The sequence below is a fragment of the Oncorhynchus kisutch genome, linkage group LG7 (assembly GCF_002021735.2).
Source record: "Oncorhynchus kisutch isolate 150728-3 linkage group LG7, Okis_V2, whole genome shotgun sequence".
NCBI lineage: Eukaryota > Metazoa > Chordata > Actinopteri > Salmoniformes > Salmonidae > Oncorhynchus > Oncorhynchus kisutch.
Genome location: NC_034180.2, coordinates 20050546 through 20627261, shown reverse-complemented (window position 1 = coordinate 20627261; position 576716 = coordinate 20050546). Strand labels below are relative to the sequence as shown.

General features: G+C 42.9%; 10 protein-coding genes and 1 long non-coding RNA gene across 43 annotated transcripts; 2 read left to right on the top strand and 9 right to left on the bottom strand.

The window, feature by feature from the left end:
• Positions 1–3301: 3301 nt before the first annotated feature.
• Positions 3302–49701, bottom strand: LOC109894808 (endoribonuclease Dicer-like). Its single transcript, XM_031828240.1, is given in 37 exon segments — positions 3302–6566; positions 6804–6879; positions 7091–7253; positions 8383–8651; positions 8929–9181; positions 12322–12580; positions 12843–13144; positions 13452–13685; positions 14735–14887; positions 15197–15349; positions 15684–16091; positions 16134–16482; positions 16594–16769; positions 21777–21882; positions 22123–22305; positions 22692–22793; positions 22795–22843; positions 26905–27118; positions 27349–27528; positions 29959–30098; positions 30523–30598; positions 30906–31038; positions 31282–31436; positions 35125–35245; positions 35436–35460; positions 35463–35556; positions 35709–35750; positions 35753–35831; positions 36019–36326; positions 38194–38297; positions 38300–38348; positions 38598–38766; positions 43923–44083; positions 44573–44707; positions 45018–45148; positions 45273–45435; positions 49484–49701. Coding segments are annotated over 37 exon segments (5994 nt in total). The 5' UTR covers positions 49598–49701; the 3' UTR covers positions 3302–6400.
• A 28095-nt stretch (positions 49702–77796) lies between these two features.
• Positions 77797–124904, bottom strand: LOC109894300 (calmin). 2 transcript variants are annotated; one of them, XR_004210590.1, is made up of 14 exons: positions 124124–124904; positions 97896–97957; positions 95052–95147; positions 94693–94776; positions 94380–94472; positions 94065–94258; positions 93692–93885; positions 93305–93387; positions 90377–92857; positions 85647–85846; positions 83434–83524; positions 83225–83283; positions 80390–81033; positions 79787–80214 (listed from the first exon to the last, which is right to left on the bottom strand). XR_004210590.1 is itself a non-coding variant. In XM_031828669.1 (13 exons), exons 1-13 carry the CDS (start codon positions 124212–124214, stop codon positions 80892–80894), a joined length of 3870 nt encoding a protein of 1289 aa, XP_031684529.1. In that variant the 5' UTR covers positions 124215–124904; the 3' UTR covers positions 77797–80891. The 2 variants fall into 2 exon arrangements, 1 of the variants encoding a protein (XP_031684529.1); XM_031828669.1 differs by having other exon boundaries at positions 77797–81033.
• A 24806-nt stretch (positions 124905–149710) lies between these two features.
• On the bottom strand, positions 149711–195004 carry syne3 (spectrin repeat containing, nuclear envelope family member 3). 2 transcript variants are annotated; one of them, XM_031828667.1, is made up of 19 exons: positions 194854–195004; positions 193128–193283; positions 186514–186686; positions 186047–186185; positions 185540–185710; positions 181507–181662; positions 180947–181294; positions 175316–175452; positions 172406–172580; positions 171487–171669; positions 170962–171105; positions 170568–170702; positions 169380–169541; positions 168965–169137; positions 167476–168544; positions 164501–164659; positions 158763–158960; positions 157627–157671; positions 149711–152847 (listed from the first exon to the last, which is right to left on the bottom strand). In XM_031828667.1, the coding sequence occupies exons 2-19, from the start codon at positions 193269–193271 to the stop codon at positions 152659–152661; spliced, it is 3900 nt and encodes a 1299-aa protein (XP_031684527.1). In that variant the 5' UTR covers positions 193272–193283; positions 194854–195004; the 3' UTR covers positions 149711–152658. The 2 variants fall into 2 exon arrangements, with proteins under 2 accessions (XP_031684527.1, XP_031684528.1); XM_031828668.1 differs by lacking the exon at positions 193128–193283.
• Positions 195005–196152: 1148 nt separating this feature from the next.
• Positions 196153–224208, bottom strand: LOC109893881 (gamma-aminobutyric acid receptor subunit rho-2). Of its 4 annotated transcripts, XR_004210588.1 has the most exons (10): positions 223179–223662; positions 221595–221701; positions 204393–204460; positions 203420–203643; positions 200952–201034; positions 200538–200678; positions 200093–200245; positions 197975–198195; positions 196659–197682; positions 196153–196581 (listed from the first exon to the last, which is right to left on the bottom strand). XR_004210588.1 is itself a non-coding variant. In XM_020487084.2 (9 exons), exons 1-9 carry the CDS (start codon positions 223319–223321, stop codon positions 197332–197334), a joined length of 1491 nt encoding a protein of 496 aa, XP_020342673.1. In that variant the 5' UTR covers positions 223322–224208; the 3' UTR covers positions 196153–197331. The 4 variants fall into 4 exon arrangements, 2 of the variants coding, with proteins under 2 accessions (XP_020342673.1, XP_020342672.2); XR_004210589.1 differs by lacking the exons at positions 221595–221701; positions 223179–223662 and adding an exon at positions 208192–208251; XM_020487084.2 differs by having other exon boundaries at positions 196153–197682; positions 223179–224208.
• A 26907-nt stretch (positions 224209–251115) lies between these two features.
• rragd (ras-related GTP binding D) lies at positions 251116–289653 on the bottom strand. The gene is made up of 8 exons (XM_020487697.2): positions 289340–289653; positions 287118–287263; positions 286539–286685; positions 285670–285869; positions 284812–284926; positions 264374–264516; positions 257519–257667; positions 251116–255353 (listed from the first exon to the last, which is right to left on the bottom strand). The coding sequence occupies exons 1-8, from the start codon at positions 289479–289481 to the stop codon at positions 255151–255153; spliced, it is 1245 nt and encodes a 414-aa protein (XP_020343286.1). The 5' UTR covers positions 289482–289653; the 3' UTR covers positions 251116–255150.
• Positions 289654–303947: 14294 nt separating this feature from the next.
• On the top strand, positions 303948–327041 carry LOC109894806 (ankyrin repeat domain-containing protein 6). The gene is made up of 14 exons (XM_031828237.1): positions 303948–304021; positions 311182–311249; positions 311752–311910; positions 317589–317687; positions 318155–318352; positions 318647–318745; positions 318903–318980; positions 319268–319372; positions 319607–320020; positions 320310–320614; positions 320853–320997; positions 325172–325499; positions 325722–326074; positions 326240–327041. The coding sequence occupies exons 3-14, from the start codon at positions 311764–311766 to the stop codon at positions 326426–326428; spliced, it is 2460 nt and encodes an 819-aa protein (XP_031684097.1). The 5' UTR covers positions 303948–304021; positions 311182–311249; positions 311752–311763; the 3' UTR covers positions 326429–327041.
• Positions 327042–328702: 1661 nt separating this feature from the next.
• Positions 328703–371240, bottom strand: LOC109894297 (cation channel sperm-associated protein subunit beta). Of its 3 annotated transcripts, none has more exons than XM_020487692.2 (28): positions 370490–371240; positions 369213–369279; positions 364699–364856; positions 364305–364454; positions 364115–364169; positions 358800–358919; positions 357237–357389; positions 356122–356211; positions 355568–355698; positions 353353–353385; positions 353185–353251; positions 353035–353081; positions 352797–352949; positions 345889–346032; positions 345561–345705; positions 340526–340677; positions 339230–339420; positions 338602–338798; positions 334493–334675; positions 334094–334234; positions 332471–332613; positions 332010–332207; positions 331807–331917; positions 331516–331626; positions 330605–330746; positions 329556–329656; positions 329253–329327; positions 328703–329130 (listed from the first exon to the last, which is right to left on the bottom strand). In XM_020487692.2, exons 1-28 carry the CDS (start codon positions 370514–370516, stop codon positions 328909–328911), a joined length of 3507 nt encoding a protein of 1168 aa, XP_020343281.1. In that variant the 5' UTR covers positions 370517–371240; the 3' UTR covers positions 328703–328908. The 3 variants fall into 3 exon arrangements, with proteins under 3 accessions (XP_020343281.1, XP_020343282.1, XP_020343283.1); XM_020487693.2 differs by having other exon boundaries at positions 345889–346029; XM_020487694.2 differs by lacking the exon at positions 369213–369279.
• A 109-nt stretch (positions 371241–371349) lies between these two features.
• LOC109894298 (eukaryotic translation initiation factor 2 subunit 1-like) lies at positions 371350–381483 on the bottom strand. The gene is made up of 8 exons (XM_020487695.2): positions 381319–381483; positions 380589–380830; positions 380303–380382; positions 379148–379299; positions 378763–378869; positions 377832–377929; positions 372684–372827; positions 371350–372422 (listed from the first exon to the last, which is right to left on the bottom strand). The coding sequence occupies exons 2-8, from the start codon at positions 380827–380829 to the stop codon at positions 372297–372299; spliced, it is 948 nt and encodes a 315-aa protein (XP_020343284.1). The 5' UTR covers position 380830; positions 381319–381483; the 3' UTR covers positions 371350–372296.
• A 2385-nt stretch (positions 381484–383868) lies between these two features.
• Positions 383869–438800, bottom strand: LOC109894296 (MAGUK p55 subfamily member 5-A-like). Of its 5 annotated transcripts, XM_020487688.2 has the most exons (14): positions 438617–438799; positions 413995–414116; positions 409724–409835; positions 402437–402996; positions 401050–401258; positions 398942–399019; positions 394087–394233; positions 393504–393743; positions 391482–391665; positions 391219–391362; positions 388266–388433; positions 387823–388025; positions 387066–387176; positions 383869–386909 (listed from the first exon to the last, which is right to left on the bottom strand). In XM_020487688.2, the coding sequence occupies exons 4-14, from the start codon at positions 402816–402818 to the stop codon at positions 386733–386735; spliced, it is 2043 nt and encodes a 680-aa protein (XP_020343277.1). In that variant the 5' UTR covers positions 402819–402996; positions 409724–409835; positions 413995–414116; positions 438617–438799; the 3' UTR covers positions 383869–386732. The 5 variants fall into 5 exon arrangements, 4 of the variants coding, with proteins under 4 accessions (XP_020343277.1, XP_020343276.1, XP_020343280.1 ...); XM_020487687.2 differs by lacking the exon at positions 409724–409835; XM_020487691.2 differs by lacking the exon at positions 413995–414116.
• A 325-nt stretch (positions 438801–439125) lies between these two features.
• On the bottom strand, positions 439126–561347 carry LOC109894295 (gephyrin). 22 transcript variants are annotated; one of them, XM_031828643.1, is made up of 28 exons: positions 561235–561347; positions 497382–497460; positions 492167–492224; positions 491587–491679; positions 490175–490336; positions 487745–487918; positions 487116–487265; positions 486432–486569; positions 485452–485586; positions 460569–460610; positions 459233–459307; positions 457600–457665; positions 454985–455027; positions 454567–454704; positions 452933–452977; positions 448160–448252; positions 447659–447714; positions 447036–447155; positions 446734–446792; positions 446397–446550; positions 446068–446189; positions 445795–445882; positions 445163–445236; positions 444941–445005; positions 444020–444115; positions 442899–443002; positions 441417–441513; positions 439126–441044 (listed from the first exon to the last, which is right to left on the bottom strand). In XM_031828643.1, exons 1-28 carry the CDS (start codon positions 561296–561298, stop codon positions 440911–440913), a joined length of 2724 nt encoding a protein of 907 aa, XP_031684503.1. In that variant the 5' UTR covers positions 561299–561347; the 3' UTR covers positions 439126–440910. The 22 variants fall into 22 exon arrangements, with proteins under 22 accessions (XP_031684503.1, XP_031684507.1, XP_031684505.1 ...); XM_031828647.1 differs by lacking the exon at positions 444020–444115; XM_031828645.1 differs by lacking the exon at positions 452933–452977.
• A 3501-nt stretch (positions 561348–564848) lies between these two features.
• LOC116374633 (uncharacterized) lies at positions 564849–565949 on the top strand. The gene is made up of 2 exons (XR_004210526.1): positions 564849–565182; positions 565702–565949. It is a non-coding gene; the product is annotated as an uncharacterized LOC116374633 (long non-coding RNA).
• The last annotated feature ends 10767 nt before the right edge of the window (positions 565950–576716 follow it).

Sequence of the window (576716 nt, the reverse complement as noted above, 5' to 3'; positions counted from 1 at the left end):
GAGATAATATACCTGTGATAAGCCTCAGGCCGGTTGAGGGTGACATCAGCACATCAAGCAGGCCGTGTATCATACAGACAGTCGGAAAGAGATGGAAAGATAGAGGGCCGGCGGGTTAGAGGGCGGACAGGATAAAGAGCCTATTAAAGGGCCAATCAGAGATTTTGGTAAATGCATTTTTTGCAGGTTGAACGCTTAGTTATTTGAAATCCCGTTTTTTTCTCTTTAATCTGCTGTAAACACAGATCATCATGGTTAGGTGAATGAGGTCTGGATTCTGTCCGACATTATTGCATCTTGCCTCAAATAAAGGACCCTCAATGGGATAGACACAGGAAATGGTAGCTTAGAAAAGTACGTACATTATTATGCCTCAGAAATGGGAGATCTGTCTCGTCAATGACCATATTCTTAGCGCAACCCTTAAACTCTTGATTTGATCTGATGTTAAGCAAAATTATTAATTGTGGAGAAAGAGTAACTCCAAAGCTTTAACCACACAGTTAAAAATAATAGAGACAATTCTGAGAGTAAACGTATGATGTGTATCTTGGACTATGCTGTGGTGGTGCAATAAAACATTTATCAAAATGCCTGGTGAGATGCTTGTACAGCTGAGAGTACATGAGGTCATTTCTCTCCCCAACAAGCAGGATAAACCACTATTTCTTCCTTCAGCTTGGCAATCAGGGCCATGTGTAAGCACAAAAACTGAACACAACCCCGTAAAGAGCCCGGAGAGAGTGTAAAAGTACACTCAGACAAACATATACTTAATACCATCTATTCCATAGGCCTTGATGTGATAAAATGGGAGAGGGGGGTAGGGTGGGTGATTTGAGAGAAGGGCTCGACTGAAGCCTCTCAGTGGCCATAAAGGGTGGGTAGAGCGGTTCACAAAGCTGGGCCGGAGTACTGAGGTCACCACCAGCGCCCACTAACACACACGCACAGCGAAACCCACTTACACACACAGCAACACGGTAAACCCCACTTAGACACACAGTAAGCCTTACTATTAAATACTGGACTGACCGCTGGACTGGAAGGTAAACATAGATTTCATAGAGTGTAGTTTGTAATCTTAATCGTGAAACTGACCCAAGCCCGTGGCTCCTATAAGGAGCATAGGCCGTTGACAAATGTCCTGCATATCACTCAGTTCGGGGAATGTTGAGGCCACTCTTGGTCATCTCTGCCTGGACGTGTCTCCTTCCAAGTGTTTATGGGTTAAACTAGATGATCATTTGATTTCAATTCTTCTCTTTGGAAATCTGGCACATGAAATCACAGAAGAATACTAAACTCAAGTATATGAAATTGCACACCAAACACTGAAAGCAGCACAATAAAAGCGGGGGAAACTCATAATAACATACCCAGAGTGATATACCAGAATGAACGACCATCTTTATTGTAGATATGAGTGAGAAGTTGATATTATTTTCAATGTCCCTTAAAATTCCGCTGCAAGTTGTGATGGCCCATATGTCCCCATACTGAAATCAATACATCATCAAATCTGTTCCATTCCATTCTGTTCTATTCTGCTGGTGTTCCGCTGTTTGGTGACAATTACATTCTCACAAGTTCATTCCCAAAAGTCACTGTCTGTCAAGACTCCCCATCCGCTAGAGCAACTTGCTGCTGTAAAGAGCGCATCTGATTATTCAATTATTTTACTCCATGTCCAATGTAGAAGAGCTTGTTTACACATGTATAGGGGCTGGGAAAAGCTTGTTGTTGATTGAAATCATAATAGTACAATACACAAAATAAAGGGGGGGGGGGGCATCTTTCTACTGGACTTGCACTACTCGTGAGGAACTAGTTAAATGTAATCTAACTCAAAGGGGGGAAATAGTTGACTAAACATAATTCAAGTCATGCCTATTGGGAGGACATGGCGGTTTGTGGGTTGCATTCAAATTCAATAATCAAAGAATAACATTGAAGGCAGGACATCGATGCATACATTTTAGCCCCCGTCCTATCGCAGAGATCTTTTAATTCTTTACTAGTGTATTCATCAGATGGTATCCTGCTGTAGGCACATCGTATCTTTCCCCTCCATCGCTTCTTATGGTACAGACACACAGAGAAATCTGATTGCTGATAGGCACTAGTGCCGTAGGAGGCCGTTCCCGCTCTTGCTAGAACAAAAGACGCCCCTGTTGTGTCCCGACCTGGTACAGACGAACCTGTCGTTTTTACTTGTAGAACCACAATGCTCGTCAGTGGCCGACAACTTGACTTTGAGCCAAACAGAGAGTACGACCCCCACGTGGAGGAACTGACAGAAGTGAGTTATTTGTACAGAAAAAAAATACGGGATTTTTCTGATGTAAACCACCTCTGTCGTCACAGTTGTTGAAACTAATAAATACATACAAATATTTTTTTTCTAGAGCAAGTCTTTACATCTTCTACATCTAGCTAAGGAGTTTTGTGCTTGATTTTTTGTTGTTGTTAGGTTCAGTTTGATAATGTGCAACTGATCATTAGTTAGCTAATGTTAGCTTGCTAACTGAGCTTGGCAGTCACACACATTTCATATGAAACGAATGGGGTGGTAAGTGCAGCACAATGCACTAAATGCTTAACCAAGCTAACGATCTAGTAAGATGCTTCAAATACGTATCCAGTGTGATTCAAATATAATGTTGCTAGTTATCTAGTTGTGGCCATCTGGTTGGTATGAACAAGGGCTTACTAATAATTCTAGCGAGCTAGCAACATTAGCGCAGTTTGCGCGTTAGCTTACATTAGCTACAGCAGGCACAAGCCAAACTAGCTACTGTCACCTTGTGGCCTGGAGTATTTAAACAAAGCAAATCAGAGAGAAAACAGTTATAGGTGAACAACAAAAGCTTAACTGCTGACACTCTGGGCAGAGGTGCCATGTACACATCGGCAGTCAGATATCTCTGTTTGACCCTTTAAATACAATTGCAAAATACCAGCAATCAAAACGACAGCAAAGTCTAAACCACAAGTAGTTCCTCCTCTTCACATAACAGCAGCATCATAAAAACACTCTTTCTCTGACACGAGGTAAAGTATGGCGCCCAAGTGCAATGCTAAATTGTGCTACATGTACAAAAAGCAAACAAAAAACAATTATCAGTTGCCAGTCCGCAAACGATTGAGGACTACCTTATAACTACACTCCCATCAAACATCTTTACCAATACAACACTCAGGTTGGAAATTGATCATGCTGCAACATCTGGCTTGAATGATAATTTCTTAATTGTGTATATTCATCAGTGAAAAAAAAGACAATGGGTGTGGCACCATGTGAGTGATGTCATATTATTTTAAAGTCATGGCCCCCAAATAAAACATTTGTGTGTGTGCACGCACGCATTGAAATTCCGGAACACAGAACCAAAACATATATAGATGAATGTTACATTAGCTGCAGTTCTTTAGACTGACTGAGTGTTGGAGAGACAGTGTGCCTGGTAGTGCCTGAAGCTCCAATCTCCAGTCCGATACTTGATGCTTATTATGATGAAGTCCCCCTCCTTGGAACCAATGTACACCTTAGACCAAATTTCACTACTTAACGAATGCTTAACGGGGTCACACTACTGCTGCTTGAGAGCGTAAATCCAGATTGCACTCTAAACGATGGCATCTGATGTCAAATGATATGTTATAAAACAAACTGTCAGAATATGAATATATATAATAACGTTATAATATAATATACACCACTGTAGTTTAGTTAAGCCTTCCTTCTAGTCACATACACATGCAACTTTTGAATGCTGTTATCAATAATGTATAAATGTAGCATATTTACATGGGTATTCCAAAGTTCAGAAACCAAATTCCATTGTATGGCACCAGGTTAAGTAATAGTATTGCATGCATACACACATACCCACTATGAACAAACAGTACTAGGCTTGTTGCAGCTACTGTAGGCAAGGTTGCCTTCGAGAGGCAACGTACGGATATCACAGTAAAAAGACTACAGTATATATGTCCCTGCAATAGATATTTGTCAAATTGCAGTTGTGTCCAGAAAAAAACAGTTCATTTGTATTGATATATATATTTAAACAAGACATTGTGACTGGCAATGATCAGAGTGCAGTGTCTTCTGAGGTAGTATACCTACGGTAGGATTTTATGACTTAGCCATACATTTGCCATACTGACAGAAATCGTCGAAAGCATACATGATATATATATATGAAATATAACACCATAAAATGCACCACAAACCTCCTAATTCATTCATTCACTTTGGGCACTACTAAGTTAATAATTTGAAAGAGCTTAATTACGTTTGTTGCACACCCACTGTTTTAGGACAACACGGGTGTAACAGTTTAAGGAATGAAACAGCTGTGAGGAATGCCATTTTCAAGTGAGTTGAGAGTAGAGTGAGAAATTATCTTAGAATCTAGAATCTTAAGAGTCTTCAACCTACAGTAAGACTGGGCTGGCCACACAAGGTGAGAGAGAGAGTGCAATCGGCTTACCTCAACAAGCTACAGTACAGATGGAACCCTCGTCAGATCATTGCTAATTAATTTATTTGTCATTTGAAGAGGATTGATGCTCAACAGAGACTAAACACATTACTTTAGGCCTATGCATGTGCAGAATGAGAATACCCTCTGGTTTAACCCCACCAAATCTTCAAGCATTAAATCAAAAGAGGGGAGAGGGAAAAAACTATGACAACAACGAAGCAAAACCTCCACAGCTTGATGGCTGCTAAAACAGGTCAATCAACCCAACTGAGAGATTTCAAAGGTCAAATAAAGAGGTATTGTAGGTACAGTGCAAAAAGGATGAAAAATTCAAGCTTAAAATGAAGAGAAAGAAAATCATGGCAGCAATTTTTTGTTGTTGCATGCAATCAACTGAGGTATTCAAGTGAAGAGATTACATTTTTGAGAGAAAATAGAAACATTTAGTCTACGAAGCTATGTAGTCACAATGTGTTTGAACTAAATTATAAAACAAAAAGGCTGGTATCCATATCCCTAGGAACTCACATGTGCCACATCTGCATAAGCTTTGGTACGTGAAGGGATGTGTGAACCGCAATTCTGTTGAAGAACAACGTTGTCTATGTGTCCTAAAGACTACTTAAAAGGTGCTCTGTGCCTTACAGAAGTATCCTATTCATACAAAATCTGCAGAATATTACCTGGGTGATATGTTTTCTTTTTCATAATATTTTCAAAAGCTAAACAACTCAGCCAATAGAGAGACAGAACTAAATGCTAAAAAAATGACCATCAAAAGGAACATTATCAATCTTAGTATCAAAAGACATACTTGAAACTAAAGTTCCAACTTATGTCATTCTTTCACTTTAGATATATTGATGGATTTATAATGTTTATATAAGCCATCCACTTGCCATGGTTATTAATACATAAGCTACACTAACATGCATCCTCAAATGCTGTTTAAAATCTATTATTAAATTACAGTAACTGGGTATGTTGACTTTCTATCATTTTTTTTTCAGGATACGAGGAAGGGTCTTAGTATGTAAGGCAAATAATATTTATATTTCATCGTAAATTTATAGATATTGTTACGTATAGTATTTATGTCCATCCAACCACACAATTCTAAACACAACAGAGAGTAATGGAATAAGTGCAATAATGACTGATATTGCATTCCTAATGGTACCCTATTCCCTATATAGTGCACTACTTTTGACCAGGGCCCATAGGGTCGTATATAGGGGAAAGGGTGCCATTTGAGACGCATTCTAAGAATACCATTTCAAGAGAGTTCAGACAGAGGTGGGCCCCAATGGTCTATTTCGTCGGTGGTCTGGCCTCTGCTTGCCATGTTCTTAGCCATAGCGTTTTAAAAAAACACTTTAAAACTGGCACTAGTGCACAGACTGAGGAGTTGAGTGTTTTTTTAATTTACACATTTGATTTGAACCATCTAAAACTACTCATAATAAGCATAAGCCTCATATCTCACTGACACAAAGCAAACATTTAAAAAAACTGAAATAAACAGCGACACCTGACCTTTTTTTCTTCTTTTTAACACTTTGCTATATGTTAATAAAACACTCTTGTGATTTACACAAAGCAGAGAAGGAAAGTAAAGATTGTGTTTGCGCAAAAAAACATCCAACGTAAAATCCGTTACGACCAGATCAGCTCTCTTGTTGTGTTGGGACTTCCCCAGGTCTCTACAGAACGTTCCCTGGCTTCGCCGTTGTGTGCTGGAGATACAGGGCTAATGTTGCACTGTATTGGTACCTAGCATCAATCGCTAGCACCGGTAACTACTGTTTAGCGTCAGTAGCTAGCATCAGTGGCTACCGGCTAGTAACATTTGTAGGTAGCTAGTGTCAGTTGCTAGCGTCAGTAGCTAGCTAGTTAGCGTGTGACACTCAGTTGTTCGGGACCTGAGGTTGGTTGGCTTTGAGGCTGCGCAGAGCCCGGCGCGCGGTGGCAGACTTGGCGATCCGGTAGCTGCGGCCCACGCCTTTAAACTTGCCCTTGCCTACGACCTCCACCGTCACACGGACCTTCCCGTCGTACGTCCTCTCTGCAGGGCTGAAGGGGAGGGCAAAGAATTACATAAAGGACACTAGAGGGACAATGGCATCCTAGCAACACAACCAGAAAAACGTTCATTCTAGAAACTGATATTAAATATTAAACATTTGTAATTTTAGGATCTATATGGGGTAGAGGGTGAGGGGATAGAAAATAATCGGAAAGATTACATTAATTGCAATCAAGTATGTAAGCTAAAACCATCAAATAAATAGTGTAAAAAAAACTTCTTACCTGAACTTGGCCTTCTCTGGCTCCATCTCCAACAGCTCCCGCACCGGAGAGCGAGGGACATTAGCTGAGAATTTCTCTGCCAGGGAAAAGAAAAGTGTTATAACACGAACCCTCATCTTTTTACCTCCTCAATATGATGTATCGCTGGGACAGACAAATATGAGAACTTTTACATTTTGCAAATCAGTGGAACTAAAAGCCTCCCTGCATGAACTATCAAACAATCAGAAACGAGGAAATCTAAAACGTGGTCGAAGTTTCCCTCTCTCCGTTTCTCTCCTCCTTACCTATAAGTGGCCTCATCATTGGATAATACACTTGCCACACAGTCTCCAGTGACATCCTGCTATCCATGTAAATTGCTCCGGCTAGCGACTCAAAGATGTCTCCCATTGCCTTGGGGACCTCAATGTCCTCCTCTTTCGCCTCGTCTTCCTCTGACCGCCGCAGCTGAAAGGGTGGAATAACAGAGATGAAGTACAAGTTGTTTTTATTAGGGTGAAAAAAAGAAAGATTTTGTCTCGAGTGGATTAAAGGAAGAAAATGATTGTCTGTGCTGTAGTGTGGCCTCTTTCTAATAACTGACTGAGCACTGTCCCCTATTTCATATCCTATCCATCCAGTAACAAATGCGCTTAGAAAAAAGTAAACGTTAGCTATAGAGTGAATTTAGCATTTCCCTTTGAAAATGTAATCTGAGAAAAATATCTATTACACATCTCATTTTACGTATAGGCCTACATCGATAGAAGTTTGCAAATGTATAATCGGCAAGCGTCAATAGTTTATTAGAAGTATTGAACTGTATTCAAGTTGTTACTGTATTATTAAATCCCCAAAACTTAGTCAGCTGTACCCTTGCACACTCTGGAGACCCCGTCGTCCAGTTGTGCTTATTAAGGAGAAATATTTACCAATGTTCCTGAATTTGTTTTTCCCCTTACTGTATCCAATGTTGTCCCTTAGGCATAAAACCAGCACTGCTCAAACGAGACCAGATTCACTGCCAAGATAGGCATTTCAAAATAAATTAAATCCAACTGCTCTCACTCCAATCCAACTCTCTTTCCAATACTCAAAACTCAACAAAATATAAAACAGATTCATAAAGAACTGACAGCCCATGTTTTGGGCTGTTAATAATTAGCATTAGGGGCAGAAAAAACATGATTATGTCCCACAAAAAAACATTTAAATGTTAGTAATTATCAACAAGGCCAAAAGCTATCATTTTGTCCCTGCAAAAAGTTCTCGGTCAACATATACACTGGGGTGTGCTGGGAAAATTGGGAATGGGCGGACATTCCGAACAGTAGAACAAGAGAAATACAACAGATGTACATTGCACTATGACAAACAAACACATGCAACTTTTGTTTCTCATCCAGAAAGCACCAATAAATACACCACAACAAACAACTTCTTCACCAAAGCTGCATCTGAAATGGCACCCTATTCCCTATATAGTGCACCACTTTTGACCAGAGCCCTAATGGGCTCTATATAGGGAATAGGGTGCCATTTGAGATATAATCCAACTTCAAAATCCCGGAGATGGACCACCTCACCGTAAACACACCTCAGAGTCCATGCCTTGCATCTCCTTCTTCTCCAGCTGGAATTGCACAAAGTCGTCGATGACGTGGAACAGCTCGGGCGACACAGCCTTGAAGTACTTGTGGTAGTCATACTGGACGGCCAGGGAGGCGAAGATGGTGTTGTTGACGAGTGCCGAGCGCAGGTCTGTGAGCACGCCGGGAGAGTGTTGGCGAGGGTCTTCATAAAGGTGCTTCGTTATGAGGTAGTCTAAAATTGCATCGCCAAGAAACTCCAGCCGCTGGTAACAATCTGGGACAGAGAGAGAGAGCGGGGACGAGAAAGAGAGCAGGAAGGAGTGATACTAAGCCGACACAAAATAAGCTTATCACTGAGCAGACATACTAAAGGCAAGCAGGAATCGACTATTTAAAGGGGTTTTCCTGCTTCTTTACAATGGTTCAGCTAATGGTATTGTAATATCACAGCCCCTCAGGTACGATCGTATTGCAATTGAGTTGCTGTGCTACTACAGGCCCTCACCTTGTGTTATTATTAGGTCCTCACCTAATATTGTGATATTTCTAACCTGTAATGATATTATAATGGTAGGAGGCATGTGTGAACGCCTGCAGCAGGTAGGCCTTGTTCTGGAAGGTGTAGCTGATTTTCCTCTCAAAGTTCTCAAAGCCGGAGATGAGGTGGTTGAGGGTGTGCTCTGCGTCCGGGTGGTCGAACATGCAGCGGGGCGGGATCTTCAGCCAGCCATATTGGACGTCAAGGTTCGCTACCTCTGTGACTCCGCCCTCCTCCCTCAGAGTCTGACTCTCCACCGGTAACACCTGTTTGATATATTGATAGAGAAAGATTTTATTATTGAACTACAAAGGGTAATTTTCCAGAAGAAAAATGGTGTGCTTGCATCAGCTGCCCAAAAGTATTTGTATTGCAGTGGAAGAACTTCCTCTCCACCGGTAATAGCTGTTTTGATCCGTTGACATTGTTATTGAAATATAAAATCACAATCATTGAAAAATTATCACAGTTTTCGATTTCAATATATATATTTTTTTACATTAAACGCGTTATGAAATAATGACGTTACAATGTTTTGTAGATTTTTAAATGGAAATTCCAAAGCAAAAAACTGAAAAAATATTCCATTAACTCTTTCAGGTCCACATTGGGTAGCAATCAACACAAAAATAGGAAATTACTATGAAATAATAAGTAAATATATATATATATATATATATATATATATATATATATACTCACATAGTACCAGTCAAAAGTTTGGACACACCTACTCATTCAAGGGTTTTTCTTTATTTGACTATTTTCTACATTGTAGAATAACAGTGAAGACATCAAAACTATGAAATAACACATAGAATTATAAAAAAATATTTTATATTTCAGATTCCTCAAAATAGCCATCCTTTGCCTTGATGACAAGCACACTCTTGGCGTTCTCTCAACCAGCCTTATGAGGAACGCTTTTCCAACAGTCTTGAATGAGTTCCCACATATGCTGAGCACTTGTTGGCTGCTTTTCCTTCACTCTGCGGCCCAACTCATCCCAAACCATCTCAATTGGGTTGAGGTCAGGTGATTGTGGAGGCCAGGTCATCTGATGCAGCACTCCATCACTCTCCTTCTTGGTCAAAAAGCCATTACACACCCTGGTGGTGTGTTTTGGGTCATAGACCCACTAAGCGCACACCAGATGGGATGGCGTATCGCTGCAGAATGCTGTGGTAGCCATGCTTGTTAAGTGTGCCTTGAATTCTAAATAAATCACTGACAGTGTCACCAGCAACGCACCCCCACACCATCTCACCTCTTCCTCCATGCTTCATGGTGGGAACCACACATGCAGAGATCATCCGGTCACCTACTCTGCATCTCACAAAGACACGGTGGTTGGAACAAAAATCTCAAATTTGGACTCATCAGACCAAGGACAGATTTCCACCGGTCTAATGTTCATTGCTTGTCTAAAGCATTTATTTGGGCTGCCATTTCCGAGGCACACCTGTTAATTGAAATGCATTCCAGCTGACTACGTCATGAAGCTGGTTGAGAGAATGCCAATTGTATGCAAAGATGTCATCAAGGCAAAGGGTGGCTAATTTGAAGAATCTCAAATATAAAATACATTTAGATTTGTTTAACACTTCTTTGGTTACTACATGATTCCATATGTGCTATTTCATAGTTTTGATGTCTTCACTATTATTCTATAATGTAGAAAATGGTCAAAGTAAAGAAAAACCCTGGAATGAGTAGGGGTGTCCAAACGTTTGATTGGTACTGTATATATATATATATATATATATATATATAATTTTATGGATTTATATAGCACTTATCCACCTAGCCCTGCGATACACTAGCATCGTGTCCAGGGGGTTTACTTGTACATCAAAGCTGCCTCAAGCTACAGAAACAGGAAATCGGCTCCTGCCCTATGGGCCATTCTGGTTCAGATATATATATATACACACATGTATGTATAGAGGTGTGATGTTGTGGGGGTGCTTTGCTGGTGACACTGTCAGTGATTTATTTAGAATTCAAGGCACACTTAACAAGCATGGTTAAAAATATATATATATATACACACATAAGTCCACTACATAAACAAAAGTATGTGGACACCCCTTCAAATGAGTGGATTCGGCTATTTTAGCCACACCCTTTGCTGACAGGTGTACAAAATCAAGCATCTCCAGACAAACATTAGCAGTAGAATGGCTTTACTGAAGAGCTCAGTGACTTTCAACATGGCACCGTCATAGGATGCCATCTTTCCAACAAGTCAGTTTGACAAATTTCTGCCCTGCTAGAGCTGCTCCGATCAACTGTAAGTGCTGTTATTGTGAAGTGGAAATGTCTAGGAGCAACAACGGCTCAGCCATGAAGTAGTAGGCCACACAAGCTCACAGAACTGAAACGTTGCGTGCTGAAGTGTGTAAAAAATAGTTTGTCTTCGGTGGCAACACTCACTACCAAGTTCCAAACTGCCTCTGGAAGCAACGTCAGCACAATAACTGTTCGTCGGGAGCTTCATGAAATTGGTTTCCATGGCCGAGCAGCCGCACACAAGCCTAAGATCACCATGTGCAATACCAAGCATCGGCTGGAGTGGTGTAAATCTCGCCGCCATTGGACTCTGGAGCAGTGGATACACATTCTCTGGAGTGATGAATCACGCTTCACTATCTGGCAGAATCTGGGTTTGGCAGATGCCAGGAGAACGCTACCTGCCCGAATGCATCGTCTGGGGATGTTTTTAATTGTTCAGGCTAGGCCCCTTAGTTCCGCTGAAGGGGACATTTTAACGCTACAGCATACAATGACATTCTAGACAATTCTGTGCTTCCAACTTTGTTGCAACAGTTTGGGGAAGGCCCTTTCTTGTTTCAGTATGACAATGCCCCCGTGTACATTGCGAGGTCCATACAGAAATGGTTTGTCGTTAGCGGGTGTGGAAGAACTTGACTGGCCTGCACATAGCCCTGACCTTAACCCCACCGAACACCTTTAGGATGAATTGGAATGCAGACTGCGAGCCAGGCCTAATCGCCCAACATCAGTGCCCGACCTCACTAATGCTCTTGTGGCTGAATGGAAGCAAGTCCCCGCAGCAATGTTCCAACACCTAGTGGAAAGCCTTCCCAGAAGAGTGGAGGCTGTTATAGCAGCAAAGGGGGGACCAACTCCATATTAATGCCCATGATTTTGGAATGAGATGTTCGTCGAGCAGGTGTCCACATACTTTTGTTAATGTAGTGTATGTATGTATTTATGTGGCAATATAAGAATGTGTATGACAAGGGTAACATGGAATGCTTGTATTATGTAGTGTGTAATGTAGTGTATATTTTGTATCCAGCAGTACTGTGTGTATAAGACAATTTACTCCTTGGGGACATGAAAGTTAATTCTAGATAGAGGTGGTGTAATGTGGTGTATATATCTTGAGTCCCAGGGAGCAGAGGAACATCTGAGCAGCCCTCACCCCACAGCTGGTGAGGTAGCAGCCCAGCAGTGCCTCTACACAGTCAGCGATGCTCTTGTCAGCGATGCACTGCTCCGTGTGCAGGTCGTAGGAGATGGACTGTTTTGCCAGCTCCACCCCACAGTTCTCCTCAGACGGATTCCAGAAACCCACCACGAAATCATCCTCCTCCCCCGCCTTCCTGGGGTCCAAGTAACACATGGCGTCCCACGAGCTAATAATAATGCATAATAATTTGAATGGATTTATATAGCACTTATCCACCTAGCCCTGCGATAGACTAGCATCGTGTCCAGGGGGTTTACTTGTACATCAAAGCTGCCTCAAGCTACAGAAACAGGAAATCGGCTCCTGCCCTATGGGCCATTCTGGTTCAGACAAGGCTTAATTACTTCATAATAGATTGTATTAATATAGCGCTTTTCCAACTAGGTTCTCAGGTTCCACTTTACATAGTATGGGGGTGGGGGACTCACCTGTAGTCAAACTCATCTGCTGAGCCACCACCGCCAGGCTCCGAGGGGTAGTTGGGGGTGGGGACCGGGCCAGGTTTCTTGGGGGGTTTCCACACCCCGAAGCTGGGCTCGGCTGCAGGGGAGGAGGAGTGGGCGGAGGGGCTGGGGCCAGGGGCCGGGGTGGCGAGGGCAGCGGGTAAGGTCCTGAGGGAGATCTTCTTGCCCAAGGCACCGGAGCTCATGAGCATGTTGTCGATGAACTTAATGTGCTCCGGGTAGTAGGGATGAGTTAGAGCAATGAATACATTCGTGATGGGGGGCATCTATATACATTTTTTAAAACATTTTTTATTATTATTGTTTTTATTAAAATAAATGTAAGTGGTGTTTTCCATAGCTGGACAGACAAATTATTTAAAATAAACTAGATTGTGTTTTGATTCAGCTTTTTTCCCCTGTAATAGATAAGTAAGCATGTGTCTAGTATGCATTCATACCTCTTACTATATTTGGCCAAGATAACCTTTTTTTAAATAAACTTTGATTAATCACCACTAACCATCACCTTGCCTAATCAATTCTGAAAAATGTAACTATGTCCCAAATGGAACCCTATTCCCTATAGTAGTGCACTTCTTTGACCAGAGCCATATGGGCCCTGGTCAAAAGTAGTGCACTATATAAGACCCCTTTTGCTGAACTCCTCCCTACCTGGAAGTACTCCAGGTTGTCCTCGATGCTGACTTCTTTAGACTCCTTCCACATCAGATCTTCATCCTCCTCCAGCAACTCCTCCTCGAGCTGCACCTCATCCTCACAGAACTCCTTTCCAGCACTACCGTTGTCCAGGGGGTCCTCTTTGGTCTGAAAGAAGGAGTGAGGAAGGAAGGCGGGAGAGAGGAGTGAAAGATAAGGGAGTAAGTGCGAGGATGGCGAGAGGGAAACAACGAAAGGAAGAGGGTAGAAGAATAGCGAGAATGGGAGACAGAAAAAGTGGATGATTTACTATGTGGATTGTATTAATGTCTTATTACCCAACGTCTCTTTAATCCAGTGGTGCCTCCAGGCCTGTAGTTGACTCCTGAAGCCGTGGTCAAGCCCCACAGTGGGATTTACACAGATTATAGTGTCAGAGTTTCACTCTCACCACAGCATTAGGTCAGCTAAGAGGGCTTTGAATGTGAGAGGGGAGGCAGGCCTATCCAACTCAATGACTCATAGGCCTAATGCAATTCGATATCTGACAAGCTGCGTCCTGAATGTTACATTAATAATAATTAATAACCCATAAAGTTGACCGTGTGGGAAATTCTCTAATGCATATTAATTAAATGCTAATGGCACTGACATCTAATTTTGTCAGAATACAGCCAGGCCTTGACAATGAAAATTACATTGCCCCGAGCACATTATGCACACACACCACACAGTGTTATGCATACACTCTCCACTTTCTCTCTCGCACACACACACGATGAGCACACACACGGTAAGTAAATGCAGACTTGCCAGCCTAACAAAATTCAACACTGTGGTTGACCTCATTATACCTCAGACACACACACCTCCCAAACAGCCCAGGAAGAGTCTCCAGCTATACCCAAGTTTCCCTAACAACCCCTTATCACCCTGTACCGTTTACTACCCTGCTGTCATACTAATTCATGCTACATTTATTTCATTTTATATTTAGCATTCATTTGGATAATGTATAAGAATGTCTACATGTTCACTACGAGAGAGAAAGCTACTATAACAAGAGATCATTCATGTACTCTTTATAAAGCTTACCCATGTGCATTTATTGACAATCTCCTTCGGTATCATATGGAGGAAACACTATCAGTTGAAGTATACCAGTAAGGTGAAAGCCTGCCCTCTGGTGGTCTCATGAATAACAGAGCATCACGTACCTCATCCTTATCCCATTCGTCTTCGCTGCTCTCGTCCTGGTTGACCACGTAGCCAGGGGGCAGCCAGTTGACCGGCGGATCAAATATGGACACTACCATCCTGCTTGGAAGACCTTTCTTCTTCCCCAGACGAGACAAGTTACAGTTGTTCACCTGTTAAGACAGAAAATAATTCACTTCACACCATTTCACACATGGATCATATCCATACTTTCTTGAAATACATGAAACATGACAAAATTATGGGCATATGTGTCAATAACTAAAAAACAAACTCTCTTACAGCAAATAGGCAAACACAAAGCATTCCATTGACAAACATTCCATTCAGACATTCAACCCTATTCGTGCTAGCACTACTTTTGACGATATGCGGGCCATGGTCAAAAGTAGTGCACTGTAAAGGGTGCCATTTGGGATCCAGGGCAAACTCCATTCCCCCCAACCCGCTGCCAGTCTCACCTTCTTGCTCCTCATGTAGGAGAGTCGTCCCTCGTGTGCGTCGGGGTAAGTACAGAACAGGTAGGTGGTGATGGCGTGCTTCAAGAACGAGTCTCCCAGCATCTCCAGACGCTCCAGGGTGAAGCCATCACTGGCGTTGGATAGGGTCAGGGCCTGCAGAAATGTTAAAAAAAAAAAAAAAAAAAAAAAAAAAAAAAAAGGATTCAATAGAAACTTATAAGTGAGTGCTTGCCTTTTTCATTTTTCGAAGTAATACATTTTTTGTTCAGGGCCTGAAGGTAGGGGATCAGTTACATTAATCAGTTAGTCTATTCAGAGCATCCGAATTGATTCAAAAATGTGGGAATCGATCATCGAAAACACATTTAACTGATATTTTTAATTGCTGGACATATTCATTAGTTAAAACAATCAAAACTTCAATTAGGTAATCAATTAATTGACCAAAGAACAGACTCTGAAAAACTTGTGTTGAACCCATCCCTACCTGAAGGATAAGCCCCGGGTTGGGCCCCAGGGTCTTGGGGCAGGGGCCAGGTGTGTGTCCCCCTGTGGAACTGGTCTCCTGGGTCTTTGAGTAGTCAGGTAAAAGTGCTGTGGTTGTGATGGGAGCGGTGCCTTTGGGCCACGTCACTGTTGCTGGGCTGGAGGAGTCTGAGGTAGCTTGATTCACGTGGTGTCCATTGCCCTCACGGAGCTCTGTGGTCCCCACTGGTTTACATTCATCGCTAGGCTGTGGGGGTCGAGGCTGGGTCCAGGGCTGAGGCTGGATTCGGGGTTGAGGGTGCTGAAGCTGAGACTGGGTCCAGGGCCGTGTTGGGGTTAGATTCTGGTTCTCTGTGCTTGGAAAGAGCTGCACAGGAAGAACTGAGGCAGTGGTTTGTGTTGTCATTGTTATTTATACTTCTTCACTCTCCAGTGGTGAACCAGGGCCAACCGGGAGGAAATGGGAGTTATCACGTCCGTCATGAAGGTGTGTGTGGTCGCCGTAGTCACTGTCGTCTTTGGCGACGGCAGCAGTGCCATTAGTGAGGTTATTGGTGCAGGAGGCAGAGTCTGGCTGCTGGGGCTCCTCCTCCTCTGGCCTGTCAGCTTCTGGGTGTTTGCTGACATCACCCCTCTCAGGCTGGGAGGAGACATGACATTCACTACAGGGTTGCTGAGCAACAGCAGGGTCAGGGGCTGCAGTCTGGTCGTGATGTTTACAGTTCTCATCACCGCTATCCTCTTCCTCCTCCTCCTCATCATCATACTCTTCCTCATCACGCAGACAGATGAAAGACTTGCTGTCGATGGACTTCTTCCATCCAGCTGTCATTAGACAGCCAGTCATTAAATCAATTATTAAAAGGGATAGTTTTTCAAAATGTCATCAAAGCAAAATGTATCAGATGTACCTGAAGTCAAGGGGCAGGGTCTGGGCTCCAACTCCAGCGTCGCTGGCTGTCTGGGCCCTCAGCTCCTCAGCTGTGAGGAGGCAGTGGAGGCGGTACAGTATGCTGGGGAGACACACAGCCTTCCGCCACAGAGAGGCTGGGATGGGGTGGATGACACACAGCTCTGGGACCAGGATCTGGAAGGGCAGAGGTAAGGGGAGGAAAAAGAGAAAGAAAATTCGACATCCTTCCAGATGTTTGTAGGCTAGGTTCAGAAATAAAGTAGATACTGGGATGAGGTGGATGGCACACAGCTCTGGGACCAAGTTGTGGAGGGGAGGAAACATCTTTCTAGAAGTAGGAGAAGATGGTTCTCCAAAATACTCTAATCTAGATTCTAGACCAGGGATCAAATCAAATATTATTTGTCACATACGCCGAATACAACAGTGAAATGCTTACTTACAAGCACTTAACCAACAATGCTGTTTAAAGAAAAATTTAATACAATAAAAAATAAACGAAAAGAGAAAAAATAAATAATTAAAGATCAACAATACAATAACAGTGGTGAAGCTATATAAAGGGGGTACCGGTACATAGTCAATGTGCGGGGTATTTAAGGTATTATGTACATGTACGTAGAGGTAAAGTGACTATGCATAGATAATAAACAGAGTAGCAGCAGTGTAAAAATGGGGGTAGGGGTATGGGTGGGGTCAATGCAAATAGTCCAGGTAGCCATTTGATTAGCTGTTCAGGAGAATTATGGCTTGGGGGTAGAAGCTGTTAAGAAGCCTTTTGGACCTGGACTTGGCGCTCCGGTACTGCTTGCCGTGCGGTAGGAGAGAGAACAGTTTATGACTAGGATGGCTGGAGTCTTTGGCAATTTTTAGGGCCTTCCTCGACACCGCCTGGTATAGAGGTCCTGGATGGCAGGAAGCTTGACCCCAGTGATGTACTGGGCCATACATACTACCTTCTGTCTGGATGCTCTCGATGGTGCAGCTGTAGAACTTTGAAGATCTGAGGACACATGCCAAATCTGTTCAGGCTCTTGAGGGGGAATTGGGCACGTGTTGTTGTGACCTCTCACAACTGTCTTGGTGTGTTTGGATCATGATAGTTGGTTGGTGATATGGACACCAAGGAACTTGAAGCTCTCAACCTGCTCCACTACAGCCCCGTCGATGAGAATGGGTTCATGCACGGCCCTCCTTTTCCTGTAGTCCACGATCATCTCCTTTGTCTTGATCGCGTTGAGGGAGAGGTTGTTATCCTGGCACCACACTGCCAGCTCTCTGACCTCCGCACTGTAAACTGTCTCATCGTTGTCTGTGATAAGGCCTACCACTGCTGTGTTGTAGGAAAACTTAATGACGGTGTTGGAGTCGTGCTTGGCCATGCAGTCGTTGGTGAACACGGAGTACAGGAGGGGACTGAGCACGCACCCCTGAGGGGACCCCGTGTTGGGGATCAGCATGGCAGATGTGTTGTTACCTACCCTTACTTCCTGGGGGCTGCCTGTCAAGAAGTCCAGGATCCAGTTGCAGAGGGAAGTGTTTAGTCACAAGGTCCGTACCTTAGTGATAAGCTTTGAGGGCACTATGGTTTTGAATGTTGAGCTGTAGTCAATGAATAGCATTCTCACATAGGTGTTCCTTTTGTCCAGGTGGGAAAGGGCAGTGTGGAGTACAATAGAGATTGTGTCATCTGTGGATCTGTCGGGGCGGTATGCAAATTGGAGTAGGTCCAGGGTTTCTGGGATAATGGTGTTGGTGTGAGCCATGACCAGCCTTTCAAAGCACTTCATGGCTATACCAAAGTGAGTGCTATGGGTTGGTACTCATTTAGGCAGGTTACCTTGGTGTTCTTGGGCACAGGGACTATGCTGGTCTGCTTGAAAAATGTTGGTACTACAGACTGAGTCAGGGAAAGGTTGAAAATATTAGTGAAAACACTTGCAAGTTGGTCAGCGCATACTCAGAATACACGTCCTGGCAATCATTTAGCCCTGCGGCCTTGTGAATGTAAACTTGTTTAAAAGGTCTTGTTCACATCGGCTACGGAGAGCGTGAACACACAGTCGTCCAAAACAGCTGGTGCTCTCATGCATGCTTCAGTGTTGCTTGCCTTGAAGTGAGCATAGAAGTAATTTAGCTTGTCTGGTAGGCTTGTGTCACTGTGCAGCTTGCTTCCCTTTGTAGTCCGTAATAGCTTACAAAATCCGACGAGCGTCGGAGTCGGTGTAGTACGATTCAATCTTAGTCCTGTATTGACGCTTCGCCAGTTTGATGGTTCGTCGAAGGGCATGGCGGAATTTCTTAGAAGCGTTTGGGTTAGAATCCCGCTCCTTGAAAGCGGCAGCACTACCCTTTAGCTCAGTGCGGATGTTGCCTGTAATCCATGGCTTCTGATTGGGATATGAACGTATGGTTACTGTGGGGATGTCGTCATCGATGCACTTATTGATGGAGCCAGTGACTGATGTGGTGTACTCCTCAATGCCATTGGATGAATCCCGGAACATATTTCAGTCTGTGCTAGCAAAATAGTCTTGCAGCTTAGCATCTGCGTCATCTGACCACTTCCGTATTGCGCGAGTCACTGGTGCTTCCATCTTTAGAGTTCTCTTGTAAGCAAGAACCAGGAGGATATAGTTATGGTCAAATTTGCCAAATGGAGGGCGAGGGAGAGCTTTCTAGGCATCTCTGCGTGTGGAGTAAAGGTGGTCTAGAGTTTTGCACATATGACATGCTTGTAGAAATTAGGTAAACAGATTTAAGTTTCCCTGCATTAAAGTCCCCGGCCACTAGGAGCGCCGCCTCTGGATGAGCATTTTCTTGTTTCCTTATGGCCTTATACAGCTCGTTGAGTGCGGTCTTAGCAAAGGTTTGTGGTGGTAAATAGCTACAAAGAATATAGATGAAAACTCTCTTGGTAAATAGTGTGGTATGCAGCTTTTGAGATATTTTACCTGAGGCGATTCAAAACCTTGAGACTTCCTTAATTTTAGATTTCCTGCACCAGCTGTTATTTACAAATAGACACAACCCGCAACCCCTTGTCTTACCGGAGGCAGCTGTTCTATCTTGCCGATGCACAGAAAACCAAACCAGCTTGAAGTTATCCATGTCGTCATTCAGCCACAACTCGGTGAAACAAAGATATTACAGTTTTTGAACGTCCCGTTCGTAGGATAGTCTTGATTGGAGCTAATTCATTTTATTATCCAATGATTGCACATTGACTAATAGGACTGATGGAAGAGGCGGATTACCCACTCGCCTAGAGTACCAGTCAAAAGTTTGGACACACCTACTCATTCAAGGGTTTTTCTTTATTTGGACTATTTTCTACATTGTAGAATAATAGTGAAGACATCAAAACTATGAAATAACACATGGAATCATGTAATAACCAAAAACGTGTTAAACAAATAAAAATATATTTTATATTTGAGTTTCTTCAAAGTAGCCACCCATTGCCTTGATGATAGCTTTCCACACTCTTGGCATTCTCTCAACCACCTTCATGAGGTAGTCACCTGGAATGCATTTCAATTAACAGGTGTGCCTTGTTAAAAGGTCATTTGTGGAATTGATTTCCTTTTTAATGAATTTGAGCCAATCAGTTGTGTTGTGACAAGGTAGGAGTGGTATACAGAAGATAGCCCTATTTGGTAAAAGACCAAGTCCATATAATGGCAAAAACCCAGGAAAGAAGACACAGAGTTACCTCTGCTGCAGAAGATACATTCATTAGAGTTAGCCTCAGAAATTGCAGCTCAAATAAATACTTCAGAGTTCAAGTAACAGACACATCTCAACATCAATTGTTCAGAGGAGCCTGTGCGAATCAGGCCTTCATGGTCGAACTGCTGCAAAGAAACCACTACTAAAGGACACCAATAAGAAGAAGAGAATTGCTTGGGGCAAAAAACCCAAGCAATGGACATTAGACCAGTGGAAATCGGTCCTTTGGTCTGATGAGTCCAAGTTTGCCTTTGTAAGACGCAGAGTAGGTGAACGGAAGATCTACGCATGTGTGGTTCCCACCGTGAAGCATGGAGGAGGAGGTGTGATGGTGCTTTGCTGGTAACACTGTCTGGGATTTATTTAGAATTCAATGCACACTTAACCAGCATGGCTACCACAGTATGCTGCAGCGATACGCTATCCCATCTGGTGTGCGCTTAGTAGACTATAATTTGTTTTTCAACAGGACAATGACCCAACACATCTCCAGGCTGTGTAAGGGCTATAGAACCAAGAAGGAATGTGATGGAGTGCTGAATCAGATGATGTGGCCTCCACAATCACCCGACCTCAACCCAATTGAGATGGATTGGGATGAGTTGGACCGCAGAGTGAAGGAAAAGCAGCCAACAAGTGCTCAGCATATGTGGGAACTCATTCAAGACTGTTGGAAAAGCATTCCAGGTGAAGCTGGTTGAGAGAATGCCAAGAGTGTGCAAAGATGTCATCAAGGCAAAGGGTGGCTACTTTGAATAAAAATATAAAATGTATTTGGATTTGTTTAACAAACTTTTTTGGTTACAACATGATTCCATATGTGTTATTCCATATGTGTTGTTCTTCACTATTATTCTACAATGTAGAACATAGCAAAAATAAAGCAAAACCCTTGAATGAGTAGATGTGTCCAAACTTTTGACTGGTACTGTAAGTCCCCGATATCTCTGTCTCTTCTTCATGCGAATGGGATTTGGGCATTGTCCGGTGTCTGAAGTAAATTCCTTTGCGTCGTTAAAGAAAAACCTTTGTCCAATACGAGGTGAATAATCACTGTCCTGATATCCAGAAGCTATTTTCGGTCATAAAAGACAGTGGTTTTAGGGCAAAAACATAATAATTTTAAACCTTGCATACATTTGTATACAATCATATATTATGCGTGGGAATACTTAGAACAGATTTCCAAAATGTGACTCACTTGCAGCTGATTTGCTGATGTTTGTGCAGTCTTTTACTTGTAACAATTAAAAAACGAGAAAAGAAAATGTTTATTTGCTCAGAAAACATGGGGGGCCAAACACAATCACCAGCGGGCCAAATTCGGCCCACGGACCGCCAGTTGGGGAACCCTGTTTTAGACCATCTTCAGAGTTAGTCTTCAGCCATTGGTTCATCTCTAAATATGGTGGAAGGTGGATCCATGGCTTTGTATGTAGACTTGATTACCTGTTTGTTCTGTAGACTCTCCCACTTGGCCTTCCTCTTCTCTGCACTGCTGAGGGGCAGTGCTTTCCCCTTCTGGTTCAGGTGGCGAGGGGTTAACAGGATCAGTCTGCAGGCAGAGGTCAGAACTGGATGAGTTACACAGTAGTTAAGATACAGTAACCTTCATGGGTGTAAAGGTACAGATAAAGTGTTCTTCCCATATCTTTTTATTTTGATGGTGCTCCCCCCCGCCATCCATGGTCTGAGAGACCTCATAAGGGCATCCTTATGATGATGGAGTTGAATAGGATACATTTTCCTCTCTCTCCGTCCTTCCTCCTCCTTCCACCTCTCCTCTCTCTCTCACCGTGAGGAGGTGTGGTCGACATCCAATAGTGGCTGGTTTACATTGGATAGGTCCAGGTTGTACTTGGTTTTGTAGTACTCAGCAAAAGTCTCATACTCCGGTGACGGGAACTTGCTAAGTGGTGTGAGGTCTGTGTAAACGTCAGCCACGTAGAAACGGTGAGGCTGGTCAAAGTTACGATACCTGAGAGAGAGAGAGAGAGAGAGAGCGAGAGTCAGGGATTAGAGGTCAAGGGTTGGCATAAAATGGAACAGTGAAGATATACACTGAGTGTAAAAAAACCATGAAGGACACATTCCTAATATCCGGTTGAACGAGAAAAGTTTTTTGTGCGTATGGAACATTTCTGGGATCTTTTATTTCAGCTCATGAAACATGGGACCAACACTTTACATGTTGCGTTGATATTTTTGTTCAGTGTATAATCTTATGGCTCATATCAAATGAATTGTATGCTGTTTAAATCAAGTCTCTTCCCTATGGACCCTGGTCAAAAGGAGTGCACAATATATAGGGAGCTATTTGGCTCCTCAGTCAGGGAGGGGTATGTAGCGAAGCAAGCAGCTTACCGTGGAATGATGACAGCGTCTTGGTAGTCTTCCAGTTTGAAGGTGAAGGGGTTCTGCTTGGTGTACAGGGTGGTAGGAATGCCAGTACGAGCCTCAGACTTCTATGTCCTCCATGAATTTAAAGTCCAAATCTAGAGTGATGGAATCCTCAACTGGAAGAAGAGAAAATGTAAACAATGGAAGTTTACATGGTGAATGAATACTTTCAGACATTGGAAATTCACTGATTTGACACTAGGGTTGGGTGGTATACCGTATTTACAGCATATCCCAGGGTATTTCGAAACACCCTCAGTATGATTTTACAATACCGCTTTTTTATAAAAGTCAGAAGTTTACATACACTTATGTTGGAGTCATTTAAACTCATTTTTCAACCACTACACAAGTTTCTTGTTAACAAACTATAGTTTTGGCAAGTCGGTTAGGACATCTACTTTGTGCATGACACAAGTACTTTTTCCAACAATTGTTTACAGACAGATTATTTCACTTATAATTCACTGTATCACAATTCGAGTGGGTCAGAAAATTTCATAAAATTACGCCATGGCTTTAGAAGCTTCTGATAGGCTAATTGACATCATTTGAGTCAATTTGAGGTGTACCTGTGGATGTATTTCAAGGCCTACCTTCAAACTCCGTGCCTCTTTGCTTGACATCATGGGAAAATCAAAAGAAATCAGCCAAGACCTCAGATTTTTTTGTTGTAGACATCCATAAGTCTGGTTCATCCTTGGGAGCCATTTCCAAATGCTTGAAGGTACCACGTTCATCTGTACAAACAATAGTACTATCATGATGTTGCCCTCTTTGGGTATAGCAAGCCCCATCCCCCTCTCCCTACCTCCCCCTTCCCTCCTTCAACTAAGCTGCTGTGGTCAGAGAGAGGTCGTAAATTCCTGAGGAGAAGACCCTGCCACATGGCCACACAGTATAAGAGGCAGAGTAAATTTTCATAGAGAACAAAGGAATTTCTTCCACCTCACAGAACTTGAGGTACGAACACATTTCATGTTCCGGAGAAAGTATAAAACATCGGTGAAGAATCCAGCTACGAACTGGTCCGTTTGTTACAACTTGGGGAAGCTCATGGGAGACGGTGAGGCCACATTACCATAACGCTGTTTATATAACAGCCTCAGATATGAGGTTTACATCTACTTGTTGTATAAGATGAATGAGTGAGTATCATACTGTTTATACAATTTTACAATGTGATTTTGGACTGTTTAATGAAGGAAAACTCAAAAAGGGAATTGGAGTTAACTAAATCAGAGGACCGCCCCTGAGCCCAGTTAGGGTCAGGCATCCTGGGACAGCCCTTCTCTGCAATTCCGAATAAAACCCAAATTTGAGAAATTATCACCAGACCATGTTTTTCTCCATTAGGAGAGGACGAAGGTTGTAGACCATTGCTGAATCTTTTAACCATACCACGTGGTTAAACTCTTAGACTATCGATACCGACAGAATAAGAACAAGTCTTTGATATTAAATACTAATCTGCAGCTAGGAATTCGGTATCATTGAACGCGAAGAACAACAACCGCCGAAACATCCATTCCATGACAAACGAATGAATGTCCCTCTGAACTATCCCCTCTAACACACACAGAGAGAGAGACAGAGAGACAGAGAGACAGAGAGACAGAGAGAGAGAGAGAGAGAGGACAAAACTCTCCAACAGAAACAAACTTTTCAACAAAGATCCCGACGACAAACTGAGCGTAAATATATATATTGATGACAATTGTTCCTGAATGAGTGAGCATTCATGTGCAAAGGATTAGCATTTCAAATGTTATAATTATCAACTTTGTAGTGTCTCATCTCAGTTGACCCCCACTTCCCCTTTTGTCTAACAAGCCGCAATGCCGGTTTAGCCCACTAGGGCACATTCCCCATATAATTTCTTGTAACCACATTTACCTTGTTTGTTTGTGCATTTCTGTGAATTACTTAGTTAGTAATACATAAATGATTTAAGACAATTGATGTACGGATGATTCATAGTGAAGACTGGGTTCATGCAGATAACCAACAATTTACGACGTTTGGAATGACACTAACGTGAGGTAAAATAGATAAATAATTAATCAGAACACTATGGATCCGATATGAAAATATCTGAAAGGTTATATTAGGAAATTATAACCTTGTAATCTGAATATTTTTCCTTGGTGCCCGACTTCCTAGTTAATTACAGTTAGATGATTAATCAGTTGATTGCGTAATACTAATTACAGAGAATATTTGATAAAAAGTCTTCAATTTAATGATAGTAAAGACACGACAGTACGCAAGTATAAACACCATGGGACCATGGAGCCGTCATACCGCTCAGGAAGGAGACGCGTTCTGTCTCCTAGAGGTGAACTTACTTTGGTGCAAAAAGTGCAAATCAATCCCAAAATAACAGCAAAGGACCTTGTGAAGACGCTGGAGGAAACAGTTACAAAGTATCTATATCCACAGTAAACTGAGTCCTATATCAACATAACCTGAAAGGCCACTCAGCAAGGAAGAATCCACTGCTCCAAAACCGGCATCAAAAAAACAGACTACGGTTTGCAACTGCACATGGGGACAAAGATCATACTTTTTGGAGAAATGTCCTCTGGTCTGATGAAACCAAAATAGAACTGTTTGGCCATAATGACCATCATTACGTTTGGAGGAAAAAGGGGCCGAAGAACATCTTACAAGCCAAAGAACACCATCCCAACTGTGAAGCACGGGGGTGCCAGCATCATGTTGTGGGGGTGCTTTGCTGCAGGAGGAACTGGTGCACTTCACAAAATAGATGGCATCATGAGGAAAGAAAATTATGTGGATATATTGAAGCAACATCTCAAGACATCCGTCAGGAAGTTAAAGCTTGGTTGTGAATGGGTCTTCTAAATGGAAAATGACCCCAAGCATACTTCCAAAGTTGTGGCAAAATGGCTAAAAAGGACAACAAAGTCAAGGTGTTGGAGTGGCCATCACACAGCCCTGACCTCAATCCCATAGAACATTTGTGGGCAGAACTGAAAAAGCATGTGCGAGCAAGGAGGCTACAAACCTGACTCAGTTACACCAGCTCTGTCAGGAGGAATGGGCCAAAATTGTGGAAGGCTACCCAAAATGTTTGTCCCAAGTTAAACAATTTCAAGGCAATGCTACCAAATACTAATTGAGTGTATGTAAACTTGACCCAATGGAAATGTGATGAAAAAAACTGAGTTTAAATGTATTTTTCTAAGGTATATGTAAACTTCCGACTTCAACTGTAAATGCCTGCAGTCAACTTGTGCACTAGGTAATATATAAAGCTGATCGCATTAATAATTTTGCCTGTTAGATTATCTTTCATTATGAACCTTACCAGTAATAATTTCCCAAAACAGCTGCTTGAGACAGTCACCTTTGTTTGTTTAGGATCACAATGAGCAAAATGGGAGCATCGAGAGATGAATCACTCCTGTGGCGTAACTTAAGTGAGGTGATCAAGTTGCACTTCTATGAATTTCAATAATAATGTTTGCCAGCTATAGATCTTATAATTATTAAGGTAGCTATCTAAGATGTGGCAAATAAATTCTCTCCAGATGTGTTTTGCTAACTTGCTAACATTAGCCAAGTGGTTAACGTTAGCTTGTGTGATCAAGCTTCTTGCAGCAGCAGAGACAATTCCCTCCTGGATTAAGATCCCTCCTGTCTAAGATTTATTTTGTGTGTGCTGCAAACTGCATTTTGAGATACTTGTGTAACTTTATGAGCTGAGCTGTCTGTCTCCGAAGTATTTGCATTCGCTAGAGAGCACTTACCTAGCATCTGCTATGGGGATTCCTTAGTACTTGCTAGAATTTTGTTAGCATTCTGGCAAATTACGTTTTATGGGCTTTTTCACATTTTAAAATACATTTCGCCCCTTGTGTGCACTACTGGTAATACCGTTAAACAGAGTATGAAAATGTGTATACTGCCCAACTCTATTTGACACAGTACGCATCCCTATGTGGCCTGCTCAAAATGAGTGCACTATAAAAGGGAATAGAGTGCCATTTGGTACCCACCCATAGGCTTACTAATGGAGTAAGGCCAACAGTACGTGCGCAACGTTGGGCTCTCACTCAACAACACTGAGAGACAGACTGTGTGTATCTAACAGTAGGCTGAGTGTACATGTCACCAACATTGAGCGGTAGCACACAGCAGACTAACTCACCAACATTGAGCGGTAGAACGCAGTAGGCTGAGTCGGCCTGCGTGGGTTTGAACTCCAAAACAGGTTTCTCCAGGCGGAGGATGTGAGAGAAGATGTACTGGTGTAATCTGGTGATCAGGTTCAGCTGGATAGCACTCAGGGTGAACCCTGCCTTCTGGAGCTCGATGGAGATGGTCACCTCACCAGACCGTGTGTAAACAGGAAAATGGGGAATCTGTGGAGAGGGATGAGGGGGTTAGGTGAGTTACAATGTACACTTAATAAAGGCCATACTAACTTTGGAAAATCAAGTGGGCCCTGCTGTCTAGCTGTTGCTTCCTAGAAAAATATGTTCTCGATCAGTTTCAATAGAAATTGTTAATGTTTGCATCCCTAAATATTTCGTAGAGGACCTGCCCGAAAACAATGAAATGGGAAACTGAGATAGGTGTGTGTGTTCCTTACCCGAGGTATAGGTTTGGCGGTCAGGATGCTGAAGCACCTGCTAGTGTCTTCTGGAGGGTAGAGCTTCCTGCGGCGGAAGTTGAGCTCATCAGGCAGAGGGGTGGTGAGGACCATGCCGACCACATACAGGTAGTAAGACTGCTGCGGTACATGGTAACTGTGCCGAAGACACTCCGGTATCTGGGGTGAAAACAGCATTGGATTGGTGAAAACGAGTTTCCACCCTCATTTTTCCACCAGTGAATTATGTTTACATCCATGGGGGAGGAAATGAACGAGAAAACACTTCTGGGTGAAGAGAATCAGACAGTAGCCAAAGAGAGGAAGCAGTTCCACACCATTTAGATGAGAGGCACCATACAGTGGCTTGCGAAAGTATTCCCCCCCTTGGCATTTTTCCTATTTTGTTGCCTTACAACCTGGAATTAAAATATTTTTTTTGGGGGGGGGGGGGGTTGTATCATTTGATTTACACAACATGCCTTCCACTGTGAAGATACAAAATATGTTTTATTGTGAAACAAACAAGAAATAAGACCCCAAAAAATGAAAACTTGAGCGTGCATAACTATTCATCCCCCCCAAAGTCAATACTTTGTCGAGCCACCTTTTGCAGCAATTACAGCTGCAAGTCTCTTGGGGTATGTCTCTATAAGATTGGCACATCGAGCCACTGGGATTTTTGCCCATCCTTCAAGGCAAAACTGCTCCAGCTGCTTCAATTTGGATGGGTTCCGCTGGTGTACAGCAATCTTTAAGTCATACCACAGATTCTCAATTGGATTGTGGTATGGGCTTCAATTAGGCCATTCCAAGATATTTAACCACTCGAGTGTTGCTTTAGCAGTATGCTTAGGGTCATTGTCCTGCTGGAAGGTGAACCGCCGCCCCAGTCTCAAATCTCTGGAAGACTGAAACAGGTTTCCCTCAAGAATTTCCTTGTATTTAGCGCCATCCATCATTCCTTCAATTCTGACCAGTTTCCCAGTCCTTGCTGATGAAAAACATCCCCACAGCATGATGCTGCCACCACCATGGGATGTTGTTCTCGAGGTGAGGAGAGGTGCTGGGTTTGCACCAAACAGCGTTTTCCTTTATGGCCAAAAAGCTAAATTTTAATCTCATCTGACCAGTGTACCTTCTTACATATGTTTGGTGAGTCTCCCACTTGCCTTTTGGCAAACACTAAACGTGTTTGCTTATTTCTTTCTGGACACTCTTCCGTAAAGCCCAGCTCCGTGGAGTGTACAGCTTAAAGAGGTCATATGGACAGATACTCCAATCTCCGTTGTGGAGCTTTGCAGCTCCTTCAGGGTTATCTTTGGTCTCTTTGTTGCCTCTCTGATTAATCCCCTCCTTGCCTGGTCCGTGAGTTTTGGTGGGCGGCCCTCTCTTGGCAGGTTTGTTGTGGTGCCATATTCTTTCCATTTTTAAATAATGGATTTAATGGTGCTCCGTGGGATGTTCAAAGCTTCTGATATTTTTTTATAACCCAACCCTGATCTGTACTTCTCCACAACTTTGTCCCTGACTTGTTTGGAGAGCTCCTTGGTCTTGATGGTGGCGCTTGCTTGGTGGTGCCCCTTGCCTAATGGTGTTGCAGACTCTGGGGCCTTTCAGAACTGAGATCTTGTGACACATAGATAGCACACAGGTGGACTTTATTTAACTAAATATGTGACTTCTGAAGGTAATTGGTTGCACCAGATCTTATTTAGGGGCTTCATAGCAAAGGGGGTGAATAGATCTGCACGCACCACTTTTCAGTTTTTTTAAATTGTTTTAAATGTGTATTTTTTTCATTTCACTTCACCAAGTTGGACTATTTTATGTATGTCCATTACATGAAATCCAAATAAAAATCTATTTAAATTACAGGTTGTAATGCAACAAAATAGGAAAATGCCAAGGGGGATGAATACTTTTTCAAGGCACTGTATCAGCAATGAAAACAGCCCCAGTAAAAAGTACTGCACTACAGTATAAACAGAGTATACAAAACATTAAGGACACTTGCTCTTTCCATGACATAGACTGACCAAGTGAATGCTATGATCCCTTATTGATGTCACCTGTTAAATCCAATTCAATCAGTGTAGATGAAGGGGAGGAGACAGGTTAAAGAAGGATTTTTAACCCTTGAGACATGGATTGTGTATGTGTGCCATTGAGGGTGCCAAGCCCTGCTGGGTTTTTCAGGCTCAACAGTTTCCCATGTGTATCAAGATTTTCTCTTTTATTTAACCTTTATTTAACTACGCAAGTCAGCTAAGAACAAATTGTTATTTACAATGACAGCCTACACCGGCCAAACCCGGACGACGTTCGGCCAATTGTGCACCGTCCTATGGGGCTCCCAATCACGGCCGGTTGTGATACAGAATGGTCCACCACCCAAAGGACATCCAGCCAACTTGACACAACTGTGGGAAGCACTGGAGTCAACATGGGCCAGCATCCCTGTGGAACGCATTTGACACCTTGTAGAGTCCATGCCTGATGAATTGAGGCTGTTCTGAGGGCAAAAAGGGGTACAACTCAATATTAGGAAGGTGTTCAGTGTATTGAGAATAGGGTTCCATTTGCGATGCATCAGTGATGAGTACTCACAGCTTTAGGGTAGCACTGCCTCCTCTTGGTGGATCCTGGCCTGCCTGGAACACTGGTCTTCTCCTCGTCATGGAGATCCAGCTCCTCCTCATACTTCACTGTCTCCTTCCCCACAGGCATCAAGTGGTCATCTAACTCACCTGGGAGAGGGAGGGAGAGAGAGATTTATCTACTACTTCCCTTTGGCAAAATAAAGTTAAATATGTCACAGCAGTTAATACCAGGTTCCCCTCTTCTCCCACCACACAGAGAACCCCCCACCCCATCAAATTCAATTACATTCCCCACAAGCTTGAAGGGAGAGGGAGATTTGATGGAGGAAGACAGAAAGAGAGATGGGGAGGGAGGGAGAGATACAATCTGGGACTAGCTGCAGTGAGCTAGTCTGGGTACCAGTCTGTTTAGCTATCATTCCACTCCGGTCATCCTAAACATGGCATAATCTTTGGCATAATGACACAGAGTACAAGTAGTAGAATGTTAGCTAAACAGACTGGTACCCAGGCTAGCAGTGAGCACTACAAGAATAATATTCTACCAATCAAATAGCTGCATTTTATTTACCTTTTTTGTGAAGCTTTTCACAACAAAGCAGTGCTACTGCTTTCTCTACCAGTCTTGCACAGTTCATTGTCAGCCCCTGCAGTGACAAAACAAAGTGTACATTTGTCTCAAAGACATCCATTATACACACCATTAGGTGAATCTTGATGTCCCGAATAGAAACAGTGGGTGCTAAACAATGCTGGTGGATGAGGTGAATTTCCTGCTTACTATGTAGCCTACTACAGCCCTTTGAGCACCTGGAAGCACTGTATAATTATGTGTCTCAAAAGGCACCTTTTTCCCTGTATAATAAACTACATTTGATCAGAGATGGAATATATAGGGAATAGGGTGCCATTTGGGATGCAAATCCAATCAATGACGGAAGCCTGCAGACTCACAGCGACGGGCACCCGTAGAGGGGAGTTGATGGGCAGGTAGAGGGTTGACTTGTAGCGCCCATCCTGAAGCTCCTTGGTCTTACACTTGGGTGCCAGGTGGGTAAACGGGTCACTGGGCAGACGGGCACAGTATCTGGGGCAGCCATGGGGGAGAGGGACATTAGCACGCCAGACCACCAACAGCAAAATGAAAACAAGAACCAACAAAAATGTAATCTTCAAATCCAATTTAGCAACAACGCCTGCTTATAATTTTAGCATATTGAGACAACTTACTTTGTTCTCATTGTATTTTGTCTTGTTGCCACAAAGCGCCCTTTTTTAGAACCCTTTTTAGATTTGTCAAGGAAGCAAAGCAGTCCCCATTTCCTCTTACCCGTTGATGTGTCCGATGACCGTGTTGATGGTGACGCGGGGCCCTCCGTCCTCAGAGCGGAGCACGTAGGGAGGCAGGATGTTGTCCTCATCCAGCTCCTGTTCCACCTCAAACTCACCGACCCCTGCTGCCTTGGAACACTTATTCCTCAGAATCTGGAGAGATCAAGAGAAGATCTACATTCGTCAGTATTAGGGTTGTCACAATAATAGTAGAGAAACACAGAAACATTTTTCATCAGGGTTCCCATTTTCCTTTTCTCAAACGTACACGTCAAAATCCCCTTGACATCAAAACTTGATTTACGTGAAGGATTACTTCCACAATTAAGCAGCATTCACCAATGACCTCACATATCACTCATGGATGGCCCTTGTGGACAGGCTCTGAAAACCAGTGTTCCCCAAACAGACACACCAATCAATTGAACATAATTGAGTGGATTATGGTGAAACCAGAATCAGCAAACACAGGAAGATAACTTAGGCTGAGTCCCAAATGGCTCCCTATTCCCTATATACAGTTGAAGTCAGAAGTTTACATATACCTTAGACAAAAACATTTAAACTCCGTTTTTCACAATTCCTGACATTTAATCCAAGTATAAATTCCCTGTTTTAGGTCAGTCAGGATCACCACCTTATTTTAAGAATGTGAAATGTCAGAATAATAGTAGAGAATGATTTATTTCAGCTTGTATTTATTTCATCACATTCCCAGTGGGTCAGACGTTTACATACACCCAATTAGGATTTGGTAGCATTGCTTTTAAATTGTTTAACTTGAGTCAAACATTTCAGGTAGCCTTCCACAAGCTTCCCACAATAAGTTGGGTGAATATTGGCCCATTCCTCCTGACAGAGCTGGTGTAACTGAGCCAGGTTTGTAGGCCTCCTTGCTCGCACACGCTTTTTCAGTTCTGCCCAAATATGTTCTATGGGATTGAGGTCAGGGCTTTGTGATGGCCACTTCAATATCTTGACTTTGTTGTCCTTAAGCCATTTTGACAGTATTTTGTACTTTGGAAGTATGCCTGGGGTCATTGTCCATTTGGAAGACACATTTGCGTCAAAGCTTTAACTTCCTGACTGAAGTCTTGAGATGTTGCTTCAATGCATCCTCATAATTTTTATTCTTCATGATGCCATCTATTTTGTGAAGTGCACCAGTCCCTCCTGCAGCAAAGCACCCCCACAACATGATTCTGCCACCCCCGTGCTTCACGTTTGGGATAAGTGTTCTTCGGCTTACAAGCCTCCCCCTTTTTCCTCCAAACATAACATAACAAACAGTTCTATTTTTGTTTCATCAGACCAGAGGACATTTCTCCAAAAAGTACAATCTTTGTCCCCATGTGCAGTTGCAAACCGTAGTCTGGCTTTTTGATGGCTGTTTTGGAGCAGTGGCTTCTCCCTTGCTGAGCGGCCTTTCAGGTTATGTCGATATACAGTGCCTTGCGAAAGTATTCGGCCCCCTTGAACTTTGCGACCTTTTGCCACATTTCAGGCTTCAAACATAAAGATATAAAACTGTATTTTTTTGTGAAGAATCAACAACAAGTGGGACATAATCATGAAGTGGAACGACATTTATTGGATATTTCAAACTTTTTTAACAAATCAAAAACTGAAAAATTGGGCGTGCAAAATTATTCAGCCCCCTTAAGTTAATACTTTGTAGCGCCACCTTTTGCTGCGATTACAGCTGTAAGTCGCTTGGGGTATGTCTCTATCAGTTTTGCACATCGAGAGACTGACATTTTTTCCCATTCCTCCTTGCAAAACAGCTCGAGCTCAGTGAGGTTGGATGGAGAGCATTTGTGAACAGCAGTTTTCAGTTCTTTCCACAGATTCTCGATTGGATTCAGGTCTGGACTTTGACTTGGCCATTCTAACACCTGGATATGTTTATTTTTGAACCATTCCATTGTAGATTTTGCTTTATATTTTGGATCATTGTCTTGTTGGAAGACAAATCTCCGTCCCAGTCTCAGTTCTTTTGCAGACTCCATCAGGTTTTCTTCCAGAATGGTCCTGTATTTGGCTCCATCCATCTTCCCATCAATTTTAACCATCTTCCCTGTCCCTGCTGAAGAAAAGCAGGCCCAAACCATGATGCTGCCACCACCATGTTTGACAGTGGGGATGGTGTGTTCAGGGTGATGAGCTGTGTTGCTTTTACGCCAAACATAACGTTTTGCATTGTTGCCATAAAGTTCCATTTTGGTTTCATCTGACCAGAGCACCTTCTTCCACATGTTTGGTGTGTCTCCCAGGTGGCTTGTGGCAAACTTTAAACAACACTTTTTATGGATATCTTTAAGAAATGGCTTTCTTCTTGCCACTCTTCCATAAAGGCCAGATTTGTGCAATATACGACTGATTGTTGTCCTATGGACAGAGTCTCCCACCTCAGCTGTAGATCTCTGCAGTTCATCCAGAGTGATCATGGGCCTCTTGGCTGCATCTCTGATCAGTCTTCTCCTTGTATGAGCTGAAAGTTTAGAGGGACGGCCAGGTCTTGGTAGATTTGCAGTGGTCTGATACTCCTTCCATTTCAATAGTATCGCTTGCACAGTGCTCCTTGGGATGTTTAAAGCTTGGGAAATCTTTTTGTATCCAAATCCGGCTTTAAACTTCTTCACAACAGTATCTCGGACCTGCCTGGTGTGTTCCTTGTTCTTCATGATGCTCTCTGCGCTTTTAACGGACCTCTGAGACTATCACAGTGCAGGTGCATTTATACGGAGACTTGATTACACACAGGTGGATTGTATTTATCATCATTAGTCATTTAGGTCAACATTGGATCATTCAGAGATCCTCACTGAACTTCTGGAGAGAGTTTGCTGCACTGAAAGTAAAGGGGCTGAATAATTTTGCACGCCCAATTTTTCAGTTTTTGATTTGTTAAAAAAGTTTGAAATATCCAATAAATGTCGTTCCACTTCATGATTGTGTCCCACTTGTTGTTGATTCTTCACAAAAAAATACAGTTTTATATCTTTATGTTTGAAGCCTGAAATGTGGCAAAAGGTCGCAATGTTCAAGGGGGCCGAATACTTTCGCAAGGCACTGTAGGACTCATTTTACTGTGGATATAGATACTTTTGTACCTGTTTCCTCCGGCATCTTCACAAGGTCCTTTGCTGTTGTTCTGGAATTGATTTGCACTTTTCGCACCAAAGTACATTCCTCTCTAGGAGACAGAACGCGTCTCCTTCCTGAGCGGTATGACGGCTGCATGGTCCCATGGTGTTTATACTTAAGTACTATTGTTTGTACAGATGAACGTGGTACCTTGAGGCATTTGGAAATTGCTCCCAAGGATGAACCAGACTTGGCTGAGGTCTTTCTTTTGATTTTCACATGTCAAGCAAAGAGGCACCGAGTTTGAAAGTAGGGCCTTGATATACCTGCACATGTACACCTCCAATTTACTCAAATGACGTCAATTAGCCTATCAGAACATTCTAAAGCCATGACATCATTGTCTGGAATTTTCCAAAATGTTTAAAGGCACAGTCAACTTAGTGTATGTAAACTTCTGACCTACTGGAATTGTGATACAGTGAATTATAAGTAAAATAATTAAATTGTTGGAAAAATTACTTGTGTCATGCACAAAGTAAGATGTCCTAACCGACTTGCCAAAACTATAGTTTGTTAACAAGAAATTTGTGGAGTGGTTGAAAAGCAAGTTTTAATGACTCCAACCTAAGTGTATGTAAACTTCCGACTTCAACTGTAGATGCATACTTAGAGAATCTCTGAGAATCACTGTGTGATCATACCTCACAGACACACACATTGAGGTCTTGAGGACAGGCTCTGAAAACCACACCTTCTCTATGGCCTTGTAGGTCTTCAGGCCATCCTCTAAGGTCTTGGCCCTCTCACTGTCAGCCAGCATGATGTAGTTGGATACAGGAGCTCTGGCTCGGCCTTTAGACTGAACGTAGGACCTGTAGTCGAGTCAAATGAACATTTATTTAAAGTGAATTTAACAGGGGTCACAACACACTTTACATTATTAAAAAAGAAGAACAAAACAGTATAGAAAAGGGAGGGGAAGTGTAATAATATCAACAACAATATCAAATAGCCCAATGGGCAGGAAGCAACAAGGAAGTGGATAGACAAGCAGTGCTGTACCTGTACTCAGTGGGCAGTTCGAACGCACCACCAGGTTACATTTGGGAATATCCACTCCTTCCTCCACGATGCTGGTCGCTATGAGCAGGTTGGTCTCGTGGGCTCGGAACTTATGCAGAACCTGAGGGATAATGATGTAAGGTAGTTAGGCGTGGATGGATGTAAGAATGGGTGGATGGATGGATGGACATACATCAAATTTGACCTACCCCTACAGTTGTATCTACAGAGGATGATGTCCGAAAATACAAAATGGAGCCAATGCGTTCTTACCTCTTCCTGCTTCCTGAATTCCACCTCCAACTGTTTTTTTTGCATGGCTGGTTCTGGCCTGTGATGAAGTTACTGCTGATGTAGGCCAGCTCGGTGTCCTGCTTCCTGGCCTCTTTTATCAGTCTGACACAAAGAGGGACAATAATCATGGAAATGGTATTAAGACAACCTAAATCCTCCCAAAATAAGATATTTTTTTATTATTTTCTTCCTATATGTTGACAAGTCATAAAATTAACAATCTAAGTAGACAAGGTAGCAGAGGCATCACACATTTTAACCAAAATGGCATTGAACCCCAGAATTGTACCGGTTGAGGACGACGGCTGTGTAGCGCCTATCCACGAAGATGATCCCACACAGAATGTTGGTGAATGGCGAGGGGAAGATCGCCTCGGGCATCTCCTTCACCTCCTCATCCTCGTCTTCATCCTCTGAGTCACTACACGATACGTAGTTGTCCTCATTGCGGTTGTTGTACCACTCCACGCTCTCAAACTGCTGCCTCTCGAAAGGCTTGTACTCACGGAGGATCACTAAGAGATGGATGACCTTGGGGGTCACGAACTTTAGGTCCAAAGAACCCGGTGAGAAGTGCTCTTCGCACAGAGCGTGGACCTAGGATACCAGTAATAAATAACTTCACTAGCCCATACCCAGAGGGGAAATTCAGCTGCCTATGTACACACACAGTAGATTGCACAGGAACACAAATGACAATTTATTTATATAGCCCTTACGACAGGAACAGTTGTCACCAAGTGCTTTACGGAACTCAACTAAATACAAATCACAACATGCACACATGGGAGAGTTAGTACAGTTGAAGTCGGAAGTTTACATACACTTAGGTTGGAGTCATTAAAACTCGCTTTTCAACCACTCCACAAATTTCTTGTTAACAAACTATAGTTTTGGAAAGTCGGTTAGGACATCTACTTTGTGCATGAAACAAGTAATTTTTCCAACAATTGTTAACAGAGAGATTATTTCACTTATAATTCACCGTATCACAATTCCAGTGGGTCAGAAGTTTACATACACTAAGTTGACTGTGCCTTTACACAGCTTGGAAAATTCCAGAAAATTATGTCATGGCTTTAGAAGCTTCTGATAGGTTAATTGACATCATTTGAGTCAATTGGAGGTGTACCTGTGGATGTATTTCAAGGTATACCTTCAAACTCAGTGCCTCTTTGCTTGACATCATGGGAAAATCCAAAGAAGTCAGTCAAGACCTCAGAAAAGCAATTGTAGACCTCCACAAGTCTGGTTCATCCTTGGGAGCAATTTCAACCTGTACAAACAATAGTACACAAGTATAAACACCATGGGACCACGCAGCCATCATACCGCTCAGGAAGGAGACGCGTTCTGTCTCCTAGAGATGAACGCACTTTGGTGTGAAAAGTGCAAATCAATCCCAAAAGAACAGCAAAGGACCTTGTGAAGATGCCGGAGGAAACAGGTACAAAAGTATCTATATCCACAGTAAAACGAGTCCTATATCGACATAACCTGAAAGGCCACTCAGCAAAGAAATAGCCACTGCTCCAAAACAGCCATCAAAAAGCCAGACTACGGTTTGCAACTGCACATGGGGACAAAGATCGTACTTTTTGGAAAAATGTACTCTGGTCTGATGAAACAAAAATAGAACTGCTTGGCCATAATGACCATCGTTACGTTTGGAAGAAAAAGGGGAGGCTTGCAAGCAGAAGAACACCATCCCAACCGTGAAGCACGGGGGTGGCAGCATCATGTTGTGAAGGTGCTATGCTGCAAGGGGACTGGTGCACTTCCCAAAATGGATGGCATCATGAGGAAAGAAAATTATGTCGATATATTGAAGCAACATCTCAAGACATCAGTCAGGAAGTTAAAGCTTGGTCGAAAATGGGTCTTCCAAATGGATAATGACCCCAAGCACACTTCCAAAGTTGTTGCAAAATGGCTTAAGGACAACAAAGTCAAGGTATTGAAGTGGCCATCACAAAGCCCTGACCTTAATCCCATAGAACATTTGTGGGCAGAACTGAAAAAGCATGTGCGAGCAAGGAGGCCTACAAACCTGACTCAGTTACCCAGCTCTGTCAGGAGGAATGGGCCAATATTCACCCAACTTATTGTGGGAAGCTTGTGGAAGGCTCCCCGAAACGTTTGACCCAAGTTAAATCATTTAAAGGCAATGCTACCAAATACTAATTGAGTGTATATAAACTTCTGACCCACTGGGAATGTGAAGGAAGAAATACAAGCTGAAATAAATCATTTTCTCTGCTATTATTGTTTCAACTTCTTAAAATAAAGTGGTGATCATAACTGACCTAAGACAGGAAATCTTTACTAGGATTAAATGTCAGGAATTGTGAAAAACTGAGTTTAAATGTATTTGGCTAAGGTGTATGTAAACCTCTGACTTCAACTGTATACACATACCTTACATCAAACACACAGGAGTATATAGACAGCTTACTGGACATACCCTCCTCAGGATGTTGTCAGTGAAGAGCAGGAACTTCCTGTTGATCACTTCCTGTTCGTTTTTGATGTACTTCTGTAGCTCCCTCACCATGATACCAGCCACCACGCACACCACGGCCCCAGCACCAGCAGCACTGTCCGACAGTCCCTCAGCACCTGGGGAAGAGCAGGGAGACATTTCTTTGTTTAGCCTTTATTTAACCAGGTAAGTAGTTGAGAACACATTCTCTTTAACAACAACAACTTGTGCAGCAAAGCAGACAAGTGACATTAAAGACAAAGCAGACAATTACAATTCTCAGATGTATAGGCTAGGCTGTAGGGCTCTGAATAAAAGTAGTGCACAAATATAGGGAATATGGTGCCATTTGGGATACAAACTTGGATATGTATATAAGGTCAGACCTGTTTGGTTATGAAGGTGGGGTCTCTGTCCTCTCGAGGCACAGATAGGTTGCAGTCGTTGAGGAAGTGGAGAGCCTCATCCAGCTCGCTCAGCAGACACTCAGAGAGACCACTCTTGTCCAGGTAGGGTCCACAGTCCAGCACCACTTCTCTGGGCTGGGAAGCATATCTGAAACACACACAGTTCAGTTTTCCCTTTTCGATCCTAAATAATACGATTGTGGACAGTTGGGGACCTGCTCCTAGATAAGCACTCCTACTAGGAGTTGCTTAACCTGTTGAAATAGGGTGCAGGCCAGGCAGCAGGCTGTTAGCCAGCCTGCCAGCATAGTGGAGTCTGCCATTAGCACAGTCAGTGTAGTTAGCTCAGCTATCACCATTGAGACCGTGTCTGTGCCTCGACCTAGGTTGGGCAAAACTAAACATGGCGGTGTTCGCCTTAGCAATCTCACTAGGATAAAGACCACCTCCATTCCTGTCATTACTGAAAGAGATCATGATACCTCACATCTCAAAATAGGGCTACTTAATGTTAGATCCCTTACTTCAAAGGCAATTATAGTCAATGAACTAATCACTGATCATAATCTTGATGTGATTGGCCTGACTGAAACATGGCTTAAGCCTGATGAATTTACTGTTTTAAATGAGGCCTCACCTCCTGGCTACACTAGTGACCATATCCCCCGTGCATCCCGCAAAGGCGGAGGTGTTGCTAACATTTACGATAGCAAATTTCAATTTACAAAAAAAAAAAAGACATTTTCGTCTTTTGAGCTTCTAGTCATGAAATCTATGCAGCCTACTCAATCACTTTTTATAGCTACTGTTTACAGGCCTCCTGGGCCATATACAGCGTTTCTCACTGAGTTCCCTGAATTCCTATCGGACCTTGTAGTCATAGCAGATAATATTCTAATCTTTGGTGACTTTAATATTCACATGGAAAAGTCCACAGACCCACTCCAAAAGGCTTTCAGAGCCATCATCGACTCAGTGGGTTTTGTCCAACATGTCTCTGGACCCACTCACTGTCACAGTCATACGCTGGACCTAGTTTTGTCCCATGGAATAAATGTGGTGGATCTTAATGTTTTTCCTCATAATCCTGGACTATCGGACCACCATTTTATTACGTTTGCAATTGCAACAAATAATCTGCTTAGACCCCAACCAAGGAACATCAAAAGTCGTGCTATAAATTCACAGACAACACAAAGATTCCTTGATGCCCTTCCAGACTCCCTCTGCCTACCCAAGGACGCCAGAGGACAAAAATCAGTTAACCACCTAACTGAGGATCTCAATCTAACCTTGCGCAATACCCTAGATGCAGTTGCACCCCTAAAAACAAAAAAAATGTCTCATAAGAAACTAGCTCCCTGGTACACAGAAAATAGCCGAGCTCTGAAGCAAGCTTCCAGAAAATTGGAACGGAAATGGCGCCACACCAAACTGGAAGTCTTCCGACTAGCTTGGAAGGACGGTACCGTGCAGTACCGTAGAGCCCTTACTGCTGCTCGATCATCCTATTTTTCTAACTTAATTGAGGAAAATAAGAACAATCCGAAATTCCTTTTTAATACTGTCGCAAAGCTAACTAAAAAGCAGCATTCCCCAAGAGAGGATGACTTTCACTTTAGCAGTGATAAATTCATGAACTTCTTTGAGGAAAAGATTATGATTATTAGAAAGCAAATTACGGACTCCTCTTTAAACCTGCGTATTCCTCCAAACCTCAGTTGTCCTGAGTCTGCACAACTCTGCCAGGACCTAGGATCAAGAGAGACGCTCAAGTGTTTTAGTACTATATCTCTTGACACAATGATGAAAATAATCATGGCCTCTAAACCTTCAAGCTGCATACTGGACCCTATTCCAACTAAACTACTGAAAGAGCTGCTTCCTGTGCTTGGCCCTCCTATATTGAACATAATAAACGGCTCTCTATCCACTGGATGTGTACCAAACTCACTAAAAGTGGCAGTAATAAAGCCTCTCTTGAAAAAGCCAAACCTTGACCCAGAAAATATAAAAAACTATCGGCCTATATCGAATCTTCCATTCCTCTCAAAAATTTTAGAGAAGGCTGTTGCGCAGCAACTCACTGCCTTCCTGAAGACAAACAATGTATACGAAATGCTTCAGTCTGGTTTTAGACCCCATCATAGCACTGAGACGGCACTTGTGAAGGTGGTAAATGACATTTTAATGGCATCGGACCGAGGCTCTGCATCTGTCCTCGTGCTCCTAGACCTTAGTGCTGCTTTTGATACCATCGATCACCACATTCTTTTGGAGAGATTGGAAACCCAAATTGGTCTACACGGACATGTTCTGGCCTGGTTTAGATCTTATCTGTCGGAAAGATATCAGTTTGTCTCTGTGAATGGTTTGTCCTCTGACAAATCAACTGTAAATTTCGGTGTTCCTCAAGGTTCCGTTTTAGGACCACTATTGTTTTCACTATATATTTTACCTCTTGGGGATGTTATTCGAAAACATAATGTAAACTTTCACTGCTATGCGGATGACACACAGCTGTACATTTCAATGAAACATGGTGAAGCCCCAAAATTGCCCTCGCTAGAAGCATGTGTTTCAGACATAAGGAAGTGGATGGCTGCAAACTTTCTACTATTAAACTCGGACAAAACAGAGATGCTTGTTCTAGGTCCCAAGAAACAAAGAGATCTTCTGTTGAATCTGACAATTAATCTTAATGGTTGTACAGTCGTCTCAAATAAAACTGTGAAGGACCTCGGCGTTACTCTGGACCCTGATCTCTCTTTTGAAGAACATATCAAGACCATTTCGAGGACAGCTTTTTTCCATCTACGTAACATTGCAAAAATCAGAAACTTTCTGTCCAAAAATGATGCAGAAAAATTAATCCATGCTTTTGTCACTTCTAGGTTAGACTACTGCAATGCTCTATTTTCCGGCTACCCGGATAAAGCACTAAATAAACTTCAGTTAGTGCTAAATACGGCTGCTAGAATCCTGACTAGAACCAAAAAATTTGATCATATTACTCCAGTGCTAGCCTCTCTACACTGGCTTCCTGTCAAAGCAAGGGCTGATTTCAAGGTTTTACTGCTAACCTACAAAGCATTACATGGGCTTGCTCCTACCTATCTCTCTGATTTGGTCCTGCCGTACATACCTATACGTACGCTACGGTCACAAGACGCAGGCCTCCTAATTGTCCCTAGAATTTCTAAGCAAACAGCTGGAGGCAGGGCTTTCTCCTATAGAGCTCCATTTTTATGGAACGGTCTGCCTACCCATGTCAGAGACGCAAACTCGGTCTCAACCTTTAAGTCTTTACTGAAGACTCATCTCTTCAGTGGGTCATATGATTGAGTGTAGTCTGGCCCAGGAGTGGGAAGGTGAACGGAAAGGCTCTGGAGCAACGAACCGCCCTTGCTGTCTCTGCCTGGCCGGTTCCCCTCTTTCCACTGGGATTCTCTGCCTCTAACCCTATTACAGGGGCTGAGTCACTGGCTTGCTGGGGCTCTCTCATGCCGTCCCTGGAGGGGGTGCGTCACCTGAGTGGGTTGATTCACTGTTGTGGTCATCCTGTCTGGGTTGGCGCCCCCCCCCCCTTGGGTTGTGCCGTGGCGGAGATCTTTGTGGGCTATACTCAGCCTTGTCTCAGGATGGTAAGTTGGTGGTTGAAGATATCCCTCTAGTGGTGTGGGGGCTGTGCTTTGGCAAAGTGGGTGGGGTTATATCCTTCCTGTTTGGCCCTGTCCGGGGGTGTCCTCGGATGGGGCCACAGTGTCTCCTGACCCCTCCTGTCTCAGCCTCCAGTATTTATGCTGCAGTAGTTTATGTGTCGGGGGGCTGGGGTCAGTTTGTTATATCTGGAGTACTTCTCCTGTCCTATTCGGTGTCCTGTGTGAATCTAAGTGTGCGTTCTCTAATTCTCTCCTTCTCTCTTTCTTTCTCTCTCTCGGAGGACCTGAGCCCTAGGACCATGCCCCAGGACTACCTGACATGATGACTCCTTGCTGTCCCCAGTCCACCTGGCCATGCTGCTGTTCCAGTTTCAACTGACCTGAGCCCTAGGACCATGCCCCAGGACTACCTGACATGATGACTCCTTGCTGTCCCCAGTCTACCTGGCCATGCTGCTGCTCCAGTTTCAACTTCCACCTGACTGTGCTGCTGCTCTAGTTTCAACTGTTCTGCCTTATTATTATTCGACCATGCTGGTCATTTATGAACATTGAACATCTTGACCATGTTCTGTTATAATCTCCACCCGGCACAGCCAGAAGAGGACTGGCCACCCCACATAGCCTGGTTCCTCTCTAGGTTTCTTCCTAGGTATTGGCCTTTCTAGGGAGTTTTTCCTAGCCACCGTGCTTCTACACCTGCATTGCTTGCTGTTTGGGGTTTTAGGCTGGGTTTCTGTACAGCACTTTGAGATATCAGCTGATGTACGAAGGGCTATATAAATAAATTTGATTTGATTTGATTTGAGTGTAGGGGGCAGTACTTTGATGTTTGGATGAAAAACATACCCTAATGAAACTGCCTATTTCTCAGGCCCAGAATCTAGAATATGCATATAATTGTCAGATTAGGAGAGAAAACACTCTAAAGTTTCCAAAATGGTCAAAATATTGTCAGAGTACAACAGAACTGATATTGCAGGCGAAAACCTGAGGAAAATCCAACACGGAATTGCTGTTTTTCCTGAAAGCTCTCTGTTCCATTGCCCGCCTTCGCTCCATTTAAAGGGATATCAACCAGATTCCTTTTCCTATGGCTTCCACATGTTGTGAACAGTCTTTAGACATAGTTTCAGGCTTTTATTCTGAAAAATGAGCGAGAAATATCACATCGCGTCATTGTATGGCCGGCCGGGTGCCAGCAGAGTTTTGCATGCGCAACAGCTTGGAGCAGACATTTTCTCTCTCTCTCCTGTTGAAGAAGGTACAGTCCGTTTGAAATATTATTGATTATATATTTTAAAAACAACCTGAGGATTGATTATAAAAAACGTTTGACATGTTTCTACGAACTTTACGGATACTATTTGGAATTTTCGTCTGCCTGGTTGTGACCGCTCGAGCCTGTGGATTTCTGAACATAACGCGCCAACCAAATGGAGGTATTTTGGATATAAAAATAATCTTTATGGAACAAAAGGAACATTTATTGCGTATTTCATGAAAATTAAATATTTGTAGTAATTTAATTTGAATTTGGCGCTCTGCAATTCAGCGGATGTTGACGAAAATGATCCCACTAACGGGATGGGTGCATCAAGAAGTTAATGAATATGGGCCATGGTGTGTATTATTACAATACCTGTCAAGGACTACAAGGTCAGTAGCGGTCTCTGCATTGCTCCTTAAGATCCGCTCCAGGTTCTGGATCTTCTGCTCCAGTTCAGATGGGTCACATTTACCATTCAGAATGGATGCTGTGAGTCCCAGGATGCGAGGGCTGCACAGAGAGCCTTCACATAGCTGAAACATAGATTGCGAGAGACAGATCACACATTACTGAAACAGAGGAGAGAACCCTCACATTAATGAAACAGAGATTGAGAGCCTTCACATAAATGAAAACAAAGATACAGTAGAGACAGCTCTCACATAGCTGAAACAGATAGACAGACCTCACATATCTGAAACAGAGATAGAGATAGCCTTTGCATAGCTGAAACAGAAATAGAGACAGCCCTCACATAGCTGAAACAGAGATAGAGACAGACCTAACATAACTGAAACTGTGTGAAACTCACAGAGCAGAAACAGATACAAGGACAGAAAATGCTAAAACATTGAACAGCCTGCAACGGGGCTCAATCAGGAAGGCTGACTGACATCACTTTTCCTCAATTCCAATGGTGAATAATATAATGACTAAACTCCAATCTCCATAATGCTTTGGCTCCCGCCATACAGGGAAGGAAGCTTGAATGCATAACTACGTAGAGTAGACTGTAATTGTACCTTCATTATCTCCCGGTAGGGATGGTCTGTGATTGCCAGGTGACACTCATCAAACACCACCAGGTTGAGTTTCGATAGTGGCAACACTCCATTCTTCAGCACATGCAGGAAGATATGGCAAGTCATAACGAGCACCTAGAAGAACAGAAATGATGGAGAGAATGAGTGGAGGGTAGGATGGAAGGATGGCATATTGCCTTGAATAATAGATTACAGTGTCGTGACATTGATTGGGTCTATCCACAGAATGATAACTTTCCAGTCCTCATGGAAATTACACAGTGGTTGTTGAAATTGAGAGGGGAAAACTTTAGTAATGCTATTACCAATGGTATTTATCATGAAAGTAATTGGTAACAATTGGTACATTATTCTGGCAATTGTAATTATATGACAAAATTCCTAGCAATTGGTATTTTCCAGATCTGTGTTCAATGAACCCCACCTGATTTTCGATCATTTCTTGGCTCCACTTTTCCCCAGACAATGAGGAGGTCTTCTCCACACTGGTGTATTCTCCAACCTGGAGATCAGAGTGGGTCCTAACACTAGCTGCTTGCTGAATCACAGACAATGCTTTATTTATCATTCAAGAAAAGAGGGGAAAACAGAGGAATCTCATGGTCATACCTTTGGGAGAAGTGTGAAACTTTTGGATGTACCGAATAGTGGATTTCGTTGTGACTCCAAATGTAGCTACCTGTGTTCACCAGGAAAACTGTCCTATTCCCATGTTTGGCGAAGTCTCCCCGGATTTGGTGGGAAAGCTCTTTAGTTAAGAGTACTGCAATAAAGGTCTTCCCTGAGCCAGTATTTGAACAGACGATAGTATTGTGGTCAAGAGCTGCTTCAAGAAGTTCAACCTGGCAGGGAAGTGAAGGTTACAGTCATTAGATTCAACTGTTGTGCAAAGCACACTCAATAACTGGTTACAAAAAAAATACAAACAAATAAAGATAGATAATCACACACTGACAAATGTTCCCACAGTTTATTTAACAACATTTAGACCCGAAGGTCTTCCTGCTAAGTTACGGTTGTTTCTGTTATTACAGTGCTATCACTCTGTTATTAGTGTGCCTGCACAGTAATGTCACTGGAGATGGACCAGACCTGAGTGTGATGGCGACTATGTACTGTTGTAATACGGTGGACATTGTTAAACCGGAACCTAGTTGTTGTGCCATTTCGAGTTAACATTGATAGCAGAGGATGGCTAATAACTACATTCTGCCACTGACGAGAAGAGTTCATATAAAAAATGAACTTGGAATCTGGACACAGGTTACTAATCTGGACAAGAAAAAGCAAACACTTGCGGTATTCGAGGGAAGAGCGAGAGATACAGCACTGGAAATATCCCTGGAGGATTTGAACAAGGATGACGGCATGAGAACTTTGATCAGAGTACTGGAGTACTGGATTCTTAAAGAAGAGAAAGACTGTGCCTACGAGGCATATTCAAACCTTGACAGTGTTACCAGAGACATTCGGTTGCAATGACAAACTACATAATTGATTTAAACAGAGGTACAATAGGATGCGCAAGGACGAATTGGTTCTCTCAGATGCCGTGTTAGCTTTCAAGTTGCTAGATACTGTCTGTCTGGATGGTAGGGAGAAACAGTTGGATTTGACTGCTTGTACTGAGCTGACTTTAGCGTCAATGAAGTCACAAATATTTTTGGTGAAAAGACGTCTGTCGCGCCAATAACAGATGGAATGCAAGTGAGTGACGCAGCATATTACACTGAGCAGCAGAGAAAAGGCGCCAACAAGTCACGTTCTCAAGACAACCAGACGAGGGCACCTTTGCCCAGCACAAATCCACTGGACAGGAATGGAAGGAGATCAAAACGTGCTATTTGGCAAAGCACTTAGCATGGGATTAAAGATTGTCCTCATAAAAATGAACAGGTTAAGCTAACAGAGGAAAACGTAAACACAGAGATGGAGCAGTGTAACATTGCACTGCTTCTGAGATCTGTGTAGTTGAATCCTTAGGATCTGCTGTGATTGTTACTGCATGAACACGCACAGTATGTCAGTGAACTAAATATGATTGACACACCAAGCAACAGAACTTTCAAATTTGGAGATGGGAGAGTCGTCCATTCTACTGAGAGGGTCAAGGTGCCAGCAAAAATAGGTCAGACTAAGTATCACATTGAAAAAGAGGTGGTCCCTACAGATATCCCCTTACTATTAAGCAAAGCTTCCCTCAAGAAGACAGGGGCTGTACAAGACATAAAAAATGACAAGGCAGTGATGTTTAAACAACCAGTGACCCTTGAACCTACTACCTTAGGCCACTATTGTGTAAACATTTTAGACAAAAACATCACACAGAGTCCATGTAAATATTTGATTCTGACGGACACAGAGCGCATGGAGATTCTGACAGTCAAGAGAGTATGACCACAGAGGACAAACACAAAGTATTGCTACAACTTCACAAACAGTTTGGACATGCAACAGTTGACAGACTTCAGAAATTACTCAGCAGTTCTGGGAATAATGATGATGAGAGCATTTCCTTTCTACCGCAGATAGTTAACAGTTGTGAGACATGCCAGAAATACAGGAAACCTAAGCCCCAGACCAACTATTGGTTTGCCACTGGCTTCCAAGTACTGGCTTCCAAGTAATGAAACAGTGGCTGTTGTTCTACACGAGTTAGGACCAAGTGTGTGGTACCTTCACATATCGACCACTTCACACGCTTCAGTGCTGGAAACATTGAAACCCAGTGAAATTGTCAAGCACTTCATTAATTCCTGGATAAGTATGCATGGCCCGCCTAAGAAATTGTACAGTGACAATGGAGGAGAATTCAATAATAATGAAATAAGAGAACTGGCTGAGAAATTAAAATGGAAGTAAAGTGAACTGCTGCATGCAGTCCATGAAGCAATGGACTTCTGGAGAGACATAATCAAACACAGAGATCATGCTGAAATTGAAGCATGATAATAGATCTGATTAGAAAACAGCCCTAGATTGGGCTTTGATGGCAAAAAACTCAATGCACAATGTTTATAATTACAGCCCATAGCAACTAGTGTTGGGTCAGAACCCTAATCTTCCCTCTATACTGGTTGACAAGTCACCAGCACTAGAAGGGACCAGTGTGAGGGCATCTGTGGGACAGCACCTTTCAGCACTACATGCAGCGAGAAAAGCGTTCACTGAAGCTGAGTGTTCAGAGAGAATTCGCAGGGTTCTGCGTAAACAGCTTCGACCCACAAATGACAAGTACGAGACTGGAAACAAAGTGTACTACAAACGAGTTGACTGTCAAGGATGGAAAGGACCGGGAGTAGTCTTTGGCCAAGATGGTGTAGTGATATTTGTGAGGCACTGAGGCACCATTGCCAGGGCACTGAAACTGACACATAAAATGGAGCAATAGACCTTCAACCATGACACAGGTAATACTGTTGAGGGTTCAAATGAGGAAAACGTTCAACAACAGCCACGTGTTAAGACAACATGGTTGTTCCAATCTGAAATCTGGACATTTACATGGACAGAGAAAGTAGTATTAGACACACAGCAACAGTCATTGGACGAACAGGAAAAGCCAAAGGAAAACACCAGAACTGGTACAACTTGCAGTACCAGCTACACTTCCTGGTACAACAGGGTCAGCTGACCTGTCACTTGTAGATAATCTCAGAATTGAACCAATAGAAAATCAAGAAAAACTGAATGACGTACTTGAAACAAAGGACATGTCATTTTGACTAAGCTAGATGAGCTCAGTAATTGGAGGAAAAAATGAGTGTTTGAGGAAGTCATAGACATTGAACAAAAATGTGTCTCAATAAGGTGGGTGTGTACCCTTTTGAGGAGCTGGCTGCCAAAGAACTCTCAAAAGACTCACAGACATGTGCCTCAGAGTCACTCAGATCTGCCAGAGAAAAATGGAAACTTCATTCCATAGACATCAAATCTGCATTTTTGCAGGAAACAGAGCTGTCAAGGGACATTCACATCCGACCTCTGCCTGAAGCTAAGAGCAAAGGAACACTGTGGAAACTAAAAAAGTCTGTGTATGGCCTGGCAGGTGCATCACTCTACTGGTACAACAAAGTCAAGGCAACAATGCTGAGTACAGGTAGAAAAATGTCACAAGTAAATCATGCAGTCTTCTATTGGCTTGATCAAGACTGCAATGTGACTGGAGTACTTGCCTGTCATGTTAACGACTTCATCTGGGGTGGCTCACAGACTTCTGCTACAACTGTGATTCCCCACCTCAAAGCTGTTTTCCTGGTCGGCCACAAAGGATAAGCTTGCTGACTATACTGAAAAGGTAGCATCCGGTCTTGTGCTCCTAAAGGCACTCAGTAATGGAAAGTGGCAGCTTGAGTAACACAAATAAAAAAGTTGTCACCCAACCCATTTGTGATGAGGAACTTAAATAATACTTAATAATTTAATTATTTTGTTGATGTTTTATTTGTCTTTAAAGAAAAGTGGGAGATTGTTAAATACATGTTTTAAGTATCCCTATATTTCTGTTATTACAGTGCTATCACTCTGTTATTAGTGCACCTGCGCAGGAGTCTCACTGGAGATGGACCTGGCCTGAGTGTGATGGCGACTATGTACTGTGGTCATACGGTGAGCGGTGTTAAACTGGAACCTAGTCGTTGTGTCACTTTGAGTTAACCCTTCTGTCAGGCCAGTCGAAGTGTTGCACAACAAACGGCGGGAGCATTCATTTGCGTGCGGGTATCCATCTTTATTCCATAGGTTAGGCTACAGTCATTATCAGATATTAGATCAATGGGGAAAGTGATACCAATGTCTACGTACAACGCACTGCAATCTTTTTCCTAGTGCATAGTCAGTTTAAACACGTCAGTTGAGCTCCATTGTCAATTGGAATTCCTCCTTCCTCACCTGATATTTCCTAGGCGTGTAGATGTTGTCGTGGATGGCCTCCTGTTGCCACGGGAGACCAAAGAAAGGCCCCATGGGATTGGAGGCGGGGGTGACCAGCTGGAGTCCTGACATGTTGCTTCAGGACTGGGGGATGCTGGAGGTGCAGTCCTCCACTCGTCCACTTTATCTTTATCTCATTTCCTCATTCTCTTCCTCTACAACTTACTGGTTCACAAAAAAACAGGCATCATGGAGGCTGGATGTTACTAATAATACAATCACTACTAATATTATTGACAAGATCAATAAAAAACATGATATTATTATTCACACAAGTATATACTTACAGGTAGGGTCATAGACTCTGTGATGGACCAGGCTGCACTTACTCTGGGCTTCATGATCAACGCTCATCAATCAGCTCATCATACTCCCCCACTAGAGGAGCAGTACAGAGCAATACAGAGCAATACACAACCCCCCGACATCAAATCCATGAATAGACCTATTACACCGAAGCAAATAAAACTGGTGTCCTAGATTCTGGCCAACCATGCTAGCTATAACACGTTAGGCTTATGGTAAAAACCCATTTTACCTCTACACAGTTGAAAGGATTTAATGACAGTGCTTGAGGAGCTGAAGATTCTTCCTTCCTAAACCGCAATCACAGACAGAGGGAAAATAAATGAGAACACAGACATCTTGCTTGGAGGGAATGAGAGAGGGCTGGTGTGGAGTGTAGTGGAGTGGAGAAGGGAGCGCACCTGGTTAGGGGGGGGGGGGGTCTAATTTCTGGATGACAACTGGCTTTTCAACACATTTTTGCCACCCTAAAATCAAGAACACACGCCTGCCCTGACCACTGCTGTAGAACACAGCTGCAACCAATCCCAGAAGTCATTTCAGCTTAGCCAGCACAAGCCCTCGTTTTTATAGAGCGCTCACATTTGCTGCTGGTTAAAAGCTGTTGGCTCTCTCGTTCTCTCTGTCTACGTCCCGAATGACACACTATTCCCTATATAGTGCACTACTTTTGATCAAAGCCCCTATAGATGGGTTGGCTGACAACGTCACGAAAACAATGTGCACGCTTCCATGGGACAGAAGTCAGCCTGTTGTTGTGATTCTGCAATGCTAGGAAGAATGACAAGAAACTACCATGTGGGGAATCGTAAGTGGCTTGTATCAGCTTGTTTTATCCTGTTTTGACTGATTTCATGTCAATGCTAATATGGCTAAGATTCGCTAGCTAACCAACAACTGTAATGATGTATTTGAGATACAAGTGGTCATTGTGCAAATGTATGTGTTCAATAAACATTGGAGACAATATATAGTTTACATGTTGTCAACCTCATCTGTTTTGTCCCATGTTTGCACGTGCGTTGTTTTTGTTGCTAAACAACCAACCCATAGATGGGCCAAGGTCAAAAGTAGTACACTATATAAGGACCATATGGGATGGGATGCCGTCTCTGACTCCATGAAGAGAAAGAGCACATACACGCATACATAAATAAAACACATCAAACAGATTATGTACATCTAGGCCGTGCCTCAAATGAAATGCATGCTGCTGACATGCCTCAACTTTCCCCTGTTCTCATTGCTCTTTCCAAGTCAAAGATCTGTCTGGGGAAGAGCGCAACAGTCTGACTGGTCTGGTAGGCAGTAATGATATAGCAATCACTGAAAAAATGCATTCCCTATACTGCAGTTCCTCACAACAAGCAGAATGCATGTCTACAGCCCAGAAAGGCTGTGCCCAAGGCTCTGGTCAAAAGTAGTGCACTATATATAGTGAATAGGGTGCAATTTAGGATGCGAGCGCTGTGTTCCGTAGACCAACAACCTGAGGAGTGGGGATGCAATCATGCGAGCGCTGTGTTCCGTAGACCAACAACCTGAGGAGTGGGGATGCAATCAACTAACAGGTTAAAATGGGGCTTCATTCATCTAATCTAGAACAAGCCCTTAGGGACCCTCTGCTTTCTTTCCACCTCGGCTGACTACTGTGACCCAGAAAGAAAGGGGGTGTGGGGGTTGGACAGTGTGTGAGTGTGTCTGAAATGGCACCCTATTCCCTACATAGTGCACTACATAGAAAATAGGGGGCCATTTGGAACGGATCATTAAAAGTAGGCTACATCAATAATTTATTCCTGTTTACTCTGCTGCCACTCACATTTGGGGGAAGTGACAGAACAATTTTGTGTGAAGAAACATTTGCTAAACACATGTAGGCCAAATGGTTACAACCCTCTCCACCTCAAAACCCATGCACACGCTTGCACATACAATACACACTCAGAAAAATTGGCTAATAATGAAACTGAGCAGGGCTGGGTTTATGGTGTGTGTGTGTAAAACAGATGGAATAAACTAGTTAAATTGAGATGGGCAAATTAACTTTACCACATAACCCAGTGTTTCCCATATATTAATTTAGCAGAGGCGGGCTACTGCTGCTCTAAAAATATGAGTAAAAAATATACAGTACCAGTCAAAATTTTGGACACAAGCTTCACAGAGTTCAAGTAACAGACACATCTCAACATCAACTGTTCAGAGGAGACTGCGTGAATCAGGCCTTCATAGTCTAATTGCTGCAAAGAAACCACTGCTATAGAAGATGGCGCCGAAGAACATGGCTGACGTTTTACATTCTCCCAACCAATTGTTCTATTTTGTTCGTTTTCTTGCATTTGGTGTAACTTTTTTTTTTTTACATAATGTTGCTGCAACCATTTTTTATAACCGAAAACAACTTCTGGGCATCAGAACAGCGATTACTCACCGCAGACTGGAAGAAACTTTTTCATTTAACGAGTCCGACGAGAAGGATATACTGCTTTCACTGGAACATGCCCATATCCTCGTAATTTGCTTGAAGAACAAGACGCAGGAAAAGGGCCCGCAGATCGCGCTGCCTTCTGAGAATCCATAGGCGAGCAAGTGAACTCCCACTACCATCCGTTCTTCTTGCTAATGTGCTATTATTGGAAAATAAAATTGATGACCTACGATTACTTAAAATAAATCTATTAACCACCACAGAACAACAAATCAGAGACCACCTTTACTCCACACACAGACATGCATACAAAGCTCTCCCCCACCCTCCATTTGGCAAATCTGACCATAATTCTATCCTCCCGATTCCTGCTTAAAAGCAAAAACTAAAGAAGGAAGCACCAGTGACTCGCTCAGATGATGCGGATGCTACACTACAGGACTGTTGTGCTAGCACAGACTGGAAAATGTTCCGGGATTCATCCAATGGCATTGAGGAGTACACCACCTCAGTCATCGGCTTCATCAGTAAGTGCATCGACAATGTCATCCCCACAGTGACCGCACGTACATATCCCAACCAGAATCCATGGATTACAGGCAACATCCGCATGGAGCTAAAGCCTAGAGCTGCCACTTTCAAGGAGTGGGAGACTAATCCAGACGCTTATAAGAAATCCCGCTATCCCCTCAGACGAACCATCAAACAAGCAAAGCGTCAATAAAGGATTAAGCGTGAATCTTACTACACCGACTCTGACACTCGTCGGATGTGGAAGGGCTTGAAAACTATTACGGACTACAAAGGGAAACCCAGACGCGAGCTGCCCAGTGACGCGAGCCGACTAGACGAGCTAAATGCCTTTTATGCTTGCTTTGAGGAAAGCAACACTGAAGCATGCACGAGAGCACCAGCTGTTCTGGATGACTGTGTGATAACGCTCTCCGTAGCCGATGTGAACAAAACCTTTAAACAGGTCAACATTCACAAAGCCGCTGGGCCAGACGGATTACCTGGACGTGTAGTCAAAGCATGTGCGGACCAACTGTCAAGTGTCTTCACTGACATTTTCAACCTCTCCCTGACCGAGTTTTTAATACCTACATGTTTCAAGCAGACCACCATAGTCCTTGTGCCCAAGGAAGCAAAGGTAACCTGCCTACATGATTACCGCCCAGTAGCACTCATGTCAGTAGCCATGAAGTGCTTTGAAAGGCTGGTCATGGCTCACATCAACAGCATCCTCCCGGACACCCTAGAGCCACTCCAATTCACAGACCTCCCCAACAGATACACAGATGAAGCAATCTCAATCGCAATCCACACTGTCCTTTCCCAACTGGACAAAAGGAACACCTACGTGAGAATGCTATTGACTGATTACAGCTCAGCGTTCAACACCATAGTGCCCACAAAGCTCATCACTAAACTAAGGACTCTGGGACTAAACACCTCCCTCTGCAACTGGATCCTGAACTTCCTGACGGGCCACCCCCAAGGTCTACACCTGGGGTTCCAGCGCATGTGACAAATAAAGTTTGATTTGATTAAAGGACACCAATAAGAAGAGGAGACTTGCTTGGGCCAAGAAACATATTTTTGGTTCCAACCACCTTGTCTTTGTGAGGCGCAGAGTAGGTGAACGGATGATCTCCGCTTGTGTGGTTCCCACTGTGAAGCATGGACGAGGAAATGTGATGGTACTTTACTGGTGATTTGCAGTAGTTTGCGAAATTATTTACCCCCTTACAACCTTGAATTAAAATACAAATTTTGGGGGGGGGGTTGTATCATTTGATTTACACAATATGCCTACCACTGTGAAGATACAAAATATTTTTGTATTGTGAAACAAACAAGAAATAAGACAAAAAACAGAAAACTTGAGCGTGCGTAACTATTCACCCCCTCAAAGTCAATACTTTGTCAAGCCACCTTTTGGGGTATGTCTCTATAAGCTTGGCACATCGAGACACTTGGATTTTTGCCCATTCTTCAAGGCAAAACTGCTCCAGCTGCCTCAAGTTGGATGGGTTCAGCTGGTGTACAGCAATCATTAAGTCATACCACAGATTCTCAATTGGATTGTGGTATGGGCTTCAATTAGGCCATTCCAAGATATTTAAATGTTTTCCCTTAAACCACTCAAGTGTTGCTTTAGCAGTATGCTTAGGGTTGTCCATTGTCCTGCTGGAAGGTGAACCGCCGTTCCAGTCTATAATCTCTGGAAGACTGAAACAGGTTTCCCTCAAGGATTTACTTGTATTTAGTGCCATCCATCATTCCTTCAATTCTGACCAGTTTCCCAGTCCTTGCTGATGAAAAACATCCCCACAGCATGATGCTGCCATCACCATGCTTCACTGTGGGGATGGTGTTCTCGTTTGTGGAGCCTCCCACATGCCTTTCGGCGAACACCAAACGTGTTTGCTTATATTTTTCTTTAAGCAATGGCTTTTTTCTGGCCACTCTTCCGTAAAGCCCAGCTCTGTGGAGTGTACAGCTTAAAGTGGTCCTATAAACAGATACTCCAATCTCCGCTGTGGAGCTTTGCAGATCCTTCAGGGTTATCTTTGGTCTCTTTGTTGCCTCTCTGATTAATGCCCTCCTTGCCTGGCCCGTGAGTTTTGGTGGGCAGCCCTGTCTTGGCAGGTTTGTTGTGGTGCCATATATTTTGATTTGTTTAACACTTTTTTGGTTACTACATGATTCCATATGTGTTATTTCATAGGTTTGATGTCTTCACTATTATTCTACAATGTAGAAAATAGTACAAATAAAATAAAACCCATGAATGAGTAGGTGTGTCCAAACTTTTGACTGGTACTGTATACTTTACAGAAAATAAAATGGGGATGGTAAAACGTTTTCAGTGTAAACGTAAATGACTAAAACCAGATATAAATCATGTAGAAAAGATAATGGACTTGTGTTTTATTAAATCATCTTTGAGCACTAACAATTACCAAAATCAAAACTAGATCATGAAGGAGAATCTAAAATTCCCCAGAATTTGAAGGCATAGGGCCCCAATTGATTTGGTTATGTTTGAGTCACTCAGATAGAATAAGAACATGGCATAAGCCATGGCAAAATGTGTAGAATTGCAGGAAACTAGCTTTAAAACTGTAAAATGTTGTCCCCTGCCCCACCAGGGGAAATACTGTAACATATCACAGATTATGAAATGTGGGTGTTATGCCACAACCCCAGTTAGCCATATTGTGGCAGTCTGACTGGGGGACATTTGTATCAATGAATAGGCTATCATTACCAGTCCACATAAAAGTCAATATAAATGTATACATAGCACATCATTCATTGTGCAGAAATATAGCTGAGAACTGAGAACATAATTTCTCACCACCAGCAACTTCATCAACCAACACATTCCAAACTACGACGAGATCAGGTCAGGGAAATAATGACTAACCAACTAGCTAGTTATATGTCTTAATATTTGAATAGTTAGGCCCCAAGGAGACCTTTGCCTTTCAGTGAAACGAGTTAGCTAGTTAACGTTAGCTGGCGAGCGCATGATAAAAACTGGCTGTTGCGTTAGCTAGCTTTCTAAATGCTAAATAAGCACAGGTGGCTAGGTACATTAACCTGATGGCAAACAAACACATCCACGAGGACAAGTTTATACATTGGAAAAATATCTAAATAGATGAACAAATATTTCACGTGGTTCTTCTTTTATATCTAGTAAACTGAGTGAGAGATGCAATGGCTTGCTATCCCACGCGTGCAACTAGCGTAGCTACCGAACTTGACAGTGACAGCTTAGCAAAGTAGCTGGCGAACTAGCTGGCTGGTTGACTAATTCTAATTAAATACACCGAGAGCATTGATGCATACAATTATTTTGTCTAAGACAGCTGATGGACATTGTAGCTTTGCATGCAACTACGTGTAAATTGTCTATTCGTATAATGATTCATGTGCAACAAAAGTGAGGCTCGCTAACGTTAGCTTGTTAACATTATTGACTGACTTAGTATTTTAGCTAATATACTTATATTGTGGATGCGACAAGGCATATTTCACACTGTCGACAAAGTCAGCGCATAGCCACGAGTAAGGAATAGCATGCATTCCTAGTGCTTCCGTTAAACGTCCTCACCTAATAAATATTTTTATTGGGCCGTCTTGAATGAAAATTGTCCTGATATTTCGTCTGATACACTCCCCTCCATTCCCTCCTGCTGCTGTCAGGAACTTCCCCACCACGATACTTCCTCCCACCTGGGCCCTCGAAACGCAACATTTTGCGTAAAATATGTAAGATTGTTGTTTTTCATGGCATGGATGACATGCATGAGTGGTGGTCGAGAATACAAATCCCCTCAATACCCAAGAGTATGTGTGTGAAACTATTGCCCCCAGCATTAGCTCCTGAAAAAAAAATCATCTGGACCCAAACTATGAGCTGTTTAACTTTGTTTTGACTTGGTTGTGATTTTATTTTGGTTTATTTGTAAGGGGGGGAGGGGCTTCCGCTACTTTGAAGCCTGATTGAATTTCAAACAAGGCAACAGTCAACATGTCGTCCCTCACGAATGATTCAGCACCCCCCTTGGGACAATTCGTGGCAACATGTCAAACTCGGACAGGATATCCAGATCAAGTGGTTTGACAAGATGAGATGTGTGTGACCATCAATACCTAAAGAGGAACTAGCTTAAACAATTTCAAAAAAATATATCTATCAACTATGGGTATCACATAAATCCTAACTTATAGCAATAGCATCGAATAGTCCCCGCGATATGCAACTGTTCAGGGAAGTCAGGAACCAATACACGCAGTCAGTCAGGAAAGCTAAGGCCAGCTTCTTCAGGCAGAAATTTGCATCCTGTAGCTCCAACTCCAAAAGGTTATGGGACACTGTGAAGTCCATGGAGAACAAGAGCACCTCCTCCCAGCTGCCCACTGCACTGAGGCTACCGATAAATCCATGATTATCGAAAACTTCAACAAGCATTTCTCAACGGCTGGCCATGCCTTCCGCCTGGCTACTCCAACCTTGGCCAACAGCCCCCCCCCCCGCAGCTACTCGCCCAACCCTATCCAGGTTCTCCTTTACCCAAATTCAGATAGCAGATGTTCTGAAAGAGCTGCAAAACCTGGACCGGTACATATCAGCTGGGCTTGACAATCTGGACCCTCTATTTCTGAAACTATCCGCTGCCATTGTCGCAACCCCTATTACCAGCCTGTTCAACCTCTCTTTCATATCATCTGAGATCCCCAAGGATTGGAAAGCTGCCGCAGTCATCCCCCTCTTCAAAGGGGGAGACACCCTGGACCCAAACTGTTACAGACCTATATCCATCCTGCCCTGCCTATCTAAGGTCTTCGAAAGCCAAGTCAACAAACAGGTCACTGACCATCTCGAATCCCACCGTACCTTCTCCGCTGTGCAATCTGGTTTCCGAGCCGGTCACGGGTGCACCTCAGCCACGCTCAAGGTACTAAACGATATCATTAACCGCCATCCATCGATAAAAGACAGTACTGTGCAGCCGTCTTCATCGACCTTGCCAAGGCTTTCGACTGTCAATCACCATATTCTTATCGGCAGACTCAGGAGCCTCGGTTTTTCTGATGACTGCCGTGCCTGGTTCACCAACTACTTTGCAGACAGAGTTCAGTGTGTCAAATCGGAGGGCATGCTGTCCGGTCCTCTGGCAGTCTCTATGGGGGTGCCATAGGGTTCAATTCTTGGGCCGACTCTTTTCTCTGTATATATTAATGATGTTGCTCTTGCTGCGGGCGATTCCCTGACCCACCTCTTTGCAGACGACACCATTCTATATACTTCCGGCCCGTCCTTGGACACTGTGCTATCTAACCTCCAAACGAGCTTCAATGCCATACAACACTCCTTCCGTGGCCTCCAACTGCTCTTAAACGCTAGTAAAACCAAATGCATGCTTTTCAACCGTTCGCTGCCTGCACCCGCACGCCTGACTAGCACCACCCTGGATGGTTCCGACCTTGAATATGTGGACATCTATAAGTACCTAGGTGTCTGGCTAGACTGTAAACTCTCCTTCCAGACTCATATCAAACATCTCCAATCGAAAATCAAATCTAGAGTCGGCTTTCAATTCCGCAACAAAGCCTCCTTCACTCACGCCGCCAAACTTACCCTAGTAAAACGGACTATCCTACCGATCCTCGACTTCGGCGATGTCATCTACAAAATAGCTTCCAACACTCTACTCAGCAAACTGGATGCAGTTTATCACAGTGCCATCCATTTGTCACTAAAGCACCTTATACCACCCACCACTGCGACCTGTATGCTCTAGTCGGCTGGCCCTCGCTACATATTCGTCGCCAGACCCACTGGCTCCAGGTCATCTACAAGTCCATGCTAGGTAAAGCTCCGCCTTATCTCAGTTCACTGGTCACGATGGCAACACCCACCCGTAGCACGCGCTCCAGCAGGTGTATCTCACTGATCATCTCTAAAGCCAACACCTCATTTGGCCGCCTTTCGTTCCAGTTCTCTGCTGCCTGTGACTGGAACGAATTGAAAAATCGCTGAAATTAGAGACTTTTATCTCCCTCACCAACTTCAAACATCTGCTATCTGAGCAGCTAACCGATCGCTGCAGCTGTACATAGTCTATCGGTAAATAGCCCACCCATTTTTACTTACCTCATCCCCATACTGTTTTTATTTATTTACTTTTCTGCTCTTTTGCACACCAATATCTCTCCCTGTACATGACCATCTGATCATTTATCACTCCAGTGTTAATCTGCAAAATTGTAATTATTCGCCTACCTCCTCATGCCTTTTGCACACAATATATATAGACTCTCTTTTTTTCTACTGTGTTATTGACTTGTTCATTGTTTACTCCATGTGTAACTCTGTATTGTCTGTTCACACTGCTATGCTTTATCTTGGCCAGGTCGCAGTTGCAAATGAGAACTTGTTCTCAACTAGCCTACCTGGTTAAATAAAGGTGAAATAAATACAAATAAATAAAAAACTTATTTTTGCATGTTTTTTACACATACAGTATACACACCCTTCATAATATATTTTGTTAAACCTTTATTTAACTAGGCAAGGCAGTTTAGAACAAATTCTTATTTACACTGACAGCCTACACCAGCCAAACGAGCACCACCCTATGGAACTCCCAATCACAGCCATTTGTGATACAGCCTGGATTCAAACCAGGGTGTCTGTAGTGACACCTCTAGCACTGAGATGCAGTGGTCTAAGGCACTGCATCTCAGTGCTAGAGGTGTCATTACAAACACCCTGAGATGCAGTGCCTTAGACCACTGCACCAGTCGGGAGTCCAAGTTCATGAAGTAGAGTCAAACTCATTCCACCAAATGAATGACTTTCATACCCATTACTTCAATACCAGTAACTATGTAGTCAAAATATATTATAATATAATCATTATTAAATAAAATACATTAAATGTGTATCTATGTCAACAACACATTTCTGTATAAAATACTCTTCATACAGTGACTGGAGCATTGAAACGTAGCCAGGAGCTTGATTATAACATTTTTTGATGATTTATTTAAACACTTGATTTTTGTGTGATGTTAAGTAAGTATTCACCAGGTCATAATTTTTTCCACTTATGGAAATGCACAATAATTAGAGTGAAATGTAGTTCTTACCTGATTAATTTGCCTGGGGCCTGGTCCCCAGACAACTGAATCATATGCTAATTGTTATTTGACCATTTACTGTTTCTGTATCTGTAAACCAGGATGAAGGTGACTCTCTTGCTGATGCTGATGGCCCTAGGTGCCATGGCAACAGCGTCCTCTCAGATCCAACCTCTGAGCTCTGAGAGGGATGGTGTCTGGGAGGGCAGAAAAACTCAACCCAGCAAACAGTGTGCCCAGGTTAAACAGACCCTTACATGTCCTGATAATGATCAACTCAACACGTGAAAACAGTGAACTGAGGATAGTAAGATTTAGGTGTTTTTCCTGATAAATATGTCTTAGGACTCAAAGATGTTTTGTTCCTATCTCAGATTTCTTTACTGCTTCTACAGTGCCTTCGGAAAGTATTCAAAGCCCTTGACGTTTTCCACATTTTGTTACGTTACAATCTTATTATAAAATGGATAAAATACAAATAATTCATCAGTAATCTACACATTGCCCCATAATGACAAAGAAAAAACAGGTTTTTGAAATGTTAGCAAATGTATTAAAACCTTATTTACATAAGTATGCAGACCCTTTGCTATGAGACTCGAAATTGAGCTCAGGTGCATCCTGTTTCTATTGATCATCCTTGATTGGAGTCCACCTGTGGAAAATTCAATTGACTGAACATGATTTGGAAAGGCACAGATGAAAGGGAAAGGAAAAGTGGGATACCTAATCAGTTGACAGTGCATGTCAGAGAAAAAATCAAGCCATGAGGTCGAAGGAATTGTCCGAAGAGCTCAGAGACAGGATTTTGCCGAGGAACAGATCTGGGGAAGGGTAGCAAAAAATGTCTGCAGCATTGAAGGTCCCCAAGAACAAACCTTCTCCAGAGCGATCAGGACCTCAGACTGGGGTGAAGGGTCACCTTCCAACAGGACAACGACCCTAAGCACACAGCCAAGACAATGCAGGAGTGGCTTCGGGACAAGTCTCTGAATGTCCTTGAGTGGCCCAGCCAGAGCCCGGATTTGAACTAGAGGTCGACCGATTCATCAGAATGGCCGATTAATTAGGGCCGATTTCAAGTTTTCATAACAATCGGAAATCTGTATTTTTGGACACAGATTTGGCCAATTATTATTATTTTTTTATACCTTTATTTAAACTTTATTTAACTAGGCAAGTCAGTTAAGAACACATTCTTATTTTCAATGACAGCCTAGGAACGGTGGGTTAACTCCCTCGTTCAGGGGCAGAATGACAGATTTTGACCTTATCAGCTCGGGGGATTCAATCTTGCAACCTTACAGTTAACTAGTCCATCGCTCTAACCACCTGATTACATTGCACTCCACGAGGAGACTGCCTATCTTATAAAAAACAATCAATCAATCAATCATAATCACAAGTTAACTACACATGGTTGATGATATTACTAGTTTATTACTAGTTTATCTAGCGTGTCCTGCGTTGCATATAATCGATGCGGTGCGTATAGTTGCTCCAATGTGTACCTAACCATAAACATCAATGCCTTTCTTAAAATCAATACACAGAAGTATATCTTTTTAAAACTGCATATTTAGCTAAAAGAAATCCAGGTTAGCAGGCAATATTAACCAGGTGAAATTGTGTCACTTCTCTTGCGTTAATTGCACGCAGAGTCAGTGTATTTGCAACAGTTTGGGCCGCCTATTTTGCCAGAATTTTACGGAATTATGACATAACATTGAAGGTTGTGCAATGTAACAGGAATATTTAGACTTGTGAATGCCACCCGTTAGATAAAATACGTAACGGTTCGTATTTCACTGAAAGAATAAATGTCTTGTTTTTGAGATGATAGTTTCCAGAAGGCTCGTATTTCTGTGTGTTATCATGTTATAACTAAGTCTATGATTTGATAGAGCAGTCTGACTGAGCGGTGGTAGGCAGCAACAGGCTCGTAAGCATTCATTTAAACAGCACTTTTGTGCGTTTGCCAGCAGCTGTTTATGACTTTGAGCCTATCAACTCCTAAGATTAGGCTGGTGTAACCGATGTGAAATGGCTAGCTAGTTAGCGGGGTGCGCACTAATAGGGTTTCAAACATCACTCGCTCTGAGACTTGGAGTGGTTGTTCCCCTTGCTCTGCATGGGTAACGCTGTTTCGAGGGTGGCTGTTGTCGATGTGTTCCTGGTTCGAGCCCAGGTAGGAGCGAGGAGAGGGACGGAAGCTATACTGTTACACTGGCAATACTAAAGTGCCTATAAGAACATCCAATAGTCAAAGGTATATGAAATACAAATGGTATAGAGAAAAATAGTCCTATAATTCCTATAATAACTACAACCTAAAACTTCTTACCTGGGAATATTGAAGACTGAAGACTGTTAAAAGGAACCACTAGCTTTCATATGTTCTCATGTTCTGAGCAAGGAACTTAAACGTTAGCTCTCTTACATGGCACATATTTCACTTTTACTTTCTTCTCCAACACTTTGTTTTTGCACTATTTAAACCAAATTGAACATGTTTCATTATTTATTTGAGGCTAAATTGATTTTATTGATGTATTATATTAAGTTAAAATAAGTGTTCATTCAGTTTTGGAACAGGATGTGAGGACGACAGTCCGATGTCAGAATGGTTCAGATAATAACTACAGAACGAAGCCAACATCAGCGTGAGCTTTGGTTGTGAATGGTATGAACTTTGAACTCTTATTCACTACAGAAATGATACCTCCTAGCCGTTGAGTTAGCAACAGCAGCTGCAAACGAGGGTTAGGAAGGAACAGACAGAGTATACCGTCTATCACACAACAACGTTACTACAATGTATTCAATTGACCTTCAAGTAACCTTCCGGTTACTAGTCCAACGCTCTAACCACTAGGCTACCCTGCCGCCCCAGTATTCGCAATTTCCGCTGTTTTTTCGCTAATGGTATAATTAGGATTGGTATCGCTGCTGAGGTCAGAGATTAATCCTTTTATGGGTGGAGGTTCACTAATTAGCGGAGGAGTGGTGACCACCTCCTTTGATAGCTTGCACATTATTAGACAGATTTACAGGAAAATGTTCCTATTCTAAAAAAAAAAAATCAAAAGTTTGGGTTTGGAATTCATTTGAAGCTGCAAAGACAAGTTTAATCTATTTATAGATGTTGACGAACCATCAGTACCATACCAGTAATGTGGAAGTTGGACGTGAATGAATTTGCAAAAGCAAATTGAATTAATTGATCAATGCCAATGATTAATCCTACCTGGGTAGGCTATCTGGGTATTAAACTTTAATTAACCTGAGATGTTGCTTCATCCAGGTTAATATGAGAAGTTTAAAAGTGTCTAATTTGATTTGAAGAACATTAATTAACTTCTTGACGCTACCCATCCCTTAAGCGGGATAATTGTCATCAGCAACCGCTGAATAGCATAGCGCCACAGTCAAATAATATTACTAAAAAATATTAATATTCATGAAATCACAAGTGCAAAACACAGTTTAGCCTTTTGTTAATCCACCTGTCACCTCAGATTTTGAAATGATGCTTTACAGCAAAAGCAATCCAAGCGTTTGTGTAAGTTTATCGATAGCATAAGAAAACATTATGTACACTAAGCATTAAGTAGCTAGGTCACGAAAATCAGAAAAGCAATCAAATTAATCGTTTATCTTTGATGATCTTCGGATTTTTTCACTCACAAGACTCCCAGTTACACAACAAAGTATCCTTTTGTTCCATAAAGATTATTTTTATATCCAAATACCTCCGTTTGTTTGTCGCGTTATGTTCAGAAATCCACAGGAAAGAGTGGTCACGACAACGCAGACGAAAATTTCAAATAATATCCATAATGTCCACAGAAACATGTCAAACGTTTTTTTTTATAATCAATCCTCAGGTTGTTTTTAAAATATATAATCGATAATATATCAACCGCAAATGTCTTTCACAGTAGGAGAGGGAAGAACAATAGCTGTCCAAATTCTATTGCGCGAGCAAAACTCATGTGACCACTTGACACGATGTTATCGTTCTGGCTCATTTTTCAAAATAAAAGCATGAAACTATGTCTGAAGACTGTTGGCACCTTGAGGAAGCGATAGGAATCTGGTTGATATCCCTTTAAATGGAGCAATGGGAGGCTATGGAACATGGAGTTTTCAAAATAGAGGCCACTTCATGGTTTGATTTTTCTCAGGGTTTCGCCTGCAATATCAGTTCTGTTATACTCACAGACAATATTGTGACCGTTTTGGAAACTTTAGAGTGTTTTCTATCCTAATCTGTCAATTCTATGCATATTCTAGCATCTGGTCCTGAGAAATAGGGAGACAAAGAGAGAGAGGGAGATGGAGTTAAAACGTGTGATTCCTAGATGTATGATCAGGGGCAACTCTATTCAAGGTAAAGGGGTTCAGAGGCGATGAAACACGCAACGGGACAGTTTTGGCAGGAGAGCATCCAGGAGAGAGAAGTCAGCATCAGGTGTCCCTTATGGGGCTCGGTAACAATCATCATCAGTTCTTATTTGTCAGATCTTCTCACTTCTAGGACAAGCATAGAAAAATAAAGAGTAGAATGAGAGACAGAGAGCACCAGGGCTGTTACTCTGTGGGTAAAAAGACAGGGGAGAAGGGACATATCAAGCTGGTGTCGTGTATGTGTGTACTTACCTCACACGAGGTCTTCATTCAAACTCAGTGAGCTCTTGGAATAATGGGACAATGTAGGGGTTAAGAACAAACAGTTGTCATACTAAACTCAGCAAAAAAATAAACGTCCTCTCACTGTCAACTGCGTTTATTTTCAGCAAACTTAACATGTGTAAGTACTTGTATGAACATATCAAGATTCAACAACTGAGACATAAACTGAACAAGTTCCACAGACATGTGACTAACAGAAAGGGAATAATGTGTCCCTGAACAAACAGTCAGTATCTGGTGTGGCCACCAACTGCATTAAGTACTGCAGTGCATCTCCTCCTCATGCTTGTTCTTGCTGTGAGATGTTACCCCACTCTTCCAACAAGGCACCTACAAGTTCCCAGACATTTCTGGGGGGAATGGCCCTAGCCCTCACCCTCTGATCCAACAGGTCCCAGACGTGCTCAATGGGATTGAGATCCGGGCTCTTCGCTGGCCATGGCAGAACACTGGCATTCCTGCCTTGCAGGAAATCATGCACAGAACGAGCAGTATGGCTGGTGGCATTGTTATGCTGGAGGGTCATGCAGGAAGGGTACCACATGAGGGAGGAGGATGTCTTCCCTGTAACACACAGTGTTGAGATTGCCTGCAATGACAACAAGCTCAGTCCGATGATGCTGTGACACACCACCCCAGACCATGATGGACTCTCCACCTCCAAATCGATCCCGCTCCAGAGTACAGGCCTCGGTGTAACGCGCATTCCTTCGATGATAAACACAAATCTGATCATCACCCCTGGTTAGACAAAACCGCGACTAGTCAGTGAAGAGCACTTTTTGCCAGTCCTGTCTGGCTCAGCAACGGTGGGTTTGTGCCCATTGGCGACGTTGTTGCCGGTGATGTTTGATGAGGACTTGCCTTACAACAGGCCTACAAGCCCTCAGTCCAGCCTCTCTCAGCCTATTGCGGACAGTCTGAGCACTGATGGAGGGATTGTGCATTGCTGGTATAACTCGGGCAGTTGTTTCCATCCTGTACCTGTCCCGCAGGTGTGATGTTCAGATGTACCGAACCTGTGCAGGTGTTGTTACACATGGTCTTCCACTGCGAGGATGATCAGCTGTCCGTCCTGTCTCCCTGTAGCGCTGTCTTAGGCGTCTCACAGACATTTATTGCCCTGGCCACATCTGCAGTCCTCATGCCTCCTTGCAGCATGCCTAAGGCACGTTCACGCAAATTAGCAGGGATCCTGGGCATCTTTCTTTTGGTCTTTTTCAGAGTCAGTAGAAAAGCCTCTTTAGTGTCCTAAGTTTTCATAACGGTGACCTTAATTGCCTTCCGCCTATAAGCTGTTAGTGTCTTAATGACCGTTCCACAGGTGCATATTCATTTAATTGTTTATGGTTCATTGAACAAGCACGTGAAACAGATTTTTTTCTAATTATCTTTGAAAGACAGGGTCCTGAAAAAGGGACTTTTAATTCTGCTGAGTTTATATGCACGAACTCAGCCAAACTGTTTGGGCAGGGAAGCATGCAGACACCTTTAAGGAGGACACTGTGTCCCAGTGTTTTGCCGTTCATGCTCTCGCCGTTGAGTAGACTATATCACAGTGACATCTAGAGAGCTACCAATATTAGTTATTTCTTGTGTAGGATGCTATTCTACTTAATAACTGGCCACATTACTAGCTATGCCGGCGATACTGAGTGTGAATAGGCTACAGCTGCCCAGTGGCACTGTACCTTCTTAAATCGGTAGGCATCTCAATAAAAATCAGTGTTCTTGTCATTCGCATTATCGGATTTAGCAGCTCGCAGCGACGTGGTTTATGTTTAATATGCGGCCCGTTAAGCCCCCCAAAAAACATTGCGCCGGTAATATATTTTGAACTGCTATAAACATCTAATTTTCAAGTATTGGTAGCTAAAACCATAATGGTCACGAATCTGCGCTTAGCTTATTCTCTATGGCACTCAGGGGCTGCGATACAGGCTATCGTTTCCAGCACACTCTCAAACACTTAGATCACCTGAATACAATTCCCTCTCCAGAGCCCAATCACGTGAATTCTGATCACCTGTTCACACACCTACATGTCATTATCACACACTATTTAGTTCAGTTCTTTGCACCCCATCATTGTAAGGTATTGTTTGTTTTGCGACACACTTTGGAGCGCTGCGTTTACCGTAATTTGATCCTCAGTGTATGATAGTTTTTGTCTGTCCCACTCATGACGCCTTTTGCCTATTCCCTGCCTGTACCTTAGCCAATCGGATTTCCTGTTATTAACCTATTGCCTGATCTCCCGGACGACGTTACTAGCCTTTTCCCTGCCTGTACTTTTGCCTTTTTGGACCCCCTGTGTATGACATTCTGCCTGCCTCTGGACCCAGCTACCTGCCTCCTCCTGTGGTCCTTTACAAATAAACACCTGCTGCGCCCTGCGTTTGAAAACAGCTCTGTCTCCCATCGTGTTCATTACACCTATCATCACAATAATTCATCTCTGGGTAATGTTTGAAAGCTAGCTAGCTAGCTAGCTTCCAAACGTTAGCCAGATACCTAGCTAAGAAAACATGCTACTAGCAATAAACATTCTACTTTGCTAGAAATGAAGTAACTTATAAACATGCCGAGGTACCTAGCCAGCAGCTGCTGAAAATATTATTACAGTTCACAGCCACTTTAATATATTTTACAAAAATTCTATATAAATTCTGCTGGACATTAAGGAATGTTCTAACTTTAACACCAAAACATTCTAAAAAGGTTCTCAGAAGGTTTTTGCTAACATAGGTGGAATATTCCCATAACTAACGTAAAACTGGACACTCAAACATTACGGGGAGCATTATAAAAACGTTCTCTTTCCCTAGAATTGTTAGCTGGGTACATAGTGCACTACTTTTGACCAGAACCCCACAGTATGAGTCTCGGTCAAAATAAATGTACTAAATAGAATCCCATTTGGGATACAAACAGTAGTAAAGTTCTTACTGTATGGCCCAGGTGGAGAGCCACAGGAAGATGGTCTGGTAGGGCAACATGCGATTCATCGACCAACACAACCTGGAGGCAGCAGAGGGCAAGCACACCTACACCCTGAGAATGAAGCACCTTGGAGACATGGTAAGTCCTGTATCTATGCTTATGTCCCAAATGGCACCCTATTCAATGTGTTGCACTAGTGTTGCAGTGTTGCACTAGTAACTAGCATTACCAAAAGTAGGCTCTGGTCAATACGATCTGTTGTTTATTGATGTGTTGGATAGGTCGTCATTGTAAATACGAATTTGGTCTTAATTGGCATACCTGTATAAATAAAGGTGAAATAAAATTAAACAACCTAGACAACATGGTGCTATTGGGGATGCATATCTACTTACATTATTTACCATGTAAATAAATACACAGATATTGTGCCACAATTTATAGTTGGACTTACAGTGCCAATAATAAGTATTCACCCCCTTGGATTTCTTCACTTTTTATGCTGTTATAAAGGGGGATTAAAATGTATTTAATTGTACTTTTTTGTCAACAATCTACCGAGCCTTTGCCGATATAACTGACGGTGGCTACCGATACTGGCTCATATTTAACATGTTACAAATTGTTAAAAAAAATACAGTGAAAAGTACGGGCAAATAATTAAAACATTTTAGAAATCCAACTTGGTAGGTTTGGCACTAATCTGTCATTTGTGCATGGCTACAGAAGCCTATAACTCCTAAGGCCAGCATATCATAAACTTCACTGTAGAAAAGGTGATATGTCGATATGCTGCAGTATGCTGCCATATTTGTCTCCAGCAGTCCTAAGGCTAAAATACATTTAAAACAATTGTATATTTATGTTTACAATCGCCTTATCCAAATGGCTCACTCATTTACCTAGCTCTTATCAATAGCTCTTCTCAATTTGTAAATTACAGTGCATGGAGAATGGTGTTATTTCTATTGGAAAAAATCATGTAGATGTTGTTCCACTTGGTACCGACAGGTAGCTCAACCTTATTCATTGTTTCATTGCACTTAAAGGTGGTGGAATTATGAGGGAATTAATTCAGAATACGATGTATCTGGATGTATTAACATGGCTCTCTTTCATTGATCTCTAATATACTGAACCGTATTGTATTCTAGTGAGTCTGTCGAGAAAATACACTTTCAATTACACCAAATTTAAAGGGATGACTTTAGATAAATGTACTGTAAACCCCGTTCAATGAAAACTCTATGAGAAAATCTGTTGGCCAGCAAGTGGGAGGGTTTTTACAGTGTTGAATTGTATGTATTCAGCTTGCGCAAGGGAACCAAGCCTGCAAAGCCCATTACACACCTGCGTAAGGTAAGTCTGAATATCAACTACTGAGAAGTGTACAGGAAAGGCGTGCGTAAGAAAGGCATACATTTCCTATGTCTGAATCGGGCCCCAAGATCGATTCACACCTAGACTGTGCAATATTTTCCCCATTATTCTTTTCAAAATTCTTCAAGCTCTGTCAAGGTGTTGGGGATCATGTTTAGACAGCAATTTTCAAGTCTTTTCAAGCAAATGTAAGTCAAAACGGTAAATTGGCCACTCAGGAACATTCACTGTCTTCTTGGTAAGCAACTCCAGTGTAGATGTGTCTCAGTGTCTTGTGTAAAGCAGACTGAAGCAGGTTTTCCTCTAGGATTTTGCCTGTGCTTAGCTCCATCCCATTTCGTTTTATTCTGAAAAACCCATATCATGATGCAGCCACCACCAAAAAAAGTCTATTCCTTTGCTGTGTTTTTTTGCAGTATTACTTTAATGCCTTGTAGCAAACAGGATGCATGTTTTGGAATATTTTGTATTATTCTATTCACTCATTTAGGTCATTATTATGGGGTCACTACAATGCTGTTGATCCATCCTCAGTTTTCTCCCATCATAGCCATTGAACTCTGTAGCTGATTTAAAATCCCCAATGGCTTAATTGGGACATCCCTCAGCAGTTTCCTTCCAGTACTGCAGCTCAGTTCAGAAGGACTGTATCTTTGATGTGTTGGTGTGGTTTAATAGATAAATCCACAACATAATTATTAACTTGACCATGCTAAAAGAGATATTCAATGTCTGATGTGTTATTGTTACCCATCTACCAATCACTGCGCTTTTTTTTTACAAGGCTTTTGAAAAGTTCTGTGGTCTTTGTAGTTTAATCTGTGCTTGAAATTCAAAACTTGACTGAGGGACCTTTACAGATGTTATATGTACAGGGGACAGAGGAAGGGGTAGTCATTCAAAAAAATCACGTGAACCCCTATTATGTAACTTATTTGATTTATTAAGGTACGGGGAGTCAACATTTAATCAGGAACAAACAGGTAACAAGACAGGCACAGCATCGGCACACGGGTAAACAAGGACATACGGCAATCAATGCTGAAGCAGGGAACAGAGCGGGGAACCAGACATACTGTATATAGGGAAGGTAATGACAGATGTGATTGAGTCCAGGTGAGTCCAATAATCGTTGATGCGCGTGACGGGGGAAAGGCAAGTGTACGTAATGGTGGTGGCAGGAGTGCGCAATGCTGGGGAGCCTGGCGCACCCTCGATCACCAGGGGGGAAGAGCGGAAGCAGGCGTGACGATTTTGTATAGATCAATGACAAGACATCGAAATTAAATATATTTCAATCTCACTTTGTAACACAAAGTGTGACAAAAAAAATATGAAAAAAATCCAAAAGGAGTGAATACTTATGATACCCACTGTATTGTCAAAGTCGTGTCATCATGGGACTGGCATAATTACGAATATGTGACCTTAGAAGAACACAACAAATATTTCCTTAATTTCACACACAATACTTCCTTTACGTATCTCACATGTAATAGACACTGATGATGTAGCTGGAGAAAAGTGCAGCAAGGTAACCTTCCAAAACTTCATCCCCCGTATTTGCTCTTGCTTTATAGAGATGAGAGGGAATCGGACAATTGACACATGCTGTACAAAGCCTGCTCCCCCCCAAGGTAAAGTGTCAGAAAAGCTACACAATGGTGTCATGGTGTAGTAGTACATTATTATTTTTGCATGACCAATATTCATAGGAACTTCCTTTATTTTCATTTTTTTGTGTCAAGGGATACTAGAGATTTCCTGTTGACAACGAAAGAGCACATGTGTGACGGTCTGAACAATGGTGGCCCTCTTGAAGCATGTGGGAACAGTGGACTGGAATAAGGATTAATTGAATATGTCCGTAAACACACCAGCCAGCTGGTCAGCGCATGCTCTGAGGACGCGGCTAGGGATGCTGTCTGGGCCGGCAGCCTTGCGAGGGTTAACACGTTTAAATGTTTTACTCACATTGGCTGCAGTGAAGGAGAGCCCGCAGGTTTTGGTAGCGGGCTGTGTCGGTGGCACTGTATTGTCCTCAAAGCGGGCAAAGAAGTTGTTTAGATTGTCTGGGAGCAAGACATCGTGGTCCACAACAGGGCTGATTTTCTTTTCGTAGTCCGTGATTGACTGTAGACCCTGCCACATACCTCTCGTGTCTGAGCTGTTGAATTGTGACTCTACTTTGTCCCTATACTGACGCTTTGCTTATTTGATTTTTTGATCATCGCTAGAGAATACAACCAGTGTGGAATCGCAGGCCGTTCCATCTACCCTCTTGTGTGAGACTTTCCTCTGCAGAGTTGGTGTCAATCTCATTTCTATTCTAGGCAGTTAAATAAGGCAAGGTTTTTCATCATAAGAATACAATTACATGGTTGAAGTATCTGGAAGTGGGTGGTGGCCATCGGTAAATACTATTCAAATGGTTACGTATTAACATATTTCAAAGACAACCTACCATTTTTATTTGCTCAAAGTGGTGTTACTGACAATGGAAGGTTGTCAACAATACCACTTAGGAGACAACACAAATAGACACAATAATGATTGATACTTTGATTACTATAATATACAGTACTTCATCATTGAGAAAATATTTCCTTCCTTCAGTAAGGTTGTGTCCAGTGGACTACCCTAATTTTTTCTCTTGTAACAATGTGGATGGACAATTTGTATGTTTAGCTTGTTAGCATGATGTTCTCTTTAGAAAGTGACAACACCGTCATCCATTGGACACAATGTGTGAAGTGTTAATCTGTCATTAGTGACATTGAATTCCTTGCTTTCTGGATTCTTCTTATATTCCAATAAAGCAGTATTCAAAGACATCTGTGACTCATATCCTATCTACCTCCCTTATGGTTTCAAAAGGGACACTGATGCCTCTATATCAATACAATAAATTATGTAACCATAGACAAATCTAGGCTTTTCTCAAGCCTTATGATGGTTCATGACTGATGTTGTCCTTTAGATGGCAGTATGCACAAGGTAACTGAGGCAGAGTGGCCATACAGATCAACTTTGGTGGCCATATGTATCAAGCTTCTCAGAGTAGGAGTGCTGATCTAGGAACAGATCCCCACTGTCCATATATTCTTATTAATAGTGACCAAACGGCTAAATTGATCCCAAATCAGCACTTCTAATCTAAGACGCTTGACACTCGCTCTCCGTAGCCGATGTAAGACCTTTAAACAGGTTAACATTCATCAGGCCGCTGGGCCAGACAGATTACCATTACGTGTACTCAGAGCATGCGCTGAAAAGCTGGTATCTTCACTGACATGTTCAACCTCTCCCTGACCCATGCTGCAATTACCTACATGTTTCAAGCAGAATACCATAGTCCTTGTGCCCAAGAACCAGTGGCAACCCGTCATTCAGGGCAGGTGGGGCAGAGCTCGTTTTCCATGTTATTTTGACCTTAATGCATGTCACGTATCAGTTTGCAAACAATGTAAAAAAAAAAGTAATATTGAGTTAATAAAGTCGCATACAAACAGGGTCTCTTTTTTACTTCTTGAGTAAGGCAGCTCCAAAATGCAGGTGTTTCAGCCTAGCTCAGTGCTTTCTGTGGTGGTGGGGCAGCCAGCGGGAAAATACGAGGTATAAGGGTTGGTAATGTTCTCTAGTTGCGCCGTCATTGGCTCAGTGTTCTGTCAGTCATGGGGAAACTACGTCACCGCAAAATTTACAGGGGAGAGCTCAAATATTCAAGGCCCTTGGGTGCTGTCAAAGATTTACTCTAGAACTGCCCATACAAGAAGGCTCAAGGTCATTGGACAGGGATAAAATTACATTAAATCCCGATATATCTAGCGTATTTTTGATTGCACTGATCATGTCAACCTCATACCTTCAAAATCTTAGCTAGCAAGCTAGACAAGCAGTCATCCTCATGAATCAAGTCAAAAATCTACTGGCAAATCCTTTTCAATCCCTGTCATATGAAGAGAAATTATAGATAAAACGTATTGGCGCTCATTGGACATAAACATTACGCAACAAGTTGGAAATGGCAAATTCAACAATGAGTGGTTTGGAACAAATCAGTGGCCAACTGCAAGCGTTGCAAGGCAATCATTAGCCTGCTATTCATTGGAGAGCGTATGCAGTCCAAGTGTGGGTTTAAGGGTCTCTTATCCAAGCTTAATAGGATACACATTCACATGCAACACCATGGGCCAGAAAAGGGTGAAAACATTAGCCATGCAGTCAGTCCATCATGACTTCTGACGAATTCAAGGCAACTAGGAACTTGGGGGAAAAAACGAGCAACGACTGGGAAAATAAATTTTGAACGGTCATCAAACTCGGAATTCCAAGTCTGGAATTCGGGCTTCTTTCTAGAGTGCAGACCTTGAAGATTACTGATGTTTTTCCCCCAAGTTCCCAGTTGTCTTGACAGAGCCATAAATCCAGAGAAAACCAGACATTGATGACAAAGTTTGATTAAAAAATTTGCCCACAAGAAGGAGCACTGCGCCACCTTCCTGTTCAAGTGAGCACAACAAGATGAGTCCAAAACTGTATTGTGGGCTGCTGTATAAATGATGTAATATGCCAGGGAGATACTGTATGTATACTGTAGCTAAGAAGTAATATCTTGTGTAGTAAGCTGTAGCCATGTGCCTCACCCTAATACTTTGGTCCCTTTTACTCCTCTTAACTTAACCTACCTTTCTGACTTGGTGGTGCACATGTAGCCTAATGCCTGTTTTAGTGAAATGTCATCATCAAATATTGTAAGAGCTTTTGTTGCCTGCTTATATGCAGCCTTTATTTTCCTACAGTCCTGACTTGGTGTACGTGGATAATACTGTAAGAACAGCCCATGTTCTGAATTCTGTCGCTGTACATTTCAAAAGTGCTTAACAAATAGTTATACTGACTACATTCTTAGTTCGCTCATTGATATCTTAATGGAAATTACGGATTGATGCTTATCCGCTCATCGGTTCCTTATGCCATAGTGTCACACCCTGATCTGTTTCACCTGTCTTTGTGCTTGTCTCCACCCCCCTCCAAGTGTCGCCAATCTTCCCCATTATCCGCAGTGTATTTATACCTGTGTTCTCTGTTTGTCTGTTGCCAATTCATTTTGTTTCGTGAAACCTACCAGCATTTTTTCCCTTGCTCCTGTTTGTTTTAGTTCCTGTTTTCTAGTTTTTCCCGGTTTTGACCATTCTGCCTATCCTGACCCTGAGCCTACCTGCCGTTCTGTACCTTGCCACACCACACTGGATTATTGACCCCTGCCTGCTCTGACCCTGAGACTGCCTGCCGTTCTGGACTTTTTGCACCCTATCTGGATTACTGACCTCTGCCTACCCTTGACCTGTCGTTTTGCCTGCCCTTGTACTAGTAATAAACTTTTGTTACTTCGACACTGTGTGCATCTGGGTCTTACCTGCAACATGATACAAAGTTTGTACATCTCAATTGCCAGTAGAAACCAGATTTGTTCAAGCATGTCAGCCATATCAGCTATCTTATAAAAAAGACAGTAAATGACACTGAATGAACTGTTTCCCTGCCAGACAAGGCTCCGCTGATAGCCAGATGTAGCAGTGGTAAGGATTCACTCCATGGTGTGGAGAAAAAAAGCTCTGGTGTTGGGACAGCTTAATGTACTCCTGAACAGTTTGTGGGAACCGTTTGTCGCCGTTATAGTACAATTAATGTATTGTTTACTGTTGTGTAGTGGCTTTGCTGGCATGCATCCCATATTTTCTTTTATTGTTTGCCCCACCAAGGTTTACATGCTAAAATTGCCACGGCCAAGAACGCCAAGGTAACCTGTCTAAATGACTACCTCCCTGTAGCTCTCACATAGCCTTTGTCGTGCCTCAAGAAGGCACGACAAAGGCTATTCCCCCTCGGAGACTAAAAGATTTGGCATGGGTCCTCAGATCATCAAAAAGTTATACAGTTGCACCATCGAGAGACTGGTTGCATCACTGCCTGGTATGGCAACTGCTCAGCCTCTGACCGCAAAGCACTACAGAGGGTACGGAGTACAACCTAGTACATCACTGGGGCCGAGCTCCCTGCCACTCAGGACCTCTATACCTGGCAGTGTCAGAGGAAGGCCCTAAAAATTGTCAAAGACTCCAGCCACCCAAGTCATAGACTGTTCTCTCTGCTACCGCACGGTAAGCAGGACTGATGCACCAAGTCTGGAACCAACAGGATCTTGAACAGCTCCCAGGGTCCTTGATCACGTTGAGGGAGAGGATGTTGTCCTGGCACCACACGGCCAGGTCTCTGACCTCCTCCCTATAAGCTGTCTCATCATTGTCGGGGATTAGGCCTACCTCCAAGCTATAAAACTGCTAAATAGTTAACTAAATACAGTTGAAGTCAGAAGTTTACATACACTTAGGTTGGAGTCAATAAAACTTGGAGTGGTTTTTCAAACTATCATGGGTCCTCAGATCACTCCACACATTTCTTGATAACAAACTATAGTTTTGGCAAGTCGGTTAGGACATCTACTTTGTGCATGACACAAGTAATTTTTCCAACAATTGTTTACAGACAGATTATTTCACTTATAATTCACTGTATCACAATTCTAGTGGGTCAGAAGTTTACATACACTAAGTTGACTGTGCCTTTAAACAGCTTGGAAAATTCCATAAAATTATGTCATGGCTTTAGAAGCTTCTGATAGGCTAATTGACATAATTTAAGTCAATTGGAGTTGTACTTGTTGATGTATTTCAAGGCCTACCTTCAAACTCAGTGCTTCTTTGCTGGACATCATGGGAAATTGCAAAGACGTCAGCCAAATCTCAGAAAAAAAATTGTAGACCTCCAGAAGTCTGGTTCATCCTTGGGAGCAATTTCCAAACACCTGATGGCACGACGTTCATCTGTACAAACAATAGTACGCAAGTATAAACACCATGGGACCACGTAGCCGTCATACCGCTCAGGAAGAAGACGCACTCTGTCTCCTAGAGATGACCGTACTTTGGTGCGAAAAGTGCAAATCAACCCCAGAACAACAGCAAAGGACCTTGTGAAGATGCTGGGGGAAACAGGTACACAAGTATCTATAACCACAGTAAAAGGAGTCCTATATCGACATAACCTGAAAGACCGCTCAGCAAGGAAGAAGCCACTGCTCCAAAACCGCAATCAAAAAGCCAGATTACGGTATGAAACCGCACATGGGGACAAAGATCGTACTTTTTGGAGAAATGTCCTCTGGTCTGATGAAACAAAAATAGAACTGTTTGACCATAATGACCATTGTTATGTTTGGAGGAAAAAGGGGGAGGCAAAGTTGTGGCAAAAGGTATTGGAGTGGCCATCACAAAGCCCTAACCTCAATCTCATATGACATTTCTGGGCAGAACGGAAAAAGCGTGTGCGAGCAAGGAGGCCACTAAACCTGACTCAGTTACACTCAGTTCACCCAACTTATTGTAGAAAGCTTGTGGAAGGCTACCCGAAACGTTTGACCCAAGTTAAACAATTTAAAGGCAATGCTACCAAATACAAATTGAGTGTATGTAAACTTCTGATCCACTGGGAATGTGATGAAAGAAATCAAATCTGAAATAAGTCATTCTCTCAACTATTATTCTGACATTTCACATTCTTAAAATAAAGTGGTGATCCTAACTGACGTAAAACAGGGAATTCTTACTAGGATTAAATGTCAGGAATTGTGAAAAACTGAGTTTAAATGTACTTGGCTAAGCTGTATGTAAACTTCCGACTACAAGTGTTGCTACCTGGAATATCCACATTGACCCCCTTTTACACTAACTAATTCACATACACTGCCACTACTGTTTATTATCAATTCTGTTGCCTAATCACTTTACCTATATATTCATACAGTATCTACCTCCATTACCTCATATTCCCGCACATCAAGTCAGTAATGGCACCCTGTGTACAGTATACAGCCAAGTTATCATTACTCATTGTGTATTTATTCCTCATGTTATTTTTCTATATTTCACTCTGCATTGTTGAGAAGGGCCCGTAAGTAAGCATTTCACTGTTAGTCTACACCCATTGTTAATGAAGCATGTGACAAATAGAATTGGATTAGATTATTATGGCCCTGGGTCATTTCCTGCAACCGTGGCATACAGTAGACTATGGCAATTTATCTTACAACATTAGTATGAACCGAAAATGATTGATAAATCATCCCAGATTAACTCTGACTATAGTTAGTTACTAACAAAAATGACTCAGGAAATGTGCTATTTGCTTCCAAGGGAAGGATTTCACCTCATTTGAACATTCTGTCATAAAGAGCTTCATAAGAAAAGTTTTCCTATCTCAAGAGGTTGAATAAAAAAACGACTATATTAAGTGCCTATTAAGTGCCAAATAAAGTAACAGGGTTGACTAACAGAGTTGACGATACATCCCCTTGTGACAGGGAGAATGCAAGCATCACAAAAACATGCTTAATTGTTAAAACATTTTTAGCCTGTCTATCTATGGGTAACAGGGTTGACGTTTCATGCTCAACCCGCTCAGTTTTCCACCACAAAACAACAGAAACTGTCCAGAAAGAGTAGAACTAGCTCATCTGCTTTTACACTATGATTTCACTATTAGGTGTTTAATGTTTCTTTAGATTTTTATTTTATTTTTATGAATAGTTTCACCATATTAAAATGAGAGTTCAGTTCACGTAACAGGGTTGACCTTCAAATAAGGGACAGACGTAAATGAATTACTAATCACATGAAATAAATAATCATCTTCAGAAAGGACTTTGTCAAAGAAACTAAATAACTATGGCTTCACAATGATGCTGAAAACTTGGAGAAATGTTGGGGTTAAGTGGGTTAAAATCTTCCCTAGAAGTTACAGAGGGCACATGGAATGACATGCCAAAATGCTGCACCAAAATGCAATATTGGTGCACAATTTCTACTTAAAATATCAAAAGGGAAGCAAAAGGCACTCTTTTCGTTGCACTTGACTGGTGCTTTTGAACAGAATCCAATACAAAAGCAAGGTGACCTCTCTGAGGCCATACTAGGTCACTTCATTCACAATTAGATAGGCAGTATGTTTTGTGTCCCTTGTGCATAATCATGCAGACCTCCACACAGCCCATATAGATCTCATTAACATATGCAGTGTCTGTATAGGCAATCTATTTAAACAGAATTCATATGGACAGCTGCTGGACATGAAGTCATGTAAAAGTATGGCTTTTGCACATAACTACACACACTTTATACAGTGGGGCAAAACAAGTATTTAGTCAGCCACCAATTGTGCAAGTTGTCCCACTTAAAAATTTGAGAGAGGCCTGTAATTTTCATCATAGGTACACTTCAACTATGACAGACAAAATGAGAAAAAAAATCCAGAAAATCACATTGTAGGATTTTTAATGAATTTATTTGCAAATTATGAAAAATAAGTATTTGGTCACCTACAAACAAGCAAGATTTCTGGCTCTCACAGACCTGACTTCTTCTTGAAGAGGCTCCTCTGTCCTCCACTCGTTACCTGTATTAATGGCACCTGTTTGAACTTGTTATCAGTATAAAAGACACCTGTTCACAACCACAAACAGTCACACTCCGAACTCCACTATGGCCAAGACCAAAGAGCTGTCAAAGGACACCAGAAACAAAATTGTAGACCTGAACCAGGCTGGGAAGACTGAAGCTGCAATAGGTAAGCAGCTTGGTTTGAAGAAATCAACTGTGAGAGCAATTATTAGGAAATGGAAGACATACAAGACCACTGATAATCTCGCTCGATCTGGGGCTCCACGCAAGATCTCACCCCGTGTCCAGGCCCGTCTGAAGTTTGCTAGAGAGCATTTGGATGATCCAGAAGAAGATTGGGAGAATGTCATATGGTCAGATTAAACCAAAATAGCACTTTTTGGTAAAAACTCAACTCGTCGTGTTTGGAGGACAAAGAATGCTGAGTTGCTTCCAAAGAACACCATACCTACTGTGAAGCATGGGGGTGGAAACATCATGCTTTGGGGCTGTTTTTCTGCAAAGGGACCAGGACGACTGATCCGTGTAAAGGAAAGAATGAATGGGGCCATGTATTGTGAGATTTTGAGTGAAAACCTCCTTCCATCAGCAAGGGCATTGAAGATGAAACATGGCTGGGTCTTTCAGCATGATGATCCCAAATACACCGCCCGGGCAATGAAGGAGTGGCTTCGTAAGAAGCATTTCAAGGTCCTGGAGTGGCCTAGCCAGTCTCCAGATCTCAACCCCATAGAAAATCTTTGGAGGGAGTTGAAAGTGCGTGTTGCCCAGCAACAGCCCCAAAACATCACTGCTCTAGAGGAGATCTGCATGGAGGAATGGGCCAAAATACCAGCAACAGTGTGTGAAAACCTTGTGAAGACTTACAGAAAACATTTGACCTCTGTCATTGCCAACAAAGGGTATATAACAAAGTATTGAGATAAACTTTTGTTATTGACCAAATACTTATTTTCCACCACAATTTGCAAATAAATTTGTGAAAAATCCTACAATGTGATTTTCTGGATTTTTTTTCTTATTTTGTCTGTCATAGTTGAAGTGTACCTATGATGACAATTATAGGCCTCTCTCATCTTTTTAAGTGGGAGAACTTGCACAATTGATGGCTGACTAAATACTTTTTTGCCCCACTGTAAATCCAGTTTGGTTTATCCATGTGTAGGAATTATGTGCTTGTTGTTAGGGGAATTATATCGAAGATTTAGGTGGCTGTAAACTAAGCTGATTAAAATGATTAAAAACGCAACAGCAAAAAACGATAGTACTGTACTTAATTACAGATGTTGTTTAAAAATAAAAGGTATTTTATAAATAAACATTTAATCATAAAGCATTCTCTTTTTATTGAAAGGCTCTAACAAGTTCAAGCACGGCTGAATCAATAACAGCAGTTTAAAAAAAAACAACCCACAGGCATACAAACATAGCATCTAATAAAGGAATTAATAATCACACTGTAAAAATCCATTCATATACTGTATTTTCAACTGATCCATAGACATTTACTCCAGCATTCTTTAAATATTATTAAAATAAAACCAACATTATTAGTAAATCAGTATTGTCACTTCAAAACTATTTCAACTGTGTTACACTTATATTTCATACTTTGCTAATGGTGAATTTGTTTTGTATTTTCTATCCAGCATTCCAAACACTGTATCTTTGGCAGTTCACATACTCTGGTTCAAAAGTGCAACTGACACACTCCCAAGCCTGTACAGAATCCACTGAGCTTGTAAGACAAGTACCTTCAAGAGAATGCAGGACCTTAATAAGTTAATCGCTCAATGGAGGTTGTGCATTATCTTAAATGTGTAAATATTTCTGCATAACTCATTGGCCACACTTTTTCTTATCAAATTCCATGTAAATTCAAAAAGGACATTGGGGACGTTTCTGAAACATACATGTTATTCCACTCACCAAATTGCCATTTATGTAAATGGTCCACTGCAACGCTTCATGGACTGTATACCTACAAAAACATGTTTTATAATTGTGCACCGTGCAATCCTACATTCTTAGGGCTGGATTCAATCCGTATTGCCAAAGTATCGCTGACGATCCGCGTACATATGCAGCATTTACCGTGAATGTAGTCTCCGCGACCGCGGGAACATTGACTTTAATTGTCAATCGCACTATATAGAGGATCTTCAGCGCTACGGATTAAATAGCCCTCAGTGTGCTTCTTTCTTTGTACATCAATAAACTCAGAAAAACATACACAGTTATAGGCTTGTCTTTACAATTTAAGCATATCAATGCAAGCCACATTAAAAGCCAAAGAGCAGAATCTCTAAACAGCTTTATAAATTATTCTGGAATAAAAAAAAACGTGTTGTGTGTACATGCGTGTGTATGTGTGTGACATGTTTGTTATGTGTGTATCAGTATGTACATGTGTCGCAGTATGTGTGTGTATTCATTTTTCCAGGTTGAGCAGAAGGCTTGGCAGGTTCCTGTAGTCGATCTGTGGCAACACCAACAGGCAGTAGAGGAGCAGCCACAGCAGTAGGAGAATGTAGTACTCTGTCAATGAAGTAGGAGTCCTCATCTCCCTCCAGCTACACACACACACACGCACACGCACACACACACACACACAAAGGGAGAGAAAACCGGGTTCAGCAGAAGGTCGACAGAACCAAACAGACTTTAAACCCAGCTAACACATTTGATTCCTTGGAAATTGTGTGAATGTACATTTTTGGTTTCCACTTAGCCTGTTCTGAGAATTTGAATTTTTAGGTTGCAGGGAGGTTCTGAAAACATTCTACTATGGTTCTCTGAAAGTTTTCCTATGAGGTTTACTAACCTTCTGAGAACGGAAATAATAGGTTATTTGAAGGCAATTAAATAATGTTCTGAGAACATGTTTCAATAACACTTTTAATAATACTGACAGCTTAGGTTAACTGTTTGGTTAACTCCAACACAGATATGACACCTGGAAATTCATTTGCTTACACATGTATTTGTTTTATTGTGCCATGGCATCAGTGAGATTCTGAACCTATGATCTTCTGTTCTATATCAATGGAATTAGTTCACTGCGCCACCAGGATGGAGCTAGCGTGCCATGTTTTTTTTAAACTCATACAAAGCTGTTCATTGTAGTCTATTCAAGCAGACCCCATTTCCATCCAAGGAAATAAACACAGTCATTAAGATTATGTGTGGCCAATTAGTGGGCACGGCCAACACACCTGAACACACTTAATTAACAAGATAGGCTAAAGAGAGTATTGTTGATGCTGCGAACGGAATCTATATGTTTTTAAATAACATTCTTAGAACGTTCTTTGAATGTTACTACTGTTTTGGAAAGTTTTCTTAACGTTCTGAGAGCATGACTTTAAATAGAACCATGAGGAAAGGTGCAGAATACGCTATGCTGAAGTACTGAAATCCCCACAGAAGAACATTGTTTCTTAACATTCTCTGAACGTTCTGAGAACATGACTTTAAATAGAAACATGAGGAAATCTTCAGAAAATGTAATTGTGAAGCACTGAAATTCCCACAGAAGAAAGTTGTTTCTTAACATTCTCTGAACGTTCTGAGAACATTATATAGAACCATGATTAAACCTGTGGGAAACGTTAGGCTTAGGCACTGAAATTCCCACCTAAGAAACATATGGTTCTCAGAATGTTACGCGCCAGCTGGCTATCCTGCAACATTCCCAGAATGTTGTGAGAAGGTTAGATGCAAAATAATCATAGGACAACCATGCTCTCACCAAGCTCTATGAAACACATGGTTCTGAGAACATTATGTGCTAGCTGGGAAGAGATAATGTCAACATAAACTGCAGAGCTACAATTCAGGGTAAAATTGGTCAAAGGTTGAATAAAAATGTAGAATACAAAAAACTGTTATATGTTAGGCTTCTCTAATGACACCAAAACAAAAGCCCAGGATGGATTTCATTTATCCAGACTGAAGAGTTATTTTCATGTTGAATAGCTTTCTGATACTAATAATTGAACTATGTCTGGGATAGGCTGAATGCCAGTCTGCTTGTGCTATAATGCCAACTCCTTGTCATTCATTGTCATGAGCAATGGAGTTTGCAAGAGCAAAAAGAGATATGGGACAAGGTTAGTCTCATACTAATACTGTAACTAGGTACGGGAGTTTTGACACGACCAGGAAAAACTATGGGCCCTAGTTATACCCTTCATACAACTAGCACCTGATGTTTTTCTTGGTCAGATTTCCTCCTGGTCCTCCTAATAACTACTAAGACAACATCTTTGTTCCTGAGCTACAGACAGCTGTGTTCCTTTATCTCTATGGCTGTGACCTAAATGGCACCCTATTATGGGTCCTGGTCAAAAGTAGTGTACTATAAAGGGAGATAGGGTGTCATTTAGGACACAGCCTATCTGTATGGCATCTCCCTCCCCAGAGGGCTGTAGATGATGTAATGACGTAAATGTTTCACACAATTACAACACCAGCCAAGCTGTGCCCCATAGGAGTGATGGTATCAGTCGAATATTGTGTGTCTCTGATTCCCACGATGCCTCACCTCAACACTCATACAGGAGGGTTGTCATGGCAACTGCACAATAGCCCCACCCAGTGACTTACGCTCAGACAAGTGAGCAAGAGCGCTCAGACAAGTGAGTAAGAGAGAAACAGTTCGTGCAACAAACCTCTGTTTTGAACATAATAAGCTACAAATGTATAACAGTTATGCTGCACCCTGCCCTTTGGGGCTAGAGGCCAACTGACTCATATTCTTACCTGGTGTCAGACTTGGTACTGTGAGTTCGGCTGGATGCTCCATTCTTCTGATTGTCCTTCTACGGGACAGAGGGATAGGTATTACAATCCCAAAAACATGAGTGATGATGATAAAAGCACAGGTATTGTTTGTAGGCTCATCTTATGGTAAAATACTTACATAGGAAATAATTATAGTTCCTAAATATCTGAAATGTTTTGCAGCAAACCTCATTAGAGCCAGCCACCTTCCTCTGGTGGAGTGGTGTAGAACACATAGAACACTGTTCATCTGTGGTTCCATCACTGTCAGCTTCCCTCCTGTTCAAAGAGAGAGAAAGAAAGAAAGAGAGACAGACAGACAGAGAGACAGAGAGAGAGAGCGCTATATTTATGTTTCTACTAGATATAAAATGTACGAACACTATCATTCAGAACAAAGAAAACATCTTGTTAGCTATTATTTACACAGTGACTAACATACTGTTCATCTTACTCATTAAAGCAGAGAGAAAAAAGCCACTATTATTGCAATAAAACATTTCAGAATCAGTCATCATCAGCGTAGATTATATAATTGAATTACAGTGCATTCAGAAAGTATTCAGACCCCTTGACTTTTTCCACAGTTGTTACGTTACAGTCTTATTCTAAAATGTATTAAATTATATTTTTTCCTCTGCAATCTACACCCAATACCCCATAATGACAAAACAAAAACTGGTTTTTAGACATTTTTGAAGAAAAAAAACAGAAATACCTTACATAAGTATTCAGACCCTTTGCTATGAGACTTGAAATTGAGCACAGGTGCGTCCTGTTTCCATTGATCATCCTTGAGATGTTTGTACAACTTGATTGGGGTCCATCTGTGGTAAATTCAATTGACTGGACATGATTTGGAAAGGCACACACCAGTTTATATAAGGTCCCACAGTTGACAGTGTATGTCAGCAAAAACCAAAAGCCATGATGTCAAAGGAATTGTGTGTTGAGCTCCATGACAGGATTGTGTCGAGGCACAGATCTGGGGAAGGGTACCAAAACATGTCTGCAGCATTGAAGGTCCCCAAGAACACAGTGGCATCCATCATTCTAAAATGGTGAGCTATAGAGCTGGCCGTCCGGCCAAACTGAGCAATCAGGGGAGAAGGGCCTTGGTCAGGGAGGTGACCAAGAACCTGATGGTCACTCTGACAGAGCTCCAGAGTGGAGCATCTGTGGAGATGGCGGAACCTTCCAGAAGGACAACCATCTCTGCAGCAATCAGGCCTTTATGGTAGAGTGGCCATACGGAGGACACTCTTCAGAAAAAGGCACATGACAGCCCGCTTGGAGTTTTCCAAAAGGCACCTAAAGACTCTCAGACCATGAAAAACAAGATTCTCTGGTCTGATGAAACCAAAATTGAACACTTTGGCCTGAATGCCAAGTGTCACGTCTGGAGAAAACCTGGCACCATCCCTACGGTGAAGCATCGTGGTGGCATCATCATGCTGGTTGGATGTTTTTAAGCAGCAGAGACTGGGAGACTAGTAAGGATCGAGGGAAAAATTAACGGAGCAAAGTACAGAGAGATCCTTGATGAAAACCTGCTGCAGAGCCCTCAGGACCTCAGACTGGGGTGAAGGTTCACCTTCCAACAGGACAATGACCCTAAGCACACAGCCAAGACAATGCAAGAGTGGTTTCTGGAAAAGTCTCTCAATGTCCTTGAGTGGCCCAGCCAGAGCCCGGACTCTGGAGAGACCTGAAAATAGCTGTGCAGGGACGCTCCCCATCCAACTTGACAGAGCTTGAGAGAATCTGCAGAGAAGAATGGGAGAAACTCCCAAAATAAAGGTGTGTCAAGTTCGTAGCGTCATACCCAAGAAGACTTGAGGCTGTAATCGCTGCCAAAGGCGCAATACTTATGTACATTTGATATTTCCATTTTTATTTTTTATACATTTGCTAAAATGTCCCAAAAACTGTTTTTGCCTTGTCATTATGGGTTATTGTGTGTAGATGGATGAGGGGAAAAAATTATTTTATTCATTTTAGAATAAGGCTGTAAAGTAACAAAACGTGGAAAAAGTTTCCATATGCACTGTATGTCATTATGTAATTTGAATTGCTTAGAGCTTCTTAATGTTAGTGGAGAGGAAATTAGCTTCCAACTTCAATGACTAGCCAGATCTAAACACATTTCATTGAGTAAATTTAAGGCATTTTGCTCTATCAAACTGGGAGGCCCAGTTCTGAAGTCATGTTTTTCGCTGCTTAACATTGCCCCAAAAATAATGTTCTGTGCTGTGTTTCTCAAGCGGCGTCCCAAATGGTACCCTTTTCCCTATACAGTGCACTACTTTTGACCGAGCCCATAGTAGTGCACTATAAAGGGAATAGGGTGCCATTTTGGACACAGGCCAGCTGTACCAGGGACCTAAGAATAGTATCCTACCTCATGGTCTCATTGTTTTCTCTGGCAGCAGAGGCAGACTTCTCATCATCAGTCCTGGTGAGATCACTGCTCTCAGCAGCTCCACGGTGGGTCTCCATCTCTGTCTCCACCACACCCCCATCTCCCTCCGTCTGCTCACCCAGCACGGAGCACCATTCCTGTGGGCCCGATAGCCTGGAGCCCCCTCTCACTTCAACCTCCTGGGCACACATGGGGGGGGGGGGGGGAAGACTACTTTAGAGTGTAAGGGGAAGGTGGAGGTTGTTGGATAAGATAATAGGGTATGGATGTAGTGGGTGTGGGGGTAAAGGTTTACTGGCTAGTCATCAGTGATGGGGGAAAATCGCTACAGTTACATATCACAATATTATTTTGGACAATATTATATAGATACTTTGACTCAAAGTATTGATTTGTAAAAAATGTGTATATATATATATATATATATCTACAGTGGGGCAAAAAAAGTATTTAGTCAGCCACCAATTGTGCAAGTTCTCCCACTTAAAAATATGAGAGAGGCCTGTAGTTTTCATCATAGGTACACTTCAACTATGACAGACAAAATGAGAGAAAAAAAATCCTGAAAATCACATTGTAGGATTTTTCATGAATTTATTTGCAAATTATGGTGGAAAATAAGTATTTGGTCACCTACAAACAAGCAAGATTTCTGGCTCTCACAGACCTGTAACTTCTTCTTTAAGAGGCTCCTCTGTCCTCCACTCGTTATCAGTATAAAAGACACCTGTCCACAACCTCAAACAGTCATACTCCAAACTCCACTATGGCCAAGACCAAAGAGCTGTCAAAGGACACCAGAAACAAAATTGTAGACCTGCACCAGGCTGGGAAGACTGAATCTGCAATAGGTAAGCAGCTTGGTTTGAAGAAATCAACTGTGGGAGCAATTATTAGGAAATGGAAGACATACAAGACCACTGATAATCTCGCTCGATCTGGGGCTCCGCGCAAGATCTCACCCCGTGGGGTCAAAATGATCACAAGAACGGTGAGCAAAAATCACAGAACCACACGGGGGGACCTAGTGAATGACCTGCAGACAGCTGGGACCAAAGTAACAAAGCCTACCATCAGTAACACACTACGCCGCCAGGGACTCAAATCCTGCAGTGCCAGACGTGTCCCCCTGCTTAAGCCAGTACATGTCCAGGCCCATCTGAAGTTTGCTAGAGAGCATTTGGATGATCCAGAAGAAGATTGTGAGACTGTCATATGGTCAGATGAAACCAAAATAGCAAGTTTTGGTAAAAACTCAACTCGTCGTGTTTGGAGGACAAAGAATGCTGAGTTGCATCCAAAGAACACCATACCTACTGTGAAGCATGGGGGTGGAAACATCATGCTTTGGGGCTGTTTTTCTGCAAAGGGACCAGGACGACTGATCCGTGTAAAGGAAAGAATGAATGGGGCCATATATCGTGAGATTTTGAGTGAAAACCTCCTTCCATCAGCAAGGGCATTGAAGATGAAACGTGGCTGGGTCTTTCAGCATGACAATGATCCCAAACACACTGCCCGGGCAACGAAGGAGTGGCTTCGTAAGAAGCATTTCAAGGTCCTGGAGTGGCCTAGCCAGTCTCCAGATCTCAACCCCATAGAAAATCTTTGGAGGGAGTTGAAAGTGCGTGTTGCCCAGCAACAGCCCCAAAACATCACTGCTCTAGAGGAGATCTGCATGGAGGAATGGGCCAAAATACCAGCAACAGTGTGTGAAGAATCAACAACAAGTGGGACACAATCATGAACTGGAACGACATTTATTGGATATTTCAAACTTTTTTAACAAATCAAAAACTGAAAAATTGGGCGTGCAAAATTATTCAGCCCCCTTAAGTTAATACTTTGTAGCACCACCTTTTGCTGCGATAACAGCTGTAAGTCGCTTGGGGTATGTCTCTATCAGTTTTGCACATCGAGAGACTGAAATGTTTTCCCATTCCTCCTTGCAAAACAGCTCGAGCTCAGTGAGGTTGGATGGAGAGCATTTGTGAACAGCAGTTTTCAGTTCTTTCCACAGATTCTCGATTGGATTCAGGTCTGGACTTTGACTTGGCCATTCTAACACCTGGATATGTTTATTTTTGAACCATTCCATTGTAGATTTTGCTTTATGTTTTGGATCATTGTCTTGTTGGAAGACAAATCCCCGTCCCAGTCTCAGGTCTTTTGCAGACTCCATCAGGTTTTCTTCCAGAATGGTCCTGTATTTGGCTCCATCCATCTTCCCATCAATTTGAACCATCTTCCCTGTCCCTGCTGAAGAAAAGCAGGCCCAAACCATGATGCTGCCACCACCATGTTTGACAGTGGGGATGGTGTGTTCAGGGTGATGAGCTGTGTTGCTTTTACGCCAAACATAACATTTTGCATTGTTGCCAAAAAGTTCAATTTTGGTTTCATCTGACCAGAGCACCTTCTTCCACATGTTTGGTGTGTCTCCCAGGTGGCTTGTGGCAAACTTTAAACAACACTTTTTATGGATATCTTTAAGAAATGGCTTTCTTCTTGCCACTCTTCCATAAAGGCCAGATTTGTGCAATATACAACTGATTGTTGTCCTATGGACAGAGTCTCCCACCTCAGCTGTAGATCTCTGCAGTTCATCCAGAGTGATCATGGGCCTCTTGGCTGCATCTCTGATCAGTCTTCTCCTTGTATGAGCTGAAAGTTTAGAGGGACGGCCAGGTCTTGGTAGATTTGCAGTGGTCTGATACTCCTTCCATTTCAATATTATTGCTTGCACAGTGCTCCTTGGGATGTTTAAAGCTTGGGAAATCTTTTTGTATCCAAATCCGGCTTTAAACTTCTTCACAACAGTATCTCGGACCTGCCTGGTGTGTTCCTTGTTCTTCATGATGCTCTCTGCACTTTTAACGGACCTCTGAGACTATCACAGTGCAGGTGCATTTATACGGAGACTTGATTACACACAGGTGGATTGTATTAATCATCATTAGTCATTTAGGTCAACATTGGATCATTCAGAGATCCTCACTGAACTTCTGGAAAGAGTTTGCTGCACTGAAAGTAAAGGGGCTGAATAATTTTGCACGCCCAATTTTTCAGTTTTTGATTTGTTAAAAAAGTTTGAAATATCCAATAAATGTCGTTCCACTTCATGATTGTGTCCCACTTGTTGTTGATTCTTCACAAAAAAAGACAGTTTTATATCTTTATGTTTGAAGCCTGAAATGTGGCAAAAGGTCGCAAAGTTCAAGGGGGCCGAATACTTTCGCAAGGCACTGTATATACACACACACACACACACACTACCGGTCCAACATTTTAGAACACCTACTCAATTCAAGGGTTTTTCTTTATTTGTACAATTTTTTACATTATAGAATAATAATTTAAGACATCAATACTATGAAATAACATATGGAATCATGTTGTAACAGAAAAAGTGTTAAACAAATCAAAATATATTTTATATTTGAGATTCTTCAAATATGACAGCTTTGCACACTCTTGGCATTCTCTCAATCAGCTTGCTGTGGTAGTCACCTGGCATGCATTTGAATTAACAGGTGTGCCTTCTTAAAAGTGAATTTGTGGAATTTGAATGGTTTGGGAATTGAAATGGTTTGGGATGAGTTGGACCGCAGAGTGAAGGAAAAGCAGCCAACAAGTGCTCAGCATATGTGGGAACTCCTTCAAGTCTGTTGGAAAAGCATTCCAGGTGAAGCTGGCTAAGAGAATACCAAGAGTGTGCAAAGCTGTCATCAAGGCAATGAAGAATCTCAATTATAAAAAATATATAGATTTATTTGACACTTTTTGGTTGCTACAAGATCCCATATGTGTTATTTCATAGTTTTGATGTCTTCACTGTTATAGAAAATAGTAAAAATAAAGAAAAACCCTTGAATGAGTAGGTGTTCTAAAACTTTTGACCGTTAGTATATAAATATGTATATGTATGTTTTAGTTTGTTTTTGCTAGGTAGCATTAGCTAACGCTGGTCGGGTGTGCCTGTGCCAAAACTCAAATATTTTTCATCCTATAGCTTGTTCTTCATCTTCTTTTTAAATAGTGAGCCAACATGTTTTCATGACTTTTATTTCCATAACTGATCAAAACTAATTTATCATGCTCCCTCCAGTCTCTGCAGAAGACATATAGTGAGAAATACCTATAGAATCGTGAGAATCGCAAAATATATCACAACGGCACCTAAGTTTTGCGATAATATCGAATCATGACATCCCTTTCAATTCCCAGCCTTAGTAGTCATATAGAGTAGAATAAAGCACTTGCTAAAAAATATCACTCTTTCTTTTTAACTGTCTTGAACATTAGCTCCAATGTCCCTCCTTTAATTCATGGGGTAACATTCTCATGATTGATTCATGATTCATGGTTGGTCAACACAGCTTATGAAATGACTTCCAAATCAGACTTGGTATGCAGAACATCTAGCACACCAAAACAATGCATATATTATCAGACGCCCAGACAGACACGTCAGATAGAACCAGAGAAAAGGATGACAGATAATAACACATGCAGACAGATTATTGCACGTAATGAGACAGTGATATTGTCCTATGTGTATGTGTGAAATGTCACGTCCCTCTGATGTGGTCTGGTGTTGTTTGGATCACCTTGTACACACACACACACACACATACGCATGCAGGAGGTGCGCATACATGCACACACATACGCAGATCTGTCCTTGTTGTCCATACATACTGGCTTACCTTATCATACTTCTGCATTGTTGACTCCTCTCTGAGAGCTTCTTGATCCAGTTGGCTTTTTATGTGTGAGTCTGGACTGCTGTGTGCGTGTGTCTCTGTATGAGTCTCTCCCTGGCTATGTGCGTGCGAGTCTGTGTGTGTCTCTGGTTCTGAGGACGGTGCTGGTTGTAGCGCTGCAACACTAAATGTTGAGGGCCAGGTCTCTACTGACTTGCTGAAGGAAGAGGACCACGGCGAGGTCTCCACGTCGTTCTCTGGTTCCTCTCCAGGACCACAGTCATCTGTATCCGGGTAGAACAGGTCCATGGGTTCCAGAGTCTCACTCAATGTCATTGTCTGATCAAGGGCCCCACTCATGTCCGCTTGGAACATGTCCATTGGTTCACTTTCAGGCTTCTCCATTGCACTGCTCCTCTCACTGTCTGTATAGGCCACATTGACACTCTTGGTTTCACTCTTTTCTGTGTCTGACATTTTGTCCCCTGTCTCTTCAACAGTAGAGGCCTCTGTCTCGCTATGACTGCCCTCAGTATGATCCTCTGCATCCTTTTCTATGTCTCTCTCTTGACCAGGCGGTAGGGATAAAGACTGGTTCTTGGTGTGTGTGTCTGAGGGAGGAGAGAGAGGAACCGGCTCAGTGAGGACCAGTCCAGGGTTAGGCTCCACGAAGGCCTCAATGACATGGGAGATGGGGACATCATAGTGGGGGTAGTACACCATGTCCAAGGGGATAATGGACACTGGTGTGCCCTGATGGGGGACCTCCATTACTGTTTCTCTGTTGTCTGTTGCTCCAGACCCAGTAGCATCCACCCTGTCATGGCCATTTTCTGCCCCTCTCTTCTTCTCAGGAACTACAACATTCACATTAGCATCTCCACCACAAGGGGCTGTCTCGCTCTTTTCAACCAAGCCACCTCCAGGGGGCTCACACAGGACTGGGTCTTCATCCCCAACCTCTGCCTCTCTCTCTGGGCTCTGGGTCCTATCCTCTCTGTCCTCTGCTGGGAGTGTGGAGCTCTGCCGATTGTCTGTGCAAGACAGAGATTCCGGGTCCTTTTGCCCAGTATGGCTCTCCTCTTCTGGTTCTGAGGATCCCCCCTGGATAGTCCGAGTCTGGTCCATCTCCATATACGGTTGTGACTGCTCTGTGACCTCCTGAGTCGTAGTGTTCTCCTGTGACTCTATGTGGCCGTTCAGAATGTCCTTTATCTTCTTTTGTGTTTCTGACTCTTCTGTGACCTGCTTGTGCCTTTCCTCTGCTTGACCCTCTGCTATATCAGAAGGTTCCATAGCTAACCCCTCCTCTGGGTTTCCAGCCTTTCTGGAATCGGTAGATGGTTCCACTGTTTCCTTCTTGGCACATTCTGATGCGCTGTCTGTCTTCTCCAGAACACCGTCCTGCTGATTTGGCTTTTCATGCAGGTCAGGGGTCTCCTGCTGTGAATGGCTGGTATCCTTGTGTTGAGGAGAACACACAGCTCCACCTATCTCACCCTCACACACACTCTCACCCACACACACACTCTCACCCTCACACACACTCTCCCTTTTCTGGTCAGAGTCAGTCTGCTGAGGCTTGTCAGAGAACTCTAAAGATGGCCGCCCCTGCCCCTTGTTGACACCATTACTCTGACGTGTATTTGTGTCTATTCCTTCTGAGTCACTTTCTGTTCTCTCTGTTATGTTCTTTCCTTCTCTTTGATCAGGCTTCTGCTTGGCTGCCTTGTCCTCACTCAGTTCCAGAATGTAGCTATACGCCTCCTCCTCGTCTTCCTTCTCTTTCTTCTCCCTTCCCTCCCCATCCTCTTCTAGTTGTGTATTGGCCCTGTACTGTGTGCTCTCCACTGAGCTAAAAGAGTAGTTCCCCTCGTCGATAAACAGCTCTGGCATCACTTCCTGTTCCTCATCCTGAGGCTTTCCTGCCTTTGGCCCCATAACCGACGGCAACGGATCCTCCAGATCAGGTGTGACCCCATGGGGTGTGGAGGGAGGGATGTCCCAAGATACCCCGCTGTCACATAGCGACCCATCGCTACGGCTCTCCACAGACCTGTCTGGCGTCACTGCCTCGCTCGGCAGGCGCTCCCAACAGGAGTCTGGCGAACTGATCACAGAGTCACTGATTGGGGAGTCATAGGACACAGAGCCGATGACGGAGTTGACAAATGAGGGCTGCGGAGAGCTGGAAGTGGAGACGGTGAAGACAGGGCTGTGTGTGGTCCCTACAGTCGAGCCTTCGTTGACCGGGGAGCGCTCCACCACGGGCGGTGATATGGGGGACTTGAGCTCCTCGGAGATAGAGGAGATTAAGATTTTGGGCGGGTGCTGGACTAAGTCTCTCCGGACCACAAAGGGCCTCTCTCGGTCCCGACTCCGGTGAACGCCATTCCTCAGGTCGTGGGAGGAGTCGTTGACACGACAGCTGAGTCTACCTGACGACACACTCCTCTGTATCACATCAGATACATTCTCCTGGGGCTGAGAGAGAGAAAGAGTGGTTTGTGTATCTAGTGCAGGGGTGTCAAATAACTAGCCCACGAGCCTAATAAAAAAAAAATTACGATCTTAATCAATATTGAAATGACTAAAACCAAATCAAAGCTGTGTAGAAATCATAATAGACCGACATTTATAGTCTCTTCACTCTGTCCAGCCTGCTAATAGCCATTGAAACGAAAGCGAAGGATAAAGGAACATTTTGGGGAAATATAATACATTTTAAGGGCGTCCCTCCAGACCTCGGTGAAGACCGAATGCGGCCCGCGGGGTAACATTTGTTTGACACCCCTGATCTAGTGGTTTGTATAAACTACTGTATATATCATATATTGATCATGAGATAAATATTATGCAGCCAAATGGCACCACATTCCCTATATAATGCACTAGTTTTGACCTGAGCCCTTGGGATGCAGTCTCTCTCACCTCTTCCATCCCGGGGAAGTGCTCCAGGAACTGGGACACGTAGGTCATGATGGACTGCTCATCTGGAGGGTTAATGGTCACGTCTGTGGAGATGGAAATGCGGGAATGATAACAGAGGGACTTAAGATCGACTAGTGGTAAATCGTCTAATACACTCTGATTGTACAGCCTAATTGTAGCCCATTCCCAGATCTCTTTATGCTGTCTTGTCAACTGCTATGGCCGTTGTCATGTCAACTATTTTGGCAAGACAACGTCCATAGCAGTTGGCTATACAGCCCTAACAGATCTGGGATCAGGCTGGCATAATTGCCCCTTGTGGCAATGAATAAAGTCTCAATTCATTGAATTGGTTTGAATTTAACTGAATTGAATTGAATAATTTACCCTCTGGTTCCAGTAGTCTGGGTATGCCCAGGCTATAGTGGGCTGTCCTGAAGGCATCCTCTAGGTTCTCCCTGGCTGTCCTCAGCAGAGCTCTCCTCATGTCCACCAGGCTGGGGTCAATAGACTTAATGACGGCCAGGAAGGCCAGCCCACTGGTCCAGCTCTTCCCAAAGTCCTGCACTGCCACACCATACCTGACAAGACAAGACTCGGCAAGTCAGCAACATCTAACACTTGAACATGATTGCAGTCAAACTTTCAAACGTGTGTGTATGTATTACAGAATTTTCACAGGTTCATCAAATCCCATATCCTATTTGTGAGTTTGTCTCTTATGAATTTGATATATGATTGCTGTCCAATCACAACTCACTTCCTGGTGCGTCTCTGGACCCACTGCAGGAGCGTCTTGATGGCTTTCCCATGATCCCTCATGGCGATGGAGCGTGGCCTCTCATCGGAGGGCGTGCTGGAGTGGGAGGTGTCGGAGTCGGAGCTGGTGGGGAGCGAAGAGAGGCTGGAGGACGAGGGGAACTGGCTCTTAATGTTCCCTGTCAGCTCCTTGATCTGAGAGAAGGAGGAAGACTCGGCACTTATTTCATTACTTAATATCTGAGAGAGAGAGGGCGGGGGGGGGGGGAGAAAGGGAGGAGAGAGAAGAAAGAGACAGTATAGAGAGAGATTTTACCTGGAAAAACAGGATAATATTCCAGATGAGTCCGAGAACGATGGAAGAGTTGCCATCGGCGACATCTGCAGCGTCAATACTGACCAGCTTCACCTGTGCAGGTAATCACACCCAGGTAAACAATCCAACCAATCAACAGGATATTTAGACAGTGGTGTGCTGGTGCTCCTCCCAATATGAAAAAAATTGCTTCTGCTATAAATATCATTGAAGGGAATAAAGCTGAACCTTCTTCTATAATTTCAGGATGTTTATTAGACACTTCCCTAAATAGGTGATTGGTGATTCATTGGTGATTGGCTGTGATACTCACATTTCTTTCCTCTAGGAAGGTGAGGACCTTTGCGATGTTGTTCAGTCTGAAGATACGATGTGAGGACTGTTTCCATCCATGAAGCTGGAGGACACCGATACAATAAACAGCTGGGTGAATTGTTAGCCACCAAAATCGAACTCAAACACAATCTTTAACACATAACTTCTCCATATCTAGCATAGCCATGGGCTGCCTCCCAAATGGCACCCTATCCCTTACATTGTGCACTACTTTTGGCCAGGGCCTTTTGACTAGGGAATAGGGTGTCATTTGTGACGTAAGCGAATGAATCAACAAAGCCTCACTAACATCTGAATACTGTGTGGATGGTGTAATATTGTTGGTGGAAATCTCACCAGCTTGCATCCAGACAGTTCCTCCAGCAAGGCCATGAGTATTCTTCCATCCTGGATATCTCTGAACAGGTCGTTTACCTCCATCGGAGGAGTGCACTGAAGACAGGAGGAGAGGAGAGTTAATCTTTCAACAGACCTGATGATGTTAAAAACACATTTCAGTCTTCCTTTGATGCGCTATTGCGCTGCAACCGCTAAAAGTGGGTGTGTCTGATGTCTGATGTCTGACTTAAGTGCACATGTAGCATAAGCAGTGGAGTAAAACGACCATTGACATTTCTCTGGTGTTGGTTTTATGCTGGCTGATAGGACTGCCAATAACTGTCAAAATATGGATCTTATCAGTATAATGAGCAGTCCGTCAAAACAGCTATTAAGTAATAGCTATGACATCGAACCGAACCATGCATGAACCAATCTCTCTACATCTGAACGCTTACTTGAGAGAGGGAGTGAGCAAAACTTTCCATCGAAACCCAGCGGACAAATGTATGATTGTCGATTAGTGGGTCAGAGATTTGATGTAACGCCAGACAGTGTGTCAGAGAAGAGAGGTTCATTGTGTGAGAGAAACAAAGACTTAATCACTATTTGGACCCTCTTTCTCTCAGTCAGCCTCATGGCTCTGCTCTGTTATCATCTCATCTCTCTGTCGCCTGAAACCTTAGAAGCACAAAACAGCCTTGCCAATGCAAACAATGGTGTAAGGGTAGAGTAGTGAAACTCACTGAATGACTAATGGCAGAGAGGTGTGTGTGTGTGTGTGTGTGTGTGTGTGTGTGTGTGTGTGTGTGTGTGTGTGTGTGTGTGTGTGTGTGTGTGTGTGTGTGTGTGTGTGTGTGTGTGTGTGTGTGTGTGAGACTTTGTGAGCGAGAGAGAGCAGAGGAGGTGGGGGTGAAGGGAGGGAAAGATAAAAAAAATATGTAAACAATTTGTAAGCACAAGTGTATGTGTGCTTGAGAGTGGCGGGAACACAGAACGGCTGAGGGTACGTGTGGGTTAGCAGACAAAGAGAACGTATGTGGGGGCCTTTTCACCATAGTTCCTTGGTCATTTGTTCAGGAATGCTATTCATGTAAAGAAAGCAGTACTTCAAATTACACAATGCAATCTGAGAAGAAAGGAGGGGGGGGGGGGGGGGGGGGAGTACAAAAAAGGCCTATGGCGATTATTCCATGCCAGCATGTCCCAAAAATATTTTTGCATCTCAGATTGTTCTGGCAATTCTCACATAAAAACTTAATTGGGAGAAAGGATGTTTGATATGCTAATTACTTTTGTAACAAACCATTTTTTATCCCGATAAAAGGAGCCATGTTAGGCACTCTTCAGACCTATACATGCCCCCTATAAGACCCAATAATCAGGGAACCGTACATGATACAGACAACACCTTAGGGTCATTATACTCCTAATACTGTGCTATAAAATATGGAGTATCGCTACATTCTGAAATACAATTTAACACGTTCATTTATTCAACATTAAAACTATTAATATTATTATCTCAAAAGTACCCTTTTTGATTTTGTTCATTTTTAAACATTATATTTTAAACAATATACTCTACACGTACGTCAAATTTACAGAGTGGGCTCTCTCCTACTTTTAAAGTCATGAGCAATTTTATGAGCGCCACCAAAACAGTGAATGGGAAAATGGATTTAAAGGGAACTCCCTCTGCTGGTGATTTGCTGAATGTGCAGGAGGGTTGTGATTGGTTAATGACCTATAATGTCAATTTGTACGTATAAAATGTATAATTTCTTCAAAGTACCAGAGAACCCACTCTGGAAATCTGATGCCTTTAAAGAGTATATTGTTCCAAATAAAATAAAAAATATAAAATAATATGGTTCAATCAAGCCAAATGTCAACAAACCTTTTCCCTCGTCAGTGCAGTTTCACGACAAATTCGACAAAATCATAGCATGTTGCCATGCAAAATGTCAGAATTGCCTCCCAAAATCCTGGAGGGACTGATAATGACACCAAGATGTTGTCTGTGCCATGTACGGTTCACGGGTCATAGGGTCTTACAGGAGGCATGTATAGGTCTAAAAAGGGCCTATAGAAATTGCCACTTTCATCACAATTTTCCCAAAAATACAAAATGTAATAAAAATGTTCAACGTCCTTCCTCCCAATGAAGATTTTAATGTGAATTGCCAGAAAAATCTGTGATACCAGAACTATTTTTGGGCCATGCTGGCATGGAATCGCCCTATTACATCTAATCTGGCACTATTTGCATATACAGTCTGCTCCACTATTCCCTATATAGTGCACTACTTTTGACCAAAGCCCTATGGGCACTATATAACAAAAAGGGTGCAATTTGAGATGCAGTCCCACAGTACCACCTGTACATCATTAAGTAGAAGTAAATCTACTCTAGGGCAGACAGATAGCATCTACACATTCTATCAGATTAGCATTTACCGACATTTTTTTTTTTACACGGTCTCTCTCTGCATTAGCAGTTCCTCTGCCTCCATTTATCATTTATAGGGTAGAGGGAGAGGCTACAACTCAGTTTGTGTGAGGGACAGACTCAAAGTGTAACTTGAAATGAGATGCTTCGGAAACGTAAAATAACCCAGGTTTAGGAATAAGTCTATACATACTCCAGTTTGTGGTGTTGGGTAAGATACGCTTATTTTGAGGGATGGATTTTTGGGGGGGAACTGTAGCATGGTTGGGGTCAATTCCATTTCAATTCAGTCAATTCAGGAAGTAAACAACAACAACAACAAAAAAGCTCATAGAGCTCTGAGGAAAATAGGAATTTCATTTTCAATTCAAATGGAATTGACACAAACCCTGATCTGTAGACTGACTTACCTTCTCTAAATGCAGATTCATCCATCGTGTGAACGTCCTCTTCTGAACGACCTCTCTTTCAACTGCAAGAGAAAAGCAACAGAAACACAGAGGAGGATGTGAATATGGTGGCTGTGAATAAAAGATGGGAATACAGAGAAGAGACCAGCAGCATCAATACTGACTCATGTAAGACAACAGCCTCATCTACTACCAGGTAGCATCCCAAATAGCCCCGTTCCCTATATAGTGCGCTACTTTTGACTAGGGTCCATAGGGCTTTGGTCAAAAGTAGTGTACTACATAGGGAATAGGTTGCCATTTGTGACACACCCCAGTCGTTAATCAGCGAGACCTCTACCCTGCAGTCATGACCTGTCAACACACCATAGCAACCAGGGGGTGCACTTAGCGTGCAAACACACACATGCAACCCTCGCATGTGAACCTTTGCATGAACATACATCACACATCTACATGCTCACATGCATACACCACACACACACACACCAATTTATATCCAATCATATTTTATTTCACCTTTATTTAACCAGGTAGGCAAGTTGAGAACAAGTTCTCATTTACAATTGCGACCTGGCCAAGATAAAGCAAAGCAGTTCGACACGTACAACAACACAGAGTTACACATTGAGTAAAACAAACACACAGTCAATAATACAGTATAAACAAGTCTATATACGATGTGATATATTGTATTGATTTCCATACACAATACGGTGAAGCTAGTTGGTGAATCATGGTCATATCTTGCATGCTCACTCCTTGGCTATTTTTAAAAACCTCTTAACCTGTGTGTCGTTGTGCATTAAATGTCTCACTGGAGTACCATCCAACAACCTCATGAATTCCTCGGCTATCTCTCTTAGTGGATTGAAACTTTGGTACTAGGATGTAAATACGCAGACTTAACACCCAGAGTTGTCTGTATTGCGAAACTGCCGATCATTATGTATCTACCTGTCCATTAAAAGGACTAGGCTCATCAGTAGGTACGAGTACTCTGGTGTAACATACAGAGAATCTTTCTTCTCCCCTTACTCGCACCCCTCTCCATGCCATCCTTCTGTGGGGCGACCAATCAAAATCTCTCTGGGTTTTTGCCTCTGGGGCCGACGAAAGTTTCATGGATGCCACCCTGGTGTCTGAGCTGGGCATCCCCACTCAGCCCCTCTCCATTCTCATGGACGTTAGAGCACCGAATGGGCGCTCTATAGGCAGGGTCACCCACAATACCACTCCTATCCACCCGTGTGTGTCTGGGAACCACAGTGAGTCTATACAGTTTCTTGGCTCCAGTGCCACAACTCCTTATCAACTGGACTGCTGGTACTATCATGGGCTGGAGCCCGTTCTGCTATGCCCATTGCCTGAAGTCTGCGGAGTACCAGGACCTACGGGAGGTTTTCAGCAAGGCCCGGGCCACTTCGCTTCCTCTGCATCGACCCTATGACTGCGGGATCGACCTTCTCCTGGACACTACACCACCCTGGGGACGCCTGTATTCACTGTCAGGTCTGGAGACCAAGGTTATGGAGACGTACATCGAGGACTCCCTGGCTGCATGGGTTATCCGTCCTTCTGCCTCCCCGCCGGCGAAGGGTTCTTCTTTGTGGAGAAGAAGGACAAAACCATGCGCCCGTGCATCGACTACAGGGGCCTCAATGACATCACGGTTAAGAACCCCTACCCGCTACCACTCATAGCCTCAGCTTTCGAGCCGCTCCAGGGGGCCACTACCTCTCTAAGTTGGACCTCTGGAACGTCCACCACCTGGTACGGATACGGGAAGGTGACGAGAGGAAGACAGCCTTCAACACTGCTAGAGGACACTATGAATACCTGGTGATGCCATTCGGTCTGATCAATGCTCCTGCTGTGGTCCAGGTCCTGGTTAATGACATTATCCGCGACATGTTGAACCAGTTCATGTTCGTCTACCTTGACGACATCCTCGTCTTTTCCCGCTTGGCTCAAGAACACGTTCTCCACGTCCAACAGGTCCTCCAGCTTTATGTCAAACCCGAAAAATGTGAATTCCATCACTCCACAATCTCCTTCCTTGGTTATATCATAGCTGCTGGGAATGTGCAGATGGATCCCGGAAAAGGTAAGAGCGGTGGTGGATTGGCCTCAACCCACATCCAGAGTGCAGCTGCAACGCTTCTTAGGGTTTGCCCATTTCTATCGCCGTTTTATCTGGGGGTTACAGCACCCTGGCTTTCCCCCTGTCATTACTCACCTCACCAGCTGCTGACCGGGTGTTCCTGGACCTTAAGCACCGCTTCACCACGGCTCCCATATTGATCTATCCGGACCTATCCAGTCAGTTTGTGGGGGAGGTAGACGCGTCGGATGTCGGAATGGGAGCCATCCTGTCCCAGGGCTCTGCCCTGGACCTTAAGCTGCATCCCTGCGCCTTCTCTTCCCATCGTCTTAACGGAGCGGAATCATGATGTGGGGAATCGAGAACTACTTGCAGTGAAGATGGCATTGGAGGAGTGGAGCTTCCATATATAATGTGGACGGATCACAGGAACCTGTAATATCTCCGCACCGCCAAGCGTCTCAACTCCAGCCAAGCTCAATGGGCCCTGTTGTTCACCTGATTCAACTTCACCATCTCCTACCGCCCAGGGTCTAAGAATGTTAAGCCAGACATGCTTTCACGCTGCTATAGCCCTGCATCTATACCCTCGGACCCCGAAACCATCCTTCCGACGTCGTGCCTGGTGGCTACCCTCGTCTGGGGTATAGAACCAGGTCCGTGAGGTGCAGCATTCCCAGCTGGACCCTGGAGGGGCTCTGGCTAACCAGATGTTTGTCCCAGACACTGCCTATACTGTCTGTAGTCAGAACAAGACTCCTCGGCAAGCTCCGGCTTGCCTCCTTCAACCTCTTCCTGTCCCTCACCTGCCCTGAACACATATATCCCACCACTATCCTCACAGTGGTGGACAGGTTTTCCAAAGCCGCCCATTTCATTACCCTCCCCAAGCTACCTTCTGCCAAGGAGACGGCCCAGCTCTTAGTGCAGCACGTCTTCCGGATCCATGGACTTCCGGTGGAAATGGTCTTTGACCAGGGTCCTCAGTTTTCGTCCCGGTTCTGGAAGGCATTCTACACACTCATTGGGTCGTTGGCCAGTCTGTCCTCCAGGTTTCCTCACCCACACAGCAATTTGTGTGGGTGGAGTATGCCCGGAACACCCTTCCCTGCTCGACCACTGGGCTCTCAACCCACAGAGCACTCGAAGGGCATCAGCCCCCACTCTACCCAGAGATAGAGGAAAAGGTCAACATACCCTCGACCCAGATGTTCGTCTGCCACTGTCGGCGTACCTGGAAGAGAGCTTGGTCCGCTCTTCTCAAGACCACCTCCAGGTATCGTTGACAGGCGGACCGCCATCGGACGCCGGCTCCCTGCTATTGTCTTGGGCAGAGGGTATGGCTGTCCACTCGGGATCTGCCCCTCTGGGTACAGTCCCACAAACTTTCCCCTCGTTTTATCGGACCTTTCCCCATCGCCAAGATCCTTAGCCCCTCTGCTGTTTGCCCCGCACCCTCTGTATACATCCCACGTTTTATGTATCAAGGATTAAACCTCTGTCTCACAGCCTTCTGTCTCCACTTTCCAGGCCCACCCCCCCCCCACCCCCATCGATGGCCATCCGGCATACACGGTGAGGTGTCTCCTGAGTGTCCGACCTCGGGGCAGGGGATCCCATGTTTGATTGGGAGGGTTATGGTCCAGAGGAGAGGTGCTCGATCCCCGCTAGGAACATCCTGGACCTAGCCCTCATCGCTGAATTCCACCGCCGGCACCCCGGTTAACCAGGTACATGCCCTGGTAGGACGCCAGGTAGCATCCCCAGAGGGTAATGTCACACCCTGATCTGTTTCACCTGTCTTGTGCTTGTCTCCACCCCTCTCCATTTTCCCAATTATCCCCTGTGTACTTATACCTGTGTTTTCTGTTTGTCTGTTGCCAGTTTGTCTTGTCTCGTCAAGCCTACCAGTGCGTTTTTTTTCCCATACTCATGTTTCTCGTTAGTTCCTGTTTTCTAGTTCCCCCATTTTTTGACCATTCTGCCTGCCCTGACCCAGAGCCTGCCTGCAGTTCTGTACCTCTTGACACTCCCCTGATTACTGACCCCTGCCTGCCTGCCCTGACCCTGAGCCTGCCCGCCATTCTGTACTTTACGGACTCTGCCCTGGATTACTGACTTCTGCCCGCCCTTGACCTGTCTTTTGCCTGCCCCCTGTTTGTAAATAAACATTTGTTATTTCGAACTGTCTGCATCTGGGTCTTATCCTGAGGTCTGATAGACATAGGGAAAAGACAGACAGTCATAATGTGAGTAGTAATTAGACAAAAGGAGAGACAATTAATAATGTCCCAACTTGGTCCCAGATCTGTTTGTGCTCTTGCCTACTCTATTTTCAAACCAAACATGATAATTTCATAAGGAGTTGGCAAGAGAGCAGAAACAGACTGGCAACCAGGCTAATAACGTGCCATATTAAGAAAAAAATTGCCAGCAGCAATGAAATCGTCATCCTTATTCATTCTCGAAATACCATTCGTGTTCATGACAACCTCATTTGCCATGACCAGCCACCAGGCAATTCTCAGTATGGGGTCATATGTTTATTCCTCTGGTGTGTGTTTGTTCTAAAATGAGGCATTTACTCACAGATGTCGGAGTTCCTTCACCCCATTCAGCAAAACACAAACAGCTGACTCCAGCTGAGACACAGAAGTACTGCTAGTCCTCATATCCAAACAAAGTTTCATCTGGAGTTTGGACACTGTTCTTTGCTGCTCTCACTGGGCCCTGAGTAGGCCTCACTCTCAGCCTTGGCAATGTGCGCGCTCTCTCTCTTTCTCCCTTGCTCGCTCCCTCTCTTTCTCTCTCTCCCTCTTTTTCACAGCTGAGTGCTCAAAGCCGTCACCCAGCCCCAGCCCCTGGCCCAGACCAGAGCAGCTAGGCTCTTTGTGTCTTTATGGTTGCTGGCTGGTTTGCTGGCGCTGGAGCGCTGGGAAATGGCCCCCTTATTATAGCGACATGCCCTATACACACACAGACGGACACAATAACAGACACACAGCCACACCTACACGTAAACTTAGACACACACAGAGACACTCCACACACACTATCAGGCAGAGACATGCAGACACAGAAAAAAAGTGACACACACACACACACACAAGTAAAAGCAGGCTCCTGCTTTTCTTTCAAAAACAAGGACATTTCTAAGTGACCCCAAACTTTTGAACGGTAGTGTACATGACATGTACACCTCCCCTGTGATGAGAAGAGTCATTTCTGTAGTCAATTAGCCAACGTGAGAAAATGCCCACGTCATGAAAGGCTAGTTAAATAAAACACACCAAAAACGTCTGAAAACCCAACTACCCACTGGAAATATTAATAACCGTGGCCATCCATAACTGTTGATCTAATTTTCCAGGTACATTATCCAAAACGCTGCACTGGTTTCTCTTAGGAATAACAGAGCCTGGGCCAAATAGAAAGGTGCACGTATCGTCAGATCTGAGGGCTCTACAGAGAGACTTACTATGGCACGCTGCATCCGGACCCACTCGGATACCTCAGTCTGTTGGAGTGTGTGTGCTGCTGTGAATGTCTACCATTGTGCGCTGGTGGTGATTTATAGCATGTGTGTGGCTGTGCGCCTAGAATTCCTAACCAGACCGTTCGTTTGTTTTTCCGTCCCCACAAATGTGTGGACAGCACAGTGCTGAATGACGGGAATGACACCTAACGTCTAGGCAATGAGAGACAGGCCTACATGGAAAAGAATGAACCCTATTTTCTCTCTCTCGCTCTCTCGCTCTCTGTCACAGCGCTGTGTCTGATTCAGATTCCTACGACACAAAAGGTGACACTTCTTGAATACTAACAAGTGCCGCGCCGGAGAAGAGTCCGGGGGAGTGTGGACTCGGCTGGTTGAAACATTGCCTGTTAGGGACAGTCTGGGGACAATCTGTCAAAAGGCTTGTATAATCAGGCCCTATTCTCCAGGGAATCTGTCTGTTAGCCCATCAACATGTGTCAACTCCAGATGTCTTCCATTCAATGAAAGCCTCCACCAGTCCACAGGCAAATATGGACACGGCCTTCCAAGAGCCATGTGTTCAGGAGCCACTGACATTTGAACTCAGGGGTGGAAATAGAGGAATTTACGATTATGTTGTTTCTTCTCCCACGACACCGTACTGTGAAATAACGCTGTAAAGCCAGAGCATGGGTTTAGTAAGTCAGTTAAGTGTTGAGGTCAGGTTCTGTACTGGGAAAAATGCAGGATGCTGAGCCGAAGCTTCCCCCCCCCCCCTGAAAGAGCAGCGTTAACAGTCAGCTCTGATGAGGTGTTTTCTATTATACACACAGTACAACACAGAAGTTTACATTTCTTGGAAGGCCTTGATGGGGTCTGTCCTTAGAACAGCAGTCACCTGGAAGGTCCCCATTCTAGTATGGTAAGGGGTGGGGGGAGTGTTATTAAAATATTACCTTTATTTGACTGAGAACACATTATTTTTTACAGCAGCAACCTGGGGAATATTTACAGGGGAGAAGAGAGGGGATGAATGAGCCAATTTGAAGCTGGGGATGATTAGGTGGCCATGATGGTATGGGCCAGATTGGGAATGTATCCGGGACATCGGGGTTAACACCCACAGAGAGTCCAACTCTAACCTTAATCCATAGACTAGCACTAGTTTACGTGAACACAATGTTCTCAGTGGTTTTGTTATGGTTTTCCCTCTCTGTCTCAGAAGGTAAGAGCACAATGAATAGGATACATACTGTATACATGGATGATGTCACATCCTGAGTAACACAGGTGAATGCAGAGCGGTGTCATTATTTCAGCTCTCTAGCTGCACTGCCATTAAAGATGAGGTCATTCTCTGTGTGGAAATAAGGCCAGACTGACTGACATGAGGGATACATCCAAAATGGCACCCTATTCCCTATATAGTGCACTATTTTTCCTCTGTAGAAAGTAGTGCACTATGTAGGGAATAATGTGTCATTTGGGACACTGCCAAGGACCGGTACCTCTTGTCTGACTGGCATGTTGAACACAAGCTTACTGTGAATGTTGACGTGTCAATGTGTACAGTGTGACAAGCAATTCTCTATGCACTCTATCTTCCCTAATCTTATCTAGGCTACTGTTAGTTTCGAAGGTGGAACGAACATTACTACATATTGCTGCTGTTGCCGTTGATACTCATTTCTATTGTTAGGATTGATCGGATTTAACTCAGTATCGAGGGGAAACTGAAGCAACACTGTCTGGAGAAGCAGAGAAAATCATATGATTGCAATCTAATAATCCTAAATTATCATATAACGAAATGGGATATAGTAAGTTGTCAACCAGACGTACATATTCTATTCTATAACCCCTTTCCCTCTCTTTTGTCTCAGTGTGGTGGGACTGGCTCTAGACAAGATCCCAGACTTGGTGGGAGCAATGTGGCAGCTTTGCTTGCCATGCAGAGTGGGGGGAGCAAGTCTGAGACTCCTCAATCATATGGTAGAGAAAGCCTTTAACTGGGATGTGAATGATCTGATTAACATTGCAACAGCATCCCAAACGGCACACTCTTCCATACATAACGCACTACTTTTCACAGGGGCCCGTAGGTCTCTAGTCAAAAGTAGTGCACTATGCAGGAAATAGGGTGCCATTTGGTACGTGGCCATAATGTTACTCTTTCATGCTATCGCAGAGAGTTGAACAGAGAAGGGACAACCCTGTAGGACTGAACAAATATCATTAGGAGGCAATTAACTCAGTGCTTTTGTTGAACACAGATCTGTACATGCTAGATGTGTATAATGACACTGACACAGATCTGTATATACTAGCTGTGTGCTGATAAAGGCACTTCTTCTAGGCCTTTTAGTTAGTGTCTCTTTGGAGTGTAAATTCACCTACTGTTCATGTGATTATCCACTCATTTAAAGGAACAAACAGTAGATGTGAGAGCTGAGAGTCGACCAAACTCTGCATCGGCATTCTGGATGTAAACATATCAAAATAATCTGCAGATATTCCGTAGGGAAGTGTGCAAAAACAAGTGTAAGAGACGAAGGCTGGGAGTCAATCCGATCACGCTTTGTCGGCGATGCAGCTTTGTTCCCTCATTCATGGTAAATGCTGCATATGATTGCTAAACTGGGAATTAACTCTAAATGGTGAATTGTCGACAAAATTGCGATCGGATTGAATCCCGGCCTAAGAGAAAAGTATCTGATCCAATACTGACATCCTTTTTCAGCAACATAACTCCCTTCACTGACCATTGGAGTGTGTAAAATAGATACACCACCACCAACAAAGTACACAATATGACAAACAGTCCCATTCCTCCATCTGAGAGTAATTAACACTAATAAACAAAACAAGTCTGATTGGGGGCAATTCTGTGGGCAGCTAGCGCTTCTCCAGAGTTCTGCCTCACTGCCAGCCAATTAGAGGCTGTGAAGACAAGGAGGAAAAACACAGGGAGGAGGGGGTACAGGAATCTTCCTCCCTGGGTAACAGAATGTCTCCAGATGTCCTGGGGCGTGTCTCAAACCAAAATGGCACCCTATTCCCTATATAGTGCACTGCATATGGACAGAGCCCTATGGGGGCATAGGGTGAATAGGGTGCCATGTCGGAAGAAGCCATGGTTGACTGCCTGCCTGGCACCACCTCCTACGCACCTCAGAACACTCGGAAGGAACAGAAAGTTGCAGAATCCTTTTGAAAGTAGGCGAGAAAGATGAAATAAATGTGCTGGATAAATCTACAGAAGGAAGGATGAAATGAAATACGTTGAACGGATGGGTGCTGGGTTCACCCTCCCTCAATATATCCCTGCTGTTGATTCATGTTGCTTTGCATTAAGATGAGGTCCCCTCTGGGCAAAAACGGCTTGAATCAACCTTGTTTCCACATCATTTCAACAACAAAAATTCAATGTGATGACGTTGAAACATGGAAAACTGATTGGATTTGAAAAAAGTCATCAACATAAAAGGGGATTCCGTATTTGCTTTTCACCCAACTTTCACCCTAAATCCAATGAGACTGTGAAATATTTTGCCGATTTCAAATGTAAAACCAAAACGATGAACTGACGTCAGTGCCCAGTGGGTTGGCTTGGATTCATCACATTACTGCTGTTGCGTTCTGCACTGTGTAGAGTAACAATACAACTGTGCTACACAAAGTGGAGCTCATCTTATATTAAAATATGAAAACAAAACCTGCCATGATAGGGGATTCCCTAAAGACACTGCTGCTGGTGTCTTACTCTTAACCAAAGGGGTTGTATAACTAGAAGAGTTGCTGGGGTGTATAATATCAATTCTCTTTAGTTCATATTTTAGAGTGCCTTTCCTGGTTCTATATAGGCCTCACCATCCACGTCGAATTGAAAAATGACTTTGTCTTATTCTACATGTTTGGGATTAGCCAATATAAATGCAGCGTGTGTATTTTTCTGTAAGAAGATAATGGGATACAAATAACTATTCCCAACAGCGTATGATTACAATAGAAACAGTCCAGTGTCATAATAATTACCTCAGCTCACGCCTTAAAAGGGGGGGGGATCTCGGATTCGAAAAGCAACAAAGCGGTCACTCAAGTCAATGGCTATACAGCATTAATTTAAAAGTCAAAAAATTGATGAACTGTACCAATCCCGGATGGCCCCTTTAGAAGAAAGGAACATGACTCAAAAAGGAAGTGTTCATTTGTTGTCTGCACGCCTCCACTGGGGAAAATTAGCGAACAGAAAAGATGAAGAATATTTTGATTCTTTCCCAGCGTGACTCAACATGATTTGACAGGTAACCAATAGTTCAGACAGAGGTTTGTGAAATCAATATCCTTATATAGTTTCTGCATATATTGTGTGAATTAATGCTGCCTTTGCTTGCATAACTGACAGCCAGGAAATCAACATTTTGCCTACTTCATCTGAAGAATAACTACATCTTCTGAACTACAATCACTAATACAGAAAACTAATGAGCAGTAAGTGTGGGATACATTCATTGTGATTCTTGGTGCAGATTCATTGTCACAGAGCCAAGATCAATCAGGTTATTTTTGGCCCTATAAACTCAGCCATTGGCTATACAGCATTATAAAAGGAGAGAGGGGTGTAGTGATTCGATCACCAATTATTAGCTGGGTGAGACAGAGACCTGTGAACCTGAACTATACCTGAACTAAAAAAATGTGTTCACTCCTTCCTTCACCTTATCTAGTATTTGCTTATGTTTCACAATCACTCTTCATACCAGAAAGGCATGCATTCTTCCTTGAGGTAGCTGGTCCAACATGGTTGACTAGCTGAAAGCATGGGTCCCACTACTTTTGAAGTACAGACATGTAGCTTCTTAAACTCCATAGCCCAATAATTAATTCTAAGACCCCTCCCATCCAACAGAACTACAGGTTTGCATGGCATTGTAAGGGAATTGCATTTACATTACTAAACATATTCTGTAGTTGAAGGTCATTCCTGACAGGAAAGGAAGGGCCATTTATAATGTGGGTTAAGTGAGTTTGTCGGTGTCTCAAAAGGCACCGTATTCCCCTATGTAGTACACATCTAGTAGGGTGCCATTTTGGACACAACCTCTGTTCAAACCTTACCTAAATGCGAGTGCCGGGAATCCAACATGGACAATACCGGGAAACCAAAACACTCTCACGGAAGCATTTCCATATGCAAACAATTCCAGGATTTTGTATTCAATCTAAATGTGACTCCCATTTGGGTCTCAGCCAGTGTGTTTGTGAGGTCAAAGCTACACACCCCCAAAGAATGGTTCTAAATATTGTAGTACCAGGTAAGGGGTCTTTGGCTTGTTGTTACCATGGCGAAACCTTTTTTGGTGCTATATTGAACCCTTTTTTTGAAGGATCTGTAAAGAACCATGCTCATAAGGTTCTAAATTGTATCTGTATGGCACTATAAAGAACCCTTCCCTAAGGGTCTATAAAGAAACACCAAAAAAGGGTTCCACTATGGATACAACCCTTTTTGGAGCTATGTAGAACCCTTTATGTTTTTTTATAGAACCTATTCTGGTCAGCCATATTATATTGTAAAATTCCGTAGCTGTTATTATTGTGTTAATTGACTAGTTGAATCAGGTGTGGCAGCTCTGGAACAGCTGGGGGGTCCCTGAGGAGAGAGCCACTGACTGATTTAGTCAACCGTTCTCAATTGACACAAGCCCATACATGAGTCTTGCACAAGACTTACTACGTAATGGCATACCACAACACAGACAAACTGGAATAACACTCTCACTCACAGTTTCACAATAAGAGCTGTGCGCAAACCATTTGAATTATCACAAATAGAGCAAAAAATGATTTTGTGAACTGTAAAGGACCATTGAAGAGCTCAAAGGGTACTTTGAGTCATTATGGTCCCACATAGAACCATCGCCCTTCACAAAGAACCCTTGAGGAACCCACATTTTTGTTGTGTAATTTGTTTGAAGTGCAGGTAGGTTCCTTTCACAGAGATCAGGGTTCAAAGTGTGGGCTCTACCTGTCCGTGCTTTGGGCGACGACAGAAAGACTTCCAAGGAGAACAGAGGCAGAAAGATACGTAAAATGGCAACAATGCACTGGTTGATTCTTCAAATCACAGAGGTCTTTTTTTGACAGTGGCATTATCTTGAAGAACAAGATGATTGTTCCCAAAGACGATTGAGTTAAAGAAAATGTTAGCCACACCGGCAATTGAATAGCTTGAGAAGATAAAGAAAATATGTGCTGATGTCATAGACCGCATCTTCCTCATTCCAAACAGACTAAATATCTAAACAAGATAAGTACAGTCACAAAGATACAAAAGACAAGCTTCCACTAAACTAGACCAAAAAGATACAAATCTAATCCACATTTTGAACAAAAACCAACGTGGCCTATACTTATTGTATGCACTGTGCTGTTTGCTCATATACAGATCAGTTAGTTAGGGTGAATTTGGGTACAAATGTTAAATATATACAGTAACAGTCAAAAGTTTGGACACACTTACTCATTCAAGGGTCTTTCTTTATTTAGACTATTTTCTACATTGTAGAATAACTATGAAATAACACATATGGAATCATGTATTAACCAAAAAATTGTCAAACAAATCCAAATGTATTTTATATTTGAGATTCTTCAAAGTAGCCACCCTTTGCCATGATGACAGCTTTGCACATTCTTGGCATTATCTCAACCAGCTTCATGAGGTAGTCACCTGGAATGTATTTCAATTAACGGGTGTGCCTTCTTAAAAGTTCATTTGTGGAAATGCTTTCCTTCTTAATGCGCTTGAGCCAATCAGTTGTGTTGTGACAAGGTAGGGGTGCTATACAGAAGATAGCCCTATTTGGTAAAATAATCCATATTATGTCAAGAACAGCTCAAATGAGTAGAGAAACAGCAGTCCATCATTACTTTAACACATGAAGGTCGTTCAGTGACGTACTGGGCCGTACACACTATCCTCTGTAGCGCCTTGCGGTCGGATGCCAAGCAGTTGCCATACCAGGCGGTGATGCAGCCAGTCAAGATGCTCTCACTGGTGCAGCTGTATAACTTTTTGAGGATCTGAGGACCCATGCTAAATCTTTGCCTCATCAGTAATTATGTAGTAATGACATTCATGTAACCTACATGAAAAGTGAAGTTCAAATCATGAATAACTTCGAGGGATCAGGTGGAAGGAGTCATCTTTGGTCAAATATATTTGAAGGGGAATTTTTTTTTGTTTTGTCTTCCCAAATATAGTGCACTATAGATCAGTAATGCTTTAAAAGTGAAGTTCAAATCAGATCCTATGCAAGGAGAGCATAACTTGGTGAAAAGAAGAAGGAAGGAAAAAGAGCCTACTCACTCACTCACTAGCTAGGTTTCCATGCAATTAGCGACAGACTTTCATGCAAATATTTTTTTTAAAATCAGCATAAAAACAATATGCTCAATTTCCCATCAGAGATGTGTTTCCATCCAATTGAATAGTTTGGGATAAAATACTGTGTGATGATGTAGTGTACATAAAAAATAAAATGGAATGGTTAACCCCCCCCCCCCAAAAAAGGGGATAAGATTATTTTTTTACAAATAAAAGTGAAATGGGTTTCCATCGCATTTTCAACTCTACTGATGGTTTTCTTACAAAAAAAGGTTGCGTTATATAGCGATACCACTCTGGTATTGACATGTGTGCTGTAGCCAACAGCTCACAGATACAGTGCGGGTATAGCCTACATGATGAGATTCTTTGTCGCGTCTACTCCCGCTTGTCCCCTCCGGCGTTCGAAGTAGCCGGTTTACTAACCACCGATCCTGGGAACCATCATTACTTGCACCTGGCATTTATCATTACACGCACCTGCGCTTCATCATTAGGCACACCCGGACTCTATTACCTCACTCATTACCACCCCTTTATCTGGCACTCCCTTAGGTTCTTTCCCCGGGCAGTATTGTTTCTGTTGTTCATGTCTAGACGCTACTCCTACATTGTATCGTTCCATGTTACTACTGCTTCTCGACTCCCAGCATATATGTTACATTATTATAGATAAAAGAGCAATATTTTTTTTATTTGTCAAACTGCAGACAAGCATCAATGATCATGCCACCAGAATAAGACCCTCGATATTTATTGCAAAGGGAGCATGGAGCTCATCACCTGGCACTTTCACCACCCTGCGAAGTTCATCATAAATGATTGAATCTGCACCCTAATAAATTGCAAGCGTTCCTCACGAGTCGTAGTGGGAGGACCACACAACATGCGTAAAAGCATTTCCATGGACATTTCTTGAATAATACATTTTACTGACACAAAAAGATCCCATCTTGTCTAGCGTATTTAGTTCCGTCGACATTTGAACGTTTACCGACAAATGCTCTGTTTCCATCCATCCTGTCATCACATTTTCTTCCCCACATGTACGTTAATCGCATAAAAAGGTTGGATAGGAACCTGGTTACTCATTACCTTCCCCTGACAGCTACAGGTCAACCTGAGAACAACAATCATTGCTTTTTTATAAAAACAGAGCTGTAGGCAGAGAGAGCACGGCCCTGATTTGTCATCATCACTGCAATCCATGAGAGTTACTTATTCAAAGTTCTGTTGGACCGTTTATTTCTTCAGCCCATTGGTAGAAACACCTGCATCTAATAAAACAGGCACTTATACAGACCTCAGACAAAGAGTAAACCCACCCCGTGTACGTCACTCTCTCTCTCCGCAGGTTTATTTGACAATATAACCGTTGACCTTTTAAAATGCGCCATGGTATTTTTAGAGTGGAAAATGGGCCTCCTACAAAAGGAGTGCTTTTTGAAGCATAAACCGTAACTTTAGACTTATCATCACTCAAGATAAAATAAGAACAGTTGACTTGGACCGACCATCATCCTGGAACTGTTGGTCTGGCCCTAGCAATATCTCTGCCCATTAGAAAACCACCGCTATGAGGACAGTGTTGTCAAATCAAATCAAATCAAATTTATTTATATAGCCCTTCGTACATCAGCTGATATCTCAAAGTGCTGTTCCAGAAACCCAGCCTAAAACCCCAAACAGCAAGCAATGCAGGTGTAGAAGCCGAATCCGATGTCCACATTATACTTGCTTCTTCAACGATACGGACACCATTCAGTTGAGTTTATTCACTATTCAGTTCACAATAACATTGTTCCCCTTCTTGCATGTCAACTGAGACTTTGCAATAGTGATGCAATCGTCCATATTTGATACACTCCACATTCACTGTCTGGCTGCTACAGTGACAGTATGCTACTGAACCTCTGTACTACACACATGCGCTAGGACCGGGACGATAACAGTATTGCAATATCTTTTCCATGGCATAAATGAAAACACGAAGCAGATCTAACTCTTTGGCCCTTTAAAACGCCTTCTGTATGTAAAATATTGTGTGCTATAGTTGGAAAATGAATCCATGTGAATTCGCTTCGCGTTTTGTTTCCTTGCCACGATACTAACGAGTATCGCGATACTGGTATCAACCCAGCCCTAGATGCGCAGACACACACACACACATTACACACACACGCTTAGTACATGTCAGCAACAGCATGCTTCTGTATCCAGATATGACAGGGTTAAACATGGCTTACATAATAGCTCTGCTGCGCAGGCTTCTAGCTCTCAGCTGCATATTTTTCAACACACTACACACACTTGGTATGTGTCAGGGAAGTCAGCCCCTCATGCATGCTACTCAGAGAAAGTGGTAAATTGACTAAATATAGACGTCAGAACTCAGAAGTCCACTGCTGTACATCTACGGCCTCCCGGAACCTCGCTACATCAGTGATGCTCTGGAGAACCGTGCAGCGAGGCAATCCTCGAATAACGAGCAGGTGGAGGAGGAGCAGGGGAGGATGAAAGTGGTTCTTTCTCCTGTGCTTACAAGAACTGCATTGTAAGAGAGAGAGAGAGAGAGAGAGAGAGAGAGAGAGAGAGAGTGCACATGACCTTAATTCTGATTTTCTTTTACCCACCGCGGATCCCACGGTTTTACATAGAGGCTCAGAGTGGATGGGAGCGAGAGACAGAGAAAAGGAGAGAAAGAGATGATGAGGAGGCGAAGGCAGCAGCAGAACTGTCTAAGCAAATGAATACTGCATGATAATGTCTGAATACTGTATGAACTTCACTCTGTACAGGCAGACAGGATAGGCTGCAATAATACAGAGCAATATCAAAATCCTCTGCACTAGAGGTCGACCGATTAATCGGAATGGCCGATTAATTAGGGCCGATTTCAAGTTTTCATAACAATCGGAAATCGATATTTTTGGACACCGATTTGGCTGATAAAAAAAAAACGCGTTTTTTACACCTTTATTTAACTAGGCAAGTCAGTTAAGAACACATTCTTATTGTCAATGACGGCCTAGGAACGGTGGGTTAACTGCCTGTTCAGGGGCAAAACGACAGATTTTTACCTTATCAGCTCGAGGATTCAATCTTGCAACCTTACGGTTAACTAGTCCAACGCCCTAACCACCTGCCTCTCATTGCACTCCACGAGGAGCCTGCCTGTTACGCGAATGCAGTAAGAAGCCAAGGTAAGTTGCTAGCTAGCATTAAACTTATCTTATAAAAAACAATCAATCATAATCACTAGTTAACTACACATGGTTGGTGATATTACTAGTTTATCTAGCGTGTCCTGCGTTGCATATATTCGATGCGGTGCACATTCGCAACTATCGTTGCTCCAACGTGTACCTAACCATAAACATCAATGCCTTTCTTAAAATCAATACACAAGTATATACTTTTAAACCTGCATATTTAGTTAATATTGCCTGCTAACATGAATTTCTTTGTGTCACTTCTCTTGCAACAGAGTCAGGGTATATGCAGCAGTTTGGGCCGCCTGGCTCGTGGCGAACTGTGTGAAGACTATTTCTTCCTCTCAAAGACAGCAAACTTCGACAAACGGGGGATGATTTAACAAAAGCGCATTTGCGAAAAAAGCACAATCGTTGCATGACTGTACCTAACCATAAACATCAATGCCATTCTTAAAATCAATACACAGAAGTATATATTTTTAAACCTGCATATTTAGCTAAAAGAAATCCAGGTTAGCAGGCAATATTAACCAGGTGAAATTGTGTCACTTCTCTTGCGTTCATTGCACGCAGAGTCAGGGTATATGCAACAGTTTGGGCAGCCTGGCTCGTTGTGAACTAATTTGCCTGAATTTTACGTAATTATGGCATAACATTGAAGGTTGTGCAATGTAACAGGAATATTTAGACCTATGGATGCCACCCGTTAGATAAAATACGGAACGGTTCCGTATTTCACTGAAAGAATAAACGTCTTGTTTTCGAGATGATAGTTTCTGGATTCGGCCATATTAATGACCTAAGGCTCGTATTTCTGTGTGTTATCATGTTATAACTAAGTCTATGATTTGATAGAGCAGTCTGGCTGAGTGGTGGTAGGCAGCAGCAGGCTCGTAAGCATTCATTCAAACAGCAATTTTGTGCGTTTTGACAGAAGCTCTTCGCAATGCTTCAAGCATTGAGCTGTTTATGACTTCAAGCCTATCAACTCCCGAGATTAGGCTGGTGTAACCGATGTGAAATGGCTAGCAAAGTTAGCGGGGTGCGCGCTAATAGCGTTTCAAACGTCACTCGCTCTGAGACTTGGAGTAGTTGTTCCCCTTGCTCTGCATGGGTAACGCTGCTTCGAGGGTGGCTGTTGTCGATGTGTTCCTGGTTCGAGCCCAGGTAGGAGCAAGGAGAGGGACAGAAGCTATATTGTTACACTGGCAATACTAAAGTGCCTATAAGAACATCCAATAGTCAAAGGTATATGAAATACAAATCGTACAGAGAGAAACAGTCCTATAATTCAAAATAATAACTATAACCTAAAACTTCTTACCTGGGAATATTGAAGACTCATGTTAAAAGGAACCACCAGCTTTCATATGTTCTCATGTTCTGAGCAAGGAACTTAAACGTTAGCTTTCTTACATGGCACATATTGCACTTTTACTTTCTTCTCCAACACTTTGTTTTTGCATTATTTAAACCAAATTGAACCGGTTTCATTATTTATTTGAGGCTAAATTGATTTTATTGATGTATTATATTAAGTTAAAGTAAGTGTTCATTCAGTATTGTTGTAATTGTAATTATTACAAATAAATTAAATAAAAAATTGGCCGATTAATCGCAATCTGCCTTTTTTGGTGCTCCAATAATCGGTATCGGCGTTGAAAAATCATAATCGGTCGACCTCTACTATGCACTGATTTAATCTGAGTTGGTTCCCTTTTTACACTGCAATATAATGGCTCTGTCCAAGAGAAAACCAAGCTGAAGGTCAGTGATGGTCATGCACACAACGTAAGGAAACCAAATGGTACCCTATTCCATAGATAGTGCTCTACTTTCGACCAGAGCCGTATGGGCCCCGGTCAAAAGTAGTGCATTATATAGGGAATAGGGTTCCATTTGGAACACAACAAATAATGTAAGGTTGTACTGCTGTTAGGTTATCCAAACACTGCGATGGATGGCGTGCATTGATAGTGAATACTCGTTTCGTGTGTCTCACCAACGATTTCAGTATAGTTGAATAAACATGGGGGGCTTCAGGGGGAGAATCAAAGGGACACTGAATTTGTTCTGAATCAAGAGGACATCTGAGCTCGTTTACTTGCCTTGCCTGAGTACCAACACAGAATTTAGGAGGAACAAAAATGATAATAAGCCAGGGGGTGAGTGAAAGAGAAGAGACCATTGTCCTTTAGCCTCCACCCCCATCTCTCTCTCTATACCCTACCCTCCTCAATCTCATACCAGAATGTGAGGGAAGCAGCACTGTGTGTGCTCAGCCTTTCCCCCTTAGTCACTCTGTGTTGAAAAAGTGTTGAGATGTGGGGGACTCGACTGGCCTGGTGAGCGTTCAAGAACATCACATTCAAACAAGTGTGAGTGTTTGAGGCAGTTCCTCGCCCCACACATCATATGAAAATGTGTTCTGTCACTGGGCTTTAGAAGAAAAGCCTTCTCGCTCTCTCTCTCTCTCTCCGAGTAGAAAGTCAAGTCCACCGCAGCAGTGACTGCAGACTTTCACTCTGGCTCAGCGGCTCTAGCTTGTTTGAGCATTTTGTGAGGTACTGTATGGCATCAGCAGAAGGCTCCGTTCAGTGGAGGACTGTCAAACTATTTCAACAGATGTCCAGTCCCTAAAGGTAGAGTGTACACACTGCTGTTGCCGGCTGGTCTCTCTACTTAGCAGCAGGTGTGTCCACGTACACAAAACAGACACACACATGCCCTCCTGAGCCGTGCTAGTGACCTAAAGCTCAGCTACTACGATCTTTGTCCAGCACAACATGTCCGATATTGATTAACTCTTTTATGCATCATTTATTCATGCTGAGCTCAGAGACACATCCCCCCCTCCATCCACTGTCTGCATCCCAAATGGCACCCTATTCCCGATATTTCTAATCGACCTGGCCCGGGTATCCTGGAAGGACATCGACCTCATCCCGTCAGTTGAGGATGCCTGGTCATTCTTTAAAAGTAACTTCCTCACCATTTTAGATAAGCATGCTCCGTTCAAAAAATGCAGAACTAAGAACAGATACAGCCCTTGGTTCACCCCAGACCTGACTGCCCTCGACCAGCACAAAAACATCCTGTGGCGGACTGCAATAGCATCGAATAGTCCCCGTGATATGCAACTGTTCAGGGAAGTCCGGAACCAATACACGCAGTCAGTCAGGAAAGCTAAGGCCAGCTTCTTCAGGCAGAAGTTTGCATCCTGTAGCTCCAACTCCAAAAAGTTCTGGGACACCGTGAAGTCCATGGAGAACAAGAGCACCTCCTCCCAGCTGCCCACTGCACTGAGGCTAGGTAACACGGTCACCACTGATAAATCCATGATTATCGAAAACTTCAATAAGCATTTCTCAACGGCTGGCCATGCCTTCCGCCTGGCTACTTCAACCTCGGCCAACAGCTCCGCCCCCCCCGCAGCTCCTCGCCCAAGCCTCTCCAGGTTCTCCTTTAACCAAATCCAGATAGCAGATGTTCTGAAAGAGCTGCAAAACCTGGACCCGTACAAATCAGCTGGGCTTGACAATCTGGACCCTCTATTTCTGAAACTATCTGCCACCATTGTCGCAACCCCTATTACCAGCCTGTTCAACCTCTCTTTCATATCGTCTGAGATCCCCAAGGATTGGAAAGCTGCCGCAGTCATCCCCCTCTTCAAAGGGGGAGACACCCTGGACCCAAACTGTTACAGACCTATATCCATCCTGCCCTGCCTATCTAAGGTCTTCGAAAGCCAAGTCAACAAACAGGTCACTGACCATCTCGAATCCCACCGCACCTTCTCCGCTGTGCAATCTGGTTTCCGAGCCGGTCATGGGTGCACCTCAGCCACACTCAAGGTACTCAACGATATCATAACCGCCATCGATAAAAGACAGTACTGTGCAGCCGTCTTCATCGACCTTGCCAAGGCTTTCGACTCTGTCAATCACCATATTCTTATCGGCAGACTCAGGAGCCTCGGTTTTTCGGATGACTGCCTTGCCTGGTTCACCAATTACTTTGCAGACAGAGTTCAGTGCGTCAAATCGGAGGGCATGCTGTCTGGTCCTCTGGCAGTCTCTATGGGGGTGCCACAGGGTTCAATTCTCGGGCCGACTCTTTTCTCTGTGTATATCAATGATGTTGCTCTTGCTGCGGGCGATTCCCTGATCCACCTCTACGCAGACGACACCATTCTATATACCTTTGGCCCGTCTTTGGACACTGTGCTATCTAACCTCCAAACAAGCTTCAATGCCATACAACACTCCTTCCGTGGCCTCCAACTGCTCTTAAACGCTAGTAAAACCAAATGCATGCTTTTCAACCGGTCGCTGCCTGCACCCGCATGCCCGACTAGCATCACCACCCTGGATGGTTCCGACCTAGAATATGTGGACGTCTATAAGTACCTAGGTGTCTGGCTAGACTGCAAACTCTCCTTCCAGACTCATATCAAACATCTCCAATCGAAAATCAAATCAAGAGTCGGCTTTCTATTCCGCAACAAAGCCTCCTTCACTCACGCCGCCAAGCTTACCCTAGTAAAACTGACTATCCTACCGATCCTCGACTTCGGCGATGTCATCTACAAAATGGCTTCCAACACTCTACTCAGCAAACTGGATGCAGTCTATCACAGTGCCATCCGTTTCGTCACTAAAGCACCTTATACCACCCACCACTGCGACTTGTATGCTCTAGTCGGCTGGCCCTCGCTACATATTCGTCACCAGACCCACTGGCTCCAGGTCATCTACAAGTCCATGCTAGGTAAAGCTCCGCCTTATCTCAGCTCACTGGTCACGATGGCAACACCCATCCGTAGCACGCGCTCCAGCAGGTGTATCTCACTGATCATCCCTAAAGCCAACACCTCATTTGGCCGCCTTTCGTTCCAGTACTCTGCTGCCTGTGACTGGAACGAATTGCAAAAATCGCTGAAGTTGGAGACTTTTATCTCCCTCACCAACTTCAAACATCAGCTATCTGAGCGGCTAACCGATCGCTGCAGCTGTACATAGTCTATTGGTAAATAGCCCACCCTTTTTCACCTACCTCATCCCCATACTGTTTTTATTTATTTACTTTTCTGCTCTTTTGCACACCAATATCTCTACCTGTACATGACCATCTGATCATTCATCACTCCAGTGTTAATCTGCAAAATTGTAATTATTTGCCTACCTCCTCATGCCTTTTGCACACATTGTATATAGACTCCCCATTTGTTTTCTACTGTGTTATTGACTTGTTAATTGTTTACTCCATGTGTAACTCTTTGTTGTCTGCTCACACTGCTATGCTTTATCTTGGCCAGGTCGCAGTTGCAAATGAGAACTTGTTCTCAACTAGCCTACCTGGTTAAATAAAGGTGAAATAAAAAATAAATAAAAAAATATATATACTGTAGGCAGTTGAGATGTTTCAATAGTCATTCTTCTCTGTAAACTAGTGATGAGTGGAGTGTTTCAAATTAAAGATGCTTCAGGTCAGTACAGAGAACTACCCACCAGCTCAGAAAGAGGTCCATGGGCATTTCAATGAGCTGGAAGCCTCTCAGGGTCAAATCAAATCAAATTGTTTTGTCACATGCTTCGTAAACAGGTGTAGAATAACAGTGAAATGCTTACTAATGGGCCCTTCCCAACAATGCAGAGAGAAAGAAAACAAGAAATACCAGAAAAGTAAAATAATAATAAATAATGAATCTAAAAACATAATAATAAAAGTAATAATAAATACACAATGAGTAATGATAACTTGGCTATATACACGGGGTACCTGTACCTAGTCGATGTACAGGAGTATGAGGTAATTGAGGTAGATACAGTTGACGTCGGAAGTTTACATACACCTTGGCCAAATACATATCAACTCAGCTTTTCACAATTCCTGACATTTAATCATAGTTAAAATTCCCTGTCTTAGATCAGTTAGGATCACCACTTTATTTTAAGAATGCGAAATTGCAGAATAATAGTAGAGAGAGTGATTTATTTCAGCTCTTATTTCTTTCATCACATTCCCAGTGGGTCAGAAGTTTACATACACTTAATTAGTATTTGGTAGCATTGCCTTGAAATTGTTTAACTTGGGACAAACGTTTTGGGTAGCCTTCCACAAGCTTCCCACAATAAGTTGGGTGAATTTTGGCCCATTCCTCCTGACAGTGCTGGTGTAACTGAGTCAGGTTTGTAGGCCTCCTTGCTCGCACACACGTTTTCAGTTGTGCCCACAAATGTTCTATAGGACTGAGGTTAGGGCTTGTGATGGCCACTCCAATACCTTGGCTTTGTTGTCCTTAAGCCATTTTGCCACAACTTTGGAAGTATGCTTGGGGTCATTGTCCATTTGGTAGACCCATTTGCAACCAAGCTTTAACTTCCTGAATGATGTCTTGACATGTTGCTTCAATATATCCACATAATTTCCCTTTCTCATGATGCCATCTACGTTGTAAAGTGCACCAGTCCCTCCTGCAGCAAAGCACCCCCACGACATGAGACTGACACCACTGTGCTTCACGGTTGAGATGGTGTTCTTCGGCTTGAAAGCCTCCCCAAACATAACGATGGTTATTATGGCCAAACAGTTTGTCGCCATGTGCAGTTGCAAATCGTAGTCTGGTTTTTTGATGCCGGTTTTGGAGCAGTGGCTTCTTCCTTGCTGAGTGGCCTTTCAGGTTATGTTGATATAGTACTTGTTTTACTGTGGATATAGATACTGTTGTACCTGTTTCTTCCAGCATCTTCACAAGATCCTTTGCTGTTGTTCTGGGATTGATTTGCACTTTTCGCACCAAAGTACGTTCATCTCTAGGAGACAGAACGCGTCTCCTTCCTGAGCGGTCTGATGGCTGCGTGGTCCCATGGTGTTTATACTTGCGTACTATTGTTTGTACAGATGAACGTGGTACCCTCAGGTGTTTGGAAATTGCTCCCAAGGATGAACCAGACTTGGGGAGGTCTACAATTCTTTTTCTGAGGTCTTTTTCCAATTGACTCAAATGATGTCAATTAGCCTATCAGAAGCTTCTAAAGCCATGACATCATTTTCTCGAATTTTCCAAGCTGTTTAAAGGCACATACAACTTAGTGTGTGTAAACTTCTGACCCACTGGAATTGTGATACAGTGAGTTATAAGTGAAATAATCTGTCTGTAAACAATTGTTTGAAAAATTACCTGTGGTAAGTGGATGTCCTAACCAACTTGCCAAAACATAGTTTGTTAACAAGAAATGTCTGTAGTGGTTGAAAAACGAGTTTTAATGACACCAACCTAAGTGTATGTAAACTTCTGACTTTAAATGTATGTACATATAACTAGGAATTAAGTGACAGATAATGAACAGTAGGAGCAGCGTATGTGATGAATCAATAAAGTGACTTGGCTGGCCGGAGTCTTTGACAATTGTTAGTCTTTGACAACACTGCCTGGTATAGAGGTTCTGGATGGCAGGGACCTTGGCCCCAGTGATGTACTGGGCCATATGCACCACCCTCTGTAGCGCCTTGCGGTCGTATGCCAAGCAGTGTCCATACCAAGCAGTGTCCATACCAAGCTGTGAAGCAGACAGTTAAGATGTTCTCAATGGTGCAGCTGTAGAACTTTTTGAGCCCATGCCAAATCTTTTCAGTCTCCTGAGGGGGAAGAGGCGTGTTGTGCCCTCTTCATGACTGTGTTGGTGTGTGCGGACCATGGTAGATCCTTAGCGAATGAGTGAGTGAGTGAGTGAGTGAGTGAGTGAGTGAGTGAGTGAGTGAGTGAGTGAGTGAGTGAGTGAGTGAGTGAGTGTGTGCTGTGTGGGAATGTACAGTTCTGAGATTTCAGCGCTCTAATGCAGAGACAGAAAGAGAGGGGGGACATTGCTCTTTTCTCTGATGGGTGAGAGAGTATTAGTTATATAAGGCCCTTCAGAGCATTGTTTTAATGCACTGGGTTCTCCTCAGTGTGTTTTCTTCCAACCACAAAGCCTCCAGGGCCAGCTAGTCATCAGATGGAAGTGTCAAACCAGTTGGTGTTATGAGAGGGAAGGAGAGAGGGAGGGAGAGAGAAAGTGGGGAAGATAAAACGACAGAGAGCTGGGGGGAGCAACCCCAGATGCTTGACAGAGCAGAACAGGAACAGGTACCTCTCCTCGTGTACCATTTCACACTTCAAATGTCAGAGCATGTCTTAGGTTCTTCTTCATGGATATGCATAGGCCTATAACGTGTGCATTACACACACACACACAAACAATCCAACACGTCTTACATATCTTATGCATTATCAGACCGTTTTACATTTATTTAATTGCACTACTAGGTGAACCACAGAGACAGACATAATGTTTGTTGTAGTGGATGGCTCAATCTGGCTACAGTGAAAAGCATTTGGCAGGCTATAGCAGCCACAAAGTGTGTTTGAAGGCTCATATGTCCGTCTGGAGAAATGTGCGTGTGTGTGTGTGTGTGTGTGTGTGTGTATCCATTGCGGAGGCCTCAGTTAATGTGTGATCCGTCCTCTTGAGACTGAGACAAAGCTCTCATTCTCAACACTCATTAAATACATTTTTTCCACTTTGCTGCCCAATTCTTGTTTATTCACTGCACATAGCCTAGTCATTACAGACTATGCTACCGTAGGGCAGGCTATAGGCTACCGACTCAGACTGACACCACAGGGAAACTGTCAGAAACAACAGGGCGAAGAGAAGTAACAATGTCACATGCAACAATGTGAGCAAGACAAAGGAGCTGATCATGGACGACAGGAAAAGGAGGGCTGAACACACCCCCATTCACATCGACGGGGCTGTAGTTCCTTGGTGTCCACATCACCAACAAACTATCATGGTCCAAACACAGTCCTGAAGAGGGCACAACAACACCTTTTCCCCCTCAGCAGACGGAAAAGATTTGGCATGGGTCCCCAGATCCTCAAAAAGTTCTACAGCTGCACCATCGAGAGCATCCTGACCGGTTGCATCACCGCCTGGTATGACAACTGCTCGGCATCAGACCGTAAGGCGCTACAGAGGGTAGTGCGTATGGCCCAGTTCATCACTGGGGCCAAGCTTCCTGCCATCCAGGACCTATATACCAGGCGGTGTCAGAGGAAGGACTAAAAATGTGTCAAAGACTCCAGTCACCCAAGTCATAGACTGTTCTCTCTGTTACCGCAAGATAAGCGGTACCGGAGCACCAAGTCTAGGTCCAAAAGACTCCTTAACATCTTCTACCCCGAAGCCATAACACTGCTGAACAAAGAATCAAATGGCCACCCGGACTACTTACATTGACCAACCCCCCCCGTTTGCTTTTACACTTTACCGCTACCTACATGTACAAATTACCTCGACTAAACTGCACATAGCCTCGGTATTGTTATTTTTTGTGTTACTTTTTATTTCATTTTTTACTTTATTTTATTTAGTAAATATTTTCTTAACTATTTCTTGAACTACATAGTGGTTAATTAAGGTCTTGTAAGTAAGCATTTCAAGGTAATGTCTACACCTGTTGTATTCGGCGCATGTGACAAAAACAATTTGATTTGACGTGCAACTTTGTAGCTCTAGAAGTTTTACAGACACGCAGCTGTGAATTAGCAATCAAATATTGTCTGCACCCTCATTGAAAGTGTATTGTCTGCTATAAAAGAAAACATGGTCTCCCTGTCTTTGAGGTTTCTAGTGGTGCATAGCAGTCTTCAGTTTATCACCATTGTCACCATTGTCTCCCTTTCATTTTCAGATTCCTACACGTCGCGAACTGATTTGATGAAATTAGATGAGAGATATGAGATCAACCATAGCCGCGGACGGAGTGAGGTAAAATACAAACCCCCAAAAAGTTCAAACTTCAGCCGTCTGTGCATGGCACCGGTAGAATGTTTACAAACCATTTTTTACAACCATGAAAGGTATTCGGATGAGGTTGACTTACTATGGGTCCCCCGATTCAATCTAATCAACCAATGCAAAGCTTTAACATAAAGCCTAATGAACGCAGTGGTTCTATTCTATTTCACATGGTAGCCACCGTTGCCCCACATACCTTGAAGATTCTGCACTCGGATGTCGCTGATCTGTCCGATAAATTCCTCCCGTTCGAACCAGTCCTTATACTCCCACTCGTGTCCAGCCATCAGGACGGTACCCTGGGGAAAGTTGCAGACTGGACTTCGATATATATATATTTTTTAAACAGACTAAGCTACATCCAGTCCCGTGTGATCTGGAGGCGATTGAGATGGCAACCCTATTTATCCCCCTTCGTTCTACCCTTGTCTAGCTGGCTATTGTGGCGGTCGCCGGACGCTGAGCCACGAGTGGGGTAGGCTATAGCATAGAGAAGGTCTAATCTACTCTAATGCTATTCCGTAGATACGGTTTCTGGCGAAGGATCATTGTTTTCGTTGAGTTTCCCCCTGGTGACGTAGAAAGCACCCACATAGCACTACGGCGCAATGCGAGGACGCGGAAAATGGCACAGATGACCAAACTACAAGGAAAGAGGAAGGGAATTATTAACAGCACCTGGATAATATTTTCGAGGTGGCCTGTTGTATCTTACAGTATATACCCACCATCCCGCCACTGTATAGTCGAGGAAAGGAGAGCCAGTCTCAGCTCAGAAAGAGAGCGAGAAAATGACTGATATGGTTCTCAGAATGGCTATGAATAGGACCATAGATAGACCGTTTCCGCTATAAACATAATTGCATTATGTTAGAATTGCACGGCGCGTTAGTATGATTCCCTGCCCGAGATAATAATAAACATTTTCTTCTGCCGGTAGACTACGTTTATGTTACAAAAAAACTGATGGACCACAACGCTACAGTTATATAGCGCATCAGCACTAAACGAGCATGGGCGCCACCCGTACTGCATTATATCCTGTACTCAATACCTCTCTCATTCAAACAACTACTTCTCATTTTCATTTCACTCGCCATCAAGGAAAATGTAAAGTAGAACCTGCTATTCACACATCAACATTTGTCAAGAGGAGAGAGAGAGAGTTCCAGGGGGCACTATAAAGGAGATGTCCAACAGGTGTAAGGAATGTTGGCCAATTAAGTAGCCCTTGAGCCTACTACTGTAGCCCATACAAACTAGTACAGGAACACATGTAGGCCTACTGTAGCCTATGTCGGTGGCTTGCAAGTGCAATACATTACAGGACTACTGACTGTACCACTGTTGGTTTAATCTGCATGCCCCCTTTGATCAAGCTATGAGGAAAATAGAAATATGAAGCCATATGAGGAGCTTATGAACATTCTGAAATGTAAAAAAAGAACCTTTATCCCACCTTGAGGGGAGGATAGAGTCCACTACATTCAGTGGTCATTTGGACCAAAGACTCACCCTATTTCTTACACAGTGCACTACTTTTGACAAGAACCCAGAAGGCTTTGGTACAAAAAAAGTATAGCACTTTGTAGGAAATCGGGTGCCATTTGGGACGTCCCCAGGTCTCTGTGGGTAGCTGGCCCATATAACCTGGCTCCTGTGTAGGGCCACGTCATTAGAATGGCCTTATGATGTGTGCTCTGTATGCTAGCAGGCGTTATTAAAGTTACAAACAGTGATTAAAGCCCTGGTAATTATAAGGTTCAACCAGGATTATGCACTGTAAGATATTCTAAAATTGCAGGTCTCGTCTCTATGTCCAGTCCATAGGAACTTCAAGCACAGAGGAAACCGTAGGCCTACTTTGTAATAAAATGTAGATGGAAGTCAACTTGTGACAATGGTTAATGACAAAAAGAGCAAAATATTTAAAGAAACCCATGAAAGCCCTTCTTGTATGACTGATATGAACTTGCATGCCATTTCCAGCTCTTTCTAAACCCTCTGTCAAAACGTTACACATGCCTTCAGTTGAGACGTACCACTAACACTTGCATTGACACCTGCCTTCACCTGAATTATGTACACCCATCACCTGTTAGTATAATGTTTTACGGTATTTGAGATCTGTATCTAACAACCCTCTAAATGGCTAGTGTGCAGTGTTCATAGTGGGTGTTTTCTTACAGTGAGGATGATTGACCTCTATAGTGTAAAATACAAAAAGTAAACCCATTAGAAAATATGAAACTGCTGGAGCAAATATACAACGTTGCTACTAGGGTTGCAAGCATATTTAGTATTTTTTACATTTTATAACCAGGATACATACAGGTCAAGATGTATGCTTAGATATCCAGAAAAAAAGCCATCCTCACATATTTGGTGCCCCCTCAGAGTTTTGGGATGCATGACGCCCCTGCGCACGTATGCACGCACACACACACATGCACGCGCGTACACACGCGCACGCACGTACACACACGGACACACAGTTTACACACACTGAACAATCCTATACCTTGCAGGTGGTTCATCTATTTTAGATTAAAAGCCCTTACATGGAGATGAGCTCTCCCACAGGGAGCATGGACATATTCTATTATACATTTTTATAGTAGCACTTGGTTACTTAATTAAACAAGCACTCACAGAATGTATTTGAATCTCTTCTCTGTTCACATGTTTTGTAATGGTACTGTATAAATAAGCAACATTTTGTCAGCTATGGATATTCAATTCGGTTGGTCTCTCCTTCCAGGACTGAAGTCATATGAAGCCTTAACGGTGGTGTCTGTCTGGCTTGTACAGTACTGTGCTGTGCTTTGCCTCTCAGGAAATGTGAATCAATAATTAGTGAAGCGAGTGTTTATGCAGCACGATGCAGGGCAGGGTAGTTCCGAGGACAGATATTTCGATGTCTACAGTACTATACAGCCTATTCCATTTCTGACACATAGTCGGAGGAGGAGGAGACAGAAGTTCAAGTACTGCAGTTGATAAGAAACAGGCGTCCGAGTGTTTTTGGTAAGAAACGGTACATTTGATTGCTTTCAAGACACACTACAGCTCATACTGTGCTCCAGTGTAGCACTCATGCCATGTGTGTGTGAAATGTTAGGATTGCTTTTATGAAGCAATTGTTTGTCAGCAAGAGAGGAATAACACGTCTTTTTTCAACATCCGTGAAAGAAAGTTCAGGAGAACTCAGGAGAGCATGTCAAAGGGGTGCAGTAGAAATGGATTTACAGTATGACTCTATAGCATTGTTTGTTTGTTTGTTGACAAACTCGTTGCCAGCTAGGTCCCATCTGGGCAGTAGAAGGCACAGCTTAAGGCGGGGCACCAGCTGCTGCTGGTTCGAACAAGGCACACAGAGAGGACAGACAGGCAGTTAGACAGATGCGGAGAGAGGAGTGTTGAGCAGACAAATAGGGCAGCAAAGTCAGAAGCACAGAAACATAGCGACTCAGCTCTCAACAGCAGTATAGAATGCCCTGCGGAATGAATCATTTGTCACCTCCTCAGAGTAGCCGATAGGCTTAGTGCACACACACACACATACACACACACACACACACACACACACACAGTACTATATTGAGGTTAGGTTGGGTATGAGGAATCCTTCTTAATGACCTTTCTCCTCTTCAACCTGACATCTTTTGCAGAATTTGTTGTTGTCATGAGGGATGAGGGCAGGTGAGAAAACTACCCTCCTCCTGTCCTGTCCCCCAAGTGTGTAGGAGGGAGATTCCTAGTTGTGAGAAGTGTACTGGAGGGCATGAGACAAAGGAATGTGTAGTATCGGTGTGTGTTAACTGTAGGGGTACCCATGGTGCTGGAGATCAGAGGTGTCCGGGGAGAGAAAGGCATGTTGAGGATGCCAGGGGTCAGAGTAGTACAGAAGTTGTCGTATGCTGAGGATGTGAATAGAGAATTAGAGGAAGACGGGTCCAGGGCAAAGGATCCTAAGAGGCTCCCTGTGAGCAGGCCGAGGGTCAATAAAGAGTGATGGGAATGATATGTACTTCAGTAAGGTTGGTTTCTTAGAGTTCATAGCCATGATTATCAACTGTATGGCAGAAATGGAATGTAAATCACAGAAAAGAGTGGCAGCTGCAGGGAATTACTTGGGTGTACGAGATTTTACTGCAGAAGAGTTACAAGGTGCGTTGAACGATAGCGTCATGTCCTCCAAGTCTGCTGGCATGGTGTAGGATCAGATAGAGCCAAGTAGTGGAATAGTGGGGAGTTTTTAATAGGTTTTTCTTCCCTCTTCCCTTTTCCCCATCCTTTGTCCCTTCCCTTTTTGTGTCACAAAGTGTAATGAATTCACACTCCAGAACAGTAGGCAGAAACACAGGGCTAGGTAAGAGAAATAGATAAATAGGGAGGCCATGGCCAGCCTCACACTCCAGTACAGTACTGTAGGTGGCCGGTATATGTACCTTTCAGTTGATTGCGATCCGCCAATACAAATTTAAAGAAGAAGCGTAAGAGAGCTAGAGAGAGAGAGAGATAGGGGAGATAGAGGAAGAGATAAACAGGTGGGCAAGACAGAGAGGGAGAGAAAGAGAGAGACAGGTGGGCAAGACAGAGAGGGAGAGAAAGAGAGAGACAGGTGGGGAAGACAGAGAAACAAAGAAAATGAGAGAGTGCAGTGCTGAAAAACAGCCCAGTCCCAAAAGCGAGAATAGAAGTACATGTTTGTTTTGTTTTTCTCAGAGCTGTAGTTAAAATAAGAGAGCCTCTCTCTCTCTATCTCAGGGTCTGCTTTGCTCAGAACCGATCAGTACAGTCATATGTATGAAGCGTTGGGTCAATGCTCCCCAGCCCACTCTGAGTACCATGCGGAGGCAGCTGTTGTATAACACAGCACAGAGCTGAAAGTGATTTTACTCCCACAGAAAGTGGTTGAATTTCAGAGAAATAAAACCAAATCAACTCCATCACTTAGCTATATCTAAATAGTACTCTACAGTGGTTCATAATACATAATCCCTTTAAAGGCCCGGTGCAGTCAAAAACATGTCCTTGTTTTTAAAAAATAAAATCAAACGTCTCAATGTCAACAGTGAAGAGGCGACTTTGGGATGCTGGCCTTCTAGGCAGAGCTGCAAAGAAAAAGCCATATCTCAGACTGGCCAATAAAAATAAAAGATTAAGATGGGCAAAACATCACAGTTGAGACTGGTGTTTTGCGGGTACTATTTAATGAAGCTGCCAGTTGAGGATTTGTGAGGCGTCTGTTTCTCAAACTAGACACTCTAATGTACTTGTCCTCTTGCTCAGTTGTTCACCGGTGCCTCCCACTCCTCTTTCTATTCTGGTTAGAGACAGTTTGCGCTGTTCTGTGAAGGGAGTAGGACACAGCATTGTACCAGATCTTCAGTTCCTTGGCAATTTCTCACATGGAATAGCCTTAATTTCTTAGAACAAGAATAGACAGACAAGTTTCAGATGAAAGCTATTTGTTTCTGGTCATTTTGAGCCTGTAATCGAACCCAGAAAATGCTGATGCTCCAGATACTCAGAAAGTCTAAAGAAGGCCAGTTTTATTGCTTCTTTAATCAGAACAACAGTTTTCAGCTGTGCTAACATAATTGCAAAAGGGTTTTCTAATGATCAATTAGTCTTTTAAAATTATAAACTTGGATTAGCTAATACAACGTGCCATTGGAACACAGGAGTGATGGTTGCTGATAATGGGCCTCTTTATGTAGATATTCCATAAAAAATCAGCCGTTTCCAGCTAGAATAGTCATTTACAACATTAACAATGTCTACACTGTATGTATGATCAATTTGATGTTGTTTTAATGGACAAAAAATGTACTTTTCTTTCAAAAACAAGGACATTTCTAAGTGACCCCAAACTTTTGAACGGTAGTGTATATTTCCACGCTATGTGGTTGGAATAATACTGTGCAATTGTGAAAATTATGACAATGCCCTTCTAGCATAAGAGCTGTTTGAAAAGACCGCCTGAAATTTCTGAGTTTTGGCCTTCCATTGCAACAATTAGTTACATAGACCAAAAAGAAATGGGCGTTACAAACCTTGAATAAAAGGTAACATATTTGGGGAATCAGTGCTAGCTCTTAAAGGCGCATCATTTTCAAATACAGCATTATTTCATCTGCAGTTATTCTTCTGCTATTTATTCTGTTACCAATAACATCTTCTAATTATAAATATTATATCTGATCTTGATCTTGATTTATTAATTAGTCTTATGATACTCAAATATAAATAATATATATTTATTTTTTCTTTCTAATCTGTTACGTGGACTTATTGCACCAGTTACTGAAATGGTTGTTCCAGTTTAGATGGTTTAGGTAGTCTCATATCATTCTGAATGGTTATGGGTGAATAATAATTCCAAATGCTGGATATCCCCACTTTGGCTGGATTCCAATAGGAATTACACATCACTTTGCAAGCCATCATAATGTGACTTGCAGGCCTGTAAAACCTTGAGTTTGCCACTGTACTATGGTAAAACTAGGCCCTCAAAATAAGGCCTTTTTGAATGAACAAATACAGTCATGGGTGGTAACTCTACAATTCAGTTGAAAGGCATGTGCAAAATGTGCAGTTTTGTCACAACACAGATGTCTCAAGTTTTGAGGGAGCGTGCAATTGGCATGCTGACTGTAGGAATGTCTACCAGAGCTGTTGCCAGAGAGTTGAATGTTAATTTCTCTTCCATTGACCTGACTGCAGTTCGACATCGTAACCAACTTCAGTGGGGAAATGCTCACCTTTGATGGCCACTGGCATGCTGGAGACGTGTGCTCTTCACAGATTAATGCTGGTTTCAACTTTACCGGGCAGATTTTTTTATTTATTTTTATTTCACCTTTATTTAACCAGGTAGGCTAGTTGAGAACAAGTTCTCATTTGCAACTGCGACCTGGCCAAGATAAAGCATAGCAGTGTGAGCATACAACAAAGAGTTACACATGGAGTAAACAATTAACAAGTCAATAACACAGTAGAAAACAAAGGGGGGGTCTATATACAATGTGTGCAAAAGGCATGAGGAGGTAGGCAAATAATTACAATTTTGCAGATTAACACTGGAGTGATAAATGATCAGATGGTCATGTACAGGTAGAGATATTGGTGTGCAGAAGAGCAGAAAAGTAAATAAATAAAAACAGTATGGGGATGAGGTAGGTGAAAAGGGTGGGCTATTTACCAATAGACTATGTACAGCTGCAGCGATCGGTTAGCTGCTCAGATAGCTGATGTTTGAAGTTGGTGAGGGAGATAAAAGTCTCCAACTTCAGCGATTTTTGCAATTCGTTCCAGATGGCAGACAACGTGTATGGCATCGTGTGGGCGAGCGGTTTGCTGATGTCAACATCGTGAACATAGTGCCCCATGGTGGCGGTGGGGTTATGGTATGGGCAGGCATAAGCTACAGACAACGAACACAATTGCATTTTATCGATGGCAATTTGAATGCAGAGAGATACCATGACGAGATCCTGAGGTCCATTGTCGTACCATTAATGCGCCGCCATCACCTCATGTTTCAGAATGATAATGCACGGGCCCATGTTGCAAGAATCTGTACACAATTCCTGGAAGCTGGAAATGTCCCAGTTCTTACATGGCCTGCATACTCACCAGACATGTCACCCATTGAACATGTTTGGGATGCTCTGGATTGAAGTGTACGACAGCGCGTTCCAGTTCCAGCTAATATCCAGTAACTTCACACAGTAACTTCCAGTAACTTCACACATTGAAAAGGAGAAGGACAACATTCAACAAGCCACAGCCTGAACAACTCTATGAGAAGGAGATGTGACGCATTGCATGAGGCAAATGGTAGTCACACGTGATTAAAAATAAATATATATTTCACCTTTATTTAACTAGGCAAGTCAGTTTAGAACAAATTCTCATTTACAATGACGGCCTACGCCGAACAAACCCGGACGACGCTGGACCAATTTTGTGCCACCCTATAGGACTCCCAAATCAGCCTGGATTCAAACCAGGGTGTCTGTAGTAAAACCTCAAGCACTAAGATGAGGTGCCTTAGACCGCTGCGCCACTCGGGAGCCTCAATACTGACTGGTTTTCTGATCCACACCCCTACTTTTTTAAAAGGTATCTGTGACCAACATATGCATATCTGTATTCCCAGTTATGTGAAATCCAAAGATTAGGCCCGGTTAATTTATCTTATCAATCTGCAGGGGTTTGATGTTTCTGGACACAGATGACAAGTGGCGGCAGATGACAACTGTCTTTGTGTCTGTGTCCCAAATGGCACCCTATTCCCTAAAATGGTGCTTCTTCTGAGCAGGGACCACATAGGGTGCTATTTGGGACAGTCCTGTGACTTCATAAGGCAGGGACACTTCCTTATTTCTGGGAGATGTGACACCTCTATTTCCTGTCTTGTTGTTATAAGAGAAAGCTGGGAATGTTTATGAATCCCCAGTGGGGTTGCTAATGTGGTGGAGGGACTAGCGTGGGACGAGTGTGACTCATTAGTCACTCTGTGCTTGGCAATAATGGATACTGGCTTGTAATGAAGCTGTAAGTAAACTTGGAGTGTGTCCTTTGAGGGGAAAAAATAAGGAATGCAGAGAAAAGCTTTGGAGGAGATAGAGGCTCTGAGGTTTTAACAATAGAAATAGGATGACTCTATTTCTGTGGATGTAACGAACATGGACCACTGTACTCCATCTAGAAAAGCAGGTGTAACAGTGGACATACAGTTGAAGTCGGGAGTTTACATACACTTAGGTTGGAGTCATTAAAACTCCTTTTCAACCACTCCACAAACTATAGTTTTGGCTAATCAATTAGGACATCTACTTTGTGCATGACACAAGTAATTTTTCCAACAATTGTTTACAGACAGATTATTTCACGTATAATTCACTGTATCACAATTCCAGTGGGTCAGGAGTTTACATACACTAAGTTGCCTGTGCCTTTAAACAGCTTGGAAAATTCCAGAAAATGATGTCATGGCTTTAGAAGCTTCTGAAAGACTAATTGACATAATTTGAGTCAATTGGAGGTGTACCTGTGGATGTATTTCAAGACCTACCTTCAAACTCAGTGTCTCTTTGCTTGACATCATGGGAAAATCAAAAGAAATCAGCCAAGATTTCAGAAAAAAAATTGTAGACCTCCACAAGTCTAGTTCATCCTTGGGAGCAATTTCCAAATGCCTGAAGGTACCACATTCATCTGTACAAACAATAGTATGCAAGTATAAACACCATGGGACCATGGAGCCGTCATACCGCTGAGGAAGGAGACACGTTCTGTCTCCTAGAGATGAATGTACTTTGGTGCGAAAAGTGCAAATCGATCCCAGAACAACAGCAAAGGACCTTGTGAAGATGCTGGAGGAAACAGGTACAAAAGTATCTATATCCACAGTAAAATGAGTCCTATATCGACATAACCTGAAAGGCCGCTCAGCAAGGAAGAAGCCACTGCTTCAAAACCGCCGTCAAAATGCCAGACTACGGTTTGCAACTGCACATGGGGACAAGGATCGTACTTTTTTGGTGAAATGTCCTCTGGTCTGATGAAACAAAAATTTAACTGTTTGGCCATAATGACTTAAGGACAACAAAGTCAGGGTATTGGAGTGGCCATCACAAAGCCCTGACCTCATCCTATTGAAAATTTGTGGGCAGAACTGAAAAAGCGTGTGCGAGCAAGGAGGCCTACAAACCTGACCCAGTTACACCAGCTCTGTCATGAGGAATGGGCCAAAATTCACCAAAATTGTAGTGTGAAGCTTCTGGAAGGCTACCTGAAATGTTTGACCCAAGTTAAACCATTTAATGGCAATGCTACCAAATACTAATGTAGTGTATGCAAACTTCTGACCCACTGGGAATGTGATGAAAGAAATAAAAGCTGAAATAAATAATTCTCTCTACTATTATTCTGACATTTCACATTCTTAAAATAAAGTGGTGATCCTAACTGACCTAAGACAGGGAATTTTAACTAGGATTAAATTGTGAATTGTGAAAAACTGAGTTTAAATGTATTTTGCTATGGTATATGTAAGCTTCCTACTTCAACTGTACATGCAGTAGTACTACTGTGAATAGCAAACAGCCACACATGCAAAACCATAGAGCCTAGCTCACATGCTCACAAACATAATCAAATAAACAGCTCCTCTCACCCCCACCCCTCCAGTGGCTCAGCATCCATCTCTCTGTCTCTATGTCCTCCTGATTGGCTGGATATGGAGCTTAGATGGTCAGAGGGAGAACAAGCTTTTAACCACAGACACACTGAGCATGTGTCAACCACACTGTGTCAGTACACAGACACTACTCTAGTCTACACACAATCTTATGCATCAGTCTAGACTCTAATGTATTACAGCAGCTGGGCCAAATACATGACACATACAATATGTGTCAGGTGTGAAAACATCCTCTCCCACTCTCACCCTGTTGTGTCATCGTGACATAGTTTCACCACACGGAGACTTAATTTTCTAGACCTAGATTCCCTGTGTATAGTTCTACAGTCAGCAAGTGTGTAGAAGTTTCATTTGACAGAACTGGTAGGTCCTGATGAGCAGATAGAAACACGATTTGTGTGACACTTACCGATGATCTGTCTGGATTAGTCATCACAAAATGTGTGCGGATTAGGAATATACAGATGTGCCATAAAATTGTTATATATATTTTTTTTTTAACCAGGAAGGGCTCATTGAGATTTAAAATGTATTTTTCAAGAGTGTTCTGGCCAAGATAGGCAGCACCAAGTCATTACAAAAATTACAGAAAAACAACATGAAAAACTACAAGTAATCTAGTAAAAACCATAGAATTCACAAGAGTATAACAAAATCAAAAATATCAAATTAAAAACATTGACAGATCAGGGAATCAGTCTCAAGATCATTCATCAGTGATTTAAAAATACCAATCGGGACAAGTTCTTCCAGTTTAAAAGTATTTTGTACGGTGTTCCAAGACGATGGCACAGAGTACATAAAAGCCCTTTTACCAAATTCAGTTCGGACATTTGGAACAGTTAGCAGGATAAAGTCCAGCGAACGAAGAGAGTACCCACCGCATTTCTGACCAATAAAAATGCCCAAATAAAAGGGTAGTAAACCCAAATTGGCTTTGTAAATAAAAGTATACCCGTGCCTGAGCCTACGAGTGACTATTGAAGGCCAGCCAACCCTGGTATACAAAGTGCAGTGGTGCGTAAGGGTTTTGCAGTTTAAAATACATCTCAAAGTGCCATGGTAAAGGGTGTCAATTGATCTCAAACACTGAGCGGAAGCATTCAAATATAAAATATCCCCATAGTCTAGTAAAGGTATAAATGTAGCTGATACTAGCCTCCTTCTGGCTTCAAAAGAAAAACAGGCCTTATTCCTAAAATAAAAATAAAAAACCCAATTTCATGTTACATTTTTTTGTAAGTTGTTGAATGTGCAATTGAAAAGAGAGGCCATCATCAATTAAAATTCCAAGATATTTATATGAGGTTACAACCTCCATCTCCTTGCCGTGACGGGTAGTAATAATGGGTGAAAGGTTCAGAGGTCTATGTCTTGCTTTAGAAAACACTATTAGTTTAGTTTTGTCAGTATTGAGGATAAGCTTCAATTGACACAAGGTATGTTGAATAGTATAAAAATCAGTTTGCAAGTTCTGGAAAGCTTATGTAAGAGACGAGGCACAACAGTAAATAACAGTATCATCAGCATAAAAATGAAGTTGCGCAGTTTTTACATTTTTGTCTAAATAATTTATATAAATAGTGAATAAGAGAGGACCAAGTACAGAGCCTTGGGGCACACCATTAAAGACAGACAATTTAACAGACATAAGCCCATCAAATTGAGTGCACTGAGATCTTTCAGACAGATAGTTAGCAAACCATGCAACTGCATGCTCTGAAAGACCTACACTCAACAATCTCTGCCTTAGTATAGCATGATCAACTGTATCAAAAGCCTTAGAGAGATCAATAAAAAGTGAGACACAGTGCTGTTTTTTGTCAAGGGCTTCAGTGATATCATTTAAAACCTTCGTGGCTGCTGTAATTGTGCTATGCTTCTTCCTGAAGCCTGATTGATACATTGATAAAATAGAGTTAGTAAATAAAAACTATTTTAGCTGTTCACACACACTGTACCTCCTCCTCCTCACACTGGTTCATCCACACAGGGTTGTACAGAGACAGAGGACACTGAATCAAACAGCCTACCAGATGATACAAAGTGCTCATTGAAACAATTCAGCATTTCAGTGCTAAAAAAGGGTGTTGGTGAATCATGGACTAAACAAGCACTAAAGGGGACAGTGAACAAGAAAAAAAAGACCAAGATTCTGAGTGGATAAACTGTAACGATATACTATAACCTTATAGGCCTACAGTGTAATAGTCTGGGACATCTTTGGTGACAGCAATTTACCGGCTGTATTATCGAGCTCTCCTGAAAGCTTTCTTACCAATCAATTGTCTCAATTGTCCAATATCTAACTGACAGGAAACAGTCCACCTATATCAATGGTTCATTTTCTTCCCCTAATGTGTTAAACTGTGGAATACCGCAGGGCAGCTGCCTTGGGCCACTTCTCTACTTAATATACACCAACGACCTTCCCTATGCCTTGGTTGAAACTCAAGCTACTATATTTGCAGATGATACTACAATTTATGCAGCAAGACAATCGGTTCAACAGGTACAGCAAGCTTTGCAAGGAGATTTGGAGATTATCAGGAAATGGGTTTACCAAAACAAACTTGCTTTAAACACCAGGAAAACCTGGTCTGTTCAACTAGGAAAAGGCCAAAACAGCATGGGATACAATTAAGTATGGGAGGAGTACAAATTGAAGAAGTGGCAGAAACCAAACTACTGGGAGTGCAGCTAGACAAAATATTAAAACAGCATGCATACTCAGAAGGATAGCTAAATATTTACCAGGGAAAATCCTTCAGCAAATAACACAGGCATTGGTTGAGAGTCAAGTGAACTATTGTTCGGTGGTCTGGGGAAATGCATCATCTAGTGAAGTTAGGAGGCTGCAGAATGCACAGAATAAAGCAGCAAGGATTGTTTTAAGGCGGAGATATGGTTCTTCTGTTGCAGTCATGCGCAGTGTTCTTGGTTGGTCATCAAACGACAAGATAATTGAAAAAAACATGCTTATCTTATTTTATAATATACATCATTTAAAACGGCCAAGTTCTATTCACAATGGTATTCAGTTGGTAAGAGACAGACATTCCGTAAATACTAGGAATAGATTGTCCACCATCTATGCGTTATCCAGACAGAAAAAAAGAAATGGGCAAAAGAACATTTAGATTTAGAGCAATAAAGAAATGGAATAAATTAACTGAGCAAACTAGAAACCTTTCAATATATAAGTTGAAACATTATTTAAAAACAATTTAAATATAGTATATAGAAATGTTGTGGGACTATAGTAGATGAAGAATCAATATTTTTTTAGATTGAGTATTTATTGGGTCATTATGCTAGTGTATTATGTATGTTTGTAATAGTGTGTTATATGTGAAAGTGTGTTTGTATTATACATTGTATTTTAATGTTAAGGACTCTTGGAAGATTAGTCCAAATGGGGACTAAAAGAGATCCTAATAAAATAAAATAAAATAAAATTGTCACTGCCCAATCCAAATCACCCAAACCACACTGGTTCGTCACAGCTCCTCACAACACAATTTTTTTTGGTTTGTTTTTGTAATGGATAGGGTTGAAAAGATACCAGTAATTTTCCAAAGTTACCGGAATCTTCAGTAATTTTAGTAATTAACAGAAAATCTATGGAAACCTATTGTAACTTTTGTAATTTATACTTGAATAACTTTTAAAAAAATACACATACGGGAGCAGTCAAAAGTTTGGACATATCTACTGAAGTTTTTATTTTTTATTATTTTTATTTTACAATTTTCCACATTGTAGAATAATAGTGAAGACATCAAAACTATGAAATAACACATATGGAATCATGTAGTAACCAAAAAAGTGTTAAACAAATCAAAATACATTTCATTTTTTAGATTCTTCAAAGCAGCCACCCTTCGCCTTGATGACAGCTTTGCACACTCTTGGCATTCTCTCAACCAGCTTCATGAGGAAGTCACCTGGAATGCATTTCTATTAACAGGTGTGCCTTGTTAAAAGTTAATTTGTGAAATGTCTTTCCTTCTTAATGCGTTTGAGCCAATCAGTTGTGTTGTGACAAGGTAGGGGTGGTATACAGAAGATAGCCCTATTTGGTAAAAGACCAAGTCCATATTATGGCAAGAACAGCTCAAATGAGCAAAGAGAAATGACAGTCCATCACTACTTTAAGACATGAAGGTAAGTCTGGAACATTTCAAGAACTTTTAACGTTTCTTCAAGTGCAGTCGCAAAAACCATCAAGCGCTATGATGAAACTGGCTCTTGTGAGGACCTCCACAGGAAAGGAAGACCCTGAGTTACCTCTGATGCAGAAGATAAGTTCATTAGAGTTAACTGGACCTCAGATTGCAGCCAAAATAAATGCTTTACAGAATTCAAGTAACAGACACATCTTTCAGGGGTGGCAGGTAGCTTAGTGGATAGAGCCCTGGGCCAGTAAACAAAAGGTTGCTAGATTAAATCCCTGAGCTGACAAGGTAAAACTCAGTTAAGGCAGTTAACCCACTGTTCCTAGGGTGTCATTGTAACTAAGAATTTGTTCTTAACTGACTGGCCTAGTTAAATAAAGGTTAAATAAAAATAAAACCATAAACTGTTCAGAGGAGACTGTGTGAATCAGGCCTTCATGGTCAACTTGTTGCAAAGGAACTACTACTAAAGGACACCAATAAGAAGAAGAGACTTGCATGGGCCAAGAGACATGAGTAATGGACATAAGACCGGTGGAAAGCTGTCCTTTGGTCTGATGAGTCCAAATTTGCGATTTCTGGTTCAAACACCCTGTTTTTGTGAGATGCAGAGTAGGTGAACGGATGATCTCCGTATGTGTGGTTCCCACTGTGCAGCATGTAGGAGGAAGTGCCATGGTGTGGGGATGCTTTGCTGGTGACACGGTCAGTGATTTATTTAGAATTCAAGTCACACTGCATTCTGCAGCAATACGCCATCCCATCTGGTTTGTACTTAGTGGGACTATCAAACACACATCCAGGGTGTGTAAGGGCTACTTGACCAAGAAGGAGAGTGATGGAGTGCTGCATCAGATGACCTTGTCTCCACAATCACCCAACCTCAACCCAATTGAGATGGTTTGGGATGAGTTGGACCGCAGAGTGAAGGAAAAGCAGCCAACAAGTGCTCAGCATATGTGGGAACTCCTTCAAGACAGTTGGAAAAGCATTCCTCATGAAGCTGGTTGAGAGATTGCCAAGAGTGTGCAAAGCTGTCATCAAGGCAAAGGGTGGCTAACTTTGAAGAATCAAAAATATTACATGTATTTTGATTTGTTTAACACTTTTTTGGTTTCTACATATAAGTTATTTCATAGTTTTGATGTCTCAACTATTACTCTACAATGTAGAAAATAGTAAAAATAAAGAAAAACCCTTGAATGAGTAGGTGTGTCCAGACTTTGACTGGTACTGTATGTTCGTAGACAGTGTTGGGCCAGTAACCAGAAAGGTTACTGAGCTGACAATGTAAAAATCTGTCATTCTGCAAGGCAGTTAACCTACTGTTCCCCAGGCGCCGAATACGTGAATGTCGATTAAGGCAGCCCCTCGCACCTCTCTGATTCAGAGGTTGGATTAAATGCGGAAGACACATTTCAGTTGAAGGCATTCAGTTGTGCAACTGACTAGGTATCCCCCTTTCCCTTTCATAGACAGTGCCTTCAGAAAGTTTTTATTTTTTATTTAACTAGGCAAGTCAGTTAAGAACAAATTCTTATTTTCAATGACGGCCTAGGAACAGTGAGTTAACTGCCTGTTCAGGGGCAGAACGACAGATTTGTACCTTGTCAGCTCGGGGATATGAACTTGCAACCTTCTAGTCCAACGCTCTAACCACTAGGCTACCCTGCTGCCCCGGTATTCACACCCCTTTGACTTTTTCCACATTGTGTTGTATTATAGCCTGGATTTAAAATGGATTAATTTGAGATTTTTGTCATTGAGATTTTTGTCATTGGCTTAAACACAATAATGTTAAAGTGGAATTATGCTTTTTTTTATATATATATTTTTTTACAAGTTAATTAAAAGCTGAAATGTCTTCAGTCAATAAGTATTCAACCCCTTTGTTATGGCAAGCCTAAATCAAATAAGTTCAGTCGTGAAAATTTGCTTAACAAGTCACATGGACTCACTCTGTGTGCAATAATAGTGTTTACCATACTTTTTGAATGACTACCTCATCTCTGTACCCCACACATACAATTATCTGTAAGGTCCCTCAGTCGAGCAGTGAATTTCAAACACAGATTCAACCACAAAGACCAGGGAGGTTTTCCAATGCATCGTAAAGAAGGGTTGGTATTGGTAGATTGGTATAAAAAAGCAGACATTCAATATCCCTTTGAGCATGGTGAAGATATTAATTACACGTTGGATGGTGTATCAATACACCCAGTCACTACAAAGATACAAGCATCCTTCTTAACTCAGTTGCCGGAGAAGAATTAACCGCTTAGGGATTTCACCATGAGGCCAATGGTGTCTTTAAAACAGTGACAGAGTGTAATGGCTGTGATAGGATGGACAACAACATTGTAGTTACTCCACAATACTAACATACTTAACAGAATGAAAAGAAGGAAGCTTGTAAAAAATACAAAAACATATTCCAAAACATGCATTAGGTTTGTGGCAAGGCAATTAACTCTTTGTCCTGAATACAAAGTGTTATGTTCGGTGCAGATCCAATACAACACATTACTGAGTACCACTCTCCATATTTTCAAGCATAATGGGGGCTGCATCATGTTATGGGTATGCTTGTAATCATTAAGGACTAGCGAGTTTTTCAGGATAAAAAATAAACAGAATGGAGCTAAGCACAGGCAAATTCCTAGAGAAACAATTAGTTCAGTCTGCTTTCAACCTGACACTGGGAGATGAATTCACCTTTTATCAGGACAATAATCTAAAACACAAGGCCAAATCTACACTGGAGTTGCTTACAAGGAAGATATTCCATTTTCAAAACCTAGATTAGTGTAACTTTACAGTGTCACAAGGTCATCCCCGAAGTCAAGACCCTGTGACAGCAACACGGTTGTCACTACTTACCACAGACACAAAGTCTCTCCCAATTTCTACAATTTATCTTCTTACAATGTGATTAGATAACGATCAGTTATCATCATGGCTGAACTGAGATGAATGTATAGGAGTTAAAAAATAAGAAAAAACAAGGATGGCCCGAGGGCGGTGACAGTAAGGTGAAAGCAACCTATCAGAGAGGGAGCTGTAAATCTACTCGGACAGATTGATGGCAGGTCACATTCCATGACAGGACTCTGTCTACACACACACACACATTCCATGGGGGGCAGAGACAGAACACAGCACATCCACTGGACCAGCACCTCACCTTTAAATGAATGTTTTGTTTTCCAAAGATCACACAGTTAAAACAAAAACATACTCAGACCGACTTAGACTATAAAGAGGCCTCAGCATTAGTGCTTAACCTGGTGAGAAGAGAAGAAAGAGGAGAGAAAGATATTCCATTTTCCAAACCTAGACTAGTGTAGCTTTACAGGGTCATCATATCAAGATTTATGAGGTCATCCGAGGTCAACACCTTGTGACAGCAATGTGTTTTTTACTAGCTACCAGTCACAAAGTCATAAACCCCGCCTATTTCTAAAATGTATCTTATTCAAATGTGAATGCCTAAGCCTAACCATAGATGAATATAAAAAAGCTAATTGTTGATATCATACATTTGTACGATATAGCCAATGTTTACTTTGTGGCTGTGGTAACTAGTGGGAACCCAGCAAGCAGCGGCTGCTATGGCAACGTAGTGAAAGGATTAAATATTTACCCATGTGGGTGGTGAAGTGTCGGTCAGTCAATCAAACTACAAAATGGAGGTGATCAGCAGACAGCAGTAGCAGGACAAAGGGGCCAGGTGCAGTAAGAGGGAAATTGGAGTTCCTAAGAGTTGTTTACAGGTTAAGTGATCATGGGACTATACTGCTGTGGAGCACCTTTGAGCTGAGAGAGAGCCCTGACTGTGCAAGGACTACTGCACTATGTTATTCAATGTGTTTGTATGGGCTAATAGCAGTAAGGCCAAATTAACATTTTGATCAAACTATTTTTGCATATATTTTATTTCATAGGTCAATGTGTCTTAAAATTACAAATCAAACAGCAAAATGGTCCTTGGTATGACCTTAAAATAATTCCATATATCTTAGAAGAACATGTATTTAAGGGGTTAAATACATGTTTAAAAAATATGCTTTCTTGTCTCGCACATATAGGAAAGACACTTCGGAACAAACTTCCGTTAGATTATTTCGAGGTACTATCTTGTCCCATGTAGTGAATCTGTTATTCAATGATTTTGTATGGGCTAATAGCAGTATGTGTCCCCCCTCCCACCTGCAACCTATAAATACGTTCCCAGAACAGGCAAAATGTTAATTTAAAAAGAAAAAAGTTCAGTTTTACTGGTCAGAAAACGTATGGCTTCGTTCCCACAACCAATGTGGAACCCGGCACAGCCAGAAGAGGACTGGCCACCCCACATAGCCTGGTTCCTCTCTAGGTTTCTTCCTAGGTTTTGGCCTTTCTAGGGAGTTTTTCCTAGCCACCGTGCTTCTACACCTGCATTGCTTGCTGTTTGGGGTTTTAGGCTGGGTTTCTGTACAGCACTTTGAGATATCAGCTGATGTACGAAGGGCTATATAAATAAATTTGATTTGATTTGAACCCAAAACATACGTTCCCACAACTCCCAATGAACCAAATGTGCTAGCTGGGTGTTTACCTTGATTCTGTGTCTACCCTCCGCCCCCTGAATACAGCTCTCTCCTCTGTTTACTCTGCAGTCTAATGAGAATTGTCTGAATCCGGTTACCATAATAAAATCAGCAACCTACTGTTCCGGAAGGCAGGCAGCTAGCTCACTAGTCATTTGTCCAGCCACAGGTCATACATCCGAAACACTAATTCCCTAACTAGTGCACTACTTTTGACCAGAGATATGGGTCCTGGTCAAAAGTAGTGCACAAAATAGGGAATAGCGTTCCATTTGGAATGCAAACAGTGGTAGCCTTTCAACCTTCCGCTAGCATTTCCTCCTTTCATCTAGGTCATTATAAAAACGCATAGCAGAAATATACATAAACCACTGACGAAGGTCACAAAAAAAGATGAAATGAAATACACTACATGACCAAAAGTATGTGGACACGCGCTCATCGAACTTCTCATTCCCAAATCATGGGCAGATGGTCCCCCCATTTGCTGCTATAACAGCCTCCACTCTGCTTTCCACTAGATTTAGGAACATTGCTGCGGGGACTTGCTTCCATTCATCCACAAGAGCATTAGTAAGGTTGGGCACTGAGCCATTGTTGCTCCTAGATGTTTCCACTTCACAATAACAGCACTTGCAGTTGACTGGGGCAGCTCTAGCAGGTCTGAAATTTGACAAACTGACTTGTTGGAAAGGTGGCGTCCTATTACGGTGCCACGTTGAAAGTCACTGAGCTCTTTAGTAAGGCCATTCTACTGACAATGTTTGTCACACCTGACACCTGTCAGCAACAGGTGTGGCTGAAATAGCTGAATCCACTCATTTGAAGGGGTGTCCACATACTTTTGCATATATTGTATAATATGATTATTATTGGGTAGTGATAGGATTGGGGGGAAACATTTTCAGATGGAACACAACCAGTCATGCCTTTAACAGTAATTGTGTTAGTAGTCTTATCTCTAAAGTGAATGGATGTGACCAAAGTGAATGAGGGAGCAACATTTGGAGTGTGTAAACAGCAGTCAGCATGCTGCTGTGCTCTCTCAGCCGACAGGGGAACATACTGATACATGGTGGTTACGTGGAATCATGATTGATCATCTGGAGAATGGAAAGGACAAATGTGTGTGTGTGTGGGTGTTCATGCACTATCTACAGAACATGTGCCCTTCAGGCATCATGCAGTGCATTCTGAAACTATTTAGACCCTTTGACGTTTTGTTACGTTACAAGCTGTATTGCATTTTTTCCTCATCAATCTGCACACAATACCCCATAATGACAAGGCAAAAACAGATTTGTATAAATTTTTACAAATAAAGAATTAAAAAACGACTGAAATATCACATTTACATAAGTATTCAGACCCTTTACTCAGTACTTTGTTGAAGCACCTTTGGCAGCGATTACAGCCTTGAGTCTTCTTGGGTATGACGCTACAAGCTCGGCGCACCTGTATTTGGGGAGTTTCTCCCATTCTTCTCTGCAGATCCTCTCAAGCTCTGTCAGGTTGGATGGGGAGCGCTGCTGCACAGCTATTTTCAGGTCTCTCCAGAGATGGTCGATCGGGTTCAAGTCCGGGCTCTGGCTGGGCCCCTCAAGGACATTCAGAGACTTGTCCCGAAGCCAATCCTGCATTGTCTTAGCTGTGTGCTAAGGGTCGTTGTCCTGTTGGAAGGTGAACCTTCGCCCCAGTCTGAGGATCTCTCTCTACTTCTCTCCGTTTTTCTTTCCCTTGATCCTGACTAGTCTCCCAGTCCCTGCCGCTGAAAAACATCCCCACAGTATGATGCTGCCACCACCATGCTTCAATGTAGGGATGGTGTCTGCTTTCCTCCAGACATGACGCTTGGCATTCAGGCCAAAGAGTTCAATATTGGTTTCATCAGACCAGAGAATCTTGTTTCTCATAGACTGAGAGTCCTTTAGGTGCCTTTTGGCAAACTCCAAGTGGGCTTTCATCTGCCTTATTCTGAAGAGTGCCTTCCGTCTGGCCACTCTACCATAAAGGCCTGTTGGTGGAGTGCTGCAGAGATGGTTGTCATTCTGGAAGGTTTCCCCATCTTCACAGAAGAACTCTGGAGCTCTGTCAGAGTGACCATCAGGTGCTTCCCTGACCAAGGCCCTTTTCCCCCGATTGCTCAGTTTGGCCAGGCGACCAGCTCTAGGGAGAGTCTTGGTGGTTCGAGGCTTTTTCCATTTAAGAATGATGGAGGCCACTGTGTTTTTGGGGACCTTCAATGCTGCAGAAAATGTTTTGGTACCCTTCCCCAGACCTGTGCCTTGACACATTCCTGTCTCTGAGCTTTACGGACAATTCCTTCGACCTCACGGCTTGGTTTTTGCTCTGACATGCACTGTCAACTGTGGGACCTTATATAGACAGGTGTGTGCCTTTCCAAATCATGTCCAATCAATGGAATTTACCACAGGTGGACTCCAATGAAGTTGTAGAAACATCTCAAGGATGATCAATGGAAACAGAATGCACCTGAGCTCAATTTCGAATCTCATAGCAAAGGGTCTGAATACTTATGTGAATATATTTCTGTTCCTTTTTTATAAATTTGCAAACACTTCTAAAAACCAGTTTTTGCTTTGTCATTATGGTGTGTAGATTGATTAAGGAATACTTTTTAAAATCAATTTTAGAAGAATGCTCTGATGTAACAAAATGTGTAAAAAGGTAAGGGGTCTGAATAATTTTCTGAATGCACTGTAAATGACAGACCATTCATTGCTTTGGCTTTACTCTCTCCCATCTCACTATATAAAGAATGGTCTATCATGTATGATGACAAATCACCCCTTATAGAGAAAGAGGATAATTCATTGTATAATATCATTTAGCCAGGCTTTGAAGATGCTGTGTGTGTATGTGTGTGTAGGCTCCTCAGATGAGGAAGGGGAGGACCATCCTCCTCAGTGAATTTCATAAAAATAAAAGTGAAACATTAAAAAAGGGATCCTTTTTAGATAAAAATATACTAAATTCATTCACATTTCACTAAATAACTGATTAAAACGCACTGTTTTGCAATGAAGGTCTACAGTAGCTTCAACAGTACTCTATAGGGTAGCACCACGATGTAGCCGGAGGACAGCTAGCTTCCATCCTCCTCTGGGTACATTCACTTCAATACAAAACCTAGGAGGCTCATGGTTCTCACTCCCTTCCATAGACTTACACAGTAATTATGACAACTACCGGAGGTTGTCCTCCAACCTATCAGAGCTCTTGCAGCATGGACTGACATGTTGTCCACCCAATCAAAGCATCAGAGAATACATATAGTACTGAAAGCACAAGCTACAGCTACCTAGCACTGCAGTGCATAAAATGTGGTGAGTAGTTGACTCAAAGAGAGAGAAAGACAATTTCTTCAAAATGAAGGAGAAGCAAGAGAGAGATCTAGCTATATTTCATATTTTTTTCACTTACTTAGCTAGCCAATGCAGCTATCTAGCTTAGCCTACTCAAACACATGGCTGAAACAGAGAGAGGGATGCTATGTTAGCTAGCTGGCTATGGCTATCCAACACGGGAACTCTTCCTAGTCAAGGTTTGGTTTAATTAAATTTTTGCCACTGGGGCCCGCCGGTTTAACTGCTAATCTGCCTGCTGACTGTACACTGTACTGCACAATTGTAGCGGGTTTGCTAACATGTTAGTTCTAGTAGCTATGTTGACTTGACATTAGCTAATATGGTGTCAACGAAGTAGGCTGTGCCTTAGGTTTTTTGGCCTGGTCACACAGCTGATATGTTGTGCACTGAAGTCCACAAGCGAAGGGAAATGGTAAGAGGAGGTAAGTGTGTAGATGCGAGATGGAATTATTGAACGATGAAAGGGACCACGCTGTTTGTGTGTGGCTGATATGAAAGTTAACTGTGTTTGCGTGTGATGAGGGGTGTATTCATTCTGCCAATTCTGTTGAAAAATGTTTCTTAAACGGAAGCAAACGTACGGGGAAAAACATACTTGAACTCTTGTTTGCAACTGTTGGACTAATGATGACATCCTACAGTATATCAGCTAGGTGCAGGCAAGATTGACACATTCAATACTGCCTTACACAATGTCTCCTTGATTACAAAAATGTATCTCGACATGTGCATCTGTTGTAAACTTTCCTTCATAGGCTAGGTTGCAGCAACCTCATGATGGGTGTAGGGAAAATTTGAGTAACATGTAGTAGCCTAAACCTATCGAAGTTACATTGAGCTGGGTGTATGGAATATGAATGAGAGTCATCCAATTTGCTGTAATAGAAATAAAAGGCCATGCTCATGAAAAAATGGCACAGACCGCCACTGTTGTGTAATACTGTGTCTCTCTATATATATTCTCTGGGAAGTGCTAAATATCATATAGGAAGGCTTTGTGAGTAGGAAGGAGTAGAGTATTTCTATTACAGATTATTTAACATGCCAGATTGAGTCTCAGTGGTGTAGCTGAGAAAAGCAGTGTTGTGTGTGAGTGAGGATGCAGTTTGCAGAGAGTGGGTGGATGGGTAGAGGCAGTGGAATGTACATGCACACTGATCGAGAGTGTGGTGAGGTACTGTGTACGTGGGTTTGAGGAAACAATCAGTGCAACACGCACACAAGAGATGTATTAGGTAAGAGTTTGTGATCTGTAGTGTACGTGGGTAGTGGGAAAACACATTAAAAATCACAGGAGTACACATACAGCCACCCACATTCACAGGGACAGTGATTTCAGCTCTACTCAGTGAGTGGGATTGTGGTATTCCGCACACATAGAACAGAGAGAGAAGAGAAAACAGTCCCACTACACCAAGAGGGAATTCCGCTTGAAGTAATTAGGCCAAACAAGGGCTTGTGCACATAGCAAAGTGTGCCACTGTCGCTTTCAGCCTCTGCCAGGTAGGGCAGAGTCCATACAGACCAACAAGACTGACCAATTTGACTACAGATTCGGACATTTATCCACGTTTATCCAAACGGCAAGTTTCGAAGTTGCTCCAAAGTTCCATTTCTAATTATTTTTGACACCCAGCGCAGCGTCGTTCCATTTCTCCAAACGAAATGTCGACGTGTTTTTAAGTTAAGGGTTAAGGTGTGGGATAGGGTTAAAACAGTATGTTACGAAATTCATTCTGAATGGTCAAGGGTTAAGGTTTGGGTTAAAACCGAAAAATGTGTGGGATTGAACACGAGACCATCAGATCCAGTCATGACCTTTGAATCCATTCGTAATGAATTCGGATCCAGTCATTACCTTTGGATCCATTCGTAATGAATTCGTATCCAGTCATGACCTTTGGATCCATTCGTAATGAATTCGGATCCAGTCATGGGATTACGGCCATCTGCCACCGCCATCCACAACGCCCAAGCAAACCCAGGCCTACTTGATGGTAATAGTACTCACTGTTGCCCCTAGTGGCTGGCACACACACACCTGGAAGGCAAACGGTCACCTGAGTGTTGCAACAGAGTGCTTGTCATGCACAAGCACCAGACATAAATATTGCTTGTCTACCAAGAGGTTGTGTGTGTGTGCGTGGGTGTGTGTGTGTAGAATTGGGAGCTCATCTGTAACTAACAAATCAGATGTTTTGGCAGGGCAGCTACTGTGTCTTCCTCGGATGAGATGCTCTTGCTTCACTGGTGGCCTAAATCACAGCCAAATTAATTTACTGAGAATGTCATACTGCGATACAACTGCACATCTCGTGAGCTGTTTTGCAGAAAGAGAGAGAAATGGCAAGGCAAGCAGTAGAAAAGCTAGTAAATGCTTCATATTTGACTGTGAGGCTGTGGCTGTGTGTCAGGTTTTGGGTGTCAGTGTGTCTGGTTTGTTCAGTGGTGTCCACCTTGTTAGACCCGTTCAGTCCTAACCCTCTATTCAACACAGGTTAAGGAAAACCTATCTGCACCTATCAGATATTACTAGCTGGGCTGTACTTCATTCCAAAATGTTGTCCCCTCCCTTCTGCCCTTTGCTCACCCCACCTTCCCCCGTGCTGATACAACTGGAAAGGTGAAAGCAAGATGGTGGAAAGTAGGTGTAGAAGCGAATGCGTACAGATGTTCAGTCATCTCACATCCAAAAAGGGCAGAAAGGAGGAAAGATATTTTTTGGAATTAAATAATGACTTTTAGAGGTGCAACCTATGTGTATTAGTATGCAACCTGTTGTAATATAATATGCTGATCTCCTATGTTTATTTGTGTTCATATTTTTGTGAATAATTCGCAATTTTTGCTATATCATACTGGCCGCCATTAAGTCTTTTTTTGACATGTATAGGAACAAGTTCACAACCTCACCTAACATCCTGGTATGTGATAAGGAAATGTGTGCTTACACCAAGATATGCTCATAGCCTTTCAAATCATTGACTAACCAGAGGCTTGTTAAACTAAACAGCCTGCTCACTCTAAACCTGTGTGCATCCCAAATGGCACCATATAAAACAGCCAAGTTCTATTCACAACGGTATTCAGTTGGTAAGAGACAGACATTCCGTAAATACTAGGAATAGATTGTCCACCATCTATGCGTTATCCAGACAGAAAAGAGAAATAGGCAAAAGAGATCCAAATAAAATAAAATCGAATTCCCTACATAAAATCAAATCAAATGTATTTGTCACATACACATGGCTAGCTAGGTTTCACCAGAGCCCTGCTATGGTCAAAAATTGCGCACTATGTAGGGAATCGGGTGCCTTTTGAGATGAAGACCTGGTAACTCAGGCATTTTACTCATGCTGATCCAGTAATTCCCAACAACAGTAGCTCAACACCATACAGACTCAGATATCAATTATACACACTGCATATTTTATTGCCAGTTTTGAGTACAATACAAAAATATTGGTTAGGCCCTGTTGATACATTTTAAGCATTTCATTCATTTCAAAATATAGTAATAAAATAGAGCATAATATTGTACCGTTTTACAAAAGCTTTGAATCTTCATTCCTGCATGCATGTGCATTTAAAAAAATTGCAAAGCAGATACTCATTTGCAGGACAAGCTATTCCAATCTAATCGAATGTCCATTTGTATTACATTTGTCTACTAAGTGCTCTGCTAAATGTATCAAACTCCTTGTAAAACACCCAGAGGAATCTGATTAGGGTTGGAAAGTGTTGATAACCTGGGAATTTTGGAAAAGTTTTCCATAAATCCTGGTTGGAATATTTCCAGAATCAGGAGGTATCTGAAATATTCCAACCTGGAGATCTATAAGTAAAAAAAAATTGTTTTTTATTATAAAAAGCTGAATTCTTCAACCCTACTTCCTTTGCACACTGCAGAGTAATCTGATACAGTATTCCATGAGATTCCCTTCATTCTCCACCACTATCTCTCACCTATCCTCTCACCTATCCTGTAGCTAATTGCTACTCAAATGAATGCCACATATTATGGTGATGTTTAGTACTCTGTATTTAGTTTAGCATTTACGTTTAATATTCTCACATTTAAAAGAGCTAGATATGTTTCATTAATATGTATGAAGACTGAATAAGAGCATTGCATAACTTGTGTATAGATAACAGTAGAATGGTATAAATATTTCAGTTCAAGTCTGCTTTGTACAGGTAGGGCAGGCATGCGGGTTTCCTTCAATTTTTTCATTAAAATTCAGTTTGTCAACATTCATGATGACAGACTAAGACAGCCCTCTGAAACCTTCCCTGATGGAGAAAACAGATACAGATTGTGCAACATTCTGAGACAAGACAGTCAAACTAAAACATTAAAACACACGCTCTCCCTCATTCTGAACAAAGGCTAACAGTTCAACTTTAATCAAATGTAAAAAAAACATCAAACTATTTGTGGGTTATAACCTAATTTTGCTGTCGTAACAAAAAATATCTGTGCTGTGTGATAGGACACTAATAGATATAATGCGATTTGGTTTCCGTTGCCCTAGCAACCCTCGGGTCTGTAAAACAAACATGTGCAGGAGGGAAAAGTACAAAAGTGAATGAGAGAAGAGAGGGGGATGCAAGAGAGAGGAAAGAGAGAAAAGGTTGACTGGGTCATTGCGTCGTTTTAAGAGTCTGCTCAAAAAAGGATATTCTCCCATAACAGGAGCTATTTCGATGATATAATCTGGGCCCTGCTGAACATGATGTATTATAAGAAAGTAAACTTAGCATCTAAAGTACTTTGTGGTCCAAGAAAACGTCAGGGGCCAAGATAGAAGTTAAACTGTGCGAAGGGATCATTATGACAGTGTTCAAATATAGCATAGCACCTTTAGGAAAGAAAAGCATATTGTTCAAACATACCTACAGTTCAGTACAATACAATATACTTAAACAGTCAAAAGTAGGTACATCATGTATACCAGCACTGACTGATTTTCCGTATGGTCAGTATCACAAATTGACTGTTCTGTATTAACACTGGAACAAAACATGTCAAATTAATTCATTTGAATTGACACATGATAGAACAGGGGTGTAGTCATTACGCTGATTCTGTTGCAAAACATTACGTCCGTTTACGCCAAATAACGAAAACGAGAGTTCCTACTTGACAATTTCAGGTAGGTTTGCTTGCTTTTGGTTGTTGAACACGGTAAAGGGTTTCCGTTGCAAGATGTAATGAATACACCCCAGACGTTGTGTTTTGGGATGTGAGCACATCCTGCATCTAAAATTGAAGCCAGCCTAGGCTTATGAACACAGTGCTAAAATTGATAAGGGTACTGTATGCAAAAGGCATTATGTACAGGTAAAAAATAAAGCTTACAATTACACAAAAATAGAAAAAAGCATAACGCTATTTGTGCAGTTTAAAAGCAGTTTAAAAGTATTCACATGATATTTTTGGGGGAGTGTATGATCATACGCAGTAATTTTCTAAGACTTCAAATCCCTCCAAATAGAGGAAATAAAAATCCACATCCTCATCCTCTCCTAAAGTGCTTGGTGGCCATTGTTGTAGCTACTGTAGTACTGTGAAAAGGAGAGGGAGTGGAGTAAGCTACTCTGTGGATGGATGGAAGTGTTGCCAGCCTGTGTGAATTGGCTTGATCGTGTGGGTTGCAGAGTGGAGAACAGCTTGAGTCAAGAGGAACAGGTGGAAAGAGCCGAGGCTACCCGCCCACACAGTGACACATCCAGCACAGACACACATTCACACACTAAAGGCGTCAGCATGCTTCGGTTCGACTGGAGCCTAGCCGAACGAGTGTTCTCGCATACTCGCTTAAAAAGACATTCGCTTGAAAAATGAGAAGAAAAAAAAACAGCAACATTACTGTGTGTCAATTTGAAACGCCATAGCCAGTATACGCTTCCGCAAAATAGTAAGAACTAATTCAAGATAACCCAAGAAATCTGTCATTCATTTTGACGTTTTTTTTGCAGAGATCGTAGTCGCACAATTTTACATCTAACTAAGATGCTTGGTGCAGTATTTCTCAATGAAAGAATTTGCATGAAAACGAGTCGCCTCGTTGAATGACAACAAAGACTTTATTGAAGAATCCCTATTGTTGACCAATCACCGACGAAGGGGCGTAGACTTTGGCTCCGAACTTCAGCCTGCATCCAGAAAAGAAATGCGTGTGCCCGAACAGCCGAAAAAGCCCAAAACTAACAAAAATGTCACAAAATGTCGTCATAATATATGCACAAACTTCTCCGAACTGTTTCGGCTGGGAAGCATGCGGATACCTTAACACACACACACAGACACACAATGGATTGAGGATGAAGAGGAATCAACTTATATGATTCTTCTATGTGGGTGGAGGTCCGTCGTAGCGTAGCATGATGTTGAAGGAGCGGGCAAAGTTGTTGGACAGAGAGCAGCTGGAGCCTTCGTCCATCCAGGGCAGGAAGAAGGCGAAGAGGAGTAAGGCCAACAGCAGGAGCCAGAGGGGCAGGGCCACCCGACACACACGGTACAGCAGGCCTGGAGTCTTCCCCTACAGGGAGACAATATAGAGATGTTAACACATACACTGTGTGTATATACATTTACACAAACACTCACAGACATCAATAGCTGTGAGTATGGTAATTGAACCCATCAAATCCCATTCTCATACTTTCTCTCAAATGCACATACTGTTGTACATTCCTTGTCTATACCATTAAGTGCAAGTAAATAAGTAAATAACCAGTGATTGAGGATAAACCGTAAACCCTTTTAGAGGGGCCATGTAATTATATGGGAAACAGAAATGCCTCAAATTCAACCCCAAATGACATCAAAACTAATACAAAAGTAGGTGTTTCACTCTCAGAGTATTTCTGTCTCCCATCCAACTGAATGTTAATCCAATGCACCAGACTCCCTGTACATCTGCCTCTCAATGTGGAGGAACATTCTGTGATGCTGAAATTTAAATAAATGCTTCTCATACTTGCTAGGTAATGATGCCACATTTGACTGGTTCATAATGAAACAACGTGCCAATGTCTAAAAAGGGGTAAATCTGACTGCTCAGCTACATTTTGTTGGTAGTCGGCTAGGCTTGAGAAATGTCACCACTCAAATTCATAGACAGAGTTATGGACTGACAATCCATTATAGTACAATTCTAGTTTTATGTACCAGTTTGATGTACATTTCCCAGATATCCCAGGGAGTGTTAAACTAAGTCACTTTTAAGATGACTCATACAGTAGGGTCAGTGTTCGCTCCCTAAGTAAACAAACAGTAAAGGCTCACAGCCCTTTCAATATAATCAGGGTTGTGATGGCACACACAGAGCATTAACACACACCACAGAGCAGAGTGCTCTTCCAAGTGAAGAGAGTAAATCCTCGCCCACTCTGTCCTCTCTGCACTCCACCTTTATGCTCACTCACTCAGTTCCATCAACCACCTCTCCCTCCTTCTCTCAAACTACTTTCCAGAGCACCTAGGATCGAGAGAGGAGGAAGACGAGGAAGGGCAAGAGAAAGCCTCTCAACAGGCCTGCACCTTTCCTCGTTCTACATCTACATCCAAACTCCCATCACCTCTTTAAGAATATTAGAAGATAAATACACAACGCAGAGGTCAAGAGGGAATTAACTATCAATGGAAATAGTTGTTTTTCTGTAACGGGGAACTGAAGATTAACGGGTCAGGGACACAGGAGGGGTTTCAGTCCAGGACTCATAGCTAAATGTGGCAAGTTCTCATTGGTCCAAATTATCTATACATTGTGCCTGAAACGGGATACTTGGCATTTGGCTATTGGCCCAATTATATTGGTCAACCACAGGCTAGGCTTGGGTATAAACTGCATCATGGCTCTTTATTCAGTGAAGAAAACACTGCAGACAGGGAAGAATCTACCATCTACTTCCCAGCATAAAAACTATGATTTGTTCTCTTTGAATAAATATATTTTCTCCCCCCGATTTCCTTTGGGGTCTGTGTTTTTGAAGAACAACAACTGCTAACACCTCAGTCCCAGATACTCAAACTAAACAGTCCCAATAGCAATCCATTTGACAGACAGGTGTTAAGCGCCCTTAAAGAGATCAATCAATCAATCATTGTATACAAGAGCTAAGCTAGTCAAGCACTGTTAAGCTCAACCCCCTGCCTGACAGACCTATAGATAGCTATGTTCAGAGTGAAAATTGCTCAGAGCTGTTCTAATGGGAATAGGGGTGATGAAGAGGATTATTTTATCATTTTTATGCACTTCAATTATAAATGAGACTGGTGATACATTTTTGGGTAATTCATTATCTGGTGTAAGTGAGGATTGTGTGTAGCCAGTGAAGGAGATTGCTGTTGGCCAGGGGGTTTGAGTTTGTTGGGCAGTGGAGAGGTAGAATGTAGGCCAGGTGGTGTGTGTAAATTGGAGGTGTCCTCTGCAATCTCTCATGCCATCATCTGCATGTTTGTGTTAAAGTTGACCAGGAAGTTGTTGTTGGGTTTGCCTTTTTCAGTAGATAGGAAGGTTGTAGGCCAGGGGGCACGATTATGTAAACAACCCTATGTTTATACTCCAAAGTAATGACAGGTCAGAAAGGAACTGAAACTAGCGAATGAGACCTGAAGAGTTATCTCCCTTGTTATCTCCATAGGTGTGTGTACGTGGGACAAAGGCATGTGTGAGGTACAGGAGCCATATCTACAATCATAGGATAGTGTGTACTAAGAATGCTAACAAGCACCTTTGAAACATGACTAAAATAACTAAGGGAAGTAATAACAGTCGTCTATACAGCGTGAAAATCCAAGTTATGACAGATGTAGAGACTCATAGCCCGCAAAACTAGCAACCACAATTCCTATACAGTGATTTGTGGATGGATGAGTTTCCGTGTCTTAGCGCAGATGCTGCAGTGCACTGACGTTTGTCATTGGGGTACTTTAGGCATGTACTTTTTGTCTTTGCTGTGACACTACCATATTTGTCTTTCATCTGTGTCTGCTGTTTTACTCATATCAACAACCTGGGGGTAAACTCGGTGAGCTACTCTGCTTATTTTTTTAGCATCCATGCACCTGCTGCGTTCACAGCTATATGATAGCGACAGAGAGAGAGAGCGCGAGAGAGTGAGAGCGCGAAAGAGAGCGAGAGAAAGAGAGAGAGAGCAAGAGAGAGAGAGAGCAAGAGAGAGCAAGAGAGAGAGCGAGAGAGAGAGAGCAAGAGAGAGAGCGAGAGAGAGAGAGCAAGAGAGAGAGAGCAAAGAGAGAGAGAGAGAGCAAAGAGAGAGAGAGAGCAAAGAGAGAGAGAGCAAAGAGAGAGAGAGCGCGAGTGACAAGAGACCAGATGAAGACAGAGTAGAATGAGGTTGCTCCTAGACAAGGATTTGTTATCCCTTCCCCCCTTTCTCCAAATGGTTAAGGTGATGATTGTAGAAGGGTATGCTGATCCTAGATCTGTGCCAAAAGGAAACTTATACCTAGAGCAGAGAGGACTGGGATGAGGCTGTCCACTAACTTAGCCATCAACAGATGGAGAGGAGGACAAGGTTTGAAACCAAGGCTCCAGGTACAAGTTGCCCTTAAACTGACCTCAGAACTACATCTACCTATGCGAAACATGGTGCAAATCCTCTGGAATTTTGTGTAATATCGAGGGCTCCCACGCTCCACCAAAGGTGGGGGGGAGAGAGAGAGAGAAAAAAAGAGAGAAAGAGAGAGAAAGAGAGACCTGATGGGGGGCGAGGGAGGGAGTGACGGAGCATGGCATTGCTTAATCTCTTCTCCACCCAGTCTGGTCTCAAAGACTAGATGTAACTAAGTAAATGTAAATCCGGGACACTCAAATTAGTAAAATATGTTACGTTTGATATGGTTACATAACACAGAAGGTTACTTAAGGTAAAAACGAAAGGAGGGTGGTTGATCGGTGTGGGCGTACAACGCAAACATCTAGCAACCCAAAGGTTGCGTGTTCGTGTACCATCAGTACTTCATTACCCTTTTAGCTAATTTGCAACTACTTAGCATGTTAGCTAACCCTTCCACGAACCCTAATCATTTTAGCTAACCCTTCCCCTAACCCTTTAACCTAACTCCTTACATTTACCCTATCTAACTTTTGCCACCTAGCTAATGTTAGCCACAACAAATTGGAATTCGTAAAATATTTTACGTTTGGGAATTCAAAATAATGGTACATTTTGCAAATTCGTAACGTATCATAAGAATTGTAATTCATAACATATCATACGAAATGGATGATGGACATCCAAAAATTAAGATATACCATACGAAACAATTCATATAGTAAATGTAGTGTCCTGAATTTACATACAGAATAACACAGAATGCTCTGAGACCAGGTTGCTCCACCCCACTGGGCTGCCAAATTAACTGGGGTTTGTTGGAGACAGCAGGCTTGACTTGGTGCCAGTCTTGGGTGGTCAGACAAGTGGCCCTAGAGCTGTGTTTTCTAAGCCCAGAGGAGTGGGGAGGCTCAAAGACTCCCCTGAAGAGGGACTTTTACTGTTTTTAAACTCTCTGGAGCAGTCCCACTCCTGGCATGTTTTCTTTCTAAATAGGACAAAGACAGACAAACCCATGCAGACAAACCCATGCAGACAAACCCATGCAGACAAACCCATGCAGACAAACCCATGCAGACAAACCCATGCAGACAAACCAATGCAGACAAACCCATGCAGACAAACCCATGCAGACAAACCCATGCAGACAAACCAATGCAGACAAACCAATGCAGACAAACCAATGCAGACAAACCCATGCAGACAAACCCATGCAGACAAACCAATGCAGACAAACCAATGCAGACAAACCAATGCAGACAAACCAATGCAGACAAACCCATGCAGACAAACCCATGCAGACAAACCAATGCAGACAAACCCATGCAGACAAACCCATGCAGACAAACCAATGCAGACAAACCAATGCAGACAAACCCATGCAGACAAACCCATGCAGACAAACCAATGCAGACAAACCAATGCAGACAAACCAATGCAGACAAACCAATGCAGACAAACCCATGCAGACAAACCCATGCAGACAAACCAATGCAGACAAACCAATGCAGACAAACCCATGCAGACAAACCAATGCAGACAAACCAATGCAGACAAACCCATGCAGACAAACCCATGCAGACAAACCCATGCTGTAGCAATATATGTGTTCCAAAGCCCGCAGCTTGGACCACCAGATCACACGTTTTTCCAGTTTGAACTATACTGAATATTAAAAGGAATGCTTTTTTTTGTGTTTTTTTTTTGACACAAGCTCTGAGCTGGATTGATAACTGTACCTTAGCTGTCCTGGTGTGTTCCTCCTGTCCAGCAGCACTTGCACCCTAATGGAAATAAACCCAGAAAACTATACTGTGAAAAAAAATACTGTAAAACTATGCTTTATACAGTACAGTTCAGTCAGACCATGACCTAACAATGATGATACACTGCACCCTTGTGGTAGACCAATGTATCATCTCTTTATTATGGGATACTCTTCAATGCGCTCTGCTGCATGGACATTTTACACAGCATCAGAGGTCACCAACCTTTCCTTAAGTCAAGATCACTTTCGAGTCAAAATGCAAACCGTGACCTACCACTCAGATTGTTTAAAAACATGACTTGAAAAATGTAAGACTATGCAACATTAACCAATTAAAAAGAGCTCTGTCGCAACAAGGTTTGTGCAGTAGGTTATAGGTCCAATACATGGCTATGCTTGAATTGCCCTGCCAGTGTTGTTCTTCTCAGACCATTTTGAAATTATATATTTTTAAAATGTTGGTATATGATCAAACTGGTAATAGATCATTTGTTGTATTAATTGTGATGCACAGCTGAGTGCGCATAAAATATACATACTTTATTTTTACTGGACTGATGGCCTGCATCTGATGGTCTATCATTCTAAGGGTTTCCATTACTGGTACTATGTTCTACATTGTACACACACACCAATTGTTTTAGGGTAGTTTTACCCCTTTTTGTGTTATGGGAGTAGTAATCAGGAGTCGAAGGTCGAGAGCCATGCGTCCTCCGAAACACGACACCACCAAGCCGCACTGCTTCTTCACACACTGCCCGGTTAACCCGAAAGCCAGCCGACACAGGAAACACCATGCAGCTGCCGACCGAAGTCAGCGTGCATGTGCCCACCACAAGGAGCCACTAGAGCTCATGGGGCTCCCAAACCCAGATCTGTAGTGACGCAGTGCCTTATACCGCTGTGCCACTCGGGAGGCCCTATCGTTGTTTTATTAACAGAAATGTTTGGTGATCGACTAGGAATTCCTTGGAGTTGGTGACCACTGCCCTATATAGTGCACTACTTTTGACGAGAACCATATAGATCCTGGTCAAAAATAGTGCACTATAAAGGGAATAGGGTGCCATTTGGGAGGCACAATACAATGTATACAGCATCTCTTACCTTGACATTCAACAGAGCCTTGAGGTCTCCTACATCCTTCAGTTTGGACTTGTAGAGCATCCAGCGATAACGTATCTCCTCCATACCCACATCCTCAGCCCAGTGGTCAGCCCCGTCCCCGGCTCCGGATGCAGCCGCCCCAGACATCAGCAGTAGCTGGAACTGCTCCTGACCCCAGCCCACACTGGACCTCAAAGTCTGTGGGAAAGAGAGCGGGAGAGAGAGAGAGGAGGAGGAGAGAAGAGGCAAGTGAACAACAGGGGGATGGAGAATGAAGAAGACTAAACAGTTGCATATGGCTGAGGGGTAAGCAGAGGAATTGTTGCATAAAGTAATAACAATAAGCAGTGTGTGTGTGTAATGTCTACACGGGATCTTTGCACAGAAGAATAGCTACAGCAGTAAATACTGAAGGAATACTTAACCCTTTTTCTCTACTGAAACCACAGCAGCACATACATACTGTATATCCCCAAACAAAGAAGCAAACATCTTCAAACCCCTTTCTGCATTGATTCAATGTCTGCTGACATTAAGGCATGCTTTGTGCTCTGTTATCCTATCCTGACAAAAACATTCCAACCACTAACATGGCCTGCTAGCATCCCAAATGGCACCCTATTTACTATATAGTGCACTATTTGGGGCCAGTGCCCTATATCAAAAGTATATATAGAGAATACACCCAGATGTCAATTCAATGTCTATTTCACGTTGGAAATTTCATTGAAATGACGTAGAAACGCTGATTCAACCAGTGTGTGTCAAGTGGGTAGGGTGGCATTTAGGACACAACCTGTCTGACTGTCAGGCAGCTTCTGGTTGGGATGTAAGTGTACTGGCCGTCAGTACAGCTGCCAAAAGTTATTTTAGCCGTCTAGAGGAACGCTGGAAGGGTTGCGGTGTGTATCTGGGGTGTGTATTTGTTAGGGCCTTGCTGTAAGGTATGTTTCTACCTAGCCCAGTAATAAACTAATGGAGCCTAACACAACTCCTTATAGTCCAAGGACCTTACATGCTCTGTTTGGCAAATTGGCTCTGGCAGCCAAAACAGCCAAATCCTCTGAAACGTAAATTGATTCTCAACTGCGGTACGGTTCTAGAAATAAAGCCTTCTACTTTCTTATCACATCAGAATAATTTCACAAATAGACACTTACTGTACACTGTTTCAACCAGTTTTAACACAGTTGCAGCCAACAGTATTTTTCAGTGACAACACGTTTGCCGCATCCGCCTTCTGTTTACACACAGGTGTTCGGAGACGTATATAGCTACGTCAGTAAACATGCGCTGTAACATGGAAATATGGATGCGGGAACCCCAATCAGCCCTATAAGGGTGTAGTAATTTAACCTTTTGTTTTTTGAAAATTATTTCTCGCTAATATGAAAGATGCTATGTTTCCAAAACCGTACAGCAAGTGATCGGGGCTCTTAAAGAAACTCCGCCGGCCAGAAGATTATTTTCGACCATCCTAGAGCTTTGTTTGGTGCACTCTGAACATAACATCCTCCAGAAGTTCTCACAAAGCATGTATATTACTGACAAAGTAACTTGTTTTAAGCCAACCCTGATGTCCTAGCCGTGTCTGAATCCTGGCATAGGAAGGCCACCAAAAATTCTGAAATTTCCAACCCCAATTACAACATTTTCCGAACTGCTAAAAGGGGGCGGAATTGCAATCTACTGCAGAGATAGCCTGCAGAGTTCTGTCATACCATCCAGGTCTATGCCCCTTTTAAAGATCCATTTCTCCAGAAATACAGTGCCTTGCGAAAGTATTCGGCCCCCTTGAACTTTGCGACCTTTTGGCACATTTCAGGCTTCAAACATAAAGATATAAAACTGTATTTTTTGTGAAGAATCAACAACAAGGGGGACACAATCATGAAGTGGAACGACATTTATTGGATATTTCAAACCTTTTTAACAAATCAAAAACGGAAAAATTGGGCGTGCAAAATTATTCAGCCCCTTTACTTTCAGTGCAGCAAACTCTCTCCAGAAGTTCAGTGAGGATCTCTGAATGATCCAATGTTGACCTAAATGACTAATGATGATAAATACAATCCACCTGTGTGTAATCAAGTCTCCGTATAAATGCACCTGCACTGTGATAGTCTCAGAGGTCCGTTAAAAGCGCAGAGAGCATCATGAAGAACAAGGAACACACCAGGCAGGTCCGAGATACTGTTGTGAAGAAGTTAAAAGCCGGATTTGGATACAAAAAGATTTCCCAAGCTTTAAACATCCCAAGGAGCACTGTGCAAGCGATAATATTGAAATAGAAGGAGTATCAGACCACTGCAAATCTACCAAGACCTGGCCGTCCCTCTAAACTTTCAGCTCATACAAGGAGAAGACTGATCAGAGATGCAGCCAAGAGGCCCATGATCACTCTGGATGAACTGCAGAGATCTACAGCTGAGGTGGGAGACTCTGTCCATAGGACAACAATCAGTCGTATATTGCACAAATCTGGCCTTTATGGAAGAGTGGCAAGAAGAAAGCCATTTCTTAAAGATATCCATATGTTGTTTAAAGTTTGCCACAAGCCACCTGGGAGACACACCAAACATGTGGAAGAAGGTGCTCTGGTCAGATGAAACCAAAATTGAACTTTTTGGCAACAATGCAAAATGTTATGTTTGGCGTAAAAGCAACACAGCTCATCACCCTGAACACACCATCCCCACTGTCAAACATGGTGGTGGCAGCATCATGGTTTGGGCCTGCTTTTCTTCAGCAGGGACAGGGAAGATGGTTCAAATTGATGGGAAGATGGATGGAGCCAAATACAGGACCATTCTGGAAGAAAACCTGATGGAGTCTGCAAAAGACCTGAGACTGGGACGGAGATTTGTCTTCCAACAAGACAATGATCCAAAACATAAAGCAAAATCTACAATGGAATGGTTCAAAAATAAACATATCCAGGTGTTAGAATGGCCAAGTCAAAGTCCAGACCTGAATCCAATCGAGAATCTGTGGAAAGAACTGAAAACTGCTGTTCACAAATGCTCTCCATCCAACCTCACTGAGCTCGAGCTGTTTTGCAAGGAGGAATGGGAAAAAATGTCAGTCTCTCGATGTGCGATCTTAACGATCACTGCCTCATTGCCTGCGTCCGTTCGTTATGGGTCTGCAGTCAAATGACCACCTCATTACTGTCAAACGCTCCCTAAAACACTTCTGCAAGCAGGCCTTTCTAATTGACCTGGCCCAGGTATCCTGGAAAGATATTGACCTCATCCCGTCAGTAGAGGATGCCTGGTTGCTATTTAAAAGTTTTTTCCTCACAATCTTCAAATAAGCATGCCCCTTACAAAGTAGAACTAAGAACAGATATAGCCCTTGGTTCACTCCAGACTTGACTGACCTTGACTCGCACAAAAACACCCTCTGGCGTATTGCACTAGCTTCGAATAGCTCCCGCGATATGTAACCTTTCAGGGAAGTCAGGAACCAATACACACAGTCAGTTAGGAAAGCAATGGCTAGCTTTTTCAAACAGAAATTTGTATCCTGCAGCACTAATTCCAAATAGTTTTGGGACACTGTAAAGTCCATGGAAAATAAGAGTACCTCCTCCCAGATGCCATCTGCACTGAGACTAGGAAACACTGTCACCACTGATGAATCCACGATATTTTCAATAAACATTTCTCTACGGCTGGCCATGCCTTCCACCTTTCCATCCCGGCCAACAGCTCTGCAACCCCCGCTGCAACTGGCCCAAACCCCCCCGCTTCTCCTTCACCCAAATCCAGATAGCTGATGTTCTGAAAGAGCTGCAAAATCTGGATCCCTAGAAATCAGCTGGGCTAGGCAATCTGGACCCTCTCCCTAAAATTATCTGCCGCCATTGTTGCAACCCCTATTACTAGTCTGTTCAACCTCTCTTTTGCATCGTCTGAGATTCCTAAAGATTCCTCTCCAAAGGGGGAGACACTCTAGACCCAAACTGTTACAGACCTACATCAATCCTGCCCTGCCTTTCTAAAGTCTTCGAAAGCCAAGTGAACAAACAGATCACTGAGCATTTCGAATCCCACCGTACCTTCTCCTCTATGCAATCTGGTTTCCGAGCTGGTCACGGGTGCACCTCAGCCACGCTCAAGGTCCTAAACGATATCATAACCTCCACTGATAAAAGACAGTACTGTGCAGCCGTCTTCATCGACCTGGTCAAGGCCTTCGACTCTGTCAATCACTGCATTCTTATCAGCAGACTCAACAGCCTTGGTTTCTCTAATGACTGCCTCACCTGGTTCACCAACTACTTCTCAGATAGAGTTCAGTGTGTCAAATTGGAGGGCCTGTTGTCCAGACTTCTGGCAGTCTCTATGGGGGTGCCACAGGGTTCAATTCCCAGGCCGACTCTTTCCTCTGTATTTATCAATGATGACACTCTTTCTGCGGGTGATTCTTTGATCCACCTCTACACAGATGACACCATTGTGTATACATCTTGGCCCTTCTTTAGACATTGTGTTAACAAACCTCCAAACGAGCTTCAACGCCATACAAGACTCTTTCCTTGGCCTCCAACTGCTCTTAAATGCTAGTAAAACTAAATGTATGCGCTTCAACCGATCGCTGCCCACACCCACCCACCCGACTAGCATCACTACTGAGGACAGTTCTGACTTAGAATATGTGGACAACTATAAATACCTAGGTGTCTGGCTAGACTGTAAACTCTCCTACCAGACTCACATTAAGCATCTCTAATCCAAAGTTAAATCTAGAATTGGCTTCCTATTTCGCAACAAAGCCTCCTTCACTCATGCTGCCAAACATACCCTCGTAAAACTGACTATCCTGCAGATCCTAGACTCCGGGCAATGATATTTACAAAATAGCCTCAAACACTCTCCTCAGCAACCTGGATGTAGTCTATCACAGTGCCATCCATTTTGTCACCAAAATGACAAATACTACCTACCACTGCGACCTGTATGCTCTCGTTGGCTGGTCCTCGCTACATATTCGTCGCCAAACCCACTGGCTCCAGGTCATCTATAAGTCTTTGCTACGTAAAGCTCCGCCTACACCAGCTCACTGGTCACCATAGCAACACCCACCCATAGTACGTGCTCCAGCAGGTATATTTCATTGGTCATCCCCAAAGCCAACACCTACTTTCCTTCCAGTTCTCTGCTGCCAATGACTGGAACGACTTGCAAACCCCCCCCCCCTCACTAACCTTAAGCGTTAGCTGTCAGAGCAGCTTACTGATCGCTGCAGCTGTACACAGCCCATCTGTAAATAGCCCATCCAACCAACTACTTACCTCATCCCCATATTTGTTTTTCTGCTCTTTTGCACACCAGTATTTCTACTTGCACATCCTCATCTGCACATATATCACTCCAGTGTAAATAGATAAATTGTAATTACTTTGCCACTATTGGCCTGTTTATTGCCTTGCTTCATTTGCACACACTGAATACAGATTTTCTATTGTGTTACTGACTGTACATTTGTTTATCCCAGGTGTAACTCTGTTGTTTTTGTTGCACTGCTTTGCTTTATCTTGGCCAGGTCGCAGTTGTAAATGATAACTTGTTCTCAACTGGCCTACCTGGTTAAATAAAGTTGAAATCAATGTTTAAATTTTTTAAAAGTCTAACCATAAGATGGCCACAGCACTTGAGTACCTCATTATTTCTGTGTGAATATAAACAGGAGTGGAATACTGTATATTTCTGAGAGAATTCATTAGCACCAACCTTGAGTGTGTTCTGCCTGATCTTGAGTTCTCTGGTGCTCAGCGGTCCCTTGGTGTTGAGAATCCCTGAAAGAGTATCGTTTTCCTTCTGTAGCCAGGCCTCAAAAATCCTCCTCCTGTCCTCGTACTCCGCTGCACTCAGAGCTGACCCTGGATCTGCCTGAAGGACCACAACAACAACTTACTTGAGGTGATATTTCACAAAAGAGAATCAGTTACCTAATTTTCTAAATATTCTGGTTTATAACGGAAGTGTAATATCAGTTAATGAGAATATTGAGTGATGAGTCAATTACTTTTAAGAAAAGGTTGACGACATCCGCTCCTCATTCACTCAGCCTATTGAGTCCACTGGTCCCACTTAGACAGAACTAACATCTTTTTCCATCCTGCGACTAGTGATGTCCAGCCACCCGACAACATCCCCTCCTCCAGACCATCTCTGGAGACCTTCTCCCATTCCTCACTTCCCTCATCAACTCATCCCTGAACACTGGCTGCGTCCCCTGCAACTTCAAGATGGCCAGAGCCGCTCCTCTGCCCAAGAAACGAACACTCGACCCTTCCGATGTCAAAAACTACAGACAGATATCCCTTCTTTATTTTCTTCCCAAAACACTTGAGCATGCTGTCACTCACCAACTTGTTATCTCTCTCAGAACGATCTTCATCCTAACCAGTCTGGCTTCAAATTGGGTCACTCAACTGAAACTGCTCTCCTCTGTGTCACAGAGGCTCTCTGCTCTGCCAAAGCTGACTCTTTCTCCTCTGTTCTCATCCTCCTAGATCTATCCTCTGCCTTCGACACCGTGAAACATCAAATCCTCCCCTCCACCTTCTCAGGGCTGTGCGTACATCTCAGGCTCTGCACACTCCTGGATTGCATTCAACCTGGCAGGTCGCGCCTGTCAGGTGGCATGGAGAGGACCATGGTGCGTGCCTACAGAGCAGCAAGGGGAACTGCCCCTCCCTACCTTCAGGCTATGCTCAAACCTCACATCTCAACCCGAGCACTCCAGTCTGCCACCTCCGGTCTGTTGGCCGTCCCACCCCTACAGGAGGTCAGCTCCTGCCTAGCCCAGTCAAAGCTCTTCTCTGTCCTGGTCCCCCAATAGTGGAACCAGCTTCTCTCTGATGCTAGGACAGAAGAGTCCCTTCCCATATTCCCGAAAACGTCTGAAACGTACATCTTCAAAGAGTATCTTAAATAAGAAATCCCCCCCCCCCGTCCAAAAAACAAAACTTAAATTTGTCTTTTCCTACTAGCACTGACTTTGCTGATAACTTCTGTATTGAGGAAAAATTTGCTAATACGACTGTGATATGTGGTTGTCTCACCTAGCTATCTTAAGATGAATGCACTAACTAAGTCACTCTGGATAGCAGCGTCTGCTAAATGACTAAAATGTCAAATGTTGTTATAAACCGGGGTGTTCAAGCCCTGAATGCTGATTGGCTTAAAGCTGTGTTATGTCAGACCGTATACATGGGTATGACAACCCCAAAAATATTTTTACTGTTCTAATTATGTTTGTATCCAGTTTATAATAGCAATAAGGAACCTTGGGGATTTGTGGTATATGGCCAATATACCCCGACTAACGGCTGCATCCTGTATCCGCATTGCGTCATCCATAAGAACAGCCCTTAGGGGTGGTACATTGGCCATATACCACACCCCCTCATGCCTTAATGCTTACAGTGGAGCAAAAAAGTATTTAGTCAGCCACCAATTGTGCAAGTTCTCCCACTTAAAAAGATGAGAGAGGCCTGTAATTTTCATCATAGGTACACTTCAAGAAAAAAAAAAAAAATCCAGAAAATCACATTGTAGGATTTTTTATGAATTCATTTGCAAATTATGGTGGAAAATAAGTATTTGGTCACCTACAAACAAGCAACATTTCTGGCTCTCACAGACCTGTAACTACTTCTTTAAGATGCTCCTCTGTCCTCCACTCATTACCTATATTAATGGCACCTGTTTGAACTTGTTATCAGTATAAAAGAAACCTGTCCACAACCTCAAACCGTCACACTCCAAACTCCACTATGGCCAAGACCAAAGAGCTGTCAAAGGACAAAACAAAATTGTAGACGTGCACCAGGCTGGGAAGACTGAATCTGTAATAGGTAAGCAGCTTGGTTTGAAGAAATCAACTGTGAGAGCAATTATTAGGAAATGGAAGACATACAAGACCACTGATAATCTCCCTCGATCTGGGGCTCCACGCAAGATCTCACCCTGTGGGGTCAAAATGATCACAAGAACGGTGAGCAAAAATCCCAGAACCACACGGGGGGACCTAGTGAATGACCTGCAGAGAGCTGGGACCAAAGTAACAAAGCCTACCATCAGCAAGGGCATTGAAGATGAAACGTGGCTGGGTCTTTCAGCATGACAATGATCCCAAACACACCGCCCGGGCAATGAAGGAGTGGCTTCGTAAGAAGCATTTCAAGGTCCTGGAGTGGCCTAGCCAGTCTCCAGATCTCAACCCCATAGAAAATCTTTGGAGGGAGTTGAAAGTCCGTGTTGTCCAGCAACAGCCCCAAAACATCACTGCCCTAGAGGAGATCTGCATGGAGGAATGGGCCAAAATACCAGCAACAGTGTGTGAAAACCTTGTGAAGACTTACAGAAAACGTTTGACCTCTGTCATTGTCAACAAAGGGTATATAACAAAGTATTGAGATAACTTTTGTTATTGACCAAATACTTATTTTCCACCATCATTTGCAAATAAACTAATTAAAAATCCTAATGTGATTTTCTTGATTTTTTTCTCATTTTGTCTGTCATAGTTGAAGTGTACCTATGATGAAAATTACAGGCCACTCATCTTTTTAAGTGGGAGAACTTGCACAATTGGTAATTATACCATGCCCATTTGAAGTTGAAATTATTTTATTAACTAGAAAATAATGAGTATGTGATTGTGAGTTAATAGAATCATTGTAGATAGTAAACCGTACCCTGGTGTGTTGACTTGAGCTCTGTAGCCCTCCAAAAGTTTTTCTAGCAAAGCCTTGGTCCATGACTGGATCCTCCATCTTTGTCTTGATCAGGGTGAAGGACCCTCTGTGTCGCGGGTGTCCCCCTCCACTTCCACTCTGGTCTCCCATTTCACTTGTTCCCTCTCTATAGCTGCTTCTGCTGCCCTGACTATGACCTTGCCCTAACCCCACATCTACCTCCATGGCCACAGGTTCAGCCACACCTCTGGACCTCTGCTCATCCACCCACTCCTCTGTCCGCCCGCTACTGCTGGACCCAGACGCCCCGACTACCACCACTCCGCTACTCCTAGAGCCTGATCCCTCCATCACACCGCTACCTGTAAAATCAGAACCCCCCACCACTCCGCTACTCCTGGACCCAGAGCCCCCCACCACTCCGCTACTCCTGGACCCAGAGCCCCCCACCACTCCACACTGGGGGCTTCTGCCTCCTGTGTGGCCTGATGAGTTTATCCCTGTGGTTTCCCCTCTGGTCTTCCCCTCTCCTCCCTGACTATACCCCCCTCTCCAGGCAATGGAGTCCACCTCCTCAACGCCAAAGCTGTGCTCACCGCCACCCTTCTCCCTGCAATTGCCACTGTTTTCAATCCCACTGCCCTGTCCCGGTCTCTGACTGCTTCCTTGGCTTAACGCCCTTGGACCCTGTTGACCACTGCCCTCTCTCTCCCCATGTTCAGAGAGATCCATATCCTCCACACTGCCCTCGAACCCTCCCTTGACCCACACACCCTCTTCTGCTCTAAAACTTGCCCCTTCGCTTTGCTCCATCCTTGCCCCTGACCCTGTTCTTCCCCCTCTCCCAGACCCTGATCCATAGCTCTGAGAGACCCAGACACCATGGTCCTCTCCTGGGGATCCCTCTGGAGCACCCTCCCTCCTGCTGCTGGAGCCTCTTCCTTTGATCAGGTCTCCTCCCTCCCCAGGAAAGAGCTCCCTAGCTGGGCCTGTCAACTCCCCAGCCTGACCTCTCACCCTCTGGATGTCTAAGTCATGGTCCTCAGAGGAGCTGTGCCCATTCAGCAGCCTGGGAATGGAACAGCAGACAGTCAGTAACTGAAGGAATCTCTTAGGATTGGTGTGTAATTGGCCGCATTAAAAACTTTTCACCCAGATGCAGGGACAGCATGTGCAACATATGGACTTCTTTGTAGAAGGCTATGGTTGGTAAAGTTTCGGAGATAGATGTGCACAAGCCATATAAGGTTGTTGAGAACCTTCACTGAAACACACTAAACTAGAGATGAAGTAGCATTAGTGGTAATGGTACTAGAGTAGTCCTCCCATAGAGACACTATCATTCACAAGGGTGGATGATTCGATACATGTGCAAAGCTCTAGAATGTGATGATAATAGCAGCCATCTTTGTCAAGCATAGTTGTTGATTCCAAAGTTCTATATCTAATTCTAAGAGTTTTCCGTCAAGCCCGCTATAGCGTAATGTACCTGAAGAGGTTGAGGCTGAGGTCATGCAGGGCCATCCAGGACTCTCTCAGGCGCTTCATGTCCCTGAGGATGTGTACTCGTCCCTCCTCGGAGGTCCTCTTCAGCACCCCCTGGCCCTCCACCTCTGTCTGGTGCAGCTGCAGCTCCTTCTCTGGGAACTCACCTAGTGCCCTCTACAGGACCGGAGGAGGAATAACACAGGATGGGACGTGACATATTAACTACATGCAAGTTCAGCACTGGACAGAGTAACAGTTTATTTCCCATAACTCTTTGTCAGTAGAGAACATTTTATTAAAAAAATTTTAACACAGGATATCCTCTCCATAGTAGTCCAGTGCCTAGTCATGTTTGTCTATCTTCATCAAAACAGCCATAATCAGTGCCACATAACAGATGTGTGGTATGTCAGTACCTCAGCTTCATGCTGTCTGTTGTCCACGCTCCACTCCCCAGCAGAACTGCGGTAGGACTCCAGCTTCTGCCTCATAATCATCAGCCACTTCTCTACATTCAGCAGGCTCTCATGGAAACTCTCGTGCTCCCTGATGCTCTCCTCACTCTCGTTCCCCTTCACCTGCCACACACAAACGTTAATATCAAAAGATATACACTCAGTGCCGGTTTATTAGGTACACCCATCTAGTACCGGGGTGGACCCCGCCCCTTGCCTCCAGAACAGCCTGAATTATTTGGGGCATTCTACAAGGTGTCATAAATATTCTACAGGGATGTTGGTCCATGCTGACGCAACAGAATCACATAGTTGCTGCAGATTGGACGGCGGTACATTCATGCTGCTAACAGCCCGTTCCATCTCAACCCAAAGATGCTCTGTTCAGTTGAGGTCTGGGGACTGCGAAGGCCACTCAAGTAAACTGAAGTCGCTGTTAATGTTCCAGGTAATGTTTTTCCACTGCTCATTTGTCCAGTGTTGGTGATTGCGTTGGTTTTGGTGATCGTGTGCCCACTGGAGCCGCTTCTTCTTGTTTTTAGCTGACAAGAGTGGAACACAATGTGGTCGTCTGCTGCAATAGCCCATCCATGACAAGGATTGACGAGTTGTGCCTTCCGAGATGCTGTTCTGCGCTGTTATTTGTCTGTTGTGGCCTGCCTGTTAGCTTGCACGATTCTTGCCATTCTCCTTCGACCTCTCTCATTAACGAGCTGTTTGCGCCCATTTTGTTTTTCACACCCTTCTCAGTAAACCCTAAACACTGTCATGCGTGAAAAGCCCAGGAGGTCGGCCGTTTCTGAGATAATGGATGCGGCGTGCCTGACATTGACGATCGTACCACGCCCAAAGTCGCTTAGGTCACTCGTTTTGCCCATTCTAACATTCAATCGAACAGTAACTGAATGCCTCGATGCCTGCCTGCTTTATATAGCAAGTCACAGGACTCACTGTCTGAAGGTGAGTGTATAACAAAACTCACACAGGGATACACAACACATTAAGCAAATGAAATCACATGCTAAAATATTACTTCACAAATACACAGATTGATGAATAGGAAATGTTATTAATTTCAAAAGCAATTTTTTGCCCCTAAAGTATCATATTTTTCAAAACTTCTGCTTAGTCAAATCCTTCCATTCTTACCCGGACTGCCTTGTATAGGTTCCTCCAGTCCCCATACAGTCTCTCAGACCGGGTCTTGTTAGTGGAGCTGGATGACACCAGAGTCTCCAGAGCTGTGATGTGGGCCTCACAGTCCTCCAAGTCCTTCTTGATCCCCTGAGAGACACAAAGCAACTTTATGAATGCTTTATACATGCTTATATGTTCTAAATGAGTCTCATAGGACCCCCTGGACACAGGCTCAATCTCAATTCATCTATCCTCAATTCCTTGCTTCCTTGCCAACCATATTGGAGGAGAAGGTCACTCCACTCGAACCTTCTCCAATGCCTTTGAGAAGGAGGTGAGGAGAGAGGATGCAAGGAAAGATTAATTGAGAATGAGCCACAGGTTAAGAATGTAGTAAGTGACCCACCCGTAGCTGGTCTGACTGGCTCTTCTTGGCCAGTATGTCTGGTTGGAGGATGTCTGCTGAGATCAGTCTGTCTCTCAGGAGGGTCAGCTTGCTCCTGATTGACTCGTAGGCGTCGCCAAAGTCCTTCGTCCTCGAGATCAAACCCTAAGGACATACGTAAGCAATAAGGCACGAGGGGGTGTGGTATATGGCCAATATACCACGGTTAAGGGCTGTACGACGCAACGCGGAGTGCCTGGATACACCCCTTAGCCGTGGTATATTGGCCATATACCACAAACCCCCGAGGTATCTTATTGCTATTATAAACTGGTTACCAACATAATTAGAACAAAAATACATATTTTTCTCATACCCGTGGTATACGGTCTGATATACCACAGCTGTCAGCCAATCAGCATTCAGGGCTCGAACCACCCAGTTTATAACAAAAATTACATTCCATCCCAAATGGCACCCCATTCCCTAATAATGACCTACATATGACCAGAGCCCAATGACACACACACGAACGCACTCACACACCTGCAGTCTTCCCTTCCTCTGCAGAAGCTGGCTGTGCAGTAGCTCTCGGTTCTTCACGGCGGCGTTGAGCTCCGTCAGTAGACTCTCTGCTCTGTCAGAGCCAAACACTGAAACCAGCAGATCTCTCTTCACCTGCAGCAGACTCAACCGCTCTTGCAGCTGTAGACTTTGCATCATCAACCTCTGTAGGGGGATAGAAAGAAATAGAGGAAACAAAGACAGAAAAAAAAGTAGAAATATGTGCCTCGGGGCATCTAAATCACACATTCCTCTGTGTCAACGAAAAGCAAGCATGATCCTCAGATGTCTCTTTTTCATAGATCAGGAAATGATTGAACTCCCTGACCTGTGCTTTCAGTATTCCCATGTCTGGAGGGGAGGAGGTTATATAGGGAAAGCAATAGATTCAATTTAATGATGGAGAAGGCTCAAATGGCAGTCTCTTCCATATATAGTACACTACTTTTGACACCCTATTCCATATATAGTTCACTACTTTTGACCACAGCCCTATGGGCCCTGATCAAAAGTAGTGCACTAAACAGGGAATAGGGTGCCATTTCGGACACGGCCCAAGCCAATCTCTGTCAAGTACTGTCTGTCTGTAGGGCTGAATGGATTTCCATAGCTGACCTAATTAAGGTACCATGACTACAGTATATCATTATTACAGTGGAGGTCTCCAGGCCTTGAGTGCCACAGCGACTACAAGTTTGGTTTCTGGTTTAGCTGCTTGATTGATGGGATTGAAGGTCACCTTTTCTCGATGCATTTTACAGTGTTGAATTAGCTGCATTGTATGTTTTCTGTATCATGTCCTGCTACATCCCTTTTAAGCACATGACCAAAAACATTTCCCATGGTGGAATAATAGTTGATCAAATCAGTAGCAGCCTGCAGTGCAGTGTGGTGTTTATACCTCGATGTTCTGCACTAGCAAGGCGATGTGGGAGAACTCAGACACCTCTGCTGAGGCCTCCAGCACCTGAGAGACCAGCTGGCTCCACTGAGAGAAGCCATGCAGAGGGTCCTGCAGCACCAGTCTCAGCCCTGTCTCTGACTCCACACATAGCTTCATTGCGCGACACTTCACACTATAGGCAGACAGGGGAGAGGAGACGGGCTTCAAACAGGCTAGATATGGTGCATTGCATGCAAAATACAAAATGTACTGTATATATTTAAAAACAGTAAAAAGTCAGAGGAAAATTGCAGCTTATACATTTAACCAAGTAATCACTGTACGTTTCAATAAATTATTATGTTATAGAACAGCATAGACATCCTGTCTTTCCCTATAGAGAGAGCAAAGACTGTTTGCATGAATTATCATACAACATCAAAAGCTAATCAGTAAGGGAAAGTGGAATAAATTGAGCCATGTTTTTACATTCAGCATCACTCCGTCAAGGGGAATATAGTATTCTTTCTAACAAAGATATCTACACATATTTCAGGATGTTGTGTGTATCCCTGGAAATAATCAGAATATCAGTAAACGGTTTTGAAAACATACACTACATGACCAAAACTATGTGGACACTTGCTCGTCAAACATCTCATTCCAAAATCATGGGCATTAATATGGAGTTGGTCCCCCCTTTGCTGCTATAACAGTATCCACTCTTCTGGGATGGCTTTCCACTAGATGTTGAAACATTGCTGTGGGGACTTGCTTCCATTCAGCCACAAGCGCATTAGTGAGGTCGGGCACTGATGTTGGGCAATTAGTCGGTGGTCCAATTCATCCCAAAGATGTCCGATGGGGTTGAGGACAGTGCTCTGCGCAGGCCAGTCAAGTTCTTCCACACCGATCTCGACAAACCATTTCTGCATGGACCTCGCTTTGTGCAAGGGGGCATTGTCATGCTGAAACAGGAAAGGGCCTTCCCAAAACTGTTGCCACAAAGTTGGAAGCACAGAATTGTCTAGAAACTCAATGTATGCTATAGAGTTAAGATTTCCCTTCACTGGAACTAAGGGGCCTAGCCAAACCATGAAAAACAGCCCAAGACCATTATTCCTCCTCCACCAAACTTTACAGTTGGTACTATGCATTCGGGCAAGTAGCGTTTACTGGCATCTGCCAAACCCAGATTAGTCCATCGGACTACCAGATTGTGAAGCATGATTCATCACTCCAGAGAGCACGTTTCCACTGCTCCAGAGTCCAATGCCACCGAGCTTTACACCACTCTAGCTGATGCTTGGCATTGTGTATGGTGATCTTAGGCTTGTGTACGGCTGCTCGGCCATGGAAACTATCATGAAGCTCCCGACAAACAGTTAGTGTTGACTTTGCTTCCAGAGGCAGTTTGGAAAATCGGTAGTGAGTGTTGCAACAGAGGATAAATTATTACCCGCAACGTGCTTCAGCACTCAGTCGTCCTGTTCTGTGAGCTTGTGTGGCCTACTACGTCGCAGCTGATCCGTTGCTGCTCCTAGACATTTCCACTTCACAATAACAGCACTTCGAGTAGACAGGCACAGCTCTAGCAGGGCAAGAATTTGACTAACTGCTTATTGGAAAAGTGGCATCCTATGTCTGTGCCACACAGATAAGTCACTGAGCTCTTCAGTAAAGCCATTCTACTGCCAATGTGTGTCTACGAAGATTGCATGTATGTGTGCTCGTTTTTATACACCTGTCACCAATGGGTATGGCTGAAATAGTGGAATCCACTAATTTGAAGGGGTGTCCACATACTTTTGCAATTAGAGTACCATCAAAAGTGTGGACAACAACTCATTCAAGGGTTTTTCTTTCTTTCTTTTTTTCTACATTGTATAATAATAATAGTGAAAACATCAACATCATGAACAGATGTTAAACAAATCAAAATATATGTTATATTTGAGATTCTTCAATGTAGCCACCCTTTGCCTTGATGACAGCTTTGCACACTCTTGGCATTCTCTCAACCAGCTTCACGAGGTAGTCACCTGGAATGCATTTCAATTAACAGGTGTGCCTTGTTAAAAGTTAATTTGTGGAATTTCTTTCCTTAATGCGTTTGAGCATTATGGCTGTGTTGTGTCAAGGTAGGGGTGATATACAGAAGATCGCCTTAGTTGGTAAAAGTCCAAGTCCATATTATGGCAAGAACAGCTCAAATAAGCAAAATTTACTTTAAGGTCAGTCAATTCGGAAAATGTCAAGAACTTTGAACGCTCTTCAAGTGCAGTCACACAAACCATCAAGCGCTATGATGAAACTGGCTCTCATGAGGACCGCCAAAGGAAAGGAAGACCCAGAGTTACCTCTGCTGCAGAGGAAAAGTTAATTAGAGTTAACTGCACCTCAGATTGCAGCCCAAATAAATGCTTCATAGAGTTCAAGTAACAGACATCTCAACATCAACTGTTCAGAGGAGACTGTGTGAATCAGGCCTTCATGGTCAAATTGCTGCAAAGATACAACTACTAAAAAGGACACCAATAAGGAGAAGAGACTTGCTTGGGCAAAGAAACGCGAGCAATGGACATTAGACCGGTGGAAATCTGTCCTTTGGTATGACGAATCCAAATTTGAGATTTTTGGTTCCAAGCGCCGTGTCTTTGTGAGACGCAGAGTATGTGAACGGATGTTCTCCGCATGTGTGGTTCCCACTGTGAAGCATGGAGGAGGTGGTGTGATGGTGCTTTGCTGGTGACACTGTCAGTGATTTTTTATTATTACCCACAACTATTGAAGAATCGGAAATATATTTTGATTTGTTTCACACCGTTTTGGTTACTGTATGATTCCATGTGTTAAATCTTAAAAAGCATCTTACTCTCCATCGTCACTCTTCTTCTACACTGTCAAGTGCTCTGATTGTCCACTCACCTCTGGTGCTCCTTCACCACAGCCAGGACGTCGTCAGAGAGATGCCGGGAATCTTGGGAAAAGCGGAAGAGTTCTTTAAGCTGGGCCTTGAGGTTCTCCACCTGGGATTCCTCTGCTGACAGAGTATTCCGAACATTCTGAGAGGGGAATACCAAAAGGGAAAATAAGAACAATTGTTTAAAAACCTATCACAGAGACCAGCCTGGGCACCAGGCAACTCGTTCTCTGCACACAAAACACACACCAACAACCAAATGTGATAAACGCTAACTTAATTTCCTCCTTAGTGCCAGAGTTAAACTGTTATACAAGATCTTTCTCCCATAGACTAGAAAATGTTTAAACTTAACGTAATTCACATTAATGTCAAGCAATTTTTTGACAATTTTTTAAATATTTATTTGTAATAATGACAATTACAACAATTACTGAATGAACACTTATTTTAACCTAATATAATACATCAATAAAATCAATTTAGCCTCAAATAAATAATGAAACATGTTCAATTTGGTTTAAATAATGCAAAAACAAGGTGTTGGAGAAGAAAGTAAAAGTGCAATATGTGCCATGTAAGAAAGCTAACGTATAAGTTCCTTGCTCAGAACATGAGAACATATGAAAACTGGTGGTTCCTTTTAACATGAGTCTTCAATATTCCCAGGTAAGAAGTTTTAGGTTGTAGTTATTATAGGAATATTTCTCGCTATACGATTTGTATTTCATATACCTTTGACTATTGGATGTTCTTATAGGCACTTTAGTATTGCCAGTGTAACAGTATACAGTGGGGAGAAGAAGTATTTGATAACCTGCCAAATCAGCAGTGTTTCTTACTTACAAAGCATCTAGAGGTCTGTATTTTTTATCATAGGTACACTTCAACTGTGAGAGATGGAATATAAAACAAAAATCCAGAAAATCACATTGTATGATTTAAGTAATTAATTAGCATTTTATTGCATGACATAAGTATTTGATCACCTACCAGCCAGTAAGAATTCCGGCTCTCACAGACTCTGTTAGTTTTTCTTTAAGAAGCCCTCCTGTTCTCCACTCATTATCTGTATTAACTGCACCTGTTTGAACTCGTTACCTGTATAAAAGACACCTGTCCACACACACTCAATCAAACAGACTCCAACCTCTCCACAATGGCCAAGACCATAGAGCTGTGTAAGGACATCAGGGGTGAAATTGTAGACCTGCACAAGGCTGGGATGGGCTAGAGGACAATAGGCAAGGAGCTTATAAGGCAACAACTGTTGGCGCAATTATTAGAAAATGGAAGAAGTTCAAGATGACGGTCAATCACCCTCGGTCTGGGGCTCCATGCAAGATCTCACCTCGCGGGGCATCAGTGATCACGAGGAAGGTGAGGGATCAGCCCAGAACTACACGGCAGGACCTGGTCAATGACCTGAAGAGAGCTGGAACCACAGTCTCAAAGAAAATCATTAGTAACACACTACGCCGTCATGGATTCAAATCCTGCAGCGCACGCAAGGTCCCCTTGCTCAAGCCAGCGCATGTCCAGGCCCGTCTGAAGTTTGCCAATGACCATCTGGATGATCCAGAGGAGGAATGGGAGAAGGTCATGTGGTCTGATGAGACAAAAATAGATTTTTGGTCTAAACTCCACTCGCTGTGTTTGGAGGAAGAAGAAGGATGAGTACAACCCCAAGAACACCATCCCAACCGTGAAGCATGGAGGTGGAAACATCATTCATTGGGGATGCTTTTCTGCAAAGGGGACAGGACGACTGCACCATATTGAGGGGAGGATGGATGGGGCCATGTATCGCGAGATCTTGGCCAACAACCTCCTTCCCTCAGTAAGTGCATTGAAGATGGGTCGTGACTGGGTCTTCCAGCATGACAACGACCCTAAACACACAGCCAGGGCAACTAAGGAGTGGCTCCATGAAAGTCCGTATTGTCCATTGACAGCCCCGAAACCTGAAGGATCTGGAGAAGGTCTGTATGGAGGAGTGGGCCAAAATCCCTGCTGCAGTGTGTGCAAACCTGGTCAAGAACTACAGGAAACGTATGATCTCTGTATTTCCAAACAAAGGTTTCTGTACCAAATATTAAGTTTTGCTTTTCTGATGTATCAAATACTTATGTCATGCAATAAAATGCAAATGAATTACTTAATCATACAATGTGATTTTCTGGATTTATGTTTTAGATTCCATCTCTCACAGTTGAAGTGTACCTATGATAAAAAATTACAGACCTCTACATGCTTTAAGTAGGAAAACCTGCAAAATCGGCAGTGTATCAAATACTTGTTCTCCCCACTGTAGCTTCCATCCCTCTCCTCGCCGCTACCTGGGCTTAAACCAGGAACACATTGACAACAGCCACCCTCGAAGAAGCGTTACCCATGCAGAGCAAGGGGAACAACTACTCCAAGTCTCAGAGCGAGTGATGTTTGAAACATTATTAGCGCGAAATGGCAAGCTAACTAGCTTGCCATTTCACATCGGTTACACCAGCCTAATCTATCAAATCATAGACTTAATTATAACATAATAACACACAGAAATACTAGCCTTAGGTCATTAGTGCTTCTACACCTGCATTGCTTGCTGTTTGGGGTTTTAGGCTGGGTTTCTGTACAGCAGAGATATCAGCTGATGTACGAAGGGCTATATAAATAAATTTGATTTGATTTGATTTGGTCGAATCCAGAAACTATCATCTCGAAAACAAAACGTTTATTCTTTCAGTGAAATACGGAACAGTAACAGGTGGCATCCATAAGTCTAAATACTCCTGTTACATTGCACAACCTTCAATGTTATGTCATAATTACGTAAAATTGTAGCAAATTAGTTCGCAATGAGCCAGGTGGCCCAAACTGTTGCATATACCCCGACTCTGCGTGCAATGAACGAGAAGAGAAGTAACACAATTTCACCTGGTTAATATTGCCTGCTAACCTGGATTTCTTTTAGCTAAATATGCAGGTTTAAAGATATATACTTCAGATATATACTTCTGTGTATTGATTTTAAGAAAGGCATTGATGTTTAGGTACACATTGGAGCAACGACAGTCCTTTTTTGCAAATGCGCACCGCATCGATTATATGCAACGCAGGACACGCTAGATAAACTAGTAATATCATCAACCATGTGTAGTTAACTAGTGATTTATGATTGATTGTTTTTTATAAGATACGTTTAATGCTAGCTAGCAACTTACCTTGGCTTCTTACTGCATTCGCAAAACAGGCAGGCTCCTCGTGAGGCAGGTGTTTAGAGCTTTGGACTAGTTAACTGTAAGGTTGCACGATTGAATCCCTGAGCTGACAAGGAAAAAATCTGTCGTTCTGCCCCTGAACAAGGCAGTTAACACACCGTTCCTAGACCGTCATTGAAAATAAGAATGTGTTCTTAACTGACTTACATAGTTAAATAAAGATGTTAAAAAAAGTAAAAAATTCAAATCTGCTAAATCGGCGTTAAAAAATACAGATTTCCGATTGTTATGAAAACTTGAAATCGGCCCTAATTAAATCGGCCTTTCCGATTAAATCGGTCGACCTCTAGTCCTTAGTGTACAATATATTTTGTCAATACACCTGGTAAAATAATGGTTAATCAACAACTCTAAGGGGACCCACAAAAATTATATTTTCTTGGTTTTATTTTTCCTTTTCTTGGTTTTATTAATCCTTAATATTACAATTATTCATAGAGAAACAATGAAAATGGATGTCCATGTCGATGCTTAATTCACATCAGAAGACCATTTTTGAAGTCAAGAGAAATGTTCCGGTCTGGCGATGTTACTGCGGTTTGGCCTACACCCTTAGAAAATACAGTATGTGTTATTGAACAACCCAATTTTGCTGCAGCACGTCATGGCAGAGTTTTCAAAACAATCCCCACCCAATTTATACAAATAATCTTGATACTGTTCTGTCAGGTGAAACGACTTTGCGGTTAACATTATAAGGTTTTGGGGGAAAGTCTGTCTACCCATAAGATGGTTATCATTAGCACGCTTAAATGGCTACATACAGAGTGATAAACAAATGTGCTCACCAAACAGAGAGATGGGCAATATTTCTGGAAATTAATTGGCAGATATTGTGTTACATTTGGCTCTTTAAGGCAATAGTGGCTAACCAGGGTTGGGATAATGTCAATGTGGCCTTGATATTATGAGAGCGTTTGCGATGGATGTTTTATTGCACAGAATTTATTGGCAAGCTACTCATAGGTGGGCCACGAGCTACTGGTAGCTCACGATTGACCTGTTGGAGACCCCTGGGTCCAGATTCACAAAACACTTCTTACGTAAAAAATGAAGATGCTTCTTAAGAAAAAAAAAACTTCACAAGGTAAGTGCAATTCCTCTACAATATCTTAAGATTTAATGATTTTCTTAAACTTCTGAAATATAAATACACACAAATAAAGATTGTGTTGCTAGGCAACCATTTTAGCTAACTATCTAACTAGCAATGGCAATCATGTTAGCATATTTTCTTACTGAGATTACTGTTCTAAAACATGTTCTTGGGTGTAAAATAATTAAATAATAACCAAGTTTGAGAGTGAATTAAACAGTGAATTGCTTTCATGAGCTTTTTCCTCTCACTGCCCTGAGGGTTTAGCTATCTTGGAATTAAAACATTTCCAATAACTTTATTTTCTAAATCTATTTTCTTCTTAACTTTTTTGCTAAATGAGAAACATACTGTAAGAAATAGCGCAATACATTTTCCAATAACCTTTTTGAGAAACAACAACTTTGCTTAACTTTCTTCTTAAATCTATAGTTAAGGGGAAAAAATGGCAGTTAAGAAGACCTTTCTTCTTAAGAAGGTTTTGTGAATCTGGACCCTGGTCTAGACACTGGGATAAAATGACTATACTAATTGTTTTAGCCTCTGACGAATCTTATCACTCTTCTGCTAGCTTTTGTTTCTCTAACTGACCTCAATAGCTACTAGCTTCCGAGCCTTATGTCCTCTCCATCATCACCAGTCCTAAATGGAACCCTACTCCCTACATAGTGGACTACTTTTCACCAGAACCCTCTGATCTGAAAACACAGGACAGGTAAAAGCAATGTATTGAAAGCCTATGTAGGCATTTCCTTGCATCTGTCCAATTCATTGACATCAGTGAATTGAAGGAACTTAGAAGAGCAATGAAGCCACTTCAGACAATCAATACAAATCCATAGACTGTGGGAACCTGCCCCACAACAGGTACGTTTTGACTGTGAGGATACAATACCATCCCACAACTATTATCTTCTATGTAATCTCCACCAGACATCTCCCAGGCATGTAGCCAGAGGGCCAATTCCTGCATGGTAATAGAGCAACTGCCCATGCTGTGTCAGACTCTTATTTTAGCTAGTAACTAAAGCTGTAAGCCTTGGGTTGAGGAGTGAAATTGACAGAGAGACACTGAAAGAGAAAGAAAGCAAAGAACAAGTAAGGGGAAGGAGATAAGAGTAGAAGAGAGAAGGGTAAAAAAGGAAGGCAGAGGGAAGACTGGAGAGAGAGAGAGGTAGACAACAAGGAAATTAAATTAGGAAGAGAGCTAGTGAGAGAGAGAAAATAAGAACGAAAGAGAGACAGAGAGTGTGTATAAAGCCCACCATGTACTTCCTCCACTGTCCAACCATCTGTTCCTCGGTCCTGTCTCCCTCCCTGGCTGTCTCCAGGTCTCTGGTCAGTCTGTGAAGCAGGGCCTGGAGCTGCGCTATGTCCTCCCCCAGGCGCTGGCAGTGGCTCTGGTACTGGCTCTGGGAGTCTAGGCTGCTCCTTAGGCCCTCCCCAGCCTCACACAGGCTCTGTCGGAGCCTCTGCCAGGCCAGACGAAGCTCCTCCACCTCCTCCTCCACCACCTCCACCCCCCCGGGCGACGTGTTGGCCCGCACTGCCTCCACCATGCCCTCGATGTGCTGCAGCGTCCGCTCCTCACTGGCCACACTGTCGTCCAGCGTCTGACAGAGGGGAGAGGAGAGTTACGATGTGTCACGATTTTCCACCCTTCTCAAACTTAATTCATTGTGCAATTAAAATAACAACAAACTTTCTAGTAAAACAATGTTTTTTGTTGTTTTTTTTACAGCAAAAAGAAAAAAAGAACAGTGATGTGACTAGGGGGAACGCTCATCTGTCCCTCCCAGGAGTCGTATAACCAGGGTGTACTCACCTGTAGGGCTTGGAGATTGTTCTCGGCTGTGTCCTCTGACTCAGTAAGTGTGTTCAGCTCCTTAGCTTTGGACACCAGCCAGGCCTGGAACTTTAGGACATAGCTCTGGTAAATCTGGTGCTCTTCAGCTATCTTCTGCAGCACTGACAGCCTCTCCTGTTGAAGGGAAATCCACCACATTTTACACATATTCATCAACTCCAGCACCATACCAAGGTCTACACACAGTAAGTGAAAATGACATGTTCCTACATTGTAGTTGAACTTCTCTAGGGTAGGGGGCAACATTTGGAATTTTGGATGAAAAGCATGCCCCAATTAAACTGCCTTCTACTCAGGCCCAGAAGATACACTAAAGTTTCCAAAACTGTTAAAATAATGTCTGTGAGTATAAGAGAAAACCTGAGAAACATCCATTCAGGAAGTAGGATGTTTTTTGTTGTTGTAGTTTTCTATTCAATGCCATTACAGTATCCATTGACTTAGAACTCAAATTGCAGTTCCTTTTCCTTCCACTAGACATCAACAGTCTTTAGAAATTGTTTCAGGCTTGAGCAGTCTGAATGAGTGGACCCTGCCGTGAAAACATTGCAAGAAAACTTTTAGAAAAAGCAACAGCAAATGCTCGATAATAAACAGAGCTACAGACAGGGATAATAATAAAATGAAAGAAAACCGTATCAATATGCAGTAGATACAGAACACGCATATTGCTTTGAATAAAGGAAACACCATTGGTGTACTTGGTGAATAGTAGAATAGAATTGTATTCAGTCAGGGCCTATTAGCTTACAGTGCCTTCAGAAAGTATTCACACCCCTTGTTTCCATATTTTGTTGTTACAGCCTGAATTTAAAATTGATTAAATTGAGATTTTATGTCACTGGTTTACACACAATAACCCATGATGTTAATGTGGAATTATGTTTGACATTTTTACAAATTCATTAAAAATAAAAAGCTAAAAATGTCTGGAGTCAAGTATTCCACTTATTGCAAGCCTAAATAAGTTCAGGAGTAACAATTTACATAAGTTGCATGGACTCACTCTGTGGATGATAAGTGTTTAAAATGATTTTTGAATGATTATTTATTTATTTAAGTCAGTTAAGAACAAACTCTTGACAATGATGGCCTACAGGCCGAACAAACCCAGACGATGCTGGGCCAATTGTGCACCACACTATGGGACTCCCAGTCACGGCCGGTTTTGATACAGCCTGGAATCAAACCAGGGTCTGTAGTGACACCTCTAGCACCTTAGACCACTGCGCCACGTGGGATATCTGTACCCCACACATAAAGATAATTGTAAGGTCCCTCAGTCGAGCAATGAATTTCAAACACAGACTCAACCTCAAAGATCAGGGAGGTTTTCCAATGCCTCACAAAGAGAGGGCACCGATTGGTAGATGTGTAAAAAAAACACACAAAAAAAACACATTGAATATCCCTTTGAGCGTGGTGAAGTTATTCATTACACTGTGCATGGTGTATTAATACACCCAGTCACTACAAACATACAGGCATCCTTCCTAACTCAGTCACCAGAGCGGAAGGAGACTGCTCAGGGATTAAAACAGTTAAGAGTTTAATAGCTGTGATAAGAGAAAACTGAGGATGGATCAACAAAATTGTAGTTACTTCACAATACCAACCTAATTGACCGAGTGAAAAGAAGGACGCTTGTACAGATAAAACTATTCCAAAACATGCAACAAGGCACTAAAGTAATACTGCAAAAAATGTGGCAAAGAAATGTACTTTTTTTCAGAATAAAAAGCGTTGTTTAGAGCAAATACAATACAACACATTACAACAGTACCACGCTCTATATTTTCAAGCACAGTAGTGGTGGTTGCATCATGTTATGGGTATATTTGTAATCATTAAGGATTGGTTAGTTTTTCAGGATAAAAAAAAAAGATGCAAAGAGGGTAAGCACAGGCAAAATCCTATAGGAAAATCTGGTTCAGTCTGCTTTCCACCAGACACTGGGAGATTAATTCACCTACACTGGAGTTTCTTACCAAGAAGACAGTGAATGTTCCTGAGTGGCCTAGTTACAGTTTTGACTGAAATCTACTTGAAAATCAAGACCTGAAAAGGGTTGTCTAGCAATGATCAACAATCAAATTGACAGAGATTGAACAATTTTGAAAATAATAAAACGGGCAAATGTTTCACAACCCAGGTGTGGAAAGCTCTTAGAGACTTACCCAGAAAGACTCACAGGTGTAATCGCTGCCACAGGTGATTCTAACATGTATTGACTCAGAGGGTTTGAATACTTATATCTAGTCAAGATCTATTAGTGTTATATTTTTCATGAATTCTTTACAAAATGCTTTTTAAAATCCAATTTGACAGAGTATGTTGTGTAGATAGTTGACAAAAAAGTGACAATTAAATCCATTGTAATCCCGCTTTGTAACAACAAAATGTAGAAACGTCAAGGGGTGTGAATACTTTCTGAAGCCACTGTAGAACTAGTTAGTTCTAGCTCCTTTCAAAGAGTAGGGGAACAAATGTTCTCCACTTTTGAGCAACAACCTCCATATGAAAGAGAATATAAATCATTAGAATGATATTCCCCCTTTGGACCAAACGCACAGCTCTGCCATGAGCTAAGCATGTTCAAACGGGCGAGGAGCACCAAAAGACTGTTCCCTTTGAAAGTAGAGAGACAGGGAGAGGAGAGGACTGTTGTGGACTGTAAGATGTTTCAAAGACCTAGATGAAACAGAAAGAAACAGGAAAGGCATTGCCTTGATTGTGTGACTACAGAAAAATAAAAAGGACGTACACAACAAAAGAAGCTCGGCACAAATTGAAGCGTATTCACCAACAACGCTCAAGAGACTCAAGTTACTCGACTCTGAGAACCTAGAAGTTAGTTACTGTACCCTGCAGCCTGTCTGTCTGAATGGAAATAATACCACTCAATAACAGCGACACGGTTTCGATCATTCTATTGTGTTCGCTATATAGCTTACACGGGTCCAGATCCAAAACTCTAAATAATATCTTGGGTCTGGGTCAGATATGACAGTCATGGATCTCGGGTATGTGTAATTTTAATTGACTTGTCCGGGTGGACTAGTACAGGTCCGAACGCGACTGCTGCAGTAGAGAAAAATAGATGTAATCATTTTTGCTGCTGCTCTTGCTTTTCATGACAGTGGCACGGGTAGCTTATTGTTGTTGTTGACTAATCATCAAAGTGGCAATAGGCTACAGTCATAGAGCCTACATGTGTGGCAAGTGTTAGATATCTAATCAATGGAAAATGGAATTAAAATGACAATTAAAAGTTAAAAGAAAGAAGGATAGGCTACAACAACCAAGAGCCAACAGGTAGACTGCTACTTAATATTTTGAATGGAGTTATTCTTGTTTGTAACTGTTTAGGACGAGAAAGCGCATGCCTCCATTAGCCTAGCTCGCTAACATTAGCTAGCTTCTCCAATTTTAATGCAGTTAAGACAGGTAATAGGTAATCATATTTGATTATAAATAACCTAGCTATGGCAGCTATTAGTCTCCTATAGCGCGAGTCGGCTTGGTTGGTTGCGGGCTCTCGTCTCTCTCTCCGTCCTCCCTGCTCACCATGTCACTTGCTCACACTCACAGTAGCCTACATACACAGCACGGCCCCTGCTAGAGCGTTAGCTCTCTCTCTACCTCCTCTCTCTCACGGTTTATCAGCTCTGGTTAATAAAGTATCTTAAAAATGAACTTTTCTGCTGCTTCCCTCACTCTGATCGGCCCGGGTCTGGATCCGACCAGGTCTAGTTTTCTTCGGGTCCGTTCGGAACGGGTCTCTATATTTAACATATTTACTCATGCATATTCGTTCCGAGTGAGAAAGCCCCAGGTCCATTTCGGGAATGGGTCCTACTTTTTGGACCTGTTAAGGCCTCTAAGCTCATTACAAGAATGCTAGCTTGAGTTTTGTGCAGAGAATTCAAGGGAATAGATGGAGATTTTGAACAAGTCATCAGAAAGCCTCCATTATACTGCACACACACACCTCAGCCCCGTCCCGTATGCTATTGTATGCCTCTTGCAGTCTCTCCTGTGCCTCCTGGTCCACACTGGGGTCCTGGGTACGGTTGTGCAGCGCTGCAGCCTCATCCAACAGCCTCTCCAACAGCAGTGCCTGGCTCTGCACGTCACTCAGCAAGACATGCTGGTGGTCCACCTGGAACACACGCATTAGATTACATTATATACTTTCTACCTGGAAGACATACAAGTTAGCTACTGTGGTTTATGGGCGCTCTATAGGAATGATTGGCAGCATTTGAAGGCTAGCTTGATGTAGCTAGGTTTATTATTTCTTATGACCAAACAGCTAAACTCAAAATATGGCAGTACAGTTGAGCTTCTGATATGGTATCAGTAGTATTACTTTATATTCAGTATCCTTTGGAACCACAGCCTACCCTCTTCACTCACACTAGAGAGTTTCCAGACTGGCTAAACATAGACATTACCATTGTTGACACCCAGGCCAGTGTCAGGTGTGTTCGCTCACCTGCCACAGTTTCTCCTTCACCCCCAGCTGTAGTTCCACCTCCGGCTCCAGACTGCGGCGCATGCGGACCAGCCACATCTCAACCTCCTCGTGCGCCTTCAGGTACTCACTCCAGTGCAGCCACACCCACTCTATCCGGCTGGGAAAGAGAGTAGTAGGGTGGGATGAAGAGTAAATATCGACCATAGAAAAACAAAGACCTTAGAAAATTGTGTTGATATGGCCTAAACAAAAACAAGGCCTTCTGCCATGCCATTAACAATCAAATATTTTTCACTGAACGAATAGAATGTATTCCCTCATGCATACATTATCCATGGGTGTGTAATATTAGCTGATGTGACAGATAATAAAACTCATGGCAATTCCTTTTTAAAAGGAGACATAGTAATTGACCTGCCCTTTTCAGCTGCCACAGAAGTCATTGGAGGTCATGGAAAGTCACAGAGGAGTCGTGGGTTAGCTACCTGTGGCAGTGGATTATGAAGGTGCAGGTCTCCTCCCATGATGCTTTGAGCTCTTTGAGTTTGGCGTGGGTTTTGCTCCTGGTCTCCTGGTCTCCGTTCTGCAGTAAGACCTCAGCAGCCACCAGCACCATGTCCATCTTCACGCGACCCTCATGCTCAGACTCGTGGATTTTCTGTCCACCAGTAACACAAGAGATGCTTGATGAGATCATGAATTTTGGGCTGACAGATGTGGTCAAGCATAGGGTTATGGCGATCATAAAATTGTCAGCCGGTGATTGTCAAGCAAATAAACAAACGTTAAGCATCTTCTGGTTTCCACAAAGACAAGGCATTTAAAAAAAGTCTAATACATCCATGTAATATAGCCTACAACTTCACAATAAATCCATTATTTATTTTAGACAGGTCTAAAGAAACATGAAATGAAGTAAATGTAGTCTATTTCAGAAGAAAATAATAGCATACTCTAAGTTGTCCTTATGTTAGGTCCTGATCTGGCAATGCCAAATGGCTGTGTGCTACACTACAGTAGTTAATTTAGCAGACAAGATTTGCTTATAATTATAAGTATAAAAATTTTACCAAGCGGAATAAAATATATTTTCTCCAAATGATTTGAGTGCGCACATATGGCTATTCTGTGTTGAGCGGTTAACAAATAGGTATTCCTATATGCTTAATTTATAGTTCTGAAATTTGAGGTGTTCTACAAACATTGGGCTATATGTTTAGATTTTAATACATTGTAAGGCTGCATGATGAGACTAATGATGACTTGAAAAAAGTATCTTGAAAAGTTATGAGCTCTGCTTTGTTTTTTTGCGCAGGCTGTACATACTCCAATAGTCTCTCATTCACAATTTGAGAAGCATTTGATAATGCCTCGAATTTCATAGCGGCATCCCCTTTGTGTCTACAATGAATCCTAAAAACTCTCAATCACGTGATCGGGTCTTTTTCCACAGGCTACAAGTGAAGACAGACACATCGGGGACGCAACTGCGTGCGTCCTTATCCAAATCAAAGGTGCATATTGAAGATATTGGAAGAACTGTCCACATTTACTTTTCATCAGCCAACAAGATGAGTAGGCCTAACAAACAGCAAAAGAAGTAGCTTATGTCAATCTACTATCCCCCCATAGTACAAAAGTCGACCTATTCTATTCTGTGCAAGAAATACATATTCCACAGTCTGGGACAGTTGTTGTTTGGCTTCCATGTCTTCTCCCGGGACCTTCTCAATATCCACATCTTGAACATCAGTCTCTGAGGCCTCATCTTCACTGTCACTTACCAACCTTGAGGATGGCTCGCTGTCTGGCTCAAAAAGCCTCAAATTTGCCTGGATGGCCACCAATTTTCCCACCCTTGTATTGGTCAGCCTGTTGCATGCTTTGGTGTGTGCGTTCCCAAACAAGGACCAGTTGCACTCTGAGGCAGCTGATGTTGGTGGGATTTGGAGGATGATGGAGGCAACAGGGAAAAGAACCTCAGATCCACAAAGTCCATTCCACCAGGTGGCTGATGTAATATGGCAGTCGTGCCAACATATCTCATCTCCATCCCAAAGCCCTTGCTTGTAAGTGTAGTTTGCCAGACTGTCAGGAGCCTTGCCCTCATCCAGGCCAAGGTGGCGAGACACGGTAGTGATGCCACCATAGGCCTTGTTGATCTTTGCACCAGACAGGATGCTCTTGCCAGCATACATGGGATTCAACATGTACGCTGCGGCGTCTATGGGCTTCAGGCAGAAGTCTTAACGCTTTTGATGTATTTCAGAACTGCAGTTTCCTCTGCTTGGAGCAACAGTGAAGTGGGCAGGGCAGTACCGATTTCTTCTTACATCTGCAAGCAGAGTCTGAACATCAGACAGGATGGCATTTTCACCCTCAATCCATGGAATGACTAACGCTATAGGTATCAGGAGTTTCAGGCTGCTTACCACTCTCTCCCAAAATACATAATCCAGGAGGATCCTCTTGATGGGGCTGTCCATATCAGCAGACTGTGATATGGCCATTTCTCGGAGAGACTCCTCCCCTCCAGGAGACTGTCAAACATGATGACAAAACCACCTCAACGGGTGTTGCTGGGCAGCTTCAATATGGTGCTCTTATTCTTCTCACTTTGATTGGTGAGGTAGATTGCTGCTATATCTTGATGACCCATCACACACCTAACCATTCCCTTGCCTCTCTTGTAGAGTGTATCCATTGTTTTCATGAGCACAGCCAATGGGTGTGATGTGAGGGTAGGACTCTTCCACTTCAGATCAAGCAGCCTTGAAGTTCGCAGCATTGTCTGTCAGCAGTGCAAATACCTTCTGTGGTCCAAGGTCATTGATGACTGCCTTCAGCTCATCTGCAATGTAGAGACCGGTGTGTCTGTTGACCCTTGTGTCTGTGCTCTTGTAGAATACTGGTTGAGGGGTGGAGATGTAGTTAATTATTCCTCGACCACCCATCAGCGATGATTGCAATACAGTCTGCTTTCACTATGATTTGCTTGACCTTCACTTGAACCATGTTGAACTCTGCATCCAGCAAATGAGTAGATAAAGCATGTCTGGTTGGAGGGGTGTATGCTGGGCCAAGAACATTCAGAAATATCTTCCAATACACATTGCCTGTGAGCATCAGAGGTGAAGCAGTTGCATACACAACTCGAGCAAGACATTCATCAGCATTTCTCTGACTAAGTTCCTCCATTGACTCAAAAAAACTTCTGATTTCAGGAGGACCATGAGCGGTCACTATCGATAAGGTGTCTGATTCATCATTTTCACTTCGAATAGAAGTAGAGGGACTTTTGTCAGATGTTGCATGTTGTGAGTGCTGAGGAAACTGTGCACTTGACCAGATGATTCTGCATCTTTGTTGCATTCTTCACATATGATTTGGCACAGTATTTGCAAATGTACACAGCTTTTCCTTCTACATTAGCTGCAGTGAAATGTGTCCACACATCAGATGCCTGTGGCATAAAAAATATATATATATATATATATATAATATATATATAACCTACATTGTGGCAAAAACTAACTAGCAGAAATTGTTAACAAGTTAGAAATGATTTAATCACACTTTGCTGTAGGCTACAATTTACAAGTTAACACAAAAATAATGTACGTCAGAAAACATTTTCACCCCACCCAGTATTGTAATCACAACTTACCAGAAAGAATGTAAACCTTGGCTCAGACAGTGTAGTAGTGTGGGCTCAAAAGCATCTCATTAGTGTGCAAGATCTTGAGAATCAGCTGTACATGTGATGGAAGCATGCACTGTGCATGCAGAAGGATGAAATTCCATTGAATTGGGGATAGTTTAACCAAAATATACCACAAGACCTAGAATTGCCTCACCTGTATCCCACAAAAAAAAGGTTCACTGTTAAATTCTAACTTTTTATGAATTAAACAAAATTCCACAAATTCCAGGGCTTAACTTCCCATGGAAAATTTCCGGAAATTTCCCGGCTCTTTGAAACCCTAACTATATACACTACCAGCCAAAAGTTTTAGAACATCTACTCATGCAAGGGGTTTTCCATATTTTTACTATTTTCTACTTTGTAGAATAATAGTGAAGACGTCAAAAATATTAAATAACACATATGGAATCATGTAGTATCCAAAGAAAAGTGTTTGATTTAACTATATTTTATATGAGAGATTCGTCAAATAGCCTTTGCCTTGATGACAGCATTGCACACCCTTGGCATTCTCTCAACCAGCTTCACCTGGAATGCTTTTTCAACAGTCTTGAAGGAGTTCCCACATATGCTGAGAACTTGTTGGCTGCTTTTCCTTCACTCTGCAGTCCGACTCATCCCAAACCATCTCAAAATGGGTTGAGGTCGGGTGATTGTGGAGGCCAGGTCATCTGATGCAGCACTCCGTCACTCTCCTTCGTAAAATAGCCCTTACACCGCCTGGAGGTGTGTTGGGTCATTGTCCTGTTGAAAAACAAATGATATGGGACTAAGCGCAAACCAGATAGGATGGCGTATCGCTGCAGAATGCTGTGGTAGCCATGCTGGTTAAGTGTGCCTTGAATTCTAAATAAATCACAGACAGTGTCAGCAGCAAAGCACCCCCACACCCATAACACCTCCTCCTCCATGCTTTATTGTGGGAAATATATATGCGAAGATCATCCGTTCACCCACACCACGTCTCACAAAGACATGGTGCTTGGAATCAAAAATCTCAAATTTTGACTCATCACACCAAAGGACAGATTTCCACCGGTCTAATGTCCATTGCGCGTGTTTCTTGGCCAAAGCAAGTCTTCTCCTTATTGGTGTTCTTTAGTAGTGTTTTCTTTGCAGCAATTTGACCATGAAGGCCTGATTCAAGCAGTCTCCTCTGAACAGTTGATGTTGAGATGTGTCTGTTATTTGAACTCTGAAGCATTTATTTGGGCTGCAATTTCTGAGGCTAGTAACTCTACTGAACTTATCCTCTCCAGCACAGGTAACTCTGGGTCTTCCACTCCTGTGGAGGTCCTCATGAGAGCCAGTTTCATCATAGCACTTGATGGTTTTTGCAACTGCACTTGAAGAAACTTTCAAAGTTCTTGACATTTTCTGGATTGACTGACCTTCGTGTCTTAAAGCAATGATGGACTGTCATTTCTCTTTGCTTATTTGAGCTGTTCTTCCCATAATATGGACTTGGACTTTTACCAAATATGGCGATATGTTGTATATCTCCCCTACCTTGTCACAACACAGCCGATTGGATTTGAGGAACGGAATTCCACACATTAACTTTTTAGAAACTTTATTTGAAATGCATTCCAGGTGACTACCTCATGGAAGCTGGTTGAGAGAATGCCAAGAGTGTGCAAAGCTGTCATGAATGCAAATGGTGGCTATTTGACCCGTTCACTTTTTTCCACATTATGTTACGTTACAGCCACAGGAGGTTGGTGGCACCTTAATTGGAGAGAACGGCTCATGGTAATGACTGGAGCAGAATCAGTGGAATGGTATCAAATACATCAAACTTATGGTTTCGATGCCATTCCATTTGCTCCGTTACAGCCATTATTATGAGCCGTTCTCCCCTCAGCAGCCTCCACTGGTTATGGTCTTGTTCTAAAAATAGATTGATTTGATCTACACACAAAACCCCATAATAACAAAACAAAAACAGTTTTTTAGGAATGTTTGCAAATGTATTAAAAATAATAAATAATAGAAATACCTTATTTACTTCAGTATTTCAGACCCTTTGCTATGAGACTTGAAATTGAGCTCAGGTGCATCCTGTTCCATTAATCACCCTTGAGCTGTTTCTACAACTTGATTGGAGTCCACCTGTGGTAAATTCAATTGATTGGACAAGATCCTCTGTGGAGACAACCATCTCTGCAGCACTCCACCAATCAGCCCTTTATGATAGAGTGGCCAGATGGCAGCTACTCCTGAGTAAAAAGCCACATGACAGCCTGCTTTGAATTTGCCAAAAGGCACCTAAAAGACTCACAGACCATGAGAAACAAGATTCTCTATTGTGATGAAACCAAGATTGAACTCTTCGGCCTGAATGTCAAGCGTCACATCTGGAAGAAAGCAGGCACCGCTCATAACCCTTGCCAATACCATGAAGCATGGTGGAGGCAGCATTAAGCTGTGGGAATGTTTTTCATTTTCAGGGTCTGGGAGACTAGTCGGGATAGAGGGGAAAATTAACGGAGCACAGTACAGAGAAATCCTTGATGAAAACCTGCTCCAGAGTGCTCAGGACCTCAGACTGGGGGCAACGGTTCACCTTCAAAGAGGTTAACAACCCTAAACACACAGCCAACACAATGCAGGAGTGGTTTCGGGACAAGTCTCTGATTGTCCTTGAATGGCCCAGCCAGAGCCCAGACTTGAACCTGATCAAACATCTCTGGATAGACCTGAAAATAGCTGTGCAGAGATGCTCCCCATCCAACCTGACAGAGCTTGAGAAGATCCGCACAGAAGAATGGGAGAAACTCCCCAAATACAGGTGTGCCAAGAAGACTCAAGGCTGTAATCGCTGACAAAGTTGCTTCAACAAAGTACTGAGTAAAGTGTCTGAATACTTATGTATACATTTTTTATTTTATTTAAATATCACATTTACATTTTAAAATCTAAAAACCTGTTTTTGCTTTGTCATTAAGGGGTATTGTGTGTAGATTGAGGGGTAGAAAACGATTTAATCAACTTAAGAATAAGGCTAACATAACAAAATGTGGAAAAAGTCAAGGGGTCTAAACACTGTGAATGCACTGTAACTATATGTAAAAATTTCAAAGCATTCTGAGTTTCTCTAATGAGCTCCGCCCAGAAACAAGGCCAATCTTATCCAGAGTGACAGTGCATTCAACTAAGGTAGATAAACGACATATCACAGTAAGAGCAAAACTTTTCTCTGTTACTAAGAATGTTGCTGTTCGGCCAGCTACTTGCAAATCTATTTTGTATTTTAAAATACATGCATTTGAATTAAATACAAAAGTATCTTATTTTGATACATTGGTCTTTCAGGTATTTTGTAGTTATATTTTGTAACTGTAATTAATTCCCATCCCTGGTTAGAGTTCTGTGTCAGTGGTTAGGTTTCACCTCTGTCTCTCTGAGCCTGGCCTGCAGGGCTGCTCGGGGGCCCTGGGTGTTGTCATTGACCCGGAGCCTCTCCTGAACGACATGTATCCAGGACTGAACTGCCTCCAGGCTATCAATAAACTCCTGCTGCTCCTGCTCAGTCATGTGGGAGCCAGACTGAGGCGAAACACAGAGAGGAGAGAGAGGTTTAGTCTGTATATAGTGCATTGGTAACCGAAGGTTAGTCAGGTGATGGACTGGAGATAGGCTTGTTTGGCATGGCAGCCGAAATAGGAGACTGAAGATTGACTGATCAACAAATCACCTTGCATCATAAATACCTACTCATTATTTGTAGGTCAGTCAGTCACAATTTACCCACAATTCATCAAATAATCTATACTCTCAACATGGCCACAACACAGAAGAGAAATGATACTGCTTCATGTTGTTTTTCTGTGAGAAACTACACAACAACAATAGGTCTAGGCCTACTTCTTGGTTCGTCGGTTTCTTTAGAGAAGATTGGCAATACCTTACTAGGGAGGATCTACCACAACATATCTGTTTCAAGGAGACACCACCACAAAATAATTCGTTGAACTGATGTAATCCTCATACTTCAGGCAGTGGTGCACTGTTGACTCCTGGTTTGAAGTAATGAGGGTGTTACGTTATTGCACTCACCAGACAATATAGCATATGTATGTATTTGCATACTTGCTGAGTGTGTGTTTACATATCAATGATACTTGTAGTGTAATAAGGTGTATTTGTCACAATGGCTAAATTAACTCGGTCTCGCTGCAGACCTTGTCCTTGTGATGTCTGTAAAAAAAAAAGTGCTTTTAAAAACACAGAAATCTTTGTTTCTACTAGGCTCAAATCTGTTTCTACTAGACTCCTCTCTCAAGGGGATTGAAATCCTTGACTAGAATAGTGTGACTTGTAGGCCTAGTCATGATAACGCAATGTTAGGAAGGAAAGAAGGGGTGGTCTGAAGGCACATGGGCAACACAGCTTTTTATTTTTTTCTCCACAGGTCAGAAAATGAAGCCAAACTCATTTTCTGAGTGACTCATTTTCCCCGACAGATCAAAACTCCCCACGTATACCCCTTTTAGGGAAGTTATACTAAACGGTGCCTCTTGTATGTTCTCTAACGAGCCACAATATAGAGTAACAGAAAAATGGAAAGAACACATATAGTAAAAATGTAAGCGCTATATTAATGGAGAAAGTCAATAATAGTCGAATAGACTAAACTTAAAATGTACTTTCAGAGTTTACGGGTAAGTTACTCCCCGCCCCGCCATCTGTTTTTTTGACAGCTCACGCTTCGTAAACGGACTTGCAACATGATTGATATCTTTCACGCCCTCACTAACGTTACATTGCATCGCTCCCCAGTGGCTTTATAATTGTATATTGACTGAAACGATTCGGATCTGCAATCTTTGCCTGTATCCAAATCTATTTTATGGAAATAGCCCTACGACCGAAACGGCAAGCTATTTCGGGACGTTTTCAAACCTATATTAATAATACAGACTTCGACAAATATTTTGTGATATAGGTCTACAAAAGGGAAATGTCTATCCATAATATGATACTACTGAAGTCTGACAACGTGACATTGTGACGATGGAGTCCATAATACGTTTGTCATCATGCTATTTAAGGTACAAATAACCATAACATGAACAGCCCTACCAATAACCGAAATAGAAGATATGAAATTACTTACCGATTCCTGTGCATTTGGTGAAAGTAACAGCTAGCGTTCCTGTCCACAAATGACCTAATATGCACTGTAAACTTCTAGCATAACGCAGGAAGTGTAGGAGAGGCCTCTGCGATAGCTGCATAGCCTAACCTTAGCGGATTTAGCCAGACGAGAGCAGCAAATCCGCAGAGCAATTGATAATCGTGGGGCGTGAGCGTATTACGTCAACAATTCAAACGGAAAGGCGCGCGCTGAAGAGCTAGACAGATACCGTGTTCTTCTGGACTCAGTCTGATTGACAGAGCAAGTGTGTGTGTGTGTGTGTGAGAGAGAGAGAGAAGGGGACACCAATTTCAGTCCCTCTTGTCCTTGGCTGTGTGTTAAACACACTAGTATGAACAACATAGTCAGCGTCCCAAATGGCACACAATTCACCAGGCTCCCATAGCCATACTGCTCCTACACAGTAGGAACACCAGTAAATTAAATAGGATGCAGGAGCCAGGGGAGTGGGGAAGTTTAATAGTCTGAACAGTTGTAATGCTTGCAAAAAACAGAACAGAAATGCTAACAGCAACATATAAAACACATTTCACCAATAATATTTTGATACCACCAAATTATACAATACATTTTATTTTCATAATGAAAAATATCTACATGGTGATACAGGAAAATAGTTTCCTGTAGTGACTCCCTATTCAAAATGGAATGGCTAAAGTAGTATTATGGTTTCACAAAACTAATGTGAACTTGTCTAGTGAAGAAATATGGTTTCACAAAACTAATGTGAACTTGTCTAGTGAAGAAAGCCTACAGCTGCATTTACTTAAAGCCAATTTCTGCTCACACATTGACAACAAAAAAAAGTGTTTACTAAAAGCTGTTCCAGCCACGTAATTAGAATGAGAATAGAATCGTTCATCTAATTTTAGGGTTGCAGCTTCTCACCTGACTATTTTTTAAATTTGTATTTTTTATCTTTATTTAACCAGGCAAGTCAGTTAAGAACAAATTCTTATTTTCAATAACGGCCTAGGAACAGTGGGTTAATAGCCTGTTCAGGGGCAGAACGACAGATTTGTACCTTGTCGGCTCAGGGGTTTGAACTTGCAACCTTCCGGTTACTAGTCCAACGCTCTAACCACTAGGCTACCCTGCCGCCCCTATTAAAGCCTCTAGTGCTCAAAATAAAAGTATATTTAGTTTTAGGCAAAAATCTTCTATACTGTACATTTAAGGTCAATATCTCAAGCAAAGCCATGTGTTGCCTTTTGTGGCTGTAGCTTGTCAAGGTACGATGGCATGGGACACCTTAGATGTTTTTAAACATGTAATTCATTACACAAATCTTTATTAAGTGCTACAGTGGCACGATACAAGGTATTTGTTTTTAGATTTATATATTTACATTGTAGGCCTAAATTCTTTTTTTACAATGGCATATAACCATACAATAATGACCATATGAGAGGTATCAGAGAAAGGAAAGTACACAGTTCCTTTACACAGTAAGCTACAAATGTCCCAGTAACTGTTGTTCACAGCTTGAAATGCTCTACATTGTTGTTACTGTTGTGCTTTAAATGACTTCACAGCTGTTTTAGCACCACTAAGACCTCACTTGAACCACAAACCATTATATATATATATACACACACACACTGTAGTATATTGCATCATAACATTTCACATATGTATGTAGCAGATTCTCTAATCCAAAGCATCATGTCCATCCCAAATGGCACCCTATTTCCTATATAGTGCACTACTTTTGCCCAGAGTAGTCCATTATAAAGAGTATAGGGTGCCATTTTGTACGCAACCATTAAACTCAACTCTGTTAAACACTGAGCTGTTTCAACAGACTGAACTGGTACTTAGACCTGAATGCCAAATAGACCTGAATGAATAGCTAACAACATTGGAGACACACCTCTGTTGTCAAATGCCAAGCCCAGAGTACAAAAGACTTAAAATGATAGTTATTTGGACAAAATAGTTTTTAAACAACAGCTGATACGTACTTGCAGAACTATGAATCAACCTGTGGAATCGATTGACAAAAATTCACAAACTACAGTGGGATGTTGAAGACGGTCTCGGTCTCTCTCTCTCAGGCTTTTCTCTTTGTCCATCAGTGCCAAATATCCACATAGAACTCAGTCTCCGTCTCTCAGACTTTCACAATCTCCCTCGTCATTCGTGAGTGAGTCACACTTACCTTAATATACATAATAAACATAAACCCATATAGATCAGTCTCATATGGGCCAGTACCCAAGTCAAACCAGTTAGCAGTCCATCCAAATATGGGCCATTAGTATCAAAATGTCCATGTAAACCCCAATAGCAGTCTCTCTTAGCCTCTCTTGTCCATGGCGAGTGTGTTAAACACAGTCGTATGATAAACATAGTCTGTGTCCCAAAATGGCACCCTATTCAATACATAGTGCATTACTTTTGACCAGGGCCCATACTGCACCTATACAGTAGACCCTACGCTCCTATACAGTATGAACACCAGTAGATGAAGTTGAATAGGATATAGGAGCCAGGGAATAACATCCTGGAGTACTTGTCGATGGCATGTGTATTCTGGATAATTTTGAGGGCACGGATACCTTTCTTCTTGGTGGTTGTGGACTCGCTACTGACAGACAGGTGGACCACCATGTGCTCCCCAGGAGTCTGCTTCTCGTTCATCACCTCATGTGGCATCTCCACATCCTCCTCGGACACCATAGTTCCCGAGGTGTAGCCGGCCAGGCTGTTGGTGTCCGCCTCGCTGTAGTTCCCGTCCAATATCATGGTCCTGGTCTGGGACATGCCACAGGTGCAGGGCAGCGACTGCAGGAAAGGAGAGAAGGTAAGGGGAAGACCGAGGATATGGCAGGAAAAATGGATCTAAACTAACTTGAGATGCATGCCTGTCATTTTTAAATCATGCATGTTAATGAGACATTTGACCAAACATTCATGTGTTAGCATGTATTAAGTTAGGCCCTAAGAAAGAAGAGGAAGTCATGTGTCAGCAGTGTCTCGCAGTCCAACCGAGTTGCATGAAATTAAGAGCAAACTATATTCAGTTACTCTTTGAAAATTGTCTTATATGCACAGTACTATGGTAGCATCTCATTACCTGTGACCTGGCCCTTTCTCTTATCTCGTCTCTCATCTTACGTTCCCTGCGGTCCTGCACGGTGGACAGGTAGTTGACGGCAGCGTACTCCAGCACGGATAGGAAGACAAACACAAAGCTGACCCACAGGTAGATGTCCACAGCCTTGATGTAGGACACTCTGGGCATGGAGGCGTTCACTCCAGTAATGATGGTGGACATGGTGAGCACTGTGGTGATACCTGCAGTGGAAAAAAGAAGGAAATAGCAAAAGCTCAAATCTGTTGGATTAAAAATATATACAGTTAGTGTTGGAAGTGTACATACACTTAGGTTGGAGTCATGAAAACTAATTTTTCAACCACTCAACCAATTTCTTGTTAACGAACTATAGTTTTTGCAAGTCGGTTAGGACTTGTGCATGACACAAGTAATTTTTCAAACAATTGTTTACAGACAGATTATTTTACTTATAATTCACTGTATCACAATTCCAGTGGGTCAGGAGTTTACATACACCAAGTTGCCTGTGCCTTTAAACAGCTTGGAAAATTCCAGAAAATGATGTCATGGCTTTAGAAGCTTCTGATAGGCTAATTGACATCATTTGAGTCAATTGGAGGTGTACCTGTGGATGTATTTCAAGGCCTACCTTCAAACTCAGTGCCACTTTGCTTGACATCATGGGAAAATCAAAAGAAATCAGCCAAGATCTCAGTGAAACTAATTGTAGACCTTCACAAGTCTGTTTCATCCTTGGGAGCAATTTACAAATGCCTGAAGGTACCACGTTCATCTGTACAAATGATAGTACGCAAGTATAAACACCATGGGACCACACAGCCGTCATACCACTCAGGAAGGAGACGCAGTCTGTCTCCTAGAGATTAACGTACTTTGGTGCGAAATGTGCAAATAAATCCCAGAACAGCAGCAAAGGACCTTGAAGATGCTGGAGGAAACGGGTACAAAAGTATCAATATCCACAGTAAAATGAGTCCTATATTGACATAATGCTCAAAAACCTCAATTAAAAAGCCAGACTACGGTTTGCAACTGCACATGGGGACAAAGATGGTACATTTTGGAGAAATGTCCTCTGGTCTGATGAAACAAAAATAGAACTGTTTGGCCATAATGACTATCGTTATGTTTGGAGGAAAAAGAAGGCTTGAAAGCCGAAAAACACCATCCCAACCGTGAAGCATGGGAGTGGCAGCATCATGTTGTGGGGGTGCTTTGCTGCAGGAGGGACCGGTGCACTTCCCAAAATAGACAGCATCATGAGGTAGGAAAATTATGTGGATATATTGAAGCAACATCTCAAGACATCACTTAGTCGCAAATGGGTCTTCCAAATGGACAATGACCTCAAGCATACTTCCAAAGTTGAAGCAAAATGGCTCAAGGACAACAAAGTCAAGGTTTTGGAGTGGTATCACAAAGCCCTGACCTCAAACCTATAGAAAAGGTGTGGGCAGAACTGAAAAATAGTGTGAGCAAGGTAGCCTACAAACCTGACTCAGTTCCACCAGTTCTGTCAGGAGGAATGGGCCAAAATTCACCCAAATTATTTTGGGAAGCTACCTGAAATGTTTGACCCAAGTTAAACAATTTAAAGGCGATGTTACAAAATACTAATTGAGTGTATGTAAACTTCTGACGCACTGGGAATGTGATGAAAGAAATAAGAACTGAAATGAATAATTCTCTATTCTGACATTTCACATTCTTAAAATAAAGTGGTGATCCTAACTGACCTAAAACAGGGAATTTTTACTAAGATTAAATGTCAGGGATTGTGAAAAACTGAGTTTAAATGTATTTGGCTAAAGTGCATGTAAACTTCTGACTTCAACTATATATGGAATGGGGGCTACCAGAATAGAGTTCAGACATTTCTATAAGTATCTGAGTATTTTAGAATATGTATTCTTTCTTGTAATCGTACAACACCAATATATCTTCAATAGGTCTGACAAAGAGGGCTCTATTGTTCAAGGCTCGACGCTGAAAACCATTGTGATACTTACACAATACCACCAAATGCCAGAAATTTGACAATGAGGGGAATAAGCAGCGCTAGAGACGACAAACTGTAAGACTTCTGAGCTATTGGTAGCACCACCATAATTTTACCCAGTGAGACGCGGGCTGGGACGGCCCTGCGGTCGATCCAGAAGGACACCCAGGACAGCATGACCATGAGGGTGGCAGGGAAGTAGGTCTGAAGCAGGAAGAAGAAGATGTGTCTCCGCAGGGTAAAGTTGATGTACAGACGATTGTACCAGCCTGTACAGGAGGACACAAAAACAAAGGAAAGTATGGGTCAATAATATCATGGGAATGTCCATGCTTATGATTCCCTCCATGTGGTTATTGTGATGACTTAAATGACTGTGTATTGGAGTTAACTCAAATCATGTAGTGTGGTTGATCCCTGTGCCAATACCTAATTGACCACTGATCGTGATCCCTAATCTTAGTCAATACATTTAGCTCAACCAAAATTACCCTATGTGTCCGTAACATTGATCTGCCGTCTTAACTGTACTGCACTGCACTGTAATGTGGTTTAGTATACCTGTGCTGCTGTAGAACGCCAGGTGAGAGGTGGTGTGGAACTTCTGGATGAGGAACTGAGAAAGGGAGATCCGGTCGTCCGTACTCAAGGACTCATCCCCACTCTTCCAGTACAGCATCAGGTCCTCATCCGTATAGGCATCTGGGGAGCACAAACATTAGATATATTCTCCATAATATTGTTCTGTTTGTGTATTTACTTTAGTAAACAAATACTAAATGTTGTGCCCAGTGGGAAAAATCCTAACTAGAGATATCGTAGGCATTTGAATACATCTTTTGATGTCAAATGGAGATTTCTGTGTGTGTGTGTGTGTGTGTGTGTGTGTGTCTAAGTTAGGATTCATCTCCTTATTAAAATTGTGAGAAGTTCTGACAGTATCAGCCTTAATAGTAGTTGATGACAGTTACTCACAGCTCTCCAACTCCAGTGAGCAGGTCTGGGTGTCCAGAGGAAAGCGGCTGAAGTCCATGTTACAGGCTGCGGTCACTGTCACCCTGTACAGTAAGGACAACACAGATCCATGATGTGACATCAACTAACCGAAGATTCCTCTATGAGCCTGTTTGCAACACATAAGATTCTTGTAGAGGGTCCGCACTCAAAAAATATTGTATTCTAGCACATGATTTTCAAAGTTGTATGGTACTTTCTCTTTTTGCCTTTTGTAATAAATAGATAGCATGACATAACTTTGAAAATCACATTTTTTGAGTGCGGACTCACTACTACATACACCATCACCTATTTACAACACCAAATGAAGTTGGTCCTTTCTGTTGTCCTTATTATTCCATACAACCAATTCAATACTGATTATAACTATGTAAACTCAGCAGAAAAAGAAACATCCTCTCACTGTCAACTGTTTATTTTCAGCAAACTTAACATGTAAATATTTGTATGAACATAAGATTCAACGACTGAGACAAACTGAACAAGTTCCACAGACGTGACTAACAGAAATGGAATAATGTGTCCCTGAACAAAGGGGGGGTCAAAAGTAACAGTCAGTATCTGGTGTGGCCACCAGCTGCATTAAGTACTGCGGTGCATCTCCTCCTCATGAACTGCACCAGATTTGCCAGTTCTTGCTGTGAGATGTTACCCCACTCTTCCACCAAGGCACCTGCAAGTTCCTGGACATTTCTGGGGGGAATGGCCCTAGCCCTCACCCTCCGGTCCCAGACATGCTCAATGGGATTGAGATCCGGGCTCTTCGCTGGCCATGGCAGAACATTGACATTCCTGTCTTGCAGGAAATCATGCACAGAACGAGCAGTATGGCTCGTGGCATTGTCATGCTGGAGGATCATACAGGAAGGGTAACTCACAGCGTTGAGATTGCCTGCAATGACAACAAGCTCAGTCCGATGATACTGTTACACACCGCCCCAGACCATGACGGACTCTCCACCACCAAATCGATCCCGCTCAAGAGTACAGGCCTCACTGTAACGCTCACTCCGTCTACGATAAACGTGAATCCGACCATCACCCCTGGTGAGACAAAACCACGACCCGTCAGTGAAGAGCACTTTTTGCCAGTCCTGTCTGGTCCAGCGACGGTGAGTTTGTGCCCATAGGTGACATTGTTCCCGTTGATGTCTGGTGAGGACCTGCCTTACAACAGGCCTACGAGCCCTCAGTCCAGCCTCTATTGCGGACAGTCTGAGCACTGATGGAGGGATTGTGCATTCCTGGTGTAACTCGGGCAGTTGCTTTCCTGTACCGCAGGTGTGATGTTTGGATGTACCGATCCTGTGCAGGTGTTGTTACACGTGGTCTGCCACTGCGAGGACGATCAGCTGTCCGTCCTGTCTCCCTGTAGCGCTGTCTTAGGAGTCTCACAGTACGGACATTGCAATTTATTGCCCTGGCCACATCTGCAGTCCTCATGCCTCCTTGCAGCATGCCTAAGGCACGTTCACTCGGATGAGCAGAGACCCTGGGCATCTTTCTTTTTGTGTTTTTCAGAGTCAGTAGAAAGGCCTCTTTAGTGGCCTAAGTTTTCATAACTGTGACCTTATTAATTGCCAACCGTCTGTAAAATGTTAGTCTTAACGACCGTTCAACAGGTGCATGTTCATTAATTGTTCATGGTTCATTGAACAAGCATGGGAAACAGTGTTTAACCCCTTTACAATGAAGATCTGTGAAGTTATTTGGATTTTTACAATGATCTTTGAAAGACAGAGTCCTGAAAAAGGGACGTTTCTTTTTTTGCTGAGTGGTGGTCTGAAAAAACAGGGCCACTTTCATGAATAACAATAAACATGTTCTCAACCCATTAGAACACAATTTGTGCATCCAATGTCTGGTGAATGACTTTTGGAAGCATAATAGAACAATCTGGCATAACCAACAACTTAGTAGTACCTTCACATTTTGGCCTAGTTTTCAAAAACAGATTTTTTTAAATATCTGCCAGAAGCACATTTCAAATCTTAACAAACAGAAGCAAAATGCAAATGAATCTTCTTGTCTAGATGTCATCATACATCCTGCACAGAACCATGTTATTTTTTATATTAAAACGTAGGATACTATTAACATTCTAAACTGATTACATTTCGTTCTTACATGTCAACAGTTAAATACATAATCCCAGTATTGAGAATTTTAGGAGTCGATCACTTTGTAGCAGGGGAGGCGAATCGTGGCAAGGGAAGGCCCCAGTGTGTGAAGGCTTTTGCTCCATCCCATTCCATCCATACCATAAGGTTGCGTAATTCCGGTAACTTTACAAAAATGCCCAGGTTTCCAGAAATTCCAGGATTCTGGATTTCCTGCTTATTTCCATCTCATTCCAGAAATCATGGGTATTTTGGAAAAGTGACCGGAATTTTTCAACCCTAGTCCCCAAAGCATCCCAGACCCACCTCAGGCTGTAGAGGACGTGTCCGTCGGGAAAGACCCTGAGCATGATGTTGTCTGTGGTGGTGTCGTGGATGAAGGATCTCTTGGAGTGGACAAAGAACACATCTGGCACCCAGATCTTCTTCACCAGACGCCCATCAAATGTCATGCTCTTATTGGTGGAGCTGGTGAAGGTCAGACGCTCATCCTTCCAATAGTGTCTCAGGTACAGAGTCATGGTGAAGTCCTATTGGAACAGAGAAGGGGAAAGTTATGCATGGCCCAGTACCCAGGGTGAGTGAACCAATAGAATGGTCTATAATGTAGAAACTTTATGATCCAGTGATTGTGCAAAACTATACCCAATCGTAATCATCCCAATGAGTAAGTTACACAAATCTATGTGGAGCTTTGACTTTGAGAAAAGTGCTACAGTTTATACATGTAAATAGAAATCAACCCAGCTGTCAGTGCTTACAGCACTTTGGGTTGAAGTCCTGTTGGGGGTGAAATTAAGTGTTGCCTGAAAGTCAATGGTCAAAGCAGTCTCTTTGATTTCTCTGCAACCTCTCATGCCTCTGGGGTTGAGCTCCACTACAAAAAGACTCAAATCTCCTCCTCAGCTTTTACCCCTTCCTACTCCTCATCTCCCTCTGCGTACTCCAACTCCTCACAAAACCCCTAAAGTAGAGATCATCCCTCTCTCACTCCCTATTTCACCCCTCTCCCTCATGTAATGACTAGCAACAGTTGGGAGTACCCATCGTTATGATGACCATCTGCAATGGTAAATAAAGACAATCCAAATGTTAGTCTGTTACATAAGGGATTTACCAGGACAAAAAATACAAACAAAACGTGTCCATTTGGATTCAGGAAGAAATGGCATAAGTGTTAATGATGTGGGTAATTTACTATAAGTTTATTTCCACAATGCGCAGTTGGACATTTTGTGTCATAACTTGGTAGTACAAAAATTGGTTAGCCTTAACCCACCATGTCTACTTCTGAGATGCTGTCCAAGCTTTCCACTTGTACGTCCACTCCAACAGGAATAGCCGGGCCTAGAAAACAAACCAAAGAAACCACATAGAAAAACATATTTGTACAAAAAGATGAAGACTTTTGTATACTTGGGTGCAGAAATAAAGCGCTGGGGAGAAGCAATAGTCGTTGTGCAGGCCTCTCATTCCTTTATCTCAGTATTATTTCTTAGTCCAGCACTGGTATTCTTACATTTAAGATGTGCATATCACTCTCTTTCTTCCTACAAACTACAGTATGGCATGTCAGGTGGCACATAGATGGTGATACCTGGTTACAGTGATTGAGCTGGATTCTCCTACAGGCAATTAGGAGAATGATCCGCGTTGAACTTCAAAGCAAAATCATTGCTTTGTCGTTGCATTACCTGACTCTACGTCAACAGTGAAGAGGCAACTCTGGGATGCTGGCCTAATAGGCAGATTTGCAAAGAAAAAAAGCCATCCGACTGGCCAATAAAAAGAAAAGATTAAGATGGGCAAAAGAACACAGACACTGGACAGAGGAACTCTGCCTAGAAGGCCAGCATCCCGGAGTCGCCTCTTCGGTGTTGACGTTGAGACTGGTGTTTTGTGGGTACTATTTAATTAAGCTGCCAGTTGAGGACTTGTGAGGCATCTGTTTCTCAAACTAGACACTGTAATGTACATGTCCCCTTGCTCAGTTGTGCACTGGGGCCTCCCACTCCTCTTTCCATTCTGGTTAAAGCTAGTTTGCTCTGTTCTGTGAAGGGAGTAGGACACAGTGTTATATGAAAGCTTTAGTTTCTTGGAAATTTCTTGCATATAATAGCCTTCTTTTCTCACAACAAATTTAGGCTGACGAGTTTCAGAAGAAAGGTCTTTGTTTCTGGCCATTTTGAGCCTGTGATTGAACCCACAAATGCTGATGCTCAAGATACTCAACAAGTCTAAGGACAGTTGTATTGCTTCTTTAATCAGAACAGTTTTCAGCTGTGCTAACTTAATTGCAAAAGGGTTTTCTAATGATCAATTAGCCTCTAATGATCAATCCAGCTACAATAGTCATTTACAACATTTACAGTGTCTACATTGTATTTCTGATCAATGTGATGTTATTTTAATGGACAAAAAATGAGCTTTTCTTTCAAAAACAAGGACATTTCTAAGTGACCCCAAGCTTTTGAACGGTATTATATTTTGATTTGTTTAACACTTTTTTGGTTACTAAATGATTTCATAGTTTGATGTCTTCACTATTATTCAACAATGTAGAAAATAGTACAAATAAAGAAAGAAAAACCTTGAATGAGTTGGTGTGTCCAAACTTTTGACTGGTACTGTAAATGGGAGCGGAAACGTTGGGGTTTAGTACAAATTCCGCTGGCCAAATTACGCAACTGCATTCTGGTACTAAAAGTAGGCCAAGTACCCGGAAAACCTCTGACTGTACTGTCTTTCATGTAATGGCCTTGCGGTACCTCCGTTCCACCCACAGTGGCAAGCAGTGAGTAACACTTAAATCTGTGTAATTCAATAGAGGACGAAGGCCTATATTCAAATCAAATTTGTCATATGCGCCGATATAACTGGTGTAGACTATCATAAAATGCTTGCCCTAGGAGCGCTTGCCCTAGGAACGCTTACCAGTGTTTAAAAATTAAAATTAAATTGTAACACGAGGAATTAAATAAAATACACAAGAATGGAGCTATATACCAGTACAAGATCAATGTCCAGATGTCTAATATTAAGGAAGTCTTGAGATATTGCTCACCTCCGGTAGAGTACCTCATGATAAGCTGTAGACCACACTATCTACAAAGAGAGTTTTCATTTAGATTTTCCTTAGCCATCTATTTACCACCACAAACCGATGCTGGCACTAAGACCTCAACGAGCTGTATATGGCCATAAGCAAACAAGAAAATGCTCAACCAGATGCGGCAGCTGATCGTGGACTACAGGAAAAGGATGGCTGAAAGCGCCCCCCATTCACATTGACAGGGCTGTAGTGGAGCGGGTCGAGAGTTAAGTTCTTTGGTGTCCACATCACCAACAAACTCATGGTCCAAACACACCAAGACAGTTGTGAAGAGGGCACGACAACACCTTTTCCCCCTCAGGAGACTGAAAAGATTTGGCCTCGTCCCAGATCCTCAAAAAGTTCTACAGCTGCACTATCGAGATAATCCTGACTGGTTGCATCACCGCCTGGTATGGCAACTGCTCGGAATCCGACCGTAAGACGCTACAGAGGGTAGTGCGTACGACCCAGTACATCACTGGGTCAAGCTTCCTGCCATCCAGGACATACATACTCGGCCGTGTCAGAAAAAGTACAAAACAATTGTCAGACTCCAGTCACCCAAGTCTTAGACTGTTCTGCCTGCTACCACACGGCAAGCAGCACCAGAGCGCCAAGTCTAGGTTCAAAAGGCTCCTTAACAGCTTCCACCCCAAGACAAACAATTATTAAAACGACCACCTGGATCCCTAAACAGAACTTGTTACAGGGAATACTGAATAAAGAGGTTCCCCCTCCCAGGTTCCTGAGCCTGTTTAGGGATCTAAATAGACATTTGAACAGTTTTAGTTTTCAGTTGACTTTTGAATGTTAGAAGTATATTTTTTTCACCTTTCCCTTTTCCAAATTATTTTAGAAAAAGTTGACCCTTGCCTTTTGGCTGATCCATTTGTGGTTTCACAGTGGGTGAAAAAAAGAGTTGGGTAATGTGGAATCGGTGAGGGTAACCAGAAGTGGTCTAGTGATAATTGTTTGTGTTTCTGTTGGTCAGAGGGAGAAGGCGCTTGGAGTAAAACGAATGGGGGGAAGAAAAGTGAATTGTTTCGTTCTCAAGAAAAGGGCACAAATGGAGTGATAAATGGGGTAGCAGTAGATATAAAAGTTGACCAGCTGAGGGAAAAGATTCCCTGTGTATGTGATGCTCGTCGTTTGATGCCACGCAGACAGGGTGGCGAGAGTGGGGAAACAGAAGAGTCATTGTCTGTTCTTTTGAGTTTTGAAGTTGAGTCTTTGCCCGACAAAGTGAAGTTAGGATTGGTCCCAAGATCCAGACCCAGTGAGTTGAGGCCATGACAAGGTCCCCCTTTCCTGAGGTTAAATGATTGAACATCTGGTGTTTCTATGTCAAATGGTTTTGTTAAATTTCAGTCTTCTGTGATGTATATAAAGTGTAATATTTGTATGCAAACTCAAAATGTAATACATATACATCTCTGACATGGTACAGGTGTCGTCTTTTTTTTAAGCCCATAACCATGTGTGTGAGGTGTATACTTTTTATACTTTAAGACTTAAGACTACCAAGAAACACTCTGTGTGACCCTGATTTAACCCACTGCAGTAAAAGGTTATTAAAGACCGAATTTATGTGGTCTTGAGTGGCCCAACACCAAGACCACTCGATCAAGTGTCCATGGGCCCTTTCTTCAATTGTAAGAAACTCAAGTAAACAGTACAGTAGAACCCATTACAGTACAGTATAGCACATTAAAGACACCTATGTTTCTGCCAAATATGTAAATGTTTAGGCTCTTGGAGCATTGGAGCCCCACTGCTGGCTCCACTTTTTCCTGAAGTGTGCACTTGTCCACTACCCACATGGTAGTCCTCTGTAGCTCAGTTGGTATAGCACGGTGCATTCAACTTTAGAATGGCGAAACCGCTGCCGTATATTAGGTGTTCGGTAGTGACACTTAAAAATACACAAAGCTTTATCAACTTGCTCACTCATTTTCTCAAAAATGTTTGCAAACAGACTACTCACCATGTGGCCATGCTGGAGAGGAGTGCAATCCCATCACCTGGTGATATTTGTATGGGTGTGGCTTAAGGCACATTCATTCTACAGTCTTTCAATGTGTGTGTTTCGATAGTGACATCAACGGAGGGGGACAGCATTTTTTTCATTTTAAAGATTTGTTAAAAATCTACAAGTAAACTACAAGATTTTCTATTGAAATAATTGTGTTTTAAAAATTCATGAAATGCTTTATTTTCAAACACATCTCAATAGAAATAAGTGCATAATCAATGTACTATATTATGTACAATGTACTATAGACAGTATGTACAATGTTAATTTTATAATATGTTTGTTGTTGCCTTGGATTGAAATAAAACATATGATGTAAATAAATGTCCTAAATTTGGAGACTTAACTGGGTTTTTTTTTAAATAGTCTTTTGGTGTGGGACTACAATTTGTACTACTTGTGTAGAATGCCCATGTATGGAGACAGATTCACTGCAGCGAAGACATTATTAGGAGTCATAGCTGACATGTTATTTCAGAAGAGGTTGTGATTTGGATTGGCCTGCAAGCTGCTTTTTGATTGTCTGTGATTCAAAATCACTTAATGCGGAACGTCTTCACGGTTTTGCTTCTGAATCGGTCTTCGATTCTCAATCAAGAGTCTCTGAGCTGAGAATAAGATGAGGGTTGCATCCCAAATGGCGCCCCATTCCCTTCATAGTGCACTACTTTTGACCAGGACCCATAGGGCATTATATAGACTAGAATATAGTATGCAGTGCCCTATATAGAGAATAGGGTGCCATTTACTGGATATCAAAGTGGCTCTCCGCTCCCTTTTAAGATGCATAGTTATTATCTTGTCTGTGGAAACAATTATAGATTTTTTTTTATTTGCTATTACATGATGCAATTTCCAATTTCTGTTTGCATCACTGGGTGCAATAAAGGCTTGGGTAATTGGCATAACTTGCATAGACAATAACTAACCTAAGTGCTAGAAGTTTCACTCTAAGTTACATACATTAACATAATGTGGATAAACTGCATAAATTTAGCCAGAGGAAAGATCTGAATCTAAATCTAGAGCTGCATGCATTGAAGTTTCACGCCGCCATACTTTAGATACTACTGCATATCACACAGCAACACATCCTACAACCTGTTGGTAATTTGTTTACATTTATCTACTTATCTTTCCTGCGGCATCTGTGATCGGATTAGATTAATGTCCATTGGGTAAACAATGCTGGTACATGTTCGAATAAACACCCCCAGGCCTATTAATATGCCTATTGTTTGTGTGTGCGTGTGCGCGTGTGTGTATGTATGTATCTGCATTCTGTCACTCTGACCTTGGTTCGTTTTTGCCCCAACTTTGTCCCAGTTCGGTCTGACATTTTGCCTAAAAGAGACCCAGGAGATCAATAGTTTCTGACTGTTTCTGCATAGTAGTCATCAATGCAATGTTCTCTTTTTACAACTTGCGATAAATCAACACATGGCGATTTACAGTCAATTTACATTGACATCTCAACTCAATGAACTAAGTGGTGAATGTAACAGTGCAACAGCCTAGATGTCATTATAAGGAGATTATACTGTCTACAGGCAGAAGCTGTCTGGAGTCAATTTGTATTGAATTATTTAATAGTATGAACTAATGAATAATATTGATATATTATAAATAATATTCCAAATCCCCTTAAAAGAACGTGGCAGCATATTGCATATCAAAGGTTTTTAAAGACATCCCGGAGTGATGTCTTTATGCAAACTCCATGCACTTCTGTTAAACGACTTCATGTTGCTCTCTTCTAGTGCTTTGTGGAGCAAAATTGAGGTCATGTCGACCTAGACATGCAAAAATGCATTGCAAACTGGCCTGTCTTCAGGCTACATCCCAAATGGTACCCTATTCCCAAGTAGTGCATTATGTTTGCATTGAGTAGCCTATATTATCTGGTTAAGAGAAGGACATCTATGTATGTGAGCATAACCTCTGTCGCTAACATGCCTTTTCAAAAGAATTAGCGATCTGCAGATAACTACATTTGAATGGCAACTCTTGATACATGTCACAAACAAAACCCACGTTCGAGACAGAATCTAATTTCCCTTAAGCCAGGTATTAGAAAACAATGTAACATGAAACTTTTCAAACCGTTAATCAGGCCAAAATACTCTGGGACCCTCGTTCCAAGAGTGAACAGGTAGAACATTTATTGAATGACTCTAATCTAGATTTTTTTCTGTTTCTCTGAGACATGGCTGAAGAAATGTTCTCCTTTTTCTGACTTTAATGAGTGCAGAGGGGGTGGATTGCTTATGTACATGAAATCTAACTTTAAATGCAATCGTATCATATAGAAACATGCCAATGACCTTGAATGTATGGGGCTGAATGTCTTCCTCTTCCCTCATACAGTGCCTTGCGAAAGTATTCGGCCCCCTTGAACTTTGCGACCTTTTGCCACATTTCAGGCTTCAAACATAAAGATATAAAACTGTATTTTTTTGTGAAGAATCAACAACAAGTGGGACACAATCATGAAGTGGAACGACATTTATTGGATATTTCAAACTTTTGTAACAAATCAAAAACTGAAAAATTGGGCGTGCAAGATTATTCAGCCCCTTTACTTTCAGTGCAGCAAACTCTCTCCAGAAGTTCAGTGAGGATCTCTGAATGATCCAATGTTGACCTAAATGACTAATGATGATAAATACAATCCACCTGTATGTAATCAAGTCTCCGTATAAATGTACCTGCACTGTGATAGTCTCAGAGGTCCGTTAAATGCGCAGAGAGCATCATGAAGAACAAGGAACACACCAGGCAGGTCCGAGATACTGTTGTGAAGAAGTTTAAAGCCGGATTTGGATACAAAAAGATTTCCCAAGCTTTAAACATCCCAAGGAGCACTGTGCAAGCGATAATATTGAAATTGAAGGAGTATCAGACCACTGCAAATCTACCTGGCCGTCCCTCTAAACTTTCAGCTCATACAAGGAGAAGACTGATCAGAGATGCAGCCAAGAGACCCATGATCACTCTGGATGAACTGCAGAGATTTACAGCTGAGGTGGGAGACTCTGTCCATAGGACAACAATCAGTCGTATATTGCACAAATCTGGCCTTTATGGAAGAGTGGCAAGAAGAAAGCCATTTCTTAAAGATATCCAAAAAGTGTTGTTTAAAGTTTGCCACAAGCCACCTGGGAGACACACCAAACATGTGGAAGAAGGTGCTCTGGTCAGATGAAACCAAAATTGAACTTTTTGGCAACAATACAAAATGTTATGTTTGGCGTAAAAGCAACACAGCTCATCACCTTGAACACACCATCCCCACTGTCAAACATGGTGGTGGCAGCATCATGGTTTGGGCCTGCTTTTCTTCAGCAGGGACAGGGAAGATGGTTAAAATTGATGGGAAGATGGATGGAGCCAAATACAGGACCATTCTGGAAGAAAACCTGATGGAGTCTGCAAAAGACCTGAGACTGGGACGGAGATTTGTCTTCCAACAAGACAATGATCCAAAACATAAAGCAAAATCTACAATGGAATGGTTCAAAAATAAACATATCCAGGTGTTAGAATGGCCAAGTCAAAGTCCAGACCTGAATCCAATCGAGAATCTGTGGAAAGAACTGAAAACTGCTGTTCACAAATGCTCTCCATCCAACCTCACTGAGCTCGAGCTGTTTTGCAAGGAGGAATGGGAAAAAATGTCAGTCTCTCGATGTGCAAAACTGATAGAGACATACCCCAAGCGACTTACAGCTGTAATCGCAGCAAAAGGTGGCGCTACAAAGTATTAACTTAAGGGGGCTGAATAATTTTGCACGCCCAATTTTTCCGTTTTTGATTTGTTAAAAAAGTTTGAAATATCCAATAAATGTCGTTCCACTTCATGATTGTGTCCCACTTGTTGTTGATTCTTCACAAAAAAATACAGTTTTATATCTTTATGTTTGAAGCCTGAAATGTGGCAAAAGGTCGCAAAGTTCAAGGGGGCCGAATACTTTCGCAAGGCACTGTACTGGAATGCAATGCCCATGGACTTGAGAAGCTGCACTGATTATTGTATTTTTTAATTTAAATTGAAAACATGGCTCAAATCTATCCAAACCTGTACACATGAGTTATCTGTGATCCTCATATGCAAGACGACATTTGATGATAATGTTGTTGTTAGAATTGTTAGATTCTAATTATTAGAGTAAGAACTCGACGGACACTGTGAAAGCTTAAAGTCTATTCTTCCCAAAGGATCAAACATATTCACACGAGCACTAGTATTTAACCCTTTCTCCTATGCCGAGTCTCCTCCGACACATCTGAACAGCCAATGCATCTCTGTTGCTAGACAGAACCTTTAGTGATATCAGTTCTTCCTCACTTCATATGACCTGACCTCTGCCCCAAAGTGCTCACTCCTCCCTAACTCATGGCTGTCATGGTGACTGGTACCAGACTGTGTCTCTTCTCCTCCCAGAGGATCCCTGATGGCTAACAATAACATATCCTGACATAACGTAAATGTTATACATTACCCTCTCTCCCTCAGTGACATGAATAAGTACATTTCCTACTTTCAGAACCCAACAGAATGATATATTATTGGATGTAATGTATTTGTATTTTGTATTGTTTTTGTGAGTATTTGTATAGTGGCTGTGTAAAGGCCCTTACCTGCCTGGGGACTACAGGTGCAAATGAGCTTTGGCTAACCCCGGCACATTTACATGGATGTTGCATTATTGTAATATTGATGTTGATTAATGTGCATTGTCCCCTATAAACAAATAAATAATGTAGGAAACAAGGTGCCTCTTGGGATTCAGACAAAATCTACTGATCACCCCAAAACTGTTGTTCAGCAAGACGATGTCACTGTTAGTATAATGTAAGTTACAGTAATGCTCTTAGTACTACTCAGTACTGTAAGTATTTAGTACTACTCAGTACTGTCTGTGTCCTTTAGTGCCCAACTGAGCCAGCCTGGCAGCACATCTGGTCTGTCTGTTGAGACAGTGTTATGGATGGTAAACAGCTGTCAGCAGAAGTCCCTAGTGCATTATGTGCTAATCCACACGGTCAGCAGGAGGATCCCTTGCCAGTTTAATCTGGTCATGATCGTTAGCATCGCCGGCTAGGTATCACTGGCTAGGGTAAGCTAAGGCTAGCAGCTAGCTACAGCAGCTAATACAAATCTAGAAGTGATGGCTAGGCTAGGGTTAAGGCTACAGCAGATGGCTACGGGTTAAGCCAGCCGTCAGTTAGTATTGCTTAGCCTTGGCGACAAATTATTTTGTCGCTAATCAAAAACATCCCAGTGGGGGTGGCGATTACTCTAGCGTTCCTCCCAAAGGAGTGGACACACTATAAACATGGGACAGGACACACAAATACGCACACAAAAATACACACACACACAAGACAGGGCACACATATGCAGGATAGCATACGACTTGGGTGGTTCAGCATTATGTTAGCGACCACTGCTGTTCGAGACATTTCCGAGTTGGCAGATGAATGTCATAGCAGAGCCATATTCCAGCCATAGAGGAGTAATGTATCTGTGTACACAGTAGCAGCAAATCAAATTGTATTAGTTACATGAAATGCTTACTTACAAGCCCCTAACCAACAATGCAGTTTAAAAAATATGAATAAGAATAAGAAATAAAAGGAAAAGGTAATTAAAGAGTATCAGTAAAATAACAATAGCAAGACTATATACAGGAGGTACAGGTACAGAGTCAATGTGCGGGGGAACAGTTTGGTCACGGTAAATGAGGTAATATGTACATGTAGGTAGAGTTATTAAAGTGACTATGCATAGATAATAACAGAGAGTAGCAGCTAAGTAAAAGCGGGGGGGGGGGCAATGCAAATAGTCTGGGTAGCCATTTGATTAGATGTTCAGGAGTTTTATGGCTTGGGGGTAGAAGCTGTTTAGAAGCCTCTTGGACCTAAACTTGGCACTCCAGTACCGCTTGCCGTGCGGTAGCAGAGAAAACAGTCTATGACTAGTGCAGCTGGAGTCTTTGACCATTTTTAGGGCCTTCCTCTGATGATGTGGACACCAAGGAACTTGAAGCGCTCAACCTGCTCTACTACAGCCCCGTCTCTGAGAATGGGGACGTGGTCGGTCCTCCTTTTCCTGTAGTCCACTATCATCTCCTTTGTCATGATCACGTTGAGGGAGAGGTTGTTGTCCTGGCACCACACGGCCAGGTCTCTGATCTCCTCCCTATAGGCTGTCTCGTCGTTGTCAGTGATCAGGCCTACCACTGTAGTGTCATCGGCAAACTTAATGATTGTATTGGAGTCGTGCCTGGTCGTGCAGTCATGAATGAACAGGGAGTACAGGAGGGGACTGAGCATGCACCCCTAAGGGGCCTCTGTGTTGAGGATCAGCGTGGTGGATGTGTTGTTACCTACCCTTACCACCTGGGGACGGCCCGTCAGGAAGTCCAGAATCCAGTTGCAGAGGGAGGTGTTTAGTCCCAGGGTCCTTATCTTAGTGATGAGCTTTGATGACACTATGGTGTTGAATGCTGAGCTGTAGTCAATGAACAGCATTCTCACATAGGTGTTCCTTTTGTCCAGGTGGGAAAGGGCAGTGTGGAGTGCAATAGAGATTGCATCATCTGTGGATCTATTAGGGCGGTATGCAAATTGGAGTGGGTCTAGGGTTTCTGGGATAATGGTGTTGATGTGAGCCATGACCAACCTTTCAAAGCACTTCATGGCTACAGACGTGAGTGCTACGGGTCAGTAGTCATTTAGGGAGGTTACCTTAGTGTTCTTGGGCACAGGGACTAATGTGGTCTGCTTAAAACATGTTGGTATTACAGACTCGGACATGTGAGAGGTTGAAAAAGTCAGTGAAGACACTTCCCAGTTAGTCAGCGCATGCTCGTAGAACACGTCCTAGTAATCGGTCTTGTGAATGTTGACCTGTTTAAAGGTCTTACTCACATCAGTAGCAGAGAATGTGATCACACAGTTGTCCGGAACAGCTGGTGCTCTCATGCATGTTTCAGTGTTATTTGCCTCGAAGCGAGTATAGAAGTAGTTTAGCTCGTCTGGTAGGCTCTTGTCACCGGGCAGCTCTCGGCTGTGCTTCCCTTTCTAGTCTGTAATGGTTTGCAAGCCCTGGCACATCCGACGAGCGTCGGAGCCGTAGTACGATTTCGATCTTAGTCCTGTATTGATGCTTTGCATGTTTGATGGTTCGTCTGAGGGCATAGCGGGATTTCTTATCAGTTTCCGGTTTAGAGTCCCGCTCCTTGAAAGCGGCAGCTCTAGCCTTTAGCTCAGTGCAGATGTTGCCTTAATCCATGGCTTCTGGTTGGGGTATGTACGTACAGTCACTGTGGGGACGACGTCCTCAATGCACTTATTGATAAAGCTAGTGACTGATGTGGTGTATTCCTCAATGCCATCGGAAGAATCCCGGAACATATTCCAGTCTGTGCTAGAAAAACAGTCCTGTAGCTTAGCATCTGCGTCATCTGAACACTTTTTTATTGACCGAGTCACTGTTGCTTCCTACTTTAATTTTTGCTTGTAAGCAGGAATCAGGAAGATAGAATTATGGTCAGATTTGCCAAATGGAGGGTGAGGGAGAGCTTTGTACGCGTCTCTGTGTGTGGAGTAAAGGTGGTCTAGAGTTATTTTCCCTCTGGTTGCCCATTTAACATGCTGATAGAAATTTGGTAAAACGGATTTAAGTTTCCCTGCATTGTAGTCCCTGGCCACTAGGAGCGCCGCCTCTGGATGAGCGTTTTCCTGTTTGCTTATGGCGGAATCATCTCATTGAGTGCAGTCTTAGTGCCAGCATCAGTCTGTGGTGGTATGTAGACAGCTACGAAAAATACAGATTAATTCTTTAGGTAGATAGTGTGGTTTACAGCTTATCATGTGATACTTCCTTAGATATTGTGCACCAGCTGTTGTTTACAAATATGCATTGTCCACCCCCCCTTGTCTTACCAGACGCCGCTGTTCTATCCTGCCGATACAGCGTATAACCAGCCAGCTGTATGTTGATAATGTCGTTGTTCAGCCATGACTCTGTGAAGCACAAGATATTACAGTTTGTAATGTCCCGTTGGTAGTTTAATCTTCCTCGTAGGTCGTAAATTGTATTTTTCAATGACTGCTTGTTAGCTAGTAAAACGGAAGGTAGTGGGGGTTTGTTCGATCGCCTACGAATTCTCAGTAGGCAGCCTGACCTCCAACCTCCAACCTCCAACCTCTTTTCTCCATCTTCACGCAAATTACAGGGATTTGAGCCTGTTCCCGGGAAAGCAGTATGTCCTTCACGTCAGGCTCGTTGGACTCGTTAAAGGAAAAAAAAGCTTCTGCCACTTCTGATGTCCAGAAGTTATTTTTGGTCATAAGAGATGGTAGCAGCAATATTATGTACAGAATACGTTTTTTAAAGTTACAAACAACGCAAAAAAAACAAACAAACACATTTGGTTAAGAGCACGTAAAACAATAACACGATTAAATAAAACGGCCCCCTTTTTCCTGCAATTTTCCCTATATTCAGTTACGTTACCATGGCTGTCATGGACATTAAAAGAAGAGGACCAAGGTGCAGCGTGGTGAGCGTACATTTTCTCTTTATTTGGAAAATGACGCCGAACAAAACAATAAACACTACAAAAACAAACCGTGAAGCTAAATGCTATGTGCCCTAAACAAAGTCAACTTCCCACAAAGACAGATGGAAAAAAGGGCTACCTAAGTATGGTTCTCAATCAGAGACAACAATAGACAGCTGTCCCTGATTGAGAACCCTACCCGGGCCAAAACATAGAAATACATATAATAGAATACCCACCAGAACTCACACCCTGACCAAACCAAAATAGAAACATAAACAGGATCTCTAAGGTCAGGGCGTGACAATGGCTTTTGCTTTTGCTGCCTTTTATCCAGCTACAATTCTTGTCACTTTCATTCCAGCCACATCGCACCCTGCATACTACTACTGGTTTGCCTCTGAAGCTAAGCAGGGTCGGGCTTGCTCGGTTCCTGTATGGGAAACTAGATGTAGCTAGAAGTGGTGGAAAACAATTTAATAGTGAAAAAAAAATTGTTAGGAGAGGGCAAAGCAAATGCATAATGTAAGTCTACAAACTGCATGCAGCATACAAGTCAGTGTTCCGACATGCATACATTCACTTTAAACTTCCCACAAAGCACAGACTTTGAAAATGCATGGAGGGACTAAAATAAGCCAAGCCTGTCCAAGGAAAGCTCCTTTACTGGGCTATTTGCATACAGAAAGTTACACACCACTAGTTCATCTGTACGAGTCCTGTGTAACTCCACATACATGTTTCTCTTCAAGGAGAGGAGAGGAGACTGTAACTGTATGAGCCTGAGTTAGTCAGTTTCCATTGTAGTGTGATTAGATCCATGTACCCTCTGTTGGGATGTTGGGGATGATTGTACTCAGGCTATTTCCAGCTCTGCATGACACTGTGATGCCCTGCTGAATGGTGTGTGTGTGTGTGTGTGTGTGTGTGTGTGTGTGTGTGTGTGTGTGTGTGTGTGTGTGTGTGTGTGTGTGTGTGTACAGCATGTGTGACCCCCTGCTGATCAATGTTCCCCTTCGTTCCCCTGCAGTACAAGCCCACCTACTTTCATCAGATCAGCTCCAAACAAGAAACAAGTTGAGATGAAAACATCAAAAGAAAAGAAAACTTGTTCATGCTCTTTCTCTCTCTTCCATATTTTTTCTCATTTTCAAATGCACCATCTCCAAACATTGTTAAAAAAAAAGCTACCTTTGTCACGAAGAAAACAATCCTAAAGTTTAAGTTGGTAGATTTCTCGGTTGCAACAAATGAAGCAAACTTTTATGTACGTCAACACAAAGACTAGCCCTGAGCAAGTCTCATCTGAACTCATCCAATAATACAAGTCTGCTTAGATTTCACACATTAAAAGTAGCAACGGTCATTTTTTTAAACAATTGTAATAAATGCAACAGTTGAACGGACGAAGATACTCCAACTTTTGGAATGGTATAATCCATCAGATATTGACTGAATTCTTGCACATTAAACATTTCACTGGCACGGACATAGAGTTCAGGAATTTTGGTTGTAATTCAGGTATTCAGTTTATTGTCAAAATGCAAACATATTTGTTTGTTTTTTTAAATTTTGTGTGCAAATTTATTAAAAATAAAAACAGAAATACCTTATGAATATGAATTCAGAGCCTTTGCTATGAGACTGGAAATTGAGCTCAGGTGCATTCTGTTTCCATTGATCATTCTTAAGATGTTTCTACAACTTGATTGGAGTCCACCTGTGGTAAATTACATTGATTGGAAAGGCACACACCTGTCTATATAAGGTCCCACAGTTGACAGTGCATGTCAGAGCAAAAATCAAGCCATGATGTCAAAGGAATTGTCTGTAGGATTTTGTCGGGGCACAGATCTGGGGAAGGGTACCGAAAAATGTCTGCAGCATTGAAGGTCCCCAAGAACACAGTGGCCTCCATCATTTTTATATGAAAGAAGTTTGGAACCAAGACTTTTCCTAGAGCTGGCCGCCTGGCCAAACTGAGCAATCATGGGAGAAGTGCCTTGACAAAGAAATCAATGGTCACCCTGACAGAGCTCCAGAGTTTTGGGAGAACCTTCCAGAAGGACAACCTGCAGCACACCACCAATCAGGCCTTTACGGTAGAGTGGCCAATCGGAAGCCACTCCTAAATAAAAGGCACGACAGCCCACTTGGAGTTTGCCAAAAGGCACCTAAATGACTCGCGAACCATGAGAAACAAGATTCTCTGATCTGATAATACCAAGATTGAACTCTTTGGCCAGAATGCCAAGCATCACGTCTGGAGGAAACCTGGCACCATCCCTACAGTGAAGTATGGTGGTAGCAGTATCGAGCTGTAGGGATGTTTTTCAGTGGCAGGGACTGGGAGACTTATCAGGGGGATAGATGAACAGAGCAAAGTTCAGAGAGATCCTTGATGAAAACCTACTTCAGCGCGCTCAGGATCTCAGACTGGGGCGAAGGTTCACCTTCCAACAGGACAACAACCCTAAACACACAGCTAAGACAACACAGGAGTGGCTTCGGGACAAGTCTCTGAATGTCCTTGAGTGCCCCAGCCAGAGCCCGGACTTGAACCCAATTGAACATCTCTGGAGAGACCTGAAAATAGCTGTACAGCGACGCTCCCCACCCAGCCTGACAGAGCTTGAGAGGATCTGGGTTCAGGAGCAATGTTCCCTCCAATTATTTTCGGCACTGAGCAAATGTCAGCTCTGCTGAGTGCCAACTTGAACGTTGTGAAAATCCTGTGCAACTTCCAGTTTACTGTGAACACTGAGTCTGTACCCACTTTAAATTACAGTTTTAACAGTGGCCAAGTAGGCTACTGTGCCTGTTTCATCATATTGTGGGCCTACCAGAGTGGCCTGCCATCAAAAACAATGGATAAAATGCATCCCATAACATCCCACACTTTCTTCTCTGGAGCAGAGCGCCGTTAAAAGGAGTGATAACTGGAGTGGCGTTAAGTGTTGAGGAGGATCAACTGAAGTTGAAGATTCCCGGTGTCTGTTACACCCACCATTTGGTGTGACGCAGACCTGGTGGAGAGCGTGGTGAAACAGAGAAGACACTTTCTGTACAACTGAGTTTTGATGCAGTGTCTTTACCAGATAAAATCCATTTAGAATGTGTCACTTATCCCGTTAGAGCTTTTGTCCCGAACCCATTACAGTGTTTTAGGTGTCAAGCTTATGGTCATGTGGCAGCAGTGTGTAGGAGGGAGATGTCTAGATGTGAGAAGTGTGCAGAAGGACATGAGACAAAGGAATGTGTAGTATCAGTGGGAAAAGTTGTGTGTCAACTGTAGGGGTACCCATGGTGCTGGAGATTAGAGGTGTCTGCTGAGAGAAAGGCATGTTGAGGTTGCCAGGATCAGAGTAGTGCAGAAGGTGTCGTATATTGAGGCAGTAAAGAGAGTAGTAGAGGAAGATGTGAGGGGTGAGGAATCCTAAAAGGATCCCTGTGAATAGGCTGAGGCCAATAGAGAGTGATAGGAATAACATGTGCTTCAGTAAGGTTGTTTTTTTGGCGTTCCAAAGTAGTGGAATAGTGGTGAGGTTTTAATGGGTGCAGAGTTAGTTGGTAGGGCCATTTTTTCACAAAGTGTAATGAATTCATACTACAGAATAGTAGGCTGATACACAGCTAATACAGTAGGTAGCGGCATGCACCTATAATATTTGCTTGCGGACCGCCATTATATTGAATAAGAAAAAGAAGAAGTGGAACAGGGCTGACTCACCAGAGACAATTTCTTCGTGCTTTGAGTAGCAACGCCCATGGATCTGTCTTTTTCAGCCACAGTGCAGGTAGGGTAGACAGAGCATGGGTTTAGGTGGTTGCAAAACCTAACCGTACCCTATCTGCACTGTGGCTGAAAAAGACAGATCCTTGTGCGTTGCTACTCAAAGCACTAAGAAATGCTCTCTAGGTTCACTCATAGGAAATCCATGAAACATCTCATGAATTGTTCTCAATATGCTGCTGCACAAAGAACATGGTGAGTCAGGTTAGTAGGCTATAACAAGCTAGAGTACAGTATGTAACTGAAAACTAAGTAGACGGCTTTTAAAAATCCTCTTCAGATGCTTTAGTTTGGTAGCTGGGTGTAAGACATGTGGTTATTTGGAGGTACCGAAACAGAGGCTTACAACCATAGAATTAGAATACAGTAGAATGGGCATAGAATCAGTCCACCCATTATGGCATCATTGACTTAATAATGTTCTAATAATTTTAAGTATATGAAATGCTTAAAACTCAGCAAATCTAATTGTTTAACCAATACACAGGTACTGCATCTATCCAAAAGTATTTATAGTTTACAGGATGTAAGAGCCTCACTTTGTGCTTTGCTTTTCTAACAAGCAGGAGAAGGTGTGTAATTGGAGGATAAAAGTTGAGATCAAGTTCTCTCACTTTACCTAATGTGTTTAATTGACCTGTCATGTTGGACTGCAGTTGTTACAGGACTGTGAATGGGCTTACAGCTAAACCATTGAACTCAGTAACTGAGTGAAGTCAACTAGCACTAAAGCATTACCATTTTACATTTAGCAGACACTCTTATCCAGAGCGACTTACAGTCCATGCATTCAACGAAGGTAGGTAAATACCATGAATGGGAAATTCATGAAGTCTGTGAAATATGTTTAAGGTGTTTCACATGACATCTTACAGATAAATGGGGTCCCCTGAAAACCATCCAATAGGAGCATATCTGGATTCTTCGGCCAGTGTGTGTGTGTGTGTGTGTGTGTGTGTGTGTGTGTGTGTGTGTGTGATCCCCCCTACCTCCGAATGCTGGCCTCATGGTGAAATCATGATCATCTACTTTCAGAAGCTGCTCTGTCTTCAGCTTGCGATTTTTGGTCACATCCGGAGGCTTCTTTGTCAAGGAGCTGGTATAAGACAACACAAGACAACACCATAATAAGTCACAACGACTGTCTGGCGGAATAATTCATTTCTAACTCGACACAAGCACATCTGGAATGAGATCAAATAAAACTCTAAATGAGTGGAGAATATCTCACTTTGGTCTCTCTGAGCCTATTCATATTGTAGCGAGTGGGTTAACCCTATTGGCACGATGTGTAGGGTGCTTGCCTTTCAAGCCAGTTTACCGCCCAGTTCGCTACATTGGCGTCCGAAGTGGGATGGCGGACTGTGAGGCCATCATCTGAGTAGTCAAAGCACAGGGGACGTGCTTTCCTCGCTATATGAGCCACTTTACAATTGCCGCTAAGTGGGCTAACCCTATTTGCGCAATGCATAGGGTGTTTGCCTTTTACACCAGCGACCCGTGTTCACGTTCATGCCCTGACGTTCGCTATAACATAAAGCACAATCAAAGTGGAATGGAAATTCATGTTGCTTTGCCTTATTAAATGAAAACAGTAGCTGCAGTTCTCAACCCCTATTGGGTGACATCCAGATAACTGTGCTTCCCTCCCTGATGGCTTTGACAGATGGCTTTGAGACACGTGGTCATGCTGATCTTACTCAAGGCACTGGCAGCCAGCCGCTAAACTGTAATTGATGAGTGGGCACAACAAGTAGGCTATACCTAGGGTCTTCCCTGGCTGTCTAGTGTTGCAACCTTTTCTCACAGCATTTCACATGATCCTGTATGTAAATCAGAGACACTCCATTTAGTATGATATGTTATGTTTCGTATAGAATGTAATCATTTGTGGATGTCCATCACCCATTTTGTATGATATGTTATGAATTACAATTTGTATTATATGTTAATAATTAGCAATACGTGTTTTATGTTACGAATTTACAAACCTACAATATGTTACGAAATTGCAAAGCGTATTGTATGTTACTAATTTGCAAAACTTATGATGGGTTAAGGTTAGTGTTGGGGGAAGAGTTAGCTAAAAGGGTTAAGGTTAGGATTAGGAGAAAGGTTATCTAACATCCTAAGTAGTTGCAAAGTAGCAAGTAGTTGAAAAGGTGCTAATTAGCTAAAATGCTATAGTTGTCCGTGACGAGATTTGAACTCACAACCTTTGTGTAGGTTGACATTCGCATTATAGTTTTTGCCCCAAGTAACCATTGTCTTATGTAACCACACCAAACTTAACATTTCATACTAAATGGAGAGTCACGGATTTACATACAGAATAATACGAAATGCTCTGAGACCAGGTTGCGTGTCTTGTACCACTGTCTGTCTGGGTCTTGTTGGATTTTCACCGCCCCTCTGTCCTTTATAATTAGTTATTAGATCGTTTTTCCATGTCCAATTTTGCATATCAAGTTTTGTGAATTTCAATGATGATGATGAAGAAGAAGACAATGGATCTTGAACCACTGCACACCACAGAACCACCCCTGGGTGAGCAGTATCGAGTACAAACTTACGTGCCATGATTTGCTGTCTCTGTGCCATGCTTTGCCGTCTCCACGGTACCCGTCCATCTCCGTACTCGGTGTCCGTGATTACGGCATTCCCCGGTAACCACCAGACAGAAGAATAAAAATAGCGATTTAGTCAGATAAGGCATCGTTATGCGTGCAAGTCTAAAATTCCACAAGTTACTCCAAAAGCCTCGTTAAGTTGACCTACAGGCACACGGCTTTGTACGCATCTCCTCGCTCACGGGAAACCAAGCGTTCAGACAGGCATTGCATTGCAACTGCGATGGTTTGATAATGTGTAGGTTGTGTTTGAATACGGCCGCTTGGGAATCTATACTCCGAGAGGATTCTTCCGATTGTCATTGGTTAGCAACTGCACAGCTGTTTTGATGCCCAGTGCCCCCAGTCACCGTTGGTCATCGTCGCAGCGAACACGCAGGCAGGGAGCTCCGGGTCTACACAGCTGTCATTTTTAACATGCTTGATAAAACCCGGGAATAGGTATGTAACCTAATAATAACACAACCTCCAATGTACGGGGGCGCAGAGAGGGATTGCTACAACTAATCTTGGTCTGATTCGTTTTTGAGTGGAGATACTGAGGTTGCGGAATGTGTGGGCAAAACATACAAACACTATTTATAGGGATAGATTATGCCCACTTTAAGATTCTCGTTGTGCAGTACAGTTAAGTGAAATGTGCACGTGTAGAAGAAGAAAAGAGCAGCCCTATTATGCATCACTTGTTTCCAAATTTTCACAGTTCAAAGTTGCGCTGCGCTGTGCAACGGCAGATCCATTAGTATTCTCTCTGTGATTCCTCCTTCCTCTCAAGTTGAGATGATAAGGGCCAGTCTCTGGGGGGACCTGGGCTCCACGCTGGGACCTGGCTCTCAGATCCGCAGGGGGGTAAGAGGCACCAGGGTCCCTGGGGTACCTCCGGTCCCTGCCGCGGCGTGGAGAAGCAGCAACATCAACAGCAGATGGCGCGCGGCTTTTTGTTACGTGTTTTGTCGTCGCCCACTCAGCTCTCACTCTGCTCCAGCCCCTGAAACGCATATTATCTGGATTTCAGTGCAATTCTTCCCGATCGGTGCTATTTGGGATCCTTGGGACGTCCCTACCCCATTGACGTTGTCATTTAACTCTCCTGTTGTGTTCCGGTCGAATTGGACCAAGTTTTCTCTCTGACAGATGTAGTTCATTTAATCTGATTGTCATAAGGTTCCATTACTTTGTCCAAGCAGGGCATCTGAGCACGCAAAATACATGTTGATGATTTTTGTAACATTTTGGGTGTTTTATTTAACCTTTGTACACCTGTGGTGTTACTTTTTAACCGGTCAATAAAAATGAACTGGTGAGACTACAATTAGTGTATAAAATTGAGTTCAGGCACATGCCCATTCATCAGATGGACACACTTCCTCTCCCAGACCCCCACATGCATGTGTGTTTGAGAAAACACACACACACCTCACTCCCCTTCTTGGCTTCCATGTCAACCCCCACGGGAACCTTTCACCTGTTGGCATTCTCACAAACAATCGCAACATTGTTTCAATAATATATAGAACTTTTCTTGCAGCTCTGGTATATAAGGCCTTGCTCACAATTCATTCTGTGGCTGTCACGCCCTGACCTTAGAGATCCTGTTTATGTCTCTATTTTGGTTTGGTCAGGGTGTGAGTTTGGGTGGGTATTCTATATTCTATTATTTGTATTTCTATGTTTTGGCCGGGTAGGGTTCTCAATCAGGGACAGCTGTCTATCGTTGTCTCTGCTTGAGAACCATACTTAGGTAGCCCTTTCTTCCACCTGTCTTTGTGGGAAGTTGACTTTGTTTAGGGCACATAGCCTTCAGCTTCACGGTTTGTTTTTGTAGTGTTTATTGTTTTGTTCGGTGTCATTTTTCCACATAAAGAGGAAATGTACGCTGACCACGCTGCACCTTGGTCCAGTTCTTCCAACGCCGTGACAGAACTTCCCACCACAAACGGACCAAGAGGCGTGGTAAGGAGGAGCAGGGTGTTCAGGAGGACTGGACATGGGAGGACATCCTAAATGGCAAAGGATCCTGGACACGGGAGGAGATCCTGGACACGGGAAAGATCACCTGCCGTGGGAGCAGCTGGAAGCAGAGAGGAAGGCGGAGGCAGCGAGAAAGAGGGCTCAGGTTTACACAGGGTCACGGCTGGCACTAAAGACCGGGAGGCCACTCCAAAAACATTTGGGGGAGACACGGGGAGTGTTTCAGAGTCAGGATTCAGACCTGAGCCAACTTCCCGTACTTACCGTGGCGAGCATGTGACTGGTCAGGCACCGTGCTATGGGGTGATGCGCACAGTGTTTCAGTTGAGCATTCACAGGCCGGTGTGCTCTGTGCCAGCATCCAGCATTTACCGGGTGGAAGCGGGCATCCAGCCAGAACGGGTTGTGCTAGGTCTGCGCTCGAGACCGACAGTGCGCCTCCACGGCCCAGTGTATCAGGTGCCTCGGCCAAGGAAGAAGCCTCCTGTATGTCTCCCCAGCCTGGTGAGTCCTGTGCCTGCTCCCAGAGCCAGGCCTCCTGTTTGTCTCTCCACTCCAGTGATGATCCATGGCAAGAAGCCTCCAGTGATGATCCATGGCAAGAAGCCTCCAGTGATGATCCATGGCACAAAGCCTCCAGTGATGATCCATGGCACGAAGCCTCCAGTGATGATCCATGGCAAGAAGCCTCCAGTGGAGATCCATGGCAAGAAGCCTCCAGTGATGATCCATAGCACGAAGCCTCCAGTGATGATCCATGGCAAGAAGCCTCCAGTGATGATCCATGGCACGAAGCCTCCAGTGATGATCCATGGCACGAAGCCTCCAGTGATGATCCATGGCACGAAGCCTCCAGTGAGGAGTCATGGCACGAAGCCTCCAACGAAGGCCTCCGGTCCGGAGCTTCCAGCGATGGCCTCCAGTCCGGAGCATCCAGAGACAGTCTCCAGCCCGGAGCCCCCAGAGACGGCCTCCAGTCCGGGACCCGCAGCGAGGTCGCCCAGTCCGGGGCCCGCAACGGGGGCGCCCACTCCAGGGCCCGCAACGGGGGCACCCAGTCCGGGGCCCGCAATGAGGGGGCCCAGCCCGGGGTCGGCGACGAGGGTCCCCGCACCAGAGGTGCCACCAAAGTGGGGTGAGCCAGTGGTGGGGCGGGGTCTGCGTCCCGCACCTGAGCCGCCACCGTGGATAGATGCCCACCCAGACCCTCCCCTATAGGTTTAGGTTTTGTGGCCCGAGTCCGCACCTTTGGGGGGGGGGGGGGGGTACTGTCGCGCCCTGGCCTTAGAGATCCTGTTTATGTCTCTATTTTGGTTTGGTCAGGGTGTGAGTTGGGGTGGGTATTCTATATTCTATTATTTGTATTTCTATGTTTTGGCCGGGTAGGGTTCTCAATCAGGGACAGATGTCTATCGTTGTCTCTGCTTGAGAACCATACTTAGGTAGCCCTTTTTCCACCTGTCTTTGTGGGAAGTTGACTTTGTTTAGTGCACATAGCCTTTAGCTTCACGGTTTGTTTTTGTAGTGTTTATTGCAATGTTCGGCGTCATTTTTCCAAAGAAAATGTACGCCAACCACGCTGCACCTTGGTCCAGTTCTTCCAACGTCCGTGACAGTGGCAGCACAATGACCAAACGATATAACTGTATGTGAGGCTCTTGATCAGATCTTTGATCATGACACTGGTGAGGAAGAGAGAGACCAGGAAACTGACAGTGAAGTAGTCTGTGATAAATAGCACAATATGTTTAATCTTAGTATTTGTTATAGTAAAAATAATCCATACATAATTTTTTTTACTCAAAAACAAGTTGTATGAGCTCAGGTCAATGAGGCCTACAGGCCATAAATAGCTAATAGAAGTTCAAAACTTCTATTTAACTTAAGTTAATAAAAATATATAACACAACATTAGGTGATAAAATACATATGTATTATGATGGGGTGGTCATTTTGGACCGAGAACACAGAATTAATTAACATGAAACTAACACAACCGGAGGGTTAAAAGGGTCCCAACTAGCACAGTGGATCTCGGCCGATTCCGGCTGAGAGTAGGGAAACTCGGTTGAGAGTCAGACTCGGCCGATGTCATGTGGCCCGAGTCTGGGCCATCTACTGCAGTATTACTTATTGCTAGGATGCGGGGATTGAGCTCAGACCGATTCCGGTGTGAGTTATCTGGCCCAAATGGTATTACCTGGGGCTCGGGCAGATTGGGGCTACTCTCTGGCAGATGATTACATGGGCTGCTTTATATAATTAACATTTAATTGTTTATTTTTTCCATATTTTCTCATTGTTTCTGTGATCAAAAAATACAATTAACATTTAAATGAAATTCTTTCGGCGTCCTGTGTAGTATTTTAGTATTTTCATACTTTGTGCAAGGCAATTGATAAGCATTAAAAACTTTGTGGATGAAACTTCCCGAGGAGCGCAGCGGTCTAAGACACTGCGTCACAGTGAAAACTGCGTTTCAACAGAGGCTGGTTCGAGACCCGTGCCGGCCGGAAGACCCATGCGGCGACGCACAATGGGCTCAGCGTCGTCAGAGTTAGTGGAGGGTTTAGCTGACCGGGAGAGTTAGGGGAGGGTTTGGCCGGCCGGGATGTCCTTGTCCCATCGCACTGTAGCAACTCCTGTGTCGGGCTAGGCGCATGCCGCTGACACGGTCACCAAGTGTATACTGTTTCCTCCAAGACAAAATGTTTTTTTTTTTGTGGATGGGTATAATTTGTATGTATAAAATGTATAATAGTAATATTTAAAATGACTAAATCAGGTAATTTTGTATACATTTATTTAAATTTGCATCGGGCCGCTTCTGGGGGGATTCTGGTAAGTAGCTGAGAAATGTACAATGTACTTGGGCCGATTCTGGGCAGTCATTCATTTTGAAGTGGGGCGCTTCTGGGCCAATTCCTCATTGCTAGCTGGGTTAGGGTTAGGTAAGGGTTAGGGTGCTCCTCAGAGGAGGAAGGGGAGCACCATCCTCCTCAGTGAAATTTCATAAAAAATAAAAATTGTGAAACATAAAAAAATATTAAAATACACCTTTTTGCAATGAAGGTCTACAGTAACTTCAACAGCACTGTCTGGGGTAGAATCCTGGTGTTAGCTTCTGTCCTCTTCTGGCTACCTTGACTTCAATACAAAACCTAGGAGGCTCGTAGGCCTCACCCCCTTCCATAGACATACATGGTAATTCTGACCACTTCCAGAGGACGTTCTCCAACCAATCAAAGCTTTTGCAGTATGAACTGACATGTTGTCCATCCAATCATAGAATTAGGATCAGAGAATGAACCTAGTGAGTTAGTGAGAAGGAACAATCTTCCCATTTTCCAACAGATCATTATGGGGGTTCTATTATTAAATTTATTAAATTGTTTTTTCAAATTACAGGAGATGGAGGAGGTATATTATAAATAGTTTTCTTCGTTTTAGAACTTTATTTTTGTGTTCAGTTAGTGCAATTTATTTAATTTTGCTTTGCTAACTTCAGTAGCTAGCTAGCTACTTGCACAAGTGTGCAGTTTTGTATGCCAGAATGTCTAACGCTGCCGAAAATGTTGTGGACTTTTTTATTGAAGAACCTCTTTCATTCTCTGGGATACATGGAAATGGTGCGAATTAAAAGCGAGGGTCGACCAGCTTCATGAAAATGTGAGGGCGTTCAATACAAACTTGAATCAAAAGTGTAGCTGGTTAACAGGGAGCCTTTCATCAGGCTATTGCTGGCCTTACCTGCTTTTTGTAACGTCTGAGCCTTGCTCGAAAGGTGGGTGCAGTGGCCTGAAGAACAACGATCGTTCAGCTAAATGAAAAAACAAAAGCAGGGCATGTAAGAATTTGCTTTTAGGAGGACAAGACTGGAGGGAAAGTTCCATTAACAAGGGCAACTACAAGGAGCTTGTAGAGGTAATTGCATGTTGTGATGCTTTACTTGCTGAACATATGGAACTTTCAACTGTCTCTTCTGGGATGTTAAAAACAATTCCGAATTATTTGATAGCTTCCATCGCCTCATCCATGAAAAGTTATATTAAAGACAGAGGTTGACGCTGCGCATTTTTTAGCGTGCGCTAAGGCTTTCCACTTTCCTCCGGTATTTATTTAGCAAAGATGATAACACATAATCACTCCGGACAGACACAAGCAAAAACTTATGACATAAATGTTGCAGCAGCCTAGGCTACACCTAAACATTAGAAATCTAGATCATTAGATCAGGGCTTTAGTCAGGAATTTTTCTTGGGCTTGTCACGCCCTGACCTTAGAGATCCTTTTAATTCTCTATTTGGTTAGTCAGGGTGTGACTAGGGTGGGCATTCTATGTTTTCTATTTCTTTGTTGGCCTGGTATGGTTCCCAATCAGAGGCAGCTGTCTATCGTTGTCTCTGATTGGGGATCATATTTAGGCAGCCTTTACCCACCTGTTGTTTGTGGGATGTTGTTTTTGTGTAGTTGCCTGAGCAGCCCAGAACGTCATGGTCTAGATTGTTTTTGGTGAGTTTCATATTTATGAAACATGTGGAAGCGTGGTCCTATCCTTCCATCGACGAGCGTGACAGGGCTACTTTAATGTGTCAAGTGGACAAGATGCGCAGTCTGTGTTTGACCTCGTGAATTTTGAGGTGTCTTAGTTGAAGTTCATAGAGAAACTTGTTGTCCAAACCTACTATGTAATGGAATATATCTGCTATTTGTATTTACAGGGAAGTCCCCTCCTGTTCCCTGATTAAGAGGTGATGATTACTCGACTCCACTACAATTGTCAACTTTCTCCTGACATAAACTGAAGCCACATCTCATGTGCCTGCTCATCCACTGGCACATTGAATGTTTCCCCTCCGAGCACTGAGTACCCCCTATCAATTTTCTCTCATTACTGTATGTAGAGTCAATTACTTACACTCACATTATTACACATCAATGATTTTCCTCCTTGCTTGGACTAACTTATTCTTAGCTCTTTTGTCAAACTGTGTACTGTGTTGTCTTGTAGTTTTTTGTCTTACCAGTCAAATCCTGTACTGCACTGGTCAAGCCTCTGAACACCTCAACTCATGCCTCATTCAATCACTGCTGTGATCCCTTTCCAACATGGTGTAAGTAGCCCTCTCATTCCCATTCCCCATAATATTGTACCTTAAATGTCTTTATTAAATGCTTTAGGTTAAAATAATTAGTCTTTGATGATTTTTTAAATACACTTTGTCATCTCTGTGCGTTCCTCGTCTATACCAAGTCACCGGCCTCCACTGCTTTCAACATACAGTATGCCCGGACATCTCCCCCTGTCACCCGAAGCAAGCCACTGAAACGGACTCACGGTAACAGAGCTGTACTGCTGGTTCCCAGTTATTATGTAGGCTAACGAAACTTTAGTTTGCATGGCCTTTCCATATTAAAAAAGGATGAATCCATTCTGTAATGTGTCAGCATTGCAGCATTGCCCCTCTATTCCCTACGCACACATAACCCACTATCAATATTTGTAGAAAGACAATATGACAAATTGGTCAAACTGATAAACATGCAGTAAGAGTGCCCCTTATGGAAAAACAACATGATTTCACATGTGGAAAATCAAATGTTTTCATTTCCAGAAGATTTCACATAACATTTCCTCTTGTTTTGCACATGTGAATCTATGTGTTTTTGGAACACTTCAATTGTGATCATGTGGATTTTTACGTGTGAAAATATAAGGTTTCACATTTGGATTCAAATTTTCACGATATTTCATAGGCGATGCCCTGCAGACAAAAGTTAATCATTAGAATACACAGGGTTTTCAGCTGACATATTTGACATACTTTGACTACATTGTGCATGGTTATTTGTTCAGTAATTATTATTTAACATGTCCTTTCCTGGGAGTTGAACTCACATCCTCTGCATTTACAACATTCCCATCTTCCTGTTATGACACCATGTCTGTGTCAGCAACTGATTTTACCTGTATTAATACACTTTAGACTACAAAGTAAATCTCAGCTTTGTTGAAAAAATACACACAAGAAAAACAATTATATGTATCACAGTGGCTTAGGACTAACATGAAAACAGAATAATATGCCCACCAACATTAGACAACTATACAGAAAACCCTCATATTGCTGAAATAAGTATATGAAATAAATGATGAGAGAATAGTCCGAATAGCCCATAACATAAATGACAGTTCAAATCAAAACAAATCACATTTTATTTGTCACATGTCTGAATACAACAGGTGTAGACCTTACAGTGAAATGCTTACTGTCACGTGTGCTCCATCGCTGGCCTCTAGGTCATCAGGCTGCTCGTTATGGTGCACACCATCGTTATGCGCACCTGCGCGTCATCAGACTCACCTGGACTCCATCACATCCCTGATTACCTTCCCTATATATGTCACTCCCTTTGGTTCCTTCCCCAGGCATTATTGTTTCTGTTCCAGTGTTAAGTCTGTGCGTTGTTCATGTTTCTTGTTTTGTTTTATGTTGCGTTTATTTATTGAAACACTCCCTGAACTCTCAGCGCACATCGTTCCACTTATTTACAAGCCCTTAACCAACAATGCAGTTAAGAAAAAAATACATGTTAAGAAAGTATTTAGTAAATAAACTTAAGTAAACAATAAGAAATTGAAAAATAGCAGTGGCTTTCTTTTGCTAAATGCAGAGATGTATTATACAGTAGGTAATGAATGTTTAGGGAAAATCTACAGACTTTGTGGCACAGCAGAAAGATGTCAAATCCAGGTTGTAAATTCATATCCCAGGCCGGGTCCTATTTTAGCTGAACAGCAATAACACGTGGAATTGCACAGTTGAAAACGTGATCACATGTTTTCACCTGTGAAATGTCACGTGGTGTTCCAAAAACATTTTCCCTTGATTTCAAATGTGGACAATCACATGAATTCACACGTGAAACGTCACATTTATTTTTGGCCCATCCTGCTGTAACGGCTCTCTTCTATCTCCTCCTCTGACAAAGAGGTAGAACAAGGATCGGACCAAAATGCAGCGTGATGATGATTAATGATATATTTTAATGAAGGGAAAACTATACATGCAGAAACTACAAAAAATAACAAAATGAAATAACGAAAACCGAAACAGCCCTATCTGGTGCAAACACAAAGACAGGAACAATCACCCACGAAAACACTCACAGAATATGGCTGCCTAAATATGGTTCCCAATCAGAGACAACGATAATCACCTGACTCTCTGAGAACCGCCTCAGGCAGCCATAGACTACGTAGACACCCCACAAAACCCCTAAGACAAAAACACACCACAATAACCCATGTCACACCCTGGCCTGACCAAATAAATAAAGAAAACACAAAATACTAAGACCAAGGCGTGACACCTGCAAATTAACTTGGCATACCTCACTTGCAATTGCATTTAAACTAATAGGATACTTTAGATGTGCTTATGGCACAAACTGTTAAAAAAACATGTATTGCCATTTTAAAGTAAATTACCGGCTACTAAGTTGCGGTGAAAATAGTGGAAGCAAGTTTTAATGTATTTCTACAGCTGAACTGTATTTTGTCTGTAAATATACAACAGAAATTACAATTCTAATTCAATTATTATACTGGTAAAATACAATTGGGTTCACTTTCTGAACTGACTGGAACTTAAATGGAATTGACCTCAACATTTGTTAGCACACTTGGGATGCAACCCCACCATGGGATTTGAACTTACAACCTCTTAGATCAGTGGTTCTTAAACTTTTTCAGCCTGGGAGCTAAATGAGAAATTCTGTGTTTTCCTGGTACCCAAGCTTAGGAAAATATGCAACTGTACATAAATATTGGTAGATTTCATTGCCCTTATGCCTAAAACAAATGCAATATAGACAAAAACAAATAACAATTAAATAAAATATCCATATAAATATATATTAATGTTTATTTTCCCCCATTTAAAACACTTACATATGTCTAGGTTGGAACCGTTGGAACTGTTGCTGTTAAAATACAATACATATTTTTTATTCTGACCGATCACATCACAGATGTAGACCAGAAAACACACTCAATCCTAATGAGAGCATGTCTATTCTGGGCTCCGTTTTTGACATGACAACACTGAGGTTATGCTCAGCTTTGAAATGGTTTCTGTACGTGTTTTTTAAGTATGTCAGAGTTGAGAACCCTGACTCGCATATGTATGTGGTGCCAAACTGGACCAGAACATCTACTGCTTCCTCGGTCAGGCAGGAGACCGCTTCCTGCTGCAGATGGACAACCCAGAACTGTGTGAGTGTTTGCCTCAAAAAACATCTTGCTTCAATCAGTTTATTCCAGTTAAAAATAACAATTATTATTGTATTTTAATAGCAACAGTTCCAACCTAGACTAGTTTTCAACAATAATTTATACAGTAAAATGTACAGTAGGCCTGAATTTTCATCTTCATCTGTACTGTTACTCGGGTTACACTATCAGTAGCTAGCTTGCTTTGGCGAATGTTAGCTATTATTTGCTGTGTACAAGGCCAGGGGATTGTTTGAAAGAGAAACTCACATCTACTACTATGAGAGTTAGTTAGTACTCCCTTACTTCTGCTTATCATCACCTGTTATAAAATGACAACAATGCCTTGCAAGCTGACTTACTTTCGAAGCACTGTTTCCTGGAGCATTCTGCCCTGTTCTGAAAGAACTCCCTGGGTTTACCATCATGCTGTGGATGTTTGGTCAGGACGTGTCGTTTAATTCATTTATTCGTAATGAGAGACTCATTACTAAGCACTTCCACACACAAAACACATTGTGGGCGCTCCTGGTTATACGTTTGTATGAAAGAGAGAGAAACTCATCGCGTTTCATGACAATTGAGCGCAGTCAGAACTTGTGGCTAGCATGAGTCCATTTGATGACAGCGGTGAGTGATGGCAAGTGGGAATGTCAAGTTAGTGGCAGACAGCGCATCATCTGCTGCTGAAGGACAGCGCTGCAGCGTGTGTGTCACGGAGTGATCTTCAAGAAAACGGAAGAAAAAAAAGATCCGGTAAACTGCGAGGCACACGGGCATGTCCCTCACGCTCGCGCAGATGCCAAACTAAGCAGAAACCGCATGTGCCAAATCAATTCCAGTAATTAATTAAATAATTATAAAATTTACTCTGGCACGTTGCGAACCCCTATTAACAGGTCCGGGTCGCAACCCATACTTTAAGAAAAGGCTGTCATTTAGGCTGTCATTAGATGACAGCAACATTATTTTCCTGCTTCGACACAAGGTCTATGGCTGTGACAGATCGGCCACAGAATTATTGACAATAATGCATTTCTGCAGAAAGTTGCCTGGAATCAAGTCAATAATTGTGTGATTATTTGACAACACCAACTAAAAAGAAGCAGTGCTCAGGGACACTTGACATTGTTACCAAGAACATATATCCAAACACTCAAAAATAAGAGTACGGTTATGGCACAGTGTTGTTCCCTGGTGTACAAAAGTAAAATGTTGCCAGTAAGTTATTGTGACTTTTACAATAACTTACTGGCCAGTAGTTTCCAGTTAAAAAATGACAAATTCACAAGTTGCTGCTAAGCTACTGGGAAATGCACAATAACCTCTTCAGAGTGCAACTCATTACTGGCAGATTCTCTTACAAAGTTGACAGAACAGACAGTGTCAAAGGAGGTCCTCTACTTGCATCGGAATAACCATCAAACACTTAAACTGCTGCAACACTTCCACTGAAGGTTGGCACAAATACACCCCCAAATATGCTAATGAGTCCACCAATACATTGCACCCACCTATCAAAGTGCAGTGATGATCATACCTTACATTTCAAATATTGTGTGGAAAAATGTCCCAGTATACCTACAAGGTACCAAACTGTAGTGTACCCTAATCCAGAGAGTGTGGTAGTATACTTTATACCATTGTTGAATACTCATTTCTGATAGACACATACTTGGTGGTGCAGCATGCACTTCAGGTAGCAACCAAGAGGTTGTGAATTCAAATCCTAAGTAAGCAGCACACTGTCTTAACATTAACTGCTGTAACTTTTTATTTGTATTTTACCTTTATTTAATTAGGCAAGTCAGATTTAAGAACAATTTCTTATTTTCAATGACGGCCTAGGAACAGTGGGTTAACTGCCTGTTCAGGGGTAGAACGACAGTTTTGTACTTTGTCAGCTCGGGGGGTTGAACTTGCAACCTTCCGGTTAGTAGTCCAACGCTCTAACCACTAGGCTAGATTTCCCATATTTCAACCGCAACTGGACCATAACCTCAAGGGGACCATGACAGAACATTCTAAAAGCTTCCTTGAGGACGTCCCTGGAACAAACCGGGAACTAGACAAAACCTGCATGGGACCATTACTGTTTAAATTGAATTAATGTAAATTATGCCTTTCAAACTAAAATATTCTAAAAGACATTTGGGTTTTCACGTGTTCAAATGTTGGCATGTGTAGTGTCATGCATCACATGTTGAAATTTTGCATCCCTATGTTGTCATATTTATTTCACATTAATTTCACATGAGATCATGTTCTCACATGCTCACATGTTGTCACGTGTATTTTTAAGGTTATCACATGCTGCTTCACATGTTGTTACATGTTATCACATTAACTTCACATTAAATCACTTGATATCACACGAGATCACGTGTTCGCATGTGAAATTCATGTGATTTTTCCATAGGGGGCCTCCCAAATGGCACCCTATTCCCTATATAGTGCACTACTTTTGACCAGAGCCCTAGGAGCCCAGGTCAAAAGTAGTGCACTACATAGGCAATAAGGTGTCATTTGGAACGCACTCCTACTGTTGTTCATGCTCTTATGCTCTTATATGCTCTTATAGGCATTTCATCTTTTTTTCACCCACATTTTAACCTTAATTTGTTGTTGATTTCACATTGAGTTCACATTAGTTGACACCTGAACCAAATGTAAATCAAAACTAGATGTTGAACTGTGCCCAGTAGGCACACTCAGGCTGCAGAGGCCCTTAGAACCTCCTCAGGGTTAACCCACACTACACAACAGAGAATAGGATATACAACAGCCACAACTGTATTGTACATTATACATAATAATGAAATATCACAAAAACAAGGGATAACACCGGGAATATGAGCATCAGTTCCATATGGCTCAGTTCATGTTTCTTCTCCTTACATGGATTCACTCCCATTGTGGAAATAAACTCATTACACAACACATTAATATTTGTTGTGTGATTAAGCTGCGATACCAGCTTGTCTGTATTGGAATCAGTGCAGAATAACTGTAAAACAACACACTGCATTGATTTTATAAATAGAAAGCGAAGGTTCAACTGAATAACAGATTTCAAATGACAGTGTTGCTGTGCTCACTGGCAAACTTACCATTAGGCAGAAGAGGCAATTGCCTTAGGCCTCACATCATGAAGGGGTCTCATGAGCTGGCCATAAAAAAAGTAATTTCTCAGCTTGAGCCCCCCCATGCTCCGCTCGAGGCAAAATGCATGAAAAAAAAGAAAACCCATCAAAAACCATCTGTTAAAGCTAGATATATATTTTTTTTTTGCATGGGTTGCATCGAAATCCACTGCATCCACCGATTTGGGCCTTCTGCATCTGTGGTGGAAGGTGACAAAGCTACAGTGGTGTTTGTCAGACCAGGAGACATCTCGAAAATCGGTCTTCTCACTGAAATGTCTGCCGAGCCCAAATGGTGTGTCACAAGTGTCACAGGACTCGTCTGAAGGTAACATGGTACCGGGCCCAAAAAGGAATGGAAGTGAATAGAGCATTTCCACGTCAAAGGTATACAGGTATTTTCTTGGGGGGGGGGGAAATCCTGAGCTTTCTTATATCTCTCGGATATAGGACAGACACTTCACAGTCATAACCTGTTATAATATGGTCATAACACTACATAGTAGAATAATAGTGAAGACATCAAAACTATGAAATAACACATTTGGAATCATGTAGTAACCAAAAAAGTGTTGATAAAATCAAAATATATTTTATATTTGAAATTCTTCAAAATAGCCACCCTTTGCCTTGATGACAGCTTTGCCCACTCTTGGCATTTTCTCAACCAGCTTTATGACGTAGTCACCTGGAATGCAATTCAATTAACAGGTGTGCCTTGTTAAAAATTAATTTGAGGAATTTATTTCATTCTTAATGCGTTTGAGCCAAGCAGTTGTGTTGTGACAAGGTAAGACCATGTCTATATTATGGCAAGAACAGCTCAAATAAGCAAAGAGAAATGACGGCATCATTACTTTAAGACATGAAGGTCAGTCAATTTAGAAAATGTCAAGAACTTTGAACGTTTCTTCAAGTGCAGTGGCAAAAATCATCAAGCGCTATGATGAAACTCGCTGTCATAAGGACCGCCACCCAGAGTTACCTCTGTTGCACTGCAGCATTGCCACTCTATTCCCCACGCACACTTAATCCACTATCAATATTTCTAGAAATACAATATGACAAATTGAATTGGTCAAAACAAACTGATAAACATACAGTTATTCATTTGATGTTTAACTTAATTGAAGACATCTGATTCTAACTGGATTATATTTGATAAACTTCCATTAAAGAACACCCTCTGTTCTGTTAGACAAGTAACTCTTTATCCACATTATAGCAGGGGGTGTAAAGCTATAACACATATGTTTTTCCAGCAGCAGACTATGATCAACAATGTCAAAAGCTGCACTGAAATCTAACAAGACATCCCCCACAATAATTTGATCATCAATTTCTCTCAGCCAATCATCAGCCATTTGTGTAAGTGCTGTGCTTGTTGAGTGTCCTTCCCTATAAGCATGCTGAAATGCTGTTGTCAATTTGTTTACTGTAAAATAGCATTGTATCTGGTCAAACACAATTTTTTCCAGAAGTTTACTAAGGGTTGGTAACAGGCTGTTTGGTCGGCTATTTGAGCCAGTAAAGGGGACTTTACTATTCTTGGGATGCGGAATGACTTTAGCTTCCCTTTAGGCCTGAGGGCACACACTCTTTAGTAGGCTTAAATTGAACATTTGGAAAATAGGAGTGGCAATATTGTCTGCTATTATCCTCAGTAACTTTCCATCTAGATTGTCAGACCCTGGTGGCTTGTCATTATTGATAGACCGCAATCATTTTTTCACCTCTTCCACACTGACTTTACAGAATTCAAATGTACAATTCTTGTCTTTCATAATTTGGTCCGATATACTCGGATGTGTAGTGTCAGCGTTTGTTGCTGGCATGTCATCCCTAAGTTAGCTTATTTTGCCAATTAAAAAGTCATTAAAGTAGTTTGCAATATCATTGGCTTTGTGATGAATGAGCCATCTGATTCAATAAATGAAGGAGCCGAGTTGGCTTTATTTCCCGAAAATATCATTTAAGGTGCTCCAAAGCTTTTTACCATCATTCTTTATATATTTTATCATTGTTTCATAGTGTAGTTTATTTTCATATTTTTTAAATGTAGTTTAGTCACATGATTTCTTAATTTGCAGTACGTGTGCCAATCAGTTGGGCTGCCAGACTTAATTGCCATACCTCATCCCTCTCAACCATACAATTTTTCAATTCCGCATCAATCCAATGGGATTTAACAGTTTTTACAGTCATTTTCTTAATGGGTGCATGCTTATTAGTAACTGGAATAAGTAGTTTCATAAATGAGTCAAGTGCCGCACCTGGTTGCTCATTAAACACCACAGACCAGCAAATATTCTTTACATCATCAACATATGAATCACTACAAAACTTAATGTATGTCCTCTTATGCACTATATTTGTCCCAGCCTTTAGGAACTTTTTTTCCTAGATATGGCTATTATATTGTGATCACCACATCCTATGGATTTGGATACTGCTTTAAAGCAAATATCTGCAGCGTGAGTAAAAATGTGATCAATACTTGTTGATGATTTAATTCCTGTGCTTGTTTCTAACTACCCTGGTAGGTTGACTGACAGACTGATCCAGGTTGCAGGCATTATCAAGCATTTCACATGTATTATCCAGATACTGACTGTTAGCGCTTTGTGGTCTATATCAGCTTCCCACTAGAATGGGCTTTAGGTGAGGCAGATGAACCTGTAGCCATATTATATATAACAGTATTTAACATTAGATTGTCTCTAAGCTTGACAGGAATGTGGTTCTGAATATACAGTAGACAGCAACACCGCCTCCGTTGGCATTTCTGTCTTGCTACCACTGTATCAAAGGTATTATCTAAGTGAGTTTCAGAGATAGTCAGAATATAAATGTCATCTGTTACAAGCAAGTTATTGACTTCATGGACCTTGTTTCTATGGCTACATATGTTAATATGGGCTATTTTTAGCACTTTTCTGAGTTATTTGATTGTTAATGCTTTACTGGGAAGCTTATCAGAGGTAGACTTGCTCATGTTATTTATATTGGAGCTGATAGTTCAGGTTGAGCTGCCCAAAAGTGGTCTTCCTACTATTGCACACCGCCTCAGTGCTAAGAGTGTAAATCTGGTTTATACGCTCATGATTACTGCTTACAATAGCTTTAGCATAAACAGATGTATTCAGTGCAATTAGGGGTACATAAATTAAATTACTTACATTGTGTTTGTCAATGCCCCTAAGATCATGTACATTTGATGCAGCATTATGATGACTCATTGTCACAATGGTAGGGATTAACTGAGCTCGTCCTGGATCATTTACCAGTCATTGTTTCAACGCTGCCTTGAAATTCATGGACAGAGTCCAGGAGCCAAGATGATTTGGATGGACTCAGTCATTCCTGTAGAGTATCTTCTGTTTCCGGAAGGTTTCACGTAACATTTCCTCTTGTTTTTGTTTCGCACGCCTCTATGAAGTGGGAACGCAACACCCTGCTACAACTCAACGTGAAGTGAAGTGAAAGAGGTATGGACTGTAGGTGCGAGTAAGGATGACAAAAGGCAGAGAATTGTACCGTTTACAAGGAATTTATTCCGTCACGCGGTTATTTTGGGGAAACGGTGCTGTGACGGAACCAAAGCAAAGAAAGTAAATATCAAAGCCCCCTCTCCTACCTTACCTACCCACTACTTACCTAACTAACACCACCTGGTGCGCCAACCAAAACACAGGGGGCGGTCCACCCAGGTCTTACCTAGTGTGCCTAGACAGTGAATATACTACGGGTATATGTATGCCTGCAGGCCTCTTGCCTAAGCACACCCTAGGTGCCTTCCCCTTACCCTCTGGGAACAAATGAAACAGAATATTATAAACAATTTCACAAACACACTGAGAAACACAGGACATCAAATAGGCTCTGACTGAGCAACAAACTCACACAGAACATACCAAAGCTGCTCCCATCTACAACTAACCTAGTACATACCAACTGCCTGAGAAACAACCAACATATGCTATAACCCTCAGCAATCAGCCTCCTCGCTCAGGCATCAGCCTCCTCGCTCAGGCATCAGCCTCCTCGCTCAGGCATCAGCCTCCTCGCTCAGGCATCAGCCTCCTCGCTCAGGCATCAGCCTCCTCGCTCAGGCATCAGCCTCCTCTCTCAGGCATCAGCCTCCTCTCTCAGGCATCAGCCTCCTCTCTCAGGCATCAGCCTCCTCTCTCAGGCATCAGCCTCCTCTCTCAGGCATCAGCCTCCTCTCTCAGGCATCATCTCTCAGCAATGATCTTTCTGCAATCTGGTCTCTTCTGAACAGAACACAGGCTTTTATATAGCTTCAGAAGGAGTCTAATCGGACACAGCTGTAACTTGACGAGGGGGCGGGGTCAGCTCCAATCATCAATGGGGCTGACCAATCAGCTGCTTGGGGAGAATTCAGGAAGCCATCTCCTGAAACACACACACTCAAATACAAACTACAACACAGAAACTGGGGAACATAACAGTTTTGCACATGTGAAATCATATGAAACCATTTGTTTTGGAACAATTCACATGAAGATATTTCACATGAATGTTTCACATGTGGATTCATATTTTCTCATGATATTTCATAGGTGATGCCCTGCAGGCAAAAGTGAATCATTAGAATACACAGTGCTTTTAACATACATGGTTTTCAACTGACATATTTGACATACTTTGACTACATTGTGCATGGTTATTTGTTCAGTAATTATTATTTAACATGTCCTTTCCTGGGAGTTGAACTCACATCCTCTGCATTTACAACATTCCCATCTTCCTGCTATGACACCATGTCTGTGTCAGCAACTGATTTTACCTGTATTAATACACTTTAGACTACAAAGTAAATCTCAGCTTTGTTGAAAAAATACACACAAGAAAAACAATTATATTTATCACAGTGGCTTAGGACTAACATGAAAACAGAATAATATGCCCCACCAACATTAGACAACTATACAGAAACCCCTCAAATTGCTGAAATAAGTATATGAAATCAATTATGAGAGAATAGTCAGAATAACCCATAACATAAATGGCAGTGCAAGTCAAAACAAATCACATGTTATTTGTCACATGTGCAGTGAAATGCTTGTCATAAACTGTTATAATATGGTCATAACACTACATTGTAGAATAATAGTGAAGACATAAAAAATATGAAATAACACATATGGAATCATGTATTAACCAAAAAATGTTTAAACAAATCAAAATATATTTAATATTTGAGATTATTCAAAGTAGCCACCATTTGCCTTCATGAACTTTGCACACTCTTGGCATTCTCTCAACCAGCTTCATGACGTAGTCACCTGGAATGCATTTCAATTAACAGGTGTGCCTTGATCATTTGTGGAATTTCTTTCCTTCTTAATGCATTTGAGCCAGTCAGTTGTGTTGTGACAAGGTAGAGGTGGTATACATTAGATAGCCCTATTTGGTAAAAGACAATGTCCATAATATGGCAAGAACAACTCAAATAAGCAAAGAGAAACGACAGTATATCATTACTTTAAGACATGAATGTCAGTCAAATCGAACAATTTCAAGAAGTGTCTTTGAAAGGGCAGTCGCAAAAACCATCCAGCGCTATGAGGAAACTGGCTCTCATGAGGACCGCCACAGGAATGGAAGACCCGAGATACCTCTGCTGCAGATGATAAGTTCATTAGAGTTAGCAGCCCAAGAAATTACAGCCCAAATAAATGCTTCACAGAGTTCAAGTAACAGATAAATCTCAACATCAACTGTTCAGAGAAGACTGTGTGAATCAGGCCTTCATGGTCGAATTGCTGCAAAGAAACCACTTCTAAATAAGAAGAAGAGACTTGCTTGGGCCAAGAAACACGAGCAATGGACATTAGACTGGTGGAAATCTGCCCAAAATTTGAGATTTTTGGTTCCAACCGCCGTGTCTTTGTGAGATGCAGAGTAGGTGAATGGATGATCTCCACATGTGTGGTTCCCACCGTGAAGCATGGAGGAGGAGGTGTGATGGTGTGGGGGTGCATTGCTGGTGACACTGTCAGTGATTTATTTAGAATTCAAGGCACACTTAACCAGCATGGCTACCACAGCATTCTGCAGCGATACGCCATCCCATCTGGTTTGCGCTTTGTGGGAATATAATTTGTTTTTCAACAGGACAATGACCCAACACACCTCCAGGTTGGGTAGCGCTATTTGACCAAGAATGAGAGTGATGGAGTGCTTCATCAGATGACCTGGCATCCACAATCACCCGACCTCAACTCAATTGAGATAGTTAGGGATGAGTTGGACCACAGAGTGAAGGAAAAGCAGCCAACAAGTGCTCAGCATATGTGGGAACTCCTTCAAGACTGATGGAAAAGGATTTCAGGGGAAGCTGGTTGAGAGAATGCCAAGAGTGTGCAAAGCTGTCATCAAGGCAAAATGTGGCTACTTTGAAGATTCTCAAAAATTAAATATACAGTGCCTTGCGAAAGTATTCGGCCCCCTTGAACTTTGCGACCTTTTGCCACATTTCAGGCTTCAAACATTAAGATATAAAACTGTATTTTTTGTGAAGAATCAACAACAAGTGGGACACAATCATGAAGTGGAACGACATTTATTGGATATTTCAAACTTTTTTAACAAATCAAAAACGGAAAAATTGGGCGTGCAAAATTCTACAATGTAGAAAATAGTAAAAATAAAGAAAAACCATATAATGAGTAGGTGTATCCAAACTTTTGACTGGAACTGTTTGTGTTGCGCATGTATCTGATGCTGTCTGGCCAAAAAGAGTATGGCATGTCACTCTTTTTTTGTCCAGACAGGATCAGATACATGGGCTACATGTTGTAAGACAGAGGGGCGCTGTTTCGCTCACTTGGATGCTTTCTCTGGTGAGATAGTTTCAGCCAGTGTTTGGATGCTGGAATTATTTTAGAGGAACGTGTGAAAGTAACCTACATTTTGAAGTGATTTGTTTGAAAATCAGATGAAAACATAATGTCTGGTTGTGTTCATGGCTCAAGTGTCCACACACAAGAGGTGGGGGACTCATAATGGCCTCTGTCTGGAGACTCCACATCACTTAGTCCGCCCCTGGCTGTGCTGTTTATTTTTTTACTTTTTTAATTGAATATTTAACTAGGCAAATCAGTTAATAAGAACAAATGATTATTTACAATGACGGCCAAACCGCTGGGCCAATTGTGTGCAGCCCTATGGGACTCCCGATCACAGTCAATTGTGACACAGCCCGGGATTGAACCCAGGTCTGTAGTGACGCCTCGAACACTGCGATGCAGTGCCTTACACCGCTGCGCCACTCAGGATCCTTTTAGCTAGGGGTAGCTTGGTGCATCACACACACACACACACACACACACACACACACACACACACACACACACACACACACACACACACACACACACACACACACACACACACACACACACACACACACACACACACACACACACACACACACACACACACACACACACACACACACACACGTCCCCCCAGTGTGACTGAATGTTTTCAAACCCCAGAAAGCTACAGAGAATGCAGTGCACTACTTTTGACCTGGGCCCATAGGGCTCTGATCAAAATTGGTGTATTATGTAGGGAATAGGGTGCCATTTGGGATGCAGCCAGAGAGCTACAGGACTGGTCCTAACAATGACTGTGAGTAAACAACAATGACATAATAGAACATGCCAGCCACTAACTAGTGATCCCCCATAAAGTGCTGGCATTATTTCCAAGGAAGTTTTGGCAATAGTCAAACTTTGGTCTTGTTATCTGGCTGTGATTTGAAGGTAAATGTAACGAGTGCGCTGAGAGTCGGGAAGCAAGTACAGGGAGTGAGTGAGTAATTTAATAAATAAACAAAACACGAAACACAAACAACGCACCGACATGAAACAGAGTCAATAACACCTGAGGAAAGAACCAAGGGGAGTGACACATATCGGGAAGATAATCAAGGAGGTGATGGAGTCCAGGTGAGTGTCATGAGGCGCTGGGGCGCTTGACAATGGTGACAGGTGTGCGGGATAATCAACAACCTGATGACCTAGAGGCCGGAGAGGGAGTATACGTGACAGTAAATTGCTTCTCTCCCGGACGGAGCAGGGCTATTAGTGTTGCTTCAACAGACACTACAGCTGGATAGGCTCTTTGCCAGGGCACAGGGCACCAGACTCAGCAGGGCTTAGCATTCAGCATATTACAGAGAAAATGGAATGGTGTCATTGTCAGAATAGCCTGGTCACAGATCTGTTTCTGCTATCTTGTCAACTCCTTGTCACTCATTGTAACACCAAACATGACAATTCCACGAGGAGTATAGAGAGCACCAAACAGACTGGCATCCAGGCTAGTCATAGAACACTAACAGGTGGAATTCTCTACCTTGTTGAATTGACACTAGCGAACTTCTGAATGTTTAATGCATTTCTATATCTACCTGAAACATTCTGAACATTGTGTCCTAAATCTTTCCATGTACAGTTATTCTCCCGGCAGTTCTCTTTCTCCAACTGAGACTTTTTTAAGGATATCCTTGCCAATATATATTTTTTTGTACTATGGTATTATTTTCCCTAAAGAACTCAATATATCTGTAATGGGGGCTTCTTTATGAGTATTTCCAAGGGTCCCCTTGATAAAATAATATGTTTGGTTTGAATTGGCCTCTGCAATTCCAGGAACTCTGCATTTATGTTCAGCTTTAAGGGAGATGTGTGAAATTCAATATCTGCCTCTGTGAAGAAATTATGATTATAATTGGATTCATTTTCATTCCTGTATACTCAGACATATTTCTTCACAAACACTCAATGTTCTGTCCCAATCATTCAACAGTCAACACACTCACTGGGTTATAGTGGATTTGTATTGTGTGTGTGTCTGCGTGCATGTGTGTGTGTGTAGTAGTAGTAGTAGTAGTATTTGTCTGTCTGCAGGGTTGGGGAGTAATGAAAAAGCACATGAAATTAGTTACATGTAATCTGTTCACAATTTTTTTTATATACTGTAATCAGATTACAGATACTTTTTTTAAAAACTAGATGATTACTTTTTTGAATTACTTTTAAATTCAGAAAAAAATATATTATGACATCTTTCTCTAGCTAGATGTCTATCCAATTGGTGATATTCAAAAATGTGCATAAAACAATTTTCCCACAACAGATGTGTTTCGATCAAATTGACCTGTTGCGGATGAAAGGCTGTGCGTGATGATGTAGTGCACATAAAAATAACTTTTGCGTTAAATTTCCATGTGCTGAATATTAAATCAAAGTTAAATGGGTTTCCCATCGCATTTTCAACTCTACTGATGGTTTTGTCACCAAAACTATTGCGTTATATTGAAAGTGCCCACAATGTTTTGGAACGTGCGCTCTAGCCAACAGCTCTCGTGTATAGCATACCTACATGATGAAATTATTATGGACAAAAGAGCAAGATAATTTCTATTTGTCAAACGGCAGCCAAGCATGGATCATCTTGTCACCAGAATAAGACCCTTGATCTTTATTGGAATAGGGCATCAAACTCATTACCGTCCACTTTCACCACCCTTTGAAGTTCATCATAATTGATTTAATCTGTAGCCGAATGCTGCATTTACGTGCTCGTCGGAGATTGTGATGTCGAAAATCCAACTTTATTTCATTCGTGTGCAATGCTTCAACCAATAAGATTTTAGCTAGCTTGATAAGCTAGCTAACATTGTTTATGATAAAGTTAGCTAGCTTGCTTAACATACACAATATTGTGGTTGTCAAAAACTGATTTGTTATCATCTTTTGGTTGAAAAGATAAAAGGTCAGTGGTGAAACATCACAACTAGGTAACAAGGGGAACAACATTTTGTAATTCCAATTTGGGGGGGGGGGGGGGGGTTCAAGTGAAACGTTCCAGTCAGAATTAAGAATTAAGAACTTCTGATAACTCCGATAGCATGTGACCCCAACATAATAAACTGCATGATTTCCCCAAGTCTTAGTGAGAGGACCACACAACATATCATTGCGTGACTCCAAGTTTACTTTGATATGATGGTTGAAACTGATCTGAGCACCACTTTCAAAAATAGCTGCTGAAATTATACAAAAGTTCTGGAGCATCACATTAAGGGGAAAGTAATCCAAAAGTAACTGAAAGTAATCAGATTGCGTTACTGAGTTTGGGTAATTCAAAAGTTACATTACTGATTACAATTTTGGACAGCTAACTGTTAACTGTAACAGGTTACATTTAGAAACTAACCTACCCAACTCTGGTCAGAAGGCCTTGATGCTATAACACGTATGTATTTAATATTTTATTTTTATTTTATTTAACTAGGCAAGTCAGTTAAGAACAAATTATTATTTACAATGATGGCCTACCAGGGAACAGTGGGTTAACTGCCTTGTTCAGGGGCTGAACGACAGATATTTACCTTGTCAGCGCAGGAATTCGATCCAGCAAACTTTCTGTTACTTGCCCAACGCTCTAACCACTAGGCAAGAGTGGGTGTCTGAAGTAAAAGTTTTCGGCTTTGGCACCTTGCTGAAGATTTGTTCAAGACAGAGGACACTATTTCACCTAAGCCAAACTTTACTCAGGGACAGCTTGTTGGCTGAATGCCCAAAACACTGTTGACCAGAGCCCTTTACTGCAATAGAAGGCTCAACTGTCGGCAATCAATATCTCCTCTTTCTGTAAACCACAGGAGGTTGGTGGCACCTTAATTGGGGAAAACGTGCTCGTGGTAATGACTGGAGCAGAATCAGTGGAATGGTATCAAATACATCAAACACATGGTTTCCAGGTGTTTGATGCAATTCCATTTGATGTCTCCACTGGTGCAAACATATCGTAGATGTTATCAGCTAGTTGCTACCCCACAACGGAACCACAAAGCCTTCTGAATCTGACCAGAATATGAAATGTAAGTACAATTCCAAGTCTCTTCTGATGACCTCTTCTAATAGTTTACTTTAAGTTAGCTGTACAAAAGTAAAGTTTCACGATCTGACGATAGTGTTAGTCAGATTGATTACTTTCCATGTTCTCTCTCTCTCTCTCTGCCAAAGGAAAAAACCCATTAACCCATTCAGTTGACACATGTTTATAGTATCACGTGTGGTAACAAGTAGAACGTGTTAATCCTGAGCTTTGGCACATGTAGCATGTTTTCTACCACTGGAAACAGCTGTTGATATATTTGAACTATCAATGACTTCATCACATGAATTGGTGTGTAGAGTGTCCCGAATGGAACAGGGCTCTGGTCAAAAGTAGTGCACTATACAGCCTACAGCCTTTTTTTTGTATTTTACCCCCTTTTTCTCCACAATTTCGTGATATCCAATTGCGATCCAATTATGATATTGTCTCATTGCTGCAGGGGCGAAGGTCGAGTCATAAATCTTCTAAACATAACCCGCCAAACTGCACTCCTTAACACACACCTGCTTAACCCAGAAGCCAACTGGACCAATGTGTCGGAGGAAACACTGTTCAACTGACGCCTGAAGTCAGCCTGCAGGCGCCCGGCCGCCACAAGGAGTTGCTAGAGCGAGATGAGCCAAGTAAAACCCCCCCCAGCCAAAACCTCCCTGAACCCAGACAACGCTGGGCCAATTGTGCACCCCATATGGGACTCCCGGTTATGACAAAGCCAGGAAATCGAACCCGGGTCTGTAGTGACTCCTCAAGCACTGCGATGCAGTGCCTTAGACTGCTGCGCCAGGCTAGTGACATGGTTGTTTAATTCATGTTAACATGGTGTGTTCCCTTGCTGTAAATGTGCCATGCCACGGGATCTTGTGTGATCAGAATAGAGATTTCTATTGAAGTCATCATGAAGCTGTTGATACTGGCTCTCATGAGGACCGCCACAGGAAAGGAAGACCCAGAGTTACCTCTAATGAACTTATCCTCTGCAGCTGAGTTAACTGCACCTCAGATTGCAGCCCAAATAAATGCTTCACAGAATTCAAGTAACAGACACATCTCAACATCAAATGTTCAGAGCGGACTGTGTGAATCAGGCCTTCATGGTCGAATTGCTGCAAAGAAACCACTACTAAAGGACACCAATAACAAGAAGAGACTTGTTTGGCCCAAGAAACACAAGCAATGGACATTAGACCAGTGAAAATCTACCCTTAGGTCTGATGAGTCCAAATTTGAGATTTTTGGTTCCAACCACCGTGTCTTTGTGAGATGCAGAGTGGGTGAACGGATGATCTCCACATGTGTGGTTCCCACTGTGAATCATGGAGGAGGTGGTGAGATGGTGTGGGCGTGCTTTACTGGTGACACTGTCTGTGATTTATTTAGAATTCAAGGCACACTTAACCAGCATGACTACCACAGAATTCTGCAGCAATAAACCATCCCATCTGGTTGGCACTTAGTGGTACTATCATTTGTTTTTCAACAGGACAATGACCCAACACACCTCCAGGTTGGGTAAGCTCTATTTGACCAAGAATGAGCGTGATGGAGTGCTGCATCAGATGACCTGGCCTCCACAATCACCCTACCTCAACCCAATTGAGATAGTTTGGGATGAGTTGGACCACAGAGTGAAGGAAAAGTAGCCAACAAGTGCTCAGCATATGTGGGAACTCCTTCAAGACTGTTGGAAAAGCATTCCAGGTGAAGCTGGTTGAGAGAATGCCAAGAGTGTGCAAAGATGTCAATCAAGGCAAAGGGCGGCTACTTTGAAGAATCTAAAATCTAAAATATATTTAGATTTGTTTAACACTTTTTTGGTTACTACATGATTCCATATGTGTTATTTCATAGTTTTTATGTCTTCACTATTATTCTACAATATAGAAAATAGTAAAAAATTAAAAAATAAAAACATTTGACTGGTACTGTATATTACTACACAATACTAAACTAAATAAAAGGTTAAATCCAACAAATGTTGCATAGCAATATATAGTGGATATGATGCTGTTTGGGACACATACATTGTTAGCATTTCCATGCAAGACCTATTTACAAGAAGAATGCATCTGTTTGATATTGCACAATTATATTGCCGCATATCAATAAACCACATATGCAAAGTATACTGTACATGCATGACTTTTTCATATGCCCAATTTTACCCCTGCATAGATACAATAAATCAGATGTGCACAGCATAATGCATCTGTTCGCACCAATCCATCATTTCCTTCCCATCATGAATAATAGGAGGCAAACATGCTATGAATATACTGTACACCAGGGCTCTCCAACGCTGTTCCTGGAGCGCTGCCATCCTGTAGTTTTTAGCCGAACCCTAATCTCGCACACTTGATACTAATAATTACCTGATTGATAAGCTGAATCAAGTTAGTTACAACTGGGGTTGGAGTGTAAACCTATCGGAAGGTAGCTCTCCATCAGCAGAGTTGGAGAGCCCTGCTGTAAACAGTTTACTCTTTCCCTTTCTCTCCCACAGTCGATTCAGAGTTAGAACCCTGGCAGAACTCCCCACGGTGTGTGTGTGTGTGTGTGACAGCTAGCTAGGCCTTAGGAACAGCTTGATCTACACTGACAGTCTCTGACACGCAACACACACACATACCTCCCAACCAGCAGCAGGATACAAAGCAAACATCTCTACACACACAGACACAGTCCACCCTTCTGCCTCTGCTTGTCTGGCAATGTCTGGGTATCCCCCTTTCTATGACCCGTTGGCAATCGCTCTCCAACTATGTAAGAGACTTCAGGGCCGCTCTTCAAACAGTCCTCTTCTGACTGACAGGCATGAGGCCAGCCCACCCACATTATCGAACACGTCTGAGGCTCCTTACAGGTGATGGGGCCCTTTATAGTGCACTACGTTTGACCAGGACCTAGAGAAGAGGGTTCCATTTGGGACGCAGCCCCGAGGTATATAACATTTGCTTGTTTATTATTTAGGCTCGATCACGTGGCTGTGTTTGTGTGTGTCTCTCTCGTCTCCTATGTTTGTAACAATGAGTGGCGCGTGAGTGAGTAAGTAACAGGAAATATCCGGAGGTCACAGCTGGGTTGTGTTCTAGCCGAATGGAGGATTTTGGCCCTGTGCTGCGTGGAGGATTATAATTTGAAACATCAAATTGTCTTACGTAACACATTGTAGTGCAGACGATAACACACTGTGGCTGTCCAGCAAAGAGCAGCTGCTGCGCAATCCATGTTTGACCTCTCGACACACCCAGACAGAAACACGCACACAGCCTCCTCACACAGTGTACAGGTATCTCCTGTGGGGTTAGCGTGGTATGTGTTCCCATAGGGCTCCAAGTGGGTGGTGAGACAATGTGCGTGTGTTCTGTGCAACCTTGAAATTGTGTAATGCCCTAGTGACCTAATGGTGCAGTCATAATGATGACAGAATGCTTGTTCTAACAGATGAAAACAGGCAAAAAAAACTCTCACACACTCATGATGTGGAAATATGTTGTGAATGCATCCATTTTTTCCTAATGGGTTGTGATTAAGGTGACAATGAGATGCATCAACGTAAACAAATCTTATTTTATTGATGAACAAAATAAATAAATAGAACTTTAAAATAAATTAAATGGTTCAGTAAAGTAGTCAAGTAATACAAGTATGGGTCAAAATAATTGGTTTTGAAAGCAGACAGGCTTCAAGAGCAAATTGCTTGTCAAAGTTAACAAGGTGTTAGTAGAACGTTCTAGTATTGCTAAAATAGTAGTATTGATGCCGTTATTAAACAACTTTGAGACACCACAATTGTGATTCAAACTGTCGATTGTAGTTGCTAGCACATTTAGATTTGGTGTTCCTAGAATTGACATATGTTATCTTGTATAAAGCATGGAAGGAGATAAGTTTGCATTGGCTACACAAAATCAATACACTGTAATAATAAATACATAATGCAAAACAGCATTTTTGAATAGCACTCTGCTGTTTTATAGAGTATTGATTTGTGTATTTTGTATGCTGACCTTACAAAATGTATTTCCATATACACTTACAATAAAGTTAGAGTATCATACTATTTGAATGGGAGTGTTACAGTTAAATGTGATGTACAGTTAACATTACAGGTGATAAACATAAGGACGGGTACATAGCTATATTGAACAACCCTTATTGCTATCTTTGATCTTGCCTTCGCACTGTGCCTGAAAAACGTAATAAAGTACCAAAAGTATGTGGACAACCGCTCGTCGAACATCTCATTCCAAACTCAGGGGCATTAATATGGAGTTAGTCCCCCCTTTGCTGCTATAACAGTCTCCACTCTTCTGGGATGGCTTTCCAATAGATGTTGGAACATTGCTGCGGGAGCTTCCATTCAGCCACAAGAGCATTAGTTAGCTCAGGCACAAATGTTGGGTGATTATGCCTGGCTCGCAGTCTGTGTTCCAATTCATCCCAAAGGTGTTCAATAGGGTTGAGGTCAGGGCTCTGTGGAGGCCAGTCAATTTCTTACACACTGATCTTGTCAAACTATTTGTGTATGGACCTCGCTTTGTGAATGGGGGCATTGTCATACTGAAACAGGAAAGGGCCTTCCCCAAACTGTTGCAATTTAGAAGCACAGAATTGTCTAGAATGTAATTGCATGCTGTAGCGGTAAGATTTCTGGAACTAAGGGGCCTAGCCTGAACCATGAAAAACAGCTCCAGCCCATTATTCCTCCTCCACCAAACTTTACAGTTGGCAATATGTATTTGGGCAGGTAGTGTTCGCCTGCCATCCGCCAAACCCAAATTAGTATTTCGGACTGCCAGACGGAGAAGCATGATTCATCACTCCAGAGAACGCGTTTCCACTGCTCCAGAGTCCAATGGCGGCGAAACATCACATTGTCCAATGGCCTCCACACCAGCCGACGCTTGGCATTGCGCATGGTGATCTTAGGCTTGTTTATGGCTGCTCGGCCATGGAAACCCATTTCATGAAGCTCCGGACGAACAGTTTTTGTGCCGATGTTGCTTCCAGAGGCAGTTTGGAACTCGGCAGTGAGTGTTGCAACTGAGGACGAATTACTTTTACGTGCTACGCACTTCAGCACTCGGCGGTCCTGTTCTGTGAACTTGTGTGGCCTACCACTTCGCAGCTGAGCCATTGTTGCTCCTAGACGTTTCCACTTCACAATAACAGCACTTACAGTTAACCGGGGTAGACTCTAGCTGGGCAGAAATTTGATGAACTGACTTGTTGGAAAGGTGGCATCCTATGACAGTGCCACGTTGAAATCTATGTGCGCTTCAGTAAGGCCAATCTACTGCCGATGTTTGTCTATAGAGATCGCATGGCAGTGTGCTTGATTTTATACACCTGACAGCAATGGGTGTGGCTGAAATAGCTGAATCCACTAATTTGAAGGGGTTTCCACATACTTTTGTAATAACACACTCTTAAAGGGAGTGCTCCTAATCTCAGTTTGTTACCTATATAAAAGACACTTGTCCACAGAAGCAATCAATCAATCAGATTCCAAACTCTCCACTATGGCCAAGACCAAAGAGCTCTCCAAGGATGTCAGGGACAAGATTGTAGACCTACACAAGGCTGGAATGGGCTACAAGACCATCGCCAAGCAGCTTGGTGAGAAGGTGACAACAGTTGGTGCGATTATTCGCTAATGGAAGAAACACAAAATAACTGTAAATCTCCCTCGGCCTGGGGCTCCATACAAGATCTCACCTCGTGGAGTTGCAATGATTATGAGAACGGTGAGGAATCAGCCCAGAACTACACGGGAGGATCTTGTCAATGATCTCAAGGCAGCTGGGACCATAGTCGCCAAGAAAACAATTGGTAACACACTACGTCGTGAAGGACTGAAATCCTGCAGCGCCGGCAAGGCACCCCTGCTCAAGAAAGCAGATATACATGTCTGAAGTTTGCCCGTCTGAAGTTTGCCAATGAGCATCTGAATGATTCAGAGGACAACTGGGTGAAAGTGTTGTGGTCAGATGAGACCAAAATGAAGCTCTTTGACATCAACTCAACTTGCCGTGTTTGGAGGAGGAGGAATGCTGCCTATGACCCCAAGAACACCATCCCCACCGTCAAACATGGAGGTGGAAACAATATGCTTTGGGAGTGTTTTTCTGCTAAGGGGACAGGACAACTTCACCGCATCAAAGGGATGATGGACGGGGCCATGTACCGTCAAATCTTGGGTGAGAACCTCCTTCCCTCAGCCAGGGCGTTGAAAATGGGTAGTGGATGGGTATTCCAGCATGACAATGACCCAAAACACACGGCCAAGGCAACAAAGGAGTGGCTCAAGAAGAAGCACATTAAGGTCCTGGAGTGGCCTAGCCAGTCTCCAGACCTTAATCCCATAGAAAATCTGTGGAGGGAGCTGAAGGTTTGAGTTGCCAAACATCAGCCTCGAAACCTTAATGACTTGGAGAAGATCTGCAAAGAGGAGTGGGACAAAATCCCTCCTGAGATGTGTGCAAACCTGGTGGCCAACTACAAGAAACGTCTGACCTCTGTGATTGCCAACAAGGGTTTTGCCACCAAGTACTAAGTCATGTTTTGCAGAGGGGTCAAATACTTATTTCCCTCATTAAAATGCAAATCCATTTATAACATTTTTGACATGCATTTTTCTGGATTTTGTTGTTGTTATTCTGTCTCTCACTGTTCAAATAAACCTACCATTAAAACTATAGACGGATCATTTCTTTGTCAGTGGGCAAACTCCCTCACTGTATAGTGTAAGTCAAGCACAGAAATTATTGAAATGATTTCATATAGTATTTGAACCTGGTCTGGTAGCTTTATGAACATCTGTTCTTACAATCTGTTCCTTTGGTGGGCTGCTTCCATAAAGATCATGGCTGTATCTCAAATGACGTCCAATTCCCTATATAGTCAACTACATTTGACCAGAGACCTATGGGGCTTACACACTATAAAAGGAATAGGGTACCATGAGGGAAGCAGCCAAGGTGATTTCACTGACCATCCTACTTCTACAGTATTCAAAAGGCCCATCCATATTACTTTGACTATGACCATGTACTATTATTAGTGACAATATTAGATGACATTACAGGCCCTTACTTGTAAAAAAAAATGATACAACTTCAGCATGCCCTACTATGGGCTGACACTCAACATACAGGTCAACTGTAACAAATGTGGTAATTATATATATATATATATTTCCAGGTCAGGTCTTGTATGATTAGACAAAAACTTCTGGCCCAAGTTATACAGATGTAAGATCTTAATTTGAGGCAGTTTGCTACAGCAGGAAAGTAATCTTTCTGTAACAGGAAATGTGAATTATCATGTTCTCAGCAACAAAAGAGAGTGATCAAATTAAGATCCTATATCTGCTGGTTTGTATGGTTGAAATGCAACCATTAGTGATTGTTGAACAGTCGTGAAGACCTGCACTTGCACAAAAATGTTTACTATTGTGTTTTTTTTTTAAACTCTCTGTTGTATCACAAACGTTGTGCCAAATGTGTTGTACAGCAGTTGTACAACCTGAGTGTGTTTGGGGCCATACAGCCCACAGCCCTTCACATATCACCTCTTTATTTTATGTTGATTTAAAGATGGTTGATTGACATGTGATGCCACCAATGGGGCGGCGTTCAGTGGTGGCTGCTGAGGACTCAATTGAGGCCTGTTTGCTCCACCTCCTCTGGCTGAGTAGCTTTCTGTTTTTCTGCACCTTCACTCGTACATCAAACACCTCCTGAATAGCATTCTTAAAACAGTGAAAGTTGTAGTCAATTAGTCCTGTGGGATAAAGACAAGATAGGATGAGATCAGTAGTCAGACAGGACGAGCAGAGTTACCATAGCAATTAGAATGTTAAAATGACAAATTCATCTCGCTCTCACAATATCAATTATGAGCGGAAATATCCTACATTGTGAATCAGATAATAATTGCAATTGCAAGAAACACAAAATGATGTACTTAAATCTCTTCTGTCTCATTAGCTTGTTAGGTTAAAGTTAGGTAATACATGCTTAATGTATCTGTCAAATTATCAAAGCCTAGCCATCTCTAATTATTTAGATAGTCAAATATGCAAGTTTGGAGCAATGCTCTTCACATGAGATGTTTTTCTTTTATATCACTGAATTTGAAGACAAGCTAAATATACCATTGTTGAGTGGTATTTGTCTAAAGAGTTGAAAGTGTCAAAACTCTGATAAAGACTGAAATATTATTTTACAATTCAAGGGAATAGAATACAGATGCTATGGGCTCATACACGCTTTGAAGACAACTTTTACCCCCATTCTTCCAAAGTTTTGGAGGGTAAAAGTACTTGAAACCGCAGGTGAAAACAATGCATGATGCTTCCGTGAATAATATCACCTGTATGATATGACCTGTTGTAAAAACCACTAAAGTTAACGAATACATTCTACATGATAATGAGGTAATTCATGTAACCTTATCATTGTTGGCCTATTGTTATATTGGGGAAAAGAGGCTATTTTGTGACTCGTTGACAAACAGTTTACCAGATGTAAGAAGCTTCCATGCTTTTGTTCTGCTGATAAATATGATAGGGGGAAAGACTTATCAATGCAGATGGAAATGTTCAAATGTAACACATAAAAAAAAAAGTCAAAGACCATACTGTTGAATAAAAATACACGCAATAAATAACAGGAAATACACAACCCTGCACTGACTTCTCTGTGTCTAATAAATACAACTTGAAAATGACTGTTCCCGTAGTTTGGGTGCCATGCCTTCCCATGTACTGTACAAAGTGAACACTCATATGAATGCCCATTATCACAAGTGGTGTGTCATCTGTCGTCCAATCTCTTAGCTGCCGCAGACAGACAAGGCTCAATCTAACAAGCCGGGAGGAATTGACAAGTTCACAAGTTAAAAGGAAGATGAGAGCCTTTGATCATCGGTGCCAAGGTAACCACACTCTTCTCTTTAAGAGATAGGAGAAAGAGAGAGTGAGAGAGAGAGAGAGAGAGAGAGAGGTGTCTATGGAATAATGGTCTTTCCATTGCAATTTATATAAATTACTTATTATGTGTTGATCTGTTAATTGAGCGTAGGAAGGGATACTGTATTTAGTCTCTGGACAATACAGCTTTTTGCTTTACATTGTCATCATATTAATTGTGTTATGCCATCTGTCAATTAACACATATCACTGTGCTCATCACAGATCACACAACACGCAAGCAGCGGTTGGATTATAAATATTTCAAACCTGGTTAGTCGTTAGCCTTTGGAAGCATGCTGTTTAGAGTAGCAGGTGGTCTAGTATCAGCAGGTATTCAGTACTGCACTTGTGGATTCATGCCATGTCTGGTCGTTGTAATATCTGAATATGCGCATGTAGCTTTGCTAACTCGGACCTTGGCATAAATCATGCATTGATGTAACTCAGATTTTTGAATAAATCATGCATTGGTGTTAACAGGAGATACGTGTGACATTTCCCGGAAAATATTTTGTAGTGCCAACGACACATCTAAAAACTCGGTATGTAACATAAAACTTTGTGTTAGTACAAGCACATAATACCCAAAGTTAGAATTCATCCATATAAAGTCACAGCACATTCTCCTATAAGGCTAGGGGTTCTTCTTGGACCAAGCCCTGGTCAAAAGCAGTGCACTTTAAAGGGAATAGGGTTCCATTTGGGATAGAGACTGACTCTCGCTCACCTTTCTTCTCAAAGCTCTCCTCCCTAACTCTCTCACCTTTTCTCTCGAGACTCTCTATTCCCTAACTCTTTCACCTTTCTTCTCAAAGCTCTCTTCCCTAACTCTCTCACCTTTCCTCTCGAAGCTCTCCTCTCTAACACTCTCTCACCTTTCCTCCCTAACTCTCTCACCTTTCTTCTCGAAGCACTCCTCACTAACTAACTCTCACCTTTCCTCTCAAAGCTCTCCTCCCTAACTCTCTGTTACCTTTCCTCTCAAAGCTCTCCTCTCGGAGGAAGCAGACCAGAGCCAGGAACTTGGTGACCTCCTTCAGGTACATGACGGTGGTGTTGTTCAGGTGGATGATGGCCATGGACTCTTTATCATAGGGCTGACCTGCCTCTTCCTCCGTCAGCCTGGGAGAGAGAGGGATACGAACAATGGTATGAGAGAGGGAAGAGAGCGAGGGATGAGAGAGGGAAGAGAACCAGGGATGAGAGAGGGGATGGGAACGAGAAGAGAACAAAAGGTTGAGATGGCGAGATTTAGGCTAAAATTCATTCAAATAAGAAAAGGAGGGTGATATGCACATCCTAAACTTAAGAATACCATTACGGAGATTAAAATGAATACAGAGATAAAAGAAACCCTGCTGTTGTTGGTTTAATAATGTATTTTGTTTGTGCTTTTACATTGTCGGCCAAGGAACTGAAGGAGAAGTTCAATTCAATGAATATTCAATAGACCCCTCATAGTCAACTCTGGAACTGGAAGTCAGTTCCACAGCTTTTTTTCATTCTTTCCCACTAAATCAGAGACCAACTTAGACCTGGAACACCAGGTGGGTGCAATTAATCAACAGGTAGAACAGAAAACCAGCAGGCTCCGGACCTCGCAGGGTCAGAGTTGAATACCCTTTCAATTATTTTGGGATTCTGTTCAAAATAAAGCCTATTTCCCATTCCTTTTCCCAAGTTCTCTTCTCTGTTCTCTTTAGGGACTGTTCGTTCTCATAGACTCACTGTAGTATCATGTAAAATCATACAATAAGAGCTACTCTTTAAAAGTGCTTCTGAAACTGGGTTATTCTTGTTAGTTTGGAGAGATGATGATGGCTTTGAGTGAGGGCGTCTTATCTCTCTCTTTGTTAACAAAACAACAAGCAATAAGGCCATGTACTCTAGCCCCCCACACTTTTTTAAAATAAATATTTTTAGGAATGAAGGCAACACATGTATGGCTAAACTCATTTAGCTCATTTAACAGATCTTATCCATGGCAAACTAACAATAAGTGCAACCACATAGCAAAATCATTGCCAGTAAAACCTTCACAATAGCCACCATCTGCATAATCAGTGATAACAATCAATTAAAAACAAGTAGAACAGTTAAGGCATCCATCTTGATTTATTCACTGAGAAAGTCAATGGCATACTGTGGTAGCAGCAGTTATAAGTCAGAGCTGATAGCCTATTAGGTAGAATAACGTAGGTACTCCCCGTCAAACAAAGAAAAGGAAAAACCAAGGAGGCCAAGAAACAAAAATATACGACATTTAATCCATGTTCGAAAAAATTAAAGTTGCTAGTGCAAAGTGCTAAACAAAAAATAGCACTTTGCATTAGCACCTGTTATCATTTCGAGCATACATTAAATGTATATTTTTGCATCTTGCCTCCTTGGTTTTTCCTTTTATATGGTTTGAGTGCGAGTACTTACATAACTCTACAGATATGTGTTCTCCCACACACCGGCAAACATCCATATTAAACCGAGCACAAACCCTCACACTGGCTTTCCCTGAGTTAAATACAGGGACACAAATAATCTACTGTATATTCCTACATGCATTAAAATGAGAAAGTACATGTGTACCTGTGTCCCCTCTGACAACAACATCTAGTACATACGATAAAAAGCTGTGCTATGTAACAGATGCTGGATCAAATGGTAATTATCAAAATGAATAAAAGCTCAAATCTAATCCCATGCTTTCAGAAGCTTTGGGGGGGGAATGCATTGACATAAGGTCTGCAAACCAAGAATAGTTTCTCACTGGGGAGGAAAACAACGCAAAAAAACATGAACGGTTTCACATGGAGTCATAATTTGTGGGAAAAAAACAAGGATAACCTCAATCAAGAAAGACCCTTTCAAAGAAGGGCCTACTTGCAATAACTGTGATATGTGGTTGTTTTCCCTTACTAGTTGAATGCACCGACTGTAAGTCTCTCTGGATAAGAGCATCTGATAAATGACAAAAATGTCAAATGTAATTACTAGGAAAAGAAGCAGACATTCAATATGTTGGTCAGGGGAGTGCGTCATTAACTAAATGAGGTGGGGAAAAAAACATTGCTGAAACCTCTAAATAATGTTAATAGCCCAGCCATTTTGTCATGGTTCTGCATCCCAAATAACACCCTTTTCCCTACATAGTATATACACTATATAGGGAATAGGGTGCCATTTGGGAAGCAATCCATGATAATGATGTTCAAACGTCATGTGAGTAATCCCAGTATTTGGAGGAGAGTAAAATCAACTGGTCCAATGAAACCTCAAGAGCTAAATTGGAGCTAAATTGGAGCTAAATTGGAGCTAAATTTGCATGCCTTGGCCATTCACACACAATTACCTACATACAAGAATATGTCAAGTGTGTTCAGAAAAAAATTATACCCCTTGACATTTTGTTGCGTTACAATTTTTCATAAGGACAAACTGTTTTTAGAAATGTTTCAAAATGTATTGAAAATGAAATACAGAAATATTTCATTTACATAAGCATTCACACACTTGAGTCAATACATGCACAGCTGTGAGCTTTTCACACCTGGATTTTACAATATATGTACATTATTGTTTTTAAATTCTTCAAATTCTGTCAAGTTGGTTCTTGATCATTGCTAGACAGCCATTTTCAAGTCTTGCCATAGATTTTAAAGCTGATTTAAGTAAAAACTTTAGGAACATTCAATGTCATCTTGGTAAGTGTTTTATTTAAATTCAATGTAACTAGGCAAGTCAGTTAACAACAAATTCACATTTACAATGACAGCCTACACTGGCCAAACCGCCACCCTATGGGACTCCCAATCACGGCCGGATGTGATACAGCCTGGATTTGAACCAGAAACTGTAGTGACCCCTCTTGCACTTAGATGCAGTGCCTTAGACCGCTCCGCCACTCAGGAGACCAAGTAACTCCAGTATATTTGGTCTTGTATTTTAGGTTTTTGTCCTGCTGAAAGGTGAATTTGTCTCCCAGTGTCTGTTGGAAAGCAGACTGAACCAGGTTTTCCTCTAGGATTTTGCCTGTGCTTAGCTCGATTTGATTTATTTTTATCCCAAAAACCTCTAGTCCTTGTCGATGACAAGCATACCCATAACATGATGCAGCCACTACAATGCTTGAAAATATGAGGAGTGGTAGTCAGTGATGTGTTGTGTTAGATTGGCTCCAAACATAATGCTTTGTATTCAGGACATAAAGTTTTTAGCAGTTGTACATTTTTAGCAGTTTTACTTTAGTGCCTTATTGCAAACAGGATGCATGTTTTGGAATATGTGTTATTCTGTACAGGCTTCTTTGTTTTCACTCTGTCATTTAGGTTAGTATTGTGGAATAACAACACTGAACAAGAATATAAACGCTGTAACGCTCAATGAGTGAATGGGTGTGGAGTCAGGCGCAGAGAGCAAAGGATGCTCCACCCTGCTCCAGCGGCCAAGGTCCGGAAATCCAGCGCGAAGTCCTGCGCGCTCCTCGTCCCCTGCCGGAGATGGAACAACCTCTCACCCACCGCTCGGCCCTCCGGAGGGTGATCGAACACGGGTGAACTCCGGGTAGTTGCCCCTCGCTGAGTCGGGCCCGTTCCAGACAGCATTGGCCCACTCCCGTCACACATTGGCTCTACCCGTCAGGCAGGAGACGAGGACACTCACGCTCTCCTCGTCCGAGGGAGCCGGCCGAACGGTGGCCAGGTAGAGCTCTAGTTGTAGCAGAAATCCCTGGAACCCCGCCGCCGCTCCATCGTACTCCCTCGGAGGCGTGATGCGCAGAGCGCTGGCACCGGATCCCTCTGGAGGAGATGGTAGAGTTGCTGGTGGGAGGGTAGGTGGGGTAGTAGGGAGACCACTCCTCTCCCAACGGTACATCCTCTCCATCATTTGATCCATCGCTGATCCGATGCGATGGAGGATGGACGTGTGATGAAGGACTCTCTCCTCCATCGTGGGGAGAGGGGTGGTCGCTGCTCCTGCTGACTCCATAAGATTGGTGCGGGCTTCTGTAACACTCAATGAGTGAATGGGTGTGGAGTCAGGCGCAGACAGCAAAGGATGCGGGAAAAAACACGTTTTAATGTCCAAAATCAAAAAGAACAAAATAGTTATACCCAACACAGGCGTAACTATTACTACAATAAGTACCCTTAGGTAAAAATACTAGGACAGCGAGAAAACCCAACAAAACACTAACACCTCTCACAAATACAGAAGAACAAGCCCGCACAAACAGAAGCGGGCTAAACAAACTTAAATAACACCACCCTAACAATTAGACAAAACCAAACGAACACGGAACAAAGGATCGGTGGCAGCTAGTAGACCGGCGACGACGAGCGCCGAGCGCCACCCGAACAAGAAGGGGAGCCACCTTCGGTAATATTCGTGACAAACGCAACGTTGGTCTCATGTTTCATGAGCTGAAATAAAAGATCCCTGAAATGTTCCACAAAAAGCTTATTTCTCTCATATTTTGTGCAAACATTTGTTTACATCTCTGTTAGTGAGCATTTTATCGATGGCAATTTGAATGCAAACAAAATACGGTGATGAGATCCTGAGGCCCATTGTGAGGCCTATATTTTTTTTATGTATCTATGACCAACAGATGCATATCTGTATTCCCAGTCATGTGAAATCCATAGATTAGGGCCTAATGAATTTATTTCAATTGACTGATTTCCTCATATGAACTGTAACTCTGTAAAATCAATTAAATTGTTGCATGTTGCATTTATATTTTTTGTTCAGTATACAATGTTGATCCATCCTCAGTCTCCTATCACAGCCATTAATCTCTGTAACTGTTTTAAAGTCACCATTGGCCTCATTGTGAAATCCCTGTGGTTTCCTTCCTCTCCGGCAACTGAGTTAGGAAGTACACATGTATCTTTGTAGTGATTGGATGCATTGATACACCATCCAAAGTGATATTCAATGTTTGCTGTTTTTATTTTTACCCATCTACCAATAGGTCCCCTTCTTTACCAGGCATTGGAAAACCTCCCTGGTCTTTGTGGTTGAATCAGTGTTTGAAAATCACTGTTTGACTAAGGGACCTTACAGACAATTGGATGTATGGAGTACAGATGTGAGGTAGTCATTCAAAAATCATGTTAAACACTATTATTGCACACAGAGTCCATGCAACTTATTATGTCACTTGTTAATAAGCAAATGTTTACTCCTGAACTTATTTAGGCTTGCCATAACAAAGGGGTTGAATACTTATTGACTTAAAACATTTCAGTTTTAAATTTGTAATTAATTTGTTTTTTGTTTTGTTTTGACATTATGGGGTATTGTTTATAAACCTGTGACACAATTTATAACTGAGGCTGTAATACAACAAAATGTGGAAAAAGTCAAGGGGTGTGAATACTTTCTGAAATCACTGTACACACACGTTCCCCCTTGGAAAATATCTCAAAGTCTGTGCAGTCTCCCAGACTTATATACGGTGAGAGCTCATCTCATCTAGAGTGTTGTGCCCTGAAGCGTAAACACAGTCAACAGCCTTCCCCAGCTCAGCCCTTCTAAACCACAGCGTGGCATATCTCCATCCCATCCCAACCCACAGCTGCAGTGCCCTGGGTAAGGCCTCGGCCTATATCCCCAGCCCCAGCAGCAGCCTCCCTGCCAGGGCACAGCAGCCCAACGAAGGCACATCAGACCTGGTTCATATTGGGTCAACGAACCCAGAGGGAGCTAACGTTACCACATGGCTTACCACGGCTGGCTTGTTTACTACCGTCCTCTCATGGCTACGAGGAAGGTTCTACCATCAGCCTGATGTCCAGAACAGGAGGACAGGACATGGCAGGACAGTGTGTGTGTGTGTGTGTGTGTGTGTGTGTGTGTGTGTGTGTGTGTGTGTGTGTGTGTGTGTGTGCGCGCGCGCGCGTGGGTGTGTTCAGGGCTAGGGTGAAGACTGAGGAGACATAAAACGGAGGATCACCTGCTGTGTTTGTCAGGTTTTGATGCAATAGAGCTCCCTGACAGGCAGCCAGGTGGAAAGATAAGAGAGGTGTTTGCAAAGCAAAGCAGCACTCTTGAGTGCACCACACCGTGCTTAAAAGGCTCAACTCAAAAGGATACACTTGTGTGCCTTCCGTGTTTAGCACCACCTACATTACCATATGAACTCTCTATGTAAATAAACTCAGAGTGCAAATATGTGTTTGTTTTTTACTTGCAATGACTGTGATGTGGTTGTCTTAACTGCCCTCATTTAATCCACTAACCTTCAGTCACTCTGGATAAGAATGTCTGCTAAACGACTTTGAAGTGAAAGTAAATGTTTTTTGATTTTCCCCAATATCAATAAAGGCTAGATTTAGAGAATATAAATTTCAACTGCGAATGCAGCTATTCGTGAGAGGAATAACGTAGATGAAGGTGTGCTTGTACTCATCATTTCTTCATTTGTGTGTGTGTGTGTGTGTGTGTGTGTGTGTGTGTGTGTGTGAAAGAGAATAACTATCTACTAAAACAGACTGGGAACTCAGATTAGGATCTAATTAGTGTCTCAGCTGGAGTGAAATTGAACAGAGACACAGTGAGTATGAAGAACAGGATTCACACAGACTCTGTTCTGAGGGCAAAGCATTTGCTAAATGACAATTTTATTACCAGAACTGGGCTGGAACAAAACCCTGCACAGCCTGTGGGTCCCCAGGACTAGAACTGAAGGGCCCTGCCTGGTGTGAAGGTCTGATTGTGACTGTGAGACTCAAGTCAATAACATCTTTGTTGGTCCATTATACTCAGAATACAACAGAAATGTGTTGGTTTTTGCCGACACAGTACCTCCACGCAACTTTCAACTCACCCGTAGATGCAGGAGATGTCTATGACCACATCGATCATGTCGCAGCACAGCTCGTAGGTCTGCATGTCCACCGGACTGCTGTCTGTGGCGATGTAGATCTTACTGACCACGTCAAACAGAAAGGCCTTCTCTATGCCCGAGTTCTGAAAGTACACGGAGAGAGATGACACGCTACACTTGGAAAACACATAATAGAGCAAATACACCAGAGCGATTAGAAGCAGCAGGTGGGCACGCTATCGTCTCCTGCTAGAATATCATCCATCAATTTCCTGACGATTCTACATGTTGAACTGCCACAGTTCGCCGCCACCCAGCAGGTGATCCGTAAAACACTGCAGCCACCCGCTGCTTTTTAACAGTTCATCATTCTGGTGTGTTTTCTCTCCGACATTTGACACTTGACTACCTCACACAGGGGAAAAAGAAAGCAAGGACGGGGCAAAAACTAAACTGGAGATGCTCTACTTTCTAAGAACTCAAAACAGCAGGGAGGGATATATTTTGGCAAGACCAAAAAGCCCTGTAGAGGAACTAACGAGTGAGGTTGAGAGCCATGGTGTATGCTCGCCAGGGGGGCAGAGGGGGGCAGGGAGGACCAAAGTTAAGTAAATCAAAGAAGAGAAAGTAGAGAGCACCGAGCACCAACCAGGGATATGAAAAGGATTACGTCCTAAATAGCCCCCTATTACCTTTATAGTGCACTACTTTTGACTAGGGCCCATTCAAAAGTAGTGCAGTTGATAAAGAATAGGGTGCCATTCAGGACGGAACCAAGAACTCCAGAGCACTAGGGGTCGGTGGTGGGAAAAGGACTCCAACAGAGTCTACACTTTGAAGATATAGCACTAACACAGTCATCTGGGTCTCCCTCTCCTCTGTGAATATTAGATCACTGGAAACAATTTACATAAGCAGAGGGAGAGAGGCAGAGAGAAAGAGCGAGAGATAGAGAGGCTTGTTTATTTCACTTTTGTTTATTATCTATTTCACGTGCTTTGGCAATGTAAACATATGTTTCCCATGCCAATAAAGCCTTTTGAATTGAATTGAGAGAGCGAGAGAATGAAAGAGCACTCACTTGAAAGCTTGGAAATAAAGCCCCAAAGCCAAGGTTTTCAGACATTCTTCCCATTAACTAAAATCCCCCCAAAAATATATATGTCCCATGTGGCTTTTGAACCTTCTTTCCATATGTCGATAATGTATTTTAGATACATTACTAATCTATGGGCAGCAAGAGATTACTGACGTTTGATGAGGTAAAGTGACTTCTGTATGATCTGTGTTGACACTGAATGACAGGTATTCTCTCTTCTCCCTCCTACTTTGATGACCAGTTGATGCAATTGATTGGCTAGTCCACTCATCTGGTTTTACAGGTCTACATCACTCTGGGACTAATCCTAACATACTTGTCTTTCTTGCACTCACTTGTTTTGTTTTTCTTCTGGGCACTGATTCCACTATTTTGAAGAAGTCTACTTGGACTGACGCTGATATGTGGTTATTTTTTACTAACTTAGTTGAATGCACTGACTGTATGTCTCTCTGTGTCTGCTAAATGAATTAAATTGGCATTGTAAATGTAGATTTACGCACATAGAGTAACTTCAATCTTCAGACATACCGTGCAGTGCCAATCATAAGTATTCAGCCACCCTTGGATTTATTCACTTTTTATTGTCTTACAAAGTGGGTTTAAAATGTAGTCAATTGTCATTTTTTTTGTCAACAATCTACCCAACCCCTAAAATGTATGAAAAAAAAAACACGAATATACCTTAATTAGATAAGCATTCACCCCTGAGTCAATACATGTTAGAATCGCCTTTGGCAGTGATTACAGCCGTGAGTCTTCTTGGGTAAGTCCCTAAGAGCTTTGCACACCTGGATTGTGCAATATTTGAAGATTATTCTTTTCAAAAATCTTCAAGCTCTATCAAAGTGTTGGGTATCACGGCTAAACATAAATGTTCAAGTCTTGCCATAGATTTTCAAGCAGATGTACTGTAAGTCAAAACTGTCACTCAGGAACATTCACAGTCTTCTTGGTAAGCAACTCCAGTGTAGATTTGACCTTGTGTTGTAGGTTATTGTCCTGCTGAAAGGGGAATTCCACTCCCAGAGTCTGAGGTAAAGCAGACTGAAGCAGGTTTCCCTCTAGGATTTTGCCTGTTCTTAGCTCCATCCCGCTTCTTTTTATCCTGAAAAACACCCCAGTCTTTGCTGATGTCAGGCATACCCTAGTCTCGCGTTGCCATACCTCCAAAATGACGCCTCCCTTGGAGGTCTGGAGAATGTTGTATTGCAAAAACGGTTTGAATAGTCCTCTGGCAAGATTATGATTGGATGTTACATTTCAAGAACTCTCCCCCCCACACACCCGTAGAAGGAGAGCTGTTATGTTATGTGCATTACCAGGTAACTGTTACTATGCTAGTTTTTAAGTTATCAAGTGTGGCCGACAGACTGCGATGTACATTTATTAAAACGGAAAGTGGATTACACTGATCAAGTCAAACAGCACAACATGTTCTAAACCTCTCTGGTGACAAACGCTTTTTTCCTTGCCTCCATTCATCCTGTCCACGTGGCTGTGCTCAGCTACCATTGAAAATATCTTGAAGATGGCCCATTATTGGGAGAACCTATTCAAGTAAGTAAATACATTTTTCAAATGTGAAGAAATTCTGTATTAATAGCCAGCTACTGTAACAAAATATAATGTACTTCTCAACGTAAATGATACTGTATGATCAACAGTAACATGCTGTATAAACTGAATACAATAGATTACCGTACATTTGTATTTGTGAATATTCCAAATAGAATGTCACAACAACAAAAAAGCACATGGGGGCAAAACATCAAAGCACATCCTCAGAGTCAAGAGAGTAAACATTAAATATTTTATTCTTAGTTAATTGGTACCTGTTTAGTTATTTTATATGCATTGCTTTGTCTTTGGCCTTGCCATTTTATATTATAGAACAAATGTAAAATCAGAAAACGGTTGGTCTAAAGGCATCTTACATACATTATCACCAGGTCTGTCACACCCTGACCATAGTTTGCTTTGTATGTTCTATGTTTTGGTTGGTCAGGGTGTGATCTGAGTGGGCATTCTATGTTGGATGTCTTGTTTGTCTGTGTCTGTGTTTGGGCCTGATATGGTTCTCAATCAGAGGCAGGTGTTAGTCATTGTCTCTGATTGGGAACCATATTTAGGTAGCCTGTTTTGTGTTGGGTTTTGTGGGTGATTGTTCCTGTCTCTGTGTTTGTTTGCACCACATAGGGCTGGTTTGGTTTGGTTTTTTCGTTATTATCTTTATTACAGATGTATCGAAATAACCACGCTGCATTTTGGTCCGAACCCTGCTACAACTCCTCTTCAGACGAAGAGGAGGAAAAAAACCTTAACAAGGTCCAATTAACTAGAGTGCCATCTTTACCCATAACCCCATACCATACTACAAGTAAACCCAAATGTGTCCTCCAGGTGTCACAATAAGAATAGGGCATTTTCATATACAGTGCCTTCAGAAAGTACAGTATACACACCCCTTGACTTTCTCCACATTTTGTTGTGTTCCAGTCTGAATTTAAAATTGATTCAATTTGAGAGTTTTTCCATCACTGGCCTATACGCAATACCCCATAATGTCAACGCGGAATTATGTCTTTCTTCCTTCTTTTTTTTACAAATTAAATAAAAATGAAAAGCTTAAATGTCTTGAGTCAATAAGTATTCAACCCCCTTGTTATGGCAAGCCTAAATAAGTTCAGGAGTAAAAATGTGCTCAACAAGTCACATAATAAGTTGCATTATTTTTGAATGACAACCTGATCTCTGTACCCCATACATATAATTATATGTAAGGTCCCTTAGTAAAGCAGTGAATTTCAGACACAGATTCAACCACAAAGAACAGGTAGGTTTTCCAATGCCTCGCAGAGAAGGGCACTTATTTGTAGATAGGTACAAATTTTAAAAAGCACACATTAAATATCTCTTTGAGCATGGTGAAGTTATAAATTACACTTTGGGTGGTGAATAAATACACCCATTTACTGCAAAGATAGGGACAATGGTGAATGTAAAACAGTTACAGAGTTTAATCCTTAAGACTTTATTGACGCACCAGTGCATCAATCGAAGTAACATTTAAAAAAATCCCCATCAAAATCTGTCAGTTTAAGCTAGAGATATCCGTCTCAATCCGCCGCATCCGCCTATTTCGGCTTTCAGCATCTACGGTGGAAGGTGGCTGAGCTACAGTGGTGTTGTCAGACTATGAAACAGCCCAAAATTTGGTCTACTCACAAAAACATCTGTCACGTCTGAACGGTTTGGCCTACAAAAAAATTATATGACCACTCTATGGAAAGATGAAAAGACGACCTACAAGTGTCACGGGACTCGTCTTAAGGTAACCAAATTCATGGAAGTATGGAGGTAGTTTTTTGGCAACAAATTAAGGGGATAAATATGTGTCCAAAATAACAAAAATATTTCCTGATCTTTCTTATATCTCCTAGACATAGAACAAACTTTTTTTTTTAAATCCTCACAATTTTTTTTTACTGTCTGTATTTAGCAATTTATGAATATGTTATTCAATGCATTTCTATGGGCTATAGAAATATGGGCTATACCCACTACCAGTGTGGAAATTCTCAAAGTGATTTTTTTCTTCACCTCAAACAGAAAGTAAACAAAGTCTGTTTTAGCATCCATTGAAAATGACAATAGTTCCTCAACGTAGCCTATTTGAAAAATCTTTCAATAACAGCTCAGCGTGAAGGGGGAAAAAAATGTCATGCTCTGATCCGGTGGAAACGTCATATATTAAGCCTACCTGATTACTTCTTATCCCTTGTGCAAATAGCCTACAGCTATGTCTGTCTGGAGCTCATTGGAGCAGGAAACTGAGGGCCCAGAAAATGTTATACAATGTTGCAAGTTTTCTAGAACAATCTTCAGACTGTACCCAAGGTAATAGTTGATAGAATGTTTCAAGTTCCTTTCAGACAAGCCATGCGTAGCCAATGTGATTTATAGGATATTTATTTGAAATCAGGAAATTTTCTATCTGCAGCCGGCAATGTTTTTATTTCTCGGCTTTATGTAGGCTATTTTTACAAAGTTGGCAAATATAAGTTACTTTTAGAATTTTGATTAACCACATGATACTATTTTGAGATATAAAGGAAATGAAACCGTTCCACAAAAATGTGCATATAAAAATCATAACCCGGCACGCAGATCCTCAGTAAAAGGAACATGACAGTCCACTTGGAGTTTGCCAAAGGGCACCTAAAGGACTCTCAGACCATGAGAAACAAGATTCTCTGGTCTTATGAAACAAAGATTGAACTCTTTGGCCTGAATGCCAAGTGTCACGTCTGGAGGAAACCATCCCTGCGGTGAAGCACGGTGGTGGCAGCATCATGCTGTGGGGATGTTTTTCAGCGGCAGGGACTGTGAGACTAGTCAGGGTCAAGGGAAAGATGAACGGAGCAAAGTACAGAGAGATCCATGATGAAATCCTGCTCCAGAGCGCTCAGGGTCTCATACTTGGGCAAATGTTCACCTTCCAACAGTACAATGACCGTAAGCACACAGCCAAGACATCGCAGGAGTGGCTTCAGGACAAGTCTCTGAATGTCCTTGAGTGGCCCAGCCAGAGCCCGGACTTGAACCTGATCAAACAGCTTTGGAGAGACCTGAAAAGAGCTGCGCTCCCCATCCAACCTGACAGAGCCTGAGAGGTTCTGCAGATAAGAATGGGAGAAACTCCCCAAATACAGGTGTGCCAAGTTCGTAGCGTCATACCCAAGAAGACTCGAGGCTGTAATTGCTGCCAAAGGTGCTTCAAAGTACTGAGTAAAGGGTCTGAATACTTATGTAAATGTAATATATAAATGTGAAATATATATATATAGATAGATATATATCACATTTCCAAACACCTGAAGGTACAAAAAGGTACCTGAAGGTACAAACAATAGTACGCAAGTATAAACACCATGGGACCACGCAGCCATCATACCGCTCAGGAAGGAGATGCACTCTGTCTCCTAAAGATTAACATACTTTGGTGCGAAAAGTGCAAATCAAATGTATCATGCACAAAGTAGATATCCTAACCGACTTGCCAAAACTATAGTTTGTTAACAAGAAATTTGTGGAGCGGTTGAAAAACGAGTTTTAATGACTCCAAACTAAGTGTATGTAAATTTCCGACTTCAACTGTATATACCTAAAGGGGCCTTAAAATTCATGGCATGACCATGGTATGACCATCTTAAAACAATTCCATATGTTAGCTTCGTTACTCCACATTACTAACCTAATTGACAGAGTGAAAAAAAGGAAGCCTGTACAGAATACAAATATTCCAAAACATGCATCCTGTTTGCAACAAGGCAGTAAAGTAATACTGCAAAAAATGGGGCAAAGTAATTAACTTTATGTCCTGAACACACAGTGTTATGTTTGGGTCAAATCCAATACAACACATTACTGAGTACCACTCTCCATATTTTCAAGCATAATGGTGGCTGCATCATGCTATGCATCATGCTATGCTAGGTGTGTTTATAATCGTTAGGTTTTTCAGGATAAAAAATAAACGGAATGGAGCTAAGCGCAGGCAAAATCCTAGAGGAAAACCTGGTTCAGTCTGCTTTCCACCACACACTGGGAGATTAATTAATATTTCTTCAGGACAATAATTGAAAACACAAGGCCAAATCTACACTGGAGTGGCTTACCAAGAAGACAGTGAATGTTCCTGAGTGGTCGAGTTACAGTTTTAACTTAAATCTACTTGAAAATCAAGACCTGAAAATGGTTGTCTAACAATAATCACCAACCAATTTGACAGAGCTTGAAGAATTTTGAAAAGAATAATGGGAAAATGTTGCACAATCCAGGTGTGGAAAGATCTTAGAGACTTACCAAGAAAGACTCACAGCTGTCATCGCTGCGAAAGGTGCTTCTACAAAGTAGTGACCCAGGGGTGTGAATACTTATTAGGGCTGACCCCATTTAGTCGACTGTTTGGTCGACAAGCTGTTGGTCGACCGAAATTTCTTTAGTCGAGCAGTCGCAATTTATTTTTTCACGGTGCACAAGACACCTGTCTGATTCACGCCTGTCTCAGTGGACTAATCCATTGCAGAGGCCACAGGGATGGCACAGTCCATCACTAAGAAATGTGAAACTGAAATTGTATATGGTTATATTATGTAAAGATAATGGTGCAACACTAATACATCTAATATTATTTTAGAACAAATGTGCTTTCTCCCGCGTTGGATACGGTCCCTGTCCGTGGTTCTGAAACATAATCTTCACTGTGCCCTAAAATTGGTGCCTTTCCCTATGTCGCTATGTGTATAATAGCAAAATTAACCAGCATATTGGGATTGAGAACAATGCGGCAGAGGCAGCAGCAGAGAAAAGGAAACAGCCCTAGCCTTAACCTAATTGTCTAAGAAAATTGAGGACAGAGGAAACCAACTTAATTAGTCCTATAATCAATAGCCTAATCGTACGTGTACATTAGTACGTGGTAAATTGCAGCTTGCTGCTCCAGCCGCCCAGAGTGGCTCGCTTGTGGGTGTGCTGGCAGCATATAGCAGCAGCACGTTAGATTGTGCGTCAAGAATTCAGCACAGCAAGTTTGTATGAAGTTCTGGTTATTAAATAGGTGAATAGTTTAATCCATTCTCCATTTCATGCATTTATTACAGTGCTACAGGCTAACTCAAATGAGCTGCTAACGTAGCTCGTTAGCTATCTAGCCAACTTTACATAAAGTATTGTTAGCTACAGGAAGTTAATTAAATGTCACCATCTACCTAACTTCATATTAGCTAACTATCTTGATGTAGTTATCATTGTAAAAAACTAACTCTAAATGCATTTGTAGGTAGCTAGCTAACAGCCATGGAGGAGGGTGAAAGGATAGCAGCCCCAACTGTCAAAGTGAGAGAGTATAGGGCAGGTACTTGTGTAGTTCCAGCACATAGAAATGAGGATGGAGATAAAAGTAACATAATATTCAGTGCTGTATTATTTAAGTATAATGAAGTCTGTTTCCTGTGATGTTTTCTGTCCTCAGACACAGAGAGCTGTGAAAGCCTGTCTGCAGATGAAGAGGTCCCAATGAAGAGCAGTGGTTCTCAGTCCTGGGGACTCAGAGGTGCACAGTTTTGTTTTTGCCTTAGCACTGCACAGCTGATTCAAATGATCAAGTCATCATCAAGCTTCAAGTGTTATTTATGTATTCATGTGTGATGCTATCCTTGACATGATCCTGCCGTTGTCACATGTTACACATGCACATGTCTGTGCACATGCCTCTATCAATCCAATGTTATCATGATTCGTTATAAGGGATATTATACTTTAGTAATCAACAATGACCTGGTGATGTAAAAGTCTAATAAATACATTGTCTTCCATATTCCTACAGATACCTTGTAACTGGAGATTCCTTCAAAATGATTGCCTTCCGTTACTGTGTAGGGCACTGCAAGGTTGGGGTGACCAGGACCATCTGGGACTCCCTCTGGGGAATTCAGGCATGTGAAGGCTACCTGTGTTCTGCATAACTTCATGAGGATGGACATGACGACCAGGAGGGGATCTGCAGCTCGCCGCTGTGTGCCAGAGGAGAAGTCTGCTGCTCTGCAGGATGTTTCAAGGAGGGTGGTCAACAACGCAGCAAGAGAGGCAATCCATGTGCCGGAGGCCTTCACCTCCTACTTCTTTGAAGAGGATGCTGTTCAATGGCAACACAAACGACTACACTATGCACAACCAAAGGCTCTTAAGAGTAAGAGTATTCTTCCATTTACTTAGTGTCAGGATTTGGCCAGGATTGTTCCGGTTTTGGCCACTAGATGCCCCCATTGTGCTTTTTTGACCCTTTTGTTTTCCCTTGTTTCCAGTTATTATTTGCACCTGTGCCTCGTTTCCCTTGAATGTATTTAAACCCTTAGTTTTCCTCAGATCTTTGCTCTGTGATGCGATGCTGTGAACATTTGTTACTCCAGTTGGACTCGCTTGTGGTACTTTGTTTTTGTTCTCGTTTATTTATTTTTGATTATCTTTTGAGGCTTTTTTCCTCCTGTACCTACCACCTTGTGGATTTACCTTTTCACTTGGAGGATTACCTTTTTCTCTTGGAATTACTTTTGACGTTGTGGATTTATATTTTTGCATGAAGTACTTTCCTTTTTACTTTATTAAAACACTGTCTCAAGTGCTGCTGTGTCTGCCTCATCTTCTGGGTTCTGCCGACTATTAGTGGCTCAGTTTGCTAAGTGACTGTTTCTCACACCGGGTCCTGACACTTAGCTACAGTACCTGTCAAAGGTTTGGTCACAACTACTCATTCAAAGGTTTTTCTTTATTTTTTTTACTATTTTCTACATTGTAGAATAATAGTGAAGACATCAACACTATGGACACAATAACACATGGAATAATTTTATATTTGAGATTCTTCAAAGTATCCACCCTTTACCTTGATGACAGCTTTGCACACTCTTGGCATTCTCTCAACCAGCTTCATGAGGTCGTCACCTGGAATGCATTTCAATTAAACCTCACTAGGGTAGGGGGCACTATTTTCACCTCCAGAAGCTAGGATATGCATATAGGAAACACTAAAGTTTCCAAAAACTGTTCAAATAATGTCTGTGAGTATAACAGAACTGATATGGCAGGTGAAAACCTGAGAAAAATCCATCCAGGAAGTGGGATTTTTTTTATGTTTGTAATTTTCCATTGACTGCCTATACAGTATCCAATGACTTAGTACTCAGATTGCACTTCCTACGGCTTCCACTAGATGTCAACCGTCTTTAGAAATTGTTTCAGGCTTGTATTCTGAAAAATGAGGGAGTAAGACCACTCTGAGTCAGTGGATAGTGGAAAGTCCCCAGACCTGTTTTCTACACTCGACCGAGAGCATGCCTTTCTTGTTTTTCTTTTATATTGATGAAACAATTGTCCGGTTGAAATATTATTGATTATTATGACTAAAAACAACCATATGAAGATCATCAAAGGTAAGTGATTAATTTTATCGCTATTTTTTACTTTTGTATATTGAAACAATTAGACACCCTATAACCCACACCTACTGTACACACTTGTGTATCAATCTGATTGATGGATTGTGTCTCTGGTGTATAACTGCAGCTCCTTCCACCTTCAAAGAATAAACAGGAGGACCAACCATGGAGAATAGTAAGACACTTCATTATTTATATAACTACGCTATATTGTTTGTCCTTGTGTGTCTGTGCATGTTTTTCAGCATAAAGTATTCTGCAGCCACTTAGTGTGGACACCAGGTGAGGCCACACACAGATTCCTGTTGAACACTGTCTTTTTAACTAACTTGTTTTCTCAATAACAGTCTCTCTCCTTCACTTCATCACTCTCCCACCTGCTCCCTAAATCCTCTAGATCAGGGTTGCCCAACCAGTCGATTGCGATCTACTGGTCAATCGCGGAGTGCTTGCCAGTTGATCGTGAGATGATAATACATCTACTAAAATTCAGCCACACATATCAATGCCTATAATCTCTTTCTGTTTTAACGTTCGACAGTCCTCCATTCACAGCCATGTCTGAAAAGTCACGTGATTTACATAAAATAAGACCAGTCCCTGCCCACTTATTGACTAGTTGGCGCGGTCAGATGCCGCCCGCCAACTTCAAGTCGAGGTCACGGTGATGCCAGGCAGGTAGCTAGCTAGCTAACTTTGTAGCTAGATCAGTTCTTAAGTTGTTCTTAAATTGTGTAGTCAACAGCAGCAATAATTAGTGAAGGGAAGGATACAAAAAAAACTGAAAACGTATAATTTCCACAAGGAATGGGAGGAGGATTACTTTTTTGTCAAATCAAACTCAAAATGTGTGCCGGGTAGCCTAGTGGTTAGAGAGTTGGACTAGTAACTGGAAGGTTGCAAGTTCAAACCCCCGAGCTGACAAGGTACAAATATGTCGTTCTGCCCCTGAACAGGCAGTTAACCCACTGTTCCTAGGCCGTCATTGAAAAAAATAATTTGTTCTTAACTGACATGCCTAGTTAAATAAAGGTAAAATAAAATCTGCCATAATAGCATCGCTATCCCAAAGAAAGGTAACATAGTATTACATTATAAACCACACACAAAGCCCAGGAAAGAGATTTTCCAGCAAAGACTGAATTACGAAGAAGAAAGGTACAAGAACAAAAAAAATCAACTGGCAGCGCAGCAGTCAATTTTCACACGGCCCGTGACCAAAGGGAAGGCGGCAACCATAGCATCTTATCGTGTGAGTCGCGTATATGCTAAACATAAAAAAGTCCTTCCAAGATGGGGAGATGATCAATGAAGCATTTATTGAGGCTGCAGACTCGCTGTTTGGGGATTTTAAGAATAAGCCTAAAATGATGGCTGCCATCAATGACATTCAGTTGTCCAGAAATACAGCGACAAGAAGATGTGAGGGAATAGCAGAGAACCTCGAGGATCAACTGAAGAAGGATATTGACAACTGCCAGTGTTATTCCCTCCAGTTTGACGAGTCCACAGATATGGTAGATATGGCACAGTTATGCATTTTCATTGACAACATGAGTACAAAGGAGGAACTACTCACCATTTTGCCACTGAAAGGACATACAAGGAGCGGCAGGTAGCCTAGTGGTTAGAGCGTTGGGCCAGTAACTGAAAGGTTTCTGGATCAAATCCCCGAGCTGACAAGGTAAAAATCTGTCATTCTGCCCCTGAACAAGGCAGTTAACCCACTGTTCCCCGGTAGGCCATCATTGTAAATAAGAATTTGTTCTTAACTGACTTGCCTAGGTAAAAGAAAACAAGGGGTGAAGATATTTTTCAAGCTTTTATGGAGTTTGCAAACAAATTCCAACGGCCCTTTTGTAAGCTTGTCTTCATTACTACCGATGGGGCACCCACTATGTTAGGCCGCATTAGTGGGTTCGTTGCACTGTGCAAACAAGATGATTCTTTCCCTGACCTTCTTAGTTATCACTGCGTAATTAATCAGCAAGCCTTGTGCTGGAAGATGTTAAACATGAAAGAGGTGATGGAGCTTGCGATGAAAATTGTGTGTTCTATTCGAGCAAGAAGCCTACAGCGGAGGCTATTTCGAGCTCACTTAGAAGAGACTGAAGCGGAACACACAGACCTGCTGCTGCACACGGATGTGCACTGGCTGAACTCAGGTATATTTTTAGGGAGATTCAGGGAGTTGTTGCCTGAAATCAAGGAGTTTCTCAAGGTCAAACATGCAGAATATGCACAGCTAGAGGACACAAAGAGGCTCCTGAATTGAGCTTTTCTCACTGACCTAATTTATATGCTAAATGAATTGAATGTAGAACTGCAAGGAAAAGGCAAACATGTAATCGACATGATCAGCTCTGTGAACACTAAAAAAACTGCAACGTAACTGCACTTCTTTCAACACATGCATTCAGATACAGCACAGCTTGACAGTGCACGTAACGTGGAGCAAGTCCAGAGAATCTTATCTGAGTATGACAGTCGTTTCACTGACTTTGCATCACTTGAGCCTATTGCCACTTATATGTGCTTTCCGTTTGGCACAGACATAAATGTGGAAGTCATTGCCTCCAAAAATGGGATACCTTTTTCAGTTGGACACCACTCACTATAGCAGAAACTGAAATTCTCCCCCTTCAAAATGACATTCAGCGGAAATCCAGGGCAACCACTGAAATGAAAGAAGAGTTCTGGGAGCTACTGCTAGACGAGAAGTATCCCAACATAAGATGTGTTCTCAACTTATCAGCCCTTGGTGGATCAACCTACCTCTGTGAGTCTGCATTTTCTCACATGAAAATAATACAGTCCAAGTACAGATCTACTTTGACTGATGACTATGAAAAACTACTTGCCTCCACACAATGCCAAAAGTCACACTAAGGTAGGAAATTAAACTAGTTGCACTTATTTGTGGAAGACATGTTATTAGTCCACATCAAATAAGTATTACAGCGGCAGGTCCATACTCAGTGGTGTGTTGCGTTTCATACATTTTGTTGGTTGGTTTAGGTTTAGAGACTGGTATATCTCATCAGGCTGGCAAATTAAAAGGTACATCTCACATCAAAGGTTGGGCACACCTGTTTTAGGTTATATCATCTGTGAAACCCCTCCCGCATCATCTGTGAAACCCCTCCCGCATCCGAACTGGCTACATAGAGGGCACAGCTTGATCAGCGGTGAGAGGTCACTTGGTCAGGTCAACAGGAAGTACTATTAAAGAGATGCTTTACATTGAAATACAGATAGAGATGTAGCAGTGCCAGAGTTCATGATCCAAGGTCAGTTTTGCATTTCACCTCCTGATGATTATGATGACTGACAGTGTTAGAATAAAAAAAACACAAGGGCTTAATCATGCCATTTATTTCTCCATCTGTCTCTTGTCTTCAGGTATGTTTTGATGTGAGAGAGGATGCCAACCCCCAGTCCCGTCATTGCCATCTCACCAGCTCTTCAGATAACCTTCGGGCCAACTGGGGGCCCAAGGCTGGTTAGGAGACACCGCTAGAGACACTATTATGTAACTGTGATGAACTGAGAGAATATTAAGTTATGTAGCACTGTAATTAATGAATCATGTGCTGTATTCCATGCTCCTCTGTTCTTACCACTTTCCCATTCTGTCTTTTACACTCTCACACCTCTCTCGCCACCTCTTTCTTCCTCTGTTTTTATAATGCACACCAGATGTGCATTGAAGTACAGATTGAACTTGTATTTGTGTGTTGTCTTGGCTGTGTGTTTAGGGTTGTTGACCTGTTGGAAGGTGAACCTTTGCCCCAGTCTGAGGTCCTGAGCACTCTGGAGCAGGTTTTCATCAAAGATCTCTCTGTACTTTGCTCCGTTCATCTTTCCCCTATCCTGAATAGTCCCCTAGTCCCTGCCGCTGAAACATATCCCCACAGCATGATGTTGCCACCACCATGATTCACTGGTGCCAGGTTTCCTCCAGACGTGACGCTTAGCACGCAGGCCAAAGAGTTCAATCTTGGTTTCATCAGACCAGAGAATCTTGCACTTAAAGCTTTGATTGGTGGAGTGCTAACGAGATGGTTGTCTTTCTATAATGTTTTCCCATCTCCAAAGAGGAACTATGGAGCTCTGTCAGAGTGGCCATCGGGTTATTGGTCACCTCCCTGACCAAGGCCCTTCTCCCCCGATTGCTCAGTTTGGCCAGACGGCCAGCTCTAGGAGTCTTGGTGGTTCTAAACTTCTTCCATTTAAGAATGATGGAGGCCAATTGTGTTCTTGGGGACCTTCAATGCTGCAGAAATGTTTTGGTACCCTTCCCCAGATCTGTGCCTCGACACAATCCTGTCTCGGAGCTCTACGGACAATTCCTTTGACCTCATGGCTTGGTTTTTGCTCTGACATGCACTGTCAACTGTGGGACCTTATATAGACAGGTGTGTGCCTTTCCAAATCTTGTCCAATCAATTAAATTGACCACAGATGGACTCCATTCAAGTTGTAGAAATATCTCAAGGACGATCAATTGGTCACATGCATGTGATGCTTACATGTTTCACGTAAATAGAGAAAGGGTTGAGGGAATAGGGAATGTGTTTCCTAAACAAATGAGTGATTTCGGTAACAGAACTTTTCAGTCAGAAACAAGTAAGAAACTAAATGGCTGAAATAAGGTTGCAGCATCAGCACAGACAGCACAATAAACAACCACAATAAACTGTGGTGCCTTTTCGCTGCAGTAGGTGGAAGAGCGAGTCAAAGTACGCCAGTCACATAGGTACTCGCTGTCATTCATTTTAACACAGTGACCATCAGCCTCTTTCAATCACTTCGCTTAAAGCATCAGACAAGCTCAGAGCATACGTAGTTGATTTCATTCAAAGACATTGTGTGAGTGTCTATATATGGAAAAATACGTTTATACCAATCGATTGGTCAAAAGAACAGGATGACTTGGTCAATCAAGATTTTTTTCTAGTCAAAATGTGTTTGTTTTTTTTCATACATTTTTCATAAATGTTAGCATTTTTCTTCCACTTTGACAGAGTATTTTGTGTAGATTGTTGACCAAAAATTACAATTAAATGTATTGTATCACAACAAAATGTGGAAAAAGCCAAGTGGTGTAAATACTTTCTGAAGGCACATATACATTTTCTTATTGTATCAGATATTTAGAAAATATATTTTGAGTTAAAATACAAATTTAATTATGTACCTAAATTGAATAAATACACCGGCTCTATTTGCATACATGAACACATTAACATAAAGGGGTGGAAGAGGGCTTGCTCTATCTACCCTCCCTTCCTGCACTCACCTGCACTGTCTAGACTGCCTCATTAATTAATGTTGTTGTCATGTTCAACAAGTGTGTCAATAGCAGGATACCCTCAGATTGAAAATCAACATGCTTGGGTGGAGATTACGCCTATCTAAACATACTTTACATCATGGTTTCCCAAACTTGGGGTCGCGCCCAAGTGCGGTTGTAATAAATAGAGTGGTTTCTGTTTTCTTCCTACTCTAGCTCTAGCTTTTGAATGGTTTAAGCTACAAACTATTATGACTCCATCACTGAAAGATAAGAACATCTATGTATGTACGTACTGTTTACCTCTACTATGCCCACAAGCCGTTAGAACCGAGTGGACAATACCAGACTGGGGGAAAAATGTCTACACAGAAGATCATACAACATTATTACCTGATGCTCTTCTGAACTTACTGCCTGATGCTCTTCTGAATACCTTTCGGATGCATTTCAGTTACTTCAAACCATAGTCTTCAGTTTGAAATACTGTCAAAAAAATACTGTCTGACTGATTTGTAATAGACTGTCACAGCCCAAATAAAAAAAGTCAACATTGGCCATTGATTACAAAAAAATATATTTACATGGTGGGGTTGGGAAAGAAATGTGATATCCAAATGGGGTAGTGGGCCAAAAAAAGTTTGGGAACCCCTGCTTTACATTGTTTGCGAAATCAGAGACAATATCACTATAATCTGAATGCTCATTTTCGGAAGTTGCTTTCATTTCAGCGCATCTCATTTGTAAACATTTCAACTGTATTAAATTATTACTTTTTCAATTACACAAAAAAATGAACACCCATCAAAATAAAGTTATCTTTCTTCTCTTTCTTGTGATGTAAGTGTCGAGATGGTGCATTATATCCCCAAAGAAACTTTAGCGTTGTTTTTGATTCAACGGTAAGATGTATTCAAGACAATGTATTGAGCCCATTTTCAGCCATTACCAGGGTATTTGACAGGTCATCACAAACAGTGTAACGTTAACGGGGGAAAACGACAGCCACAAGCAAGAGTATGAAAGAGTCACAGGATTAAAATGAAAGCAATCCAGCGAGATTTAAGTGGAAAGTGCATTTGAACCCCTCTAACACAGGAAATGGCTGAAAAGGACAGATCCTCAGGTGGGCGTGGCATGCACGTTGCTAATGTAATGTCCATTAAGAGATTAATGGTTTCTCATGTACTGTACTTATTAACATACACAGACTAACAAGATACTACAAACGCTTTGCTGATTACACTGAAGGCACAAAAGCAGAGAGAGGCGTTTGCTGCCCTAATCTTCCACACTAAGCATGAAAACCATTTTAAATCTATTTTTCTAAGAAACGTTTGTGTACCCGTGATATGAATAATGATTTAAATCATAGAAAGTTGTTTTCTCATGTCTGTAGTTATAAACTGAAGGCGAGGGTATGACTCACCAATATCTCTCATGATGTTAATTTTTCTGTGCAGCTTGTTCACAAATGAACATCCAATGAAAACAAAAATCAGTAAATTAATTTATGTATATACAATAAATGAACTGATTGATGTATTCTGTTTTCAATCGTCTCTCTACACAGTATAATGGGATCATGCCTCTTTCTACAAACCCCTGCCATTCTTACCTATTACTGCCACCTTCTGGATGAAATTCAAAGTGTTCATAATAAACCATTTGATTCAGCAATAATAATAATAATAATAATAATATCATAATATTAATAACAACAACAATATATGCCATTTAGCAGACGCTTTCATTCACAGCGACTTACAGTCACGCATGCATACATTTTTTGTAGGCCCCAGCGGGAAACAAACACACGACCCTTGGCTTTGTAAGTGCCATGCTATCACTCACATTCAGCTGAGCACAAAATTGACCAAATTACAATAGAGATGGGCCTCTGCTTTATTTGCTCAGGCCTTGTCAAAGCACTTCTGCCCAAACAACCAGCCTGTTTGGTCTCTATCGGCCATGTTCGAAGTGCACTAGGAATAGGGTGCCATTTGTCTGAAATATACCCTATTACTCACTCACTCAATCACTCTAGAGGTGTCATGAGGACAGTTCTGTGCATTCACACATAGAAAAATATTAAAGGGTAGGTTCAGTATATTGACAACTTACGGTTGGATGGTTCTCACCCTGAAAGTCTATCGGCCAGGAGAAACTTTTCTTTAAACTGCGACTTTAAACAGCACAGTAGTAGTGTGCTTGTGACAAACAAATATGTCTGGTCATATTTTTGATGTTTTATTTTCATTTGTTATTTTATTGGGCCATCCCTTGCATCATTTTTTAGGCGTCCTAGGTATTTGCATGTAAATGAATGTGCACGAGTACTGCCACTATGGGGAGCGGTGACGTCAAATGGGAGCGTTAGTGAGATCTTGGAGGTTTCTCTTTCAAACTTGTAGAATGCCTACTACTGAACACCACTAACGTTTCTCCGTCTTATCATTCTATGGTATGTAATGTGCAAAAGTGCAAGATGACTCTCAAAATATTGAGGTAACATGGTTACTTACATAGTCCGTGAGTTTGGTGACGTTTTAAGGCAATTGGAGGGAGTTTTAATCGAGCGGAAAAACGTGTTGGTATGTTCCCCATTGTAAGTAGGTTGGCTAGGTTGCTAATGATTTACATGTAGGGATTAAGATGGCACACAAACGTTTTGTACTTTTAGCTCCTATTTGTTTTATTTTCTATGAACGAAGGCTCAGTTTAGTTCAGGAAATACAGTTGAAGTCAGAAGTTAAAATACACCTTAGCAAATACATTTAAACATTTAAATTCCTGACATTTAATCAGAGTAAAAATTCCCTGTCTTAGGTCAGTTAGGATCACCACTTTATTTTAAGAATGTGAAATGGCAGAAAAATAGTAGAGACAATTATTTATTTCAGCTTTTATTTCTTTCATCACATTCCCAGTGGGTCAGAAGTTTACATACTCTCAATTGGTATTTGGTAGCATTGCCTTTAAATTGTGTAACTTGGGTCAAGTGTTTCAGGTAGCCTTCCACAAGCTTCCCACAAAAAGTTGGGGGAATTTTGGCCCATTCCTCCTGACAGAGCTGATGTAACTGAGTTAGGTTTGTAGACCTCCTTGCTCCCACACGCTTTTTCAGTTCTGCCCACAAATGTTCTATAGGATTGAGGTCAGGGCTTTGTGATGGCCACTCCAATACCTTGACTTTGTTGTCCTTAAGACAAATTTGAAAGTATGCTTGGTGTCATTGTCCACTTGGAAGACCCATTTGCGACCAAGCTTTAACTTTCTGGCTGATGTCTTGAGATGTTGCTTCAATATATCCACATAATTTTCCTGCTTCATGATGCAATGAATTTTGTGAAGTGCCTCCTGCAGCAAAGCACCCCCACAACATGATGCTGCCACCCCCGTGCTTCACGGTTGCGATGGTGTTCTTCGGCTTGCAAGCCTTCCCCTTTTCCCTCCAAACATAACAATGGTCATTATGGCCAAACAGTTCTCTTTTTGTTTCATCAGACCAGTGGACATTTTTCCAAAAAGTCTGATCTTTGTCCCCATGTGCAGTTGTAAACCTTAGTCTGGCTTTTTTAATGGAGGTTTTGGAGCAGTGGCTTCTTCCTTGCTGAGCGGCCTTTCAGGTTATGTTGATATAGAACTTGTTTTACTGTGGATATAGATACTGTTGTACCTGTTTCCTCCAGCATCTTCACAAGATCCTTTGCTGTTGTTCTGGGATTGATTTGCACGTTTCGCACCAAAGCACGTTCATCTCTAGGAGACAGAACGCGTCTCCTTCCTGAGCGGTATGACGGCTGCGTGGTCCCATGGTGTTTATACTTGCATACTATTGTTTGTACAGATGAACGTGGTACCTTCAGCTGTTTGGAAATTGCTCCCAAGGATGAACCAGACTTGTGGAGGCCTACAATTTTCTTCTGAGGTCTTGGCTGATTTCTTTTGATTTTACAATGATGTCAAGCAAAGAGGCACTGAGTTTGAAGGTAGACCTTGAAATACATCCACAGGTACACCTCCAATTGACTCAAATGATGTCAATTAGCCTATCAGAAGCTTCTAAAGCCATGACATAATTTTCTGGAATTTTCCAATCTGTTTAAAGGCACAGTCAACTTAGTGTATGGAAACTTCTGACCCACTGGAATTGTGATACAGTGAAATAATCTGTCTGTAAACAATTGTTGGAAAAATGACTTGTGTCATGCACAAAGTAGATGTCCTAACCGACTTGCCAAAACTATAGTTACTATCAAGGAATTTGTGGAATGGTTGAAAAACTAGTTTTAAATGACTCCAACCTAAGTGTATGTAAACTTCCGACTTCAATTGTATATGTAAATATGCAATGTGATGATACAATGTGTTAAAGTGTTGATATTTGTCAAAAAAAATAAATAAAAAAAACAGTTTAACAGTTTGTTAGCTTTATGCTAACCAAATGTAGCTTTGCTAAGCGCTAGCTAGCTTTAGGCTAGTGGGTTTCAGCTATTGTTAGCTTACGTGTTAATGGTTTAAAAGGTCATGGTTGTAGCATTGTTTCGCACAGGCCTCCAGTCATTTGTAGCTTTTGAAAATTGATACTGCTAGTACAGTAAGTTATATAATGTAATGTAGCCTCTTATGGTACAATTTGATGGTTTTACATGCCAAATAGATTTTGTTGCTAGATGCTAAATACTACTGATTGAATAGCCTCAGATTATATGCACTATTGGTTTGGCCATTAGTGAAAGGTAATATGTGAATGTGTTTGAATGTGTAGATGTATGGCGAGAGGTTTTGTTACTTTATTTTTGATACTGAAATATGGAAATATAACAACGTAATACTACAATGCAATTGTAGTGTGGAATTGATTTTGACAACAAGAATATTAACATATTTTTTTAAACATTGTAGAATGCCTACTACTGAACACCACTAACGTTTCTGCGTCTCATCATTCTATCCTTATTATCTGCTGACCCGTCTCAGTCCGAGGCGTGTAACATACTCACAGATATCAAGCTAACTGAGGAAGGTTGAGTGTACTCACAGATATGAAGATATTGAGCAAGTTCTCCAGAGTGGGCAGCTGAGGGATGAGTTTCTGCACCACTTTGCTGAAGGCCTCAAATATGGAGTGGTCATAGATGCTGGTCAGGTAAAGACTGAAGAGTCAAAGGGGAAAACAGTCAGTTCCTTTCAATTGGGTATAACTGTAACCACATACAGCAGCAGTTAGACTGGATCTACTCACAAGTGCATAGCAAAAATGAATGTGAACAAAATGTAGGTAATGTAGCTTGGAGAGAACACTCTGGCCACACACTAGTAATCCACATTATGGTAGCTTCATTTGAAAACACCTCTAGCCCTTGGGGGACGTGGCAGCCATCTTACAAAATGGCCGCTAACGGTATTACCAAAGATTTTTATAACTAACCCAAGATAGACTGTCGTTTCCACTGGGAGTAAATCATAGTGTGCAGAACAAGCAAGGACGTGGGCAGAGCCAAGTACGAGCTAGTAAAATCCAATTGGTGCGTTCTAGCATTTATTTCCATTAGGGAACACCTACTCTGTGACGTACACGTGACCAATAACTAAATACGCCCTTGTACTTGTTCTAAACAACGCAATTTTAGAAACTTTGGCAAAGGGTAAACATTTTTAAAATGCAGTTCACTATGGTACAGATTTTAGTTTTGGAAACAGAAAACTGTATGGAGATCAAATGTTTAATTGATGAGAAAATGTAAAGAATGTCGCACAAAACCCATCTAGCTCCGTCTTCTCCCACTGCCGGCCACTGAGCTTCTTATATTTGGTAGTTTGTGGAAATGCCAACCGGATGCTTCACATTTATACATCTGGTGAAATGTCTGGCTCATTGTTCTATCTGTGGTATTACCTTAGATGTATCTTCTCCAAGCCAGCGTCAGCCAGGTCGTCATTGGCCCGTTTGTGTATGTCCCTCTGCTTCTCGATCTTAGCGTCGTCCGACAGCCCATCCACCTTGTGGATAAACACCTCAAAGTTGATTTCTGGGTTGACCTTGTAGGCCCTGGTTACTGTGAGGTGGAGCCGACTCAGCGCCTCCACATAGTCATCCTAGAGACAGACATTGGGGACAGGATGGACAGTTACTGTTATAACAGAGGGAAGTTGGCACTTTCTATGAACAGCCTGTGTGTAATTAATGCATTTATAGCGCCTTATATGGTTAGTATTACACTCCTAGTAGTCGCTTGAGTCCATCCTTCCAAATCTCGTCTCGTTGACAACGTGAGCGATGTCTGGGCATCCGAGGCTACACTCTAGACATGCTTTAAACATTAATACAATTGTTGTATACAAATGCATAAATGCCTTTTGATGCATTCACAATACATAACACCAAGGACTTAGATGAGATCTGGCCCTAGCTCTTCAATAACACATAGATGGTTCAAAGACAGCCAAGTCACCAAAAGGATTCCCGATTGCTGATTGAAGCTCTCACAGCAAGACTCCTTATCAAAGAGGTGTGGAACACATCTAACAACCTAGTTTCTATTAGAGACTTGGAGACGTTGCTTTTCTACTTTCACTGTACACTCAAAAGTTCTGAGAACTTTTTTGAATTTAACTGAACTGAACCGAACTGAACTTTATTGATCCCAGAAGGAATCCTCCAACCGGGCATTCTTCAACCAGGATTTATGGAAAACCAGAGAATTTTCTGGAAGTTTTGGGAACTTTGAAACCCTAACATGGCCACCACTGTTTCCATGTAGTCACCTGTGAGTCGATGACGAAGATGAGGGCCCCTGTTCCTCTGAAGATCATCTCGTAGTCAAAGGTGGGGTCAAAGAAGTCGATCTGTCCAGGGAAGTCCCAAATCTGGAAGCTGACGAAGGAACTGTTGGACACGTCCTCTCTGCAGATCTTATTCAAATCAAATTCAACTTTGGTTAAAGTGGATTTAAAATCACAACACACTTTTTTCAGTAAAACAATACAATGATGGAGATAGAAAACAAACAGAAGGCAGTAAAAAGAGATGTATAAAATAACATAAAAAATGCAGTCTAAAAAAAACCAGTAAAATCATCACCAGGCGAAAAAGGTGGGTTTTCAAACGTGATTTAAAAGCTTCAACAGTGCCTGTGTGACAAAAGTCACTGGTGTATGCTTAACAGAATGACTTCCATAGTCTATCTGGGACGGAACACTGTCCTTTACCAGGCCAGGGATCCTCTGTCTTGTGACCGCACCATGACAACATCTCAGCCAGTTGGGTCAATTCGATAGCACGAGTGGAGTCATTTCTACCTGGGCAGTGAGGTTACGGTGTGATCTAACTCGGTTACATCTTACCTTATTGGTGCTCTCCAGAAACAGGGTCTCGTTGGGGGACATCTTGTGGAACACCACTTTTTGGATGGAAGACTTGCCGCTACGCCTTAGACCCATGAGGAGGATCCTGGGCTTCACCTCCCCACTGAGGGGGTCACTGAAACCACCTGGGGGAGGGAGGGAGAGATGTGTTTTATGACAATGGTGTGTATTTATTAATATCGATGTTTATATTTTTGCTGTGTATGCACTGGACTGATGAATGGTTTGTGTATTTGTTTTTTAAAATTGAGCTGCCCTTCTTGGCCAGGACTCTTGTGAAAGAGGCCTTGTAACCTCAATGGTGACTTCCTGGTTACTCGCATACCAGTATTTAGCTTGGTGATGATTTTACCGCAAGCCAATTAAATACATAAGAGCAACTCATACTCAGGGAACATGTGCTCCACATACACCGACCAACCAACACCACATGAGTGTAGCTCACACTCCGACAGCACAGTTGGCATGATGTGTATCATATAGCATGGAATCTCCTCAGCCCCATAGAGCCACAGTTTATCTGACCCAAATGGCACACTATTCTCTTTCTAGTGCACTTATTTTGACCAATGCCCTATGGGCGGCCCCTAGTCAAAAGTAGTGCTCTACATAGGGAAAAATGTGCCATTTGTAATGCGGACAGTGCCTTCTCTGGCCCTGGTACTGAGCTGGCCAAATCAAATGCTTCCTCTGACCTTGATAACTCTCCACTGAGGGAAGAATGTGGTCTGCATTCTGTCACCACAGGGCTGGCCTTCCTAATGCTGTAACATTATAAGGCTGCGGCCAAATGCCACCCTATTCCCTATGGGCCCTTGTAAAAAAAAAAAAGTGGTGCAATTTGGGATGTAAACTGAGACTGAGACTTGGCACTCATGTAATGGAATGTGGTTGAGATGACCACCACAGTGGTAATATATTATGGATTCTGAAGAGCATTCGGTAGTTTATAGCTTTGGGAAACGGAACGGTTCTATCGGTTATTCTTTCACTGACTGGAATGATTCATGACAAATGGCTGGCTGGCGGGTATGAAGAGAAGGCCCAGTTAGGCAATTAGCAGCGTATGCATTGAGATCACTGTTACTTTTAGAGAAGAAAAAAAGGACCTCTGAGCATATGAAAGTGTGCTGTTGCAGAATTATTGGAAGATCATTGTAATGTAAGAGACAGTGGTGACTGGTCATTTAACAGAACACACACTGTCTGGGAGAATGATGAAATCCCCCGTTGAATTTCTCAACACTCTCTGAGACTAGAGAAAGAGAGGCTAGAGAGGCGCTGTCTATCATGTGACAGTTGAGTAATTATACAGACATAACCAACATCCCAAATGGCACCCGATGCTCTATTTAGTGCACTACTTTTGACCAGGGGCCCTACGTAGTGCGTTTGATAGGGAATAGGGTGCTATTTGGGACGCAAACATTCCACACCTTATGTAGCTTATTTGATCCAATAGTATAATTTGGATTGACTCTTCAATGCATAATTTCACTATCTGCAGGTCACACAGTCCTATACCTCTGACAGGGAGTCTGCTTGCATCAAATTAAAGATTGGAGAAGAATCCGGATATAAATCTAAAAGAACAAACTGTAGATTTGTGAGAATGTTTGAGCTACCTATTGGAATACATGCACATATTTTGGCAGTTCTTTAATGGTCATAGATTGTAATCACTTATTAAACGTTAATAAAGGTATTATCAAATAGTCTTTAAAAAAAACAATAATGCCAAAAAAAATGTAATAAGACTATGTCAATCAGATTCAGATGCACTGAATGTCAGGCAGCAAATCCGTGAATATGCAGAGGCGCAACAGGACAGGCTTCAATTTCTCTAGTCAAAACTGACCAATGATTCCTTTTTAGGTAACATGACGCATGCAAACCAACACGTTTCTCATAGGCCAACGCTCAATATGAACACAGCTTTCGCCTAGCTAGCCTCGTTGACACAGTAGATTACAGTAGCTCATTTAAATGTAGCTGCCAAACGACAACGCGTTCGGTGTGAAAGCGCTTGGAGGTTATTTTACGCTGCGCTATGTATAAACATTTCACACAAATAGTGAACTTCAAAGGGTTTAGACACAATTCACCTCGTAGTCTACATAGCTGGGATACAGTAAGATGAAACATTGTGTCAATATATTCATGACCTTCCTGACGCGGAGGGAGAAAAGTTTTGCCACTACCTCCGTCTTCGCAGCTACAGTCCAGATTCCCGTCTGTGAATGTATCAAAGTCGTCGTCGTCGTCATCGTAATAACCAATCGCCAATGTTTCTTCGTCTTCGACCTCGGTGTACTTCGAAACCCCCTCGCTGCTGCTGGTCATTTTCTTAAATGTCTCTGTTGGTTAGGCTAAACCACAGACGCTGACCAACTTTTCCACAGCATTGTCACCTGATATGTGCAAACCATTATGAACTTTCACCCCCTCTTCCTCCGTGTGAATAAAGCATGCTCGCTGGCCAGCATACCATCCCGCCTGCGAGAGAAATTGCAGAACACTGCAACAATTCCCCGCATTCAGACTTGTTGGAAAGATGCCAGCGCCGAGTCAGATCAGGGGCAAAACTTGCAATGCAAATGCAAAATTATAGCATGCACCTCGTCCCATCAATGAGCTTTTCTCTCGTGCGGATCTTGAGATGTGTACACTATATTTTTCTTAGAATGAGCTCATACAGTGCCTTAAAAAAGTATTCATACCCCTTGATTTATTCCACATTGTGTTACAGACTAAACTCAAAATGTATTAAATATGTTTTTTTCTTACCCATCTCCACACAATGCCAGTTATTATTTTCAAAATTATTTCAGTTCTGTGAAATTGGTTGTTGATCATGGCTAGACAAACATTTGCAGGTCTTGCCATAGTTGTTCAAGTCTGTTTATGTCAAAACTAACTAGGCCAGTCAGGAACATTCACTGTCTTCTTGGTAAGCAACTCAAGTGTAGAGTTGGCCTTGTGTTTTAGTTTATTGTCCTGCTGAAAGTTGAATTAATCTCCCAGCATGTGGTAGAAAGCAGACTGAACCAGGTTTTCCTCATGGATTTTGCCTGTGCTTAGCTCCATTCTGTTTTATTTTCTATCCTGAAAAACTCCCCAGTCCTTAACGATTACAAGCATACCCATAGTACGATGCAGCCACCACTATGCTTGAAAATATGGAGTGTGGTACTCAGTAATGTGTTGTATTGGATTTCCCCCAAACATAACACTATGTATTCAGGACAAAAAGTGAACTGCTTTGCCTCATTTGTTGCAGTATTACTTTAGTTCCCAGTTGCAAACAGGATGCATCTTTTGGAATATTTTCTATTATGTACAGGCTTCCTTCTTTACACTGTCAATTAGTTTAGTATTGTGAAGTAACAGCAATGTTGATCCATCCTCAGTTTTCTCCTATCACAGTCATTCAACTCTGTCACCATTGGCCTCAAGTCACCATTGGCCTCATGGTAAAATCTCTGAGTGGTTTCCTTCCTCTATAAGCAACTGAGTTAGGAAGGACTCCTGTGTCTTTGTAGTGACTGGGTGTATTGATACACAGTCCACCAAGTGTAATTAATAACTTCACCATGCTCAAAAGGATATTCGAGGTCTGATTTTCTTTATTTGTACCTACCAATAGCTGCCCGACAAAGCGAGGCATTGGAAAACCTCCCTGATCTTTGTGGTTGAGTCTATTAGAAATTCACTGCTTGACTGAGGGACCTTACAGATAATTGTATGTGCGAGGTACAGAGATGAGGCAGTCATTCAAAAATCATATTCAACATTATTATTCCACACAGAGTGAGTCCATGCAACTTACTGTATGACTTGTTAAGCACATTGTTACTCCTGAACTTATTTAGGCTAGCCAAAACAAAGGGTTTGAATAATTATTGACTCAAGAAATTTCAGAATTTCATTTTAGTTTGTAAATATTTTTAAAAAAAGCATAATTCCACTTTGACATTATGTTTTTTTTTGTGTAGGCCAGAGACAAAAAAAAATCTCAATTTAATACATTTTAAATTCAGGCTGTGACACAACAAATTGTGGGGAAAAATCAAGGGTTGTCAATACTTTCTGAAGGTAGGCTACTGTATGCTGGCCTATGGAGTCCAATTGGAAACCTAACTACCGAACCATCAAATTATTGGATTTATAAATAAATGATCTGGGCTCACGAATGGACTAATCTCTATAATATGTACTGAACCAGTGGAGATTTTAGCATGTAAATCTTGGTGGAGCAAAAAAACGAATGCATGCCAGCAAAAGCCATTACACAACACAACACTAAACAATACATGAATTGCACTATAACGGTGACAAGCGGTGCCCATAAACTGTTTGAGCCTACATAAAGCTGTCCCAACATCTCAACACTGGCTATCAGCGGAGCTTTGTCTGGCTGCGAAACTGTTCATTCAGCCTCATTTACTGCCTTTTAAAAAACACATCTGATATGGCTGACTTACTTAAACAAATGTGGTTTCTGCTGACAATTGAGATGTGCAAACTATGGCATAAGGGGATGACAAGCGGACAACAGACAATCCGTAATTTCGATTAAGACATTAATGAGTGAGCTAGGATGGACGTAGTCAATATAACTATTTGTTTGGCACTGTTGAAATGTACAGAGACGGAATTCAGAACATGGGCAGTTCTTACAGTGTTCTACCTGGACACCAAGTCAGAACTGTAGGATAAATAAAGGGGGCACATAAGCAGACAATGAAAGCTCTTACAATATTCGATGATTGCATTTCTCTAAAACAGGTTATAGACTACATGTGCACCACCAAGTCAGAACAGTAGGCAAAATTAACAGGGGTAAACAGACCAAATTATTAGGCACATGGGCTACTAACATCTTACTACACAACATACACTTGGTATTACTTCTTAGCTACAGTTTACATATCTCCCTGGCATATTACATCATTTATGCAGCAGCATACAATACATTTTTGGACTCATCCTGTTGTGCTGTGCTCTCTTGAAAAGGAAGGTAGCGCGGTGATACTTCGTGGGCAAATTTTGTCATCAAAGTCTGTCATTCTCTGGATTTATGGTGCTTTCAAAACAACTGGGAACTCAGAAAAAAACAAGGTTGAATCATGATGATGTCATTGATCTTCAGGTTGTAGCTCTAGAAAGATGCCAGATTTACAATTCTGTGTTGGATGACCGTTCAAAACCTATTTTCCCAGTCTGAGCTCGTTTATTCCCAACTTCCCAGTTATCTTGAACTCACTGAAGTCAAGTTTTTGCACTTCCGAGTTAAGTTGTTTTGAGCGCGGCACAAATCATGCTTTATTGACAGCATGGCCAATGTTGAATGTTATCATTTTAAACTTGGAAAAGAGCTTCTTAATCCCAGTTTTGGCACCACACAGCCACTCCACTGAATAGCAGGCTAGTGATTGCTTTTAAATGCTTGCAGTTAGCCACTGATTCCTTCCAAACCATTCATTGTTGAATTTGCGATTTCCAAAGCAGCCCCACCTGACCTGAATGATGGGTTGTCACTGGGTATTTGGAGATCAAACGATTTCAGGATCATGGACAGTTCAGCACCATCGACAGTTCAGGGCACGCCTTTCACCTGCGCTTCATCGCTGATTCCAAAGCTTACAGATAAGCTTTTGATATGGCACTGTCACATATCGACCACATGACAGCGCTGTAGGTACAGATTTTAAAAACAACTAGATCTTTACTGCCTCTGATCTGGCAGACTCACTAAACACATACTTCTTTGTAAATCATATCTTAGTGTTGGAGTGTGCCCCTGGCTATCCGTACATAAAAAAATATGTGTGCAATCTGGTTTGCGTAATATAAGGAATTTGAAATGATTTATACTTTTACTTTTGATACTTAAGTATACTCTAGAAATTACATTTACTTTTGATACTCAAGTATATTTAAAACTGAGAATGGATCAACATTGTACTGACTCCACAATAATTACCTAAATGACAGAGTGAAAAGAATGCCAATACATAGTGTCCCCATGAGTGTCACCAAACACTTTTAGACTTTTACTTTTAGGTAGAATTTACTGTGTGACTTTCACTTTTACTTGAGTCATTTTCTATTAAGGTACGGTATCTTTACTTTTACTCAAGTATGACAATTGGGTACTTTTTCCACCACTGTTGAAAGGTAAATTCCTCTCCCAGAATGAAGCAGGTTTTCATCTAGGATTTTGTCTGTGCTTAGTTAGCTCCATCCCGTTTATTTTTACACTGAAAAACTGACCAGTCTTTTCCAATGTTAAGCATACCCATACCATGATGCAGTCACCACCATGCTTTAAAAAAAGGAGGCAGTTACCCAGTTATCCAGTTGTATTGGATTTGCCCAAACATTTTGCCAAAAAGTTTATTATTTTGCCTTGTACATTTTCAGTATTACTTTAGCGCATTTGTTGCATGTTTTGGAATATTTTTTATTCTGTGTATTGGCATTCTTCTTTTCACTCTGTCATTTAGGTCATTATTGTGGAGTCAGTACAATGTTGTTGATTCATCCTCAGTTTTCTCCCATCATAGCCATTGAACTCAGTAGATGTTTTAAAATCACAATTGGCTTCATTGTGACAACCCTGAGCAGTTTCCTTCCTGTCCTGCAGCTCTGTTCAGAAGGACAACTGTATCTTTGATGTGTCTGGGTGGTCTAATACATCACCCACAACATAATTATTAACTTGACCATGCTTAAAGAGATATTCAATGTCTTATTTGTTATTGTTACCCATCTACCAATCACTGCCCTTTTAATGAGGCTTTTGAAAAGCTCTGTGGTCTTTGTAGTTGAATCTGTGCTTGAAATTCAATACTTGACTGAGGGACCTTACAGATGTTGTATGTATGGGGGACAGAGGAAGGGCTAGTCATTCAAAAATCATGTCAACCCCTATTATTTCACACAGAGTGAGTCCATGTAACTTATTACGTGATTTGAAAAACCAGATTTTGTTCCTAAACTAATTTAGGCTTGCCATAACAAAGGGGGTAAATACTTAGGGGAGAGTGGGGTAAGTTGAGGTCCCACCCCTTGTTTTTGGGAAACCATGCACATAATGAATCATGTGGGATTTTAACAACGTCGAAATAATGTATTGTTTTATAGGTTTCATGATGTTGTATTTAAACCAAAGTAGATTGTTTTAACATTGTTTTTATACATTAGTTGGGGTCTCTATAAGCTACAATATGAGGTCTTAAACCTAGCATGTAAGTGCATCCGTGTAGCTGTGTGGGCTAATATAGTCAAGTGTTAGCCTTAGGGTAAGTTGAGCCAATGGCCATTGGGTAAGTTAAGATAGTGGTTGTCAAACCCCATACAAATGGTCATGACATTTTGTCAGCTTTATGCATAATATGCATATTTTTGCAATGTGTCATGCATATGAACAAAATATTTGTATTGTTACCAAGCAGACATCATCGAGCACTGTGTATACACACATAAAACAAGCAGGGGTCTAGCCCCCCTTGAGATTATTGAAAGCAGCCAAGGAAGTGAGAGAAGGGAAGAAGTCCATTTGAGAAGCAAGATATAACCATAAATGGACTGAATGACACTGAGGTGTACATTGACAATAAAGAAAACAAATATGTATCTGTGTGAAAGAGAAGCTATGATAGAGTGGTAGAGGAACACAAGGTCTTATCTGATGACATGGAGTCAGTCTGAGCTTGCTAAAAATATAAAGAATCTTGCGGAGCAGTTTCATGGACTTAGTAGCCTCAAATGCAGAGAACTGGACTATGAATTGGCACATTGAAGCAACGTCCTTGTCCCGGACAACTGGTCAACAAATGGTAGGTAAGTGATATTGAACAGAGAGATCTATACCTGAAAGCAGGCATAGATTTAAGACATACAATGTACCACACCCCCATTCCATGAATTAAACTTTGACCTACCAGCACCATCACCCACTGTTATAGGACACCATCACCCACTTACCCCAAGGCAGATCAACTTACCCTGTCCCTATGCTCAATTTACCCCATACCCGAGATAAGTTGTGCTAAGACAGCACTTTTTTCGGGGACAAGCTATGTTTTCAAAACTGTTGTGTTTACATGAATTCAGATTTTTTCCAAGGATACACAACATCCTGAAATATATGTACAGTTGAAGTCGGAAGCTTACATACACCATAGCCAAATACATGTAAACTCATAGTAAAAATTCCCTGACTTAAGTCAGTTAGGATCACCGCTTTATTTTAAGAATGTGAAATGTCTATCGTAGAGAGAATGATTTATTTCAGCTTTTATTTCTTTCACCACATTCCCAGTGAGTCAGAAGTTTACATACACTCAATTAGTATTTGGTAGCATTGTCTTTAAATTGTTTAACTTGAGTCAAACATTTCGGGTAGCCTTCCACAAGCTTCCCACAATAATTTGGGTGAATTTTGGCCCATTCCTCCTGACAGAGCTGATGTAACTGAGTCATGTTTGTAGGCCTCCTTGCTCGCTCACGCTTTTTCAGTTCTGCCCACAAATTTTCTATAAGATTGAGGTCAGGGCTTTGTGATGGCCACTCCAATACCTTGACTTTGTTGTCCTTAAGCCATTTTGCCACAACTTTGGAAGTATGCTTGGGGTCATTGTCCATTTGGAAGACCCATTTGCGACCAAGCTTTAACTTCCTGACTGATGTCTTGAGATGTTGCTTCAATATATCCACATAATTTTTCATCCTCATGATGCCATCTATTTTGTGAAGTGCACCAGTCCCTACTGCAGCAAAGCACCCCCACAACGTGATGCTGCTACCCCCATGCTTCACGGTTGGGATGGTGTTCTTCGGCTTGCAAGCCTCCCCCTTTTTCCTCCAAACATAACGATGGTCAATATGGCCAAACAGCTCTATTTTTGTTTCATCAGACCAGAGGACATTTCTCCAAAAAGTATGATCTTTGTCCCCATGTGCATTTGCAAACCTTAGACTGGCTTTTTAATGACGGTTTTGGAGCAGTAGCTTCTTCCTTGCTGAGCGGCCTTTCAGGTTGTCGATATAGGACTCGTTTTACTGTGGATATAGACACGTTTGTACCTGTTTCCTCCAGCATCTTCGCAAGGTCCTTTGCTGTTGATCTTGGATTGATTGATTGATTCGCACCAAACTATGTTCATCTCTAGTAGACAGAATGTGTCTCCGTTTGGAAATTGCTCCCAAGGATGAACCAGACTTGTGGAGGTCTACAATTATTTTTCTGAGGTCTTGGCTGATTTCTCTTGATGTTCCCATGATGTCAAGCAAAGAGGCACTGAGTTTGAAGGTAGGCCTTGAAATACATCCAGAGGTACATCTCCAATTGACTCAAATGATGTCTATTAGCTCAAATGATGTCTATTATCAGAAGCTTCTAAAGCCCTGACATAATCTTCTGGAATTTTCCAAGCTGTTTAAAGGCACAGTCAACTTAGTGTATGCAAACTTCTGACCCACTGAAATTGTGATACAGTGAATTATAAGTGAACTAATCTGTCTGTAAACAATTGTTGGAAAAATGACTTGTGTCGTGCACAAAGTAGTTTTTCAGTTAGTTGTCCTAACCGACTTGCCAAAACTATAGTTTGTGAACAAGACATTTGTGGAGTGGTTGAAAAACGAGTTTTAATGACTCCAACCTAAGTGTATGTGAACTTCCGACTTCAACTGTCGATACCTTTTGTTAGAAGGAATACTACATTTCCTTGACATAGTGATTGTGAAAGTAAAAAATATTCAACATTTAGTTTAGCTTTTACATTTGTATAAATTTGTAAACATTTGAAAAATGTTCTTTTCACTTTGACATAATTAAGTATTTTATGTAGATAAATGACAAAAAATGTATCTATTTAAATCCCACTTTGTAATGCAACAAAATGTAAGAAAAATTCCCGGGCGGTGAATACTTATGATACCCACTGTATAGCATGCAGCAAATCTCTGATTTTACTGAGTCCACAGTAGGGTATCTTGAGAGAGGAGGCTTGCCTCTCTAATCCTCAAATAATACATTCAAAAAATAATCTCTAAAGACACGCAAAGCGATCATGGGTGGGTTGGCCATCTGGCAGTTCTGGCAAATGCCAGATGAAACATATTTTTGTTGGGTGGACTGTTCAAAATTGACCAAACAAAATAAAACATTTAAATCACAAAAGAAAGGGACATGGCCAGTTGCCCACTGGCCTGTTAAGATGTTATTCTCTTCTTTCTTAATCATTTAATTAAGCATTTGCCTCATCAGTGGGCAGCAGATGGACCCCTTCTTTCAAAATTGGCCGGCCTGGTTTTCTGATTGAGAAAGGGGTCAGGCAAAAATTCACCTTCAAATTCAAACACACATCAGCAAAGAGACCTGCTGAGACTCATCAGTCGGCCCAGAACATGGATCATAAAAAACAGAAAGGTGGTGCTAAAAAGAGACAAAAAAAGGCTCTTGAGACTGACGCTGCTAAACGTGTAAAATGAACCAACTTATTTTCTAAAAGTTCTGGTCTGAGAAATGATGTCGGCGCATTGACAGATCAGATGCAGTCGAGGCAGGGAGAAAACAAAGACAAAAAAAAGAAACAGATTTAACCTACTGCTGCCAATTCATATTTTGTCTGTATGTCATATTAAATAGTAGTTTAATTATCACTTAGGCCTAATTATGGAAGGGGGGGATTCAGAGGAACAGATATTTTTTAAATTTATTTGACCTTTATTTAACTAGGCAAGTCAGTTAAGAACAAATACTTATTTTCAATGACAGCCTAGGAACAGTGGGTTAACTGCCTGTCCAGGGGCAGAATGACAGATTTGTACCTTGTCAGCTCAGGGGTTTGAACTTGAAACCTTCCGGTTACTAGACCAACGCTCTAACCACTAGGCTACCCTGCCGCCCCAGGTATCAACCTGCAATAGCCTTAAAAGTTGTTAGATTAGCTTTTATAACACATAAGCTAATAGCCGTCAAGCTAATCAAATCAACTTTTATTGGCCTCATACACATGTTTAGCAGATGTTATTGCGGGTGTAGCAAAATGCTTGTAAATCGCCATTTAAAACATGAAACACTGGATTAATCCATAATAGCTAAATAATCCTCTGTGAAAGGTCAATTCAGGGACTCTCTGTGTATTTAAATTGTTTTATCAATGTTTATTCTCTCCTAAATCTGAGTCTTCAGCCAGCGAGTGGGTCTTAGTTTATGAGCTGTAGTAACAAGTGACTCTGGTGTCGAATTACATTACATAGCCACCGCCACTGGAGGCTGGAAAGTCCCGCCTATTTCCTGCCTAAGGCCTGTCACTTCTTGGCAGAATGATACGCATAAGCTGCACTGTCAAATGAAGCAGACGCTGGAAATCTATCAGCATCCACATAAAGTACTCCTGGCATCGTTCTATGAGAAACACAGAAGGTTTTATATTGAATTCAATAGAAGAAAACAGAGAGAGCGGGAGAGAGAGATACTTATACTCTCAAAACATTAAGGAACTGCAGTCTCTCTCTCCTTTTATTTTTCTGTAACTCATCCATTAGTGAATGAATAAACACATCTATTAGACAAAGAAGAAAATCACTGAATAAATGCCTTGTAGATGACCATTGGTAGTTGTGTGACTGTAACTTTGTCACTCATCATTATTCATGATTCATTCAGGACTATCAGGAATCATGGTAGCATCCACATGAATGTAGAAGTGTTTAGAGACATATTCTATTCATACATACAATAAAAGTGACTCCAAAATGACACAATACATTATTTACCAGTCATTTCTATTAGGCACAAAATAATCTGAAACGCAACCAAAGCAAACAGCAAATGCATCCAACAAGTTTGAAGAGTCACAAGCTTGATGTAATTATTGCATGCTAGGAATATGGGACCAAATACTAAACTTTGGACTACTTTAATACATATGCAGCAGACCACATGAAAAATATGGGTAGGGTTAGGGTTGTAGAGAATCGAAGGACCGTGAATGTAATAAGAAACCTTAGGTGCTGGATTAAGGCCGGTAGCAACCACTTGAGAATGTCCGGTCAGAACAAGGATGAGGCGGATGTCCAGGTTAATGAGAGTTTAACGGAAAAAGATGTCCACCTTTACACACACACACACACACACATCTGACCACTCATGGTTCAGATAACTGAGAATCATGTCCAGCGAGAACTGACATTGACTATGTGGTCGTTTAGACTCATGCACAATTAAACATCAGACATACATGGATTCAGTCCACAGGAGGATAAGTTCAGCAGGAGGGGAAAATGTGGAAGTGCTCATCAGGATGTGGAAGGCACGTTTCTGAACACCCAGCGTGCTGGGACATAGACCAACTGAAACTGAAGTTGCAGGAATCAAGACTGCTGATAGGCTGAACGAGATGTAGTGATAATTATTTGACGTCACCTTGACCAAGAAGACACTAACAAAAGTGGGGGTCCTCTGAATAGGAGACTAAGGCTGCCTGACTAGAATCTAGAATCAGCTAACTGAAGCTGGCCATTTTAATAACCGCCCAAAAATTTGTTGTACAGATTTGAAATCAACAACAAAGGGCAGCAAGGGCAGACAGTCACTGAGAGGAATGACGTGAATACTTGTGGTCATACAGAGAGGCAGAAATGTAGACCAGATGGGTGACTGGTCCAAAAGAGGGCCTGTCTTTTGGTGAACCTGGCCACCCCATCACAAAGGTTCTTGTGGTCAACAGACCAGGGCGACTGAAACTGGTATGGCCAGGGCAGATTGTGAAGGAGTTCTGGAACAGGCAACATGAGTACCTCAATGGTGAGGGCTTGTAAGAAGTCCCAGGGGAGGAGCAGGAGTCCTGTCCACCCCTGTTCAGCCAGAAACTGTGAAGCCACTAGGGAATCAGGAAACTCAGGGCTAAGATACTCTTGACCTCCTGGCGCTATAGACTTAGGACCTAGTAGGGCAAAAGGTGAAGTGTCTCCTACGAAAGGACACTGAACACCTCGGTCAGGAGGGTCCCTCATGGGGACGTCAGGAGGGTTGCCCACAGGGTCTCCCAAGGCTGAAACTAGCAGGAAACAGTTTGGAGGGGCTAGCAAGAACCCCAGGGCTGAGACCGGCAGGTTCCACCAGGCAGGGACTGACACGGCCTGGACAGCAGATACTGACCGAGCCACTGCAGCAGAGACTGGAGGGGGCTCCCAGGGAGGAGCAGGGAGACGTCTTTGGAGAGCAAGTAGGCTGTATGTCGAAGGTAAGAGTAGACAGATCCCACCAGAGAGGTCTGAGTGGCAGGGCTGGTCATGGCGCCTTCAGCAACTACAGACAGGGCTCCCGCATTATGGACCAATTGACATCCAGAGGTGTCAGCTGGAGTAGGTGTAGGGTTCTCCCTCAGGATGAACTGTGGTAACTCCTCCGTCCCTGAAGAAGGCTGTAGATCTTCCTGCACGCGAATAGGCAGAGAGGTAAGGATAAATCTTGGGTCCAGAACAGGGGTCGGCAGAACCTCTGTCACTGGAGATGGCACAACTGTGGGAACCAGTTGAGACTCTGTGACAGGAGCTGGTTGAAGCACAGTTGTGGGAGTAGCGAGCTGAAGCTCCATGGCAGGAGCCGGTGTAGTAGGCCCCACTACTAACTTGAGCTCCATTGTTGGAACCGGCTGGATCTGCATGGCTGGGGTCAGCTGGAGCACAGTGGTAGGGTGCTCCACCATAGCGAACTCTGGTAGCTCCTTTTGGCCCTGGAGAAAGCTGTAGCACCACTGTGAGGGACTCCACAGCATGGGTCAGATCCAAGACCGGGGCTAATGTTGACGCTGATGCAGAATGACGCTGTGTCTCAAGCATTTAGGGCTCCCGAGTGGCGCAGCGGTCTAAGGCACTGCATCTCAGTGCAAGAGGCGTCACTGCAGTCCCTGGTTCGAATCCAGGCTGCATCACATCCGGCCGTGGGCGGTGCACAATTGGCCCAGCGTCGTCCAGGTTTGGCCGGGGTAGGCCATCATTGTAAATAAGAATTTGTTCTTAACTGACTTGCCTAGTTAAATAAAGGTTCAATTAAAAAATAAATAATAATCTTTCGACATCTGGCATTAATGAGCTGGATGATGATGTCAATGATGTCAGCTTGGTGGCACAGGTCCTTGCACTCCCACTCTAAGACGCCTTTCAGTTGTAAGAGGAGAGAACTATTGAAGGACTGGCTGAGACGCTCAGGTGACAACTGGCAGTGTCCATCAAGTAAGTACTGCGACGGTGGTCACATGGACTGTAGGAACCTTCCATCTTCTGGACTGCTTCAATGAGCACATCAATCTCGTCACACTGGCTGTGTAAATGCAGTGAGACCTTTCCGGTTGTCACTGGCGATCCATGCTCAGGTCGACGGTGATCTTTGGTTGAGGTCAGATGCTGATCCTGAGGTTCAACGCTGATCTTGGCGATCTCTGGTTGAGGTTAGCCTGAGGTGGGAACTCGGTGAATTAGTAACTAATAAAAAGGCTGAGGCCTTTGTCCTTTATTCTGCTGATCACTCTGGGTGGTGACTTGGACCGGTGATGAGTTGTTGAAGGGGAAGACGGCCACTTTGACTGCTCAAGAAAACCCTCTAGCTGCTCTCCCTCGTAGGAGTGGTATGTGGATGTGTGTGGTAGTCTGTGCCTTGACTTGTAGCCTTCGCCCAATTTTCGAGATATTGTGGCAGGTGAGCTGGTCGACGCGGACGGACCACATCTTGTGGAGAATCTTCTCTGTTAACTGTCATTCTTGGGCTTCAGCAGTTATCTGGATCCAGCTCGAAAGGACCATGAAAAATAATGGTTGCTACTGGCAGACTGTCATCTTTAATTCCAGAGTATTCTCATCCATATCATGTGAATCGTTTACAAATTACAGCACGTTTTGTACAAATGTACATAAACAGTATGAAAAATAGGGGTAGGATTAAGGTTGTAGAGAATCGAAGGACCATGAATGTAATAAGAAACCTTATATGCTGGCTAAAGCACTTTAACCTCATAGTCATTGTATCATTTCAAATGCAAAGTGCTGGAGTACAGAGCCAAAACAACAACAAACGTGTCACTGTCCCAATAATTACAGAGGGCACTGTAAATACCTGTGTGAATAACTAGCTCACTAACACTTACAAATGTGGGAGTAATGATTAATAAATGGTTTGTAAATGCGTTATAAATGGTTTATTAGGGTTTAAGGCTCAGTACTGTCAGTGTGGTCCCCTGCTCTTCTTGTTACAGTGATGCTAGGCTTAGCAGCACAGACAGCTCAGCTGCTACTGCAGCAGTCAAGTGCAGTGGAGGTAGGAAAGAGAGAGAGAGACACACATGTACTACCAGTTGGTATTCATATTTTAGCTCTATATTATGTATGTAATAGTAATTAACCCTTAAGATTGGGGGGCACATGTATGAAAGTCAGGCACTTTTATAAGGTAAAGTGAGCCAATGGTCATCTATTTATTCAGTCATTCTGTTCTTGATCTTCTAAATGTGTTTATTCATTCAGGCATTGTGGTCCGCTGGTCTTCTGGTAACAGTGCTGTGGGAAAGGATGCTAGGCTTAGCAGAGACAGCTCACAGGTGGGTGCAGTGGAGGTAGGAAGAAAACAGAGAGACACAAATGTACTGCCAGTTCCTTAATATGTTGACACTATATGTACTGCCAGACAGACAGACAGACAGTGACAACAGAGGAGCACAAGTAGTAGCAAAGACAGACAGAGTGACAACAGAGGAGATCACGCGCGGTGATGTGGCTGGTGTGCTTAAAATGCCAGGGCTGGATTTTTGTCCCAGTCTACCCTTGAGAGCGATGATACATCACTCTCTGCCTAGATAGCTGCAGAGAATGTGATGTCTCGGACAATAATGATGACAGGCGAGTGTACCGCCCGGTCTGTGTTAATCTGTCATGGCACTCCACATATACAAGCATGTGATTAAACTAAATCCATTGTGATACGGCATCGGTTGGGGTGTAGTAAGTGGTGGGGTTGGAAGGGGTATAGTAGAGCTACAGCTGAGAGGGTGAGAACTATACTGGCTTGACAGTGTGATAGCCCCCTCTCTCTGTCTCTCTCTCCTATTATCTCTCCTCTCTCTCCCATTTATATCTCTCCCCTCTCTCTCTTTCTCTCTCTCTCTCTCTCCTATTATCTCTCCTCTCTCTCCCATTTATATCTATCCCCTCTCTCTCTGTCTCTGTCTCTCTTATTATCTCTCCTCTCTCTCCCATTCTCTCTCTCTCTCGCTCTCTTTCTCTCAGGAAGCGTGCAGCTGATGCTCCAGAGCAGCAGCTGGGTTAAACTCTAGGACACACTGACGCCGAGGGGTCCAGGGACACAGTGAGTAAACTGATTTTCTTCTCACAAATCATGTTGTATATGTTTGTTCATTCTTTGCATTTATGTATCCTTTATTTATAGAGGTTGTCTCATTTAGGAGTGTTTTCAAATGACATTTACTTGTGGAGCTGGATGAGAAGTTGCTGGATGAGAAGTGGACAGGACGATTGCACCGCACTGAGTTGACCAATTAAGCCGAGTATACTTAAGTAGTATTTCTCTACCATTACTCCACCTCTATTTGTAATCACATGCAAAGAAAATAGTATTACTAAGGCCAAACATACTTCAATACTGCAAATTCGTATGTAAAATTTCACAGCTTTGTTAATTATGGAACATTCAAATGTGTTTTTCTGATGTAACCTATGCAATTTGGCACATTTGTGTAGATACTGATAGCAATCCCTTGGCAAATCTGTATTTGTCTCTAGTGTTCACTGAGCTGAGTGTCAAGGTCTTCCCCTCCTCATCCAGACACTACTCCTGGGACTGCTTGGCTGGCGCGGTAAGACACCAGATGTGTTAGGAGAGTGGATGACCTCAGTGTGTGTGTGTGTGGGGGTGTGTGTGTGTGGGGGGGATGATCTTAATGCTGCATTAACATATTTTCAAAAGCTCAGTGAAGTCTTCACTAATCTTTTGTGTAAGACTGTTCTAAATTGCTTAGTGGAGACAGTGATAGCAAATGCTTACCCAGGCTAATAGCTGTGCACGCGTTCAATGAAAGCAACTTTTCTCCCAGTCATTTGCTTTAAACCTATTTATTTTAATCTGCCATCATAACCAATCACTCCAGAGTAATAGGGGTTACATTGTGATAGGAAGCTTTATACTGTATATTAGGGGCGAAAGGTATCCTCGAGGTTAGAGCGCTGGGCCAGTTACCAAAAGATTGCTGATTGGAATACCAGATCCGAAAATGTACAAAACTCTGCTGCTGTGCCCTTGAGCAAGGAGGTTAACCCTAATTGCGCCAGCCACGCTGTACAATGATGACCGCACTGCCTGCCCGAGTCTCAGGGGGAGTATGGATAGACAAGAAATATCAAATCAAATCAAATTTATTTATATAGCCCTTCGTACATCAGCTGATATCTCAAAGTGCTGTACAGAAACCCAGCCTAAAACCCCAAACAGCAAGCAATGCAGGTGTAGAAGCACGGTGGCTAGGAAAAACTCCCTAGAAAGGCCAATACCTAGGAAGAAACCTAGAGAGGAACCAGGCTATGTGGGGTGGCCAGTCCTCTTCTGGCTGTGCCGGGTGGAGATTATAACAGAACATGGCCAAGATGTTCAAATGTTCATAAATGACCAGCATGGTCGAATAATAATAAGGCAGAACAGTTGAAACTGGAGCAGCAGCACAGTCAGGTGGAAGTTGAAACTGGAGCAGCAGCATGGCCAGGTGGACTGGGGACAGCAAGGAGTCATCATGTCAGGTAGTCCTGGGGCATGGTCCTAGGGCTCAGGTCCTCCGAGAGAGAGAAAGAAAGAGAGAAGGAGAGAATTAGAGAACGCACACTTAGATTCACACAGGACACCGAATAGGACAGGAGAAGTACTCCAGATATAACAAACTGACCCCAGCCCCCCGACACATAAACTACTGCAGCATAAATACTGGAGGCTGAGACAGGAGGGGTCAGGAGACACTGTGGCCCCATCCGAGGACACCCCCGGACAGGGCCAAACAGGAAGGATATAACCCCACCCACTTTGCCAAAGCACAGCCCCCACACCACTAGAGGGATATCTTCAACCACCAACTTACCATCCTGAGACAAGGCTGAGTATAGCCCACAAAGATCTCCGCCACGGCACAACCCAAGGGGGGGGCGCCAACCCAGACAGGATGACCACAACAGTGAATCAACCCACTCAGGTGACGCACCCCCTCCAGGGACGGCATGAGAGAGCACCAGCAAGCCAGTGACTCAGCCCCTGTAATAGGGTTAGAGGCAGAGAATCCCAGTGGAAAGAGGGGAACCGGCCAGGCAGAGACAGCAAGGGCGGTTCGTTGCTCCAGAGCCTTTCCGTTCACCTTCCCACTCCTGGGCCAGACTACACTCAATCATATGACCCACTGAAGAGATGAGTCTTCAGTAAAGACTTAAAGGTTGAGACCGAGTTTGCGTCTCTGACATGGGTAGGCAGACCGTTCCATAAAAATGGAGCTCTATAGGAGAAAGCCCTGCCTCCAGCTGTTTGCTTAGAAATTCTAGGGACAATTAGGAGGCCTGCGTCTTGTGACCGGCTTTCCATTACACACTTGTGTGTAACAGGACAAATATAAGCACCCCCAAACGATTGTATTTGTACAGCTAACCTAGAGAGCTAGACAGATAATACTAGCAACAGGCTTAACTGTATAGCTACTTGCTTAACTCTATAGCGTCCTTACCGGCACTTGCTATCAGATTCTCTGTCTCACAAACCCGCGACCACCCTCTTGACAATGTTTTAGCCAGCCGCACCATCTAAAAGCTAGTATTTCTTTGGATTGGGAGTGGATATTTCAAGCTTTGTTACGGTCGCACAGCAGAATGTACACTGTTAATTTCTCTAGAAGGAAAGACTCATTCATGTTTATATCATCAACTCAGTCGTCTTCCACAACCCTTGATCCTAGTGTTCGAATAGATTAAATGTGTGAAACAACTGGTGGTCCCAGAGACTGGGATGAGAATCAGCACCACCACTATGAACACTGGGTACCAGAGACGGAGATAGTTTGGGGGTTTGATGAATGTAAAACCCTCTCCTTATCACTCAGATCATGTAGGGTTGCAAAATTCTGGTACCTTAACAAACATTCCCAGGTGTTCCAGAAATTCAGGTAATCTAATAGGATATGTGAGATCAGACTTTTAGAATATCTTTGATGTGGATGTTCTAAGAAACCTTACTGAAGGAGGAACAAGGATAAGCCGAGCTGAAGGGTGCTTTGTTGTACGTACGTACACACAACACAACCCCCTGATTAAGACCATATAGGCTTTCTGAGGATCAAAGGAACCACAGACTACAAATGCTCCCTGGCAACCATCTTTAATCTGACTGACTATCACGGCTCAGGGTAAGACCCAGATGCAGACACAGGAGGCGGATTGTACACGGGAACGCACTGGTAGGACTTGACGGGACAAGATGAACTGGCAACAGACAAACAGAAACCACAGGTATAAATACACATTAGGGAATGGGAGACACCTGTTGGGGGTTGGAGACAATCACAAGACAGATGAAACAGACCAGGGTTTGACAGTACCCCCCCCCCCCCCCTCCCCCACTAGGGGCGCCACCTGGTATCCTACCCTGGGACTTAACGACCGGGGTGTCGACGGCAGACGTCTGCAATGAGGACTGGGTCCAGGATATTCCTGGCGGGGACCCAACACCCAACACCCAACGCCATAACCCTCCCAGTCAACCAGGTATTGGAATCCCCTGCCTCGAGGTCGAACACTCAGTAGGCGCCTCACCATGTACACTGGATGGCAACAGAAGGCAAACAGCAGAGAGGCTAAGGACCTTAGAGATGGGGAAAGGGCTGATAAAACGGAGGGAAAGTCTGCGGGACATCACCTGGATGGGCAGATCCAGAGTGGAAAGCCATACCCTCTGCCCAAAATGATGGCGGTCCTCCTGTCGTCGATACCTGGAGGTGGTCTTGAGAAGAGTAGCCTGGGCTCTCTTCCAGGTATGACGACAGCAATGAACGAACATCTGGGCAGAAGGTATGCTGACCTCTTCCTCTTGCTCCAGGAAGAGCGGGGGCTGATATCCCAGGGAACACTAAAAAGGCGAGAGACCAGTAGTAGAACAGGGAAGGGTGTTGCGGGCATATAAACCCACAGTAGTTGCTGACCATGTGGTGGTATTGGTGGAGACAAGGCAACGAAGTGTCGTCTCCAGGTCCCGATTGGCTCGCTCCGACTGGCCATTAGACTGGAGATGAAAACCAGAGGACAGGCTGGCCAACGACCCAATGAGGGTGCAGAATGCCTTCCAGAAACGGGATGAGAACTGAGGACCGTGATTGGAGACCATGTCGACCGGAAGTCCATGGATCCGGAAGACGTGCTGCACCATGAGCTGGGCCGTCTCCTTAGCTGAGGGCAACTTAGGAAGGGGGATAAAATGGGAAACCTATCCACCACCATAAGGATGGTTATGTTGCCATGTGATGGAGGGAGACCCATGACGAAGTCCAAGGATATATAGGACCAGGCGTGGTGAGGAACAGGGAGAAGTTGAAGGAGGCCAGCTGAAGCTTGTGTCGGAGTCTTGTTCTGCGCACACACAGTGCAGGCGGAAATGAAAGCGGAGACGTCAGGAACCATGGTGGCCCACCAAAAACATTGTCCATCCCCACCAAGAATTGATGTTCCTCCCCTTCTAACCAGTGCCATTCACTCCTACAACGCCATCTTAACTGTGAGTAATTCACGATTTCCCACGTCATAGTTCCTCTCAGCAGGTTTAAGACGATGGGAAAGGAAAGCACAGGGATTCATCTTCTGGTCCTGGGCAGAACGCTGGGACATGACAGCCCCCACTCTGACATCCGAGGTGTCAACCTCCACCACGAGCTGACGGGACAGGTCCGGATGTATTAAGATGGGAGCTGTAGTGAATCGCTGCTAGAAGTCTGAGAACGCCCAGTCAGCTGCTGGAGACCATATGAACAAAATCTTGGGAGAGGTGAGTGCAGAGGGGGGGGATGCAAGGGTGCTGTAACCCCGGATGAAACAACGGTAGAAATGAGCAAACCCCAGGAAACGTTGCAATGCATTCTGGATGTGGGTTGAGGTCAATCCACCACTGCTCTCACCTTCTCAGGGTCCATCTGAATACTCCCTGCAGCGATGACGTACCCTAGGAAGGAGATGGTGGAGCGATGAAACTCACATTTCTCCGCCTTCATGAAAACCTGGATCTCCAGGTGATGCCAGAGCACCTGTCGGACATGGAGGACGGGCTCTTGAGCTTACCGGGAATAAATGAGGATGTTGTCGAGGTAGACAAACAAATCGGTTCAACATGTAACGGAGTACATCATTGACCAGGGCCTGGAACACTGCGGGAGTGTTTGTCAGTCCGAACAGCATCACCAGGTACTCGTAGTGCCCGCTAGCCATGTTAAAGGCTGTCTTCCACTCGTCTCCTTCCGGTATCCGAACCAGATGGTAGGCGTTCCAAAGGTCCAACTTGGAAATGCTCAAAAGCCGAGGAGCTAAGTGGTAGCGGATAATGGGAGACACCTGGTGAGGGTTGGAGACAATCACAAGACAGGTGAAACAGATCAGGGTGTGACATTGACTGTGATGGGATTATATTGTATGGTCCCCTGGCCAGCCGGAAGCCTTTATGGTTGGAGTCAGGCCATGTACATAAAGAGATCAGAATGCATTAAAGAGGAGTCTTATTGAGGCCAAGTACAGAAAGAGAGAGAGGAGCCAGGTCCTAGAGTGATTCAGTGCACTTCTTCCAGGACTCCCAGAAAAAAACTGTGGCAATGTCGTCACTCCGCCCACCTTCCTTCTATCCCATGAAAATGCTGAACTCCTTGCTTCTGTCCAATGAAAATGCTGAACACCTTTCTTATGTCCAATGAAAACCATGTAGCTGTGTCAACCAGAAGGTAGCCTACTTGCAATAGTAGTAACCTTTCCTTAGAGTTTCCTTTACCTCATATAGTCAAGCCATTTTTACATTAGCAGTCACAAAGTGCTTTACAGTAACCTGGCCCAGACCCCAAAGAGCAAAGCAGAAGCGAAAGCACAGTGGCCAGGGAAAACTCCCTAGAAGAAAGAAGCCTAGAGAGGAACTCGGCTCAGAGGGTTGGTCTTTGATGAGCCATCAGTATGTTGCCACCCTGGCAGTGTCTGTACTGCTCCTCATAGCTGTACTGCTCCTCTGTACTGCTCCAGTCTAGAAAGACCAACCGGTCCACCATGTGGCTCAACACATCACCACCCAGGGGGACAAAGTAGCCATCACCAAGGTTGCATTTCCTGTGACAAATTCTTAGGTGTTTACATAAAAATGTAACACGATGTGCAAGTGACTTTGTCCCACGTCATACTTCCAGGTCCTGTCCCCTCATCTTTTGAATGGCTTGACGATTATATCATCACATTTGTGCCAGATGCCTTTTATGACATTTTTGCTAATTGAAAACCATTTTTTAAAAAACTACAAGGCTATTTCATTGAAAACTACGCATCCCTTTCATACCGTATCTCGGCACCCAAAACCAAATCAGCTACTAATCTCAAGGCAAAAGACAATATGACTGTGGATGTACAAAAAACATTGTGAAATACACTTCTCACATCAGCTGAGCAGACTTTTCACACAGTTTGTTGTATGAAATAACTAGAACAACATAATGTAGATCCAGGCATTCAGCAAAGCAAGCAGAAACCAGTTCAACCTTCCTCCATCTGTCCATCCCGGTATACAGCTGCAGTGGTAGGAAGTCAACATCTGGAACAGGGCAGCTAAAGCCCCATAGCAGGGTCACTGCCTTTCCTCTCCTCTGCCTGCCTCTCTGACTGTACTGGAAGACTTTACCATCAAGCGTTTGTTAAATGGATGGATATCTCACTGTGTTGCTGTCATAGCTCTGTCTCTGTGGTGTAAATCTCACTTGTGCACTGATCTGATGCACACATTGGTCACACTCTCTGACTGAGTGGGTGATTGATAGAGAGGCAATATAGGGAGGGGGATAGAGGGAGTGAGAGGAGAAAAATGAAACCAGGAGGTGTCTCCTAATAGTCCAAGGTGGAGGGAGGACAGACGCAGAGTGAGAATAATTTTTAATTAGGGCTTAAGCCAAGGGGGGAAACTTGCGTTGCATCCCAAATCACACTTTATTCCCTTTATAGTGCACTCATTTTTACCAGGGCCCCATGCACTGTAAAGGGAATAGGGTACCATTTGGGACACATTGGAGTGACAGAGGCGAGTCAAATGGTATATGAGGAAACACTATGCATAATAGCAATCTATTTTACCCTGTCATTTTATAATCCCGACAGGTTTATAACCATAGCGATCATACAATTCACTTCAGTGCCTATAGCTTATTCTCCTGACTGGGTGGTCTGGAGGCAGAGCAGTTGTGTGGTGGTATCAGGGCAGGGTTTAACCCTCTCTGCTCCCTGTCTGCTCTATGTTCCACTCCCAGCCTGTATCTGTAACAGATAGATAGCAGAGCCAGCTAGCAGGATCTCCTCCGCTTCCCCCCTGTGGATTATACATGGGGTTGTTTACTGCCTTTAATTCTGCTAGCTGGCACACACATACGTACGTAGACACATACACCCACAGACTCGCCAACACACACACACACACACACATAATACGTACTCACCAATGCACATACTGGCTGGCATACACACATGACCATGTACATATGCACGTGGATGTGCACACACAGCGGGCACTCTGTCCGAGAGCAGCAGATTACAGTTGTGTGAGGAGCGAGTGACTATTTGCAGTTTACAGTCTAGCTGAGCTCACTTCAGTCGATGTTTATTTGCCTACTACAATGCTGTAATGCCTTTTGTAAGGAGAGGGCATATTATATATTTTTTTAAATACGTATTTGGATTGAGCCCATCAATCGTCCGTTTGTTGTTTGACTTTTCTCAGGCATACCGCTGCACCCTGACCTTTTTAAAGGTCATACATCCTGCTGGAACACGGACATCCTGGATGAGGTAAGACAATGCTTTCAAATCAGATGAAAAATATTGACCATTTAGATTTTAAATATATTCATCATATTGACCATTTAGATTTTAAATATATTTTAAATATATTCATCAAATATATTCATCATAAAGAATGAAATCATTATTGATGATCTGATACAGCAAACAATATTCCCTATTAGATCATGTTTTTGTTACCCAGATTAGTTTTTCATCCCATTACACTATCTTTATGTGATCATACCAGACTTCATTTGGTACATAGAGATGAATGGCTTTTTATCTTAGATTGCGTGTTGGAGGTTGATGCACTATTTTTGTGATTGAGATAGAGTTTTATCATTTTTATCATTTTAACCTCAGTGTGTAATGTATGTTGTGTGTTGGGTTGCACATTAGTGATGTGTGTGCTCGTGCGTGCATGCATTTGTGTGCGTGTGTATGCATGTGTGCGTCCATGCGTACACGTGTGTGTTTAACGTTAGTATTCTGTGTGTTGTGTTGACAGTAGTGAGCAGTGATGAGTGACAGGGAGGCAGTCCAGGCCCATGTCCTTCTGTCATCACAGGGTCACCAGACAGCCCTCCACCGAGCAGCCATGGTGGGGAACAGTGATATCATAGACGGACTCATCAAGGGAGGCTGCGCTCTAGACCTGCAGGACAAGGTGAGGGAGAGAAATGTCACTGAATCTGGATCTGTCCCAGTACAGTTGAAGTCGGAAGTTTACATACACCTTAGCCAAATACATTTAAACTCAGTTTTTCACAATTTCTGACATTTAATCCTAGTAAAAAGTCTTAGGTCAGCTAGGATCACCACTTTATTTTAAGAATATGAAATGTCAGAATAATAGTAGAGAGAATGACTTATTTCAGCTTTTATTTATTTCATCTCATTCCTAGTGGGTCAGAAGTTTACATACACTCAATTTGTATTTGGTAGCATTGCCTTTAAATTGTTTAACTTGGGTCAAAGGTTTCGGGTAGCCTTCCACAAGCTTCCCACAATAAGTTGGGTGAATTTTGGCCCATTCCTCCTGACAGAGCTGGTGTAACTGAGTCAGGTTTGTAGGCATCCTTGTTCGCACACACTTTTTCAGTTCTACCCACAAATTTTCTATGGGATTGAGGTCAGGGCTTTGTGATGGTTAATCCAATACCTTGACTTTGTTGTCCTTAATTAAGCCATTTTGCCACAACTTTGGAAGTATGCTTGGGGTCATTGTCCATTTGGAAGACCCATTTGCGACCAAGCTTTAACTTGTCTTGAGATGTTGCTTCAATGTATCCACATAATTTTCCTGCCTCATGATGCCATCTATTTTGTGAAGTGCACCAGTCCCTCTTGCAGCAAAGCACTCCCACAACATGATGCTGCCACCCCCGTGCTTCACGGTCAGGATGGTGTTCTTCTGATTTTTCCTCCAAACATAATGATGGTCATTATGTTCAAACAGTTCTATTTTTGTTTCATCAGACCAGTGGACATTTCTCCAAAAAGTCTGATCTTTGTCCCCATGTGCAGTTGCAAACCTTAGTCTGGCTTTTTTAATGGAGGTTTTGGAGCAGTGGCTTCTTCCTTGCTGAGCAGCCTTTCAGGTTATGTTGATATAGAACTTGTTTTACTGTGGATATAGATACTGTTGTACCTGTTTCCTCCAGCATCTTCACAAGATCCTTTGCTGTTGTTCTGGGATTGATTTGCATGTTTCGCATCAAGGTATGTTCATCTCTAGTAGACAGAATGTGTCTCCTTCCTGAGCGGTAAGAAGGCTGCGTGGTCCCATGGTGTTTATACTTGTGTGCTATTGTTTGTACAGATGAACGTGGTACCTTCAGGCGTTTGGAAATTGCTCCCAAGGATGAACCAGACTTGTGGAGGCCCACAATTCTTCTTCTGAGGTCTTGGCTGATTTCTTTTGATTTTCCAATGATGTCAAGCAAAGAGGCACTGAGTTTGAAGGTAGACCTTGAAATACATCCACAGGTACACCTCCATTTCTCCAAAAAGTATGATCTTTGTCCCCATGTGCAGTTGCAAACCATAGTCTGGCTTTTTTATGGCGGTTTTGGAGCAGTGGCTTCTTCCTTGCTGAGCGGCCTTTCAGGTTATGTCGATATAGGACTCGCTTTACTGTGGATATAGATACTTATGTACCTGCTTCCTCCAGCATCTTCACAAGGTCCTTTGCTGTTGTTCTGGGATTGATTTGCCCTTTTCGCACCAAAGCATGTTCATCTTTAGGAGACAAAACGCGTCTCCTTCCTCAGCGGTATAACAGCTGCATAGTCCCATGGTGTTTATACTTGTGTACTATTGCTTGTACAGATGAACGTGGTACCTTCAGATGTTTGGAAATTGCTCCAAGGGATGAACCAGACTTGTGGAGGTCTACAATTTTTTCTCTGAGGTCTTGGCTGATTTCTTTTGATTTTCCCATGGCAAGCAAAGAGACACTGAGTTTTAAGGTAGGTCTTGAAATACATCCACAGCTACACATCCAATTGACTCAAATGATGTCAATTAGCCTATCAGAAGCTTCTAAAGCCCTGACATCATTTTCTGGAATTTTCCAAGCTGTTTAAAGGCACAGTCAACTTAGTGTATGTAAACTTCTGACCCACTGGAATTGTGACACAGTGAATTATAAGTGAACTAATCTGTCTGTAAACAATTGTTGGAAAAAGTACTTGTGTCATGCACAAAGTAGATTTCCTAACCGACTTGCCAAAACTATAGTTTGTTAACAAGAAATTTGTGGAACGGTTGAAAAACGAGTTTCAATGACTCCAACCTAAGTGTATTAACTTAATTAACTTAATTAAGTGTATGTAAACTTCAATCACCTTCAACTGTATAAAGTGCATTTGGGAAAGTATTCAGACTCTTTGGCTTTTTACACATTTTGTTATGTTACAGCCTTATTCTAAAATGGAATAAATTCCTTTTTTCCCTCTTAATCTACACACAATACCCCATAATGACAAAGGTTTTTAGAAATTTGTGCAAATGTACAGTAAAACGAGTTTACATAAGTATTCAGACCCTTTGCAATGAGACTCGAAATTGAGCTCCGGTGCATCCTGCTTCCATTGGTCATTCTTGAGATGTTTCTACAACTTCATTGGAGTCCACCTGTGGAAAATTGAATTGATTGTACATGATTTGGAAAGGCACACACCTGTCTATATAAGTTCCCACAGTTGACAGTGCATGTCAGAGCAAAAACCAAGCCATGAGGTCGAAGAAATTGTCCGTAGAGCATTGTGTCGAGGCACAGATCTGGGGAAGGGTACCAAAACATTTATGCAGCATTGACGGTCCCCAAGAACACAGTGGCCTCCACCATTTTTAAATGGAAGAAGTTTGGAACCACTAAGACTCTTCCTAGAGCTGGCTGCCCGGCTAAACTGAGCAATCGGAGAAGGGCCTTAGTCAGGGAGGTGACCAAGAACCCAATGGTCACTCTGAAAGAGCTCCATAGTTCCTTTGCGGAGATGGGAGAACTTTCCATCTCTGCAGCACTCCACCAATCAGGCCTTTATGGTAGAGTGGCCAGACAGAAGCCACTCCTCAGTAAAAGGCAATTCACAGTCAGCTTGGAGTTTGCCAAAAGGCACCTAAAGGACTCTCAGACCATGAGAAACAAGATTCTCTGGTCTGATGAAACCAAGATTGAACTTTTTGGCCTGAATACCAAATATCAGATCTGGAGGAAACCTGGCACCATCCCTACGGTGAAGCATGGTCGTGGCAGCATCATGTTGTGGGGATGTTTTTCAGCGGCAGGGACTGGGAGACTAGTCAGAATCGAGGGAAAGCTGAACGGAGCAAATTACAGAGAGATCCTTGATGAAAACCTGCTCCAGCGTGCTCAGGACCTCAGACTGGGGCGAAGGTTCACCTTCCAACATGACAATGACCCTAAGCACACAGCCAAGACAAAGCAGGGGTGGCTTCGGGACAAGTAACTGAATGTCCTTGAGTGGCCCAGCTTGAACCCGATCAAACATCTCTGGAGAGACCTGAAAATAACTGTGCAGCAATGCTCCCCATCCAACCTGACAGAGCTTCAAATCAAATCAAATTGTATTGGTCAAATACACATGGTTAGCATCAATTAATGCGAGTGTAGCGAAATTATTGTGCTTCTAGATCCAACCGTGCAGTAATATCTAACAAGTAATCTAACAATTTCACAACAACTACCTGATACACACAAGTGTAAAGGAATGAATAAGAATATGTACATATAAATATATGGATGAGTGATGGCCGAACGGCATAGGTAAGATGCAGTAGATGGTATAGAGTACAGTATATACATATGAGATGAGTAATGTAGGGTATGTAAATATTGTATAAAGTGGCATTGTTTAAAGTGACTAGTGATACATTTATTACATCCATTTTTGTATTATTAAAGTGGCTAGAGATTTGAGTCAGTATGTTGGCAGCAGCCACTCAGTGTTAGTGATGGCTGTTTACAGTCTGATGGCCTTGAGATAGAAGCTATTTTTCAGTCTCTCGGTCCCAGCTTTGATGCACCTGTACTGACCTCGCCTTTTGGATGATAGCGGGGTGAACAGGCAGTGGCTCGGGTGGTTGTTGTCCTTGATGATCTTTTGGCCTTCCTGTGACATCGGGTGCTGTAGGTGTCCTGGAGGGCAGGTAGTTTGCCCCCAGTGATGCGTTGTGCAGACCTCACTACCCTCAGGAGAGCCATACGGTTGTGGGCGGAGAAGTTTCCATACCAGGTGGTGATACAGCCCAACAGGATGCTCTTGATTGTGCATCTGTAAAAGTTTGTGAGTGTTTTTGGTGACAAGCCGAATTTCTTCAGCCTCCTAAGGTTGAAGAGGCGCTGCTGCGCCTTCTTCACCACGCTGTCTGTGTGGGTGGACCTTTTCAGTTTGTCCGTGATGTGTATGCCGAGGAACTTAAAACTTTCCACCTTGTCCACTACAGTCCCGTCAATGTGGATAGGGGGGTGCTCCCTCTGCTGTTTCCTGAAGTCCAGGATCATGTCCTTTGTTTTGGTGATGTTGAGTGTGAGGTTATTTTCCTGACACCACACTCCGAGGGCCCTCACCTGCTCCCTGTAGGCTCCCTGTAGGCTCCCTGTAGGCTGTCTCGGATATAACCCCACCCACATTGTCAAAGCACAGCCCCCACACCACTAGAGGGATATCTTCAACAACCAACTTACCATCCTGAGACAAGGCCCGAGTATAGCCCACAAAGATCTCCGCCACGGCACAACTCAAGGGGGGGCGCCAACCCAGACAGGAAGATCACGTCAGTGACTCAACCCACTCAAGTGACGCACCCCTCCTAGGGATGGCATGGAAGAGCACCAGTAAGCCAGTGACTCAGCCCCTGAAATAGGATCCCTACTGGGATCCGATCCATTGTCCTGGGTGGTGGTCCAAAACAGAGGATCCGCCTCGGGAAAATCGTATTCCTGGTCGTAATGTTGGTAAGTTGACGTTGCTCTTATATCCAATAGTTCTTCCCGGCTGTATGTAATTAGACTTAAGATTTCCTGGGTTAACAATGTAAGAAATAATACATAAAAAAAACAAATACTGCATAGTTTCCTAAGAACGCGAAGCGAGGCGACCATCTCTGTTGGCCCCATCCTTTGAGAGGATCGCACAGAAGAATTGGAGAAACTCCCCAAATACAGGTGTGCCAAACTTGTAGCGTCATACCCAATAAGACTCGTGGCTGTTAATCGCTGCCAAAGGTGCTTCAACAAAGTACTGACTAAAGGGTCTGAATACTTATGTAAATGTGATATTTCAGTGTTTTATTGTGAATATATTTGCAAACCATTCTTAAAACCTGTTTTTGCTTTGTCATTATGGGGTATTGTGTGTAGATTGATGAGGAAAGAAAAAAAATGTCATAAATTTTAGAATAAGTTTAGAATAATTTTAGAATAAGTAACAAAATATGGAGAAGTCGAGGAGTCTGAATACTTTCCGAATACACTGCAGGTCCCCATGGGCCCTGGTCAAATGTATTGCACTATAAAGGGAATAGTGCGCCACGTGGGACACAGACTCTGAATGTCACATGAAATGTTGAGGAATCTGAAGCAATGTTACTGAAATGTCACTGAATCTTCAAGTCTGAAGACAAAGTCACATTTCCTTTATTTAATGTACAGGAGGGCCAAAAATACAAGCATTCACAACACAGGGAGGAATGTAATGTACCTGAAATGTATTAGCAATCTACATGAGGTCCGGGCAAATGAATTAAATTACATTATTAGAAAAACAAATGCTTCACTCCTTCTAATGACAGTGCTTTACGTCTCGCTGTTTCTGATAGGACGGCAACACGGCGCTCCATGAGGTCTCATGGCATGGCTTCTGTCAGTCAGTCAAACTGTTGGTCAAGGCTGGAGCTGACGTTCACGCCAGGAACAAGGTACAGCAATTCAAATGTGAATATGCTAGGTCTAGATCTGTGACCAATGATGGTAAAAATCATTAGGACTGAAATGTTTTTCTGTCTGGTGCCTTGACAGGTTTTACATGCCACTGTCAGTGTGCATCCCAAATGGCACCCTATTCCCTATGTAGTGCACTCCTTTTGAAGTAGTGCACTATAATAGGGTGTCGCTGGAATTTTTCAAAAAAATGTGTCACATACACCGGATAGGTGCAGTGATTTGGTATAATTTGGTATCTTACATGTGTGATTTAATGAGTTAGATTTTTATAGTATTTTTAAAAAATTTGGCGCTCTGCATTTTCCCTGGCTATTGGCCAAGTGGGACGCGACTGTCCCGCCTATCCCAGAGAGGTTAAGTGCCTTGCTCAAGGGCACATCGACAGACTTTCCACCTTGACGGCTCGGTTCTGCCACACTAGGCTTTGTGTGTTTGTTCTTAGGCAGGAAACACAGCTCTCCACTTGGCCTGTCAGAATGCCAATGCTCAGAGCGCCCACGTGCTGCTGCTGGGAGGCTCCAGACCAGACATCAAGAACAATGTGGGGGACACCTGTTTGCATGTGGCAGCACGCTACAATCACCTGGCCATGATCAAGATTTTGGTGGGCGCCTTATGCTCTGTTACGGAGAAAAACCAGGTAGGTCCCAACTTGATTTATATTGTTACTACAGCTCCTTTCACATCATTGATTACTTGTTTAGTTTGATGCCACAGTAGAGTTTGTGTCCAGTCAGTGAGAGACTGTGTCCAGTCAGTGACTGCTCAACTCTGGGTAGAGGTAACCTTTACATAGATGTAGGATCAGCTTATCCTCCCTAACCCTAGGGGGGTGGGCTCCTTTGACTGCTCTCACACCTATAGTCAACTCTTCCCTGTGCCCAGCTAGGGGATAGGGTTAGGGTTAGTCACCTGTCTGTTTCCTTATACCCAGCTAGGGGACACTGCTCTCCATGTGGCAGCTGCCCTAAACCACAAGAAAACTGTTCAGCTCCTACTGGAGGCAGGGACTGACGGCAACGCACGAAACAACGTAAGTGGATGTATCTCAAATGCTACTCTATTACCATACAGTGCTGTACTTCTGACCAGTGTACTATATAGGGGGGTTGCATTTAAAAGGAGCATTGTCAACAGCGCAGGGACCTTGTCAGCAACGTGACCTTTCAATTAATTGCTGTGTGTTCCAGGCAGGGAAGACTGCCCTGGACAAGGCCAGAGACTACAACCACAAAGACGTGTCTCTCCTGCTGGCCAGAGCTCCTCAGGTCAGCATGAGATGTTTCTTTGGACATAGACCAATGACACACTTATCTGATACACATTATGAGCTGATTCTGGCATCAAAACACCTGTTAGTGAACTTACATTTCCCTCCAAGGGTGACAGTTTATTAAGGAGTATAAAGAGTGCAGATGATCACCCATCGCCTCGATGAGTAGTCAGTTTTTCCAGTCGGTAATCCAGTCTGTTCTTCATTTTATCCACCTTGGATGGACTGTGAGGTAGCAACAGACAGTATAGTTCGTTTTCTACTCTCCTGTGCTTTGGTCAGGTTCACTGTTTCACTAGAGAAAGGACGGTGAGGAAGAAAAGGGACCGGCTGAAAGCAGAACGCAGAACCCAGTCTGTCACTAGAGAAGAAATTCTGCCCAACAAGGTAAAGGCTGTCTGGGGGTAAAATTAGGCGGTGTATATTGACAGGTAAAAAATGGATGACAGTAGACGGGGGTATGCCAACCCAATGTTAAATATGATGTTTACATTATTTGTGCCTCTTGGTTTATTGGGTTGGGGTAAAGCAGTAGTCGAACCTTCATGGACCTTTGTGTACAATTGGACAATAAAGTTATCTTCTCCTTCACCTCTGCCTCCTGGCTGTTCCCTTCATCAGGACAGTGGGTACATGGCTGAGGCGTCTCACGGTAGTGAGCGTAGGGCCAGCAGAGCAGGGCTGCCTCACCATCATCACCACCGCCTTCACTACAGTAAAACATCAGTCACCCCAACCAGCCCTTACCACAGAAGGAGAAGACATAAGCTTTTCAAAGAACAGGTGCTTAGGGGTGTCTCAGGGGATTGGGTTGTGAGGATAAAGACCATTTCTGTTCTCTGCAAGATAATGGACAATGAAGTCTCCTTCTTCCAGGCCTTGGCAGAGGATACTCCGAGAAGAAGAATGAATGGCCATCCCGAACTCCACAGGAAGAGCAGACTGTGTACACATGATGAAGCCCCTCCGCCTCACAACGGCAAAACCTATCAGCTATACACCCTGTACCGCGACAAGGACGGCAATGTCAAACAGGTCAGTCACAACGCTGCAAAATTCCGATCATTTCCAGAATTCCCAGGTTTTCGTGAAACCCCAGATAGAATATTCCATTACCAACTTTTTATTTCCTCTTGAAGTTATTGAAATGTTTCAACCCTAGGGGTGGGGTGTCCATACCTGTAGTGGTACAGTACAGTAGAAGTATTGTTGTTGCTGTTGATATTGGTAATATAAGAGATTTAGAAAGAAACCAATGAAAGAAATTGAAAGAAAATATGTAAAACAAATATCACAATTATACATGATTGTGTCACCTGGTCAGGCCCCAGCCAATGGCTGCCACTGTAAGCCCCTGATCAAGAGGCTAGAGGGAGAGCTGAACGCCACTAAAGAGGAGATGAGGACACAGATGCTGACGGTTCAGGAGCAAGTCTATACAAGGCTTGGGAGGATGGACCGCAAGAGCATACACCAGGCCTGTCTGCTACCAGTCAATTCAATTCAACTTTGTTGCACACATGGCTTTTTCTGTCTCATACAGAAAGACAAACTGCAAGTACAGCCTGTAAACCTCCACTCGAATTTGTGTGGACATTTGTGTGGAAATGACATGAATGACATACAGATGTAGCGTCTTAATTTGATCACTCTTTTGTGGCTGAGAATTTTCCTACACGGCAGGAAATGCAAACGTGTCGTGTATTTGAGGTTTGAAAGGCTTCTAAAGTTTGTCATATCCACTTAAAAATGTCCGACTTGATTTGCTGCAACAACAATTTTTCAACCCCTTTTTATCACCATATTCCCCCTATAACGCAACACTTTTGAATGCTATTTGAGATGCAACCATGAATTCTGTTTAACTGATAGCTGCTGTTCGGCGTTGTGTTGATCAGATCAAAGTGCTGGACATGTTGACCCAGGAGAGGGTGGCAGCAGAGAGGATGGAGTGTCTCTACAGGATGGACCAGACAGCTGCCCAGGGCAGAGAGGAGGCACAGAGGAGACAGGTATTGTATTCCATGGCACAACCACACCCTTATATACCTTCTATCCTCATCCCAAATGGCATTCTATTCCCTATACAGTGTACTCCTTTTAACCAGGGCCTTATTCACCCTTCGTAATAACGTCTGAGACGTATTCACAATATCTCTAACTAACATCTTCACTAACCCACATCTTCTGAAAACATGACAACATGTATTTCTGGTGTTCATTCACACACCAAGCAGGCAGCAGTCACCCTAACCCCTATGTTTCTCTGGTTGTTCACACACCAAGCAGGCAGCAGTCACCCTAACCCCTATGTTTCTCTGGTTGTTCACACACCAAGCAGGCAGCAGTCACCCTAACCCCTATGTTTCTCTGGTTGTTCACACACAAAACAGGCAGCAGTCACCCTAACCCCTATGTTTCTCTGGTTGTTCACACACAAAACAGGCAGCAGTCACCCTAACCCCTATGTTTCTCTGGTTGTTCACACACAAAACAGGCAGCAGTCACCCTAACCCCTATGTTTCTCTGGTGGTTCACACACCAAGCAGGCAGCAGTCACCCTAACCCCTATGTTTCTCTGGTTGTTCACACACAAAACAGGCAGCAGTCACCCTAACCCCTATGTTTCTCTGGTTGTTCACACACCAAGCAGGCAGCAGTCACCCTAACCCCTATGTTTCTCTGGTTGTTCACACACCAAGCAGGCAGCAGTCACCCTAACCCCTATGTTTCTCTGGTTGTTCACACACCAAGCAGGCAGCAGTCACCCTAACCCCTATGTTTCTCTGGTTGTTCACACACCAAGCAGGCAGCAGTCACCCTAACCCCTATGTTTCTCTGGTTGTTCACACACCAAGCAGGCAGCAGTCACCCTAACCCCTATGTTTCTCTGGTTGTTCACACACCAAGCAGGCAGCAGTCACCCTAACCCCTATGTTTCTCTGGTGGTTCACACACCAAGCAGGCAGCAGTCACCCTAACCCCTATGTTTCTCTGGTTGTTCACACACAAAACAGGCAGCAGTCACCCTAACCCCTATGTTTCTCTGGTTGTTCACACACAAAACAGGCAGCAGTCACCCTAACCCCTATGTTTCTCTGGTTGTTCACACACCAAGCAGGCAGCAGTCACCCTAACCCCTATGTTTCTCTGGTTGTTCACACACAAAACAGGCAGCAGTCACCCTAACCCCTATGTTTCTCTGGTTGTTCACACACAAAACAGGCAGCAGTCACCCTAACCCCTATGTTTCTCTGGTTGTTCACACACCAAGCAGGCAGCAGTCACCCTAACCCCTATGTTTCTCTGGTTGTTCACACACCAAGCAGGCAGCAGTCACCCTAACCCCTATGTTTCTCTGGTTGTTCACACACAAAACAGGCAGCAGTCACACTAACTCCTATGTTTCTCTGGTTGTCCACACACAAAACAGGCAGCAGTCACCCTAACCCCTATGTTTCTCTGGTTGTCCACACACAAAACAGGCAGCAGTCACCCTAACCCTATGTTTCTCTGGTTGTTCACACACAAAACAGGCAGCAGTCACCCTAACCCTATGTTTCTCTGGTTGTTCACACACAAAACAGGCAGCAGTCACCCTAACCCCTATGTTTCTCTGGTTGTCCACACACAAAACAGGCAGCAGTCACCCTAACCCCTATGTTTCTCTGGTTGTTCACACACAAAACAGGCAGCAGTCACCCTAACCCCTATGTTTCTCTGGTGGTTCACACACCAAGCAGGCAGCAGTCACCCTAACCCCTATGTTTCTCTGGTTGTTCACACACAAAACAGGCAGCAGTCACCCTAACCCCTATGTTTCTCTGGTTGTTCACACACAAAACAGGCAGCAGTCACCCTAACCCCTATGTTTCTATGGTTGTTCACACACCAAGCAGGCAGCAGTCACCCTAACCCCTATGTTTCTCTGGTTGTTCACACACAAAACAGGCAGCAGTCACCCTAACCCCTATGTTTCTCTGGTGGTTCACACACCAAGCAGGCAGCAGTCACCCTAACCCCTATGTTTCTCTGGTTGTTCACACACAAAACAGGCAGCAGTCACCCTAACCCCTATGTTTCTCTGGTTGTTCACACACAAAACAGGCAGCAGTCACCCTAACCCCTATGTTTCTCTGGTTGTTCACACACCAAGCAGGCAGCAGTCACCCTAACCCCTATGTTTCTCTGGTTGTTCACACACCAAGCAGGCAGCAGTCACCCTAACCCCTATGTTTCTCTGGTGGTTCACACACCAAGCAGGCAGCAGTCACCCTAACCCCTATGTTTCTCTGGTTGTTCACACACAAAACAGGCAGCAGTCACCCTAACCCCTATGTTTCTCTGGTTGTTCACACACAAAACAGGCAGCAGTCACCCTAACCCCTATGTTTCTCTGGTTGTTCACACACCAAGCAGGCAGCAGTCACCCTAACACCTATGTTTCTCTGGTTGTTCACACACAAAACAGGCAGCAGTCACCCTAACCCTATGTTTCTCTGGTTGTCCACACACAAAACAGGCAGCAGTCACCCTAACCCCTATGTTTCTCTGGTTGTTCACACACAAAACAGGCAGCAGTCACCCTAACCCCTATGTTTCTCTGGTTGTTCACACACCAAGCAGGCAGCAGTCACCCTAACCCCTATGTTTCTCTGGTTGTCCACACACAAAACAGGCAGCAGTCACCCTAACCCTATGTTTCTCTGGTTGTTCACACACAAAACAGGCAGCAGTCACCCTAACCCTATGTTTCTCTGGTTGTTCACACACAAAACAGGCAGCAGTCACCCTAACCCCTATGTTTCTCTGGTTGTTCACACACCAAGCAGGCAGCAGTCACCCTAACCCCTATGTTTCTCTGGTTGTCCACACACCAAGCAGGCAGCAGTCACCCTAACCCCTATGTTTCTCTGGTTGTTCACACACAAAACAGGCAGCAGTCACCCTAACCCCTATGTTTCTCTGGTGGTTCACACACCAAGCAGGCAGCAGTCACCCTAACCCCTATGTTTCTCTGGTTGTTCACACACAAAACAGGCAGCAGTCACACTAACTCCTATGTTTCTCTGGTTGTCCACACACAAAACAGGCAGCAGTCACCCTAACCCCTGTTTCTCTGGTTGTTCACACACCAAGCAGGCAGCAGTCACCCTAACCCCTATGTTTCTCTGGTTGTTCACACACAAAACAGACAGCAGTCACCCTAACCCCTATGTTTCTCTGGTTGTTCACACACCAAGCAGGCAGCAGTCACCCTAACCCCTATGTTTCTCTGGTTGTCCACACACTAAGCAGGCAGCAGTCACCCTAACCCCTATGTTTCTCTGGTTGTCCACACACAAAACAGGCATTAGTCACCCTAATCCTAACCCCTGGGTTTGTGTCCCTTTGATATTTCAAGTAGAAATTGTGCACCATTTAATTTTTTTAAAGGCTGTTAAATTAGCTGATGTGCCTTTTTAATATAGACCACATGGAGAATTTAATAAATCAGATTTTTAAGATGAATAAAGACATTCAGCATTTGGACATGTTCCTCCTTTGTGACTTCTAAGATTTCATCCCACTTAATTGCAACATTTCTCCAGGTTTGTAAAGCCCTAGTTATTTTGTTGCTTTGACAAAAGTCATTTCTGAAAATTATTATTTAGTTGATGGGGATTAGTGATTCATTTACATCTGTCCCTCATTTTAAGGTCAACCCTGTTATGTGAACTGAATTCTCATTTTAATGTGTTGAAACTATTATTTTTTAAAAAATTTTGTCTCTAAAGAAAAATGTAACTTCTAATAGTAAAACTATAGTGTAAAAGCAGGTGAGCTGGTTGTACTCTTTTTGAAAATGTTTTGTGGTGAAGCTTACTTTCAATTGTCTCTCCCTGTTGCACACAACAAACTTCCTTTCCCCCGCCCCAAGGATTAATGGCTGTTTCAAGGTGAAATCCTCAACCATGTTACAGTCAACCCTGTTACTTTATTTGGCACTTAATAGGCACTTAGTATATTAATATTTGTATTTAACCACTTAACCACTTTAACCACCAGAAAAAAAACGTTTTTTGAACATGTGCTCTTTATGAAAGAATGTTAAAATGAGGTGAAATCAAAAGTTACACTACCCAGAAGGCACACAATTTGTGGAACGACCCCTCTATGTCTCTCTGTGGTTCACACCCCAAGCAGGCAGCAGCAACCCAGGAGTTGAAGAGGTGGTGCATGACTCAGATCCAGGATATGGACCTCCACCTCCCAGCCCACCCCCAGTACTACAAGCTGCTCCCCTCTCCGTCTGTGGAGCAGTCTGTGGGGGACGATGGAGACTCAGAGAGCCTCCCCCTGCTCTCTGTCGTCTCTGGGGACAGCAGCAGCTCTCTGGCTAACTACGTCAACCTGCTGTCATGCCCTTCACCCTCGCCTTCAATCACCCACAATGCACCACACAGTCCGGCAATGGATCAGGGCCAGGGGTCGGGCAGGAAGTACTTTGAGCTGAAGCTGGACAGATCACCAGGTGGGTGTTAGGAGGAGCATGAAATGAGAATGAGACATGGGAAGGTGGTTCCAGAAATCAAGTCACAATCTAAAAAAAAAAGTATGAATTTGTTTAACCTCGTCCCAACATTTTTGGTGATGAAGTTGTGGGGTTGACAGTAGGTCTAGGTCCTACACCTCTGATTTAGAAAACGCACAAGCTTGAAAAAACAAGCTCCATTTCTCGTTCCTCCCTTCTCAGATGACGACCAGAACACTACTCTTCTCCCTCTGCTAGCTCACCGCCATCACCCAGGAATCCTCCTGAGCTCTACCGCCACCCGGTGTCAACATCCAGAACTGCTCGACAATCACATTCCGGGGCTGATCTGGGATGGCTGCTCCAGCAGCACCCAGTCTCCCACCAGCAACTGGAAGCAGGGCCGGGGCCAGGACATCCATGGCTGGCACCACAAGAAGCACCTCCGGGACCGGATCAGGACGCGCGGCCTGATGAGACCACCCAGTGTCGGGACCAGGACCCTAGAGTTCTTCATGGACAGACCCCCTGAGCCCACATTCAGTCAGGAGAGAAACAACCTACACGCCATGGAGGTAACTGATGATAAGATAGCTGTGGTGAATACTATATCAAAGGCTTCACATTGCCCTCTGGTGGGCTGTGGACCAATGATTCCTTTTCACTTGGATTCTGGGACGGGGTTGTGTGTGGAGAAGGGGTAACTTCTTCTTCACTCACTTCATGTATCTTTGTTGCAGGTGACCCAGAGGTTCTTTGAGACAGTGTCCACTCAGCTGGAGTGCTGGTATGAGAGGAAGATCCAGGATGCCAAGCGGCAGGCAGAGCTCAGGGCACAGCAGGACAGGGCCGAACTCCTGCAGCGAATTAGAAGCCTGGAGGAGGAGCTTGAACAGCTCAGGATGACCAATGGGAGCACAGAGGGTTGATGCCAACCGGGCTGACATCATGAGTTTGAGCAGAGGAAGAGATGAAGCGAGAGGGTTTACTTTGCCCAAAATCTGTCCACGAAAATAAGACCGCAAAGTGAGGAATTTTTTATGGAGGACAATGAGTCGAATTTGAATAAGAAAAACTTGAATTGCTTACTTGATCAAATAAAAGTTTCAAAATGGTTAGGTTGTTATGAATGCACTGATATAAGTGAACGCATGTGGCATTTCGCCAACTAAAACAAAAAAAAAACTTCATCTGAGTTGTGCCTTTTGTTCACACGCGTATCTGCCCTCTCATTGGCTAGAATAGTCCCACCTGATCTCGACTCCTTTGGCCTGCCTTCCATCAAAGACAATACAGTGCTTCCATCTTTGAGGACACTTATTACCAATGTTAGTGGTCACTCGACTATCTTGTCAATATAATAGATTGTCTTTGGTTTGACCCTTACCTTAACCTAATTGTAACTAATTTGAAAATGAAATATCACATCTGCTACGTCCCCTTTGTTTTTCCCATTTATTGCTTATACAGTGCCTTGCAAAAGTATTCAACCCCCTTGGCGTTTTTTTCAATTTTATTCCCTTACAACCTGCAATTTAAATGGATTTTTATTTGGTTTTCATGTAATGGACAAACACAAAATAGTCCAAATTGGTGAAATGAAATGAAAAAATATAAAAAAACAGAAAAGTGGTGAGCGCATTTGTATTCACCCCCTTTGCTATGAAGCCCCTAAATAAGATCTGGTGCAACCAATTACCTTCAGAAGTCACATAATTAGTTAGATTGCACACAGGTGGACAATATTTAAGTGTCACATGATCTGTGACATGATCTCAGTATACATACACCTGTTCTGAAAGGCCCCAGAGTCTGCAACACCACCAAGCAAGCAGCACCATGAAGACCAAGGAGCTCTCCAAACAGGTCAGGGACAAAGTTGTGGAGAAGTACAGATCAGGGTTGGGTTATAAAAAAATACCAGAAACTTTGAACATCCCCCGGAGCACCATTAAATCCATTATTAAAAAATGGAAGAATATGGCACCACAACAAATATGCCAAGAGAGGGCCGCACACCAAAACTCACGGACCGGGCAAAGAGGGCATTAATCAGAGAGGCAACAAAGAGACCAAAGATAACCCTGAAGGAGCTGCAAAGCTCCACAGCGGAGATTGGAGTATCTGTCCATAGGACCACTTTAAGCCGTACACTCCACAGAGCTGGGCTTTACGGAAGAGAAAAAAGCCATTGCTTAAAGAAAAAAATAAGCAAACACGTTTGGTGTTCGCCAAAAGGCATGTGGGAGACTCCCCAAACATATGGAAGAAGGTACTCTGGTCAGTTGAGACTAAAATGTAGCTTTTTGTCCATCAAGGAAAATGCTATGTCTGGCGCAAACCCAACACCTCTCATCACCCCGAGAATATCATCCCCACAATGAAGCATGGTGGTGGCAGCATCATGCTGCGGGGGTGTTTTTCATCGGCAGGGACTGGTTTGAGATTTGAGACTGGGACGGAGGTTCACCTTCCAGCAGGACAATGACCCTATGCATATTACTAAAGCAACACTCGAGTGGTTTAAGGGACACATTTAAATGTTTTGGAATGGCCTAGTCAAAGCCCAGACCTAAATCCAGTTGAGAATCTGTGGTATGACTTAAAGATTGCTGTACACCAGCGGAACACTTCCAACTTGAAGGAGCTGGAGCAGTTCTGCCTTGAATAATGGGCAAATATCCCAGTGGCTAGATGTGCCAAGCTTATAGACACATACCCCAAGAGACCTGCAGCTGTAAAAGGTGGCTCTACAAAGTATTGACTTTGGAGGGGGTGAATAGTTATGCATGCTCAAGTTTTCCGTTTTTTTGTCTTATTTCTTGTTTGTTTCACAAAATAAATTGTAGGCATGTTGTGTAAATCAAATGATACCCCCCCCCCCCCCAGGTTGTAAGGCAACAAAATAGGAAAAATGCTAAGGGGGGTGAATACTTTCACAAGCCACTGTAGCTGCTCCTATGCAGCATTCCACTTTAATATGGGTTACTACGTACTCACGACTATGATGTGTTTTCTTTATGGATCCTTCCCGACTACTCCTACAGGCCTGAGATAATATGCGATACTACTACATTATATTCTGGTAGGTTGTATCTGACAAAGTCCTAATGGCAACAAATCCTGGTTTACTTTTTGTGAAAACATTTTTTACAGTTTGTATTTTCTTTGAAAACACAGCAACGACCAATAAAACCCACTCCGAGCATGTGTTTTTCCTTTCATTTGTACCTTTTCATCTTTGCTAGTTTCTTTCAATCTTTCGCAAATACAAATTTCATAGAACACACATTTGAAAAAAGGATCAATCTGAACACTAAAAACATTTACATCTCATACTTAGGTTAAAAGGCTAAAAATGGAACGTACAACTCTATAACACACTCTTACAATGCAGAACTGTAAAATCCTACTCGGGTCCCTGTGTCGTGGTAGAGTTCTGGGTTCTGGTTGGCGAGATGGTGGGCTTGTGTTTCTTGAGGAGGGTTTTGATGCTGCTCTTGGTTGGCATGGCAACGCCGTTGTATATGAGAAGGAAGCCAAAGAGCAGCAGGCCTCCCAGGATGATGGCTGCCATGTTGTTGACGAGGTGTTGGGTTGGGAACGCCAGCGGAGGCTCGTCCACGTAGATCTTTCCCGTATGGAAAGAGCGAGAAAGGAAGGAGAGAAATAGGTGAGGGTCGGAGGTTATCTGGCTTTTCCTCTTTTCTTATTCGTTACTGACTTCAGTGTAAAAGCTACAGGGTTCCTCACCTGTACCTCCTCCACCAGGTCACACAACACAACTCCAGGAATGACAGAGATACGGAAGTGGAAAAGCTCAGAGCCCTGTGGAAAATAATGGTGGTGGTTGTTAGGTTGGAGAAATATTATATTTTTAACATTGTCACAATGAAACCCCAGATGGAAACTGCTATTTCATAGCACAATTCGCATGACTGAAATGACAGTATGTCTATGCAGACGTTTTCAGATTACACTCAACTGTTTTACAATTTATATTCAATTTATATGACAATTTATGTCATATAGTCAGGGAGACTGTAGATGATTTACATATAGGCTGATCTGCAGTCCTTCTGGGTTGTAGAGATTGTTCTTTAGACTGTCTTCAAGATATTGTCTCATCCTGTCCATGGTGGGGGTGGCATGGGTCCCTACCAACACAAAGGATGGGAAAAGACGGGTTAACAACAGAGAATGTGTGTTTCACTATAGTGCATTAGAGACCTGCCCATTAGGCAACATTTTGCAAGGGAAGTCATGATCACACCCTTTTCTGGTTGAAATCAGTTTTCTGGTTGAAAAGATGACAGAAAAGATGTATTTTTCACATTTTAAAGTTGCAATCCTGAATGGTGAAACTGCCACGTCCATTTGGGATATTACAAAAACACATGTTTTAAAATTTTTAATTGGTAGTTTTTACCCCTTTTTCGCCCCAATTTAGTGATATCCAATTGGTAGTTACAGTCTTGACACCCTGCCCGCTTAACCCGTAGGCCAGCCGCATCAATGCGTCGGAGGAAACACCTTACAACTGGCAACCGTGTCAGCGGGATCGAACTCGGATCTGTAGTGACGCCTCTAGCACTGCGACGCAGTGCCTTAGACTGCTGCCCCACTCGAGAGGCCCCAACAACAAAAGACGTTACTGCAAGCAACAAACACTGTTTTTTTCCCGACTCGGACATCATTTGGGGGACCGAGTGGCACAGCATTCTAAGGCACTGCATCGCAGTGCTAGAGGCGTTACTACAGAGCCCGGTTCGCTCCCGGGCTGTATCACCACCCGGCCATGATCGGGAGTCCCATAGGGCGGAGCACAATTGTCATCCGGGTTAGGGAAGGGTTTGGTCGGGGTAGGCCATCGTCTTAACTGACTTGACAAGTTAAATAAAGGTTCAATAAAAATTGAACACGCGATAGAACAGCAGAATGTGTACTGCAAATTATATATATTTTTACTCGACGCACCTCGCCTCCATTTCAGCCACAAAACAAAAACAAAGGTGCTGGGGTGGACAGTGGTGCTGTTCCCCCTAAAGCTGATTCCATCTTTAAAAACATCTTTATATTGCAAAACCTTCTGGGATGAGACTGACCTGTGACCTTCCAGCTGGTCCGGTTGTTGACCTCTGTGACAGTCACAAAGTAAGGAGAGCAGAGCGGGTGGTCAGCGTGGTTGGTTCTCCTCAGGAACAGGGTGATGTTGAAGTCAGTCACAGGAAACGTTAGCCTCAGCACCTACAGTACAACACAGAGGACATGGGAAATACTAAAATACTTTTTAACCAATATACGATTTCATTCATGTTCGCAGCCGACAAGACTGAATTATGCAGAATGCACAGTTACATTAAGACAATACTTTAATATATTCCACTAAGTGGTACTAAATATGAGTGTATAGCATATTCAATATTGTTTTGTGTTATAAATGTTACAATATTTAATGTATAGTACCAGTCAGAAGTTTGGACACACCTACTCATTCAAGGGTTATTCTTGATTTATCTATTTTCTACATTGTAGAATAATAGTGAAGACATCAAAATTATGAAATAACACATATGGAATTTGCTTATTGAAGCTGTTCTTGCCATAATATGGACTTGGTCTTTTACCAAATAGGGCTATCTTCTCTATACCACCCCTACCTTGTCACAAAACAACTGATTGGCTCAACACATTAAATATAGAAATTCCACAAATGAACTTTTAACAAGGCACACCTGTTTATTGAAATGCATTCCAGGTGACTACCTCAGGAAGCTGGTTGAGAGAATGCCAAGAGTGTGCAAAGCTGTCATCAAGGCAAAGGGTGGCTACTTTGAAGAATATAAAATATTTTTTTGATTTGGTTACAACATGATTATTTCATAGTTTTGATGTCTTCACTACTATTCTACAAAGTAAAAAAATAACAGGTCCAAACTTTTGACTGGTGCTTTATATGTAATTGTTTTGTTTTCGGAAGACATTGATGATTGATCACACTGATGCAGATGTGTACCCTCTGTCTGCAGTCAGAGTTGATGGCTAGAGGAGAGACTTTCAGTATGTCTGTGCAGCCACATTCCTCTGCGGACCTTTTCCCTGCACACTGCTTGTACCGACCAGAGTTCTGGAGGAAGGCACACAATTTGTCACCCACAGACACTATGTATCACAGCTTACACCCAATGCGAAACACAACACAGAAGCACACATAGACACTTGGTTAAGTTACACTGCACAACAATACAAGACTTGCTCAGCTTGGAGAGTAGTGCTGACGTGCGTGAACCTTGTGACCTGTGCTCACCTTGGAGATGGGGTAGTGCTCTCTGGGGCGGGGATGACTTGGGTCAGCGTTATAGATGTTGTCTGAGGTCGGGATTAAAACACCTAGTTGGGAGGGAGGCCGGTAGTTCACCTGAAGCACACACACATCTCATTATCTGCACACAGGTCAACTAATAAAACATTGATCGCATGCCTGTAACCCAGTTTCTCTCTATCTCTCACAGGCAGGTTGAAGAGCCTCTTGTTGTCCATGTGATCCTCTGGATCCGCGTGGATCCATTCGTGGTCACTGATTGGCTGTTGGGAGACATAGACGATTTGGAGTCCCTCAGGGCAGGAGTTCTGTAGCGTGAAGGTGAAAGAGGAGGACCTACACAACAGAGAGGCTTCTGGGATGTATACCGTCACTGTGGTGGTTGCCTAGGGGCAGAGGGAAAGATATCACAACACAATACAATGGAGGAACAGACTTCAGACGACTGCATTCAGCAGGGTTGGGGTTCTTTCAATTAAAAAAATGGAATTGGAATTTCAGGTAAATTCCAGAATTGAGTGAATTGAAATGGAATTGACCTATACCCTGATATACTGTATGCAACTACAAAATGTTTTTATGTTTTTATTAGTCTATATAGGCAAACGTGAGGATGATATGAGGGTGATTTGGAGTATTGGGGGTATACCTTCTTGCAGAGGTGACTGAAGGCGGTGAGGGTGAGCATGTGGTTGTTGGTGTCGTCCCAGGAGTGTCTGGCTGTGACTCGGATGGCCAGAGGGTTGGTCAGAACCACACGCATGAACTTCTTATGGTACACCATGGACAAAGCTGCACACACACAGGTTGTGTTAGAACGAGAGCATTAAAGCTGGACTCCTTAAGTGGTGAAACTGTTTGGGATATTACAACAAAGAAATTACTGCAAAAACCAGACATCATTGAACACGCGTGACAGAACAGCAGAATAATTCAACACAAAATGACCACACTGAAGGAGGCCCTGTTTCCCCTAACGCGGATCTCAATCTTAAACTATAGACTACGCTTTCAAAGGAATGTAGACAGTGATACACAGTGAATAGGAATTGGTGTTAGGTTCTAATTCTCAGACTGAAAACTCGGACACTATGAAAGATTAAACCAAGTGTATTCAATACAGCTGCATTAGACAAAGACATTGTTCACACAAGCGCTGATATCTAACCATTTAGACAGAGTCTCCTCCTACACATCTGAACATAACATGGCATCTTTACTGCTAGGCAGGAAACTAAGTAATACGGCCATAAACTTTTCTTTCTGCCTTAATGTGACCTGACCTCAACCCCCTTCATCACTAATCCATGGCTCTCTCCCTTTATCAACGCCTGCCACATGCGGTCGCTTTCTCTGCACTCAGCACATGTGGAAATGTCCTGTATTTACCAAATCATGAGAGCAAACCACCACACAAGTCAGAGTTATCATAAAGTCCATTTTTTCCATCACAACCCTGTGACTCTCAGATCAATTCAGTGTCTATAAATGAATTCTCTGAGAGTCCTTACAAAACAGTTCTTAGTATCATTTATAGCCAAGACACACCCATCTCAACTCACATGACGAATAACAGATCTTAGGAACATTACAAAGGAAGACTTTAATTGAGAGAGGAGTATTCCATAGCCAGACAGCATTAGCTATAAATTATCGTTCAGTTTGCTCTCCTAAAACGAGGTTCTACTTCTTGTTCTTGGTACAACATAGTACCAAGACATTAGGATATATATCAATTGTCATTTTAGACACTCCCATTCTGGACAAGCTCACGGAGACATAGTGACTGGCACACAGACATTGTGGAGCCAAGAGATAATTGGTTCCCCCTCAATCAATCCATTCACATGGTTTAAAAGACATGTTTACATATGAAGACAAGCTTGACCTCTCCCCTCTCTGTGGCCCAAGTAACTGACCCCATGACAGAGAACAGATAACTGCAACCGGCCAACAGTATTATCCAAAAATAGACATTCTAATGACATATCTCACATAAGCATGCAATAAAATAAATAAAACATATTATTTATAAATGTTACCTAAATAATTCTGATTCCGCCACGACATTGCACACACTATATACCTTCCTCCCACAGATAACCATTTACTTCTGGTGTAGACCCTCTAAACCTAAGCACTCAATATTTCAATAGGATACCTGATAATTAACCTATCCCAAGTTTAGGAGTTAGTACCCAGAATCCATCATTGGTAAGAACCCAGACACCAGACACCACACACCTCAACCCCCCACACCACCACTACTCACAGTAGTCGGACATGAAGGCCTTGAAGGTGAAGTTGAGCTTTTCTCTGACGTTGATCCTCATCAGAGCGTTATTCCTCACACCGTTCAATGACTGCAGGGCGTGACGACATGGCCCCTCCTTCATCCCCCAGCTCCCCCGGCCTAGACGGATAAACGGATGGATCTATTTCACACATTTAAAACACATACAGGGTTGGTTTCCCAAATCTAGATTAAGTCTCGTCTTGGATTAAGAAGTTCTTTCAATGAAGAATCTCTTATCAAGCATACTTTTTTAGTCCAGGACCAGTCTTAATCTGTATACAGGAAACGAGCCCATAGACTTACCTCAGGCGAGTACTACAACAATACACATTCAAAATCATTGACGATGTAATAACACACAATAAACACAGGAACCTGCAGAGTGGAAGAGCAGCCACTCTCCTGACCGGTGGCTGGTCAGGGGGAGCACTAGGGCTGGCATGGTGGGCTTGGCTAGGGCACTGCCGCTGGGCAGCAGCCCTGTGATGAGGTAACTGCTGAAGCCTGGTGCTACCACAGCCTTCCCCACGTGGGACATATTAAACCCCTGGGATGGATCTGGACAAGACAGGACAGGACAGCTCAGAGTTCACCACAGGAGAAACAGCAGCAGGGTTGACTAAAGCAGTGTTTACCACAGAAGAATGATAGTGTTATCATCTAACAAATCAAATCAAATCAAATGTTATTGGTCACATACACATGGTTAGCAGATCTTAATGCGAGTGTAGCAAAATGCTTGTGCTTCTAGTTCCGACCGTACAGTAATATCTAACAAGTAATCTATCAATTCACCAACAACTACCTAATACACACAAATCTAAAGGGGTGAATGAGAATATGTACATGTAAGTATATGGATGAGCGATGGCCGAGCAGCATAGGCAAGGTGCAATAGATGGTATAAAATACAGTATATACAGTGCCTTGCGAAAGTATTCGTCCCCCTTGAACTTTGCAACCTTTTGCCACATTTCAGGCTTCAAACATAAAGATATAAAACTGTAGTTTTTTGTGAAGAATCAACAACAAGTGGGACACAATCATGAAGTGGAACGACATTTATTGGATATTTCAAACTTTTTTAACAAATCAAAAACAGAAAAATTGGGCGTGCAAAATTATTCAGCCCCCTTAAGTTAATACTTTGTAGCGCCACCTTTTGCTGCGATTACAGCTGTAAGTCGCTTGGGGTATGTCTCTATCAGTTTTGCACATCGAGAGACTGAATTTTTTTCCCATTCCTCCTTGCAAAACAGCTCGAGCTCAGTGAGGTTGGATGGAGAGCATTTGTGAACAGCAGTTTTCAGTTCTTTCCACAGATTCTCGATTGGATTCAGGTCTGTACTTTGACTTGGCCATTCTAACACCTGGATATGTTTATTTTTGAACCATTCCATTGTAGATTTTGCTTTATGTTTTGGATCATTGTCTTGTTGGAAGACAAATCTCCGTCCAGTCTCAGGTCTTTTGCAGACTCCATCAGGTTTTCTTCCAGAATGGTCTTGTATTTGGCTCCATCCATCTTCCCATCAATTTTAACCATCTTTCCTGTCCCTGCTGAAGAAAAGCAGGCCCAAACCATGATGCTGCCACCACCATGTTTGACAGTGGGGATGGTGTGTTCAGGGTGATGAGCTGTGTTGCTTAAACGCCAAACATAACGCTTTGCATTGTTGCCAAAAAGTTCAATTTTGGTTTCATCTGACCAGAGCACCTTCTTCCACATGTTTGGTGTGTCTCCCAGGTGGCTTGTGGCAAAATTTAAACAACACTTTTTATGGATATCTTTAAGAAATGGCTTTCTTCTTGCCACTCTTCCATAAAGGCCAGATTTGTGCAATATACGACTGATTGTTGTCCTATGGACAGAGTCTCCCACCTCAGCTGTAGATCTCTGCAGTTCATCCAGAGTGATCATGGGCCTCTTGGCTGCATCTCTGATCAGTCTTCTCCTTGTATGAGCTGAAAGTTTAGAGGGACGGCCAGGTCTTGGTAGATTTGCAGTGGTCTGATACTCCTTCCATTTCAATATTATCGCTTGCACAGTGCTCCTTGGGATGTTTAAAGCTTGGGAAATCTTTTTGTATCCAAATCCAGCTTTAAACTTCTTCACAACAGTATCTCGGACCTGCCTGGTGTGTTCCTTGTTCTTCATGATGCTCTCTACGCTTTTAACGGACCTCTGAGACTATCACAGTGCAGGTGCATTTATACAGAGACTTGATTACACACAGGTGGATTGTATTTATCATCATTAGTCATTTAGGTCAACATTGGATCATTCAGAGATCCTCACTGAACTTCTGGAGAGAGTTTGCTGCACTGAAAGTAAAGGGGCTGAATAATTTTGCACGCCCAATTTTTACGTTTTTGATTTGTTAAAAAAGTTTGAAATATCCAATAAATGTCGTTCCACTTCATGATTGTGTCCCACTTGTTGTTGATTCTTCACAAAAAAATACAGTTTTATATCTTTATGTTTGAAGCCTGAAATGTGGCAAAAGGTCGCAAAGTTCAAGGGGGCCGAATACTTTCGCAAGGCACTGTACATGTGATATGAGTAATGTAAGATATGTAAACATTATTAAAGTGGCATTATTTAAAGTAGTATTGTATAAAGTGACTAGTGATCCATTTATTAAACTGGCCAGTGACTGGGTCTCAATGTAGGCAGCAGCCTCTCTGATTTAGTGATGGCTGTTTAGCAGTCTGATGGCCTTGAGATAGAAGCTGTTTTTCAGTCTCTCGGTCCCAGCTTTGACACACCTGTACTGACCTCGCCTTCTGGATGGTAGAGGTGTGACCAGGCAGTGGCTCGGATGGATGATGTCCTTCATGATCTTTTTGGCCTTCCTGTGACATTGGGTGCTGTAGGTGTCATGGAGGGCAGGTAGTTTGCCCCCGGTGATACGTTGTGCAGACCGCACCACCAGGCTGTGATACAGCCCGACAGGATGCTCTCGATTGTGCATCTGTAAAAGTTTGTCAGGGTTTTGGGTGAAAAGCCAAATTTCTTCAGCCTCATGCGGTTGACGAGGCACTGTTGCGCCTTCTTCACCACACTGTCTGTGTGGGTGGACTATTTCAGCTTGTCTGTGATGTGTACGCCGAGGTACTTAAAACTTTCCACCTTCTCCACTGCTATCCCGTCGATATGGATGGGGGGGGGGGTGCTCCCTCTGCTGTTTCCTGAAGTCCATGATCATCTCCTTTGTTTTGTTGACGTTGAGTGAGAGGTTGTTTTCCTGACACCACACTCCGATTGTCCTTACCGCTGAGCACGCACCCTTGTAGGGCCCCAGTGTTGCGGGTCAGAGAAGTGGAGATGTTGTTTCCTACCTTCACCACCTGGGGGCGGCCCGTAAGAAAGTCCAGGACCCAATTGCACAGGACGGGGTTGAGGCCCAGGGCTTCCAGCGTGATGATGAGCTTGGAGGGTACTATGCTGTTGAATGCTGACCTGTAGTCAATGAACAGCATTCTTACATAGGTATTCCTTTTGTCCAGATGGGATAGGGCAGTGTGCAATGCGATGGCGATTGCGTCGTCTGTGGACCCGTTGCGGCGGTATGCAAACTGAAATGGGTCTAGGGTGGCCGGTAAGGTAGTCTCTCAAAGCACTTCATAATGACAGAAGTGAGTGCTACGGGGCGGTAGTCATTTAGTTCAGTTATCTTTGCTTTCTTGGGTACAGGAAAAATGGTGGCCATCTTGAAGCATGTGGGGACAACAGACTGGGATAGGGAGAGATTGAATATGTCCGTAAACACACCAGCCAGCTGGTCTGCGCATCCTCTGAGGACGAGGCTAGGGATGCCGTCTGGGCCAGCAGCCCTGCGAGGGTTAACACGTTTAAATGTTTTACGTCAGCCACGGCGCAGTCCTTGTTAGTGGGGCTGCGACGGTGGTACTGTATTATCTTCAAGGGGGCAAAGAAGGTGTTTAGTTTGTCTGGAAGCGTGACGTCGGTGTCCGTGACGTGGCTGGTTTTCTTTTTGTAGTCCGTGATTTCCTGTAGACCCTGCCACATACGTCTCGTGTCTGAGCCGTTGAATTGCGACTCCACCTTGTCCCTGTACTGGCATTTCGCTTGTTTGATTGCCTTGCAGAGGGAATAACTACACTGTTTATCTTAACTTCAAGTGTGCACACTTAAATTGAATCTTCCTTCAAATAGATCTGGCAAGTGAGACAGCTCATAGTTTACCCCAGGAGAAACCGAAGCAGGCTGGGTTAAATAAAGCTATGAGTTGTGAGTAGTGGTTGATTTATTTTGGATCGTGTCTTAAGACTCATGACGAGAGATTGAGATCGTAGCTAGAAATATCACATTCATTTACTTGGAAGGATAGGAAAATATCTGAAACGTAGCATGATTCTGTTAGAATTTCAGGACTAGTAAGCAGCACAAAATAAGTTTGGGAATCACTAAATGTAAATGAACAAACAAGTCAGTTGATGCTATCTTTCTTTCCAGTTACCTAGGTCTTTGAGCTGCAGTGTAACAATGAGCCCCTCGGGCTCCCCCTTCTTCACCAACAGGTCATATAACTGCACAGGCTCCGCATTCAAGCTGGCTCCTTTGATTGGCTCCAGGATCTCCCCGACAACAACCCCGGAGAACCCCTTCAGATAGTGAGTCCGGAACACCTCTGTGATCACCACCATGCCACCGTCACTGGGGGAGAACACACACACAGACATGTATGGACATGCACACACACACACATCTGGAGGACACTGATGGCATTTACTAAGACACATAAGACAATACAAAGATATAAAGACACTCAATAATAGATAGGAAAGTCAATATGCGATAAGAAAATCAATACTAGATCAGGAAGTCAATATTAGATAAGAAAGTCAATAATAGATAAGGAAGTCAATATTAAAGTCAATATTAGATAAGGATGTCAATATTAGATAAGGAGGTCAATATTACGTGTAGACAAGGAACAAGTGTCTAAAATAGTTCAAAAGATCCACAAGATGACAGGTTAAAGAGATTTGGAACATGTGAGAGGTAAATGTATGGTTGAGGATAGTATTGAACAGGTGAAAAGGAAATGGGGAGTAGGGAGAGACTAGGGCTAGTGTCCCCCCTACCTGAAGTAGATGACCTTGCCCACGTGGTCAGGTGAGAAGTGGCTGGCAGGTGCCACGGTGAGAGGGTTGTTCCTGCCCTGGCGGTTGTTTCCGTTCGCATGGTCATTGATGACAGCATTCTCGTGGAGCAGGACTGTGTGGTCTGTGGTGTACTGGAGGGCCAGGGCTTTGTCAAAACTCATTTCATGTTTCTATTGGGACACACACACACAGGTTAGCACATAGGTTAACACAGGTTAACACATAGGTTAAAAATCAAGATATCAGTGTATGTCTGCAACAGGCCTGACAGACAGGAGAATGTCGTATTGGCCAGTATAAACAACAGATGATGTGCTATAAAGCCATTTCTACACCAACAGTTGTCAAAAACTGCAGTAACCCGATTCTTATTGCATGTATACCGAAGAATCTGCCGGGACTGAATGGGATACATGAGATAACGAGCTGCAGTAGTTCTGGTCTTTGGGTTTTGGCACTGGTTATATGGACGTATCTGAATTGTGCGAAGGCAGTGCTTAAACTGCTTCACTTCAAATGCTCGAAAGGGGTGGAGACTTCGCAAACCACCGGAACTCTCAATTTCAAACACATTTTGACCCAGAAGTTAATCACGCAGTTGACCAAATTACGCAAGATTTTACTTCTGGGTTAACTAACATTAGTCTGAGGACAGTGTCTACCCTAACTGGGTCCTGTTCAGTTGGGAATAGTGCCTCTGTGTTTCAAAAACAAAATCTCCCGACTGAACAGGCCGTTGGTCTGTTATGAGGTTATGAGGTGGTCTATTTCAATGGTCCTGTAGCTAAAGCAACTTTGGTTGTGTTCAGTATGGCATACCGTAGCAAAACATTTGCAACACAGACCTCTATGAGGTGGTCAATCTCGATGGTCCTGTAGCGAAAGGGCAATTGCACAGTGACAGAATGATGCTGAGACAAACTTTTCACCTTAAAATGCATGTTAAGTTAAACAAACCATACAACTCTATGCACAAGGACCACTTTTAACCAAATCACTTTTTTGTGCCATCATTCTGTTACCAAACTGTGCATCTGCACTGTTCTTCAAGTAAATGTGTTTTTGTAAAAATGTCTGTGGAAATTCATAAAAGGTGTCTTTGTGCATTGAGATGCATGGTCTGTTTAACTTTGCAATCCTTGGATTTTGTTTGGCATACATTTTAAAGTGAAACATCTGAGTCTCAGCATCATTATGTTACCGTGAAATTGACCTAAAGCAACTGGGGTTGTGTTGAGTAGGGCATACCGTAGCAAAAATGTTTGCAACACTGACCTCTATGAGGTGGTCTATCTCGATGTTCCTGTAGCTAAAGCCACTGGGTTTGTCTTTGTCCAGCTGAACAGCAATTAGGATGCCCATGTGACCACACAGTAGAGTACTGGCTACATCCAGGGTCTCGTTCAACCACGCATACCTGGCAAGACCTTCAGGAGGACAAAAATGGGTGGGGATGGGGGAGATGGGATGTGATGGGAATTCTGTCAGATTCAAGTAGGGCTGTGGCGGTCATGACATTTTGTCAGCTGGTTATTGTCATGCAAAAGACTGCCGGTCTCATAATTAACATCTCCAGGCTTCCATGCATATAAGCCGCTGATGGGACATCTGCATTTAAAATAGCTGAATAAATCAATTTAATATACACCATCACAATAAATCCATTATTTATTTTAGTCAGGTCTAAAGAAAGATTATATGAAGAATATGTATTTTTAGAAGAACAGAATATGAGTTGGCTTACTGTATGTTATCTGGCTATGCTCCATGCCTTAGGCTGGACGCTTGTTCATTTAGCAGACTAGATATGCTAATAAGTGCCGTGGCATTATTTTATATTATATGATTTTATAGTGACTAGAATATAATTGAACTTAGCTGAATAAAACGGAACGGATATTTTTCCCATTCCGGAGCGAGTGCACATGGCTATGTTGAGCGTAAAAGTGATCATTTGGAACAGGTCCTATACAATAGATTTAGAGTTATTTGGCAAAGCTTGCAGTCTGTTCCATGCCTCAGTCTGCACACTTTGTTCTCTCATTACGTGATCATATTTTCCCTATTCTAAATGTAATCTTGTCTTTACTATCATGTAAAAGTAGTTTTAATTTAGAATGGGCCATTATCAAATGGGCAGAAACAGGGGCATGGGAAAAAAGACATGTCATCCACTTGCACTCGAATAGTGAATGGAGGCAACTTTTTAGCTGGTTTGGTTATTTGGAGAAAGGAATGAAGGAGAGAGGAAAATATGGAAACGTATAGTGGTGAGATATTCTGTAGCTAAAGGTAATGCCCTATATTACTAGGCATTTCAAAATCAAATACAAATTCATATACAGTGCATTCGAAAAGTTTTCAGACCCCTTAATTTAGAATTCAAGGCACACTTAACCAGCCCGGCTACCACAGCATTATGCAGCGATACGCCATCCCATCTGGTTTGCACTTAGTGGGACTATCATTTGTTTTTCAACAGGACAATGACCCAACACACCTCCAGGATCTGTAAGGGCTCTTTGGCCAAGGAGTGATAGAGTACTGCATCAGATGACCTGGTCTCCAAAATCACTTAACCTCAACACAATTGAGATGGTTTGGGATGAGTTGGAGGAGTGAAGGAAAAGCAGCCAACAAGTGCTCAGCATATGTGGGAACTCTTTCAATACTGTTGGAAAAGCATTCCAGGTGAAGCTGGTTGAAAGAATGCCAAGAGTGTGCAAAGCTGTCATCAAGGCAAAGTGTGGCCACTTTGAAGAACCCAAATATTGATTTGTTTAACACTTATTTGGTTACTACATGATTCCATATGTGTTATTTCATAGTTTTGATGTCTTTGTACAATGTTGAAAATAGTAAAAATATAGAAAAACCCTTGAATGAGGAGGTGAGTCCAAACTTTTGACTGGTACTGTACATAAGTATTCAGACCCGTTGCTATGAGACTCGGAATTTAGCTCAGGTGCATCCTGTTTCCATTGATTATTATTGAGACATTTCTACAACTTGATTGGAGTCCACCTGTGGTAAATTTATTTGATTGGATATGATTTGGAAAGTCACACACCTGTCTATATAAGGTCCCACAGTTGACAGTGCAAGTCAGAGCAAAAACCAAAAACCGACGACCCTAAACAAACTGCCAAGACAACGCAGGAGTGGCTTTGGGAAAAGTCTCTGAATGTCCTTGAGTGGCCCAGCCAGAGCCAAGATTCTTGAACCCGATCGAACATCTCTGGAGAGACCTGAAAATAGCTGTGCAGCGACACTCGCCATCCAATCTGACAGAGCTTGAGAGGATCTGCAGAGAAGAATCGGAGAAACTCCCCAAATACAGGTGTGCCAAGCTTGTAGCGTCATATCCAAGAAGACTCGAGGCTGTAATCGCTGCCAAAGGTGCTTCAACAAAGTACTGAGTAAAGGGTCTGAATACTAATGTAAATGTGATATCATTAAAAAAAATGTTTTTATACATTTGCTAACATTTCTAAAAAACTGCTTTTGCTTTGTAAATATGGGGTATTGTGTGTAGATTGGTGAGGGGAAAAAAACAATTTAAATACATTTTAGAATACGGCTGTAACGTAAAAAAATGTGGAAAAGGTCAAGGGGTCTGAATACTTTCCGAATGCACTTTATACTGAACAGAAATTAAACGCAACATGTAAAGTGTTGGTCCCATGTTTCATGAGCTGAAATAAAAGATCACAGAAATGTTCCATATGTACAAAAAGCTAATTTCTTTACATCCCTGTTAGTGAGCATTTCTCCTTTGCCAAGATAATCCATCCACTTGACAGGTATGGCATATCAAAAAGCTGATTAAACAGCATGATCATTACACAGGTGCACCTTGTGCTGGGGACAATAAAAGGCCACTCTAAAATGTGCAGTTTTGTCACACAACACAATGCCACAGATGTCTCAAGTTTTGAGGGAGCGTGCAATTGGCTTGCTGACTGCAGGAATGTCCACCAGAATTGAATGTTCATTTCTCTACCACAATACGCCTCCAACGTCATTTTAGAGTATTTGGCAGTACGTCCAACCAGCCTCACAACTGCAGACCACGTGTAACCACGCCAGCCCAGGACTTCCAAATTCCCCCCAGGCCCACCCATGTCTGCGTCCCTGCCCAGCCATGTGAAATCTATCAATAAAGGCCTAATGAATTTATTTCAAATGACTGATTTCCTTAAATGAACTGTAACTCAGTAAAATCATTGAAATTGTTGCATGCGGTGTTTATACTTTTGTTCAGTATATAACTGTAGGTTAGCCGCCCTGTACAATCAATGAACCAACAGCATCGCCTAGGCCTATATGTTCTCTCCCAGACTCATGAATAGAACGTTTGCAGCGTAGCATAAGGGAACCAGTCCATCCAGTATGGATAACAAGTCCATACTCAAAGGCGATTACTACAATTTTGGAGTATAGGCAAGACCAATTATGTACCAAAGACATCTTAAATCAGTTTTTAAAAACAAAATATTTTCTGCCATTCGTAATATGCGGTAGGCTCTCTATTGTATAACGTCACAATCATTATTTTAAATGAGTTTTTTTTTCCGGGATCGGGCTCATAGGCCTATCCGTATTTATAAACTCTATGCGTATGGGTGTTTTGAATTAATCATCACCTTAGAAAGCTCTGTCCATTTAGTTGTGTTTGGCTTTGAAACAACATCCACAACGACCACGTTTTCCACTCAGTTTCAACCTGTTGTTGTACTTCTTTCTTCAAAGTGATCAATCACAGTGAGGTGAGTTTTAAAAGCATGACACTGTTTTGATGATAAGTGTTTGCCGTGATTTTCAATTGTATTGGCATTGATGTCAGAGTGGTTAGAGGGACAATAGAGCCCTGAGTACCAGACCATTAGTGACCCGATGATCGTTAGCGAAACAGCAGAGGGAACACCCCCCTATCCACATCGATGGAACAGTAGTGGAGAGGGTAGCAAGTTTTAAGTTCCTTGGCATACACATCACAGACAAACTGAATTGGTCCACTCACACAGACAGCATCGTGAAGAAGGCGCAGCAGCGCCTCTTCAACCTCAGGAGGCTGAAGAAATTCGGCTTGTCACCAAAAGCACTCACAAACTTCTACAGATGCACAATCGAGAGCATCCTGGCGGGGTGTATCACCGCCTGGTATGGCAACTGCACCGCCCTCAACCGTAAGGCTATCCAGAGGGTAGTGAGGTCTGCACAACGCATCACCGGGGGCAAACTACCTGCCCTCCAGGACACCTACACCACCCGATGCTACAAGAAGGCCATAAAGATCATCAAGGACATCAACCACCCGAGCCACTGCCTGTTCACCCCGCTGTCATCCAGAAGGCGAGGTCAGTACAGGTGCATCAAAGCTGGGACCGAGAGACTGAAAAACAGCTTCTATCTCAAGGCCATCAGACTGTTAAACAGCCACCACTAACATTGAGTGGCTGCTGCCAACACACTGTCAATGACACTGACTCAACTCCAGCCACTTTAATAATGGGAATTGATGGGAAATTATGTAAATATATCACTAGCCACTTTAAACAATGCTACCTTATATAATGTTACTTACCCTACATTATTCATCTCATATGCATATGTATATACTGTACTCTATATCATCGACTGCATCCTTATGTAATACATGTATCACTAGCCACTTTAACTATGCCACTTTGTTTACATACTCATCTCATATGTTATACTGTACTCGATATCATCTACTGTATCTTGCCTATGCTGCTTTGTACCATCACTCATTCATATATCCTTATGTACATATTCCTTATCCCCTTACACTGTGTATAAGACAGTAGTTTTTTTGGAATTGTTAGTTAGATTACTTGTTCGTTATTACTGCATTGTCGGAACTAGAAGCACAAGCATTTCGCTACACTCGCATTAACATCTGCTAACCATGTGTATGTGACAAATAAAATTTGATTTGATTTGATTTACTACCAACACGTGTCCTGTGTGCATAAGAGATTACTGTGACTCAGCGGTCACGTGGAATTTAACTGCGGGCATGACTCATGATTGCCGATGTGGCGGTAATAGGGTCTCCACAACAGCCCTGGGCTCAAGCCTACATCCTGCAGCATATTCTTTAGGATTTGGTGGTGGTGTTCCAGGTTGTCTGTTTTGCAGTCACCCTGTTGAGAACAGAACAGGGTTCCCAAACAAACATGGTTCCTTCCTGAGTAGTTACAAACTTCTCCAGGAGATTGGATCATTTGGGAAGCACGACTGCAAGAAAAGATAACCTGGAACGTCACTGTTGTTGTTGTCCCACCTGACTTCATGATGTAGAGGTTGCCATGGTCAGTGAAGAACACTACCACGCCAATGACAGTACAGCTCAGCGCGTCTATGACAATCTGATTGTCTAGAGAGAACACCCACGTGAAGGTAGAGCCTCTATCTGACGATGTCCACACCTAAAAACAACACAATACACAGACAGAGGTTGGGTAAGGGAAATACATTATGGTATCAAATTCATCATACTTAGACAGGACCCTGAGTTTTCCTACATCCGGTATTTTTTATTTTGTCAAGGTATTTGAACTCTGTGTGCGTGAGTATGCATGTGTGCGATGTATGTGTGTGTGTGCTGTCACCTCTGAGCCGTACAGGATAACATGGTTGTCCAACAGGAAGATCCCTCTGGGCTGGAAGTCTAGAATCACCGGGGGGAACTTGGTGTGACGCTGAAAGAGTTCCTCTGCCTTTACACCAAACACTGACACCATCGCACCCTGCTGCTGGAAGAGAGAGACACACAATATAATTTCATGATCATACTATCTGGGGATAGTGGATTTTTACTTGACTCAAATTGAATCAATCAAATTGCACTCACTTTGTATGAATTGTACTATACACTGAGTGTATAAAACATGAAAAACACCATTCCATGACATAGACTGACCAGGTGAATCCAGGTAAGAGCTATGATCCCTTATTTATGTCAATTGTTAAATCAACTTCAATCAGTGTAGATAAAGAGGAGGAGACAGGATAAAGAAGGATTTTTATGCCTTGAGACAATTGAAACATTGGTTCACACCCTGATCGGTTTCACCTGTCTTTGTGCTTGTCTCCACCCCGCTCTAGAGTTCGCCCATCTTCCCCACTGTCTTGTCTGGTCTTACCAGCGTGTTTTCCTGTTTCTCAAGTGTTTGTTTCCTAGTCTTCCCGGTTCTGACCATTCTGCCTGCCCTGACCTGAGCCTGCCTGCCGTCCTGTACCTGCCTGACTCTGACCTTATTACGAACCTCTGCCTGCCCTGACCCTGCCTGCCGTCCTGTACCTGCCTGACTCTGACCTTATTACGAACCTCTGCCTGCCCTGACCCTGCCTGCCGTCCTGTACCTGCCTGACTCTGACCTGTTTACGAACCTCTGATTGCCCTGACCCCGAGCCTGCCTGCCGTCCTGTACCTGCCTGACTCTGACCTGTTTACGAACCTCTGCCTGCCCTGACCATGAGCCTGCCTGCCGTCCTGTACCTGCATGACTCTGACCTGTTTACGAACCTCTGCCTGTTCTCGACCTGCCCTTTGTTATGAAATGATTGAGAACTGTATCCTGTGTTTGCATCTGGGTCATATCCTGAGCCGTGATACATGGATTGTGTATGTGTGCCATTCAGAGGGTGAATGGGCAAGACAAAATATTTACAATGCCTTTGAACGGGGTACAGTAGTATGTGCCAGGTGCACAGGTTTGTGTCAAGTTTCCCGTGTGTTCACCTAAAGGACATCCAGTCATCTTGGCACAACTGTGGGAAGCATTTGAGTCAACATTGGCCAGCTTCCCTGTGGAATGATTTTGACACTTTGTGGGGTCCATGCCCTGACGAATTGAGGCTGTTCTGAGGGCGAAAGGTGGGGGTGAAACTCAATATTAGGAAAGGTGTTCTTAATGTTTTGTACACTCACTCAATGTATATAAAAAATATACACCGTTGCAGTCAAAACCTTTGGACACTCATTCCAGGGGTTTTCTTTATTTTTTACTATTTTCTACATTGTAGAATAATAGTGAAGACATCAAAACTATGAAATAACACATATGGAATCATTTAGTAACCAAAAAAGTGTTAAACAAATTAAAATATATTTTAGATTCTTCAAAGTAGCTACCCTATGCCTTGATGACAGCTTGCATTCTCGGCATTCTGTCACTACAATGTAGAAAATAGTAAAAATAAAGAAAAACCCTTGAATGAGTAGGTGTGTCCAAACTTTTGACTGGTACTGTACATGAATCTATTTTACCATTTAGAAATGAAAGCATTTCCTGTATCTAGTCCCTCCATTTGAAGAGGTCATACGTATTTGGACAAATTCACTTATAGTGTATTAAAAGTTTAGTATTTGGTTCCACATTCCTAGCACACAATGACCACATCAAGATTGTGATTCTACAAACTTGTTGGATGCATTTGCAGTTTGTTTTCATTATGTTGTACCCAATAGAAATGAATGATAAATAATGTTTGTGTCATTTTACTCTCTCCTACCTAATGCTGCGTTCGTAACGAAGTGGGAAGTGGGAATTTACCACATGCAACTGGGAGAAATCCCCTCTAACTGGTAATTACTAGTGGGAAACGTGTCTATCATCCCTCAGCTCTGACCTCTCCCTCATGCTGGCCTCTGACGTCATCTCTGCTGGCCTCTGACGTCATCTACTAAGGAAATTACCTTGGCAGTTAAATGTAACAACAAAACAATAGAAAAAGCAATCTATTAATATGGTTTTTGAACTCTATAATTTGTTTACCAGCATGATAGCTATTTGTGGTTCATGTTGCTTGTTGGCCATTAGCCAATTGGCATTTCCCAACCATTTCATAGCGCGTGAATGCATTCAACTGGTATTTACGACTTCACAACTTGTAAATTCCCACCTTCCAAATGGTTATGAACACAGCTTTGTATTTAATATATTGGGTAGAAAACGTAACATTATACTAGATAATCCACACATGTACCGTAAAAGGTACCGCTCAGTAACATATGAGTTCCTATATGTACCTCTGAAGTTAACTGATGTGTACCTTTGACCTTTTTGTATACCAGGGAAGGGATATACCACAACCAGACTCTTATTTTTGAGAGTGTGAGGATATACAGTATGTTTAACCATCTGGTGTTATTGCTGAGACATTAATGCACTCCAGATCAAAAGGTTGCAAGTTCAAATCCCAAGAGCATTTACGCACTTAGGGCTAGATTCTATCAGATCCGTGCTAGTGGACAACCACATAGTGTTTTGTGGTGGGCGATGTCGGAGCTGGAACAGCTGGCAAATCCACAAGCGTCTCCTGGCTTTATACCAGAAGCAGAAATTGCCATTGGCTGCACAGAGCTGCATTAAGATAAATCCCATGCAGCTTTGTTTACAAGTTGAAACACTGGAATGTGATATAAATATGAATGAAAATATGATTTTCTTTTAATGATTTTCAATTTTAGTGTCATCGTTTCTATATAGCCTACACTTTTTTTTATTCTGAACTCTTATTCTGAGCCGCTCACCAATTTGACAGCTCTAATGTAGTAACATCTCTGACACCGTCAAAACACCAGCTTTGTGGCTGTCGGCTATCGTTTGCTTATGCTGTTCATGCTTGTAGTGAAGAGGGCATGACAACACCTCTTTCCCCTCAGGAGGCTGAAAAGATTAAGCATGGGCCCTCAGAACCTTCTACAGCTGTACCATTCAGAGCATCCTGCCTGGCTGCATCACCACTTGGTATGGAAACTGTTTAGCATCTGATCGCAAGGAACTACAGAGGGTAGTGCGTACGGCCCAGTACATCACTGGGGCCAAGCTCCCTGCCATCCAGGACCTATATACCAGGCGGTGTCAGAGGAAGGCCCTAAAATGTCAGACACCAGCCAGCCAACTCATAGACTGCATGGCAAGCAGTACCGATGCACCAAGTCTAGAACCAACAGGACCCTGAACAGCTTCTACCCAAAAGCCATAAAACTACTAAATAGTTAGTTAAATAGTTAACCAAATAGCTACCCGGGTTATCTGAATTGACCCTTTTTGTTTAACTTTTAAAGGATTTATCTATTTCCTTTCTCTCTGCATTGTTGGGAAGGGCCCTTAAGGAAGCACTTCACTGCTATAGTCCACCCCTGTTGTTTACAAAAAAATGTGACTAACACAATTTGATTTGGATTTGATTGAATCTAGGCCTTAAGGTCAAGTGTCCCTGAGCACTTTTACTTTTTAGTTTTAATCGCACAATTATCGACTTGATTCTGGGCAACTTTTAGCAAAGGGCAGAAATGTTTTCATATTTTTTATTTTTAAGTTTAGCTCACATAATATAATTGAAAGTACGCATTAAGGTGTCTGAAATAGAATAAACGTGTCAAAAACAAATGTAGACATTCTTAAATGCATTTCTATAGCTTCCAAAATATATGTTTTTACAATGGAGGAGGAGTACCAAGATGGCTGCGCGGTGGCTTCGAAACATAGCCCCCTGTCAGTCATCCAGGGTTTATACACATCATTGGTTGTTCTCCACCAATCTCTATTCGCCAGATTGAGCCATGAGTTCTAATCAGTGGAGGCTGGTGGGAGGAGCAAGGAGGACGGGCTGATTGTAATGGATGGAATGGAATTAATGGAACATTATCAAACACATCAAACATATGGAAACCACATGTTTGACTTCATTCCATATATTCAATTTCAGCCATTACAATGAACCCGTCCTCCTATAGCTCCTCCCATCAGCCTCCACTGGTTCTAATTATTGATGCTAGGGGTTCCGTGGCTAAAGCAAATAAATAACTGGGCAGAGGGCATCCCTGTCATGTCCCTCTTGATAACCTAAATGGATCAGAGATTTGTCCATTTGTTCGTATAGCTCACATGTGAAAACATGTGTTTTTGAAACACTGTTTTTGAAACACTTGAAACACTGATCACGTGTTTTCAAATGCGCATGTCCATATGTTATCGCTGTTCAGCTAAAATATGACCCCACCTGGGATTTGAAATCACAACCTCTGGATTTGAGGTACACTGATCTTTCTAGTGTGCCACACATTAATGAACTATAATACAACTCTGCACTTAGCAAAAGAGTGCCATCTGCACTTCTATTTTAGTTATCAGTTATTCAGAATATTCTCTCATCGTTGATTTCATATAATTATTTCAGCCGTTTGAGAGTTTTCTGTATAGTTTTTCTAATGATGGTGGTGCATATTATTCTGTTTTATGTTACTCCTGAATCACTATGATAAATATAATTGTTTATCTTGAGTGTATTTACTTTAAAGTCCAAAGTGTAGGAATACAGATTAAATCAGTTACTGATACAGATATGGTGGCGTATGTCAAAGGTTATGTGATCACATGGGAAAATCCACATGGAAAACCTCATGTGGGGAAACTTCAATATTTATTCTGCCGATTCTGTTGAAAAGCATTTCTTAAACAGAAGCAAACGGAATGAAACGGGGATACACATACCTGAATTTGTCCAATATAAACTCTTGTTTGCAACTGTTGGACTAATGATTACACCCTAGATCTGCTAGATGTAGGCAGGAGTGTGCAAGCCGGTATTGAATGTGTCACTGTCTGTCATTACTCAACTTTTTCTCTCGATCTGTGCACCTCTGTCGTAAACCTTCATTCATAGGCCAGGTTGTAGCAACCTCATGATGGGTATAGAGAAAATGTGAGTATCGTGTAGGAAACTAAACCTATCTGGGTGAATGGAATATGAATAACAGTCATCCAATATGCTGTATTAGAAATAAGACCATGTTCATAAATCATTTTAAACGGGCCCGGCCGCCACTGAATTAGAACCACAGTAATACAGTGGTAGCTATTTAAAACGGTGCTACTTTTTAGCCAATTAAGCTAAAAGATCAACTTTAAAACATTCAGGCTATCCTAACTTCCAATTCTCTATAAATTAAAACTATATACATTTGCATGAAATAACTCACCGCGGTAACTCTTGAAACATTCAAGCTAGAGACACCAAACCAACTTTATCATGTTCAAGCTATCCTAACTTCAAATTCTTAAAAACTTTGATCAACTATAATTATATAACTTAACAATAATTATATAAATGTGCATACATTTGCATAAAATAACCAACCCACAGTAAGTCCTGAACCATTCAAGATAGACACCAAACCAACTTTCACATGTTCGGCTATCCTAACTTCAAATTCTATAACACATTATAGTGTATTTTCTGTAAGCCAGCGACAAATAATAATAATAATAATCTCAATTTAATCCATTTTAAATTCAGGCTGTAACACAACAAAATCTGGAAAAAGTAGGGGTGTGACTACTTTCTGAAGGCACTGTAATGTTTATTTATCTGAGAATTTAGAATTGTCAAGAGGTGCAAAACAAGGTTTCCGTCTATCACTGAATGGATTTCTTAAGGCCATTGAATTGTTAGCAATAAAAATCTGATCCAATTATAAAATTAAGGGGATAGAAATGAATGGGTTAGATACAAATGTATGCCGATGATTCAAATTCAGACTTCTAGGCTCGGCCTTCTAGGCAGAGTTGCAAAGAAAAGCCATATCTCAGACTGGCCAATAAAAAGAAAAGATTAAGATGGGCAAAAGAACACAGACACTAGAGGAACTCTGCCTAGAAGGCCAGCATCCCGGAGTCATCTCTTCACTGTTGACGTTGAGACTGGTGTTTTGTGGGTACTATTTAATGAAGCTGCCAGTTGAGGACTTGTGAGGCGTCTGTTTCTCAAACTAGACACTCTAATGTACTTGTCCTCTAGCTCAGTTGTGCACCGGGGCTTCCCACTCCTCTTTCTATTCTGGTTAGAGAAGGGAGTAGCACACAGTGTTGTATGACATCTTCAGCCTCTTGGCAATTTCTCAGAACAAGAATAGACTGCCGAGTTTCAGAAGAAAGTTCTTTGTTTCTGGCCATTTTGAGCCTGTAATCGAACCCACAAATGCTGATGCTCCAGATACTCAACTAGTCTAAAGGCCAGTTGTATTGCTTCTTTAATCAGCACAACAGTTTTCAGCTGTGCTAACATAATTGCAAAAGGGTTTTCTAATAATCAATTAGCCTTTAAAATGAAAAACTTGGATTAGCTAACACAACGTGCCATTGGAACACAGGAGTGATGGTTGCTGATAATGGGCCTATGTAGATACTCCATTAAAAGTCTGCCGTTTCCAGCTACAATAGTAATTTACAATATTAACTATGTCTACACTGTATTTTATGTTATTTTAATGGACAAAAAAGGACATTTCTAAGTGACCCCAAACTTTTGAACGGTAGTGTATTTGGATTTGTTTAAACACTTTTTTGGTTACTACATGATTCCATATGTGTTATTTCATAGTTTTGATGTTTTCACTTATTATTCTACAATGTAGAAAATAGTAAAAATATAGAAAAAACCCTGGAATGAGTAGGTGTTTCCAAACGTTTGACTGGTACTGTGTATAAAGACAATATAGAAAAGGTACCTCAGTGTGTGAGAGCAGTAGGCCAGTGTGTTGGTGACGGTCATGGAGGAAGGACAGGTAACGGTGTTTGGGGTTCTTCGCGATGTCAACAGCAGAGGCCTGGCACAGGAACCACCTCGTGAAGGGGTACTTACTGTACACACACCTAGAATGCTGCCATTGAGAAGCTCCGGTTGAAACACAAGGATAGACATTTGTATAATATCCATTATAAACAAACCCCCTCAATCACACCTACCAGGTTTTCACCTTCTCCTTCATTGGAAATCAAACTGAGTGTGTCATCTAAACAAGAGAGAAAACAGTTTGAAACGGGCTTCCACAATGACAAAAAAACATGTTATGAATCCGTATGGTTCATTTATTGGAGGTCATGACAAAGCCATACCACTGAAATAGATGCGATCTGTCACACATTGAGAGGAAAACCACAAGGTGGTGGCAGAGTAGTCCATCTATGAAGGAGAAATACAATGACTTGTTAACTGTTTTCTTGGGAGGCACTCTGCCCCTACTATATCTGAGAATAGCTTGAACAACTGACATGTTTACAGACCTGAGCCAGTGCAGGGAGGAACAGCAAGGTGAACTGTAATATTCAGAGGCAAAGATCAGTACCACAACACAAACTGTTCAGATAAACTATTTATTGACTAGTAAGGACCATAAAGAATGTTCATGCCAATCAAATGGCTCTGTGCACAAAGTCAAATAAAATGTTACTTGTCACATGCGCCAAATACAACAGAGCCAGTGAAATGCTTACTTACAAGCCCTTAACCAACAATGCAGTTTAAAGAAAAATACCTACAAAAAAAAGAAATAAAAGTAACAAATAATTAAAGAGGAGCAGTAAAATAACAATAGCGAGGCTATATACAGGGGGTACCGGTACAGAGTCAATGTGCGGTGACACCGGTTAGTCGAGGTAATTAAGGTAATATATACATGTGGGTAGAGTTATTAAAGTGATTTATGCATAAATAATAAGAGAGAGTAGCAGCAGCGTAAAGGGGGGGGGGGGTGCAAGTAGTCTTGGTAGCCATTTGATTAGATGCTCAGTAGTCTTATGGCTTGGGGGAAGAAGCTGTTTAGAAGCCTCATGGACCTAGACTTGGCGCTCCGGTACCACTTGCCGTGCAATAGCAGAGAGAACAGTCTAGGACTAGGGTTGCTGGAGTCTGACCATTTTTAGGGCCTTCCTCTGACACCGCCTGGTATAGAGGTCTTGTCCATTTGCTCTCATGCATGTTTCAGTGTTACATGTCTCGAAGCAAGCATAGAAGTAATTTAGCTTGTCTGGTAGGCTCATGTCACTGGGCAGCTCTCATCTGTGCTTCCCTTTGTAGTCTGTAATAGTTTGCATTCCCTGCCACAGCCAATGAGCGTCGTAGCTGGTGTAGTATGTTTCGATCGTAGTCCTGTATTGACGCTTGCCTGTTTGATGGTTCGGTGGGGGCATAGTGGGATTTCTTATAGGCTTCCGCTCCTTGAAAGTGGCAGCTCTACCCTTTACCCATTTGCGGATATTGCCTGTAATCCATGGTTTCTGGTTGGGGTATGTACGACAGTCACGGTGGGGACGACGTCGCCTATGCACTTATTGATGAAGCCAGTGACTGATGTGGTGTACTTCTCATTGCCATTGGAAGAATCCCAGAACATATTCCAGTCTGTGCTAGCAAAACAGTCCTGTAGCTTAGCATCTGCTTCATCTGACCACTTCTTTATTGATCTAGTCACTGGTGATTCCTGCTTTAATATTTGCTTGTAAGCAGGAATCAGGAGGATAGAATTATGGTCAGATTTGCCAAATGGAGGGCGAGGGAGAGCTTTGTATGCGTCTCTGTGTGTGGAGTAAAGGTGGTCTCGAGTTTTTTCCCTCTGGTTGCACATTAAACATGCTGGTAGAAATGAGGTAAAACTGATTTAAGTTTCCCTGCATTAAAGTCCCCGGCCACTAAGATCTCCGCCTGTGGATGAGCGTTTTCCTGTTTGCTTATAGCTGTATACAGCTCAATGAGTGCGGTCTTTTTGGCAGCATCGGTCTGTAGTGGTATGTAGACAGCTATGAAAAATACAGATGAAAGCTCTCTAAGTAGATAGTATGGTCTACAGCTTATCAACAGGTACTCTACCTCAGGCGAGCAAAACCTCGAGACTTCCTTAGATATCGAGCACCAGCTGTTGTTTAAAAATATACATTGACCGCCACCCCTTGTCTTACCAGAGACGGCTATTCTATCCTGCCGGTACAGTGTATAGCCCACCAGCTGTATGTTACTCATGTCGTCGTTCAGCCACGACTCAGTGAAACATAAGATATTACAGTTTTTAATGTCCCGTTGGTAGGATATAATTCGTCCAATTTATTATCCAGCGATTGTATAGCAAAGGCAGATTAGCCACTCTTCTGCGGATCCTCACAATGCACCCCGATCTCTTTCCGGGAAACCTCTTCCGTCTTTTTCTCCTGCAAATGACGGGGATGAGGTTTCTGTTCGGGTGTCTGGAGTAAATCCCTCTTGTCCGACTCATTAAAGAGAAATTCTTCGTCCAGTTCAAGGTGAGTAATCGCTGTTCTGATTTCCTGAAGCTCTTTTCGGTCATAAGAGACGGTAGCAGCAACACTATGTACAAAATATGTTCCACAAAATGCAAAAAAGCAAACAAAATAGCACGGTAGGTTAATTAAGAACTCATAAAACAGCAGCCACCCCCTAGTGCCATCTTTAATGGTGTAAATGAGTGTGTGTGTGTGTGTCTAGTACATTGAGAGTGCCTGTGACAGGGGAAAGGAGATCCTGGCTGATGAAGAGCCCCCGGTTGGTCAGCAGGAACAGGTGACAGTTGGTCAGCTTCAGGTCCACGATGGAGATCCCCGCACAGCCAGACACACACACTGTGGAGATAGCAGGTCAGTTACACACACACACATGCACGCGCACACACACACAGACAGTGGGGGATCAGTAAGTCAGAAAAAGTTAGTTCCCTGCACAGCCAGACACACACACTGTGGAACATCAAGAGGCTGGGCAGCAGCCAGACACACACACTGTAGAGGACAATGATAACATCCATTAAGGCCCTTTTCAAGTGATCTCTCAGCTCGGCTCACCTTGGGTGTGTGAAAATGGTATTAAGAGTCATTAATAACCAAATAATACAGGACCGGCTAAAGACAATGCACTGAAAACTACTGTACAACACACTCACTCACTGTATCGTTGTGTATCAAACAGCAGAATAAGGGATGTTGAAATACAATTCTAAGTAATACAGTATATATCAAAGCTGCAACGTGATAGATAAGATGCTCTACCTTCATTGATCAAGCTACATAGTGATCTTGTGGCGTTGAACCATCGTCCCTGAGCGGTGAAGGCAGATCTGGTGACACTGAGAATCACCCCTACAGTTACAATGGGAGAGGACAGAAGTCTCAGTAATGATCACTGACAAAGTCCTATGAATGAGTACAAGCAGGGGTAGAATTGAATTGGAATGTTTGAGAACTGAGATCCCCATGTGAAACTAATTTTAACAAGTGCAAATTGCTTTCAAGCTAAATGACCTGTGATGTTACAGTGATTTTTCTTCTAATTCTACCCCTGCGCAAAAGCATCCATTTTTGGATCAGTGGCCAGGCAGGCAGGCATCGAGGCATTCAGTTAATGTTCGATTGACCATTACAACGGGCAAAATTAGTGACGTAAGTGACTTTGAGCGTGGTATGATCGTCGGTGCCAGGCGAGCCGGTATCTCAGAAACGGCCACCCTCCTGGGCTTTTCACGCACGACAGTGTCTAGGCTTTACCAAGAATTGGTAAACATCAAGTCAGCGGCAGTACTGTGGGCGAAAACAGCTAGTTGATGAGAGAGGTCGAACGAGAATGGCAAGAATCGTGCAAGCTAACAGGCGGGCCACAAACAGACAAATAACGGCTCAGTACAGATGTGGTGTGTAGAACGGCATCTCGGAACACACAACCCGTCAATCCTTGTCATGGATGGAAAAACATTGCCTGGAACATTGACAGCGACTTCAGTTTACTTGAGTGGCCTTCGCAGTCCCCAAACCTCAACTGAATAGAGCATCTTTGGGATGAGATGGAATGGGCTGTTAGCAGCATGAATGTACCGCTGTCCAATCTGCAGCAACTCTGTGATGCCATCGCGTCAGCCTGGACCAACATCGCTGTAAAACTTTTCTGCCGCCTTGTAGAATGCCTGAAGAATCCAGGCTGTTCTGAAGGCAAAGGTGGATCCGAACCGGTACTAGACTAGGGTGTACCTAATAAACTGGCTGGTGAGTGTATACACAGGGCACATCAATGGCCTGTTTGTCTGCAGTTAGTTCTCTAAAGTTAAAGTATGTTCTGTTTGTCATAACATGTTTGTGTGTGTGTGTGTGTATATACAGTATGTCTTCCTCACCTGTGTGTCCTCCTGGAGCGAAGACAGGTGCCAACACGGCCACATCACCGGCACAGGGACTCTGGCTGACCTGTAGTTGCAGGACCCGGTGGAGATGTGGTTCAATGATACGAGACGACAACTCTTCCCCTATCGTCCACTGCAGGATGGGCTCTAAGGGAGAGATGCCATGGCCAATGCAATTCTGACAAACTTATTGAAATTCACACTCATACTGCTAAGATACAACCTTAAAAGGGTAATCATTAGTTGAAACAATAACAATGTGAACACCCCCCATCTGTTTTGTTAAAAAGCTGAGGGATGGGCCTGGAGAAATGTAACCACTCTCAAATTCATAGAGAGCTATGTATACAAGGACTGCCCATCGAAGATATCAACATTGTTGTTTTAAGCATGTTTTAAGGCTATACAGTGTTTTTATTTTTTACAATGTTTACACATTTGAGTAAAACAAGCTTATAATTTGGGTTCTGATGGGCTTTGACAGTTGAACTAAGCACGGGGCATTTATAAGTTATATTCTTCAAGAATCAATGGGTATACAGTGGGGCAAAAAAGTATTTAGTCAGCCACCAATTGTGCAAGTTCTCCCACTTAAAAAGATGAGAGAGGCTTGTAATTTTCATCATAGGTACACTTCAACTATTAAAAATCTCATTTTGTCTGTCATAGTTGAAGTGTACCTATGATGAAAATTACAGGCCTCTCTTTTTTGCCCCACTGTATATCATTCATTTGTAAGTCTAAAAATGGATGTATCAACTGCAGATTGTCCCTTTTCATTTTTTTTACATTTACCTCCCAATTGGTACAGTCTTGTCCCATCGCTGCAACTCCCCTATGAACTCGGGAGAAGCGATGGTCAAGAGCCATGTGTCCTCCGAAACACGACCCTGCCAAGCCACACTGCTTCTTGACAAACTGCTCGCTTTACCCGGAAGCTAGCCACACCAATGTGTTGGAGGAAACACCGTCAAGGAGGCGACCGCAGTCAGCTTGCAGGCACCGGGCTCGCCACAAGGAGTCGCTATAGCGCGATAGGACAAGGAAATCCCAGCCGGCCAAACCCTCCCCTAAACCGCACAACGCTGGGCCAATTGTGTGCCACCTCATGCGTCTCCAGGTCACGGCCAGCTGTGACACAGCCTGGGATCAAACCTGGGTCTGTAGTGATGCCTCAGACTGCTGCGCCACTCGGGAGGCCCCAGAATGCCCCTTTAATGTAAGTCTAACTGACTTACTAACTGTAAGTCGCTCTGGATAAAAGCATCTGCTGAATTTAATTTAATATAACAATGTAAAATGTTAATAGGGGATAGATAGATAATATAGGAAATACTATCAATGCCTTTAACCATATTATCATTGTGGAAAACCCCATCTCTTCTCAGCTATCCGGCGTTATGATCATAAAGAAAAGATTGCCACCCAGAGGTAAACCGGCACCGCAATTAATCAGAGTACACTATTTTCTTTAGTCATTGGCAAAAATATCCTAATTCAAAACACCCAGTGCTTTGTCACAGAATCACAATAGGCCCTTCCGTCCCCTAGTCCAACCTCTGGCCACGTCCAGTAGTGTTCCCCTCAGTGTGTCCAGGATGGATCCCTTGCTGCTGAACATAGAGAAGCCATGGAACATACTGAATTCCACATACCACTCATCCACAGGTGCCGCCACTAGGGGAATGGGGGGGGGGGGGGGGGGTGAGACAGAGAAAGAGGTGCAGAGAGGGAGAAGACAGGTTTAAATAGGCCAATCAAGCCTGTGAAGGGCTGCTGCAAGTAGATATTGTAGTAGTACGTCAATATTTCAAGTAGCCTTGGTCTTCAAGTAATAGCTGGGTAGCCTGGGTACCAGTCTTTTTAGCAAACATTCCACTCCTTGGCACTCCTGTCATTTTCCAAAGAGACTTTTCATATTTGAAGATTGAAGAAAGGCCATTCTATCATTAATGAGCTTGAGATCACCTATCAGAATCCAAGATGGCGTAGCAGTCGGATGTGTATTTGTCTCCCGTGTAAATAGTCCTAGTTTTTTTCGTATACATTTCGTATATATTTTAATCTCACTTTCCATCTACAAATTGAATATACTTTCCTGCAACCCGCCTCACCCAATGTGGTACGGATATGCTATTTTTTATACTTTAGAACCGGAACCCCCATCTGAAGCTAGCCAGATAACTAGCTACTAGCTAGCTAGCCATTGCTGCGGTCTTCACCGTTACCTCGGACACCAGCCAGCTTCAGCGCGTGCCAATACCTGCCAGTCTGCAAGCTCAATATCAACCCAGAGCATATCGGACTGCCTTTTCTCTACCACATCACCGGATTCCTGACGCAAGCTCTGGACCATTACGCCGGATCATGGCAGCTAGCTAGCTGCAACCGAGGGCTACTGCTGGCTAACGCCTCTGTCCCGAAGCAAGCACCAGTTAGCCTCTCCCGGCTAGCCGAAGAGGTCTACCAGCGAATTATTGGGCTTCAATACCTCTTTTGCCAATTGGCCTGGACCCTTTATTGCCGACACGGAGCCCCGCCGATCCATTATGACTGGTCTGCCGACGTAATCGTCCGTGGTGGTTTCAACAGGCTTTTCCGTTGCGATGTTGTCGAAGACCCATCTGCTAGCCCCGGCCCGCTAGCTTTCTGAATCGCTGTGTCTCCAGCTCGCCTAGCGTAGCAGCGACTACCGAACGGCTCCCTGACTCACCTATTGCTGCTCATTGGACCCTATGATCCCTCGGCTACCCATGCCTCTCCCTAATATCAATATTTATTTATTTAACCAGGCAAGTCAGTTAAGAACAAATTCTTATTTTTCAATGACGGCCTAGGAACAGTGGGTTAACTGCCTGTTCAGGGGCATATGCCTTGTCTACTGCTGTTTCGGTTAGTTATTATTGTTTTATTTCACTGTAGAGCCCCCAGTCCCACCCAACATGCCTTAGATAGCTCTTTTGTCCCACCCCCACACACGCGGAGACCTCACCTAGCTTAACTGGTGCCTCCAGAGACACAACCTCTCTCATCGTCACTCAATGCCTAGGTTTACCGCCACTGTACTCACATCCGACCATACCCTTGTCTGTACATTATGCCCTGAATCTATTCTACCACGCCCAGAAATCGGCTCCTTTTATTCTCTGTTCCCAGCGCACTAGACGACCAGTTCTTAAAGCCTTTAGCCGTACCCTTATCCTCCTCTGTTCTTCTGGTGATGTAAAGGTTAACCCAGGCCCTGTAGCCCCCAGCACCACACCTATTGACCCGGCGCTCTCATTTGTTGACTTCTGTAACCGTAAAAGCCTTGGTTTAATGCATGTTAACATTAGAAGCCTCCTCTCAAAGTTGGTTTTCTTCACTGCTTTAGCACACTCCGCCAACCCTGATGTCCAAGCTGTGTCTGAATCCTGGCTTAGGAAGGCCACCAAAAATTCTGAAATTTCCATCCCCAACTACAACATTTTCTGACAAGATAGAACTGCCAAAGGGGGCGGTGTTGCAATCTACTGCAGAGCGAGCATGCAGAGTTTTGTCATACTATCCAGGTCTGTGCCCAAACAATTTGAGCTTCTACTTTTAAAAATCCACCTTTCCAGAAATAAGTCTCTCACCGTTGCCACTTGTTATAGATCACCTTCAGCCCCCAGCTGTGCCCTGGACACCATATGTGAATTGATTGCCCCCCATCTATCTTCAGAGTGCGTACTGTTAGGTGACATAAACTGGGATATGCTTAACATCCCTACAATCTAAACTAGATGCCCTCAATCTCACACAAATTATCAAGGAACCTACCAGGTACAACCCTAAATCCGTAACTATGGGCACCCTCATAGATATCATCCAGACCAACTTGACCTCTAAATACACCTCTGCTGTCTTCAACTAGGATCTCAGCGATCACTGCCTCATTGCCTGTGTCCGTAATGGGTCCGCGGTCAAACGACCATCCCTCATCACTGTCAAACTCTCTCTAAAACAGATAATGACCTCATCGCGTCAGTAGAGAATGCCTGGTTGCTATTTAAAGTGCTTTCCTCACCATCTTAAATAAGCATGCCCCGTTCAAAAAAATTTGAACTAAGAACAGATATAGCCCTTGGTTCGCCCCAGACTTGACTGCCCTTGACCAGCACAAAAGCATCCTGTGGCGTACTGCATTAGCATTGAATAGCCCCCGCGATATGCAAGGGAAGTCAGGGAAGTCAGAAACCAATATACACATATACACAACCAATATAAGATTAGCTTTTTCAAACAGAAATTTGCATCCTGTAGCACTAATTACACATTTTTTTGGGACACTGTAAAGTCCATGGAGCATAAGAGCACCTGCTCCCAGCTGACCACTGCACTGAGGCTAGGAAACACTGTCACCACCGATAAATCTACGATCATCGATAATTTCGACAAGCATTTTTCTACGGCTGGCCATGCTTTCCACCTGGCTACCCCTACCACGGCCGACAGCTATGCACCACCCGCAGCAACTTGCTCAACCCCCCCCCCACTTCTCTTTCCCTCAAATCCAGACAGCTGATGTTCTGAAAGAGCTGCAAAATCTGGAACCCTACAAATCAGCTGGGCTAAAATTATCCGCCAAAAGTTTTGCAACCCCTATTCCTAGCCTGTTCAATCTCTTTCTTATCGTCTGAGATCCCCAAAGATTGGAAAGCAACTGCGGTCATCCCCCTCTTCAAAGGGGGAGATACTCTAGACACAAACTGTTATAGACCTATATCCATCCTGCCCTCCCTTTCTAAAGTCTTCGAAAGCCAAGTTAACAAACAGATCCCCGACATTTCGAATCCCACCGTACCTTCTCCGCTATGCAATCTGGATTCCAAGCTGGTCATGGGTGCACCTCAGCCACGCTCAAGGTCCTAGACGATATCATAACCGCCATCGATAAAAGACAGTACTGTGCAGCCGTCTTCATCGACCTGGCCAAGGCTATCGACTGTCAATCACCGCATTCTTATCGGCAGACTCAACAGCCTTGGTTTCTCAAATGACTGCCTCGCCTGGTTCACTAACTACTTCTCAGATAGAGTTCAGTGTGTCAAATCGGAGGGCCTGTTGTCCGGACCTCTGGCAGTCTCTATGGGGTGCCACAGGGTTCAATTCTAGGGACAATTCTCTTATCTGTATATATCAATGATGTCACTCTTGCTGCTGGTGATTCTCTGATCCACCTCTACGCAAAAGACACCATTCTGTATACATCTGGCCCTTCTTTGGACACTGTTAACAAACCTCCAAACGAGCATTAATGCCATACAAAACTCCTTCCGTGGCCTCCAACTGCTTTTAAATGCTAGTAAAACTAAATGCATGCTCTTCAACCGATTGCTGCCCACTAGCATCACTACTCTGGACGGTTCTGACCTAGAATATGTGGACAACTACAAATAGCTAGGTGTCTGGCTACACTGTAAACTCTCCTTCCAGACTCACATTAAGCATCTCCAATCCAAAGTTAAATCTAGAATCGGCTTCCTATTTCGCAACAAAGCCTCCTTCACTCATGCTGCCAAACATACCCTTGTAAAACTGACTATATCGACTTCGGCGATGTCATTTACAAAATAGTCTCCAACACTCTACTCAGCAAATTGTATGTAGTCTATCACAGTGCCAATCATTTTGTTACCAAAGCCCCATATAGTACCCACCACTGCGACCTGTATGCTCTTGTTGGCTGGCCCTCACCACATATTCGTCGCCAAACCCACTGGCTCCAGGTCTTTGCCAGGTAAAGCACTGCCTTATCTCAGCTCACTGGTCACCATAGAAACAACCAACCGTAGCACACGCTCCAGCAGGTTTATTTCACTGGTCATCACCAAAGCCAACACCTGCTTTGGCCACCTTTCCTTCTAGTTTTCTGCTGCCAATGACTGGAACAAACTGCAAAAATCACTGGAGCTGGAGACTTATATCTCCCTCTCTAACTTTAAGCATCAGCTGTCAGAGCAGCTTACCGATCACTGTACCTGTACACAGCCCATCTGTAAATAGCAAACCCAACTACCTCATCCCCATATTGTTATTTTTTTGTTGCTCTTTTGCACCCCAGTATCTCTACTTGCACGTCTATCACTCCAGTGTTAATGATAAATTGTAATTATTTCGACTCTACGGCCTATTTATTGCCTTCCCTCCCTAATCTTACTACATTTGCACACAATGTACATAGATTTTTATATTGTGTTACAGACTGAATGTTTGTTTAACTTCTGTGTAACTCTGTGTTGTTGTTTTTGTCGCACTGATTTGCTTTATCTTGGCCAGGTCGCAGTTGTAAATGAGAACTTTGTTCTCAACTGGCCTGCCTGTTAAATAAAGGTGATCTTTTTTTTTAAAGATCCGAGGATTTGATCCTGATTCGGTAACAGTCATAGCTATCCTCCAATCAAAGGTTATGCAAATATTGGAACTCGTTTTTTTAAAGCACATTTTGGAACTTTCACTTTTGGTGTCTGGTTGCTAAGCAACAGTTTGTTGTTGTCCAGATTTAAACCAGTCTGTAAAAAGTTGCTAGCTCACTTCTAAATTCTAAAACTAAATACATACTGCAATTACAATCACAAAATGTCTTAGCTTTCCGCTAGAAAAGTATAAAAGCTAAATGTTTATTTTTTGTACCTTGTTGTAATTGTAATTCTATTTGAGGCTCCACATGTTGTCATGGAAAATATTATATATACAATAAGTTATTTCCGACAACCAATGAGCAACTCCGCTGGAAATCCAGCTGCATATTGACCGTTGAGATTCTCTTAGGCAAATGACAGGAGTGGAATGTTAGCTAAAGACTGGTTCCCAGACTAATAGATCGGCTCATTAATGAGAAATAATGACACCTGTGTTGATAGTTATGTTGTATCTGGGGACGTTCACTCTCCAGGTGGATGCATTCTAACAAGCAGAGGGAAAGCACACATAACACATAAGAGAAACAGATAGAAGTAGAAAGTCATTGAATTCAATTAATTACTGAGACCATTGATTTTGTTGTATGTACCATTTAATCCTAATCTTAGCCCATCTCACCATAATTAATTTAAAGGAGAAGGTGGCTGAGTTAGTGCTGTTATAGATGGCCATGGTGGGCAGGAGACCAGATGATGTGTAGAGCTTCAGTTGGTTCTGGTACTGTCTAGCTGAGCCGCCTGGTTTCTTCCGTAGCATGCAATCCACCACCTGGAATGAATGAGATAGAATGGCAATCACAAGGACGGACAAATTACAATGGTTTGTTTACCCCCCCTGAAATGTTACTTTGTACGTTTTCCATTGAACATGGCTTTTAAATCTAGAATGAGGCTTTATCTGGGTCACGGAAACTGGCCCTAAAAGTAGTCATCATAATTCTGGGACACAGCATTTGTTCCAGGCAACACAAGGGGGCGCCAGATGTTTAATGAGAGCTGCTGGAGCAACATACCAGATTGTCCAGGCCGAGGTACAGTCGAACCCTTTTGCTATCCATATTTCCTGACACACACTGAAATAGTTTCTGTTGCTCTGGGTCATCTGGTTCATCTGTGTCATTTGGTTCATCTGTGTCATTTGGTTCATCTGTGTCATCTGGTTCATCTGGGTCTAAGTGCATCAACGTCATGTAAAGAATTAATCAAAAGAAGTCTGCCAGCTAGAAAAACAGTAATCTGTTCACATCCAATGCAAATAACAGCCCTATGCATCATCAAAATTGGTGGAATTAAATGGTGCCTATCTTTTCCATTCATTTGGGATTGATGCATATGTACACGCCACTACATATTTATTTGGACAGTGAAGCTAAAACGTTTCATTTGTCTCTACAGTCCAGCATTTTGGATTTAAGTTTTTAAATCATATGAGGCGCCAATACCTTTTATTTGAGGTAATTTTCATACATATCTTTTACTGTTTAGAAATGACTACATCAAGCCTGTTACTCTACAAACTTGTTGGATGCATTTGCAGTTTGTTATGGTTGTCTTTAAGATTGTTGTGACCAATAGAAATGAATGGTAAACAATTTATTGTGCCTTTTATTGTAAATAAGAAAACACTATGTTTCTGAATACTTCTACATTAATGTGGATGCTATCTTGATTATGGATAACCATGAATGAATCATGAATAATGATGAATGATTAAGTCCTGTGGGCAGATTCTGTGTGCAGAAAGATTATCCAAGACATGCTAACCTCTCACCATTACCAAAAATGGGAGAGGTTAGCATTTTTGTGTGAGGGGCGTAAGATATTTATGCCTCTTTCTCACTCATCATTATTCATAATTCATTCATGATTATCCACAATAATCCGTCACCTAAAGTAGCAGGCGTAACAAGGCGCCTGAGCGTAGTCCCCACATCCGTTTAACAAGGGGAAACAGAAGTTAGGTTGAAAATACTAAACCTCTGAAAAAAGGAAACATCCTCCTTCTTTCTGCCGACCCTGCGGAGAGTGAATAACATTCCGTAATCATGACGAAGGTATGAAGTTGATTTTGAGTCCAACCCGCAAAAATACCTCCAAATGGTACCACCTCCCAAGGCCAAACACGGAAGAGATACATTCTAGAGCAGTGAGAGAATGCTCTATAGCCTACTTTCTTTTTTTCACATGATTTTATTTGATATTTTATCAACAATACAAAACATACACACACAAAACATCATCATACAAAACATCAACTACATCACTGCCCATACCCACTAACCCTCACCCCTATCTCCAGCGCACGTATCACTTTCTGCCACATGGCGTCAAACTGCACGATTTTGTTTCTCTCCGTCGCCACTCACTTTACATTTTTAGATAGTATAAAACATTTGACCTTTCCATTGCGTAAACAACGGAGGTTGATTTCCAGTTTTTAAGGATATGTTTTTTAAAGAGTTTTTTAAATTTAACCTTTATTTAACTGGGCAAGTCAGCTGCAAATGATTGATAATAAATGTATTGTCCAACCCATCAGGTATCTTATGCCATGTTTTGAAATATACAGACAGACAGACAAATTAAAAGTAAATTTACATTGTAATACTTCTTTCCAACTCCACCCATAACTGTTGGACTTTATAAACATTCCCAGAAGGCATTAATTGTGTGCAAAGCTGTCAGAGTGAGCAAAGGACATTTGGCAACTTTGAAGAATCTCAAATATATTTTGATTTTACACTTTTTTGGTTACTACATGATTCCATATGTGTCATGTCATAGTTTTGATGTCTTCACTATTATTCTACAATGTAGAAAATAGTAAAAATAATGAAAAACCCTGGAATGAGTAGGTGTGTCAAAACTTTTGACGAGTACTGTATGTTGTGCAGAAAAAAGTAAATTATGAATTATTTTGTCTTAGTTAAGAACAAATCGGTATTACTGAAAATAAATACAAAAACATTGGGAGCCATGCCATTCTGAAGAGGTTTATATTACCTGTAACATTTATGGGAATATTATTATATTTAATTAAAATGCTTTCATATTGTTAAGTAATGGGATAAAGTTATCTTTACAGTGCATTCGGAAAGTATTCAGACCACTTCACATTTTGTTAAGTTACAGACTTATTCTAAAATGGATAAAATAGTTTTTTCCCCCTCATCAAGCTACACACAATAACCCATAATGACAAAGCAAAAACAGGTATCGCAAATAAAAAAATTAAAATATAACATTTACATAAGTATTCAGACACTTTACTCAGTACTTTGTTGAAGCACCGTTGGCAGCAATTACAGCCTCGGGTCTTCTTGGGTATGACGCTACAAGCTTGGCACACCTGTATTTGGAGAGTTTCTCCCATTCGTCTCTGCAGAGCCTGTCAAGCTCTGTCAGGCTGAATACTTATGTAACCGTGATACTTGAGTTTAAAAAAAATATGCGATAGCTGTTTTTGCTTTGTCATTATGGGGTATTGTGTGTAGATTAACGAGGAAAGAAACAAACCAATTTAATCAATTTTAGAACAAGGCTGTAACGTAAACAAAATGTTGAAAAAGTAAAGGGTTCTGAATACTTTCCGAATGCACTGTACGTACATTGTACATACTGTACATTTGAAGAAAGACTACCACATAAGTACTGTGGTTGGTTTGGATTACCTTATAAGGTAAATGTAAGTATATTGGCTGGTGAGGGTCTACTTGGGGTGAGTGGGTCCTCCAAGAGACTGAAATGGGATGAGTGGAGGACCGAAGCACACCTCAGAGAAGTGTCTGATGCCCTCCCAATCACCCCATCCCAATCCCCTGGACATAGTTTCTCTCTATTATCACCAATAGCCACCATTAAATCGCAGTTGTAATGACAAACGAGGAATAATAATACTTTGACTTCCTTTCCTATCTGTCCAGATCTCTTATTAATTTTACAAGTTATAAAAAAAAGAAAAAAACATCCCAAACCCATCTCTCTGCACCACCCCCTCCCTGCTCTCCCCCATTTAACCCTAACCAAGTCAAGCTTTTCCCCACCTCCCATCCTTACCCCCCCAAGCCAAGCTTGTTCCCCCTTCCATCCTTAACCCCCCAAGCCAAGCTTATCACCACCTACCCTCCTTCCCTTACCCAGCCAGGCCTAGTTTATCCCAACCTCCATCTTCTCCCCCCTCCTCTTTTCTCAAACACACCCCTCTACACATCCTCTTACTCATCCATTCCCTTTCATTCACACACAACATATACTCCATGCCTCCGCACACCCATTCTCTCCCGCCCTCCTACACATATTCATCCTCCCTCCCTCTCCCCTTCATATGCACAGACACATCCACCCATACACTCACAGATCCATAGAACAATTGACAGTTGACTTACACTAGTGTTAAACAAATCAATATATATTTTATATTTGAGATTCTTCAAATAGCCACACTTTGACTTGATTACAGCTTTGCACACTCTTGGCATTTCTCAACCAGCTTCACCTGGAATGCTTTTCCAAAAGCCTTGAAGGAGTTCCCACATATGCTGAGCACTTGTTGGCTGCTTTTCTTTCACACTGATGTGTGGAGACATTTCACTGGAGCTAATGTAGAAGGAAAAGCTGTGTACATTTGCAAATACTGTGCCATTTTTAGATGTACAGGGTAAAGTTGATAATTTCATAACGAGGACAGCAATCAATTTTGCGAGGCGCACTGCATGGCCCAAAGCAGAAGATTACTCTGTAAAAACCTACAATTGATCAAAACCATTCAATTTTGAGATGGGGGTGAAATCCAAAGTTGTGCCTTATATTGATCGGCTATGCCATAGCTTATTTGTAAATGATAAATATTGATTCATTACTAGCGCAAACACTTAAATTGCAAAAATTACAAGTTAATTAGTGGGTGATTTCAAAAGCAAAGTGTGTGTGTGTGTGGGGGGGGGGCAGAAAAACAGAGGCTACATTTCCCCCCCTCCCCCTAATTTGATAGTAGTAGTGGGGTGGTAGATGCCTAGTCTCCCTTGTGGCTCTACACAGGTGCCTACATAGTACATACACCACAGACATACATAATTTACACACAGAAGTCAGCTCAGACAGATACAGCTCAGAGGCCCAGCTCATGGAAAATGAATGTGTTTTTGCAACAAATGTTGTGCATCGTATCGCATCAATTCATTCTCTAATCAAACCAAATTGTTTCAAACAAATCTATCATTGCTGTATTGTATTGGAGCACATCCCTAGGGGACCAAATACATAAAGTGCTTTCATTTCTAAAGAGTAAAACATGAAAAAAAATAGAAAGTGACATAATTTACTGTCTCCTCATATGGAACATGTGATCTCGAATCCAAAATGCTGGAGTATACTATAGAGCAAAATTCAACATTTTAGCTTCACTGTCCAAATAAATAAACACACCATGCCTGGTAAGACATGGACTTATCCCCTCATTATACTTATTTTGGAGTAGAATGTCCTTTTAAAACTAGCTACTTTCTTTGACACAATGTGATCAGCTTACCTGATATGTTGGTTCCAAACTGCACCCTGACTAACAAAATGGTTATGATGAATATAACCTGGGTCACCTATACAAAACATTAGGAAATGTCATTTGTGTCATTCATTATTAGTTAGCTACAGAACGAAATGCGTTTTCACAAGCCAAAATCTAGATTTAGGACACATTGGGAGTCTGTACCTACACAGAGGGCTTCCTTTTGCCAGGTAGCAGGCTTTTTTCCGATTTTTTTTTGTTGTAAAGCCAATAAATAAAATTGGCACTGTACAATTGTCCAGAAGAAAAAATCCCATTGAAAAATTTGCCTATTTAGCCTATTCATTGACGGATTCAACAGTCTATGTACATACATTTGACTGATCATGCTTAATTTGCATAATTTTGTGGAATTAACTTGGTGCATGTGTACACTATATTCCTTATGTATCTTTTTTTTAATCACACACATACAGCATACAGCATACAGAGCCATTGAGTGGAAAATATGTCAGACTGTGTAAGAGCTACTGCTGCGCTTTCAAGACAACTGGGAACTCAGAAAAATACGAGGTCATTTCATGACGTCAGTGATCTTCAGCTCGTAAAGTCAGTGCTCTACAGGCCGGAGTTGGATGACCGTTCAAAAACGTTTTTTTCCCCCAGGCAGGCTTCATCAGCGCGTCACACTTCACTTTGCAACGAGCTGGAGGCTCATTTTTCAAAAACATGTATTTTGAAAACATACTTAACTGTTTAAATCCTGAACGTTTTGATATATATTACGAGGCATGTCTTACATTGCATCAAGATAGCCTATTAGATCTCCTCTTTCTACATTTCTAGCGAATATTTTCATCTGTCACATGAAACCACTTGAATGTGCAGTGCCCTCTCGACAATGGTGTTTTCCCGCCAATTGCATTATGGAACGAACATTCCTGCGTAGCCTACTGCCTTGTGTGCATTGCTGCGTTTATAATCTTAATAAATAATAGTTTATCAACTTTAAGCTACATGTTCTGATCTGTTGCATCAGACTCATTGCTTTTTAACGTTTTTGTTTTATGCAGCATAGGCCTACTGGTTGTATGAATTTGAGATCTATCTTCCCACAAATGTCCAGACTGGAATAGACAATCTTTCTCGACAAGCTGACCAATAGAATAGGTAGCCTAAACTTTTCTACTATAGTCGATTCACATAGGATAGTGATTTTTGCTGTTCATTAACTTACCCATCTTGTTGGCTGAGGAAAAGTAAATGTCGACAGTTATTTTAACATGTTCAAAGATATTTACCTTGATTGAAGGTCGATTAATCTCCATAGTCTGACGCCCTACAAAGCTAGCAATTTTGCAGAGTCGTTGCTTCTGTAATTTATGTATAGTTTCAGTCAACTAGCAAAACATTTACAACTTTTAAAAATATATATTTTGCTACACTACAGATGATTGACTAGTAAGCCTTCAGGGTTGCTACCAACTGCTAACACTGAATTCTGGGATTTGTAGTGCAGACAAACTACAACCAGAGATATTAGCAAAAATAGAATGAGCCAGATGTTTCTACAGGAAGCTCTGGGACCGGCAATGCCAATTTACTCATCGATGAAACATTTGATCTCAATACAATTTTCTGTTCCCCGAACTAGATTATGTTACGAACAGAGTAGATTAAGTTATGTAGACTTTACCTTTTACCAAAGTTGATAAAAAGTGCGTTGTTTAGATGCGCATTTCAGAGTAGGCGTTCCATAACGGAAAACCACAAATATATGCAAGAACGCGACAATAGGATCTCACTATCTCGTGCTTGTCCTGCCGACTATGATTCATTTGCTTATTTTGTGAATGGGTGGAAGGTAGCCTAGCTGTTAGTGTTTGACTAGTAACCCAGCCGCAAAGGTTGATTTGCCCTTGAGCAAGGCACTTAACCTTAATTTGCTCCAGGTGTGCTGATACTGCTATGGCAGACCATATAAAGCAACACATTTCACTGTACATATCCTGTGTATGTGACAACAATAAAACATCTTATTTAAAATCTTTGATAAAGGCTAGAGTACTCACATGGACCTTTCTGAAACAGTTTCTGCTATAACTGCATCCCACATTTAATTTAAGTGCATGCTTCACTTTCAATCACTTCTAACCTGACAACAAAGGAACTTTTTTATTTATTTAATGTAATGTTAAGAATGTAGTCCTGTCAAAATAGAAATACATCCAGAATGCACCCTAAGTTATAAAGATCTGTGTGAGTTGGTTAGGTGAGCATTATACTCTCCCTTCCGACATTTCACTTGAACCATATTGAGCTGGAAAACGACAAGAAAGCTATTGTCCTTTCATGGAGTTGGGGAGACAGCCAAGGCCACTTTCAGAAGTACTCATTCCTAAAATATGTCCTTGCTATATATAAAACACTTGTCTTATTATATTCTCAGAATCTATCAAAACCCCTACTCACTCTAGCCTGGTCCTATACTGTATGTGTCACAAAGAGTTGGTTAAAGAACATTCAGCACGGGACCAGGCTACCACCCCACCAACCCAAGCATTGTCCCATTTTGTATTATATGTGCTGTAGCCAACTCTTCTACACAGAGAGAAGTTGGCTACAGCACAAATAGGCTAATCCTACCCCAACCCACCCGTTCTGATGCAATTCAAACAGCTAGGGTTCAGTGATCATATTCAGTTGTTATTGTGTCCATTGGTATAACCACAGAGGCCTTTCCCAGCCCTGTGTTTGGCAGTATGACAGTCAATGCCTGTAGCCATCGCTCTATCAGTCTCCCTGAGAGGGTCCCTGCTACTGATCCAAAGGGTTCAGTTGGAGAGACGTTCTAGAATGCTTGATTTGACATGAAGTTCGTCATCTCATCAGACAGGGCCTGTATTCATGAAATATCTCAAAATAGGAGTTCTGATCTAGGATAAGTTTAGCCTTTTAGATCATTATGCATAAGAATACATATGGGGTGGGGTGGTCTGAACCTAGACCAGCACTCCTACTCTGAGATGCTTTATGAATACATGCTCTGGACTGCATATGTATAATTGGTCTCGTCGTCGTATCCAATCCCTCAGTTCTTCATCTAGTTTAGTCCTCTGCCTTGGCCTCCATCTCTCCATCTTCGTCATCTCCGTCCACCTCAGCGTTCTCTCTCTCCAGTTGCTCCAGCTGGCGGGCCAGCTCTGTCTCATCTATGTCTGTCACAACCTTCGCCTGGAGGGGAGGAAAACATAAGACATTAACACATGGACATTGAAGGCGCAATGTCCTGAACATTGAAGACGCAATGTCCTGAACATTGTTGCTGTATATAATACTGTTTTAATGCGAGATTTTTCAATATTTTTTTATTTACATGAAACTTCTAACCACCCCACCTTGGACTTTCCATTGTCCCCCTCTTTCTATAGTGTATTAAAATACAGCAAACATACGATTTTATGTAACTTATGACAGTAAGGTAATTGTACTGACCTCCATCTGGATGTTAAACACGCCTCGCTTCTCCTCAATCTTCTCTTTGATGGCAGCCATGGCCTGGTTGAGGACAGAGAGACCCTCTGTGCGCTCCAGTGTGGTGGTGGTCATGACGTAGCGTGGCGGCGCTATCAGATTAATCTGTCAGGGACCCAAAGAGACACTATGTTGTGATACATACAGCCTTTTCCCTGACACAGATCTTGGACTAAAAGTCACTTTCAGTGGATGCTTTAGTCTTTTTTAATATATATTTTTAAATGTGTATACAGTACCAGTCAAGAGTTTGGACACACCTACTCATTTCAAGGGTTTTTCTTAATTAAAAAAAAACAATTTTCTACATTGTAGAATAATAGTGAAGACATCAAAACTATGAAATAACCAATGTGGAATCATCTAACCAAAAAATATATTTTACATTTGAGACTCTTCAAAGTAGCCATCCTTTGCCTTGATGACAGCTTTGCACACCATTGACATTCTCTCAACCAGCTTCATGAGGTAGCCACCTGGAATTCATTTCAGTTAACAGGTGTGCCTTGTTAAAAGTTAATTTGTGGAATTTCTTTCCTTAATGTGTTGTGACAAAGTAGGGGTGGTATACAGAAGACAGCCATATTTGGTAAAATACCAAGTCCATATTATGGCATGAACAGCTCAAATAAGCAAAGAGAAACGACAGTCCATCATTACTTTAAGACATGATGTTCAGTCAATACGGAACATTTCAAGAACTTTGAAAAGGTTTCTTCAAGTGCAGTCGCAAAAATCATCAAGCGCTATGATGAAACTGGCTCTCATGAGGACCGCCACAGGAAAGTAAGTTCCAGAGTTACCTCTGCTGCAGAGGATACGTCAAGGTATTGGATGTGCCATCACAAAACCCTGACCTCAATCCTATAGAAAATGTGTGGGCAGAACTGAAAAAGCATGTGCGAGCAAGGAGGTCTACAAAACCTGAAGCAGTTCCACCAGCTCTGTCAGGAGGAATGGGCCAAAATGGACCCAACTTATTGTGGGAAGCTTGTGGAAGGCTTTCCAGAATGTTTGACCCAACAATGTAAAGGCAATGCTACCAAATACTAATTGAGTGTTTATAAACTTCTGACCCACTGGGAATGTGATGAAATAAATAAAAGCTGAAATAAAATCACTACTACTTTCTGACATTTCACATTCTTAAAATAAAGTGATCATCCTAACTGGCCTAAGAAAGGGATTTTTTACTAGGATTAAATGTCAGGAATTGTGAAAAACTGAGTTCAAATGTATTTGGCTAAGGCGTATGTAAACTTCCGACTTCAACTGTATGTATGTATGTACACACACACACACACACACACACACACACACACACACACACACACACACACACACACACACACACACACACACACACACACACACACACACACACACACACACACACACTACCGTTCAAAAGTTTGAGGTCACTTAGAAATGTCCTTGTTTTCCATGAAAACATACATGAAATTAGTTGAAAAATGAATAGGAAATATAGTCAAGACGTTGACAAGGTTATAAATAATGATTTTTAATTGAAATAATGTCCTTCAAACTTTGCTTTCGTCAAAGAATCCTCCATTTGCAGCAATTACAGCCTTGCAGACCTTTGGCATTCTAGTTGTCAATTTGTTGCGGCTATCTGAAGAGATTTCACCACGTGCTTCCTGAAGCACCTCTCACAAGTTGGATTGGCTTGATGGGCACTTGTTACATACCATACGGTCAGGCTGCTCCCACAACAGCTCAATAGGGTTGAGATCCGGTGACTGTGCTGGTCACTCCATTATAGACAGAATACCAGCTGACTGCTTCTTCCCCAAATAGTTTTTGCATAGTTTGGAGCTGTGCTTTGGGTCATTGTCCTGTTGTAGGAGGAAATTGGCTCTAATTAAGCACCGTCCACGGGGTAAAGCATGGCCTTCCTTCTTCAAAAGAATTTTTACCCTGAACAAATCTCCCACTTTACCACCACCAAAGCACCCCCAGACCATCACATTGCCTCCACCATGCTTGACAGATGGCGTTAAGCACTCCTCCAGCATCTTTTAATTTTTTCTGCGTCTCATGAATGCTCTTCTTTGTGATTTTTTTTATTTCACCTTTATTTAACCAGGTAGGCTAGTTGAGAACAAGTTCTCATTTGCAACTGCGACCTGGCCAAGATAAAGCATAGCAGTGTGAGCATACAACAAAGAGTTACACATGGAGTAAACAATTAACAAGTCAATAACACAATAGAAAACAAAGGGGGGGTCTATATACAATGTGTGCAAAAGGCATGAGGAGGTAGGCAAATAATTACAATTTTGCAGATTAACACTGGAGTGATAAATGATCAGATGGTCATGTACAGGTATTGGAGATATTGGTGTGCAAAAGAGCAGAAAAGTAAATAAATAAAAACAGTATGGGGATGAGGTAGGTGAAAATGGGTGGGCTATTTACCAATAGACTATGTACAGCTGCAGCGATCGGTTAGCTGCTCAGATAGCTGATGTTTGAAGTTGGTGAGGGAGATAAGTCTCCAACTTCAGCGATTTTTGCAATTCGTTCCAGTCACAGGCAGCAGAGTACTGGAACGAAAGGCGGCCAAATGAGGTGTTGGCTTTAGGGATGATCAGTGAGATACACCTGCTGGAGCGCGTGCTACGGATGGGTGTTGCCATCGTGACCAGTGAGCTGAGATAAGGCAGAGCTTTACCTAGCATGGACTTGTAGATGACCTGTAGCATGGACTTGTAGATGATATGTAGCGAGGGCCAGCCGACTAGAGCATACAAGTCGCAGTGGTGGGTGGTATAAGGTGCTTTAGTGACAAAACGGATGGCACTGTGATAGACTGCATCCAGTTTGCTGAGTAGAGTGTTGGAAGCCATTTTGTAGATGACATCGCCGAAGTCGAGGATCGGTAGGATAGTCAGTTTTACTAGGGTAAGCTTGGCGGCGTGAGTGAAGGAGGCTTTGTTGCGGAATAGAAAGCCGACTCTTGATTTGATTTTCGATTGGAGATGTTTGATATAAGTCTGGAAGGAGAGTTTGCAGTCTAGCCAGACACCTAGGTACTTATAGACGTCCACATATTCTAGGTCGGAACCATCCAGGGTGGTGATGCTAGTCAGGCATGCGGGTGCAGGCAGCGACCCGTTGAAAAGCATGCATTTGGTTTTACTAGCGTTTAAGAGCAGTTGGAGGCCACGGAAGGAGTGTTGTATGGCATTGAAGATTGTTTGGAGGTTAGATAGCACAGTGTCCAAAGACGGGCCGAAAGTATATAGAATGGTGTCGTCTGCGTAGAGGTGGATCAGGGAATCGCCCGCAGCAAGAGCAACATCATTGATATACACAGAGAAAAGAGTCGGCCCGAGAATTGAACCCTGTGGCACCCCCATAGAGACTGCCAGAGGACCGGACAGCATGCCCTCCGATTTGACACACTGAACTCTGTCTGCAAAGTAATTGGTGAACCAGGCAAGGCAGTCATCCGAAAAACCGAGGCTACTGAGTCTGCCGATAAGAATATGGTGATTGACAGAGTCGAAAGCAATGGCAAGGTCGATGAAGACGGCTGCACAGTACTGTCTTTTATCGATGGCGGTTATGATATCGTTTAGTACCTTGAGTGTGGCTGAGGTGCACCCATGACCGGCTCGGAAACCGGATTGCACAGCGGAGAAGGTACGGTGGGATTCGAGATGGTCAGTGACCTGTTTGTTGACTTGGCTTTCGAAGACCTTAGATAGGCAGGGCAGGATGGATATAGGTCTGTAACAGTTTGGGTCCAGGGTGTCTCCCCCTTTGAAGAGGGGGATGACTGCGGCAGCTTTCCAATCCTTGGGGATCTCAGACGAGATGAAAGAGAGGTTGAACAGGCTGGTAATAGGGGTTGCGACAATGGTGGCAGATAGTTTCAGAAATAGAGGGTCCAGATTGTCAATCCCAGCTGATTTGTACGGGTCCAGCTTTTGCAGCTCTTTCAGAACATCTGCTATCTGGATTTGGGTAAAGGAGAACCTGGAGAGGCTTGGGCGAGGAGCTGCGGGGGGGGGCGGAGCTGTTGGCCGAGGTTGAAGTAGCCAGGCGGAAGGCATCCGAACACCTCAAACTTAGATTCGTCTGTCCATAACACTTTTTTCCAATCTTTCTCTGTTCAGTGTCTGTAATTTTGCCCCTCTTAATATTTTCTTTTTACTGGCCAGTCTGAGATATGGCCTTTTCTTTGCAACTCTGCCTAGAAGGCCAGCATCCCGGAGTTGCCTGTTGACGTTGAAACTGGTGTTTTGCGGGTACTATTTAATGAAGTTGCCAGTTGAGGACTTGTGAGGCTTCTGTTTCTCAAACTAGACACTAATGTACTTGTCCTCTTGCTCAGTTGTGCACCGGGGCCTCCCACTCCTCTTTCCATTCTGGTTAGAGCCAGTTTGCGCTGTTCTGTGAAGGGAGTAGCACACAGCGTTGTACGAGATCTTCAGTTTCTTGTTAATTTCTCGCATGGATTAGCCTTCATTGCTCAGAACAAGAATAGACGGATGGGTTTCCGAAGAAAGGTCTTTGTTTCTGGCCATTTTGAGCCTGTAATCGAACCCACAAATGCTGATGCTCCAGATACTCAACTAGTCTAAAGAAGGCCAGTTTTATTGCTTCTTTAATCAGTTTTCAGCTGTGCTAACATAATTGCAAAAGGGTTTTCTAATGATCAATTAGCCTTTTAAAATGATAAGCTTGGATTAGGTAACACAATGTGCCATTGGAACACAGGAGTGATGGTTGCTGATAATGGGCCTATGTAGATACTCCATTAAAAGTCTGCCGTTTCCAGCTACAATAGTAATTTACAACATTAACAATGTCTACACTGTATTTCCGATCAATTTGATATTATTTAAATGGACAAAACCTGCTTTTCTTTAAAAAACAAGGACATTTCTAAGTGACCCCAAACCTTTGAATGGTAGTGTATATAAAACCATTTTTTAAGGAAATAAATTATTGGGGAAAAAATGGGTTCCCTGCTGAATAAGTCTGAATACCAATGGTCAAGGATTATACATACTATGTTTAATCTGGATCCGTAAAAAAAATTGACTATTGAGGGGTGTTTCTTGTTGTTTTATTTACCTTGATTGGCATGGCGTCTGTGGAGCAGCCCAGCCCCGCCCTCAATGCTTCTTTGACAGCATCAATCCCCTCATACCCGTAACAGGCCACCTCAATGTCTGAGGGAGACATGGGAGTTGGCTTAAGTGGGTTCCCAAAAATATTATTCGAACACACAGTGGCAGTTCTAGCTTGTATGGCTCCCTGGGCGAACACCCCTTCAGACATTTGGAACAACACAAATAATCATAACATTTTAAACTATATAAATATAAAATATACAAAAGACTAATAAATAACAAAAAGTAATAACAAAGACAAATAGAAACAAAGTGTATATAAATACTAAGAAAAAAATGATTGAATTACACTATTACTAACAAAAAACCCACAAATAAAACTAAATTGCACAAATCCTATATTACAAACACACAAATAGAATAACACACTTATAAAGAAGAGAACCTGCTTATTACACTATTGCACGTGAAACAAGAAACACACAAACTAAATTGCACAACTAATTGCATTAGTACTGTACAAAGTTAGAAGGGTGCTATTTGACAGATTCCCCCGCTCCCCCTACCTCGGGCTTCCAGTGGGGAGATCTGAGGTCAACCTACCCCTGCCCCCCTCCCCATCTCGTACTTCTGAGTTGGAGACCTTCCCAGGCAGTAGACTGCCTAGCTCATAAACTAGAATCAGGGCGCCCACTCCGACAAGGTTAATTGACCCACAGTCCCACACGGTGACATGATATCATTGATGTGATGTGCAAATGAGCGATAGATAACCCATCGCACAAATGTGCCGTGTCGGCATGGGATGCCCATGTCGTCTCTCCCTAAATCCGCCACTGCTAACACATTAGTATAATGCTATATCAAGATTCACCAAGACACTGCTGTGTATATGATGTACATGTACACAGGTAAGTGTTAGGTGTACATACCTGCCCTGATTTTGACAGCTTGTGGGGTCAGTCTTCTGTTGATGTTGTCAATGAGGACAGCCTTCTCCTCCTCTGTCAGGTCCAGACAATCTAAAACGGCTGGGTCCCTGTGGGCCAAAACACCAGTCATTAACACATTCAATCCTGGGAGGTCCAGGGAAATAGCTAAATTATATATCTATTGATGCAAGAGAAACAGATTTGCATCTAGTCTCGCTTGGGCAGATTTGTATCTAACCAGGAGACTAATCTATGGAATATTTTTCTTCCATTTCTAGTTCCATAAGTCTGTTTGAAACTAAGAATGGAAAATCATATTTTTGTGGATAAATGTCTAAACAAGAGAATCCCGTCCACCAACCCTGACCAGGTTGTCAGTACTTACGCCACAGCCTGTTTGAAGACATCATAGGCTCCGTATCCAGGCCGCTTGTACTTCTCATCAAACACCCAGGCGGTGCGGGTGAACAGGCTCTCCAGCTGCTCATCTTTGGTGTACTCCAGAACCTCAGCCACATGCCTCAATATGCTGTACACCTGTCATGACAGAAGACACACAAGTCTAGGTTCCCCTCCAGAAATTATATCTGAATATATCAGTTGACAACACATCTAAGAGTACCAAAACTTAACATAACCAGCCCTTCTATATTGTCAGCCCAAGGCAAAAGAGTATATTGTACTAGGGTTGTTCCACCAACTCTGACTTTTGAGAAGTGTTTATTGGTAAAAAAAAATATATATATATAAAAAAATATATATATATTTCACCAAATTTGAACATTGTCATAAATAGCAATAAAGGGGTTAAATAAATAAAAATGACTACAGTAAATTTGAGGAAGAATGTACTTACATGTGTGATATGTGGTTGTGTCTCATCTAGGTATTTTAAGAATGCACTGAGCATCTGCTAAATTACTCAAATGTAAACGTAAGTGCCAAATAAAGTAACAGACTTGACGCTTTAATCTTAAATCATGCATAAATCCCCTTGTGACAGGGGAGCTTGTCGTGTGCAAAAGGGAGCGGCAATTGAATGAAAGCTTCACAAAAACGTTTAAAAATAAATAATAATTCTAGCCTTTCTATCTACAGGTAATGAATGACATATTATGCTCGACCCACTCAGTTTCCCACCACAAAACACCAGAAAATTGCCAAAAAGAGCAGAACTAGCTCACCTGCTTTTACACTATGATTTGACTATTAGATGTTCAATGTATCTTAAAAAATATATATTTAAAAAGGAATAGTTTCACCATATTAAATATAGTTCAGTTCATGTAACAGGGTTGACCATAAATGAGGGTCAGTAAATTATTTACTAATGAATAATCAAGTTCAGAAATGACCATCAAAGCAACCAAATAACTAGGGCTTTACAATGATGGTAAAATCTTGGAGAAAGGCTTTGGTTAAGTGGGTTAAAATCTTCCTAGAAGTCAGAGGGTACATGGAAGAGACATGTAAAAAACAAGGACTTTTGGCACTTTAAAATCTTTAAAGTCTTTAAAATGCGAGGATTTAGATAACCTACCGTTTTGGATTTGGTGAATTTGTCTTCGCACTTGATTGCCTCCTCGGGTGAAACTCTTCTCTTGGACAGATCAATGTAACCTAGAGAGAGAGAGCAGGGAAATGAACCGGTAAAGTATAGTATATCCCTATCACAATGAGAACAGGACAACTAGCTTAGTCCCAGATCTATTTCTGTCTTGCCAAATCCTATGGTTATCTGTGACAAGAGTTGGCAAGGCAACACAAACAAATATGGGACCAGGCTACAAGTCAACTCATCACATTCAGAGCATTTTTCCTCTCACCTTTCTCCTTATCCACTCGGATGACGACCACACACTCGTTGCGTCCGATCCTGATGAGTTTGTTGATGGAGCGGATACGTCTGCGAGACAACTCGCTAAGGAGGATCATGCCTTCAATGTTGTTGTACTCCAGTAGACTTACGTAGGCTCCCATCTCTGCGATGGAGCGCACGTTGACCATCACCACATCGTCCACCTCTGGAAACCTGTGCTGGTAGAATCTACAGCTGAGCGACGGCATCCTGCACTCCGTGATCAAGATGATTTCAAGTATGTGAGTAAGCAGCAGAGGATAGTAGTCATTGCATTCTCATTCTGCCTGTATGTTATCACACTCTGCCAAGCAGGCGTAATGCTTGCAAAATGTAGATCACTATATAGCAAAGTATCATGGACAGAGAACTAAGTAGGTTAACAGATGTATACGTTGTTGGACGAAAACCTTTGTACTGTATAAGTAGCAGGCTAACGTTAGCTCGCAGTAGCAAACAGCTGCCAGTGACTGCCAGCTTATTCTGAATGATGGGTTTCTAGTTAACTAGCAAAGCAAATCTAACCAACCGTATCTAGCTACAACACATTCACATGTAGCTAGAAAACCAGCTCGATAGGATACTAGCCCGAGGGACAGGTTAGCTAATGTTAACTAGCTAACGTAACGCTCGAGTCTCATCCGTTCATCACCAATCATTCATTCTTTCAGAACGTCACAATCAAACGTTATACTCACCTTATATAGTATATCCACAACTTGAGATTTAACTATATGAATATGTCTGTATTATAAGTTATTACATTAAACTGTAGTAATTGAAATGTATCAGTTGAGGGGATAAAATTCGACTGTTTCATCAACATGCGTGAACGAGGCGACAACTTAAACTTACCCGGAAGCGGAATTGGAAACATGCACTCCAAAAAAATACCATCGGTATTTTAGCAAATAGATTTCCCATTGAAATTAGCAGTTTGTGATTTCTCCACAAGGTGTCACCCTGTGAGTGTTTTGAAGCAAGTTTAACAAAGACACTGGTAGATACAGAGTACACAAAACATTAAAAACACCTTCCTAATATTGAGTTACAGGACTAAGATTGAATCCTACTACACCGGTTCTGATGCTCGACAGATGTGGCAGGGCTTGCAAACTATTAGACTACAAACGGAAACCCAACCATGAGTTGCCCAGTGACGCAAGCCTACCAGATGAGCTAAATGCCTTTTATACTCTCTTCGAGGCAAGCAACACTGAAGCATGCATGAGAGCACCAGTTGTTCAATAACTACTGTGTGATCACTCTCCATTGCCGATGTGAACAATACCTTTAAACAGGTCAACATTCACAAGGCCAGGCGGAATACCAGGACGTGTGTGCTGACCAACTGGCAAGTGTCTTTCCCTCCTAGACAAAAGGAACACCTACGTGAGAATGCTGTTCATTGACTACAGCTCAGTGTTCAACACCATAGTGCCCACAAAGCTCATCACTAAGCTAAGGACCCTGGGACTACATCCCTCTGAAATTGGATCCTGGACTTCCTGATGGGCCGGTAAGGTGGTAAGGGTAGGCAACAACAGATCTGCCACGTTGATCCTCAACATGGGGGCCCCTCAGGGGTGCGCGCTTTGTCCCCTCCTGTACACCAAAGACTGCGTGGCCAAGCACGACTCCAACACCATCATTAAGTTTGCTGACGACAACAATGGTAGGCCTGATCACCGACAACGATGAGACGGCCTATAGGGAGCTCAGAGACCTGGCAGTGTGGTGCCAGGACAACAACCTCACCCTCAACGTGAGCAAGACAAAGGATCTGATTGTGGACTACAGGAAAAGGAGGGCCGAACATGCACCCATTCACATCGACGGGCCTGAATTGGAGCGGGTCGAGAGTTAAGTTCCTTGGTGTCCACATCACCAATAAACTATCATGGTCCAAACACACCAAGACAGTTGTGAAGAGGGCACTACAACACATTTTACCCCCCAGGAGACTGAAAAGATTTCGCATGGGTCCCCAGATTCTCAAAAAGCTCTACAGCCGCACCATCGAGAGCATCCTGACCGGTTGCATCACCGCCTGGTATAGCAACTGCTCGCCATCCGACCGGCGCTACAGAGGGTAGTGCGTTCGGCCCAGTACATTACTGGGGCCAAGCTTCATGCAAACCAGAACCTATATAATAGGCGATGTCAGAGGAAGGACCAAAGAGTTGTTAAAGGAACGCCAAGTCTAGGTCCAAAAGGCTCCTTAACAGCTTCTACCCCCAAGACATAAGATTGCTGAACAATTAATCAGATGGCCACCAGGACTACTTACATTGACACCGCCCCTTTGTTTTTATACTGCTGCCACTCGCCATTTATTATCTATGCAGTCACTGTACCCCATGTACAAATGACCTTGACTAACCTGTACCCCCTGTATATATTATTTTATGGTTTTACTTTCATTTATTTAGTAAATATTTTAAACTATTTCTTGAACTTCATTGTCAGTTAAGGCCTTGTAAGTAAGCATTTCACTGTAAGGTGTATTCGGCGCATGTGAAAAATAATATTTTTTGAGTTGCACTTGCACCCCCGCTTTTGCCCTCAATTTGCCATTGCATAGACTCTACAAGGTGTCGAAAGTGTTCCTCAATTGTCTCAAGGCTTAAAAATCCTTCTTTAACCCATCTAATCCACTTCATCTACACTGATTAATGTGGATTTAAAAAGTGTCATCAATAAGGGATCATAGCTTTCACTTGGGATTCACCGGGTCAGTCTATGTCATGGAAAGCACATGGAATGGAATGTTTGTACACTTCTGTGTTGAGTTGACCACTTACATATTACATGGCATAGAAATTAGTGCATACCTCATACTCTTCCCCCTAAGGGAGTGGCTGTTGACTACGCTTGATGCTGCCGCCAAGTCTGAGGAGACTGGCCTTAGTTCAAGAAAAGTAATTTAAGTTTAATGGCTCCACCTTGCTTTGAGATTGAAATTAATGTGCCAAATGTTTTAATACCCCTGTCAGATCTTTTAAAGGAGGACATTATCATACAATGAAAAAGGTTTCAATCTCACTCAGTTCCGTTATCTTATCTATATTTTAGTGTCAATCAACTCTGACCCCACAATCTCTGTAGTCTGACCTCTTGGCATCATCATACATTCCTATAATTTCTACAGCAGCTCTTTAAACAGTGCTGAATAAATAAAATAACCCGCCTCTACTTCTATCAATTTGGTATTTAATCCACTTGAATAATTCATACAAAAACAGATCTAAAGAAAGTGATTTTTAATAATACAGCAACTTTACATTCATTAGTTCTACTTCCCAGTTAACGGCTCAAATCTACACAAGGTGTGTACTGTGTATACTAAAAAGGGAGACATTCTGAACTAGACTGGTCCCAGATCTGAATGGCCACCATTCTCAGAATAGGAGTGCTGATCTAAGATAATTTCCCCCTTTTTGATAATAATAACAATGAATAGGGATGACCTGATCCTAAATCAGCACTTCTACTCTGAGAAACTAAATACGGCCCTGTGTAGCCAACATCTATGGGAAACATGACAAATCACCAGAGGAGCTGCGTAAAACACACAGATCTGGGATCAGGCTAGCACTGAGCGGTTCCTGGAGTTTGATCCAAAACGGAGGGATGGATAGGCGTTCGAGTCATCATTCACAGGTGCATTACTCTGTACTTAAATCTATCTTTAACATTACAAATATATCAAATGTTAAGTATCTACTAGATACACCATGATTATCATCAATAACCAAAAAAAAAGAAAAGTGAAATGGTCTTTGCAAAACTATTTCCCATTGTCTACTAGAGATAATACTTGCCTGCATTACAGTGACAGTCCTGTCTCTGTGCATGCACACACACACACGAAGACACACACACACGAAGACACACACACACACGAAGACAATCACACACGAAGACAATCACACACGAAGACAATCACACACGAAGACAATCACACACGAAGACAATCACACACGAAGACAATCACACACGAAGACAATCACACACACGAAGACAATCACACAAAGTCAGCATATTATAATCAAGGGTGAGCTGAAACCTATGATCATAAACACCAGATGCAAAAACAAAAACAACAATTTTTCGGTTCGGTCAAGTTAATTTCAGACCCATATCAAAAAGTAGAACAAAATTTCAATAACAGCTTTGAAAAATCACTGACAAATAATAAAATCACACATTTAAGATGTCGCATGTGGTGAATACTACTGGATTAAAATACAGCATAGTTGGATAGGTTATAATGCATTTAAGTGAATTATAAAATGCATCGATTTCAAACAAAGCATTTATGAAGTATTGATTATTAAGAGAATCCCACAGACAGCGGTGCTCAGATGTTCCTTAGTGTTTTCCATGAATAGAATACTGCTGGTTACACTTGTAGAAATATAATTCAATTTCTATGGTCACAATCCTACAGATTAGCACAGGAAGTGTGCATGATGAATACTGAGATCAAGAAAATGAAGACATAGATAAAGTTACACCTCAAGATTTTAGTGTCATAACTTTTAAACACCTCTAATAATCTTTCTTCAATATCATCACTGTTGGTTTAAATCCTGTGATTCGGGACAGGACAGTTTTCTATTTAGTGATGACTCGTAGTGCTTGGGTAGAGGTAAGGGGTGTAGTGTGTTAGGACTGGTTTATCCTCCAGTACCCTTTTCACACTACTGAGCCAAGCTTTACTGCACTGACCTGGTTACGATCCACCATAGTTCCTGGAAAGGAAAATGTGAAAATATCAGAGCCAGCACACTCCAGTTTTGGTTGGCATGATAGTGTGAAAAGAATATAAGGTAAGTAGGAGAAAGTGGCTCTTCACCATCTCTCAAATCAGATTGTCTAATTAATGTGGTGTCAAAACACCATTCAGATGAACCTCCAGCATTATACTGTGCTCTAGTGCAGACCAGGGTTCAAATAGCATTTTAAATCTTTCAAATACTTTTAAGGTTTTGCTTTTTGCCGACCTGGAGAGACAGTTTGGGTAGGGATTACCGTTCTCGAACAATTCTATTTTCAATGATCCAAATAGTATTTGAAAGCAGGGCTGCTCTAGTTTAGAGGATAGAGGCCAGATGCAGAGATCATGACTGCGTCCCAAATGGCACCCTATTCCCTATATAGTAAATAACTGATCAGGACCCATAGTCCTACACCGGGATGTTATCACCTCACAGATGGTTTCATTAGGTGAGCAAATCACATCTGTGATGATACATTACTGAACAAACACAAACACACACACCCACACCTGACCTCACACACAGGGTCAAGGAAACAGCAAGGGTACAACAACCAGTGTGTGTGTCTATAGTTTTGTGTAGGAGTCATTCACTGCCCCCTTCCCCCAAAGACATTTTATGCTCGCAAAGTGGGGTGGGGGGCCCAACAACATTTCACTTAGAGCCACCAAAAGGCTAAGGCAAGCTCTGACCATGTCTGGGTATGGATGTGGGTACGCAGACCTGCAAGCCACTGCAGCCCCTCATGACGAGTTGAGATTTTCTTGCGGCCCCAACCTTTATCAAAGTTGCCCATCCCTGCCATAGATAGAAGCTATGGGTTCTTCTTATTATCCAGAGCTTCTTAAAAATAGAATATATTTACAATTATAAATAGTTATCAAAAGCAGAATAGAAGCACTAATTAGATTTCTGCCACCAAGTGCCAAGTCTTTACATACTTCTCTGGAATGTGAAAAGTTAATTTAGTGAAGAGAAATCCAGCAACGAAAAAAGGACAAATAATCAGAGCAATAATAAGACAATAATTAATTTCCCCAGGCAGTCTCAGAAGGGAAGAGAAGAGCTCGGCTCAGTTCAGTTCAACATCACATGTAGTGATAAGCATTTTAAGTGTTTTATTCATCTTCAGCTTGAGTGTTGATTGAGGATCTTCCACTAGTCTCATACTGTGATTCTGGTTGGAGAATGGAGTCAAGGCTAATTTTCAGCTAATAATTGTCTTCCCCCTGGGCAACTAATGTCCATGATCCAGGGTAGCTCTAGCTCTTCATTGAACCAGTGAGTGCTGTGTCAGGTTAGTGTTGTGTCTGTATTATATTGCTCCTTCAACGTAGCCAGGAGGAAGGGACCCACTGTGGCTCAGTGTCCAGTTTGTTGATGAGCCTCAGCAGCTCCTGATATGCCTTGTCCTGGTCTGTGTTCACGATGGCTGCGTCAAACAGGTGGCCAAAGTTCTGCTCCATCTCACGGGCCTTCTCGATGATGTCTCGCAGCTCCTCCGGCTTAGGTAGAGAAAGGGTAGGAGATAAGAGATGGAACACAGAGCATGTGTCACTACATTAGCTTGATGTCAAGTGAGTTAACTTTACTAAGGCTTATTAGATAAACCTTACTAAAAAAAGATGAGAAAACAGATTGTGATGTGTTAAAATGACTACCTTTGGGTTCTTGCTCTCCTTGGCCAGAAGGGCTCGCAACCGTTCTTGGGAGGGAGGAGCGATGAAGATTATGTAAGGCTTCAGATCAGAGTTACGCAGAATCTTCAGCGACTATAGCGAGAGAAAGTAGAGAGAAAGAAGGAGAAAGAAGAAGAGAGAAAGAAGGAGAGAGAGAGAAAGGAGAGAGAAAGAAGGGGAGAGAGAAAGAAGGGGGAGAGAGAAAGAGGGGGAGAAAGAAAGAGGGGGGAGAGAGAAAGAGGGGGGGGTGGGACTCAGTCAGACAGCAGCAACAGACATTTTATGCTCTCTTAAGGCATCAGCATGCTTCAGTTTGGCTAGAGCGTGTATGCTCGCATACTCCCTTAAAAAGACCTACGCTTGAAAGAAAAAAAAGCAGCAATAGTACCACTTGTCCATTTTGAGATACCGTAGCCAGTACACACTTCCTCTAAAGAGTCAGAAACAATTTAAGATATTGAAGAATCCCTACTGTTGACCAATCACCGATGAAGGGGCGTAGACTTCGGCTGCCGATTTCCCTGCTTCCTCAAGAAAATATTTTGTGTGCCTGAACAACTAGTCCGAACTGTTTCGGCTGGGAAGCATGCAGACGCCTTTATCCTCTTCTTTTCCCTGTTGGTCTCACCTCTCTCCCCGTCCTTACCTCACCTGGGTGTGCAGACACAGAAGACAGGCCTTTGCCCCCTCTCCCTACCTCTCCCCCTCCCTCCGTCTCTCTACTCCCCCCCGTCCTCACCTGTGTGTGCAAACAGAGCAGACAGATCTTGCCCGTGTTAATGAGTTGACGGACAGAGTCGGTACTGGTTCCGTACAGGTTCTTCTCAAAGTCTCCCGACTCGATGAACTTCCCTGCGGTGGCGTCCATGTCAAAGGCCTGACGAGAGACGAAGTGGTAGTCCCTCCCACTCACCTCCACATCACGCCTGTTGCGTGTCGTGTCTGGAATAAACCCACTTTTATCAACATTTGTATTGCTTTTAATAAAATTTAAAAAAATGAACAGGACAGGGGAACAGACAACGGCCCGCAAAACCATTAAACATTTCTGGAATGAACAAAAATGACAATTCTCATGAACCAAATTCTATATGTCTTGAGTAATACTAAGCACCGAGGTGTGCAGTTCAAGGGGAAAGTTAACCCTTGAAAATGCACAGGAATTCACACAAACACACTTACGTGGGACAGCTCCTCCAAATCTGTCTGGCTCGCTGGACAGCAGTCTCTGTCTTAGCTCGTTCTGCCCACAGTTGGGAGGACCAATCAGAGCAATGGGCCGCTTGCGATTGGCTGGCTGGTGGTAGAGCGCCATCTCCTCATAGGTCAGGATCTCCTCGTTGTCATAGTCTGGGGAGGAGCAGATAGACAGACTGTTTTAGTTTCATATCAAACAGCATTCATATCGTTGGCTCGAGAGAGAGAGAGAGACTTGGAGACTGAGAAAGACCTTTAACTGAAACGTCGACATACAGTGCCTTCAGAAAGTATTCATACCATAACTAATTACATATTTTGATGTTACAGCCTGAATTGAAAATGGATTAACCATCTACACACAATACCCCATAATGACAAAGTGAAAACATTTTTAGAAATGTTCGCTAATTTATAGAAAATTAAATATAGAAATATCTAATTTACATAAGTACAACAAATTGGTTGTTGATCATTGCTAGACAACCATTTTCAGGTCTTGCCATAGTTTCAACTTAAATCTACTTGAAAATCTAACGCCGCCCCTCTTTAGAGGAACAGTCTTCTTGGTAAGCAACTCCAGTGTAGATTTGGCCTTGTGTTTAAGGTTATTGTCCAGCTGAAAGGTTAAGGCTGTCCACCAGACACTAGTAGATGAAGACTGAACCAGATTTTCCTCTAAACTCAGCCAAAAAAGAAACGTCCCTTTTTCAGGACCCTGTCTTTCAAACATATGTATTTCTTTTTACAAATGAACTTCACAGATCTTCATTGTAAAGGGTTTAAACACTGTTTCCCGTGCTTGTTCAATGAACCATAAACAATTAATGAACATGCACCTGTGGAACGGTCGTTAAGACACTAACAGCTTACAGACAGTAGGCAATTAAGGTCAGTTATGAAAACTTAGGACACTAAAGAGGCCATTTCACTGACTCTGAAAAACACCAAAAGAAAGATGCCCAGGGTCCCTGCTCATCTGCGTGAATGTGCCTTTGGTATGCTGCAAGGAGGCATGAGGACTGCAGATGTGGCCAGGGAAATAAATGGCAATGTCCGTACTGTGAGACGCCTAAGACGAACGCACAATATCGCCATCAGTGCTCAGACTGTCTGCAATAGGCTGAGAGAGGCTGGACTGAGGGCTTGTAGGCCTGTTGTAAGGCAGGTCCTCACCAGACATCAACGGGAACAACGTCACCTATGGTACCCTTCCTGCAGACTCATCCTGACACGACCCTCCAGCATAACAATGCCACCAGCCATACTGCTCGTTCGGTGCGTGATTTCCTGCAAGACAGGAATGTCAGTGTTCTGCCATGGCCAGCGAAGAGCCCAGATCTCAATCCCATTGAGCATGTCTGGGACCGGAGGGTGAGGGCTAGGGCCATTCCCCCAAAGAAATGTCCAGGAACTTGCAGGTGCCTTGGTGGAAGAGTGGGGTAACATCTCACAGCAAGAACTGGCAAATCTGGTGCAGTCCATGAGGAGATGCACTGCAGTACTTAATGCAGCTGGTTGGTGGCCACACCAGATACTGACAGTTACTTTTGATTTTGACCCCCCCTTTGTTCAGGGACAAATTATTCCATTTCTGTTAGTCACATGTCTATGGAACTTGTTCAGTTTATGTCTCAGTTGTTGAATCTAGTTATGTTCATACAAATATTTACACATGTGAAGTTTGCTGAAAATAAATGCACTTGACGGTGCATGATGGAGCCACCACTATCCTTGAAAATATGAAGAGTTGTATTCAGTAATATGCTGTATTAGATTTGCCCCAAACACTTTGTATTCATGATTAAAAGTTAATTGTTAATTTGCAGTATTACTTTAGTGCCTTGTTGCAAACAGGATGCATGTTTTGGAATATTTTTATTCTGCTTCCTTTTCACTCATCAATTAGGTTAGTATTGTGGAGTAACTACAATGTTGTTGATCCATCCTCAGTTCTCTCTTATCACAGCTATTAAACTGTTTTAATGTAACCATTGACCTCATGGTGAATTCCCTCTCCGGCAACTGAGTTAGGAAGGGTACCTGTATCTTTGTAATGACTGGGTGTATTGATTCACCATCCAAAGTGTAATAATAACTTCACCATGCTCAAAGTGATAGGTAAAAATAAAAAAGCAGATGTTGACTATCTACCAATAGGTGCCCTTCTTTGCGAGACATTGGAAAACCTCCCTGGTCTTTGTGGTTGAAACTCACTGTTCGACTGAGGGACGTTACAGATAATTGTACGTGTGTGGTACAGAGATGAGGTAGTCATGTTAAATCATGTTAAATCATGTTAAACACCATTATTGCACACAGAGTGAGTCCATGCAACTTATGCGATATGTAAAGCAAATTTTATCTCCCGTACATATTTACGCTTGCGATAACAAAGGGGTTGAATACTTATTCTCGCAAGACGTTTCAGCTTTTCGTTTTTAATTCATTTCTGAAAATTTCAAAAAACATCATTCCACTTTGACATTATGGGGTATTGTGTAGGCCAGTGACAAAAACCTAAATTGAATCCATTTTAAATTGAGGTTGTAACAACAAAATGTGGAAAAAGTCAAGGGTTGTGAATCATTTCTGTCACAAACTCCCCTGTTCTTGTAATTTCTTCTACTATATATTGGAGTCATGCCAACTACAGCCCATAAAGTAATAATGTTCACTTTCACAGTACATTGTCTCTAGGCGAATGCTGGCTAAAATCAGTGATCTCCTTCTGTAACCCTGGGATATGAAATACGAGTAACAATCAATAGTGTGATGACAAGGAAAGTGTGTGGGGAAAGTCCATTAAAACAAGCAAAGTCTAAACATTCCAGAACCAAAAAACTCTTACTCAGACGATGTGGGAATACGGGCCGGGTCGTTCTACACCAGCCTGCCTACATCTCTGCTACAGCCCTCACTGCTGGTCTGGCCTTACCGTCGTTCTGCTTGGAGTTGTAAAGGAGCTTCTTCCTCTTCTTCTTGTTCTTCTTAGCACACCACAACTTTCCCGACTTCTCAGGCTCTTTATCCTCTTCTATGGTCTGCTTCATGGCCTCCCTCTGCTGCTGAAAACTCTTGCCTGCATTCACAGAGAGGGAGAGATGGTAACACTTCTCCAGGCATTGTGAGGTCTGATAATCTGCATATATAACCTGGCACTTGCCCACTGTTGTTGAGCCCTATTGTGAGGTAGTGTACCTGGTACTAGCCCGGCCAGGGGCTGGTTGTCCTCGTCTCCGTCCCTGTAGGCCTGCCACCAGTTGGGGTCGTCCTGGCTGATGATGTGGAGGATGTCTCCTTTCTGGAAGCACAGGCCCAGCTCTCTGCACGGCACGTACGGGTCATCAGACGGGTCATAGTCAAAGTGAGCTTTCACATGGACCTGGTGGAATAGAGGAAACAAAACATGACCTTGGTTTTCTAGTAGCTCGCACTGTATATTATAGAATTAAATAAAAAATATTCATATTTGTAAATATGGTCATGTTGCAGAGGCTCCAAAACAATTGACTGTTCATAATGGTGATGCATGCAGGAATCAAACCAACATTGGCCATGGGCCAAGATCATGCTCTGCAACCAGGGTTGGGGAGTAACGGATTGCGTGTAATCCGTTACTTGTAATGGAGTTACAAAAAAAAAAAAAAAACGGTACCACAAGTCCTCAACTGGCAGCTTCATTAAATAGTACCTGCAAAACACCAGTATCAACGTCAACAGTGAAGAGGCGACTCAGGGATGCCGGCCTTCTAGGCAGAGTTGCAAAGAAAAAGCCATATCTTAGACTGGCCAATAAAAAGAAAATATTAAGATGGGCAAAAGAGCACAGACACTAAACAGAGGAACTCTGCCTAGAAGGCCAGCATCCTGGAGTCGCGTCTTCACTGTTGACATTGAGACTGGTGTTTTGTGGGTACTATTTAATGAAGTTGCCAGTTGAGGACTTGTGGAGGCGCCTGTTTCTTAAAAACTAGACACTCTAATATACTTGTGCTCTTGCTCAGTTGTGCACCGGGGCCTTCCACTTCTCTCTCTATTCTGGTTAGACAGTTTGCGCTGTTCTGTGAAGGGAGTCATACACAGCGCTGTACAAGATCTTCAGTTTCTTGGCAATTTCTCACATGGAATAGCTTTCATCTCTCAGAACAAGAATAGACTGACGAGCTTCAGAAGAAAGGTTTTTGTTTCTGGCCATTTTGAGCCTGTAGTCGAACCCACAAATGATGATGCTCCAGAAGGCCAGTTTTATCGCTTCTTTAAATCAGACAGTTTTCAGCTGTGCTAACATAACTGCAAAAGGGTTTTTCTAATGCTTAATTAATTAGCCTTTTAAAATGATAAACTTGGATAAGCTAACAACGTGCCATTGGAACACAGGAGTGATGGTTGCTGATAATGGGCCTCTGTACTCCTATGTAGATATTTCATAAAGCTATACGTCATTAACGATGTCTACACTGTATTTCTGATCAATTTGATGTTATTTTAAAAATGGACAAAAAAACAAGGACATTTCTAAGTGAACCCAAACTTTTGAATATTAGGTATATCCAATTGATTCTTGAAGAATATAACTTATAAATGCCTCATGAGCTTAGTTCAACTGTCAAAGCCCACCAGAACCCAAAATAAATGTGTTTTACTCCAATTATTATAAACATGGTAAATGTAAACAAACACTGTATAGCCTCATAACATGGTTAAATGGATGGTCAGTCCTTGCATCCATTTCTGGGTTATGCTCAGGTAAAACAATTTGGGTAATCTATATTTCCATATGTCCAAGCCCAATTCTTGAAGATCAAGGGGTATAACATTTATTGGAATGACTGGAATTCTGATAGAACTTAATCATATGATAATATGTAGTAGAAAGTGATGGTTAGAAGAAGTCTACATAACCACCCATAAAGTAAAATTTTACATCCATATATGGCCAGCTATGTAAACATTACATGAATTTATCCTGCAATAGATGTCGTTCAATTTGTAACATACATTTTTGCCTTCTTAAAATGTCTCTTAAGGGGAACATAATCTAAAAGTAACAGATTACAATTTTGGACAGGTAACTAGTAACTGTAACAGATTACATTTAGAAAGTAACCTACCCAACCCTGTCTGCAACCCACTGAGCCTGGAACAGTGTGATTGCTTCAGATAGACATCCCAGCCCAGGGGCTGAGAGGAGAGGTGAGGGGGGTTCTTGGATGAACTTACCACAGTCTCCTTGATGGGCGGGGGTTTGGTCTGTGGGCTGGGGATGAGGATGAAGGTCAGGTTGCCGTGCATGTCGGCCAGGATGTCGAAGACCTCGTTGACGTCCTTCCCTCGGATCTCCACTCCGTTGATCTCTAGAACCTCGTCTCCTTCATGGAGCAGCCCGCTGCGCTCCGCCGCCCCACCCTTCACTATGCGGCTTATTATCACGCTGTCCATGTCGTTACGCACCGTCGCTCCCTGCCACACAGACAGTGGAGAACAGAGGCTAGTGACTGTGCAGATACAGGAGGGTTTAAACATTGTTATGGAGAGGAGAGCGATGTTGGCTCTGTCTGAAAAGTGTACAAGCGGCCAAATTATTGATCTCGAATCCTTGCAACACTCTCAAAGCTCATTGGAGGAGATCCGAAGGGAGGGACCTTGAAGCCTCTTCTCCAATACGTTTTGAGAGAGCGGGGCAAGACGTTGAGGAAACAAAAGAGAGGGAATCAAGGCTTTAACAGCTTGTACACTTCAGACAGAGTCTATATCTACTCCTATGTTGATTCATGACGGTGTGCTTTATAGGGGTCTCTCTCACCAGTGGGATGTCCCTAGCCTTCTCGATGCAGACTATCTTGACGGTCTCCCCTCCCCACTGGGTGAGAGTTTCACAGTGGTCATCTGGGGTCAGGGGCTCCAGCTGCATCTCCTGCTCCGCAACACAGTCATGGGCCAGAAGCACTGCCTGTGGAGGGACAGGGGACATCGGGTTTGTCAGCCTAACCGGGTTAACTTTTAGACACGTAGATGCATGGACACAAGCATCCACACACGCACAGAGACCTGTATCTAACAGTACTGTAGTTATTACTTCCAGAGCCCCCTGCTGTTCTAGATCTGGTGGAAGGAAGACATCCAGGAGGACAAACATTACAAAATAAACTTTCATTTCAGTAAGTAGTAACAGAATTTCATTTAATAATTTTCCCTGAGGGACAGCAGGTAAATCATTTTCCACTCCCTCCATCTGCCCCTGGGGAGAAATGACTGGTTAGTTACCTCACTAGGTCTACCTCTATGGCAACCCTCAAAACAATACAGGGGAACCCCCCCCCCCCCCCCCCCTCCCCTCCCCTTTCCATCCGTTTCAAACGTTCCCTCCCTATTGAACAAGAGGTAGCTAACAACAGACCTCCATCCTATGCTAGCTTGCTACCGATGCCCTGGCTAGCTGTCTAAATCACCAACCAACCTCTCCACTCACCGGACCCTTTTGATCACTCGACTAAGCATGCCTCTCCTTAATGTCAATATGTCTTGTCCATTTCTGTTCTGGTTAGTGTTTATTGGCTTATTTCACTGTAGAGCCTCTAGTCCTGCTCACTATACCTTATCCAACCTATTAGTTCCACCACCCACACATGCAATGACATCTCCTGGTTTCAACGATGTTTCTAGAGACAATATCTCTCTCTTCATCACTCAATACCTAGGTTTACCTCCACTGTATTCACATCCTACCATACATTTGTCTGTACATTATACCTTGATGCTATTTTATCGCCCCCAGAAACCTCCTTTTACTCTATGTTCCAGACGTTCTAGACGACCAATTCTCATAGCTTTTAGCCGTACCCTTATTCTACTCCTCCTATGTTCCTCTGGCGATGTAGAGGTGAATCCAGGCCCTGCAGTGCCTAGCTCCACTCCTATTCCCCAGGCGCTCTCTTTTGACGACTTCTGTAACCGTAATAGCCTTGGTTTCATGCATGTTAACATTAGAAGCCTCCTCCCTAAGTTTGTTCTATTCACTGCTTTAGCACACTCTGCCAACCCGGATGTTCTAGCTGTGTCTGAATCCTGGCTTAGGAAGACCACCAAAAACTCAGACATTTTAATTCCAAACTACAACATTTTCAGACAAGATAGAACTGCCAAAGGGGGCGGTGTTGCAATCTACTGCAAAGATAGCCTGCAGAGTTCTGTCCTACTATCCAGGTCTGTACCCAAACAATTTGAACTTCTATTTTTAAAAATCCACCTCTCTAAAAACAAGTCTCTCACCGTTGCCGCCTGCTATAGACCACCCTCTGCCCCCAGCTGTGCTCTGGACACCATATGTGAACTGATTGCCCCCCATCTATCTTCAGAGTTCGTGCTGCTAGGCGACCTAAACTGGAACATGCTTAACACCCCAGCCATCCTACAATCTAAACTTGATGCCCTCAATCTCACACAAATTATCAATGAACCTACCAGGTACCTCCCCAAAACCTTAAACACGGGCACCCTCATAGATATCATCCTAACCAACTTCCCCTCTAAATACACCTCTGCTGTCTTCAACCAAGATCTCAGCGATCACTGCCTCATTGCCTGCATCCGTAATGGGTCAGCGGTCAAACGACCGCCACTCATCACTGTAAAACGCTCCCTGAAACACTTCTGCGAGCAGGCCTTTCTAATCGACCTGGCCGGGGTATCCTGGAAGGATATTGATCTCATCCCGTCAGTAGAGGATGCCTGGATATTTTTTAAAAATGCCTTCCTAACCATCCTAAATAAACATGCCCCATTCAAGAAATTTAGAACCAGGAACAGATATAGCCCTTGGTTCTCCCCAGACCTGACTGCCCTTAACCAACACAAAAACATCCTATGGCGTTCTGCATTAGCATCGAACAGCCCCCGTGATATGCAGCTGTTCAGGGAAGCTAGAAATCATTATACACAGGCAGTTAGAAAAGCCAAGGCTAGCTTTTTCAAGCAGAAATTTGCTTCCTGCAACACTAACTCAAAAAAGTTCTGGGACACTGTAAAGTCCATGGAGAATAAGAACACCTCCTCCCAGCTGCCCACTGCACTGAAGATAGGAAACACTGTCACCACTGATAAATCCACCATAATTGAGAATTTCAATAAGCATTTTTCTACGGCTGGCCATGCTTTCCACCTGGCTACTCCTACCCCGGACAACAGCACTGCACCCCCAACAGCAACTCGCCCAAGCCTTCCCCATTTCTCCTTCTCCCAAATCCATTCAGCTGATGTTCTGAAAGAGCTGCAAAATCTGGACCCCTACAAATCAGCCGGGCTAGACAATCTGGACCCTTTCTTTCTAAAATTATCTGCCGAAATTGTTGCCACCCCTATTACTAGCCTGTTCAACCTCTCTTTCGTGTCGTCTGAGATTCCCAAAGATTGGAAAGCAGCTGCGGTCATCCCCCTCTTCAAAGGGGGGGACACTCTTGACCCAAACTGCTACAGACCTATATCTATCCTACCGTGCCTTTCTAAGGTCTTCGAAAGCCAAGTCAACAAACAGATTACCGACCATTTCGAATCTCACCATACCTTCTCTGCTATGCAATCTGGTTTCAGAGCTGGTCATGGGTGCACCTCAGCCACGCTCAAGGTCCTAAACGATATCTTAACCGCCATCGATAAGAAACATTACTGTGCAGCCGTATTCATTGATCTGGCCAAGGCTTTCGACTCTGTCAATCACCATATCCTCATCGGCAGACTCGACAGCCTTGGTTTCTCAAATGATTGCCTCGCCTGGTTCACCAACTACTTCTCTGATAGAGTTCAGTGTGTCAAATCGGAGGGTCTGCTGTCCGGACCTCTGGCAGTCTCTATGGGGGTGCCACAGGGTTCAATTCTTGGACCGACTCTCTTCTCTGTATACATCAATGAGGTCGCTCTTGCTGCTGGTGAGTCCCTGATCCACCTCTACGCAGACGATACCATTCTGTATACTTCCGGCCCTTCTCTGGACACTGTGTTAACAACCCTCCAGGCAAGCTTCAATGCCATACAACTCTCCTTCCGTGGCCTCCAATTGCTCCTGAATGCAAGTAAAACTAAATGCATGCTCTTCAACCGATCGCTGCCTGCACCTACACGCCTGTCCAACATCACTACTCTGGACGGCTCTGACTTAGAATACGTGGACAACTACAAATACTTAGGTGTCTGGTTAGATTGTAAACTCTCCTTCCAGACCCATATCAAACATCTCCAATCCAAAGTTAAATCTAGAATTGGCTTCCTATTTCGCAACAAAGCATCCTTCACTCATGCTGCCAAACATACCCTTGTAAAACTGACCATCCTACCAATCCTCGACTTTGGCGATGTCATTTACAAAATAGCCTCCAATACCCTACTCAACAAATTGGATGCAGTCTATCACAGTGCAATCCGTTTTATCACCAAAGCCCCATATACTACCCACCATTGCGACCTGTACGCTCTCGTTGGCTGGCCCTCGCTTCATACTCGTCGCCAAACCCACTGGCTCCATGTCATCTACAAGACCCTGCTAGGTAAAGTCCCCCCTTATCTCAGCTCGCTGGTCACCATAGCATCTCCCACCTGTAGCACACGCTCCAGCAGGTATATCTCTCTAGTCACCCCCAAAACCAATTCTTTCTTTGGCCGCCTCTCCTTCCAGTTCTCTGCTGCCAATGACTGGAACGAACTACAAAAATCTCTGAAACTGGAAACACTTATCTCCCTCACTAGCTTTAAGCACCAACTGTCAGAGCAGCTCACAGATTACTGCACCTGTACATAGCCCACCTATAATTTAGCCCAAACAACTACCTCTTTCCCAACTGTATTTAATTTTAATTTATTTATTTATTTTGCTCCTTTGCACCCCATTATTTTTTTTATTTCTACTTTGCACATTCTTCCATTGCAAAACTACCACTCCAGTATTTTACTTGCTATATTGTATTTACTTTGCCATCTTGGCCTTTTTTGCCTTTACCTCCCTTCTCACCTCATTTGCTCACATTGTATATAGACTTGTTTATACTGCATTATTGACTGTATGTTTGTTTTTACTCCATGTGTAACTCTGTGTCGTTTTATCTGTCGAACTGCTTTGCTTTATCTTGGCCAGGTCGCAATTGTAAATGAGAACTTGTTCTCAACTTGCCTACCTGGTTAAATAAAGGTAAAATAAAATAAAAAATAAATAAATAAATAAAAACATGCCCTGGTGTCTCAGAGGAGCAGCATCACCGTTGTAGATGTTGGGGACAGACAGAGAAATCAGGTAACTCATCCACGTGTGAGAGTTAAAGAGAGCGAGATCAGGCCTTTGGCCCGGCTTCTGCCAAGAGATGTAGCCAATAGTTGATCACAGCTGAACCAACACAGTCCTGACCTGAAGAACCCCAGCCCTGAGATCCAGGATGATAAAAGGTTATACTGGGAGATAGACCGACGTTACACTGGGACAGGTTAAAAAGAGATGCACGTTACACCTGACACAGGTTATACTGGCACCCAGATGCACCGCCATTAAAGTGGCGCAGAGAGAGAGAGGTTAGACTTAGACACAGAAGTTACACTGAGACAGACATTAAAGTGGCGCAGAGAAACAGGTTAAACTGAGACACAGAAATAGACAGAGTAGGAATGGATGGAGGCCTCACCTGGACATGTGGGGAAGAGAGCAGGGTGTTGAGCTCCAAGCCCTCCTTGTGTTGGCTGTTATAAACCATAGACTGTACCTGGAGGACATACCAGAACACAGGAAGTATAAGAAAGAGGAGCAAGGGATAGGACACACCAACTTGAAAACACATCTGATGATTTACACCCGTTCTCTCAGATCAAAGAAACTGACCAAAACAGAGGACAATATATTAAATAATGTCATTAAAATAAGTTGACTCCCCCACATCAGTATACCTGGATGCACGTCACAGGAGGTTGGTGGCACCTAAATTGGGGAGAATGGGCTCGTGGTAATGGCTGGCGTGGAATCAGTGGAATGGTATCAAACACATGGTTTCTAGGTGTTCAATACCATTCCATTTGCTCCTTTCTGGCCATTATTATAAGACGTTCTCCCCTCACCAATCTCCTGTGATGAACATGTATCAACTTTGAAACATAGGTCTTTGTTTGGGCTAATGGCTTGGCTAATATGGCTTCTAGCACCTGGCACTGTTCATTGAGCAGCAACGCTGCGTGAGCTTGGCGGTGGAGACCAACTTCAACGCCGAGCAATTCGTGGCCGTCATTTTTCTTGACCACTGGGATGCTTTATTTTGGCTATATGAACCCAGCATGAACCGGAAGAGCCCATTGGTGGTTGTGACTCTACCATAAGGTACACAATGGTGACATGGTCCACATAAGGGCTGGCCAATAGAAAACTCCCTACATACTGAGGGCACAACATTCAAGGCAGAAACACCTCTACCATTGCTGTTTAAAAAAGGCCCAAGTTGATCTTGGAATAGGGACCATTTGGCATGGGAAAGGTATGTATATTATAGGACAATGTATTCCGTCCACATGCATACACACGGGGCAAATTCTGGTATTCCGACCCCATTTAAGCCCATTTTCTCCCGTTTGGTGCCTAATGAAAAAAAAACAGTGGTGGCTCTGGCTGGTGTCAGTGAGGCTATAATGGTGCAGGCAGCAGCCTCCGAGAGACAGAGACGCCCTATTGTGAGTGTCCTGTCTTGTCCAGGTCAGTGAGTTTCAGTTCTACGTCTGGGCTCTAATGATGGTGCTTGAGTACAAGAGCTGTTCTGTGCTGCTGGGGCAGAATGAGAGAACAGGAAAACAACAATAAACAAGTTTATTATTGAGTCTCATTAACACTTCTTCACACTACAGCGATTCCAGGCAACGAGGCGCTCTCCTCAATCACGTGTCATTAGTGGACAAAACATTCAAAAAGTCATGTGGTACTTTGATGTGGTTTCTTGCCCATTAAAAACTTCTTACACTGAACAAACTCTGCTTAACTTCAACTTCAAGGCAGGTCGGCTACCTAATTTCGGCAACATTTTCCACAACTCGTACTTGATCCCTTGTGTGTGTTTGTGTAGATGCGTTTTTCAGTGTGTGTGTGTGTGTGTGTTTATGTGCCTGCCTTCGTGTGCGTATTCCTGTCATTGTGTCACACAGACCCTCCTCAGTCCTCACTTTTTGGCCTGTTAGCTTGGCCTCAGATCAAGTTTGATGTCCCCCTCCCATTTCCTTCTATTCTAGTTCCCACGCAGTCTGAAATGGGTCTAAGACCAGTGGAGGGGTTGATTTGGAAGTGGGTATACAGGAGAATTATTCTGTATTATTGGACCCTCAGCCTACATCCTCTTCCCTAGCCCTACTCAGTATGCTCCGGGTAGACGTTTCCCACAGGCAACAGATCCTAGGATCAGCTTACTCCTCCACAAATCCTACCCTTAACCATGTTGAAGAAAACACTCTGGATCCGTGTCTAACGGAGTCTTCCGCTTTCCTCATGAGCCAGTTTTATTTTTTCTTCAGGGCAACATCTGTAGGCACAGATCTAGAAGCAGTTTACCTTTCGCAAGCCCTACACTCAACTATAACATAGTAATACTGCAAACTGACTTGATATCAGCATCTGAGTCTCAGCTCATGGACCAGGCTTTAAGGGCAGTGTGTGGGGAAGGGCGGGCTGGGTCGGTTCATGTGCTGCTGGGCCAGCTCTGTAAGCACAGCTCTATGATCAGCTAACCATAACACCCCAAACGGACTCCAGAGCAGGACTCACCTCTTGTGCCAGGCCCTGAGCGCGGTCTGTGTGTGGGAAGGGCGGGCTGGGCCTGTTCATGTGCTGGGCCACAGCGTTGTGGATGTTGAAGGCCTTCTGGAAGTCAGTCTTCTGGACCAGCTGCAGCACCAGCTCCACGTCCTCCTGGCTCTGGGCGTCAGACAGGCAGTGCTGCACCTGCTTTAGGGACATCAGCAGCTCCTCCAACTCTGTATGCAGGGAGAGTGGGGAAGGGGGAGAATCAGACATGCATATGCTATACAGATAGATAAACCATACATTACACAACAGCCAGAGACAAACACTCAGATTCAGGAAAGAATTACACTGAACTCATATACAGGGATTATGGTCAAGACAGAACATTTATATCAGTGATACAACTCCAAAATAATCATCATATTCTTAAACCTTACCAGCTCTCTCAAATCCAGACCCCTCTCTTAGACATATCTGTCCAGTCTAACTAAGACCAAAATAAGGAGACGGTCTGGTCTGCGTGTGTGTAAAAGGGAGTATCTAAGTGGGAGGTTAGTCGTCTCATCTGATGGAGGATCTACTGTCACGCACCATTGACTTCACTGAGTACCTTCTGTCCTACATATTGTTTTCTTAGGCTAGGCCCAGGCTATATGATATGTATCATTTCAATACATTATTAACTTGGCAGGAGGAATGGTAGGGCAGTTGAAAGACAGGAGATGGGGCTGAAAAATAAAATAGAAAATGGAGGGCCAGAGAGCAGCCATTGCAGCCTGGGTCAGAATGTTTTGTAACAGAGTTTTTAATTAACACCCCCCCCCCCCCCCCCCGAGGAATGCTGCTACCACACACACACACACCTCCTCACGTACCACCTCCTTCCTGCTCTCACTCCCTACTTCCCTCCCTCAGGCTCAGTCTTTCCCAGACCCCAGCCTCCCGATCATCAGAGAATTAAGTGGGAGTGAAGTAGGACTCCCTCAGAGAGCTTTAGAAGAAGAATGCACTGACTACAGGCCTATAGACTGCTGTGTGTGTGTGTGTGTGTGTGTGTGTGTTTGGTCTCATTCATAAGCCTACCTGGAACAGGGAAAGTGAACTTGTGTTAAGAGTCTGAAGGAAAGCTAGACAGCTAGAGGCCTATCCTGAATTCCAAATCGACCCTACCCCTATAAATCTGAAAGGATTGTCTTAAGCAAAATAGCACTTTCTTCACCTTGTTTTCAGAGCATAAATTTTACCATTCGATTTCAGCAAGAGACAGCCACTTGCTTGTTAGCCCTTCACCCTTGCTAGTGCTCAAGGCTAACGCCAAATAACTATTCTGTTCAGAATCACAACTTAATAGAACACTATTATATTGTATGGCTTTGTTAAGAGTATTGCCATACTCAGTCCTACTCACCCAGTAGAGTAGGGCACCCCAGGTTGGGTGGAAGTCCCATGGGCCCTACGGGGCCTTCAATGGGGTCGAAGGTGGGGTTATCGATGCCCACCTTGGGGTTCTGAGATAGCTTCTTGAGCCGTATGGAAGCATTAAGATCTAGCTCCTGTCTGTTCCTGCCATCCTCCTCCCTCCTCCTCCTCAGGTCCTCCTGGTGCTGACGGATCCTCTCCAGCTGGGCAGAGCGCCGCACAGGCAGGGTACGAGCACCCAGGTCCCCTGGGCAGTCCACTGCCATCTCCCTGTGCCACTGCTGGGGCTCCTCCTGGTTCGACTCGCCTCCCCCACTTCCTCCGCCGTCTGACTCAGTCACATGACCGTTCATATGTGATGTGGTCATCATTGCCACCCCTGTGCCTCCTCCTGTGTGTGTGTGTGTGTGTGTGTGTGTGTCTGCAGGTGGCTGGCTGGGGGAAGCACTATGAGGGGTGATCTCTGCGTGTCCTGGGCCCGGTGGCCATGACACCCTGACTCACTACTGATGACTCAGCAGATGTTGGGATTCCAAGAGAGGGGGACACCTGAAGAACAGGAAGGGAGGAAAGGTTAGTATGGTACAGGAATGCTGTCACTCAGACAAATCACAACATAGTATGCACATTAGCGTGCCCTACACTACCAAACATTTAAACACAAGCAGAGAATTTGTAGTCACTCACAATTCCACCAAAAATAATGAGCTTCTAGGACAATCACACACCACTCCTCCCCAGCCCCCAAACCCAATGTCGAAAACCTCTACCCACAATCCAATGTAAACAACCTAACACACTAAGCGGAAGACAGAAACTAAGCTATTTATCAGCACAGACCTAGCTACTATACTACCTTCCGCTCTGCTGCTCTCTACAGGGCCCTCCCTCTCTCCCTGTTTACCAGCTGGTTGAGACAGCACAGACCAAGGACGCCATTATCGCTCTGTTATCACCTTATATTACACACGGTTTTAAACCAAACAAACCTTAGCGCCCTCTCTCTCTCACTCACACACACACACAATTTCAACCCTTGACCCACAGACATACTCCCCTCGCCAACAGATCTCTCACACAAAGGGTAAGGAGTGAAAAATCTCTGCAGTTTTACCCTTCAATCTTACACATTAGAAGTAGGCCTCATCTAAACCACACACACTAGAAGTAAGCCTAATCTAAATCTTACACATTAGAAGTAGGCCTAATCTAAATCTTACACACTAGAAGTAGGCCTAATCTAAATGGTACATATTAGAAGTAGGCCTAAAAGATCATCTCAATCATGCGAGTGGGGTCATGACTGTTGGGTCACCTTGCACTGTATCAGTATACAGAGAACACATTTCAGTAGGATGCACTTTATTGTCACCTCAGGAACGGGGTTTGATACTGCGACCAAAACCGTCACATTTGCGACCGTTTGACTTGGCAGTGCAACACACTTTATTTTATTGGTCGCAAGGGTGCCAGTGACATTTTGGTTCACAAATATTTGAATACATTTTTTTATCAACATGATTTATTCAAACAGTAATGCGCAAATAAGCTAAAATCAACCAACTTTCTGAAGAGGCGACATCGGCACAGAAACGCCCTTGTGTGCGCAGGGCCTATGTCTATACTTTGTGTAGCCATATGTGATGCAAATGATAGCTTAACCGTCTTCGGTTAGATGGAAAGGCTAGCAGAATCACGATTGTTTTCCGCATCAATCCAGTTTTGAAAGTGTGCTACAGACATAGGCGGAGTGGCCATAAGCCAAGCTTCCCCAAAAGTAAAATTAGCAAAATTATATAGCCTACTCCTGTCTAAACAGAAATACATTTAAAATAGGATACTACACCAGAAAGCATGATTTGACTAAAGGATTATTATCTTCTTTAAAAGAATAAGCTGTGGATTGTTTTAAAATCGCATTGCCTACAGTCAGAAGGGCCCGCAATTTGTTGAGTTGCGACTGTCAGTGAAAAGAATGGCATATCGCAATATTTCATCATAGTTTGGAAAGCAAATATTTATTGCTGTAAAGAGAAAACAATGAAGACTAATCTCTTTCATAGTTATACTAAATTGAGCAGAAGCCTATGTTATTGGCACCAGCAGAGAGCATCAACCTTATCCCCGGTGAGTTCACATAAGCAACAGAGAACATTGGATATTCAGTCATCATTGTTCGGCCAGTCTACATTTTCCCCCATGTATTTTCCCCATAAATAGACATACCATGTGTTTTAATAAAATAAACTACAGTACCTGTCAAGTCTGGACACCTACTCAAGGGTTTTTCTTAAATTTTACTATTTTCTACATTGTACAAAAACAATGAAGACATCAAAACTATGAAATAACACATATTGAATCATGTAGTAAGCAAAATAGTGTTCAATCAAAATATATTTGAGATTATTCAAAGTAGCCACCCTTCGCCTTGATGACAGCTTTGCACACTCTTGGCATTATCTCAACCAGCTTCAACTGGAATGCTTTTCCAACAGTCTTGAAGGAGTTCCCACCTATGCGGAGCACTTGTTGGCTGCTTTTCCTTCACTCTGCAGTCCAACTCATCCCAAACCATCTCAACTGGGTTGAGGTCCCGGGATTGTGGAGGCCAGGTCATCGGATGCAGCACTCCATCACTCTCCTTCTTGGTCAAATAGCCCTTACACAGCCTGGAGGTGTGTTGGGTCATTGCCCTGTTGAAAAACAAATGATAGTCCCACTAAGCGCAAACCAGATGGGATGGCGTATCGCTGCAGAATGCTGTGGTAGCCATGCTGGTTAAGTGTGTCTTGAATTCTAAATAAATTCCCAACAGTGTCACAAGCAAAGCACCACCACACCTCCTCCTCCATGTTTCACAGTGGGAACCACACATGTGGAGATCATCCATTCACCTACTCTGCATCTCAAAGACACAGCAGTTGGAACCAAAAATCTCAAATTTGGACTCATCAGATCAAAGAACAGATTTCCACCGGTCTAATGTCCATTGCTCGTGTTTCTTGACCCAAGCAAGTCTCTTCTTGTTATTGGTGTCCTTAGTGGTTTCTTTGCAGCAATTTGACCATGAAGGCCTGATTCACAGTGTCTCCTCTGAACAGTTGATGTGGAGATGTGTCACTAACTCTGTGAAGCAGTTATTTGGGCTGCAATCGGAGGTGCTGGTAACTCTAATGAACTTATCCTCTGCAGCAGAGGTAACTCTGGGTGTTCCTTTCCTGTGGCGGTCCTCATGAGAGCCAGTTTCATCACAACGCTTGATTTTTACGACTGCACTTGAAGAAACTTTCAAAGATCAGAAATTTTCCACATTAATACATGAAGGTCAGTCAAAGTAATGGACTGATATAACTATCTAATTTCACCTCTAATTTAGATACATTTCTGCTTATCATTTTCAACATTTGGTAGGTCATTATAATTTCTGACCTGGTTTGCCATTTGTTTGTCAACTATAGTTCAACACATTCAGCTTCTCTTATGTCAACTTGTTGCCCTAGAAGACGAAATAAAGTAGTACACCAGAATAATGTATTTCGATAGAATGAATGCATTAGTAATCTAACACCTGTAAAGTTGTCAGTTTTGTTTGGGGACCAGGGAGACATTTTCCTGTGCAAAATGTCCAAATGTCATCCGTTTGACCGGTTTTAAGGAAATGAAAAGCTGAGAAAACTATGAAACATGTTTCTGACTTTAGTTCCTCTTGGATACATATTGTGTGTGGTTGGAACACTGTCTGCTTGAATAACAGTGTTACACTCACATTCCTGTTTTCTCAAGAGAAGCTGAAAGAAATCACATTTTCCCACTCCTGTTCCTGTGACAAAAGTTATATCATTTTACTGCAAGAAATGCATAATTCTGCAGGAGTTAATATTATATTACGCTACATGTGAGTTTATAGGCCTTACAGTCAGTCACTATTCCATTTAACCCATACGAATAAGTTAGGAATATACTGTTTATTCATGGGTTCAGGGATAAAAGTGAGAGGAATATCAAAAGGTGCATGTAAATTGCTTATCCTAGAATTGGATAAGCCATTTACAATTTTTTGGTATATCAAGTATAGTTTTTTTATTCTGCTCTCTAGATCAGTGGTTCCCAAACTTTTTATAGTCCTGTACCCCTTCAAACATTCAACCTCGAGCTGCGTACCCCCTCTAGCACCAGGGTGAGCGCGCACTCAAATGTTTTTTTTTTTGCCATCATTGTAAGCCTGCCACACACACACACTATACAATACATTTATTAAACATAAGAATGAATGAATGAGAGTTTGTCACAACCCGGCTCGTGGGAAGTGACAAAGTGCTCTTTATTTAGCCATCTTACATATAAAACATTTGTTAATCGAAAATTGTGAATAACTCACCACAGGTTAATGAGAAGGGTGTGCTTGAAAGGATGCACAACTCTGCTGAATTGGAGAGTCTCAGTCTTAAATAATTTTCCCCACACAGTCTGTGCCTGTATTTAGTTATCATGCTTGTGAGGGCCGAGAATCCACTCTCACATTAGGTACGTGGTTGCAAAGTCATCAGTGTCTTAACAGTGAGATTTGCCAAGGCAAGAAACTCTGACCACAGCCCTATCCAGAAATCTGGCAGTGGCTTCTGATTAAATGATATTTTCACAGAGCCGCTTGTTGCAATTTTGATGACTCTCGTTCAGATATCAGTAAGTGGACTGGAGGTAGTGCATGAAAGGGATAACGAATCCAGTTGTGTCGTCCGTTTCACCCAGCTCACTCAGGTGCTTCACTATATCACATTTGACATTGCCCGTAAGCTTGAGTTCATTTGCACACTCATTTGAGTTCAAATTCAAACCAGGATGGAAATACCTGTGTGTTGTCCTGGTTAATGCAGACAGAAAATAGCTCCAACTTCTTAATCATAGCCTCAATTTTATCCCGCACATTGAATATAGTTGGAGAGTCCCTGTAATCCTAGATTCAGATCATTCAGGCGAGAAAAAACGTCACCCAGATAGGCCAGTCGTGTAAGAAATTCGTCATCGTGCAAGCGGTCAGACAAGTGAAAAGTATGGTCAGTAAAGAAAACTATGAGCCCATCTCTGAACTTAAAAAAAACGTGTCTATACTTTGCCCCTTAATAACCAGCACACTTCTGTATGTTGTAAAAGCGCTACATGGTCGCTGCCCATATCATTGCAAAGTTAACCATTTGTACTGTAGTGTCCTAAACATCTTTCAAGCGGTCAGGCAATCCCTTGGCAGCAAGAGCCCCTAGGTGGATGCTGCAGTGTACACAGGTGGAATCGGGAGCAACTGTTTGCAAGCGCGTTTCCACTATGGTTCCTCCTTTAAAAGTTGCTGCGTACTGCGGTGCAGCTTGCATGGTGCTGCAGAATTCTATGGTACGTTATTAAGTGTGAACCACTGGTAGCATTAATGCATTAGTGCTAGTTTGACCACCAGAGGGCATCTTTGAGAAGCATTTGATAGCCTTCAATAATGGCTGAACAAGAGAATGTGGGCACACGGGAGACCGGGCTTCAATTCCCCGACGGAGAGGAAGCAGTAGGCTGTCCTTGTAAATAAGAATTTGTTCTTAACTGACTTGCCTAGTTAAAACGTCTTGAAACTAGGGGGCACTATTTTCATTTTTGGAAAAATAACATTCCCAAAGTAAACAAGCTATTTTGTCAGGACAAGATGCTAGAATATGCATATAATTGACAGCTTAGGATAGAAAACACTAAAGTTGACAAAACTGTAAAAATATTGTCTGTGAGTATAACAGAACTGATATTGCAGGCGAAAGCCTGAGAAAAATCCAATCCGAAAGTGACCCATGTTTTGAAAGCTCTGCGTTCCGATGCGTCCCTATTGAGCAGTGAATGGGCTATCAACCAGATTTCTTTTTCTACGTATTCCCCAAGGTGTCTACAGCATTTTGACGTAGTTTCACGCCTTTATGTTGAAGAATGAGCGTAAGCGACTACATTGCGTAAGTGGTCACCTGATGGCTCTCAGAGTGATTCTTGCGTAAAAGACAGAGGTAGCCATTTTTCCTCTCGGTCCTACTGAAAAGCCAATTGTCCCGGTTGATTATAAACAACGTTTTACCACGTTTCTGTCGATATTATGGAGCTAATTTTGAATATTTTTCGGAGTTGTCGTGACCGCAATTTCCGGTCGATTTCTCAGCCAAACGTGAAGAACAAACGGAGCTATTTCGCCTACAAAAATAATATTTTTGGAAAAAAATGAACATTTGCTATCTAACTGGGAGTCTCGTGAGTGAAAACATCCAAAGCTCATCAAAGGTAAACTATTTAATTTGATTGCTTTTCTGATTTTCGTGACCAGGTTGCCTGCTGCTAGCTAGGCATAATGCTATGCTATCGATAAACTTACACAAATGCTTGTCTTGCTTTGGCTGTAAAGCATATTTTCAAAATCTGAGATGACAGGGTGATTAACAAAAGGCTAAGCTGTGTTTCAATATATTTCACTTGTGATTTCATGAATAGGAATATTTTCTAGTAATATTTATGTCCGTTGCGTTATGCTAATTAGTGTCAGATGATGACAATGCTCCCTGACCCGGGATGGGTAGTTATAACAGGTTAAATAAAGGTTACACTAAGTGCATAACATTTCTGCACCCTAATTTTCCAATTCTAGTCTAAACAATACCCAAACGGAGATTAAGTGAAAATAAAAAAAATCTCATTGATTTACCAAGACCAGTCCCCATGCTTGTCTCAGAGCAGCGTGAAACGGTGCTGAAATAGCTATAGGCTATTGCTTACAACTTCAATGTGCTCTTTAAATTAAGAAGACCTACTCAACACTAGTGAGACTCATGTCACCTATGGTAGACCTACAGTATATGGAAAAATATGACATGACTCTCTGCCAATAATTACAGAGGATATTTCTGTAATTCAGTGATATTTATTCCCATAGTAATCCGTTATGGATCCATAACTAAATAAACATCGGCATTTTTAAAGAGTATTTTATCATTAATTTATTAAATGAAAGCATAAAGATATCATTATCAGTTACATTGTTGTAGTTTGAACATGCAGACTGGCGCTAAGAACAGAACATTTCCCTAGTTGGCACCATTATGAGTGCAATGCCCCTTAAATATTTGACATGATTTAATTTTCAAATAATGTGAAATGAGTGAGAAAAAGGCCATTCTTGAACATTATTACTAATTTGTAAATAAAGCCAGTTTGTTATTTATAACTATTTATGTTTTTAGAGGGAGAAAAAACAGAAACCTACAGTCTCAGGGGTCTCTCAGTCGAGGCTGGCACGGGTATTGAATCAGCATCTGTAGCAACACAGCTTGCCACTCAGGCACTGTACAACATGGTCTGGACTGGTTGGGAGTGGCCTACAGTCGGGAGAAAAAAAATCTTTAAAAAAAATCTTAGTTTAACATCAGTTTCTGTAGGTAATACTGAAGTCGTGCATAATTATCAGTTTCTATTTAGGTTTATGTCGCCCATTCATTGTCATTTATTGTCAGACACACAGTGGGACCCAAAAGAGCTGCTGTTTGAATGAATGAATGCTTACGAGCATGCTGCTGCCTACCACCACTCAGTCAGACTGCTCTATCAAATCAAAGACTTAATTATAATATAATTAACACAGAAATACAAGCCTTTGGTCATTAATATGGTCAAATTTAGATGAAATACAGAACCGTTCTGTATTTTATCAAACAGGTGTCAACTTTAAGTCTAAATATTACGGTTACATTGCACAACCTTCAATCTTATGTCATAATTACTTAAAATTCTGGCAAATTACGGTCTTTGTTAGGAATAAAAGGCCTTCCAACAGGTCGCAACGAGCCAGGCGGCTCAAACTGCTGCATATACCCTGACTCTGCTTGCACTAAACGCGAGAGAAATGACAATTTTCCTAGTTAATATTGCCTGCTAACATTACATTTCTATTAACTACATATGCAGGTTTTAAAAAATACATTGATTTTAAGAAAGGCAGTGATGTTTATGGTTACGTACATTATTGCAACAATTGTGCTTTTTTCACGAATGCGCTTTTGTTAAATCATCAAGTTGATCGAGCTGTGATTCGATAAATTAACAGGCAACCCCATTGATTATATGCAACGCAGAACAAGCTAGTTAACCTAGTAATACAATCAACCATGTGTAGTTATAGCTAGCAACTTACCGTGGCTCCTTGCAGCCACAAGGTCATTTTGATGCTGCATTCACGTAACAAGTGGTCAGCCTGACACGCAGTCTCCTCGTGGATTGCAATGTAATCGGCCATAAATCGGCATCCAAAAAGGGAGATTACCGATCGTTATGAAAACTTGAAAATCGGCCATGCCGATAAACTTAGAGTGTAGGGAGCAGTATTTTCGTTTTTGGCAAAAAAAACACATCCCTTTGAAACTGCCTATTTCTCAGGCCCAGAAACTAGAATATGCATATAATTGTCAGATTAGGATAGAAAACACTAAAGTTCCCAAAACTGTCAAAATATTGTCTGTGAGTGTAACAGAACTGATATTGCAAGCGAAAACCTGAGGAAAATCCAACAAGGAAGTGATGTTTTTCCTGAAAGCTCTCTGTTCCATTGGATGCCTTGCCTCCATTTAATGGGATATCAACCAGATTCCTTTTCATATGGCTTCCTCAAGCTGTGAACAGTCTTTAGACAGTTTCAGGCTTTCATTTTGAAAAATGAGCGAAAAAGAATCCATCGCGTCAGTGGGTGGCTGGGTGCCAGCAGAGTTTTTCATGCGCAACAGCCATTTTCTCTCTCTCTCCTATGGAAGAATCTACATTCCGATTGACATATTATCGATTATATATTGTAAAAACAACCTGAGGATTGATTATAAATAACATTTGACATCTTTCTACGCACTTTACGGATACTATTTGGAATTTCCGTCTGTGATGTCGTGACCGCTCGAGCCTGTGGATTTCTGAACATAAAGCTCCAAACAAATGGAGGTATTTTGGATATAAAAATAATCTTTGTGGAACAAAAGGAACATTTGTGTAACTGGGAGTCTCGTGAGTGCAAACTTCCGAAGATCATCAAAGGTAAGCGATTTAATTTATTGCTTTTCTGACTTTCGTGACCAATCTACCTGGCTGCTAGCTGTTTGTAATATTTTGTCTACTGAGAGAGATGTGCTTACATAAATGCTTGGATAGCCTTCGCCGAAAAGCTTTCTTGAAATCTGACACCAGGTGGATTAACAAAAAGCTAAGCTGTGTTTTGCTATATTGCACTTGTGACTTCATGAAAATTAAATATTTTTAGTAATTTAATTTGAATTTGGCGCTCTGCAATTCAGCGGATGTTGATGAAAATGATCCCGCAAACGGGATGGGTGCATCAAGAAGTTAATCGGTCGACCTCTAATAATCAGTGCTCTAACTCCCCCCTGCACTGGTCTGGAGCAATGAAGTGGTGATGCAGGGTACCGTACTAAACCACAAATTACCTCTAAGTCCCTCGGCGTAAGGTCGCAACTGTAACACATATAATTCACTGGCTTGTATGCATAGCAGTAAGTGTTACAAAACATTTCCTGCCATGTCACTGAAACAGTGTTGTTTGATGAAGACATTGTCTGTGTAGTTTTTGGGCCTCTTGCCCCAGCATTGCTCCAGCCATATCCACGGCAGCAGGAAGAATTAAGTCCTCCACAACAGTATGGGGCTTGCCTGTCCGAGCCACTCGGTATCTTACCATATAAGACGCTTCTAGCCCCTTCTTATTAAATGCTATGTTGCTTTTATACGTCTTACTACTCGAAAGTCATCGTTATTCTCGCTCAAAAAACTCCTGTGGCTTATTTTTCAAATTGTCGTGTTTTGTTTAAATGCCTGCGCAAGAGTGAAGGTTGCCCACGAGAGAGTAACGGTTAATGTGATTGGATGTAAAAAAAAAATGTTGCTTTATTTAACTAGGCAAGTCAGTTAAGAACAAATTCTTATTTTCAATGACGGCCTAGGAACAGTGGGTTAACTGCCTGTTCAGGGGCAGAACGACAGATTTGTACCTTGTCAGCTCGGGGGGTTGAACTTGCAACCTTCCGGTTACTAGTCCAACGCTCTAACCACTAGGCTACGCTGCCGCCCCAATTACTTGACTAGGCTACCTATATTTGCCATTGGGTTGTTATTTCGCTGAACACTAGATGGGTTTCATTTTAGGCAGTGAAACGAGGCTACTAAGGCGAGAGAAAAAAAAAAACTCACGCAAATGTATAGCCTTGTTGGAAAATCTAAATGTACTGTTTGAAAATGCAAATTTTTTTTTTTATAGTTTGGTTTTTAAAATGTGAATCACATTTTTATTTGGCGTACCTCCGACGGCATTGGGAATACCCGCTCTTGATGATTTGTCAGAAAAGAACACACGGCACTTTGAAATCTGCAATAGATTTTGCACTTAATTTGAAGTCTTATCTGTTACGATAAATCTATCCAAATAAAAGGTAAGGACACAAGGGAAAGCTAATTTAAAAGATGGACGCCAATGCCATCCTCCTCTCTTTCATGTTGCCGAAATGGTCTATCACTGTCATACAGTACACGCTTTTAGTTTTTGTGGTCCTAGACTACCTGGCTAAAATACTTACATTCATTATTAGCCTGGTTCTGTATGAAATGCAGGCACATTATAGGACACAAGCCATTATCATTTATCATTATTTATTCATTTTTAATTGCTGCGACCAAATCATGTGCTGGTGCCATCAACAGAAAAAGTTGGTAGCACCAGTGACCCAGTGGAAAAAGTTGGTTGTCTTCCTGCAGGGTTCTACACCAACACCAGCCAAATCAAGTGTCTCTCTCCCCCTCCCACCCCTCATTCCCACAGGCCCAGCACTGGTCACATGACCCCGGATGCTAGGAGAATAGATAACCTTTGTCCCTCCATCCGTGGATCTGCCCCCCTCCTCCACATGCCAGTCACATTCCTATCTACGTAGTTAGTCCAACTCCGAGCTGGACACAAACACAAAACTCAGGCCATGCCCTAACGGGCTGTGCGTCACAGACACTTAGTGTACTGTTTTAAGAACAAAATAGACATGCTGATGAGAAAACGATTAACAATATGTACAACAAGCACTGAAGGTCCCCATTAGTAACACCAAGTCCACAAAGAACACCCTAACCGCAAAGCAGCCTGTAGTACTCCTGTGTGTTGGCTGGTTGGACACAATTAAATCTGCTCTGTCATCCTAAACTCCGGGCCCCTCCTTGTCTCACACAACCCCCCTCCCCCCACACTACTCTTTCTTTACTCCCCCTTTTTTCGTCTGGGCGCCCCCTCTCTGCATTGGCTTCTCTGTTGTGTGGAGATTAATGTGCTGCAAAAGTCCCAGACACATCTCCATGACAACAGCTTTGTCAGCGGGCGGGAGGTCCCCACTCCACAGCCCTGAAAAATAAGGAGGCAAAACACAAAGACAAACACACACTCAAGAAGAGGGTGGACTGTCAAATAAGGAAGAGGAGAAACATAGGACCCTATGTCCTTACCCAAATGTTGGTTGATTAGTTGGTGCTCTATAGTAGTAGATCAGCTGAGGGCTCTCCTCTCTGTATATAACCTCCAGGTAGTGGGTCTTCTCCCAGGCTGTGGATCAGTGGCTATCCCCCTCCTAGGATCAACAGGCAGGCACTCAGTCAGCTAGCGCAGTCAGGGGGAACGGAGAGAACCAGGGAAGGGAGGTGGCAGGGGGGGTTGGGAGCACTAGTGTGTTTCGATTCCTCAAGGTATTATGTGCTGGAACTGTGAAGGTATTTTTTTTATTATTGTAGAAGGTAGTAGTGTGGTGAATCTACTTATGAAGATATACTGTTGAAGTCGGAAGTGTACATACACCTTAACCAAATACATTTAAACTCAGTTTTTCACAATTCCTGACATTTATACTTTGTTAACCCCTCTGCGCACAGAACCCGCTAGCGGGCTGAAATTCCACAACATACGGTGCTCGCTACATAAATAGTCATATTAAACATTCATGAAAACACAAATGTCTCACATGTATCGAAAGCCTAGAATCTTGCTAATCCAACTGCGTTGTCAGATTTAAAAAAGGATTTACTGTGAAAGAATGCGATGCAATTATCTGAGCATAGAGCCCCATAATTTTTTTTTAACCAGCACAGGGGTAACATAATCACAAACTGCATTAAAATAAATAGTTTACCTTTGACGATCTTCGTCTGTTTGCAATTCCAATGCTCATTGTTACACAATGAATGATCTTTTGTTCGATAAAATCCGTTTTTATAGCCTAACACGAAACATTTTGTGAACCGCTTGTGTAGTGAATTCCGTCTCATTCCATTTGACGACTCATTCCAGGTAAATCACCCACACAGAACGTGACTTTTCCAGTCATGTTTGGTTTCACTGCAATCAACTGGTTTGTTTGTAACACAATCAAACCTGGGGCCATTTTGCGGGACGTATTGACTGAAAGAAACCGATTTGAAGACAACAAGTAATGACATCATTGTGCACCAATGATTTGCCCGCTGTTTCGTTGATTGACTGTCTTTTAACCCAATGACCACTGATCGTCTTGAAATCTAGCTGTGTAGATAGCCAATGAGCTGAGCTAAACGGCAATATCCCATGTTTATGTGTTGCAAGACCAACCCATGTAGTAAGCTCCAGCGTAAAGTGAGTCATGCGCTATTGAATTTTCATACCGGAAGAAGCTACGCATATTATTGTTTGGTGAATGCACAGATTCAGTTGTTTATATATCAATCATTATGGCGACTAAGTCAGGGAAAGCTAAATCTAAGTCTAGATATACAGATGTATACACAACTTTAGAATAAATTGATTGGGAAGGTGAGACAGAGATTGTTGTAGGACGCTTCATTTGGCGATTGTGGAGGAATATTTTTTGAACGGGAGAGGACATCGTTTTGGACTGGTAAGTTCTTATCATGCTAATGCCCTTGTTTGAAATTAATAATATAAAATGTGATTTTTTATTTTAGAAGCAATATATAAACATTTAATGTCATGAAATGTGAGATGCGTGTGTCTGCCGCCACACCCCAACCCGCATGAAATAGCCTATTTGAGGCTGTTGAGGAGAGTGCAGGACCACATCAATGGCCAAAGTGAAATGGAGACAGTAGATACAGCTGGTCTGTCATAATATAATAGAGACTGTAGATCTAGCTGAAATGTCATAATATAAAAGACAGTAGATCTAGCAGGTACTAATAATATATTCAACCTTCAACTCTCTCTCTCATATATATATATATATCTGTTTATTATACCTGTTGATACAGGGCTCATATGTGAAACTATTCTAACTGAACATTTTCTTTCACAGTGACACTGACTCCGAATGGGAGTCTTATCCGGTGTCCTGTGTGAATTTAAGTATGCTCTCTCTAATTCTCTCTCTCTCTCGGAGGACCTGAGCCCTAGGACCATGCGTCAGGACTACCTGACATGATGACTCCTTGCTGTTCCTTGCCGCTGTTCCAGTTTCAACTGTTCTGCCTGCGGCTATGGAACCCTAAACTGTTCATTTTTACTCGAGGTGCTGTCCTGTTGCACCCTCTACAACCACTGTGATCTCCACCCGGCACAGCCAGAAGAGGACTGGCCACCGCTCATAGCCTGGTTCCTCTCTAGGTTTCTTCCGAGGTTTTTGCCTTGCTAGGGAGTTTTTCCTAGCCACCGTGCTTCTACACCTGCATTGCTTGCCGTTTGTTGTTTTAGGCTGGGGCTATATAAATTGATTTGATTTGAGAGGACTGAGGGTCATCCAAATATTGAAAGTGTGTAAATAGTTACCCATGTTATTTTGTAAATGTATGGGGTGTTAGAATACCATTTTGGCATTTTGTATATAGTTATTTGTTTCAAAATGTATACCTTCACCAATTTGGCCACATTTGGGCTACTTGTGTGGGACACCTGGGTGACTTTGTGATAAATGTCATGTAGCACACTCATTTTGGAAGTTATCATTCTGAAACTTTGCACAAGTACTGTTGCCCTCTTGTATTTTTCACAGAAATTGTCCCCATCATCCTATCTGAATGTTTGTTTTATCTTGTTCATTTTAAAGATGATGATAAAACAATGAAAAAAAAAACATACGTTTTTTCTTTTTGTATCTAAACCAGATCTATTGAGTGTCATTCTCCTACATTCAATTCACATTTACACAAACTTCAGAGTGTTTTCTTTCAAATGGTACCAAGAATATGGTACCATGCATATCCTTGGTTCTGTGCCTGAGCTACAGGCTGTTAGATTTGGGTATGTCTTCAGGCGGAAATTGCACAAAGTAGGGGGGAGCTGCAATTAACAAGAAATTTGTGGAGTGGTTGAAAAACGAGTTAATGACTCCAACCTAAGTGTATGTAAACTTCTGACTTCAACAGTATGTAGGAAGTTGCCCGAGGGAGAAAATATGACCCACTTCTGAGATGTCACTCAACTGCTGAAATCAGAGTTGGGAAGAACATAACACAGGCGCACGAGCGTACACACACGCGCGCACCCCCCGCGCTGGGGCCTGTGCTGTCTCAGAGGTCAAATCGTCCTTGTGACAGTAGAAAATAACCATGATGCAAATTGTAAAAATGCAAAACAGCCTAGGAACACCATTCCTGAGCAAAACATAAGGGACCTATTGTTAGGGTGTGTGATCACAGCGTAAATGTCAAACCTTATTACATTTGAAGAGTGAAGGAGAGGGTTAGATAAAGGGCGCCTGTCCTGTTTGATATCGGAGGAGCAGGAGTGTACACAACAATCACACACAATTTAAGTTAAATGTAACAATTTCTACGAGATAGCCCACACTCACCTGCACAAAGTATGGTAAACAAACACCCATAAAAGACTGAATGCAGTCAAATGTTGGTAAGAGGGTGGCACTAGCCATCCCATGGTTGTGGGTTTAATGTATGGCCTATCAGATACATACACGCACCCAATTTCATTGAAATCACGCAAAATTGCTTTTCCAAAAGATACAGAAAAATAACAATTGTCAGTTCATAAATGCATATGACTCAGACAGTGCATTCAGAAAGTATTCAAAACCCTTCACTTTTTCCACTGTTAAGTTACAGCCTTATTCTGTATTGGAAGAGATTTCTGAATGCTCTTCGCCCAGCATAAACCCCTCCAACGAGACATGCTGTATCTACTAATTTGCTGAATGCAGAGTTCAACAGCATTCAAGTGAAGGTCAAGCAAATTATAGAGAAAGCAGACTATTGCAATCTCTGATGGGCGGTCAAATGTTCGTGGGCAAGGAATAATTAACTACATCTCCACCCCTCAACCAGTATTCTACAAGAGTACAGACACAAGGGTCAACAGACACACTGGTCTCTACATTGCAGATGAGCTGATTTGTACTTCTGACAAACAATGCTGCGAATATGAAGGCTGCTTGGTCTGAAGTGGAGGAGTCCTACTCTCACATCACACCAATTGGCTGTGCTGCTCATGCATTGAATCTACTCATCAAGGACATCATGGCATTGAAAACAATGGGTACACTCTACAAGAGAGGCAAGGAAATGGTTAGGCATGTGAAGGGCCATCAAGTTATAGCAGCAATCTACCTCGCCAAGCAAAGTGAGAAGAATAAGAGCACCACATTGAAGCTGCCCAGCAACACCTGTTGGGGTGGTGTTGTCATCATGTTTGACAGTCTCCTGGAGGGGAAGGAGTCTCTCCAAGAAATGGCCATATCACAGTCTGCTGATTTGGACAGCCTAATCAAGAGGATCCTCCTGGGTGATGCATTTTGGGAGAGTGGTAAAGCAGCCAGAAACTCCTGAAACCTACAGCGGTAGCCATTGCACGGATTGAGGGAGACAATGCCATCCTGTCTGATGTTCAGACTCTGCTTGCAGATGTAAGAGAATAAACCTGTACTGCCCTGCCCACTTCACTGTTGCTCCAAGCAGAGGAAACTGCAGTTCTGAAATACAATCAAAAAGCATTAAGACTTCTGCCTGAATCCCATACACGCCGCAGCGTACTTTTTGGACCCCAAATATGCTGGCAAGAGCATCCTGTCTGGTGCAGAGGGCAACAAGGCCTACGGTGTCATCACTACCGTGTCTCGCCACCTTGGCCTGGATGAAGGCAAGGTTCTAGGCAGTCTGGCAAAGTACACTTCCAAGCAAGGGCTTTGGGATGGAAATGCAATATGGCAGTCGTGCCAACATATCTCATCAGCCACCTGGTGGAAGGGACTTTGTGGATCTGAGGTTCTTTCCCCTGTTACCTCCATCCTCCTCCAAATCCCACCAACATCAGCTGCCTCAGAGTGCAACTGGTCCTTGTTTGGGAACACACACACCAAAGTATGCAACAGGCTGACCAATACAAGGGTTGAAAAAAAATGGTGGCCACCCGGGCAAATTTGAGGCTTTTTGAGCCTGACAACGAGCCATCCTCAACAAGGTTGGAAAGTGACAGTGAAGATGAGGCCTCCGAGTCTGATGTTCAAGAGGTGGATATTGAGGAGATCCAGGGAGAATACATGGAAGTCAACCAAAGCTTCAGTTTCTAGACAATCATTTTACAGATGTATGATGAAAACGTTTTTGGGAGATGCAATGGATCAATCAATATTCCCTTTTGTTGTTCAGTGAAATCATCCCATGTGAAGAGTCATTTAATTAAAGTTCAATTCATAACTAAACAGTTATTTAAATTTCTATTGGAAGGTTTAATCATTTGCAATTATGTATATTTATGACAAGGTAAAAGGTTGATGTTTCTGTCTCCATATGATATGGTAAATATACAAATGCAAAAAAGATCTACATTTAAATGGTATTAATATTAATTTGCATATATTAACGTTAATTCCCACAGAAAGTTTCCACCTTTGAATATTCCCCAAAATGTGCAACCCTAATGACACCACAAGCTTGACACACCTGTATTTGGGGAGCTTCTCCCATTCTTCAAATGGAGATCCTCTGAGGTTGGATGGTGAGTGTCGCTGCACAGCTATTTTCAGAGATGTTTGATCAGGTTCAAGCCCGGGCTCTGGCTGGGCCACTCAAGGACATTCAGGGACTTGTCCTGATGCCACTCCTGCATTGTCTTGGCTGTGTGCTTAGGGTTGTTGTCCTGTTGGAAGGTTAAGCTTCACCCCAGTCTGAGTGCTCTGGAGCAGGTTTTCATCAAGGATTTCTCTGTACTTTGCGCCATTTATCTTTCCCTCGATCCTGACTAGTCTCCCAGTCCCTGCGGCTGGAAAAACACCCCTACAGCATGATGCCACCATGCTTCCCCGTAGGGATGGTATTGGCCAGGTGATAAACGGTGCCTGGTTTCCTCCAAACGTGATGCTAGGCATTCAGGGCCAAGAATCTTGTTTCTCTTGGTCAGAGTCATTTAGGCAAACTCCACACAGGCTGTCATGTGCCTTTTACTGAGGAGTGCCATCTGTCTGGCCACTCAACCATAAAGGCCCGATTGGTTGAGTGCTGCAGAGATGGTTGTAACTGCAGAGATGGTTGTCACATCTCCACAGAGGAACTCTGGAGCTCTGTCAGACTGACCATTGGGTTCTTGGTCACCTCCCTGACCAAGACCCTTCTCCCTTGATTGCTCAGTTTGGCCAGCTCTAGGAAGAGTCGAACTTCTTCCATTTAAAAATGGAGGCCACTATTCTTGGGGACCGTTGGGGCAGCAGACATTTTTTGGTACCCTTCCCCAGATCTGTGCCCCAACACAATCCTGTCTCAGAGCTCTACAGACAATTCTTTCAAACTCATGAATTGGTTTTTGCTCTGACATGCAGTCAACTGTGGGACCTTACATAGACAGGTGTGTGCATTTCTAAATCATTTGAATTTACCAGAGGTGGACTCCAATCAAGATGTAGAAACGTCACAAGGATGAACAATAGAAACAGGATGCACGAGCTCAATTTCGAGTCTCATCGCAAAGGGTCTGAATACTTATGCAAATAAGTTTATTTTTAAATTGGTATTAAATTGCAAAAATTGCACAAAACCTGTTTTCGCTTTGTCATTATGGGTTATTGTGTGCAGATGGATAAAATTATTTCCGAATGGACTGGATAACTGTCAAACCGCACGACTGAAAATATGCAGATGTTTTTTAGTGCAGAAAAAGTAACAAAATAATCTCTGGGTGATGTGGAAGTGAAGCAGCCCATTTGTCCTTGGAAACACTCACACAGGAGCAGAGCAGACGCTTTGAATGAATAATGTAGTTTCAGTGAGTGACGTAGGTTTAGGCTAGATAAGTAACTGTTACAGTAGCACTCACTAGAAGAGTTGGAGCGTGAGGATAAATGCACACAATCCTCTCGTAGCAGAAAATGTATTTTTATGGCCTTGAGTATTGTACTACAGGAGCAGAACAGATAACACTATGTAGAGAAAGGCTGATGGCTTCCCATACATTGAAAGTGTCAGACAATTTACATTTCAAACTTTTTTGTGTGTGCATTTGTGTAAACAATGGCCATTCTAAAAACCCTGTGAGTTTAGTTTCCTTCACTATAGAATTACAACTGGTTGTCTAAAACCTTCCTAACTTTCAATAAGGACTGGCTTCCTCCCTTTCCAAATAACAGCTGTAGCATGCTTGTAATCTGGTGTGGCGAGTATGCATTTGTTTAAGGGATAGTGTGGGACTGATGGAAAGTAAGGGCTGAATTAATTGAAATCTAGTCCGGTCATCTTCTTGAAAAGGTATAGATTTAACCCTGCTGGTTTATTTATAATTCGTACCAACACCCAAAAATGTGTCATAATCTACACATCCATTCACACACAGATGGCATCACACACTGCATTAAGATCTTGAGCTAATCTCGTCTGGCAGGATCATCCCCTCCCCGTAGAGGAGTCATGCCCACGAGGCAGGTTAAAACACACTGTGCCCTTGATGTGGACCATCTGTTGCTTGTGGTGCTTAGCCAAGCAACCTGGTAGTCAGTGGTCACCCTCCTGGTATGGCTGGGCGATATAGCCTAATAATCATATTTAAATGTTTTCAAATTTATGGGCGATACACAATATACACTGAGTGTACAAAACATTGAAACACCTTTATAATATTGAGTTGCCCCCCATTTTTGCCCTCAGAACAGCCTCAATTGTTCAAGGCATGGACTCCACCAGGTGTCGAAAGCGGTCCACAGGGATGCCGGGGATTCATGGATGCCAAAGGAAGCCAGGTTTCCCCCTAAATATGTAACAAAAAAGAATACATTCAAATAAAAATGTTCTTCTATTGGCAAGAGGCTGAATGTATCTAACTGGAGAAAGAATCAAAACAAGTGAAACAGTGCCTCTGTTTGTACCCCATCTGATGCTGTCAAAAAGTATGACATTGCTGCCACCCATAGCATTGAACACAATGGATGCCAGTGAGCAGTTGGCCTCTCTTGATAAAAGAATAAAAAAAGAGAAAAAAAGTATAAAATAAAAGCCAATCAGCGTTGAGCTAAACTGAGTGAGCTCAACTGTGAATGGTCCTGGCGCAACAAAGTAGTGTCAGAATTGTTGCATCTCGCTGTTTTGTTGTCCTCCGGTGGCTAGCTAGCTAAAATTGCCCCTTTCCTAAATTAGCCATGGATGGACATAGGGATTTGGACTTGTGGTTTTACTTAATTCTCCATACTGGCCAATGAATATAATGGCTATTCTGATCCAACCTTAAATTCATACACTGTGCCCATGGCCTGAGAGGATGAAAGTTCAAGATATAGCAGGCTAGTGTTAACTAGATAACGTTGCCCATGAAAGAAAGTTAAGCTAGCGAGCAAGCATTTTAGCCAGGTAGCCTAGACGAACAAAAAAACAAAAGTGTGAACTGTATGTCAGTTCATACAGTTTTGTCAGCAAGAAAGAGGATGGCATTGACGTTTGTTCCTCTACAAGTATGGTGAGTCTACATGTTTTTCCACTAGCACGAATGCACACAAATCAGAACCATGGACAGCCACATCATTTTTAGCTATTTTTTTTCCGGTATCTTTTAGTTATCACTGTATTAGACTAAGCATATGTGATTTGATAGTGAAAGCAGCTCCTGTTTTCTTTACAACTTGAGGTAACTCTCCGTGGTTCTAAATCAAAAGATGTTTAGTAGTCCGAAAACATTAGCTGGCTTGACCATGCTGTAGGTCACGTAACTGTTTGCTACATGCAATATGCTTTGTGGACAGAGGTTGCTCTCCGGTTTTGTGATGAAACAAAAAGGTGTGGTTGAATTTATTCTGCCACTTTCTTGTTGTCTCAGCCATAGGCCTAGACGTCATGGTTGCAAGGCATATGAACTAACAGGTTATAGAGCAAACAATGCAATTATCTGGCTTGGTTTACCCAGTGATTTTACCCACACACCGCACAAACTGTTGAGCCTGGCACCTAATTACCCTGTTTAAAGTTACTTAAATCTTTTGTCTTGCCCATTCACCCTCAATAGCACACATATACAATCCATGTCTCAAGGTTTAAAAATCCTTCTATAACCTGTCTCCTCCCCTTCATCTAAACTAATTGAAGTGGATATAAAAAGTGACATCAATAAGGGATCAAAGCATTCACCTGGTCAGTCTATAACATGGAAAGAGCAGGTGTTCATAATGTTTTGCATTCTATATATTAGTGATGCACCGATATGACATTGGCCGATAATGATTTCCAATATTTTCCTTGACAAAAAAAACATTACCGATGTTTAAAATTTTAGCAGCCTTTTAAGCATTCTATTACAGTTAAATAGTTCACACACACAGCAGTCTAAGTCAATGCATCTCTGCGCAAGAGGCGTAACATACCTGGTTTGAACCCAGGCTGTATTCACATCTGGCCGTGATTGGGACCCCCATAGGGAGGAGTACAATTGACCGATCGTCGTATGGGCCGTCATTGTAAATAAGGATATGTTCTTAACTGACTTGCCTAGTTAAATAAAGGTTACAGACACAGACCAAAAGGTTTTGTTGGCATTTACATACAGTGGGGCAAAAAAAGTATTTAGTCAGCCACCAATTGTGCAAGTTCTCCCACTTAAAAAGATGAGGCCTGTCATTTTCATCATAGGTACACTTCAACTATGACAGACAAAATGAGAAAAAAAATCCAGAAAATCACATTGTAGGATTTTTTATGAATTTATTTGCAAATTATGGTGGAAAATAAGTATTTGGTCAATAACAAAAGTTTCTCAATACTTTGTTATATACCCTTTGTTGGCAATGACAGAGGTCAAACGTTTTCTGTAAGTCTTCACAAGGTTTTCACACACTGTTGCTGGTATTTTGGCCCATTCCTCCATGCAGATCTCCTCTAGAGCAGTGATGTTTTGGGGCTGTTGCTGGGCAACACAGACTTTCAACTCCCTCCAAAGATTTTCTATGGGGTTGAGATCTGGAGACTGGCTAGGCCACTCCAGGACCTTGAAATGCTTCTTACGAAGGCACTCCTTTGTTGCCCGGGCGGTGTGTTTGGGATCATTGTCATGCTGAAAGACCCTGCCATGTTTCATCAGCAATGCCCTTGCAGATGGAAGGAGGTTTTCACTCAAGATACATGGCCCCATTCATTCTTTCCTTTACACAGATCAGTCGTCCTGGTCCCTTTGCAGAAAAACAGCCCCAAAGCATGATGTTTCCACACCCATGCTTCATAGTAGGTATGGTGTTCTTTGGATGCAACTCAGCATTCTGCATCACGACGAGTTGAGTTTTTACCAAAAAGTTATATTTTGGTTTCATCTGACCATATGACTTTCTCCCAATCTTCTTCTGGATCATACAAATGCTCTCTAGCAAACTTCAGACGGGCCTGGCTTAAGCAGGGGGACATGTCTGGCACTGCAGGATTTGAGTCCCTGGCGGCGTAGTGTGTTACTGATGGTAGGCTTTGTTACTTTGGTCCCAGCTCTCTGCAGGTCATTCACAAGGTCCCCCCGTGTGGTTCTGGGATTTTTGCTCACCGTTCTTGTGATCACTTTGACCCCACTGGGTGAGATCTTGCGTGGAGCCCCAGATCGAGGGAGATTATCAGTGGTCTTGTATGTCTTCCATTTCCTAATAAATGCTCCCACAGTTGATTTCTTCAAACCAAGCTGCTTACCTATTGCAGATTCAGTCTTCCCAGCCTGGTGCAGGTCTACAATTTTGTTTCTGGTGTCCTTTGACAGCTCTTTGGTCTTGGCCATAGTGGAGTTTGTAGTGTGACTGTTTGAGGTTGTGGACAGGTGTCTGTTATACTGATAACAAGTTCAAACAGGTGCCATTAATACAGGTAACGAGTGGAGGACAGAGGATCCTCTTAAAGAAGAAGTTACAGGTCTGTGAGAGCCAGAAATCTTGCTAGTTTGTAGGTGACCAAACCATAATTTGCAAATAAATCCATTAAAAATCCTACAATGTGATTTTCTGGAATTTCTTTCCTCATTTTGTCTGTCATAGTTGAAGTGTATCTATGATGAAAATTACAGGCCTCTCTCCTTTTTAAGTGGGAGAACTTGCACAATTGGTGGCTGACTAAATACTTTTTTGCCCCACTGTATGTCCCCATTACCAGTAAAACCTATTTCTTTCACTTACTTGCTGTGCCGTTTTGTTCATTTGTTCAGTCGTTTCATTTCATTCTTTTAGTAGCTATAGTTAGCTAGCTAGCTAACTATTAGAGGTTGGCCGATTTCAAGTTCTCATAAATCGGTAATCGGCATTTTTGGACACCGATTAATGGCCGATTACATTGCACTCCAAGAGGAGCCTGACTACCTGTTATGCGAGTGCAGCAAGGAGCCAAGATAAGATGCTAGCTAGCATTAAACTTGTAAAAATCTTATAAAAAACAATCCATCTTAACATAAATCACTAGTTAACTACACATGGATGATGATATTGCTAGTTTATCTAGCTTGTCCTGCGTTGCATATAATCGATGCGGTGCCTGTTAAGTTATTGAATCACAGCCAACTCCGCAAGCGCATTCGCAAAAAAGCACTGTCGTTGCACCAATGTGTACCTATCCATAAACATCAACGCCTTACTTAGAATCAATACACAAGTACATATTTTTTAAACCTGCATATTTAGTTGATATTGCCTGCTAACATTAATTTATTTTTACTAGGGAAATTGTGCCACTTCTCTTGCGTTCTGTGCAAGCAGAGTCAGGGTATATGCAGCAGTTTGGGCTGCCTGGCTCGTTGCGAACTGTGTGTAGACCATTCCTTCCTAACAAACACTAATTTACCAGAATTGTACATAATTATGACATAACATTGAAGGTTGTGCAATGTAACAGCAATATTTAGACTTAGACCGGTTAGATAAAGGAACGATGCCGTATTTCACTGAAAGAATAAACGTTTTGTTTTCGAAATGATAGTTTACAGATTTGACCATATTAATGTATATCTGTGTTTATTATAGTATAATTAAGTCTGATTTGATACAGCAGTCTGACAGAGCAGTGGTAGGCAGCAGCAGGCTCGTAAGCATTCATTCAAACACCACTTTCCTGCATTTGCCAGCAGCTCTTCGCTGTGCTTCAAACATTGCGCTGTTTATGACTTCAAGCCTATCATCTCCCGAGAATAGGCTGGCAATACTATGGTACCTATAAGAACATCCAATAGTCAAAAGGTAAATTAAATACAAAATGGTAGAGAGAGAAATAGTCCTATACCTACAACCTAAAACTTCTTACCTGGGAATATTGAAAGGAACCACCAGCTTTCATATATCGGGGCAAGGAACTTAAACGTTAGCACATATTGCACTTTTACTTTCTTCTCCAACACTTTGTTTTTGCATTATTTAAACCAAATTGAACATGTTTCATTATTTATTTATTATCCATTATCGATGTTTTATATATTAAGTTAAAATAAGTGTTCATTCAGTATTGTTGTAATTTTCATTATTACAAATATAGATATAAAAAAAATAGGCATCAGCTTTTTTTTGGTTTTCCAATAAATCGGTATCGGCGTTAAAATCATAATCGGTCGACCTCTAACTATATAGCTAGGCGTTATCTAAATAACCCTAATTTATAAGATAGTTCTTATTTGATTAATGGTCTGACCCATCTATGTGAAGCTAGCCACAATAAGGATTAACCACAAGAGTGGACTTTGCAGTTAGCCTTCAAAATCAAAGTATGGCATAATTCTACTATTTGTATTCATTTGCAACACTGTCAATTACATACATTTATTTTGAAGGCTAACCGCAAAGTCCACTATTGTGCCTAATCCTGATTGGTGCTAGCTTCACAACACCTAACCCGGTCCGGTCGAGCCTCTCTAGCCAGATGAACCTAGCTGGCTGCTTATAACGTTAGCTTTGGGAAACAGGGTTAAGAAGCTGGCTAGCTATTTATTTTCATGAACTGAAGTTCAATTTCAATAGGCGAACAACAAGTGGCAACCTTGCTAATACTTACAAGGAATCCTAAATCATTGCTAAGAATAATGAAAATGACTGCGGTTTCTACTGGTCATTGTTTTCAGGCTGGTTGTATTGGTGCTAGCTAGGTACCAAGCTAAAGCTAGCTACCCCAGAAGTTGCAGTCAAATATTTTTGCTTTATTATCAACGTATTGTAAACATATCGTTCGTGTATGGGGTTTGCTTGCTTGCAGACTTTTGTACAGATTTGACAGTACTACTGTATCTTTTTGACACACAAAGACCCAAACAGCATTCCATAGTATGCATGTCGTGAAGCTAATAGCAGTGACACTATTACTGTGTAACTCCGGTATTGCAACATCTGAAAAAAAAGCGCACTTGGTAGTGTGTACCGGCGCTTGACTAGTCAGCAAAAGCCAACATCCCCCACGACAGAGAACAGTTGATTGTCAAGGGCAATGAATTCCATTTGACTTTCATGGATTTCACCTTTGAGTTCTCGCTAAAATGTTCTTACAAATGAATGCTTGACTGCTCGATCCACACAGCTGACATTGTGTGGGCTAGGTTAGGAATGCTGTGTTGCATGTGTAGCGCAAAATGTTATGTTGCGTTATTATGTCATGCATCTACTGTATATAGGTATGCACGGTAGCTTTGACATTGGTTTTTAACGTCGGCGTTAAAAACTCGACATCGGGCCAATATGTTGGCATTTTAAGCTAATAACGTCCGATTCTGATATGTTCACCGATATATCGTGCATCCCTACTATATATACACAAAAGTATGTGGACATTACTTCAAATTAGTGGATCCGGCTATTTCAGCCACACTCGCTGACAGGTGTATAAAATCAAGCACACAGCGATGCAATCTTCATAGACTAACATTGGCAGTAGAATGGCACTACCGAAGAGCTCGGTGACTTTCAATGTGGCACCGTCATAGGATGCCACCGTAATCAAATTTCTGTCCTGCTGGAGTTGCCCCGGTCAAACGTGTTATCTGGAGTGATGAATCACGCTTCACAATCTGGCAGTCCGATGGACAAATCTGGGTTTGGAGGATGCCAGGAGAAATGCACTGTGTAACAAAATGTCAAGTTTGGTGGAGCAGGAATAATGAGCTGGGGCTGTTTTCCATGGTTCGGGCTAGGTCCCTTAGTTCCAGTGAAGGGAAATCTTAACGCTACAGCATACAACAATATTCTAGACGATTCTATGCCTACAACTTTGTGGCAACAAAGGCCTTTCCTGTTTCAGCAGGACAATGCTCCGTGCCCAAAGCGAAGTCCATACAGAAATGGTTTGTCGAGATCGGTGTGGAAGAACTTGACTGTCCTGCACAGAGCCTCGACCTCAACGCCATCGAACACCTTTGGGATGAATTGGAACACCGACTGAGAGCCAGGCCTAATCGCCCATCAGCGCACAACCTTACTAATGCTTGTGGATGAATGGAAGTCCCCACAACAATGTGCCAACATCTAGTGAAAGCCTTACCAGAAGAGTGGATGCTTTTATAGCAGCAAAGGGGGGACCAACTCCATATTAATGCCCATGATTTTGGAATGAGATGTTAGAAGAGCAGGTATCCACATACCTTTGGTCATGTAGTGTATAAGCCTTCCACAGACCCTTCCACAGACCCACTTATGAAGTAGTTATTTTATCAAAATAGTTTAACCTGCTTTTTTTGCAATAATCACTGATCTGGCTTAAGTCTGTCAATTAAAATCCTCTTGTTACAAATGTAAATCAGAACCATGCATAATGCACATTCACTAACTTGACATTAGACAATTAACACCAGTCTCAAACACTCAAGCACAAGCCCATTGTGCTCATGAGTAGCCAACTAATCTTTATATTTCAAGTTTAGCCAACTTGGATCTATTTGCTTGCTAATAAGAGAGGGGAAACGGTTGAATTGTTATGAACACACACTTGTCTCCAACTGTTTGAACAGCATGCTAGCCTGTCCACTTGGTTCAGATGTTGAAATCAAGTGGCCTACCTTATTTCTCAGAATGAGAACAAGTTGCCAATTCCTTGAAGAACTGTGTTTCATGCTTATTGTACATTCATAAAAACACAGACTAGTCTTTGGCTAAAATGTTACTAGCGGTAACATACGTGGTACTGCAATGCACAGCACAGAAGGAGTGAAGGAGACAAGAACAGAAAGACAACACGAGAACAAGCGGACATAAACACTGAAGAAAAAAGTGATTATTGCGATACAAGCCATTTGTAATATCGTGCCAAACACACTCGAATTCAATATATCGCCCAGCCCTACCTCCTGGTCTTCTCAACCTCAGACACTAGGCTACCTAAACCAACCAACCAAGTCAGCTAGGCTACATACTCCAGTATAAATAATAATAATGGGCCCGGTAGAGGTTGCAGGAAACTACAGAAAAAGCTACCTTCCTCAACAGCTTATTACATGTAATGAAATGTATTTTATAAACCTCTTTATACATCAGCAGACATCACTAAGTGCTTTACAGCTACCTGGCCTAACCCCAGAGCAAGCAGCAGCATTTAAAGCAGGGATCATCAAATATATTCAACTGTGGTACGATTTTCTCGTGAGCGGATGGTCGGGGGTCGGAACATAATTACAAATCTTTTGTAGACCGCAATTTGACTGCAAGAATCCCAAACAAAAATAATTTGACAAAAACATGATAATTTCAAACCTGGTTTACATTTCTATATGATCATGTCTCTATTATGTGTAGGAATACTTGGGAACAGATTTCCAAAATTAAAATAACTGGGGTTTTTACAGTCTTAAATCCAACAATGATATATATATTTTTTTTTTAAAGACTTGTTTTTCTCAGAGAACTTGGGTGCCAAATAAAACCACCCACGGGCCGCCAGTTGGGGAAACCTGATTTATAGATTAGCATGTGACAGTTAAGGTAGTTGGAACAGGTTCATTGCCTGTAGGTAAGGGAGGAGCGGAAGGGCAGTGTGTGTGTGTGCGAGGGTGTGTGTGTGTGTGTGTACGTACTGTGCAGGTGTTTTTAGGGGGAAGCTAGCAGCAGGTGCAGTGAGCCAGCCCAAGGTTGCCCTAGGCTGTGGGTGTGACTTTACATTCTGGTTCAAAGCAGAGTGAGAGTGGGAGGAACAAATCTACAGGCCCCAACTGACTGAGTCAACAAGAGCAATGAGTATAGAGTGTCTCTCTCTGATGTCATCTCGACCCACCGGCACTCACAGCGGTCTGTGAAACGCACTCAGTCCTTACACAACACACACCCTCTCATTAACCAGTATGCACACACAGGCTAAAATAGTGGGTAGCCTCTGACCATTAAATCGCATATCACCATTTAGGACAGTACGGCTCACATAAGTGCTAGTATTGCATACAGTTTAAAAACATACTTGAGGAAGGAGACACTCGTCACACCTAAACAAATAACAATTTGACCACCATCTTCTAGCCAAACATACCACTTCTTCTCTAGGCTACATCAGATTTGGTGACATCGTGGTGGTGTGTGAGGTGAGGACAGCCACACAGGGTCCTGACCTGAAGTAGGTGTTGACTCTACACCTAGGCTACAGGACAAACCTGGGATGTATTCATTGTGTCTTGCAAAGGAAACCGTTTACCGGTTAAGAACCAAGTGGAAGCAAACAGCACAAACAGAACAAAACGGGGAGGGACCTACCTGAATTTGTCCAACAGAAACTCCCGTTTCCATTGCAAAATGTTTTCGATTTAGAGTAAACTTTTTTCAACAAAATCGGTGTAATGAATACACCCCTGCTATACTGTGGGCATGAAGCAGATCGTCCTGGGAGTGGCACAGCAGTGACTAAGTGACTGCACACACTGCTGTACAGCACCTCACAACAGCAGCTGAAGCATGCCATTACCCAATCAGTCTCCTAAAGGGTGGTGTCTGTCTTCCTGGCTCACTTTAGATGAGCCTTCTGAGACTACAGTAAAGAATGGAAGTCTAAGCATCCCCTCCTCCAGCCCACTGCCCTGAGCCAAGACCCCATATTAACACTGGGCAGAGCCTAACATTCCGCTAAATATATTTGCATTCCCAAATGGTGCTTTTATACTCACTTCTTGGCTCATATTAAAAGGAGAGAAATCAACTAGGCCTATTAACTTTTTTCTGATACCATGTAATCAGAGAATGCTAAGTCCCCATTACACCTCAGCTGTGGGCCAGTGTATCCTATCCTCTCAGCCCGTCACTGTGGAGAAGAAACAGACCAGGATTGTTATCTTCTCCAGAACTCTCATTCCACATTCCAACACGGAATATAGAACATTTCAGGGAAGGGGAAGAGAGTGATGTACCGTACCACCTCGTACCAGGAAGGGGGTAGAGAGAGAGGGGGCGGAGAGAAGGGAAGTGTGATGGTGGGGAGAGAAATAAAAGGGGGTAATACAAAAACCTTTAATCCATATAAGATCATGGCATTTACAGTCTAACATTTTGATAACATGTTGCAGAAGTACACTTATCAGCTATCAAACTCTTCCTAAGGGCAACATTCTGGCAGTTGCAACTAGAGGTCGACCGATTATGATTTTAACGCTGATACCGTTTATTGGAGGACCAAAAACAGCAGATACCGATTAAATCAGCTGTTTAAAAAAAAAAAGTATTTGTAATAATGATAATAACAACAACAACAGTGAATGAACACTTATTTTAACTTTATATAATACATCAATAATATCGATTTAGCCTCAAATAAATAATGAAAAATGTTCAATTTGGTTTAAATAATGCAAAACCAAAGTGTTGGAGAAGTAAAAGTGCAATATGGGCCATGGAAGAAAGCTAACGTTTAAGTTCCTTGCTCAGAACATGAGAACATATGAAAGCTGGTGGTTCCTTTTAACAGGAGTCTTCAATATTCCCAGGTAAGAAGTTTTAGGTTGTCGTTATTATAGGACTCTCTCTCTATACCATTTGTATTTCATATACAGTGCCTTGCGAAAGTATTTGGCCCCCTTGAACTTTGCGACCTTTTGCCACATTTCAGGCTTCAAACATAAAGATATAAAGCTGTATTTTTTTGTGAAGAATCAACAACAAGTGGGACACAATCATGAAGTGGAACGACATTTATTGGAATGTTGAAACTGAAAAATTGGACGTGCAAAATTATTCAGCCCCCTTAAGTTAATACTTTGTAGCGCCACCTTTTGCTGCAATTACAGCTGTAAGTCGCTTGGGGTATGTCTCTATCAGTTTTGCACATCGAGAGATCATTTGCGGTTGGATGGAGAGCATTTGTGAACAGCAGTTTTCAGTTCTTTCCACAGATTCTCGATTGGATTCAGGTCTGGACTTTGACTTGACCATTCTAACACCTGGATATGTTTATTTTTGAACCATTCCATTGTAGATTTTGCTTTATGTTTTGGATCATTGTCTTGTTGGAAGACAGATCTCCGTCCCAGTCTCAGGTCTTTTGCAGACTCCATCAGGTCTTCCAGAATGGTCCTGTATTTGGCTCCATCCATCTTCCCATCAATTTTAACCATCTTCCCTGTCCCTGCTGAAGAAAAGCAGGCCCAAACCATGATGCTGCCACCACCATGTTTGACAGTGGGGATGGTGTGTTCAGGGTGATGAGCTGTGTTGCTTTTATGCCAAACATAATGTTTTGCATTGTTGCCAAAAAGTTCAATTTTGGTTTCATCTGACCAGAGCACCTTCTTCCACATGTTTGGTGTGTCTCCCAGGTGGCTTGTGGCAAACTTTAAACAACACTTTTTATGGATATCTTTAAGAAATGGCTTTCTTCTTGCCACTCTTCCATAAAGGCCAGATTTGTGCAATATACAACTGATTGTTGTCCTATGGACAGAGTCTCCCACCTCAGCTGTAGATCTCTGCAGTTCATCCAGAGTGATCATGGGCCTCTTGGCTGCATCTCTGATCAGTCTTCTCCTTGTATGAGCTGAAAGTTTAGAGGGACGGCCAGGTCTTGGTAGATTTGCAGTGGTCTGATACTCCTTCCATTTCAATATTATCGCTTGCACAGTGGTCCTTGGGATGTTTAAAGCTTGGGAAATCTTTTTGTATCCAAATCCGGCTTTAAACTTCTTCACAACAGTATCTCGGACCTGCCTGGTGTGTTCCTTGTTCTTCATGATGCTCTCTGCGCTTTTAACGGACCTCTGAGACTATCACAGTGCAGGTACATTTATACGGAGACTTGATTACACACAGGTGGATTGTATTTATCATCATTAGTCATTTAGGTCAACATTGGATCATTCAGAGATCCTCACTGAACTTCTGGAGAGAGTTTGCTGCACTGAAAGTAAAGGGGCTGAATCATTTTGCACGCCCAATTTTTCAGTTTTTGATTTGTTACAAAAGTTTGCAATATCCAACAACTGTCGTTCCACTTCATGATTGTGTCCCACTTGTTGTTGATTCTTCACAAAAAAATACAGTTTTATATCTTTATGTTTGAAGCCTGAAATGTGGCAAAAGGTCGCAAAGTTCAAGGGGGCCGAATACTTTCGCAAGGCACTGTACCTTTGACTATTGGATGTTCTTATAAGCACTTTAGTATTGCCAGTGTAACAGTAACGATTCCATCCCTCTCCTCGCTCCTACCTGGGCTCGAACCAGGAACACAACGACAACAGCCACCCTCGAAGCAGCGGTACCCATGCAGAGCAAGGGGAACAACCACTCCACGTCTCAGAGCGAGTGACGAAACGCTATTAGCGCGCACCCCACTAGCTAGCTAGCCATTTCACATCGGTTACAACAGCCTAATCTCGGGAGTTGATAGGCTTGAAGTCATAGACAGCTGCTGGCAAACGCAGGAAAGTGCTGTTTGAATGAATGCTTACGAGCCTGCTGGTGCCTACCATCGCTCAGTCAGACTGCTCTATCAAATCATAGACTTAGTTATAACATGATAACACACAGAAATACGAGTCGTAGGTCATTATGTCCGAATCTGGAAACGATCATCTCGAAAACAAGACGTTTATTCTTATCTAACGGGTGGCATCCATAAGTCTAAATATTCCAGTTACATTGCACAACCTTCAATATTATGTCATAATTACGTAAAACAGCCCAAACTGTTGCATATACACTTAGTCAGCGTGCAGTGAACGGAATGGAAATAATACAATTTCACCTGGTTAATATTACCTGCTAACCTGGACTTCTTTTAGCTAAATATGCAGGTTTAAACATATATACTTGTGTATTGATTTTAAGAAAGGCATTGATGTTTATGGTTAGGTACACATTGTAGCAACGATACGCACCGCATTGATTATATGCAACGCAGAACACGCAAGATAAACTAGTAATATCATCAACCATGTGTAGTTATAACAAGTGATTATGATTGATTGATTGTTTTTTATAAGATCAATTTAATGCTAGCTAGCAACTTACCTTGGCTTACTGCATTCGCGTAACAGTCAGTCTCCTCGTGGAGTGCAATGTAATCAGGTGGTTAGAGAGTTGGACTAGTTAACTGTAAGGTTGCAAGATTGAATCCCCCGAGCTGACAAGGTAAAAATCTGTAGTTCTGCCCGTGAACGAGGCAGTTAACACACCGTTCCTAGGCCATCATTGAAAATAAGAATGTGTTCTTAACGGACTTGCCTAGTTAAATAAAGGAGTGTACATTTTTAAAAACTATGCAAAATCGTTGTCCCAAAAAACTATTTCCAATTGTTATGAAAACTTGAAAATCGGCCCTAATTAAATCGGCCATTCCGATTAATCAGTCGATCTCTAGTTGCAACAAAGCATTCTTACTTAGATAAATAGAACACTCTAGATTAGCTGTGTTCAAATACCAATACTAACATGCTGTATACTACATACTTAATGAGTATATATATATATATTACATACTAGGAGTTCATTTTAGGATACTGTAAATGAACCGTCTCTTTTCACTTGAGCGTAATAGCCCTTCGCCTGTCTACCAGAAGTTGATGCTGTTGCTATGCAACTTCTTGCTAGTATAACAAATGACTAGCTAGAAACCATATGACTTCATTAACAATGTCCATTAAGAACACACGACGACTATACCACTTAGCGAAGCACGACTTGATTATTAGGTTGTGTTCCTAAATTCACTCTGGCTATCTAATCAGATTTTAGAGCACTCAGTGTGCCAGAGCGCTGAATAACCGCCGAATTTACGAACTCAGCACCCGTTTAATATGGCGGATGTCAGTAAACCTCGGCAAAAATGCTTAATTATATTGCCAGTAGCAGTTAGTCAATGCTTTGGATGACATGAAAACAGCCTAACCAGCTCTGCTATGGTAAGTAAAACAGTCAGAGTGAGGTGTTCTCTCATTTGTGTATGGAAGTAGCTAGCAAAGCTAGCCAGTTAGCTTGAGTGCTTGACTGAGGTCAGAACGTTCAGTTCAACTCTACTCCTCAAGAGCGTCCAGTGTGCGCTCCGAATTTAGAGCGGACAAATTGATAACGCAGATTGAATTTAAAACACACCCTTAGTAGCCAACTTATGTTAGATAGCTAGCTAACATAGCATATAATTACAGCAGTAGGTGTCTATGTGGTTCATAAGGATAGCCAACGCACATTTTTTTTTCATTACAAGTCATTACACTGCTCAACATTTGTCATTAGTTAAAACAATGAATTTGCATAAGCTCGTCGGACTTCGGCTGCATATTTTCCGCCATTTTCTTCAAATCTGAAAACGTGGTGAAGCCACGCCCATTTTCTGATTAATCACATTATGGGCCCTAAAAGCATGGAAATAGTGTCCACTGCTTGTATACGTCGTATTTTGGCAAATGTAGTACAAAATCCTAACTATATACTCAATTTATGTCACAAATAGTATAGTTAGTGTGAGTATTCAAACACAGCTTCTGTCTAGTCAACCATGACTGTGAGTGGACAAACAAATGCCCCCCTGGTTGAAAAGGTCACAGAGCCGATTCTAAATTCTAGCCAGTAAGTGGGAACAATAAGTTATTCTGAAACAAACCTGGGGTCGCTTGGTCATTGCATAGGAGTGCTTGTAATATATTGTGTACATATAGTAATAAAATCTTTCTAGGGGGTGCTATGCTATTCTTGAAGGGTCTTCAGCACCATCTTGAAGCGAGGTCTGAATAGAGGAGAGCAGTAAAAGCACGCAGGGGCTAAATTAACAGCGGACAGCAGGGGCGGGGGCTGGTGGGGGACAGTGATTCCCCTCACAGTGAGTGAGCGACAGATTGAGAATTCCTGGGGGACACAAACAGGTCAGAGAGAACACTGAGTTACTGTGTGTTCCTGGCCTGGGTCCAGTCCCTCCCGGAGCAGGCCCTGATCACTGCAGACGTGCTCAACAGTCCTCACCTCGCTATTGTGTGTGTTTCAAATCAAATGTGAAAGTAGGCTGCTATGAGCTTCCTCACACAATAAACAAGTAGGATAAATGACAAGAGAAAAAGACATGATACAGCCTAGCTCTTTGTTCGCAGAAGATCTACTGTACCTATAAGGTGATGCCATTACATCAGCTACATAGGAGAGACTGGCTGGACACTGGACACACTTCCAGGAAGTTCCTCAGATCAGCGTTGCTAGCTAGGTAACATGACTCGACAGGGAGAAGCATTAGCACTTTAATTTTCCCTCTCCCTGGCTATCACTGAAACCGATACAGAGTCAGAGAGATCCAAGCAGCAAGTCTAATTTACAAATGTAGCCCATAAGCCAAGGAGTCCAGTCCTGGCAGAAGTCCTAGTAGCAAACATCATTTTCGACTGACTTGCTGGGCATAGTTTGACCAGAATGACCACTTTGCATGTGTCCCTAAAGGTCTGAATTTGTGAAAGTCGCAAGAGCTCCTCCATGTACAACCGTTATGTTTACAACATTTTCAAAAGCTATAGGCTAGATAGACTATGAGTAAAGTGTCTTCAGGGCCAACCTCTTGCAAATAATTGTTTATTATTAACTCATTCTGAAAGTGTATTAGAAAGCAGAAGTCATAATAGTTGGGAGTCAATTTTGATTAGGCTCACTCGGCTGTTGATGAATGAGGGGACGTTTCAGAGATACAGGTAGCTGAATACCTTCATGTCAAAATAAAGGGAACACTCTTGGCTATTATGCATTCGATAGCTTATCATCAGAAATTATAGCACAGGCGAATTTTAGAATTGAGAACCTATTGAACAATTCATAATAATCACCACCGGACAACTTACATTGACCTCCCCCTCTTTGTACACAGCTGCTACTCACTGTTTGTTACCTATGCATAGTCACTTTGCCTCAAAATACAAGTACAGATTACCTCAACTAGCCTGTACCCCTGCACACTGACTCTGTACCGGTGCCCCCTGTTTATAGCCTTTTTATTTTAGCCTACTTGGTAAATATGTTGTTCTTCTTGAACTGCATGGTTGGTTAAGGGCTTGTAAGTAAGCATTTCACGGTAAAGTCTACACTTCAGGGAAAACCAACCACTTTCAAAGGTGTTGATAAGCAAGGTGGGTAGGGTCCTTCCTGGCAATTTTATGTGTGATTGGAGGCAGACCACCTAAAGAAAATGTTAAAAATAATAATTAAAAAAAAATTGGCCTTAACTGTGAATAGCATAACACTGTCAGCTGACTGGAGGCACGTGATTAAGTAAACTGATAAGACTGGAACTGTTCTTTTTAGCCAAGAAAGTCTCAGGCTGTAGGTAAAAAGTGACCAGTGCGGACACTGTCTGATTGATAAGGTTGTAGAAAACTACAGTACCTGGATGTGGGCTTCATTGATACCATTCATTGTGTGTCGCTTTTCGGTGTGACCTGTACATATAATACTGTAATGTCCCGAAAATACATTTATTAGTCACTGACGCTTTGGTCAGACAAACATTGAATGAAACGATTTATCACAATACTGGCATAACCTCAGTGGTACAGCATACTTCAGTGCTGATAGTTTGATGATAGATTGATGACTCTCTGGTCAGACGGTATTGCATTGCTGTCAAAAACAGACTCCTCATCCCCTTTGTCAACATCATGCATCTGTCCTGAACTGGTAAACTGGTTCAATCTAACGTTGAGACATAATACAGTAGTGACTGGGTTGTAAGGCACGAATCCTGGCGTCCGGACTCCAGGCTGTAATACCAGAATTCTGAGACGCATGAGCCCTTTTCATACGTAGAATTCCACCTTGCGAGCTAGTAGCAGAACTCCAATGTAAAACGTTGTCTTATTCAAAAGATGTAAACAAAATGCCTGTTTAAACAGTGCATCAATGAAGGCACCCAAACTTCACACACGCAACAGGTAGGGCCATAGAAATAGCTAGAATCATTACATTTCTATGGGTTGGGCTAGATACTAGTCCGCTCTGCTAGCTTCTAAGCCAACTAGCCTGGCATAGCGACAATTTCCGCTGTGACATGGGTTCGGATGAAAAGCGACATGGACATTTCGGTGATCATTTTACGCAAGAAAATAGACTATTTTGTTGTTAACCCACACAGTTGAAATATCAACAGCTTTAGTTCAACCTGATGTGAAATGCTCTATTATGCTAGTTTATCAGGTAGCATAAACTTTAAAAGCTCGCGCTAGATAATGCTAGCATGCTAGCTAACGTTAGCTTCCTGGCAACCTGTTGCAAACAATGCCAGCAAAATACATTTGAAATGAAAGAGAACTACTCACTTTTAACCCGTAACGCTTTCAAAAATATATCCTTCATTGAGGTGTCCAATGTTCCTCCATTGGGGTTTGTATCAACTGAGTGATGAAAGACTCAACTTTCCTAACTTTGTGTCACAATATCAGTCGAAACCCTCTCTCCCGCCGTAGCCTTGCGTTATTAGAAGTCATTTCCAACTCAAGGGTTGAGACGTCAAGGCTATCCCATTTGCTCCACAGCGCCACAAGTAACGTTACATTCATGACACAATATTCGCGATTGGTCAATGTTGCTCACAGTCAGTCATCTATCCAATGATAGATGACTTTACATCTATAAAGTAAGAGGGTAAATTAAATGTAAAAAATGCAGTGTTTTTCTGCAACGCTTTTTGCTGAAATCAGGGCAATCAAATTAAGGACCAATGCTGTAGAAACACATACTTTTATGTACTCTATGTAGCGTAACATAGAATAGTAAAAAAAAATCCAAGAGGACATGTCCGTTTATAAATAAGAGACTGAACTAATTGTTTTACATAATGATCAAGGATTTTTTTATTTTTCATCAGCTTCATCAATATTGTTACAGAATTTTTATAGTACAGAGTTCAATATCTCCTCATTGCTTCATTAATTTCTTTAGGAGTGCTGGTCACCATAATATCTGTACAATATCACTCTTTTATTTATTTATTTTTCTGTACATTGTTTTAATAGTTGTTAAAAAGGCAGTCAGCACTTTAAATAAGCTGTTTCTTCCTTCTGAAATTAAACAAATAAAATAAAGTTCTCTCCCTACCCCAGTTCCCTCACCTATCTGTACTAGTGTGTGTGAGGTGAGCAGTCCTGGAGGGGTGTGGGTGGGGGAGAGCGGGGTGTTGGTAGAGTAGAAGGGCAGGGGACAGGGTGGGACCAGAGCCAGGATATACATATCTCTGGGTGGGACTTTAGTACCAGGTGAGGTTAGACTGACGAAGCGGGGCCGCTGCCTTCCTCCACCTTTAAGGCATGTATTCATAAAGGGGTAGGAGTGCAGATCTAGGATCAGTTTAGTTTTATATATCATAATTAATAAGATTATATAGACCAGGGGGAACTGGGCCTGCATCCACAAAGCATCTAAAATAAAAATCAAATCAAAGTTAATTTGTCGCATACACAGATTAGCAGATGTTAAAGCAGGTGAGGCGAAATGCTTAGAATCCCAGTGCAGGAGTTCTGATCTAGGATCTGTTTTGTATTTCAGATCATCATGAATAAGATTATATGGACAGATCCTAGATCAGGACTTCTACACGGAGATGCTTTGTGGATACGGGCCCTGATCCTTGATCAGCACTCCTACTCAGAGCCACTTTATAAATACAGGCCCAGTTCTCATCATGATGCCCGACACTTTTGGCACTGCGCACATAAACACGACTCACAAGATAAACGACAAGCAAAGCTGTGTGAAGCCATTATGAAGCATAATGAAGCCCATATAATGTGGCATAGAAGAGAAGAATACTAAAGGGAGGTAAAGATAGCTGTCACCTAAAGGCACCCTCAGGACCCTGAAAGCACTCCTCCTATCAAGCCAGAGCACCAAGGTTACATCCTGATTCTTCACTCTTTTCCTGTTTTCTTTCTTGCATGGATTTAGCAATGGTGGAAACTACCTCCAGCCAATGCCTACACCAAACCCATGCATTTAAATGTCTGGGTGTGTGCAAGTGCACACTTTAGGAGAAGGGTGGAGAATCAGAACATAGACCAAGGGGGACTTCTGACAATCTCAAAAGGGTTTTCATTGTAAAAAAGAAGATGTATTTTGAACCTTTTTGTGAGATAAGAAAATAGGCTTTCTTTTTTAATCCTGTTAAGCACCTACAGCTTCCTATTGAAATGCTACTGCTATCTATCTATAAGGTCTAGGGTTGAACACACAAAGCAATCGCAAGGATGAAAGAGAAACAAGAGTTGCTTAATATGATAATATAATATTAATAATTATCATAATAATCATGATACTTATAATAATAATATAATATATTACAGAATAATTCTCTTATGTTTTATATATTTTTTCCCTCCACTTTTTAAAGGTATTACATTTTGTCTTTGAAATACAATGATCTTTTCAAATTAATATTTTCATGATCAATGTATGTACTCATTTATTTTGTGTTCGTGATTAATTGTACTTGATCAACTTTATTATCCAAATCAATAAAAACTAGCTGTGCCGTTACATATTACAGAATAGTTATGATATGTGGACATGCACCACTTCCTCTTCCTGTCTATCTATCTGTCCCTGTAAGATGACATCATCATAGCCGTCCTATGACCATCACATCCACAACCTCTCCTTTATGCAGCTCCACGTATTGCTCTGTTTTAGGAGGCAACATCAGCAGCCCGTTGGCACTTCTCATGCTCATCAGTCGACTACTCATCTGATTTCCTGTAGAAGGGGAGAAAGAGTGAGAAAAAGAGAGTGAGATAGAAAGAAGGAGAGGGTGGTAAGAAAGGGATAGAGGGGGAGAGGAGGGTGGGGAGAGAGAGGGGGAGAGGAGGGTGGGGAGAGAGAGGGGGAGAGGAGGGTGGGGAGAGGGAGAGGAGGAGGGGGAGAGGGAGAGGAGGAGGGGGAGAGGGAGAGGAGGAGGGGGAGAGGAGGGTGGGGGGAGGGTGGGTGGGGGAGGGGGAGAGGAGGGTGGGGAGACAGAGTCAATAAAATGACACGGATAAACTTTGGGATAAGCATTTCCCTTATCCATTTGTCCATGCAAACACATGCGGACAAACTATTGTGTATTTACTTAGTATGTGATAATACCTGTGCTCTGTGCCCATGGCAGAGGCTCCTGGTGGTGCCATGTCAGGATGCAGCGGTGGTACTCTGGACGAGGGTCCAACTTTACATCGCAGGAAAGCTGTTTGCACACACACAGGAGAGAGCAGGGCGCAAAATGACGACATCACTCAACTTTCAACCCCAACGTATTTGCTGTGTGTATAAAACCCTCTCCAGCTCTCGCTCAAACTCCCTAACTTATGCAGCAAGCTCGAAGGACCTGCATATCTGGCTCCAAGGACCATGACTGCAAGGTGGCACACTTTTTCATTATGTGCCTGTATTTCAGCCGTGTCCAGACTAGGTAGTACAACGTAATAACGTAAGACAACGTAATAATTCCATGCAGATGCGTTAGAAAATAAATACATTAATTGGACTAGCGCCGCAGTGAAAATGACTGGAAGTGAATGTTAGCAATTGTAAACAATAGAAACAATTGTAGTGAATTTCAGCTAACTATTCAGCAAACACATAGGATAACTGTTTTACTGCCATTCTATTCATTTACAGTGCATAGTGGAAAGTATTCAGACCACTTGACTTTTCCCACATTTTGTTACGTTACAGCCTTATTCTAAAATTGATTAAATCGTTCCCCCCCCCACCAATTTACACACAATACCCCATAATGACAAAGCAAAACATGTTCATAGAAATGTTTGCAAAAAAGAAGAAATATTACATTTACATAAGTATTCAGAACCTTTCCTCAGTACACACCTGTCTATATAAGATCCCACAGTTGACAGTGTATGTCAGAGCAAACCCAAGAAGACTCAAGGCTGTAAACGCTGCCTAAAGTGCTTCAACAAATTGAAGCACTTTTGGCAGCGTTTACAGCCTTGAGTCTTCTTGGGTTTGCTCTGACATACACTGTCAACTGTGGGATCTTATATAGACAGGTGTGTGCCATTCCAAATCATGTCCAATCAATTTAATTTACCACAGGTGGACTCCAATCAAGTTGTAGAAACGTCTCAAGGATGATCAATGGAAACGAGATGTACCTGAGCTCAATTTCGAGTCTCATTGCAAAGGGTCTGAATACTTATGCAAATAAGGTATTTCAGTTTTTATTTTTAATACATTTGCAAACATTTCTAAAAACCTGTTTTCACTTTGTCATTACGGGGTAATGTGTGTAGATTGATGAAAGAAAAAAAGTATTTAATCCATTTTAGAATAAGGCTGTAATGTAACAATGTGGAAAAAGTCAAGGGGTCTGAATACTTTCTGAATGCACTTTAAATGTTTTTCAAATGATCGACAACCACTTTATTACTTTAATTTATCGACCGTTAATCACGTTTTCAATGTTAATGGTTTAGAATCAGCAACAGCGCTGTTCCAATAAATGTGTTTATTTTTAACGTACTGCCTTTAATTATGACACTGTCTTAACCTGTATTTTACGACCTAGTGTCCAGAAACCCTCCATAACAGCCAGTGCTGTTAACCTACCCTGGCTTTGATGATGGTGGGTCGAGGGTCCAGGATCCCCTGCATCTTCCTCAGAGCAGGAATGACAAAGAGGTTACAGGTGACGACAGCAGACACTGGGTTACCTGACCAACAGAGAGAGAGGTGCTGAGGATGAGAGGGAGACAAGGATGGGACATTACCACTGTTCAGGGCTGAGGAGGGAGACGGCAGGATAGGCCTGGGAAGGTTTGGACGGGTTGGGGTTGAGGAGCATTGTTGTTGTTGTTGACATGCTCCAGCTAGTAGCCCCTGTAGGACAGGACAAGGGCTCAGTGCATAGGGCAGTGGTTTTCTTCACCCCACTGGCCTGTCAGTATACGACCCAGGCTGCGGTTGTGGACCTGGGCTGGGGCTGGAGGGATGGGGAGGCAGACAGGTGAGACATGTACGCTTCTGCCTTTGAAAGTGTTCACAGAGGAGGGACTGGTGGGTGAGAGCTCTTTGGGGAGAGTGGGACAAGTTTGTGAGTGCTGTTTCTTTACACCAACAAGCAGAGGTGAGGGGTAGCAATAGCAGGTGGAGAGGGTGAGCGGCGCTCTCAAATTACAACAACAAGCAACAGCATGGAATCATGGGATAGATACTCACAGGGGCAGGGGCTCGGGGACACACAGAGAAACAAAACGAGGAGCGACAGAACCAACAGCAACGCCACAGAAACGTTAAAGAAACAAAACAATATTTCTCTCTCAGAAAACAGAACAGAAAAATCACATAAGTAAAGAAAAAATAAACTTTAGTTTATCTTTTGTTAAGATTCAAGTTTGGGTTCACTAAAAGGTGTAGTGATCTTGTTTAGTTTAATCACCAATAAAAAACAGACAAAAATGCCCCAAACATGCCCAAAGTCTGGGAGACAAAAATAAAATTTATCCATTTGGCCTGATAAAAAGTTAGCTTTTAAAAAAAAAAAATTAAAATTTGAAGCCCATATCATTTGAGTTGGGTCGAGTTTCAGTTAAGCACTCTTAAAGAAAAAACACATTTCCCATTTTCAGTTTAAATTCCGTTTTCTGAGCTCAGTTGAAGTAAGCTTGCTTTCAGGTAGAGAGCAGCACACTGAACGGTACAGTATGGTCGACCAGGTTGGTAGCACCTACTTCCGCGCGGGGGCGGTGGCACGGGCACCCTGCTTGCCTCACTGTCGGGCACAGGGTCGATGCGAATGGCGCCTGTGTCTCTGAAGGTGAAATTACCTTAAAGGGGGAATATAAAAAGAGTGGCGGTCACCACAGCCACAGACTAGCCCTCCGGTCATATGTAGGACGGGCAGAGACAAGGCAGGGGGGCTGGGGCAGGTTGGCAATAGGACGGGCAGAAGCAGGGGGCCTGGGCAAGGGACTAAGGGGTCCAGGGCTGGGTCCTTTGAAGAGGTGTGGAGGGGCCAGGTCAAATGCTAGGAAAGTAGAGGGACAAGAGGCTGTTGTCAGCAGGCTTGAGTAAGAGAGGAGGTAGGGCACTTTGGTTGGTTGGGTGGGTCAAATTTCAGGTCTGGTTGGATGGGGGTCAGGGCTGGCCGTGGTTTGAGTTTTTTGGGCTGTGTGGGTCTGAGATAAAAACACAGGAGCACGGTTTTGGAGGGCTGATATAAAAATACAAACACAGACATTCCCTCACGCAAACATAGTTCTAATACTAATTACAACTCATTTACTAAAATGAAAATGGTCAAATCGGAGAGGAAAAAAAGAAATGGCTGCTGTGGGTTGGAAGGGTTCCAGGATGCTGTGGAAACTGAACGGGGAGTGTGATTAAAGAGGAACATTACCTCTGTCTGAGGGCATGCTGCTGCATTAATATAACATGTTTCCCCCTCAAGGAAACATATTTGGTTGGTAAATGGTGGAGTTTTGGACTCAGAGCAGAGACACAGACGAGTGCCTGAGATCTCAGTCAAGACCAAGCGGTCCCCTGCCAGTCCTGAGACTCAACAACGACATTTATACCACACGAAAAAACAAAACACAAAATACTGCACACACGCACGGTACACATGACATGCAGATCTCAGTATGAAGTACCTGGTAGAGCAAATATCAGTTTCCGTGCCCCGTCAATGTCTACAGTGGCGAACGTGGTGGGAAGACTAAAGAGGAGAGAAGACAAACTCAGTGAGACCTTCATGACTGACTATCCATCTCTTCTAAACCAGCCTCACTTCATGAATTAAGAAGGCATAAACTTTGGTACCAAAATGTATTTTCTATTTAAATTTTGTACAAAAAATCCCCATCTCGTCTCACCCTGGCTTCATAAAGACCCGTCCAAAGTGGATCTGGGCATGGAGGTCAATGTCCAGCACCTGCTTCAAGTAGTCCTGAAACACAAAGAGATACATTCTATGATATTATATTGTATGTACAGTGTATTTCATGCCCGATAAAGTTCCCCTGAGTCGATTCTGATATCGCAAAGAATACATGGGCGAGAGGTTGAACATCGAATGGAAACTTTGTGCATCTCTAACATGTCTGCCGGTCTCTGACAGATGGTGAGGTGTAAAATGTGTGATCCAATCACAGAAGTAATTGGAGCAGAAAACCCAAAGAGGGAAGCAGAGAACTCAGCTAAGCAGTAAACATACAAAAGGTCAGCCTAACCAGCAGGTTCATCACTAAGGAGTAACAGCTGGGTCAGAACAACAGATGGCAGCAGAGTGCATGAGTTGGACAGTACGCGAGGTTCAACATAGAAAACAAACTGTTGTGGCGAATTCCAAAATGAGTTCCAGCCCCTACTATCTAGCCACAACGGAATTTATTTCACTCTCACAAACACACAGTGACCTCTCGCTGCCCCACCTCTCATCCCCTTCTCTCTCTCTCGCTCTTTTTTATTTATTTTTAATTAACATTTCATTTTGTTTGGATCTTACCTTCTCTCCCATGGACACGCCCCCTGAGGTGATGATGACATCAGCACGGCTAATACCCTCGTTCAGGGCATTGAGGAGGTCGTCTGGGCTGTAGGGGAACGGTCATAGTTTAGACCCTCCTATCTTTCTGATTGTATATATATCTATCTATCTACAGTTCTGCAGACACAGATTTAGTCCTGGATGAGGAGTAATGTGTGTCCATGGAAACCGGCCCAATGTTTTCTAGGAGGGTAGACAAGCCTATAGTTATTGAGGGTTATGTTCACTGACTTGTCTCCGACGATGCCCAGGTTGATGGTAGGATATCCGTGCTCCTGAATGGTGGCCAGCAGTGTAGATCTGTTACTGTCCCGGATCTTCCCTGGGTGCAGGTCATCCTCTGGGTTCAACAGCTACACACACACACACACACACACACACACAACTTTATTATCCATTGTCTATCGGAAACCATCTCACATCCTGCAAGATCTTCCCATCAGACCTGGGATTCCACCCAGAAATCGGTTGCCGTCATACCCGCCTCTCTAACCTCAAACCCAGGTATTAAAGACACCATGAGAGAAGGCAAAAACGTGTGTGCATGCATGCGAGCTCACCTCGTTGCCAGTGGACATGACAGCCACCACGGGGAACTTTTGCACTTCCACCTCAGTGACTCCTACGGTGGCCAGCAGGCCAATCTCAGAGGGGCCCATGTGGGTTCCCTTGGACAGGACACACTCCCCACGCTTTATATCATGACCTATAGGTCTGGAGGGAGGGGAGACAGAGGGCTGGCACTCAGGTATGTCTGAGTGTGGCTGTGTGGTATAGTACTGATACAGAACAGCATTAAGGAAAATTGGAATTTCAGTTTACTTCCTGAATTGACTGGATTTAAATGGAAATGACCCCACCAATCCTGATTGGTACAACCCAAAACTTCTCGCTCACCTGATGTCCTGTCCAGGGCGTGCCTGTACCAAGATCCGCACCTCCAGCTCTTCTGTGCCCTGCAACGACATACAGGTTTAGTGAAGAAAATACAGTATATTGTAACGAAGAGGATTGTGGCAGACGAGTAAGTGTATGTACAATATAGAAAAGCTGTCAGTTTGTGGAGAGGTACAGGAGACAGACGAGAGTGTTGAGGGAAACGGGGAGTGAGTTGAGAAAGAGAGAGGATGTTATTGTACAGTGTATTCCAGTAAAGCTCGTTGTGACAAATTTCAGATTGGGACAGGAAGTCGACTCACGTCCTCAGACTCTCGGAGCAGTTCAGTGTCCTCCACCTGCACCACAGCATCCGCCCCACAGGGGATAGGAGCCCCCGTTGTCACCCTCATCACCTGACCCGGCATCACCGTGTGCGTGGGCTATAGGGACACACACAAATTGGACATTATAAAAAGGTGTTAAACATGCTTATGACTAGAATTTTAAGGCATTATAGCGGCATAATTATGCATTATAACTGCCGGCATGGAGTAGTGTTAACATTTCAATTGGGAAAAATCTAATCGACTGTACGCCATTTTTCACAAGACGCACTTGAGTAACTCTTGAACACGAGGCTCCATAATGGAGGCCGTGTGACAATTGTAAGAAAGCCGAGCGGAGCGTTGCAGAGACAGGGTCTGTGTGTAGAGTAGAGCCCGATATAACTCTGTGTAGAGGTAGAGAGAGGACATGGTCTGTCTCTGTGGAGTCTTGTAATCACAGCTGAGCCAGTGACCTGTGGAACTCCACGCTGCAGGACAGCCCATGGAAATACACAGACTCACACAGAGGTAGGAAAAGGCAAGAGAGCTCCTGTTATAGTATGTTCTCAAAGCAACACTCCAGAATATCAGGGCTCACAAACTGTAAAGGACCTCACCTGCTGTCCTGCCTGTGACTCTCCAATAATGAAGCGATCTCCAGGACCATCAGCCGCTGAGAGGAAGGAAGAAAGAAGAAAAGAGAAAAAGAGAGAGAGAGAGAGAGAGAGAGAGAGAGAGAGAGAGAGAGAGAGAGAGAGAGAGAGAGAGAGAGAGAGAGAGAGAGAGAGAGAGAGAGAGAGAGAGAGAGAGAGAGAGAGAGAGAGAGAGAGAGAGAGAGAGAGAGAGAGAGAGAGAGAGAGAGAGAGAGAGAGAGAGAGAGAGAGAGAGAGAGAGAGAGAGAGAGAGAGAGAGAGAGAGAGAGAGAGAGAGAGAGAGAGAGAGAGAGAGAGAGAGAGAGAGAGAGAGAGAGAGAGAGAGCGAGAGAACTATGAGACATAAATAGCTGAAAACGGTGCAATGGTCAAAAAGACACAAAAACAAGCATTAAAGTCTAGCGTTAAATGGTTTGCAATCTCTCAAACTACTGCACTGTACACCCACTCGTCCTGGCGTCTCACCTCGCACGGCGTAGCCATCTTTGACTGACGCAGGGAACGGAGGCAGGTTGTCTTTGGCGTAAACGTCCTGCGCCAAGACTCGACCCATCCCATCTACAACAGTAGAGCAAAGTGCAGTGGAGTGGAAATAGGAGAAAAGGTAGGATGGGAAAGAGAGAGAAGAGAAACAAGTTTGTCATTTCACACATCAATTGGAGGAGAGTACACAAAGTGTGATATGCATGCTGGCGGGGTAGGCTGTGTCCCTCTATGTTCTGGTTAATGCTTGTGTGTGTGTATGCAGTGCAGTGAGGATGGGCCAGAGAACACATATAACCATGCTGCCACACAACCTGTTGACAACAGCACAGAGACAGATGCTGGTAGGACAAGACAGAGTGTTGAGTAGGTGTTGTGAAGAAAAACTAAAATCGAGACACACAGATAAGCCTACATCACATGAAAACCTTGCTAGATGTGTGTGTGCGCGAGCGTGCGCGTGTGTGTGAGAGAGAGGGAAAGAGAAGGCTGGGGGAGCCAAGTGTTACACTGTGACGCTAGCTAACGCTGACGCAGCGGAGCTACGAATTACAGCCACACACGCGCACACTCTCCTCCGTGGAGAGAGCGGAGAGCTCACTCTCAGCACATAAAAGAGAAATAGCAAGAAATAGCAAGAAATAGAGAAATACAGAGAGAGAGAGAAATAGCGAGAGAGACAAAGAGCGAGAGCAAGAAATAGAGAGAGCGCAAAAGAGAGATGCGAGAGAGAGAGAGAAATAGCGAGAGAGAGAGAGAAATAGCGAGAGAGACAAAGAGCGAGAGCAAGAAAGAGAGAGCGCAAAAGAGAGATGCGAGAGAGAGAGAGAAATAGCGAGAGAGAAATGGCAAGAGAGAGAAATAACGAGAGAGAGAGAGAGAAATAACGAGAGAGAGCGTGAGAGAGAGAGAAATAGCGAGAGAGACAAAGAGCGAGAGCAAGAAATAGAGAGAGCGCAAACGAGAGATGCGAGAGAGAGAGAGAAATAGCGAGAGAGAAATGGCAAGAGAGAGAGAAATAACGAGAGAGAGAGAAATAACGAGAGAGAGAGAGAGAAATAGCGAGAGAGAGAGAGAGAGAAATAGCGAGAGAGAGAGAGAGAGAAATAGCGAGAGAGAGAGAGAGCGTGAGAGAGAGAAATAGCGAGAGAGAGAGAGCGAGAGAAAGAAATAGAGAGAGCGCAAAAGAGAGATGCGAGAGAGAGAGAGAAATAGCAAGAGAGAGAGAAATAGCGAGAGAGAGAGAGAAATAGCGAGAGAGAGAGAGAGAAATGGCGAGAGAGAGAGAAATAACGAGAGAGAGAGAAATAACGAGAGAGAGAGAAAAATAACGAGAGAGAGAGAGAGAGAGAAATAGCGAGAGAGAGAAATAGCGAGAGAGAGAGAAATAGCGAGAGAGAGAGAAATAGCGAGAGCGAGAGCGAGAAAGAAATAGAGAGAGCGCAAAAGAGAGATGTGAGAAAGAGCGAAAGAGAGAGCGCAAGCGGGCTTCTCCTCTATTGAAGGATGATTAGAGGAGACTTACTGTTCTAAAATACCACATCTGATGAGCAGCTAAATATAGAACATGTCTTTTATAACGTGATCAAACAGATGGATACGGAGGTATCTATGGAAACAGACGAATACACAGCGAACGGAGCGCCACGACACACTCGCCTCGCCTCCGTCAAGCTGGCTGACAAGACAACCAAAATGAAGCTGGTTAATAACAATCGCACAACTCCCCATGGAACGCAAGACAGAACTCAACTACACACACAGCAGAAATACACACACACACACACACACACACACACACACACACACACACACACACACACAGGTAGACAGACACAAGGGGCCCTCAAAAAATAGAAACATATGCTCTCTATTAGAACAGAAAAACTGCAACCTGATGCATTACACACCACAACAGGAGCAACAAACAAAGACAGATACCATAAAATATTTCCACCACACTTTATTTCCTCATAACAGGACAGACAGACATTCCTGATGCCTGGTGTGTGTGTGTTTGTACACCTGTGATAGCTTTACTACCAAAACACCAACAGTGATTCTTACAACACCGGCACAGCCTCCACCTCCTGAATTTAGTTTAAATATCCAATCTCCATCACTCCGGGCCCATCAATCTCTTAGGTGTTCCTTTCATCATTATATTAACCAACAAGAGAAAACAGCACTTTGTAAAAGTACCCTGAGCCCTTACTTACTGCCATCGGAGAGAGTCAACAGGCCATTTCAAAGATTTATGAACCGTTTTTCCTGGCGCAGCCGTTACACCATTGCCCATATTTACTTTGGGTTGGTCTCAGAGAGCCTATGGCCCGTCGATGCACTAACTCACGGTGTGAGTGATGCTCAACTTTATCTCACACCGTCGGGCCTCTACACGTACTGTTTTCTTTCAGAGACGGGACAGTTGGGAGGAGAGACTGTTCAAAGGACAGTGGGTGAAGAGTGCCTTGGTCCTCCTTTCTTTTTGGACAGTGGGTGGGATTCAAACTGCTTAGACCCCCCCCCTCAGGCGACCTACAACCACTGTTGATTGGTGAGGTGAACTTATCGCTCGCTCGAGCCCTTTTGTTCTGGGAGTTCAGGGACTTCTTGTGTCATCACCTTCCTGAATGTGTTCTTGGGTTACGTTAGTGACGGGGTCATGCACTGGCTTTGTGATTCCCCTGACGCTCTGTGCGTTAACGTCACAAAGAGTGTGTGTTCCTTCCTGTCCCACTGTCTGCAGTGTGCCTCGCTCTAGGCCTTACTCGCTCGAGCCTGATTGGTTGGGTGCCTCCCCCGTCCCGTGGTGGACGACAAACTTGTGCCCAGCGGCTGTTGCATATGCAGATGATGGGAGATGGGAAATGACAACACAGGAAGCGCTCCCAGAATTGGGTCACTCACTGCTCTCATGGCCGACAGAAAGAAGAGAGAGGGGGTAAGAAAGAGAGGAAAGATAGAGAAAGGAGAGAAACGGAAACATCTCTAACATATACAAAATCTATTATTCAGGCTTGGAGCAGAGAACAAGTGAAATCAATGGAGCAGGACGCCCTGCAAAAAAAACTTAACAAGCACAAAGAACATGGTTGTTCTGAGACGTTTTGTCTGAGCTGTGGGGTGTTTTGTTTCCCCAGTGTTCAACCCTGTGTGTCTATGTGCTGCCTGGGTGGGTAGTGGGCATCTCTTCTACCCACATAGATGCCAGTCACAACTGGCAGGGGGTGGATGAACTCTTGAGCCCTCACATTTGACCTTCGCTGTGCTGGCAGAGGGCAGTAGGTATGGCAGAGTAAAACTCGCCCACTCGTGCATTTACATATATATATTTTTGACATACATTACAAACTCCTCCCGAGTTATTCTAACACGGCGTGGGTACTGAACCCAACTGCTCAGGCCATCGTGGTGAAAGGTCCTCCATAAATGTACAATACTAATGTAACATGAGGAGGAGGATAGTGGGTGGGTTTTGCAAGCAGCCAGATCATGCAACAGATTCAGAAGCAACCGCAACATCAGCACAAGTAGCAGCCTATGGCCCGGCCTAGCCCCTATATTGCCCCCTAGTGGTCAGGAGGTGAAATGACCCAGTGAAGAGAGAGGAGGGTGTTGTCGTCGTCATGTCGCCCACAGACCCCCAACCGGAACCCTGTCTGCCATGGTCTGGGAAGTGGGGGTGGTGTCATTTCTTTTTTTTCATCTTCTTTTCAGTTGGGTGGTGGTTGGTGGTGAGGAGGGAGGCATGACGTCACCGATGACATCACTGACCTGTGTAATGCCAGGGCACCAGGGAGGAGGCGACATTAGCATGATTGGCCCCCGGGCCCCCAGCCACAGCTCTCCTCTCCTGCTTTGGCGCTCCTCCTGTGATGGCTGTGGCGCAGATAAAGTAAGGTGTTTTTTTTCCCCCAGTCCGCCCCACTTTAGGGGCCAAATGGGCTTAAATGGGGTCTGCTCCACCATGGCCTGCCGGGGGCCACGCAGGTTAGGGGCCGTCGTTGTTGCTCACACACGTGCTACATTATCCCAACCACCCCCAATATATAGCACTGCACACCCCTTCCCATAGACACACACAGAAGCCATAAATATACCAATCAGCAACACACTGCAGGCAGCAAGGTGACTGAGGCCATGAGTCATTCAACATGCACCGGACACTCAGTTAAGTGTTGGTAGAGAAAACAAGACGATGGATGGAGACAGAAATAAAATACGGACCCGGTTTTCATTCTGGACTTGTGTATACTATGGACTCTTGTTATGTATGGGTGACCATGCTCCGTATTCTAGAGAGCCATGGGTCAATTCTACCAGAAGCTAGTTTCCCCAGCTCTATTCATGGTGTAAAATGTACTGTCAAGTGTGTCTTTGAAAACCCCAGGTTACTTGGTGTAAACGAGCAGCCTAAGCACCTAAAGTTGACCTATGTGAAGTCACAACCTGGACCATCAATGTACTTCCTTGGTATTTCATTAGGATCCCCGTGAGCTGTTGCGAAAGCCGCAGCTACTCTTCCTGGGGTCCCACACAAAACATGAACCATGACATAATACAGAACATTAATAGACAAGAACGGCTCAAGGACAGAACGACATACCCTTGGCCAAAGGTCTGGATGGTTAGGGAGTGGTATGCAACAGTCAAGAGGTATGTGCTGTTTATTGGCTTGCAAAACAATCAATCAATCAACAATCAAGCCATTGAAAGATGAGAACAGGCAGGTAGGCGGGGACTCAGACAGACCGATAGACAGGGTGGAATGGAGAGCATCTGGGTCAGGTGGAACAGCTGTAGGAACAGAAACATCATGGGCTCAACACACATATGACACAGACAGACAGTAATACAGACAATAGGTAAAGTGAACTACAGACAGAGGGTCAGGGGTATAGAGAGGGTATGGCGTCAACAGCCATACAGAACATCTACAGACAGAGGGTCAGGGGTATAGAGAGGGTATGGCATCAACAGCCATACAGAACATCTACAGACAGAGGGTCAGGGGTATAGAGAGGGTATGGCGTCAACAGCCATACAGAACATCTACAGACAGAGGGTCAGGGGTATAGAGAGGGTATGGCGTCAACAGCTATACAGAACATCTACAGACAGAAGGTCAGGGGTATAGAGAGGGTATGGAGTCAACAGCCATACAGAACATCTACAGACAGTAGTGAAGACACTGAGTGAGCAGTATGGCGTCAACAGCCATACAGAACATCTACAGACAGAGGGTCAGGGGTATAGAGAGGGTATGGGGTCAACAGCCATACAGATCATCTACAGACAGAAGGTCAGGTATAGAGAGGGTATGGGGTCAACAGCCATACAGAACATCTACAGACAGTAGTGAAGACTGAGTGAGCAGTATGGCGTCAACAGCCATACAGAACATCTACAGACAGAGGGTCAGGGGTATAGAGAGGGTATGGGGTCAACAGCCATACAGATCATCTACAGACAGTAGTGAAGACTGAGTGAGCAGTATGGCGTCAACAGCCATACAGAACATCTACAGACAGAGGGTCAGGGGTATAGAGAGGGTATGGGGTCAACAGCCATACAGATCATCTACAGACAGAAGGTCAGGGGTATAGAGAGGGTATGGGGTCAACAGCCATACAGATCATCTACAGACAGAAGGTCAGGGGTATAGAGAGGGTATGGGGTCAACAGCCATACAGATCATCTACAGACAGAAGGTCAGGGGTATAGAGAGGGTATGAGGTCAACAGCCATACAGATCATCTACAGACAGAAGGTCAGGGGTATAGAGAGGGTATGGGGTCAACAGCCATACAGATCATCTACAGACAGAAGGTCAGGGGTATAGAGAGGGTATGGGGTCAACAGCCATACAGATCATCTACAGACAGAAGGTCAGGTATAGAGAGGGTATGGCGTCAACAGCCATACAGAACATCTACAGACAGTAGTGAAGACTGAGTGAGCAGTATGGCGTCAACAGCCATACAGATCATCTACAGACAGTAGTGAAGACTGAGCATTATGGCTGATGTTAGGGATCGAAAGAAAGGCATGTCCGGTGACACGGGCATGAATGAGCTTTCTGTACGTCTCTCCGTCGGTCCGTCTCTCCGTCGGTCCGTCTCTCCGTCGGTCCGTCTCTCCGTCGGTCCGTCGGTCCGTCTCTCCGTCGGTCCGTCGGTCCGTCTCTCCGTCGGTCCGTCTCTCCGTCGGTCCGTCTCTCCGTCGGTCCGTCGGTCCGTCTCTCCGTCGGTCCGTCGGTCTGTCTCTCCGTCGGTCCGTCCATTTCTGTTTTAGTCTGTCCGGCCGTCAATTTTCCAACTGGTCTTTGTTGGTCTGTTCGTCCATCCGTCCGTCCCACTGTCAGTCAGTCAGTCCGTCCGACCCACCTCTGTAGTTGATGATCTCAGTGCCGAGCACAGGGGTCATCTCCAGTACAGTGATGAAGGCCTTATCCATGGAGGTGAGGGGGAAGGGAGACATGCGGTGCCGGCGAGCCACCTTGGTGATGTCCACTGCACTGTGACCTGATGGACAGAGACGGGAGAATGGTGAAAAGAGTGTAATGGGGAGGATAGTCGTCTTTCACCATCACACATACTATGACTGTGATGTATTTCTAAGTAAAACTACTCTTCAATAAAGCAGCTATCACCAAAGTCAGTGCTAGTAAGAAAAGCCAAGAGCTATAAGGGTAAGGCTCTAATCTTTCACTCAACTTTTGTGAGGACGACTAGTTTTCCCCCCGAGTTTTATTAGAAAAATAATCACCAACACACACAGAAAATTCTCGATCAAATAACTTACTAGCTCTCAGGATGTTCTCTTTGCTGCCACACCGCGACTGAACCTACAGAGAGACAGAGAGAGAGACAGAGAGAGATAGAGAGAGAGACAGAGAGAGAGAGAGAGAGAGACAGAGAGAGAGACAGAGAGAGAGACAGAGAGAGAGACAGAGACAGAGACAGAGAGAGAGACAGAGACAGAGACAGAGAGAGAGACAGAGAGAGAGACAGAGAGAGAGAGACAGAGAGAGAGAGACAGAGAGAGAGAGACAGAGAGAGAGACAGAGAGAGAGACAGAGAGAGAGACAGAGAGAGAGACAGAGAGAGAGAGACAGAGAGAGAGAGACAGAGAGAGAGAGACAGAGAGAGAGAGACAGAGAGAGAGACAGAGAGAGAGACAGAGACAGAGAGAGAGACAGAGAGAGAGACAGAGAGAGAGACAGAGAGAGAGAGAGAGAGAGAGAGAGAGAGAGAGAGAGAGAGAGAGAGAGAGAGAGAGAGAGAGAGAGACAGAGAGAGAGAGAAATGGAAGAAGAACAGCGAGAGAGAAATGGTTGAGGTGAGACCACAATGGGAATAGAGGCCTCTGTCCAAAAAGGATACAAACATTCCACACTGGCCCTAATATACTGGAATGGCCATATACATTCTACATATCCCTCAACTTCTAACGCAGAACATAGGGACAATCACAATCAAGACAATCCTCAGAACATGAATGGCAATAAACAAAATCGATAAGATGAGGCTCCCTTAGGCCAAGGATAGTGGATCTGTCTCACTGAGCAGAACATGTGTATGGGGAAAGTGGGAATGGATAAGGGGCACTGCTTCATTGAGGTTTAGGTTTGGTTTAGTTAGTTTGGGAAAGAGGTGGGATTCGCTTCACATCACAGTAGTACAGCGGTCTTTTACAGGTGTTTATATCTATCTATATATATTTATTAAAATGGGCGCAGATTTAAAGTTTTCATAACAATCGGAAATCGGTCATTTTGGGCGCCGTTTTTTTTTCCACCTTTATTTAATTTTTATTCAACTAGGCAAGTCAGTTAAAGAACACATTCTTATTTTCAATGACGGCCTAGGAACAGTGGGTTAACTGCCTCGTTCAGGGGCAGAAAGACCTTGTCAGCTCGGGGGATTCAATCTTGCAACCTTACAGTTAACTAGTCCAACGCAATAACGACCTGCCTCTCTCTCGTTGCACTCCACAAGGAGGCTGCCTGTTACGCGAATGCAGTAAGCCAAGGTAAATTGCTAGCTAGCATTAAACTTATTTTATAAAAAACAATCAATCATAATCCCTAGTTAACTACACATGGTTGATGATATTACTAGATATTATCTAGCGTGTCCTGCGTTGCATATAATCTGACTGAGCATACAAGCATACAAGTATCTAAGTATCTACCACCACTGAGCGGTGGTAGGCAGAAGCAGGCACGTAAACATTCATTCAAACAGCACTTTTGTCCGTTTTGCCAGCAGCTCTTCGTTGTGCGTCAAGCATTGCGCAGTTTATGACTTCAAACATATCAACTCCCGAGATGAGGCTGGTGTAACCGAAGTGAAATGGCCAGTTAGTTAGCGCGCGCTAATAGCGTTTCAAACTTCACTCGCTCTGAGCGTTGGGGTGGTTGTTTCCCTTGCTCTGCATGGGTAATGCTGCTTCGATGGTGGCTGTTGTCGCTGTGTTGCTGGTTCGAGCCCAGGGAGGAGCGAGGAGAGGGACGGAAGCTATACTGTTAAACTGGCAATACTAAAGTGCCTATAAGAACATCCAATAGTCAAGGGTTAATGAAATACAAATGGTATAGAGGGAAATAGTCCTATAATAACTACAACCTAAAACTTCTTACCTGGGAATATTAAAGACTCATGTTAAAAGGAACCACCAGCTTTCATATGATCTCATGTTCTGAGCAAGGAACTGCACATATTGCACTTTTACGTTCTTGTCCAACCAAATTGAACATGTTTCATTATCTACTTGAGTCTAAATTGATTTTATTGATGTATTATATTAAGTTAAAATAAGTGTTCATTCAGTATTGTTGTAATTGTCATTATTACAAATACATATCTATATATATATCAAATACTGTCTGCAGTACGTATATAACCCCTACCTGGAACCTCTGAGACCCAATGCCCCTGGCCTAAAAGGAGAGTGACACATGAGCAAGCTAAGGTCTGGTGGAACAGACGGAGACCCTCTCTACCACAGTACACACAGTACGACCAAGATTAAAATCAACCAACCAACCACAACTCAAAAAAAGACCAGCACTACTGATGACACACAGATGCAGTCAAAAACACTGACGGGGAGAGCAGAGAGAGCAGAGAGAGAGAGTAGGAAGGGATGAGTGAGGAGGCACAGCATGGTCCTACAGCCCACACGAACGAAAGCGAGAGCAGAAAAAACGTGGCATCTTAATGGGGACAAGAACAGAGGATGAGCAGAGAGAAAAAGACTAGTGAACGGAACTGATAATCCATAGACTCCACCACCACACGATACAGCTACTCAAAAAAGGAGAGAATGTATGTTAGAATAATAAATAGATTGCTACTGAGGAAAGAGTGAGTGATAGAAAGGAGAGAGAAACAGAGGGGGGGGGTGGTAGTTACTCGCGAGTCGTAGGTTCTGCTATGGCCTCTGTGGTCCTCGTTGAGCCCCTCCAACCTAGAGTGGAGCTACAGTACAGTAGCATATGGACAGGACATGACAGAGACAAGAGTTTTACAACAGACAGAGCAGAGGAACGCTAGGAAACAGTAGCTACAAGTCATCAGCAGTGTAAGGTTAGGTAACCCGCCAGGGTTGAATGAAACAACAGACAGTCGGAATAAACTGATCTGTAACCCAACTAGAGGTCGTCAAGTTCTGGAGTTGAGACGTGAACAGCTGTACCTGAAGGTAAAAGTGAGGGAGGGGATGAAGTGATAAAAAAAATGAGAGAACACAGAATGATGTGTGCTCAGGGCGATGAAGGATGACTGAGCAGGTGCAACACAGCGTTACTGAAAGTAACACGTCTCAACACAGATGCACAGTAAGACACTGAGCCGTACTGACCCGGGTACTGGTGGGGGCGGTGGTGGTGGAGGGTAGATTTAGTAGAACCACCTGTTAAAACAGGTCTGTACAGTACACCCATCTTAGTACCATAAGTGGAAGGGAAATAATGGCCACGCAGGCAACAAAACAAAGGCTAGCGGTGAGATGAGGTGAAGGTCGGGGAAATGGGATACGAAGGATTCTGTCAACATTGGCCCTGTGTAACACTATGGATCAACCCGCCGAGGGCTGGAGATCAACGAGTTAGACTACATAAATAATATATAAGGCAGGAGCTCAGCTCCCCTTAAGCGCTCAACCTAAACAACAACAACAACACTGCATTAGACAAAACAGCGACTACGCAGAAGGATGAGAAGTCATCACAATAGCTAGGACACAACAAGACTGGAGGGAAAATATCTGAAAGGAGACGGTCTCTAGGGAGATGCTAGACACACACACACACACACACTCCACTGAGCAGATACGTAGGCAGGCAGCTGCCTTATGTTCAGGCAGGCTCGTCTGCCTTTACCATGACAACGGTCTCACAGGAACATGCCAAGTGGAGGGAACACAGTCACTCGCTTCACTGTGTGGTCGCTGATGCTATCCATCTGCCAGCACTGGGTCTCTCCCTCCCTTTCTCCTCTCTCTTCTCTTCCATCTTTCTTCCACTGCTCATTATGCCCGTACCAGACGTCATGGATGAAACAGCGAGGCGAACAGAGAAGGATCGGGTGAATCATTGAATGAATAAATGGTAGAGTGAAGAAATGGATGAACGGGAAGGAAATATGATTGTTTTTTGCCAGATGCTCCAAAAGACACTGAGAAACGGACACAGGGACAACACACACACACACACACACACACACACACACACAATGTCCACGTTCACAGTATGTCATCAAGATGAGATGTGAAGCAGAAACAGATGAGTTAACATGTTGATGAATGCCAATGAGGACTGATTACTGGGGACTAAAAGAAAGACATGAGAGCGCAATTGAAAAACCCCTTACTAGGTGATTACCCAATCAGATGGATCAATCATAGCCTGTGGGCCAGGATGGAAATACTGCTGAATGCCCTCTAGTGATAAAGGGAGCCTGTCACAGACCTGAGACGACAGGAGGCCTTTCTGATGGCCCTGAGAGTGGCGTGTGTGTGCGTGCATGTGTGTGTGTAACCATTTACCTGGTCCAAGGTAGAGTACCTAGACTGGAGCGTGGTGACCTCATCCAGGTGAGCCCTGAACTCTCTCCGTGCGGCCTGGAGAAAGCCACAGGACAGTCACTCACTTGGTCCACACACATTCCACGGACAACCATGCCAAACACACACACACACACACACCTCCAATTCCCACCCGTCAAACCCACTACAAAGCAAGCACACCTGCTGAGACTGAGATGAGAGATGAGAGATAGAAAGAGACTACACAGGTAATGACTGACTGCAATGTCTAACAATTATGTAAACAAACAAAGACAAATCAAACATGAAAAAAGTTTTTATAAACCGCCCTGAACCGTATGAATATGAACCTACCATTTATACGTTAACTATCATCGACTCAGTCTGAAAACGTTGCGGTGTCTTAATGATCACAAAGCAAAAAAAACACAGTTGCTCATCCCATGGTTCTATAGGAAGTGTGATGATTAGGACACAAGGGTATTTTTTTAATTATCCATCTAAGAGTGGATTCGATTTGAAGCCTAAGGAACAAAAGAGTGAGGCTGCCTCGCAAATGGCACCCTATTCCCTTTATAGTGCACTACTTCTGACCAGAGCCCTATGGGCAATGGTGAAAAGTAATGCACTATAAAGAAAATAGGGTGCCATTTGGGAGGCAGACAGAGGGTTTATAATGAAAAGAAGCGAGAGTTCAGAGATTGACTCTGTCTCCCCTACAGCTATACTGTGTGTGTGTTGCAGCCCAGTGTGTGTGTGCATGACTGTGTGTGTGTGTGTGCCGCAGCCCAGTGGGTGTGTTCATGACTGTGTGTGTGTGTGTGTCGCAGCCCAGTGGGTGTGTTCATGACTGTGTGTGTGTGACAGATACTCCAGGTCAGCACAGGAGGTCATCAGTTTGCACGATATTGAGGGGCTTTGGAACAAGGGAAAGATAAAACAAAAATATATAGAAAAATGATGAATAATGACATTCTACGATAATAAAAAACGGGTTGAAAAATAAAACATGAGTCAAACAAGAACACTTAGCCGGTAAACTCAAGAAATAGCCTACAACAAAATAATACTTTTAAAACCTTATATAGAGTGTCTCCAGATGTATAAACTCTTGGGTCATCAGTGAGATGCATGCCTGTTTGAGAGGTTGGGGGGATTACAGTAAGGGGAGAGGAGGGGTGAGGCAGGTGGAAGGACATAGGGAGGAGGAAAGGATGGTGGAAGGGTCTCGAAACAAGAGGGCATCCGACGGAGGATGGGAGATAGAAATGGGGGTGGGGTGGTGGATGGGGCGGTTGCCATGGCGACGCAGGAAGATTGACACATGCTGAGGTACCTCAGAGACACTATAAGTGGATGAGCAGGAGGGGAGCCGGGCCTAGGGACGGTACCGTGGAAGAGAGCGATAGGGTGAGAGGGAGAGAAGGGGGGGGAGAAGAGGTGAGAGAGATAGGGGAAGAGGGGAAAGGAGGGAGGGAGAAGAGAACAGGTTTAACACACAACAGCCAGTGGCAGCCGCAGGCAGGGCGAGGCAGGAGAGGGAGAACAGACAAAACAGCGTCCCTACTGGGGTGGTGGACAACAGTTGCATCTCACACTGGCCTTGGATACAAATACAAGGCAGGAAGAGGCCCAGTTCAAATGTTGACATTCAAACAGGAGTTTTGTCCTATGGTTACGCACCCCTACGCTACTGTACATACAGGACAGAGACCTATCCTCACAGTGTTAAGTTCGATATTCAATCCAAAGACCTGGAATAATACTACGATAAACCATCACAGTGCTGCAACAGAAAGCAAAACCCAGCTCAGCAACAAAGATATATGCTATTGCTTTTATTACATATGAAAACTACAACAAGAGTTGTGTCACACTGGCAAATCAAATGGGCTGCCACAGGAACAACTGCAGAAAAGGATTGGCTTCGTAGGAGGATGAGACTGGTGCTAAGACAGTATGTATAGTGGACGGGATGGGGTCACACACACACACACACACACACACACACACACACACACACACACACACGTCAAATAAGGGGAGCATATATTGGTCCTGTTTCAGTGCATGTAGAAGTGGGTAAACTGTACGAGTATGGGGTGTGAAATCTGTTTTGGGGGGGGGCATATCCCAACTCCCTGAGACACCATCGGAGAGTGGGGTCACGGCCGGGGATCAGACATTATTGATGGCCACCCTGGAGCAATTAGGGTTAAGTGCCTTCCTCAAGGGCAGACAGACAGATTTTTCCCCTTGTGGCCTCTGGGAATTCAAACAAGCAACCTTTCGGGTTAATGGCCTGACTAGGCTACCTACCTAACCACCTCACACACAGGGAATGACACTTTTAAAAAGGGAAGGTGGTATCACACACGTCACTTGGGTTAGGCTTTAGTTTTGCCAGTTTGTTCACGTATGAGTCAGGTGGCTACATGCACCTTTTCACCTCGTGTTACTAATCTGTCGGACCCAGTGACGTGCGTGCGCATCTCTATATCAACCATAGGGTCCCTGTGGTTCTCCTTGAGCTGACCTCAGACTCCTGCTCCAATCATCAATCAACGTCTAAAGGGTGTGTGTGTGTGTATTACAGGGGGGCGGGGAGGTGCAAGGACAAACCAATGGACATTTATTACAGAGACAAGTGGGAGTATCATGGGACTGCTGCTCAATACTGATGGTTCAGAGTTTCAAAACACACACACCAATGATAGACTGAACAAACATATAAAAGCCGCATGTAAAGATCACAGAAATGTTCCACGCACAAAAATATTATTTCTCTAAAATGTTGTGCACAAATGTGTTTACATCCCTGTTTGTGATCATTTCTCCTTTGCCAAGATAATCCATCCATCTGACAGGTGTGGCATATCAAGCCTCTGATTAAACAGAATGATCATTACACAGGTGCACCTTGTGCCGGGGATAACAAAAGGCCACTCTAAAATGTGCAGTTTTGTCACACAGCACAATTCCACAGATGTGTCAAGTTGAGGGAGCTTGCAATTGGCATGATGACTGCAGGAATGTCCACCAGAGCTGTTGCCAGATAATTTTATGTTAATGTCTCTACCATAAGCTGCCTCCGGTACGTCCAACCAGCCTCACAACCGCAGACCACGTGTAACCACGCCAGCCCAGAACCTCTACATCCGGGTTCTTCACCTGCAGGATGTGTGGGTGAGCGGTTTGTTGATGTCAACGTTGTGAACAGAGTGCATCATGGTGGCGGTGGGGTTATGATATGGGCAAGCATAAGGTACAGGCAACGAACACAATTGCAATTTGAATGCACAGAGATTCCGTGACGAGATCCTGGGGCCCATTGTCGTGCCATTTATCCGCCGCCATCTCCTCATGTTTCAGCATGATAATGCACAGCCCCATGTCGCAAGGATCTGTACACAATTCCTGGAAGCTGAAAATGTCCCAGTTCGTCCATGGCGTGCATACTCACCGGACATTGAGCATGTTTGGGATGCTCTGGACTGCCATGTATGACAGCGTTCCAGTTTCCGCCAATATCCAGCAACTTCGCACGGCCATTGAAGAGGAGTGGGACAACATTCCACAAGTAACAGCCTGATCAGCTCTATGTGAAGGAGATGTGTCGTGCTGCATGAGGCAAATACTGACAGGTTTTCTGATCCCCGCCCTTACCTGTTTTTTAAGGTATCTGTGGCCTACAGATGCTAGCTGTATTCCCAGTCATGTGACATCATAGATTAGGGCCTCATCAATTGATAGAAATTGACTGACTTCCTGAAAACTCCGTAAAGTCTGAAATTATCGCATGTTGCATTTATATTTTTGTTCAGTATCATTAATAACATGACTGTTGTGTGAAATGATGACATGGTTCTGTCAACACGAGGGGAAAAAAGGCTCGGGGAAATAGATATTCTCCCACAGTTAGCCTTATTTACCTGCAGTGCTGAAACTCACGTCTGGACAGTCGCCAGGTGTGTGTGTGTGTGTATCCTTAAGCTTAGCAGTGTGATCCCTGGATAGAACCAAGGTGATTATAACTTTCTCTCTCGAGCCCATCCAGGGCTGACGATGTTGTTCGACATAGCCAAGTGTGTAGTAGCGAAAAGCATAGCCAACCTATCTGTGGCGTGGCAACGCCCACTCTATAGCTAGATTAGGTTGGCACACACACAAAACACTTCACCGCACACACACGTGCTGCATCCAGACGGAAGTGCAAGGCCTCTGGGTAAAAACAGAAGCTCCTGTTCCTGCCACTCTCCCTCTTCATATTTTCTACCGTAATGTTCGTTCTCCCTCTCTTATCACCCTCCATCTCTCTCTCGCTCTCCCACCTGATTTGTCCTGAATGCTGTGCCTCACTCATAATCGGTTTACGCTTGTTCTTTATCCATGTGTACAGCTCATGCCAAGAGCCAGCAGCCCGTACTCATCCCCAGAGGGCACCACTCTGGAGGCATGCAGAACCCCTCCTCACCCCAGGAAGAGGGTGGAAGGACCCGCATACACACCCCCGTCCTGTGGAGTTGACTAGAGCCAAACAACCCTATATCACTGTAACTGGACTGACAGTGAATTATAAACATTATGAAACAGTCCTTGAGTTCTGCTGCGCTGAATGTGGGCGATTCTGTCTAACTCTCGCTCCATGTTGCAGGAAACTACTATGGTGACCAGATGCACTACAACCGTTACACACACACAGAGAGAGAGAGAGAACCTTGTGTTGCTCTGACTAGTAAACAACCTTGCACAATAGCCATCTCTAACTAATATTGAACTGCTTTCAACAGCACTGACAAGATACTAAGCTTTCATGATGCCAGTACAAAGCTGCTACAGACCCAGAAAAAATGAGTCAATTGATCTGGATGAAGCTACAGCACACTAACATCCAAGTCCTGGCTTTCTGCCAATACCACATCTAGGTACAGCAGCAAGACAGCATTATCACCCGAGGCCAACATCTGAGACCATGTCATCTAGAACCACTTTATCTAATGCAGTACTACTAGTCCAGTTTTCTTCCCTACGGAGAGAATGGCATGCCTTCTATTCGCATTTCAAAACTCACTCAGACCTTTTTGCTGAAGAATGTGTTTGTTCTATATGATTGGTGTGTATACTGATGTGTATGTTTGATATCTGTAAAAGAGACCTTTGTCTCAGCATGACTCCCTGTCAGAATAAAGGTGAAATAAAACATTTAAAAATCGACCATTGGTGAGATAGCCAGCTACAGGTTTCAGCAAGCCTAGATAAGCAATGCTACTGTGTGTTATTATACACCAGGAAGAATATGTGCTGCATCAGCAACAGCTAACGGGGATCCAAATAAATAAACAATATGAAGATGTGAGTGGTAGCTAGCTAATTGACAACAGTATAGTACAAATTGAGCTATAGTACACTTTTTTTTTTACAGTCAAAACACAAACCAACGCACACGTAATACACCAACTACTCACAAAAGAGACACAATCTCCCCATCCCTTCAAAAACACACAAAAACAATAACCCTTCTTTACCCTCTAACACATGCAGAAAGAGCCACCGAAACACAAAACCCCAGTCAGTCAGTCAGTCAGGAGAGAAGAGACAGGCTGCTTACCATGCTTTATCCTGCTTCTGACTAAGAAGATGTAGTCTCCCACGCGCTCACTGGCACACACACACACACCCCACACAGGCTCAGAGAGGAAGGGAGTGAGAGTGAGAGAGATGAGGCAGCAGAGAAGGCAGGGAGAACACAGCAGGCAAAGTGAGAGAGTGGGAGAGAGAGAGAGAGAGAGAGATGAAGACTGTAGGACAGGGAGAAAGAGGGGGAGTGAGGGAGCGTGGAGAAAAGACAGATAGAGAAAATGAGAGAAAGAGAGAGTGAGCAGAGAGAAAGAGAGAGTGAGCAGTGAGAAAGCAGGCGAGAGAGAAAAGAGCAGAGAACAAGAGAGAGAGAGAAAAAGATAGAGGAGGAAGATGAGCGAACATCAGGAGCTTGGAGCTAATTCTGGACGTGGCTGTAGCAGCTGTATGCTGGCATGTGTGTGTGTTGTCTTGTGTCCTCTTGTGCATGTCAACCCATCCTCTGTTGGTCAGGGCAGAATGAAAGGATCTTAAGTAGGTTAGACAGTAGTACAGACTAGGAGAGCAGAAACACACACACACACACACACACACACACACAACTGTCCTTTACAATGCACTGCTTTAAAGAGAGACAACAGCGAGAGCATGGGGAGTGGAAAGGAGGAGTGACAGAGAGAGAAAGAGAGACCATGGCCATATATGTGACTCACCGCCTCGATTCGGTCAACATTTGAAATTGTGTGTGTGTTTTTTTTACTGTCTCTGGTAAACACACACTATATCAAACTAAATCAAAAGTGTATTTTTCACATGCACAGGATACAGAAGGTGTAAACGGTACAGTGAATTTTTAACTTGCATATTTGCATAGTAGCAATATCAAAAGAGTCAAAAAATGTCTATGCTACTATGCAAATATATATATTTTTTTAAATGTCAATGCCAATAGAGAAAGAACAAAATAATATATACAGTATGAACAAGAACAATATCAATAACGATATCAGTGATACTGGTGATAGATACGGTAGTTACAGTGCATTTGGAAGGTATTCAGACCCCTTGACTTTTTTCACATTTTGCTGCCCCCTACCCTAGAGAAGTTAAAGCACTATTCTAAAATGGATTAAAGAAAAAGTCCTCATTAATCTACACACAACACCCCATATTGACAAAGCGAAAACAGGTTTTTAGAAATGTTTGCGAATGTATTAAAAATCAAAAACAGAAATACCTTGTTTACATAAGTATGGGGTGGCAGGTAGCCTAGTGGTTAGAACATTGAGCCAGTAAGCAAAAGGTTGCTGGATTGAATCCCCGAGCTGGCAAGGTAAAAATCTGTCATTCTACCCCTGAACAAGGCAGTTAACCCACTGTTCCAACGTAGGCCTTCATTGTAAATAAGAATTTGTTCTTAACCTCACTAGGGTAGGGAGCAGCATTTGGAATTTTGGATGAAAAGCGTACCCAAAGTAAACTCCCTGCTACTCATTGTTTCAGGCCTTTACTCTGAAAAATGAGGGAGAAACACCACATTCAACGAGTGGACAGACATGAGTCCAGCGTGTGACCGGGAGCGCGCATTTCTTGTTTTTCTTTTCTATTGAATAAGCTTTTGTCCGGTTGAAATATGATTGATTATTTATGACAAAACAACCTCAGGATTGATTATAAATATACTTTGACATGTTTCTACGAACTTTTATGGTACTTTTTTGATTTTTCATCAGTCTGTTGTGACCAAGCTTTGTTCCATTGGGTTACTGAACAAAACGCACCAACAAAACAGAGGTTTTTGAATATAAAGAGGGACTTTATCAAACAAAACAAAACACTTATTGTGTAACACGGAGTCTTGGGAGTGCAATCATATGAAGATCGTCAAAGGTAAGTGATACATTTTATTGCTATTTCTGACTTTTGTTACTCCTCTTCTTGGCTACTAACTGTTTGTAATGATTTGTCTGCTGGGCGCTGTTCTCAGATAATCGTATGGTTTGCTTTCGCCGTAAGGCCTTTTTGAAATCTGACACAGCAGCTGGATTAACCAGAAGTTTACCTTTAAGCTGGTGTATAACATTTGTATCTTTTATGTATGTTTATTATGAGAATTTCTGTTTGTTGAGTTTCATGCTCTGCAATTTCACAGTGACAGTGTTTTACTGAACAAAACACGCTAACAAAACTGAGGTTTTTGGATATAAAGAGGGACTGATCGAACAAAACAAACATTTATTGGGTAACTGGGAGTTTAACCATATGAAGAGCAAAGGTAAGTGATTAATTTTAATTGCGATTTCATTTCTGACTTTCGTTACTCGTCTACTTGGCTGGTTAATGTTTGTAATGATTTGTCTGCTGGGCGCTGTTCTCAGATAATCGCATGCTTTGCTTTCGCCGTAAAGTATTTTTGAAATCTGACACCGTGGTTGGATTAACAAGAAGGTTATCTTTAAAAAGATGGATAACACTTGTATGTTTCATGAATTTTTAGAATGAGTATTTCTGTTTTTGAATTTGGCGCTCTACAATTTCACTGGATGTTGGCCAGTTGGGACAGTAGCGTCCCACACCCCCTAGAGAGTTTAACTGACTTGCCTATGTGGCCGATGTGAAATGGCTAACTAGTTAGCGGTGGTACGAGCTAATAGTGTTTCAGTTGGTGACGTCACTCACTCTGAGACCTAGAAGTAGTTGTTCCCCTTGCTCTGCAAGAGCCGTGGCTTTTGTGGCGCGATGGGTAACGATGCTTCGTGAGTGACTGTGGTTGATGTGTGCAGAGGGTCCCTGGTTCGAGCCCAGATTGGGGCGAGGAGAGGGACGGAAGCTATACTGTTACACCTAGTTAAAAAAAGGTTAAAAATGTTTTTCTAAGTATTCAGACACTTTGCTATGAGACTCGAAACTGAGCTCAGGTTTCCATTGATCATCCTTGAGATGTTTCAACAACTTAATTTGAGTCTACCTTAGGTAAATTCAATTGATTAGACATGATTTGGAAAGACACACGTCACATAAGGTCCCACAGTTGACAGTGCATGTCAGAGCAAAAACCAAGCCAAGAGGTCGAAGGAATTGTCCGTAGAGCTCAGAGACAGGATTACTGCAGCATTGAAGGTCACCAAGAACACAGTGGCCTCCATCATTCTTAAATGGAATAAGTTTGGAACAACCAAGACTCTTCCTAGAGCAGGCCCACCCAGCCAATCAGGGGAGAAGGGACTTGGTCAGGGAGGTGACAAGTATACAATGGTCATTTCTGGCAGAGCTCCACTGTGGAGATGGGAGAACCTTCCAGAAGAACAACCATCTCTGCAGCACTCCACCAATCAGGCCTTTATGGTAGAGTGGTCAGACGGAAGCCACTCCTCAGTAAAAGGCACATGACAGCCCGCTTGGCTCATAAAGGACTCTCAGAGCATGATTCTCTGGTCTGATGACACCAAGATTGAACTATTTGGCCTGAATCCCAAACCTCACATCTGGAGGAAACCTGGCACCATCCCTATGGTGAAGCACGGTGGTGGCAGTATCATGCTGTGGGGATGTTTTTCAGCGGCAGGGACTGGGAGACTAGTCAGGATCAAGTGAAAGAGGAACGAAGCAATACAGAGAGATCCTTGATGAAAACCTGGTCCAGAGTGCTCAGGACCTCAGACTGGGGTGAAGGTTCACCTTCCAACAGGACAATGACCCTAAGCACACAGCCAATGCAGGAGTGGTTTCTGAATGTTCTTCAGACAAGTCTCTGAATATTCTTGAGTGGCCCAGGCACTCACTTGAACCCGACTTGAACCCGATCCAACATCTCTGAACAGAACTGACGCTCCCCATCCCACCTGACAGAGCTTGAGAGGATCTGCAGAGAAGAATGGGAGAAACTCCCCAAATACAGGTGTGCATAGCTTGTAGCGTCATACCCAAGATGACTTGAGGCTGTAATCATCAAAGGTCAGAAAACATATGTAAATGTAATTTTCCCTTTTTTTTTTGCAAACATTTATAAAAACCTGTTTTTGCTTTGTCATTATGGGGTATTGTGTGTAGATTGTTGAGGGGGAAAACAATTTAATCAATTTTAGAATAAGGCTATAACGTAACAAAATGTGGAAAAAGTCAAGAGTTCTGAATAATTTCTGAATAATTTCTGAATGCGCTGAATGCATACAATCTGGGGTAAAGTGACTGAGCAGCAGAATAAAATACTAGCAGCAACGTATGGCGTGTGTGTGTGTGTGTGTGTGTGTGTGTGTGTGTTAGGAGAGAGTCATGTGAATGTCCATAGAGGCACTGCAGATAGACCAGATGACTAGGAACTAGCCCCCAGTGATGCACTGGTCCGTACGCACCCCACATGAACAAGGGAATCTATATTCGGAGAGACTGTCTTTGCGCTGCCCTTGACTTTGGTGCAGGGCTTGTGATGTCCATGGCCTCTCCGTCACAAAACTCCCTGATCTTCTCAAAAAAGATACGTTTGTCTAGCCGTGTCCAGTCCAGGTGGTGCTTGTACAGGCAGACCATCTATGGGAGGAAGGATGTCAGTGTTGCGCAGCAGCTGAAACCTGGTCCAGACTGAGTTATATATTATAGACACCGGAGAGCGATACGGAGAGAATTCAATGACAGATGGAGTCCCTTCTCCCATTATACAGTAGGCTGTATCCCATGAAAAACTGAGAACTATTCCCCTCGAATGGACCAGCTGGCTGGCTGGCTGGCTGGCTGGCTGGCACACACACACACACACAAATGCTCACGCCAATGTTCCCGCAAATTATTTTCCGCACTGAGCAAATTTCAGGTCTGCTGAGCCCAATCTTGAACATTGTGAAAATTCTGTGCAACTTCCAGCGCGCGTTCACTGTGGCTGTACCGATTTAGTTACAGTTAACAGTTTCCAAGTAGGCTCTGTGGCTATTTGATCATAATGCATGCCTACCATAAAAAACTAAATGGAGAAAACTGCATCCCATAACATTTTAGAAGCCAATTGTGTGGTGTTCAATGTAGGCCTACATTCAAAGAGACTTTTGAAAAAAACAAAAACATGCAGGGCTTGACATTAACCTGTTTATCCAACTGTCCTTCAGACAAGGAGGTGACTCAAAATTGGGTGTTGTTTGATGCAAGAAACCACACGAAAAATAATATACATTTCCCATACCTTTATTACAGAGAATCAGACAGACAAATTATGCTACCCTCTGCCTATTGGATACTTAGCTTATTCAAGACCACCTCAATACAACACTGGCCCTTTATGACATAAAAAAAACAACTCTTAGTCTCTTATAGGAAGCAACCACTCCTCCATTGTCAACTAGAAATGAGCTATAACTGGGCTAACAACTCACTAACTAGCAAAGAATATGAACAAATGTGCATGTGGCTACATGCAGCTCTCGCTTTGATCTCAAAACAAGAGCATCTACTCAGGATCGCTCATGATGTAAACACAGTCCAGTTCAAAGTGAATGGCACAGACAAATATATGGCAATGGCTATTTGCATATAGGCCTACTGCAGCTCGGGCCTGAGTCATGGATGTCAATGCAATAGAATTCCACTCCAATGCACCTGCCTACAAGTAAATTGCACAGTTCATTTTGTATAATAAGTCTTGCATAGTTAGTTTTGTTTCGGTATGTTACATTGAAAGTGGCTAATATTGCATCGATTCGAACACAATTCCCACAGTAAATTGAAAACGTTGATAGTGCTAACTAAAGGGGAAAACTCTAGAAAGATGAGTGAAGTTCAATCTCGTGCTTCTCTGTGCTGACTGATATTTCATCTGCACGGCAGTCCGAGGGGAGCTGGGCGCAGCTTAGATGGAACAGTGGCTTACACACAAGCACAGACACGCACAAATGTGCACGCTCAGACACACACACACCGAGAGCTGTATGGATCTCTTGCCATGTCGGTCTCTCTGAGTTTCTGTGCATTGAGATCTCTGCTCTATGTTTGTCCTGTAGCCCATGTGCCTGCAGGACTCAAAGCAAGTGTGTACGTGTGTGTGTACGTGTGTGTACATGTGTGTGTACGTGTGTGTGTGTGTGTGTGTGTGTGTGTGCGTGCGTATGTGAGAGACAAAGAGCGATGACTGTGCCCGAGTGTTAACATATTACCCCGGAGCTAATCACACACAGTCATGAATTGCTCACAGCACAAGAGCTGCTTATGTAACTGAGGCAAGGCAGGTTGATATGTGTGTGGGGGTAGCACTGTTTGAGACAGTGTGTGATAGAGGATCAGATGTGTGTGTAGCCGAGGTAGTGACGGTTAGCGCTTCATCCCCGCCTTCACACATCATACAGGGTTGTGGCTGCACAACGCTGATACTGTAAATATCTAGGGTAGAAAGACTAATCATAGGGGCAGTTTCAGAGAGGGAGACCATATCCTTCTATGTCATGTTCATATCGATCTTTCTCTCCCTCATATCTCTCCCGGTCTTCCTCATTGCGCTGACACAGCGTGCGGCGGACGGACGGGGTTACCAAGGCAGAGCAGTCAACGGTGCTTGCGTCCCTGTGTAAGCCGCTCAGCCGAGGCGGAGAAAAGGATTTTGCTCTATTTTTTTCAAGCGGTGCCGTCATTGTTGACCAATCACAGTAGAAAATGTAGCCTGCGAGGAGCTACGTCAGAACATACGTTCAACAGCATGACCAGCTAACTTGCCCACTAGCTAGCTAGCTGGATAAAATATCAGTTTAGAGCCACATTAAACAATAAAAATTGTTTTCAATCAATTTTTGTATAAATCATTTCTGTTGCATGAATATACGTGTTTTATGCATGCTTATGGTGTTATAGCAAAGACAGTACCTTCCTCCTTTCTTCTCCAATAGAAATCCCAGATCACACTTGTAGGCGATGTCATGTCGACGTTGGCTAAGTTCATGTGTAGAAACACGTCATCGGGTCTAAACGGTCGCCAAACTGCGCACATGCAGGCCGTCAAATCAAAGGCACTCCTTCAATATAAAGTTGTTTTTGACTAAAATAAAAACGTGTCATGAGGCATGAGAGCCCGGGGAGCCGGCAGAGGCATGAGAGCCCGGGGAGCCGGCAGAGGCATGAGAGCCCGGGGAGCCGGCGGAGGCATGAGAGCCCGGGGAGCCGGCGGAGGCATGAGAGCCGGCGGAGGCATGAGAGCCCGGAGAGCCGGCGGAGGCATTAGAGCCCGGAGAGCCGGCGGAGGCATGAGAGTCCAGGGAGCCGGCGGAGGCATGAGAGCCGGCGGAGGCATGAGAGCCCGGAGAGCCGGCGGAGGCATGAGAGCCCGGAGAGCCGGCGGAGGCTTTAGAGCCCGGAGAGCCGGCGGAGGCATGAGAGCCTTTAGCGGTTCCCAGACCCGACGTCATTCCCACCGAAACAAAACAAAAACACTCCCTGATGCTTCCCGTCGTCATTCTGTAAAGATGTGCACTGAGAGTCAGGAAGCAAGTTCAGGGAGTGAGTAAATAAACTAAACATAATAGAAAACAAGAAACTAACACACAGATATGAAACAGAACTAGAAACAATGATGCCTGGGAGAGGAACCAAAGGGAGTGACATATATAGGGCAGGTAAATCAGGGAAGTGATGGAGTCCAGGTGAGTCTGATGACACGCAGGTGCGTGTAACGAGTGACAGGTATGCGCCATAACGAGCAGCCTGGTGACCTAGAGGCCGGAGAGGGAGCACACGTGACAGGAGGAATAAAAATAGCATAAATAGGAAAGTATAGCAGTTTCATTTGAGTACCAGGATGTTGACAGCTGTTTGCAAAATCATTGGGAAAAGATTTTTGATGTACCATGGTAAAGGGTGGACATTATGAGTTGATATATAAAATAAACACAAGATTCAAAATGATTATATAGAATTCTTGCCACCAACAAAATGTTGAATATTTGGGGAATACAATCATCGAAGCTCTGCAGATTCTGTTGTGAGGATACAGAATCAACAGACCATTTATTTTGGTATTGTCTTCAAGTTTCTGGTCTCAGGTTGAGGAATGGTTGAAAATGCATAACATTGATCTAAAATTGACCCTAGAGTTAGTACTGTTGGGAGATCTGGAGAGACCGGGTCAGTCAATGACTAATATACTAATACAGTAAGTAAAAGTATTTATCTTAGATAGATTGAAATTGTATGTTAAACACCACAGTGTAGTTGAAAGATATATGGTGCGTATAATATCCGAAGAGGGTGGCCAGCAGAAATAGGTGGGATGGACTGAGGGAAGCTGAGGGTTGGGATGTGGAATTGGAGACAAGAGGGAGTGGAGTTGCTGGGCGGGGGATAGAACAACAGTCAAAGATAAGTCAACAAAAAAAATCTAAAATCAAAACATAACAAAAATAATGTTTTGAATGACACTGAGGGACATTGTTGTTACAGTGAATCCCAGGTTGGCCTGAGGCTGGTGCCGTGCAGGTGTTTGTACACATGCATATATACACACACACACACAAAGAGTGCCATACATGCACATATTCAGTATGATTTTTGTTGTCCTTGATGTCTATTGTAATTGCATTGCTGTTTTCTTGAAAGGTGAGTGGCCTGGCGGTTGGGAGCGTGGGCCGGTGGCTGATGGGTCGCTGGTTCGGGTCCCATTTTTTACCTTGTGGGAGATGTCGACATGCCCTTGAGTCTGTTAGATGACTAATGTGATGTATTTGTTGAGCGGCTTCACTGCAAGTATAGTGTATGTTTTAAATATTTATATATACTGTGGAAGGACCACCAGAGGGCAGGCTGGGCTCACGGATAGTAGCCCAACAAGGCATAGGAGACAAGGTAACCAGAGGCAATTAAGCACAGCTGACGGTACTAATGACATATTCTCCTTCCCCTATAAGAGAGAGAATGGAACCAGCAGAGAGTGGGGTGAAAACTATCTCTGGAAGATGGCCACCGAGACAGAGGAGCTATCCAGGAAGAACCACTAAGGTGGTGACAATTCCGTGACTTTTGTTGTAGTTTAAAGATAATCCTATTGTGTTCCTGTTTCATCTGAAGAAGATGATGTATGTTTTTCCTTGGAAGATTTTCATTGATTATGTTGGAGTGTTTGTGTTGACCAAATGCCCTCAATAGAGAACTCTGTTCAATCAAGAAAACCTACTCCTGACTTGTTTATTCCACCTTCCCGCTTTAGAGTGACGCCCAATTACTTGGTCCGCTCACATTGGTGGAGAATGCGGGCACTAGGTGGACGAGTGACACAAGGATAAGTGAGTAAATCAAGATTCTTCCAGTAGACCCGGAGGAACCATTCAAGAACGATGGATAACGCCCTACTACAACAATTGATCACGGCACAGCAGACAACCATAGAACTCCTGCAACAACAGCTGAGCCGACGAGAAGAACCTAGAGTTAAACCAAGAGCGGCTGCTCACGCCATCTTACCTCGTCTCTCCAAGGAGGATGATATTGAGGCCTTCCTCATGACCCTCGAAAGGACGGCCACCTTGGAAGAGTGGCCACCCACAGAATGGGCGAGCGCATTAGCCCCTCTTTTGACCGGGGTGACTCAGGAAGCCTATTTTGACCTGGATTCCCGCGAAGCTGCGGACTATGGGTGACTAAAAACCGAGATCCTGTCCCGGTACCAGCTGGCTGCCAGAGATACGGCCGTAAAGTTCCATCAATGGACCTATACAGCTGATCAACCCATCCGTGCCCAGATCTTCGCATTAATACGACTGAAGAAACAGTGGCTAGAACCTGGAAAGGGACTAGGACATGTGAGAGACACTCGTAGTGGACAAGATATTGAGGGAATTACCCAGTGACTTAAAAAGGGATGTGGGGCAAGCCAACCTGTTGTCAGCCGACGACATAGCCCAGGTGGTGGAAACATATCGGTCTACAGGGGAGTTTTTAAAAAGTGACAAGGAGGAATGGAAGGAGGCTTCCAATCCCATACCACGACTCACCCCGGCGCGTCTGCCACCGAAACATCCAAGCCCCCCCCGAAGGTGGGAGAAGTCAGCCACCACAAAGCAGGGTTGGTGTTATAAATGTCAGTCTCCCGACCATTATGCCCCACAAAGCAAGGATGAGCCCATGGTCACGGAGTCATCACTGCCTACCCCCACACATCCCGTTTTGAGGGGGCAGGATCAACACTGTTGGTTAGCAGAGATAGCCCCAGCGATTAAGGTTCGAGTCGAAGAACAAGATGTGGTAGCCATTCTCGACTCGGGAAGTATGGTTACGTTAGTAGAGGAGCGGATGGTGACCTCCACAACACTGCTACCAGACAAAGTAGCCGTATCCTGTATCCATGGAGACACCCACTATTACCCCACTGTGAATCTGCCTATTCTCACTCCAAAAGACAGGTGTACAGTCAGGGAAAGGGCCCCAGCTGAAGGTGCCATTATTGATCGGGAGAGACTGTCCCCTATATAAAGGAGCTTCGGCAGATGACGTTATGCACGGGAAGAAGGGGGACAGGAAAGAAGAGAAAATCCAAGCCCGAGGTAGTAGTCCTACAAGGAGATGTAGCCGCGTCCTCGTCCTCTGCAGCAGAGGAAGAAATAGCGACCCAACGTTTACGACAGATATTCCAGGAAACCACCGATGAAGACACCTGTGAAGGGTTATACACAACGCAGGAAGGAAGGAGCAACCAAGCGCTAAGGGATATATTTGAAGCTCCATCCGAGGAGGGAACCTGGAAGGGATTCTCCTCGGTCACCCCTGATGGGTATGGGGAACAACCTCCACATCCCTCTACCGAGGTCGACCTGCCCCAGGAATTAAAAGGGACAGTTCGGCACCTCGCAGCATCGAGACCCAGACCTAAGGGAGGCCATGAGGAAGGTGAAGGTGATCGACGGGAGGAATGTCGACGGATCAGGTGAGCCCCCTCTTCCTTACTATGCAATCAGGCGGGGTCTCTTATACTGGGTCGTACGGCGAAGGGGGGAAAACCAGGAATTACTCTTGGTGCCTAGACCATACAGGGATACCGTTCTACAGTTAGCCCATTCCCACATCCTAGGAGGACACCTGGCACGAGACAAGACTATTGACAGAATCATGCAGAGATACTATTGGCCCCGGGTCACCCGGGATGTGGCCAGGTATTATAGGACGTGTGATCAATGTCAACGTACAGCTCCACGGCCAGACCTACGTAACCCTTTGATTCCTCTCCCCATCATAGAGACTCCCTTTAAATGCATAGCTATGGACCTCGTAGGACCCCTCCCAAAATCCACCAGAGGACACGAGTACATCCTAGTGGTTATAGATTATGCTACCAAGTTCCCGGAGGCCATACCCCTGCGTAACATGTCGTCAAAGGGAATTGCCAAGGAGTTATTCCTGATGTTCTCTCGTGTGGGCCTCCCCAAGATGATCTTAACCGATCAGGGAACCCCGTTCATGTCCCGGTTGATGAATGACTTGTGTCGGTTATATCAGGTTCAACAGATACGTACAAGCATATTCCACCCTCAAACAGACGGGTTGTGTGAACACTTGAACAAAACGATTAAAAGCATGTTGAAAAGAGTGGTGTCCCGAGACGGGAAAAACTGGGACATGCTTCTCCCACACTTAATGTTTGCCCTGCGAGAAGTACCCCAGGCATCCACTGGATTCTCTCCGTTTGAATTGCTCTATGGTAGACCCTGTCGAGGGATCCTCGACATAGCCAAGGAGACCTGGGAGACCCAACCATGCCCCTTTCGATCCACAATAGAACACGTTACCTTGATGAGAGACCGCATGTCAGCAGTGTGGCCCATAGTCAAGGAGCATATGGAGAAGGCACAAAGGACCCAAGGCTGGGTCTATGATAAGTCCGCGACCCCCTGTGATTTCACCGTGGGAGAGAAAGTGATGGTGCTCATGCCCACGGCCGAACATCGCTTGCTCGCGCAGTGGAGGGGGCCCTACGAGGTAATGAAAAGGGTCTCACCGGTCAATTACCTCATCAAGCAACCTGACAGGAGGAAAAAAGGTCCAACTCTATCACATAAACCTGTTGAAGACGTACCATGAACGAGGAGGAGGTGGCTTTGATGGCCCTGGAGGGCAAAGGAAAAGAGGAGGCTCTACCACAGGTGCGCCGTGGCCAAACTCTCCTACCGGAGCAGTCAAGACAGCTAGACAAGCTGATTATGAACTTCGGTCGAATATTCTCTCCATTCCCAGGACAAACAGATGTCCTGTTCCACCATATCCACACTGAACCCGGCAAGAAGGTGTATACCCGCCCTTACAGGATTCCTGAGGCTCGCCGAGTCATCGCTAAGAAAGAGGTAAGGGAGATGTTGAGGATGGGCGTGATCGAGCCATCGACGAGTGAGTGGTCGAGTCCCATAGTCCTGGTCCCCAAATCCGATGGTAGTATGAGACTCTGCAACGACTTTAGGGGCGTGAATGCCATCTCCACATTCGATGCGTATCCCATGCCCCGCGTGGATTAACTCTTGGAGCGCTTAGGAAAGGCCAAGTTCATCACCACCCTGGATTTGACGAAGGGATATTGGCAAGTGGAGGAGGATCGCCCAAAGACTGCCTTCGCCACCCCAGAGGGGCTTTTCCAGTATGTGAGGATGCCCTTCGGACTGCATGGTGCCGCTGCAACTTTCCAACGCCTCATGGATGCCATTCTACGGCCCCATCAAGAGTATGCAGCAGCGTACATAGACGATGTGGTCATCCACAGCGAGGACTGGGGTAGTCACCTCCTGCGATTACAGGCGGTGCTCGTGAGTTTGGAAGCCACAGGGTTGACAGCCAATCCAAATAAATGCTGCCTGGGCCTGTCCGAAGCGGAATAGCTGGGGTACACCGTGGGGAATGGGAAAATACACCCACAGGCAATTCGTGACTGGCCTCGACCCCGGACCAAGCGAGACGTTCGGGCCTTCTTAGGGATAACAGGATATTATCTCCGTTTTATCCCGGGATATGCAACCATTGCCAACCCCCTCACAAACCTCATCAAGAAGAACCTGCCAAACCAGGTAGAGTGGAAAGACGAGACGGAAGAGGCCTTTCAATTGCTAAAAGATGGCCTGTTTTCTGATCCCGTTCTACAGGCTCCGGACTTCTCACGAGTTCATTGTGCAGGTCGACACCTCGGATACGGGGCTCAGGGTAAAGGCGAAGCAGAGAAGCCGATTCTCTTCATAAGTAGGAAGCGATGTATGCTACCGTAGAGAAAGAGGCCTTAGCCATCAAGTGGACCCTCGATTATCTCCGGTACTACCTACTGGGTCGGAGGTTTGCATTAGTTACTGACCATGCGCCCCTCACGTGGATGGCTGGTAAGAGAAACAATAACAACAGAATAGCCAGATGGTTTTTGTCTTTACAACCGTTCTCTTTCCATGTCATCCACAGAGAGGGCAGGCTGGGCTCACGGATAGTAGCCCAACAAGGCATGGGAGACAAGGTAACCAGAGGCAATTAAGCACAGCTGACGGTACTAATGACATATTCTCCTTCCCCTATAAGAGAGACAATGCATATAAAAAAAGACCATCAGTCTTTACCTGGCTAAAAGAGATTTATTTTTATTTTTAAAAGAAGTCCGATTGTTCGAGAGGCTGAGTTACAGTTTTGACTTAAATCTACTTGAAAATCTATGGCAAGAACTACAAATGGTTTTCTAGCAAAGATCAACAACCAATTTGACAGAAGCTTGAAGAATTTTGAAAAGAATAATAGGCAATGTTCTACAATCCAATCCAAACGCCCTTAGACACTTACCCAGAAAGACTCACAGCTGTGATCGCTACCAAAGGTGCTTCTACAAAGTTTTCACTCAGGGGTGTGAATAAAAATAGAAAGAAATCTATTGAATCCAGTTTCAATTCAGGCTGTAACAAACAATGTGCAATTAGTCAAGGGGTATATATACAGTATCAGTCAAAAGTTTGGACACACGTACTCATTAAAGGGGTTCTTTACTTTTTACTATTCTACATTGTAGAATAATATTGAAAACATCAAAACTATGAAATAACACATATGGAATCATGTACTAACCAAAAAAATCTAAATATATTTTATATTCTTAAAAGTAGCTACCCTTTGCCTTGATGACAGCTTTGCCCACTCTTGGTAATCCAGCTTCATGAGATAATTAAAATGCATTCCAGGTGACTAACAGGTGCTCCTTGTTAAAAGTTCATTTGTGGAATATCTTTCCTTCTTAATGCGTTTGAGCCAATACATTGTGTTGTGACAAGGTAGGGGTGTATACAAAATATTTGGTAAAAGACCAAGTCCATATTATGGCAAGAACAGCTCAAATAAGCAAAGAGATGACTCCATCATTACTTTAAGACATGAAGGTCAGTCAATGCAGAAAATGTCAAAAACTTTGAACGTTTCTTCAAGCGCTATGATGAAACTGGCTCTCATGAGGACCGCCACAGGAAAGGAAGACCCAGAGTTAACTCTGCTGCAGAGGATAAGTTCATAAGAGTTACCAGCCTCAGAAATGGCAGCCCAAATAAAAGCTTCAGAGTTCAACTAACAGACACATCTCAACATCAACTGTGTGAATCGGGCCTTCTTGGTGGAATTGCTGCAAAGAAACTGTCCTTTGTTCTGATGAGTCTAAACTTGAAATTTTTTGGGGTTCTCACTGCCATGTCTTTGTGAGATGCAGAGTATGTGAACAGATGATCTCCGCATGTGTGGTTCCCACCGAGAAGCACGGAGGAGGAGGAGATGTGATGGTGCTTTGCTGCTGACACAGTCCGATTTATTTAGAATTCAAGGCACACTTAACCAACATGGCTACCACAGCATTCTGCAGTGATATGCCATTCCATCTAGTTTTCACTTAATGGGACTGTCATTTGTTTTTCAACAGGACAATGACCCCAAACACACCTCCAGGCTGTGTAAGGGCTATTTGACCAAGAAGGAGAGTGATGGTGCGGCATAAGATGACCTGGCCTCCACAATCACCCAAACTCAACCCAGATTGAGATGGTTTGGAATGAGTTGGACCACAGCCAACAAGTACTCAGCATATGTGGGAAGTCCTTCAAGACTGTTGGAAAAGCATTCCTCATGAAGCTGGTTGAGAGAATGCCAAGAGTGTGCAAAGCTGTCAAGGCAAAGGGTGGCTTAACTTTTAACAAGGCACACCTGTTAATTGAAATGCATTCCAGGTGACTACCTCATAAAGCTTTGTCTAACACTTTTCTGGTTACTACATGATCCCACGTGTTAATTCATAGTTTGTCTTCACTATTATTGTAAAATGTAGAATAGAGTAAAACACTAAGAAAAACCATGGAATGAGTAGCTGTGTCCAAACAATTGACTGGTACTGTGTATATAAACTCAGCAAAAAAAGAAATGTACCTTTTTCAGGACCCTGTCTTTCAAAGATAATTCGTAAAAATCCAAATAACTTCACAGATCTTCATTGTAAAGGGTTTAAACACTGTTTCCCCTGCTTGTTCAATGAACCATAAACAATTCATGAACATGCACCTGTGGAACGGTCGTTAAGACACTAACAGCTTACAGACGGTAGGCAATTAAAGTCACAGTTATGAAAACTTAGAACACTAAAGAGGCCTTTCTACTGACTCTGAAAAACACAAAAAGAAAGATGCCCAGGGTCCCTGCTCATCTGTGTGAACGTGCCTTAGGCATGCTGCAAGTAGGCATGAGGACTGCAGATGTGGCCAGGGCAATAAATTGCAATGTCCGTACTGTGAGACGCCGAAGACAGCGCTACAGGGAGACAAAACGGACAGCTGATCGTCCTCACAGTGGCAGACCACGTGTAACAACACCTGCACAGGATCGGTACATCAGAACATCACACCTGCGGGACAGGTACAGGATGGCAACAACAACTGCCCGAGTTGAATGCACAATCCTCCATCAGTGCTCAGATTGTCCGCAATAGGCTGAGAGGCTGGACTGAGGGCTTGTAGGCCTGTTGTAAGGCAGGTCCTCACCAGACATCACCGGCAACAATGTCACCTATGTGCACAAATCCACCGTCACTGGGCCAGACAGGACTGGTAAAAAGTGCTCTTCAATGACGAGTCACGGTTTAGTCTCACCGAGGGTGATATTCAATTCTCGTTTATCGTCGAAGGAATGAGCGTTACACCGAGCCCTGTAATCTGGAGCGGGATCGATTTGGAGGTGGAGGGTCCGTCATGGTCTGGGGCGGTGTGTAACAGCATCATTGGACTGAGCCTGTTGTCATTGCAGGCAAGCTCAACACTGTGCATTACAGGGAAGACATCCTCCTCCCTCATGTGGTACCCTTCCTGCAGGCTCATCCTGACATGACAATGACACCAGCCATACTGCTCGTTCTGTGCGTGATTTCCTGCAAGACAGGAATGTCAGTGTTCTGCCATGGCCAGCGAAGAGCCCGTATCTCAATCCCATTGAGCATGTCTGGGACCTGTTGGCTCGGAGGGTGAGGGCGAGGGCCTTTCCCCCAGAAATGTCCGGGAACATGCAGGTACCTTGGTGGAAGAGCAGGGTAACATCTCACAGCAAGAACCTGCAAATCTGGTGCAGTCCATGAAGAGGATGCACTGCAGTACTTAATGCAGCCGTTGCCACACCAGATAGTGACTGTTACTTTGGATTTTGACCAGGGACACATTATTCCATTTCTGTTAGTTACATGTCTGTGGAACTTGTTCAGTTTATGTCTCAGTTGATGAATCTTATGTTCATACAAAATATTTACACACGTTAAGTTTGCTGAAAATAAATGCTTTTGACAGTGAGAGGATGTTTCTTTTTTTTGCTGAGTTTGTTTATATACAGTGGGGGAAAAAAGTATTTAGTCAGCCACCAATTGTGCAAGTTCTCCCACCTAAAAAGATGAGGCCTGTCATTTTCATCATAGGTACACTTCAACTATGACAGACAAAATGAGAAGAAAAAAAATCCAGAAAATCACATTGTAGGATTTTTTATGAATTTATTTGCAAATTATGGTGGAAAATAAGTATTTGGTCACCTACAAACAAGCAAGATTTCTGGCTCTCACAGACCTGTAACTTCTTCTTTAAGAGGCTCCTCTGTCCTGCACTCGTTACCTGTATTAATGGCACCTGTTTGAACTTGTTATCAGTATAAAAGACACCTGTCCACAACCTCAAACCGGCACACTCCAAACTCCACTATGGCCAAGACCAAAGAGCTGTCAAAGGACACCAGAAACAAAATTGTAGATCTGTACCAGGCTGGGAAGACTGAATCTGAATTATTAGGAAATGGAAGACATACAAGACCACTGATAATCTCCCTCGATCCGGGGCTCCACGCAAGATCTCACCCCGTGGGGTCAAAATGATCACAAGAACAGTGAGCAAAAATCCCAGAACCACACGGGGGGACCTAGTGAATGACCTGCAGAGAGCTGGGACCAAAGTAACAAAGCCTACCATCAGTAACACACTACGCTGCCAGGGACTCAAATCCTGCAGTGCCAGACATGTCCCCCTGCTTAAGCCAGTACATGTCCAGGCCCATCTGAAGTTTGCTAGAGAGCATTTGGATGATCCAGAAGAAGATTGGGAGAATGTCATATGGTCAGATGAAACCAAAATATAACTTTTTGGTAAAAACTCAACTCGTCGTGTTTGGAGGACAAAGAATGCTGAGTTGCATCCAAAGAACACCATTGGGGCTGGTTTTCTGCAAAGGGACCAGGACGACTGATCCGTGTAAAGGAAAGAATGAATGGGGCCATGTATCGTGAGATTTTGAGTGAAATCCTCCTTCCATCAGCAAGGGCATTGAAGATGAAACGTGGCTGGGTCTTTCAGCATGACAATGATCCCAAACACACCGCCCGGGCAACGAAGGAGTGGCTTCGTAAGAAGCATTTCAAGGTCCTGGAGTGGCCTAGCCAGTCTCCAGATCTCAACCCCATAGAAAATCTTTGGAGGGAGTTGAAAGTCCGTGTTGCCCAGCAACAGCCCCAAAACATCACTGCTCTAGAGGAGATCTGCATGGAGGAATGGGCCAAAATACCAGCAAGTGTGTGAAAACCTTGTGAAGACTAACAGAAAATGTTTGACATCTGTCATTGCCAACAAAGGGTATATAAAAAGTATTGAGATAAACTTTTGTTATTGACCAAGTACTTGTTTTCCACCATAATTTGCAAATAAATTCATTAAACATCCTACAATGTGATTTTCTGGATTTTTTTTCTTCTCATTTTGTCTGTAATAGTTGAAGTGTACTTATGATGAAAATTACAGCCCTCTCTCATCTTTTTAAGTGGGAGAACTTGCACAATTGGTGGCTGACTAAATACTTTTTTGCCCCACTGTATGTTTATTCCATGTTTTGCTTTATCTTGGCCAGGTCGCAGTTGTAAATGAGAACTTGTTCTCAACTAGCCTACTTGGTTAAATAAAAGGTGAAATACATTTTTTTTTAAATGTCATGTCAATGCTAATAAATAAGTCACTAGCTAGCTAACCCACAACTGTAGCAGTGTATTTTGAGAGACAAGGACTCATTGTGCACTTACGTTTTCAAGGCTAAACATTGTTGACAATATGTAAACTATCTAAGCCAACGCCGTCTGTTTTGCCCCATAGTTGCACACGTGTCGGTTTTGATGCTAAATAACCATCCATAGGGTTCAGTACACACTTTCCCCAACAGAGGGTGCTGTGGAGAACATAAGAATTCTTTCCACGACACACTATAGACTGTTGATGCAGCCTGGTGCTGCATAGCTCTCTCAGTCTCTGCCTCTCTATGCTTCTGCCTATCTGCAATCGGCTCAATCAACAACTGCACTCCATTTACATTTATAGGGATTATTGATGCAGGTTGAGGACTGCTTTGCATGGGGCACACACACACACACACACACACACACACAAGATTGATCACTAGAAACACACTGCAATCTCGGACGTTTGAAAAGGTCCTGAGAAAGTCGATATATGCCTTCCTCGGCGTTTACCTAAAAAATAAAAAAATATTGTCCAACACTGGGAGTAAACTCGTGATGCTCGGCGCCGGAGCGTGCTGCTTAGACCACTGCTTTAGCAAGCCGCGAGAATACTGATGATACCTGATGGTAATAGTGTGTCGTTTTTAATTTGTTTGTTTGTTTGCTTTAAGCCTTCCCCAGGCCATATATCACTAAGCTTTTCCACTCAGAATTAATACCTAAACTTAACCCTTTGAGTCGTTTCTGTTTTAACCCTGTAACCACACAGAATAAACCCTGAAAGCACAAAGAATGAATGCGTCACAAATAGACATTCATCTATAATACGTCGAATTTCGAAGGGAAACTATGAGATCTTGTTGCAAGCACACACGAACGCACTCTTTCTTACCCAGTTGATGCGGCCTTATGGGGCTGTGAAGGAGAGGGGAAGGGCACTCAATGAAACATGACAGCAAGCACAGAAACAAACCACTAAAAAGAAGCTCCCCTTGTTTGATAGAGCCTTTCCCTAGGAACCCCCCACCCCCACCACCACCTCACCAGGTGGATGACAAACGCAGCAAAAGCTCAAGCCAGACTCTCTGTCCCATTGCCTTATGATCAAAGCACTATAATGGGATGAAAGTATGATCACAGAGGCTGGCAAGCCACAATCATCCACAGAACAGGCCTACCAGTTAAAAAACATGATGAGAACAGGCTTAGTGCTGAAAGACAAAGTCTGCCAACCAGTCTGATCTAGTCAAGTTACACCCCCCCCCCCGGAAGCCCTACCACTCGTCCTCTCTCTAAGCTCAGCAACACTGTGAGGGACAGAACACAGGCATCTTTTCTTTTCACAGCAACTCAGACAAACCCCAAAACTCCTGAAGTAGCAACTCCCCCAGAGTCGGAGCACTATACACATTAAGCCCATTCATTATCACTACAAACATGGTGAGTAATGAGTAAGATCACGTCTGCTTAGTTTAGATCACTTACACAAGACCCAGAAACACCTGAACCAATACGCAGCCCAATATAAAGTCATTAATCATCACTGGAAGCATAAAGGAAGAGTTTCGATCACGTATTACCTCGGCAAGGCACCTCAACTGGGGGGGGGGGGGGGGGGGGGGGGGGGGGGGTTAGCGTTAGGACATGAAAACAGCAGCAGCAACATGCATGTCAAGTCTTTGGTTGGTTGGTTTCTTTGTTTCCACAGAGTCACAGTGCAGTTGGACACAGATAGACATGACACCTGTCAATCACATCATTAAGTGGGACACTCCGCCAGAGGTCATTGATCTGACCAATCGCAGGATGTTTCTGCGTTCAAGAAATGAAATGTTAGAATTTTAAAGCGAAGCATGGAGATAGGATGGAATTGAGGTCAAGGGGAGGAGCCTATCATTCCAACCAAATCAACAGACAACATTCTGAACATGATCTCAGAGTTACGGAACTATAGGGATCCAATAGAGGACCTCCCCTAAAACCATGGAGGAGAGGGAGGGAGTTGAGGAGCAATATGCCTTCACCTCCCAGCATTGGTGGGACAGAGCAAGGGGGAGGCAGCGAGGTAGAGGGAGGGAGGAAGAGTTAGGAGATGAGAGGACTGGGTGAGGCTGGGTGAGTATAGGGTACAAGGAGGACAGATGGATGGGCAGTGGGGTAGGTGTATGTGTCTTACTTTGGGTGTGGGGCAGGAGGCAGTGGAGAGGCGCGAGGTGGCCTGGGCACGTGGCGACTCAGAGGGTGTGGTGCTCAGAGAGGCTGTGTCTCTGGGAAGAACCTGTACACCCCTGGAGATGATGCTGTCTGGGATCTATGGAGAGAAGTTAGACAGTTATTGCGACTCCTACACACAGGCAGAGAGGAAAGCTGTGCGCACAAACAGCACTGGGATCTCTACTATACACAGAGAGACAAGACATCTCGAAAGCACACACCGATTGGTCAGTCAGTCTACGTTTTTTGGTGACTCCAGATCATCATTTTCCCAATTGGCAAGTCAGGCGTTTCTAATAAGTGTAACAACATGATTTACATTATAAGCATCAGTAGACAAATGCCCCAGAAGCATGTTAAACCCTGTGTGTGCGCGTGTGTAGATCCAGACACACTGTGAGCCTGCGAGGAGACAAACAGGCCTGGCAGGCCCACAGGGCTGCTGCTGTGGATGTGTGGATCTGCGACTGATCCGTGCGGCTCATTCGAGCAGTGCTAACGGGCCCTGGGAGGGCCAGTAGGATTTACAGGGGGTTTCCATTGGAGCGATATGGGCTTAGCGATGCACTAATTAAGACAATAAGCTTTACTGGCAGCCCAGCACTGAACCCCACTCGGCTAATTAGCAACACAGGCTAACCCAGCGTGCGCTAATAACATTGCCCTGGCTCCACCTAGCGTTACACCACACGTCATGACCTACACAAGACGGGGTGAACCTCAAAAGTCCCTCCTCGACTCCTCGCGTTCTCCCCTCCCAAGATTCCCTTCCTCGGGTCTGTGAAGGAGGTGGAGAAAGGACGGGATCGAGCACTTTTGAGATTCATCTATGGCGTTTTGCAGGGAGGAATAATGGAAGAGGTGACGTGCAGAGTACACCGGTATGCGATGTAGGGGTGACGTGTGACATGAGGGTGGGTGGGCGGTTCTGAGGGGTCTTACCGTTCCCGGCTGGTCTCCAGAGCAGAAGCAGGTGAAATTACGTGGGACTGGGGGGAGGTCAGATAGCAGGCCAGGTTGATAGTGGCTACCTTTTGCCATGACAACAGCATGGTTATGGTGCTGCTGGGGCTTCCCCTTCTGATGATGGATATGGTTCACGGGGTCAACACAGGATGGGACAACAACATGAACACACAAATCAGGCAAATACACACATGCGTGCAAAACACACAAACATTTAGAGGTGGATTTATGAGTGACGTATCACAACATCACAATGGATCAACGCAGTAATGGTGTGAACAGGGACAGGGGGGTAATAATGTAACAGACAATACATGCATTTAATGAGCTTCAAATCCATCTCCTCCTCCCTAATCCTTCCCTCAGCCCTCCCTCTTCTCCTCTTCACCTCCAACTCACCCCCTGTTCCCCTTCACTCCCTCCCTCCCTCCCTCCCGCCTCTCCTCTGTCAATCCCTCTTTATGTGCTTAATCTCCTCCGTTTCAAATCCTCATGATTCATTCCGATGGCCTTTAGGATACGAGAAACTGACCACGGCACTAATCATAATATAACGAACTTAGATACAGGGCTTCTCCTACCGCTACCCCAGAGTGCTTCATGTAGCACTCATAGCCACCAGCAGAGCACATTATCACACCGTGTTCACAATGTGTTTACCTTGGCAGCGATGGCGGCGGCGGTGATGTGCGAGTTGTGTCCGTGGGAATGGGAGTGGCGGTGGTGGGAGTGGGTGTGGTGGTGGTCCTCGTTGGATGCCGCCCCGATGTCCTTCATCTTCTCATCTTCATCATCTTCACACTGCACACCCTTAGAGTAATAGTTCACTTCATTAGTAAAGAACAGCTCGTGCAGAAAAAAACACAATTTAAGGTGCAGTACTTCATAAAAAGAAACTTCAAAACAATTGATAAAAAGACAATTACAGTAGCATGGTAAACGGTGTAACAGCAGCTATTTAACGATTAAAAGAAGTACTGCTACGAAGTCTTCTGTGAAGTGAAAACGGGATTATTAGGCAGGAATAAAGCACTCGAGCGCAGCAATATTTCAGGTGTCCCCCTTTTGTGGACCTTTTAACATACGGTAGCCAAGCACCTGTATGCTCAAGTGTGGGATGGTTATATCACCACCTTTCATACCACACACACACACACACACCTCTAAACCTTGTAAAAAATACAACACAACAAACACACCAATCTCTCTCTATCCCTCCCTCCTTCTCCCTACCCCTTATTACACCGTGAAATACATTTTAAAAACACAGGAGTGCTAAAGAGTGCCACCTTCTCCTCTGTCTGGGTGCAGGCGACGCTGTTGAGGGTGAGGGGCGGGGAGAGGGGCGGCGGGGGTGAGGGCAGGTCCTCCAGGGCATCGTGAACTTCCTTCACCTTCACCACCGCGTCACGCAGCAGGTCAATGGCGTGGGGCAGAGCGGGCAGGATGAACTGGAAACACTCCTGTAGGAGGAGAGAGTTTGGGGTCAGAGGTTAGAGGTCAGGGAGAGTAATACACAGCAGGTGTATTGCACGTGCACACACACACTCAGAGTGACACAGACATACACACACTTGTGTGCATACTCTTGTTTACATATACACTGCTCAAAAAAATAAAGGGAACACATAAACAACACAATGTAACTCCAAGTCAATCACACTTCTGTGAAATCAAACTGTCCACTTAGGAAGCAACACTGATTGACAATACATTTCACATGCTGTTGTGCAAATGGAATAGACAACAGGTGTAAATTATAGGCAATTAGCAAGACACCCCCAATAAAGGAGTGGTTCTGCAGGTGGTGACTACAGACCACTTCTCAGTTCCTATGCTTCCTGGCTGATGTTTTGGTCACTTTTGAAAGCTGGCGGTGCTTTCACTCTAGTGGTAGCATGAGACAGATTCTACAACCCACACAAGTGGCTCAGGTAGTGCAGCTCATCAATGCGAGCTGTGGCAAGAAGGTTTGCTGTGTCTGTCAGCGTAGTGTCCAGAGCATGGAGGCACTACCAGGAGACAGGCCAGTACATCAGTACATCACGTGGAGGAGGCCGTAGGAAGGCAACAACCCAGCAGCAGGACCGCTACCTTCGCCTTTGTGCAAGGAGGAGCACTGCCAGAGTCCTGCAAAATGACCTCCAGCAGGCCACAAATGTGCATGTGTCTGCTCAAATGGTCAGAAACAGCTCCATGAGGGTGGTATGAGGGTATGAGCCCAACACCGTGCAGGATGTTTGGCATTTGCCAGAGAACACCAAGATTGGCAAATTCGCCCACTGGCGCCCTGTGCTCTTCACAGATGAAAGCAGGTTCACACTGAGCACGTGACAGACGTGACAGAGTCTGGAGACGCCATGGAGAACGTTCTGCTGCCTGCAACATCCTCCAGCGTGACCGGTTTGGCGGTGGGTCAGTCATGGTGTGGGGTGGCATTTCTTTGGGCTCGCCAGAGGTAGCCTGACTGCCATTAGGTACCGAGATGAGATCCTCAGACCCCTTGTGAGACCATATGCTGGTGCGGTTGGCCCTGGGTTCCTCCTAATGCAAGAGAATGCTAGACCTCATGTGGCTGGAGTGTGTCAGCAGTTCCTGCAAGAGGATGGCATTGATGCTATGGACTGGCCCGCCCGTTCCCCAGACCTGAATCCAATTGAGCACATCTGGGACATCATGTCTCGCTCCATCTTTAGTCCAGGTCTTGGAGGAGATCCCTCAGGAGACCATCCGCCCGCCCGTTCCCCAGACCTGAATCCAATTGAGCACATCTGGGACATCATGTCTCGCTCCATCTTTAGTCCAGGTCTTGGAGGAGATTTCCTCATCAGGAGCATGCCCAGGCGTTGTAGGGAGGTCATACAGGGACGTGGAGGCCACACACACTACTGAGCCTCATTTTGACTTGTTTTAAGGACATTGCATCAAAGTTGGATCAGCCTGTAGTGTGGTTTTCCACTTTAATTTTGAGTGTGACTTTTTTTGAGCAGTGTATATTACCATTAGTATAGTATTGGTTTACTCCTGTTTACACACTGCTCAAAAAAATAAAGTGAACACTAAAATAACACATCCTAGATCTGAATGAATGAAATATTCTTATTAAATACTTTTTTCTTTACATAGTTGAATGTGCTGACAACAAAATCACACAAAAATGATCAATGGAAATGAAATTTATCAACCCATGGAGGTCTGGATTTGGAGTCACACTCAAAATTAAAGTGGAAAACCACACTACAGGCTGATGCAACTTTGATGTAATGTCCTTAAAACAAGTCCAAATGAGGCTCAGTAGTGTGTGTGGCCTCCACGTGCCTGTATGACTCCTGTTTACATATATATTACCATTAGTAAAGTATTTGTATACTCCTGCTACCAGTCACTTTTCAGCCCTTTTTACATGTATATCCACCTATCACGCCCACACTGACACACAACCACTACGCACACACTCCACCCACCACTTATGCTGTTGACAAAACTAGGATGATTATTTATCCTGTTACCAGTCACTTTCTCCTCGTCTCTGCACATATCTACCTCGGTACTCCAGTATCCCTGCACATTTGGTACTGACCCTGTACATAGCTTCTCCTCTTATTTCTTATACTTTTTTGATACTGAATACCGAACTGTTGGGTTGGGCAAGTTAAGCATTTCGCTCTACTTGTTCATGTGACAAATAAAAACTTGAACGCGCACACATCAGATCTCACCTGTGAGCCCTTCTTGCTGCCAGGTAGGTTGATGATGAGGGTTTTCCCTCGGATTCCACAGACAGGCCTGGAGAGCATGCCCAGAGGTGTGACCTGAAGCGAGCCCATCAGCATAGCCAGCGCCATCCCTGGGGCCTCGCGCTCTATCACCTCTCTGGTGGCCTGCGGCATGGGGAGGGAGCAAGTGACGGAGAGAGTGGGAGGGGGGGACACATAATTACTTTACTATACGGCACAGACAGTTGTCATCACCTGCCTACACTCCACATAACGTGCCCCTACAGTATAGCAGGGTTAGCAACAAGCAACAGCTACTGCTTAATCTACTGTATTATACACTGGGTGGTTTGAGCCCTGAATGCTGATTGGCTGACAGCCGTGGTATACCACGGGTATGACAAAACATGTCTTTTTACTGCTCTAATTACGTTGGTAACCAGTTTATAACACCAATAAGGCACCTCAGGGGTTTGTGGCCAATATACCACGGCTAAGGGTTGTATCCAGGCATTCCGTTTTGAGTTGTGCATAAGAACAGCCCTTGGACGTGGTATATTAGCCATTATCACACTCCCTCGTACCTTATTGCTTAAGTATACAACTGCCACATCCACTGCTAACACCCTTGTGATTAGGGTAGCTACTCCAATGAGCAGGAGCCACAGACAAACAGGCAAATAACATGTTGACATCTTTAGAACAGTGATTCCTTTCATCTCTGATGTTTCTTTCTTTAGCTCAAACCCCCTTCACCTGTGTGTGTGTGTGTGTGTGTGTGTGTGTGTGTGTGTGTGTGTGTGTGTGTGTGTGTGTGTAACCCCATGTTAACCCCTCAATCCCCTAGGGAGAAATGCCCTCTGGCAGCCCCTGTTAGTTCTATCCCAGCAGGGGGGGGGGGGGGGAGAGAGAGTGGAATTGATTTAAGAATAGTGACGTTGTGTGTCCTCAAGTTGAATGCCACTTCAAACATGCACATTAGTAGAGAAAGAGAGGAGGACGGATCAAAGGAAGAGAGGAGAGAGAGGAGGGGAGAGAAAGAGAGAGAAACGACATTCACAGCCAGCAGCAATCCCGCGCTTTCCCTCTCACACGCACACACACACACACCAACCATAAAATATGACACTCATACACACATTTCCAAAATATGCAAGATGTATCATATGGAATTATAACAGAATGAAACAAAATGTTTCATTTATCTGTAATGTGACAAACCTGACAAAGCATGAGACAATCTACGGTTTGACAAACACAATACACACATAAACATGCACACTGACCATGCATGCAGGTGCCAACCAACACACACACACGTGCAATCACAGCTACATCGGCTTACACTACATCTAGGGTCGACACTCATCCACACTCACATGGACACAAACACAAACTTTGGGGTCCCCATGTACCTCGGGAGTGACATCACGAGGGGCGAAGCCTGTACCCCCTGTGGTCAGGATCAGGTTCAGCTCTTTCTCATCACACCAGTCCACCAATGTCTCCTGAGGAAACAGAGAAGAGAGACAGGCTATTGGCTGGGAGCAGTGTAAATCACAGAAATTACCACCCTATTGGCTGGAAGCAGTGTCAATCATACAGACAACAGAGGCGGGTGAATCTCAATTGTCTTTCCTTGATTCCTCATGTCCTCTCCTCTCTCTCAAAACGCATTGGAGAAGATCAGACCTCTGTCTTTTGAGAAGGAGGCAAGGAGAGAGGATGTGAGGCATCATAGAAAGACAATTGAGATGCACCCATTGTGTGGAACAACTGTTTCCAAGATAGGTGTTTCAAACCACAACAGTTGTTTCATGTAGTGAGAGAGAATACATGTGAGAATACAAAATGGTGTCACCTTTGAACTACAGCCTGAGGTGGGCTCAGGTGGGCAGCATGAAGCATGCAGTTAAAGGGGGGGGGGGGGGGGGGGGGGGGGGGGGAGGGAGGGCTGTAAGAGAGAGATAAATAAAGGAGGGATGAGATCTTCACCTTAATCTCGTCGATCTCATCTGGGACTATTTTGTAGGAAGATATGATGCCTCCGAGCCTGTGGATGAAAAGCACAAAACAACAACATTGTTAGTTCATATTCAGACTTCACGAACTCACTAGAGACAGAAAGCGAGGGGAAGGGGGTAGAGAAAAAGGCAAACACAAAACAGGGAGTGAAGATATATGTAGCAAAAGTAAGTGGGCGAGAGCAAGTTGAAAAAGGGTTACCCTGAACAAATCCGTACTCTTAAGTTCTGAGCTTGCGAGTGATCTGTGTGTGCAGGTCAAATACAACTGACTCTTCAGAAACAGAGGCTTAAAGATAAGTCAGTGTTCGCTCTTTTTAAAAGAGTGATTGTGTTTCTCTGAGCTGAGGGGAGAGAATGAGACCGCTAGTTCAAGTCAAATCGTGTCCACTGGCGCCTACCAGTGGCGCATTTATTTAGCACACCTGGGAAAGAACTACACAGTCGTGTTCTCTTCACTAGTACTCTCCAACAAAAAAAATGTTCTTTTAAAACCATGAAAATCAAAAACAAAAACAAAAAAAAGAAAAGAAAAAGTGAGTCACAACAGATTCAAACAAACTAAATTGAGACATACAAATATGAGAACGTGTTAAACAAGCAGGTTTTCATTCATCCAGGAAACCACTTGTGTTGTGTGTGGATTGTGTGTTTGGGGTGAGGTACTCCACAAATCTTAAATAGGGACGAGGGGCTTCTGGGGTTAAGTAGACGCGCGCACACACACACACACACACACACACACACACACACACACACACACTTGGAATGACACTTTTAGCAGTAGCAATGTGGTTTTAAAAGGGAAGGTTCTGTCATCTCATCTGTTTGTCTTTAACAGCAGGGCTTCTAGTCGAGATGCCCACCTGATCTGATTGATTTTAGTGGCTGGGTGAATGCTACTGCCCGAAACTCCCGATTATTCTAGGCTTGAAGATTGAAAGGACAAGAAACTAACGAGATAGAGAAGGAGAAGGCAATTAGGAATAGCTGGAGAGCAGTAATGACAGAAGGGGGAAGAGGGGGAGAAAGAGGGAGGGAGGATAGAGAGATTGGTGTGTTTGTTGTGTTTTTACACAAGGTTGAGCGATTTCTGTGTGTGTGTGTGTGTGTGTGTGTATATACTACCCCCTGCCCTTGTCTACAGCTGCTGCGTCCCAGCTGTGCAGATCTGCTCTGTTCTAGGACAGCTCCATTAATAAGCTCAATCTGCTACTCCCTTTCTCTCTCTCTCCCTTTGTCCCTGTATCAATTTAATTCAATTAAAAAGAGCTTTATTGGCATGGAAAACATATGTTTACATTGCCAAAGCAAGTGGAATAGATCTCTCTGCCTCCCTCTTTCCTCATTCTCCCTCCACCTCGTCTCCCTAACTACTCGGTCAGGCCAGCTAAAAGCTACACTTGAACAAATCTCACAAATGTGCAGACGTACACATACATCAACTAACCTCTCTCTCCCCCCATTGTGCTCTACTTGTCCCTCTCCATCCATCTCGCTCTCCCTCCCTCCTTCGTGATGGATCCTAACCCATCAGTGTCCGGAGCAGAGCCAGGTATCTAGCTCCATGTCATTGGTGTGAAGGAGAGGCAAGTGTCGTCGGTGTCAGTGTGATTTATCGCCTCTCTATTCTTATCGGCTCTCATTAGTAACATTGACACGTCTGTCTGTCTGCCTTCCTCTTTCCCCGTCTGTCTGTCTGTATAATTGCAGCAGCCACCTGAGGTGACAGCACGGCTCCTAGGGGCCATTATACAAAATGACGTCACTAAACGACTAGCGTCATATTGATTCGGACACCTTCAAACGTCTCAGACCTTTAATGATGTGAATGATATAGGAAGGCTGGAGAGCGGGATGAAGGGAGAAGCAGAAGATCAGGGGCCACAGCCAGCATCACTTAAATGACCAGCGACACCTTCAAACGTCTCAGACCTTTACTGGAGGGACTGATGAGGTTAGCGGAAGAGAGGGATGGAGGTGGAGGGAGAGAGGGATTGAGGAAAGGAGGGGAGGAGTTTGGCAGGAAACAGGGAGCAAGTGAAACATGTTGAAGGGAGTGTTGTATCAGGAACATCCCCAGCTACACTACATGATCAAAGTATGTGGACACCTGCTCTTCGAACATCTCATTCCAAAATCATGGGCATTAATATGGAGGTGGTCCCTCCTTTGCTGCTATAACAGCCTCCACTCTTCTGGGAAGATGTTGGAACATTACTGTAGGGACTTTCTTCCATTCAGCCACAAGAGGTCGGGCACTGATGTTGGGCGATTAGGCCTGGCTCGCAGTCGGCATTCCAATTAATCCCAAAGGAGTTTAACGGGGTTGAGGTCAGGTCTCTGTGCAGGCCAGTCAAGTTCTTCCACCCCGATCGACAAACCATTTCTGTATGGACCTAGCTTCGTGCACGGGGGCATTACCATGCTGAAACAAGAAAGGGCCTTCCCCAAACTGTTGCCACAAAGTTGGAAGCACAGAATAATCTAGAATGTAATTGTTTGCTGTAGCGTTAAGATTTCCCTTCACTGGAACTAAGGGGCCTAGCCCAAACCATGAAAAACAGCCCAAGACCATTATTCCTCCTCCACCAAACTTTACAGTTGGTACTATGCATTCGGGCAAGTAGCATTCTCCTCGCATCCTCCGAACCCAGATTCGTCTGTCGGACTGCCAGATGGTGAAGTGTGATTCATTACTCCAGAATGGCGGTAAGCTTTACACCACTACAGTCAACGCTTGGCATTGCGCATGGTGATCTTAGGCTTGTGTAGCTGCTCGGCCATAGAAACCCATTTCATGAAGCTCCTGACTAACAGTTCTTGTGCTGACGTTTCTTCCAGAGGCAGTTTGGAACTCAGTAATGAGTGTTGCAACCGAAGACAGACGATTTTAACACGCTACATTCTTCAGCGGTCCAGTTCTGTGAGGTTGTGTGGCCTACTGGCAGCTTCATTAAATAGTACCCGCAAAACACCAGTCTCAATGTCAACAGTGAAGAGGCGACTCCGGGATGCTGGCCTTCTAGGCAGAGTTGCAAAGAAAAAAACATCTCAGACTGGCCATTAAAAAGAAAAGAACAAGATGGGCAAAATAACACAGACACTCTAATGTACTTGTCCTCTTGCTCAGTTGTGCACCGGGGCCTCACACTCCTCTTATATTCTATTTAGAGCCAGTTTGCGCTGTTCTGTGAAGGGAGTAGTACACAGCTTTGTATGAGATCTTCAGTTTCTTGGAAATTTCTCAAATGGAATAGCCTTCATTTCTCATAACAAGAATAGACTGGCGAGTTTCAGAAGAAAGTTATTTGTTTCTGGCCATTTTGAGCCTGTAATCGAACCCACAAATGCTGATGCTCCAGATACTCAACTAGTCTAAGGAAGGCCAGTTTTATTGCTTCTTCAATCAGGACAACAGTTTTCAGCTGTGCTAACATAACTGCAAAGGGGTTTTCTAATGATCAATTAGCCTTTTGAAATGATAAACTTGAATTGGCTAACACAATGTTGGAACACAGGAGTGATGGTTGCATCTCTACATAGGCGTACATATTACATAATTATTTATTTTTTAATGAAAAAGCCGTTTCCAGCTATAATAGTAATTTACAACATTAACAATGTCTACACTGTATTTATGCTCAATTTGATGTTATTTTAATGGACAAAACATTTGTTTTCTTTCAAAAACAAGGACATTTCTAAGTAACCCCAAACTTCTGAAAAGTAGTGTACTTTTGTATATATAGTGTAAAAACTCCCACACCCTCCCCATACATCCGCTGTTTCTCTCTCCCCCTCTGTCAGGCTGTCCATCCCTGCCAACAGTCATTAGCCACTCAGAGCATCCTGTCCCTTGATCACCACGCCGTCACACAGTCACTCACCGTCACCCCTGCCGGGGGCCATGCTGTGTGTGTGTGTGTGTGTGTGTGTGTGTGTGTGTGTGTGTGTGTGTGTGTGTGTGTGTGTGTGTGTGAGAACCCTGGCTGTGGTTCAGAGGGCAGAACGCGTCTGGACATGGCTCTTCACTGACCTTTGTTTCCGTTCTCTGCCCGTTCTGAGCTTTGAGGTAAATGGACAATTATCTTTGACAGCCTCAGAATGTATGTGTACGGTGCGCTTGTGTCTGTCCGTGTGTGTTTGCATATAGCCCAGCATTTAGGAGTGTTGGGCCAGTAATTGAAAGTTTGCTGGTTAGAATCCCCGAACCAACTTGGTAACATCTGCCGATGTGCCCTTGACCAAGGCACTCAACTCTAATTGCTCCTGTAAGTCGTGCTGGATAAGAACGTTTGCGAAATTACTCAAATGTAAAATGTAGTAGTCAGGCGTTAATAGTGGCCAGAGCCTAGCGTACAGCCCAAGCCCAGCTGGTGTTGGCATTAACCAGCATTTAACAGTCTCACGGTTAGAGGTTAGCTAGCAGCGCTACATTTCAGTCTAGGCATTAAACAGCAGTTAGCTGGCCTTATGTTTAGCGGCTAGCTAGCAGCGCTACATTTCAGTCTAGACATGAAACAGCGGTTAGCTGGCCCAAGGTTGGCGGCTAGCTAGCAGTGCTACATTTCAGTCTAGGCATTAAACAGCGGTTAGCTGGCCCAAGGTTGGCAGCTAGCTAGCAGCGCTACATTACAGTCTCGGCATGAGAGAGAGGTGTCATGGAGTCATCTATCACAACCATCTGCTGGTGCCTCAACACTCTGCAACACACCACACACACACACTGGTGTCTCAACGCTCCGCAACACGCTTCTGCCGCTGTGAAATATCAAGTGTGGCACCAGCATAATTGGACTGAGATTAATCAATTATTTAAATGGCACGCTACACGCTGGTGCCTGACCCCTGACTCTGAGAGGATAGAGGGAAGGAGGGAGGGAGGCAGAGATGGATGGAAGGATGGAGGGAGGGAGAGAGATGGATGGATGGATGAAGAGAGAACGAGAGGGAGAGACAGGGAGAGAAAGAGGGAGAGGAGGCTCTGTCCTTGGTGAAAGTGGCTTGTCAGGAGGGTGCTACGTGAGAAACAATCTAAGCTAAGAGGAGAGCTGAGAAGGCTGCAGAGCAGGATGGTGCAGTGGTGGAGGAGAGAGGCCAGCAGGTTCACGCACACTACTCGAACAGGACCTGGATGACTGGTATGTGTGTGCTCGTCTAAAAGGGTGTGTGTGTGTACTCACAGTGACGGGTCGTGGACCAGATCTTTGAGGTTTACTCCACTGCGGTCCTCAGCCAGATTCCTGAAGCAGCTGTCACTCACTGTTGATAGAGAGTGGGAGGGAGAGAGATAGTGAGAGGGAAAGAGAGAGAGGGCAGAGAGATGTAGGGAGATTAGAAAGAGAGGAGAAAGAAACCATTAGTTCAGGCCTAGGTAAGTACTACAACAGTACAACAAACACACAGTAACACACATTCATCATCTTCAGGTTCAGACTAAGCGTGGACATGTCCACATTGTTGCGACATCTCCATCAACACTCTTCACTCACGGGACCGAGAGAGAGAAGAGAAGTGAGAGAAAGAGGCATGGAGGAAGATTTGAAGATGAGAAGGATGACAGGATGAGCTAAATATAGAGTGCAGACGTGGAGAGAAAAAGACAAGAAAGAGCGAGACAGAAAGAGAGACTGGCTGTAGGGTGTGGCGGCGGCAGTGGTGGTGGTGGCGGCAGTGTGGTAGTGATGGTGGCGGCGGCAGTGTGGTAGTGGTGGTGGCTGCGGCAGTGTGGTAGTGGTGGTGGCTGCGGCAGTGTGGTAGTGGTGGTGGCTGCGGCAGTGTGGTAGTGGTGGTGGCTGCGGCAGTGTGGTAGTGGTGGTGGCTGCGGCAGTGTGGTAGTGGTGGTGCCTGCAGCAGTGTGGTAGTGGTGGTGCCTGCAGCAGTGTGGTAGTGGTGGTGGCGGCGGCAGTGTGGCGGAGGCGGCAGTGTGGTGGAAGCGGTCGTGTGGTGGAAGCGGTCGTGTGGTGGAAGCGGTCGTGTGGTGGAAGTGGTAGCGGAGGCAGTGGTAGTAGTGGTGGCGGCGGCAGTGGTAGTAGGGGCGGCGGCGGCAGTGGTAGTAGGGGCGGCGGCGGCAGTGGTAGTAGGGGCGGCACCATGGCTGTGTGGTCCATATTAAAAGGAGCTAACTGACCTATAGCCTATTAAATACATTATAAAGCAGTGACATTTCAACCAGCAACACTGACTGGGCTCTAATCATAGTCTACTGCACTCTACTCTGCTCCACATCAGGGAAAGAGAGAGACGAAGGGGTAGAGTGAGAAAGAGAGAGTAGGGAAGGAGAGAGAGAGTAGGGAATAAGAGAGGGAGAGGCAGAGGGAGTGTTGAAACACTTGCTTCATAATTGCAGCATTCCCCTAACCCCCTTACTCCCATCTTATAGCCAAACCTCATGTCTTCGCTCTCTCTCTCTCTGCGCTCTCCACTTCTATACCCCAACTACTCCCTCTTACTCTTCCTCCCCCCCCCCCACTCTCTCTCTCCTTCACTCGCTCTTCCCTCTCTCCCCTGCTAACCCTTGATCTATAAATAGGCCGATTCCCTGCAGGAGACAGCAGGCAGCAGGAGTGATCGCTACATAGAGGAAAGGAGAGAGCGTGAGAGAGAGAGAAAGAGAGAGAGAGAGAGATGAGAAAGACGGGGAAAGAGTGAACGCGAGAGAGCGATAGAGAATCTGACTGCAGTTGGAACAGGCATGAAAGGAATATTTTTTTAAATGTGGAATTCAATTTGAATATGGAATTTTGAGTGGAGGGTGTAGAGACAGAGAGAGCGAGAGAGAGAGAGAGTGGAGGGTAGAGAGGGGGATACCATGGAGGGTGTAGAGACAGAGGGAGAGAGAGTGGAGGGTAGAGAGAGGGGGATACCATGGAGGGTGTAAAGACGAGTGCTGCTCCAGAGACAGTTCTTCCTGGTCGGGCAACTTGGTCAGGAAAAACTCTTAACCATCTCCTTCCCTCTCCTCCACCCCTCTCCGTCCTTTCTCTCCATGTGGTTCAAAATGTTTGTTTGCAGACGGGAGGGTAGATTAGCCAATATTGAGTAGAGTAGGGTAGAATAGTCAGAGCAGACAGACCAGTAGCAGAGTGAGAGGGTAGGGAGATTCCCTCTCTTCTCCTATCATGTATCTCTCTGGTGAGAGGGCCCTGTGCCATAACCCCAGGCAACAGAGAGCGAGTGAGCGAGAGAGGGAGGACACGACTGTGCTGTAGTGACTAGGCTAGTAATGATAGAGTGAGTGAGTGAGTGAGTGAGTGAGTGAGTGAGTGAGTGAGTGAGTGAGTGAGTGAGTGAGTGAGTGAGTGAGTGAGTGAGTGAACCAAGCGATGTACAAGGTCAAAGACCTAATTCCAGGGATATTCAAACTGGGGTCCACAGGAGGTACTGCAAGGGGTCGGTGAAAATAAAATATATGTTTTTATTAATATCGCTAGTGATAACAGAATAAACTCATTTTGAATTACATACCTACCCAGGTTGCCAGAGCAGGGGTCCCTGGGCAAGAAACGTTTGGATATCCCTGGCCAATTCTATTCCTTCAATAACACTTTCCCTTTCGGTCTCTCACCTCAATTAAAGTGCTCTCTCTTACCGTCTCGCCTTTCGCACCAAACAGTGCAAGGCCACACACACACACACACACACACACACAACAACCCATGGATGGGAGACAGAAAGAGAGGAAAGAGAAGGATAAAAACAGAACAAGGCAAAATATGGCAACGTGTGAAAAAGAAAGGAAGAGACAGGAAGCAAGAAAACGGGAGGGAGAGAGACGGAAGTACGTGCGTGTGTGTGGTCAGCTCCTCGTAGGGCTGACGTACGGATCAGAGACAGGAACACACTGATCCCCAGGCTCATGGTCAACAGCGGTAGACTGCCGTGCCGTCTGTGTGTGTGTGTGTGTGTGTGTGTGTGTGTGTGTGTGTGTGTGTGTGTGTGTATTACATACACGTGGGAAGTGAGTGAAGTGAGCTAACGAGGGAATGAAAGAGAGGAGAGAGAGAAAACGAGCGAGAAAGGGAGACACAGAGCGAAAGAGAAGGTCCCTAATCTGAGCTCTATTTCAAAGCATCTCCCTGTACAACGGTAACGTTTCTCAGATAACCATTTAACAAAGCAGAGGCAGAGAGAGGAGAATAAGCTATTTATACAGTGCATTAGGAATGTATTAAAGACCCCTTCCCATTTTCCATGTTGTGTTACGTTACAGAATTACTCTCAAATGGATCTCAATCTACACACAATACCCCATAATGACAATTTTTGGCTGACATATTTTGGCTGATACTGATATTTTACGTACCAAAAAACCTGATACCGAGATGCGATACTTAAAATGTAAGCGTCCTTTTAAGCATTATAGTACAGTTAAATAGTTAAACACACACACAGCGGTCTAAGGCACTGCATCTCAGAGCAAGAGGCATCACTACAGTCCCTGGTTCGAATCCAGGCTGTATCACATCCGGCTGCGATTGGGAGTCCCATAGGGCGCCGCAGTATTGGCCCAGCGGCGTCCGGGTTTGGCCGGGATAGGCAGTCATTGTGAATAATAATTTGTTCTTAACCGACTTGCCTAGTTACACACACATTATGTTGTTGGCATTTACGTATGTCCCCATTACCAGTAAAACATAATCAAATCCCATTTCTTTCACTTACTTGCTGTGCTGTTTCGTTGTTCATTCGGTCAGTCATTTCATTCTCAATCAGGATTTCATCATACACGTCAAGCAGTAAGTTTCAGCTGTCTGTCCGTGGTCTCTCGTCCTCGGTGCACACCGTCACTGTGTCCGTTTCCATCTTGTCCAGCTGTGTATGTAATATTTCATGTAAACCCTGTTTCTTATCTGCATCGAAGTAGCGGTCCTTGTCCATAGCATCGAGCATGGTGGCGACACAGTAAAGAGAGAATGCCACCGAATCGCTTGTTCACAACCTGTGTCTGCAGTTTTGTTGAGAAGGCGTTTCAATGCCATTACAGAGGGTATCACGTCTGCTGCAAGCAGAGTTAATGAGCTTCTTTCTCAAGTCAGTTGTTCGAATGGAGCTAGCTGACGTTAGCGTGTTCATGTTTCCAAGTGGTAGCAGCGGTATGACAACCAGCACATTTATGAGCATGAAATAAGACTTTCCTCATGAAATCCTTGACGACCCACTGTGCTGTCATACTCAGCATGCTCATGAGGCTGATATCGCTGGTTCAAATGTCAGTCGTGATGCTAATAGCAGTGACGCTAATACTGTGTATCTCCGGTAGGGTAACATCAATTTGCATACTCGGTAGTGTGTACCGGTTCTCAACCAGTCGGTGAAAGCCAACATCACCCACGACAGAGAACGGTTGATTATCAAGGGCCTTGAAAACCATTATCTTGTCGTTAACGGAGTTGTCTCGCTGAAATGTTGTTACTTTTTCAAATGACTGCTCGACTTATTGACAGCTTGATCCACACAGCAGACATTGTGGGCTAGGTTAGGAATGCTGTGAGGCACATGTAATGTACCTACGTTATATAGGTATGCATGTCAGCTTTGACATCGGTTTTGCACATTGGAGTTACACTAGACATCGGGACGATGTTGATATTTTTAGCAAATATTGTCCAATTCCGATATCTTCACCAATACATTGTGCATCCCTAGTTTAGAAATGTTTGCAAAACAGAAATACCTTGTAGCGTCATACCCAAGAAGACATCGCTGCCAAAGGTGCTTCAACAAAGTACTGAGTAAAGGGTCTGAATACTTGTGTAAATGTGATATCAGTTTATTTTTCATATATATTCTAACATTTCTTTAAAAAAAACAGTTTTTGCTTAGGCCGCATGGGGTATTGTGTGTAGATTGAGGAAAAAAACAAGTTACTCCATTTTAGAATAAGGCCGTAACGTAACCATGTGGAAAAAGTGAAGTGGTCTGATTACTTTCCGAATGCACTGTACAGTGCCTTGCGAAAGTATTCGGCCCCCTTGAACTTTGCGACCTTTTGCCACATTTCAGGCTTCAATCATAAAGATAGAAAACTGTATTTTTTTGTGAAGAATCAACAACAAGTGGGACACAATCATGAAGTGGAACGACATTTATTGGATATTTCAAACTTTTTTAACAAATCAAAAACGGAAAAATTGGGCGTGCAAAATTATTCAGCCCCTTTACTTTCAGTGCAGCAAACTCTCTCCAGAAGTTCAGTGAGGATCTCTGAATGATCCAATGTTGACCTAAATGACTAATGATGATAAATACAATCCACCTGTGTGTAATCAAGTCTCCGTATAAATGCACCTGCACTGTGATAGTCTCAGAGGTCCGTTAAAAGCGCAGAGAGCATCATGAAGAACAAGGAACACACCAGGCAGGTCCGAGATACTGTTGTGAAGAAGTTTAAAGCCGGATTTGGATACAAAAAGATTTCCCAAGCTTTAAACATCCCAAGGAGCACTGTGCAAGCGATAATATTGAAATGGAAGGAGTATCAGACCACTGCAAATCTACCAAGACCTGGCCGTCCCTCTAAACTTTCAGCTCATACAAGGAGAAGACTGATCAAAGATGCAGCCAAGAGGCCCATGATCACTCTGGATGAACTGCATAGATCTACAGCTGAGGTGGGAGACTCTGTCCATAGGACAACAATCAGTCATATATGGCACAAATCTGGCCTTTATGGAAGAGTGGCAAGAAGAAAGCCATTTCTTAAAGATATCCATAAAAAGTGCCGTTTAAAGTTTGCCACAAGCCACCTGGGAGACACACCAAACATGTGGAAGAAGGTGCTCTGGTCAGATGAAACCAAAATTGAACTTTTTGGCAACAATGCAAAACGTTATGTTTGGCGTAAAAGCAACACAGCCCATCACCCTGAACACACCATCCCCACTGCCAAACATGGTGGTGGCAGCATCATGGTTTGGGCCTGCTTTTCTTCAGCAGGGACAGGGAAGATGGTTAAAATGATGGGGAGATGGAGGAGCCAAATACAGGACCATTCTGGAAGAAAACCTGATGGAGTCTGCAAAAGACCTGAGACTGGGACAGAGATTTGTCTTCCAACAAGACAATGATCCAAAACATAAAGCAAAATCTACAATGGAATGGTTCAAAAATAAACATATCCAGGTGTTAGAATGGCCAAGTCAAAGTCCAGACCTGAATCCAATCGAGAATCTGTGGAAAGAACTGAAAACTGCTGTTAACAAATGCTCTCCATCCAACCTCACTGAGCTCGAGCTGTTTTGCAAGGAGGAATGGGAAAAAATGTCAGTCTCTCGATGTGCAAAACTGATAGACATTACCCCAAGCGACTTACAGCTGTAATCGCAGCAAAAGGTGGCGCTACAAAGTATTAACTTAAGGGGGCTGAATAATTTTGCACGCCCAATTTTTCAGTTAAATATGCAATAAATGTCTTTCCACTTCATGATTGTGTCCCACTTGTTGTTGATTCTTCACAAAAAAATACAGTTTTATATCTTTATGTTTGAAGCCTGAAATGTAGCAAAAGGTCAAGGGGGCCGAATACTTTCGCAAGGCACTGTATCTGCAGTGCAAATGGAGGCAAGCAATATGATAATTTGCCTGGTGTACTGTAAGTGTAGTTACTGGCCTGTGTTTGGTGTTCAGTGGTCGCCTGGTCATAGCCAAGGAACACAGCCCTAGTCCCTGCTCATATTAAACAGTGGTGTGTGTGGAGAGCAGCCCCACAGCCCCAGCCCCACCTCATAGTCCCAGCCCTAGCTGCAGCTCCAGCTGTAGAGAGAGTGAGAGATTGACTACTTTTGGTATATCCACTACCCTGCACTGCAGCTGTTCCCCCTCTCCCTAGGGGTTGGTTGTGTGAGGAGGCTGAGAAGTTGCTGTCCCTTTTGTTCATTTCGTTCATATTTCATGATCATATTTCAAGTTATGCATTTTATTTTAGCCTACATTGTCGGGTGAGTTAGTCGTTTGGGTGACATTTATTTATTATCATCATCACGTGGAGGAGCCGTCCCGATCTCTTTGCTACGGTTTCACGTGTCTGCCTAACCCGATTGTGACGGTGGAGGACGTCCTCGCTGTGGGAGAAAATCTTTCAACTGCGTCGCGAATGAATAAAGCAGTGCTGGTGTTACTGAAAGAGAAGTGCCTTGTCAACTGGCTGGTTGAGACAGTTGTTACTGTAAATTATGTATTTTTGTTTTGCAAATCGCGGCGCTTTTCTCCCCGGCTACGAGGGTTACTATATCCAACATGCTACCGGTCATTGTCGATGGCAACCTGAGAGAGCTCGCACATTACGGGAAATTTGCCAGCTCAATGAGAGAGTTAATACTTGGACGTAAAAACAGGTTACTGCTCGTTTTTAGGCTCGCCAACAAAAACTTTAGTCTGAAGTGTTTTGAACGTGGGGAGATTGGACATAAGCGGCAGACATGCACGCACAGGGATCCTCTGTCATGTCTGGCTCCAAATCTGAGAGCGGGCCGGGGGGGTTCAGGGCAGTCCCGGCCTCCACCCCAAGTCCATACTCGACACCAAACAGGTGACGTTAATGTAGCCGAGGTTGCCGTGGCAGGGAGCTCAGAGGCGGGCATGATAGTGACTGTAACCCCGGCAGTAGTTACCGAGGGCAGCGGCAACTACTGACTCTGAGGCCGATACGCCTGTCTCACAGAAAATGGAGAACGATGTGCCCACTGTATTTACAGACACGCAGGGTGATGTAGCATCTCAGGGTGGAGTCCCAGTTAGGTTCACTGTACACGTTACAGCAGGATAGTGATTTTCTGCAGGAGTCATTTGGTAAGAAGATTGACATACAGGATCTTTTTTCAACCTAATGTAGAGAATTTTATCAGGACAGTCAATCAGATCAGTGGGCTTGGATATAGTTAGAGGGGCCGTTGGTGTTAGAATGGCCATCTCACAGCAGTAAGAAAAAGGTCCAACAGAAGGAAAGAAAGTGGTAGAAAAGACAAACGATGGGTATGAATGACCCTGCATCAAAGGGTGATTTGACTCAACTGTGGAAAAACTTAAGTAAATGAGATATTTCTGTATTTCATTTTCGATAAATTAGCAAAAAAATGCTAAAACATGTTTTCAATTTGTCATTATAGGGTGTGCAGTTCTCTACAGAGATGTTCGATCAGGTTCAAGTCCAGGCTCTGGCTGGGCCACCCAAAGACATTCAGAGACTTGTCCCAAAGCCACTCCTGCATTGTTTTGGCTGTGTACTTAAGGTCACTGTCCTGTTGGAAGGTGAACCTTAGGCCCTCAGACTGGGGCTGAGCACTCTGGAGAAGGTTTTCATCAAGGTTCTCGCTGTACTTTGCTCTGTTCATCTTACCCTCGATTCTGACTAGTCTCCCAGTCCCCGCCACTGAAAATCATCCACACAACATGACGCTGCCACCACCATGCTTCACCGTAAAGATGGTGCAAGGTTTTCTCCAGACGTGACGCTTGGCATTCAGGCCAAAGAGTTCAATCTTGGTCCTTTTGAAAAACTCCAAGCGGGCGGTCATGTGCATTTTACAGAGGAGTGGCTTCCGTAAGGCAACTCTACCATACAGGGCTGATTGGTGGAGTGCTGCAGAGATGGGAGAACCTTCCAGGAGGACAACCATCTCCACAGAGGAACTCTGGAGCTCTGCCAGAGTGACAATCGGGTTCTTGGTCAGCTCTCCCTGACCAAGGCCTTTCTCCCACCCGATTGCTCAGTTTGGCTGGGCGGCCAGGTCTAGGAAGTCTTGGTGGTTCCATACTTCTTCCATTTAAGAATGATAGAGGCCACTGTGTTCTTGGGGACCTTCAATGCTGCAGAAAGCTTTTGGTACCCTTCCCCAGATCTGTGCATCGACACAATCCTGTCTTGGAGCTCTACGGACAATTTCTTCGACCTCATGGCTTGGTTTTTGCTCTGACATGCACTGTCAACTGTGGGACCTTATACAGACAGGTGAGCCTTCCCAAATCATGTCCAATCAATTGAATTTACGACAAGTGGACTCCAACCAAGTTGTAGAAACATCAAGGATGATCAATGGAAACAGGATGCACCTGAGCTCAATTTCAAGTCTCATAGCAAAGGGTCTGAATATTTATTTAAATAAGTTATTTCTGTTTTTTTTTATTGTATGTAGATTGATTAAATATATAAAAATCGTCATCACTTTTAGATATAACGTAACAAAATGTGGAAAAGGTTAAGGAGCCTGAATACTTTCTGAATGCACTGTAGCTGAATTTACAGTAAGCATGAATTGGGTAGTGTTTGTATGGTTATGGGGTTCGAGGTAGCCTGAGGACTACAGAGTACCTTCCAGACCATGTAATCAATTTAGTCTACCCCTCTTCTCTTTTTACATGCTTTATTTTTGTATTTAATTTTTTTAAACTACAGTTGTCTGGAGTCATCCACAGTGCCCTGCTGAAGCAAACCCCAAAGCGGGGGCATTTTGGGTACACAAGCATGGTGGAGCTGACACACCTTGCAGTTATGGAGCACAACAAGATTGTGGGACAGAAACCAGAAAGGGACACTGAAAAGGTATCAAATCAAGACTACAACAGTAATGACACAACCACCTCATTCTTCTCTCCGCATAATCTCAAAACACAATACAAAGACACGTCTACAAAACTCCCCTGCAAAGGGCTACTATTGACAAGAATTAGCTGTCAAAGTCAACGGGACGGGGGAGATTTACAGACAGTACTTTGAGATGAGGAAGGGAGTTTCGGTTGTGCTTAGAGAGTAAATGTACTGTTGCGTCAGAGAATGATTGAGGTGCCACTTCTCATCCGTCTCCCATACACATACTGTGCAAGCACTGCCTTCCTAAGACTTTTCAAACATTCTTTAGCACATCAATCAGATGTGATTAAGACCAATTAGTGTAAAACAAATAGAAAATATCAGAATTGGGCTGCCTATGCAGCCAGCATGGCTCAGCATAAGACCATGTAGAACAGGAGTTTCCAACCCTGTTCCTGGAGAGCTACGCTCCTGTAAGTTTTCGCACCAATCCCAGTTGTAACTAACCCGGTTCAGTTTATCATCAACCATCGAATTATTAGAATCAGGTGTGCTAGATTATGGTTGGAGTGAAAACCTACAGGATGGTAGCTCTCCAGGAACAAGGTTGGAGAGCCCTGATGTAGAACCACAATAAAATATGGATATTCTCTATACATATTTTAAATGTCTGCCCCAGGAGATATTCATATACAGTGCATTCGGAAAGTATTCAGAACCCTTTTTCCATATGTTGTTACCTTACAGCCTTATTCTAAAATGGATTAAAATAAATTTAAAAAAATATACTCAGAAATACCTTATTTACATAAGTATTCAGACACTTTGAAATGGGACTCGAAATTGAGCTCAGGTGCATCCGGATTCCATTCATCATCCTACAACTTGATTGGAGTCCACCTGTGGTAAATGCAATTGATTGGACATGATTTAGAAAGGCACACACACCAGTCTCTATAAGGTCCAACAACTGACAGTGCATGTCAGAGCAAAAACCAAGCCATGAGGTCTGAGACAGGATTGTGTCAAGGCATAGATCTGTGGAAGGGTACCAATACGTTTCTGCAACATTGAAGGTCCAAGATCTCAGTGGCCTCCATTATTCTTAAATGGAAGAAGTTTGGAACCACCAAGACTCTTCCTAGAGCTGGCTGCCCGGCCAAACTGAGCAATCGGGGGAGAAGGGCCTTGGTCAGGGAGGTTACCAAGAACCTGATGGTCAGTCTGGCAGAGCTCCTCTGTGGAGATGGGAGAACATTCCAGAAGGATGGTGGTGGCAGCATCATGCTGTGGGGATGTTTTCAGTGGCAGGGACTGGGAGACTAGTCCCAGCGTATGCTTCATGGTTAACGAGAGGTGGTGTGATCACAACAACATACAGGAACTCAAGTCCTTCTGTTCACCTGATTTAGAATTCCTCACAATCAAATGTCGACCGCATTATCTACCAAGGGAATTCTCTTCGATTATAATCACAGCCGTATATATTCCCCCCCAAGTAGACACATCGATGGCTGTGAACGAACTTTATTTGACTCTTCGCAAACTGGAATCCATATATCCTGAGGCTGCATTCATTGTAGCTGGGGATTTTAACAAGGCTAATCTGAAAACAAGACTCCCTAAATTGTATCAGCATATCGATTGCACAACCAGGGCTGGAAAAACCTTGGATCATTGCTATTCTAACTTCCGCGACGCATATAAGGCCCTGCCCCGCTCTCCTTTCGGAAAAGCTGACCACGACTCCATTCTGTTGCTCCCTGCGTACAGACAGAAACTAAAACAAGAAGCTCCCGCGCTGAGGTCTGTTCAACGCTGGTCCGACCAATCTGATTCCACACTCCAAGACTGCTTCCATCACGTGGACTGGGATATGTTTCGTATTGCGTCAAATAACAACATTGACGAATACGCTGATTCGGTGTGCGAGTTCATTAGAACTTGCGTTGAAGATGTCGTTCCCATAGCAACGATTAAAACGTTCCCAAACCAGAAACCGTGGATTGATGGCAGCATTCGCGTGAAACTGAAAGCGCGAACCACTGCTTTTAATCAGGGCAAGGTGACCGGAAACATGACCGAATACAAACAGTGTAGCTATTCCCTCCGCAAGGCAATCAAACAAGCTAAGCGTCAGTATAGAGACAAAGTAGAATCTCAATTCAACGGCTCAGACACAAGAGGTATGTGGCAGTGTCTACAGTCAATCACGGATTACAAAAAGAAAACCAGCCCCGTCACGGACCAGGATGTCTTGCTCCCAGGCAGACTAAATAACTTTTTTGCCCGCTTTGAAGACAATACAGTGCCACTGACACGGCCCGCAAACAAAACATGCGTACTCTCCTTCACTGCAGCTGACGTGAGGAAAACATTTAACGTATTAACCCTCGCAAGGCTGCAGGCCCAGACGGCATCCCCAGCCGAGCACTCAGAGCATGCGCAGACCAGCTGGTTGGTGTGTTGACGGACATATTCAATCAATCCCTATCCCAGTCTGCTGTTCCCACATGCTTCAAGAGGGCCACCATTGTTCCTGTTCCCAAGAAAGCTAAGGTAACTGAGCTAAACGACTACCGCCCCGTAGCACTCACTTCCGTCATCATGAAGTGCTTTGAGAGACTAGTCAAGGACCATATCACCTCCACCCTACCTGACACCCTAGACCCACTCCAATTTGCTTACCGCCCAAATAGGTCCACAGACGATGCAATCTCAACCACACTGCCCTAACCCATCTGGACAAGAGGAATACCTATGTGAGAATGCTGTTCATCGACTACAGCTCGGCATTTAACACAATAGTACCCTCCAAGCTCGTCATCAAGCTTGAGACCCTGGGTCTCGACCCCGCCCTGTGCAACTGGGGACTGGACTTCCTGACGGGCCGCCCCCAGGTGGTGAGGGTAGGCAACAACATCTCCACCCCGCTGATTCTCAACACTGGGGCCCCACAAGGGTGCGTTCTGAGCTCTCTCCTGTACTCCCTGTTCACCCACGACTGCGTGGCCACGCACGCCTCCAACTCAATCATCAAGTTTGCAGACGACACAACAGTGGTAGGCTTGATTACCAACAACGACGAGACGGCCTACAGGGAGGAGGTGAGGGCCCTCGGAGTGTGGTGTCAGGAAAATAACCTCACACTCAACGTCAACAAAACTAAGGAGATGATTGTGGACTTCAGGAAACAGCAGAGGGAACACCCCCCTATCCACATCGATGGAACAGTAGTGGAGAGGGTAGTAAGTTTTAAGTTCCTCGGCGTACACATCACAGACGAACTGAATTGGTCCACCCACACAGACAGCATCGTGAAGAAGGCGCAGCAGCGCCTCTTCAACCTCAGGAGGCTGAAGAAATTCGGCTTGTCACCAAAAGCACTCACAAACTTCTACAGATGCACAATCGAGAGCATCCTGTCGGGCTGTATCACCGCCTGGTACGGCAACTGCTCCGCCCACAACCGTAAGGCTCTCCAGAGGGTAGTGAGGTCTGCACAACGCATCACCGGGGGCAAACTACCTGCCCTCCAGGACACCTACACCACCAGATGTCACAGGAAGGCCATAAAGATCATCAAGGACAACAACCACCCGAGCCACTGCCTGTTCACCCCGCTATCATCCAGAAGGCGAGGTCAGTACAGGTGCATCAAAGCTGGGACCGAGAGACTGAAAAACAGCTTCTATCTCAAGGCCATCAGACTGTTAAACAGCCACCACTAACATTGAGTGGCTGCTGCCAACACACTGACTCAACTCCAGCCACTTTAATAATGGGAATTGATGGGAAATGATGTAAAATATATCACTAGCCACTTTAAACAATGCTACCTAATATAATGTTTACATACCCTACATTATTCATCTCATATGTATACGTATATACTGTACTCTATATCATCTACTGCATCCTTATGTAATAATGTATCACTAGCCACTTTAACTATGCCACTTTGTTTACATACTCATCTCATATGTATATACTGTACTCGATACCATCTACTGTATCTTGCCTATGCCGCTCTGTACCATCACTCATTCATATATCTTTATGTACATATTCTTTATCCCCTTACACTTGTGTCTATAAGGTAGTAGTTTTGGAATTGTTAGCTAGATTACTTGTTGGTTATTACTGCATTGTCGGAACTAGAAGCACAAGCATTTCGCTACACTCGCATTAACATCTGCTAACCATGTGTAAATAAATTTGATTTGATTTTGATTTGATTGAGGGAAAGATGAACGGAGCAAAGAACAGAGAGATCCATGATGAAAACCTGCTCCAGAGCGCTCGGGACCTCGTCCTGAACTATAGAACCCAGTCTAACGACCCTTAGCACACAACACTGTAGTGACTTCGGGACAAGCCTCAATGTCCTTGAGTGGCCCAGCCAGAGCCCGGACTTGAACTCAATCGAACACCTCTGGAGAGAGCTGAAAATAGCTGTGGAGCGATGCTCCCCATCCAACCTGACAGAGCTTGAGAGGATCTGCAGAGAAGAATGGGAGATACTCCCCAAATACAGGTGTTCTAAGCTTGTAGCGTCAAAGACGCGAGGCTGTAATCGCTGCCAAAGGTGCTTCAACAAAGTTCTGAGTAAAGGTTATGAATACTTATGTAAATGTGATAGACTACCTGACATGATGACTTCTTGCTGTCCCCAGTCCACCTGGCCATGCTGCTGTTCCAGTTTCAACTGACCTGAGCCCTAGGACCATGCCCCAGGACTACCTGACATGATGACTCCTTGCTGTCCCCAGTCCACCTGGCCATGCTGCTGCTCCAGTTTCAACTTCCACCTGACTGTGCTGCTGCTCCAGTTTCAACTGTTCTGCCTTATTATTATTATTCGACCATGCTGGTCATTTATAAACATTTGAACATCTTGGCCATGTTCTGTTATAATCTCCACCCGGCACAGTCAGAAGAGGACTGGCCACCCCACATAGCCTGGTTCCTCTCTAGGTTTCTTCCTAGGTTTTGGCCTTTCTAGGGAGTTTTTCCTAGCCACCGTGCTTCTACACCTGCATTGCTTGCTGTTTGTGGTTTTAGGCTGGGTTTCTGTACAGCACTTTGAGATATCAGCTGATGTACGAAGGGCTATATAAATAAATTTGATTTGATTTGATTTTAGCTAGCTAACATAGCTAGGTAGCTACAGTAGTTAACTAAGTTAGCAAACAGAAATTAGCCAGCAATACACAATATGGGTTTCAGTGCATAAACTAAAGTTAACTAGGTGGCTTGCAGGAAAAATAACTTACTTAGCTAGGCACCGTATTTATCATCTGCCCTCTAGATTCTGGCATCGGCTGTAGCTGAGATTCTAACGTTAGCTAAATCCAACTACTTGTTTCGAATCCTCTGCGCTATTTTCCGGTTAAAACATGTATGGTTAAATTGACGCTCCATGGTCAAATTCGTGTTGATGAGAGGAATCACTTTAAGCCATCGCATCTGGTCAGTTCTTTCAGTTTAGTCCAAAGGATTGTTGTTAGTGTCCGCATTTATTTTTTTAAGCCCACCTTGTGTGAGGGATGGGGGCCAGAGCACGAAGCCCCGCGCAACACAAATTGTAGTCTTTCAGAGACTGGAAAAAATGTGACTGTTTGTATATTTAGCAGTGAATCGACCGATAGAGCCATCGGACGTCTTTCAGCGTTGTTCCTATCAAACAATGACAACCATATTTACACACACAAAAACATACATTGCAGTATAACATAAGAGATTTCGCAATGCCACAAAGCAAGAATACAGTCATAGGCGGCAGGCTTGTTCATTTAGCAGACAAGATATGCTTATATGAATTTATAGTAAGAAGAATATAATTGAACTTAGCTGAATAATATATTAATATTATTTTGGCCTATGCATTTGCATAAACTCTAATATGCATATGGGGGTGTTATGAATTAATCGATTAGAAACCACTGTCCATTTCATTGTGTTGGGCTTTGAAACAACATCCATAACCACCATGTTTTCCACTCAGTTGCAACCTTTTGTTTCAACCATTTTTCTTCAAATTGATCATCACAGTGAGGTGAGTTGTAAAAGCACATACTGTTTTGATGCCAAGTTCTTTTTGGTGATTTTTGATTGTATCTGCATTGATGTCAGAGAGGTTCGAGGAACAATAGTGCCCTGAGTACAGGGTCATTCATGACCTGATGATCATTAGCGAGTTGGGTACTACGAAGACATGTCCAGAGTGCATAAGAGGAGATTACCGTGACTCCTTCACATAGAATTTTATTGCGGTCAAAGGGACATTCCTTTAGTTGATACTAAAGACTTTTTCACACCCAACACTCTAACGTCCAAAAAGTGAACACTAGAACAATATCTATGGAAAACGAATGTCTATTTTGAGATGTCATTAAAGTTGGTATAACGAAAATACTGTAACTTAAAGTATACACTGTATGTCAGGTTATCTTATATGTTGTGCATGAGACATGAAAAATTAAAGTATTTTTGTTAAAGATAGGAAAGTAATTTTTGTTTCCTAACGAGATCATAGTTTATGATACTTTGCACCAGTAAGTAGCCACGCTTCAAGGGAGCTCAGAGATTGTGTCAGGATGATGGAACACCCCTTTTTACGCAGAGTGCATAAAGGCTTGGAAGAGAAATTAACATCTGACCAGAAAGACGCGAGACCGTGGTCCACACATTTGAAATGGTTAGCAAGTTTAACCTCAACACGAGGTGAAGAAGATAAACTCACTAGACCCGAACATTGCCAGGCTGCAGCTGTAAAGTGGTTCAAACCCTGAGTATCCACACGAGCTAAGAGCAAGTTCTGAACAAAGACACCACTGGTGACCGGACAACTAAGAAGGACATTTTGACCTCTGGTGGACAATCAGAGCCTTACAAGTGAGCTGAGTGAAGAAGGCTTGGTTTCAACAGAGACAGACGACTAACAACTGCATTCACACGTAAATACAAGAATGATTTCTTATTCCAAACAGGCAGTGGTTCATGTGCAAGGTATTATGATTACTTTGAAGGTAGTTTCCATCTCTCTCTCTCTATGTTGTAACAAGCCGTCATATCTTGTCAGTCCACTAGGGACCTTTGTCTCATGTAAGTGTGTATGTTATTCTGTGTTATTATTTAGTTAGCAAGTAAATAAATAATTAAACCAATGTGTGGTAGTGAATGATCAGTAAAACTGGGATTTTTGCGGATCCAAGGTTGCGACCGTTCAGATGAGACTGATAAGGTAATGATTAATAATAACATATATCTTCTAGTTTAATTCGGGGGATGGTAACTCGTTAAACAACTTCTTCCGTGGTGCCCCAAATCCTAATGAGTAAATTGTTATATGATTAATTTGAGTAACAATTAAACATAGTGGATTAAATAAATAACAGTCATCTGATTATTGATAGTAGTCACAACACCTGGATAAACAGGTTCATGTCAAGCTCTGCATGTTTTATTTCCCAAAAGTCTCATGGAATGTAGGCCTACATTTAACACCACACATTGGCTGCTACTGTACGCTGAATGATATAACAGCTATTTTCATGTTAAAATGTTATGAGATGCATTTTCTCCATTGTTTTTGATGGTAGGCTCTGGTAGGCCTACCAGATCATAATGATCAAATAGCCAGAGTAACCTACTTGGCCACTGTTAAAACTAACTTAAAGCGGGTACAGACTCAGTGTTTTGACACATTTTGACAATTTTCAAGTTTGCACTCAGCAGACCTGAAATTTGCTCAGTGCTGAATTTTTTTTGAGGTAACATTGGTCCTGGTCACTAACAACTTGGCTGCTTCAATGCTCTGGCACAGGCTGATGGTGTTGGACCCCAAACAGAGTCTGGTCAACCAACTGCAGAGGTTACTGTTCGCTTTATTTTGGTCAACACTGGACACTCGCAGCAGTGCTACACCTCCATTGCATGAGAGGGGCGCCAAGGGCTGGTGGACATTGGGTCTAGAGAGTGACAGCTTTCCATCTACAAGCTACACAGAAACATCTGTACCAACAGAGGGTGTGCTGCAGAGACACTGCTTGGGCTGTTCTGAGGAGACAGGGGACCTTGGGTACGACAGGCACTTGTTCCTGTTGGATCTGAAGCAGGTCGATATGTCAACCATTTCTCCGTTCTACTGCGCTGTGCTTTGGAAGTGTAAACATTTCACAGCCAGGAGCGTGGATAAAGGAGGAGCCACTGTTTCACAACTTACTCATTCAGACCGGAGTGCTGAAATCTGCCAGCTTGCAGGCTAGGCTTGTGAGAGCAGGGTGTCCTGCTAGAAGTGGCTGGGTGGAAATCTGCCAGGTGGTGGAGGGGGTCAGTGCTGCACCATCGGGCTCATTCAGAGAGCTTCTGGGGAATAGGCAGAGACTGGACCGTCTAACCACAAAGGGATCAGGGGGTTCTATGTGCAGTGGAAGAGAAGGGGGGCTTGTTTCTAACTTTGTAGTCTGTTAAAATTAAATAAAGTTTTAATGATGTAACTATTTTATCAAGGCTAGAGGGTATGCACCAAATCTCATTGAATGTGTGTGTGAGATTATTATTTTTTTAAAGAGAGAGAGAAAGACAGAGAGATAGAGATTGTGTGTGTATACTATCAAGCCAGTGAGGGTGGCTAGGTGGTGAGGTAGAGACACGCTCTAGGAATGATCAGCACGTCCATCTATCTGAGCCAAGCTCCATCAGTTGTGTCTTCAGCTGGATAGACAGATTAATAAAACATCACACAGCACAGCCCTACAGAGCCCTACTATTACTGCCAGCTAGGAACTTAGTCAGCAAAAGACACTGCACAATCCATCCCTCAACACACAAAACACGCTGACACTCACACTTATTCACTACGCTATACACTCCCTACAGACATGCACAGAAACACATACACACAATTAAATGTGGCCTACATGCATCTCAACATCATTACGCCCCTAACACTAAGCAATAATATAGTTATACCTGCACACTCCCTATAGACATGCACAGAAACACACACACCATGCACACCCATTAGCCTACATTCCCCACTACTGATGACAGAGAGAGAGAGAGAGAGAGAGAGAGAGAGAGAGAACCAGGGAGAGAGAACGGAGCAAAAGAGTGATTAACCTGGGAGTTTCTCCATTTTAATTAGTCTGAAATAATTAAAGTTTGCAGCAGCAGAGTCCTGAGGCACCCTATGGGCCCTGGTCAAAAGTAGTGCAGGACATCAGGAATAGGTTTCTATGTAGTAGAGAGTCCAAGAGTCTTGCAGTAGCAGCTCCATGTAAAGGGCATCTTCTCCTTTATTGATGTTTTATTAAGTGACTTATAAATATTCAATAGACTCTTCTTAATAACGAAGCAGTTCAATGCAGTATTTCAGAGAGAAAAAGGAGGTTTTACGGGAAAAGAAAATTGGAGATTCAAAAATGCTTTTCCTCAAACTACTGTGCTCGTCCATCCTTGACTGACTCCTCCTCCTCTCCATCCCCCCCTTTCCCCCTCCCTCCCAATAGACCCTCATCCAGCTCTTCTTCTGATCATCCCTTCTTTTCCACATTCAACTCCTCTGAGCATACAGCACATTCAAACTATTCCTCAATCTACACACAATACCCCACCCCATATTGACAAAACAAAAACAGATGTAGAATTTTTTGCATATGTATAATAAAATAAAATAAAGTATTCAAACCCTTTACTCAGTACTTTGTTGAAGCACCTTTGGCAGTGATTACAGCATTGTGTATTCTTGGGTATGATGCTACAAGCTTAGCATATCTGTATTTGGAGAGTTTCTCCCATTCTCTACAGATCCTCTCAAGCTCGGTCAGGTTGGATGGGGAGTGTCGCTGCACAGCTATTTTCAGGTCTCTCCTGAAATGTTTGATTGGGTTCAAGACTTGTCCCGAAGCCACTCCTGCATTGTGTTGGCTGTGTGCTTAGGGTCATTGTCCTGTTGGAAAATGAACCTACGCCCCAGTCTGAGGTTCTGAGCGTTCTGGAGCAGGTTTTCATCAAGGATCTCTCTGTACTTTCCTCCATTCATTTTTCTCTCAATGCTGGCTAGTCTCCCAGCCGCTGAAAACATCCCCACAGCACGATGCTGCCACCACCATGCTTCACCGTAGGGATGGTGCCAGGTTTCCTCCAGACGTGACGCTTGGCATTCAGGCCAAAGAGTTCAATCTTGGTTTCATCAGAACAGAGAATCTTGTTTCTCATGGTCTGAGAGTCCTTTAGGTGCTTTTGCCAAACTCCAAGCAGGCTGTCATGTGCCTTTTACTGAGGAGTGGCTTCTGTATGGCCACTCTACCATAAAAGGCCTGATTGGTGGAGTGCTGCAGTTACCATCGGGTTCTTGGTCACCTCCGTGACCAAGGCCCTTCTCCCCCGATTTCTCCATTTGGCCAGGCAGGCAGCTCTAGGAAGAGTCTTTGTGGTCCCAAACTTCTTCCATTTAAGAATGATGGAGGCCACCGTGTTCTTGGGTACCCTTCCCCAGATCTGTGCCTCGACACAATCCTGTCTCAGAGCTCTACGGACAATTCTTGGGACCTCATAGCTTGGTTATTCCTCTGACGTGCACTGTCAACTGTGCCTTTCCAAATCATGTCCAATCAATTGAGCACATTCAATCAAGTCATAGAAACATCTCAAGGATGATCCATGGAAACAGGATGCACCAAGAAACTAAGGCATATATACATTTTTCAACCATTTTCCATCCTAAAATGTATTTTATTTCACCAGGTAGGCCAGTTGAGAACAAGTTCTCATTTACAACTGCGACCTGGCCAAGATAAAGCAAAGCAGTGCGACAAAAACAACAATACAGAGTTAGACATAAACAAACGTACAGTCAATAACACAAAATAAAAATATCTATGTACAGTGTGTGCAAATGTAGAGAAGTAGGAAGGTAGGCAATAAATAGGCCATAGAGCCAAAAACAAATACAATTTAGCATTAACACTGGAGAGATAGATGTGCAGATGATGATGTGCAAGTAGAGATACTGGGGTGCAAAAGAGCAAGAGGGTAAGTAATAATATGGAGATGAGGTAGTCGGGTGTGCTATTTACAGATGGGCTGTGTACAGGTGCAGTGATCGGTAAGCTGCTCTGCCAGCTGATGTTTAAAGTTAGAGAGGGAGATAAGACTTTAGAGATTTTTACAATTTGTTCCAGTCATTTGTAGCAGAGAACTGGAAGGAAAGGCAGCCAAAGGAAGTGTTGGCTTTGGGGATGACTAGGGCAATATACCTGCTGGAGCGCATGCTACGGGTGGGTCCTGCTATGGTGACCAGTGAGCTGAGAAGGCGGGGCTTTACCTGGCAAAGACTTAGATGACATGGAGCCAGTGGGTTTGGCGAAGGATATGTAGTGAGGGCCAGCCAACGAGAGCATACAGGTCGCAGTGGTGGGTAGTATATGGGGCTTTGGTGATAAAACGGATGGCACTGTGATAGACTGCAACCAGTTTGCTGAGTAGAGTGTTGGAGGCTATTTTGTAAATTACACCGCCAAAGTCAAAGATCGGTAGGATAGTAAGTTTTACGAGGGTATGTTTGGCGGCATGAGTGAAGGGGGCTTTGTTGCGAAATAGGAAGTCGATTCTAGATTTAATTTTGGATTGGAGATGCTTAATTTGATTCTGGAAGGAGAGTTTACAGTCTAACCAGACACCTAGGTATTTGTAGTTGTCCACATATTCTAGGTCAGACCCCGTCCAGAGTAGTGATGCTAGTCGGGCAGGAGGGTGTAGTTTTACTAGTATTTAAAAGCAGTTGGAGACCACGGAAGGAGTGTTGTATGGCGTTGAAGCTCATTTGGAGGTTTGTTAGCATAGTGTCCAAAGAAGGGCCAGATGTATACAGACTGGTGTCGTCTGCGTAGAGGTGGATCAGATTATCACCAGCAGCAAGAGCGACATCATTGATACCATCACTTTTGAAAAGCAACCAGGCATCCTCTGATGACGGGATAAGGTCAATATCCTTCCAGGATACCCGGGCCAGGTCGACTAGAAAGGCCTGCTCGCTGAATTGTTTTAGGGAGCTTTTGACAGTGATGAGGGGTGGTTGTTTGACCGCAGACCCATTACGCACGCAGGCAATGAGGCAGTGATCGCTGAGATCCCAGGGGGGCAGCCATGGGTGGAACATTTCTAGGCTCTTTTATTTCAGCTCATGAAACATGGAACCAACACTTTACGTTCATATTTTTGTTCAGTATAGAAAGGGAGTATTAGAAAACATCTACAAGAAAAAAAATATGAAAACGTATGAACTCGTTACTTACTGTAAGTCTCTCTGGATAAGAGTGTCTGCTAAATGACAAAAATGCAAATGTACATCAAAACACAATCATGTTGAAATAAAGACCCCTGCTAACTAATATCAACATCCTGTTACCAAAAAATTCATAGTAGTCACTAACAGTTGGGTCACCTGCTACTGCCCTTCTGTTATGTTCAGCTCATAACTTTTTTTTTTTTCTTTCTGTCGTGTGGTGGTCAAAGAAAGAGTGTGAAAACAGTCTGGAAAACATCTCCCTCTAGTTAATGTCACCTCTCCCAACTCTTCCTGACACCTTCCCATGAGCCCCCAACCGTTCCATTGACTGTAACCAACCCTCTCACCCACTGACCGACACCGGACGTCCATCTACATTGAAAAGTAGAGGGCATTTGGTCAGTCCAAATCTGAACCAAACATCCGTTTCACAAAGTTTGGACAGCACACTAGAGTTGGGTGATATCAACCGTTGTCCTATCGTCATTAAGTACCCATAAAACACAGTGATATAAGATGTGATCGCCCCCTATTGGCCAACTGCTAAAAATACTGCTAAGCTAGACCGCTAGCGCGAGCTTGCGTGCTACGCGAGGGACGACAGGAATCCTGACAAAATATATTTTGGAGCCAAATCTTCTTAAGTAGCCTATTTCTCTCTGTTGGAGCTGTAGCACAAAAGAGTGTGTCTGTGTGTGCTAATGGTGTGTGCCAACGTGCAAGTGACAGTCAAGGAGCCTCGCTGGCTGTGCTTTGTTAGATGATGATTTACAACCTAAGGGCCCAGCTGCATAGCACGCAACTCTGATGTCCCCAGTACTGGATAATTATTCAATGATTTGCATTTTTGCCTATCTTCCTCTCTTATTAGGCCTAGGCTTCTAAATGTTGTAGGTAGGTTGTAGCCTACAGTACATTGCTAATATAATAGGCTATGGAAAAAGGCCTACTCTACACATTGTTTCATTGTATCTACACAAGTCTTCCTTTTGACTTCATTAGATTTTTCTATTTTAAAGATTGTTTGCTCAATTAAATTTCTTGTTGCCTGTAACATTTAATTTGTCATTCAAAATAAAGCTGTCATAGAGAATCGCCTATAGACTGACTTTCACAATTGTTCCCATTTGAAAGCTGCAACTTCAGGACATTAAATACTCTTCATAACTTTAACATCTCTTAATGCATTTGATGGGCTATTTTAAGTAGTAGGATTTGGCTATTGGTTCGCAATAGCAAGGACTAAGCTTTGCTCAACTGTAAGGTTTGTTAAACTAGAGCATAGTATAATGGTACTGTACTATACTTTACTGTGATGTACTATAATCTACTGTGCTGTACTCTACTGTGATGCCCAAACGTCTGAAACAAAGACTTCTATGATTGGTACAGATTTGGTCCAGTCCAAACAAATGTAGTCTTGTTTGGGGGCTCATTTTAATAACTGTGTAGCATAATACTGTGTAGAATAATACCAAAACATGCGAAGGAGGATATTACATATTTCTACCTTTGTGTACCTATTCAGGATACATCCCCACAAAGAGAATGACATACATTATAATGCATTTCTCTATGGTACAGATCAGGGACCCATGATGTTATTCTGTTACCATCATTATATTGCCAGGTGATAATTCACTTCACTTACTGTAGTTCAATAACCAAAATAGAGTTTTTCAAACTTAAGGAGTCATATCAGAGGACATCTTTGAATCTTAATTCAGAGTAGATATAACAGATTTGAGGAAATTGTGGTCAAAAACAAAAAAAGGTTTTACTGTCATTCTGTTACCAAACATTTACATCTGCACTGTTCGTCGAGTAAATGTGGTTTTATAAAAATGTCTGTGGAAAGTGTTAAAAGTAGTCATTGTGCATAGAGTGGTATAGTTTGTTCAACTTTGCAATCAAACGGTTTTTGTTTGGCATACATTTTAAATGGAAAAAATCTGAGTCTGTCTTATTCTGATGCCATGGAATTGTCCTAAAATAATGGAGTGAAAAAAAGAAAGAGAAAATGGAAAGCAGGGGAAATTGTATGGAGTGAGTGAGGGTGTGAGTGAGGGCGTGAGTGAGTGAGGGCGTGAGTGAAGGAGGAGGAGAGAATAACAAAGGATGTAAAGAAGAAAGGATGGAGAAGATGTGTGGTTTGGCCCTCATCATTCATCTTAGATTGACAGGTCTGTCTAGAGCGAGGGAGAAAAAATATATATATAAAAAAAGACTGATTTTGGATATTTTCATAAAATATTATCCATAGAATGGTACTTTAGAACAAACTTTTTATAGTCCCGTACCCCTTCAAAACATTCATCCTCCAGCTGCGTACCCCCTCTAGCACCAGGGTCAACGCACTCTCAAATGTCGTTTTTTGCCATCATTGTAAGCCTGCCACGAACACACACACACACAACATAAGAATGAGTTTGTCACAACCCAGCTCGTGGGAAGTGACAGAGATCTAATGGGACCAGGGCACAAATAATAATAAATAATTTTGCTCTTTATTTAGTCATCTTACATCTAAATCCTTATTTGTTCATCAAAAACTGTGAATAACTCAACACAGGTTAATGAGAAGGGTGTGCTTGAAAGGATGCACAACACTGCTGTATTGGAGAGTCTCAGTCTTAAATCATTTTCCACACACAGTCTGTGCCTGTATTTAGTTCTCATGCTTGTGAGGGCCGAGAATCCACTCTCTCTCATAGGTAAGTGGTTGCAAAGGGCATCAGCGTCTTAACAGCGCGATTTGCCAAGGCAGGATACTCCGAGCGCAACCCTATCCAGAAATCTGGCAGTGGCTTCTGATTAAATGACATTTTCACAGAACCATTTGTTGCAATTTCGATGAGGCTCTCCTGTTCACATATCAGAAAGTGGACTGGAGGCAGGGCATGAAAGGGATAACGAATCCAGTTCTGTGTCGTCCGTTTCGGGAAAGAACCTGCATAATTGCGCACCGAGCTCACTCAGGTGCTTCACTATATCACATTTGACATGGTCTGTAAGCTTTAGTTCATTTGCACACAACAACAAAAATCATACAATGATTGAAAGAACTGTGTGTTGTCCTTGTTAATGCAGGCAGAAAATAGCTCCAACTTCTTAATCATAGCCTCAATTTTGTACCGCACATTGAATATAGTTGCAGAGAGTCCCGGTAATCCTAGATTCAGATCATTAAGGCGAGAAAAAAACGTCACCCAGATAGGCCAGTCATGTGAGAAATTCGTCATCATGCATGCGGTCAGACAAGTTAAAATTATCGTCAGTAAAGAAAACATTAAGCTGGTCTCTCAATTCGGGATGCTGGTCTTCTCGGCAGAGTTGCAAAGAAAAAGCCAACTCTCAGACTGGCCAATAAAAATACAAGATTAAGATGGGCAAAAGAAAACAGACACTGGACAGAGGAAATCTGCCTAGAAGGCCAGCATCCAGGAGTCGGCTCTTCACTGTTGACGTTGAAACTGATGTTTTGCAGGTAGCATTTAATAAAGCTGCCAGTCAAACTAGACACTAAATGTACTTGTCCTCTTGCTCAGTTGTGCACCGGGGCCTCCCACTCCTCTTTCTATTCTGGTCAGCGCCAGTTTGCACTGTTCTGTGAAGGGAGTAGTACACAGCGTTGTACGAGATCTTCAGTTTCTTGGCAATTTATCGCATGGAATAGCCTTCATTTCTCAGAACAAGAATAGACTGATGAGTTTCAGATGAAAGCTATTTGTTTCTGGTCATTTTGAGCCTGTAAATCAACCCACAAATGCTGATGCTCCAGATACTAATCTAAAGAAGGCCAGTTTAATTGCTTCTTTAAAAATCAGGAAAATAGTTTTCAGCTGAGCTAACAATTAACTAAACTAATGATCAATTAGCTAATCCAAGTTTATCATCATTTTAAAAAGGCTAACACAATGTGCCATTGGAACAAAGGAGTGATGGTTGCTGATAATGGGCCTCTGTATGCCTATGTAGATATTCCATTTAAAACTACAATAGTAATTTACAACATGAACACTGTATTTCTGAGCAATTTGATATTATTTTAATGGTCAGCAGGTTTTTTTTTCTTATTTTCTTTCAATAACAAGGACATTTCTAAGTGTCCCCAAACTTTTTAAATTGTAGAACTAAACAAGTTCCACAGACATGTGACTAACAGAAATGGAATAATGTGTCCCTGAACAAAGGGTCAAAATAAAATAAAAGTAACAGTCAGTCAGTATCTGGTGTGGCCACCAGCTGCATTAAGTACTGCAGTGCATCTCTTCCTCATGGCAACAGATTAGCCCGTTCTTGCTGTGAGATGTTACCCTGCTCTTCCACCAAGGCACCTGCATGTTCCAGGACATTTCTGGGGGAAATGGCCCTAGCCTCACCCTCCGAACCAACAGGTCCCAGACGTGCTGAATGGGATTGAGATCCGGGCCCTTCGCTGGCCATGGCAGAACACTGACATTTATGTCTTGCAGGAAATCACGCACAGAACGAGCAGCATGGCTGGTGGTATTGTCATGTCAGGATGAGCCTGCAGAAAGGGTACCACATGAGGGATGAGGATGCCTTCCCTGTAATGCACAGTGTTGAGATTGCCTGCAATGACAACAAGCTCAGTCGATGATGCTGTGACACACCGCCCCAGACCATGACTGACCCTCCACCTCCAAATCGATTCCGCTTCAGTGTACAGGCCTTGGTATAACGCGCATTCCTTTGACGATAAACGCGAATCCGACCATCACCCCTGGTGAGACAAAACCGTGACTCGTCAGTGAAGAACAATTTTGCCAGTCCTGTCTGGTCCAGCGACAGTGGATTTGTGGACATAGGCGACATTGTGGACAGGTGTCTTTTATACTGATAACAAGTTCAAACAGGTGCCATTAATACAGGTAACGAGTGGAGGACAGAGGAGCCTCTTAAAGAAGAATTTGCAAATAAATTCATAAAAAATCCTACAATGTGATTTTCTGGCTTTTTTTTCTCATTTTGTCTGTCATAGTTGAAGTGTACCTATGATGAAAATTACAGGCCTCTCATCTTTTTAAGTGGGAGAACTTGCACAATTGGTGGCTGACTAAATACTTTTTTGCCCCACTGTATGTATGTATGTATGTATGTATGTATGTATGTATGTATGTATGTATGTATGTATGTATGTATGTATGTATGTATGTATGTATGTATGTATGTATGTATGTATGTATGTATGTATGTATGTATGTATGTATGTATGTATGTATGTATGTATGTATGTATGTATGTATGTATGTATGTATGTATGTATGTATGTATGTATGTATGTATGTATGTATCTATCTATCTATCTATCTATCTATCTATCTATCTATCTATCTATCTATCTATCTATCTATCTATCTATCTATCTATCTATCTATCTATCTATCTATCTATCTATCTATCTATCTATCTATCTATCTATCTATCTATCTATCTATCTATCTATCTATCTATCTATCTATCTATCTATCTATCTATCTATCTATATATATATATATATATATATATATATATATATATATATATATATATAAATCACAGTTGAAGTCAGAAGTTTACATACACCTTAGCCAAATACATTTAAACTCAGTTTTTCACAATTCCTGACATTTTATCCCAGTAAAAATTCCCTGTATTAGGTCAGTTAAGATCACCACTTTTAATAATGTGAAATGTCCGAATAATAATAGTAGAGAGATTTATTTCAGCTTTTATTTCTTTCATCACATTCCCAGTGGGTCAGAAGTTTACATACACTCAATTAGTATTTGGTAGCATTGCCTTTAAATTGTGTAACTTGGGTCAAACTTTTTGGGTAGCCTTCCACAAGCTTCCCACAAAAAGTTGGGTGAATTTTGGCCCATTCCTCCTGACAGAGCTGATGTAACAGAGTCAGGTTTGTAGGCCTTCTTGCTCGCACACATTTTCTATGGGATTGAGGTCAGGGCTTTGGAATGGCCACTCCAATACCTTGACTTTGTTGTCTTTAAGCCATTTTGCCACAACTTTGGAAGTATGCTTGGAGTCATTGGAGGGTCTTCCAATTGGACAAACATAATAATGGTCATTATGGGCAAACAGTTCTACTTTTGTTTCATCAGACCAGAGGACATTTCTCAAAAAAGTATGATCTTTGTCCCCATGTTTTGGAGCAGTGGCTTCTTCCTTGCTGAGCAGCCTTTCAGGTTACAGATACTTTTGTACCAGTTTCCTCCAGCATCTTCCTTTGCTGTTGTTTGCTGTTGTTCTAGGATTGATTTGTGGATATGTCGATATAGGTCTTGTTTTACTGTGGATACAGATACTTTGGTCCTGTTTCCTCCAGCATCTTCACAAGGTCCTTTGTTGTTGTTCTAGGATTGATTTGCACTGTTCGCACCAAAGTACGTTCATCTCTAGGAGACAGAACACGTCTCCTTCCTGAGCGGTATGACGGCTGTGTGGTCCCGTGGTGTTTATACTTGCGTACTATTGTTTGTACAGATGAACATGATACCTTCCGACATTTGGAAATTGCTCCCAAGGATAAACCAGACTTGTGGAGGTCTACAATTATTTTTCTGAGGTCTTGGCTGATTTCTTTAGATTTTCCCATGATGTCAAGCAAAGAGGCACTGAGTTTGAAGGTGGGCCTTGAAATACATCCACAGGTACACCTCCAATTGACTCAAATGATGTCAATTAGCCTATCAGAAGCTTATAAAGCCATGACATATTCTTCTGGAATTTTCCAAGCTGTTTAAAGGCACAGTCAACTTAGTGTATGTACACTTCTGACCCACTGGAATTGTGATACAGTGAATTATAAGTTAACTAATCTGTCTGTAAACAATTGTTGGAAAAAGTACTTGTGTCATGCCCAAAGTAGATGTCCTAACAGACTTGCCAAAAGTATAGTTTGATGATAAGAAATTTGTGGAGTGGTTGAAAAACGAGTTTTAATGACTCCAACCTAAGCACATGTAAACTTCCGACTTCAACTGCACACACAATAGTCATTCCAGAGTCGGAGCTCTGCTAGTTTTAAAGTTATGGCCCATTTTATACAGAGAAATTGGCATAGTAGGCAATGTAACCAATCACTGCGCGCTCCTTTTACTTGTATGGTTGCACATCCTGTAAATTACCAGGAGGTTGTTGGTAATGCTTACAAATTGGATCCTAACTTTTTAAAAAGCAGAGATCCTACTCTGGAAACTTGATATTGGGCGGCAGGTAGCCAAGTGGTTAGAGCGTTGGACTTGTAACCACAAGGTTGCAAGATCGAATCCCCGAGCTGACAAGGTAAAAATCTGTCGTTCTGTCCGTGAACAAGGCAGTTGCACTATCCCTAGGCCGTCATTGAAAATAAGAATTTGTTCTTATCTGACTTACCTAGTTAAGATATATTTATGCTTTTCCATAAATATGTTATGTCCAACAACATATAGAAAAAATATATTTTTTAAAATAGGCTGTTTATACTAATGTTTGAAAATTGTTATTTAAATACTACTCATATTACAGAGCAAGCGGTAAATCTTCATATGGCACACATTTTTGCTTTGTAGCACTTAGAGGAAACATAAGTCATTTAAAAAAATCATAAATATACCAACTCCGATTCCTTATTTCTCAGTTATGCTTAAAGATACAAATGTCAAAAATATGTTAACAATCCTTCCTCCAAAAGGACCATTCATTCTATGGGATACAATTTTGTGAAAAATCACCAACTGAGTATTTGTTTGACCTGGTTTCATGTGGCATTACCCAAAAGGAGAGGATTAAATGGGATGAAAATGAGGGGAGGAGAAGGAGAAGAGGAGTGAGCAGGATGAGAATGAGGGGAGCAAACAGAGAAATTTCGATTTATAGAGGGGAGTGACAAAAGTCCTTCCACTGGCTGCCTGCTCCTGTAAATGCACACACACTCTTCAATTCCCCTGTGGCGCACACGCAGTAATTACCCAAAAGCCTTCACACTAATGACCTCCATCGTTGGCTGGGCCTACTGGACAAACACATTATTACTATTATTATAATAATAATAATAATAATAATAATAATAATAATAATAATACACAATTACTGTGGACAGGGGGGGGCATGTCATTATCATAACGGTCCTACACCACGTCAACACTATAGCCCTACTGGGATAAACAGTTTCCATAAACACTGCACATGATGAAATGCCTTGGGCCTACATCTCTAATGTACAACTGCACTATGTATGGGATATGGCGCACTGTGGGACAGTTTCCTGGAACCAGATTCTCCTTTGAAAGATATTTTAAGTCCAGGAATAGGATGAAACGCTGAATTGTGCCTACTAGGGGAAACATACGTGTCAGTGCTGTTGTCCTGCTGTGGATGGATACACTGTCATTGCTGTAACCCTGTTCTTAACAAGCTGACAACCACAGTCACTGCTGTTTACCATCGCTCGGTAAACAGGATGTCATTCCCATTGCATGTAATTCCTGCAACTCAGCTGCCGCACTAAACAGGCTGTCAGTCCCATGACTCTGCCACACTGAACAGGCTGATGACATCCTGTCATTCCCGTTACTGCTGCAATAAAGACTAAACAGACTAAAAGATGCCACGGTCACATCACATACAGTATCAGTCAAAAGTTTGGACACACTTACTCATTCAAGGGGTTTTCCTTTATTTTTTTACTATGTTCTACATTGTAGAATAATAGTGAAGACATCAAAACTATGAAATAACCCTTTTGGAATTAAGTGGTAACCCAAGAAAATTGTGTTAAACAAATCAAAATATATTTTATATTTGAGATTCTTCCAAGTAGCCACCCTTTGCCTTGTTGGCAACTTTGCACACTCTTGGCATTCTCTCAACCAGCTTCACCTGGAATGTTTTTCCAACAGTCTTGAAGGAGTTCCCACATATGCGGAGTACTTGTTGGCTGCTTTTCCTTCACTCGGCGGTCCGACTCATCCCAAACCATCTCAATTGGGTTGAGGTCAGGGGATTGTGGCGGCCAGGTCATCTGATGCAGCACTCCATCAATCTCCTTCTTGGTCTAAAAGCCCTTACACAGCCTGGGGGTGTGTTTGGGGTCATTATGTTGTTGAAAAACAAAATGATAGTGGGACTAAGTGCAAACCAGATGGGATGGCATATTGCTGCAGAATGCTGTGGTAGCCATGCTGGTAAAGTGTGCCTTGAATTATAAATAAATCACTGACAGTGTCACCAGCAAAGCACCCCCACACCATTACACATCCTCCTCCATGCTTCATGGTGAGAACCACACATGCGGAGATCATCCGTTCACCTACTCTGCGTCTCACAAAGACATGGCGGTTGGAACCAAAAATCTCCAATTTGGACTCAGACCAAAAGGACAGATTTCCAACGGTCTAATGTCAATTGCTCATGTTTCTTGGCCAAGGCAAGTCTCCTCTTTTTATTAGTGTCCTTTAGTAGTGCTTTATTTGCAGCAATTTGACCATGAAGGCCTGATTCACACAGTCTCCTCTTAACAGTTGATGTTGAGATGTGTCTGTTACTTGAACTCTGTGAAGCAGTTATTTGGGCTGCAATTTCTGACGCTGGTAACTAATTACCTCATCCTCTGAAGCAGAAGTAACTCTGGGTCTTCCGTTCCTGTGGCGGCCCTCATGAGAGCCAGTTTCATCATAGCGCTTGATGGTTCTTGCGACTGCACTTGAAGAAACTTTCAAAGTTCTTGAAATGTTCTGTATTGACTGACCTTCAGGTTAACTTCTTTGGGACAGGGGGCAGTAGTTTCACGTCCAGATGAAAAGCGTGTCCAAAGTAAACGGCCTGCTACTCAGACCCAGAAGCTAAGATATGCATATTATTAGTAGATTTGGATAGAATACACTCTGAAGTTTCTAAAACTGTTTGAATCATGTCTGAGTATAACAGAACTTATTTGGCAGGCGAAACCCAGAGGACAAACCGTTCAGATTTGTTTTTGTTTTTTTGAGGTCACTCTTTTCAATGGGTGTTCATTGGGAATCCAGATTTCTAATAAACTTTCCTGCAGTTCCTATCGCTTCCACTGGATGTCAACAGTCTTTCGAAATTGGTTGAGGTTTTTCCTTTGAGAAATGAAGAAGTAACACTGTTCAGAATGAGGCTCGAGTCTAGTGTACTCTTTGTTAGAGGTGCGCAACCTGAAAGCACGCTCCACTTTGTTTTCCTCTGGTATTGAACACAGTATATCCAGTCTTCAATTTTATTTACGTTAAAAAAATACCTAAAGTTGTATTACAAAAGTAGTTTGAAATGTTTGGAAATGCTTACAGGTAACTTTTGAGATATTTTGTAGTCACGTGGCGCAAGTTGGAACCGGTGTTTTTCGGGATCAAACGTGCCAAATAAATGGATATATATATCGACGGATTTAATCGAACAAAAGGACCATTTGTGATGTTTATTTGACATATTGGAGTGCCAACAGAAGAAGCTCGTCAAAGGCATGAATTATATTTTTATTTCTTCGTTTTGTGTCGCGCCTGCAGGGTTGAAATATGCTTTTATCTCTACGTTTACTGGGGTGCTATCCTCAGATAATAGCATTATTTGCTTTTGCCATAAAGCATTTTTGAAATCTGACATGTTGGCTGGATTCACGACAAGTGTAGCTTTAATTTGGTATATTGAATGTGTGATTTCATCAAAGTTAAATTTTTATAGTAATTTATTTGAATTTGGCGCTCTGCATTTTCACTGGATGTTGGCCACTGTCCCACATATCCCAGAGAGGTTAAAGTAATGATGGACTGTCATTTCTCTCTGTTTATTTGAGCTGTTCTTGCCATAATATGGACTTGGTCTTTTACCAAATAGGGCTATCTTCTGTATACCAACCCTACCTTGTCACAACACAACTGATTGGCTCAAACGCATTAAGAAGGAAAGAAGTTCCACAAATTAACTTTTAAGAAGGCACACCTGTTAATTGAAATGCATTCCAGGTGACTACCTCATGAAGCAGGTTCAGAGAATGCCAAGTGTGCAAAGCTGTCATCAAGGCAAAGGGTGGCTATTTGAAGAATCTCAAATATATTTTGATTTGTTTAACACTTTTTTGTTACTACATGATTCCATATGTGTTAATTCATAGTTTTGTTGTCGTCGCTATTATTCTACAATGTAGAAAATAGTACAATTAAGAAAAACCCTGGAATGAGAAAGTGTCCAAACTTTTGACTGGTACTGTATATCCATACATAAATGGGCTGCCTGCCCTGCAGATAGCAAAAGTCTGAGGGATAGGCTACATACAGTTGTTACATTCCCATAAATGCCGCGCTAAACAGGCTGATAGCATGTCCTTCCTGTAACTCTGCCGTACTAAACAAGCTAAAAGACAAGGCATGTCACTATCAAATACTTACTCTATGCGTTGCAGATTGCAAAAAAAAAAACCTGTCTGCCCCTTACGGTCTCTTCGTAAAAAGGCTGATGACGGTCAACCCTGTAATTCTGCCTCACTAAACAGGTTGAAAGACATGTCAATGTCATACCTCCAAAACACTGCATGTGTTGACCTGCAGATGGCAAAATGCCAAAGGATACATATTCAAATGTCATCTCTACTCAATATAATCTGATGATCTCATCCATAGAAGAAGCTGAACGTATGTCTGCGTCCCAAATGGCACCCTCGTCCTATATAGTGCACTACAATCGGGAAGAGTACCATTTGGGACACAGGCTATGTATATCAGTCTATTACTATATTAATGTCATGTGTCACTTCTGCTTGGATGAGTGAATGACTGAATAAAAGTGTGACAGTATGAGGTCTGTGTACATTTGAGTGAGTGCAGTTGTGTGAATCGAACTGTGTGTATGTATGTGTCAGTTTTTGTGGGGTTGTGTGCTGCGTGCGGGTTAGGGCTGGATGGTACATCATATTTGTCTACACACACACACACACACACACACAGGTATTGATGAACGGAACAGTTCGCTATCTAGCCAACGTCACATACTGTATAGATAGCTAGCTAAGTGAATTAAATATCACCAGCTACTAACTTCATATTAGCTAGCTATCTTGATGTACTTATCACTGTAAAAAAAAAAATGCAAGTGAGAGAGTAGGCGATTCTGGATAGAGCAGATACTTGTGTAGTTCCACTACCTAGAAATGAGGATGGAGATAATAGTAACATAATATTCAGTGTGGTGCAATTTGACTAGCTCTCTTTAACTGAGGACAGAAAACCTATCAAGAAAAAGACTTCATTATATGAAAGCCTGTCTACATATGAAGAGGTCCCAATGAAGAGCAGTGGTTCTCAGTCCTGGGGACTCAGAGGTGCACATTTTTGTTTTTGCCATAGCGCTGCACAGCTGATTCAAATGATCAACTCATCATCATCAAGCTTTGAGTGGTATTTATGTATTCATTTGTGATGCTATCCTTGACATGATCCTGCTGTTGTCAGATGCACGTGTGTGTGCCCATGCGTCAATCAATCCAATGTTATCATGATTCGTTATAAGGGATATTATACTTTAGTAATCCACAATGACCTGGTGATGTAAAAGTCTAATAAATACATTCTCTTCCATATTCCTACAGCTACCTTGTAACTGGAGATTCCTTCAAAATGATTGCCAACAACGCAGCAAGAGAGGCAATCCATGTGCAGGAGATCTTCACCTCCTACTTCTTCGAAGAGGGCGCTGTTCCCTGGCAACACCATAGACTACACTATGCACAACCAAAGGCTCTTTTAAGAGCACTTCATATTGCAATAAGAGTATTGTTCCATTTACTTAGCTATGTCAACTGCAGTTACTCAATTCATAGTTTCTCTCCCTTGATTTCTACTTCTCAGTTGAGGGTGCTGTTTAGGTAAGGGTGTTATGTCTATACAAAAACAGGCTATTTTAAAATCACCCATATTGAAAATAATGTAGAACAATTAGACACCCTATTACCCACACGCTCATGTATCAATCTGATTGATGGATTGTGTTGTGCAGTAAGCAGGCTCAGGTGTATAACTGTGGCACCTTCCACCTTCAAAGAATAGGCAAGAGGGCCAACCATGGAGAATAGTAAGACACTTCATTATTTCTAGAACTAAGCTATATTGTTTGCCCATTCATGTTTTTCAGTATAAAGTACTCTGCAGCCACTTAGTGTGGACACCAGGTGAGGCCACACACAGATTCCTGTTGAACACCATCTCTCTAACTACCTTATTTTCTCAATAACAGTCTCTCTCCCCTTCACTTCATCCCACTCTCCTCTTCTCCCTAAATCCTCTAGGTTATATCAGCTGTGTCGGTAAACCCCTCCCGCATCTGAACTGGCTACATAGGACACAGCATGATCAGAGGTGAGAGCTCACTTGGTGAGGTCAACAGGAAGTATTATTAAAGAGATGCTTTACATTGAAATAGAGATGCTGTAGTCCCACAGTTAAATGATCCAAGGTCAGTTTTGCATTTCCCCTCCTGATTATTATGATGACTAACAATTGTCATAAATTGTTATAAATGCACAACAGATGTGCATTGAAGTACAGATTGAACTTGTATTTATAATGCATGTAACACTTGGATAATGAACTTCTTTCAATAAACCATTTCACATTCTCTACTGGATGAAATACTACACCTATCCTGTTTCAGATCAATGCAGATGAAGGGCATTAGATATTGAGATGAACCGGTTTTAGAGTATTTACATGATGCATAGGAAGTGTAGTGTACTGGGGGGGTTTTAAATGTTATTTCTGTATATATGAATTACAAATCAGCAAATCAAATTAAATCATGTTTCTAGTCTATTAGTTACAATGTATAACCATTGATGTTCCAGGACCAAGATTGGTAAACACTGTTGAAGTGTATAATTGTAATACATACATGCAGACACAGCATCATTCAAAGACTGGAATTTGAAACTCCTGGTAATGGATATGACTGAAAAATAATCTCCAAAACATTCATACCTGAACTGCACCTTTATTTGCCAAGGTAGAGTACATGATCAGTGAATATATTAAATGTATAGGCCACAATGTGGGGATCTCATGCATGGTAATAACTACATGTATATACGACTTGCATCCTTGGCACTAAGTTATTTTATATTCTACTCAATCCATAGGCTTCATTAATGTAATTCAGACTGTTTTGAAGTTGATACAACTGGCTATGATAGCTGAGGTTCATAGCTAGGTTCTGAACTAATATGTATACCAAACGTTTGGGTCCATACACCGATCGGCTAGATAGCTACACATCCATAGGCATACAGGTATTTTTTATCCTCCACTGCACAATAAGCAAGAACATATCTAGTTTGTTATTTCATCTATCTGCAATGCATGGCAAATATCAGCAAGGCAAGCTTACAAAATTGTACATTCAATTTCCAGTAAATGCTTTAGCTAGATAGATAGATTATTTATGTCCACTGTTTCACAAGACAACAGCCTGGTTTGCTGGTTGTTTCAGGAGTCCCTAAAACATTAAACAACCAGAATTACAATTTCATACTCATGTCACGACACCCATAAATCATAAAGCTAGCAGGCTAATGTTAGCTAGTCAGCTAACTTGCTGAATCGCAATTAACATAAATTAACTTTATGATAAAAATATGCATAATTCATTGGTCTCTACATTAACATATTCCAGTCAACTGTACATTTTCTTCATGATTCGTTATGATATTATAATCACTTACATTTGCTTCCATCCTAGTATTTTTGTCAGCCATCTTTTGCTGAAGAAAGTAACAGTCACTAACGCATGCACCAGCAGCCTCCCCCAGGTCCTAGTGTCCGCCCGGTAAGGCATTTAAGATGCGATGGAACGGTTGACGAAAAAAAGAGAAATCACAGAAAATATATTGACTGATATATTGATCCATTTTAGGGGGGCTAATGAATATTTTAGACATAGCGACATCCCTGGCCTGATACCAGTGCTGGTGTAGGCCTATATCAGCATGTTGTTTGTGCAAAGGTATCTCTTAAATCAGAAAGGAATAGGTGAAGCATGAACAAAGCTAGCAAGCACTAACAAAACATGTAATGTAACATCTAATTTGGATACTGTGTGAAACACGGACTCCTACCCGGTCACAATAATTCCACCCTGGCTTTTCATTCGTTGTCATGTCAAACAACAATGTATTCAAAAAGTTGCACACTATATTCCAACTATAGAATTAGAATAATCATTCTATTTCCATGATTCCAACAGTTCACCAATTAATTAGGCCTCGAATTCTTGCCCATATCATGCAGCACTACGTGGAACCGCGTCGGAATTATAACACGAATGCAGGAAATGCAGAAACTGGTGAAAATGCTGTAAATGATTTTGGGTTGAAGTTGGCTTGAACAACATAAAACAATCAGAGTGGAGAAAGACCCTTTGAAATACCTTCTAAATGTAGGCTGTTGCCACCCTAGGGTCATAAACTACTCAAAAGGATATTTAGATATTTTTATTATTCAAATACCGTAAAAAATGTGATATTTTGCCAATATCGCCCAATCCTAGTATAGTGTGCGTCTTTATTTAGAACGGTAGGCACTATATGATTGGACTACAGTACAGGTCCCCTGACAAAGGAGGCTACAGCTGTGCTTCTGCAGCTGGATTCAGGAGATGCAGAGCAGAGAGGAAAGTCTGACCTACACACATCTCATTATTCTGCCTGGCCCTACACATTACTTGACAGAACACACACACAAACATATGATGAAGATGGAATCAAGAGAAAACAGACAGTAGCTACCTCTCTCCAAGGATGGTGTTCTGTGTGTTCAGGGCAGGAGAGGTCAGAGTTAACAGATGTAATCTATCTCCCTCGCTTTACCTGGATTAACAGTACAGCTGTTTGAGCTGAGCCCTCTCACTCCACCCCCGCTTGTCCCCCTTTCTACTCTCTCTCACGCACACCAAGCTAGAGAGGGTGAAAAAAGAATCTGAGCATGACAGACAAGCAGTGCTAGAGTAAAAGAAAGGGATAGAATGAAAAGAGAGAAGGGGGAGAGAGACATAGAAGAGACAAAGACTAACTGTCCACAAATATACAAAATAAATCTACCTTTATGAGCCCACATTTCACTCTCTGGACTAGTGTTGCACGGTTTACCGATACTTAGGTGCTTTTTCAACCCCCCTACCAAAAAAGGTTTGGTACTACATTTTTTGTTATGTTCCGTACTTTAGTGATGCACCGATATGACAACAACAAAAAATCTCCCCAATTTCATGGTATCCAATTGTTAGGCGGCAGGGTAGCCTAGTGGTTAGAGCGTTGGACTAGTAACCGGAAGGTTGCAAGTTCAAACCCCCGAGCTGACAAGCTACAAATCTGTCGTTCTGCCCCGGAACAGGCAGTCATTGAAAATAAGAATTTGTTCTTAACTGACTTGCCTAGTTAAATAAAAGGTTAAAAAATTAAATAAAAAATAGTTACTATCTTGTCCCGTACGGGCTCGGGAGAGACAAAGGTCGAAAGCCACGTTTGTGCAATGAAGAAGTAGGGCCATCCTGGAAAAGGGTAACGCTGTTGAGTTGGCCAAGACTTAAAGTAGCGTTAGTTTCCTCTCGTCCTCTATTGAAAACAGATCGATCAAATTGAAGACTGGTCTATTATTAACGTTTAAAAATACCCAAAGTTGTATTACAAAAGTAGTTAGAAATATTTTAGCAAAGTTTATAGGCAACTTTTGAAATATTTTGTAGTGACGTTGCGCATTTTGAAAGCTGTTTTTTTCTGGATCAAATGCGCCAAATAGACATTTTGGATATATATGTACGGAATTAATCGAACAAAAAGGACCAATTGTGATGTTTATGGGACATATTGGAGTGCCAACAAAAGAAGCTCGTCAAAGGCATGTTTTATATTTTATTTATGCATTTTGTGTAGCGCCTGCAGGGTTGAAATATGCTACCCTCTTTGTTTTCTGTTGTGCTATCATCAGATAATAGCTTCTTATGCATTCGCCGAAAAGCCTTTTAAAAATCTGACATGTTGGCTGGATTCACAACGAGTGTAACTTTAATTGAGTATTTTACATGTGTGATTTAATGAAAGTTTGATTTTTATATAAATTTATTTGAATTTGTCGCACTGCATTTTCCCTACTATACCATAAAGTTAACACAGCGCGCATCCATCCCGGAAGCCAGACGCACCAATGTATCGGAGGAAACACTGTGCACCTGGCGACCTGGTTAGCGTGCACTGCGCCCTGCCTGCCACAGGAGTCGCTAGTGCGCTAGTCGCTAGTGCATTGCTTGCTGTTTGGGGTTTTAGGCTGGGTTTCTGTACAGCACTTTGAGATATCAGCTGATGTACGAAGGGCTATATAAATAAATTTGATTTGATTTTGATTTGATTTGATGAGACAAGGTAATTTCTACTGGTCATTGTTTGGTGGTTGTATTGGTGCGCGATGAAACAAGGGTATCCCTACCGGCCTTACCCGGACGACGCTAGGCCAATGGACCTCCCAGTCGCGGCCGGCTGCGACAGAGCCTGGGCGCGAATCCAGAGTCTCTGGTGACACTAGACCACTGCGCCACCCGATATGACATTTTTGGCCGATAGATACAGTATGTAATATTCGCCTTGCCCGTCACTGGCTTGCTTAGTTAAATACACAAAAAAGTTATTTTGTTGGCATTTACGTATGTCCCCATTACCAGTAAAACATAATCAAAACCTATTTATTTCTCCTGTGCTGTTTCATTGTTCATTCGTTTCATTCTCAACCAGGATTTCTATGGGATGCCGTTTGGGTCTTTGCGTGTCAAAAAAGATACGTCAAATAACACAACATAATCTGTTTCAGTAGCTATAGAATAACCCTAATTTCCAAGACAGTTCTTACTTGATTTATGGTGGTCAGACCCATCTACGTGAAGCTAGCCACAATAAGGATTAAGGTTAGGTTTGGGCAACGTTAGCTTTGGGCAACAGGGTTAAGTAACTGGCTAGCTATTTATTTCCATGAACTGTTCAATTTCAATAGGTAAACAACAAGTGGCTAACTAGCTAATACTTACAAGGATTCCTAAATCATTGCTAAGAATAATGAAAATGACTGCAGTTTCTACTGGTCATTGTTTGTGATTATATGCAAAACATAATGCAAAATATGCTGATTTCAAAGCCAAATGTTACCATCTGGTTTCCACTATATTCCAGAGCCACAAAGTCAGATTCCTCCAACAGTGTGGCATAGCGGCCTGGGGCTTTCCTGCATCCCCCGAGCATCCCATTGGTTCCCCCAATAATAGCAGTAACTGACTAGTGGTGGCTATTCAGCAGCCTGATGGTCTGAGGACAGAAACTATTGGCCAGTCTTTCAGTTGTGTTTGCCATCTGTGGCACCATGAAATCAGCTAAAACAAGCTCAATAACTCAATGCACGCACACACTATTGAATAATATGCATTCACCTGTAATGTGAATAGACCTAGGCTAGTCTACATTTTGATTTACCCAGTTAATCAATAGAGATTTAGCATTCAAATAATCTACACAATTATGTTGTTTTGTAGTAAGCTTGGCAAAAACAAAGTCAAATTGATGTATAATTGATTCATTAATGCATACATGGTGGACTCAGATTTTCCAATGCAATGATTTTGGGGCAGCAGGTAGCCTAGTGGTTAGAGCGTTGGGCCAGTATCCGAAAGGTTGCTAGATCAAATCCCTGAGCTGACAAGATAAAAAAAAATATGTCGTTCTGCCCCTGAACAAGGCCGTGTTTATAGGCAGTTGTATGTAAATAACAATTTGTTCTTAATTGACTTGCTACTGAATTGACGTGCTACTGAAATTGTATATGGTTATAAGAACAATGGTGCAACACTAATAAAAATATATATTTTTAACAAATGCGCTTTCTCCAGTGTCGGATAGCGGTCGCTGTCCACGGTTCTGAAACACATCAGTGTGTTGTTGAATTGGCGCCTTTTCCTAGATTATGTTGCTATGTGCATAATAGCACATTTAACCAGCATATTGGTGTTGAGAACAAAGCGGCGGAGACTGCAGCAGAGTTAGATGATGAGTAAACCTTAGTTGTCTAAGAATAGTCAGGAGAGAGGAAACCAACTTAATTAGGTATATAATCAATAGCCTAACTGTTAAAATATGCCTGGCTTTAGAAATCATCCATATATATATATATATATATATATATATATATATATATATATATATATATATATATATATATATATATATATATATATATATATATATATATATATATATATATATATATATATATATATATATATATATATATATATATATATATATATATATATATATATATATATATATATATATATATATATATATATATATATATATATATATATATATACACACACACACAGTGCCTTGCGAAAGTATTCGTCCCCCTTGAACTTTGCGACCTTTTGCCACATTTCAGGCTTCAAACAAAGATATAAAACTGTATTTTTTTTGTGAAGAATCAACAACAAGTGGGACACAATCATGAAGTGGAACGACATTTATTGGATATTTCAAACTTTTTAACAAATCAAAAACTGAAAAATTGGGCGTGCAAAATTATTCAGCCCCTTTACTTTCAGGGCAGCAAACTCTCTCCAGAAGTTCAGTGAGGATCTCTGAATGATCCAATGTTGACCTAAATGACTAATGATGATAAATACAATCCACCTGTGTGTAATCAAGTCTCCGTATAAATGCACCTGCACTGTGATAGTCTCAGAGGTCCGTTAAAAGCGCAGAGAGCATCATGAAGAACAAGGAACACACCAGGCAGGTCCGAGATACTGTTGTGAAGAAGTTTAAAGCCGGATTTGGATACAAAAAGATTTCCCAAGCTTTAAACATCCCAAGGAGCACTGTGCAAGCGATAATATTGAAATGGAAGGAGTATCAGACCACTGCAAATCTACCAAGACCTGGCCGTCCCTCTAAACTTTCAGCTCATACAAGGAGAAGACTGATCAGAGATGCAGCCAAGAGGCCCATGATCACTCTGGATGACCTGCAGAGATCTACAGCTGAGGTGGGAGACTCTGTCCATAGGACAACAATCAGTCGTATATTGCACAAATCTGGCCTTTATGGAAGAGTGGCAAGAAGAAAGCCATTTCTTAAAGATATCCATAAAAAGTGTTGTTTAAAAGTTTGCCACAAGCCACCTGGGAGACACACTAAACATGTGGATGAAGGTGCAGATGAAACCAAAATTGAGCAGATTGGTCAGATGAAACCAAAATTGAGCTTTTTGGCAACAATGCAAAACGTTATGTTTGGCGTAAAAGCAACACAGCTCATCACCCTGAACATACCATCCCCACTGTCAAACATAGTGGTGGCAGCATCATGGTTTGGGCCTGCTTTTCTTAAAATTGATGGGAAGATGGATGGAGCCAAATACAGGACCATTCTGGAAGAAAACCTGATGGAGTCTGCAAAAGACCTGAGACTGGGACGTAGATTTGTCTTCCAACAAGACAATGATCCAAAACATAAAGCAAAATCTACAATGGAATGGTTCAAAAATAAACATATCCAGGTGTTAGATTGGCCAAGTCAAAGTCCAGACCTGAATCCAATCGAGAATCTGTGGAAAGAACTGAAAACTGCTGTTCACAAATGCTCTCCATCCAACCTCACTGAGCTCGAGCTGTTTTTCAAAGAGGAATGGGAAATAATTTCAGTCTCTCTATGTGCAAAACTGATAGAGACATACCCCAAGCGACTTACAGCTGTAATCGCAGCAAAAGGTGGCGCTACAAAGTATTAACTTAAGGAGGCTGAATAATTTTGCATGCCCAATTTTTCAGTTTTTGATTTGTTAAAAAAGTTTGAAATATCCAATAAATGTCGTTCCACTTCATGATTGTGTCCCACTTGTTGTTGATTCTTCAAAAAAATACAGTTTTATATCTTTATGTTTGAAGCCTGAAATGTGGCAAAAGGTCGCATAGTTCAAGGGGGCCGAATACTTTCGCAAGGCACTGTGTATATATATATATATATATATATATATATACACACAGAAATAAGACAGATCCTGCTTCTGTTGCCTGTTTGAGTGTTTGTTTAAATAGTCTACTGATTCTGTGAGCACCAAGCCTTACGCAACCACAACATGTCAGATAAACAATTTCACTAATTCAGCCGTTTTTAAATCTGTGCTATGCTGTAATAAAGGCTTTACACTTTTTTCTCTCGTTAAAACATCCTCTCTGGTATTATTAATTTAGTGTTATTTACACTGTTCCAAATTGTATGAATAATAACATTGATAATAACTAGAGTTCGAACGATTATGATTTTTCAACGCCGATACCGTTTATTGGGAGGACCAAAAAAAGCCGATACCGATTCAAATCGGACGTTTTTTTGTAATAATAGCAATTACAACAATACTGAATGAACACTTATATTAAGTTAAAATAACACATTAATAAAATCAATTTAGCCTCAAATAAATAATGAAACATGTTCAATTTGGTTTAAATAATGCAAAACCAAAGTGTTGGAGAAGAAAGTAAAAGAGCAATATGTGCCATGTAAGAAAGCTAACGTTTAAGTTCCTTGCTCAGAACATGAGAACATATGAAAGCTGGTGGTTCCTTTTAACATGAGTCTTCAATATTCCCAGGTAAGAAGTTTTAGGTTGTCGTTATTATAGGACTATTTATCTATACCATTTGTATTTCATATACCTTTGACTATTGGATGTTCTTATACGCACTTTAGTATTGCCAGTGTAACAGTATAGCTTCTGTCCCTCTCCTCGCGCCTACCTGGGCTCAAACCAGGAACACATCGACAACAGCCACCCTCGAAGCAGCGTTACCCATGCAGAGCAAGGGGAACAACTACTCCAAGTCTGAGAGCGAGTGACTTTCGAAACGCTATTAGCGCGCACCCCGCTAGCTAGCTAGCCATTTCACATCGGTTACACCAGCCTAATCTCGGGAGATGATAGGCTTGAAGTCATAAACAGCTGCTGACAAACGCAGGAAAGTGCTGTTTGAATGAATGCTTACGAGCCTGCTGGTGCCTACCATTTGCTCAGTCAGACTGCTCTATCAAATCATAGACTTCGTTATAACATGATAACACACAGAAATACGAGCCTTTGGTCATTAATATGGTCGAATCCGGAAACTATCATTTCGAAAACAAAAGTTTATTGTTTCAGTGAAATACGGAACCGTTACGTATTTTATCTAACGGGTGGCATCCATAAGTCTAAATATTCCTGTTACATTGCACAACCTTCAATATCATAATTATGTAAATTCTGGCAAATTAATTCGCAATGAGCCAGGCTGCCCAAACTGTTGCATATACCCTGACTCTGCGTGCAATGAACGCAAGAGAAGTGACACAATTTCCCCTGGTTAATATTGCCTGCTAACCTGGATTTATTTTAGCTAAATATGCAGGTTTAAAAATATGTACTTCTGTGTATTGATTTTAAGAAAGGCATTGATATTTATGGTTAGGTACAGTCATTTATGGTTAGGTACACATTTGTTAGGAAGAAATAGTCTTCACACAGTTCGCAACGAGCCAGGCGGCCCAAACTGCTGCATGACTCTGTTGCAAGAGAAGTGACAAAGAAATTCATGTTAGCAGGCAATATTAACTAAATATGCAGGTTTAAAAATATATACTTCTGTGTATTGATTTTAAGAATGGCATTGATGTTTATGGTTAGATACACGTTGGAGCAACGACAGTCCTTTTTTGCAAATGCATCGATTATATGCAATGCAGGACACGCTAGATAAACTAGTAAAAACCATGTATAGTTATAACTAGTGATTATGATTGATTGATTGACTTTTAGAAGATAAGTTTAATGCTAGCTAGCAACTTACCTTGGCTTCTTACTGCATACGCGTAACAGGCAGGCTCCTCGTGAGGCAGGTGGTTAGAGCATTGGACTAGTTTTATTTTATCTTTATTTAACTAGGCAAGTCAGTTAAGAACAAATTCTTATTTTCAATGATGGCCTAGGAACAGTGGGTTAACTGCCTGTTCAGGGGCAGAACGACAGATGTGTACCTTGTCGGCTCAGGGGTTTGAACTTGCAACCTTCCGGTTACTAGTCCAACGCTCTAACCACTAGGCTACCCTGCCGTTAACCGTAAGGTTGCAAGATTGAATCCCCCGAGCTGACAAGGTAAAAATCTGTCGTTCTGCCCCTGAACAACGCAGTTAACCCACCGTTCCTAGGCCGTCATTGTAAATAAGAATGTGTTCTTAACTGACTTACTTCGTTAAATAAAGTTGTAAAATAATAACAACATTTAAAATTGGCATCCAAAAATACAGATTTCCGATTGTTATGAAAACTTGTAATCGGCCCTAATTAAGCGGCCATTCCGATTAATCGGTCGACCTCTAATAACAGCCCTCCTTTTTCTTGATCTCCTTATTGTTATTATTACTAATATTATTGTGGTCATCAATATAATAATAAGTAATGTCATTAATAGGCTTAGTATAATGCAGCCTAAGAGCACCTCCTGGTTAGTCTTAATTTCCACCTATATTTCAATAGTTATATAGGCTACCATATCAATCAATCATTAATTTGTTCATGTCATTACACAGCATACAAGTCATTCATGATTTGAAATGCAATCAAGCATTTTAGTTAAGATAAAATAACGCAACCCTTGAATAATTAGACAATATATAAATTGTTCCATTTCAGAAACTGCATTTAGGAATGAATGTGACTTTGTCTTTGCTGTAATAAAGGCTTAACAAAAAAAAATACATTACAGACCCTCTGATAGGCTTATAATTTATTTTGTGTTTACATCGTTCCAAACAGTCAGCAAAAAAAATACATTGTAATCTAACAGCACCAGTTTGGGACACATAATATGCACGCAGTGCTTTCTCCTTACCTTCTTTTTCTAGATCTCCAGCATTTTCTACAACTATTCAAATGTATTCCACACGCCTGACTTCCCCTTTACCTCCTGAGCAACCAGTAAACATTCCCGTGTCGAGTTTATTTTTCACGATCTCTGCAACCATTTTGCTGTTAATGTGTGACGGTGTTAGATAATTTTTTTTTGCCAATTTATTGATGTGATGATATAAGTCAGGCCCTATTGATCAGGTGCATGCGATGAATACATGTCACGTAAAGAGAGCAAGGTTGGAGGGAACAGGGAATGTTTTTCCTAAACAAATTATGGATTTCAGTAACAGAACTTGTCAGTCCGAAATAGCTGTAATTTTTTTGCAGCGTCAGCAACACGGACATCGCAATAAACACTGATGATCTGTGGTGGTCGCTGCAGCAGGGAGGAGAGAGACACACAACGGGTGCTAGTCACACAGTCACTCAGCCCGGCACAATCAAATCAATTGCGGTCGGACTCCCTCTAGTCATATGCTCAGTGCATATTGTTGATTTGATTAAAACACATAGGATGTGTGTATATATATGGAAAAATATTGGACTAAAAAGTTTTGTTTGTTGTTGTCCTAAATGATATTGAACTCAAAACGGAGAACAGAGCACTAGCTGTCTGGATCAAGTGCCATTCAGTGGCTTTGGCTGATACGCCTTGTTATTTTTGTATTGGTATCGAAGTTCAAATTCAGGTATTGTGACAACATTACTCTGGACAGCTGCAGGAATCCCTGCTTTCCATGCTGCTGCTGACTGTTTGCGCTAGTACCTCCAGTACCTGTGTGTTTGGCTGGGGGGGGGGGGGGGTCTGAACAACTCACCATGACCTCCATGCCAGGCAGCATATACCTGGCCATCCCCAGGCAGCCTACACCCCCAGACTAAAAGGCCTCTTTTGACCCAGTGTAATGTGGACTATAAATCATTGATACACCTCCTTCCCTAGTCCTGATGTTACTATGACAGGACATGAGGGTAAGAGAGTGCTCTTCTATGTCCACAAAAATATATATATTAGCAATCTCTGCAAGGGGTTAGAACTTGGAATGTCAGGAAATTCCAGCATGTAAAATCTATGAGGAGGAGTAAGTGCACACTTCTAAGAGAAATGTAGATAGAGAATCAGACCACGTGTGGCCAGGGTCGCAGGTCTCGGTAGCATCAGGTTAGAAGGAAACAGACTCTGCTTAGCATCAGTGTTCAGCTTAGTGCTCAACTCCTGTAGGTCATAGTGAGTGCCTCAGAGAAATACTCAACTCTCACCACATTAGTCATGTTGAATGACATACAGTAATACAAAAACAAATTACAGTACAACTAAAGCATATCTGATTGACTGTGACCTCTTCCTACTTCGCCTTCCCCCATCTATCCTTAACTAAACTGTTGTGACGTTTAATAATCATAATAAACAGTCAAATTACTAAGCTGTGGCTGTGCTGTCAGGGTGATTTAAAGCTGAGGAATAAAGCAGCAGAAAACAACAGGAGGAAAAGGCTGAACTAAAATGGGCTGCCTCACTCTAAAGCAACTACCCACACTAACTAACTGACTGACTCACTAAGTAACTAGGCCAAACCATAAGAGCACTGTTAGAGCAGGCTGGCATCATGAGGTGGTGAGGAAAGACCAGTGGGTTAGGCATTGAGCCTTCTTTCCTTTCTCCAATCCTTCTCTGTGACTTAGGCACGTGGAATGGAGTATGACTCATCACTACTCAACATACTGAATCCCAATGAGTCCAAAACTAATTTGCACACACACAATCCATATCCTCCCATCCACACGCACACACCCACAGGCACACATTGGTTTTGAGGATATAGATTACTGAGGGATTAAGGCTGGGTGAGGATTTTAGCCCGGATACTATTTTTGTTGTCTTCCTCTGCCACCCCTATATGTGTGTGTGTGTGTGTGTGTGTGTGTGTGTGTGTGTGTGTGTGTGTGTGTGTGTGTGTGTGTGTGTGTGTGTGTCCTACGAGGGGTGAGCTGCCACCCTGCTGTCAAGAGAAAGAGAGCGAGAGAGGAGACCGAGGGGAATAGAGAGAAGAAAGAGCAAACGAGGGGGAGGGAAATAGAAAGTGTGTAGGGGGAGACAGGCAGAGCAGAGGCACTCACGCGACAGCGAGAATGCACCCAGCGTGCTTGTGACCCAGCACAGCTCCATTCACATCCTAATGGACTCAACGCCTCTGATCCTTCCATCCGCCCTCCCGCCACCAGTACTCTTTCAGTCTCTCGCTCTCCTTCCTTTCCTCTCGCTCTCTACCTCTTTATCACTCAGGCACTCCACCAGGGCAGGGGAGAGGGAAGAAGGGAGACTAAGGGCCAAACTCCAGTACTCACAGAGACACACTGCTTGGCTGGGTCCACAATACATTGCACAGCAACGATCACAGCAAGGGGTCAGGGAGAAAATGGATTATTCCTTCGGACTGTCCTTCACTAAATTAATTGGTCACATTGTCACTGTATCAAATCAGTCAATGGTCTGATTCAGATCCCATACAGTAGCAGAGTATGGAGATAGACTATTTATCCCTAAACACATGTGCCTGTGAATGCTCACACAGCAAAACAGAGATACTCAAAGCTGGCCCAGGGGGGCATTCGAAAAGATCGTCCAACCACCAACACCGAGTACTTTTACATGCACAGTAATCATTCGATATTAAACTGATTATGCTATAAACCAGATTATGCAATACTCATGTAAAACTTTACTCCGTTGATCTTTTTTTTTTTTTTTTAATCGGTGTAAGGTCAAAATATAAATAAGCATACGCTGATTACACCTGGTTTTCTGTAAACACCTTAAATCAGCATTCCAGCTGTGTATTTGATCTGGGCATGTGCTAGCACCAGCCAAGTGAGCCTCCCTCTTTAGCGCAAGTGAAGTGAGTTCGGGAACAAATTAATGAATGCATCTTAGAAGTAGTTTTCACATACAAACTTGATATGTCCGAACTCAGAATCAAATATGCTTCCCAAAAATAACATTGTCGCTGTGGTAGAACATTTATTTTCATTTTCTGCATTTATCAGAGTGCCATCATGTAGCGGGATTTCAAATGAGTCCATGTAAACACGACTATTAGGGAAAAGGATCTTCTTGCAAAGCATGTAAACGTCTTAAATCAAAACTATTATATTAAATCTGACTATCCACAATAAATCACATTATTGTGTGCATGTAACCATACTCAATGATGTAGTGTTAACATAGCTAAGCCCCAAGTAAAAGCATCTATGTCATTAGGTAGCCTATAGGGCCATAGAGCTAGTAGCCAGGCAAGCAGACAGGCAGAAAGTGGCAGCGAAGAGCAACTCTGAGTGCTCTATATATACTATCGTGTCATGAAGACATGCTCTGTGGTGTTACACATTTATGAGTGAGGCATGTACCTTCTCAAGAGCATTGTCCAACCCTGTAGGCACTGCTACCCAAATCCCACTCCACTGCAGGATACCAATAACAACAGCAGAGAGAAGAGCCCTTGGGAGTCTCGGGGCAAGTGCCAGGTTAGTGGTTTAGCCAGTCTAAAAGGCTACAAGCACCTCTGGCTCTAGGAGCTCATTACGTCCCTTAAAACTTGTTAGGGATAGGGGGCAGTATTCGGAAGATTGGATGACTGAGGTGCCCAAAGTAAACTAACTGCTACTCAGGCCCAAAAGCTAGGATATGCATGGTGGTATTGGATAGAAAACACTCTAAAGTGTCTAAAACTGTTAAAATGATGTCCGAGTATAACAGAACTGATTTGGCAGGCAAAAACCCAAGGACACATTTGTTTTCTGTTGACCTGCCAGCCAATTCAAAGTTAAGCTATTGAAAACAGACTTCCACCTCCCAAATTGTAGTTCCTATGGCTTCCACTAGATGTCAAGTCTTTATACATGGTTTCTGGCTTGTTTTTAGAAAAACCAACGAGGAATAGTTGTTTATCCTCAGGGAGCTCTATGGCAAAGCTAGTCTCATGCGCACGTGACCGAGGGAGCGCACTGCGATCTTTTCCTTTCCTATTGAAAATAGTCCGCTCCGTATGAACTATCGTTTATTTAGATATTAGAGTACTTAATAATGAATTAGAAACGTTGTTTGATTTGTTTGGACAAACTTAACTACCGTAATTGCTGGACTATTAAGCGCACCTGAATATAAACCGCACCCACTGAATTATTTAAAAAAAAGATGTATTTTGTACATAAATAAGCCGCACATGTCTATAAGCCGCAGGTGCCTACCGGTACATTGAAACAAATTAACTTGGTCACTATCTTTCTCCTCCTGTGCACTGAAACCACTGAAGTCATCTCCTTCGGTGTCAGAGTTTAATAGCCTCAGAATTGCTTCATCCGATGTTGGATCGTTTTCATTGTCGCTCTCGTCACTTTCATCCGGAGGCAAATACCCCGCTGAGCTCATGCTGCCCCTTCAACACGCAGCAGTCCAGCCTTTCGAAACCCGTTGATGATAGCGTGGAGCATTGTCAAAAAATCCACTACGCTGTCAGGACCCACTGGCAGACTTGACCATAAGTTGCTCTTTGCATGCAGCCCGTTTTAGTGAAGGATTTCTCCCCACTTGTCATCCAAGCCTTCCACTGAACAAGGAGCGCCACCTTAAATGCACGATTTACACTGATGTCGAGTGGCTGCAAATATTTTGGGCCATCTGCTTTTCTTCCCTCTGAAAGCTTTTGTTGTCTTTTTGCACTGAGTCAGTTCCTCACGCTGCTGTTTCCAACGTCTTATCATAGACTCATTAAGGCCAAGCTCCCGTGCAGCAGCTCTATTTCCTTTTCCAACAGCCAGATCGATCGCCTTCAACTTGAAAGCTGCATCATATGCATTTCTCAGTGTCTTTGCCATGATTGAGGGTGACAAAATTACTACCGTAATCAGAACGATGGGAAGTTTGAGCGCGCTCGATTTACGTCACATTATGTGACGGTGCCCAGTTTTTTGGCGGCATGAATCTTGTGAAAGTGGGAAAAATACATAAATTAGCCGCGTCATTGTATAAAGCGCGAGGTTCAAAGCATGGGAATAAAGTAGCGGCTTATAGTCCGGAAATTACGGTAGTCACTTTTGGAACTGCTATGTCTGCATTCTGAATAGGTGGATTACTGAACTCAATGATGCCTACTAAAAACGGACTATTTGGGGATATAAAAAGGAATTTATCGAACAAAACGACCATTCATTGTGTTCCTGGGACTCTTGTGATTGCGATCATTGGAATATTTTCAAAAGGTAATTGACTTATTTTGTGGCCATTTGGGATTTTGTGATGCCTGTGCTTGTTTGGATAATATGCTGTTGTGGGGCGCTGACCTCAGATAATCGAATGCTGTGCTTTCGCCATAAAGCCTTTTTGAAATCCGACGATGCGGTTAGATTGCCAAGATTCTAAGCTAAAGAATCATGTATGACACTTGTATTATCATGAATGTTTAATATTGCGTTTATTGTATTTTGAATTTGGCGCTCTGCAATTTCACCGATGTTGTCAAGGTGGGTCGCTAGCGGAACGCCTGCGCCTGAAAGGTTAAGGAAAAACCACATGAATTTCATGTGATCACCTGATTTCATGTGAAGAAATATGTGACAACGATCTCGTGAAATAAATGTGACAAGGATGCAACATTTCAACATGTGATATCGTTACACTACATGTGACAACATTTGAGCATGTGAAAACATGATCTTGTGATTTATTTATTTTTTACAACATGGGGATACAACATTTCAACATGTGATACCATGAAATTACATGACAGCATTTAAGCACATGCGAAAGCCAATTACCTAAGATGTCAAGCGTCCTTTAGAACACCATACTTTAAAAGGCGTAATTGACATTAATTTCATGTTTAAATAGTGATGGTACCCAGCAGGTTGTGTGTAGTTCCCGGTTTGTTCCAAGGACATCCCGAGGACGTTATTAGGATGTTCTCAGAACGTTGTGTCATTGTCCCCTGGAGGTTGTCTAGTTGCGGTGAAAATACGGTAAATCTACAGCTAGTTTCTGTATTTGTACAGCTAAAAACTCAGGTGTTAATGTTAAAGGACAGTATGCTGCTGATTACTTGGGACTCAACCTCACTTGGGATTTTAACTCACAACCTCTTGGTACAGTAGCTAGCTACCTGAAGATCCTGCTGCGCCACCAGGTCTATGGACATAATGGAGATTGGCTATTCATATATAGCCAAGAATATTTTTCTGCACAATTTCAGTAAAAATATACATCAACTTGGTGATATCTATAAAATGACAGTATGCTTCTGTAATCTGATTTTAATTACTGTAAAAACTTGTATAATTTTGTACGGTGACCAAAATTGGGACTCCGCTTTCAAAACAATAAGGCTATGGTTAGGGTACAGTGTTGTTCCCTGGGGTACAAAAAGGGAAACTTCCCAGCTACACATATAAACTCACATGGTACAGTTCGGTACCTTGTAGGTATTGGACATTTTTCTACCCATTATCTTGAATATAAGGTACGCTCATCACTGTGCTTTAAAATATAGCTTGGGGCAATGTACTGATTGGGGCTCATTAGCATATTTGGGGGTGTTGTAAAACAAATGTGTGTTTGTGCCAACCGTCAGTGGAAGTGTTGGAGCAATGTGAGTGTTTGATGGTTATGCTGATGCAAGTAAAGAAAATCTTAACACTGTTTTGCAAACTTTAAGAGAATGTGCCAATAATGAGTTGCACTGTAAAGAGGTTATTATACATTTTTTTATAACTTAATGGTAACTTGTTGCTGTGAATTTGTCAATTCTTAACTGGAAACTACTCATCAGTAAGTTATTCTAAGAAGGTCACAATAACTTACTGACAAAACATTGCCAGTAACCTACTGTGCCTTCACTGACATTTCTGTTGACAACATGCACATTACTTGCTGATTGGCAGCATACTGTAGCAGTGTCAGCCTTTCATAAGATTGCAGGAGTGGCTTTTTAGAGGTGTTGCTTCAGCTAGCTCTTTTTGGTCCCCCATGAGAGGGAAAGTCATCCCAGTTAATGTGCTCTGTTGTAATCTGTTCATAAACATTAATCTTGTACACTGTCAGTGCATGTGATACCAAAGAGCCATGTTATTGTAATACTCACTTTCCTAACAGAATGTCAGGTCAGTGAACATGGGGATTAGGTACAGTAAATTACTGTGAATTTCACAATAAACCACATGCAATTAGTTAATAGCAAGTTATTGAAAAAAAAAAAAAGATTAACTTCATATGAAAACAGCTACCTTTAAATATAAGTAGCAGCTCTTGATTGCCACAAGTTCTTACAAAGATTGCAGAAATGACAGTGTCAAAAGTGGTGCTCAACCATCAACATAACAATAAAACCGATATTAGCTAAAAATGCCAACATCGGCCTGATGTCTAGTTTAAAGCTGATGTGCAAAATTGATGTCAAGGCTGACGTGCAAACAAAATCTCCACCCCGCTGACCCTCAACACTGGGGCCCCACAAGGATGCGTTCTCAGCCCTCTTCTCTACTCCCTGTTCACCCATAACTGCGTGGTCATGCACACCTCCAACTCAATCATCAAGTTTGTAGACAACACTACAGTAGTAGGCTTGAATACCAACAACGATGAGACGGCCTACAGGGTTGAGGTGAGGGCCCTCGGAGTGTGGTGTCAGGAAAATAACCACTCACTCAACGTCAACAAAACAAATGAGATAATCGTGGACATCAGGAAACAGCAGAGGGAGCACCCCCCTCCACGTCGATGGGACAGTAGTAGAGAAGGTGTAAAGTTACGTTCCGGCGTACACATCACAGACAAACTGAAATGGTCACCGCACAGCAGCTCCTCTTCAACCTCACGGGGGCTGAAGAAATTTGACTTGTCGCCTAAAACACAAACTTTTATATAGATGCACAATCGAGTGATTCCTGTCGGGCTGTATCACCATCTGGTATAGCAACTGCTCCACCCACAACCGCAAGGCTCTCCAGAGTGGTAATGCGGTCTGCACAACACATCACCGGGGGCAAACTACCTGCCCTCCAGGACATCTACACCACCTGATGTTACAGGAAGGCCAAAAAGATCATCAAGGACAACTAACACCCGAGCCACTGCCTGTTCACCCCGCTATAATCCAGAAGGCAAGGTCAGTACAGGTGCATCAAGGCTGGGACCGAGAGGTTGAAAAACAGCTTCTATCGCAAGGCCATCAGACTGAAAAACAGCCATCACTAACAGAGTGGCTGCTACCAACAGAGACTCAAATCTCTGGCCACTTTAATAAAAGGTATCACTAGTCACTTTAAATAACGCCACTTTAATAATGTCTACATATCCTAACATTACTCATCTCATATGTATATACTGTATTCTATACCATCTACTGCATCTTGCCAATGCTGCTGGGCAATCGCTCATCCATACACATTTATATTTACACTACCGTTTAAACATTTGGGGTCACTTCAAAATGTCCTTGTTTTTGAAAGAAAAGCAAAAAACATTGTCCAATAAAATAACATCAAATTGATCAGAAATACAGTGTAGACATTGTTAATGTTATAAATGACTGGTGGAGCTGGAAACAGCAGATTTTATTATTATCAGCAACCATCAGTCCTGTGTTCCAATGGCACGTTGTGTTAGCTAATCCAAGTTTATAATTTTAAAAGGCTAATTGATCATTAGAAAACCCTTTTGCAATTATGTCAGCACAGCTGAAAACTGTAGTACTGATTTAAAGAAGCAATAAAACTGGCCTTCTTTAGACTAGTTGAGTATCTGGAGCATCAGCATTTGTGGGTTTGATTACAGGCTCAAAATGGCCAGAAACAAAGACCATTATTCTCAAACTTGTCAGTCTATCCTTGTTCTGAGAAATTAAGGCTATTCCATGCGAGAAATTGCCAAGAAACTGTAGATCTCGTACAACGCTGTGTACTACTCCCTTCACAGAACAGCGCAAACTGTCTAACCAGAATAGAAAGAGGAGTGGGAGGCCCCAGTGCACAACTGAGCAAGAGGACAAGTACATTAGTGTGTCTAGTTTGAGAAACACATGCCTCACAAGTCATCAACTGGCAGCTTCATTAAATAGTACCTGCAAAACACCAGTCTCAACGTCAACAGTGAAGAGGATATTGGACTCCTGGTTGAGACTGAACAAATGAACAACAAAACAGCACAGCAAGTATGTGAAAGAAATAGGTTTTGATTATGTTTTACTGGTAATGGGGACATACATAAATGCCAACAATATAACTTTTTGGTCAGTGTGTGTTTTAACTATTTAACTGTACTAGAATGCTTAAAAAGGCCACAATTTTAAATAAATCGGTATCGGTTTTTTTATGTCAAGGAAAATATAATATCGGTGCATCCCTATTTGAGAGTAGTGGATATATATTCTTGGTAACAAATAACTATCTTGTGGAACTGCTGAGACATTAATGCACTCCAGACCAAAAGGTTGCAAGTTCAAATCCTGAGAGCATTTATGCACACATAGGCATAGATTCTAAATCAGATCTGCACCAGCTATGTGGGTTTCGGCAATCGCATGTTTACATTTGATTTAATCTTGAATTTAACGTCAAGTGTCCCTGAGCACAGCTACTTTTTCATTGGTGTTGTCAGATAATTGCATTATTATTTACTTGAAACTTTTAGCAAAGTGCAGAAATGTATTGTGAAGTGAAAATGCACGGGTGCCAATATATCCTCCAAACACAGTCTTCAAGGGCATGATCACTTTTATGCAACATATTCAAATAACAATTGACGTATTTTCATAAAAAAACATTATTTTGATTCATTTATTCATACCATTTCATCCTTCCACAAGATATAGTCCCAACACAAATCTAGGGTTACTACCCAAGCCGGTGGGTCGTTCATTCTATCCGTTCGGTTGCCAAAGATGCGACCCAGTTCAGTATCTATGGACGCGACCCAGTTGTTTGTTCTAAAATTGTTCCATTGTCATAGTAGCTGGCAACGTTCTTTTCCCTTTGCTAGCTAGCCAACTACGGCTAACTTACAGACACATCAAAAACTGCAGCCTGAATAACAGCAAAGTAGCTGTATTTGAATTTGTTCAAGCTGTATTCTAGTGACATTTATTTGGATACATCCATAACAACGAGCTAATGAGGTGTGATTTCGCCTGGCATTGAGAATGTGCTCACTCGTCAGGACACTGTTGTTCCGAGGAGCTAGCCAACAACACAGCTACAGTAACACAATCACTTCAAACTGAAAAGCTGGAAAGACTGCAAATTAGCTGCGTTTCATTTGACCTTTTTTCAATTGACCTTTTTTTTGTACAGTGGGGAGAATAAGTATTTGACACTGCCGATTTTGCAGGTTTTCCTACTTACAAATCATGTAGAGGTCTGTAATTGTGATCATATGCACACTTCAACTGTAAGAGACGGAATCTAAAACAAAAATCCAGAAAATCACATTGTATGATTTTTAAGTAATTAATTTGCATTTTATTGCATGACATAAGTATTTGATACATCAGAAAAGCAGAACTTAATATTTAGTACAGAAACCTTTGTTTGGAAATACAGAGATCATACGTTTCCTGTAGTTCTTGACCAGGTTTGCACACACTGCAGCAGGGATTTTGGCCCACTCCTCCATACAGACCTTCTCCAGATCCTTCAGGTTTCGGGGCTGTCGCTGGGCAATACGGACTTTCAGCTCCCTCCAAAGATTTTCTATTGGGTTCAGGTCTGGAGACTGGCTAGGCCACTCCAGGACCTTGAGATGCTTCTTATGGAGCCACTCCTTAGTTGCCCTGGCTGTGTGTTTCGGGTCGTTGTCATGCTGGAAGACCCACCCACGACTCATCTTGTCACGTTCTGACCTTAGTTCCTTTGTTATGTCTTTGTTTTAGTATGGTCAGGGCGTGAGTTGGGTGGGTTGTCTATGTTCCGTTTTCTATGTTGTGGATTTGCGTTTGGCCTGGTATGGTATGGTTCTCAGAGGCAGGTGTCGTTAGTTGTCTCTGATTGAGAATCATACTTAGGTAGCCTTTTCCCAGTGTTTCGTGGGTGTTTATTTTCTGTGTCAGTGTTTGTTTCCACACGGAACTGTTTCGGTTTTGTTTTGTCACGTTGTCGTTTATTGTTTTGGTCAGTGTTCTTATTAAAAACCAAGATGAACTCTTACCACGCTGCATATTGGTCCGATCCTTGCTACTCCTCCTCAGAAGAGGAAGAGGAAAGCCGTTAAACATCTTCAATGCTCTTACTGAGGGGAGGAGGTTGTTGGCCAAGATCTCGCGATACATGGCCCCATCCATCCTCCCCTCAATACGGTGCAGTAGTCCTGTCCCCTTTGCAGAAAAGCATCCCCAAAGAATGATGTTTCCACCTCCATGCTTCATGGTTGGGAAGGTGTTCTTGGGGTTGTACTCATCCTTCTTCCTCCAAACACAGCGAGTGGAGTTTAGACCAAAAAGCTCTATTTTTGTCTCATCAGACCACATGACCTTCTCCCATTCCTCCTCTGGATCATCCAGATGGTCATTGGCAAACTTCAGACGGGCCTGGACATGCGCTGGCTTGAGCAGGGGACCTTGCTCCATGACGGCGTAGTGTGTTACTAATGGTTCTCTTTGAGACTGTGGTCCCAGCTCCTGCCGTGTAGTTCTGGGCTGATCTCTCACCTTCCTCATGATCATTGATGCCCCACGAGGTGAGATCTTGCATGGAGCCCCAGACCGAGGGTGATTGACCGTCATCTTGAACTTCTTCCATTTTTGAATAATTGCGCCAACAGTTGTTGCCTTCTCACCAAGCTGCTTGCCTATTGTCCTGTAGCCCATCACAGCCTTGTGTAGGTCTACAATTTTATCCCTGATGTCCTTACACAGCTCTCTGGTCTTGGCCATTGTGGAGAGGTTGGAGTCTGTTTGATTGAGTGTGTGGGGACAGGTGTCTTTTATACAGGTAACGAGTTCAAACAGGTGCAGTTAATACAGGTAATGAGTGGAGAACAGGAGGGCTTCTTCAAGAAAAACTAACAGGTCTGTGAGAGCCGGAATTCTTACTGGTTGGTAGGTGATCAAATACTTATGTCATGCAATAAAATGCAAATGAATTACTTAAATCATACAATGTGATTTTCTGGATTTTTGTTTTAGATTCTGCCTCACAGTTGAAGTGTACCTATGATTTTAAATTACAGACCTCTACATGCTTTGTAAGTAGGGAAACCTGCAAAATCGGCAGTGTATCAAATACTTGTTCTCCCCACTGTTTATATCCATAAAAATGACGCCAGCTGATTCATGATTTAGACTGGTGAGTAACGCTCCCTGCCTTTGTCTCGTCCCGACACATTCATTAATATGGGACAGCAGATAATCTAAATCCAATATTGACACAATGTTGCAAATATTGGAGAGACAGCTAGGTTTAGACAAATCTCCAATGTTGAAAATGAAATGTTAGTCTAAAAGAAATAGTAAAGATCAAGTTTATAACTTGCCTGGCTGGGTTGATGAGACGGTGGATTGCGCAGTCAGATGGAATAGAGTAAAGAGGCATTTTAACGTCATAGATTTAGTCGGTGGTAACTTGTAGAATAGACACCGGCTGGAACGCGGTTTTAACCAATCAGCATTCAGGATTAGACCCACAAATGGGAGCTGGACCAAGGCATCCAGCAGCCAACACCAGACAAACATTAACCCATAAATTTCATAGGAGTATGATCTATGAACTTTAATCCAAAGACAGGTAGCCTATGAAAATTCCCCACCAGATGTAGATGAAAACTATAAGAGATGTACTGTTGACGTATCAGAGAGTAGCAAACCTCCCTTTACTTCAAACATAGCTAGGCACAGAAGGCTATATAACAAAGCGCAACTATGCTTCTTCAAGAGGCACCTTGGTACTAGTGAGTGACCTTAGTGATAAAACAAGAGCTCCATCAGATCCCATTAGACCATGTAAAGTTGACGTAAGTTTGATGTAAGGTTGGTTGACTCCCTGTAGAGTGGGACTTGGCAGAATCGGAGGCCACTCGGTGACACAGCTCTGTAATTCCTAAAAGGGTGTCAACATGAGCTCTAGATTGAATTAACTGCCTAATGGTGTCCACTTCTCTTCAGCCTCCTCTTCTCAGCCAGCCAGGGTTTATAGGGCTTACATTTATAATATCTGATCACAGATCAGCCAAGGATTTCCTCTGGAAAAATGTGTAGCAGTGGGGGAAAGGTTGAACGGGAGATCTCTCCCCCTCTTGTTTTGGGGTTCTGGGGTTCTGGGGTTCCCCCCAGATACGTTTTATGTAGAAGGACTGAGAAGCTCAGTTCGTGAAATTTTTTCAAAAGGTCATTCTACTCCAAAACGAATTAAAGTAAAAACTGTGCTGACATCTAAAATAAAACGTCCACCTCCAGAAATGAGCCCAATAATGTATTAGTAAAACATTGGACCATGCATGTAGACTGTGCACGGTTCATATTATCAGGTAATGCTATTAGCAATAAGCATTATCACCTGTAGCCCAACTGATGCAGCATTATGGCTATAAACAAATAGGCTGAAGCATGGGGTTGCCTATCTGCATTTACCCAATTGGGCTCATCATTAGCTGGATCTAAATGTAATCTTTTAAATAGTTAGCCTCCTATTGATTAATTTTATGTCCCACCTATTAGGGTAACTCCCCACCCGGGGTAAAAGCCTGCCTGTACTTCTTACAAAAAAACACTTTTTCTCCCACTTCCCTGGTTGCCACTAATCTTGCTAACTAAAAATGTAATCTGTCTTATCACAATTTAAGTCACTACAGGAAAAGAATGGAGGTAAAGTCACATTTTACCCCAAGTTACCCTACAACTGACCTGTGTTACATTTAGCCCTACTCTCCCCTGTGCACTCAAGGCGATTGGGGAGCAGTAACGTGCTTAACCATGACACTACTAAGAACTCAGGGTTTAAAATGGTGCAGTTCTCACATATTTACAAATTTAGAAATAAATAAAAGTAGGAATGGAATGCTGGTAACCTACAGTTTTTATTTTTACAAAGGCAATTAATACTGCAGTTTTCAGCCTCCCGAGTGGTGCAGTGGTCTAAGGGAGTGCTAGCTGTGCCACTAGAGATTCTGGGTTCGAGTCCAGGCTCTGTCGCAAACGGGAAACTCATAGGGCGGCGCACAATTGGCCCAGCGTCACCCGGGTTAGGGGAGAGTTTGGCCTGCAGGGACGTCCTTGTCCCTTCGCGCACTTGTGACTCCTGTGGCGGGCCGGGCGCAGTGCACGCTGACATGGTCGCCACATGTACGGTGTTTCTTCCAAAACATGAGTGTGGCTGGCTTCCGGGTTAAGTTGGCATTGTGTCAAGAAGCAGTGCGGCTTGGGTTGTGCTTGGGCTGGGTTGTGTGTTTCGGTGAACACACGGTTCTCGACCTTCGCCTCTCCCGAGTCTATACGGGAGTTGCAGAGGTGAGACAAGACTAACTACCAATTGGATACCACGAAATTGGGGAGAAAGAAAAATTGCAAGAATTGTTGTGCTTTGATTGGTTGTCAGAATGCAGGTTTCCCTCCTTATGGCATGCGTAGCTTGAATGCACCTCGAGAGGAATGTTTCTCTCTCATAAAACACACAAGTCGTCTAGGTAAATAGTCTATTCTACTATGGTGTTGTCTGATTTTTCTAATTATCACTAGTTTTGTTGACTGAGGAAAAGTACATGTAGCATCAAAGTGCACCTTAACAGAAATATTTTATGTTTATGTTTAATATTTTCGGGGCATGGCGGCAATGATTTTCCTGTGGCGCAGCGGCAGTTAAATGAGTGCAGCGGAAACCTGGATCAGCCAACAACGGCTTTAGAAAGGTGTTACACAGTTATCACAGATCTGTGGAGTGTTGAGTGTCCAAACAGACAAGATGACACAGAGGTGTCCACTGTCAACACGTTCCCTCACCTCATCAACGCTAACTTCTTTCATTGCTTGCTGACAGACATGAGTTGGTTATTCAAGGTAATTTGTCTACACAGACAACCCTACTGCTCTTTTCACAAATAGGAGATATGGTGATTTCAACAAGGGACACGCAACAGAGGCTGTTTTGCAAAGGCAGGGGAGAGAGGGAAAGCAGAGACTGAGTATATAGCCTTGCGTGGTGTAGCATTAACAGTGTGGTTTATGATCAGTGCTTTGAACAGCACAGAGACAGGGGCTGTCAGGCAGACGCTCTACTCTGCTCACCCTGAAATAATATGATGCCAGCCGCAGCTCCTTTGAATGCAACTTTGGAAACCAAAAAAAGAAAATAATTTTTGAAAAGGGTATTTAGTTTCTGTTTCTCAGCCCAAGTTTTTTATTTTGTTTATCAAAGAGAATATCATCACAAAATGTTAAATAACTCACCGACACACTGCAGGACTACCATGAGGCTAGACAAAAAAGGTGACACGCAGATCGGCAGGACAGGCAAACAGACAGCACAATTGCAGTCCCATCACACATCTCCCCAAACTAAATAAATGAAGCACACCACACAGCTCAGCTTAAACACACAAACACCTGCGAGGACAATACCATAGCTGCCACTAGACACACACAGGCGCACACACACGCGCTCACACCTGACACGGTCCACTTCCATAGCTGCCAGGGTGCTAGACACACAGCGGGAGGGTAAACAGGAGTAGTGGTTTCACTACAACACAGGGCCTGTCTCTCTCTGGCACATAAACAGACTGATACTGTACTGACTGGCAGGATATGTGGTACTTTTATCTGCCCAATACGCACTGTCAGTCCGCTCACCACGACCACACACACAGGCATACCACACACAAACACTTCATAACAATAAATCAGTCATAATGAACTCTTATTTAAAAACAGGCCTACTGTTATTTGTCTAATTGAGAACATAGTTGTCTGGACCAATATTAGACTCGACCGATACAGTAACTTCAGAAGCCCCTGCCCACCATAAACTGCATATTGAAAGCTGCCCCCCCCCCACACACACACACACACACACACACACACACAGTTTGCCTGTTATAGAAAGGGAGAGAAAATGTGTAGTCCGCCACAAAAGTGAGATCTCGCACTGAACCCTTCCATTGACATTTTTCAGTGAGAGGCTTCAGAGAGAATCCTGAAATCTCTATTTGAGGAAAGACCATACAACAGAGGAGATAGGACAGATGGAATTTCATGTTGGGTGGGGGATAATAGCCATTTCAGCTTAAAGTTTGTGTTCACCTTTTCAACTAGGCCCATCTCTAGACACTATGACAATCATTCACAATAATCAACAGTAAAATACTTAAAATATTCATCAAAGTGGTAAGCTATATTAGTATTTTTTATTTGGACTCTGGAATGGCTGAAGGTCAAAAGTAACAAATGTATTTGCTTATTTTTAGACCTATTGTTTGGAACAATATACAGTACTATTCCAACACATAACCTGTCCAGAGTGGGCTCCCTGATACTTTTAATGATATGACCCATGTTATACATATAAATTGACACTATAGGTAATTAACCAATTTTACAGCCCTCCTTTAGGATCGCACATTCAGCTAATTTATCAGCAGAGGGAGTGCCCTTTAAATCCATTTAGTTGGTGGTGCTCATAAAATGTATCAAAACTTCAGAATTAGCCCACTCTGGAAATGTGATGGACTTGTCTAGTATATTGTTCCAATCAATTTGTCTTCAAGTGAACAAAATCAAAAAGGGTAGTTTTGATGTTGAATAAATTAATGTGCACATTTGTATTTGAGAATCGAGACATAGGTATATTCTATATGATAACCTACTCCTTATAAAATGTGCTCTATGACACTAAGATGTATGTATCATAGGGTCTTACGGGAGCCTAATTTCATCATGATTTTCTAAAACATGGTTTGTTTTACAAATGTAAAAAGCATTCCAGAACATACTTCCTCTCAATGAAATGTATATGTGAGAATTGCCAGCACAATCGGAGATATACTAAATATGTTCTGCTCCAGCTGGCATGGAATCGCCCTGTAACATTACATGTCATTGGGGAAACCCCTACGCCCAACCCAACCTATCACAATCCAAAAATTCCAGGATATTGCTCGAACAAACCGCTGCACGGACATTTCGGTTGAATGCAGTTGTGGAACTGACTAGGTATCCCTCCCGAGTTCAATGAACAGCGCCAACCCCAAAACTAGGGGGCGGGGTACTCGTGTGTGATAGCAATCTAACTACTGCAGAGGACCTATGTCAAAACAGTGTGTACTTATGTGCACAGAGGCAGCGGAACGCCAATGTTGACCGACGGAGTAATCGTTAAGCTATTATTCTTGCCAAAAAAAGGATCCAGTGAGTGGGACCGGGATAGCCAATCCAAGCTCAGTAAAATGTAAAATAAACAACGATTATACTCCACGGCTAGCTATACGGACTACAGCTGCACCAAAATACAGCTCCATTTTGTCATGCATCCAAATAAGATGTATTTCAACAGTCATCTGTATTGGTTGGCCTATATAACTAGCAATCTAAAATAAATCCGACAGAAATTTTAAATGACACGCTCGAGTACAAAATTACGTTACTTCGAAAGCGCCCCACACTAAAAACGAGCCAATCTGAAATAATCACCTATGAATAACAATACTAATTTAGCAAGCAACATATATTAATTCAGTAACAGTATAGCTTAGCAAACATGCTGAAAATAGATCATGTGAGAATTTATTCTCATTCATTTAAATATAATATTCGAGTCTGTGACACTGACAGAATCTGGCTCGTGCTGCTCTGCTTTTGCCAGGCTAGCTGCAGCTTGCGTACAAGACATGAATTATTCAAATCAAAAAACTGTTTTCTACACAGCGAGAAAATGCTGCAAGTTACACCTTCGTGACCATATATTTTATTTATCGTATACAAACTATTGAAAAGGTTCAAATGACAAAACAACACATACAGAGGGCAACATCTGTAAATCACTAGGAGTATAGGAGTCGAGGAATACGGTCAAGTAGTACTGTTACAGTAGCGAGCTAACGTTAACCGTTTGACAGGCTAGAGAAGCCGATGCAAGACAACCACAACTCATCTAGCTAGCTGGCCACAACCCGGTGGAGAGCAAGACAGCACTGACAATCACATGAAATGAACACACAAAGGTAGCCGGAGATGGCATCAAACGATTTAGATATATTTAGAAATTACCCGTTAGAATTCCGACTCGAATTTGGTGGTCGTGGTTGGTTAAAATCATCCCTTCCGACGCCATGTTTACCACCGCTCTCGCCCGCACTGAGGATCCAGAGAGAATCAATAGCAGAGCACATCGAACGAGGGGAGGAAGCGGGATGAGGAATTATATGGGGTTTCCACTAGTTACCACAGCCACACAAAAACAAAAATCGTTATATCGTAAAAATTCATGAAAACAAATATTTGCATTTTGCTCTTAATTTAAGGTTAGGGTTAGGAATACGGTTAACAGTGTTTAAGGTTAGGGTTAAGCTTAGGTTTAAAAACACATTTTAGGAAGAAAATGTATATAAATGGGCGGGGTTTATGACTTTGTGTATGTGGTAACTAGTGACGACCAAGGCAACCAGACAGGAGAAGCCGAGTTCAGACCATGCAGAAACACGATGTTCATAGATACATTTATATTTAGAACCTACCCACACTTCTTTACTGTGCGTGGGCGCTCAGAAATTAGTGTAAATATACAGTATATGCGTGCATTATTGCGGAAATACTTACAAGTACGCTGTATCCGAAATGGGAGGTGCTTACAGGCCTAATGCGCATAATGAAATGCCTTATAGTGGTCTCCTCGCTGTGAGTGTACTACTGTTTTTTCGAACAGGCCTGGGATTTTATGGCACAGTTGGTAGGTAGCGCGGAGTCACTGGGCTGCATGTGAGAATACTACTGTTTCTTCACAGCTAGCTACAACGCATGTGCCACTGTTTCTCAGTGTTGTAGTGGTACCCGGAGAAATGGGTATAACCTACTATATTTTGCCAACAACTTACCAAACGGCCTTCCTAGTGAAGTAAAGACGCCCTGAGTGAAAAATAGTTTTCCTAATAGTTTTTGCAGGGTTTCACTGTCAAAATCAAACTTTTTTTTATATAGCACAACAAAAATTGCGCACCTTGCAAGCGTAGCCTAACTGTGTTTGTGCTGTACAACAATGTAGGCCTACAGTGTACCTTTGATTTTGCTAAACAAATGCCCTCCCGATTGATACAAATCATCGTGAAGTAATTCTACCAGGTAGGCCTACCTGGCCTACCTGGGGAATGCCGTTAGAAATGTTCATTCAAATAGTACATGATGACAGAATTGCGCATGGCAAAGATTCAACCAAGACTTCGGACAACTTTTTGAATACCTTGTTTGCAGACCCATTGTTGCATTTTAGTTAGCATTTACTAATAAACTCTTTATGAAGAAGCTGTTATTTAGAACTGAAAAGGGTTGTTTGGGCTATGCCCATAGACGAACCAATTGAATGGCAGTAAATAAAAGGCATGTGATGTATCAGAAATTGTGTAATGGAATTATAGTCAACCTTAAACGGTATATAATTAATTATATGACAATAGTTATGTTAGGTATACTCCCTCTCCGGCCTCTAGGTCATCAGGCTGCTGATTATCCCGCACACCTGTCACCAACGTCTCATGCACCTGCGCCTCATGGCACTCACCTGGAATCCATCACCACCTTGATTATCTTCCCTGTGCCTGTCACTCCCCTTGGTTCTTTCCTCAGGTGTTATTGACTCTGTTTCATGTCGTTGTTTGTGTTTCGTGTTCATTGTGTCTTCATTTCTTAAAACACTCACTCCCTGAACTTGTTCCCAACTCTCAGCGCACTTGTTACAGTTTCAATGGATTTTATACCAATGTTCTGTGTAATAGCCTCAAATATACACTGCTCAAAAAAATAAAGGGAACACTAAAATAACACATCCTAGATCTGAATGAATGAAATATTCTTATTAAATACTTTTTTCTTTACATAGTTGAATGTGCTGACAACAAAATCACACAAATTATCAATGGAAATTAAATTTACCAACCCATGGAGGTCTGGATTTGGAGTCACACTCAAAATTAAAGTGGAAAACCACACTACAGGCTGATCCAACTTTGATGTAATGTCCTTAAAACAAGTCAAAATGAGGCTTAGTAGTGTGTGTGGCCTCCACATGCCTGTATGACCTCCCTACAACGCCTGGGCATGCTCCTGGTGAGGTGGCGGATGGTCTCCTGAGGGATCTCCCAGAACTGGACTAAAGCATCCGCCAACTCCTGGACAGTCTGTGGTGCAACGTGGCGTTGGGGGATGGAGCGAGACATGATGTCCCAGATGTGCTCAATTGGATTCAGGTCTGGGGAACAGGCAGGCCAGTCCATAGCATCGATGCCTTCCTCTTGCAGGAACTGCTGACACACTCCAGCCACATGAGGTCTAGCATTGTCTTGCATTAGGAGGAACCCAGGGCCAACCGCACCAGCATATGGTCTCACAAGGGGTCTGAGGATCTCATCTCGGTACCTAATGGCAGTCAGGCTACCTCTGGCGAGCCCAAAGAAATGCCACCCCACACCATGACTGACCCACCGCCAAACCGGTCATGCTGGAGGATGTTGCAGGCAGCAGAACATTCTCCACGGCATCTCCACACTCTGTCACATGTGCTCAGTCTGAACCTGCTTTCATCTGTGAAAAGCACAGGGCGCCAGTGGTGAATTTGCCAATCTTGGTGTTCTCTGGCAAATGCCAAACGTCCTGCACGGTGTTGGGCTGTAAGCACAACCCCCAACTGTGGATGCCGGGCCCTCATACCACCCTCATGGAGTCTGTTCCTGACCGTTTGAGCAGACACATGCACATTTGTGGCCTGCTGGAGGTCATTTTGCAGGGCTCTGGCAGTGCTCCTCCTTGCACAAAGGCGGAGGTAACGGTCCTGTTGCTGGGTTGTTGGCCTCCTCCACGTCTCCTGATGTACTGGCCTGTCTCCTGGTAGCGCCTCCATGCTCTGGACACTACGCTGACAGACACAGCAAACCATCTTGCCACAGCTCGCATTGATGTGCCATTCTGAATGAGCTGCACTACCTGAGCCACTTGTGTGGGTTGTAGACTCCGTCTCATGCTACCACTAGAGTGAAAGCACCGCCAGCATTCAAAAGTGACAGCCAGGAAGCATAGGAACTGAGAAGTGGTCTGTGGTCACCACCTGCAGAACCACTCCTTTATTGGGGGTGTCTTGCTAATTGGCTATAATTTCCACCTGTTGTCTATTCCATTTGCACAACAGCATGTGAAATTTATTGTCAATTAGTGTTGCTTCCTAAGTGGACAGTTTGATTTCACAGAAGAGTGATTGACTTGGAGTTACATTGTGTTGTTTAAGTGTTCCCTTTATTTTTTTGAGCAGTGTATATAAACAGACCATAAATGTCTTAGATGTTATTTTCTTGGAAAGCTCTGAGTGCTATTATATGATACAATATCAGTACTTGTGTTCAAAACTTGTCTAAGTCCTATCATCAACTGATTTGAGTCAGTCTATGGCTGTGTGTAGACTGCATTGTTTGAATTGAGTGTTAGCACAGTGGCAGTTAATTTGAAAAATTACTGTAATCATTCCTCTAAAACTGTCTGGCTAGCTAACATATATACAGTGCGGATACATTTGTCACATTTATTGTTTTACACATTATCTTATCACAGCACTGACGAACCATGGTTGGCCAACTCCCTCACCAACATGGCTGACCTTTGGACCATCATGAGAAGGTTCATGTCCATTCTAGTATTCTAATTCCTATGTTGAATAACCCCTTTTGGTTCCAGGTAGAAGAACCTATCGGGTTCCAGGTAGAACCCTTTTGGGTTCCATGTCCATCTCCTTTCAAAGAGGGTTCGACCTGGAACCAAAAGGGAGTCTCCTATGGGGACAGCCGCAAAACCTTTTTGGAACCCTTTTTTCGAGTAGTGTAGATATCATAAATTGAAACGTCCTTCCTACTTTACCCGATCGACTACCAATGTTGTTCTTCTGCGAGCTGCTCCATGAGACAACCAGTTGAGAGCTGCAGGCTGTGGCTGCCTGACAGATGATATTCCGCTGAAACTAGGGTATGTGTGCAGCTCGCATTAATATATTTCACATGCTTAGCGTTTGTGTAGGCTACTTTGTGCATGATTTCTCTGTTGTTTTACATAATAGATACAGCGTATACCTCCACTACAATATTTTGATACGCATCAGTGGGTAAAAAAAAAGTGGGTATTGGGTGTATACCTGCGTATTGTCCCAACTACACCACTTCTGTTTTTCACACGGCCCCCACTACAGATGATCCAGATGCCAACTCTTTATTGGTGGCAGCAGTGGGATAGTCTCTTGGGCATTTTCTGTGTGCAGAATCTCTTCTAAGATTGCTAAATAATAATAAAAACGAAATATTACCATTTTATTCCATGCTGTACTATAAAGTGCTACCCCGCCCATATAATAGGATCAACGGACTCTCAGAGGAAAAATACAGCCATTAGTATGAACTCATTGATGCTGCTGCCCCAACAGAGGTCATCCAAGAGTACTTGGTAACCTGATTACAAATCAGACCAGTCATGGTGGCTGTTCCTGTTCAGGCTCAAGATCAACAGAGGTGACTAATGGAGACTGTCTGGAGAGAAGCAAGGGTCTTCGGCCTGCCAGGAAGAGAAGGCTCCTGAGTCCTGATATCTTTCTCTCTCTCTTGTTTGGAGCCTGCCCAGAAACAGGGAATTATCATTCAGTTTGACCAGCCAGACATATTCCCTGGTTCACAAGAACAAGGCCGTCTCTAGTCTTTGAAGTCACTATGCAACTTAAATAAAAGTTTCTTTGATGTGCCGAATATGTCCCTAGTTTGTTGCCGTAGAGAGATGGAACATGGGACGTTACAGAGGTAATATGTATTTGTGTTATAATAGATTTTTTTAATATGTTATGACAGGACACTGGATATAGATATAGATAGACTTAGGGTATAGACATAGATAGGCATTAAAAATTTGGTGTGTTACAGTATTTGTTCCTCTATCTAGTTCCCTTCCCCCTCTCTTTCAATATTGGTACGACACAATGGTTGCTCACCCACAGCCCCAGATTCCAAGAGGTAGTTTAGTTTACTGTAGCCCAGGGCCAGGCACCTAATGTTAAAAATGTAATGTGCTTTTGTGTGTCTTTACTCTACATGTCCCACCTCACTAGTGAATTGTTACTAAATGTGATCATGGATTGGAGAAATAAAACAAGATCCTAAATAATGGTTTATCCTCCATATGTAGTAGGACTAACCATATGGGACTCTATCTATACGCAGAAGCACTGAAGAGTATCTGCATAATTATCACCAGTGGAATTATGGGGTGTAAAATGTAAAAGCAGTGTGCCAGTAAAGGGTCTCCCAAGACACATACATGGCTCCTTACTTAACCCCTCTAATAGACCAAAATATAGCTAGTGTTACAAATGGCACCCTATTCCCTATTATATAGTGCGCTACTTTTGACCTGGGCCCATAGTAGTGCATCACATCGGGAATATGGTACCATTTGAGGGCACAAATTGCTGTATGGTATTGTCCTCGTCTTTACAGTGTCCACGTCGTTCTAGTTTCTCATCACTATATGTACTGAACTGCTTCAAATATTCAGTTGTTGGACTAATTGGAACACCTGTCTGCTATGTCTTTCAAAGTAAGGGAACATGGAAGGGACATCTAACAGTGTTGAGAGAGTGCAGGTTGAATTCTGATCAGCCACAACCATACAGTAACAAAGTCCCTTTGTCTAACCTAATGGATTTACTACAGAATAAAATAAACTCTTTCATGACTCAAAGATCAAATCAAACTGTATTTGTCACATGCACCGAATACAACAGGTGTAGATCTTACAGTGAAATGCTTACTTACAAGCCCTTAAAACTTCTTTGGGATCAGTATCCCGTCCATGAGACGGTTAAGCTAATGTAGGCTAATGCGATTAGCATGAGGTTGTAAGTAACAACAAATTCCCCCAGGAAAATAGACATATCTGATATTGGCAGAAAGCTTAAATTCTTGTTAATCTAACTGCACTGTCCAATTTAGAGTAGCTATTACAGTGAAATAATACTATGCTATTGTTTGAGGAGAGTGCACAGTTTGAAACATGAAAAGTTATTAAACAAATTAGGCACATTTGGGCAGTCTTGATACAACATTTCGAAATGCAATGGTTCATTGGATCAGTCTAAAATGTTGCACATACACTCCTGCCATCTAGTGGCCAAAATCGAAATCGCAGCTGGGCTGAAACAATACACTATGGCCTTTCTCTTGCATTTCAAAGTTGATGGTACCAAAAAATACAAAATAATGTTTTCTTTTCTTTGTATTATCTTTTATCAGATATATTGTGTTATATTCTCCTACATTCCTTTCACATTTCCACAAACTTCAAAGTGTTTCCTTTCAAATGGTACGAAGAATATAACCTTGCTTCAGGGCCTGAGTTACAGTCAGTTAGATTTGGGTATGTCATTTTAGGCAAAAATTGAAAAAAAAGGTTCTTAACCAACAATGCAGCTGAAAAAAATAAAATTGATAAATATCCAAAATAAACAACAACAAAAATATAATATATAAAATATATGAATAAGAAATTAAAGTCTTGAAACTGAGGTAGAGTTGAGAGGTCAAAGGCCAGATTTTACGTCACAAGGTTTTCACACCTAATAACCAGTCCTCTGCCAGAAGACCACACTTGCCTCACATGGCAACCATGTAAATCTCTCAGCATGTGGCCCTGACCACCACTCATATGTTAATTTATGCCTCACTTTGAAACCCCAGACTGAAATACCTTTATTCACAGAAATTCCTCAAGAGTTGAGGTAGAAATGAACATTTCTCCAGCTGTTTTTTCTGGGGCAAGGTGATATCATTCTCCACACTGCTTCTCTCCCTGACCTGTCTTCTCCCTTTCCTCTTCCACCCTTTCCCCTTTTCCTCTTTTTCTCTAGCTCTCCTCCAATTAATACTGAAGTTTTTCATTAGTCACTATGGTTTTTTATCATTTCCATCTGAATCTGTGAACCTTTAAGCCTTCACACAGCTGAAAGTCTAACAACATCCCAAAATATATGCGGTCAGCCAACAGCTTGAGGAGAAAGGATATGCATATCTTCAGCCAGTCCCTGCCCTGCCCCTTAACACTAGATCTAGTACATTAGACAGAGAAAAATGAGGGCTGTGGAGTTTGGAGAGACTGTCTGAAATACATTCATTCATTTTCCCTTTTTTGCTAATGTAAACCTTTAAACGCCATGCATCACTGAAATTTACATTTAAATTAAATTGACTTGGGGCCAGAAGATGAGTGTGAGTCCCCAGACACATTCTGGTGGCAGTGCTGTGGTCTTTATTTACTGATCTGTGCTCTCAGTCTGTTTCCCAAATGGCACCCTATTCCCTAAATAGCGGAGGATGGGGTAAGTTGAGCTGGTTTTTTTTACATTCAGCATCACTACATCAAGGGCCATATAGTATTCTTTCTAGCAAAGATACAGTATCTACATATATTTCAGGATGTTGTGTATCCCTGAAAATAATCAGAATTCATTAAACATAACAGTTTTGAAAAGATAGCTTTTCCAAAAAAAGGTTCAGCCACCTTGGGTTAAGTGGTGGACAGTGGGTGATGGTGCTGGTGCTGGTAGGTCAAAGTTTAATTAATGGAATGGGTGTGTGGTATATTGTATATCTTAAATGTATGCCAACATTCAGATATAGATATTACTGTTCAATATCACTTACCCTTTCATTTCTTGACTAGTTGTCTGTGACAGGGATGTTGTTTCGATGTGCCAATTTGTAGGAAAGTTCTCTGCATTTGAGGCTACTAATCCCATGAAACTGGTCCGCAAGATTCTTGATATGTTTAGCAAGCTCAGACTCCATATCATCAGATACAGTAAGACCTTGATGTAGGAACTTAATTTGAGCCAGTTTGCTACAGCAGGAAAATAATCCTGCAGCAACAGGAAATGTGAATTATTATGTGGATTATAGTTAATGGACTTTTTTTTGTAGGGGTTGATGCATTTTTGTTCGGGCAAATCAAGTCTGACATTTTAAAGTGGAAAATACAAACTTTAGAAGTCTTTTTAAACCTTTAATACACTACCTGCCATGCAGGAAAAATCGCACCCGCAATAAAATGATCAAATTAAGATCCCTTATCTGTACTCTATCATAGCCTCTCTATTTGTTTTCTTTTTTTCAATGTACCTCTTCAGTGTCATTCAGTCAATTTTCATTCATCCGTTAATGCTGCTCCAATGAACAGTACCCAGCCCTGAAATTCCAGTAGTCTCTCAAGAACCTCAAGGGGGGCTTGACCCCTGCTTGTGTCACGTTCTGACCTTTATTTTCCTTTGTTTTGTCTTTATTTAGTATGGTCAGGGCGTGAGTTGGGGTGTGCAGTCTATGTTTTGTGTTTCTATGTTTAGGTTTCTGTTTTGGCCTAGTATGGTTCTCAATCAGAGGCAGGTGTCGTTAGTTGTCTCTGATTGAGAATCATACTTCGGTAGCCTGGGTTTCACTGTTGGTTTGTGGGTGTTTGTTTCCGTGTCTGTCACCACACGGGACTGTTTCGGTTTGGTTTTCGTTCATGTTCACAGTTATTGTTTTGTATTTCTTAGTGTTCAGTTTATGTTTTATAATACACGATATGGACACTTACCACGCAGCGTTTTGGTCCGATCCCTGCTACACCTCCTCTTCAGACGAGGAGGAGGAAATCTGCCGTTACAGAAACACCCACCAACAGAGGACCAAGTGGCGTGGTAATGGGCAGCAGCAACAGCGGACGAAGACACAGGACTCATGGACTTGGGAGGAAATCCTAGACGGTAGAGGACCCTGGGCACAGCCAGGGGAATATCGCCGCCCCAAAGCAGAGCTGGAGGCAGCTAAGGCAGAGAGGCGCTGGTAAGAGGAGGCAGCACGGCGGCGCGGTTGGAAGCCAAACATTTCTTGGGGGGGGCACACAGGGAGTGTGGCGACGCAAGGTAGGAGACCCGCGCCAACTTCCCGTGCTTACCGGAGAGCGAGAGAGACCGGGCAGGCACTGTGTTATGCTGTGGAGCGCACGGTGTCCCCGGTACGGGTGCATAGCCCAGTGCGGTACATTCCAGCTCCTCGTATCGGCCGGGCTAGGGTGGGGAGCCGAGCCAGGTGCCACGAAGCCGGCTCTACGCATCTGGTCTCCAGTGCATCTCCTTGGGCCGGCGTCCATGGCACCAGCCTTACGCATGGTGTCCCCGGTTCGCCAGCATAGCCCAGTGCGGCCTATTCCACCTCGCCGCACTGGTCGGGCTACGGGGAGCATTCAACCAGGTAAGGTTGGGCAGGCTCCGTGCTCAAGAGCTCCAGTGCGCCTGCACGGTCCGGTCTATCCAGTGCCACCTCCATGCATCAGCCCTCCGGTGGCAGCCCCCTGCACCAGGCTGTCTCTCCATCTCCCGTCTGTCCGGCGCTGCCAGAGTCTCCCGTCTGTCCGGCGCTGCCAGAGTCTCCCGTCTGTCCGGCGCTGCCAGAGTCTCCCGTCTGTCCGGCGCTGCCAGAGTCTCCCGTCTGTCCGGCGCTGCCAGAGTCTCCCGTCTGTCCGGCGCTGCCAGAGTCTCCCGTCTGTCCGGCGCTGCCAGAGTCTCCCGTCTGTCCGGCGCTGCCAGAGTCTCCCGTCTGTCCGGCGCTGCCAGAGTCTCCCGTCTGTCCGGCGCTGCCCCTCAGTCCGGCGCTGCCCCTCAGTCCGGCGCTGCCCCTCAGTCCGGCGCTGCCCCTCAGTCCGGCGCTGCCCCTCAGTCCGGCGCTGCCCCTCAGTCCGGAGCTGCCCCTCAGTCTAGTGGGGCCCTTTAGTAGGGTTGCCAGTCCTAAGTTGGCGGCGAGGGTCGCCGTTCCAAAGAGGCCACGGACAGACGCCCTCCCAGACCCTCCCCTACAGGTTCAGATTTTGTGGCCGGATGTCCGCACCTTTGGGGGGTACTACTGTCACGTTCTGACCTTTATTCTCCTTTGTTTTGTCTTTATTTAGTATGGTCAGGGCGCGAGTTGGGGTGGGCAGTCTATGTTTTGTGTTTCTATGTTATGCTTCTGTTTCCGCCTAGTATGGTTCTCAATCAGAGGCAGGTGTCGTTAGTTGTCTCTGATTGAGAATCATACTTAGGTAGCCTGGGTTTCACTGTTGGTTTGTGGGTGTTTGTTTCCGTGTCTGTGTTTGTCACCACACCGGACTGGTTTGGTTTTCGTTCATGTTCACATTTATTGTTTTGCATTTCTTAGTGTTCAGTTTATGTTTTATAATAAACGATATGGACACTTGCCACGCTGCGTTTTGGTCCGATCCCTGCTATACAGTTTGTTTATACACACGGGCATAATGATGTCTACTCGGTAACAAAAACAAGTCACAAAAAATGACCGTGGATCTCTTTAGGACAAACTGAGTTGACATCTCGTGCTGGGGTGTGTTCGTTTTATTGGCCTATATTCAGCCAAGCCAAGATATTGTGGTGTCCACTTCCAGTGAGAAGTAGTAAAAACAATGGTTGAGCATGTCTCCACTGTGACAGCCTGTGGGTTCATAGTTCAAGTCAGAAAGCACTGCGATTTGTAGGTCTACACAAGGTATATAATAAACATTTTATGTAGCCTACAATAGTCATCACAGTTCATCCCAGATTACAAATGCATGTAAGAAAAAAAGAGGGTCTGAGTAAGGGACAAACTTTTATGAGCTATAACTCATGCTGAACACAATTAAACTGAGCCATTAAGCTTTGTGGATAATTATAGGATTGTGGTAGGCTATTAGATGGTGACATAGCATGGTGCGGGTCTGGAGAGGTACACAGTAGACTATTTCCTCCAGATAGTTGTGTGAGGCAACAAAAAGGTTGTGGGTTCAATTGCTGCAGAGATCACAAACTGTACACATAAAACGTAGTCCTATGCGTTCGCTGAACTGTAAGTTGCTTAAGATAAAAGTTAAATAAATGTGCATACATTTGATCAAATATAAATATGCATAAACATGAGGATGTTCTAGTACAGGCAGTCAAGTGGGTATACCTTTCCTCACTCACTGATCTCAGTGGTTGAACTAAAAGAGGTAGTTTAGCACCATCATGTGGTCATTTAAAGATTTATCGCACACTCCATTTCAGGCTGTTTGAATCAGTTCAGGTTCCTCCTTCTTCATCTTCGTCCTCCTCCTTCTCATATTTCTGTCTGTTGCAGATCTTGCAGCAACATTTAAAGTTATTGTCTTTCTTACTGTGAGTCTTATCTGATCAGGAATGATTGTGAAGATCATCAAGGACCTCAGCCACCTGAGCCACGGCCTGTTCACCCCACCATCATCCAGAAGGCGAGGTCAGTACAGGTGCATCAAAGCTGGGACCCGAGAGACTGAAAAACAACTTATATCTCAAGGTCATCAGACTGTTAAACAGCCATCACTAGCCGGCCTCCACCCAGTACCCTGCTCTGAACTTAGTCACTGTCACTAGCCGGCTACCACCCGGTTACTCAAACCTGCACGTTAGAGGCTGCTGTCGAATGGACATGGAACACTGATCACTTTAATAATGGAACACTGTTCACTTTAGTAATGTTTAAATACTATTTTTACCCATTTCATATATATATACCGTATTCTAGTCAAGGCCATCCTATTCAACTATTGCTGTACACTATTCTATCTAAGTGTTCTTCAGATATACTACGTATTCTATCCACTTACTGTCCATAATGTCTGTACATCACATTACATTCACTACTGGTCAAAAGTTTTAGAACACCTATTCATTCAGTTTTTTTTCCTTTATTTCATAGTTTTGATGTCTTCACTATTATTCTACAATGTAGAAAATTGTCAAAATAATGAAAAACCCTTGAATGAGTAGGTGTGTCCAAACATTTGACTGGTACTGTAAATATATACTCCAGATTCCGACATTGCTCGTCCTAATATTTTTACATTTCTTAATTCCATTCTTTTACTTTTTGTGTGTATGGTTGTGTATTGTTAGATATTACCGTATCGGTGAAGCTAGGAACACAAGCATTTCGCTACACCCGCAATAACTAAATATGTGCATGCAACCAATAAAATGTGATTTGTGTATTGGGTAGAACCTTGCGTCCCTAAGAGGGCACTAGGGGGCAGTAATAGAGTCTTAACAATTTAGGCTGCATGTAAACTGATGACAACAGTGATTGAAATATACTCAGATAAATCATATAGCACATACCCGAGACGTATCTGGTTAATGCCAATACACAGACTTCTGGCTTGCTACTTCATAAAGAGTTATTCAACCTGGTGTACTACAATCAAATATGTCCTGTTATGATTGATTCTGCTCCGACAACTAATTAGAGGCTGATTTCTGAAATAGTGATATTATTCCACTGCCCACAATCATTTTAAATCATACTGATCATATTAAACTGTAGCAGAACTGGTTTATTGCAGATGTAGGCTACATTGCGACAGATACAGAAAGGGGAAGGAAATATGTGGTGATAGAGGGAAGTGGGATTGGGACCATGGGGTGCTGTGATTACATGATTGCCTCACAAGCGGTTGCAGATAGAAATAGAATGAATAGAGTTGTCACGATTTCCTATTCTACCTGACCAACAATCATATCAATCCTATCTGTTCTACATAGTACATTTCAATCTGAATGTTCTGTAACATTATCCCACTGAACAGGCCAGTTCAGTTCAGTCAGCTTGGAGAGGAGGATGACTGTGAAGAGGAAGAAAAAACAGAAAAAGGGAGAAAAACACGTCTAACAACTTGAGAGAACAGAAAGTACATGTACTTTCTGTAAGTATGAGTGGGTGTAGTACTTGTTCATTGTTATAAACATGTTGACATTTCGAATGATGAAAGAAAAAAAGAATATCGCCACTTTACCCTAGCTGTTCCTCAGTGGGTTGATTGCTACAAAATCACCTCTTTGAATTGTTGTTTTTCTCTTCCTCCCCCAGTGTGTGTGTGTGTGTGTGTGTGTGATATATAATATTGTGCGTAGTGTATAACACCTGTGATTGAAATAGCCCAAAGATAATTAGCCTGAAAACTTAGTCCAAAGTGTGGGAGAATAAAAATAACCGAACTTTAAAACCTCCATAAAAACATGACAATAATTGCAGTTGAGAAATATTGGTTGGTTGTCGCCCTGACTTTTATGAATACGGTGTGTGTGTGTATTTGTGCACTGGCGTGTGTTCCCCTCCCCTCTCTGCTTCTCCTCCTTCCAAATCCACATTGATACTACAGTAGCTGTTGGAGGGATGCTGAACTGACTGTGTCTGAGCTGTGGACCAGTCTCTGTTGTTACTGGAGGGATGCTGAACTGACTGTGTCTGAGCTGTGGACCTGTCTCTGTTGTTACTGGAGGGATGCTGAACTGACTGTGTCTGAGCTGTGTTGTTACTGGAGGGATGCTGAACTGACTGTGTCTGAGCTGTGGACCTGTCTCTGTTGTTACTGGAGGGATGCTGAACTGACTGTGTCTGAGCTGTGTTGTTACTGGAGGGATGCTGAACTGACTGTGTCTGAGCTGTGGACCTGTCTCTGTTGTTACTGGAGGGATGCTGAACTGACTGTGTCTGAGCTGTGTTGTTACTGGAGGGATGCTGAACTGACTGTGTCTGAGCTGTGGACCTGTCTCTGTTGTTACTGGAGGGATGCTGAACTGACTGTGTCTGAGCTGTGTTGTTACTGGAGGGATGCTGAACTGACTGTGTCTGAGCTGTGGACCTGTCTCTGTTGTTACTGGAGGGATGCTGAACTGACTGTGTCTGAGCTGTGGACCTGTCTCTGTTGTTACTGGAGGGATGCTGAACTGACTGTGTCTGAGCTGTGGACCTGTCTCTGTTGTTACTGGAGGGATGCTGAACTGACTGTGTCTGAGCTGTGGACCTGTCTCTGTTGTTACTGGAGGGATGCTGAACTGACTGTGTCTGAGCTGTGGACCTGTCTCTGTTGTTACTGGAGGGATGCTGAACTGACTGTGTCTGAGCTGTGGACCTGTCTCTGTTGTTACTGGAGGGATGCTGAACTGACTGTGTCTGAGCTGTGGACCTGTCTCTGTTGTGCTGTAAATCTGAGGGTCATGGAGCTGGTTCATCTCCAGAGTTATCCGTCACCCAGGGAGACACACACACACACACACACAGTGGGACTGAATAGATGTTTAGTTCCTCCTCTCCCTCGGCCCTGCGCTACACTCCTCTCAGTGTGACTTCCAAATGGAACCCTATTCTAGAAAGTGCACAATGTAGGGAATAGGGTGCTATTTGGGACTCAGCCAGAAAGAGGAAATATGACCAGTAAATTCAAACAGTTAGTCACTGCAGGACCAGGGCACTGCCAGTCCCTAACTCTTTTTCCTGTTGCCTGGCCTGTGTGTTTAACGAGCCAGGGGACTGGCTGAAAAACTACCTGATGACACTGAGGACATGAGAGATATGAAAGAGTGGAAATGTGGAGGGAAAGAAGGGAGAGAGAGGCTGCGATACTAGAGTCCCAGATCTGTTTGTGCTGTCTTGCCAACTCCTATGTCATTGTCACACTGGCCAGGGAGTGGTGGGGAATTGGAATGAAACCCCCCCCCCCCACACACACACACACACACACACACACACGCGGGAACTGCAACTGGAAGGAAACTGAAATGATGTGCTGAATACATGATTGAAAGTCTCCTCATCTCCTCAATTTGTGCTCTGTGCTGTGTGTTATACCATCCTGTTTTCACTAAATCATTCATAGCAAATTAAGTCTATTATTCAAATACAAACTCCCTCACACACAGACTGAGAGTCATTCCCATCGCACGTTGTCCAGAATGCATTTAAAGGCAATGTTCCCGCATTCACGGAGACCATACTCACTGTAAATGGTGTATATGTCTGCTCAATGGGAAATTACATTTAAATGGAGCATTGTCCTAATCCGCAATCTGATTGAATCTCGACCATAGTCTGCATTTGAAATATCGCCATATTCCCTATAAAGTGCACCGGGTTCCATAGGGGACTGGTCAAAAGAAGGGACCTATATAGGGAATAGATGGCTATTTCAGACACAGGCACTGTCTCACCAACAGTCTTATCACATTGTAAACAAACACACACATGAAATAAATAATTAATACCAGATCTTTTCAATTATGAACTTGCTCACACTGTCTCATAAACACACACACACATTAATCCTGTCAGTCAATATTATGGTTTCATCCCTCCACCCCATCCAGCAGTAGCTGTCACATCAGACAGAAGTCTGGCATGTGATCCCTCTTCATTAATAAAAGGCCACTGCTCCAGCTCTCAGTTGAGCCAAGCCAACCACAGGAGCCAGCCATCCAACATCTGTGCATACCTCCAGGGAGCGTCAATAACAGACACAGGTTATGTCCCAAATGGTACAAGTAGTGCACTAAATGGGGAACTGGGAGCCATTTAGAACGTAGGCATACTCACTAAATTCTCACACCTCTCCATCTACAGTTGTCACGATCGTCGTAAGAACATTCGGACCAAAGCGCAGCGTGA

Coding starts and splice junctions, on each gene's coding strand:
- LOC109894295 (XM_031828643.1), bottom strand. CDS start 561,298: ATGGCGTCGGAAGGGATGATTTTAACCAACCACGACCACCAAATTCGA. Junction 487,266..487,744: donor GCACCCAGACAGAGGAGAAG/GTGGCACTCTTT, acceptor TATTACTCTAAG/GGTGTGCAGTGTGAAGATGA. Junction 441,514..442,898: donor CCACCATCATCAAAGCCAGG/GTAGGTTAACAG, acceptor GTGTGCAAACAG/CTTTCCTGCGATGTAAAGTT.
- rragd (XM_020487697.2), bottom strand. CDS start 289,481: ATGACCAGCAGCAGCGAGGGGGTTTCGAAGTACACCGAGGTCGAAGAC. Junction 264,517..284,811: donor TGCTCAATATCTTCATATCT/GTGAGTACACTC, acceptor GTGTACTTTCAG/AACTCGGGCATAGAGAAGGC. Junction 257,668..264,373: donor GACATCTCCTGCATCTACGG/GTGAGTTGAAAG, acceptor TCTCTCTCCCAG/GCTGACGGAGGAAGAGGCAG.
- LOC109894300 (XM_031828669.1), bottom strand. CDS start 124,214: ATGGCTGGACACGAGTGGGAGTATAAGGACTGGTTCGAACGGGAGGAA. Junction 97,958..124,123: donor CCGAGTGCAGAATCTTCAAG/GTATGTGGGGCA, acceptor TTTCTCTTGCAG/TTGAAAGAGAGGTCGTTCAG. Junction 94,473..94,692: donor CCTTCCTAGAGGAAAGAAAT/GTGAGTATCACA, acceptor TTACCTGCACAG/GTGAAGCTGGTCAGTATTGA.
- LOC109893881 (XM_020487084.2), bottom strand. CDS start 223,321: ATGCCTTATCTGACTAAATCGCTATTTTTATTCTTCTGTCTGGTGGTT. Junction 203,644..204,392: donor GCATCTCAGAAGTAGACATG/GTGGGTTAAGGC, acceptor CTGTTCCAATAG/GACTTCACCATGACTCTGTA. Junction 200,679..200,951: donor CTCACTGGAGTTGGAGAGCT/GTGAGTAACTGT, acceptor TGTGCTCCCCAG/ATGCCTATACGGATGAGGAC.
- LOC109894806 (XM_031828237.1), top strand. CDS start 311,764: ATGAGTGACAGGGAGGCAGTCCAGGCCCATGTCCTTCTGTCATCACAG. Junction 311,911..317,588: donor CTCTAGACCTGCAGGACAAG/GTGAGGGAGAGA, acceptor TGTTTCTGATAG/GACGGCAACACGGCGCTCCA. Junction 320,615..320,852: donor GACATGAATGACATACAGAT/GTAGCGTCTTAA, acceptor TTCTGTTTAACT/GATAGCTGCTGTTCGGCGTT.
- syne3 (XM_031828667.1), bottom strand. CDS start 193,271: ATGACTGAGCAGGAGCAGCAGGAGTTTATTGATAGCCTGGAGGCAGTT. Junction 158,961..164,500: donor TCAGGCAGAACACACTCAAG/GTTGGTGCTAAT, acceptor TCTTTCCCACAG/ACTTTGAGGTCCAGTGTGGG. Junction 157,672..158,762: donor AGGCTCTGTTGAATGTCAAG/GTAAGAGATGCT, acceptor TATTTCCATTAG/GGTGCAAGTGCTGCTGGACA.
- LOC109894297 (XM_020487692.2), bottom strand. CDS start 370,516: ATGGAGATTAATCGACCTTCAATCAAG. Junction 331,627..331,806: donor AGCACTACCCCATCTCCAAG/GTGAGCACAGGT, acceptor GCCTTCCTCCAG/AACTCTGGTCGGTACAAGCA. Junction 329,131..329,252: donor ACCTGGTGGAGGAGGTACAG/GTGAGGAACCCT, acceptor CATACGGGAAAG/ATCTACGTGGACGAGCCTCC.
- LOC109894298 (XM_020487695.2), bottom strand. CDS start 380,829: ATGCCGTCGCTCAGCTGTAGATTCTACCAGCACAGGTTTCCAGAGGTG. Junction 380,383..380,588: donor CCGAGTGGATAAGGAGAAAG/GTGAGAGGAAAA, acceptor CTCTCTCTCTAG/GTTACATTGATCTGTCCAAG. Junction 372,828..377,831: donor CAGACGCCATGCCAATCAAG/GTAAATAAAACA, acceptor GGTCCCTGACAG/ATTAATCTGATAGCGCCGCC.
- LOC109894296 (XM_020487688.2), bottom strand. CDS start 402,818: ATGATGACCACATCACATATGAACGGTCATGTGACTGAGTCAGACGGC. Junction 393,744..394,086: donor AGGCTAGGGACATCCCACTG/GTGAGAGAGACC, acceptor TCTGTGTGGCAG/GGAGCGACGGTGCGTAACGA. Junction 391,666..393,503: donor CGCCCATCAAGGAGACTGTG/GTAAGTTCATCC, acceptor CTATTCCACCAG/GTCCATGTGAAAGCTCACTT.